The sequence below is a fragment of the Syngnathus scovelli genome, chromosome 17 (genome assembly GCF_024217435.2).
Source record: "Syngnathus scovelli strain Florida chromosome 17, RoL_Ssco_1.2, whole genome shotgun sequence".
In the NCBI taxonomy this organism is placed as follows: Eukaryota; Metazoa; Chordata; class Actinopteri; order Syngnathiformes; family Syngnathidae; genus Syngnathus; species Syngnathus scovelli.
The window spans coordinates 12,583,406-13,137,405 of NC_090863.1; the positions used below are offsets into that span (position 1 = coordinate 12,583,406).

General features: G+C 43.5%; 44 protein-coding genes, 10 long non-coding RNA genes, 3 other non-coding genes and 1 pseudogene across 110 annotated transcripts in view; 29 read left to right on the plus strand and 29 right to left on the minus strand.

Annotated features, from left to right (window-relative positions):
* The first annotated feature begins 23,676 nt into the window (after positions 1 to 23,676).
* Positions 23,677 to 27,612, plus strand: LOC125984816 (protocadherin-8). The gene is made up of 3 exons (XM_049747074.2): positions 23,677 to 26,283; positions 26,400 to 26,625; positions 26,830 to 27,612. Exons 1-3 carry the CDS (start codon positions 23,842 to 23,844, stop codon positions 27,183 to 27,185), a joined length of 3,024 nt encoding a protein of 1,007 aa, XP_049603031.1. The 5' UTR covers positions 23,677 to 23,841; the 3' UTR covers positions 27,186 to 27,612.
* Positions 27,595 to 29,823, minus strand: LOC125984862 (uncharacterized). The gene is made up of 3 exons (XR_007487127.2): positions 29,731 to 29,823; positions 27,985 to 28,693; positions 27,595 to 27,742 (listed from the first exon to the last, which is right to left on the minus strand). It is a non-coding gene; the product is annotated as an uncharacterized lncRNA (long non-coding RNA).
* LOC125984844 (leukocyte cell-derived chemotaxin 1) lies at positions 28,286 to 35,043 on the plus strand. The gene is made up of 7 exons (XM_049747129.2): positions 28,286 to 28,432; positions 28,575 to 28,715; positions 29,753 to 29,893; positions 30,011 to 30,124; positions 31,365 to 31,515; positions 31,807 to 31,907; positions 32,541 to 35,043. The coding sequence occupies exons 1-7, from the start codon at positions 28,361 to 28,363 to the stop codon at positions 32,760 to 32,762; spliced, it is 942 nt and encodes a 313-aa protein (XP_049603086.1). The 5' UTR covers positions 28,286 to 28,360; the 3' UTR covers positions 32,763 to 35,043.
* On the minus strand, positions 33,996 to 46,077 carry sugt1 (SGT1 homolog, MIS12 kinetochore complex assembly cochaperone). 3 transcript variants are annotated; one of them, XM_049747125.1, is made up of 13 exons: positions 45,921 to 46,077; positions 45,781 to 45,829; positions 45,113 to 45,203; positions 44,816 to 44,885; positions 44,095 to 44,165; positions 43,787 to 43,840; positions 42,778 to 42,803; positions 42,562 to 42,587; positions 42,153 to 42,249; positions 40,866 to 40,973; positions 36,645 to 36,735; positions 35,743 to 35,915; positions 33,996 to 35,043 (listed from the first exon to the last, which is right to left on the minus strand). In XM_049747125.1, the coding sequence occupies exons 1-13, from the start codon at positions 45,932 to 45,934 to the stop codon at positions 34,942 to 34,944; spliced, it is 972 nt and encodes a 323-aa protein (XP_049603082.1). In that variant the 5' UTR covers positions 45,935 to 46,077; the 3' UTR covers positions 33,996 to 34,941. The 3 variants fall into 3 exon arrangements, with proteins under 3 accessions (XP_049603082.1, XP_049603080.1, XP_049603079.1); XM_049747123.1 differs by having other exon boundaries at positions 35,743 to 35,945; XM_049747122.1 differs by having other exon boundaries at positions 35,743 to 35,948.
* Positions 46,078 to 46,862: 785 nt separating this feature from the next.
* On the minus strand, positions 46,863 to 56,911 carry LOC125984833 (ETS-related transcription factor Elf-1). Of its 3 annotated transcripts, XM_049747108.1 has the most exons (9): positions 56,838 to 56,911; positions 56,239 to 56,295; positions 55,926 to 56,139; positions 54,709 to 54,829; positions 52,913 to 53,017; positions 51,250 to 51,396; positions 51,099 to 51,170; positions 50,573 to 50,768; positions 46,863 to 50,477 (listed from the first exon to the last, which is right to left on the minus strand). In XM_049747108.1, the coding sequence occupies exons 3-9, from the start codon at positions 55,983 to 55,985 to the stop codon at positions 49,913 to 49,915; spliced, it is 1,266 nt and encodes a 421-aa protein (XP_049603065.1). In that variant the 5' UTR covers positions 55,986 to 56,139; positions 56,239 to 56,295; positions 56,838 to 56,911; the 3' UTR covers positions 46,863 to 49,912. The 3 variants fall into 3 exon arrangements, with proteins under 3 accessions (XP_049603065.1, XP_049603067.1, XP_049603066.1); XM_049747110.2 differs by lacking the exons at positions 54,709 to 54,829; positions 55,926 to 56,139; positions 56,239 to 56,295; positions 56,838 to 56,911 and adding an exon at positions 54,387 to 54,554; XM_049747109.2 differs by lacking the exons at positions 54,709 to 54,829; positions 55,926 to 56,139; positions 56,239 to 56,295; positions 56,838 to 56,911 and adding an exon at positions 53,100 to 54,054.
* Positions 56,912 to 60,310: 3,399 nt separating this feature from the next.
* Positions 60,311 to 72,057, minus strand: ednrba (endothelin receptor Ba). Of its 2 annotated transcripts, none has more exons than XM_049747112.2 (9): positions 71,765 to 72,057; positions 66,861 to 67,135; positions 64,941 to 65,394; positions 64,290 to 64,402; positions 63,229 to 63,433; positions 62,837 to 62,986; positions 62,121 to 62,254; positions 61,940 to 62,048; positions 60,311 to 61,763 (listed from the first exon to the last, which is right to left on the minus strand). In XM_049747112.2, the coding sequence occupies exons 3-9, from the start codon at positions 65,349 to 65,351 to the stop codon at positions 61,626 to 61,628; spliced, it is 1,260 nt and encodes a 419-aa protein (XP_049603069.1). In that variant the 5' UTR covers positions 65,352 to 65,394; positions 66,861 to 67,135; positions 71,765 to 72,057; the 3' UTR covers positions 60,311 to 61,625. The 2 variants fall into 2 exon arrangements, with proteins under 2 accessions (XP_049603069.1, XP_049603068.1); XM_049747111.1 differs by lacking the exon at positions 71,765 to 72,057 and adding an exon at positions 67,303 to 68,389.
* Positions 72,058 to 74,679: 2,622 nt separating this feature from the next.
* On the minus strand, positions 74,680 to 80,355 carry LOC125984842 (kidney mitochondrial carrier protein 1). Its single transcript, XM_049747126.2, has 9 exons — positions 80,168 to 80,355; positions 79,901 to 80,048; positions 79,598 to 79,692; positions 79,389 to 79,474; positions 78,804 to 78,899; positions 78,568 to 78,692; positions 78,022 to 78,145; positions 76,502 to 76,582; positions 74,680 to 75,589 (listed from the first exon to the last, which is right to left on the minus strand). The coding sequence occupies exons 1-9, from the start codon at positions 80,253 to 80,255 to the stop codon at positions 75,548 to 75,550; spliced, it is 885 nt and encodes a 294-aa protein (XP_049603083.1). The 5' UTR covers positions 80,256 to 80,355; the 3' UTR covers positions 74,680 to 75,547.
* A 9,567-nt stretch (positions 80,356 to 89,922) lies between these two features.
* Positions 89,923 to 91,914, plus strand: erich2 (glutamate-rich 2). 4 transcript variants are annotated; one of them, XM_049747142.2, is made up of 6 exons: positions 89,923 to 90,094; positions 90,427 to 90,499; positions 90,571 to 90,677; positions 90,753 to 90,810; positions 90,882 to 90,953; positions 91,014 to 91,914. In XM_049747142.2, exons 2-6 carry the CDS (start codon positions 90,457 to 90,459, stop codon positions 91,148 to 91,150), a joined length of 417 nt encoding a protein of 138 aa, XP_049603099.1. In that variant the 5' UTR covers positions 89,923 to 90,094; positions 90,427 to 90,456; the 3' UTR covers positions 91,151 to 91,914. The 4 variants fall into 4 exon arrangements, with proteins under 4 accessions (XP_049603099.1, XP_049603098.1, XP_049603096.1 ...); XM_049747141.2 differs by having other exon boundaries at positions 89,924 to 90,094; positions 90,416 to 90,499; XM_049747139.2 differs by having other exon boundaries at positions 89,925 to 90,094; positions 90,416 to 90,499; positions 90,568 to 90,677.
* Positions 91,915 to 93,550: 1,636 nt separating this feature from the next.
* LOC125984824 (glutamate decarboxylase 1) lies at positions 93,551 to 107,334 on the plus strand. Of its 2 annotated transcripts, XM_049747093.2 has the most exons (17): positions 93,551 to 93,723; positions 94,447 to 94,563; positions 95,984 to 96,040; positions 97,492 to 97,626; positions 98,099 to 98,341; positions 99,504 to 99,594; positions 102,292 to 102,404; positions 102,561 to 102,676; positions 103,235 to 103,314; positions 103,503 to 103,557; positions 103,668 to 103,784; positions 103,867 to 103,931; positions 103,999 to 104,077; positions 104,194 to 104,343; positions 104,458 to 104,565; positions 104,676 to 104,765; positions 105,793 to 107,334. In XM_049747093.2, the coding sequence occupies exons 2-17, from the start codon at positions 94,488 to 94,490 to the stop codon at positions 105,964 to 105,966; spliced, it is 1,749 nt and encodes a 582-aa protein (XP_049603050.1). In that variant the 5' UTR covers positions 93,551 to 93,723; positions 94,447 to 94,487; the 3' UTR covers positions 105,967 to 107,334. The 2 variants fall into 2 exon arrangements, with proteins under 2 accessions (XP_049603050.1, XP_049603051.1); XM_049747094.2 differs by lacking the exon at positions 95,984 to 96,040 and having other exon boundaries at positions 93,552 to 93,723.
* LOC125984858 (uncharacterized) lies at positions 97,399 to 100,318 on the minus strand. Its single transcript, XR_007487120.2, has 3 exons — positions 100,084 to 100,318; positions 98,133 to 98,306; positions 97,399 to 97,612 (listed from the first exon to the last, which is right to left on the minus strand). It is a non-coding gene; the product is annotated as an uncharacterized lncRNA (long non-coding RNA).
* On the minus strand, positions 101,640 to 103,300 carry LOC125984863 (uncharacterized). The gene is made up of 2 exons (XR_007487128.1): positions 103,213 to 103,300; positions 101,640 to 103,143 (listed from the first exon to the last, which is right to left on the minus strand). It is a non-coding gene; the product is annotated as an uncharacterized lncRNA (long non-coding RNA).
* Positions 107,335 to 108,246: 912 nt separating the features above from the next.
* LOC125984832 (Golgi reassembly-stacking protein 2) lies at positions 108,247 to 113,133 on the plus strand. The gene is made up of 10 exons (XM_049747107.2): positions 108,247 to 108,423; positions 108,992 to 109,072; positions 109,202 to 109,405; positions 109,465 to 109,551; positions 109,646 to 109,776; positions 110,523 to 110,655; positions 110,721 to 110,844; positions 111,463 to 111,567; positions 111,683 to 111,808; positions 112,447 to 113,133. The coding sequence occupies exons 1-10, from the start codon at positions 108,361 to 108,363 to the stop codon at positions 112,671 to 112,673; spliced, it is 1,281 nt and encodes a 426-aa protein (XP_049603064.1). The 5' UTR covers positions 108,247 to 108,360; the 3' UTR covers positions 112,674 to 113,133.
* LOC125984859 (uncharacterized) lies at positions 108,274 to 111,472 on the minus strand. The gene is made up of 2 exons (XR_007487121.1): positions 111,166 to 111,472; positions 108,274 to 110,996 (listed from the first exon to the last, which is right to left on the minus strand). It is a non-coding gene; the product is annotated as an uncharacterized lncRNA (long non-coding RNA).
* Positions 113,134 to 113,756: 623 nt separating the features above from the next.
* Positions 113,757 to 118,917, minus strand: LOC125984843 (annexin A13). 2 transcript variants are annotated; one of them, XM_049747128.2, is made up of 11 exons: positions 118,743 to 118,917; positions 117,916 to 117,991; positions 117,447 to 117,541; positions 117,211 to 117,378; positions 116,741 to 116,774; positions 116,405 to 116,484; positions 115,929 to 115,997; positions 115,385 to 115,486; positions 115,227 to 115,302; positions 115,016 to 115,128; positions 113,757 to 114,828 (listed from the first exon to the last, which is right to left on the minus strand). In XM_049747128.2, the coding sequence occupies exons 1-11, from the start codon at positions 118,755 to 118,757 to the stop codon at positions 114,709 to 114,711; spliced, it is 948 nt and encodes a 315-aa protein (XP_049603085.1). In that variant the 5' UTR covers positions 118,758 to 118,917; the 3' UTR covers positions 113,757 to 114,708. The 2 variants fall into 2 exon arrangements, with proteins under 2 accessions (XP_049603085.1, XP_049603084.1); XM_049747127.2 differs by having other exon boundaries at positions 117,211 to 117,381; positions 118,743 to 118,916.
* A 921-nt stretch (positions 118,918 to 119,838) lies between these two features.
* On the minus strand, positions 119,839 to 140,528 carry LOC125984812 (metabotropic glycine receptor). Its single transcript, XM_049747068.1, has 13 exons — positions 139,492 to 140,528; positions 137,615 to 137,720; positions 132,948 to 133,050; positions 130,722 to 130,933; positions 130,206 to 130,274; positions 127,535 to 127,644; positions 127,135 to 127,373; positions 125,984 to 126,122; positions 124,967 to 125,072; positions 123,259 to 123,405; positions 122,916 to 123,159; positions 122,244 to 122,800; positions 119,839 to 122,174 (listed from the first exon to the last, which is right to left on the minus strand). The coding sequence occupies exons 1-13, from the start codon at positions 140,319 to 140,321 to the stop codon at positions 121,233 to 121,235; spliced, it is 3,804 nt and encodes a 1,267-aa protein (XP_049603025.1). The 5' UTR covers positions 140,322 to 140,528; the 3' UTR covers positions 119,839 to 121,232.
* On the plus strand, positions 125,561 to 137,621 carry LOC125984860 (uncharacterized). The gene is made up of 4 exons (XR_011085624.1): positions 125,561 to 125,654; positions 125,970 to 126,090; positions 127,530 to 127,629; positions 135,876 to 137,621. It is a non-coding gene; the product is annotated as an uncharacterized lncRNA (long non-coding RNA).
* Positions 140,529 to 142,261: 1,733 nt separating the features above from the next.
* dis3l2 (DIS3 like 3'-5' exoribonuclease 2) lies at positions 142,262 to 149,817 on the plus strand. 4 transcript variants are annotated; one of them, XM_049747070.2, is made up of 21 exons: positions 142,267 to 142,485; positions 142,865 to 143,617; positions 143,711 to 143,844; positions 144,103 to 144,156; positions 144,234 to 144,335; positions 144,474 to 144,555; positions 144,793 to 144,854; positions 144,945 to 145,174; positions 145,250 to 145,423; positions 145,566 to 145,645; positions 145,714 to 145,826; positions 145,957 to 146,064; positions 146,161 to 146,394; positions 146,485 to 146,564; positions 146,679 to 146,862; positions 146,981 to 147,067; positions 147,191 to 147,338; positions 147,431 to 147,561; positions 147,846 to 147,950; positions 148,231 to 148,335; positions 148,421 to 149,817. In XM_049747070.2, exons 1-21 carry the CDS (start codon positions 142,329 to 142,331, stop codon positions 148,520 to 148,522), a joined length of 3,225 nt encoding a protein of 1,074 aa, XP_049603027.1. In that variant the 5' UTR covers positions 142,267 to 142,328; the 3' UTR covers positions 148,523 to 149,817. The 4 variants fall into 4 exon arrangements, with proteins under 4 accessions (XP_068504753.1, XP_068504752.1, XP_068504754.1 ...); XM_068648653.1 differs by lacking the exons at positions 148,231 to 148,335; positions 148,421 to 149,817 and adding an exon at positions 148,010 to 148,152 and having other exon boundaries at positions 142,264 to 142,485; XM_068648652.1 differs by lacking the exon at positions 148,421 to 149,817 and having other exon boundaries at positions 142,262 to 142,485; positions 142,865 to 143,578; positions 147,846 to 148,335.
* Positions 149,818 to 149,966: 149 nt separating this feature from the next.
* Positions 149,967 to 166,680, plus strand: LOC125984805 (unconventional myosin-VIIb). 3 transcript variants are annotated; one of them, XR_011085610.1, is made up of 52 exons: positions 149,967 to 150,847; positions 151,028 to 151,061; positions 151,180 to 151,281; positions 152,267 to 152,419; positions 152,926 to 152,994; positions 153,072 to 153,187; positions 153,256 to 153,383; positions 153,501 to 153,643; positions 153,818 to 153,931; positions 154,117 to 154,270; positions 154,508 to 154,584; positions 154,684 to 154,803; positions 155,103 to 155,245; positions 155,332 to 155,542; positions 155,620 to 155,755; positions 155,902 to 156,068; positions 156,140 to 156,280; positions 156,427 to 156,585; positions 157,001 to 157,093; positions 157,312 to 157,406; positions 157,586 to 157,670; positions 157,758 to 157,859; positions 157,945 to 158,061; positions 158,142 to 158,252; positions 158,679 to 158,789; positions 158,858 to 159,094; positions 159,177 to 159,398; positions 159,472 to 159,627; positions 159,842 to 159,904; positions 159,979 to 160,103; positions 160,288 to 160,414; positions 160,719 to 160,838; positions 160,959 to 161,132; positions 161,246 to 161,473; positions 161,610 to 161,777; positions 161,944 to 162,061; positions 162,227 to 162,353; positions 162,434 to 162,585; positions 162,666 to 162,844; positions 162,993 to 163,102; positions 163,761 to 163,876; positions 163,962 to 164,115; positions 164,180 to 164,335; positions 164,434 to 164,539; positions 164,706 to 164,819; positions 164,908 to 164,995; positions 165,078 to 165,178; positions 165,255 to 165,440; positions 165,735 to 165,851; positions 165,963 to 166,143; positions 166,220 to 166,339; positions 166,415 to 166,680. XR_011085610.1 is itself a non-coding variant. In XM_068648650.1 (52 exons), the coding sequence occupies exons 1-52, from the start codon at positions 150,819 to 150,821 to the stop codon at positions 166,505 to 166,507; spliced, it is 6,651 nt and encodes a 2,216-aa protein (XP_068504751.1). In that variant the 5' UTR covers positions 149,967 to 150,818; the 3' UTR covers positions 166,508 to 166,680. The 3 variants fall into 3 exon arrangements, 1 of the variants encoding a protein (XP_068504751.1); XR_011085611.1 differs by having other exon boundaries at positions 165,963 to 166,069; XM_068648650.1 differs by having other exon boundaries at positions 165,963 to 166,046.
* A 1,576-nt stretch (positions 166,681 to 168,256) lies between these two features.
* Positions 168,257 to 177,551, plus strand: LOC125984819 (serine/threonine-protein kinase tousled-like 1-B). 6 transcript variants are annotated; one of them, XR_011085612.1, is made up of 23 exons: positions 168,258 to 168,736; positions 169,939 to 170,060; positions 170,212 to 170,280; positions 170,788 to 170,826; positions 170,930 to 171,005; positions 171,093 to 171,136; positions 171,221 to 171,310; positions 171,371 to 171,445; positions 171,618 to 171,710; positions 172,057 to 172,167; positions 172,380 to 172,516; positions 172,604 to 172,795; positions 172,916 to 172,982; positions 173,162 to 173,259; positions 173,370 to 173,451; positions 173,528 to 173,619; positions 173,697 to 173,786; positions 174,374 to 174,543; positions 174,684 to 174,819; positions 174,888 to 174,999; positions 175,106 to 175,213; positions 175,304 to 175,823; positions 175,941 to 177,551. XR_011085612.1 is itself a non-coding variant. In XM_049747084.2 (23 exons), exons 3-23 carry the CDS (start codon positions 169,944 to 169,946, stop codon positions 175,454 to 175,456), a joined length of 2,151 nt encoding a protein of 716 aa, XP_049603041.1. In that variant the 5' UTR covers positions 168,619 to 168,736; positions 169,841 to 169,872; positions 169,939 to 169,943; the 3' UTR covers positions 175,457 to 177,551. The 6 variants fall into 6 exon arrangements, 5 of the variants coding, with proteins under 5 accessions (XP_049603037.2, XP_049603039.1, XP_049603038.2 ...); XM_049747084.2 differs by adding an exon at positions 169,841 to 169,872 and having other exon boundaries at positions 168,619 to 168,736; positions 175,304 to 177,551; XM_049747080.2 differs by having other exon boundaries at positions 168,257 to 168,736; positions 171,227 to 171,310; positions 175,304 to 177,551.
* LOC125984817 (uncharacterized) lies at positions 177,216 to 183,395 on the minus strand. Its single transcript, XM_049747075.2, has 6 exons — positions 182,642 to 183,395; positions 180,363 to 180,568; positions 180,123 to 180,293; positions 179,894 to 180,046; positions 179,699 to 179,765; positions 177,216 to 179,426 (listed from the first exon to the last, which is right to left on the minus strand). Exons 1-6 carry the CDS (start codon positions 183,228 to 183,230, stop codon positions 177,850 to 177,852), a joined length of 2,763 nt encoding a protein of 920 aa, XP_049603032.1. The 5' UTR covers positions 183,231 to 183,395; the 3' UTR covers positions 177,216 to 177,849.
* A 3,993-nt stretch (positions 183,396 to 187,388) lies between these two features.
* LOC125984829 (abl interactor 1) lies at positions 187,389 to 196,288 on the minus strand. 3 transcript variants are annotated; one of them, XM_049747103.2, is made up of 12 exons: positions 195,848 to 195,920; positions 195,260 to 195,315; positions 192,830 to 192,997; positions 191,901 to 192,077; positions 191,299 to 191,313; positions 191,001 to 191,107; positions 190,726 to 190,866; positions 190,304 to 190,404; positions 189,952 to 190,173; positions 188,841 to 188,927; positions 188,023 to 188,205; positions 187,389 to 187,952 (listed from the first exon to the last, which is right to left on the minus strand). In XM_049747103.2, exons 2-12 carry the CDS (start codon positions 195,260 to 195,262, stop codon positions 187,777 to 187,779), a joined length of 1,380 nt encoding a protein of 459 aa, XP_049603060.1. In that variant the 5' UTR covers positions 195,263 to 195,315; positions 195,848 to 195,920; the 3' UTR covers positions 187,389 to 187,776. The 3 variants fall into 3 exon arrangements, with proteins under 3 accessions (XP_049603060.1, XP_049603058.1, XP_049603059.1); XM_049747101.2 differs by lacking the exon at positions 195,260 to 195,315 and having other exon boundaries at positions 195,848 to 196,288; XM_049747102.2 differs by lacking the exons at positions 191,299 to 191,313; positions 195,260 to 195,315 and having other exon boundaries at positions 195,848 to 196,288.
* A 95-nt stretch (positions 196,289 to 196,383) lies between these two features.
* On the plus strand, positions 196,384 to 215,706 carry LOC125984808 (acyl-CoA-binding domain-containing protein 5-B). Of its 2 annotated transcripts, XM_068648654.1 has the most exons (14): positions 196,384 to 196,542; positions 196,734 to 196,851; positions 211,199 to 211,322; positions 212,437 to 212,509; positions 212,817 to 212,964; positions 213,058 to 213,090; positions 213,351 to 213,476; positions 213,613 to 213,798; positions 213,908 to 213,990; positions 214,568 to 214,721; positions 214,824 to 215,023; positions 215,104 to 215,154; positions 215,228 to 215,343; positions 215,430 to 215,706. In XM_068648654.1, exons 2-14 carry the CDS (start codon positions 196,773 to 196,775, stop codon positions 215,440 to 215,442), a joined length of 1,386 nt encoding a protein of 461 aa, XP_068504755.1. In that variant the 5' UTR covers positions 196,384 to 196,542; positions 196,734 to 196,772; the 3' UTR covers positions 215,443 to 215,706. The 2 variants fall into 2 exon arrangements, with proteins under 2 accessions (XP_068504755.1, XP_049603022.1); XM_049747065.2 differs by lacking the exons at positions 196,384 to 196,542; positions 196,734 to 196,851 and adding an exon at positions 209,083 to 209,808.
* LOC137839619 (uncharacterized) lies at positions 197,406 to 199,313 on the plus strand. Its single transcript, XM_068648669.1, has 3 exons — positions 197,406 to 197,413; positions 197,655 to 197,831; positions 197,905 to 199,313. Exons 1-3 carry the CDS (start codon positions 197,406 to 197,408, stop codon positions 198,653 to 198,655), a joined length of 936 nt encoding a protein of 311 aa, XP_068504770.1. The 3' UTR covers positions 198,656 to 199,313.
* Positions 201,324 to 206,710, plus strand: LOC137839620 (ribosome-binding protein 1-like). Its single transcript, XM_068648670.1, has 2 exons — positions 201,324 to 203,001; positions 206,562 to 206,710. Exons 1-2 carry the CDS (start codon positions 201,987 to 201,989, stop codon positions 206,708 to 206,710), a joined length of 1,164 nt encoding a protein of 387 aa, XP_068504771.1. The 5' UTR covers positions 201,324 to 201,986.
* A 294-nt stretch (positions 215,707 to 216,000) lies between the features above and the next one.
* On the plus strand, positions 216,001 to 221,286 carry yme1l1b (YME1-like 1b). 2 transcript variants are annotated; one of them, XM_049747088.1, is made up of 18 exons: positions 216,001 to 216,161; positions 216,747 to 216,878; positions 216,954 to 217,134; positions 217,315 to 217,407; positions 217,546 to 217,655; positions 217,856 to 218,006; positions 218,096 to 218,179; positions 218,354 to 218,527; positions 218,637 to 218,789; positions 218,892 to 219,024; positions 219,155 to 219,217; positions 219,305 to 219,417; positions 219,517 to 219,672; positions 219,765 to 219,916; positions 220,011 to 220,137; positions 220,213 to 220,286; positions 220,374 to 220,460; positions 220,620 to 221,286. In XM_049747088.1, exons 1-18 carry the CDS (start codon positions 216,129 to 216,131, stop codon positions 220,761 to 220,763), a joined length of 2,160 nt encoding a protein of 719 aa, XP_049603045.1. In that variant the 5' UTR covers positions 216,001 to 216,128; the 3' UTR covers positions 220,764 to 221,286. The 2 variants fall into 2 exon arrangements, with proteins under 2 accessions (XP_049603045.1, XP_049603046.1); XM_049747089.2 differs by lacking the exon at positions 216,001 to 216,161 and adding an exon at positions 216,509 to 216,671.
* A 45-nt stretch (positions 221,287 to 221,331) lies between these two features.
* Positions 221,332 to 224,621, plus strand: LOC125984849 (ras-related protein Rab-18). Its single transcript, XM_049747136.2, has 7 exons — positions 221,332 to 221,544; positions 221,834 to 221,889; positions 221,969 to 222,030; positions 222,387 to 222,459; positions 222,624 to 222,742; positions 222,901 to 222,967; positions 223,478 to 224,621. Exons 1-7 carry the CDS (start codon positions 221,477 to 221,479, stop codon positions 223,648 to 223,650), a joined length of 618 nt encoding a protein of 205 aa, XP_049603093.1. The 5' UTR covers positions 221,332 to 221,476; the 3' UTR covers positions 223,651 to 224,621.
* Positions 224,622 to 225,919: 1,298 nt separating this feature from the next.
* Positions 225,920 to 231,502, minus strand: LOC125984835 (homeobox protein Mohawk-like). Of its 3 annotated transcripts, none has more exons than XR_007487100.1 (7): positions 231,326 to 231,502; positions 231,055 to 231,214; positions 230,823 to 230,976; positions 230,408 to 230,740; positions 226,894 to 227,610; positions 226,552 to 226,585; positions 226,386 to 226,490 (listed from the first exon to the last, which is right to left on the minus strand). XR_007487100.1 is itself a non-coding variant. In XM_049747113.1 (6 exons), exons 1-6 carry the CDS (start codon positions 231,493 to 231,495, stop codon positions 226,169 to 226,171), a joined length of 1,173 nt encoding a protein of 390 aa, XP_049603070.1. In that variant the 5' UTR covers positions 231,496 to 231,502; the 3' UTR covers positions 225,920 to 226,168. The 3 variants fall into 3 exon arrangements, 1 of the variants encoding a protein (XP_049603070.1); XR_007487101.2 differs by having other exon boundaries at positions 226,392 to 226,490; positions 226,880 to 227,610; XM_049747113.1 differs by lacking the exon at positions 226,894 to 227,610 and having other exon boundaries at positions 225,920 to 226,490.
* A 2,347-nt stretch (positions 231,503 to 233,849) lies between these two features.
* On the minus strand, positions 233,850 to 250,641 carry LOC125984823 (MAGUK p55 subfamily member 7-like). The gene is made up of 16 exons (XM_049747092.2): positions 250,143 to 250,641; positions 249,704 to 249,781; positions 248,448 to 248,528; positions 246,910 to 247,044; positions 244,902 to 244,983; positions 244,503 to 244,588; positions 243,161 to 243,235; positions 241,894 to 242,090; positions 241,751 to 241,815; positions 240,866 to 240,919; positions 239,106 to 239,279; positions 237,581 to 237,661; positions 237,404 to 237,497; positions 237,190 to 237,298; positions 236,688 to 236,831; positions 233,850 to 236,562 (listed from the first exon to the last, which is right to left on the minus strand). The coding sequence occupies exons 1-16, from the start codon at positions 250,269 to 250,271 to the stop codon at positions 236,332 to 236,334; spliced, it is 1,815 nt and encodes a 604-aa protein (XP_049603049.1). The 5' UTR covers positions 250,272 to 250,641; the 3' UTR covers positions 233,850 to 236,331.
* Positions 250,642 to 252,819: 2,178 nt separating this feature from the next.
* LOC125984855 (WW domain-containing adapter protein with coiled-coil) lies at positions 252,820 to 259,700 on the plus strand. The gene is made up of 13 exons (XM_049747146.2): positions 252,820 to 253,154; positions 253,542 to 253,575; positions 253,694 to 253,883; positions 254,237 to 254,328; positions 254,681 to 254,790; positions 255,359 to 255,453; positions 255,579 to 255,854; positions 256,814 to 256,930; positions 257,331 to 257,479; positions 257,597 to 257,688; positions 257,814 to 257,994; positions 258,421 to 258,548; positions 258,639 to 259,700. The coding sequence occupies exons 1-13, from the start codon at positions 253,114 to 253,116 to the stop codon at positions 258,706 to 258,708; spliced, it is 1,575 nt and encodes a 524-aa protein (XP_049603103.1). The 5' UTR covers positions 252,820 to 253,113; the 3' UTR covers positions 258,709 to 259,700.
* Positions 259,701 to 262,621: 2,921 nt separating this feature from the next.
* On the plus strand, positions 262,622 to 269,590 carry LOC125984904 (uncharacterized). The gene is made up of 3 exons (XR_007487159.2): positions 262,622 to 262,831; positions 264,640 to 264,759; positions 269,261 to 269,590. It is a non-coding gene; the product is annotated as an uncharacterized lncRNA (long non-coding RNA).
* Positions 269,591 to 273,366: 3,776 nt separating this feature from the next.
* Positions 273,367 to 293,226, plus strand: LOC125984903 (uncharacterized). Its single transcript, XR_007487158.1, has 3 exons — positions 273,367 to 273,448; positions 292,022 to 292,212; positions 292,276 to 293,226. It is a non-coding gene; the product is annotated as an uncharacterized lncRNA (long non-coding RNA).
* On the minus strand, positions 284,103 to 315,645 carry LOC125984902 (pinopsin). The gene is made up of 4 exons (XM_049747217.1): positions 314,659 to 315,645; positions 301,646 to 301,974; positions 291,965 to 292,198; positions 284,103 to 287,339 (listed from the first exon to the last, which is right to left on the minus strand). The coding sequence occupies exons 1-4, from the start codon at positions 315,035 to 315,037 to the stop codon at positions 287,067 to 287,069; spliced, it is 1,215 nt and encodes a 404-aa protein (XP_049603174.1). The 5' UTR covers positions 315,038 to 315,645; the 3' UTR covers positions 284,103 to 287,066.
* Positions 315,646 to 323,060: 7,415 nt separating this feature from the next.
* On the minus strand, positions 323,061 to 368,395 carry tnk2b (tyrosine kinase, non-receptor, 2b). 5 transcript variants are annotated; one of them, XR_007487004.2, is made up of 21 exons: positions 368,119 to 368,395; positions 363,548 to 363,713; positions 356,040 to 356,217; positions 355,878 to 355,948; positions 355,455 to 355,721; positions 355,232 to 355,384; positions 354,642 to 354,805; positions 353,874 to 353,993; positions 353,122 to 353,248; positions 352,818 to 352,964; positions 352,273 to 352,367; positions 351,992 to 352,186; positions 351,681 to 351,772; positions 351,040 to 351,162; positions 350,403 to 350,806; positions 348,651 to 349,790; positions 348,167 to 348,262; positions 346,872 to 347,002; positions 336,701 to 336,792; positions 336,560 to 336,613; positions 323,061 to 325,879 (listed from the first exon to the last, which is right to left on the minus strand). XR_007487004.2 is itself a non-coding variant. In XM_049746559.2 (18 exons), the coding sequence occupies exons 1-18, from the start codon at positions 359,128 to 359,130 to the stop codon at positions 346,758 to 346,760; spliced, it is 3,591 nt and encodes a 1,196-aa protein (XP_049602516.1). In that variant the 5' UTR covers positions 359,131 to 360,506; the 3' UTR covers positions 344,282 to 346,757. The 5 variants fall into 5 exon arrangements, 1 of the variants encoding a protein (XP_049602516.1); XR_011085577.1 differs by lacking the exons at positions 363,548 to 363,713; positions 368,119 to 368,395 and adding an exon at positions 357,459 to 357,841; XR_007487005.2 differs by lacking the exons at positions 351,040 to 351,162; positions 363,548 to 363,713; positions 368,119 to 368,395 and adding an exon at positions 359,050 to 360,504.
* An 863-nt stretch (positions 368,396 to 369,258) lies between these two features.
* Positions 369,259 to 378,372, minus strand: LOC125984592 (transferrin receptor protein 1). The gene is made up of 18 exons (XM_049746574.2): positions 378,225 to 378,372; positions 374,923 to 374,972; positions 374,466 to 374,703; positions 374,148 to 374,331; positions 373,841 to 374,066; positions 373,589 to 373,711; positions 373,424 to 373,519; positions 373,197 to 373,336; positions 372,867 to 373,018; positions 372,650 to 372,769; positions 372,475 to 372,560; positions 372,327 to 372,390; positions 372,145 to 372,212; positions 371,986 to 372,053; positions 371,800 to 371,893; positions 371,478 to 371,699; positions 371,205 to 371,357; positions 369,259 to 371,120 (listed from the first exon to the last, which is right to left on the minus strand). The coding sequence occupies exons 2-18, from the start codon at positions 374,953 to 374,955 to the stop codon at positions 370,878 to 370,880; spliced, it is 2,310 nt and encodes a 769-aa protein (XP_049602531.1). The 5' UTR covers positions 374,956 to 374,972; positions 378,225 to 378,372; the 3' UTR covers positions 369,259 to 370,877.
* ints15 (integrator complex subunit 15) lies at positions 378,299 to 385,349 on the minus strand. 4 transcript variants are annotated; one of them, XM_068648601.1, is made up of 9 exons: positions 384,781 to 384,890; positions 384,193 to 384,393; positions 383,893 to 384,114; positions 383,649 to 383,814; positions 383,239 to 383,516; positions 382,860 to 383,103; positions 382,608 to 382,647; positions 382,262 to 382,526; positions 378,299 to 378,444 (listed from the first exon to the last, which is right to left on the minus strand). In XM_068648601.1, the coding sequence occupies exons 2-8, from the start codon at positions 384,385 to 384,387 to the stop codon at positions 382,286 to 382,288; spliced, it is 1,386 nt and encodes a 461-aa protein (XP_068504702.1). In that variant the 5' UTR covers positions 384,388 to 384,393; positions 384,781 to 384,890; the 3' UTR covers positions 378,299 to 378,444; positions 382,262 to 382,285. The 4 variants fall into 4 exon arrangements, with proteins under 4 accessions (XP_068504702.1, XP_049602565.1, XP_049602564.1 ...); XM_049746608.2 differs by lacking the exon at positions 378,299 to 378,444 and adding an exon at positions 385,205 to 385,349 and having other exon boundaries at positions 382,089 to 382,526; positions 383,649 to 383,778; positions 384,781 to 384,884; XM_049746607.1 differs by lacking the exon at positions 378,299 to 378,444 and having other exon boundaries at positions 382,089 to 382,526.
* On the plus strand, positions 385,255 to 391,440 carry rgs11 (regulator of G protein signaling 11). The gene is made up of 17 exons (XM_049746602.2): positions 385,255 to 385,452; positions 386,415 to 386,511; positions 386,642 to 386,692; positions 387,522 to 387,628; positions 387,725 to 387,776; positions 388,137 to 388,195; positions 388,279 to 388,355; positions 388,465 to 388,546; positions 389,291 to 389,359; positions 389,553 to 389,576; positions 389,648 to 389,709; positions 389,965 to 390,078; positions 390,248 to 390,363; positions 390,471 to 390,558; positions 390,640 to 390,778; positions 390,997 to 391,079; positions 391,170 to 391,440. The coding sequence occupies exons 1-17, from the start codon at positions 385,255 to 385,257 to the stop codon at positions 391,297 to 391,299; spliced, it is 1,548 nt and encodes a 515-aa protein (XP_049602559.1). The 3' UTR covers positions 391,300 to 391,440.
* A 915-nt stretch (positions 391,441 to 392,355) lies between these two features.
* LOC125984589 (coiled-coil domain-containing protein 39) lies at positions 392,356 to 399,621 on the minus strand. Its single transcript, XM_049746570.2, has 19 exons — positions 399,163 to 399,621; positions 398,833 to 398,952; positions 398,598 to 398,744; positions 398,356 to 398,514; positions 398,190 to 398,282; positions 397,981 to 398,109; positions 397,156 to 397,347; positions 396,955 to 397,058; positions 396,735 to 396,867; positions 396,166 to 396,360; positions 395,902 to 396,069; positions 395,691 to 395,828; positions 395,214 to 395,422; positions 394,677 to 394,806; positions 394,441 to 394,600; positions 394,134 to 394,240; positions 393,601 to 393,762; positions 393,182 to 393,261; positions 392,356 to 392,971 (listed from the first exon to the last, which is right to left on the minus strand). The coding sequence occupies exons 1-19, from the start codon at positions 399,259 to 399,261 to the stop codon at positions 392,881 to 392,883; spliced, it is 2,616 nt and encodes an 871-aa protein (XP_049602527.1). The 5' UTR covers positions 399,262 to 399,621; the 3' UTR covers positions 392,356 to 392,880.
* Positions 399,622 to 399,771: 150 nt separating this feature from the next.
* On the minus strand, positions 399,772 to 412,594 carry dcun1d1 (DCN1, defective in cullin neddylation 1, domain containing 1 (S. cerevisiae)). 2 transcript variants are annotated; one of them, XM_049746629.1, is made up of 8 exons: positions 404,376 to 404,517; positions 403,970 to 404,012; positions 402,995 to 403,208; positions 402,688 to 402,856; positions 401,548 to 401,678; positions 401,375 to 401,457; positions 401,071 to 401,167; positions 399,772 to 400,635 (listed from the first exon to the last, which is right to left on the minus strand). In XM_049746629.1, the coding sequence occupies exons 2-8, from the start codon at positions 403,970 to 403,972 to the stop codon at positions 400,559 to 400,561; spliced, it is 774 nt and encodes a 257-aa protein (XP_049602586.1). In that variant the 5' UTR covers positions 403,973 to 404,012; positions 404,376 to 404,517; the 3' UTR covers positions 399,772 to 400,558. The 2 variants fall into 2 exon arrangements, with proteins under 2 accessions (XP_049602586.1, XP_049602587.1); XM_049746630.1 differs by lacking the exons at positions 403,970 to 404,012; positions 404,376 to 404,517 and adding an exon at positions 412,448 to 412,594.
* setd9 (SET domain containing 9) lies at positions 403,203 to 405,171 on the plus strand. The gene has a single exon (XM_049746627.2). It carries the CDS (start codon positions 404,312 to 404,314, stop codon positions 405,164 to 405,166), a length of 855 nt encoding a protein of 284 aa, XP_049602584.1. The 5' UTR covers positions 403,203 to 404,311; the 3' UTR covers positions 405,167 to 405,171.
* eif4a2 (eukaryotic translation initiation factor 4A2) lies at positions 406,196 to 411,787 on the plus strand. The gene is made up of 11 exons (XM_049746619.2): positions 406,196 to 406,348; positions 407,281 to 407,326; positions 407,418 to 407,550; positions 407,915 to 408,054; positions 408,461 to 408,629; positions 408,892 to 409,001; positions 409,068 to 409,211; positions 409,512 to 409,649; positions 410,021 to 410,110; positions 410,621 to 410,700; positions 410,784 to 411,787. The coding sequence occupies exons 1-11, from the start codon at positions 406,320 to 406,322 to the stop codon at positions 410,926 to 410,928; spliced, it is 1,224 nt and encodes a 407-aa protein (XP_049602576.1). The 5' UTR covers positions 406,196 to 406,319; the 3' UTR covers positions 410,929 to 411,787.
* LOC125985553 (small nucleolar RNA SNORD2) lies at positions 407,602 to 407,677 on the plus strand. The gene has a single exon (XR_007487332.1). It is a non-coding gene; the product is annotated as a small nucleolar RNA SNORD2 (small nucleolar RNA).
* LOC125985552 (small nucleolar RNA SNORD2) lies at positions 408,299 to 408,370 on the plus strand. Its single transcript, XR_007487331.1, has one exon. It is a non-coding gene; the product is annotated as a small nucleolar RNA SNORD2 (small nucleolar RNA).
* LOC125985551 (small nucleolar RNA SNORA81) lies at positions 409,252 to 409,437 on the plus strand. The gene has a single exon (XR_007487330.1). It is a non-coding gene; the product is annotated as a small nucleolar RNA SNORA81 (small nucleolar RNA).
* Positions 412,595 to 413,049: 455 nt separating the features above from the next.
* LOC125984607 (lactosylceramide 1,3-N-acetyl-beta-D-glucosaminyltransferase A-like) lies at positions 413,050 to 414,522 on the minus strand. Its single transcript, XM_049746620.1, has one exon. The coding sequence runs from the start codon at positions 414,520 to 414,522 to the stop codon at positions 413,392 to 413,394; it is 1,131 nt and encodes a 376-aa protein (XP_049602577.1). The 3' UTR covers positions 413,050 to 413,391.
* Positions 414,523 to 417,422: 2,900 nt separating this feature from the next.
* LOC125984600 (F-box-like/WD repeat-containing protein TBL1XR1) lies at positions 417,423 to 432,436 on the minus strand. 4 transcript variants are annotated; one of them, XM_049746605.1, is made up of 16 exons: positions 432,219 to 432,436; positions 430,360 to 430,430; positions 427,362 to 427,465; positions 427,103 to 427,248; positions 426,756 to 426,978; positions 425,361 to 425,493; positions 424,531 to 424,672; positions 424,089 to 424,152; positions 423,910 to 424,007; positions 423,480 to 423,540; positions 421,288 to 421,409; positions 421,112 to 421,186; positions 420,897 to 421,024; positions 420,422 to 420,587; positions 420,238 to 420,339; positions 417,423 to 419,677 (listed from the first exon to the last, which is right to left on the minus strand). In XM_049746605.1, the coding sequence occupies exons 3-16, from the start codon at positions 427,417 to 427,419 to the stop codon at positions 419,651 to 419,653; spliced, it is 1,545 nt and encodes a 514-aa protein (XP_049602562.1). In that variant the 5' UTR covers positions 427,420 to 427,465; positions 430,360 to 430,430; positions 432,219 to 432,436; the 3' UTR covers positions 417,423 to 419,650. The 4 variants fall into 4 exon arrangements, with proteins under 4 accessions (XP_049602562.1, XP_049602561.1, XP_049602563.1 ...); XM_049746604.2 differs by lacking the exon at positions 432,219 to 432,436 and adding an exon at positions 431,812 to 432,021; XM_049746606.2 differs by lacking the exon at positions 432,219 to 432,436 and adding an exon at positions 430,895 to 431,424.
* A 4,753-nt stretch (positions 432,437 to 437,189) lies between these two features.
* Positions 437,190 to 439,962, plus strand: LOC125984613 (calcium-activated potassium channel subunit beta-2-like). 2 transcript variants are annotated; one of them, XM_068648603.1, is made up of 8 exons: positions 437,190 to 437,369; positions 437,442 to 437,601; positions 437,701 to 437,810; positions 437,910 to 438,002; positions 438,237 to 438,341; positions 438,469 to 438,639; positions 438,845 to 439,040; positions 439,132 to 439,962. In XM_068648603.1, the coding sequence occupies exons 5-8, from the start codon at positions 438,286 to 438,288 to the stop codon at positions 439,414 to 439,416; spliced, it is 708 nt and encodes a 235-aa protein (XP_068504704.1). In that variant the 5' UTR covers positions 437,190 to 437,369; positions 437,442 to 437,601; positions 437,701 to 437,810; positions 437,910 to 438,002; positions 438,237 to 438,285; the 3' UTR covers positions 439,417 to 439,962. The 2 variants fall into 2 exon arrangements, with proteins under 2 accessions (XP_068504704.1, XP_049602588.1); XM_049746631.2 differs by having other exon boundaries at positions 437,190 to 437,601; positions 437,701 to 437,814.
* On the minus strand, positions 439,035 to 441,270 carry LOC125984619 (uncharacterized). The gene is made up of 2 exons (XR_007487009.1): positions 441,137 to 441,270; positions 439,035 to 439,374 (listed from the first exon to the last, which is right to left on the minus strand). It is a non-coding gene; the product is annotated as an uncharacterized lncRNA (long non-coding RNA).
* Positions 440,358 to 453,333, plus strand: LOC125984586 (phosphatidylinositol 4,5-bisphosphate 3-kinase catalytic subunit alpha isoform). Its single transcript, XM_049746561.2, has 21 exons — positions 440,358 to 440,680; positions 441,670 to 442,070; positions 442,516 to 442,725; positions 442,828 to 443,078; positions 443,221 to 443,466; positions 443,626 to 443,711; positions 443,794 to 443,899; positions 444,127 to 444,279; positions 444,383 to 444,517; positions 444,640 to 444,764; positions 444,871 to 444,952; positions 445,154 to 445,318; positions 445,447 to 445,550; positions 446,470 to 446,641; positions 447,253 to 447,359; positions 447,630 to 447,751; positions 447,911 to 447,989; positions 448,833 to 449,003; positions 449,098 to 449,215; positions 449,296 to 449,447; positions 450,157 to 453,333. The coding sequence occupies exons 2-21, from the start codon at positions 441,719 to 441,721 to the stop codon at positions 450,425 to 450,427; spliced, it is 3,207 nt and encodes a 1,068-aa protein (XP_049602518.1). The 5' UTR covers positions 440,358 to 440,680; positions 441,670 to 441,718; the 3' UTR covers positions 450,428 to 453,333.
* On the minus strand, positions 452,678 to 455,368 carry LOC125984614 (calcium-activated potassium channel subunit beta-3-like; annotated as a pseudogene).
* Positions 455,369 to 455,534: 166 nt separating this feature from the next.
* On the minus strand, positions 455,535 to 458,133 carry LOC137839591 (uncharacterized). Its single transcript, XR_011085578.1, has 3 exons — positions 456,700 to 458,133; positions 456,513 to 456,610; positions 455,535 to 455,572 (listed from the first exon to the last, which is right to left on the minus strand). It is a non-coding gene; the product is annotated as an uncharacterized lncRNA (long non-coding RNA).
* Positions 458,134 to 459,206: 1,073 nt separating this feature from the next.
* Positions 459,207 to 465,778, plus strand: LOC125984597 (major facilitator superfamily domain-containing protein 8-like). Of its 4 annotated transcripts, none has more exons than XM_049746593.2 (11): positions 459,207 to 459,319; positions 459,481 to 459,666; positions 459,858 to 459,920; positions 460,012 to 460,131; positions 460,737 to 460,816; positions 461,380 to 461,665; positions 462,720 to 462,808; positions 463,119 to 463,332; positions 464,695 to 464,817; positions 464,976 to 465,106; positions 465,415 to 465,778. In XM_049746593.2, the coding sequence occupies exons 1-11, from the start codon at positions 459,244 to 459,246 to the stop codon at positions 465,676 to 465,678; spliced, it is 1,632 nt and encodes a 543-aa protein (XP_049602550.1). In that variant the 5' UTR covers positions 459,207 to 459,243; the 3' UTR covers positions 465,679 to 465,778. The 4 variants fall into 4 exon arrangements, with proteins under 4 accessions (XP_049602550.1, XP_049602551.1, XP_049602552.1 ...); XM_049746594.2 differs by having other exon boundaries at positions 462,735 to 462,808; XM_049746595.2 differs by having other exon boundaries at positions 465,389 to 465,529.
* Positions 464,511 to 479,130, minus strand: LOC125984620 (uncharacterized). 2 transcript variants are annotated; one of them, XR_007487010.2, is made up of 5 exons: positions 473,245 to 479,130; positions 472,925 to 472,990; positions 471,468 to 471,613; positions 468,521 to 468,648; positions 464,511 to 465,564 (listed from the first exon to the last, which is right to left on the minus strand). It is a non-coding gene; the product is annotated as an uncharacterized lncRNA (long non-coding RNA). The 2 variants fall into 2 exon arrangements; XR_007487011.2 differs by lacking the exon at positions 468,521 to 468,648.
* A 3,478-nt stretch (positions 479,131 to 482,608) lies between these two features.
* On the minus strand, positions 482,609 to 527,401 carry LOC125984588 (ephrin type-B receptor 3). 5 transcript variants are annotated; one of them, XM_049746566.2, is made up of 16 exons: positions 527,039 to 527,401; positions 515,580 to 516,092; positions 509,479 to 509,543; positions 506,369 to 507,041; positions 502,660 to 502,815; positions 501,173 to 501,508; positions 500,080 to 500,204; positions 499,150 to 499,306; positions 498,886 to 498,994; positions 497,822 to 497,874; positions 495,561 to 495,683; positions 494,048 to 494,295; positions 492,146 to 492,361; positions 490,633 to 490,782; positions 488,759 to 488,952; positions 482,609 to 484,610 (listed from the first exon to the last, which is right to left on the minus strand). In XM_049746566.2, exons 2-16 carry the CDS (start codon positions 515,635 to 515,637, stop codon positions 484,499 to 484,501), a joined length of 2,775 nt encoding a protein of 924 aa, XP_049602523.1. In that variant the 5' UTR covers positions 515,638 to 516,092; positions 527,039 to 527,401; the 3' UTR covers positions 482,609 to 484,498. The 5 variants fall into 5 exon arrangements, with proteins under 5 accessions (XP_049602523.1, XP_049602522.1, XP_049602521.1 ...); XM_049746565.2 differs by lacking the exon at positions 527,039 to 527,401 and adding an exon at positions 518,562 to 522,655; XM_049746564.2 differs by lacking the exon at positions 527,039 to 527,401 and adding an exon at positions 517,298 to 522,655.
* Positions 522,660 to 526,358, plus strand: LOC125984617 (neuromedin-U receptor 1-like). The gene is made up of 3 exons (XM_049746635.2): positions 522,660 to 523,786; positions 523,876 to 524,109; positions 524,240 to 526,358. Exons 1-3 carry the CDS (start codon positions 523,114 to 523,116, stop codon positions 524,581 to 524,583), a joined length of 1,251 nt encoding a protein of 416 aa, XP_049602592.1. The 5' UTR covers positions 522,660 to 523,113; the 3' UTR covers positions 524,584 to 526,358.
* Positions 527,402 to 528,411: 1,010 nt separating the features above from the next.
* On the minus strand, positions 528,412 to 534,356 carry cpdp (CPD photolyase). Of its 3 annotated transcripts, none has more exons than XM_049746600.2 (10): positions 534,055 to 534,356; positions 533,430 to 533,728; positions 533,181 to 533,329; positions 532,870 to 533,052; positions 532,637 to 532,795; positions 531,819 to 532,017; positions 530,877 to 531,029; positions 529,738 to 529,859; positions 529,148 to 529,307; positions 528,412 to 529,064 (listed from the first exon to the last, which is right to left on the minus strand). In XM_049746600.2, the coding sequence occupies exons 2-10, from the start codon at positions 533,686 to 533,688 to the stop codon at positions 528,916 to 528,918; spliced, it is 1,533 nt and encodes a 510-aa protein (XP_049602557.1). In that variant the 5' UTR covers positions 533,689 to 533,728; positions 534,055 to 534,356; the 3' UTR covers positions 528,412 to 528,915. The 3 variants fall into 3 exon arrangements, with proteins under 3 accessions (XP_049602557.1, XP_049602558.1, XP_049602556.1); XM_049746601.2 differs by lacking the exon at positions 534,055 to 534,356 and adding an exon at positions 533,903 to 534,048 and having other exon boundaries at positions 533,430 to 533,703; XM_049746599.1 differs by lacking the exon at positions 534,055 to 534,356 and adding an exon at positions 533,903 to 534,048.
* Positions 534,357 to 534,533: 177 nt separating this feature from the next.
* LOC125984609 (UAP56-interacting factor) lies at positions 534,534 to 537,418 on the plus strand. Of its 3 annotated transcripts, none has more exons than XM_049746623.1 (9): positions 534,538 to 534,730; positions 534,991 to 535,125; positions 535,184 to 535,323; positions 535,654 to 535,778; positions 535,903 to 535,969; positions 536,078 to 536,133; positions 536,231 to 536,305; positions 536,371 to 536,497; positions 536,603 to 537,418. In XM_049746623.1, exons 1-9 carry the CDS (start codon positions 534,673 to 534,675, stop codon positions 536,693 to 536,695), a joined length of 876 nt encoding a protein of 291 aa, XP_049602580.1. In that variant the 5' UTR covers positions 534,538 to 534,672; the 3' UTR covers positions 536,696 to 537,418. The 3 variants fall into 3 exon arrangements, with proteins under 3 accessions (XP_049602582.1, XP_049602580.1, XP_049602581.1); XM_049746624.1 differs by having other exon boundaries at positions 535,732 to 535,778; XM_049746625.2 differs by lacking the exon at positions 534,991 to 535,125 and having other exon boundaries at positions 534,534 to 534,730.
* Positions 537,419 to 537,590: 172 nt separating this feature from the next.
* Positions 537,591 to 550,592, minus strand: LOC125984593 (TSC22 domain family protein 2). Of its 3 annotated transcripts, XM_049746579.2 has the most exons (6): positions 550,123 to 550,592; positions 548,707 to 550,032; positions 548,298 to 548,622; positions 543,915 to 543,989; positions 540,123 to 540,174; positions 537,591 to 539,973 (listed from the first exon to the last, which is right to left on the minus strand). In XM_049746579.2, the coding sequence occupies exons 2-6, from the start codon at positions 549,911 to 549,913 to the stop codon at positions 539,530 to 539,532; spliced, it is 2,103 nt and encodes a 700-aa protein (XP_049602536.1). In that variant the 5' UTR covers positions 549,914 to 550,032; positions 550,123 to 550,592; the 3' UTR covers positions 537,591 to 539,529. The 3 variants fall into 3 exon arrangements, with proteins under 3 accessions (XP_049602536.1, XP_049602532.1, XP_049602535.1); XM_049746575.2 differs by having other exon boundaries at positions 548,298 to 550,032; XM_049746578.2 differs by lacking the exon at positions 543,915 to 543,989 and having other exon boundaries at positions 548,298 to 550,032; positions 550,123 to 550,591.
* A 1,217-nt stretch (positions 550,593 to 551,809) lies between these two features.
* The window catches only part of pfn2a (profilin 2a), a 3,850-nt gene continuing 1,659 nt past the window's right edge, over positions 551,810 to 554,000 (plus strand). The window contains exons 1-2 of one of the 2 annotated variants that reach the window (XM_049746634.1): positions 551,810 to 552,159; positions 553,599 to 553,791. In XM_049746634.1, the coding sequence (XP_049602591.1) occupies positions 552,031 to 552,159; positions 553,599 to 553,791 (322 nt within the window). In that variant the 5' untranslated portion in view covers positions 551,810 to 552,030. The remainder of the gene's footprint in view (positions 552,160 to 553,598; positions 553,792 to 554,000) is intronic. The other variant, XM_049746633.1, reaches the window with a different exon arrangement.

The window sequence follows — 554,000 nt, forward strand, 5'->3', positions numbered from 1 at the left end:
AAAATCGGCGTTACAGGTTTTTGTGACTCTTCACAAAGGTATTTGGAAATTTAGCAGGACCTCACCTTGCTGTTTTTGCCAATGGCACAAGATACATAAGTGTGGGTGATAGATAGACTGCAGGGGCAGAAGGAGCTCATCTAGGCCCCAAAATTAGAATGGGAAGAACATACATGCCCTGTGAAGAATGCTGACAGTTGCAATATCTGTGACATTCCGTGAGTCTTTGTGCTTACTTGTCCTTGTGCGGGCATTTGCATATGTGTGTGTGTGTGCGCACATGTGGGCACGTGCGTGGGATGGCTAAGTTTGGGACAATGTGTCCATGCATGTAGTTATTTATGTACGTGCATGTTTTCATACGAATGCGTGTGTGTGTGAGTGTGTGTCATTTTGATAGCCACCCACATGAATATGTAGATCAGTTTTAGGGAGCGTATGTGCTCAGCATTAAAGCCCACTCTCCGCTGCTGACCCAATTTCACAGTGCACTTTGTGTGTGTGTGCACAAGAAGCTTGGAGAAATCATGCGGTTTCAGACGGAGGAGTGCGAGTGGGTGTTTATGTTTGTGAGGTGGCCTATGAGTGTTTGTTGTGTTTATGAAGGGGAAAAAAACAACAACAACAACAAGCAAGGATTACCCACCACACAGTTTACGTATGTGAGGACCCGCATGACTGAAGGATTGGAATGCTAATGTATCCTCATCTTGGACCCGAACATTGTTTTTCTCCAGATTTACATGATTATCTTGCATATACTATGTATATTGTTTAGCCAAGTGCGTCTCTTCATGTACATACTTTTCAATTTGTAAAACAACAGTCGACCTTTTTGGTATATGCTTTTAAATAAAGCTGTCCTGGTTTTGTCAAAAATATTCAACAATGTATAAATTACCTTGGAGTTAATTGCATGTGGCAGTTATTCTATCAGCAGCACATGATGTCAAGGAAGCAGAAAAAGCAGAACGTTCTTGCAGTTTTTCAAGCCACCAGTAGATGGCGATATGGAGTGGCAGGAGGTCTGCAGTTGGCTGAGCTGAGGTAATGACTGCTCTATTGTTCCCACTTTCATCCACACCTTCCAGCCTCTCTTTGTGCCTTTGCATCTAAATTTCCCCTTACGGACTTCAAAGGGTAGAAAGGAATAAGGTGAATTAATTTGTCCCCATATTTCATGCAGCGATATTGCATTGGAAATAAATTTTAATTGCTTCTGCTGAGAGTATATACGAAAGCAATGAATGCGCTTCCAAAAGAATAAAACAATGCAAGAATAAAATCAATTCAGAATATATTGAAAACAATTTGCGGAAAGGACAACACACAGCTAGCTCGCTCGCTCGCTCGGTCGGGCCTTAACAAGCTCTGGCACTCAGTGCAGCAAACTCTGGCAGACATTCCTCGGCATCTTTAACCCTCAACCCAGAAGGCCCGACGCACTGAACTCTGTGAAATAGATCAATGAGAGGATTATGGCAGGACCAAGATGCCACAACGGCTCTGTGCTGAGGGAAGAAGATTGAGACGCTTGTCTTTGATCATGTGCTGGTGCATCGAGAGGCGCTGCTAGTGATGATAATGATGATGATGATGCCGAGGACCTTTGCAGAGACCAATTGGGACGGGGCCAGGCTATTGCTGTTCAATGCCACGAGTAGAAAAAGACTGCTCTGTGGAGGCTGCAACGGGACAAACACATTTAGTCAGATGGATTAAATGTTCTTTTTTTTTTTTTTTTTAAATCTGAGAAGCAATGCAGCATGTGTGTGTGTGTGTGTGTGTGCGTGTGTGTGCTCCAGTTGTTTCCTCCATCACATTAGATCCAGCTGAACACCTCTGTCCTCCTTCAAGGACAAACCCTCCCCTGTCCTCCTCCATCCCTTAGCTTCGGTTTCTTTCTCTCTCGCTCTCTCTCTCCCTCTCTCTCGCTCTCTCTCTCCCTCTCTCTCTCCCTCTCTCTCGGACTCTCTCGCTCTCTCTCTCTCTCTCTCTCTCTCATTCGCTCTCTCTCGCTCTCTCTCATTCTAATACATGCAATATATATACAGCCTACCAATCACTCTTTTTCTAACACACACGTGCATGCACGTACACACACTTCAGATGCATTCTGACATTCTCTCATTCTGTGACAGGCCATGGTGTTGGAAGATGACTGCTGACATTCTGGACAGTAAAACACTTTAGCTGGTGCGTATGTGTACGCACATGTGTGTATGTGCGAGTTCACACATAATGACAGGCTGGTGATAAAGTTCAATTCATGAATTTGTTGTTTGCCTTTTGATGAAGCTTGATGGTGATGATAATTGGATGAGGTCAATAATCTCTTAATTAGTGCTAAATGGGAATTAGATTAGGCTTTTGTTCATTTCGCAAACAGCTCCAGTTAACCAGATTAGCGCTGCGTGGATTAGGTCCGGGATGAGGATGAAACGATGGACGTCGCTTTCAGGTCAATATTTGCAAATAGGAATAGATTGGACGGCTGCTTTCAAACGACCCATTCTACAAGTCAACATACCCCAATGTCATATTAGTGTTCGAGTGCCATCGGAGCACAGGTGTCAAACTCAAGGCCCGAGGGTCGGATCCGGCCCGTCACGTCATTTTATGCGGCCCGTCACGTCATTTTATGCGGCCCGTGGAAGCAAATCTTGTGTGTCAACTTCCATGCTCAAATGTCAACCAAAATGTCGATGTAGTATATGAGAAGAATCAACATTTGCAAGGTTTCACACACATATGAAAGAAAACTAAATAGGCAATAATGTGACATTCTCTGTGAGGTAAGCCATGATTGGTCAAAGGTTGTCATGCTATTTTGATGGACTTCCACACACACACACACCTTCTTCCACGCCTGCTTTGTAATGCATTATAACTAACATTTCGACTTCTCCCTTTCCCTCATTTCCCTCTCTCTAACACTCTTTCCTGGCTGGCTTTGCCCTTTCTCTCATCATCATCATCATCATCACCATCACCATCCACCTCCTCATCATCTTCCCCGCCTTCCTTCGCTCTACCCCCCGTCTCTTGTGCCGCCCAGCGTGGGTGGCTGAGTTTAATGAATTCTCTTTTCTCTCTGCAGCCATCCACTGATTTCTGATTGTGAAGAGGTGTGCCGTGAGCATGTGTCTTGGAGTGAGACACACGGACGCGCACACACACACACTGCATGAACACACACGGCATTTGGTTTTATAAGTCTGAATAGAGCTCCGTGCTTGGGTTCCATTTTCCTCTGAAAAGCAGAAAGTCACTGATTGTCAGCTTTCAAACAGTTGTGCTCCCGGATATGTCTGTTGTTGTCAACAGCGTTGTTTGCCTCCACTTGTCAGTGAAGCAAGCTATTGTCCTCTGCCTCTTATGTCTTCCTAATGCACAAGAAAATGTTCGAATTATTAAATCAGTTCCCAACCCATTATTGAAGATTTACTATATTCTCTTTAGAAGAGGGATTGTTGTGGCAATCACGTAATAAAGCCAGAAGTAAAATGTTCATTTTATGCATGAAAGAGGAGCGCTTGTGTCAAACAGCTTGCAGGGTGTGCAACAAATGCAAAGTCTTGTGATTAGCAGAATGCCAGCGGGGGCACTTATAGAAGACTCAAGATCACATAAACATTTGTTGACAATTACGGCATAGAGGAATAACCTTGGATAATGGGTCAAATTCTACTTCACACAGTTTGAAGACAAATACATTATTCACCGATTACATCCTGCGGTCTCTTCTGGTAAATTTCCACTACAGCTCTTTTTCAAATAACACGCACCGAACTCAAAAAAAGGACCTAATTATTTATTATTAATGTCACGACTCGTCCCCGGTCATTCCATTGTGTGTACATTTTAATGTTTAAAGGTTTCTGTTGTCGCAGCTCCGTTTGTTGTTTCCTTCTTTCCCATCTGATGCCTGTTCAGTAAATCTGTGTTTTATTTCTCGATCAGGACAGTGCAAAATGTAGTGTTGCGCAAGCAAAACCAAAATTGGGAAAAATAGCTAGCTAGCATAGACATCCAGCACTGCAACATAATTGCTAGGCTACAAATCACAAGTGGTCCAATACTTTTGCTCACATGCAAAAAAAAAAAACAAAAAAAAAAAACAAGGGTTCCAAGGTCTATGTTCTAAATAAAATCTAAGTCTCTCTTCATAAAACCCAAATGTTTTGAGTTTACAACAAAACTAAAAGACTGCTCGCCTACAATCACTGAGTGAGACTCCATGCCAAATGTTTTGCTACTGCTCTTGACTGTTGCCCCATTCTTTTTTGCCTATATGCACCATAAAGGATGTCTGAGGTGATGAAGCCTTCAGTTGATAAAGCAATTGCATCAAGCATTCTCTCTTGACCTTGGCAACAGGATTTTCCACTGCTTATTTCTTCCTATGGGCTATTGACTAGTGGAAGAAGAAGAAGCAGCAGCAGCTCAAGTTTGCAGTAGAACCGCAGATGAGATGTGACTTTTCACTGTATGAGGTCATTTTGGCTGAGGCATTTCTTTGTTCGCTGACAGTATTCTGCTTTTTAAAACGGTGAAATTGCTAATCTTTGTGATTCAACACAGATGCCAAGGATAGGGAGCATTGGCGGAAGAAAGCCACTGTTATTATTGACTTCAAGTTTAGAGCATTCAACTGTGCCATTTTCTGCTTCTCTTCATTCTGCAAATGCATGCAAAGTATTCGCATATGGTTTCCCTGAGTCAGCTACTTGACTAAGTTGAACATTTCCCTCCAGACACATTCATTGATGCAAGTGTACATTTTCTTTAAATCCTACTTCGGCAGGTGCAGCCAGGAGCATGATTTGTAACACCAAAATGAGTTTGGTCAGCATTGTGTGCAAACCTGAAGCATCCGCCACGCAAATGCTCATAAAAAGCGTCATTGTGAATCCACCAGCTTGCGGTTAAACCTGTGAGACAATTAGAAAATGATTTCTAACATACAAATGAACGTTGTATTGACTTCGAGGGAGAGGGCGGAATTTTCAGGAATAATTACAATATTCTCTGCAGTACGTACGTACAACAAAGATGATGATTATTAGGGGCATGCCTTGATGGATAAGTGAATGCATTTTCAATCAAGAAAAGGTAGCCGTGATTGTTTGCTGAGTAGCACTAAGCAAAATCAAATACAGTGGAAGCTTTCAATTTGACCACAATTCATCCCAATCCCAGACACTGATTGAGCTCACTTTTACTCAGTGTTAAAGACACTCATCATCTAGAGTGAAGAAAATGTGGCGCAAATGTGACATTTGCAAGCACGGCATGTCCATCCAAAAGTGAAGAAAAGAAAACTATTCAGGGAGCCTGCCAAGAGCAACATTAAAAGGGGCTGCAGTAAATCACAAAGCAAGTATGGCTGTGTATGATGTCATGTTTTCGTACATACAGTATGCCTGGGCAAAACTAACCTCACAAAAATTCCACACTTCTGAGCTTAGGAAATCTGGCCACAAAAAAACATGCAGCAGGCCACAAATGCCCCCCAGCCGAATTTTGGACACCCTTGCTGCAGTCAATCTGCGCTGCTAAAACAAAAGAAAACTGTCTCTTTTCTAATTCAAATAGAAAAATGAAAAAAACATCACGCCCTAAATCCAAACAGCAAATCTGGATCATCTCTCCATCTGTCCAGGTGTTGCCGCTCTCCTTGCCGCAAATTCGCTGTCACAGCTTTAACGAGGGGGAGAATCGGTTTCATCTGATCATTGTCTACGTGATTAAAACGTATTCAGTCATTCTCTGCGCTCGCTGCTTTACTTTGCTGTCCTCCTGATTAGAGACATTGTGGCCCAAACTGACAAATAACCCAACAGTTGTCGTTAGGACACATGCTCACAATGCTCGGAGGTACGACACATGTAGGCAACACGCGCACACCGACAGACACAGGAAAAACACACACACACACACACACAGACAGACAGACAGAACCACGTCAACCCTCGTGTACAGCCCCCCTGTGGTATGGTAATGAGCTGCTAATCTCTCTGGTTTACACAGCCAGAATGTGTGCCAGTGTGTGTGTGTGTGCGCACATTAAGGTGCATTGTACAAAAGCCTGAGGTATTCTCTTAGGCCGTCATCCTTCTGCTCTCACTTGCGCACAGGCTGTCAACACATTACGCCGCCTGTGTGTGTGTGTGTGTGTGTGTGTGAGCGAAAGAGAGAAACACACAAAGACAGATCGAGGGAAAAAGAAAGTGGAAACTCAGTAACATTGTGTAAAGGCCAGAGAGCGAGGACAGAGATCAAGTCGCAGTGTTATTTTCCTTTTACGTGAAAACTTTTTCAATCACAGTTGAAAATCCACTCACTCACTTTCTTTTTTTTTTTGCGTTGCTGATGCCACACCGATACTGGTGTATGTGTGTTTATTTCCTATGGTGGAGCCACATCGCTAATTAATCCCTGGGAGAAGCCTGAGGCCATTTGCAAAATCTCACTGATTAAAAACAAGGCTGAATGTAACCTTGTGTGCATGTTGAACGTGCGTTTTGAGAGCTGTCATTTTTTAAGGTTGACTTAAATATTTCACCCGTCTGTCTGCAGTTATCATCGTGTAGCATCTAAAATATGTGTATCGCTAAAATATTCTTTTTTTTTTTTCTAGCTTTTCATCACTCCAAGCTGTAAAGACACAGGGAGCTTTTTCTTTTTCTGTCTTTGAGCAGATTGCTATTGCGATTTGTCGGCTGCTAAAAAGAGCCGAACTTGATAGGGTGGTGCCTGAAGGGACATTTGAGATTAGGGCCATTCTCAGGTTCTTTTGTCACTCTGGGCAGTTCATAGGTTGCTTTGAACAAAGCATTCCATGGTGGCACTGCACGAGAGTTTTGTATTTTTGACCATCAATCAAACCACCTGATCTTCACCTCCTTTTCTGCATCACAATGTTTGCTTGGGTCATCGCAACGAATCCTACTCAAATTATAATTCAAGTTATGGCAAAACACTGGAGAGCTCAAGTGATGGATGGAGAGAGAGGAGTGAGGGTGGAATGAGGCGAGGAGAAGGATGAGATTGTGGCAGTGTGGGGAGAAGGAGGAGGGAAGGGGCGAAATGGGAGGCAGGGATGGAGAGTTGGATAGTGATAAATTGCTTTGAACTTTAATGGATGTCTCAGAAGCTCCTCCAGTGATGTGTCCCGACAATACACAACATTACAGGCACACGTGAGGTCTGATTGTAGCTGACAGCCAAAGCCGACTGTCCCCATCGACCTCCAACGCACACACACGCACGCACACATGTGCTGTACGTAGGCTTGCAATTCTACACAGATACCAAACATGTTGCAAAATAATGATCCAACTAGAAAGCTGCTCTGAGAGTGAAGAAAGACAACAATCTTGGGGTCGAATGGGAGACACAAGAGGAGGACTGAGGGGCGGAAGATGGGTAGAGAAAGAGGAGCCATATGCTCGGGTTTTGGCTTGGGACAAATCAAATGTTGCCTTGCCTTTACAATGGTTAACTACACACAAATGAATCACTAATGGTGCATTCAGTCACAATGGCAAAGTCAGTCTCACTCACACACACACAGACACACACAAGGAGCAATAAATGCAGACAAAGGTTGGACAGGAGGAGTGGGAAGTATTCAGGCATGTGTGTGTGTGGATGGGTGGGGGGTGGGGGGGGGGCGCCCACCCCACCCCCACCCCACCCCACCCCGTCTTAGCTCCAGCTCCCTTCCACCCGGCTGCCTGTGTGTTGTTAGTGTGTCTTTGAAGGCCATTCTTTGTCTCCTTTTCAATGGGGGGGGTTTGTTCCCCAATCTGTGCCCCTCTGCCTCAGCAGCTTTGCAATGATTTTCCAATGATGATTGAGGTTTTGAGAGTGTCCAAAAGCTCAAGCCCTTTCTCCTTTCTGATTCTTCACAGCGCAGATTCATTCTCCTGCATTTTGTTTCTGCACATCTGCCCATCGGCCCACATTACTGTCTTTCTGTCGCTTCCGTTTGTCTGTCTGTCTGTCTGTCTGTCTGCCTTCCTTCCTCTGTGTTTAACTTCCTGACGGTCTGTCGTCTTGCCTGCCTGCCTGCCTGATTTGTCTTCCTTGCAAGCTTGCATTTTCTCAAGCTGCATGTCTCTCTGACTTTTAGTTGACCTGTCTTTCCCTCTGTTGGTCTGTCTATTCCCTGGACTGTCTGTCAGTCATCTTTTTGTCATTCTGTCTTTCTGCCACTGTCTTACTTGCGTGCTCGCCTTTCTGTCTCGCTGCCTACCTTTGTTTTTTTACTTTTGCGCCCATCTGTCTTGCTTCCTCATTGCATATAGTATATGCCTGTCTTCCTATCAAGGTGTTAAACCTTTGCCTGTCTGTCTCATCCTGCCTGTCCATCCGCTTACCTTTATGTCTGCCTGCAAATCTATTCCAGCCTATCTATCTATTTGTCAAAAGTTTCCATCAATGCAAAAAAAACTGGCAACACTTCAGGGGTGGTGCAAACAATGAGCGGCCTTGAGCCCAGTGGAAAGGACAAAGTGAATTGAAAAAGAAAACATGAATACAGCAACAGTAAAAGCCGGTAGTGAAGCTCGACAGCACAAGTGTCTTGTGCTTTCTCGTCTAATCTCACATTTGACTATTCTTCAGCACCCTTTTGGGGTCAATGACTAGGATTGAAGTTTCCAATTCAAAGATTTCTTTTTGGGCAATTCACTATACCTAGAGAGCTCCAACCTAAATGCAAAAAAATAAAAATAGCAGGACCCAAAGAATCAACATGTCACTTTGCTGAACATATAGCAGTAGTGAATGCTACCTATGCTAAAAGCTCACGCTCCAGTTCTGTTGTGGCGGCTTTGAAACGTATGGAGCCAGTTGCTTGGCTCCGTGAGATGTTGAAGATGTCCGTGAGGACACCCTTGAGCTCCTTGGCAAATCCTTGGTGGATCCTTGAGAAGGTTCTCTTCTCGCACCAAGTGACTCAGAGGTGTGTTAAGTGGGTCAACATTATTGTCAGCCAATAAGAATAACCCAGAAGGTTATTTGTTGAGAAGAAGGCTCCAGAAAAAACGTACATTTCCCCATTATGTCCAAGTGAATGAAGGATTACGGTGGCCATGTATCAGTCTGAAGAAGAACCTGAATATTTCATGGCACCGTATGAGCACAAATGTGCACGCACGCAAACACGGACGGGCCTAGCTTAATGTTTCATAAAGTTTCGAGGTTGGAGGTGTGGTGTCGTTGTTTAAGCATGGCTGCGTCCTAGTTGGCTTTGTACACAGGAGGATGACCTGTGAGCTCCAACAAGAGGCTGTGGGCTTCTCTACGTGTGTGCGTTTGTATCTGTGGGAGCTTTTGTGGGGGGCCAAGGGAGCCATAAAAAATTCAACATCTCTGGCTGTATTGTTGTGGAAATGACAAATGTTACCATTTACTGATCATGCATGAGTTATACTAGAAGTCCAAAGACAGTGTTTACACTCTTTTTAGTGTCTGAATGTGATCAAAGTTTGGAAATATTTTGGTCTGGAGCACACTCAAGCTGTAAAAGTATTGCACATATTTATTTGTTATATATATATATATATATATATATATATATATGCATAATGTAGAGTGAATTGAATGAATTAGTTCCGGGCTCAAAATAAAAATTTGATTAAACCTGTAAACATTGAAGACTTTTAAAATATGCAAATGCAGTTTATTGTGTGTGCCTGCCTGGGAGGTGAATAAATAATTTTCCAAAAGTGTAGTTTTAACTCCTGTACAACTTTGTATCTTGCCCTTTTTTTGGCGGAGAATAGTTATACCCATTTTGCTGAAAAAAAAAAAAAGTCTGATGACCACTGCGAGGCTAAATGTGAAAAAAAAAAAAATCTACTAAATGCTGGTGAGAAGATTTAAAAGGTAAGATGACAGAATGACAAAACTCAAATATACACAGACTCATACGTGTGACTTGTTATGCATGACACCTCCTCCCCTTCATCCATCTGATCACATGAATTGAAGAACAAAAAGGAAATATTCTACCTCAAAGGGCAGATCATTTCTGACAGAATGCTTAAACGTGCTGCGCTGTCCTCATACTCCACAAACCTTTGGAAGACTGAATGACTTATGAAGTAATGCGTGTGTGTGTGTGTGCGCGTGTACGCACACATCCACTGGAGCACTTCAAACCAGGGGCCTAATCAGCGCCCCGTGGCCCACCTACACAAGCTCTCCAAATATCTCTCCATCCTTTTATTCCCTCCTCCCTCTCCTATTCTTCAACTTGCTCCATTCCGTCTGTCTTCCCTGTCATCATCGTCAGTAGTGCTTATGATGGGAGGACAGGGTCTCCTGGGAAAAGGAGGCACAGGGCGAGCTCAGCTCCGAGGTCAATTGAATGTTTTGCTCTCGGTCTGGCGGATCTTGGATCGGAGTCCCCGGAAGAGGGCGGTGACAGGGTCTCTGGCAAATGTTATGATGCTGCTGAATTATTAAAGCTAATGGGATTGCGGCGGTGTGTGCGTCGCGCACATGTGAACATGCGTAAGTTACGCACAAGTCTGATCTACTGGAAATGAGGCGGAGCCAACAAAGTGGAACAGAGATGGATAATGGATAATGCTGAATGAATGAATGAATGAATGAATGACACGCAGCGGCTGATGAAATTTGACTCCTGCGTGCCAAAATGTTAGATGGAAGAAGATGATGTCACACAAGAGGAGATAAGCAGAGAGGTGAGGGGAAAACAAAGGATGACAACAGTGTGTGCTTGGAAATTTGCTCTTACCATTTCATGGCTACAGAGGAGTTGAGGCACGCACGCACGCACGCACGCAACACACACACACACACACACGTACTTGGTGTCATATCACACACTTTGCCTGGAGCACAATACAAGTCATTGGTAGGTGCAGTTTAAGCACCAAATAAGTCCTCTCCAACCCACTCATCACTGAAGCACTTGTCAATGTTATTATTTCCAAACGAATATGCACGAGTGCTCTCCGTTGCATCGGAATATGCAATAAATACCATTACTGTGTGCCGTAAGGCAAAACAAGTGAGACGATACCAATACTATGTTTGTGGCAGAGGCAACAATTAAAAATACAGTAGGTCGGTTGACTTGTTTACTGTGTGCGCGTGCGCCCGTGCTTGTGTGTGTGTGCGCGTGTGTGTGTTCAAACACCCACTGGAGCAGTAGTTCATGTGAGACTCGAGAGAAGCGTGTTGAATCAGTATTGTTGTGTGCAGCTGGTGGGCATTTGGTTAAATTATGGATTCCACCTTTCTGTCACTCCCTCACACACAAATCCAAAGATGGCAGATGTGCAAAGTTGTCACTGCGAGCGCCCTTTGATCAACGCAACTGCGATCTTCATTCAAATCAGACAAACATCGATAAAGTAAGTGAGACCCATTTCCATCCTGGGCGAAAGCAGCCACTGTTTGGAGGCGCGCCACCTATGTCCTCCACTTGAGAAATGAGTGACAGGCCAGGCCAGGACAGGACAGGACAGGACAGGAGAGGAGAGGAGAAAGCTCCACACCCACTTGTTTGTCATCCTGACAAGCCTTGCAGACCTGCGCCTCGTCGTCCCACACTCCATATTCATCACACGAATCCAACGGCTACAAGTGAACGTGACTGTCATGAATTCTTTTTAAAACTTTTAAAGTTTTAAATTTTATTTTTTTTTTAATTGAATTTTTGAATTTTCAAATTTCTTGTATTGTAAGGGTTGAACAATTCAATGTTTTCAACATTTTGGGAAATTAAATAACATTTTACCACCCTTGCTCCTGCTGTCTTGATGTAAAAAACAAGTGGTTTTGCGGTGAGTTAGCGTCAACATCAATGCAGAATCGTGAAGTTGACAAGTCAACTCGTTTCAACCTTCTCAGCAGGGTGTCATCTCTTATACAACAAATGGATTCGTCAAAAGCGACTCAGTTAAGATGGGTGTTAAACATGTGTAAAGCCTGAGTTAAGTATCAATGTGATTCCTCCAGCTGGCCACATGACCTTATTTGCATTTGGTGCCTTTCAGTTAACACACACACACACACACACACACGCATGTAGCCACTTAGAGCAAACACGCATAATGCATAGTGAAGTGCTCATCAGCCCTCTTGTAGTTTTGCCAAGATCTTGCCAGCTAAGATGTTAAGATTTCAGAGAATTTGCCAGCCAAAGGGAATGGAGCGCAATGTCATCATTCAAGTTGCCTTTGCCAGGAAAAAGAAAGCCAAGTTGTCTTCTTGCGAGAATTGGTGAGTTCATTAGCTTTGTCATGCTGCTAAACCGGCTTTGAGGCACAGGTGGAAAAAACAAGGGAGACTTGGGTTATATTTCACAAGCAAAAAAAAATAAAACTGAGCATTTTCCGAAACTTTGTTCCCCATTTTCAAAGTGCTGGATTTCTAGCCAAAGTCAAGCACGCACATAAACTGTGTTGGATTTGGTTCACAATTTAGGAAGCGCACTATCAGTGCCTCACGGCAAAAGCCAGAGACAATCAGCTGTTATCCAATTTACTCCCTGCGTGTTTGTTTTCTTTTGCAATGTAAGGAAAAGACTGAGACACCGAAACAAAATCTAGACTTACACAGGTTGGTTGAGTTCAATCACAATTCTTGTTGTTTTCAGGAAAGGGCAATGCAGCGCTGGGCCTTTTGTGCGACCATGCTCAAGAGCAGAACGTCTCCATTAAGAAAAGGCCACGTTCAAACTTCTTTGGTCAGCTTAAGTATATTCAGTTGCACATGCCCCCCCCCCCCCAAACTATGAAAAAAAAAACGCGACTTATAGTCCGAAAATTACGGTACAAAACATTCTTAGACACCTTGGGCCGTGTCCGTGAATTAGAATAACATCAGGCATGCATTAAACAGTTCCTTAAGGGTCGTTATGCTATTCAGGCACTATATCAATAAACATTTGTTATTTCAAGTGCACATACATATCAGATCATGAAGTTATAAAAACCTACATATGTCATCACCATATATAAAAATGTCTAGTTAGGAGTTATGTCTTCTTTATTGGTTTGGTGCGCAGGTATAATTAATGATATGCTTAAAATGTTTCTTTTATTGATTGAATATGTGACTAAACTTGTCCGCTTATGTACTTTATTCAATGAGGTTTGAGCATATCTGTTTTTGTAGCTAGGCAGGACTTTTTGTATTTCCATCCCATTCCTTCAACTGCTTGGCCTTTTCCACATCAAGGACGCTTGAGAATTGTGCGGATTGTCTCCGAGTGCGCCCTTGTACTTTGACACTCTCATGTAGTAAAATGGGGTCACCAAAATATTAATAAAGCCACAGCAGTGCCATTAAGGCTGCCAGCTGCAAACACTAACGTATTGGTTGTGCTGATGATCTTTTCTTGATGGTTCTAGTTGACCGAATATGGAATTGCGCTTCCCAATAGTCCAAGAAGGTAGGCGCTTGCTTAGTACGTTGCAAGAGCGTCTCCGTTTTTACGATCCCTCCTACGTGTTTCCTTTGACGGCCGTCTCCTCCCCGATGGGCGCCGTTTCTCCAGAACATTCATCTGTCTCGTTAGAAGCCAAAGCTGGACTGGTGAGCCTGGTGCAGCCCGCGGGGGTTTGCAGCTACAATAAAACTCCCGCAGCAGCAACCCATTCCGCACCGTTTAGCGGGGAAACCTCTCTGATGGCTTTTGTCTCGTTCGGACTAATGGTCCAATGGCTCTGCATGACGCTCCTTTGATAAATCTGATGTGGCTCATTAAGAGCTGACATTTACACCTGCCCCGCGCATTCCTGCGGGATGCCCCTCGAGTGGGGGTGGGAGTGGGAATGTTTGTTGTGCCTCCCCAACATCACGTTTCTTAATGAATTCCAGTCGCAGCTTACTTACTGCCTTTGAACACGTTTTGCATATTAATACATTTCCAGCCATCCATCCATCCATCCATCCAAGGGTGCATGCTGTAAAAAAATTGTAGAATGAAACTAGAATTCAATCAAAATGGTTGTCTATTCAATCAAGAGTAGAGTTAAGTCCGGTAAAGGTCAAATTAAGTCCTGATTTGGCTCTTGTATTATTATTTTTTTTTTAAGTACAAAAGGAAAAAAATATTTTTACTGTTGATGACAATGGTCAGCAATTTTTACTCAATTATTTAATTAGACTTGTAAGTAAAGTTTTTCTAGGTACGTTTTTCCAGTTTGGCCTCGTTTTGTTCTAGCACATCAAGTTTTCAATAAATAAATAAATAAGCCTATACTCCAGGAGCACAATTACAGTTGCCATGTGACGCACACACACACACACACACACACATATGCGCATATGAATTTTAATAGAGCAGCTTTATGAATCCGAACGTTAATTAGACTTGAATCAAATGATACAAAAACATTGAAATTCAGCCCAAAGGGTGAATCGCAGGCTGTGGGCTCACTGCTGGGAGCTGTTCTCCTTAGTTGATAAACGCGACATTTGTTCCTGACGGCTCACTTAACCTCTTAATTTATGTATGACCACCAGATTCCCATTCAGAGCCGAGCCGAGCCGAGGCGTCGCTCAAACCAGCTGTACAGAAATGGGCACAGCATGGCCTCGCTCCCACTTTCACCCCCTCGCTCTTTACGCACAAGCACAGCCAGAAGCGGCGCTCAAATGCTCCTAATTGTCCCACGTATTGACCGAGTCGGTTCCGGTGCTTTAGTGATTTTCTGCTTCTTGGCGGAATGGAGCCCTGGCTGAGTTTGGGACATCTGTGGCAGGTCAGGGGTGAGGGCGGGCGGGCAGCCCCCGAAGCTGCGTCCATCTGCCCGGCCAATACTCCAGCTCATATCCAGACATCGAGGCTGCTAAGCACCTCTAATAGCATGTCCAACATTCTCATTAGGATTCCTAATGAGCCTAATAGAGCCCCACTGCCTTATCAATGATCAAATAGCGCGAGTCATGAATAATAGCTACACAAATGAAAATAATGACACTGTGTGAATTCTCCCATCGTCTCGGCCCAAAGCTGCGCAGCCTGGCTCGCCTTCTCGTACATATCAAATAGAATCTAGGACACACACACATAAAGTGACACTTTGAAGATGGTTTCCTATTACCCTCTTTTTTTTTTTGCTCCCACATTCAAAAGATTTGTTCATAAAGTCGGTGGATTTTTATGAAAATTCAATGGCGCTACTTTCTGGAAATTCCGTGCCTCTATAAATACTTCATAGAATGACTCTTTTTCGCCATAATATTAATTGTTGCTTTTGCAGAGGATAGATGAATTGTTATATTGTCTTTCTATATGTCCTGTTGCACCGTTTGTGTTCAAATCTTTGCAGTTTCAAGCGTTACAAAACCGCCACACACACGCTATTAATTAGCCGGCATTTTGCAACGTGCGTTAGCATTAACCCTTCAGCCTAAAGCCTTTTTTTGGAAGGATATCTCACAATGTGCCAAAATGCCAACCCCACCCACCATTCCTAGGAAAAAAAAAAAAAAGACCGCATCTTTGGCGGAACAAACCATATTTGGCCAACTCATTGCATTTGTTAGCCCCAAAGAGACTTTGAATATAGAACAGCTATTCTATCTAATGAGGCAGAACTTCACGGTTGCCTTTATAAAACTTTGTCAGCTTTCTGTTCTCTGGCAGCAACAAAGCCCTCAATTTGAAAAGTTTCATTCTTTTATTTATTTATTTTACTCTGGCTCCCTTTTTCAGTGACACACAAACTGATGGGGGTAAAGCAGGCTTTTTTTTTTTCTCTTCGACGCTAGCGCAAGTGCAGCAAACAAAGATGGGGAGAAATAGGGCGCTTGGATGAGGGGAGCAATCAAGAAGAACGCCTCCGCAGGGATAGCTTTGATGACACGGGGTTGTACTTTTGCAGACTACATTGTGTCGAGGGTCTGTGAGGACTTGTGCAAGAGGGAACTTTCCTCCATTTAGCTTCAAAGCTCATGTAAAGATGGAGCTCTCAAACCAAAACATTAAGCACACCAGATCACATATAATACTTTGGGAATTCTCACTTTCTAATCATAATAGTGCTCAGTTTCAGAAAACTATCCAGTGATATTTCTAATATTAGGTTTAGTTATACAGAGAGACAAAAAATATATATGTTGTATTTGCGGAATATGAAGAGAATACAATTAAATGAGCATGTGTTCTAAAAGAAAAAACAAGGTTGAAGCTTTCAATTTGCCGTTTACGGTTCAAGACGCCACTGTCTAGCCTAAAGTCATTATTTTATGGCAGAAGATTTGAAAAACACAAAAGTAATGTAAAGTAAAGAAATGTTTCAAGTCTAGCAATTACAAGGACGCTTATGAGGGAAGAGTCATATTGGAATAGAACGTAACCTACACACGGAGTTGATCTTTTTTTCAGCAGACTTGTATATCAAAATACGGGCAATAACAATAGCCCCTCATAGATTTCATCTCACAAGATAGAAAGAAGCACAATGCCCATTGTTCGGCAGACAAAACATTTGTCACACACGACAGAGAAATATGGCACCTTGATACAACGTTTTCCTTGCTACACCGGAAGACGAGACAAGACTCTCTATTGGAATCCACGCTCATGACTTTTTCCCATAATTCGTAAACAATGATTAAACGTGTGACGAAACTTTGACACACGGCCTCAGAGGGCGCACACGTTGGCGCTCTCTGGAGGCAAAGGTCCTTATTCATAACTGTCGCTCAGAAGAGTATCGAGTGGTTCTCCGCAGCTTCCTCCGGGTAGCGTCCTGCTGATCATGAAAGATGATTACGTCTTGTCACTTTCCTTTGTTGGGCACATTGTCGTCACACATTCGCCTGCCTCATTAGCCATTTCATGGCCTGAATGAACAAACCAGACTGAGCTGCTGAAATATTGATCAACTCTGTGAGCGTGGTGATTTTGTTTTCCTTTTTTGGTGTAGTGTGAGGCAGCATATTTGTTGAACGCAGCCCAGATATTCATCTTCAGTGGTTGTTTATTCCAAAGGGAATTCAGCGCGCCTCCTTTAAAGTCCCGCTGGCACACACGGCGACGATGCACCGAGCCTGTTTAAGTATGCGGGGTGCCTCTGTCACATTTTGAATTGTAGGAGGCGAGGGCTGTGACGTTCAAAGGGCATGATAGAGTCTTGCTTATGGAGGGTCAATCCATAAACATTGGCTTTAGTGCTGCGAAAAGCAGCCAGCTGGACTTGCGTTAGGAGTGGGAAGGCAGATAAGAGAGGATTTACAAAATAAGTGAGGCTGGGAGTTCTTATCAAATAGTTTGGGAAGTAGCTCCACCTTGGCAGCCAATGTCTCATGTGACTCATAGACTCCATAAAGTAGGTTAGTGGGTTATTGTTTAACGTTATAGAGCTAATAAGATTCGATCCGTGACGAGAATCGTTAAGCGATGAAGGCACCTGCCGTAAAGTTTTGGTGCGCTGATCAGATGTCTCATTAAAAGAGGATTTTTATTAGTCCATGTAGCTAAGCGTTGGCACTCATGAGGAGGAGGAGGAGGAGGAGGAGGAGGAGGAGGAGGAGTCCAGTCTTTAAAAGTCCCCACTCGCTATCATGGCGTTCACAGAATTGCAAAGAGGTACAGCAAAAAAAAAAAAGAAAAGAAAACACTGAAAAAGCACTGTGAACCAATATGTGACCATTTCTAATCTATTTCCAATGCTGTTCCGTGTCTTTACTTTAATACAGGACACGTTCTTCTTTTCACAATTCTCTGGCTTCTTCCCACATATCCCCAAAAATTGTCCTTAAGTGTGAATTGATCCTGAAATATGATCATCAACTGCCCTTCTTTCTGATTTTGGACCGATTTTCAACACTCTGTCAAGTTTTGGCTGCTGAATTAGCACTTTCTTTGAATTGAAAATGGCGCCTGTGGGCAGTTTTCATCTCCAGCCAGCTCGCTGTCTGCACTCGCCACAAACCTGCCTTGAACCTGTCTTCCTGCCAGCCTGAACACCATTTGAATTCCCTCCCTGACCAGAAGCCGTTCCCTCCAGCACTATTTAAGTTTGCCTTCATAAACATCTCTTCAACGTTCCTGTGGCAAACACGGAGTTCTTTTTTGTAAATTGCTCTATAGCTAGGACAGTTATTCACGCAGAAAATACATTTTCTAGTCAGGGCAAACGTCAGAATGCCGAGAAGAAACTGACAGACTGTCCTCTCCCCTTAACCGGCACGGAAAATGAATGATGAATATAATATTAGTCTCAAATACCTCATTAACAGGGAAAATTGCAACATTAGTTTGTTTGGAAATGAACGATTGATCCATTAGTTCTCTTTTTCAGCTCTGGCTACAATGGGTGCAATAAACTCAGAATAGTATAGCATCGCTAATGTACTTGGGCCATAATGAATCATAAATTTGGCATGAAATGAATAGACCCACACGCATTCTCACAAATAAAACATAAGAGTGACGCGTATCAGCCTAAACACAAATGACTCCCAAGCTTCTCTTATGAATGCAATGCCCTCTATTGATTGCCCCCATTAATGTGCTGGTATGATTTTTTTTTTTTAAACGTACACAAAGGATTGCAAAAGCAACATGGACACATAACTTCACATGAGTGATATCCAAATGTACCCCCCCCCCCCCCCTCCATCTGTTCATGCCCCACACAATCTGGCTCCCTGCTAACATCAGGTGCACAACACACACACTCAATACTCGCCATTATTTACTTAAAAGCAAACTTGCCCTGGTTTATTGTGAAATAAGCAAGCAGACTCGGGAAGGGGAAAAGTTGAACGCATGCAACAGCAAGACTTTTTTTTCTTTACGCGACCCCTCCTGACCTCCCGGGAATACCAGTGAGGGGAAACGGCCTTAAACAAAAGGATGACAGTTTCAAAAGCACTGAAAGGGACTCAAGAGAGAGCAGGCTAGAGGAGGTTTTTTTTGGGGGGGGGGGGGGGGGGAGATGCGCTGCAACTGAGCCAGCCTTTAAATCACCATCGGAAAGTCATTAGAAAGCTGGCGGGGCCGGGCGGAGACGGCCGCACAGATTGCGCGTTCCCGTGCACAATAGCGCCGATGAAGTGGAAGAGAAAAGGGAGGTTCTGCCGACAGATTTCTGTGCGCTAGTTGTGCACTGGCCCTAAAGTTTCCCTTAATGTGTGCAAGGGTGTAAAAGGCTGTATTCATGAGATGTTAAGCGTTTTGTTCAATGGGAGAAATGTATTCAAAGTGTTGCAGCAATCAGTGGCAGATGGCCTCCAAGGTGATGGATAGGAGCAGGAGTTAACTAAGAAGAAATGGAGAAGTAAAGTGGACATGATCAAGATGGTGGCATTCTGCTGGCAATCCACAGCATGATCATTTCATTACGCAGATGGCTATCAAAATTTAGGGAGTGTAAAGTTATTGCAGACTTTACAAAAAGAGTCATTTTGATGGTAGTCCAAGTTGAGCTGGAGATTGCAATCAATCAAGACCTTTGCTTATATATGATCATAAAAATGTAAATAGGACATTTTTTAAAAACGTTTTTAAATGGAGAACGTGATTGATTAAAGGTTAGCTGGCCCATCTTGAAAAGTAAACAGTATGATAATTGGTTGGGCTATGACTCGCCTCGGGGGCAATCCTCAGTCATATATTGAATATTGTTTTCATTCCAAAGTAAAATCACCATTAAAAAATGAGTTTGCTTTCATCCTTGTCTGATCATTACTTTTATTTGACGATCTTAAAATGGGGCTACTGTGCTAAAAGTTGGAAAAGTGGGCATATTCCTTTTTCACAATATTTTGACATAGTACGAATATCTGCTTTGAAATACGGAGAGTAAAAGTAAAAAGTCGGTGAAATTATACTCAAGGAAACTGACGAATCTACTTAAGTTCACTCGCGCACACGCACGCACACTCACTCACTCACTCACGAGCACAAATCTCTGATTGATCCGCACACCACTTGATCACGTTTTCAATTTCCTTAAGAGTTTAAGACCATCGTGGGTTCTTGTGTCCCGCTAAGTGAAGTGTTGTCCTCTCTTTAAAGGCTTATTTTCTGTGCAGGTCGGGGACACTTAGCGCTGCATTCACTACTAATCATTTTCATCTCTACTTGAGGATGAGTCCATTATACCCCCACCGCTCACACACAAGCAGCCCTGGAGTGGAGAGGCGATAATTGGATAATTAGTGGCGGGAACCAATTACGAGTGAGCTGCTTGTGACGGCACGCGAGTTAAGCAAAGGTTAGCCGGGAGTGGCAAGGGTGCGGAGGGAGTTGCGATCGATGAGTTCAACCCCGTTGCGGCAAGCCAGGCCCCCCTCGACTCCAGCTCGTCTTACACTGCTTATATGGTGGACAAAGGAGGCCAAATCATCTATTTCCATCTCAAAGAGATAAGCCCCCCCCCCCCCCTCGACAAGGAGCAGGGGTCGAGCGAGCCCCAAAATACCCTCCAATCGCTTAGAGCAAATGGGAGCACAATGGTGGAGAGAAGAGAGGGATGAAAAGAGGCAAAAGATGTAGCCTATTTATTTATGTTAAAGAAATGCTAATACGTCGCGTGAAGAATGGAGGGGATTTGAAGACTCCTTCTAATTCTACTATTGTGCAACTCGCGTGCAGACGGGCCAGAGCGACACTACGATCATGTGACTGACTGGGTTTTCTTTCCAAACTGGGTGTCCTCCAAATGACTGCAACTTTTTTTTTTTCTTTTTCAAAAGGGATGCACATGCACCCGCACATGCACAGAGTCTAATCCCCGATGCAACATGATGCTAATTTGCATCTGATTGCTCCTCAGCTCTCTGCTGAGTGTGAGAGTTAGAGCGCGCGGGCTTCCATGTGCGCCACCGTGCATACAAAAAAGAAGTGCAAGGAAGCATGTGAAATACTAAGCTGATGGGAGATCAACGCGAGGTGACTCGTCGAGCTCTTGAGAAAAACTGTCAATCTAGCCCGGTGGTTGGTTTATTCATCCGTATAGAAAAAAAACCCACCAACGATTCTGGTTTTGTCATCTTTCACTCACAATAGCTATAGATAAGACTTTTTAAATGTGACAAAGTTAAAAAAAGGCAAGTAAGTACATTTGGAACTGTCCATCCAGGTGTCTCCTCTTTGACTTTGTGTGGCAGATGGGTTCTTCATAGAACATGCCAAGTGATATTAACTTCTACTGCAGGGCAAGTGTTGCTCCTGCTTAAGAGGGTTGTGTGCGTGAGATGAGGGGGAAGAGAAACTGAGGAGGAAGAGAAGGAGAAAATCTCCTAAAGAGCCGTGACGGGGCCCCAGTCGGACTCTAAATGTATTTTAATAGGTGGGAGCCTCACGTCCAGAGCAATTCATCTCCCATCTCGCTGTAATGAAAGGAGTCGTGTCTGTGGCTGCGGCTGTGGGGTTGGAGGGAAAGGGGACAAAGGAGGCATGTGGCTTTGCCTCATTATGCTGCTGTTAGCTGAGGTCTGTATGGAGGCAGCAGGGGTTAGGGTCCCCGCAGACCGGCTCAGGGGCCACAATGGCCCAGCGGCAAAGGGAGCCCCCGCCATGCTATTATAGCAGCGCTGCTACTAACGAGGGCTTCATACGCCTTTGATATAATCTCACCATTGAAATTGTGATGAATCCACTCCTGCGTTGAGGGCCAAATCCCATTTGTAACGCCTTAGTGAAAAGTGGTGGCCATGTGCGGGTTTTCACCTGCTCCTGCAGGCGAGGCCAAGTAGAGTCGCGTTTTACAGCGGCGTCAATTAAAAATGAAATGAATGAAAGAAAGAAAGAAAGAAAAACTCTTTGGCGCACAAGACATCTCGTGAGCTGATCTCAAATTAGAAAAAGATCAACGCTTAAGTAGCTGCTCTTTCTTTTTTGCTGCCTTCAGATTGAAGCCGATAAGCAAACAATTAGCGGATTACAACACACTGGGGGTGAGGGGATACGTAATAGACGGCCAGCAAAGTTATGGAATTAAACGAGCAATAAAACGATGATGGCGGCGGCACCGGTTAGAGCACATTTCTGTGGATATCTGTTTTTTTGCACTTTTGCGTAATAAGCATCCATCAAGAAAGCATTTTGGATGAAGAGGCAGAGCATGTCCTGTTATCTTTCCCTTTCAGAAGGCTGCCACTGCCCAGTATGAGACACGTGCGTGGGGATGCAACAATGCAAAAACATAAATCTATGGATAGCTGGCATCCTCCTTATTCAAATGTTTTGTCCTCTAGCTCAGGGACACCGCGCCTCTCTGCACCCCAGACTCATTTAACAGCCCGCGGAAACATAAAACAAGCCATGGAAGAAACTATAGCACATACTAAATCAAGTCGTGAATTTTGGCCACATATTGGATGCCAAGATTTTCGACAGTCAAGGAATGTCTTTATAGGGTTTAGAGGTCTTTCAGAAGTTCTGAAAGACCTCTAAACCCTATCAAGAGAAGAAGGGGTAGCTTACTCCATTGGCTACTGGTTATTTAGCATCTCATCAGCATTCTACGCACACACAATGTTTGTGGGCTTACCTTTATTTGTAGATGCAGTCCATGCGCCTATCTGTCAGGAACGGACGGAGTGGAAATGGAGCGGCTTGGACCAGCTTGGTTTGTTGCAGGAACTCAAAATCCAGACTCGGTAAACTGACATAACTCACTAACAAAACCTAACGACAAGACTGACCGAAAAAGACTTGAAACAAAAAGACAGGGTAGCATTACCAATGACAGCAACCAAAAAGACATCATGACATGACCACACAACAATGATCCGACAGGGAGTGACACACACACACACGCACACAGACAGGACTTAAATACAAGACGGCTAATGAGAGGCAGGTGACTCTGATCAGTACATTGATTGTGAGTTGACACAGGAAGGGAGGGGCGAGTACACAGAGGGACAGAAACCATGACAACTTACATATAATAAAACAAGCAGGGACGAGTCGTCCTACCTGCTTACTTTGTCGTAAAAGTCCTTCTTATTTTCCGTCACTTTAGGCCCTTTTTCTTTCATTTTGGCCTGATGCCATCACAGCAGCTCCATCATATGTTGGAGCTACTTGCTTTTTCCAACAGTTGCATTTTTCTAACACTCCCAAGACATACATAGGTGGCTACAGCAGGGGCTCGTCTATCATCACTCACATCATCGAATCCCCAAAATGCCTCCTTCACTTCACAGTCTACTTGACTTTTAGCTGGTGTCTACGTAGACCACAAAATAACAGGGATCTGTGCTTTGTTTGTGACATCCATTGCCTACCTCTACAGCAACAAATGGGGCAGCATTAATCACTCATTGGCTCACATACACCCCCTTTAGTGCGGCAGAGTACGAGACGCCTCAACCTATGCCAGTAAAACAAAGCGTTTCACCTTCATGTTGGAATTAGAATTTCTCAGTCATTCTGACTATAACATTTTTCGGAATTAGTCATACATAAAGATCAGTGGACACCTATTAATATTCATTTTATGTTATTATTTTTCTTTTACTTATCATGACGACAAGTGAGGCAGAGCCTCCCCTGACCGCACGTCCCTGATCTGAAGTTACCCCCCCGTCCTTCTTCCCTTCCCTCCCCATCTCCCCCCCTCCCCACCGTAGCCCGGATTGGCCAGAGCGAGGCTCATTTGCATGCCTGCCCATATAAACCCTTTTGCAGAGACTGCAGCCCTCTCTGCGCTGAGAGCTGCTCAGGGAAATAGAAGAGCGCATCCATTACGCACATGGAACATTTATTACACTTACTTTAAGTGGCAAGGTGTTTTGCAGGACTTTTTTTTTTTTCTCCCCCCATTCTCAAAACTAACTCGGACTGATATATTGCCGACATCGCTTTGAGGTGCAAAAATGAGGGAAACATGGTGGCTCTCGTTGTTGCTTTCTTTGACAAGCCTGGCAGCAGTCACAAAGACAAAGACGGTCAAGTATCAAACCTTCGAGGAAGACGCCCCGGGCACAGTGATCGGTAACCTGGCCAAGGACATCTCTCCTGCCCCTGCGTACTCCTCTGTAGGGTCCCGGTCCAGTTTCAGGATGATGAAACAGTTCAACTCCTCTTTCATCCGTCTGAGGGAGAGCGACGGGCAGCTGAGCATCGGGGAGCGGATCGACAGGGAGCGCATCTGCAAACACACCCTGCAATGCCTCGTCTCTTTCGACGTGGTAAGTTTCTCCAAGGAGCAGTTCAAGCTCATCCACGTCGAGGTGGAGGTCAAGGACATCAACGACAACTCCCCGGTGTTCCCGCGCAAAGAGTCGACCATGGACATCTCGGAAAACACCGCCGTGGGGACGCGCATCCCCCTGGACTTTGCCGTGGATGAGGACGTCGGGGTGAACTACATTCAAAGCTATCAGATCTCAGTCAACAGTCACTTTTCCATCGACGTGCTGAGCAGGGCTGATGGGGTTAAATATGCAGAGCTGGTGCTCATGAAAGAGTTAGACCGCGAGACTCAGGCTTCTTACGCGCTGGAATTGGTCGCTATGGATGGCGGGAACCCGTCCCGCTCGGGAAACACGCGCGTCAACATCAAGGTGAAAGATTACAATGACAATAGCCCCGTTTTTGACCGGAACAGCTTCTCCGTGGACTTGCCAGAAGACGCTCCCGTGGGCACTCTGCTGCTGGACCTGAACGCCGAGGACCCAGACGAAGGGCTGAACGGCGAGGTGGTGTACGGCTTTGGGAACCAGGTGCCCTTAGAGATCCGCCAACTCTTCAAAGTGGACAGAAAAAGCGGCAGGCTCACCCTGGAGAGCCCCATTGACTTTGAAAGTAAGAACACGTACGAGTTTGATGTCCAGGCCGCCGACTTGGGTCCGAACCCCAGCCCGGCCATTTGCAAAATTGTCGTTCAGGTGCAAGACGTGAACGACAACGCGCCCGAGATCTCCATCACCCCCATGACATCCATCACCGCGGGGATCGCCTACATCACCGAGGCAGCGGCCAGGGAGAGTTTTGTGGCGCTGGTCAGCACCTCGGACAGAGACTCCGGAGCCAACGGCCAAGTGCACTGCACCCTCTACGGACACGACCACTTCAGACTGCAGCAAGCCTACGAGGACAGCTTCATGATCGTGAGCACCAGCCCGTTAGACCGCGAGAAAATTCCCGAGTACAACCTGACGGTGGTGGCCGAGGACCTGGGTTCTCCTCCCTTCAGAACCATCACCCAGTACACCATCCGGCTCACGGACGAGAACGACAACGCGCCGGTGTTCAGTAAGCCCGTGTACGAAGTGGCCGTGGTGGAGAACAACGCGCCTGGTGCGTACGTCACCACAGTGGCGGCGCGGGACGTGGATACGGGGCCCAACGGAAAGGTCACCTACAAACTAGCCGACACCTACTTCATGGGCTCCCCCATTTCCACATTTGTGTCGCTGGACCCCGCCAGCGGGTCACTTTACGCGTTGCGGAGCTTCAACTACGAAGTGATGAAGCAACTGGAGCTGCGAATCACAGCCAGCGACGGTGGCTCCCCGCCCCTGTCTGGAAGCGCCAACCTTTTCCTGAGGGTGGTGGACCAGAACGACAACGCGCCGGCCATCACCCACCCGGTACTCAACAACGGCTCGGCCGAGGTCCTCTTGCCCCGGGACGCGCCGAGCGGCTACGTCATCGCGCGGGTGGAAGCCCGAGATGCGGACGAAGGCGTCAACTCGGAGCTTTCCTTCGCTCTGGCCACCGGCGAACCCTCCGTGTTCTCCGTCAACAAGGTCACGGGCGACATCTACCTGAACCGATTGCTCAGCCACGACGTGGACGATACCTTGAGCGTGACGGTGACGGTGAGCGACAACGGCAGGCCGGCGCTCACCTCCACCGCCACGCTGCATTTCCTCGTCGTCGCCGGCTCCCCGCCGAGCGACCGCACCGTGTACCAGGCGGGCGACGGGGGTGTCGCGTCGGCGCAGTGGGACCTGTCTGTGGTCATCATCGTCGTCTTGGCGGGGAGCTGCACACTCCTGCTGCTCGCCATCATCCTCATCGCCACCACCTGCAACCGCCACAGAGGAGACAAGAGTGGCGAGGACAGCGACTCGTATGGGGAGAAAAGTACTTTGGAGCGTGCCAGGAACCACGTGGCCGGAAACCCGCTTCTCCCTATGCACGCGGCCGCCGCCGCCGCCGCGGGGTCAGTGACCTTCGAGGGGCACTCGTACAACAGTGAGGCCCACGCCGGGGCGAGCGACATGTGCTCGGCCTCAGAGGACGGCAGCGAGGTCCCCTGCGTTTACGACTCAGACACAAACAACAAGCCAAGAGGGAATAAACATGAGGTGAGACGTCATCTTTAGGGAATCACAATTGCTCAATTGGTTGTTTGTGTATTTGCATCCTGCAAATGGAAAAGGGATGATGCAGAACTTAACCCTCCTTTCTATTTCATTTGCAGGGATACTCGACATTGCCTGGCTATGGGAACGCAAAGGAGGCCGTGAGGCCAATCACCATCTGGAAGGGTAACTCTTACACCACCATCTCCGCCAGGGACCCTGCCTTCAGTGGCAAAGACAGCGGAAAGGGGGACAGTGACTTCAATGACAGTGACAGTGATGTGAGCGGGGACACTGGCTTGAAGAAAGATGGCGCATCTGTTCCCCCGATGGCTGGCCAAAATGGTAAGAGGGGGGGGGGGGGAATAAGGTTCAATGTTCTTCTGTATTTGTCTCCCGAGGGAGAAATGTGTCTATACAAATGAACAAACATCAGCATCACACACAAACAAATGACATAATTGAAGAAATTAATTATCAATAGTTCACCTTCACACTTCAAATCACTCATTGTAACTATTTGCACTCTTGTCCCCTTTTTTTCTTTAGCTTTGTGGGCTTGCACCAGCGAGTGTAAGGTTCTGGGTCATTCGGATCGCTGTTGGAGCCCCTCAGCAGTGAGGGCCAACGCAGCCCCGTCACCCGCCCCGACTGTTTCATCCTTCACCAGCCACTCCAAGACAGCTTCCTTGCCTCGGGACCCCCACCGAAAGGACAACTACTACCAAGCGCACATCCCCAAAACTGTAGGCCTGCAGAGCGTGTATGAGAAGGTGCTGGACAGGGAGTATGACTATGTCATGATCACCCCCACGAGGCCGGTGAGGATCCAGGAGGTGTGCAGTGATGTCACTATCCCCGTCTACACACCCAGTCCGACACACTGTAACAAAAACGATGCGTGAAAAGCAGAAATATATTATATTCCAAAATATTTAATTATGATCCTGTGACAAAAAGAGGTGTAAAAATATCTTTGTGGCCATATATCCTATAATGTTTGTGCATCTTTGTTTAATGTAAAAAAAAATCAATCATTTTTCAGATTTTCCTCTGTTTGAAATCAACTGTATTATATGCAAGTTTTGTACATAGAGATTTTATTTTTGATAAAAGCCATAATTAAGTGGACACGTGTAAATACAGATCTTTAAGCATGCTTCTATTTAAACTGTCCGGGTACTGTTTGGATGGAGGGAGGGAGGGAGGAATCCAACATTATCAATTCAATTGATAATAATGTGTGAAATGGTTTGAATGTAATCTGAAATACTTGTACAGATTTTGTATTATCACAATGTTGTGACATAAAATAAACTTTGAAATACCGCACTACACTGGGTAGCACGTCCGCCTCACACTTAGGAGGGTGCGGGTACCTCCGGCCCTCCCTGTGTGGAGTTTGCATGTTCTCCCCGTGTCCGCGTGACGGCTGGGATAGGCTCCAGCCCGCCCACGACCCCTGTGGGGACAAAGCGGTACAGAAAATGGATGGATACCGCACTAAAATCGTTTTTTATATACCAAAGCCGATAGGTGTCCCTGTTATTGCAGCGCAAGACTGACGTCCTTGCTGACACTGAAGGTCATTTTAGTGGTGTGTGCGTGTGTGTGTGTGTGTGCGTGCGTGTGTGTGTGTGTGTGAGAACAAGGTATTGGTTATGGTCAGGTCATGCTCAGCACAGAGAGTAAGAAGTCTCATACCGTTTGCATTGACCAGGCCAAAACCATGTCCACCGAGGACTCCAGTCCATATATCCTGTGAAATATGAGCACATTGATTTTCTGGTTACCAGAACAAAAACGGAATGCTTAAACCTCCAACGTCTTAAAGATCAAATTTGGGGTGGGGTGGGGTGGGGGCACAAGCCGATGGTTGAAGTGCGTCCTGACGCAGGGGAAAACGCGTGCGTCGTGCGCAACACGATCCAAAGAGCTCGCCCCGTTTGCTCCACCCAACAGAGAGAGAGAGAGAGAGAGAGAGAGAGAGAGAGAGAGAGAGCGCCACAGAAACAGAGTGAGAGAGTGTGCCCATTGAGCAAGTGTTCGGGTGATCCTGTTCAGGTGTTTGGCTCCAGTCATGGCCGGGAACTCCGAGAAGGTACCGATCGCCTCAGCGGGACCGGAGGAAATGCAGCACTTTATGCCTCCTGTAAGGATATATATACTTGTTGAGAAGAATTAGTTCGGCACCAAATCCGTCATACTGGTCACATTTTAAAATGCTTTCAATCTCAACGCCGTGGTCGTTCAGGGTCGATGCTTTTGTTTATTCTTTCCTTTTGTTTTTGCAGGCATACTCCAGCGTGGCCGAGAAACCTGCAGCGAGCGGGCGCCTCCTGAAGGCCGGGATCGCAGTGCTCGTCGCCGGGGCCGTGTTGCTCCTTCTGGGGGCCGTTGGAGCCTTTTACTTCTGGAACAACAATGAAAAACACGTAAGGCTGCTGTTGTTGTTCCCGAGAGTTCAAGCGTGTGCTATGGCGTTAAATGGGACATTAGGTCGGTTCTGCCAGACAAATCCATTTGGTTGCAGAAGCAGCAGCAGCAGCGGCAGCAGCAGCAGCAGCAGAAGCTTTCATTTTAAAAACGTTCCTGGCCACATACGATAAGACAGACAAACTTCCAATAAAAAGGCACAAATATGGCCATCTGAATTGGGCACGCTCTGGAAGCTTTTGGGGCAAAGTCTGCAAACGCAAAGCTGTTTTTTGCAGTGTAAGAAAACACACTGACCTAAGTTAAACAAGACATGTTCCATGATTGAGTGGATGAATGGAGCCCTTGTTTATATGTGGAGGATCTCGGAAGGATGGGGAGGGCTGAGGGGTCCTCTGGTCCGGCTGATGCTCTAGGGCCAAGAGGTGTGTGTGTGAGTGAGTGGAGAAAGGGGAGAGCACAATTTTCTTTCTGCCTGTTTTGTGGCATGGCACGGCACGGCACGGCTGTTAAAGATGAAGGTCTACTGTATACAGACAATTTTAGAATGTTTGTAAAAAAACATTGGTGACATGACTGAAAAACAATTGACTCCCGTTGACTTGAAGTGAAACAATGAATAAAACGTGTTTGGCTTTGCGCCACCAGCTGTATCCCAAGAGATTTCACTTCCCCCCAATTTCCTAGAAAATAAATACGTACATTAATAAACAAATCCATCAATAAATAATTCAGGGGAACCTGCGGAGAAGTTGAGTCGATCCAGTGGCGGCCCTAGCTTCAATACTGCCTGTGCGAAGCCCACCTTTGTGTGTGTGTGTGTGTGTGTGGGGGGGGGGGGGGGGGGGGGGGGCATGTCACCTATGACACCGGTGACACTCTCAGTCAAATTCTATCAACGACTAGCTAATATTAGCTCCATTGTAATTGATGATGTTTCCGAAGATGGCAAAAACGCAAGAGCAGACAAGAACGCAAAATGACAAACGGCTAATGACATCCTTGTCCACATACCTGTCTGCGTTTGTGTGCGCAGGTCTACAATGTCCACTACAGCATGAGCATCAATGGCAAAGTGGAGGAAGGCACCATGGAGATCGACACAAAGAACAACATGGAAAAGTTCAGCACGAGCAGTGGGGCAGATCAGGCCATGGAGGTCCACGATTTTGAGATTGTAAGTAAGCAAGCAACAACATGTATTTCAAAGTTGACACAGTTCCTTTAGCGCTAGTGGTGTAGTCTTTGAGACAGAACAGAAGGGAAGCAAATCATACTTGTTTTTCCTTTTCAGGGAATCACAGGGATCCGCTTTTCAGGGGGTGACAAGTGCTTCATTAAGACCCAGGTGAAGGCCCGCCTGCCTGATGTGGAGGGTCTTGACAAGGACTCAATGACCTTTGACCTGGTGCGTGCCGTCTTCTTATGCATCCTTCTGAGTTGTGTGTTTTCTCAGAGAGTAGAAGTACTACTTTCTTTGAGAAGAACATTTTCAACTTGTTTTGTCTGCTTGTCTGACGGAGAACAATGCTGAGAAAACCAATAATCCTGCGATATGACTACAGGATATGCATGCAAGTGCACTATAGTGAAATTTAATCCCTGTGGGGATTTAGGGAAAGAATTCAAAATAGAAGTGAATCACACACAGGAAAATTTTAAACAGCAAACGCATCGTTTGAGTGCCCATCACGAACAACGAGTCTGAAATAAAATCACTAATTAGTTGGATTAAGCATCACATACTTGTGATGATATTTAAGAAATTGGCCAAAGACCACAAAGGTGTCTTGGGTTTCCATCTTCAGTCCTCCACGTTTACCACCAAAACAAAAGCGGATTTCAGGGTTCACAAACAAAGAAAATTCTACAGTCAGTATTTTGTATGCACACACTGCCACACACGCACACACGCGTACGTGTCACTGTGATTGTTCAACTGAAGCTGCCTGATAATTAAAATCATTTAATTCCCCATAAGCTTCACATAAATCCACATCACCACAATTGCCTCCATAAACACACACGCGCGCACACACACAGGCGTCATTACCACGCAAGGCTGTTCTTACTGCCTTTCTCTGCGTCATAAACGATCATTTATTTCACGTTTGTGCTTGATTGTGTTACCGTCTCTCTTTGCCTTCCAAGTGATCATTTTGTTTTGTATATGCGTACGTGTGTGTAAACAGGGATATGTTCGAATAGTTGCTGCAGGCTTGTCATTTATGATAATTTAGAGTGATGGCATAGTGCATATGGGTTAGACACACACACACACCCACACACAAACAAATCCCAGCCTGTGAGAATGGGTCAAATAAACTCTTATTAGTTGTGCAGTGGAGACGGACCCCCGCCTTTTATTTGCCCCTCTAGCAAGTCATATTTGCGCTGGACAAAATAAAAGAGGGAAGTTGGTCTGCAAAGTTTGATCCCCGGTTGTGACATCACGTATTCGGCTAAATAGGATGGGCAGGCTCAAGTCCCCGGGGTCCCTGGCTTGATTTGTTGTTATTCTGGAGGGCTAGCATGTCTCATCCAAAAGGCTAACACGATAAATCGCGTGAGGTTTGAAGCTATCAGCAGCCGGTTGGGGTTGCGTGCACGTACGATGGCTTATTTTCATATTCCTTCGGTTCTCAAAGGAGGATGAGGTGATGCCGGCCAAGTTTGAGGATGACCTCGTATGGGTGGCGGCTGGTGCGCCTCTCTCCGACTCCACTTTCCTCAGTGACAAGATTAAGGATTTGTGTGGAGATCTGCCCATCTTCTGGCTGCGCCCTACCTACTCTAGCGGTAAGCCATCACACAATTCATACGCTCAAGTTTAGCATAAAAATGGGAAAGAATGCAATCTAAAGCTATCTATCATCCATCTGTCCGTCCACCCGATCTATTTGCAAATAGCATAGTATATTGAGTTCCTAGCCTTAGAATGTGTTGAAAAGGACACCTTTGTTCTTCACGATTTGAAAACATGGCCCAAAGACAACTTTGCTCCACACACACACCATTACGGAACGCTGCCATCAGACGGCGTCCCGCGGCAATGCCATTGTGCTCTCTAAAGTTTGTGATGTCATCCAGGCGGACATAGGAAGACGAGGGCCGCTCCCCGGCGCCGTCAGGCACCCACGGATGAAGAAGAGGACGTGGAGGCCGAGTTCAACCCCGAGAACCCCTATCACGTGAGTCACAAACACGAAGGTGCAGCTTCTTCCCCCGCAACTGTCCGCTCAGATTTACCTGAGGAGGCTTTGTGGGAGGAGTTTGGTCACAGATGCCGGCCGATGCCGAGGTCACGGCGGAGGGCGGCGGAATGTCACAGCAAATCTGAGCGTGTCCATTTGTTCCCTTATGCGAGGGGGCTCTTTAGGACAACTTTTCTTTCAGCGGCGAGGCTCTATGAATTATTCCAGACACTCGCCTCCCCTGGCCTGTTTGCCCTGCTGAGCTCACACAGACTCCATACATACACACGGTCACCTCTGCCCTTCTTTGCTCCCTTCAACGCACAGCTCCCTCTCTCTTAATCCTCTTTCTTCCCCGCCCCCTCTTTTCTTTGAAACTGGGAGGTAAACAGAAAGTAGTTTGAACCCTACTTGCTAAAAATATTTCACAAGAGCGTGAGATTGTGAGAAGGTGAATGTCTATAATTATGGGTGTTTTGTTATATTTTTGAATGGCTATAATTATGGATGCTTCATAACAAAATGTGAAAATGTGTTTGGTTATATTTTTGCTCAGTACCTAAAGACGGATGGATCCACGGCGTGGTTTGTATGCACAGCATCTGATCTCATTCCTCTGCCTCCTCGCAGAACAACCTTGAGGGGGAGGAAAGCATGAACATCGACCCCAGGTTGGACCACGAGGGCGTTTGCTGCAGAGAGTGCCGGCGCAGTTACACCCACTGCCAGAGGATCTGCGAGCCACTGGGGGGTTACCACCCGTGGCCGTACCACTACAGAGGCTGCCGAGTGGCTTGTCGAGTGATCATGCCTTGCAACTGGTGGGTGGCACGTATTCTGGGGATTGTGTAGCGCCACGCGGCCGGTAGGAGGGATCGGCCTCGTCTTTGGAAAGATGAGGGAGCCAGTCTTTGGAGTTTTCACATACGCTAGGTAGGTAGGTAGGTAGGTAGGTAGGTAGGATTTGCTCTGAGCAGTTCTTTCAGGCAGGACACTTAAGGGGCAAATATTCGCTTGCAAAGTGAAATCCAGTACCTATTGTCATGAGGATCGATTCTAAATGTATGTCATTGATTAGCAAATAGGCTAAGCTAAGCGTATAATTTATGATTGTAACCTTATTGCCTTTCTGTTGAATGTAAATAAATGTCAAGTGCAACATTCTACTCTCAGTAGCCAGCATCTTTTGTTGACAGACTCTAAGCTTGCCGACGCTTCATCCAAATGATATTTTTAGCTGCATCCGGGAGGCAATTTCAAAGTGCAATATCACATTTTTTGGAATTGTCTTATTTCATAACAGATATTGGTCTCTTGGGAGGAGCAGCACATTCGGGTTTTGTCACATCAGTGAGCTGCTCCGAAGGGACACAAAGAAGTTTGCAGAGTTCTTCAATAGGAGAGGAGCATCTCCTCCCAACCATTTAATGAGACTAAAGAGTCTGTAGCCGTCATGCTAGCAGATCTTCCCCACGATGCAAAGTGCTTAGCTCCTTTTGATGTCACAGTAGCGCTTCAGGCTGGGGTCGGGGGGGTAAGGATGAGGGCGGCCAGTTTGTCAATGTGTCAAGTATCCTGGATGAATCCTGTTTTATGCATGCCAGTGTCTTAAGACTTCCATCCTGAGCCACAAATGGGCGTTTGATCATGCCCGCAGATGAAAGAATGTGTGAAGAACTCAACGTGTGGCTGAGTACAAATGGCTGATCCATATTAATGCTCTGGTGGCACAGGACGCCCACTCACGGTCGCAGCTTCAGTGTATGCACTCGAGGAACTGAGGCTTTTCTTCCCACATCTTGAGGGGGAACTCACTCCACCTCTTCAAGGCTGACCAAACAAGGCAACTGGCATTTGCAGATAATAAAGTGAAATAAATAAACTAGTAAATCCTTCAGCTGGAGGACATACCTGAAGCATCCTTCTTTCATATCAGTGATGCCACATTGAATTGCCCCCATCATATGATATAAACCCAACTTGGCTCCCTGCCATCGGAGATTGCTGTTCTTTGGGCTGACAGATCCTTGCCGCACCCGCCCCCGAGACTTTTCAACCTGTCCGAAACAATTGTCAGAGACGACGTTAGAGTGACAAACAAGAAAGCTTTTATTTAGACCTTGGATGGGGGAGGGATCACATGGGTGCAACAAGCAGCGTCATACCACTTACTGGGATCTCTTACTGAGCACAAGTGCAAAGCAAAAAGAAAAGACTTTCAAAGTAATCATTTAAAACATCTACACGAGCTCAAATTGTTAACTTTACATTTCTATACAAGCGCCGATAACGTGAAATCATAAGGGCCTTTAAAACAAGCGGATGTTTTTGTCTATTTTCTTCTCTGTCCTTAATTATATAATTCAAAGTATTCAAATGAACAGATAGGCAAGAGAGGCCTTCCGAGGTTGCCAACACTATGCCACCAAACAGTTTGGTGCATTTAGGTTTGACATGCTACCAACGCATATTTTGGTGCAGGCTGGTGATTGGTTGACAAGAACTACTATAAGTGCCAACAATCCCATGTAGCAAGCAACATGAGGGGAATAACACACGTGTTTTGTTGAACAAGGCTTGTCGTTTTTGCTAATAAATAAACGCCGCATGGCTAGCTGAGGGAACAAGCCGGATGTTGTGCATTAAATTAAACTCCCTTTCTTGTATTTTTGCAAGTGGTCTACATTTTGCCTTTCCAACGCTACATTGGATCTAAAACAAACCACTCAAAATGTAATTTGAAGAGTACATTCCAAGTTTGGATTGCAGGCACCTCTTATGTTTCATCGACATCCTGTACTCATCAGCTTGCCATTCTAGACAGCATAATGGTGAGTTGAGCTGAAATGAACTTACTAGTTGGTGGGAGGAGTCGCTTGAGTGAACACAGCGCAGTTGTGAAATGCTGTGGAAGGCGGAAAGCAAAAAGTTTTGAAGCCCTCCCGCTGAACTTCACACGGGGTTAGGTAGAGAACGATCAAGTCAAACCGAGGGGGGAAAAAAAGAAAAGGAGAAAAAGCGAGGGAGGTGTTCAGTTCTTTTTCAACTCAACATCATCGGGTGGGCTCGCTTCCACTTTTCTCTTGCCAACATCTTTCCAATTGGTGCTCAGGACCGTGCCGTTTGACTCCGTCTGCACAGGCAAAGGGGAGAGAAAAAAAAAAAAAATCACTGCAGTGGGATGGGGCAGCTATTTCATTGGCAGTCTCGTTATGAATCACCTCTTTGCTTCAAAATGCTTACACCCTAAATTAGTTGACTGCAGCAGTGCTGCTTTTATTCATTATGTAAAAAAAAAAAAAAAAAACACTCGGGGGGCTAAACCCAAATCACAGGATTCAGTCGGATGACAGTCAGCACTTCACGCTGATGAACTGACTCGCGTCTTTTCTTCTCCTCACTTCATGCACAAGACAAAACTCTATCTTTCAAACGAGTTAAAACGCACCAGATTCCCGTGTTAGCTGTGACAACTGCGTTCTCATGCCTCTGTCGAGCACCATCTTGCGATCATTTAGGAGCAAGTGGTGCCAAAAGTTCAAGTGAAAGCACAAAAACAGCATTGCACAAAATGGCCGACACTCGAGCTACACCAACTGGATCAATGGCTTTTTTTTTTGGGAGAGAATTCTGCCATAAGACATCATTTTGCAATACATATGCATTTTTCAATCGTATAATTTTGTCACAGTGCAAAGCCTGCTAAATTGGGATGAGAAGAGACTCCGCTCCGTACAAGGAGTGACTGACTGTATGCTGCAATCCCGACTGGGCTGACAGGGAACGACAATTATGTTAATGTTTGCGTAAATGACGAAAGCGTTGCACTCACAAAAGACTTGTTCATGGCGCGCTTGATTTCGTCCGAGCCATCCGAATAGATTTGCTGGAAGAGCTGGTTGAGCGCCGCGTCGCCCTCCAACTTCTCATTTTTCTCCTCCTCGGTAATGTCCACCACCATCTTGTCCCATTTGCGGTTGTTGTGCGACGACGTTGGGTGCTGATCTGGTTGCAACAAGAACGCTTGTTGGACAGCTGCTTTGGCAACACAATGGTTGTTTTAATTACTGACAGAGAAATGATTTGCTTTAACAAATCAAAGTCACTTTGGGGTTTTAAAATGTTAGCCCACATGCGGTCAGAAAACCATTTTGCATTTCAATGGGATCAGATGATGGGATTTGCGCATTTCCTGCAAGGCTGCAATAACGGCTCAACGGGAAGGGTGATGCATGTAATCCCGACGCAGATTTGCATAAATAAGAAACCAAATAAGAAGCAGACGTATTGGGGCCAAGTGTGGACCCAAAGCGGTGCGAGCTCATAATAGGGGATGTCAACGCTCGTGTTAAAACGCGACAGCGAGTAAACACCAAATGAGGTTGAGCGGGTTGAAGGCAATGGATAGTTTGATTTCACACTTCAACTTTTCCATCTGCGTCCAGGCTCACAAAAGCCATGAATTCTTTTGGCAATAGAACGTGGGAGAGCTATATCAAGCTGTCAGAACTCTCCTTTTTTCTGCTCCACATTTCTGCTGTCACACTAATGAAACGACTAGGCTAGGCGAGGCGAGCTGGACTTGCCACTTTTTCTTTGAGAGCACAAAATGACTTTTGGAAGGAGGCAGTGTGCGTGCGAGCGAGAGCAGGAGAGAAAACAAACACGAGGCTTCGGTAGCAGAAGCCGAGAAAGTCGACGGAGGCGGCACAGTTGCAAAAACTACGGACTGACTTGGATCGAAGTGTTTGAGGTTGGATTCCTGTCCCTCTCCCTCGAGCTTCTCCCATCTGATGGCATCTGTCTTCTTCATCTTCATCTCCACCTGACAGATAAGGGGAGGAGAAGGAACAAGGGAGATAAAAATGTGTAGCAAAATGTTTTTCTTTGGTGCGTGGGGACAAAAATAACACTTCTATTAGAGTGACATATTAGAGTGAAGATACATGATATCGGATCATTATTGAGGCCGCGGAGTGCGTCTGCTCTGAGCCGCCGTCGGTCGACTCGGCCTCGCTCGGTGAGTGTGCGTTTGTGCGAGAGGGGGAGAACGACGCATCGGGGGATATGCGGGGGCACAGCTCAATCTCGTAGCACACTGACAGACATACTGCACTAACGAGATGCCTGTCAGCCAGAGGGCGAGTGTGAGAGATGGAATGAGCGGGATGTGTGCGTGCGTGTGTGTGTGCGTGCTCGCTGGCAACTGTGTGAGTATATGGGGGCATTACAGAGCATCTGATCCAAATCATTACACCAGGAAAACATGAGAGGAAGAAAACAATGCAGCAAACGCTGGCATGGACTTGCATTTCATGTTGAGCAGGGACATACATAGCAGCCAAACACGCACGCAAGATACAGTCAGTTGTTAGACCCATGCCACCCGACCATTAATGACACGTGTGTCTGATGTAGTATATAAATGTGTGTGCATGTGCAAGGCAGCCTTAGTTATGTCAGTGCAATTAGGGAACATTTCCGCTCTGCTGGGCAATGTGTTGCTTCATTTATGAGGGTGCCAGAATTGGAGAGGAAATCAGAGGTGGACAAGTGGTGAAGAGGAGGCAGAGTGCCACAGAGTGCAGACAGGGAGAAAAAAGAAAAAAGATTGCTCCAGTCTAATGAATTACTTTGGTGTGTGTGTGTGGCTTTAGTTTAGGTCGCTCTAAGGGCCACCATTTGATGTAGCAGTAAACAAAATAAAAAAATTCTTGGTTCTATTGTAGACTGTAAGGCGCACCTTCAATGAATGGCCCATTTTAAAACTTTGTCCTTATATAAGGCGCACCATTAATGCATCATGTCAGATTTTTAATCCAAATCAAATCATTCTCCATTTTATCTTTTTTATTTTAACTTCAGACGCAACAAATTACTTTATAATCACAAAATAATGACCCATAGTCTTTTTGATTCATGAGTCATAGTCTTCAGCGGGCCACTTATGTTTGATTTCATAACACAATGCTTCGGGCCAGTCTAAATTTAGGAATTTGGTCCATATATAAGGCGCGCCGGACGATAAGGCGCACTGTTGGCCTTTGAGAAAATTTGAGGTTTTTAGGTGCGCCTTGTAGTCCGGAAAATACGGTAGGCCTTTCTTTAAAATGATCTGTCACTTTTTTTCCAGGAAATTTGATGTAGCAAAAGTACTAGTGGTCTCGGTACTTAGTATTGGTGATTATGCGAATTTCTGCTTTTTTATTCATGGGGTTTCCCACTAATGCTGCTCATCAATAATCACAACGATCTTGCGAGTAGATTTCTTCTGAAACGGGTTGAAACTCCTAGAACGAATAACAAATAATAGCCAGTGTTGCAGGTGACACCAGGGTCTTCAATATTTTTGTAGTGCTAAATGTGGTGGACTTTATGCGTGTGCATGTGCGTGCGTGCGTCCGCCGTGTGCGTGCTTCTGGGCCATACAACATTAATCTGCTGCCACATCTGCGTTTCCTGCCTTTTAACGAAATGGCAGGCCAGGCGCTGTGTGCGTTTCCGTGTGTGTGACAGGCGAAGCGACGGCCCGTAAAGGAATGTGACAGCATAACCACATGGAGGGCCACCACCATCAGGACCTCGGGGGGCGTGCGCACGCACGCGCACGCACGCACGCATTATTTACAGAGTGGCACTGGGGTCTCGTGTCACTTGTCAAATGCCCCCTCCTAAGCGCCTTCTTTTTTCCAGAACCCTGCGGATTTCATAAAGCCTCAGCTCCAACGACACGTTTATGAAATAAATCTTTACATTTTAGGCGGGAAAATTAAAGAGGGAAGACATGACGAGCTATTTGCAGAAAAAAAGATTAGCTTTGGATTGAACACCAAAATAAATGTGGATTTCAAGTTGTGTTTACGTGTACATTTGTGTGCTTGCGTGCTCGTGCGCTTATCAGCCGTCTGCTCTGATCAAACACACTGGTGCGTAATTGGCTCGCTGTGGTGGCGGTGACCCCTGCGGTTGGAATGTCTCTTGTGGTGGTGGACAGGAAGAGGTCAGACTGACAATAATGTGTGACCAAACACACGCATACTTGGAATGGGAATGATGTTGAAAGATTACTCTTTAGCCTGTTGTCAAATTTGAATTTGTGTTTGAATGAGCACGAGCGTGTGTATGCATGCTAGAATTCTATCGCAGAATCAATCGACAGCTCTCAAAGCAACGTATCCTTTTTTTTTTTTTTTTAAGGCTCACTTCAAATACACGCCGCCAGTGTGAAGAAACTTGATTTCGCCAATCTTCCACACCTCAAAGTGACTTTTCTACTCGAAGGTAATCAAAGAAAACGGCTCGTGAAAATTGAAATGAGGCTTCGTAGGTTCACACTGTCGTGCAAGCGTACACACGTGGTCACCTAAGTCATTTTGGAACCGAGTTACTAATGAGGGCTGTGTGTGTGTGTGTGTCTTTGTGCGTGTGTGCGTGTGTGCACATACCTAAGGGCCATGTGTACCAGAGAAGCCCAGTGGACCAAGCACACAGTCAGGGCTTTGTGGGGAGGTTTGAATACTCTGCCGCATTATCCTCAAGGTAACTAACTGCGTGTGCGTGTGAGTGTGTCTGTCTGTCTGTCTGTATGGGTGTGCGCCAGCGTTATGAACGGCGGTGTGTGCGTGTCATGAGGGGGCCTCGGATAGGAGACTAACAGTAGAAAAAGTCCAAGACAGCATATCAGGAGTTAGAAAAAAAAGAAAGACGTGCAGATGTACAAAGAGGCTGCCTAAAATGACTAAGTCGCTCAGAGTAGGCCCTCATTAAGTAGCAGCAGACGTGCACCTTGGTATGCCGTGTCTGCTGTTGCCATGGAAAAGCCAAGGTACTTTTTTTGGGTTCAGGTCAGCACTCCGTGGCAAGTGGAGACAATGGGCACAAAGGAAGAGAAGCTTCTGTGCAAGTAATTACTGAATTTTCAAGGAGAGTCTAAAAATGTGACGCTCCTCTCACATTCTCTTGGACATACCTGGATGAGAAATATCTTTCTTCAGACTAGTGTTAATCAGTGAGAATTGAGATTGTTGTTACGGGAAAAAAATGTCGGCGATGCACAAAACTAGACTAGACGAGATTCAAACCTCCACATTAAATAATAACTGCTACTGAATCACTATGAATTGTTATGGCTTAATGAAGATGAAATGAGAATGTAGTTCATTAAATAAAGACTAGGCTAAAATCCATTGACAGTTTAGCAAATTCTACATTGGCCAACCCTGAAGAGACACCAATAACTGCCACAAAAATGAACCTTTAGTCCGTAGACTCAGTATAAAACTTGACAGCGGGCAAAACTTTGAATCTGCACACAGTCATTAGCACACATCAAACTCTAATACCCACTAATTAGTTTATAGTTTTAAAACAGTGCCCTTCGCGCTCATTAGGCCCGTAATCACTTTCAAAGTGCTGAGGAACTCAAAAGTGTGCAGCCTGAATGACTGCACGAGTAGGACAGAGCAAATCCCCGACCTCAACGTGTATAGCCGGCGAGGATTTCTTCATTTCTTCTCTTTCAGAGAGCTTTAGCGGCATTAAGGAACTATGGGAAGTGGCAGCTAGTTCAATAGTTCAACAAATGTCGGTGCCAAACGTATCAGAAACAAAACAGAATTACTGAGAAGACTGGACATAGCGGCTGCGTAATATTGGACGGAAACAAGTGCAGATCTCCCACAAATGAAAACATGGTGGTATTTTCAATGTCTTGATACAGATACATCAAATTTTGCTATTTGTGCAACTGCTCTAACGGTTAAGGATCACGGAATAACACAAAATGGCAGCTTTCAAGTCTGTTTCTGATTCATAAACATGTCATCTGTCTCATTCCAAACATTAGTTTTTAACGTGTATGACTCTCATTGTCATCATCATCTCCCTTCATAAATGTTCACAGCCTTGTTTTAAAAGCGGTTCTAAGGTCACGCACGGCCCAAACAAACAGCATACCTTGCTGGTGAGAACCCGGAAGGTGCTTTGTTGCGGGATGATGGGATGCAGAAGGTGGAGGTTGAGGTTGTAATTTTCCCCAGATGTCAGCCTTATTGAAGCTGAGAGCTGCAGAAAGCACATGGATAACAAGTCACTGACTACCATTTCTGAACAATCACTCACATAGACAAATAAAAATGTCAATGTTTAATGGATGTTGTTAAATTCTTCAGAGCGCTTAAAACTTTGGAGACATCTGCATGTTCAAGAAAAATCGACATCTGATTTGGTGCCGCTGTCCCCTGCGGCGGCCGCAGTGTGATTAGAGACAACTCCTATCCACTGCCGGTCTGTCACTCCTTGGGAGCGGATGGGTGGCTTGCTCACGCTTGCTCACTTACAGCCAGCGACGTAACCTCGGCATGGTCCCAAATGCCCACCCGCACTTATCAGAAGCCAAAAGGCGCCCTTATATAGAACATGACTAGAAAGTGGACAAGTGCCTGCAGTTTGGCTCAGCAAACAAAGCTGAAAACATACTGGCTCCGATTCAATCAGGCCTAAATGAAATAATTCATCTGGAACAAAAACTTCGACAGTTAGCGTGTCGCTTCGGGCAATTCTTAAAACAATCAGAGCCTTAATATTCATCGCATCAAGAATTCCGGCGGTGTCTGGATGTAGGTATACAAGTGCAACGCGCTCATCCGCCAGGGAAAAGAAATGGAACGCTTGCCTTTCATCTTTAATTTCCTTTGTATATAGTGACCTAATAAAAGCGCAAACGTATCTGCCTTCACACCGCAGAGGGAGCTTTGGTGTGAAATACAGATATGTGACTATGTGATTTAGAACCATTTCTTGAGGGTAAACCATTTGTTATTCTTATATTTTATGAAAAAAGATAAAGTTGTTCCCCGGGGTGCTCTGCAGTCAGCCGCTGAGAAACGAGAAGAGTAGAAATAGAAAGACGACTGTCCCCAGAGGCGCGGGCCCAGCGCGGCTGTTCCGAGATCAGTTACACCTCCTATCTTCAGGCAATTAAGAGGTTGGCGAATGGGGAGAGGCTAAATTGTTCTTAGATCTACACTTTGGGGGCAACGTTAACAAGACATCGCTAGAAGAATACTTAGCCCGTGGGGAACATGTATGCGGGAGAATGTGGAGTGGCGTTTGAGTCACGGACACGGCAAAGTCACGCTTTCTGCCAGTTCAGTTTGAATGGTACAAGCAAATCAATTTGTTAAGCATCAGATGTGCACAGAGTAAAATCAAAATGGTTTCAACTCAGTCGGGCATTTATACCTCTTTTTCCATGAAGTTGACACACACAGCGTCCTTGGGCACATTTCTTGCCATAACAGAGACGATGACTTGAGATTCAGTTTGGTACCAGTCATGTCTGCAAAAGACACCCAATGAGCGAATGGTCTGAAATACATTCAAAAGGGTTCAACGCTTTATTAGGCTACCAACTGTAATTCCCCCCAAAACAACCTTTCTTCTGTTTGCGATATTGTATGTGCAAAACTAGAAGCCCTTTACTCTTAAAGTGAAAGTCAATTTTCTTTTCTTTGCTCCTCCTTTAGGTTAGTATATACGTGACCGTATATAAGTAATTAAGGCGATGAACCCATGGCTCAAATCCCGCTGTGACTGTATCAAAACATTCCATTAGCATAGCAACAAATCCATAATGATGTGGTATACTTACTTCACATGTGGCACTGCTGGTATTTGCTGCATCATTTAGCCCCAAAGTAATTATATAAAAAGAGGACAACATTGCGTTAAGCAAGAAACAAAGCAAACAAAACAAATAAGACGTAGGGATATACAATGAGTTTTGTGGGTTGCTGCTATACAGAGAGAACTTGTGTTATTGACGCGGAGGACCAACGACTCCCCCAGGTGGCCATGCAAAACTCACCGAGTCACTGCTGTTCTGCGGCTTTTCTGCAGGATGAAAAAGGAAAATCTGGTTGTGTGATGTGCAAAGGTTTAACTCATCTTCTAAACAATTCAAGTCTGACTTTTTCCACACGAGTTCTTTTTCCTCGGCAAGACGAATTGACAACTAAAGAAATGCAACACAAATTTGCCACCGGCTTGTTTACGAGACCACCCACGGCCAATAAAAAATAAAAAGCAATAAACATATTTTGTGAGCATGAGGAAGCCTGAATTGCACTTCACCCAGTTAAACAATATTCAATGGCATCAACATACAGGGAGAACACAACACGGACAGGAAAGAAGAGGAAAGAGACGACAAGAAGCACGTTATGTTGTCTTAATCAGGTCATGGATGCGGGTGAGTGCTTGTCTGCTGTCTTGGTGGGCTTATGAAGGGGATCAGTCTAATTGGGGCTCTCCAACGTTGATGAATCACACCCCGCTGGCAGATGCATGAAGCATATTTGTCATTTACACAAGATGGTTGCGACAACATGATATGAGCTACATCAAGTGGGTCAAAGTCATTTTTGCTGCGGGCCAGCCACATCCTACTCAGTTTCCTTCAGAGGGCCATTATGACTGTCAACATATGCTGTGTAGGCTATGCAACCAACTGATGATTTTTGAAATAAGACACTAGTCAGAACTGTTCAAATATTTGTAAAAGATGAATGCTAATAAAAATTGCGAGCAATGTCTGTGAAGACATATTGTAACTTTAGTACTGACACATGAAGTCGATGCACAAGTTGTCTTCGCGGGCCACATACAATGATACGGGATGGGCTTATATCTGGCCCCTGGGCCTTGACTTTGACACCTATGGGCTACATCTTTCAATGACCTTTGCTTCAGCAGGTTTATGGTTGAACAGTGGCTATTTAATAATAAAAAAAAAAAAAAAAACATGACACGCACGCACATACCTGTTCAATCAGTTTCATGTGATGTACAAATAAACTGGAAAACATAATACTCACCACCCAACATCTCCTCACATCGCTTGATCCAAACCTCAAATGACTTGTCAGAAACTGTCAAACACAAAAACAAGATGCTCTCGTTTTTTTTTCCAAAATAAATGTATACACATAAGATATCTAACAATGTCTTAATAGTTGACGTTAGTAGTTGTATTTTCAAACAGGTCTGTCATTATGGTAGGGTTTCCGTTGATAAACCACAAACAGAGACTGTCGTTAATCACTTTGCAGCGAGCAAACGTCAGCAAATGTATAAAAAATGACAAACAGACAGATAAACACGTCATTGCAAAAGAATCCCCCACCATCCAGTTGTTGTCCCTGAGTGAACGCTGCGTGGGCTGACTCATAGTGGTTCAGATGGTACTCTGCTATTCTGTAGGTATGAAAACATAAAAAAAACAAGAAATGGCTGCTTATGCTTTCTCGAATCCAACAACACAAATGACCCAGGAGAGAGTACCGATGAAAGCACAAAAGTGGCTGCCAAAGAAGTAATGTTCTTTGAAGGCTGTGACATGGTTGATTTAGGAAGTTTTACCGATAAGCTTCAAGCCACCGATAGATTTAGAATAGAGTTGTCGCATCTGACCAATAAAGTAAGAGAACACAATGGACGGTTAAAATTGTCTTGGTTGGAGTACCACATATGAGGGCGGGGCGGGGCGGGACGGGACAGGACGGGCTGCCTTAACAGAGAAATGCGGCAGTTTGTATGCATAACGGTGCACTGCTGTTTAAGGAGCAATCGAGAGTGAATATAAGAATCTTGAGTGGAGTTTAAATAGCATAGGGAACGAGTGTGACAAATACAGCCATCTCTGCAGTGCGACTCAAATCTTTCTTTCTGTTGTTTCTTCGGCAACCGACAACAGGACAGCAACAGCTAACATGGCTAAATTTAGCTGCTTCTACAGCTTTCATGTGGTGTGTTTTGTTGTCCAGAAATTAGGGTATTTATTACTAGCGACATATTTATTAGAAATATACCATTTTCTCCACCAATCCCACACTCTCAATACACACCCTGTTCGCATGAAGGCAAGGGAAAGGCCTGGATTCAGCTGTTGCACTTTCTTGGCATCTTCAACAGCACCTGTAAACAGGTGGCATCAAATACGTTGGGATGGGATTGTTTTATTCAATTTTGATTTTCTTAAATAATGGTAGGGAAAAGGGGAAAGTTAGCAAATGTTTTGTCCACTCAGAAAAAGCACACATAAAAGTATCCTTAATGATACATTTCTTGTTCATACAAAATAATTCTACTCTACAATAGTGGTCCAAAATATTGAAAAAAAGGCTGGAAACATGAAGACTTACAGCTGTAGTTTTTGAGAAGTATGTAAGCATAGGCACGCTGACAGAGCCACTCAGTGTTGTCGGGGTCTCCTTGCAAGGCCTCGTTCACCGCCTTTAAAGACAAAATGGATTCGTAATGGATAAATGTACAGAATTCAGGTTATTTATAAAATGCTTTGGGGGGGATTCCAGTGATTTATAAATGCCAAATGTATGTGGGGAATTCTTTACTTAGTTGAGCCTTATGTTACTCATCACAGTTTAAAATTCTACTTAAATAAAAATTTACAAAACTACTTAAACGATACTTTTTCTTACCTTTGGCTGATACACACTCAGGGTAACTATTTGCATCACAAGTTACCATGGCGACTTAGAGCAAACCACAATATGGATTTAAAATACTCAGACAAACTCGCAAGTTGCCGAATTATTCATCTTCCGATCACAAACTTTTTGACAAAAATCAATGGACAATAATACACATCGAGTGTGCAAGGCAAGGCAAGCTACCTTGGCTAGCTCGTGCCAATCAAAGCAAAAGCTAACGTTAGCCTGCATGTGTGCACCCACTTAGAAAGCTAGCTGTGGCAGCTTGAATTACTAATCGATCAACGCCACCACGGCCACTTGCAAATCTATTTCTGATCCATGTGTTTACAACTAGTGCATGGGTAGTAAATGTTTACCTCGAGAGCTTTCTGTGGGTCTTCGTCAATGAGGCTGTCAGGGAAACTACTAAACCAGAAGGAAAAGAGAGCAATTTAGGAGCTAAACAGTGTGCAAGCAAATGTTCTATTATTCTTCATATTGTTAGTATTAAACTTACAGTTTAGTAGCCATCGCTCTGTTGCTAGTTGGTCAGATAGAGTTCTATTTTTGCCACCCCAGCAAGACCGCTAGTGAGATGGTACTTCCGCTGAAGTTGCTAGAAGCCGGAAGTGAGCATGTTTTTCTGGAAGACTGTTGGCATAATACAAAATAAAAGTATTCATTATTGCAAGGGTAATAAGAGATCACGTTTAAATACACCGGGAGTATGTATTTAGAGAGATATTTTACTATTAGTTTGTAAATATATTTCACGTTGTTACATAAATTGTTATAGAGTTGTTACATAGTTAGTGATGCACGTTCATGTGATCAAATAATGTGACAGTGGTAGATGACATTTTTGGTTCACTCTAGGTCAGTTATTATTAACCTAGGTTCGATCGAATCCTAGTGGTTCGGTGAGTCGGTCTCAGGGGTTCGGCAGAGCCTCCACTGCGGCGGTCCGAACACACCTGATTTATCGTGTAAATTCATGATGACGTATATTTGAACTGGTCTCGCAAAGGGAACATAGGTACTAAATCACACTGATTTGCAGGTATGTCATTTGGTTGGCGTTTATGCATTGGGTTTGTTTTGTTCATTGAACAAGGTGATGTTCATGCACGGCTCGTTTTGTGCGCCAGTAAAATACATTGATGTCTTGAATTTGAAAAATATATTTTTATTTTTCACTCAAGAGGGGTTCGGTGAATGCCCATATGAAACTGGCGGGGTTCGGTAACTCCAACAGTGTTAAGAACCACTGCTCTAGGTGGAGAATGTTTATTTGGCTACCATGCAGTATATTCTTTTACAGGTCAAAAGGGTGGCACCCAATGTTATCATTTTCAACTTTAACAGTAACCCTCTAGCTCCAAATCCCAAATAATTAAAGAGTTCTTAAAATTTACTTGCACTTTCCATCAAATATGTAAGTGAATTCACAAAAATACCATTTACACTGAGCAGTCTATATTTATTTGATATATGTATACGTGGAACAGTATATTAAGCCACATCTGGACTGCATCAAAACAAACCAACCAACCAGAAAAAGCAACAGAAATGCCATCTTCCAAATCCATTTCTGTAAAAATCATAGTATTGAGACACGTCGACATAACAGAGAGGATTCCAAATTACTTAATAAAGTAGTAAAACATTTAGCACACGTTTCTAAGGGGGGCATAAGCACAGTTAGAAAGTGTAACTGATATTATCGTCACATTTTAGACTCTAAAATGTGTTGCGCTCAGTTTTTGTGGAGTGATTTGAAACTTGTGGGCTGGGTAAGTAAGATTCAAACAATAGCTGTAAAAGCAGTGGTGGACCGTCAGGGCCTGCAAGGCCTCCTCTGCTGGCCTAAAAATACCAGAATCACAGACTGATAAGTATATTTTGTCCATGAATACGTATTCATGAACAAATTTAATACGCATTAAATAATTCCAAATGGTCTGTCCGCTTCCTTTCATTGCGAACCCCCTGGTTGCGCTGCTTCCAGATGTGTATTTTCATATTTAAGCATTTAACCAATCACATTTCAGCCACTATTTGTTGCCAGGGTCAAAGAAATCTGCCTGGAGGCCTGGTCACAATCAGTTCTGCGGGCCCTGTAGCATAAAATAAATGTCGATCAGACTGTTGCTTCAACCAATCAGATTCTGAGTTGGCGACGCCAAGGCCTTCTAGCAGGCGTACGGAAACGTCAGCGTATTCACACTCTTTGATTGGATAGTCAGAGAACTATCTGACTATAGTGCTTCGGGCAACCCTGAAGGATTTTTGGTGAATAAAGTGTTGCTATATTCCTAAATAATACTGCAATTTTATCAGTTTTTTTTATATTTGTCGCAGCTGTACCTGCAGTAGGGGTTTTATAGCCATAAAATAGTTATTGGGGGTTGGATTGATTCCGACAGAGCACTACTGAAGGTCTAGGTGTGAAATGCACAGCCCACCACTGCTGTAAGAAACTAACATGGAATGAACCCGGACAACAAAACATTGAACTTATTGGTACTTCATCAGAAAACCAGCCATTGTACTTTTGCATAGAGTATAGGCAAACCAAAACCTGAGAGAGAAAAAAAATGGCAACAAGGCACAAGTTAAAGTTCAGATATACAGTAAATACACAACAAGTAAACAAAGACTTTAGCTCCATATAAGCAAATCTAAGGTTGTGCATTGCAGGAAAGCTCAATTGTAGGTGACACAGTAGCTAAGATAGAGATCACCAGTGATTGTCAAAAACAAAAAAAGTCTGCTGTAGATACTGTACCTTAAATATTTACAGCAGCAGTGCTATAACTACTATCCCTTATTTTTATCATGAAAAAAAAAAAACAAGTCAATAATGTAAAAAAAAAAATGGAATGTTTCCATACTACCCTCAAGAGGAAGGAGGGACAGGATGTACTGAGATCATTAGGCACTTGAAGAAAACATACAGCAGGATAAACATTAGTGCAAAGTCATTGTCAAGGCAGAGGAATGCTTCAGCATGTGAGGAGTCAGACAGAGAAAGAATGGCGGCCGAGCACAATGTGCTACTGAGAAGAGAAGTTCAACTGCCTGCAGAAACGCTGCAGATTCCAGTGCATGTCATGTCTTTGGTTTCACCACATACAAGTAACTGAGAGGATGACTATAAACATGGGCGCTTTTTTTTTTTTTTTTTCATTCTTTCAAATCCAAGGCACCAGGACACCCTAGGCCGCAGTTCGATGATCGACTTTGTAGTCGTGTCATCGGATTTGCGGCCGTATGTTTTGGACACTCGGGCGGAGCTGTCAACTGATCACCACCTGGTGGTGGGTTGGCTCCGATGGGGGAAGATGCCGGTCCGACCTGGCAGACCCAAACGCTCTGTGAGGGTCTGCTGGGAACGTCTGGCAGAATCCCCTGTCAGGAAGAGCTTCAACTCCCACCTCCGGCAGAGCTCTTCCCACGTCCCGGGGGAGGCGGGGGACATGGAGTCCGAGTGGACCATGTTCCGCGCCTCCATTGTTGAGGCGGCCGACCGGTGCTGTGGCCCTAAGGTCGTTGGTGCCTGTCGTGGTGGCAATCCCCGAACCCGCTGGTGGACACCGGCGGTAAGGGATGCCGTCAAGCTGAAGAAGGAGTCCTGTCGGGCCGTTTTGGCCTGCGGGACTCCGGAGGCAGCCGACAGGTACCGGATGGCCAAGCGGAACGCGGCTTCGGCGGTTGCTGAGGCTGTCGTGGCTGACAGGAGGGTGTGTTCCAATTACAGGGGAATCACACTCCTCAGCCTCCCTGTTAAGGTCTATTCAGGGGTGCTGGAGAGGAGGGTCCGTCGGGAGGTCGAACCTCGGACTCAGGAGGAGCAGTGTGGCTTTCGTCCTGGCCGTGGAACAGTGGACCAGCTCTACACCCTCAACAGGATCCTCGAGGGTGCATGGGAGTTCGCCCAACCAGTCCACATGTGTTTTGTGGCCTTGGAGAAGGCGTTCGACCGTGTCCCTCGGAGGTTCTGTGGAGGGTGCTTCGGGAGTACGGGGTGCCGAGGCCACTGATAAGGGCGGTTCAGTCCCTGTATCACCGATGCCAGAGTTTGGTCCGCATTTCCGGCAGTAAGTCGGATTCGTTCCCAGTGAGGGTTGGACTCCGCCAAGGCTGCCCTTTGTCACCGATTCTGTTGGGTGGAATGCCCTCTCCGGATCGGGGATGAGATCCTGCCCCAAGTGGAGGAGTTTAATTATCTTGGAGTCTTGTTCACGAGTGAGGGGAGGATGGAGCGCGAGATCGACAGGCAGATCGGTGCAGCGTCGGCAGTAATGAGTACTCTGTACCGGTCCGTCGTGGTAAAGAGAGAGCTGAGCCAAAAGGCAAAGCTCTCAATTTACCGGTCGAGATGGATGGATGGATGATTTCAAATCTAAAGGCTTACTTGCTGACATTGCAGCTTAGCAGCTAAGTGGAAGTGTGTGGCGCATGTGTGTCTCGATCTTGTGTGTGTGTGTTTATGGATGGCTCATTATTCTACTGGTCAGAGCCAATAAGCGACACCAGCTTCGGGATCTCCACCTGAGAAGCTTTGGTTCCCAACTGTGACTTTCTATCACATGTATCCAGTGCAGCACTACTGTCAGCAGAGGCCTGTTGCTCACACAGACTCCCCAGCAGCTGAGCTGTTTTGAAGACAGAGGCATGACCTGCCGGCTGGAGGGACTGGACCTTCTGCAGGTTCTGGAGTGTGCGCAACATCTCGGCAGACACAATGGGCAAATGCTGCTCCTTGATGAGGCTGGAGCTTGAAGGTCGAAGGACAGTGTCACGAGTTGGCTTGATCCGCTGGACCGAGCAAAATGACGTCTTCTTTGGCGGGATGGAATATTCTTCCTCCAATGATTGGTCACTGGACGATACAGTGCTGTCGTCAGAATCCTCACTCACTCCGTCGTTAGCGCTCGCGTCATCGTGTTCTTCTTCCTGTTGGACGCCATCGCCGTCTGTGATATAGATCATGTCTTTGGGCAGTGAGGAGAATTGATAGACAAGGCGCTGGCCTTCAACCTTATTCAGGATGCCTCTTTGGTAGTAATACCTACAGCACATAAGCGCAACAGGGTCAGAATTACCATGGCGACCACACGAAAGCGGAAAACCAATTCAATCCAGGTTTTTCTTTTCGTGCTGTACCTTAGTGCTCTGCCCATGGTCTCATAATTCATATCTGGTTTGTTCTTGTGTTTTCCCCAGAGTCTCGCCACTGCCTTTGAATTGACCAGTTTGAAAATTCCAGCGTTGGGATTAGTCCATTTAATGTAGCGGGGGCAAACTTGTCTGTCCTGCAACAACTCCATCAGAAACTGCCACAAGTAGAGTGTGTTTCCACCTGAACAACCAAAACATGAACATACAGTATGAGCAAATGCAGAGGAACGATGTGAACTTAAAAATAGAGAATTATAGAAAAATTGTAATTAAAAAAATAAATCACGTACACACTAGTGGAACCTTAGAGGCTTAAATTTCCAATTTGTTCAATCTCTTGTCCAATGTAACCGTCTGTTCCAAGTATCCAAATTGAGACAATTCATTCCGAGGCCAAAATGTCATCATAAAACCTTTATCTCTTCTTAAACATGTGTAAGACAGTGTGACTTTGAATGCATCTTTTTCAGAAACATTATTTCCAAACTTCATTGAAATATTTCTAATTCACCTTTATTGTATTTATCCCGCTTCACTTTTATGTCAGGAGTAGGAGACTCTGGCCTTTGATGTCGTTTCCTACCTGCGAGGTTAAGGGGAAAATCATATTTGACATGATTACACAGACGTCACTCATTGAAATGAGGTGATTGATGACAGACTTCTTTGTTTGGACTGCAGCTGTGTCGCGAGCTCATTTGTGTGCACAGTGTGCCATTGTGGCTCTTCAACAGCTCCCACAATGCCCTCAGCAGACACGGTCACCTGAGACGTGATGACATCACCCAACGACGGCAGAATGGTGTGAGCTGTAGGAGATCAGACACAGATTCATTGAAAGAATACAGCGTCAAATTCATTCTAAACCATTCCTGCAGTTGAGAGGCTGGGCAGGTGGATCAGACCAACTTCCCCTTTTACAAGGAGTCCAAAAAGGTCAACACTCACTTCCTCCCCCCATTTCATTTTCAAGTATCGACACATGAGACCATCAATATTTCACAGCTTTGCCTTTACAATTTTTGGAAGTAGAGATTGGCCAGTACCAATAGATGCTTTATTTTAAGGTACTGGGTACTCGTGGAGGCTGCCAATACCAGCCACTAATACTTGGTCAAAAATTAAAAATAAATAAATAAATAAATAAATAAATGACTAGAGTAAGCCTTGTGTCAGGTGTCTGAATGACATCTGAAACTAAATTAAAAAAAGGAAGTGGATGGTGGCTTTTGGGACACCCTGTATGTGCATGCATGTTAGGGATTGATGAATACATCTTACAAAGGTGTGGATCAGAATCAGAATCAGTGACTACAGGCTTTGATATAGCAACAGTGGACTGACTGCTTCAAGCAGTACATAACATCTTGTGTACACAGGCTGTAGATATGAGAATCATTAGAGAGCAACTGTCACTCAAAAGGCCAACGTGCATGTGATTAACTCTCGATAATAATCTGAATAACCTTTCAAGACTGCGTGAAATGGCACTCCGGCGGCCTTCAATTTATATGTGTGGGCAATAAGTTCACCCATAACGCTGCTCAACTTTAAATTGTCTTTGTATCAGAGATAACATTCTCCAAAAAGCAATTTGCCGTTCCTTGAAAATAAAAGTATTATACTCTAGCAATCGGTGCGACAAAATAATTGCTTTTTAGTCTAATAAAAAAGATGATTTACGTCAAGGCTGAAAGTAGCTGCCTATCTGCGCCACTCTTCAGTTTGTCCTCAGACGCACATATCACTTTCAGCTCTGTTCAAGAATAAAAGGGTGTAATAAAAGTGTTCTTCACAAACTTGGAAAATGTCAAAACATAAGGATATGAAACCTAATTTAAAAAATATATATATATATATATATATATATATATATACCGTATTTTTCAGACTAAAATTCGCTCCGGAATATAGGTCGCATTAGCCATAAAATGCACAATAACATGGGAAAAAAAACACAAGTCGCTCCGGAGTATAAGTCGCATTTTGGGGTTCTCAAACAAATCGGTATTCGAACAAAAAATTCGAGATTTTTTGCTTCGGACGTCGGACGAAATTCGGTTGTTGAACCTCGCGAGATGAGCTGAGAGGACCTGCATGTCAACTGACTCCGCTCGTTACTCTGAGGATTGCATCAACTCTAATCAATCATGCCTCTAAAGGAAATTAAGTGACATCCTTAATGACCTCTGCTGTTGCCAATCAATTATTTTTTGTAAATGTTGAGCAAGTATTTTTTGGTCAAGTGTCCTTACTTTAATACCAATAAACACATATGTAAAATTGTATTTGTGGACCGCTAATGTTTGAACTGCGCACACTTACGGTAGTGTTCCAGTGACAGGGTATCAGGACAGTCCAAGTCAAGAAGTGAGTCTGCAGCAACGAGCGTTTCCATGGTCTCGTCGTCTCCGCTTTCACATGGCTCCACTTTAGACGAGAAAGTGGAGAAAACCACATTAACCCCAATAGCAAGATGGTGAAAGAAGATGGGAGTCAGAGGAAGAATCACCTTGGTTCAAGCAGCAGCTCTTGGGCAACACGTTTGCATTTAGCCCAAATATATACATACATACATACTTCTCCAAACATGAAAGGCAACATTTTACTGCACTGAAATGATTGACCTAATTTCTGCTCATTCTTCAGACAAAGATCCTGATTTATGTTCCGATAACAACTTGATGGGACAAATATAATTGGCTTTGGCTATCAGGGTAGCGTGACTTTAGTTTCGGAACGGATGTCTCATCATGGTCCGTCATTGAAAGTATGACTTTCGGATGCTGAGCGAAGAACACATCATTTGGACGCTATCAATTATGGACTTTTCATCGTGTCCACAGCATGCAATCGATTGCCTTCTCTCAGTGCGCTGACAGGCAGTATATTAAGAATACCTGTTAATCAAAGAGCAGGACTGCTTTATGGGCTGTTTTATATGGTGGTCCCATCAATGTGATAGAGTACCTTGTTAAGGTGTATATTTAATTATCAGGGACAGCCAAGAGACATTGACGTCCAGTTACTGGAACCACCAGTGACAATTTATCCTTTGACCCTCCTCCAAGAACCACCATCAATCTCACAAATAGTCTAAATTAGAGTGATTAGCAGATATAGTAACTGGCCAAAACACTGGGCGCAACTGCCTAATGGCATAATATTGACCGGCAATGATTGAATTGACACTGTTGGAAAACAACAATATGGAGCATTATTGTTGCGCTCATTTGTACTTCCATGAGCTGACAAAATGCAGTTACCAATGTAAAAGTGCACTTCTATACCGCTGATAATTTCAAGAATAAAGTGTTTATAAAAATGGAAATAAGTTATTCCCCCTAATAAATTAATCATGAACGCAAGCGTTTTCCCCAAGTGACTTCAATGAGCTTCCGCAAGAACTTGACATGGGCAATAAAGTGAATCTGACGATTTAAGTCACAAAGCAGAATACATCGTTAAACGTCGTCAATGTGAATCGACGCATGTCTTTGAGACGTGAGATAGAAAACAGCTGCTTGCTGACAATCGTGGACATTTTCTACCGGTATCGACATCCACTGACAATTTGACAAACGAGACCCACTTGGCGAAGCAAGTAAACGATTCTCGTGAACTTGTTGAAATGACTTTCTAGAAACGTGTCTTTACTGTAGTTCTGTTAGCAACGTCAACGTAGCCTAGCCGAGCCGAGCCAAGCCGAGCCGAGCTGAGCCGAGCCGAGCCCCACTGGAGCTGCCCCGTGTAACTTGAAGATCAGAGTAACCCGTGCCAAAACCACGACATAACTTACTTTTCTCAACCAGCACTGGAGAGTGAACTACAGCATGTTTTATCTAGACTCTTCCGAGTCTACATTCTCATGCGATACATGTGCTGCCTTTGACGAGAAATGTTTTGTTCAGCTTCCTGAATATTCTACGGAGGGTGGTCCTTGAGCGAGTAACAAAGTGCGCGTGCGCAAATCGTGCATTTTTAACTTAACGCCTTGCAGGTAATCGGGCTACGGATGTCTCATTTTGAAGGCCGCACGTCGTACAATATTAATCAGATATTTGCACCGCACCGCAAGAATACTTAAGTGAGTTTGTGTGCCCCGTAGGCCATGCACTAACCTTGAGGCAACTGGTGGTCTTCTACCTGTGGCTTCTCACACAAAAACTCTGAATATGCGAACAAGTGTGGATGTGGAATCTGCTCCACGAGCACAGCAGGAAAATCCGAGCGAACCTCCAACTGCGCAAATGACAAAAACTATTGTATTAACTGCAACATGACGGTATCATATTTTACCTCACATTTTTTTTAATAAACATTATTTTATCATTTCATGGTGCAACAATAAAGAATGTGGCCAATGTACAAGATAACAGTGTAAATATTATTTATTTTTTTTCTCGGGCCAATTGCTGCTGTTCATTGGTACAATCAATCAATCAATCAATCAATAATTTCGTACAATAAAAAAAACAGGCATATGCACGAGTGTAGTCCATTTTAAAAATGGCTTTTTTGTCATATCTGTTTAAGAAGCGCTCGCACCCCCCAACTCTCAGTAGTGCGAATGAAAAATGATGGCCCTCTCCATCATTTCAGTTTATGTAGTGTATTTTGATTTCTCCCAGATTCTCTGATAGTTTCTTCTACTGACCAATCAGAGTGTAAAAGCAATTTCAAATCAAATTCACCTGATCCCCATTCAACCTGCGTGTTGGGGTATTTTTATTTTGAAGTGAGAGTTTACCCTTTTAAACAAGTTGTACACCGACTAATTTACATGTCTTCATTGTTGTTCCATGAAAATATGCAATATCTTTTTTTTTTTTTTTACCGTGTGGGGTTTACACGCAAACAAATATTTAGTGTCAATTTAGTCAGTCATGATAGCGATGTAAAACTGCTACAATGTCGTCATATTGCCAATTTTTTCCACGTAATTGCAAAACACTTACTGCACTGCGAACTTCTGAGACCCTGGGTCACAATTGTTTGAAAATTACAATCATCCGTAATAAGTTTTCATTGGCACTGACATGTCACTATCAAAATTTGACAGTGTAGTTTAGCACTACTCTAATTTACACTAGTTTACAGAGCTTAGACTTTCTTTAATAAGATATTAGAAACAGTTTTTCACCCACTGCAAACTACATCTATACTAATAATAATATTTTATTCTTACATCAACCATTACCAGAGCAATAAATAGTAATGCGCCCCTGTGCAGGACTTCCTTTGGCAAACATTTACTTTTTAAATTTTCATTAATTGGGCTACGGGCAAGCATGAATTGAACTTCCAAATGATATACAGTGATAAATGTTTGACTTACCCCTGACAGGTTAACATGGTCACTGGCAAAGTCAAAAACGAGCTCTGATTGCTGTAACATGGCTGAAAACACCCTTGTGGATCTAACTAGATGACTTGAGCATCACAGGAATCCTCTAGAACGTGAAAACTATAAGGTGTTCTCGTCTCCAGGCAGAATCTCTTCGTGGGCCGACAAACAAAAGCGGACAGTTGCGGGAGACCTTTCAGATGATCTGAAGAGTGCACATCACAGGATATGATGAAGCTGGCATCACAACAGTGAGTCTGCTTTTACCAGATTAGCATAAGACAGGAAAGAACGTTTGACTGACGTTCTTTGACTTTCAATGGGGGAGTGGCTGCCTTGAAATATGTCCTTTGGTCACAATCTGTAAGTAAGTAAAAAAAAAGAAATTAGTAACATGCATAGATTGCAGGCAGAATTAAGCAACATTTGCATACTTCATCTTTGTGGGCTAAAATGCATGTTAAATAGTGCAGTCTGCTTGTGACTATCACGAAGCTCACTTGCATCTTCTAAAAAGAGGCCAAACCACCAACAGGAAGGAAGTGTTTGTACTGCAATGTGTGTGCACATGCGTGCGTGTGTGTGTCGCCGTTGAACTTGAAACAGTACTTCTTTGCGCAACTTTCAAGGTCTCGCAGCCGTTGCTTTCACATTCCTTAAGACATGTTGGGGACATTTAGAGTCAAAGCAGTTGTTTTGCTCTCTAGCTTTTAAATCATTTAATGATTTGATCCTTCTTTCTTTGAAGCCTTTGCTGAGTTCTCTGATCATTCTTGCTCCTCATTCTACCACCTTTGAATAATTCTGAGGTTAAAGTGAAACCCGTTGAGGATTTAAGTCTCTCCCGTTTATTTACAAGTTTAAAAGAGAATTCGTCAACATGGTGGCACACCTGCACCTTACCTTTTTTTCTGTAGATCACAGCAGTAATCAGGTTTTACGTAGCGCACGCTAGCTTTCATTCCTTGAAAAAAAAAAAAAAAATGGCTTTGAGGAATTAATTCGAGTCACATTTTAATCCTGTTAATCCTCCAACTTTAGCAGCTTCACAGTTATTGATGTTTTGGCTTCCGAAGGGAGAAGATGAATAGGCACCTTAGCGGTTGCGATGTTTGGGTCAGTTATCACACAGGAAGCACAGCTCAGTTAGGAGGCACCACTTCCTGAGTTCTTGTGCCAAACCGCTGCCATTATTATAGCCAGAAATGGCCTTCTCATTTTCAACTTCCTCTGATGTTTGCATTTTTTAGTACTTCAATACGTTCAAAGTGAAATTGTCTTTTTTTTTTTACGCATACTTTAAAGAAAAACTACATTTACTGGTAGGAATTTGTCTCCTGCAGGTTGTAAGCGAGAACACATCTTATATTCCTCTTTTAACCTGAATTTCAGGCTGCGGCTTTGCAACATGGCAAGCTGCCATGTTTATCTTAGCGGCAATGAATGCGTAACTAAACATAATCAGTGCAGCCTGTATTTTTTTATTTTGCAGAAAATAAAACAGGATTATCCTTTTCTTCCTGTTTTGCCAAATGGCTAATTCTCACATTGTTGTTTCTTTTGAGTGGCAGCTGCTTTCACTTTGCATTGTAGCAGCTGCATATTGAATATTAGCTGGCCCTGCAGCCTGTCAGAGGGCTCCGGGAGCCTTTTGTTCTTTGCTACTCTGCTCACATACTGTAGGTTTGTCTCTGTGGCCTTTGCACAGGGCTTTTGATTCTGTGAAGTAGCTGCCAGGCCCCCCTCAGGACACTGATAAGGCCCCCCGAAACGTTCATTCCTCATTTTGCCTGTGTGCGAGATAGAAGAAGTAGCGGGTTTGTTGGCCAGACAGACAGACAGAGGTTATGTGTGTTGGATGTGTGTGAACTAGGCCACAATGATAACAGGATGGCAAGTGAGGGGAGACGCTGATAAGGTCCTCCGCTTGCTGGGCCTTGTTAAATGAACATTGAAATACGGTGTAAGGGGAGATTGAGTGCTCACAACACAACATTCCTAATACGCTTCATTTGTGTGTGTAGGCTCATCTTCCGATAAATATTCATGTTAGAAATGTCCGTGCATGCTCAGGAAACTGGTTTCACTTTCAGTTCAGCACACGTGCTGCATGTGATTCTTTTGGATAGTTTTCAAATCAAACCCAATAGCATTATAGTTATTGCTATTATCACTGCATATTAAATCCTAAGATGAGTGGTTACCTTGCGTTGGCAGCAGGCGACTGGAGGATCCAAAAGGAAATTGTTTTCATCTGGCAAACACAAAACGCTCATCTGTTTCAATAGCAGAGATCACTTTCCTGTTGTGAAATGTCCACGGAAGGTGACTTTGATTGGAGATCAGTGTACCTAGTTAGTGTTGATCTTTCAGTCCTTGTCAGATGTTGCCCCCCCCCCCCCCCCCCCTGAACTGCCCCCCAAGTGAGTTCTGATTGGTTACCTGTGTTGTGAGTCAAGGTAACCCTTAGTAACGATTGTCAGTGTGGAGCAAATGTAAACACGGGCGTATTTGCAATGTAAAGCAGAAAGCCAAGTAACCGACTGGCAATATGGGAAAGTGTGCGTGTGCTTCAGCAGCACTTTATTATTTAGACACTATTTTGTTGTTGAAGTTGAAAATGTTTGTTTTATCAGAGATGGTGAAATTTCTACGCATCATATTACAGCTTGACAAAAAAAAAAAAAAAAAAAGGTTTCTGATCAGAGAATGCTTTATTCACAGTCCCTGACACTCCCTAGTGGCAAAACAGGGCACTAACACACTTTGCCATCCTTTCTTCCTTCCTTCCTTCTCTTTTTTTTTGTTTTTTTATTGATGTGCAAACAGATGAGAGAAAAGCGCTTCACCGTATGCAATCACACTATAATTGTCTACTTGACATGGAATCACAAAGCGTCTACACGTGCCACCTAAAGATTATCAACCAGACTGTGGTCAAGCCTGTCGTGTCTTCAAATATATAATACGTATGTTGAATGAATATACACTCTGAACCATTTGACAAATGCAGTTTCTCCATAAATCTGTATGAGGAAGAAATATAATCCAATGAAAAAAAGATTTCATGTCCCACCTGACAAAGCTTAAGAGCATAACCATTAGAACATCTCCTGATGGCGAAATAGAAGAGGAGATAAAGGAAGGAAATACTCACGAATGTTAGCCAGATGAATTCCTTTTGCCTCATATTGCTGCTTGACTGCGTGCGTGCGTGCGTTTTGGACTCTTGCATACTTGCGAGTGAAAATATGTCAGTTATTCAATGTGGCCAGTCTGGCTCAGAAATGATGTGAAAAACTATTAGAATAAGCACAAAACATCTTTCAATGTTGTTGCTCTTTTACTGCTTTTGTGAGGTTCTTAATTGAGCTTCTTTCAACAATTGTTTGCCTTGAAGTTCCTCCCAAAAAATCTGAAGAGCTTTTAGGCAACACACAGGCAGGCAAGGCATGCACTTATGTGTACGTAGCCTGCTGGAAGCCTATTTTGCCTTTGTTCCACGCAAATATTAATGCCAGACTTCAACTCGTAGTAAATATGGAGACAAAGACATAAAGTACGTATATTTCTATGAATCATTGCATTTTATGTCCCGTGGGTGTAGTCTAGTGAGTTCAGAGTGACTTCCAGAACCAGTGAAGGTAAAAGAAGTTTTCCCTGAGACAGCTTGTCTACTACCCTAAATGTTCCAGCGTTAAATGTCAAAGCGGCTCAGTCTCAGATGGACAATAAAGCATCTTTCAGTGCAAGGTTAAAAGAAGGACACCTTCTTGCTCCACCAAATATTCAAGTGCAAAGTCAAATTCGTGAAAAGAAGCTGGAAAGTTTTCAGCACATCAGGTTGTGTAAATAAGCAAATGTTAGCTCGTCCGGGAAGAAAATGTGAAAAATGTTTGGAGTTGGGGAGAGAAGGCTGGGGCCAAATCGATTGTGTGTGTGTGTGTTTAGTGTGTGTGTGTGTGTGTGTGTGTGTGTGTGGAACGTAGAATTCATAGCAGGGAAAGTATGCAATGTTTGTTTTATACTTAAGCATTATTGATTTTAAAAGCATCTACTTATCTCTGTATCTGCAATGCTAATCCATGTGACCTTAAGCATATACTCTCCACCCTCGGCTGCATAACGTCCTGGCCTTTTGGGCCACGCTGGCTGCCTTGCACTACTCCTCCTGTACTTTTGCGCTATATTCTGACTGTCTGATGTATGCACAACCATGTTGCTCTTATTTATTTATTTATTTATTTATTTATTTATTTATTTATTTATTATTTACTCATTGCTCTTATTCATTGCACGTGGCTTCTTGTTTTTACTTTTTGTATTGTTTACTTAAATGTGGCTATAAACAGATACTTTACTATACATCAAGAGACTCAAATCAAAGCATTTAATTTGTACATTAGAATAGAGGCTTTGAACTCATGTCAAACTAAACAATTATGAGACCCAAATAAATGCATATTAGTCCTCATACAGAGGAATGGAGAAAGGGATGTAGGAATGCCAACAATATGTAGTAAAATGGCTAGAGGACCTGGAAAAGGTCAAATAATCAAAGGGCAATACAGATGGGAAGAAGAAGAAAGAACGAGCGGAGTGGAGTGGAGTGGAGTGGAGTGGAGTGGAGTGGAGGAGGGGTGAGTGATCACAAGACAGAGAGCTTCTTTGGCGCTATGGCTGCTAATGTGACATGCGTGACACTGGATTAGCCTGCAGGAATATTCCCAGGTCAAAGTGGCATGTGTGCGTGTTTGTGTGTCATTGAAAAGTGAGAGGAAAAGAGATGACAATAAAGTTCTGTGTTAGCCTGTCCCATCACATGATGCTGCTGCTGCTGCTGCTGCTGCCTGCCTTCACACTTTGAAAGTCCATCGTTCGGCCACAATAACAGGCAAAAACACGCGCAGCAGTCATCAGTGATTAGGAGTATGAAACACACTACTTGTTTTACGCACACACACACACACATATACATACATGTATATATAGCAGAAATATACTCTGATCTTGTCATACATTTAAAGTAAACTAAGCAGATTAAGATGTGGGGATAAAACAAGAAAGGAAGGTGAAATCCAGATAGTCTTAATATTGTAATAGCAAGCACATCAGTAGTACAGTCAGAAGTGGTAAGAAACAACATCTCGGGTAGTTCCAGATAGTAATACATTTTGAGCTTTTGAGTATAGAAAAGCTGTTCATCATGTTGTATAAAGAGGTCACACTTTGGGCCCAGCCTAGCGCGAGGCTAGCACGAAGAGCGGGTGGGGTTAAAGCAGTCCCGCAATGCTGAGCAACATCGTGGCCGAAAACAATTATTTATTATCATCATCATTGCATTTTTGTCAGTGACAGATGCATTTATCAAATGTGGTGGCTGTCATCGATTTGCTTTGGGGTCAGAGAAATTTCCTACATTATGCTATCATGCCATGGATATTCTTAGTCTTGACCTCTAGCAAACTTGTCAGTTTTCCACATTATCAACGATATCCGTATCCTTGCCTTTCTCATCACACTTTTGATGAAGCATCACATCACATCATCACAGCTGTTTTCCCGAGTCCAAGAACTCCTACGATGAACCGTAGACGAACCTGGGCCTCTTTGGGTTGCGCAAACCTCGACATTCCTATGATCGACATTCCTATGACCTCACGTTTTGTTGATTTTTGTTGCTTACAATATTCAAGCTGTGGTCGACTTGTTGGTCATTCGAGAGTTGCTCTGGTCAGATGCTCTTTCTGTGACCTTCAGCTTCATGCACGACTGCTTCTCGTCCATCATCAGCATCTCGGCCGGTAGGCACCAACAGCACAGGCACGACTGCAGGAAGTCAGATCGCAATATATTTCTTTATTTGTAATCTTGGAAAGTAGAAACAAAGTGAAATCATTTGCACAAGTACGCACATCCTTTCAATTTGAAATGTCCTCCAATTAATCACATAGGAATTTCAGATTTGACTCGCATCCATCATCTCTCACACTGCTTTTGCTTACCCGGAAGCAATTTTTAAACCGCTTGCTGACCATGTAGAGGGCAATCGGGTTGATGCAGGAGTTGACCGATGCCATATTGATGCCGATGTAGTCCAAGACTAAAAAGAAACTGCAAAATGCATGGATGTACCATATCATTCATCCGGCAACTCAGTTCACTTTCATTTTGAATGACACATACCTCAGCAGTTCGCAGCGGTTGGGATCCTTCTCATCATAGATGGTGAGTTTCAGAATTCGGCTTAGGTGGAGCGGGAGCCAGCACAGAGCGAAGACCAGAACCAGACAGAAAACGGTCTTGGCGACTTCCCGTCTCTGCGCACAAAAACAACATGAGTACGAAGCCTCTTGGCAAAAAGCTTTGAGTCACATGAGGAATTCTTGCTCACAAAGAGCACATTTTGTTTTCTTTGATCAGAAAGATAACTTTATGCTTTAAGTGCAAGTCTTGTGTTGGGCTTTATTAAAGTATAATTACATTTATTTAGAGAAGACATTTTCCGGTGTGGTTTCCGCTTTTGAACCAAGGAAGGGTTATTTGGGTCATACTGGGTCCCCCCCCCCCCCCCCCCCCCCTCCATGTATAAACCGAAAAAATACACTGACTGTAAATCCCACAGAATTTCCTTGATTGACTATGATCATCACTAGATTTGATGAAAATGGGATTTGCTCCAATCTTTATCTGTGTCGTATAAACCATCTCAATGCTGCTGTTGTGTAACAAGCGCAACAATATGTTGGAAGGAATTTAGATAGCAACGGTCCGCCGCCGGTTGAAGCCAAAAGCAGCACACACCAGCCGAGTGAAATCCAAACAATCCAGCCGATTCGTAACAATTGAAGCGTCCGACACTCGCGGCCAATTGAAAAGAATCCCATATGTGCCGAGCAAACCTGTTTCAGGTGGTCACTGAGGGCTATTTGAACTCCATTCTTCTTCCTCAGCATCTCACAGGTCATCAGAGTATAAAAAATGGCAGTGCAGGCCAATGGCAGACAGAAATATGCGCTGAACAGCCACCAGTCCTTCACTGATTTGTAAAACTAGGAAGAATCAAATGAATAGTCAGAAAAGCATTCTAAAACAGGGCTGTCAAACTCATTTTTGTCACGGGCCGCATTGGAGTCATATTATAACTGTCAACGCGAGTCGAGGCTACACAACAAACTGACGAATCACTAGTTTTGAAATCAGAGAGGAGCAAAAATTTTTCAAATAGGTGACATCATGACATAGCTCCAGATCATGCATGCACTGGTTGACTTCTCTGTGTGTATCAGCTTACCCTCATAAAGTCTGTTTTCTGCATGGGGTGCAATAAACAGATTCTCAAACGTTCTCCTTTGTAGTCCATGGTGATCATGTCGAAAGCAACTGCCTCGGGCACAGCCAGGACGATGGATAATATCCAGATGAGTGCAATCTCAATGGCCATCCACTTGGGAACACCGATCCCTTTGATTCGGCTCCATGAAGTCACAGCGCGATATCTGAAGGATCAATCACATGAGTTCAGCAAAACAACTTGTGTAAGTGATGTTTGGATAAAGTCTCTAGTCTCGCCTCAATATAGTATGCCATTACAGAGATCAGACGTGGCCCAGCGACAGACAGCCCTGAAACCTGAAGGCTCTGGAGGAGATCTGTATGGAGGAGTGGGCCAAAATCCCTGCCGCAGCGTGTGCAAAGCTGGTCAAGAACTACAGGAAACGTCTGATCTCTGTAATTGCAAACAAAGGTTTCGGCACCAAATTTGATTCACTTCTGTTTTTCTGATGTATCAAATACTTATTTCCTGCAATAAAATGGAACTTAATGATTTAAAAATCATACAATGTGATTTTCTGGATTTTTGTTTTAGATTCCATCACTCACAGTTGAAGAGTACCTATGACAGCAATTGCAGACTTCGACATGCTTTGCAAGTGGGAAAACGTGAAAAATCAGCAGTGTATCAAATACTTGTTCTCCCCACTGTAGATCGAGAGATTTGATGCTTATAAGCTTTGGTAGAACAAATATGCACCATTTTGGGCTCTCCTGAAAAGTGACTAGGCAGCACGAAATCTACATCTATATCACTGTATCAATATCTATATGGATATATACTATCTTCTTTATCTTCTGTAGCAGGTATCGTTCAAAAAATAAGCTAAACATTCAGTCCATCCACCTTATAATAACACCCAAATCCATCACAGCTCTGCAAACATTTACAAAGAGGTCAGATGTGTCACTTGGCCAAGGTTGTCGTCAAAGCCCTTAGCACTGATGCTTAACACATGAGGAAATGAAAATATAGGCTTAGATGAGAAACACCACGCAGGGGCTAACAATAAAACTCGCCTGTCTATACTCAGCGCACACAGACTCAGCACTGTGATCCCCACCGAGGCTTTCTGGACAAATGGCACCACCTTACACAGAGCCACCCCAAAAGGCCAATCCTCTGCGAGGAGCTGGAGGGAGAGAGAGAGAGAGAGAGAGAGAGAGTTCAGCAATCACAATTCAACCATTAATTCTCTCGTTTTTTTTTTTTTCCAGCTTCACACATGCACTTCACAATAGACGTGCGCGAAGCTCAGTTGATTGGTTTCAGTGGACATAAAAGTAATAATCTCTTTACTCTGGTCAGGGTTAATGGCTTTAGAAAAACAACTCTGTCATGTTTTTGTCAGACAGCAAAGCCCCTCTGGCTGTGAAGGTACAGTAACCCTGTGACACGCACGACTCGAGGTCAATTGGAGTCATATGGACCCGTCCCACCCGACATTGTTTTGACAAGCTTTTCTTTCCCACTCTCATTTCAATCATTTTTCGCTTCACCTTCAAAAATATTCCAAACATTCACATGCCAGACATAATGGGAAATCAAGGGGCTCAGGAACCAGTGGAAATAATAACATTATTAATCAAGCATGTACCTTTCGGGTATGGGTGGGCTTGTCATGTGAGGCCAAAATATTAGTTTGAATTCCAGATGACCTTTAAACTGACCTTGTAAACGTTAATGGGAATGCCGATGATGATGTGTAGCAGGTCTCCGAGAGCCAGACTGGCTATTAGGATGTTTGGCCCGTTCCGCATGCATTTGTTCTTATAGATGATCCTTAAGAGCGTGGAGTTTCCGATGATGCCCACAACAAACACCAAGCAGGACACCACCGTGTTGATGTACCTGAACGTGTCACGGATTTCTGTGGGCGCACTACACATGGGGGGCATTCGTCGGCGCGGCATTGTGATGTTGGGCCTCACCGGACCCTGCACGTCCCGCTCGACCAGCCCGCGTCTTTGGGTCGCAGCAAGAGGGTCAGGGGGCATTTGGTTTTGGGGTTCCAGCTGCCCGCTGACAGTCAGGAAATGAAGGCCCAGCAGGAGTAAGCCCAAATTGTAAAGAGGCTTCATCCTGGCCTTTGATGAATTTTGACCCGATTCTCTTTGCCTAAAGCTGAGAAAGAACAAATAGTGCAGACTTTAGTTTTATTTGACAGATTCACATAAAAACCAACATTTCACAAACTGACAAAGTGCAGTGCTGCAGTGGCTGTTTATAGACTACGTAAAAGGTGAAGTGGTATTTTTTCCCCAAACAATCAATAGAGGAAGAGAGAAAGAGTGGGCCCAGAAGACCACATCCATTGAGCCCTGTTATAACAATGACGGTCAACAAATTCCCTGCAAATCAGACCAGCACCATATGGAGGTTTTGTTCCACAGCTGTAATAAATTACCATCATGGGCAATTGTGAAAATAGTAGCATTTGTTTGTCAGGAAAGCAGTATCTGGAAGCTATTTAAAAAAAAAAAAAATGTTTTTTTTTTATGGTAAAGTGATACATGTGATTTTTCAAAAATAATATATACGTGTATTTTTTTTAAAGAAAACAGGTGAAAAATATATGATTATTTCTGATTTCAGTATAGTTACGTGATTACATTTAAAAACAAAAAAGTTGTCGTGAACCAAATTTCTTTGAATTTACTTTGAAACTTTCCACTCCTTTTCAAATTGATATTGTTGACAACTCTATTATAATAAAGAACAAGGCTGAATGACATGACATGACACGGCACAGTGTAAACAAATAAAATACAAATTAAGCATTATGAATGACTCTAAACAATTGGACAGCATAGTAGTCAATTAGTTGTCAGTTAGGCACATTATCTTTACAAGGCAGTCAGTCACAAGACCAATCCTAACTTCCACCGCAAGCTCCTTAAGTAATCAATTTAGAGTCTCGCTCTCCTACGGCGGTGGGCCGGCGGAGCAGCTGGTTGGCAACATGTTGCTGGGCTCTGATTGGGACGCCTTCCCTCTCATACACCAGAAGACTTCCACGCATGAGTCATGTGAGCCGGTATGTAAACTGCCTGGCCGGTCCCCTCATTTGTATTCAAGGGTCCCTATCCAAAAGTCTCCAATAGACACTACATAGCCACTTCCACTACAAACTTGTAGCACCGCCTGGTTCACTCCACTGTCCTGTCCTGTCCCATCATATGCAATCCTGTCCTGTCCTGTCCTGTCCTGTCCTGTCCTGTCCTGTCCTGTCCTAACCTAACCTAACCTAACCTAACCTAACCTAACCTAACCTAACCTAACCTAACCTAACCTAACCTAACCTAACCTTCTGTTTATTTTGTACAGGGTGTGGCACTGACCCTCTTCCAGAGTTAAGGACATAAGTGCTAATGTTACAATAGTCATATATTGTATTACCGAATCTACTTAATGAATCTACTGTTACTCTGTTTTATTTTTGCTCCATTCTCTCTGTCTGTCTGTCTGTCCGCTCACAAACCTTGCACTGTTCAACTGGATCTTTAATGTCCCAAACGATGCAATCCTCAATACAATAAGGAAGTATGTCAAACGTTGTAACCCTGCCCATGATGAAAACTCTGACTTACTTGCTCTTTATTGAAGTAGAAATGATCCCGAATATGGAGTTCTCAGATCAGATGTCCCCTTGCGAGCCTCTCACAACAGAGATCAATTCCCAAATTGAAGGGAAGCTGTTCCTGAAGTGACAGTGTAGTCATCTCCCACGGCGCTTTGCCTCTTTGGGAATACGGTCCAGGTCAACCTCCACATCTGCTCCTGAGTCGTCTCATCCTCTTCTGTCCAGTACCGGCTGAGTCTCTGTGAGTTTAGTCAGCTGCCCCTCGACCACTCCTTGTTTTATCTAGAGGCGTGGAGGAAGACAGAGAAAGGCCAACAGGATGTTCACAAGTTATTTTTTTCAAAGGAAAAGTCACAATTCACCTTTTTTTACATTTCAACAAATAGATATTAAAAGGGCAAAAAAATACTGTATGGAATAATCTAGCATTGTATTTGTATGTAAGGTACCTTTCGACTAAATCTTCTTCCTGTTTCTTTGGCAGCTTGTGAGGGATTCTGTTGTTCTCGGTTTTCTTCAAAACACCCCGCAGAGATTTAATTGGAGCTTGCTCTGACCGGGAAACTCTTCTTTTGTACTTTTGAGTGTTTGTTACGCTGAAGGCGGTGCTGAAATGTAAACTCGCGTTTATTTTCAACTTCATAGCTAAATAGCTAAGGTTTTTTTGTTTTACCAAAATTGACTGGTATTTGGTCCAATTCACGAATCCCTCTGTTTTTTTATAAAAGCACACGTTCCAGCTTCACTGTGGGTGGAGAATACTTAACATTCCAAGGTGTGTGAAAACTCGGATTGGAAGCCAAATAAAGTTAATCCAAAGATATTCACTCTGTGATTTGAGGGTGCTTTGTTCCGTCTGCTGAATGTCAGAAGCACTACAGATGATTCACATTACCTGTTCAGTGAAATACGCATCACCATTCCAGCGCGAGCTCTCATGTTTCAGTTGATGAGCCTTGTGAGCTAGCCTTCAGCCCAGCAGCCATTAGACACCCTCCATTAATTGAGACCTTTGTTCAATATAGCAAGTAGATGACTTGATTTCTCGGAGTGTCATTAAACAACAAAGAAGTCTCACATGCAAAAAAAAAAACAATGTTGCTCAATGTCTTCTGTTGAGAAATTTCGAGGGCAGGCACATTGAGACGCACACTCATTTTCTATTTGTAAAGGGTGATTCCCTTATATTCCATGTTGGACAAATACCTTTATGATGTGCATTATTTTACGGATTCCCACGTTACAAAGTCTGCTGTCGTTTCGGCTTTATTGCCATCAGCGGCAAGACGACAACCTTAAATTAAATGAAGCGCTAATATGCAATACATGGAAGCAGTGTGTCTTCAAAGGGTCACAAGTGGGCAGTTGACCTTTGCCCTGCCGGAATAATGACTTGACACTTTATTACATCCATAAATGGAGCTTCATTGGGTGAGTGTCTCCATCCATTGATTTTAGTGCGCTCAGCCTCTTCAAGTCCTTTTGTCCTTTCATTTCTACAAGGTTGCAATTATCTGTAAACATAGCCTTTTAATGATTCATAGGGATTGAGATCATTCTATCACTTGTTCCACCTATGGAATGATTTTATTTGGTTGTTTCACAGCATAATCAGCCAGGTTGAGCACGTTGAGTGTCTTTAAAACGCTTTTCACATCACTGCATTCTGCTTTCATTTCGACATTCCACAGCATGGGAACCTTTTCCCAATCAGGGTATGCGTGTGACGCATATGTTCTCCAATTCTGTCTGGCCCTTATTATATCTCTTCCTTCCGTCCGTCCGTCCCTTAACCATCTTCATGTCTCTTTCTTTTTCTCATTTTCGGAGACAATAAGGACACCATTTGACAGACTAAATGCGCTTGTAGTATATGTAAGTGATACAAGTTGCTGCCTTTGGTGCATTTCCCAGCCAAGTCACGATACAAATCGGGTGAGGTGCATCAGGAAGGACATCTGGCGTCAAAACATTGGCAAGCAAGTGACTCGCTGCGGGGATGGCACAACAACTCTCTATGCACTCCTGTTGGAATGCTAGATTATTCTCATGTGAAAATTGATGAGGATAAAGAACATGAACAATTTGATATGGATATTAGCTATTTGGTAAACAAACCAAAATGAACAGGAGAATGGAAAACTACAAACTCCGTCTAGCTCACAAGTAGCCATGCGTCACTAAATAACAAAATAATGGGCACAGAGAAATTTCACAACAGTATTAGCTTTTACACAAACGCAATCATGTGCTTGTGTTTGATTCATTGAATGGAGAGTGATTCAAGACCCTGTGACGGGACCACAAAAAAAGACTTGGACACAACACAAAGACGAACAATTATGGCTGCCAAATTTGAATGAATGAAAAAAAAAAAAATCACCAAGTAGATCAAATAAATATTGAAAACTAGAGCCTGCCTGCCTGCCTGCCTGCCTTCCAGCTGAAGGCATGGGAACACGCCCTGCTCCATCTGCTCTATCTTCACCTACTTCCAAATGAGTTCATTTGGACACTGTGTGCAAAAATGTCTGTGATCAACTGCAGCCTAAAAAACATGCGTGTCTGTTTAAAAAAAGTTCACTTTCCCTTTAGTGTCCGTTATGTGGAGGGAGGCCTGCACAAAACACTAAGCGAGGTGCTGACACATTGGACAACCCTGGCGCGGTTGCGGTGAGCTTGCGGCCAAGCCCATGGCGCTGACCTTTTTTACACCCACACACAGAAACAAACACACGGATGCAGGCTTGGTATTAAAAAAAATAAATAATAATAAAGCTGCTGTAAAGATTTATTTCGGTGCTATTTGACATGTATTTATCGTCAATGTTACCTCAACAGATCCTGTCTGCATCATTTTTTTCCTTCCGTTCTATGAATTGCTTACTTATCTTTTCTCACAAGCAGACTTCTTTCTCCCCTTCGTATGGATTTCTGCCCGTCTTCTTCTCCCACCTCCAAGCATGTCACAGGACAACAACATTGAAAGTGCAGCGCAATATAATGAGAAAATGACCTAATCAAAAATTTCCCCTCATTTAAAACTTGACTTGCATTCAAATTCAATTAGCATGCTCCCTCCTTCTCTCGTGTGTGTTAATCTGCGATATAGACTGGCAGCCAATGGCTCGACCTTTGCTAATAGATTTCCTCGTTCAAAGCTGGTCAAGAACTACAGGAAACGTCTGACCTCTGTCATTGAAAACAAAGGTTTCGGCACCAAATTTGATTAAGTTCTGTTTTTCTGATGTATCAAATACTTATTTCCTGCAATAAAATGGAAATTAATGATTTAAAAATCATACAATGTGATCTTCTGGATCATTGTTTTAGATTCCATCACTCACAGTTGAAGAGTACCTATGATAGAAATTGCAGACTTCGACATGCTTTGCAAGTGGGAAAACGTGAAAAATCAGCAGTGTATCAAATACTTGTTCTCATTTAGTGGGTGACTGCAATTTTGCTTGACTCCAAAACAGCATGTGATTGAATGTCAATTTTGCATTTACCTCATCAGACAGCTCAAATGTAAAATTTCAAGCAATATTTTTACTCTTCTTAATACTATATGAAAACCCCCCAGATGACTTTGAATGCAGCATATCCCTTACTTAATTTTGCATTTCCCACATAATCATCTTTCAAAACTTTTTCAAGTTGAGTGAATTACTTCCAACATGCAGTTGCTGCTGAAATGCACCAAAGATGACAAGCGTTTTTTATCACCTGTCATGTGAGCAGACAAAGTACAAGTGAAGATCCTGCCAAGAGCGCGTGTTTGTCTGCAACGAGCCCTGGGGCTGTTTGTTCCACTTAAAAAGATTTGATTTTTGTCACGGCCGGGCAGGAAACCTGATACAGCATAAACTATATGCATCCACATTTTAAATGTGTAATTGCAGCTGCACATCTTTTCTGGCTATGCTAAATCAACGCTTTGGCCAGAAGGTGAACCTTTGCCCAAGTTTGAGGTCCACAGCACTATAGATGATTTGTCTATACTTATAAGGATCTGTCTACGAGTACATTTGCAGCTTTTAAATTGTGGCTAGTCTCCTTGTTATTGTTGATGAAAAACATCCCGTGACGCTGTGGCTAACGTGCCACTATTTGCCTTCATACTGTGGGATCTGTGTGTGCTTCGCCAAATCACATGTCAATGCGTGGACATATTGAAATTTTGGCCTCAATGTATTTGATTTAATTAATAATCATATTACAACAAATGCTCATTATATAGTGAAATCATATTTAATAATTGGATGAAGTTATTTTATTGTAGCGATATAGTATCTACTGCGTTTCTTGGATGTTTTTGAGAGATGAAACTGGCTACGGCTGTATTAAATGCAAACCAAATGTGGATTCATATTTTCCTATTTCAAATAGCAAATTCCTGGAGCAGCGCCGCAACTCTGTCCAACAATTTCCCTAGGGCATAACATGATGTCAGTTCTTTTAAAAAGGAGTAGTTCGCTTTGGAAGCTGTCTGGTTTTCAACACAGGAATTTCAAAAGATCTTTGCTATTTCTTTTATGTTGGTATAATCAAGTTTGTGTGACCCAGAAAATATTTTGTAAAGCAGAAAAATAAGACGCGTACAACATGTTGGAGCTGAATGCATCTTGTACAAAGTATAGTTTAGACTGGACTTGTTTTTAGCACCTGTCACTAAGAAATAAAGCTGTACTGAATATATGATCGTGCTGATGACATAGAGGCAGATGGGAGGGGATGGAAAATAACAGTGAAAGAAGAATAAGCACTGGAATTGGGCCTTGGAACTTTTATTGGCAATCCATGCTTCTCATTACAAATTTCCTGATGAGTAATGTCTGCAAAATATTGATTTATTTACTGGTATTATTCTTGGTACAGTGGCCTGACTTAAATTAAAATTAAACTTACCCTTTTCCTCTCTCGTTTGACAAAAGCACCTCTAGGCTTCCCAAATGGAGTCCGCCAAGTTTGATCCAGGTTCAAAGCAGGTTTCCTGGAGCAGGTGCACTGCACACAACACTCGAATAATCTGTCGGAGCAGACCAGTCTTTCCGCGTCCTTTGTAGCTTGTAGTTTGGTCCATTGTTTCCTCAAAGCCTCGTCTTGTGGAAACAAAAATAGCGATACACCTGCCTCGTTGGTGTTACTGCATCCCATAGCGATCCAATGCACCTTTTGCCTCCACGCTTCGACATACTTCCGGTTACATTCACTGAAGCTAAACGCGAACACCTTGAAACGTCACTTCCGGCTTCTTCGTTGTTTCGATCGTCAATCGATATTTATAAGGCCGTAAGCTAACTAAAACCGATTTATACATATAGCGGTGTCTCTGGGACTTTAAGGACAAAAGTCCTCAAATGCCAGTATGTAGTATGTATGTTTGTAACAAAATGTAAATCAAAAGCAGCTCAGGCTAAAGATGTGTTTGTGGCACATGACTTTATTTGAAGCGCCTTTGATGGCAGACAAATAATTCAAAGATGACAGTTTAAATATCACGAGCTTGTGACCAGCTGCTGGTGCATGTGTTTCAACATAGGCATCAAACAGCTCGGCTCTTTGTCAAACTGTGTGATCTGTTTGGAAAAAGTAAACAAGTCCATCACTCTCAAGAGTTTGTATGGGACTAAGCGGATTTTACGAGGAAGACGGAGAGGAGAGGAGAGGAGAGGAGAGGAGAGGAGAGGAGAGGAGAGGAGAGGAGAGGAGAGGAGAGGAGAGGAGAGGAGAGGAGAGGAGAGGAGAGGAGGCTCTGTCATTTGTAGTACACTTTGCCCCCCTCCAACTTGTGTAAGATGGCACGTGTAGGGAATAGAATATGGTTATGATTTCAAATAAAAACAGCAGCCTCTCACCTCTGCAGCTACAAGGCAGGAATTGTTCCCTCAGCAGTTTACTGTGACATTTGGAAGTCATGCTTCCAGAAGACATGTGACTCTTATTTGGCTGAGGAAGAAGAGTTATAGTGTGTGTCTTACCACTTGTTGTTGATACATACATGGACAAACATGGTGGCCTTCTGTATAGTGTGAAAGGAAACCCCACAGAGGTCATAGAAATAATTGAGTGTCAAAAAGTACATTTTGTGAAAATTAATAAATGAAAACCAGACATTGTTTTTGAATTGTGGTTCAACAGAAAAAAAAAATCACGCAGCAACGAAGCGACTTTCTTCGTTCAAAGTACAAAGCAAAAAAGTGACCCATCGGAAAGCAGCATGTAGCGTGAATCTCTCCTTACATGATCTCATTTAACATTCATTGTGTTGGCCTGTTTCCATCTTGATAGAACAATCGGAGCAGAATTACTAACGGCTCATCCTTGTGATCCTGCCTCCCCGGGGTCCACCTCTTTTTCTAGTTCTGTGTTAATGTAGGTCGACCACGAGTTAGTAAGCCACTTGTTTGTTTTTACCAAGACAAACTGTCGACTCGGGCGCTAAAAGAGCATGTGGTGTAAATGTGCCAAAATGACATTGCTTTCATGTATGCACACGCATGTTAGAATAATCTGTAATATTGGTGTACCACCTCTTCTTTTGGGATATTGTTGTTCCTAGGTTTCACTTATTTTTTAAAAAAAATATTGCTTTTGCTTGTACGTTATAGCACCAATTAGAGCTGTCAAAATGAATCCATTAATTGATGGAATGATTGATTCTAAAAGTATTTAATAGTGACAGCCCTGGTATAAATTGATTTGAAGAACATTGTGTAATTATTGTGAATATTTTAAAAACTTGAATTTACTGGTTTGGGCATCGGTCAGCTGTGAAATGTTTTGTTTGAGGAGCAGGCTGTGTTGAATAGTAATTTGCATGAATAATGAGCAGGAATATTTTCCAGCTTGAAACGCTGCAGTCGTTCCAAATGGAGCAACAGAACCCAGTCTGTCTCGTTGACTAAACTCCCCCATTTGTTTGGCCGTATATTCCTGCGTGTGTTGGAGTGCGCTGTATTTTCATGTGAGCAAGGGCTGAAAAAACAACAACAACAACAAAAAAAGGGTGTCAAGGGGTTGGAGTAGAACGCTCGCCTCATGCCTCTGATCCTTGGAACACAATAGCGAGCGCCAACTCCCTCCCTCCACCCTTGGGCCAGGCAGCAAATAATACCCCATAATGCAAGCATGTCTGCGGCTACCGAAATCCCTCACGGCCAAACTTGTTCAGCTTCTGCAAGTCTGTGTCTGCCTGGGCCTTGATGCCAAGCCATAGTGCCAAAATGTTGAAGGGGCCAAATCCTGGCCACGACACCGTACTTGTGTTCCATTGTTTTCTTCGAGCCTTTCTGGCGTGTGCTTATTTTGCTCCCTGATTGAATCAAGATGCGAGCTTGTTTTTTGGACTGCTACGGCTACAATTGGAAAAGAAGGAAAAAAAGCCCTCTTTAAGTGAGGCAAACTACGGAATCCAGAAGAAATACACAAGTGCGACTTGTGCTGGCTTACTTGAAGTTTTCACATTAAGTCCCATGGTGACTCTCTCAAAATAAAGAAGCAAGGCACACAAACAACACATCGTTCACTGCAATGTTTCCCACTGCGCTCCCTTGAGCTGTGAGCATCTAAACAGCTCTGATAGCGAGAAAACTGGGAATTTACCCAGAGAAACAAGAACAATTACATGTTCGACTGTCCTGAATAATTCATGGGCTGATGTTTTGTGCTATGCCGCGTGTTTGATAGAAGCCGGGCAATCCCTCGGAAACATCTGAGCGCTTGAACAAGGTTCCATAGAAGCTGCAATCATCTGGGTCACAAGAGAAATGTAGCTCCACAGCGCCACGCTGTGGTGAAAGCATAGCAAATCGACGCCTTGGTCTTTTTTTTCTTTTCATTTTATTTCACATTGATAGCAATACTAAAAAGATACACAATGGCATTTGTCAGTAACTTGGCTGTTTCGACAGAGAGCCAGGAAGTATCAAATATTCCCTCAATGGATGCATCGTGCACAGAAAGTTTGATTTGACTGTAACAAGCATCACGTGCAGCAGTCGTAGTGCAAATAAGCAGTAAACCGATGACATAATCCAAGCCAAGATGTCAAATGAAAATTTACGAGGTCCTCCGAGCTGCCTGATCGACTCGTTCGCATCTACAGATGGACGCTTAGTGCTTCAGGTTGCTTTTAAATAACTCATTACCGTACAAACCAATTTTTGGCTCTCAATTTAGACTTTTTTTCTCCCAAGTACCCAGAAGACCATTGGTGAACCCCGTTGACAAACTGCAACACTCTATTTAAGAAAGGAATGACTGCAGTGATTGTCAGCTGCTCTTCAACTTGTGCAACATTTCGGCAAACTTGAAGGCACTCGTTTTTGAAGTAGAAGAGGCCTGGAAAACAAACCTCATACAATTATGAATCAACACAGAGGCAGGCCACTGTTACATAAATCTCTCCATCGAGTCAGAATGAAATGTTTGGCTTGACCAAGCATTTGGATGAGCTAAAATATCAGATTCAAGTACGTGCAAAAGTCGCAGCAGGAGCAGGCCCGCCGATACCCCCTAACCCACACAAACTCACACACACGTGGACAAATCTTTCCCGCAGCAAACGAGGGTCTCCATGGCGCCCTGTTTACTCCTTCGGTCTTTCTATCGTGGATCCATTCCAATCCTGACAGTCGAGACCCTTCCGCCCGCCCGTCTCTCAAGTAGTGCTCGCTCTGGTTCCGCCGCTCAAACGTTGATCTTCTTGAGCTGCTCGTATGTGAGGAAGAACTGGACGTGGAGTAAAGGAAATAGGCGAGTCTTTGGTTTTGTTTTCTCCTAGTTGAGCACAAAGCCTCCCTTTTGTCACCGCTTGTGTAATGTCATTCCAGTTTAGGTTGGAGCTCAATGAGGAGAGGGGATGTCTGTTCTTTTCTAGTGACTTTCAGACACAACCCTTGGTGGTCTTGAACAAAACTAACATTTGCACCAAGGATTTGATCGAGATGATCAAATTTTTCCTTCTCTTTCTATTTTGCTCACTTGCATCAGGCAGTCAGGTGCTGCTGAGGTGATCGATAGTCCAACAGGGTTTATGTGAACAGCCGGAGAATTAAATGCGACCACGTGGCTGCGAATTAGTGTGTTACACCACCAGAGACAGTGTAAAAACAACAGTTCAAGTGTAAAAAACAACAACAAAAGAAAACATTTGAGCCCCTTCTGTGTGTAGTGTTAGATAGAAGGATGTAGTGCTGTTGCGCTGAATTAGACTGCCTCCTGGTGGCCAAGGCGGGCACACCAAAAGGAGCAGCACAATTGCAGCATAAAAGGATGCACAAGCTATTTTTCCTTATTAAAAGTACACACAAAAATATGTTTTTTTGTAGGTCGGGGCCGGAACAAATTAATGGCATTTTCAATTATTTTAACAGGGAACAGTAATTTGAGTTATGAGCGTGGTCCAATCAAACTTGTCTTAACTCACAACGTGCTTTAAAGGCAATTCCAGTACAGTTAATGAGCAGATTGGCCTTTGGACCAAATGATCCCAGATGGTCTCAATGCAAAATACATTTGGTAGAAGAGGAAAAATAAACAATTTAGGTTGAACTCTTTCCAGACAATTTCTTCATCTCCAAAAGACATTGCATCACATACACAGTGTGCAAGTGCAGCACTAATGAGATGTTTAAAGGATACAATGATGTTCCATGGACCCAGACGAAGCCAGTTTGGGAAGAAGCCCTTGTAGAGTGCCATGAAACCCTCCGAGCGCCACGTCTGGAAAAACAGGTTTAATACATCAATGGGCTTGTTATCTCCTCATTATTATTCAACGTTCCTCTGGGTGCTTTTCAGACGCAAATTGGTGTCACAAAGGTTTGAGCTAAATATTATAGATCACTGCAAGATATTTATCTTCACCCAGCACTGGAGGGAAATAAAGTTTGGCTCGAAAGAGACATACCAGCTTTTATTACTAGTATTGATTTAACTCTAAAATGGCCAATTTCAGGCGGTTGCATTCTTTTGTCACACATAGGCTGTCCGTCTCAGGACTACGTTCCCTTGAGCACTATTGTTGCTTTGCTTTGCTGCTGCTTATTAGTGGACCATTGCTTTTTGAGCCAAGTTGGGTGAGTAATAAAAAAGTTTAAAAAAAAAAAGTAGTAATCCCTCGTTTATTGCGGTTAATTGGTTCCACGCCCACCCGCGATAGGTGAAAATCCACAAAGTACAGAACATACATTATTCCAATATCCACACAAGGATTTTATTTAATTTTAAACACTTGTATGTACTTTTAAACGTTTTTTTGTATTTTAAACACTTTTATAAGCATTTTAAAGTCAAACTGACGTTTAGAAATATTAATATTTATTCAAATAAGTAAGAAAATAAAAGTAAATATATTGTTACACTATATCCACACAAGACTTTTATTAACCTTTATTGTAGTTTTAAACACTTTAATGTTTATTAAACACTTTTTTTTTGCATTTTTAAACCCTTTTGCAAACATTTTAAAGTTAAGAAACATTCTTGTTTACTGACTATTTAAAGTTAAAAGTTAAAGTCCCAATGATCATCGTCACACACACATCTGGGTGTGGTGAAATTTGTCCTCTGCATTGAAGCCATCCCTCCCCGTGTGATTTTGATCCATCCCCTGGGGGCGCAGCGAGCGGCAGCGGCGCCGCCCGCGCTCGGGAATCATTTGGTGATCTAACCCCCCAATTCCAACCCTTAATGCTGAGTGCCAAGCAGGGAGGCAATGGGTCCCTGCAATTGCAATAGTCTTTGGTATGACCCCGGCTGGCCAGGGTTCAAAATGTTATACTTCTTCCAAATCTAATTCTTAGACTTCTTGGCAAAACACTCAAATAATAGAAGTGTATTATTCTGAGTCTTTATATGGCATTAGTCACCTATGTATTTGTTTTGTAGAATTCAGGTTTAAATGACCCACAAGGTGTACAATCATCAGGGATTAATGGACGACTTGGAGGCATGACCCGGTACGCAGCGGAGGACAGTAGAAAGTAAAGTCCATTAATCACAGACAGTTGGAAGGGCATTGGCATGCATGCTTATGGCGTCACTTGTTAGTGATGGGCAATTGTTGGACCCTGCTCTGGCCCGCCAATATTCAACAACCCTTTGTGTACAAAAAAAAAAAAAGTCTTGGACAGAAAGTTGATATTTTTGCTTAGACTGACCTGCAGTATACAGTCGAGTGTTCCCTGGTACAAAGCTCCTCCTTTCTGATTCATCATCCGCGTCCGGACTACATCTACCGGGTTGGAGGCCAGCGCCCCTGCCAGGCCACATACGAAACTGGACCTGCATGCCACAAAGCCATGTCGGAAATTAAAATAGAACACTCGCAAAAGAAGTCTATAAAATGTTTTGCCACTATTCCCTGCAATTGCCAAAATGTGCCACAAGACGGCGACAAAGCCACTTTTCTATTGGACACGGCTTTGCCCTGACAAGAACAGCAATTATGCAAGCAATCAGTGGACAGATTGAGATAAATCTCACCATGTGCAAACTCATGAGTTGCAAATCACATATACATAGAGGAACACTGAACATATTGCTTTAAAAATGAACATTTTAAATGAAAGGAATTGTATTCAAATCTGTTCAAATAGTTGGCTTTGAAAAAAACGACATAGTAAAACATTTTCTATTGTCAAATGGTAAGAACGCAGAGGCAGATGCGTACTTTGTAGGAGGATTGATTTCAACTTTTCACTCACAAGAAATGCGTGTACACGTTGTCGCCCATGTGACCAGACAGGATCAGATGCTTCTTGGTGATGTCATAGACAGGAAGCTCCACTCCGACCACAATGGCTGCTCGCTGAGCGGTGAGAGAGACACCCTGATAAAACAGAGAGAGAGGCCAAGAGTGAAGATGACACCCAGAATATTGACAACGAAAAGACAGACTAGCTCAAAGTGAGGAATCTAAGCCATTTGAAGTATGTCGTACCTTCCAAAGCCCCCTGGTCCCTTCCTGCTGATAGATGTTGATGAAGTTGCCCATCATACTTCCCTGGATCACCCTTCCTTGGGCTTGCATGCGGATCTGAGAAGTAATTGGTGTTCCTCATTATATTTTGGCTTTGAGCGAGCCGACTTAAGAGGAAAGCCTAAGCTTGGCTTGCTTTTTCTCGGTGCTGATTACGTACTCTCCTCCCGTCGCCCTCATGATCGCTCTGCTCGAAAAACTGTTGCTATGTGTATCAACATTTAACCCATACTAAAGACATTCTGCGATCGTTTAGTGAGAGTACGCTAATCATTCATGCACCCGTATCATTTACAGGGCACTAAATTAAGCCTTGGGAGGCCACAGTCTATTAATAAGACACCCGTGAGGTCCCAGTGGGACTATGACACTGGTTAGAGCAGCGGAATATGTCACACACGGGACATTTTCGAAGGCACATTTATATAATACATAGCGTCACGAGCTAGGTACCAAAAACAAAAGAGGACTTGAACCGTGACCCTCCAAATGCAAAGCCCAAGTCCTTCACAGATGATCGATTGCTGCTGCACATTGGAGAGTTACCTTCAGCACATCGGTGGGGTTTGCGATGGATGAAGAGATGACTCCAGCAAGTATGCCACACAGTACGTTAGTCAGCATTGTCTCATCTGAATGAGAAGAGCGAAAGTAAATTGTCTGAGCAGGCTGCGGCAGTTCTTAGTAGTTCAACCAGACGGCATGGCATGCATGTTCAAGTCAAGTGTGTGCATGACAGACGAAGCCAGCCTCACCCTCGGGCCTATCCACAAGTAATCTCTTTAAGCTCTGGTATGTGCCGATTTTGATGGTCCCATAGGATGCCTGGCGCAGGATGGCGGGGGCTATTCTATAAAAGTCACATGTGCATAAATGTCTCATTGATACAAAAAGGGGGAACACGTGACCACAACGAATCATGCAGAGGAGAGGAAAGGAAAGGAAAGCGGTGCTCAGGGAAGTAAGTGCACATTAAGAGGAAGTGAGAACATTGACCGCCAACACATTTCACGAAGAAAGATGGAAGAAATATGAACACGAAAGTAAAACGCACGTACCCTGAATAGAGAGACCGGATCCCTTCCTCTCTTGCTATCCGGACAATTGCGTGCAACATGCCTCGGTACCGGATCTCCCGGTATTTACTGTCGCCCACCTGACCCTGAACCTGGAGACGCGTCTTGGCTAGATCGATTGGGAATGTACCTGGAAAAGAGAGCGAGCGTGTCGTCGGCTCCAGTTATATTGTCCAAAGCTCACCAAAGCCGGTGAGCCCCGCATCAGGGCCTCCGCGCGGCTTCCTCACACGTCACTCGCTCACTCACCACATTCCGCCGTCATAGAAGCCAGGCCCCCGTAAACAAAAGGCTTCCAGTTGACACTGGACATCTTTTCCGATTCTCGGTTGAACATGAAGCAACAAGCTAATGGACGGATTTGCGCGTTCGTGGGATTTTGTAGCGTGCTGCGCCTCCTCCTCCCCAGCGTAGGGACACGCCTGCTTGTGTGCTCGAGTAACCGCATTGCCACCTACTGGCAGATGTTTGTATAACAGGCCAAGTGTCTCCTCCCTCTTGCAACCGAACCTTTTTGTCGAACGACGACAACTTCTAGAAATCAAAACCAATATTTTTCTACGTTCGCAAGAATATGCTTCTTTTACTTCCAGATGCAAAATTAATGTACTAAACATGAAGATACTAAACAAGATAAAGAAGAAAGAAGCCTTTAATAATAGTAATACTACTACTACTACTACTACTAATAATAATTATTATTATTTTTAGTATAATATAATATAATAATAATGTCATAATTTCTATGGAGGCAAGGATTGTAATTGTACCTTTCAACCACTAGAGAGCAGTATCACACTACTACAACAGACCGACTACAGACAATATATCCTGTTATTAAAACAAAAAAAGCAACAAAAAAGGTCAATTTAGTGACCTTAATTTGACACTTATCTATATCTACACGTGCACATACGAGGAGGTGTATATCCATCCAATTATAAATGATGTAACCTATATATCAGCTTTGTAGGTTTTGATGAGTTGCTTGGCAGAATGCGTGTCCAATGCTCGGCTACATAGATTTTCACAGAGAATATATTGGCGCTTTTAATACCACAATTCCATCTTATCTATTTTCCATCACATTCGTCCTCCCACTTTCAGCCCCTGGGAAGGAAAGTTTCCATTTCCATGACTAGGAGGTGTTTGTCCACAGCATATTTATTCATTTCATATGCTTGTTGTGTGGTTTGATTAATGGTTTTGCAATGGGTCAGTAACCTCAGCATTGCTATCAGTACCATTATTAATGGCAAAGGAGAACGAGGAGGTTTGTATATCACTGTGCACTTCAATGGGGTTGTGTGTGCCACGAGCACAGAAGACTGCATCACAGCACATCGACAAAACACAAAGATGGATGGAGATATAGCAGATTTATCTGAAACAATAAGCAGGGCTAGGTAGAGTGCTCACCAAATTGCCCACATTTCATGTGACAATTTGTCAACATCAGCCTGAGAACTGACTAGGAGGGGATATGTCTGTGTTTCCAGCAAAATAAAGAGAGGATTTTGTTGGTTTTAGCAAGTAGAACATCATCTTTAAGGGCTGATTTGAGGCTATCCGAAAAGAAAAAACGATTTTTTCTTTTGTTCACAGTAATGATCGCTATGGAAATAAAATCAAGCCACAAGGTGATGAGTTTATCTCGGTTTTGTAAGGTTAGCTGGCTTCATTTATGAGCTTTGGAGTTGATGGTCAATAAATTGAAGATAGCCATCTCACCTCTGCATGATTTCTTGTTGACAGATGGATTATTAAGGTGTGACCAAAATGTGGAACTATTTCTTTAAGCGTACAAAGTGAGAGTGCTCAGTGCGATCGATGGTTCTTACGGAAGCCATGGGTGTGCGTATTAATGCAGGCAGTGGCTTTTCGTGTTGAAGGGTTTAACCACCTACTCATGTCCTAGTTAGGGTACATCACGACTTGTGCTTTGATTTTTTCCCTCCTTCTCCTGGATAATCAACTGTACAATACATTTTCCAATATTAGAATCTATTGGAAATCCGCATTTGAAAAGATTAATGATTACGTGAATAAATTAGGCAGCAGTTATGTGCAATATTTGTCGCTGCTCTTATTCTCCCCCTCCACCTCGTTTCATTTGCTGCCATACACACCGATGTTGTGTCGCCCCCCCCACCCCCCCCCCCCCCCCCTCTTTGCGCTGGAGTATTTTTACCCCATCCTCAGGGCAACAATGAACTTAATGGAAAGTGAAGGCTTGTCCACAATTGTTAAAGTGTGTCTTAGTGTGTGCCTGTCCTAGTTGTTTACCATGCTCACTCTGCCCCCCCCCCCCCCCACCTCTCAGCCCTTCCACAACTAACTCTGAGAACATAGACTCACTGCTGTTGATGCAACATGCTGCATTCTCATTGGCTGGCTGCCTGCCTGTAAATGGTTGCCTGCCAGTTTTGTCTGTATTTGGACTGGATGATTATCATGACGTTGCTAAGGCACAGTTACACAAACACTGACACACTGTTTTTGTTTTTTGTTTTTTGCTAGGTGAGAAAGAATTAATTCTATCCTAAAAATAAATTCTCATAAGATTTCAAAACATAGTCATGCACCACTGGTGCACTTAAGCAGATCCTTACTTTACTCAGAAAGACAAAAAAAATAATGCTCGTGTGTGTGTGCGCGTGCACGTGCGTGTGTGTGTGTGTGTGTGTGTTACTTTGAGTATTGGTCTTGTCCATGCAGCATCCAGCCCCTCAAGGATTCTTTACTGTCAGCAACATTTTAAAATCAAGGAACTCTGCTGAAGTGTGTGTCTGAGAAAATGGTCTACATGAAGAAAATGTAAGACATCATAAACTTCACTCTAACAGAAGCTGGCATGCTCCATTTCCTGCATATTATTGAATATTTTCATGTTGATGATCTTTTATATCAAATTATGAAAACTAGGTCTTGTCAAATTGTATGAAATTCCTGTCTGACATGACACTTGATTAATGGCCAATCAAATGTCAGGCGTTAAAAGACCAATTTCAGTTGTAAAACTCAAAATATTCTACACAATAATTAATATTGTTGATGTTTTTTTGGGCTAGATCATTTATTATTATTGTTATTATTTATTTATTATTGCTGTCAAATGGCTGAAATTTGAGCTGAACTACAGTACGTCATAGTTGGAAGAGCTTTGTTTTGCCTAAAGTGAAAGAAAGCGCATCTGAGTGTCTCGTGTGAGTGGACTAGTGAAGTTGGCAGACAGGATGGGAAGTGTGAATGAGGAAAGTAACATCTGTCGGTGCTCACTCAGCCAGGCACAATGATTCCTAGATAATGTGTGAAAAACCTCATCTTTCGCCCTTGAGGTCTCATGTTATGTCATTGGCTTCATCCCTAACCAAGTTGTTTTTTGTCAATGATGAAAATGATGATTGCAATATTTGTAACCTGGTGGTCATGTGATGTATTTTTCCACTCATTACAATCAACATTTAATACTTCACAGTGTGTCAACTGGCTATCATATTTTTGAATATTTTTTTCCAACCCTTTGTCCGTTTCCGTCTCTATTGATAATATTTATTATAACAATTAACCCAACACGTGTTCTCTCCGCTGCCCTTTACGTTACTCTCTAATGCTTTAACGGCTCCATCCTCTATTTATGAATTTATTTTGGTCTTTTTCTCTCCACTTTTCCCTCCTTCTCCTTCCATCTGTCTTGCTCATTGGCAAGACAAATGCAGTTTGTTTTCCACTCTGAATGAAAGGAAACGAATAGATTTATCAGGCCATTACATTTTTACTTTGAGGTCACTCGCTGCATTATATTATCCATGTGAAAAAGGGGGAAGTCACAGTGTCACTCCTTCAATTTGCACAGTACATTAGCCATGCAGATTTATGTAAATTCCTTCCATGCCAGTGTTTGGCTACGGAGGAGCGGAGCGTCAACGCTCCCCTTTCTGAAGCTTGATGACAAATAGGGCGGGGCGAGAGCATTTGTGTCGTCGGCTGACGTAGACCACTTGATAGTCGTCACGTCAGATGTACGTAAGACACCCACGTACTTTTCAGGCGAGTCCCTTGCTTTCAGCTTCCTGAAGGGCAAACCAAGGACAAGGCCAACATTGCTCTTTCTCAAAAATAGCAGTATAGAATCTTCAAATTGCGCATCTCAGTATGCGAATTATCCATCAGGTGTTGTTTCAAACACAACATTGTGTTTTGTTCATCATTTAGCTACGTTCAATCATATCTAAATAAGATAACAAATTATGTTCATTTTCAATTATAATATGGAATGTGTGTGTGCGCGCGTGTGTGTGTGTGTGCGTGTGAACATGCCGTTTACTGATTAACTACCATTTCCCCAAACCCGCCTGCAGCACACACAGGCACACACACACACACACACACACACACACCACTCAACTTTTAATTCTCAGCCCCCACCCCAAAATAAATTCCTCCCCTGCCCTTATTCCACATTGCCTGCCATTGTGTTTTACTTGAACCCGATTTCCCTGTGGGCCAAAACTCTTATCAGCCCCAACCAGATGAACGCGTGTGTGTGCGCGTGTGTCCTTGTTAATCCTCTCTTCTTGGCTCAACAGCACGTTTTAGTGTAGGTGATGACTTGTGATTTTCTTATGTTGAAATAGCACAATTTCATCCAGTATTTGAGCATGTTTTTTTTTTTTTTTTTTAAATGCCACACCTCTAATGAGGCAAGACCCCAGCGCGCATTAAATTCCAAAATGATATGCTCGATGTGGTGCGCATCAATGTGTGTGTGTGTGTGTGTGTTGTGTTAGACTGAGCTTGTCAAAGATTGTTCATGTCAGTTTAGCTCAAATATAAAAAACACAGACATCTCTTTTCATTGAATCTGCTTATATCATTATACCGTTGTAATGATTCTGATTATTCCGCGTGTGTGTGTGTGTGTGTGTGCGTGCGTTTATAAATGACCACCTGCACTTTAGAACCATTTCGAGTGACCGCTGATGGTTTCCCTTGCCAACATAAGTGAACAACCATTGACTGCAGCTCGAGACCAGCAAAACATTCACTGGTTCAGTGTGTGTGTTTTGTGTCAATGTGTGTCTCTGCAGCCATATGCCAAAATTGAGCAAAACGAAAAACTCTCCTCTATCTAGTTGCCATAGTAACTGGCAATTCACAGCATCTGGCAAATTATAGGGCTGCGTTGAAGGGCAAGCGAGTGTGTGTGTGTGTGTGTGTGTGTGTGTGTGTGTGTGTGTGTGTGTGTGTGTGTGTGTGTGTGTGTGTGTGTGTGTGCGCGCGTGTGCGTGCATGTGTGTATGAAGGAGACTGCAAACCCCTCCCGCATACAAAATGTGTTCTTCAGGTGCACGAGAAGCAGAAAGGAATCATCCTTATTTTCCAGCTAATCAATCTCAGGTGTTACTGACATACACACACACACACACACGCACGGAGGCACGCACGCACACACACACACACCAATATTGACGTACGCAAACACCCACAGAATTCGTCGCATTACTTTGAAACAAAAATCAAGCCGGCAGCGATGATGGGGCAAATTCTCTCCATTTCCGTTTTATCACCCTGAATTGGCGGACATCTTCAGTGACCTTGAAACAACCTCTGCTCATCTCAGATGTAGTTTATGTCGAGATGGAATGAGAATTTGGATTGACACAATCCATTCAGTAGAAGACACTCGAGGAACTACAAGTCAATTTATATGATCTTGTATCTTGTCCTTCAGCAGCGTTTTGTGTATCAAAAAAGAAATGTAATTTCATTGACACAGCCAGAGTGGTCTACATTTAGCTACGGTTGCTATTTCTAATATGTTGCACCTGTCCTTCAGTTTTGTGTTGTACGGACGTTGAGGTAAATGGAATACGGCATTTTTTGAAAATGTTGGCGGCATCGGGATGGCTCATCGGATGCCATCGTTTTCGCCCGCTCCGCCATTTCTGCCATGTTTATAGTGTCGGCCTGCGGTAGACTTGTCCGTACATGGTTTTCTTTTTAAGTGGCTTCCCAATGGTTTGTTGTGTGGCTTTAGGCTGTTCCACTCATCCTGCAGAGTGCGTGCAGATGCAACATTTCTTGCATTAATCCTTGTTTTTGTTTTTCTTTTAAGTTCACAAACTGGCTGTGATAAACTCACATTAATATAAATTACTTGAAAACTTTCTGTGGACATTGTCCAAAACAGATTCACTGAAACCCCAAATATGATGCATATTTGAAGCAGTTTAAATGGATTTTTGTTACATCCCTACTGCTTTATCAAGCTAAACCTGAGCCTGACCAAGTGTCTCCATAAATCACAGTTAAATGGTTTGCGCTTAAAGTTTAACAACTTCCCATTAGAGTCTTGTATGGTTGTCAGCGAGTTCTTTGTTAGGGGCATGACACTATTTGTATACAGTATGCATGTGACAACATAAATTGTCTTTCACCGTTTTGAATAGTAGTCTGGCATACTAATTAACCCCTTGCATAAGACTGTGACTTCCTACATATCTGTTATTGTACCTTTAATTAAGCAAGCAAAAAGAAACAACAGGAGCTGTCTTGAAAGGACCCAAAAAGATGCTGGCCTATTTGAGAAATGGAAGGTATGAGGAAATGAAGTCACACAGAGAGAGGCAAGAGAAAGAAAGAGAGATTGATGCTATACAAAAAGAGAGTGGGAGAGAGTGCGTGTGAGGCCACGATTAAATTCCTGTACTATAAATCTCTGACAGTGCATATGTGTGTGGAGATAACAGAGGGATGGATGTCTCTCTCCATTCGGCCTCTGTCACAATGATGTATGCACTCCTTTCTTCTCGCCGGTGAAATATTAAAAGGCGTCATTGCCTGTGCGTGTGATCCCAGCCAACATGTTTGCTTTATTCCTCACCTCTTATCACTTCTCACATTTTCAAGGCCGGGCCGGGCCGGGCCGGGCCGCCCAGGAAAAAGAGACTAAATGGCAAAGGGGCAATCACACAAATTCAGATGACCAAGCCAGAAGACAACATTGGACACCAAGTCAGAGATGAGGGAGAAAGTGTCAGGCGCTGGCTGCCAGCTTCTTTGACGGATGGCTGGCTACCCGCTTGACGGCTTTGATTGATGACATAATGGCGAGCGTGTCGCCACACTGTGTTCTTCATTCAGCTGACAGTCTTTTCTTTATGGCATCTTGTGTTATGCTATCATAATCATAGCCATGCACCTGGGGAATAAATCTTGATCATTTGCTCCCTACGCACCATGTGACACACCGGAAGCTTGCCTTGGAATGGCTCTTATAATCCAATGTATTTGAAAAGAAGGAAATAAAGCTTATTTAGGGCCCAAATGGATCCATAAAGAACCTGCGCTAAGAATAGTTTGCACCGTATTTTTCGGACTACAAGTCGCGTTTTTTTCCACATAGTTTGGGTGGGGGGGCGACTTATACTGAGGAGCGACTTATACGTGAATTTAATCAATATAGACATTTGATTTCGACGAACATACTATAATAGTGAATATACTGTATGCTCCTGTACAATTTAAAGGTAATGGGATAATTCTATATAATTACTCAACTAATGGGCCTAATGACCAATCACAAAATCCTTCTTTAAATGTTCTCTTCTCTTGGGGGAGGGCCAGCTGAGAAGATGGAGGCAGCACAAAAAGCAGCAAGCAAAAAGCCAGCTGCAAGCAAAGATCTTGAGGCAGATGGATGGGATGAATTGAAGAAATGAAATGAAAAAGCATCTAAGAAGGATGATCCGAGGGCGGGGGCACGGCCGGCGAGAGGACACTTGAAGAATGAAGAAATTCACTGATGATGAGTGAGGAAATGAGGAATGTGCTGAGAAGAAGACAAATGGACTGGCGCCGGCTATTTTCTGAGTTGCGTGGTAGAGAGTGAAAGGGGACTAAAAAACAGCCAAACGTAATGTTTACAAAGAGTCCGGTGGCTAATATCTTCCTGTCAACCAGATTGGAACTGCAAGTAGCCATAAATCATGACAGTTAATGATGTGCTTGACAGTAACCCTTTAAGTGATGCCCATTTCAGCCAGCCTGGATTCAATTCCCAATCAGAGATTGTATGAATGAGACACTAAAGTCAAGGCCCGGCCCACTGCATCATTTTAGGTGGTCCGCCAAGACAAATTGTCCATCGAATTCATATGTTAATTTCAAAATTTCAAATTGTTTTCACTTTTAAAAAAGAGATCATTTTTAAAGAGTTGATTTAACTTGATTTTCAATGTTTCATTTTCAAATATTTGAACAGTTTTTATTCGTCTCTGTTTGAAGTGTGTGGGAGAGGAAAATGAGATTTTCTTTTATGGTCTCTTAATATTTTTCACCAATGGCGTTTGGGTCACAAAGGAAGAGCACTTTGTTCCTCAGTTTTGTTATCCCAACAAAATTTGCGAGCTTGTTTATATTGATTTGTGAATAGTAGTTACATCATAGACTTTAATTAGCCTCACTTGCCATTCATACTGGAAATTAGGAACACTGTCCAACAATAGATCGATACTTGTAACATCTCACTTTGTTCTGTTATGTAGCCTGAATGTGATGTAAGCAACATTGTGGCCAACCCACTCCTGCTTTTCCCTTTCTGTACCACACACTCACAATCACACACACACACACACACACACACAGAGGAGACATAATTGAGCAATTATCCTCTCCAGGCTGTTCTGATTGTAATTTGCATTTATTATTACGAGCATGAGGATGACTTGTCAGCCTCACAGCCATATAGACCTGCACAGATGTTTCAGAAACATGCAGTAAGTTTGAAAATTGCTGGAGAGTATGTATTTCTGCACCACCTATACGTACGTACATGACGTGGCTTTGTTTTCCTATTAATGAAGCTCCATTGCAAACAATATGTTCATTGGTCCTTCATCACAGAAAGGCTTGTTTGCCAAATCACACGGCAAGGTCATGCAAGACTGCGACGCGTCAACCTGCCTTTGATTCTGTGTTCTCTTTTACTGTCAAGATGGCCTCTGGGTTCATCATATGGAAATGTCTGGGAAACGCTCTCTGAAGGCACATGCCGTACACAATATACCACTGGCGCATTAATAGACTTGCAGGATGGAATGTGCGCCCGCACACGCACACACAAAATTGTAGAGGATCACTCAAGCGTGAAATGATTCTTTTACCGCGTCATCTGGGTAGAATATATTTTCCCACCCAAATTTTATGGCAGGTGGCTCTGACGGATGTGCGTCACTGTGTATGTGTGTGTTACGATGCAGTTTTAACCTTTTTTTGACCCTGTTAACACCAAATGAAATTATAAGATATTTTGGGGGTATTTGCATGTTCAGGACAGAAAAAGGCTTTGGTGTGCAATCATTTGTATTGGGATTCAGACATTGGGATGTGTCTGACCTAGCAAATCAACACTGCCGCACAAAGACTGCCCTCAAAATTTGAATGTGTATCCAAAAATGCCAATGGAATGAAAAAGATGCCCATTTTAGAGAAGGAAGTCATGATAAATGAAATTTTATTATAATGTATTGTCCCCCATATAAATAATAACATTAATGAAAACATACAATGATGCAATGGCAATATTATTCTGGATCACAACATAATGACCTCAAAGTTTTTCATAGTGTAATTATTTCACATACGTAGGTTACAAAGTGCAGCTTCGTTGCCGCAATGAGTGCAAACAGCTTGTGTTTAATGATTTGGATCAGGACATCATAACTTCAGAAATGAAATTAGTAATTAGCTTAGTTAATGAACAGCTAACGGGGCAGGGATGAACTATTTTTGGGCAGCTTGAGGGTCTGGCTCATTTTCCCAATTTTCCTCTTCTGACATTGGACAAAAAAAACATCTCGTCTGATTCATGAGAAGATCTGTATTTATTTGGTGCCAAATTAGCAATTTGATGACGTGTATTGTTCAAGAGCTTCCTCAATGTTTCTTTAGTTGCGGTATTTTCTTGAACGTAGGGGGCAGTATTTAGTCCCCCCTAAAAATCCAGCGTTGTTCTGTTGTTATGGCAACCGACCTGCGTCATCGCCTTGCTACGTGGCAACCTTTCATGCAATAAACAAGGTTTTAGAAAGTTCAACTATGTCAACAAATTCTACCAATACTTGACTTTATTTTGTCAGTTGGTGCATTGACTTCTTTTTCAACCATTGACGGGTAAGCAAAACATCTTTTGTTTCAGAATTATATAACTAACTTCAAACACAATGTTGACGTTGTCCAATTAATTAAATTATGCAAACAAAGGTCATTAATGAATTACTTAGTCATGCAAATTATTTCCGATGCACAGGGGGTGCTTTAATGAAAGCATTTGCCCTCCTTTTCCCAGAAACTAGTTAGAGGATACATTTATTGGAGAAAGCTGCAATGACCGTGTTTGATTTTTACAGTTTTGAAACGGTTCACTTGATGTCCCGTCAGCCGAGCAAGTATTTTTTCATTTTTTTTCTATTTTTTATAATTTCTCATTTCCAGTCTGTTTTCAGGGTTGAAGTGAGCCTGGAAAGGACCTTAAAATGCAAAACGTCAGCTTTGCACACATCCCAGGCTCAGCTGCAGGTTGGTATGAGGCAAATTCAAAGTCCAAAGACATTGGGCAAGATAATAATGATGATGATGGTTTCTAGAAGATGAGAGTCCACCAACAGAGGCCCCCGAGGAGAAATATGAATGTGGAAAAAACTGTGAGGACGATGCAGATGACCTCAGAGACGTTCCAGTGGAGCTGCTGATGGAGGTGAAGTCAGACTCTTCTTGTTGAGGTGGGGGTGGTGGTGGTGAACCTTCAACCTGAATGGATCTTTGCATTCAGTTCCTCAGAGCTCTGACGGACAAAGACTACCAGCAGGCTAAAAGACTGTGCAAAATCAGTAGGGAATACGGAGCATCACATTCATTTAACCATCCGGTGTGGTATTATCAGGCGATGCTATCTTTTCAGTTCTCATCTATGACCCACTGCATCCAGAAGCTTCGGAGTTCCTCCCTCTGATCCAGGCCAAGCTATCAGAAGGTAAAAGCCATGCTCAAACCGCAAAGTGGAGACCCACTACGGTCATTTTCTTTTTTTTAGAAGAGGAAAACCAGGACAGTGACGACAGCGACGACAGTGATAGCGATGGCCAAGACGATGACTCTGAATATGATGAAGAACTATCCTCACCGTCAAATGAAGACAGTGGAAGTGGGGAAGAAAAGCCAACAAATTGACATCCTGTGTCAGTTTGAGAATTACAGCTCAAGCAGGAAATCAGAAAATACATTCTGAGTAGTCAACATTTTTTACATTTCGGTGAATTGATGAAGTCAGCTATGTGAATCACTACGCCAATCATGGCCCTGCTGTTAGCTCACACTTTGTGATTCATACAGCCTAGCCGCTAGGCAGGGGTGTCAAACTCATTTTTTTCACGGGCCGCATTGTAGTCATGGTTTCTTTCGGAGGGCCATTATGACTGTCAACCCAAATAAATGTACGAGCGCCTCATATATGTACAGTATAAGCTACAAAACAAACTGACAAATAACTTGTAAACAGTAAACACTGGTCAAATATTTCAAAAAATAGATATTTTTAAAAGTGAAGACGATTTGCAATCCTAGCAATGACATGAATTTGATGCACAATTTGTCGTCACGGGCCACATAGAATGATGTGCCGGGCCGTACCTGGCCCCCGGCCGGGCCTTGACTTTGACACCTGTGGCCTAGCGGGTGTGATTGAGCTCAACAAATTTTATCTGGCAACAGGTAAACGTGATATGATCACAATCTGATGCACTATGCTACTGCTAGAAATTAGATACAACTTTGGAACGGGTTCAGTTTCCTTTTCACAGTGGCCTTGTGAATGATGCATCCGCTCCAGTGTGTCGCTACCATTAGTTTTCTTTATTTTTTTAGAAATTTTAGCTTGAAAAATATTTGCAATTTTATTTGGAAGTTAATGGATTAAATCAAAGAAACAACCCAAATGGTCCCAAATGATGGCAAATACTCCACCGCTACATTGAATGAATATGCTGTGTCACGGATCGGAGTGGGACATGGAGCAGGACGACCAAGTGTAGCTTGGACCAAGTGCAGCTTGGACCAGCTTGGTTTAGTGAGGGAAAAGGGAAGTGGAACGAGGTATCGAGGAAAACAGACGAGAAGTGGCAAACTAATAACATGAAAGACTGACCGACCGACCGGGATGGCAAACAGGAACCGACTCCAAACAGCCAGGAACCGCGAGGACAGCAAACGTGACGACATCGACCATCCAACAGGGAGTGAGGGGCAGGCAGACGGGACTTATATACACGACAGGTAACAAGCGGCAGGTGGGAAGAATCACACTCATCATGGGCACACAGGTGGGGAGGGGCGAGCACACAGGAAGGGAGGGGCGAGCACACAGACACACGAACAAAACGATGACACGATGGGGGACGAGTCGTGACATGCTGCTCCTTTTGACCCCAATTTAAAAAACTTTGGAAATAATTGACCTAGAAGTGTGCTTTACAATACTGCTTACTAATATTTTTCCGACATTTGGACGGATCACATTAGATTGAGCAAGTTGTCGCAAAGAGGTCTGTTTTCATAATGTGGAAAGTGTTCTATTTTGAGCTCTTAACATTGCAGTACTCAGCTTTGAGTTGTCTGCAACATGTGGTTAGAGAAAATATGAGTGCCACCTGATATAGGCTGTATCATTTGTGATGGCCGAATGAACATAATGGCCGCTCTTTGCCTATTCAGTGGACCAGTACACAAGCAGTGTAAGAACACCAAGTCATCCCTCGCTAGCTGCGAGCCACTGTGATATCTCAGTCTTATTGACCATGTCAAGGTTATAAAGAGGAGTTTAGGTCACGCCCCCTCTCCCTCCAAAAAATATGCATCCAGTGTTGTCAACTTATGAAGGTGAAAATGATTGTCTGTAGCAGGAGAGGAGGTGGGGGCCATTAACTGTGCACAATGATGGTAAAGGAGAAGAAATTATATGGCGGCATAAGCTGATAGACCACGAAAAGCATCGTTCACAGTTGCAGAAAAACGCAAGCGGGGAATCCTTACGTGACCTCACTATACGAAGAGCTGTTTGCAGAAAAACGCAAGCAGCGAATCCAACGTGACCTCAATATACAAAGATATGAAGAGGTGTGTTGCAGTTAGAGAAACCAGGGCAGGATTCTGACTGCAAGTACAAGCATGCCGACGACAAACTCAACCGAAAAATCGCCAGGATCTCCAAATGACCGCTCCAGGTTTTACCTTGTTGCAAATCAAAATTCAAATTGACTAACTAAGCAGCTGAAAATCACAGATCCAGATTTGAAATGCAATGCCGAAGACAGGTGCGGTCCCAGAACTCGGAAAATTGTCCTTCCAAGGTCACGCATATGCAACCAAAAGCCTCCCACTGTGCATACATTTGACAGTCTACGGTGTTGGGAGATTCACAATTTTATGATGTTTGCTTTTTTTCGCTTCTTAATCGATTGTGCGTGTCCCCGATTGTGCGTGTCCCTTGACGAGCCTTGTGAGTCATCGGAGGGAAGTGAGGGTGTGACTCACGACTGTGTGTGTGAACAGACCAATGGGCAGCCGCAGCTCCTCATATAAATAAGGCATAAAAATGTTCTTGAGGGAGACAGTGCTCACTTGCGCATGCACCGCGGGATGGGATGTTATTGGCGCGCTTTGCAATAGTCTCCAGACATCTGCACCTCTGAGCCTTTTCAGCGTCCACTTGTGTGGATTCCGCTACCTGTGGGCGCTCCCGCGTGCCGGTAAGACGTCTTGCTCTCATTCCCATCTTGTGCGCGTTAAATGTTCATGACGCCTTATTCCAAACAAGAAAAAAGCCTTTTGGACAAATGCAAAATGTAATTGCAATTGACCTAAAACGAACATAATTGTCTAGTTTGGTTTTATTTCGTTGTTGCTGTTTTGCCTATAAAACTGTTGATTTTTTCCCCCCGTTTTAATATATACTCAAATAAATTGTAGATTTCTTCGTTTTTTTACAATCTATTCCGTTCGAAGTTCTTGCGGAAGGTATGTTACAAAGAAAAAAAAAAACCCGATATTTTCTCCAGTGAGTTATTGTCATTTCCTTGATATCATATCTCTTTTTATTGTCTTGATGTGTCACTATTCCATCAGCTGCGATATACTGCAGCTCTGACGTAATTTAATGGCTAATTGAGTTCAAGAAATATTGCAGCGCGTTTCCGACATGGATGTACGTGTTATCTCCACGAGCGTTTATCCTTATTTTGGCAGTTCTGTCAGAGCGCAATTGTGCTTCCAAATTGCGCATCCAAGAATATAGAGCTGGTATTGTGCGTGATACCATTCCTGCAACGGTACATGCAAATTATTTTTGTCATTATTATTATTATTATTATTATTATTATTATTATTATTATTATTATTATTATTCGGATTGACATACATGCATGCGACAAAATGGCTGCTTTTTCATTCAAATCGTTCTGCTTTGTTTGCAGTTAAAATAGCCTTCTTGGAGATCAGGTAAAGGAAGAGCGTGATGGCCACGTCAGAGCCGCGAGCCACCAGCGGGGAACAGGACCCCAACACCGCCAATTTAAGACCCTCATCCACAAGTATGTGATTATAACACCTTGAAGTATCGACCCCCGCCCGAGGTCATTCACATTTAGGCCGCCCTTCACCGAGATGCTGTGCATGGCTGATAATAAAAGGCTGCCTTGCTCAAAGTGCTCATCCGCCTTTACTCCCTCACTCCCTCGTTCCCTCCCCTCCGTCTGGCTCGTCTCTGCCGTCACCCCTCCTTCTTTGTCTGGAGGGGAAGCGGCTCTTGCCCCGGTCATTTGCTGTGTGGGCTCCGTCGTTAATCACTGCGGTTAAAAACAGAGCCATCACGTCTGTCTGTCTCACGGGTTGTCTGTATGTCTGTCTGTCTGCCTGTCTGTCTGGGTGCAGCAGTGCGCAAAGCAGTCCGCCGGGCAAGGAAATGATGTGACGGACGTTGGATCATGCACTCGTATATGATATATATATTATATACGTGCGCTATCTTTATATCTATGCCATGCGCCATTTGTATTTCTGCTAATTACAGACATAAATCTGTTTGAACCAATTACGCTGTATGTTGAACGTAACGCTTATTATTTTGGATGCACCCACGTACTGCTGCTGAACGATGCCATTAGCTCAGCTATATGCTTCATCTCACTCCCGATGGCCTGTGGCGTGCGTCGCGCGTGGGCTTGTGTGCATGTGTGTGCGCGCGCGCGTGCGTGCGTGCGTGCGTGTGGGCGCATGCTACGGCCTAAGCGCTTTTGAACAGCTTTGAGAAAGAAAAAAAAAAAATGTTGCTGTTGTGAAAGTTACTTGCATTCTCTTTTTTCCACGCCATGGCTCTGTCGCTTTGCATTCGGTCCAATTGGACGACATCTCCGCTCACGCATGTCCACGCTTTTGTGCGTCTGAGTGACACTCTGCGTGTCTCTAAGTGTCTGCTGCTATAGACTTCCACGACCATCACCAGCTCGCTCCGGTCACATGCGGTGTTTTCCTCAATTAATTCCCACCCTCCTCCGTGAGCTCATTTCACGGGTGTTAATTCCCACCCGGCCGTTTCGGCTGCATGTGTGCGAGTGTGTGAGCCAGCGTGTCCCTATTGATTTGGCGTTATAGGTCAGAAATGTTATGATTTTACCCCCCCAGGGCAGGAATCCGTAAAAAAAATCAAATACAATTTCATTCAAAAAATATATATTTATATATAACTTGATACTTCATGGTATACAGTCCACCCATATTGGAATTTTCATGGACTAAATATAATGAAATGATGTTGCCAAATTGAAAAACTACACGCATAACATGCGAATTGTGTATTTCCCTACGCAAGATTAAATCTACGCAGTCTGGTTGTCACACACCCGGCCGGCCAAGTCACCCACTTTAACGCTACAGCCTCCACCGTGCTTGGCCGCCTTTGCACCCATCTCCCATCGCCGCACCTCCCAAACTTAAAGGTTTATTCTGTTTTAGCCAACGAATATGCGTGGATGCATGGCTGTACAAGGAAACTGGGCATGAGGATTTGCGGTAAGTTGTTTCCCGCATCCTGCAAATAAGCGTGGCCATTAGCGGTCGTTGTTTGCGACGGAGTTCCAAATTAGCGCCGTCAATTTTTTGTACAATTAAAAATAAAGCAACTCTGCCTCGACATACAAATTAATTCACAGAGCGCATTCTTAAGTTGTTGGTCACAGCCGTAAACCCAATCTTTATTGTAAAAGAAATAAATGAACAAACCAAATAAAATCCAATAAGATGAATAGTTCGGTATTGTGTATGACAATTGCAATGGGAAATAGCTCTGCAGTCATAACACACATATCACTGCTTTTAATGCAGGAACAGTTCAATAAACATTATGCAGAATATTTCTTACAGCTCATTGGTGTCAGGTGAACGTTCACAAGCATTCCACCGCGTCAGCAGAGGCTCGCTGCATGTTATTCTTCGAATCGCAGCCATTTCCCTGCCTTCTAAAATAGGCCACTATGAGAACAAAACTGTCACAGTGCGTTACCATCTTGGAAAGGTCAGTGGACATTACCCTGTGGGTCTGATGATGAGCGCTCCTCACACCCACTCTGACCGCCCCCGGATCCGCCCGATGTCTTTTGCATTCAACAAACACTGGGACGAACGTACTTCCGACAGCATAGAAAAATATGATAAAGCAGATTTTTTTTTTTTTTTTTTAAGAAATGGCAGTCATATTCTCGCAGCTATCAAATTATTTATTCTATAATAGAATGTAATTAAAAATCTCATTTTTGTTAGACTTTTCATTCCTTAACAACAACAAAAAAAAACAAAGGAACAACAAACAAAATGTAAGATCGAGCGATGGGAAATTGACAAATGAAGACGATAATTAATTCAATTACATCACACTGCATTTAGAGTGTCATGGCTTTAGATATTGATTTTTGAATGTGTAATTTGGGAATTTCCTCAAATAAACCGCACTATAAAATAATTCTAAATACAAAATTACATTAACTGAAGAGAATAAAAAAATCAAAACGCGTTCCGTTTGTTTTTTTTGAGCAATTAGCGGGCCTTATATGGCCTTCACACGGGAGCGGATCAATCACCATGCAGGCAGGCAGGCCTATATAGTGGAAGCAGACATGCTGCGGCGGCTCTGGCATCCTTCATTAACCCTCTTTGTGGGCGGCTGGGGGGGGAAGGGGGGGGGGGGTACTACTACTAGCGGTACGGAGCCATTGCCCAAAGCCGTCCGGATCACTGAGCCAATAACTGTGTGCGTGCGCGCGCGTGTGTGTGTGGGGGTGTGGTTTATTCTATATATAGCCTAGGTTTTGTTTGGTTTGGTTTGATCTCCACCTTGATACATCATTTTAAATGATGCCGAAGCACAACTGCAATTTACATTAAAATCTTATTTTATTTTATAAATACATTTTTCGTTATGGAGATGTTTGGTGATAACTCGTGCACTTCCCCGTGCAACACGCTAGGGTTCCTGCAGAAGAACAACAGCCTGGAGGAGAAAGGTAGACTGGGTCAGAAGAACCTACTCTCCTGTGACAACAGTGACAGGGACGCCCGGTTCCGACGCACCGAGACCGACTTCTCAAACTTGTTTGCCCGAGGTGAGAATCGATGATGAAGGGGAGAAAGAAAAGATTGTAAATCAACGCTGCAATGCTTAATAAAAATTAAACCTAAGAAAATACGTACATTAATCAATAAAAGTAAACAAAGACATAAATCTATTTGGAAAAATAAGCTTAGCATCATGGTGTTATAGAAACGCAATTTCTACCAGCCATTCAGTGAACGTATCAAATGGAAAAAAAACAAAAAGCAATCATAGAAATCTCATAATTAATTAAAAGAAAACAAACAGTCGGTATAGACTACCACATTCATTTTACAGTAAAAGCTAAAGTATTTGGTTGAGTTTGGTTGCTTAGTTTTTTTTTTGGGGGGGGGGGGGGCGGAGGCACTAATTTTATGCAGTGCAGATATATGCTCCCCCCAAAAAATAAGTAAAATGCACAATATTTTCACTCAAACAAGAGAGCTATCCTTTAAAATAATTTGCCCCTGCGTCATCTATAGACTTGTTGCCCGCAAAGAATGGCGAGGAACCTACCATGCAGTTTTTACTGGAGTTGGTTGACATCTTAACCAACTATGTGAAGAAGACCTTCGACCGTTCCACCAAGGTGCTGGACTTCCACCACCCGCACCAGCTCCTGGAGGGCATGGAGGGCTTTAACCTGGAGTTGTCCGACCAGCCCGAGTCTCTCGAACAGATCCTGGTGGACTGCAGGGACACGCTCAAATACGGCGTTCGGACAGGTACGACAAAGAAATGTATGAAGTGTACTGCATCCTGAACAAAATATAGGCACGGTAAGCACATTGGGGGTGCGTTTGTAGATAATCACTCCATTATGACGGTCAATACTTGGCCAATTAAAGGCGGAGGGAATGGGAGGCCAGGATAGTACAAACTCCATCCATCCATCCATTTTCTGAACCGCTTAGTCCCCACGGGGGTCGCGGGCGTGCTGGAGCCTATCCCAGCCGTCATCGGGCAGTAGGCGGGGGACACCCTGAACTGGTTGCCAGCCAATCGCAGGGCACACAGAGACAGACAATCAATCGCACTCACACTCACCTCGGGACAATTTGGAGTCTTCAATCGGCCTACCAAGCATGTTTTTGGAATGTGGGAGGAAACCGGAGTGCCCGGAGAAAACCCACGCGGGCCCGGGGAGAACATGCAAACTCCGCACAGGGAGGGCCGGAGGTGGAATCGAATAGTACAAACTCAAATTTAGCAATCCGCTTAAAACATTTTTTTAAACCCTTTGTCGTCTGCCTGCCCCCTTATTTGTTGCCCCCATGGTATTAATTGGCTTGAGGTCCCCGAGCTCTCCCGTCTCTCTCAGGCCAAGTAAGTGTCGCCTGAGGGCGTCCTAACGTGGCCTGTTTGCAGCTGTTAAAACGACAGCGCTCAAACTGTCCTTTGGGTTTTCCTACAGAATAACACTTTATGTCTATATATGTCACTTCTGGTGCGGAGATTCGCGATTGATTGCTTTCCGGAGAAATACAATGGGGAGCTGTCCGTGGTGCTGAACACAGACTGTACATCCTTACTGTATTAGGCATTTTTGATTCCTGGCTCATCTGTACATTCAACTACTCCACATACTTATTATGTGGGCCTACTAACACATTGACATGCTATTTATATCCATGACTGCATTTAGGCTGTGGGCATTTTTGGAGGCTGACTGTGTGCGAGCACTTTGAGTCTAAATGGCTGTCACATTATCACCTTGTTACCGGAGTGGCGCAACAATCTATTTAGTTGCCTTGCAAAAGGCACAAATTTGAGCTAAGCAGGCAACACAGGAGCGGCAGAATTGCCCGAGACAATTAAAATGCTTCCGTCCTCATGTCTTAACTGCTGTTAGAACGACTTTATGCTTTGTTTATATTTCTCTTTTAGGTCACCCTCGCTTTTTCAACCAGTTGTCCTCAGGTTTAGACATTATTGGCCTGGCAGGAGAGTGGCTCACTTCCACCGCCAACACCAACATGTAAGTTATACATACATGCTTGTCTTTAATGGCGTGCTTGGAGTTGACCCCATTAGTGGAAACACCGTCGCCTCTGCATGCCATGACAGAATTTTCAGTTTGTTTCGGCCAGTCAATGTGCATGCTTTTTTTTTTTTTTGGTCTGTAAAGACTTGTGACTTGATAGAATGTTGGCAGCTGTCGAGCTGCTCCATGTATCACAGTCTGTTCCGCCGCAGGGGCGGTTAGATTGCATATTGATCCATCTCGGGTCACAGTTACATTGAGGCCTCGTCTGATAGAGGGCATGAACCACATCAACGTCACACTTTTCAGGCGCACACAAACACAAACTTAACTCCTAATAAAAATATTCATGCCATTGTATTATGTCAGAATGATGAATCGCTCATACTTTGCTAAGGAAACAAACAAAAATGCTAAGAAGCTTGATATAGCATTTATCTGGATCAATATATCAATTAGCGTATATGATGAGTGATTACTTACACTTTGTCACGGATCGGAGTGGGACATGGAGCAGGACGACCAAGTGCAGCTTGGACCAAGTGCAGCTTGGACCAGCTTGGTTTAGTGAGGGAAAAGGGAAGTGGAACGAGGCATCGAGGGAAACAGACGAGAAGTGGCAAACTAATAACATGACAGACTGACCGACAGGGATGGCAAACAGGAACAGACTCCAAGCAGACAGGAACCACGAGGACAGCAAACGTGACGACACCGACCATCCGACCGGGAGTGAGGGGCAGGCAGGCAGGACTTATATACACGACAGGTAACGAGAGAGAGAGAGAGGCAGGTGGGAATAATCAAACTCATCATCGGCACACAGGTGGGGAGGGGAGGGGCGAGCACACAGGAAGGGAGGGGCGAGCACACAGACACACGAACAAAACGATGACACCATCGGGGACGAGTCGTGACACAATTGAGTGTGTGTGCGTGTGTATGTATGTGTGCGTGTGTGTTACATTCTTGCACTTAATGGCATGCATCTTCCAGTGCAAAGTTTGATTTCTCGCTCCAGAACAGAAGTACAATGACCAAATGATACTTTAAAAATAATGTAGCACATAATATAGTCTTTTATTTTACACACTTGGCTTAGGAATAAAAGCTCAATGCAGAGATAATCAACACAGATTGAGACAATGTATCCAATTTTTCAAAACATTAGTCATGAAACCACCCTCTCCTCGCATGCGCACGCGCACACACGCACGCACGCACACACACGCACACACTCACACACACACGCACACACAAGCTCTGGCTGTCCCAGATACAGCAGCAAGGGTTTCCAGTCCATTGACTGTGGGCTCATTGTGAGCTGGTCTTAGCAGATAGGCCAGCTGGGCCCCACATGGTCACACAATGTCCTCAGGCACCGCACAAAACCCTGTCACACTGTGGAAAGAGACTGCTGCGACTCCCCGCGGAGCGTTGGGTGCATTGTCCCCCGCGGACACAGTGAGACCCGGCCGGCGTTGCCACGCGTCGCAGAGGCGAAGAGGGAGCCTGCCTGCATGTCATGCGGTTACTCATATAAAAGACACCCATTCAAAGAGACTCACACGCACAAGGAGCGCCCTTGATGATGGTAATAAGGGCATTTAGGGGCTTTCCCTGGAGACAGGCAGGTGACTGAGGGGTAATTTTCACTCTCAAAAGACCAATGATTGGCTCTGATTGTGATAATCATCGCCATTATTATCATTATGGCGTGAAATGACTCAAAGCGAAGAGAATTTTAAAGAGGTTTTGTTTCTTGTCTGCTGTGATTGAAATGCTGAAAACGGCGACACCGAAAGTCTATATATATATATATATATATATATATATATATATATATATATATATATATATATATATATATATATATATATATATATATATATATATATATATATATATGTGTGTGTGTGTGTGTATTTGTTTCCTCCTCACGGTCTTTATCTCGACTCTTTTTGCACACTAAACGCAAAGCTTTTCCTGTGCTGCAGAACATGCAGAGTAATTGCAAACAAGATGTTTTGATGGTAATGGTGGTGCCCTAAGTGGCCTCATTACAGAGCGGGATCAGTCACTGTGGGAGGTGTGGAGTGGATGTAAGATTTATGTGGCAACTTTCCCTTCTGCTGGACTTCTTTTGTTGTGCAACACACCTTCATCCTGGTGATGTCCAATCTTTTGCTTTCATCTCCCCACACTGTAATTAATTAAACCGTTTCTGATCAATTGTGGTCAAAACACACACACACGCACGCACCCACACCCACGCACGCACGCGCACACAAACATAGACATACTGTTATCTTTCCCAAACAGACACCGAAGCCCTCTCAGCTGTCAAATCAGCACCATTCAGAATTGCGAGTGAGCTCGGCAGATTGACAGATAGCCATCACAGCATTGTGTGCTCTAATGAAATCACTAAGGGATTTCACAAGGCATTTGAATATGAATGTTTGCTGCCTATAAGACTCCAATCATCACACACTTTAATTAGCTCAGTCAGCACAGGCTCCTGGGGATTGAATTACGGAGGAGCAAATGGAAAACCAATCCCTCTTTGTGTGTATGCATGCAAAATTGTGTCTTCTCGCTGTAAAGGTGGTTGTTGATGACTCAGGCGGTGCTACGATGCCCCCCCCCATGATGTGCTGATGTGAGCGTTTTCAACTTTGTGATTGACAGGTTCACCTACGAGATCGCTCCAGTGTTTGTTTTAATGGAGCAGCTGACCTTGAAGAAGATGAGAGAGATGATTGGCTGGCCTGATGGCGAGGGAGATGGCCTCTTCTCGCCAGGTTAGTGACAAAAGAAAAAGATACGGATCAAATTCCCAGTGGTGATTGGCAGTGACAAATATGCAGGAGAAAGTTTGGCTTAGATTCTGGGACGATCGTGAAGTGAAGCATACTTTGTGAAAGAAACAAAAGATTTATGTCTCTTGTGCTCAACAGGCGGCGCTATTTCCAACATGTACAGTGTGATGATCGCTCGTTACAAGTATTTCCCTGAGGTCAAGACAAAGGGCATGTCTGCTGCTCCTCGCCTGGTTCTGTTCACGTCGGAACATGTAAGTTGTATGAGACCACTGGACATGAACACACGCAGAAATGACTTTTATTACATGTCCTTAGAGCAGGGCTGGGGGAAAAAAAATGGAAAACATAGGCCAAATCATGGAAAAATGCAAAAAACACGTTCGGAAAATGTTTTTACAATAATCACAAGTATCGTAATTATGTCATTCAAAATGTGTTCTCGTATTTATTTTATTATTTATAATGATTGTTTTTCAACCAATAGTTTAATAAAATAAGTAAAGGCATTTTAATTGTACATTTACTATGTTTTTAACATTTCAATTTAAACATGTTTTTTTATATAAAAAATGAATAACCTAAAAAGAAAACTGAATGAAACCAATACATTAAATCAATACTGTCCATTAAACAATTGAAGTGGCTGCTCGGTGGGCTCGGTTGAAGAACAGAGCGGGTCGGAATACTTTGCCTGCGGCTGCTTCAGAGAATTGTGTAGCTGTGATTCGGCCACAAAAGCGCCGTTGATGGCTTTTGAACAATTGTCAATATGAGAGTCATTGTTTACCTGATGTGTGTTGTTCCTGTAGAGTCACTACTCCATAAAGAAGGCTGGTGCCGCTCTGGGTTTTGGCACTGAGAATGTGATTCTGCTGAGCACAGATGAGAGGTAATCTACGTACGTACGTACGTACGTACGTATGGAACATGTAAATAAAGAAATGAACAAACAACATTACAGCATTTGACAGCTTAGCGGTTGCCATTTTGACAAGCGTATCGTTCCAATTGACATTGGCGCAAAATTGCTACCTGGCAAGATGTTTTTCTTGCCTTGACTGTTTCTCACTCTTTTAGGGGGAGGGTCATTCCTGCTGATCTGGAGGCTAAGGTCATTGACGCTAAACAGAAGGTGAGGTCTTGATTTGCCTTCCCTCTTCCTTATTTGCTTTGTCACTGATGTTCATGATCCTCAAGTGTTACGTGTGTGTGTGTGTGTGTGCGTGCGTGTGCATTTCACAGGGTTACGTGCCGTTATTTGTCAACGCAACAGGTGGCTCCACCGTCTACGGCGCCTTTGACCCCATCAACGAGATTGCTGACATTTGCGAGAAGTATAACCTGTGGCTGCACGTTGACGTGAGTGGTTATTTTTGTCATGATTCCTATTCAGCTATTAGTAAGGCAAGGTCACTGTGGTGATGCCTTTTGTCTCCCGTAGGGTGCGTGGGGTGGTGGTCTGCTGATGTCAAGGAAACACCGCCATAAGCTCAATGGAATTGAGAGGTGATTTGCTAACATGTTACCTGTATTCCAAGTCAGTAGAAGAGAAAAGGCTGTTTGAATTTTGCAGAGCCAACTCTGTCACATGGAACCCTCACAAGATGATGGGCGTGCCGCTGCAGTGTTCGGCCATCCTCGTTCGGGAAAAGGTAGCTAGCTAGCCTTAGCGCCGGTCATTGTAACGTCAGCTCATTTATCTTGATATTTTCTGAGCCGTGCCTCGAGCAGAGGATTTCCAGAGATTTGAATGGATGTGCGTTTACAGGGACTGATGGGGGGCTGTAACTCCATGTGCGCTGGCTATTTGTTCCAACAAGACAAGCAATACGACGTCACGTATGACACCGGAGACAAAGCCATCCAATGTGGCCGGCACGTGGATATATTTAAATTCTGGCTCATGTGGAAAGCCAAGGTAAAAGGACATATGCTACCTTCAAAATAATGTTATAAATCGCATGCCGTTATTTGAGCCTGGGCCCCTTTGAGGACTTAATTGTGATTTTCAATGCCGTGTTTCCCCTCACAGGGCACCACTGGGTTCGAGCAGCACATTGACAGGTGCTTGGATCTGTCTCAGTACCTGTATAACAAGATTAAGAACAGGGAGGGATATGAGATGGTGTTTGATGGAGAAGTAAGAAATCACAATTTTGTTTTTGCTGTGTCTTGTGTTTTTTTTTTTGTTGTTGTTGTTGTTGTTTTGTTTTCTTTTTTCAACGGACTTGTGACTATTTCTGTCCACAGCCTCAGCACACCAACGTTTGCTTCTGGTACATTCCACCCAGCTTGAGGGGGATGCCGGACAGTGAGGAGAGGCGGGAAAAGCTCCATAGGGTGAGAGAGCATCTGTCGAAGAGCATTTCGTAATGTTTCTAAACGATATGTGGCACAAATGAACAGAGATGGGACCAAGTCACACATGTGCAAGTCTCAAGTAAGTCTCAAGTCTTAACCTTCAAGTCTCAAGCAAGTCCCAAGTCATTTTTTTTCTTGGGCAAGTCAAGTCAAGTCCTTAAATAGGTCAAGTCAAGTCCAAGCCAAGTCACCTAATTATTGCAATTTTACCCGCAGAATCTGATCTTAGTAGTGAAAAGACAAGATGTCAGTTTCATCATCATATTCATTGCATTAAAGCTATATAGATACACACCTATTTAGATAAATGAAAAGCACTTACTTGGCAGAATGGCTTTTCAAATGACGCACAAAGTTTGAAGTTGTCGTCTGGTTGTCCAAAATGTTTTTGTTGCACTGTGCCGTCATAAAAGTAATTGCGATAGCCGAAGGCGATGACTCGCGGTAACGCTTCCGCTGACATGTTTGCGCATGTCTGATATAAAGGGGCGTGATTCTCCAATAAACACGTTCGGTAGGTAGAGAGGCCACGACTGATTGATTGACAGGGTAGTGATCCAATCATGACAACGTCATTCTCAGCCTGCGCTCCTGCCGTGTTATCGATATTATTGTTTTAAATGTATTATTAATTTGATATTCAAACTGAAAACATAAACTAAATAACACTGAAGTCATTCAAGTCATCGTGTCTTAAGTCAAGTCAAGTCCCGAGTCTTTAACTGAATTTCGTCCGACGTCCGAAGCAAAAAAATCTCGAATTTTTTGTTCGAGTACCAATTTGTTCGAGAACCGAGACGATCGAAAACCTGTACCCCCCCAAAAGTAATCAAAATCATACCAACAGAAAATATGGGTGAGGATAATTTAATTTGATACAGTGAAGGTTTTGCACTAACACTTAATGCTATTTGGAACTGTTGTGCCAAATTGTGGAACCAAGGCGAAACATTGGTGAAATCTAGCTCTCCTTCCCAACTAACTTCCTAACTATCTTCATTGTCAGGTTGCACCAAAAATCAAGGCCATGATGATGGAGTCAGGGACCACCATGGTGGGCTACCAGCCTCAGGGCAATAAAGTCAACTTCTTCCGTATGGTGGTCTCCAACCACGCGGCCACCCAATCTGATATCGACTTCCTCATCGATGAGATAGAGAGGCTGGGTCATGACCTGTAGACCTCCGTTCGCAGCGCTCCTGCGTTGTTCTACGGCACATCATCCCGACGAGAGAACCCAATAAGACGACTTCAAGACCCCCCCCCCCCCCCCCCCCCCCCACCCCCGCACACACATTTGTCCTCCATTAGCTGCGTATATGCCGATATAGTTTCAGGTAACTGATGGATGTGTGCTCGTGGGATGTCTTGTACTGCGTGTGTTCAATCTAGTGTCATTTAATGTAAATTGTTGTTCACTGTGACCGTGTGTGTGTGTGCGTGTGCGCGCGCAAGGGTGTGCTCGTGTGTGCTCGTGTGTGCTCGCGTGAGCAAATAGCAGAAAAGCACAGCTCCAAAATATTCTCGTCTACACAAGAGTGTGGTGGGCACACCGTGTGCATATAAAGTATTTCAGAGCTATTTATTCAAGATAAGCTAATGAAGGTATGGGTACAGCATAGCTACGAAATGTCATTTGCTGAGAAGATCTGTCACATTCTTGAAGTTGGACAGGTCACGGCAATGGAATTATGCAGTTGTGAAGATTTTAAAAAATGCTGGCTCATTGTCCGTTTCATGCAATCTTGTGATACCTGTACGTGTTCTTAAAAAGTATTTCTTCATATTTTATTCTATAGAAAATATTGCATTTTCACTGTATACAAATTCAGGTATTTTAATGTAAATGTATCTTCATGTGTGGTACATGGTGATAATTTGTACATTTAAAATGGAAATAATATTGGCCAAAGAAAGAATAGAGTGGAAATAGTGCAAGTCATTATTCCTCATATATAACTTCTAGATGTTTGTAACACGTGACCCTCAACTGCAATGCAATTTCTATCGTGCGTTTACTTTTGTGATTGTGAGTCTTTGAATGTCTGAGGTGACTGACAAAAGAAATCTAAAGTATATGTTCCGCTGGCTGAGCGAGAAGCGTCGGAATGTGAGAATGTATTCTCTTCTTGAGAATGGCTAGCAAGAGTTGTGGTATCTGTTGGAATTCCAATGCATTTACTGTAATATAATATATTTATTGTAATACATATTCATTGTATTTCCAGTATTATGGGAGCTCAACGGAATATCTTGTTTGAGGAGTTCGTCTTTGTGTCTTTGCACTAGGTTCACCTTTCTTTCCTCCATTGTAAATGGATGTGTACTATGAGATTTTATTTAATGAAGCATTGATGGTAACCAGGGACCATTATGTGAATAGGATTATTGCAAAATTATATTGAAACAATTTGTTGTCAGGAAAGTGACCGGTATGCTTTTGAGATCAATATAGCTGTAAAGAATGTTAGCCAGGAGATTATCTGGAGGCACTTTAATAAGAAGCACAGCGTCTCTATACGATGTTTAATAAAGTCTATGAAACTTATGAATTGTTGTTGAATCTTCAATTTATTTAAATTTAAATTTAAAATACTACACCCGTACACAAACATAGACCACACGCCCACACATGCAATAATAATGATGATGATAATAATAATAATTTGTTAAATAGATGGTGCTCGAAGAGCGGTTTCTTTTTTCTTTTTTTCCAGGAATATCCAGGGAAGCATAATTGATTTTCGTATTGAGAGATATGTGAGAATATAGTAGGATTCGGCAGCTTTGCGCCCTCTAAGACAGAAAGAGAACGGTTACAGAGTTTCATGTATTCCCTACGACCTCATTAAAATAATGGAAATAAAGTCACCGTTGCGCTGAGGAAAGGAATGCTTGCGCTCTCTAGTGGTCGAGTTAATGTCTTGCTATTCTAAAATAACTACAAAAACATTTTGATTCAGCACTTTAAATGTAGTAAATGTCAAGGTATGACAGCCATAAACATTGGACTTTTATTTGGAAGTGAAAAGACAATTGCTGTAAACTTCAGTTAGTGACTTTAAGCTAAGAGGTTCATAGATTTCTGTCAAATACTGAATCTCTTCAGAAAATTGTAAGAGTTAATATTTTGTGTTCATTAAAAACTCGTAAATATGGCATGTTGAGAAAACATTTATGAATATAAATACAGTTGATTTTATGTGGAATTCTCTCATTTGGTGTAACCAATTAGTATCTGGTGTAACTGATTGTGCTTGCATCAGAGCCAAAATAAAATGTCAGAATATATCTAAAATAAATGTCAGAATATATCTAAAATAAATGTATACTGTAATAAGACACATATCTATCGAAATATCTTAAACCTAAATTTCATAGAAATAACGTACATGCTTTTTCGGATGCAAATATTTCCTACCCGATAGAACGGTGGCGTCTCCATTTCCTGCCACGTAACGGCGCATGCGTAGCGGATGACTACCCATTTGACGACGTGTACCCGGTCTGTACAAGTAGTCGGGTACCTAGCGTTCCTCGGACTTAGCTTGCAAAACCTTAAGTAAGCGTTATCATGGGAGGATCGCAGAGTGTGGAGATACCTGGCGGTGGTTCAGAGGGCTACCACGTCCTCCGTGTGAGTTATTTGCATGCATATCCTGATTCCTGAGTGATATCCTGCTTCTAGCACGTAGCCTAGCATGACTAATTTTCCAGCACTGTGTTGACTAGTAAGATGAGTCCAGCCAATGTGGCGGAGAAACACAAATCACACATGCAACGTTGTCGTGTGTATGGGATGCTTTCGGTTTGGGCCTACAAGTGGCAACCTGTAAAATGTACTTGCCCAAAGCAAATCAGTTGCTAAATGCTACATGCTACGCGGCTGCAGCGAATGGCACCTGCCACAATGGTTTGCAGAATGCTCTCGTTGTATGATGTGTGGACTCTTTATCTGTGCAGTGAGGGATATTTAAAACGTGTGTGCACCGCATTTGTTGTGAATTTTCCCATTCCCTCAATTTTAACATGGTGAGTCAAATGCTCATTTCGGCATTCCTATGCAATTGACAGAAATAAAGCAATGCAAGCGTTTATCGATATCTTCATTATTCCCCTGAAGACCGAGATCATGTGTTTTGTACTTAGCACAAACAATCCAGAGGTTGACACATGGTTGGGCATCCCTACTCTTTGTCTTGCAGGTTCAGGAGAATTCCCCAGGTCACCGAGCAGGACTGGAACCTTTTTTTGACTTCATTGTCTCCATCAATAACACCCGCCTGGTCAGTCAACTGTGGAATGTGCTCACAACTCGAAATTCAAACTAAAAACAAACAGTTGTCTGTAATTAGCCAATATAATAGGACGAACACTTACCTAATTGCTTCTTCCGTATGACTTTTGGTCCACAGAACAAGGACAATGACACCTTGAAGGACCTTCTGAAAGCCAGTGTGGAGAAACCAGCCAAGATGTTAGTGTACTCCTCAAAGACTCTGGAGCTGAGGGAGTCCACAGTCACACCCAGCAACCTGTGGGGTGGCCAGGGCTTGCTCGGGGTCTCCATTCGCTTCTGCAGCTTCGAAGGTGCCAACGAGAACGTCTGGCACGTGATGGTATGTAAGCCTCACTGTCTCAGCTGTCGCCCAACGCTCACTTGCTGCACACTTCCTAGGAAGTGGAGCCAAATTCACCCGCAGCTCTCGCTGGTTTGAGACCACACACTGACTACATCATTGGAGCGGACACTGTTATGAATGAGGTGAGGTGAGGTGGGCTGGGCTATCAACGCATGAACCTGCGTTTGGCCTCTTTTACCCGGCCGGTCGCGATAATCGATTGTCTTTCCTGCGCAGTCCGAGGACTTGTTCTCATTGATCGAGAGCCACGAGGGCAAGGGACTGAAGCTCTACGTGTACAACACAGATACTGACAACTGCAGAGAGGTGGTCATTACACCCAACAGTGCCTGGGGAGGAGAGGGAAGGTAATATTCCAAAATATTCACCTTTCCTTGCAAAAGAACATCATGTCCATTTGTAGTGCTTAGCGGTATTGTCAAATTTTCTTCTGTGTATATTTAAAAAACTACAATGATCGCATAGATTCGTCAGCACCAAGCTGTGCAATGTTTTCTTTACTTGAAGTTAGTCTTGGGATCATGGTTCCAATTAGAAGAAACAGCTTCACTAGGCGAGTAACAAACCAACCAACCAAGTAGGTAATTAGTCTGTTTATCGCTGATGTTGTTAGTTAGAGCGAGCTTTCCAAGCGGGAATATACAACAATCCATCTCATTTATAGTTGTGTGCTTTGGAGATTTGTACTTCAAGATGATACTTTGGGAAGCTATTATCAGTCATTTAATTAAATTAGCAGTAGCGGTAAAACGCAATTGTTCTTTTTGCTTAAGGGCCTCACTCATGGTTGCTGTTAGAATATAATTGGAGGAGAAAACATGGTGAGAAAACCACACGGCCAAAGTCAAATGAATCCGGGAAATGCACATATTAGACACCAACAAAGACTTGTGCGTTAGTTGTAGTAGTAGTAACAATAATAATAACTTGTAATTTTTTCCATCAGGGACCATTTCATGGTAGTAAAGATTATTATTATTATTATTTTTTTTCTATTGGTAGATTATTAGTGCTTGAGGTCTGTAGGCATCATTGACAGAATGTCAACATTTGACTTAAAATATCATCTTTGTTCATTTTCTCTCCCCCACAGCCTTGGATGCGGTATTGGCTACGGATACCTCCACAGGATTCCAACACGACCTTTTGAGGAGGGAAAGAAGTTCAGCTTTCCAGGGAATGCTTCTGGAGGGCCCGTCAGTCCGTTGAAGGATGGATTTACTGAGGTTTATAATGTCAACATTCTACAATATCTTTTAGCAGATGTGAGAATGAAGAACTTTTTGCTCAGGTCCAGTTATCAGCGGTGACCCCGCCTCCTACTGCCCCCACTATCCCCTCTGGCCTCGAAGACTCGCTGTCAGGCCTGTCAATCAGTACGGCCCCGCCCACCATGCCGAGCGAACTGCAGACCGGTACGTCCTGTATTGTGTGTCGTGTGATCATAACGCCAACAATGTTAAGTATCCTGCCCTCCAAATATGTTGAATATCCGAAGACAGTGAGGTCAACCACTAGGCCAGGTTGAAGGTTGACTCCAGGTTTAATAACAAGGGAAAGGGTGAAACTGGGAGAATACAAAGCACATTGTGTAATCAGTCATACGAACTAAACGAATCAAATCGATATGAAATCTCATTCATGCTTTTATCCTATCGTCTAACATCACAGAAACTATCATTTCAGAACTCAAAAGATCCATTTCGATCCATAATAACGTAAACAAAGATACATACCAACGATTCCTTGCATAACACAAAATGTAGCTAGTAGTTTTGCCGAACTGCAGGAGAGAATAGAGCAAGCAGCGTTCTCTTTCGACACTGTGCTGAAACATGCGCTTACTTCCTGATTCTAGTCACGTGACCTAAACACTGATCACAGACGACAAAGACATGATGACATTAAGACTTATGGAAAATGCTGCAAGAAATAATTGGGCCGAGTCGTGGACATTCTTTCTTTGTTTTATATTTGACGGCACACAAAACTGTCACAATACTCACAAACGTGGCTCTTGGCTCCCTCACCAGGTTTGCCCACCGTTCCCCTGCTGCCCTCCTCCAATCCGACTCTCAGCCCCCTCGCCCCCCTCAATCCTGCCACGGCCACCTTCAACCCCGCCACCACACTACCAGGTGGGTGGGTCACTTAAACTGCGCCATGCCAGTTGACTGTTTGCAGTGATGACACAACGTTTTCTTCACACACTAAGTGAGGTGATTTAATACGCATGTTGTGTTTTCCTTTTAGGCTTGATGCCACTCCCAGCTGGTTTACCTCCGTTACCCAATCTTCCCAATCTCAACCTTGCGCTCCCGGACCTTGGCACCATCTCACTAGCGGGCACTGGCACCTTAATGCCAGGCGGAACCACAGGTACGTGACTCCACCTGTCCGCATCCTGACACAACAGACTAATCAAAACCAAATCAGATAAAAACCAAAGCAATATTTCCCAATGCAAATAATCCAAATCAATTGATCAACTCATGCCGCCTCAAAATACGAACCCACAAAATATAGTATTTTTTTTTAATATAAAATAGCTATAGTATAATATACAGAAAACAATGTGAAATAAGTACAACTGAATAATAAATGGATCCATCAATATTAAACCTCTTTAATTATTTGAACGATGTACACATGTACACATTAAGGCCATGTTGGTATCCAAGCACCCTCTTTTGGTAAAAACGTAGAACTGCACCTAAGCAGTGAATTAAGTCAACAGTGGCGGTAGAGAAAATGGATGGATGGATGGATGGATGGATGGATGGATGGATGGATGGATGGATGGATGGATGGCTTGATGAAAGAAATGCTGCACCCTGTAACTTGCTTGGCGCTACTTGAATTGGGCTGACAAAACATGACGTTAACAGAAACACAGACAAACCTTATAAGAAAATACATCTCTGGTTAGATCTGTAAAAAAAAAAAACCTTGAAAAGTTGAATGACCCTGTGACTCAACATGCCCCTTTCTTTCCATTGCTGTTCCCCCGCTGACAGCTCCCCTGAACATACCTGGCCTGGCCCCTCTGCCCCCTTTGCCCACCATGCTGCCCTCTCAGCTGACTCCCCTCCTGCCTCAGGGCATGGCTCCCATGCTGCCCACTTCCACGACCGTCGCCCCTTCGGCCTGTGTCACCGTGACGCCCGTCGTGGCGTCTGTCGGCGATGTCACAATCCCCACGGAACTGCCACTTATTTCGGAGACAACGCGAACGTCCTCGTAACCTGGGAATGTATCTCTCTCAACCCATCGAACCAAAACAAACACGCAGTTTCTCTTTCCTTTCCCGTCTGTTTTTCTCTCTTTAGTTTTCTATTTATTTGGCCAAGAGGGACAGGCTGCAACCCGGTCAGAGATTCCAGGTGTGCGTGAGGTTTATGAAGAACACGTCTTCATTAACACATTGTTTTATTGGAGTGGAGCAGGTCGCACTGCAGCTTGCCTTCAATAACACTTTGGCGCGTTCCTTTATTCACCTTTTTGCTGTGTCAACTTTTTCTGTTTAAGAATGTTCCATTGTTCCAGAATTGACTGAAAGATTCATTCAAACACTTTTTTATATACCCTATAAGCAAACAAGGCTTTCATAATCATTAATTATACATGCGGCCTAACATAGAAAAGAGAACCTGCACTGTTGTACTAACCAATCTTGAATCTATAAAATGCTGAATAATTAAGAACCTGTCTAGCCTTGTATTCCTGGCATATACCACAAAGTGCAATATTGCTGGGGGGGAAAAAAAATATCTGTAGCAGGGACGTGCGGTCAGGGAAGGCAGGCTCTGCCTCACCTGTCATGACAAGTAAAAAAAAAAAAAGATTGTCCACTGATCCTTATTTTGAACATTTTTGTCATCGAAATTATTGAAATGTCATATTTCCTGTTCAAATACAAAGGTGAAACAATTTGTTTTGCTGATGGGACATAAAACCGCAGTAAAAAGGCACAGGTTGAGGCAGACTGTACCGTCATTTTCGGACTAAAAGTCGCTCCGGAATATACGTCGCATTAGCCATGAAATGCACAAGTCGCTCCTGAGTATAAGTCATGTCATCCTAATTTCAGTAAATGAGAAGATAGAATCATTAAAAGGATTTAAATATATACATTAAGTTGGTATTTACGATTTTTAAAAAAGGAATCTACATCTTAAATCTAATATGCAAGTTTCGCTTTTTGAATTCAACTACTGAAAGACATTGTAAGCTATATCAATTTGAAATTCATTCTACATTTAATTTGTTCATCAATTCAAGGATTAGTGCTCCCATTACCCTGTTTTATTTTGCTTTGAACGTCTGCTTGTTTTTTTTGTTTTTTTTAATTTACAATATGCCACAAACTATAAAACAGAGGCAGGCTGAAAAGTAACAGTCATCAAGTTTCCAGTCATCAGAATACACCAACATCCTTTTGATAGTCTAGTGAATCAATTTACTACATGACAATGGAACAATCTATCACAATAGCCACTAAATTTAGATTTAAATAACAGAATTGCATACATAGTTCAGTGTTAACAGCAGTCTAACCATCCATTAAATGAAGACTACTAGGTTTGTGAAAATTGTAATTGCATACCACATCAAGTGAGAAGATTGCAATTTATTAACTGTGATTATGAGGGTTTTCCAAAAAAATCCCACAGGCATGAAGGTGTCCTAAACAACAGTGTGCAGTGTGCACCTAAACAGGTGAAGGGAAGTTACTGTACTCGCCCATTCGTCTATTGTGATGGGTCGGCACTTTTGTGTTGTGGCAGAAAGTACCGGACCATGGCGTAGCGACAAAAGAGATACCTTTGCAGCAAATGGCACTACATGTGTACTGCAAGCAAAAACTGTGTTAATGAAATGTGTTTAAAATGCAAATTGCAATTGACACATTCACCGGCTGACAGAGTAAATATTGTACTCATGTACTGGCTAATACATGTACTGTACGTCTCTCAAAGCTGGTAGTTAAAGTTGATAGAAGCATTTAGGCAGTATATATATATATATATATATATGACACTTTCCACTGAATGTTAACATTAGAGACACATTTAAATGGCAGTAAATATGTGTCAACGTCTTGCCGCAAGGACGCAGGTGAGAGTATGTCAAAGAACTACAAGTTCAAGAGGAATGTGGTGATGACACGCGGGCAGGCAGGGAGGGAGGGAGTGAGTGAACAATGGGCTTGCTTAGAGGAGGTAGAGAGGAAGATACACCACTGTTTAAATAAGGCCTTTCAGAAGAAGCATAGTGTTTCAGTGCAAGATCTCCAGGAGGAGACGTTTGAAATCTCCGCCGCACTCGGCATCCAGGGCATCTTTTAAGGCGACGTCATACTTTTCCAGGTACATGTCCTTCACCGTCTCCAGGTCAATCTGATGGATAATTGGGCCAGCAACGCACAGAAGTAAAAAAAAATAATGTGTTGTCATACTCCATGATGTCCAGAGGCATGAGCATTACTTTTTTTTTTTTTTTTTTAAATCAAGTGATGGAGCACATCTGCTACATCTTTGTACCTGATGACATGTAACGCAACCGTGGTTGCACACAAATACGCACCTCAGAGCGGCCCACGATCAAGCGGATGAGTGTGTCCTCATCGGTGCCGAGACCCTTCATAGCAGCATTAAGGCGTCGCGCAAAGTACAGTTGAGGGTTCTTGGCGCACCGAACTATTCAGCACACATCTTGGATTAGAAGACTACTTGAGACGTTTTCAAATTACCGTGTTTGCAGTTGTTCGTCTGACCCAATACCACATCTTTATTACCGAGAGTGACGTAACAGTCCTTCAGGGTTCCTGTGGCCTCAGAGTCAATCGTGTCCAAAATGTCTTTCCCTGATAGCTTAAAGACAAAAACGTGAGACTTTACTGACTGGCAGTACAGACAGATTCTGCTCCAGAATGAGTGTGTGTGCCCGACTTACAGCTTCATAAGCTTTAAAGGTGGCCTGGAGCTGCATGTAGTTTCTGTGTGTGAGGATGTAGCTGAAGGTGGACTCATCTGTCCCAAACATGCCTTCCCCTGCCTGGTGGTTACCATCAAATGACAGCAGGAAATCGTTCGCTTCAATCTGGAGCTCATTAAAACACATTTGGCTGACAGCACTTTTTGGGATTATTTGACGCGTTGGGAGTTAGATAAGATCCCAAATATGCTGTTGGTGGACATCTTCTATATGATCTCCTAAAATTTCAATCTTTTAGATACATCTTGTACCTAATAACTGTATATAGTGATTAAAAAAGGAATACTTTGAAGCCACTGTAACATTATACACGGTGTGACCATTTCATTAAGTGATTCTTTCTTCTACCACTAGAGAAAGCTGTTGCACCATAATTCCAAACCTCCCAAACTGCCCAGCTGAACAGATGGTACGTCACAAATAATTGTCCTTCCTGTCTGTCATTTCAAAATGCCAACAGGAGCAGAAAAGAGCTGTTTTGTTCAATCTTTTCAAAATGTACCTCAAACAAAGACGCGGCGTCCTGTTCGGCTACGCCCTCATCCACCTCAAAGCCCTCGTCTCTGCTCGCCTGTAGACAGATTCAATGATGAAGATAAAGAGATTCAGTGAGAAGTCGAAAAGCCCGAGCCATGGCTTAAAACAAATATTATGTGGGATCAAATCATCATCTGCGAGGCATTTTCCAAGGACATATTTGGATGGCACATTTCTGCGGACATGAGTCACACTGTGCTTGTCATTTTTCACGAGGGGAAGGAAACGGGTGGGTGTGAAAGGGATGAAGTTGGTATGCAGGCGGAACAATGATGCCATGTGTGTCGCTGAATATCTCAGTAGGCGAAGAAAAGCGTGCAAAGCTATTTTGTGGAGGTTATCGCAAGGGGAGATGCAATTCCAATTTGTCTTCCATTTTATTGACTCGTTTTGAAGCAGGATTATTCCACAATTTGGTCAAGTTGAATCAAACGAGTTTACCTGCAGGAGTGAGATAAGGAGGTTCTTCACGTCTCCGCTGGTGTCATCGTCAATGTCAGCCTCCAGGTCACGTTCAAGCACTGCAAAGTTACAGGTCCTCCTTTTAGTCCTCTAATAAGTACATCAGGTAAGATGGTGTACAGACTTCCCCCCCCCCACACACAGACATCCTCTAATTGTGATCTGTAACTTTTGGCTCTATTTTAAATCGGGATAGACTTGGTCAATGTTGTGGGGGGAAAAAATATTGTCTACAGGCTCCAACATCATGTCTCAAAATAAAATTGACGTGAATGGATGAATATTTAGACAGTTTATCCAAAAAGAAGAACTTACCCTGGGCATAGGCCTCTTTGTAACTGTTGATGTCCTGATAGTGAAAAAAAGACAAAGAAAATCGATCAACATTTCATTAGAAATATGAAAGCTGCCAAGAGTCCAAGTTGAGAATCACCTTTTTTAAAAATTCGACTACTCTGGGAATATTGTAACAAATTCAATTTATTGTCTTGAATTAGCATTGTGCTATGATTTCTGTATTCCGTGGCTCTTTTTAACAGCACACACTTTGCATCAACTGTATTCACAACTATAATGGTTGCTTGCTAACAATTTTGTTTTAAATTCAAGAAACGCTATTTTGCCAACATTTAGTCAAGAGTGTTAGCATGTCCAAATATGGAAAACAAATAATTAGATCTTGGATATGTTAAAATTAAGATCTAATACTTTGGATTGCGTTTTCAAAACGCTCAACCACTTTGGTGCGCTGCCAAAGTGATTTTAGCATACGTATGCCGACAGACCTCATTAGTAGCCGTGCACAGGATCTCCACAAGCACGGCTTCATCTGTGCCTGCCCCCTTCATGGCCTTGCTCAGCTCCTTGGCAAAGAAGACATTTGGTGCGTCCAACATGGCCACAATAGCGTTCTCAAAGCTGCCAGTCAATTCCTTTTTCAGGACCTCTTCTAACTCCTGAAGGAATAGGCACACTGTAACACAATGTACTGATGACATGAAACAGAAGGCCACATACTCACATCATCGTACTTTTCAAAGTAAGCTTGCTTGATTTCCAGACGTTGGACTGCCGAACGATTGGCCAGGATTTGAATAATGGCTTCTTCATCCGTACCTGAAGGAGCGCATTTCCTAATGAGAAACGTCGGTATGCACGCAACCCAACTATTCATTTAATGGTAGTCTTCAACTTCAATTCTAACATACGGCAGATAAAGACTTTTGGGTATTTTCCGATTTTTACGAGAATTGTTTTGAACATTCTGGAGAATTGAATGAATCTTTGTCAGCTTTTTATGAAGGATTTTTTGGGCATTTCTAGAAAATTATTGTATCTTTGCCTCAACCCTTGAGACATTCCACCCCCCTCAAGGAAAAAAAAAATCCTAGCTTCGCCACTGCAATGCGTTTAAAAACACGCCAAATGCAGATGCGGCATTGTCCACTGTGACCGATCGGGGAAAATTGTTTTCAATAAATGACACTCACCTACACCTTTACACGCTTGTCGAATAGCCTTTATGTCAGCTGTAACATCAAAATCCTCAAATGGGACGATTGTGGGCTAAAAAGCAGAAATGTAGACAGGACCAGTGAAAATGTTTCATTTGCATGCCATGATGCTAACTAACTAACTAACTAACTAACTAACTAACTAACTAACTAACTAACTAACACTGCGTTCCCAACTTGCTAGTTTTCAAACGGCCTCTTATGAGAACCTATAATATGATCTGAAAGCAGAGGAGGTCTGGTCCTTGGGCGTGACATCCAGGCCGCTTGTAGACTGGTGCAGCTTGAGTGCTGCTGAGTCATTGCCAGGAGCATCCACCCAACTCCTCTCCTCATGCAATGCAGCATATTGATTAGCCCAGCTCATAAATGACTGCTCCTTATGGTGGGAAACTCTTTGCAAGAAATGTCCATATTTTGTCAGAGATTATCTAACACTTGCTACAGTCATACTTTGTTCCACTGTAGCTTGTGATATAGTAAAAAAAAAAAAAAAAAAGTTTATCCTCTCCAAACGCCGATGAAACCCTGGTGCGCAATTTGTCCCTTGCTCAAAATAACTAGTTAAACAGGTTAAAAGTTTACAATACGTTACTGAGGGAAAAGTGCATCATTTGAAGGGAACCGACGTGAAACTCCCCAGTAGCGCCCTCCTGAAAAGCCCACAATGTTTTGGACATTGAATCTTGAAAAGATGCGCATCAAAGTACCAAAAACCTGAAAAGCACGACGACCCTCGTTCTATAAAAACGATAAGAACTCGCCCTGAACGACAGTAAACGCCTAAGTTTGCAATTCCTTACCTGGACGTTGCCCATGATGGTCCGTAATCAAGTGCGTCTTGTTATAAAACCACAACAAGAAAGGTTGTAAGTGACTTTGTTGTGTGTTCGGATAGCGAGGTTAGAGTTCGTAGAAGATCTAATGAAGAGGAGTGCCAGGTGCTGCAGAGAGGACCTGCCCTGTCCGGTTCTGCAGGACCGACGTCACCACTTTAAAGGGGGGAGGGGGGGGTGGCGGAAGGAGAGAGCGCACTTTTTGTGGGTTAAGTACAATGTAAAAAAATAAAAAAAGAATATCATGGATATGATCAACAGATAAATAATAAAAGACTTCTCAGGCTCGTTACGTCATTATTGCATTTATTGCCAAAGCTTCATAAACAGATGCTGTATTGAATATGTCCACAAGATAGCAGTGTTGCACAGCACCCCCTAACAATGTGCCGGGGGGTGAAAGAAAGCAACCTCCAAATGAATTTTGCTAAAGTTGCTTTTGAAGATGAAAGCAGACTTTAATTGTCCCTGACCGGCTGTGACCCAAGATGGAGGCTACCTCACATCTCACCCAGTCAGCCAGAAGGTGCCATCGTTTTGTTCGTGCGTCTGTGTGCTCGCCCCTCCCTTCCTGTGTGCTCGCCCCTCCCCTCCTCTCCCCACCTGTGTGCTCGCCCCTCCTCTCCCCTCCCCACCTGTGTGCCGATGATGAGTTTGATTATTCCCACCTGCCGCTTGTTACCTGTCGTGTATATAAGTCCCGCCTGCCTGCCCCTCACTCCCTGTCGGATGGTCGATGTCGTCACGTTTGCTGTCCTCGCGGTTCCTGGCTGTTTGGAGTCTGTTCCTGTTTGCCATCCCTGTCGGTCGGTCGGTCAGTCTGTCTTTCATGTTATTAGTTTGCCACTTCTCGATGCCTCGTTCCACTTCCCTTTTCCGTCACTAAACCAAGCGGGTCCAAGCTGCACTTGGTCCAAGCTGCACTTGGTCGTCCTGCTCCATGCTCCACTCCGATCCTGACAGAACGGGCTCCAGCCACCCTAATAAGGATAAAAGGTAAAGAGAATGCATGGATCGAAGAATGATCATATTCAATTATTAAGTGAAACAGAAGGGTGACCAGTGAGTTTTAATATAAATATTTAATTCTGAATTGACAACAGTGTATTCATTGTGTATATACATGCAACACAATATGAATAGTCACATCGAAATAATTTCCCACATGGATGCTTTTGGAAGTAAAACCAGATAACAAGCATAAGATACTGGACGGAACATATCTTATTTGATGGCTGACAGAAAAATATTAGTGAGAATTGAAAAAAAAAAAGGTCATGGAAATCGGTTGCATCTGTGCAGTTTTCTAAAAGCTAAACAAAACAGCGGTGAAATTGAAACAGTCATTTTGAGTGATCACTCCTTTTGCACAGAATATTGTTTTGTTGATTTTGGGCGGTAAACCTTGCAGGCTCATGACAGCCGTAATTTATTTCGTATGACAATGGGGTAGGGTAGAAAGGTTGACTGTTGATGATGTGGCAGTATCACAGAAAATGACCCAAAACGCTATGCCATGTACACAATTGAAATATGTGCAATGCAAGAAAATCCATTCCAAATAACAGATTCATAAAATATTATTTTGTTTCAAAAACCATTAGGAAAAGCAAATAGCAAGCAAGATGACACGAGCATCTCTTAGTGATTCAAATGAATAACGCTCTACTCTGAAAATGAGTATATTGGGAAAGCCTTTTCGTCAAATCAAAGCTTTTCTAAGGGATGCAGAGAGTAGAAAAAGATTGCAACTATTTCAAGGAAATACACAAAAAGAGAAAATCAAGCCTCATGGATGTGTCTGTAACTGATCTACTGTATTTGTGTAGAATTAATGAATGCACAAATATGGTGCATTTCCTGTGGTGCATTAGAAGACAGATAGATAGATAGATACTAGAACAACAATAATTCCACTGTTGCAACAAGTAAACCAATATACAGTCAATAGTTACCACATGCGCTGGCTTTTCTAAGGTGCCGACAGAAAACTGGACAACAATGTTATTCTCAACTTTTTCTAAACATGCGCCATTGGCGTCATCGTCATGCTGTGAATAAAGTATTGGGTCCTGTTTCACACAGCTTCTATTTAAAAAATTTTTGTGTGCGTGCATTAGTATTCGTTCTGTAATAAGATCCCACTAGGATCATCAGCTCTTCATGGAACGCATATATCGATATCTGACAAAATGATTAGGTGAAGCATTCATTGTTTGCATGTGTCAAAAAAGATGAAAAATGTCAGCATATCATGATGGAATAAATGTGGCGGTGTGCAAGCAAAATATTTGCAAAAGATGAGATCCAGATCGAGTTGTTTTGATATTACTTGGGCTCTGGCGACAGGCTCCAGAAGTGCTTCTTGCGTTAAAACCAGTGGACTGAGTCCATTTTTGTTTGCGTCGAAAAGGATTTTAGTTAAACGCATCTCAAAGGGGAAAAAGACAGCAGTTGTCATGCCCTCTCTCCAGGGTCCTGAAAGTCCCAGGGACATACGTCAACCATTTTTGGCCCGCTACCAACAGGTTTGTGATACTTTTCTTTTTTCTTGTCCGTGAAAGTTTCAGTCTGAGCAAAAGTGCTGTTTGAGGCCTCCTCGCTCTCTGGCCTCCTCGACTCCACCCCCTCTGGGTCTTTGCTGGAGCTCCTCCGTCGCTCAGAGAGCGGGCCGCCGCACTCGGACGACTGGCTAACGCGCCTTCTCTCCGACGGCTGCTTGCCGGACGAGCTCCGTCTTTCTCTGTTTTTCTCCCTCCCTTTCTCCTTCTCGCCTTTGTGGCCGGACGAGCAGGAGCCTTTCCGTTTCTTCTTGTGTGCGGAAGGGCTGGTGCAGATCTTCTCCTGCTTAGGCGAAGGGGGGCTGCTGTAATCCCACGGGCAGATCTCGAGCATCAAGGAGGGAGGCTGCAATAGGCTTCCGGTGGACTTGGAGTGGTCCGAGCGGAGCGCCTTGGGTTTACCGTCGGTCGGCGTGACGCTCTTTTTGCGTCGGATTCTTTCTGGGGAAATGGACTCTGAAGGCTTACCAAGCATAGGCTGCTCCTCAAAGTCCCAGGGGCTCACATCTGGCTTGAGCGGTAGAGGCGACTTGGGTCCGCGAGATTTGCGTGCTTCCCTGCTCTCCTCCCTTTCCCCTCCTTTGTCCTTGGAGCGTCGTCTGTTCGAAGTAGACTGCCCAGATTTCAGTCTCTGCTGAGAGCGACTACATTTGCCGACGCTGGAGCTACTACTTCCTCTTCGGCCTCCGTCGGTTTCCTCTGGGGCGATGGACACGTGTTTCTGTGTCTTGGCTTCAGAAGGCGTTTGAGGTTCTTCCATCTCCCACTGACAAACTTCGGACACGTCGTACAAGTTCCTGCCGGTTTCCGAGCAAATGGACGGTTGGCTACCGCTCACCTAGAATCAAGGGACAAAAGAAATTAGCGTGAAGGCCTCAACTATTTTGCAGCAATCCTTCTAAGATACCTGCTGCTTCATGATGCCCATCTTCAGAGGTGTCTTGGAATATTCCACGGACTGGCTGACGATCATTTTGGGAAAATGTTCAGGAGTCTCGTCCACTTCTGACAAGATCCTCCCCTCCTGCCCCTTCAGCCCTTTTTTGCTGGCATCTTCCACACTTTGTGTTTTGTTGCTGAGCCCGGGCATCTTCTCCTTGGCGCTGGCAATCACACTGAGAGACTTCTGCATGATGGAGGTGCGCAGGTGCACAGGTTTCTTTTCGTGCGTTAGGTTGTGAACGCTGGCCGACTTCCAGAAGAGTGGAACCGACTCGGTGGACTCTGCTGCTTCCAGCTTTGATGGCGGGGCGACCGGTTCCTGCTGCTTTTTGTAATGTTTGCGACCGATGAGGGAACCGAGGAGAGAACACTCTCCGCCGTTCCCCACCGGAGTCATTTTGTCCCCTGCCGCAGAGCCGCTTTGACTTCCTGTTTCATCATCTTGCTCACAAACGTGATCATAGCTCAGCGACTTCTGCAGGCTTATGACTTTGCTCTTGAGGGAATCTTCTTGATGTTTTCCTAAAGGGAGATTATTATTACGTGTGACTTTTTTAAAATTATTAGCACAATCATACGTACTCATTTCCAATTTAAGAAACATAGCTACAGTAAAGTCCCAGCACCGAGATCTCACCATGCTGACTGGTCTCCACGTGGTTCCTCCTCAAAGTGCTGCGGTTGCTACCGTGTTCACTGCCATCTTCTCGGCTACACTGGCGGTGTATGTGCATGGTCTCCGGAATCTCCGTGATTCTTTTCATCAGCGTACGACCGAGGCCCTTTTTGGAATTGCGTTTCTTTTGGAGATGGGGGTTGTTGGCCAGCATCTTTTTGCGTTTGTAGACTTCAAGCTGGGCATAGAGTTTTTTCAACTCCTCCTGAGAAAGGTCATCCGTGTTTCTATTGTTTGTCTTGTCCTGTGACTTTCTTTAGCATTTTTGAAGCAGCAGAAAGATCATGAATGTGTGTTTCCTCACCCGTATGTCCTCGGGGTCCAAGCTGTGCTCGCTCCACGCTGAGGTAATGCTGTTGTTGATGTAAGAAGCAGACCTTCCGATGTCCAGCTCCTCCTCGTACGCCTCCGTGGCAATATCATCCCGAGCTTGAGTCTCCTTGGACAAAAACTAAGACAAAGAGTCCCGAGACATTGTAACCAAAAAGAAAACTATTTGTCCTTGTAATGATGATGTCAAAAATATCTGCAAAGGGAATCTGAGGTGTGACGGCGTCCAACAATAATTTCCTGCAGTAAATATGCTAGATGGATTGTCGGAAATTGAAAAGCTTTCTGGTCTGAAATTAAATTTGTTTTATTTAGACAAATGAGCCATTTCTGCTAATAGCATTGGCCAGGACAAGAGCACTGCAAATATTTTATTATTATTAGAAAAACAAAATGACAGAATACATTTTTCTAATCTTGTTACTTCTTGACCGGGGAAACATTATGCCATCTAACCTTTTCACCGGAAATGCTTAACAGAGTTTGTGGTATGCTAATGTGAAACCAGTAAAAATGCACAGCCTCCAATAAGGTCCATTAGTCTGGTCGAAAGAGAATTTCACACGTAATAATGTATTGCATGCATAGATTGGTGTCAAACATCAGGCTCGCTCGGGGGCCCACCATATATCATTTTACGTGGCCCGCGAAGAAAAATTGCATCAGCTTTGTGTCAATACTAATATTGCAAATTATGTTATTTGTTTGTTGTGTCGCCTATGCTGTATATCATATAAGATGATGTCATAGCCTTCTGAAAAAAAATAGTTTGTTGCCATCCCAGCATGCAAGTTTGAATAAATATTATTTTCAAACGTTTTTTACAGTAATTTTGTACTGTACTGGATATTTTTTATACTGTGAAAAAAAGGATTGGGCAGTCTTGTATCGTTATCATACACACAACAGAATCCAGCATAAAAAAAAGTGTAACAATTGTGGGGTTTTAAATTTTTTTTTTTGCAATATCTCACTGAAAGACAATTTACAATTTTGATATTTTAACAAGAAATACTGAGTTGACACACGAGTGAAATGGTCTGTTGGGCTGGAACAGGCCCCCGGGCCTTGAGTTTGACACGTGACATAGATGATGGTGTCATGAAAGCGATATTTAGGCCAGCCTGAGAAACAGATGCAGTGTGAGCTTCCCGTTGCGCTTCATTATCCCAGCCTACTCGACGGACGGACGGACGGACGGACTGCAATGTCTGAGGAGCCTAATTAAGACCGAATGAAAGAAGTGGGAACGTTGATGGTGTACTGCTTTTATCACACAGCGGGGCCATTAAATGTTTTCCATCAGACGTAAGAGATTGCATATAAATACTAACATGGGGATGCTTAGCGAAATTACCATAATGACTAACTAACGCCATTTGAATTGGTTTCCAGCGTAGGATGCAAATGTGCTTCTTTATGATTTTGTCAATGCACGTATGCTTGAGATTACTTCCATCACACGAGCTACTGCTGTGATTAGAAGCTGCAATTGAGCATCAGCCATAATGGAAGCCCCCCCCCCCTGTGTTGATTATGAGAGTCATTACACTTCGCTTCACCTGAAATGATTAAAGTGCAATAAAGGATGCGGCAAAACGATTCCAAAGAGCCTCCAAGACTTACAATGTGCTGAACCAGAGGTGGGCACAGTTCATTAATTACAGGTAACGGAGTGATACCTTTGGAACAAGAAGCACTCCCACAGTCACAGTGACAGTTAGATGAGTGTGAGCGAAGATCAACATCAGCATCCAGTCAGGGTGAAGGCTGGGCACCACAGAGAACCTGCAGCGACACAAATGTTCTGTCCAAGTTAAAAGCCAGATCAGCAGAGAGCTCTTGCAGTCTTTGAATTCTGCTCTCAGTGTTTCCACAACTATAAACACATTTGAAGGATTTCACCCTTCCGTATTGTTCATTTTGTTATGGTAAAAGAATTGCATTTAGACCATTGTAAATAATATCTGGCTGGTGATGTTTACATTGTACTAAATAGGTGACAAACCAAACAAGTATGTTGAATCAGAATCAAAATGTATGGCCAGTATATTGCTTCTTGTAGACCAGAGTATTTTTTTTCCCCTTCATGTGTCGTTTGGATCTGTTAATATGCTTCAACTATTTGGGATGCTGCGTATAAAACAGTTGACGCATTCATTGTCCTTTGTTATTCATGTTTGGAAAGCCCATGAACTGGAGAGTGAACAAGTGGAAAATGCCACAAGCGCAGGTCTCGCCCCTTCCTTTGTGTTTTTGTCCAATGAGATGGCTGCATTCTCTCTCCCACACGCATCTTGTTGTCTGATTAGTTTGGCTACATTTTGTCCCAAGGTTCCTGTCAGCGGCTGTCAGGGTATCCTTATCCTTGTACGTTGTCTTGTTTTGCATAGATTTTCATTATTTTGAAAACGTTTGTTTGTTTGTTTATGCAGGCAACCCGTTTTTAGTGGAAAGGTTTTGCCTCAAGTTGAATTGTGCAATGGGATAAATACGGCAAAGTTTTTTCTGAGACATGACGATTTTTAAGATGACCTCCAAGACCTCGCGCTGTAATTCTGTAAACACGACTGATTTGTCTCTGAGACCTTTCTCTTTCATTCCTGAAATCCGACTCAGCCTTCTGCATGTTCTTAAATGTGAAAACACAGGTAAATTGAGATTTCGCTGTTGATTTCATGATAGCTTTGTGCGCCCACCTGATGATGTGGAAGACGGCCGATAAGAGGAGCTCATTGTAGATGGCCACCGCCATGTAGCGCGGTTCGTGGAAGGCTGAGTGAATCGTTCGCACGGCGTAGCACAGGTAAACACCCCACAGCAGAAAGAGCAACTCGGCTGGGAAGCAAAAGGAACAAATGGAATTCCAATGACGTGGAAACACTGCCCAAATCATTTCAGTTCTTTTAAAGTAACCCCTTACATAGTACCTATTTGAACTATAGTGAGCATTCAATCACAGGAACATGCAAACTCCATTTTACTTGGGTCTATTTTAGCAACACGTATAAAACTTGCTGCATTCTAATTGATTTAATTTCTTGATTTATTATTTTCATTCATATTTTATGTATTATAATTTATTACTTTATGCTTTCCAAATGGCACTATGAACTCGACTGTCAAATCAATTTGAGTCTAGTATTAATCCTGAAAAGAATGTGTCTAATAATCATCAAACTATACGCTACTTCGTCTCCGGGTGCATAGGGAGCTCCTCTTGTAGCACAACAAATCAAACAGACGCTTGTTTACTGCTGATATTCTCGTGTCTATTGTTAGAGTCTGGGAAAAAAAAAAAAAATATAACAACGTCTTTATAGACAGATGAGTGTTCCCTCGTCGGCAATATTACAACAAAGGCCAAGTCACAAAGGTAATTTTATGACTATGACAGTTTTCAGAAGCAGCTTAGCAGGGGACTTCCCGTTGGAAGCATAAGATCAACACATTAGTGTGTTCTCAATGGTTGCCGTAGCAACTAGCTGCTCCCTCATTTCCTGTTCTGCTTACAATACACGCATACAGATATTGCCGTATTTAACGTCACTCATCCTATTCAAAGTCCCTGCTGCGTGAGATTCTGGCAGCTACTTCGTTTTCATCGTCAGTATACGATTCTGCTCTTTCTCTCCTCCAGGATATAGGAACACTTTTTTTGCACTTAAATAAAGCTGTATTATCTGACATTATACATAGCAGAATTATCGAGAGGCCAAACAATTGAGAATTTACCAATACTGAGAATGACAGATAATTGGGGGGGTAATTTATTTTATTTTTTTTCGGATGCGGGATGCATTGCACACATTTTACACTCAACACACACGGCGTTGTTGAACTCACTTACCCACAGCCATCATGTAGTCCCAGCGGTCAAGCAGACACATACTAAACTGCAACCCCTCCGATGAAAAGCCGGCTGTGATTAAGGCCCGACTCAGCTCCGGGTTCTGGCACACAGCAGAAGTCCAGGCCGCCAGGAACCACAACACCACCAATAGGATTATTGCCAGCATCCTCAGAACTCGCCAACTTGTCATGTAGGGTGTCCTTTGTGCCGTCCGTGACAAGAACACCTTTAGCACTCTGAAAAAAAAAGAAAAAAAAATACAGCTCAAACGAGGAGATGGAGAACTTTCTCACACAGAAACAAGTGTGAGTCTGAGTAGAGACTTTGTATGATATAAAGTGAAAATTCAAATTTGCTGTTTTGGATTCCAACAATATTTTTCTATTTGATAGTTTACCTGTACAGCTTGAGGATGATGGTCCCATACATGATGGCGAACCCCAGCAGGCGAACCCATCTCAGGAGGATACAACGGAACACACTCGGGTGAAAGTACAGTATCATAACCTGCAACACACAGTCCACACCTTCAAAGACTAGAATTCAAATGAAGTGACATGACATGGATGGGATTTTGTTTGTTGACATCCATCCATCCATCCATCCATCCATCCATCCATCCATCCATCCATCCATCCATCCATCCATCCATCCATCCATCCATCCATCCATCCATCCATCCATCCATCCATCCATCCATCCATCCATCCATCCATCCATCCATCCATCCATCCATCCATCCATCCATCCATCCATCCATCCATCCATCCATCCATCCATCCATCCATCCATCCATCCATCCATCCATCCATCCATCCATCCATCCATCCATCCATCCATCCATCCATCCATCCATCCATCCATCCATCCATCCATCCATCCATCCATCCATCCATCCATCCATCCATCCATCCATCCATCCATCCATCCATCCATCCATCCATCCATCCATCCATCCATCCATCCATCCATCCATCCATCCATCCATCCATCCATCCATCCATCCATCCATCCATCCATCCATCCATCCATCCATCCATCCATCCATCCATCCATCCATCCATCCATCCATCCATCCATCCATCCATCCATCCATCCATCCATCCATCCATCCATCCATCCATCCATCCATCCATCCATCCATCCATCCATCCATCCATCCATCCATCCATCCATCCATCCATCCGAACCGCTTAGTCCCCACGGGGGTCGCGGGCGTGCTGGAGCCTATCCCAGCCGTCATCGGGCAGTAGGCGGGGGACACCCCGAACCGGTTGCCAGCCAATCGCAGGGCACACAGAGAGAGACAAACAACCATTTGCACTCGCGCTCACACCTAGGGACAATTTGGAGTCTTCAATCGGCCTACCGAGCAAATTTATATTAATGATTGTATAAAAAAAAAAAGAGTTTACCCCAAAACACCGAATAAATCAAATCAAAGAAAATAAGCACAACAACAAATTGTAAACTGCTTTTTGCTGCTTTGTAGCTTGTCAATTCAGATGACAAAATGTCTGCGTTTGTTTTTAATTCTAACCCTGCTGTTTGCATTTGCGTTTCCTAATCTCGAGCTGTCTGTCTGTCTGTCTGTCTTCATAGCAGCCATTGCAGCCACATGACAGAGCCGCGACACCATCTCACTTTTACAAACAGCAGGCAGAATGAAAGCACTCTACGTTGTAGTCCTTGCAAATTCTCAAATCTTTGCAGCCTCATAAACACACTCATCGGCTAGCCGTCTTTCTGTGTACTCTAAACACAAACGTGCAGAGTCAAGCAGACAAACAGTGTCACGCCCTTTCCTCCATGCACGAAGCCACTGGAGATTTTTTTTATATCAGCCGCAGGGAGCGGTGGCCCTCTTTGGTTTGCACTCCTCCCTCCATCAATTAATCAGCGGATGTACTGTATTTTTTAAAACAAGCAGTGCTAGAACTTGATGGACTGTTTAAAAATGCATTGAGCACCAGAATGGAGCAGCTGTGCCATGCTTGGCTGAGGACGCTTGTGACACAAACTGTATTTTCTGTGTAACTGTACGGGCGAAGAGGCAAGACATCAAGGTGGGTCGAAGAGAACCCGGGCAAAGGTAGAGTCATATTTAAAAGGTAGCGGGATGATAGCAAGTGCAGAAAAAAAGGAACACGGCTTTTCGAGTTGTGCACATAGGAGAGTGGAAGCATATTTGGGGAAAGCTATTTTTAGTATCTTTTATCCACCCGGGGAAACAGAATGGATGGATGCAAACTCACATTCATCACGTGAGGGCAGCATCAAGAAATAACAGGTGCAAGATAATAAAGATGCACATGCCTTTGGTGCTCAAATGATTCTTCGGATTAGTATTTATTTACCTTTAGACAGACGGGAATTTTTTAACTTGACGTAAAAAGTATAAATACACACATCGGTGGTGGTGGTGGCTATGTTTACTTTTTGGTCTTTTTTTGGGGGGGGGTTAGAGGGCGTCACAAATTTTCACTTTGAATAATTAACATAGTCCACATTTGATTCTTGGTTTTGATTCCTTTAAAAATGTTGCCGTCAACTTTTCAACTCTATCTGGCTATTTAAAAAAAGTGGCAATTATTTTAGATTGTCAGTGTGACAAATGCAGTCATTTATCAAAATTTTCCATTTTTCTTTCATGATGTAATTGTTGCTTTTGTTTTGGAGTCATCGTTTGCTCTTATTTTCAGAAGCTATTTTTCCTCTCTTTCATATTCCCAAGTCCATGATTTTCTTTCTTTCTTGAGCTTCCTTAGTTAGATTTTGCTTGTCGTTTTATTTGTGATCTTGAGTTGCTTCTGGTGTCCCTTTTCCCATTTTCTTCTATTATGCTTTTGTTACAACTTGATTTGTTGCCCACTCGATGAAGACTGTTTTTTTTTTTTTTTTTTTTGCTACTTTACAAATTGTGCATTTAGATCCTTCTTTTCCATCAGTGTGAAAACTGCGTGAGCCCTTCCGCACATACAAACCCACGCAAAACAGTATAGCTTTGGGCAAATAACAACAAGTAGCAATAGCCTGACAGATGAGTAGTGCAAATGACGTCTACTTACAGGGAAGTACAGCAGTAAAGCCCCAAATAATATTGCTTCCAATAGAATGAATCCAGAAGTGCGGATACTCTGTACAGGAGGAAAGACGGGAGTCAGGAGCAATAATTATAGCACAGTATTTTCAAAGTGCAAAGTGCTTAGCATCAGTATAATCACCCTATTTGGTTGGTGCGTAGATGGGGAGGTGTGTATGCAAGTATACAAAGACGAAAGTTCATTCATGTACATGTCAAATAACCAAATGTGTATATATAAAAAAAAAAAAGATAATGCTTAACTAAGCTACAATAGGTTGCTGGGTGGGCAAGATGGAAAGGAAAACACGAAAAGGTTCAGGTTGCTTTTTTTTTGCAGTCTTCCATGAGTGTCGGTGTAAGAATTAAAAGATCACAATTTTATCTTGTGGGGGTCATTCATGTCATCTGCTTATGATGAATATGAAAGACCAAAGGACATGGTATGTTGATGTTCACATTGGTCATGCACTGTAGGCAGGTCCAGTTAAATGGACCTTACCTTATTTCTTCTGAAGTGGTAGACCGCCACCATGCTGGTCAAGTCCAGCACCATGCACAGAGCTTGGAAGGAGGCCACAGCCAGTCGTAGCCCGCTGTCCTCCTGGGCGAGGCAGGGTGTGTTGTCTCTGCAGTAGGGACAGCCCACCCGGCAAGGTAGGCACTTACTCACAGCGTCGGAAATGTCTTCTCTGTGAGAGCCCTGCGCCTTACCTGAGAACAGAAGAGGGCTTGGTCAGACATTGAAAGATTGATGACTTTATGAACACAACCAAAATCCTTAGAAGTTGGCTTTTTTTTTCTTTTCCCTCATTCCTTCATTTACTCACGTCAAACTGATTTTTGTCGCGAGCCGCATTGTAGTTATAGTTTCCTTCTGAGGGCCATTATGTCTGTCAACGCTTTATATTATATACAGTATAAGCTGAACAAACACAGTACAAACTGATGAATAACTAGTTTGGAAATCACAGACTGGTAAAAACTCTTCAAACATTTGAAAAAGATGAATGTGATAAAAAAATTGCTAGCAAATTCTCTATTTTTTTTTTTTTAAAAGTGAAGACGATTTGTAATTTTAATATTGACACATCCTGCTCTCCACACCTTTTTGGAATTGTCTACACTGTTTGTACTGTGTCCTCTCTGCATCCTGGAAGAGGGACCCTCCCATCTGTGGTCTCTTCTCAAGGTTTCTCATTTCCCCTAGCTGGAGTTTTGAGTTTTTCCTTGCCCTTCTAGGAGTTTAAGATCAGGGGATGTTTGAGAATATTTGTCATTTCTCACATGTCCTGAGTGGAGTGTTGTCACCTAAATGCTGAACAGAGGCTGTGAGTCGAATTCCTTGTTTGGCAGCCTCAGACATGGCAAATACAAACTCTTGAATCTTGACTATGCAATTTGTCTTGGCGGGACACATAAAATGATGTGGCGGGCCGTATCTGGCCCCGGGGCCTCGAGTTTGACACCCGTGCTCTATATCGCTGTCTCGAGCAATTTGTGTTTGTATTTGGAGTGACACTTGAGCAGGTGGATTGGACTGAATTGAATTGATTTGTTTAATGGGTAGCAGTCACCAGTCCAATAAATGAAAATGTCACAGCAATTACAATAAGAAACATAAATGAAGCTTTAATTAGAAAATGATGAAAGCCAAGAGAATAGATAGAGCATCGTGACCCTGCATTTTTAATCACTCATGTCTGAATTGATTGATCAAGTCTCTTCTCCAAGATTGCTAGGTTACTCCAGTTGCTTCTAATGTCATTTGTTCCAGAGATACTACATAACCGATTCCTTTGGCAACACGTCCGTTGAGGCCAGATTAGGAGTTAGTCTATTAAATCTGACGTAAATCCTCCAATTTTTCCAATTTGTTGACCATCTGCTGCACCTCTGAAAAATAGTGCTTAATCAACTTCTTGTGAATCTTAGCATTCCTATCGTATGCAAGATTGCAAACTTGACGCTTTTCTGGATTTCCTAGTACCTATTATTAGGAGAATTTCCACTGCGGTATTGAAATGATATCCGTTGTTGTATAAATGTCATTATTTTGCACGGTTTCTAACTAAGTCATGACATGCTACATCTTTCCCTCACCCTTGTGCCCCTTTTGGCCCGTTGCTAGGAAACAATACCAAACGGTTTCCCGCCCAATCTTATTGGTGTGAACTCCAGGTGAGCACAAAGAACATACCAGACACTTTCCGAGACCTGCGAGTCTCTTCACGCAACGGAGCTCACATCTTGCTGCATTACAATAAAGCTGCAGCTTAGCATATCGTAGCCTCGGGGGCGCTGTATCGGTGGAGTCAGGGAGGAGAATCCCCGCAGTCGCTTGATTATTTGGCTGATCCGAAGCAAGCTTCCTGCCTGAGGACGCACGCTGCAGTGCTCTCAGTCAAATAAATGCACTCATTTGAATCGGCAGAGGTCATGACGCGTTCATCCATTTGGTCTGATCCTTTTGCTTCAACACCTGTGCAAGCGCAAGGCTTAAAATTTCTGCAGCAGCAAGAACATGACTAACTAGGCCTGCATCCTGAAATTTCCAACCCCCAGGATATCTCTTCAAAGTGAGCACAAAAATATCAGACAGAAAATGCCTGAAAAGGTCGTTTTGCTATCCATAAGTCTCAAGAGGCTTGTGTGCAAATACCAATATTTGGATGTGTCACGGAGCCGCAACATGTATTGTAAAGCTAAAGAAGGATTTGTAACCTACTTTTAAAGCCATTGAGCGCCACACGGCTTGGATGGTAAAATCCTTCCTTGCATTGGCACTTGTATTTGTCCAACACAAATCCATGACCGGCGATTGGCGTGCACTGCGAGAAGAGAAAACAGATCCGAATGCAAAAGGGTTATCGACTTTTTTTCAGCTGCAACACATTATAGTTTCGAAAAAAAATATATGAATTAAAATCAAGAATAAACCACATATTTTCCATCGACCTTTGTTGAGTGCACAACCAGGGAAATAAGACAGTTGGGCATAATAAGTGGAATCTGCCAGCTCCATCCCAAAATATTTTGAGACTCTGGAGATACTTCCATCTATAAAGCATACAATTGCTCCAACTACAAACCGCGCGCGCTCTTGCCCAGTGCGCTTTGTGAAATGAACTTGCTAAAGTTGTGTTATTGAGTCTTCAATATTATCCGCATGCTGGTCAGCTGCAGCAGCAGGCCGGCCGGCCGGCTATAAACACGCCTGGCGTCCAGGGAAATCACACAGCTTTGCCAAGTAACCGGGACACTAATTCATATCTAAATTAAGAATTAAGGCTTGTTTGCACAGTTCCAGCTTCCACATTATTCCAGCTCAGTTCATACCGGTTGCAAACGTGCGCTGAAATTAAAGCCGCAATAAATTTGGCATGAATGCTCGTAAATACTGCAATAGGTCTCTGAGGGGGAGGATGATGTGAGCAACTGAATTGACACGTGGTGTGTTGGCTACAAAAAACAGCTCAGCATCTCACTTGCTTGTGTGTCCAGATAGTACGTGTACTAGATGATGGCTGAAAGGAAGTTGAATTAAGTTCTCCAATTAACACACTCGTAAGATGCCGTAGCGGCGGAAGCAATATTTATGTTTTCAAGCCTTTCAAGTGCCTCTCAAGTATGAAATGTTTTGCCTTGAAAAACAAGGCAGACATAGAAACACCTAAATGCAACTAAGGCTTGCCTCGTTTTTCTTCAGGCGCAATGAAAAAGCTATTAAGCCATGGTTTCAGGTGCTTCCATTTAACGGGTGCCACTCTAATAGTGAGCCGTTATTTAATCATTGCACTTTGGATGCAGAGGGGCTTTTCATCCTTTACTCTCCAAGGCTGTATTGTTATTCACAACTAGTCCCAAAGCCTTGAAAAAGAAACCTGGGAAATGTGCTGCTAGAAAGACAAATAGTAACAATGACTTGTACAATGATTCCGAGGTTTCGCTGTTGGTGACTAAAATCTGCCTGACATCCGGCACACGTTGGCGGAGCATAGAATTTGTCATCAGAATTTCTCGCATCTGTGCCACAAAGAGGCAGATATGTACAGGTGATTCATATTTCAGATGCATGCAACGCACATCACTAAAAAATACTTGCTGAGCTGTTGCCAGAATGAATCGCGTGTTACAATCTGCTGTGCGGTACGGACAATGGAAGGAAGCGGAAAAGTGATATTAGCCTCTCGCTTTTTTTGCCTTCAGAAATTCAAATATTTGACATAATCTCCCAGAAAAATCCAGTTTTGAAATCACACAGTCCTCCTTTCTAAGGACGTACTTGGCTTTGAGAAAATGGAGTAGGAGTATTCAAGAAGAGCACATGGAATAAAAGGAGATTGTGAGGGAAATTGGAAATGGAAAAAGGAGGTAGTGTGGCTTTGAGTGGCAAACCCTTTTTGCCTGTCATTGCAGTTTACGCTCATTAGCAGAGCTCTGCTTTATCTCCGACACACGCACACACAGATATGTGCATATGCACACACTTTTGCACACTCTAGAAAACCCATCTTGATATCTTCATACGCATCCAGTCTCAATGGCTTGAAGGAATCATGTCGAAGCTGTTGTATAATTACCCGAGTAATCATGTAAGAGCCCACCCTTTATGACAACTCATCCATAAATGCATGAGCGTATTTAGAACACGATGACAGATCCCACTTCGTCCACTGCCTGTGCGTGAATCTATAAGAGAAAACAAGAAGACTTGAAAGAGCCTGACCAGGATGGTGGGGAAAAAAAATTTGAGCTGTATAGCAGCGTTTTCCAGCTTTTAATGAGCCAATGCAAAGATCTTACAAGACAGAAAAATGTCAAAATATGGATTGTTTAACTCGGGGGTGTCAAATTCATTTCTGTCGCGGGCCGCGTCGTAGTCGTAGTTTTCCTTGGAGGGCCATCGTGATTGTCAACGTCTTCCATATACAGTATAGGCTACAAAACGGATGGATGGATGGATGGATGGATGGATGGATGGATGGATGGATGGATGGATGGATGGATGGATGGATGGATGGATGGATGGATGGATGGATGGATGGATGGATGGATGGATGGATGGATGGATGGATGGATGGATGGATGGATGGATGGATGGATGGATGGATGGATGGATGGATGGACAAAGTCAATGCAAAATTTGTCTTCACGGACCACATAAAATGATGTGGTGGGCCGTATCTGGCCCTCGGGCCTGGAGTTTAACACCTATGGTTTAACTTGTTAGAAATGTGGCGATTGATCATGTTGAAGATTTGAAAAGATCATGACTATGTTGTGCTCTCTTCAAGCGCAGAACTTACCATGGTGAAAAAGCTATCAAAATAGCTACCATGCAGCCTTCAAGTTGAAAAGAGGCAATTGAGTGGCTGCGCATGAACTTGCATGGAGCAAATGAATAGATGAGAGAAAATTGGCACAAGTACCATAGAGAAGGAACTTGCTGTTTAAAAAAAAAAAAGAAAAGAAAAGGGTCAGCCTTTTGGGGCTGCTCCTTTAGCATGCGATCCTGACACTTAGCGGTTTCCAATTTTCACCTTTATAATGTTCACAAGAGGTGTTTTTGAGAGTCTATTTGAAGTTTTGTGCAAGTTTAATTATTGGCTCTTACTTGATGGCTTGTTCTGTCGTCCCTAACATTGCCAAGCAGAGCGGTTCCCGCTACTCTCAATTGACTGAGACGCAAAGTTCGAAGGATGAGGCAACATCACATCGGCGAGGTGTTAACATTGCTGAGATGCGCTCGAGGGACACGTCACAAATAGACTTTCACACCTTCTGCAGAGCAACATGATGCTCCATCACATTAACAAGGACTTGATTGTTAGAACTTGGGAGAGTGAATTTCAGGGCTTGCTTGGATTCAATTGACTTCCCACAGGCCATTTCAGCAAATGATGTGTTTTAGGAGAAAGTTGGAAGCTGTTTCAACGATTCACCTGCATTTTCCCCCAAAATGTCTCCTCAATGCCTCACTTTATTTTGGGACATCATCCACTTCAGGAGTAGCCGGCAGGCTGTTGAACCCATATGATCATTTCACCGTATCAAATAGGAATAGGAGGGAAAAGCAAGTTCAAGCAGCACACAAAGTGAGGAAACAAGAGATGGGAAGCTAGCAGATAACGAGCTAATCCATACAGCCCTGCAAGCGTAAACTGGAGTCTTAAACTGAACATTTGATGAGGATGAATTATTTTTAGTAGTTGCCTACGGTGACCATTTCACAGTCTTTGCATTTTGACTGTGACTGGTAAATAAAAAAAATTAAAAAATCACAGCTTTGCAAGAAGGAGGCTTACATCTCATTTGTTGGCTCTACAACTTTCTCTTTGCACTCACTTTGCATTCTGAACATAACTGTGAGATTTTTATCGATTCCTTCTTTGTTGTAAAAAAAAGATGTTTCAATCCAGACACTTTTTTTTATTACTGGAATTTCATTCCCACCTCTGTACATAAGTGAAAGATATTAGAACACAGAGTACAGTCCGCATCAAGTGTTTAAAGATAATGAATGCATTAATAAGGAAAATAGAATCTGATCTGCTTCAAGCTCTTCTAGGCTTCCCTGAAAGATGAGACTCCAAATACAGTTGACGCTTGCCATACAGATCTGTTAAAAAAACAAATTTAAAAAACTGCCTGTTATGTTTACATTACGTACTAATCAAATGATCTGGTCAAGCAGAATTCCTGATTTTGTCAATACAAGTTTTCTCTTTCAACACACGCAGTGTGTGGCCACATCTTGAATCTCACCTCCTACGCGCCTACTCAAAAAAGATGAATAACGGTGATGACTAAGTTGCCACTGAATCACCGAGAAATGCGCTGTGCGTTCGAAGACTCGTCAGATGAGGAGAGAGAGTAAGCGGTTCTACAACGTGGAATGTCACGCCACCAAGATCCCAACAAACACAAAAATTCAAATACGTGATGTGTGGTCTAGTGCAGTGTTTCCCAACCTTTTTTGAACGAATCGTTCACTCACGGGGCCAACGCTAACAGCAACACACACATAAATTGAGTATGTGCCGACACATAGACAAAGAGCATAGTCAATTATTCAAAGAATCTTGATGCAATCCATTACACAACATTTATTATACATCATATGGGCCATGTACACATGAGCGGCTCCAAAGCTCCTCCCCCACTGGGGTCAAGGAGGTTTGTCAGTTCAAACTCCTTGGCACTGACATGAAGGTGGAAGCTAATGCACAAAAAAAGATCCTCGCATACTGACTGACAGAACACGGATCATCGCGCTCTAAAAAGTGACAAAACTCGATGGATGACGTCCATCCATGGGTACCTCGGCGTTTGGATTTTAAAAGAAAACAAAATGCAAAAGTGTTGGAAAGAGGGAAAAGATGCAGCACTCACTTCCATGCTGGTAAGATTGCAGCGATGTGTCCCGGCAAACCAGCCACTGTCAGAACACTGGTCAATATCCACATTCTGCAAGTTCACGTCCAAACGAACAACACCTCTGGAGAGGGGAAAGAGCAGACAAAAGGTTAGGAGGAAAAAAAAAAATAAATGCCTTGTGTAAATGAATCAAGGCAGACATCTATACTATTTAAAGAATCAAGTATCGAGGTGAAAAAAAAAAGAATTATGATTTTGTCATTGTTTACAAACTGCCAATGGCTCTATGAGATTATATTCCATGTTTGTGCAGCAAGCAGTATGTCATGTTCTTAGTTTTAAAAAGGTGTCAAAGGACCAAAGACATCAAACTCAAATCTATCATAACAGATCTGTGACTTTTTGAATCCACGGATGGCTGCGGCAACACATGTTGCGGTCACATTGTCGATAACATGAACTAAATTAATGGAACCAAATGATTCCTTTCAAAAACTACCGGAATAAACAATTCTAAACCATTTCTAGTTCATCATCGGAAATAGGCATCACTATAGATCCTTCAAAAAGCCAACTGTCCTGAATCCAACCCGGAGTTTTAAGCATTGCTCATAATGTGATTTGGTGTCCCCAGTGTCACACTTTGAAATGTCCCCTTCTCCTTTTCTCTTTTGTGTTTCTGTGCATGAGCCTGACACCCGCTGTCTCCATCTGCCTGCAGGGAAGTGGAACAAACAAGCACGGAGAGAGGATTTTACCGCCACCTCCACTCCGGGGTGCACAATGAGAGGAAAGCAGTCAGTGTCTTTGTTTGACTGAGACAGAAAGCAATGAGTTATGACAGCTACTGCTCCATCTCTCGCTGTCACAATGTCTTCATGTAGTGTGAATGTTTCCATTGCATTAGAAGCAAGGGGAAATTACAGCAGATGAAGAAAGGCTTAAGCTTTTCTGTCCAGACATTCTATTTTTAGGAACGTCATCACAGCACTGAGACGGAAGCAGAGAAGCGTTTCCAGCTCTCACCAACATGAGGAGGAAATGCACATTCTCTATGCTGCGTGACTTGAACCCACACTCGACACCAGTTTTGCAATTCGGGGATTGGTGTATTTATCTAGTACGTATTATTATTGTTATGCAAGGATAACTCAGGGCTGGGAAACCCAGAGTTAGTGACGTTAGTGGATAAATACGGAGTTTTTCATTTCAATTTGCTCTTCGTTTAGGTTGTTTTATGAAACATTTTAAAATGGTGGCTTTTTGGCAACATGAACTGGAAAAAAAATGTTTTTAGTTAGATGAATTATTGATTTGATTATTTACTATTTACAGTCATTTTGTCAGTGTCACTCCAAATATGCCGCACAGCCGCCGCATTCTAACTAGTAGATGTAACAGCTTATGACAGTAATTGGCTGGCCACGGCAATAACGCCTAGCAAATATTACGAAACACCTTTCCTGCAGGCTTTCTTTAGAATCATACTCGACCCGTCTGACTGAGATGCCTCAACCCTTGATCTATTCCTTATTGTTTACTTATTATTGATTGCTTCACATCTCTGAGTGTTTAAAGATGCCCAATTGCAGGCCGCTCATACAAACGGCACTCTCTTTCGCATAAAGCTTGCATCACTCCTCTCCAAGTGTATGCATGAAGAAGACAAGCCCAGCTGTTCCTTGACAGGAGAGCATTTTAAATTGTCTATAGGCTCTTCATTACCAACTGTTTGAAAGCGTCTCTTTTAGAATGGAACACTGACTGACTGACTGACTGTGGATGGTATGATAAACAAAGACAGAGTGGGCTTGCAAGCATCTGTAAGTGTGCGCAAGTGCATATATCCGCCTAATGAGTGCTCTCTGTTGCCTGATCCCCAACGTATTCACCTGAATTCGAGCGCAGAGTCTCTCTTGAGTCCATAGAAGCCGGCTGACAAAGTGAGTAGCCAGTAGGGCACGAAAGCCCCATGTTCGCACTCCAGGTAAGGTGCAGACCACTTGATCTGATTCTTCTCCAGAAGGTAAACCCCAGTCTTGGGCTCCGACCCCCTTCTATGCGTGTGTGCTCTCTTTCCATCCCTAAACTCCTTCAACCACTCGTACTCGGGGCTCCTGCTCCTCAGCAGCCGTTCCTGCAGCACCACTTCCTTCTGGCTCCTGGTCGCCTGCAGAAAGACGTGCGGAGTCGGTGCCGGTGCGTCTCTGTGGAAGCTTACCACGGCTCTGTGGATTTTGGGATCCCCCTCGAGCATGCTCCGAACCAGCGCGTGATACCAGTAAATGTCCTGTTGCAAGCTATCCTCCCGGGACCTGTTGGCTTGCAAGATCATGTTCAAAAAGTTGGTGGCGTGCGTCATGGTGTCCAGGATGCCGTGCAGCGAGTAGTGGGAGGCGACGTGCAGGCCGCCTCGCAGGCTGCTCAGCTCGTACCTCCGTGAGCAGTTGACCTGCCTCAGCGCGGAGGAGTCGCCGCTGTGGAGGAAAGCAGTCACTACCCTCGGCAGGTCCTCCTCGATTTTGTGCGCCACCACCGTGCGCTCGGTAGCCGACGGCGAGTGAAAATAAGTCGGGTGGTAGTGGGGCGGCGGCTCCCTGTTGATACCTTGGGTGCTGAAGATTGAAGGGCTTTCGTCTCGGTCGTTTTCCGACCAGTCCACATATCCGTAATTGGAGCCCAAAACAAGCCCCGTTTGCAGAAGCACGACCAGGAGAGCCATCTTCCCTCGTCTTCGTCTTCTTCTTCTGCTTCTGCTTCTGCGTCCTCTTCTTCTTCAGGGACACCGAAGAGAAAACGCTGGGAAAAGTGCTGCAAGCATAACCAACAGCCTCGCCGATTTAAGGAGCACCGAAAAGAGGACGTGTCCTGCACGATGGAGATACAGCCGACAGTAATTGCCCACTTTTCATTGCACACAGGATCCCCTCAAACCTCGCGTGCACGTCAAGCGTCGTAACTCAATGGAAATCGTGATTCCTCCACAAACTGGAAACAGCCACCCATTGTTGGAGGTGAAGGATGAAAAGCGGCAAGGAGCAAATTGTTCTTGAAGTTCAGCGCCGCAAGAAAAAATCCCAATAGACCACCTGAGGTGTCGCCCAGAGCCACGGCAGTGTGTGCGCTGTCTTTTCTCCTTTTCTCACCGCCAGTCTGACGGAGATGGGCGGGGCGTGTGAACGGACTGGAGCTGTCCGGTTCTGAAAGTGGCGCCCGTGGGAAGAAAAATGACAGAAATAGTATCATTTGATTGTATTGCTCAAACTGGCGATGATGATGATGAAATATAGGCTCCATCGCACCAATCAATGGTTATTGATGTGTTTAAAAACTTCTCCATCATTAGGTTTTTAAGCGGAAACATTCGCAACTCATCATTGTGCCTTCAATAACAATTCTAATAACTTTCTTCAAACAGCACGTTTGGAACAATTACAAAGGTGTTTCAAATTAAAACAGTCCAGAAATACAAAAAGACTATTATTGTTCTTTTCTTGATCTTGAGCCAGTTTATACAGATAGATTGAAACTAATGTAGGCTGTTCCATCCGTCCATGTTCTATAATGATTGTCCATATAGAGAGAGAAGGCGAGGACAGCCTGGACTGGGCCCATATTTTATTTTGTTTTATTTTATTGTCATCTGTACTGCCATCTGTTGACAAGAACACCACTGCTGGTGGTGTTGTAAAAACACGTCTGGTCTTCTCTGATACTTTGCAGCAATGGTCACGACCGAAGATGGGCGTTGCAATGCCTGGGGTGACTCAGAGGCCGTTGTCATGGCAGTAGAAAGTGCAGATTGCAGAGCCCCCCTAGCTTACATGATGCCCACTACAACCGATAATGAAGACGGCGTCCTGTTTGGCCCAGCTGCACTGGCAGTTACAGAAAATCCTAGATGCCATAAGACCAATGTAAAGATACATGCATTCAAAAAGCAGAGAGATGATGCTGCATAGGAGAGAAAAAGATGACACTCTGCGTGAGATGAGTGCTCCTGACCCTTCTGTTTCATCCTCTTTTACAAGTGCACTGCCTCTCCTAACTCAATGAATATTTCATAGTCATTTGCTTCTTCATCTGCATGCGTTACAACTTGGGTTTGTTCAACCACAACCGTGGGAGAGACTGCACCAGCCATCTTTTATACAAACGTTCTGCTTACTCCGAGGTTTCCTAGGGTTTGAGTCAAGTAAAAAGCAGGTTGGCAAGCAAAAAAGGTTTTACAAGCAAGATACACTTAATTATGCATACTGCATATGAGGCATTGAAGGATTAAACAAAAAATGACGTGTGATTCGGAACATTTGGTTTGCCTCTAACATTTACAGCCAAGCACTATATTCCATCTTTTTTGGATAAACCACGTTTTTTTTTTATTAAACGTTAGGCCATGTATACATTGCATACAGTTTCAGAATTAAGTCAAAGACCATACCAGCTATACTGAATAGTTAAAAATGAACTCTGAACTATCATATTAATCACCAATACTTTCCGCAAAATAGACATGGACATGTACATTGATTATTCATTACATTAATTTGATTCTATGAGGCTGAAAAAACAATAAGCGACTATTTCCATCACCGAGTGCATGTGCGTATTTTAATCTTTGCTGCCCTCTAGAGTTTATTTCCCTGTTTAAAAAGTCAAGCTTGTTCGTTTGTATAGCTATCCCACAACATTTTAAAAGAAAACTCGAATAACAGTTTTTGATACATATATGATTAAATCGAAGGGAATATTACACTTTGATTTACTCTGGGACTTTTTGTGGAATAAAGAGTGTGAATTTGGTATTTTCCACAATTTTCATGAACGCGTCAATTTGACAACAGCGGAAGTCAATGGGTCAAGCTCGGGGTTCGTGTTCATAAGCGGTATGTTTGTATTGATTGTAATTAAATGATTGCTCAAATGTTTTGGTGTCCATGATTAGCGGTCACGATTAAAGGCGCATAGCGCGTTGAACGTTGAATAATTCTTCATGTGCGGTAAAACTAATGCTCAAACGAACGCTAGCACCCGGGTTAGCGGCTAAAGTTAGCTGGTAATGTTCACTCACAATAATTGTCACCTTGAGTGGACTTGCACAGTCATCCTTATGCTTGTGTGGAACTGAAGAATTCCGATTGTTATTATGACCTGGCTTTAGAGCAGTGTATATGTGACGTTTACTCAACGATCGGAGAACTCTTATGCCATGAGATGGATGACTCATTGTTTATTTGTGGCATTCGCTTTCTCGTTTGTCCTCAGAGGCTTTTATAATGCAAATGGATTCTTCTCGGCAACCCAAGAGGGTCAACCCAAAACGTGAGGCGAAAGGCAGTCAAAGTGAGTCTAAAGCTCCCTGTCGCAAAGATGCCTATGCCAGACTTCTGAGCCAGCACCGCAGCAGCACCTTCACAAAATTTCTGGAGCAATACGCCAAGGAGTCATCTCTCCCTAAAGAAGATAATGATGGACCTACCAGACTTCTTCAAGCTCAGAGTGACAAGATGAGCATACCCCAAGGGAAAAGGGATCTAATGCCAAATCATCTATCTGATTCCAGTGACTTTTCCCCTTCTTCCTCAAAAGATAAAGGCGACGATAGCTCCTTGTCAATGTATATGGTGAAATTGAGCATTCAAAATGCACAAAATGACAGCGAGAAGAAGCCAGGTGTGTCTGAAAAGCACAGGAAGGCACAAAGAAGGGATACTGCCACTAGCCAAGATGGTGACATTGAGTCAGGAGAAGAGCTAAGTTCTTCAGACCCAAATGATTGCAAGAGGCAGCAGCGTCAGCGGAAGAACAATAAAGACACCAGCAAAGAAAACCTCTCCAAAGACATCAGCCACTTTGTTGAGAATGCCCAAAATAAGGCCAATGTAACTCAACTAGAACACGAGGAGACAAAGAACAAAAAGAATCCATCCAAGCAGATGGAGGAGGGGAAGCAAAAAGCTCTAGCATCGAAATGTTCAGGTGACAGTCATGATTTCAACAAAGTACAAAAACCTACAGGTATATATTAGAACAAAATTCAGATTAGGCTAATGAATATATTTGGGGTGTCATTTTCAACAATCGGAGAACTTGCATTTAAATTGGTTTCAGCGTCCAACGCCAATTCACCTGCAGACAAGAATAAGAACAAAGGAGGAGGCAGAGGATCAAGGAAACAAGTGTTCGAACCCTACATGACTGCTGAAGAGGTTTCGCGGGGCCTTAAAAGGGGGCAACTTATTCAGGTACGCTCATTGTTTGGATTGTAGCAACATTTGGGAGCAGGGATTAACCTAAAAGTACTATATTGTGCATAAAGATGTGAGTTTTTCTCATAAAAATGTACAGGCAATGATTGAAATTGATTTGAATTTGTATTTGAACCCAATGTACTGTATTTGCCTGATTTGCCCTTCTGCTACCACAATAGGAGTAAGTGTGTAAACTGTGTAGCTTCTATTGCAAGATGATTACATAATCCAAATTGTTTTTTAATTCCTCAGGGACAATTGCGAATAAACCCCAAGAAGTACCATGATGCCTTCATCCTGTCTCCTGTAAGTGAATCTTGGCAATATTTGCTGCTAATGCCTTTTTCCAAAATCATTGGATTCATTTTTTATTTTTTAAACAGGATGATACACGAGATATATTTTTGGATGGCATCATTGCTCGTAATAGGGCATTAAATGGAGACATCGTCGTGGTGCAAATCTTACCTCGGGAACAATGGAAGGTATCCTTTACTTTCTTATTGATCCGTCCACGTAAATGTTTTCAATCCCCGCATACAGTATAAACTGTGACAGTCGTTTCCAAAAGCCGACGTGAAATTATTGACTGTTTCAACTGATTGAAATGTTTATCCGCATAGGTGGTGAAGTCTGACTGTGAGGGAATCAGTGAGGCAGAAGCCCATAAGAAAAACCTGATCCAAAAGAAGATTGTACAAGCAGGTTGGTTGGTTGGTTGGTTGGTTGGTTGGTTGGTTGGTTGGTTGGTTGGTTGGTTGGTTGGTTGGTTGCTTGGTTGGTTGGTTGCTTGGTTGGTTGACTATGGTTGGTTGGTTGGCTGGTTGGGTTGGCTGGGTAGTTGGGTGGAATATGCTGGGGATTACCGTATACTACGATTTAATTTGAACCCATTAGTCAAATGAAATAAAGGATCTTTTTTTTTTTTTTTTCACTTTTCAGAGCATCAGGAAAACACCTTCGCACCACAGTCCACTAGTGAAGTCTTTCAAATGACTGCTAAAGTAAGCCTTCTACGTACCACATGATTATTTTTTTAAACGGGTCTCAACTCTCACTTCCTTATGACACCTTTCTCATGGTCAACGTATCAGGTGGTGTACATTGTTGAAAAGAAGCACTCAAGGGCTGTGACAGGCTCTCTGAAATTTCTACCCGACAAGCCATTTGCAATGTTCTCTCCTGTGGACCACCGCGTGCCCAGGATTAACGTTCCCCTGTCCGATTGTCCGGAAGATTTTACCTCCCGCCCTGATGATTACGCCAACACGCTCTTCATCTGCCGCATCACCAATTGTCCGGCTGACAGCAACTTTGCAGAAGGGTGAATATTGCCGTGTCTGCGCTGCACATTGATTTTCACGTTAATAAACTCTCCTCCTGCTCTTTGTTCCATCAGTCGACTGGCGAAAACTTTGGGCCAGGCTGGGGAAATTGAGCCGGAAACAGAGGGCATTCTTATAGAGTACGATGTGGATTTTTCAGAATTCTCTGATAAAGTCATAGATTGCTTACCCAAGAATTTGCCTTGGAACATCCCACCCGAGGAGCTGGCCAAGAGAAAAGACTTAAGGTGGGACTTGTACCGTCAGTCCGCTTATGCTGAAATAAACTAAGTGAATAACGGAAGCCCTGAGCTTGACTGGCGGTCGCGCCAAGCTTGCATTTAATGACTACATTTATTTATTTATCTATCTATCGTCCGTCGTGTTTAGGAAGGAGTGCATTTTCACAATTGACCCAGCGACCGCCAGAGATTTGGATGATGCCTTGTCCTGTAAACAGCTTCCAGATGGTAATTTGCTCTTCAACTCTATTACTTGGAGTCTTTTGATTCTACAAGTATATTTGTGTTCAATACAGGCAACTATGAGTTGGGGGTCCACATCGCTGATGTCAGTTATTTTGTGGAGGAGGGCAACGATTTGGATCAAATTGCCAGCCGACGAGCCACAACTGTATATCTTGTCCAAAAAGTGAGTAACGTATCAATTATGAGTCATTTAAATGGTCTCCATAATCACCATCATTTGGTATCTCCAAAATTGGAAGGGATCACTTGAAGCACAATTGCCTCTAACGTAAGCTTGTTCTTTGTCACTCGAGGTCGTCCCTATGTTGCCAAGGCTGCTTTGTGAGGAGCTATGTAGTTTGAACCCTCTCACTGACAGGCTGACCTTCTCCATCATTTGGAAAATCACACCTGAAGGAAAGGTATGTATGTTTGTAAGAGATGAGTTTACTGGTGCTGATGAGAAGCCATGAAAACTCGCACTGTCTTCTAATTTTCATTTGTCTTCCCATGGCCAGATTCTGAGTGAGTGGTTTGGGCGCTCTGTGATTCGCTCGTGTGTCCAGTTGACTTATAATCATGCTCAGAGTATGATTGAGGCCCCTGAGAAGAAGTTTGCTGCCCAAGAGCTGCCTCCTGTGGACCCAGAGCACGACATTGACGTGATCCACCAAGCAGTGCTCAACCTGCATTCCGTTGCAAAGAAGCTCCGAGCTCAGCGTTTGTCTGGAGGAGCGCTCCGATTGGACCAGGTTAGTTCTGCTGAAGGTGATGTCTTTTGCGGGTTTGGATTCATTGATTTGTCGTCCGTTTAACTGAACCACTTTTTGTCCTTGTTTCAGCTGAAACTCGCTTTCCAATTGGACAAAGAGACAATGATGCCCCAAGGCTGCTACGTTTACGAGTACAAAGACAGTAACAAGTTAGTATTGGTGCTACTGAACTGTATCTCTGAATGGCCAAGTGTGATTTTGATATTGATTGGATTGCATTGTTACTTGATCTAAATGTCAGTTGTCGCCGTTCCATTTTCTAGGTTGGTTGAAGAGTTTATGCTACTGGCTAACATTGCCACAGCTCACCATATTTACAAAAGCTTCCCTAAGCTTGCATTGCTCAGACGCCACCCTCCACCCAAGACTAAGAAGGTGGATGAGCTACAAGAGCTGTGCGATGAGCTGGGCTTAGACATTGACATTTCTTCTGCCGGCGCGTTGAACGTTGGTATCCACAGCCATTGATGGTCATCTTTCCAGCACTAACAACTGCTGGAGTCAAATGAGGTAACTGACTTCTTTTCACTAATGTTTTTTTTTTTTTCCTTCCAAAAACATGCAGAAGAGTCTACTTTCCGTTCTTGGTAAAGATGAATATTCCATTGCCCGGAAGGAAGTGCTCACCCACATGTGCTCCAGAACAATGCAGGTTAGCTCGATTGTGTGGTTTGTCAAAGTGGGCAAAAGGAAACCTCATGAAAACTCACTGCCACCAGCCACGTGCATAAGTAATGATCATTTTTCTTTCGCTCCGGACTGTTTTGTTTTCTAGATGGCGGTGTACTTTTGTGCGGGGGTATTTGAGGAGGAAAAGCTTTTTAAGCATTACGCCTTGAATGTTCCTCTTTACACTCACTTCACATCGCCCATCAGACGATACGCTGACATCTTGGTGCACAGACTGCTGGCATCTTCACTGAGTACAGTATATTGTTTCAACACAATGCACCTGTAAATTAGATTTGTACCTTCTTAATTTTTGTCATGTTTTCGGCTTTGTTTGCTCATTCAGACTGCGGTCCCAACCTAGCACTGTCAACAGAGGAAATCCAAAAACAGGCTTCACGCTGCAACGACAAGAAAACTGCATCCAAGAGAGTGCAAGAGCTGAGCTCTGAGCTCTTTTTCGGAGTTTTTGTAAAGGTAAGAAATCAAATCTGATGCCGTCCAGCAGTATTGTTATGCTTGTAGTTTGCTGCAATCCTGAGTGTGTCTCGAATGCAGAATTTTTATTTCGTCTTATTGGCACGCTCAAAGCAAATGATTAGAGACGGAATTAAGAAAGAAAGAATTATTGTCTCACGCACGGTATCTCACGTTAAGATTGTGTTTTGCTGATAATTGCTCCATTTTTGGCCTTCATTTCCCGCACATGAGAAGTTGGATATTTTCCATTGCTGATATTATTTTAAGGCTTTATTCAACAGGACTGTGGCCCCCTGGACTCCAAGGCCATGGTGATGGCCGTGTTGGATCAGTCCTTCGATGTGGTGGTTCTGCGCTATGGAGTGCAAAAACGCATCTACTGCAAGGTTATCCTTTATATACTCTCCATAGCACCATGCTGTGCATCAATTGTGCCGTCTTGCAGGCATTGTCAATGTCCTGCCAGCTGCTCAGAGGAGCTCCTACCGGTTCTTCCCATCCACCATACAACAAAGACGCAGCAGCTGAGCTTGGCTACCAGATACACCAGGCGTTTGATTAAAAAAAAAAAAAAAAGAAAGAAAGAAACGGGGAGAAGAGCGTGGCAGAACACCTCTGCGGCTTGATTTATTTCAACTGAATATTCTTTTTTTCTGCGATGATCAGTCTGTCACCGGCCTGGCCTCGTTCCATCATCGCAAGGTCAGGAAACAATCTGAGCTGACTCTCCTGTGGAAACCAGAGGACCCACAAGCACGTCCATTTGAGCAGGTGACATTCTGACTGATTGGAGTGGCTATTCACAACATGTGTTCTTTTAATGGGGAGGGTTGATGAATTGTTGATTTCCCCCCAGGTCATTTCCATCTTCACACTAGTAGAGGTGCAGCTCAAAGCCGACGGCGTGCCCACAAAGTGCAGCGCCTTCCTCAAGAGGCCCAATGCCATGCCCCACTAAGTATTTGACACGTCATGGAAGCAGTGTTATTGTTTTACACACGGACACTATCATGCATCGGACGTTGTCACTTGAAGAAAGAAAAGCTAAAAAAAACCGTGCTCATTAACGCTAGTATGCCGATGTGTAGCGCAGTATAGTGTAAAAGGTAGAAAAGACAGATTACAGACACTGTAATTTTAATTTACTCCAATATATTTTATAATCTTAGGAAGTTCTTTTGGTCAAATCTAAATTATTGTAGTGAGTTTTTATAGGTTTTGGTGGTGGCTTTAGCCCCAAGTACGTGAGCTTTTACTCATTTAGGTTCATACCGCAAACAGCATTTCCAGAAAATGGCTTGTACACAAAGCTGAAAGCGCTGAAAGCAAACTCTTGCTCCTCGTTTGTCCGCTAACAGGCTCAATACGATGAATCCCTGCCTGGTTTTTATGTTAAGATTTGGGGTAAACTTGAATATAAATTGCTGCTGAACATGGTTACCGTTTTACGCTAGTTTTCTTTTTTGAAATCTTTTCGACATTTTGACCTTTTACTTAAGTCTCCGTTGTACCTTACAAGTACCTCCAAACAGTACATGTTGAGTTTAACTGAACTGTGCCATTTTATTTGAAACAGTGTTTTCTTATTTCTTCTCTTTATGATTCATGCATTGTTTTTGTTTTGCTCAGTCTGAGCTTTAAATGTGTTTGGAAGGAAGGTCCCATGCCATCCAAATATTGGGAGGCGAGGCACTTCCTGAACGTTAAAGAAGAAGAATTATAGAGCAGAATAATTTGTTGCAAAAATATAAGCAATGTTGCCGCGCTAGCTGCTCGAGCCCTAACAATTTGCCGTGGGACCATTAGATTAAAAAAAAAACATGTTTACTTGGCATATAGCTGTCAAATGGAATTACTCTCTTCTGAAGCGTCATCGTCATATCTGATTTAATTCTTACCAGTATTCAAAGTATACAGGACTGTCTCAGAAAATTAGAATATTGTGATAAAGTTCTTTATTTTCTGAAATGCAATTAAAAAAACACAAATGTCATACATTCTGGACTGATCAACTGAAATATTGCAAGCCTTTGATTATTTGAATATTGCTGATTATGGCTTACAGCTAAAGAAAACTCCAAAATGCCATAATCAGCAGTATTAAAATAATAAAAGGCTTGCAATATTTCAGTTGATCAGTCCTGTAGTTGTCTTACTCTGCCTTCACATCAGCCATTTTTAACATGCATATTTATTTTACTGTGAAATTGTCATGAGGAAAAAAAATCGCAATAAAGAAATAAGAACAGAGAACTTTTCCTATTGCAGCAAACAATCTTTGTATCACGCATCGGTCAACATGATTCATGCTATCAGAACCGCACCTATGTTGTACAAGCCGCGATAAATCCTTCATTCTTTTGTTTGCCAAATGCTATTTTACATGAGTGGTTTTGCTTTGATTTTCTGATGATCTTTTGTCAAATTCAATTGTCTTTCTGTTGTGTGTAGCGCTAAGAAGTGATCATGTCTACACTTGAGCCCCAAGAGCAACATATGCTTTGCTTTGACCTAACAGTAGCGTACATTCAACGGATTGCCTTCTGGAAACTAACTGCAAAAGTAAAACAAAATCAAATCAATCTCTAGGTGTTAACAAACATAAATGACCTCACTGATAACCAGCCCATGCATGCATGCATGCTCCCAGAAGACAACAGTAGATTCCCTCTCTGTTGATTAGTTTTATCTCCTATTTACATCTTTATTGCCTTGACAATCTGAGAGATTTTTGACAGTCACACCTCATATAGTATGTCACCAGGGTCCAAAGTCTGCATATAAATTCATTACAGCACTCCGTTTGAACCCAGTCAATACACAATTCCGTAAGGTTGTTTAATAAGCTATCGTAACATTGAAATTGCATGTGATGATGATGATGATGCCACTGGCTTTGTACGATTGACTCCAAATTTGAGTTGATTAGATAAATGCCAGTATTTATTTGAATATTGAAGGACGTGGGCGCACTACGGTAATTCAGCACATAGAAGCAGTAAGCCTAAATGTTTTCATTTGGATCATCGAATGAATTGGGCCTTTTTCTATAAGCCCGCTCCCTCCCTTTTATGAAATGAATGATAGGACAGGTCTATTGTAAGCAGCCACCTTCTACCCGACTTACTTCTGGGCCTGTCAGTACAAAGTCAAAGTGCCATAAAATCTATTTGCCCGAGTGTTTCCTCCTACTCCGCACTCGGACGACCGGGACATAGAAAGCAACTCTGCAGGAGGCTCAAAGAAGGCTTTTTATGAAGAACAGTAATACAAGAATTGAAAGGTACATTTTCATTTATTTTGCGAGTGCTAGCAGACTGATTGGAACTCAACTGCTGATCATTTCAGGGTATCCAGGTGGTACTGTCCACTGTCGGCTGCATTTTGTTATACGTTTTGGCTTGAAGCTTTGCTCTTTAAATGAAACAAGCTGATTATTAATCATGTTTGTTTTTAATGCTAGGAACATTGAAAATCGATCGGCGATGCTGAGAAAGGTGAGGCTGAAGTTTATTTAATTATATAAGACCCGAACTTTTATCATTTTTTCCAAGAAATTGAAAAATACATTGTGAATTGATGATACAGCATCTGAATGTTACTTGTGGTTTTTAGGGGGAGTGGGTTTGGCTGGACTCGGGCAGTGGAGTGCCAATCGGAGCTAAGGTCAAAGAAACACCAAACGGTCAGCGTTTATTGGTGGATGATGCAGGAAAGGTGAACCATTCTCAATCGACTTGAAACTGTGACATGAGGAGGGATGGTCGGGTATTGATACCAGGTATCGGTGCCGACCGATATCAGCGTTATGTCACGGTATCGCTACTCGCCACGTTGACTCGTATCAGCTGCCCAAATGTGGCCGTGTTACAATACAACCCGAAATTAGAGTCGAAGAATAGAAAATGAGTTTCATGCAAATTTAATGTACAAAAAAGCATTTTAAAAAAATTAGCTGTCATTGTTTTTGAGGGAGATTTGATGTATCAAAATTAAAACTCGTATCAATGCTTGTTATCAGTATCGACGACTACCGTAATTTCCAGACTATAAGCCGCACCAGCTAAAATTCGGGGATATTTTAGTTTTTTTCTTACATAAGCCGCACCGGACTATAAGCCGCACGTGCACACGAGTTTTTTACAAAGAAAGACAGTACACAGAAAGCCTTTTAAAAGTTTTAATAGCATACTTTAACATATCTTTCTAAACATTGCCTGTGACGCAGCAGTAGTACCGCAGCAACACGGAAGTGTGCACTGCTTTGTGTAATCTCTGAGTCACATGGCAGAGTAAGAGAAAGGGTTTAGAGCCCTTTGACGCAGGTCACCTAGCGTGCATTCCTACTAAAGCTCATAATAGTCACAAGCAACACAGCCAGAATAAGCAGCAGCCATAGTCGTGTTTCAAAATAGTATTTTTGTTGTTGTTTTTTCTTCAAGATACTGCACAACAGTGGTCCACAGCCTTTTTACGAGTGTATAAAAGGGATCAAGTCATCACAAAAATCCCGAGAAAAATCTTATATAAGCCGCACCTGACTCTAAGCCGCAGGGTTCAAAATTTTGGAAAAAAGTCGCGGCTTATAGTCCGGAAATTACGGTACTCAAGAATTGACAAGACAGCAGGTTGCCATTCCAAAGTACATTTGTCCACAGCGCCACTGCGTTCCCTGACTTCCGTTTCTGTTTGGTCTACCCAGGAACACAGTTTGTCCCCAGAGCAGGAAGCCTCCCTCAAGATCATGCATCCGACGTCAGTGGAGGGGGTGGATGACATGATCAAATTGGGTGACATGACAGAGGCTGGCCTACTACGAAACCTGATGATGCGCCACAAGCAAGGAACCATCTATGTAAGTTACAAAAGAAGAACAAAGCAATCCAAAGATTTTTGGGATGGGGGTGTACAAGTTATAAAGTTGATTGCAATCTTTATACAGCTTGTAATATTTTCCCACTACTTCTTAAATGTAGCTCTGCAATCTTGACTGGAATGGTCTTAAATTTGTGTCCGAGGCTACAGATATGAATGACTCCTGCTCCTCTCATTAAAGTACAGTGTGTCATGAGAATAAGGAAGGGCATTTAAGGAGTGCATTTCCAGCAGCACACCTTCGGGACTTTCCCTCACGAGGCTAACATTAGGAGTGGGCAACTATTGATACCAGTTATAGCATTTGTATTTCACGGTATCGGTGCTCGCAACGCAGGTCGACACCAATATCGGACGCTCTATTGTAGCTATTTTACCATCAGAAACTAGAAGGCATGTATAGGTATTTATTTTGATTGTACTTCAAATTCAGCACAATAACCACCTGGCATTGACTGTGTTAAGGTCTTTTGATTTATTTCCCAGACTTACACAGGCTCAGTTCTGGTGGCAGTGAACCCATACCAAGTTTTCCCCATCTATTCAAATGACCAGGTGAGCTGTCAGTACCTTCATATTCAATTTGATTTTGAGTTTTAATGCCATATATTTCATCTCTTCCTTTCATTCAGGTCAAACTGTACCGTGGTAAAAAGCTCGGGGAACTCTCTCCACACATCTTTGCCATCGCTGAATCCTGCTACTTCAACATGAAACGCCATCTTAGGAACCAGTGCTGCATCATCAGGTTGCGTTTGTATCATTTCACTTTGGTGAAGGTCAATGCTCATTTCAAGCTTTGTTTCTCTTTCAAAGTGGCGAGTCTGGAGCGGGCAAGACTGAAAGCACAAAGTTGATCTTGCAGTACTTAGCAGCGGTCAGCGGTGAGCTCTCTGAACATCACATTGCAAAACAGATCTTGGAGTCCAACCCCATCTTGGAAGGTACTACGATACTTAATAGGACGAATCGCATTCTTAATGAATCAATTCTGTTACAATTGAAATAAAAAATGGCCTATTCTAAAACCTGCTGTTATGTGAAATCTAAACTTTGCCAAGCTTTCGGAAATGCCAAGACCGTCAGGAATGACAACTCCAGTCGTTTTGGAAAATATTTGGAGATCTTCTTCAAGGAGAGTGGAGTCATTGAAGGCGCACGCGTGGAGCAATACCTTTTGGAGAAATCTCGTGTCTGCCATCAGGTGAGGCAACTAGCAAAGCCGCTTATCTCTGTTCATCTCTCGTGGACGCTGAGATAGTATGGCTGTAAACGCACTCTCACTGCTATAAGACGTGGCTGCAGAAGACGTTGATCACTACTGATAGATAATGTGACAACGCTTTAAAGAAACATCAAATTATTTTCTCCACCTCAGGCCCAGGAGGAGCGAAACTATCACATCTTCTATTGCATGCTGGCAGGAATCACAGCAGAGGAGAGGAAAAGTTTGCGTCTAAAAAATGCACAAGATTACATATTCCTCACTAAGGTACAAATATGGAGAAAAAAAACAAAAACAATTTTGTCTATTTCTAAAAATGAATTATTCATTGAGAATCATATTTGGATTTCTTTATTACCCAGACAGGGTCTTGATTAACTTCACAGGCATTGTGCAAGCTCCATTTGAACATGGTTAACTGTTCTGCAAGTAGACCTAACACTCTTTTACAGGGCGAGTGTATCACATGCGAAGGGAGGCAAGATGCGGAGGACTTCAGGCGTATTCGATCTGCCATGAAAATTCTAACCTTCTCCGATCAGCAGTGTTTTGAAATTCTCAAGCTACTTGCAGCTATATTACACCTGGGAAACGTCTTCTTTGAAGGCAAGTGCTGTTTTAGAAATTGACCAACAACTGAATTATATGAGATGATGTCATTCAAATATTTTCTGTGCCATTTTAATCCCAAATTGCTTTGACTTCTAAATTTGACCCAGCAGTGCTTCTAGTAATGTACACAGACTGACAAATGTATCCCCCCCCCCACATTTCTTGATCAATTTAGCCATCAATTGTGTAAATTGAACTACAGTTGTTTTCATCGTGTTTGGTTTTCTGCAGGAAATACACAAAATAACATGGACACCAGCGATGTCAGCAACTCGGAGCATTTTAGCATTGCAGCATCTCTGCTAGAGGTTTGTCTAAATTGCCACCCTCTGCAGCTGTGAGCATGTATCGTACCAAAAAAAAATATATATATATAATTTCCATTTTCTTGTGCATGTTTCCTACAGGTTGAGAATTGTGTGCTGGCCAACAGTTTGACCAATCGTTCCTTTATGACCAACAGAGAGATGGTGACGAAACCTCTTGACTGTGAGCAGGCATCTGCATGTAGAGACGCCTTTGTCAAGGTCTGAACCACCATCTTTTTTTTTTTCCTCTTTGACTTCTTATAGAACTGTTGCATATCTTGTAGCATCATTCTGCCAAAAAAGAAAAAACAATTAGCCAACGCCTCTCATCCGGCATTATTGTCCTCAGGCAGTCAATGAGCAAATTGACTTTTAGCATCTGTAGGTGTGACGATGCATCATACTATTTGTTTGTATTTAAGAGCAGCAACTATTTAAATGCCTTTCATTTGTTCACATTTCGCATTACTATCGACTCGGACCTAATTGAACGGTGATGTGTGTGTATTGTCTCATAGGCAATCTACAACAAACTCTTCATATGGATCGTTGGAAAAATCAATGATGTCATCTACAAAAGAATCACTCACCAACCCAAATCATCCTATCTGTCAATCGGCCTGCTTGATATATTTGGTTTTGAGAACTTTGAGATCAACAGGTCATAAGACTTCCATTCCAGTACTACTTCGAGCATGATTTCATCCAATTCACCTGCAGAATTGAACAAATGTCACCTTTGTCCAGTTTCGAACAGCTGTGCATAAACTTTGCAAACGAGAAGCTGCAGCAGTTCTTTGTGGGTCACATCTTCAAGCTGGAGCAGAAGGAATATCTGAAAGAAAACATTGTGTGGAATAACATCAACTTTGGTGACAATCAGAAGATTCTGGATCTTCTGGCCGGGAAACCCTGTAACCTTCTGGCGCTGATTGATGAAGAGAGCAATTTTCCAAAGGTGCTCTTGTACCGCATCAGCTGGATATGCCCCTACCGTACCGTCCGTCATACTTACGATGGTGCTTTACATGACAGGGCTCGGATCTGACGATGCTTATCAAAATGAATCAGCAGCATCATGAGGACAAGACCTTCATTTCGTCAAAGAGTGAACATGACACTGATTTTGGAATTCACCATTTTGCAGGCATCGTTTATTATGACTCCAAAGGTAGGCAAACACATTTCCAATTCAAAACCAAAGAACGGACGACGAGTACTGGATTCATTTGGAAGATTTTTGTCAAAGAGTAGAAAATGAATGGATGGATGGATGTACATGATCATTCGCTTAAAAAAATGTTTTTTCTTTTTAAGGGTTCCTTGAGAAGAATAGAGATGCTGTAAGCTCTGACATATTCAAGATGGTTGACATGTCCACCAACAAGTTGCTTCAGCAGATTTTCATGCCAGAGCTTTCAATCGATGGAACGAAGCTGACCAAGAACCAGCGGATTATGATCACACCCAATAATTCCATGCGGGTACGGAAGCATCGTTGCTTTGGAATGAAAAAGTCCATTGTCCCATTTGTGCCGCCTTTTTGTTTGTGCAGTCCCCTCGGGACAAACGCAAGCAAGTGCCGACCCTCAGCGGTCAGTTCCGGCAATCTCTGGACGCCCTCATGAAGGCTCTCTCCGCCTGCCAACCGTACTTCATCCGCTGCTTCAAACCAAACAACAACAAGCAGTCTGGGGTGCATAGAACCTTTACTCTTTTGTACCAAAAGGCATTTCGCTTCACTTCTTTTTAACTTCCTGCTTCTCCAAAAACCATTTTGCAGTTACTAATCCCAACTAAAATGCTAATTGCCAATTTGCTCTTTTGTTTTTCCACTCAAAGGACTTTGACCGAGAACTTTGTATGCGTCAGCTGCGGTACTCTGGCATGATGGACACCATCCGCATCAGGAAACTGGGCTATCCCGTTCGCCACACCTTTGTGGAATTCTTGACTCGCTACCGAGTGCTCCTGAAGACAACCGTGTGTGACCCAAAAACTGTTAGTCACCTTCTGGAACCGATTTTGAGCATGGGCATCATCCTTGAGCTATATGTATACCTTCATTCGGCACACCTGCTCAGATCCACTTCCCAAAAAGGCCGATGATGAGTCTCATTTTTCAATGACATCGTCCGATAAGGACTGTTGTAGTAGTTTTTATTTGCAGTGGTTGACAAAACTGCACTCCATCATCCTGTACTGAGATTCAAAACGAAGTATCATCTTATTGATCATTCCATTTAAAATCAAATCCAAACTTGGCATTATTACCTTTTTAAAGGCTTCTTTAGTTTTGGCTGTAATTCCATTGAGCAAGTTGTTTCTTTCTGCTTGATGCTACGTTCGCCACGGACGAACGGAGGCATCGGTCGGCGCATTGTCAGTATTCATCAATGAAACGTTCTCTCCGCAGAACACAGCTGCGGCCTGTTGTGACGCCATCTGCCAGACGGCGTTTAAGACACCTGACGAGTGGAGAATCGGAAAGACCAAGATTTTCCTGAAGGTTCTGAAAGCAATTTTTTAATATGATCATTTGAATGACAGTAAAGTCTTCAAAAATGTACTATCTATCTATCTCCAGACTAAAGTCTACAGTACGTATCTGAGGCATTTTTTATTTCTGCTTTATCTCCTTGGAATTTTTTTTTAATACCTGCCAATCTATTGCTGAGATTCCCTGGACAAATTTGGACTTTGCAAATTGTTTTATTTTTTTTCCAGGATGCTCACGATGCTGTGCTGGAACGCCTGAGGGAAGAAGAACTCAGCAGGAAAGCTCTTGTGATCCAACGATTCATGCTGGGATGCAAGGACAGGTGCAATTGTCATTGGAAATATTACTCCTATACTGTAAAAGATCACTTGAGACATTTTGGATAATAGCAAATACAAGCAATGCTTTTTTTTCATGTAAATAATAATGATAATCTTGTTTTCCTAAACGTTATGGTCGATGAGGTTAAATCACAGCTCCGACGCTCTGCCTTCTCTGCAGAAAGTCTTTTCTAAAGAAGAGGAGGGCGGCTGTGGTGTTGCAAAAACACTGGAGAGTTTACAGGGAAAGCAAAAGAAGACTAAAGGTATGATTTTGAGCATAGTCTCTGACATTCATTCTACTGTTATTTTGGCACCAGCAGTAACAAAAATGTCTCCCGCTCTCGCTCTAGATCCTACAAGGTTTCGAACGCCTGGTGTCGAAAACCCGTGGTCGGAAACTTCAGGACCAATTTGGAAGGCAACGATCGGCAACACTCATCTTACAGACTCGTGTATGTTGTCTAAATGATGCTTGCACACAGCGTGTAGCAACAATGTATTTATAAAGTGCTGAGTCATCACTGACACAATGCGCAGCTACGGGGTTACCGGGCAAGGAAGACTTGGAAGCATAAGAGAGAAGCAGCCGTACTTCTGCAGGCTTACACCAGAGGATTCCTGGCAAGACGATTATTTGCCAGCATGAGGATTAAGGTAATGCTGCACCTTATGAAAATAGAAAGACTTTTTTTTTTATATATATATACGTATATTATACTCGATTTTCCACTTAGGGCCTGTCTGACCCACCTCCACGCGGTCGGCTTATACCAAAGGAGCATGGGACTGAAGATGACATTGCCCGGGAGCTGAAGCGCAGACAAGATGCCAGCATGAGGTTTAAGGTAATGCTGCACCTTTTGAAAATAGAAAGAAGCATTGTATGTTTTCTTATACTCGATTCTCCATTTAGGGCCTCTCTGACCCACATCCGCGTGGTCCACGTACACTAGAGGAGGACGGGACTGAAGATGACATTGCCCGGGAGCTGAAGCGCAGAGAAGATCCCAGCATGAGGTTTAAGGTAATGCTGCACCTTTTGAAAATAGAAAGAGGCATTGTATGTTTTCTTATACTCGATTCTCCATTTAGGGTCTCTCTGACCCACATCCGCGTGGTCCACGTGCACTAGAGGAGGACGGGACTGAAGATGACATTGCCCGGGAGATGAAGCGCAGACAAGATCCCAGCATGAGGTTTAAGGTAATGCTGCACCTTTTGAAAATAGAAAGAAGCATTGTATGTTTTCTTATACTTGATTCTCCATTTAGGGCCTCTCTGACCCACCTTTGAGTGGTCCGCTTACACCAGAAGAAGATGACACTGAAGATGACGTTGCCCAGGAGCTGAAGTGCAGACAAGATGCCAGCATGAGGTTTAAGGTAATGCTGCACCTTTTCAGAAAAGAAAGAAGCATTGTATGTTTTCTTCTACTTGATTGTCTATTTAGGGCCTCTCTGACCCACCTTTGAGTGGTCCGCTTACACCAGAAGAAGATGACACTGAAGATGACGTTGCCCAGGAGCTGAAGCGCAGACTAGAAGAAGTCGTCACACAGGCTCAACAAGCTGATGAGGAGCTTGAGCCCGTCACTCCGATAGATTTGGTGGAAGAGGGAAGAAATATGATGCCCGTACCTCTTGTGACAATTACAAAGTACGAAGAATTGGAATCAGAGGAAATGGAGGTTTGATAAGATGTCAAGTGACTCACGCAAAACAAGTTGAAAACTATATACAGCCTCACATGTGTTTATTTGAATTTTATAGAACGAAGAGACCAGGTCCGAGATGAGCTTCGCAGGCTCAGACACAGCAACACCGACTCCGTCGTTCGACGAAGAGGAAGACGAGTTTGAAGATCTCACAGACGAGTATTCATTCTACAAGTTTAGCATTCTTCACTTCCAGGGTGATGCCAGCCACACGCACATCCTAAATCAGAGACTCAGGAAGCCTCTTCTGCAACACGACGATGAGAGTGACACGCTGGTGAGTGGTAGCAAAGTATGTGCGCTTGGTTTGCTCCGTTTGAACATCATCCTTCCCACCCGCCACCTCAAAGGCCTGTCTGACCATATGGTGGATCATACTCCGATTCATGGGGGACATCCCCGAGCCCAGGTCTCAGGATGCCACATCTCAGGCCTCTCTCAGCATTTCTCGCCATCTGCCTCACAGGCACGGCAGGAGGCTGAGCAGCTTGGTGGGACTCGACCAGGTAAGAAAGGAACAATGGGAAGCCTTTCATTTTGAAAATGGAACCGTTCTGGGGTGTTCAATTCAAAACATGTCCTTTTAAGTCTGAGCATCATTAATTCGATTTCAGACTAAATGTGAAATTTCTAAAAAGGAGCAAATGATACGATTGTATTACAAATCGCCCTCTTTACTGCGTCAATACACTTTGGTCTTGACATTTCCATATCGTTTAGAAAATACTAAGGAAGAACAAGAAAAAGCACGGAAACAGGAAGGCCTCGACTATTCTTGAGGAGGTCAGTCTGCGTACCCCCAATCTTATTCATGGTTTTGACTAGAAATGAATCATTTCCATTTTGTCACAAACCAGCCGGAGGGCTTCGCGGAGGATGAGGAGGTTTTGATCGGAGAAGGTCCTACTTTGGACAGGCCACTTTCCCCTCTGGAAAAACTGCACATTATTGTTGGATATGCACTCGCCAAACAAGGAATAAGGTGTGAATATGGCTTATCTTTATAATAGCTTATCAACAAGACTCAAGATGTGGAGTAGATCCATTCCCTTTTTTTTGTATGATCATTTATGTATGATTTGTTTCGTTATTATATCATGACATGTATTCTATTATGTATTGCCTATTGTTGATCTTGTTTTCTTCTGTTTCTTGTTTCCCCACAGAGATGAGATTTACTGTCAGATCTGTAAGCAGCTGACGAACAATAGAAACCGAGCAAGCCGTACGCAAGGATGGGTCCTTCTGTCCATCTGTCTGGGGATCTTTCCCCCGACAGACTTCTTCAGCAAGGTCTGTTTCTGCCACGTTGGAAACTACTACAAATAGACTGACTCCACGACTGATGGTTAAATTCTGAGGAAGAATAACAAAAGACATTTGTTGCACAATAGTGTGTCTCTGTCACATATTTAAAGATCGAAAGAATAAGACCTGGACGTAAAATATAAAGCCAAAATCCAATTAAAGTTGAATTACAATTGTGCGCTAAACATGAGTACATTTTCGATTCAGGCACTTGACTAGGTTCCCTAGTGCAGGTTTTTTTTTTTTGTTTTTTTTTTTAAATGATTACTTTAATTGTGTCTGATTTCAGTATTTGGAGACCTTTATCCGTAAGGGGCCAAGCGGTTATGCTGAATATTGTCGTAAGCGCCTGCATCGCGTCAAAGCCAACGGAGAAAGAAAAGAGCTGCCCTGTTGGCTGGAATTACAGGTACATCATGTCTTGTCTTGAGCTGTTTAATTGTAGAGTCGCAAATGAATTTGGTGGTGGCGGCAAGAGTCTTCATTCATGAACAGAACTACTCACTTTTTCTTTTTCCCCTGCTGACAGGCTGTGAAAGCCTTGGAGCCTATCGAAACGACCGTGTCTCTGACAGACGGCAGTAACGTCAGCTTGCAGTTGGACTCGGCCTCCACCTCGGCCGAGGTCTGCCGAGCTTTGGCTGACAAGATTAATATGCGAGACACCTATGGATTCTCCCTCTACATTCGTTTTTTTGACAAAGTGAGCTTTACTCCTTCTGGTAAATAGGAGAGGGATTTGACTCGAGCCCGACTTTGCTAAATCTCACATGAACCTTAAGAGGGACTCTAATCTTTTTGACCTTTGGACTCCAGATGTGGTCTCTGGGCAGCTGCGGGAAGCACGTGTTGGACGCTGTGTCACAGTGTGAGCAGGAGATGAGGCGGCAGGGCAAGCAAGAGAAGGACACCCCTGTGCAGTTCGCGGTCCGCAAAGAGCTGTTCACGCCGTGGCACAACTGCTCTCAAGACTCCATCAGCACCGATCTCATTTACAAGCAGGTCATTCAGGGCATCAAGTCGGGAGAGTACACGTGTGACAAGGTGAGCGCGTGTCAATTAGAGTGACAGGTATGCAAACAAATATACATTTGGCTTTGTTTCCTGCGTATGCTCCATCCATATTCTGACCCCCCAAACCAAAAAGTGCTCGTCGCTAAAACAACCTTGCTCCCCTCAGGAGGATGAATATATCCAGCTGGCTACAATGCACTATTATATCCAGCATGGCTCGATCTACAGCAAAGAGAATGTCCAGAGGGTGGTCGAGGACTGCATTGCTATACATCTGATCGAGAGCAAATCCATGGCAAAATGGATCCAACTCATCAGCTCGGCGTACTTGCAGGTAAGATGTCTATTAGCTGTCCCTGCTTTAATGCCAGATAAGTTGTGCTCACTTACACTAACCAGTATGTGTGCAGACATCACATACAAACATAGATAAGATGCATTCTGCATATTTCATACCTTTTGTTGTGGAAGTCTTAGGTATTTTCTGTCCCTTTTCGCAGGGTGCTTACACAAAGGGGACCATGAGCAAAGAGGTTGTCAAAGGAGAACTTGTCGACCGTGCTCGAGTGGATTGGCCGGTCTACTTCTCCAAGTTTTATGACGTTACAATGACGTCAGGTTAGTCAACATCAACACACTTATATAGTACGCAAGATTACGACGTGACGTAATGGCATTTTCATTCATTTTTAATTGGGAATGATGATTTGAGATACCGATGTTTATACTTGTACGTGTGGTCACGTTAACAAATGAAACGAGTGAGTCACTGTATGTCCACAGGACCTACTTTACCCAAAAGCAGGTTTGTTGTGGCTGTAAACTGGAATGGCATTTTCTTCATGGATGGAAGAGACAAGAAACTCCTTGAGCTGCCTTATGTGGAGATAAAAGAAGTCAGACTGTTGAGGTACGGTTGATATTTTCGCTTTTGCTTACAAGCGTTATCATTTTTGGTCAAACGTGCTTAATTCATGTCGGGCTTTTTAGTAACCAGTCGGTGAGCGTGGTGACCATTCGAGGTGAATTTGTCCTAATGTGCGGCGAAGCTGACGACATGGCCGCACTTGTTGAGCAAAACTTGAGCGGACTACTAGCTCGCTCGGTGTTTGCACTCACCCAGCAGGATTCCAATAAATCAGGTAGGAGTTTGTAGCGTTTTTACTAAACTAACAGACACAAACATGAAGAAACTCTTACCTACCTGTGTGAACCCCAACAGATGATCCCTTATTCTTGGCCTGTAAACAAGGAGACCTCTTGTTGGTAGAAAAGGATCCAAAATCCTCTAAGAAGAATGTGGTCAAAGCTACAAATCCAAAGACAAATATCAGTGGTCTTGTCTATAAGAATGCATTGCAGTTTCTTCCAACACTCAGCAGACCCACTGATGACATGATGGTACCGTATATCAAAGAAGGTTTTATTTGGCCGAGAAGTATTGTGTTGCAACTTTTGGGCCCAATTCCAAATGATAATATCTACTGATAATGATTGAAAGTAGTCTACAACAAATGAAGCTTCATTTTCCTTTCATTGACACTATCAGGAGCTGCTCAGTCCACTCCAGAGGGACTCATCCATGACACAAATTGGGCCCCAAAGAGAAGAAACGGTTGCTCCTATCTCTCTAAGAGAGTTTGCGCTTGACCATTTTAGGTGATTATTTATTTATTTATTTTCTAAGTGCCGTACAAACACTAAACCTAATGTTGTTCAATTGCTGGACGTATGCGCAATTTACGTTAAAATGCAGTCGTTCACAAGAAGGATCTCAGTTGATTTGGCACATTTCTATGGCTTTCCCGTTAATCATTGAACAGATATTCTGTTGCATAATCAGTCTTTCTAAGAACTGCTTTGCATTTCTTGTGCTTGCAGTTGATCAACTTTTAGCACATGATACAATGCACAGTCAGAACCAGCATTTTTATATTTACAATAATGACCTTTTCAGATTTTCTCTTTCAAAGTGATCATGATACATGGCCACCATGTTTTACTGTCGACTTCTTGCGGACAGCTTGGCGTCACATGTTTTTTTTTTTTTTTTTCCTCCAAAAGTTCCAGAACTTGGTCAACTCCATGCAACATGACTGTAAAGAAGTTCTCCGAATCAGTGGTGACATCACCAAAATTTGCAGTTATAGAGTAAATGGGTTTAATTAGAAAAAAATCAGACAACGCGCTAAATATATTTATTTATTTATTATTATTTTTAAACAGCAGTGTTTCCAATGTATTTGTCTGTTTTAAAATAACAGCTCTTATGAGTACCCCAAATATTTGTCTAAATGTCTTTCATACACTTGTACAGACCTCTAGGTAAAGAAAGGCTGTGGGTGTGTTCAAGAGAACTGCTGAAGCAGCCACTCATGAAGAGTCTGGTCCGCAACTCTGAGCTGAACTCCATCGCCTGCAATTCCTTCACCGATATCCTCATAAACAAGTGCCGTTGCTTGAATAACAGCGTTGGCGTTAAACAATGCAGATTTTGATCCTTGACGTTGCTCGCTACCTATTTTGAAGTACATGGGCGACTACCCCATCAAACAGGTTCGCAGTCCATTAGAGTTGACTGACCAGATCTTCGGCCCTGCTACGCAACATGAGCTTCTGCAGGATGAGATCTACTGCCAGATCATGAGACAAATGACCAATAACGGCAACAGGTCATTTGGATTTTGCTTTCCACTAGCGACACCACATTGATGAATGAATATTTGCTCCCCGCAGGTTGAGCATGGAGCGCGGATGGCAGCTGTTGTGGTTGTGTTCAGGCTTGTTTCCTCCCAGTCCCGATTTGATGAGACACGTTCAGCGCTTCCTGGAGTCACGACCCAGAGAACCCCTAGCCGCAGGATGTCTCCAGAGGCTGCAGCAGATGCGCATGTCGGGCAGCACTTGATTTACGTTTGGTTATTCATGCTGTCACAAACCGTCATATAAGCTTTGAACTTTTTGTCTCGTCGTGTTCGATATCTCGTCAGTAAGGAACCCAGGAAACATCCTCCACCTCTGGTCGAAGTCGATGCCATCCAGCAGAACAGCACTCACATTTTCCATAAAATTCACTTCCCGAATGACACAAACGATGTAAGTCCTAGTGCTAAGCTCTCCTGGGTTTAAACGTACAATTTGTATCGTTCAAATGGATTGATTCCGTATCCATCTTGGCAATTGAAAGAAGAAAACCAAATGTTTGTTCTTTTTTCATTACAGTTATTAAAGGAAATGTTCTTTCTTTTTCTTCTCATTACAGTTATTCGAGGTGACATCAACGACCACAATCCAAGATTTGTGCTACAGTATTGCTTCTCAGCTCAAACTGACCTCACCGGACGGCTACGGCCTCTATTTGAAAACAACAAATAAGGTTTGCAAGTTTCAGTGGTAAACAAGGACAAGGTGGGGTAGAAAGTGCTTTCTTTCTAAAAGGTTCCGTAATTTCCTTCTAACTTCAGATACTGAGCTTGACTGAGCAGGAATATTTATTTGACAGTTTACGAGAGGCGACTACTATTTCGAAGAAAGGGAAAAAAGTGAGAGAAAGTAAGGCATCGCATCGCGACGACACACTCTTTTGACTCTGTCTTTTCTTTCTTAGCTTGTTTCTAATTGACTTTTTCCTTAGCGGTCAACTTAGCCTACGCTCTGATTTTTAAGAGGAAGCTCTGGTTCAATGTGCAGCCAGGCAAAGACTTGGTTGCAGACCTCACCTTCCATTTCCCGCAGGTATCAAATGTCGCACTCTCTTGCGCTCCAGGTTGTCATGAATCATTTTCAACTTATACATTTGATCAAAATAAAGGAGATGCCCAAATACCTCACGGGGTATCACAAATGCAGCAAAGAGGATATCATCAACCTTGGTGGGCTGCTCTTCAGGGCCAAAGTGGATTCTGACAGGTCACAGTTTGTCATGATCCCCAAAATGCTGAAAAACTTGCTCCCTGCTGACCAGATCCAACACGCATCTCCGGAGGAATGGAAGAAGGTAACTGAGGATGCCTGCCATGGGAAGGGAAGGGAAGGGAAGGGAAGGGAAGGGAAGGGAAGGGAAGGGAAGGGAAGGGAAGGGAAGGGAAGGGAAGGGAAGGGAAGGGAAGGGAAGGGAAGGGAAGGGGCGTTCCAAAGGGGACGGACGGACGGACGGACGGACGGACGGACGGACGGACGGACGGACGGACGGACGGACGGACCGGGCCCAAGTGGATGCATGCATACGCTCAACCTGACTGTTTTACATCCCGTGAAAAGAAATGACGTGTCGTTTTGCTTGCTCTTGCAGCACATCATGTCATCCTACAACAAGCAGAGTGGCATCACAGTGGAGGAATGCAAAATTGCCTTCCTGCAAGCCATAGCCAGCTGGCCAACCTTTGGCTGTACCTTCTTTGAAGTTAAAGTAAGTTGTGAGGATGAAAGACACATTCGCCCGCAGGCAATTCTAGCGTGTATGCAAATTGTGTAGATGATTCATGATGACATTTCCATGATGACATTTCCATTTTTGCAGCAAACATGCGAGTCAAGCTACCCAAGTACAGTTTGGATCGCTATCAGCAAGCAAGGTGTAAGCTTAATCGACCCAAAGTCAAAGGTACGCATGCACACTCGTGAAAGGTATGCATGCACACTCGTGTTGGCAAGTGGGACCCGGCTCAATTGGGGTTTTTTTTTTCCTTCTAAACATGCAGGTTCACGACATTGCCAGACTTTTTGTTTTGTTTTGTCACATTGGTGACCAAAAATGACTTATTATGCACCTCGCAGGAGTTGCTGGTCATGCATCCATTCAGTCGCATCACAGAGTGCCACAGCAAAGGTGACTACTTCCAGATGACCGTCGGCACCGTGGTCCGAGGGAACGTCTTTGTCTGTGAAACATCGCAGGTAAGCATCCCAATCGTTTCTGCCGTGTTAATATCATGTTTTTCAATTTCTCATAACTGGTCTACCATGTTTCAGGGTCACACGATGGAGGACCTTCTCAGATCGTATGTCAGGATGTATGAAAGGCAAAGGGAGGCCTTTCGATCCAAAAACCACATTTTTACTTGAGCTGCTGTGATTAACAAAAACTCCTTTGACCTCATAACAAGGCAAGAATATTCCAGGTTTCCTTTTGTCTTTCTCATAATTCCAATTCACACTGTCATTCTGAATATTTTCCTGTATTGTTTGACCAAGATCATAAATTATGAACACAATAAATGTCTGGCTCAAATTGTCAATCGTAAGCAATTTTTTCATTACTCATTTATTTGCGTGAATTATTCAAACTTTTTAAGATTACAGCTACTGCTTAAATTGATTTTATATTACACTTAAGACTCACTACTTACCACTTTATATGACAAATCTTTCGCATTTTCATTTAGATAAATAACATAGCTTATTAGAAACATCTCTCAGTAGTTTAAACTGCACTACCAACTAAAACACCAACATCATTGAAGTTATAACTCTCTGGCAGTGTCCATCCTTTTAAGACACATCGATACATTGAATCTTAACTTTGTGGTCACATGTATTCTAGCGTTCAATGAAAATGGCAGTTTTAGAGGCAATTGATGACATGTCAGACAGAATGTCCTGAAATGCCCTGCCTGCAGCTTAGGAGGACATCCAAAAGTATGTGTGTGTGTGTGTGTGTTGTTGTGGATTATAGAGCAACATACATAGTTCTGGAGTCAGTTTATAGAGTACTCCTTATACAGCTTTAAGACTATTGCTCCGTTACCATGGAAACCATGTGGCCAAAAAAAAAAAAAAAAAATCAGGTTATCATAGGCAGGTGCATTTGAGGTGCAGCATGACTGAGCCTCTGTCTCTTTCCGGATGCTGAATGACAAGTGTGACTGTAAAATGACTATCATTAAATAATTAGCAACAGTGCTAAAAATATATTTTTGAAACGCTGGGTTAGTTATTGTACCAAGCGCATTTGCACAATGTAGACTATGGTAAACACCTGAATGACTGCTGAAACATGTTTTGGATTTTGTGTGTACTGCGCTACAAGGAGGCAATGGCATATTGATGCACTGCACCAATTTTGGAACAAAAGACCTTAGGCTGCCCAAGACTTCTTACTACCAGCATCCCACCTGCACAGCCACAACCACAAACCTAACAAATGCAGACATGCACATATTCTGGCTCACACAAAAAAAAAAAAAATACAATGTACAGTAGAAGATATTCAGTAGTTCAAACCCAAACTACACGTTTTCTCCCTTTCAGTGTAATCACCCTGGAGCTAAAAATTGTGACAAATACTCTCTGCAGCCATTAAAAAAAAAAAAAAAAAAAAAAACTTTTACCCAGTGACCCAAATGTGATTCGGGATTCGAACCGCTGACCTCGGAGCAGTGAGGCAAGCTGTGATAACCGCTTGCTGAACCATGCCTTTGTAGTGCTGGACAAAATAAATATTGTTTATCTCGGGTTTTGCACTTAATTCTTCCTTCTTTCCCTCGTCTGTCTGTCTATCTATCTTTTTGTCTGTCTGTCTGATTTCTTTGTGCGCGCCCTCGTGTACTGTACTGCACAGTAGAGTATCTGTTTGCTGTCTCGTGCGCGTGCCAGTGTCACCTTTAATTCCTCCAGAAGTTTCAGCCATTTTTTAAGAGGGGGGGGGGGGGGGGGGGAGGCTGGCTGTTTGTTTTCGCCAAAGCGAGAGGCTGGCTGTTCTCGAGTCAATGTGGAGCTGCACCTTCCGGCGAACATACGGTTGGTGTCAAGCGGAAAGAAACGATCCCAGATCAGTGTCTCACTCGTGTCACGCCCCCCCGCCCCCCTCATTCTCGCTCATCTCGCTCATCTCGCTTGTAGGTGAGCGCTGGCCTCGCGATAGCCGCCCACTGCTATCAAAGACCCGTTCGAGAAGTGGATGCTGACAGCCAGGCGCGCGGTGCAGTCAGTTAGTCAGTCAGTCAGTCATCATGCAAAGGTTATTACGCTGGATCCGCTCCATCGAGCCTCTGAGGAAGCCGCTCCTCTACGACTGCAACGTTGAAGACGTGTAGCAAACACACGCAAGGCAACAGCGGGCATTTTTCGGAGAGGAATAGAAGCAGGTGTGAACCAATGGAGGTCAGCTCGGCGTTTCTTCGATCCTCAGTGTGCGGGCTGGCTCCTCTCGGCAGAAAAGTGGCTTGATGAGTGTCCAAAGTAACAGTGGAAGTGGTGGTGGAAGTTTGGAGGCGACGCCATCTTGGTCGCAGCTCTCCTCCTCCCCAACGATTTCTCAACAACATATAACGGCGACCACAAAGCTCAAAGAAGGTACGCGCAGCTCGACAAGTGCTTGGACGGGTGTCTTTCTCCGCCAAAGATGTGCTTTCGGCAGAGAGGCGACGTGTTATTCGAGCAATGTCACGCTAACATTGATTGTTGAAGTGAAAATGGATGTCAAGTTCACTGATGTTCCGCGTATTGGAAGCCAAACGTCAGCTGTCACTTGTGTTGACGGCTAGTCCAAGTAGCTTCGAGCTATCATGTCTGCACAAAGGCAGCGAGCGCTATCTTGCATTTCGCCTTTTGTCTTTGACTTACGAGCGTCTTCATTGCCATATTTATTGGCATTCCCGGCATAGTTGTCGACGTGAGTTGGCCGGATGCGTTTATATCGAAACTACTTGGCGTGTGCACCGCAACGACCGTGTAGGTAGGTAGGACATTTGACATTTGAGTTTTCATCTTCGACATGCCTGTCAGTGGCATGAACTGTGCAGTTTTAGAGTGGCCAAATGGATTTGTCGGTTTCTCAATATTTCAAATATAACATTGTTTTGTTTTTAAATCGACCTTTGGAATTAACAGTCCTTTAAATTGCATTATCGGTAAACGCTTAAATATTTGGATCTAACGTGTATCCTGCAAATATTTGTGATCGGAAGTAGCCCATCCACCCATCCACCGTCCTTTGTCCTCAAATAACCTCGCACAGGCCATGTACGCCTGGTGCTTCGTTGCTTGAGGGTTTCATAATGTCCATTATTCCTTTTAGAGCATGCCCCTGTGCCAAAAGCTATGTAATGATGACAGCCAGATAGTATCCAATAAAGAAGCTTGCAGCCTGCAGCACCAATAGGCAGTTGGGTGCAAAACAAAAAAAAAAAAAAAAAAAACACACACACCCACCTTAGATTCCTTCCCTGGAAAAAGAAATGTCACAAATCAAGGAAGGCTCTTTACATACTGTAGTGGTTGTGCAGCCTATGTGACAGGTTCATTTTATTTGGTTGAAATTAGCCTCTTACTCTTGCTGTTTTATGGCGTCTACTGTCTTCTTTTAAAAGACCAGTGTCATATCCCAATGTCATTATTGCATCTTTTAATAAGCCACCTTTAGTCTAGCCTTTATTTCATCCTCTTTTCATTTTGCAGGTATATTGTCGCCCCATTCCGCCCAGCCTTCTGTAAGTCGTGCACTGTTGTTTTGTTTTGACACGCGTAACATTACGATTGCCCTTGCTTGCACCTAGGCCCCATGGAGGAGCTGCATAGCTTGGACCCCCGGAGACAGGAGCTTCTAGAGGCCAGGTTCACGGGAGCTGTCAGTGGCAACACAGTAGGCAGCACCGGGAGCATGAGTGGAGGTGCCAAGGTAACCACAGAAAGTTTTGTTTTGCTGCATCACACAGTAGACGCAAGGGCAGACGCATACTATATCTCACCCATATTGAGGATGATCTTTGTTTTGCTGTTGTTCACATGTTTGCTTCTTTTCCTGAATGGATCTTTGCGCCTGTGCGCAGGGTCTGGCTAACGAGTCGTCCAACCACAGTTACGGAAGTCTCGGCTCGTCCAGCGACAAGGAGTCTGAGGTAGCTTACATGCATTGTCACTATGTTTCGAGTACCGTTTAGATTTCAGGTAGCACCGGTCCCGACGTACGAGGACGAGATTAAATCAATAAATGATCCTTTTATTTGGCAGCGGTTATGTTTTTCAATTGCATCCACATTTGCAGTTGGAATCAAATCCAAAAGAAATTTGGTTGCGCAACTTCTGCCCTTCCACATGCACTGTGCTGTACATTACGAATAATTACAGATTGTAATGTAGTATATGCACATCTGAAGGTCAATACTTTTTCCACCTCCCCTTTGTTGGTCATCAATGTGCGTCTTCAGACTGTAGTTCAACATAAACAAACAAACAAATGGACCCATCACAGGTAAGTCTTACCTGAGATGATTAGCCACAGAAGTAAAAAAAAATCGGTGGGGCTGATTATAGGGAACTACACGGTCTCGGTTATTTTTGTCTTCGACCCACTTGTTTCTCTGTCTCTCCCACTACCTGCACATTTTCCTCTCTTCTCCATGTAGAATTCTGATATGAAAAGAGGGAGCTCCCCTGCCTACTCAGTATGTACTCTCTTTTCCTGTTGAAAGCCGCCACAGGAGCTTTGTTAGGTAAAACTCAGGGGACCTAAGCGTTTTCTCTCCCCTGTTCCGTGTCGACTTACAGACCCCAGAGAAGAAGCACTCGGAATCATCCAGAGGGAGGAAAAGGAAAGCTGACACCTATTCAGAGAGCAGTCAAGGTTAGGAAACATGCGCATGTCACAGGATTTTTTTTTCGAAGCCTTTTCGTATTTGTGATGGTCTTTTTTTTCCGATTCATCATCCAGGGAAGTCTTCGACTCGTGCACCCAAGATAAGCGACTACTTTGACGTGAGGCTTGCTTTAGCGTTCGTCGCTCTAAAAGATGATCTGGAGTTTCAATGGCAATTCATTATTTCCCCTATTCCTGCAAAGTTCCAGGGTGGAAGTGGCTCCAGTCCTGTTCGAGGCCTGCCATCGGCTCGCCGCTCTCCGCAGAGCTCACACTCGGCGCCTGGCTCAATTGTAAGTCGTATACAAAAGCCGTTTTCCGCCGTTTAATAACGACCGTGCTTGTCTTTGCAGATCCGCCAGAACAGCTCCTCCCCCACCAGTTTGTGTTTTGGGGAACACAATAGCAGATCCTGTAAATTTGTCCAGGTATTCTGAAGCATTGTCATCTCGCAAGACACACATAATAGGTAGTCATTAAACCAAATTGGTAGCGAGTCAGTCACTTTCATTTATTGTCCACAATGGGAAAATGTGCCAAATACGGAAAGAGAAGAGATCGTCAACATTGTCCTTTTTTTATTTTTTCTGTCCATTTTAGACGGAGTTAACAGGACTGAAACTTGCAGCTCTTGAGAGCAACAAGAGTCTGGACCTGGAGAAAAAAGAGGGACGAATAGATGATCTTCTCAGGGTGGGTGGAATATCAACACCCACAGTTACCAACATACATAATATGGACTTTTTTTTACACAGTTCTTTTAATAGTGGTTAGAACCCCGCATTCTTTAGCGTGCCAAGACAATTTAGACTGTTCTAGGTACTTTGCGAGAATGAGTTTGAGAGCTTCCTATCCCAGCATGAGAAGATTACACAAGGTCTTCCCAGACGAGAGGAAGAAGCTGTTCAATCTCATCTTTTCTTTTTCACTTTCTAAAGGATTGGTTTTCTCAACACTATCAACTCAGTGTTTTATTTCTGTTTAATCCAACATGCAGAAACCTTGTTAAACTTGTCACCATCCTCTTATTCCCACACAGGCTAACTGTGACCTGCGGAGGCAGATCGATGAGCAACAAAAACTCCTTGAGAAATACAAGGAAAGGCTCAACAAGTGCATCACGATGAGCAAGAAACTTCTCATCGAGAAGGTACATTTCTTGACATGCGTTCACAGCCACATCCTCTGCTAGCCCGGCTAGCTCAGTCGGTAGAGCAGGAGACTCTTCACCTCAGGTTTGCGGGTAACGAAATATCGTGTGGAAGTCAATCATCTTCCTCATGGGTGACCACACCTATGCACCAAAACATGATATAGTCGCTGTCAAGCTCACCATTTTTATTTCCATTTCTTTTTGGACAGAGCACCCAGGAGAAGCAGTCATGCCGTGAGAAGAGCATGCAGGACCGCCTACGTCTCGGCCATTTCACCACTGTGAGACACGGAGCGTCCTACACGGAGCAGTGGACCGACGGATATGCATTCCAAAACCTGATCAAGTGAGACCCTGTCGACACTTGCGTAAAGATGACCGTTTATCTGCATTGACAAACGCAAAACAAAACAAATGCATGGCTGGGCTACAGGCAACAAGAAGGTATCAACCAGCAGAGAGAGGATATCGAGCGACAGCGAAAGCTGCTCGCCAAGAGGAAGCCTCCCAACCCCGCCTCTCCCTCCCTCTCTGTGGCCTCAGCCTCCGAACCCAAGCAGAGAAAAACCAAGGTGGTCAACGGCAATGATTCAGACCCTTTCCTCAAGCCATCCCTGCCCCAGCTGTAAGTTAAGCGGGAAGCAACATTGACCCTGGTCTACCATGGCCATGTTACATTCTCTCTCTCTCTCTCTCTCTCTCTCTCTCTCTCTCTCTCTCTTTTTTTTTTCTTCTTTTCTTTCAGATTGACCCTTGCTGAGTACCATGAGCAGGAAGAAATATTCAAGCTCCGCCTTGGACATCTGAAGAAGGCCAGTAGCAAAGCACATCATGCAGTGTTCCCCCTTTTCCCCAGCACCCAAATGTCTTGCTAAATGTCACTAATTAGGGCCCCAACCCCTTTTCCCCAGCACCCAAATGTCTTGCTAAATTTCACTCATTCGGTACCCAACAAAGGTCGTATTGGTTAGAAGTTGTGCGTTCTTTGCAGGAGGAGGCCGAGATACAAGCGGAGCTTGAGCGTTTGGAGCGTGTCAGGAACCTCCATATCAGAGAGCTGAAAAGGATAAACAACGAAGACAGCTCAGCGTAAGTCCAGACTCCTCCAGTTGGTGGTGCTGAAGGCTGTCAAAAGAACTTTGAAATGATCATGTAGTTGGCTTACAGAGTCTGTCTCTTGCACGCACGCACGCATGCAGGTTTAAAGACCATCCCACTCTGAACGAAAGGTACCTGTTGCTGCACTTGCTGGGCAGGGGCGGCTTCAGTGAAGTCTACAAGGTGAAGTCTTAAAAGTGTCTCTTTGCCAAGCGTACGTATTGTCATACAAATGCGTGTTTTCCTTGTTGCCCGACAGGCTTTTGACTTGTTTGAGCAGCGCTACGCAGCTGTTAAAATCCACCAGCTCAACAAGAACTGGAGGGAGGAGAAAAAAGAGAACTACCACAAGTAGGCTCCTTCTGAATGCAACCACACGCACGCTTGAATCCAAAACAAAATGCTCTTTGTCATCTTTGCCCCTCCAGGCATGCATGCAGAGAGTACCGGATACACAAACAGCTGGACCATCCCAGAATAGTCAAACTATACGACTATTTCTCCCTGGATACTGACACGTGAGTCATTTGTCTCAGCTGTTTGGCCACTGACTGACTTCACCCCACCTTGAGGTTGTCGAAGGATTTTAGGACTATTTGTAAATCGATACGAACAGTGACACCTTGACTATCTTTCAGTAGTTGTTCAAATTCATTTGTGTAAAGTAAATGTAATGTGGGAAACACTGCACCTGTCATGTTTTGTTCCACAGAGATGATGTCATTGAATTAATGACATCACAGCCAATCGCAAAATGTGCATAAAATGCAAAATGTCAGTCAGTCAGTCAGTCAGGTCTGCTAAGAAGCCATTATTAGGACAACAACATGAACCAGATGTTTGGGTGTTTTGCCTCAAGGTTTAGGACACACAGTGGTAGTCCTCATCAGAGCAAACATGACAGACTACATGCCTGTTATCTCTTTTGGAACGAGTGAATCGTGACAATATTCACAGAAAGGTCTGACTCGTATCTATCTACAAGTACAATGTCAAATCTCAATGCCAAGAGTCCCTCGTACTGATTTCTGTATACGACTTATTGCTTGCGTTCTTTTCGACCGATAGTTTTGTCTCCTCCTCTGTTCTCTTGCCATCCCATCAGGTTCTGTACAGTTCTGGAGTTCTGCGAAGGCAACGACTTGGATTTCTACCTGAAGCAAAACAAACTGATGTCAGAGAAGGAGGCTCGCTCCATTGTCATGCAGATTGTCAGCGCTCTGCGCTACCTCAATGAGATTAAACCTCCCATCATTCACTACGACCTTAAGCCTGGTGAGTTGACTTTGAGAAATGGGAGTAAGATGACTTCAAGGAGACTGATGACCTTTGTTTGGTTCACCATTTCAAACAATACCTATGTACTGTAAATATACTGTGAATTAGTTTTTCCATTCCAACGACATTGTTTGCAGGTAACATATTATTAGTGGATGGAACTGCTTGTGGTGAAATCAAAATCACAGACTTTGGCCTGTCAAAGATTATGGATGACGATAATTACGGCGTGGACGGCATGGACCTCACATCTCAGGGAGCGGGCACCTACTGGTACAACTCGCAAACTCTGCTTCTATTGCATCAAGGTCGGTCCAATGGGGATAATAATGTTTGCCCAGGTACCTCCCTCCGGAATGTTTTGTGGTGGGGAAGGAGCCACCCAAAATTTCCAACAAGGTGGATGTATGGTCTGTGGGAGTCATCTTCTTCCAGTGCCTCTATGGGCGCAAGGTAAAGTTGAAATGGGCAGAGCCAGCTCTGTATATAAAACAAGGACAACTGAATGTTCTTGAGACCTGATCTATCTATATAGGATCTTTTGATTTTCTTTTACCAGCCATTTGGCCACAACCAATCTCAGCAGGACATCCTCCAGGAAAACACCATCCTCAAAGCCACTGAGGTCCAGTTCCCTGCTAAACCACAGGCCAGCACAGAGGCCAAGGTACCAAACACTCACTGCTGGCCACTGCAGTCCAATGAAGCAGAAAAATGTCAACGTTATAAATGTGTTCCATTTGGACTCGGTCGGCAGGCGTTTATCCGCCGCTGTCTGGCCTACCGCAAAGAGGACAGGTTCGATGTGCACCAGCTGTGCTCCGATTCCTACCTTCTTCCTCACATGAGACGCTCCAACTCCTCCGGCTCGCTGCAGCCCGCCGCCGCCTCTTCGCTCGCCACCTACTGATCGGCTCTCGTCCGGCCACTTCTAGGACAGAATTGAAGGCAATAGATCGTCGTTTGTGGATATTTCTTCTTTAACCGGAGATCTTCCCGAATGGATCGATCAACAAAAGAGCCTAATCGTAGCAAGGTGACAAGGACACGATGGGCTGTTGTGCGCTGCCTTTAACTACGAAAGAGGAGAATCGAGTCAAAATCCAGATGGGGCTTTCACAGGCTATATTTAATAACCCCTTATGAGACTTTTGAACAGCTTGTAGATGCCCTGTTAATCCACGACGCTCAACATGGGGTTGAGGGGAACTTCATCAGAAAGACTACTGCTGCCAAGGACAATGACTTGGAGAAGTTCATCTATTTGTTGACATCAAGTACGATCCATCTAATTGTTAGGGGGGGTTAATCCAGATAACCAAAAAAAAAAAAGAAGAAGAAATCTGGTGTTCATTTGCACTTCCTATCCAGACTGTGTTCCTCTGGCGCCGCAGGTTTGCAGCAATGCGCAGATTAGAACCGAATTGTTGCTGTCTCCGAAAAATCACGCACCAGCCCGGGCTTAGCTGGAGCGAACTGAGGACCGGCGCTGCCGGCCCCGCTCGCAAGTGGCTTCCCATCGTCTCACATGGTTTTCCTTCAGGAAGCTCAACCCTTTGCTGCTACAACTGTTGCTTTTAGTAAGTAATGCGTGAATGGCTTTGGCCTCTATTAAGTCCAAACTTGAACCGTTTTCCCATTTTTGGTCATGTGGATTATTGTTTAGCTTCCAGCTGACGTCAAAGGAACTGAATTTGAATAACCAGATTTTCTCGTAGTTAACATACAGGTGATGATAGTCCAGAAAACGGCCATTGCGAGAACGGATTCCGTTGTCAGCATGGCCAAGTGACGTCGACTTACTCAACCAAACACATTCAAACACCTTGGTCGTATTGTAGAAGTCTTAGCAGCATGTCACAGAACACAACTGCAGGGTTTCTACTCACTAACTACAGTGCTATCAAGAAAAAAAAGGTAAAGGTGTGTTTAATTTGTGATTGGATGAGTAGGTCATGACATATTTCTGCAGGTGCAAAATAAAATATTGAGAAAATAGTAGAGTAGATTTTTGGGGGGCATGTTACATTCAAGCTGGGGAAACAGTTACTGTTTATTTTCACGGTAAAAAAGAAAAAAAAGGCGGGCGGGCGGGCGACTGACCACTGCTTGTTCTCATTTCATCAACAGTAAGTTATCTCTATTTTTGTTACGTTTGACGATAGACTTGCCTATTTTGTATTTCCACATACTTGAAACTAAGAGTTGGAGTAGTCCCATCACCTGTTGCGTAAGTGTTGAAAACACGTGATGGGCGAGTTAATAGGACTTGAAGCTCTCAACGGTCATTGCGGCGGGCTAACAACTTTTGATTAGTATCTTCAACCCGTATTGTGTCAACTTTAATTGTGTGATATTTTCAATTTTCAACCATGACTAATCAAAGCTAAGGCCCGAAAGAAAGTCTTATTTTCAAAAAAGTCTGTTTGACTGATTGAAAGTAATTCATTCAAATGCTCAACAAGTGGTTTTCATGAGCCTGGGAACTCTTGACATGATGTCTAAGTAATTTAGCACCAGGGGGGGGGAGAAAGTTTGTCAGAGAGCCAGCGGGGGTTGATAAATATCTTTTTTTTTTTTGTCATTTCATCTGATGAAAAATGAGCTCTTTGCTTTTCTGTCTAATCGGAACCACCTGGAATGTTCTGACAAGAATAGTGGAAAACAGGTCAAGGTAAAGCAGATCTATATTTTATTTCCATCGCTATTAAATATAAATGTAATACTTGTGATAAATGATACTCACATCTTAACATAATGTATTACGATATGTTGTCTCCTGAAAACATTTACACGTTATCGGGACCTTTGTGGAACACACCAATGTGTTTAAGAAGCAGAACACAGCCATCAAACAAGACATGCAGCAGATATTCACATTATAAAATGGTGACTAACATGAAACACATGTTCACAACTGCTTTTTTTTTTCCCACAGGGCTGACAGTAGGAAATGATAGAAAGGTTCTCTGGCTATATTACTTAAATAAAAGACCACATGTCCACCGTTGTGCTTTTATTACACAATGGTACAGCATGACTTTCTGTAGCATTTGCTAAGTGACGCTGCATGTTAAATTAGAAGCGACAAGATTCAGAAGCAGGCTATTAGTAGATGGATAACAAATGCTATAGATGGCTTCAACCAAATAAGAAACATACCTCAGGCTAAAAGCAACAAAAGACATTCATCATATTGTATCTCGTATTGTTTTCTTAACAGGTAAAACATAAAATTATATATATATGTTACAGCCCACAGAAATAGAATTCATGTGGTGAAATAAGGAGCGAGATCTAGCGTTACGCTGCCACCCAGAAGACTGACACGCCACTTTCTGCACGGTGGCTGACCCGGTTGACTCGTCCTCGGACGCAGTCCAGTGTGAAGAACACGGTTGTGCCATTATGTACCTGGAAGGATGCCCTCAGGCTCAAACTGGCCCACTGACTACCATCAGGCATTTGTCCTCCTACCTGTTGGGCCAGGGGGATGGGTCGTGCACCCTTTGCCTCCAAGCCTGCTCCAGGCCTCTCCAGGTCATTTAGTCTGAGTAGAGTCACCTTGAGCAGGCTGCAAGAGTGAATCAGTTTCAGGTCCAGAGCGACACTGGCAGTACCGCTCTCCCTGAAGACAAAATCTCGGCTGGGTTTAGCGGAGCCCTCCCCTGACAGGCCCATTTGGAACACCTGCGAACTAGTCCGGTGGAAGGACAGAGGCTTGTTTCGGACGGCACCCGAGCGAAGGCCGCTTTGAGCTACGGCGGCGTAGATCGAGGCGGAGATCGCAGCAGGAACCCAAACCAAGCTGAGGCCACTAATGCCTGTGTTGTCGCTAAAGAAGCGGACGTTGCACTGAGCAGGAGACAGAATCTCAAAGGCCAGTACGTCTCCAGAGCCAACTTGAGTCGCTCCGGAGAGAGAGATGGACGTGTCGCGATAGTTAACCCCGGATTTGAAGGCCCGGCAAAGCTCCACGACGGTAGCGTTCCGACTGAGGTACGCCAACATTTGGAAACCCTCGCTCACGCATGCCTGTCCCATAGAGTATAAGGCCTGCTGAAAGACAAAGCGGACGGTACCGCTTTCCGCAAAACGTATCCCGCGACCGTCATGAGTCAGAAGCACCACGTAGGGGTCCGAAGTCGTGCTGATACGAAAGACGGGACGATGGTTTGTGTTGTAGTGAGCCGCCGACAGCGCGGCGGCCGCCGTCATGGCAACGGCACCGGTGTCGTGGGACAGCCACATGAGGCTTAGAGAAGAAGCTGAGCGGTCATAAAGCCGCAGACCTTCGTTGCTCTGGTTGCAATTGCGGTTAGCGCTCCAAAGAGAAGTGGAGATCACGTGACCCGGGGCGACCTCCGCTACCGAGCTGACGCTGACACCCTGGAAAGACCTGACTTCCTGTTGCTCGATTCTGACGCCGCTGAGGTATTGACTTTGAGAACCGTCGCTGGTGTTCACACGCAAAGACACCTGAAGAAAACTACGGCAGCCGTGATTCACAGAGAGACTCTGCTCCAGCCATACCAGCCCGTGCTTCTTCATCACCAGCCGTCCGTCCTCGGCCGACGCCAGGCTTGAATGCTGCCCCGCCTGGATGCCAAGTTGCACACCTGGCGAGGCCAGGTTCACCCTGTGGCCTTTGGTGTCAGGGAGACTGGCATCTCCGGTCCAGGACAGGGAGAGGACACTGTCACCGACAGAAGGTCCAGAGCAGACGGTGTCTGCTCTAAACGTACACGGTGATCTCACTGGTTGTCCTTCGCACTCGCCGCAGGCCTGACACTCATCCATCTCCGAGTTGTAGAAATAGTCGTGGCCACACATGCCGGCTCTGGCATCTCGCTCTGTCATTCCCTGACATCTAAATCCGCCTGGGAAGAAGACATTGAGCAAACAAGATGAATCAGGATCTCTTCCTTTTGGAAAACTAATACCATTTTTGCCTTACACGCTTTCATATACTATGTTGTACAATTATTTACTGCAAAACTATCTCAAGTGGCTACTAAAGTACCTCTCTCTCTTGACATCTTTTTCTCTTCAAAAAAAGTCAAACGATATGTATTGTGGAATTCAATTGCCCTAGCAGTACTTCTATCCAGTTCTTGCGTTGAACTTTGTGCCTGTCATTAGTCAGCCTTACCTGGTGTGTTGACACATTGACGTTCATCCGCACAAAGGTCAGCAAGTTCAAGGCATTCATCTCTGTCCTGCAACCACAATTGTACACTTGGCTGTTGAACCCAAATGAACCCATGATGATGATTTTTTTTTTTTTTTTGTTCCGACCCACTGAACGGTTTCTGAACAGACAAAACGACGACCGCTTCGATCTAACCTGACAGATTCTGTCAGTGTGGACTGAACACTGGGCAACCAGGAAGAAGCCGGCTGGACAGACGGTACATTTTTCACAGCGTGGATGACCGCTCCTGAAGTCACAGTATTCCTCAGGGTCACATCTCCCACAGGTCGCAAGGGAATGGCCCACCTGGTGGGCATCGGTCCAAACTAACCATTACTGCGTAGACTTCACATTGCCGTTTATTCGAATGAATCTTCAGTACCTCCATGACACTGGCTTCCATGTCCACCTTATGCAACGAGAGAGCCTGTTGAACTCGATGCGGCCCGCTCGGCTCACTCAAAATTTCCCTGTGGCTGTCCAGCTCCTCCTGCAGGTTCTGCATGGACATTTGCTTGATGGTGTCCAATAGCATGCTGTACTGCGCCTTGACCTTGAACACAGGAACAAATCAAGCCAGGAGAACTCATTTCATTCAGATGCGCCTCCATGAACATCTCACTTGCTCGATGTAGTCCTGCATTTTCCTTTGTTGCGCCAGTATGTCTCTCTGCTGGTGGAGCAGCTCCCCCTGTTGCTCGCCGAGGAGCCGATGCATCACTTTGACCTCTTCTTGCTGACCCTTTAAGGCTTCGACGAGCTTCTCTTGGTCCTTGGACATCTGCAGCTGCAGGATGACGGCGTCGTCGGAAGGAACGTCATTGCTCCCTGTGGCAGAGGAGGGACAAGTCCATGTGAAATCACCAGCCACAGCAAGACCGACCACTTCGGATTCTCACAAAGCCTTTCCGGATGCTTTCTCAACTTCTTTGTCCGTTCCTCACTGTGCTAGAACGCATACACTGGATTCATTTTCTGTGTGAGCGTGTTCACTTTTAGGGATTTACCGGTATTTGTCTCAAGGTGTGACCGAGTTGAGTTGAGCTGAGCTGAGCTGAGCTGAGCTGCAGGCCGCACCCCTCTCTGGCTGAGCTGCCTCAGGTTAGGGTGTGTCTTCCTGCCTGCCTGCCTGCCTGCCTGCCTGGAGGCAGCTGATTAAGTGCACCAGGTGGAGATGTTGGACAAATCAGTGTGGTTTGGAGGCACTCGCAGACAGGAAGGACATTGAGGAGCAAGCAGTGTGTGTAACAAAGGGAAAAGCTGCATGTGAGGAAAAGAGACTGCAGGACAAAGGCTTGCAAAGACACAAGAAGGAGCCGGTGAGCGTTTGGACATTTGCAGAAAAATAATGTGATGAATACGTTCAAATGTGTTTGTGATTAATCGTGGGAAAACTTGAAGATTGAATATTGTATTTTTCATATGATTCGGGTGAAATGCAGTTAATAACGTGGTGCGTTTAAAAGGTATTTGAGCTAGAGGTCATCGATTTGGGTGCGTGTATTTACAGGGGTTAAAAGTGCTTTAAAACTGGATTTGTAAATATAATGTATGTATTTCGGTTATTTGGGGTACTTTCTACTTATATTGAAGTTGGTTTCTAATAGATAAAAAAAAAAGTATTTGATTTGGGGTTACATTTTGACCACCTATATTTCTGGTTGTGTTTAAAGGTTTTTCACCTATGTGGTTTGGACCACTCTGAAAAATAAAGGAAGGAAAGAAAGAAAGAAAAGCAGTCCGAATCTTGTACATTTGAGTGAATTCCATTCGAATCTTCGAAGCTTGCAAGCCTCCTTATCAAGTGGGGGAACTGCAGTTTAACCTCTCAAGAGTGAGGTCCACTTGACAGATGTGTACTGGATTTTTGCGTTGATTTAAAAAAAAAAAACCTTTTCAGGTACATATAAAAGGCTATTTTTTTTTCATCCTTATCCTTACCCTTGCTCTTGTTCTTCCTTCAAGCTACCTAACCTAAGTAAAAAAAATAAATAATAATAAACAAGGACAAAATATAATTAAATAAAATCGATCCATTTAATATTCTGTTAATTGTCAGTTAATCAATTAATTGTTGCACCCCAATAAACACATTGTGCCAATACAACATTGTTGTTATACAGTCAAACCTCGGTTTTCGACCACAATCCGTTCCAGAAGGCGGCTCGAGAAGCGAATCAGTCGAATTCCGAATCTGTTTTCCCCACTACAAATAATGGAGACTTAAAAAAACAACAACGCATGTTTGAAGCATTTTTTTTCATTTGCGCATCATTTGCCCGATCGCGCAACTGCAGCGCACCGCCGACCGCACAACTGCACCGCGCTGGTCGCATTATTGTGACAGAGCCATCGCTGAAATTTAGAAAATATTTTTAAAATCCTGATGTACTTTCCAAAATTGAAGTGGACCTCAGTGCGCAGGGAGCTTCATTTGGTCCGATCGCGCAACCGCAGGGCGCTGGGCTCTCACTGTCGCATTGCTTTAAGAGCGTCTTTGTGCTTTAGGATGGATGGCTTTACTGCTCCCACTTGTTTTCTTTGATTAGGGGTTAATCCAATCGTCAAAGTAACGAAAATACAATAACTACGGAGTCAGTCGGCATCCAGGCCGCGCGGTCGGGTTTTCTCGGGTCCTCTCGGCTCATCTCGCGAGGTTCCACCTCCGAATTTTGTTCGACAACTGAAGCAAAAAAAATCTCGAATTTTTCGTTCGAACTCCGATTTGTTCGAGAACCCGGGACGTTCGAAAACCGAGGTTTGACTGTACTCTGACACTGCCAAGCAAACGTAAGCCTATTTTTTTTGTAAAGGAATGCTTTTTTGTTTATTGTTATAGCAGCTTCTGTTCTTCACACCATTAGGATATTTAATGACATTAATAATGGCTTTGATACCAACCTGATTTTATGTCACATGTCAACTGTATCCATGCATCGCCTTCTGAGCGCTCCTCGGTAAATTGTGCTGCTCTGTCTCTTACATGTAGTGGTGAAGAATTCCCTCTGGCGTCTTCTTCCTTTTGTGTATTGCAGCCAACGCACGCGTTTGCTTTGTGGCGCATCTGGAGGTCCAGCTTGCACGTGTTCCCTTTGCATTCCCGGGTGTCAGCGGACGTGGCTTGACGATTGACAGTGGTCGGGCAGGTTCCACCCGCACAACCAGGATGATACACCTCAGCAGTGATTGTTCTCGGGTTGGTCCTTCTCGTAGCATCAGTACCAGATTGTTGCTCAAAGCCTTGATGGCGCGTGTCGTCGGTACGGTGATGAACGTAACGAGCGTCCCGTTGGTTGTAGGCTTCTCCTTGCCTGGGTAGAGTTGAGAGGAGAAGCTGTCGTCTCGAGACTTGAGCGTCTGTTGGCCCTTGTGCTGGGCTCCAGTCCTGGTTAGAGAGACATCCGGGCCCCTGGCACATTTGGGAAGCACATAAAGTTGTGCTCAGTAAAAAAGTCAGACTCGGTAAAACCATAGCAGAGATATGTGCCATGTTGCTAACAGTGCCAAGGGAAATAATCTTCCTTCCAGTTCTTTTATCTTCAAGAAGCAACTGATTTGGCGCTCAAGTGCTCTGAATGGTCTCTGCACGCTTTTGCTCCTTGTGGAGCCAGCGAGCCAGCGAGCTGAGCTGAGCTGCGCTGCATGCGTGGCCCACATGTGGGGGTTCACTGCATCTAATTGGCAACAGCTTTTGCTTCCAGTCTTAAATTAACCCGTAGGTTTCCCGGACGTGCCACTCCGCCGCAAAACATACTGTATGCTTTAGGGCTGTTCTGCTCCAAATTAGCTGGCTATTTTTTTTTTTTTTTTGCTTTTAGAAGAGGAATTTGCCAAAGGTGAAAAATACTGTTTGAAAAGCTAGTGTTTTTAATCAATCTTGTGGTGAAATGTCACAGCAAGTGCTTTTCTTGTAAACGAGCACACATTACAGAAAAGTCATTTCGTCTCCAATAGACCTCACACAAAACCTTTTTGAATGTTTCTCCCTCCTCTCCTGCTCTGTGAAAAACAACAGAACAATGGCGTATAGTAACAAGTACTAATATTATGTACCGCTATCGAGCCTACTCGAGGGTTAAATTTTTCGTCCCATCAACTCGGTTTCATAGCAGCTAGTGTGGAGTAATGAGCAAACGGTGAGAAGCTCCCAACCACACAAAAAGGAAAACATGTTGCTTTAACTGCATACAGGAAACGCTTGGGGACTCCTTTCATGCAGCTAAGACTCACTAAAACACTCTTCAATTCTTGGCTTCGGCATCCGCCACTTTGTTGGTTCATTTGTGCGACCGCAGCAGCAGCAGCAGCAGCAGCAGCAGCAGCAGCAGCAGCAGCAGCGATCTCTTGAAACACAGCTTGGACTTTGGAGGCAGTGTGATTTGATTCATGGATGCTTAGGGCAGGAAAGTGCAAGTGCACTCACTCTATATGCTAAATATCCAAAGGGGGAAAGGGTGAGGCTACTATATGATCAGGTGAAAAATGACAAAACATCCTTGGGATTGAGCTGAAAGGTGACAATGGATTGAAATGTGCCACTTTCATATGGATCTCATCAGCCCAGCGTAAAGTTGAATGGACTCTGTGTTTATAGCGTATGTAAACAAAGTGAGCCAGCCTACCCTCTGGAGTAGGAAACGGTTTCAAGACTGTAAATGGATTGATTAATGGCTGAGGCATATTCAGGCAGGGGCCTACGTTTCATATTTTCGGTTCACATAAACGTGGAAGAAAAGCAAGTGGCTGGCATCGCTGTAAAATGCGTCAAACTTTGCTGTTGCTACTTGACCTTTTGATCCGATTGTGGACGGTGTGATGGATTGTACTATTTCAGTGTATGTTTTCGACATCCTTTTGACAAATACGTATGACTTCGAACATCAAGTCCATAAAAAACTCAATTAGTCAATAGATGTGTAAATATGCATGCATGCATGACTCATTTGTTTCTGTCAGAGGATTTTAGCCAGGCAGTATGATCTGAATTAACTTGAGTTACATTCTTTCTCAAATGATGACCATGTGAGATGAGCTCTATAGCCACGTGGCCCATGGATGAAGTTTTTGAAGTTAGACAAGGTTCCAAGAGGTGATCGGGGCAAATTGCTCACCAATCTGGTATTGATCTGGCAGCCTTTGAGGTAACGGGAAAAAAAAAAAAAAAAACTATCTAGGTTGACACAGTAATGTGAGGTCATCGCATCTGGATTAGACCATGGGTCATGGCCACGGATTCTGTCTGAAGCGTATAAGCCTCTTATTGTATAAGAGTGAGTGGCCGAGAAAAACATTGCAGACAACTGACTGAGGCAATCGCAGCCCAAGGTTTGATTCATTATTGTGCGCATAGGCTAAAGGGGAGGGAGCAGTCCAAAGAATAGGATCAGTCGTCATCATGACACAAATGTCATTGTGGTGAACTCCTCCATGCCATATGCTGTTACTGCACTTTGCCCTCTGCTGGATTTAAAGAAAACTACAAGTCCACCAAAGAAAAAGTTTGTGCTTGAACTTGTATACTAATGTCAAATGAAAAAATCTCTTTATTAACATGAAGTATTTTTTTCAACGAATTGTTTATTACAAAAAGACTGTACATGAATTTCAATGAACACATCCTATGTACAAATTGAGAGAAGACGACAAATATTCGGTTTTCTTCTCGTAAACACTTAAGTTACCAATCTTTTTCCCCCATCATACGAAAGACACACATAGAAAAAAGAAATCGGCATCCAGACGTGATGCCCTGAAATGACGCTATGTGATAAACATTAGAAAGTTCTGCACATTAGTGCTTGACCCATGATTTCTCTATGAAAAAGTATCAATAAATCATTTACGTACAAAGTGTGGATGTAAAAACAAGTGGAATGCAAAGCTAGAAATACATAGAAAAGTCATTTTAGTTCCCCCCCGCGAGTCACCGCATGATGGAAAAGTACAATCGTAAATGAGATGTATTCACAGGAAATGTTTACAAATGTTCATGCGCGTGGATGAATGAATACTGAATCGGCAGCATGTTGTTGGTTTTTTTTTTGGGAGGGGGGGGGTCTTCATTAAAATAGCAAAAGGCATCCCGATTATGTTCATTTTCTGAATAAGCCCCTTTGATAAACAGTGCTCAACATAAATGTGTACACATCCTTTGAAAAGTCAAATTTTCATCAATTTCAGTGATAACGTATTTTTTCTTTTTAGAATATTAAACTCACCATGTGAATTGTTTTCAAATATGTAATTTATTGCAGTCCTTTTTGTGCATTTATATTGACTAATATTGACTATATAACCAATTCATGAGACTAAATTTCAAAGGTGTACTCATTGATGATGACTGCTGTAAATGATTGTATCGTGGCATCAGACAGCAAGCTACCTCAGGCATTTTTCAGCTCTTGGTTCTGAAATTCTATACATCCAACTGGTGGAAAAAAAAGACAGTTTGTTGGTTGTCAATCACGCCACTCCTACAGTAACTACATTCACTGCATTGCAGAGACGATTACAATCAAAATGGCTGATTGTTCTCCCGCTGGAGAAAAACAGACAAACAAGGCGACCTTGTTACATTTCTCTTCTGATTCGAGGTTGTTTGGGTTGATGATCGCGGTTGTTAAGCACCGATGTGATAAAGCACCACACGCACACACACACACACACACACACCAGCAGAAAACAAGTATGTGTGAGATTCGGGACTAGTCCGATGCAGTCGGAGAGAACGACAGGAGCAAATACATGAGCTCACGCACGCACGCACACACATACGCTTGAAGACGAAACAAATTTGCGACAGTGTCTGGACAGCACATTAGCAATATGCAGTGGCGATGACTGACGGTTTCCACGGTACACGTGGAAATTCATGCTCACGTGAAACCAATTAAAATATGTAATCTACTCTTGGCACCACCTCCATTGAAACAAATGGAAATTCACGAGGGGGAAAAAAACAGACAAATGCACTTTACTGTACTGTTAGCATCTCACGTCACACTTTATGTACAAGTTAGAGAGCAGAATATTTTGGGATTCAGTTGAATATTTTTAAAGGGATCCCACAAATATCATCTCAAACATTAGAAAACGTGTATTGTACATTTGAGAAGATTTGTTAACTTATTGTTATTTATTATTTTATCCATTAGTGGCCCGTTTACAGAGGTGGCTAGTATGTCTGTTGTGGGCTTCAATGTGGCTCAGGCTTTTGTGTATTGGGTTCTTCCTGTGCTTTTGTACCTTTTTATCCAGGTTCGTCTTATTTCCTCCCGCTTGAAAAATGCGTGTGCGCTAGGTGCATCTGTCCTTTGATTGAGTGGCCAGTATGGAGCCTTCCACTCGTGGCAAAGGACAAGCTCAGGTTTACTTGCACACGGCAAAAAATAAAAGCGGCAGAAATAAAAGGAGCTTTTGTTTACCGCAGCAGATCTACTAAACCATTCTCAGTGTTTTAGGTCATATCATCATAAATCCCTCAAAAGTAATGTTGCTTTCTTCCCTCTGTAATATCGCTGGAGCCAGACAAAACAAGTTTGACATTCGGTCGTGTGCTAATGATTGCTTTTTTTTCCGGTAGAGGGAACCACGTGGCCAGTCTGCGGGTATACAGCGCAAGAGGGCACAGCAACACAACAAAGGGTAAGTGTCACTCTCAGTGATGCAGCACTTTGTGGAAGAACCGGACTGCAAATATGATACTGGCTGTGCTGCACTAACATACGAACTCAAGCATTTCAAAATATTCCTCCTTCTCATGTCTGACGAGGCAAATAGTTGAAGTTTGGAATGCAAAATTGCTGCTGAAATGCTTCCATCGCCTCCCTTCACGTTGTAAACTACAGAAATGGCTCTTCCAAAAGCTTCAGCAGCCATTGTGCTTTTCTCGAGCCCAAATGGTACGTTTCCAAACATTTTGCCGTGGCACTTCATTCAAAATGACAGATGAGAGCTGCAAGAGCCGCCTTCACCTGTACGCCTTCATTGTTTTACCTTCGAATCCATTTTAGGTGTGCGTTTGATTGGATTTTTCCCTAGTCAGCATAGTGCATGATGGACTCGACGTAGTTTCCCGGGAAGAGTCCGGTGACTCCGTTACAGATGCCTTCGAACCAGCCGTCGTCGTTCTTCTTGATAATATAAATAATGGCTCCTTCCATAAAGGACAGCTCATCCTCTTTGTCCTTGCTGTAGTCGTAGATGGCCACAACTAAGAAATGACAGAAAAGAACATTCCAATAAAATGAGCGCTCCTCAAAAAGGACGTCGTTTCGACTTACCTTTCTCTAAATAGGCCTTAGGGGCCCAGTGAGGATCTCCGTCGGCATAGGGGTCACTGTAATGGACAACTGCGGCCTCCTCTTCTTCATAGTCGACAGGAGGAGGAGGAGGAGGTGGGGGCTCCTCAAACATACCCATGTCCTCGGGCGGAGGCGGAGGCGGTGGGGCTGGGCTGTCTGTTACTGAAGGGCAACAAAAGCAAACGTTATTAGAGTGAATGAAAATGAAAGCGGATTAAAATGAAAATACTGCTAACTGACAATAACAGAGGAAATGAAATGAATTATATCACACTCCAGCAATTTTAAATTCTCATCAACCTGCAGTCAGTCAGTCAGTCACCTTGTATAATGGTGAAGATGAATTAAAAAAAAAAAAAAGAAGAAGATGCAGTCATCTTTCTCCTCAGTAGAGGGCAACAGAATTCATTTGTTTGAAATCTGGAGCATGTACGATATAGTCCAGAATGATGTTTTTCTCGACTATTTGACAGAAAAGCTCAACATCAAACTGTATTTTTTAGAGACAGGCGGAGGATGGACCGGGAACTAGCGTCGGGTCACATTTTCACCCCTCAATGGAGCGAGAACTGGTTGCAAGCTTGATGTGATCCGTCACCATGGCAACAGAAAAGAAATCCCAGGGACTCAGCACACAATAAGTGCGAGCAGAGGTACGAGTGCGAAAAGTCACCAAGCAAGCGGAGTCAATGTTAAGCAGTATGTGCATGCTGAGAAACATTCTCAGCAATCCACATGCTGCTTCAAACTGAATGCAACAATGTCTTGAACTGGCAACATCTCATCGGAGTACTTACTGCTCTCCTGCATTCTGGCCACAAAGCCAGTCAGAGGGATCTGTGGGGTCAGCTGGACCATCGGGGGAGGCGGAGGAGCCACGGAGACTACAGCGGCACCAGATGAGCAGAGAGAATGTTGATGCGGTTGGTGGACGGAGAAAAGAACAAGTGAGGAGCCAAGTAACAATATGGAAGAGTGAGCACTGAAGAAAGGTGAGGACAAAAGCATCAAGTATGTGAGACAAAGTGTAGTGCAGGAGCATTGAAAAAAAATCATGAATAATTGTTGTTGAGAAGCAGACAGAGGATTAGGACCGTTCTAAGGTAAATTGGCTCCAAAGATTACCCAATTATTTGGCAATTAAATAAGAAAAAGCAGAAAAGGTTTTAAAGTCCCAGTGATCATCGTCGCACACACATCTGCTGGGTGTGGTGAAATTTGTCCTCTGCATTGAAGCCATCGCTCCCCGTGTGATTTTGATCCATCCCCTGGGGGCGCAGCGAGCGGCAGCGGCGCCGCCCGCGCTCGGGAATCATTTGGTGATCTAACCCCCCAATTCCAACCCTTAATGCTGAGTGCCAAGCAGGGAGGCAATGGGTCCCTGCAATTGCAACAGTCTTTGGTATGAGGGTTTGAACCCACAACCTTCCAGTCTCAGGGCGGACACTCTACCACTAGGCCACTGAGCTGGCACGCCAGGCAGTGTGTACTGTCTATGTCCGTTTGCTGTAAAAACATTTCAATTCAAAGAGGATGTCCCAGTTTTGGTAGCCTGCTGGGTCATTATCGCTTCCCACGTAAGATCCCAAACCTCCTTCCTCTCTCTCTGTTTTATGTTGTCCTACGAGAGAAGCCATTAGAGCAAAATTGCTCAGAGTGATGTTGCTAAGATAAACTGGGCCCTTCTCCAACGAATCAACAAAACAAAATGAGTTTCTCTTTTTTTTTTTTTTTAATTAGAAGCAGCTGTTACCTGAAATGTTTCCTTATTCCGTTGTAAAAGGACACTTATTAAAATTTCAATCGGAAATATCAATTACGAACAGCCAACATTAGATCTTTGAGCTCTTCTGCGTAGCCACGGACTAAAAATGAACTCCTAGCTAAAATTGCGCAACACCCAGTTACCTGAATTCTGTGAGAATGCTGGGCCCCCGTTAATATGAGGCTGCTGAGAAGAAACAGAGGGAGCGCGGCGATACGTCCCCGTGGCTGACACCATGGAGGCTGAGGAGGTGGTGGAAGAGTTATGACGTGAGATCTGACGAGAGATGGTGCCAAACTGGGACATGGGGATCGGACCCAGCCCGGGACCTTGTGGCACGGAGGCAGAAGATGCCGCCGCCGCCGCTGTGGGAGCAGGAATAACAGCTTTACAGTCTGACAAATCCGTTGTGTGATTAACTTCAAACGGCATCCTTGATGAGATCCTGTAGGCTTCAAATAGTACCAAGGTGAAAAGATGGCAAAGACGATTCACCTTGGCTCATACTGGGAGGAGAAGGCGTCGGGACCGCCAAGGGGACACCCACGCCACTGCTTCCACAGTTCTCTCTGCCACCGCTACCGCCACTGCTGCCACTGCGTATTTGAAAAAAAAAAAAAGGATGTGTGAGACAAAGTCCATCCAAGCGTAATGGTTTCTCCCTGCCTGCCATGACATGTCACCGTGGTAACGGAGTCTGCTTTGTCAGATGCCAAATCAGGTTTGAAAGGCTACCGGCTATTTGTCTGCCTCCCGTAATAAGAAAGTGTGGCCTTTGTTGACACTTCATGAATTAACATCCTTGTTGTTGAAATGTGTACGAAAAGACATTTGTCAGAGAAGGTTCATTTAACTCCGGTTCCCTAAAGTGTGTTTGCGCCTGCTGGATAAAGAAAGGTGAGATCGATCAGCTGTACCTGTGTGTCCGGGGCCTCTGATTGAGGGAGGCTGTACGTGCGGGGCTCTGTTGGCTGCCCAGTCGGGCTGGACTTGTCATGTAGTCATTGGGCACCACTGGAGGCTTCACTGGCTCCAGCGTTTTGTAAGGGGTGTTGCGCCTAGACAAAAAAAAAAAAAAAAATGCTGTCTTCCAGGGAGGTCGAACCCATCCTCAAATGACTTTTTTTTTTTTTTTTAAAGAGGTGTGTCTCAATAACGCCTACTGATTTTTTTCAAATCAACTCAATCTTACCCCAAGGTACCGCGGCCGGCCATTGGGGGGCTCGGGGGTTTCTGGGTTGGTGGGTTTGTTCTAGACAGTGTCCCTCCTCCTCGTCCTGCAGCATTGTTCCCATTTTGCTGAGGGGAAAAAGAGCTGTTAAGAACACTTGACAGACATTGGCATGTTCCCTATTCGTGACAATCTTTTAATTACTGAGCAAAAAGTTCGTTCGTTCGTTCATTCATGTGAGTTGAACCAATGCACATATCAGGTGTAGTTTGAATGCATTGTGGTAAAGAGAAAAGAAAAGGTAACTATTATCTCTTACCTTGGCTTTAAGCCACTGAGTGGAAGAAGAAAAACAGAGAAGAAAGAAAGAAAGAAAAAGATATGCTCATTGGTTAATGGTCATTTCTTTCAGCAACATTAAGTGACAAGCTGTTAAGATATAGTAATGAGAGGAAAAATGTCCTGGTCTGCCTGGCATTGAAATAGAAATAATCAATGGTGTCATTTTGTTTGACGAACTGAATCTGCGACTGAGATGTTTGCAAACCAGAAGACGGACACTATCTTGGCAAAGTCGGATGAAGATTAAACATGCCAGCAATCAATGCCGACAACATTCAAAAGGACCCAAACACGTACACGCTGCTTTGTGAAAAAAAGAGGAAGCGGCGAATGGATCATGCAGAGACAGAATACACATCAAGCGTGAGGCAGGAAAGAGTCAACAAAACATTTCCTCCGGATTCTATAGAGAAAGCAAGCGATGGGTCACATTTGGCAAACAGGACTGCTTCCTGTGCGCTACTAAAGGCCAATTGTAAGCTTGTCTATCAGCACATTGGAGTACGAGTTTGTATTAAAAGACCGGCTAGAAAAAAAAAAAAAAAATCATTGATTTTATTTGGGCAGAATCCGGCTTACTTTGACTCCGTGGCCCACATCGTCCAACAGCGTGTAATCGATTGGTTTTCGAATGTACCGCACGGGCCGCTCCATGTTGCCCGGGGCGATGATCTTGTGGGTGCGGGAGGTGTTTTTATTGGTGGTCAGGATGCCAATCTCACGACGGGCAACTTTCTCCTTGTGAATATCCACCGTCTGCGGGAGATAAAGCAAGAAATGAACAGCTACTAGATCAGCCATTAAATGACTCTGTTTCTTTTCTCCACAGCTAAATATAGCAGCCTGTTCCACCCTACAACCTGCTGTAAGATGGAGAGCAAATGGAAATAGCATACAAGTACGTCGTGTATATACACGAGCAAAAGTGGAAGAGCGGCCATTTTGGAGCACGTCCGAGGAAGGGCAGAGAGCGTCGAACCGTGCGTGCGTGCGTGCGTGCGTGCTCTGTCCTGAAGCTCGTGGAGTAAAACGGCAGTTGAAAAGGCTAAGCAAGCGTGAGTGCCAGTGTCGGGATCTCATTTGGACCTTGACAGGCTTAATGGAGCACACGGTGGAGAGAACATTCACTTTTTGACAGGCAGGGGGCATGACTTTGTGTCGCACGCAAAGAGCATGGGAAAACGAGTCATGACGAAAGAAGGGGTGGGGATTTTTGCCAGCTCTTGTATGATTAATGCCCTTTCCATGCAGCTGTAATTGGCAATTTAGAGCTGGACCGACGGCTTGGCATCGGCTCGGTTTTGATACCTGCGAGCTAAGTGCTTGAGATTGACGGTACCGAAGCATATTATAAGTCGCTGTCGATGCACTTCCGTTCCTTTCAATTCACCTTAGCGGACTTGTGAGCCACTAATGCTGGTCCGCGGAGTAGTTTCATGTTATTTTGGAAACTATCTAGTCATTCAAAATAGAATGATGCTGGTGTGACTAATACTTTTTTTTTGTACCTGGGAGATGTGGTTGATGGAGGACTCCATGCGTCGTAGCTGCGACGCCTGGATGTCCAGTAGCTGGAGCACATTGTTGGCTAAGGCGTTGATTTGGTATGCCACGCTGGCCAGAGACTGGGTGGTGTACGACTTGGTCTCCTCCAGGGCCTTCCTCTTGTCTTGAGCCTGAGCAAAGAGAACAGAAAGACAGTAGAGAGCTTAAGATCAGGGGATACTTTGAGAATCATTGTCAATTCTTGTCTATGTGAAGCCCTTTGAGACGGTTTGTGATTTAGGGCTATACAAATAAACTTGACTTGACTTGACTACACTCTTTGTTTTATTTGGAAGACTCTGTCAAGCGACGAGTTGATGGATCTCGGTGCTAACAACTTTGTGAATCTCCCAGATGGACATCATGGGACAAGTGTCCAGCCAAGTGAGTAGGAATACCGAAACATTTCATATAATCAATCACGCACCTTCACCCGGCTGCTTGAGCCATCTGTTTCCGTGTGTCTTTAAATAGCTAGACTCTAGCTGGGGTGTCAAACTCATTTTTTTTCGCGGGCCGCATTGTAGTCCTAGCTTCTTTCCGAGGGCCATTATGACTGGCAACCCAAATAAATTCATGAGCACCTCATATTATATACAGTAAAAGCTACAAAACAAACTGACAAATAACTCGTTTTCAAATCAGATGAGCAAAAACTGGTCAAATATAAAAGATATGATTAAAAGTGAAGACAATTTGCAATTCTAGTAATGACAAACGAATTTGATGCGCAATTTGTCTTCGCGGGCCACAGAAAATGACGCGGCGGGCCGTATCTGGCCCCCGGCCGGATCTTGACTTTGACACCTGTTTCAGAGGAACTGAAAGACATATTTATAGTTTGGAAGCAAAATAAGGCTCCACGTTGAGCTACTCTTTTTAGACTAAAAATAAACCAATGTCCCATGATGAATGAATGCATTAACTGCCTGTGGTGATCATTATTATAAGTCTCTCTCTCTGTCTCTCTCCATACACAAGCACACGCACACGCACACACACGTATATATATATATATATATATATCGTTAGTGAAAATGTATTTTTTTAAAATTCAAGACATAGACGTTTTTTACTAATGCACAAAATGAGCTGTGCATGAACATCACCTTGTTCAAAGAACAAAACCAACACAATCATACTGGCAAATCAGAAGCTACATGATAAAACAGGTTTGTTCGGACCTCCTCAGTGGGGCTCTGTCGAACCCCTAGGGTTTGATGGAACCCAGGTTAAGAACCACTGGTATATATACGTGTATGCTACACTATGCGAGTATACAGTATGCGAGTATAAGAACACAATAATCATCTAAGCAGCTAAAAATAGTGTATCCAAATTTCTCTGTTTTTTTTTTTTTAAAGGTTTTAACACTTGGATTTCATGTTACTCTGTTCAGGCTCAGGGATTATCCTTTCGCTCATTTTAATTCTCTCATCGAAAATCCCATCAATGTTGTTTAAATGCCCCCCCAAAATTTGCCATGACTCATCATCTACTAACATTTAAAAGGTGTGTTAGTGTAATAATACCACCATTATTTATTCTTTGGGAGTTATGATAGAGCTTGTCACTGTACCAGAGATACTTTTGGCGAGCGAAACTGCCTAATCATGTGATCTTAAATGACCTTGCCAAAGGAGGAACAGTTAGATACTTATTAGAGCAGCCATCAATTTGTATTTGACCTGTCTTTCGCACTTCAGTTTTTATTCAATTGTAACTTTCATTATTCTCAAACCACAATATGCTGGTCCTCTTTCTTGCCCGTGAAAGCATTCACGGTGAGCATTATTTTATGTACTGTATCAGGAAACATGTCATCTGAGTAGTGTGTGCCACATTTGACCATACCACTGTCACGTACACTGTTTTCTGGCTGGATGAATGGTGACAACACGTGCATTATTATTTCAGCTGAATGTGATTTAAACGGCTATGCCATTCATACACCTACCTACCTACCTGTACATACATGCACATATTCGGTACACCTGCGGTCTGAGATCCACTCCATGCTGATACCTTGATATATGAGCGAATGACTTTTTGATGAGTTCCATTCACGAAGCAGCAATAACCTGATGCGACGAGTGAAACTTGCTGTTAAAAATGGTGGGTGTCGAACTGCACGACATCACATTGACGTGTTCCAAGCGCACAGTATTTGGGTTAGCTCGTTTAGCTTCCAAAAGGGGAAATAGATTAGAGACGCTAACCTTTGCAATACAAAGCATTTGCGCACATATACAAGCACAAAGCCTTTGCATTGGCTCATAAATCCATGATGTGTGCACATAACCAAATATGCAGTCCTCTCACTCACTTGCATTGGAAATAGCCTATCCATTCAATTCCATCACATTCAACTTGTAATATTTGGAGATACGAACCATACATTGTCTATTCGGGGTGGTTAGGCGATTTGAGTCCCAGCTTTTCTAGTCTTCTGTAAACAAAAAAAATGGGATGCTCGCTCACCATTTATAAACGGTAGAAAATGCTGTATTACGATTCTTACTCCAAATGTTTTAAGGCTACAATGAGGCAATTGGACATTTGTTTCGACATGAGTGACAAAGCAAAGGCCTCGTAAAACGTGTTATTTATATGTCGATCATCATCATCAGCAGCAGCAGCAGCAGCAGCAGCAGCAGCACGTTACGTCGTAAACTGCAGTCAGTGACTAAACACTCGGACAACGACACACCCTCTACTGTACAAAAGCAGCAGTAGCTGGTAACACAGCGATGGCAGCCTCGCTTTCCCCAACTACAAACGATTTGTCCTACTCTCGCTACATTATACGCCTAGATTGTAATGGTGGCTGAAAAGGACACTTTTGTATCGTTTCGAAGATCATTTCCCTTAGAAGACGCGCATTTCCCGTCGCTGTGCTCTCACACACTTCTCCCACCATGGCACCGCAGACACGACGAACATCACCACCAAATCGTCGAATGCGATGTCAAATATCTTACCTGGACATAGTTGTTTTCACAATATTCCGCTACCCGGGAAAGGTTCTGGTAGCTCTCGACAAGAGCGTGTTTACCGGCAGGGATTTCGTCCTCTAACAACATTTGTAGTTCTGCCATCTTACATCCCTTTGCATTTCTCTCCTCTCCCTGCCTTGTTCAATGAGGCGACGCGAGGCGAGGCGAGGCGAGGCGAGGAGAGGAGAGGCGAAGCGAGGCGATGCTGCTGCTCTGTGGCCGGGAGAAAGAGAGCGGCTCCCCCGTCTGGAATAGCGGAGCGTAACTTGTCATGCACAATAGCCAACGCGATAATAATACGGGTCAGGATTACTCATTAGGCCATTAGATTATTTACTTGATTCAATTCAAGAGTTATGTAAGGGAGTGATAGATAGATATAAACTCCGTTACACATTTGTACGTGGCTAAAATAATAAAACTCATTTGCGTTCGCTCACCCAAACCGCGCTGATGCACTACATTTCCCACAAATGAATGCGGTTTAAAGCCCCCATTCCCAAAGCATTGTGGGAAATGAGGAACGCCCCCCAAAGCTCATCTGATTAAAAAAAACAAAAAAACAACCTACATATCCCAAACTGATTGTACCGTACGTGCCCTGTCTGTCTATTTGGCTCTTCCGACTCGACATTCATTGGTAACATTTTGCTTCTTTTCAGTGTAAAGTACACTTCATGGTGAGTTAAAACCATTCCCATCTATTTCAATGTGCTTATTTGTTATCAATAACCTAACAAAACGCGCGAACCATTTCTTCTTATTAAATGAGATTGGTTGTCATTTCTTATTGGCAATTACTGTCAAATGAAAAGCACTGTTATATCATATTGGAGTTAGTTTTTGAACATTTTCTTCATCATAATTTCAGTGTTGAAAGGTGAGGACTCTCGCGTTGACGGCTGTCACCATGGCACAGGAGGACCAACACACCCTGCAGGCTAAATTCGCTGCTGCTGTCAAAGTGATCAGGAGCTTGCCAAAAGAAGGTACACTCCTTTTTTTCTTCTGTTCATCATGGTAAAGAATTGATACTATGGTGTTCCGTTTTTTTTAAGTGGCTGAATTTGTTCAACACAGAATGACGCACTAGCGTGTAAAGTATCAGTTCAAGCTGACCTACATGTAGAGTTTGAGGCTCACCTTCTGTTCATCAAGCTGATTAACGGAGCAGTCAAGTGTAATAACCCCTCCAAAAGACATACTATATTGTAATCAGGGCTGTGGACTAGGTCGGATTTTTGCACCGAGTCAGAGTCAGAGTCCGAGTCCGGCCTCTTGACCTCCGAGTCCGAGTCCGGCTGTCCATTTTTTCTGTTAATTCATTCAATGATATATATATAAGCTGGGTGACATAATCATCCTTGACATTGGTACATAATGTAAACATTAGCCAAAGTGCAACTCAACGTGGCCGCATTGATCGTAAGCAGGGCTGTGGACAGTATTCCTACGCGCATTCTCAGCAGCATGATGAAAATGAAATTGAACGTATTTTTTTTATTGGCGGACTCGGTCAAAATCAGCACAGAGTCCGGCAAAAATGACCAAGTCCGAGTCCCCGAGTCCGAGTCCACAGCCCTGGTTGAAACCAATTGAATCTCTTTTTGTAGTTCATCACTATAAAATACTAACACCGCTGTAATCTCCGTTGTTTGTTGACGTCACCGCCTGGGATTGGGTATCGGCTATGTTCACATGAGTTAGCATCCGTTCAAAGGTAACAAACTGTTGTCTAGTGTCGTTTCAGCCAATGCGAGTGAACACACACCGATTGCGGTTTGTGTTCCAGAGTTGGCGCCGATTGCGGTTCGTGTTCCAGAGTTGCCGCCGATTGCGGTTTGTGTTCCAGAGTTACCGCCGATTGCGCCGATTGCGCTTCGTGTTCCAGAGTTGCCGCTGATTGCGCATGTTTGTTCCAGAGTTGCCGCCGATTGCGGTTCGTGTTCCAAAGTTGCCGCCGATTGCGGTTCGTGTTCCAGAATTGCCGCCGATTGCGGTTCGTGTTCCAAAGTTGACACCGATTGCGGTTCGTGTTCCAGAGTTTCCGCCGATTGCGATTGGCAAAGCAAGGCTGAGTCAGAGCCAGTATCAGAGGGCGAGGCGAGGGAAAGGAAAGTCCAAGTCCAAGTCCAAGTCCAAGTCCAAGTCCAAGTCCAGTCCAGGCAACGCAACACAACACAACACAACGCAAGTACAACGCAAGTACAACGCAAGTACAACGCAAGTACAACGCAAGTACAAGGCAAGGCAAGGCAAGGCAAGGCAAGGCAAGGCAAGGCAAGGCAAGGCAAGGCAAGGCAAGGCAAGGCAAGTACAAGGCAAGGCAAGGCAAGACATGTTCAAGGCAAGGCAAGGCAAGGCCAAGGCAAGTACAAGGCAAGTACAAGGCAAGTACAAGGCAAGTACAAGGCAAGGCAAGGCAAGTACAAGGCAAGGCAAGGCAAGGCAAGGCAAGTACAAGGCAAGGCAAGTACAAGGCAAGTACAAGGCAAGTACAAGGCAAGTACAAGGCAAGGCAAGTACAAGGCAAGGCAAGGCAAGTACAAGGCAAGGCAAGGCAAGTACAAGGCAAGGCAAGTACAAGGCAAGGCAAGGCAAGTACAAGGCAAGTACAAGGCAAGGCAAGTACAAGGCAAGGCAAGGCAAGGCAAGTACAAGGCATGTACAAGGCAAGGCAAGTACAAGGCAAGGCAAGGCAAGTACAAGGCAAGTACAAGGCAAGGCCAAGTACAAGACAAGTACAAGTCAAGTCGAGGCAAGTACAAGGCGAGGCGAGGCGAGGCGAGGTGAGTACAAGGCAAATACAAGGCAAGTACAAGGCAAGTACAAGGCAAGTACAAGGCAAGGCCAAGGCAAGGCCAAGGCAAGGCCAAGGCAAGTACAAGGCAAGTTCAGGGCAAATTCAAGGCAAGGCAAGGCAAGGCAAGGCAAGGCAAGGCAAGGCAAGGCAAGGCAAGCCCAAGTCCAAGTCCAAGTCCAAGTCAAGTCCAAGTCAAGTCCAAGTCAAGTCCAGTCAAGTCCAGTCAAGTCCAGTCAAGTCCAGTCAAGTCCAGTCAAGTCCAGTCAAGTCCAGTCAAGTCCAGTCAAGTCCAGTCAAGTCCAGTCAAGTCCAGTCAAGGCAAGGCAAGGCAAGGCAAGGCAAGTCAAGTCAAGGCAAGGCAAGGCAAGGCAAGGCAAGGCAAGGCAAGGCAGCGCAAGGCAAGGCAAGGCAAGGCAAGGCAAGGCAAGGCAAGGCAAGGCAAGGCAAGGCAAGGCAAGGCAAGGCAAGGCAAGGCAAGGCAAGGCAAGGCAAGGCAAGGACAAGATGTACAAGTACAAGAAGTACAAGTACAAGTACAAGTCAAGTCGAGGCAAGTACAAGGCGAGGCGAGGCGAGGCGAGGCGAGGACAAGGCAAGTACAAGGCAGGTTCAAGGCAAGTTCAAGGCAAGGCCAAGGCAAGGCCAAGGCAAGGCAGCGCAAGGCAGCGCAAGGCAGCGCACGCAAGGCAGCGCACGCAAGGCAACGCTGGGCAGCGCAGGGCAGCGCAGGGCAGCGCAAGGCAGCGCAAGGCAAGGCAAGGCAAGGCAAGTACAAGGCAAGTACAAGGCAAGTACAAGGCAAGTTCAAGGCAAGTTCAAGGCAAGGCAAGGCAAGGACAAGGCAAGGACAAGGCAAGGCAAGCGCAAGGCAAGCGCAAGGCAAGCGCAAAGCAAGCAAGCGCAAGCGCAAGGCAAGGCAAGGCAAGGCAAGGCAAGGCAAGGCAAGACATGTTCAAGGCAAGGCAAGGCAAGGCAAGTACAAGGCAAGTTCAGGGCAAATTCAAGGCAAATTCAAGTCAAGGCAAGGCAAGGCAAGGCAAGGCAAGTACAAGGCAAGGCAAGGCAAGACATGTTCAAGGCAAGGCAAGGCAAGGCCAAGGCAAGTACAAGGCAAGTACAAGGCAAGTACAAGGCAAGGCAAGGCAAGTACAAGGCAAGGCAAGGCAAGGCAAGGCAAGTACAAGGCAAGGCAAGTACAAGGCAAGTACAAGGCAAGGCAAGTACAAGGCAAGGCAAGGCAAGGCAAGGCAAGGCAAGTACAAGGCAAGGCAAGGCAAGTACAAGGCAAGGCAAGTACAAGGCAAGGCAAGGCAAGTACAAGGCAAGTACAAGGCAAGGCAAGTACAAGGCAAGGCAAGGCAAGTACAAGGCAAGTACAAGGCAAGGCAAGGCAAGGCCAAGGCAAGGCCAAGGCAAGTACAAGGCAAGTTCAGGGCAAATTCAAGGCAAGTCCAAGTCCAAGTCCAAGTCCAAGTCCAAGTCCAAGTCCAAGTCCAAGTCCAAGTCAAGTCCAAGTCAAGTCAAGTCAAGTCAAGTCAAGTCAAGTCAAGTCAAGGCAAGGCAAGGCAAGTCAAGTCAAGTCAAGTCAAGTCAAGGCAAGGCAAGGCAGCGCAAGGCAAGGCAAGGCAAGGCAAGGCAAGGCAAGGCAAGGCAAGGCAAGGCAAGGCAAGGCAAGGCAAGGCAAGGCAAGGCAAGGCAAGTACAAGATGTACAAGTACAAGAAGTACAAGTACAAGTCAAGTCGAGGCAAGTACAAGGCGAGGCGAGGCGAGGACAAGGCAAGTACAAGGCAAGTACAAGGCAAGTACAAGAAAGGTTCAAGGCAAGTTCAAGGCAAGTTCAAGGCAAGGCCAAGGCAAGGCCAAGGCAAGGCAGCGCACGCAAGGCAGCGCACGCAAGGCAACGCTGGGCAGCGCAGGGCAGCGCAAGGCAAGGCAAGTACAAGGCAAGTTCAAGGCAAGGCAAGGACAAGGCAAGGACAAGGCAAGGACAAGGCAAGGACAAGGCAAGGACAAGGCAAGGACAAGGCAAGGACAAGGCAAGGACAAGGCAAGGCAAGGCAAGGCAAGGCAAGGCAAGGCAAGGCAAGGCAAGGCAAGTACAAGGCAAGTACAAGGCAAGGCAAGGCAAGTACAAGGCAAGGCAAGGCAAGGCAAGGCAAGGCAAGGCAAGGCAAGGCAAGGCAAGGCAAGGCAAGGCAAGGCAAGGCAAGGCAAGGCAAGGCAAGGCAAGGCAAGGCAAGGCAAGGCAAGGCAAGGCAAGGCAAGGCAAGGCAAGGCAAGGCAAGGCAAGGCAAGGCAAGGCAAGGCAAGGCAAGGCAAGGCAAGGCAAGGCAAGGCAAGGGCAAGGGCAAGGGCAAGGGCAAGGGCAAGGGCAAGGGCAAGGCAAGGCAAGGCAAGGCAAGGCAAGGCAAGGCAAGGCAAGGCAAGGCAAGGCAAGGCAAGGCAAGGCAAGGCAAGGCAAGGCAAGGCAAGGCAAGGCAAGGCAAGGCAAGGCAAGGCAAGGCAAGGCAAGGCAAGGCAAGGCAAGGGCAAGGCAAGGCAAGGCAAGGCAAGGCAAGGCAAGGCAAGGCAAGGCAAGGCAAGGCAAGGCAAGGCAAGGCAAGTGCAAGGCAAGGCAAGGCAGGGGCAAGGCAAGGCAGGGGCAAGGCAAGGCAGGGGCAAGGCACGGCAGGGGCAAGGCACGGCAAGTACAAGTACAAGTACAAGTACAAGTACAAGTACAAGTACAAGTTCGAGGCGAGGCGAGGCAAGTACAAGCACAACCACAAGCCAGACACAAGCACAACCACAAGCGAAACCACAAGCACAAGCACAAGCACAGGCACAAGCACAGGCACAAGCACAGGCACAAGCACAGGCACAGGTACAAGCACAGGCACAGACAGGATCGAGCACGGGCAAAGCGCTGGCACCAGCACAAGCACAAGCATGCGCAGGCTCAAGCAATGGCACAAGTACAGGCGTGGCGGAGCACAAGCAGGCACAAGCACAGGCACAGGCCCAGGTTCGGCACAGTATTGTACGGCTCGACGCAGGCACGGGCACAAGCACAAGCCAAGCACAAGCTGGAGCACAGGCACAGGCACGGCCCGGGAGAGCACGGCACTGGCACGGGCGGAAGCACAGGCACGGGCACGGCACGGCACGTCAAGGCTCGGCACGGCACAGGCGCGGGCAGCCACAAGCACAAGCTGGCACGGCACGGCACGGTACGGCACGGCATGACACAGCAAGGCATGGCGCAGCAAGGCAAGGCAAGGCAAGGCAAAAGCCAGGCAAGGCACCGCAAGAGACGGCGAGGCAAGTACAAGGCGAAAGCATGGCGAGACGACAGAGCAAGGCAAGGGCAAAGTTACTCAGGGCTAGGCAAGGCAAGGCAAGGCTGGGCAAGGCAAGTACAAGGCAAGGCAAGTACAAGGCAAGGCAAGTACAAGGCAAGGCAAGTACAAGGCAAGGCAAGTACAAGGCAAGGCAAGTACAAGTACAAGGCAAGGCAAGTACAAGGCAAGGCAAGTACAAGGCAAGGCAAGGCAAGTACAAGGCAAGGCAAGGCAAGGCAAGTGCAAGGCAAGGCAAGGCAAGGCAAGGCAAGGCAAGGCAAGGCAAGGCAAGGCAAGGCAAGGCAAGGCAAGGCAAGGCAAGGCAAGGCAAGGCAAGGCAAGGCAAGGCAAGGCAAGGCAAGGCAAGGCAAGGCAAGGCAAGGCAAGGCAAGGCAAGGCAAGGCAAGGCAAGGCAAGGCAAGGCAAGGCAAGGCAAGTGCAAGGCAAGGCAAGGCAAGGCAAGGCAAGGCAAGGCAAGGCAAGGCAAGGCAAGGCAAGGCAAGGCAAGTACAAGGCAAGTGCAAGGCAAGGCAAGGCAAGGCAAGGCAAGGCAAGGCAAGGCAAGGCAAGGCAAGGCAAGGCAGCGCAATGCAGCGCAAGGCAAGGCAAGGCAAGGCAAGGCAAGGCAAGTACAAGATGTACAAATACAAGAAGTACAAGTACAAGTACAAGTCAAGTCGAGGCAAGTACAAGGCGAGGCGAGGCGAGGCGAGGCGAGGCGAGGCAAGGCAAGGCAAGGCAAGGCAAGGCAAGTACAAGAAGTACAAGTACAAGAAGTACAAGTACAAGTCAAGTCGAGGCAAGTACAAGGCGAGGCGAGGCGAGGCGAGGACAAGGCAAGTACAAGGCAAGTACAAGAAAGGTTCAAGGCAAGTTCAAGGCAAGGCCAAAGCAAGGCCAAGGCAAGGCAGCGCACGCAAGGCAGCGCACGCAAGGCAACGCTGGGCAGCGCAGGGCAGCGCAAGGCAAGGCAAGTACAAGGCAAGTTCAAGGCAAGGACAAGGCAAGGACAAGGCAAGGCAAGGCAAGTACAAGGCAAGGCAAGTACAAGGCAAGTACAAGGCAAGTACAAGGCAAGGCAAGGCAAGGCAAGGCAAGGCAAGGCAAGGCAAGGACAAGGCAAGGACAAGGCAAGGACAAGGCAAGGCAAGCGCAAGGCAAGCGCAAGGCAAGCGCAAGGCAAGCGCAAGGCAAGCGCAAAGCAAGCGCAAGGCAAGCGCAAGGCAAGCGCACGCAAGGCAACGCTGGGCAGCACAAGGCAAGCGCAAAGCAAGCGCAAAGCAAGCGCAAGGCAAGCGCAAGGCAAGTACAAGGCAAGTACAAGGCAAGTACAAGGCAAGTTCAAGGCAAGTTCAAGGCAAGTTCAAGGCAAGTTCAAGGCAAGGCAAGGACAAGGCAAGGACAAGGCAAGGACAAGGCAAGGCAAGCGCAAGGCAAGCGCAAGGCAAGCGCAAAGCAAGCGCAAAGCAAGCGCAAGGCAAGCGCAAGGCAAGCGCAAGGCAAGGCAACGCAAGTACAAGATGTACAAGTACAAGTACAAGTCAAGTCGAGGCAAGTACAAGGCGAGGCGAGGCGAGGCGAGGACAAGGCAAGTACAAGGCAAGTACAAGGCAGGTTCAACGCAAGTTCAAGGCAAGGCCAAGGCAAGGCAGCGCAAGGCAGCGCACGCAAGGCAGCGCACGCAAGGCAGCGCACGCAAGGCAACGCTGGGCAGCGCAGGGCAGCGCAAGGCAGCGCAAGGCAGCGCAAGGCAAGGCAAGGCAAGTACAAGGCAAGTACAAGGCAAGTTCAAGGCAAGGCCAAGGCAAGGCAGCGCAAGGCAGCGCAAGGCAGCGCAAGGCAGCGCAAGGCAGCGCAAGGCAGGGGCAAGGCAGGGGCAAGGCAGGGGCAAGGCAGGGGCAAGGCACGGCAAGCACAAGTACAAGTACAAGTACAAGTACAAGTACAAGTACAAGTTCGAGGCGAGGCGAGGCGAGGCAAGTACAAGCACAACCACAAGCCAGACACAAGCACAAGCACAACCACAAGCGAAACCACAAGCACAAGCACAAGCACAGGCACAGGCACAGGCACAGGCACAAGCACAAGCACAAGCACAGGCACAGGCACAGGCACAGGCACAAGCACAGGCACAGGCACAGGCACAAGCACAGGCACAGGCACAGGCACAAGCACAGGCACAAGCACAGGCACAAGCACAGGCACAAGCACAGGCACAAGCACAGGCACAGGTACAAGCACAGGCACAGACAGGATCGAGCACGGGCAAAGCGCTGGCACCAGCACAAGCACAAGCATGCGCAGGCTCAAGCAATGGCACAAGTACAGGCGTGGCGGAGCACAAGCAGGCACAAGCACAGGCACAGGCCCAGGTTCGGCACAGTATTGTACGGCTCGACGCAGGCACAGGCACAAGCACAAGCCAAGCACAAGCTTAAGCACAGGCACAGGCACGGCCCGGGAGAGCACGGCACTGGCACGGGCGGAAGCACAGGCACGGGCACGTCACGGCACGTTAAGGCTCGGCACGGCACAGGCGCGGGCAGGCACAAGCACAAGCTGGCACGGCACGGCACGGTACGGCACGGCATGACACAGCAAGGCATGGCGCAGCAAGGCAAGGCAAGGCAAGGCAAAAGCCAGGCATGGCACCGCAAGGACGGCGAGGCAAGTACAAGGCGGAAAGCATGGCGAGACGACAGAGCAAGGCTAGGGCAAGGTTACTCAGGGCTAGGCAAGGCAAGGCAAGGCTGGGCAAGGCAAGTACAAGGCAAGGCAAGTACAAGGCAAGTACAAGGCAAGTACAAGGCAAGTACAAGGCAAGTACAAGGCAAGTACAAGGCAAGGCAAGTACAAGGCAAGGCAAGGCAAGTACAAGGCAAGTACAAGGCAAGGCAAGTACAAGGCAAGTACAAGTACAAGTCAAGTCGAGGCAAGTACAAGGCGAGGTGAGTACAAGACAAGTACAAGGCAAGTACAAGGCAAGGCAAGTACAAGGCAAGGCAAGTACAAGGCAAGGCAAGGCAAGGCAAGTTCAGGGCAAATTCAAGGCAAATTCAAGGCAAATTCAAGGCAAGGCAAGGCAAGGCAAGTACAAGGCAAGTTCAGGGCAAATTCAAGGCAAATTCAAGGCAAGGCAAGGCAAGGCAAGTTAAGGCAAGGCAAGGCAAGGCAAGGCAAGGCAGCGCAAGGCAAGGCAAGGCAAGGCAAGGCAAGGCAAGGCAAGGCAAGGCAAGGCAAGGCAAGGCAAGGCAAGGCAAGGCAAGGCAAGGCAAGGCAAGGCAAGGCAAGGCAAGGCAGGGGCAAGGCAAGGCAAGGCAAGGCAGGGGCAAGGCACAAGGTACAAGGCAAGTACAAGGCAAGTACAAGGCAAGTACAAGGCAAGTACAAGGCAAGTACAAGGCAAGGCAAGTACAAGGCAAGGCAAGGCAAGTACAAGGCAAGTACAAGGCAAGGCAAGTACAAGGCAAGTACAAGTACAAGTCAAGTCGAGGCAAGTACAAGGCGAGGTGAGTACAAGACAAGTACAAGGCAAGTACAAGGCAAGGCAAGTACAAGGCAAGGCAAGTACAAGGCAAGGCAAGGCAAGGCAAGGCAAGTTCAGGGCAAATTCAAGGCAAATTCAAGGCAAATTCAAGGCAAGGCAAGGCAAGGCAAGTACAAGGCAAGTTCAGGGCAAATTCAAGGCAAATTCAAGGCAAGGCAAGGCAAGGCAAGTTAAGGCAAGGCAAGGCAAGGCAAGGCAAGGCAAGGCAAGGCAGCGCAAGGCAAGGCAAGGCAAGGCAAGGCAAGGCAAGGCAAGGCAAGGCAAGGCAAGGCAAGGCAAGGCAAGGCAAGGCAAGGCAAGGCAAGGCAAGGCAAGGCAAGGCAAGGCAAGGCAAGGCCAAGGCAAGTACAAGGCAAGTACAAGGCAAGGCAAGTACATGGCGAGACGAGGCAAGTACAAGGCAAGGCAAGTACAAGGCAAGGCAAGTACAAGGTAAGTACAAGGCAAGTACAAGTCAATTCAAGTCAAGTCAAGTCCAAGCACAAGTCCAAATCCAAGTCCAAGCACAAGTCCAAATCCAAGTCCAAGCACAAGCGCAACCACAAGCACAACCACAAGCCAGACACAAGCACAAGCACAAGCACAAGCACAAGCACAAGCACAAGCACAAGCACAACCACAAGCGAAACCACAAGCGAAACCACAAGCACAAGCACAAGCACAGGCACAGGCACAGGCACAGGCACAGGCACAAGCACAAGCACAAGCACAAGCACAGGCACAAGCACAGGCACAAGCACAGGCACAGGCACAAGCACAAGCACAAGCACAAGCACAAGCACAAGCACAGGCACAGGCACAGGCACAGGCACAGGTACAAGCACAGGCACAGACAGGATCGAGCACGGGCAAAGCGCTGGCACCAGCACAAGCACAAGCATGCGCAGGCTCAAGCAATGGCACAAGTACAGGCGTGGCGGAACACAAGCAGGCACAAGCACAGGCACAGGCCCAGGTTCGGCACAGTATTGTACGGCTCGACGCAGGCACGGGCACAAGCACAAGCCAAGCACAAGCTGGAGCACAGGCACAGGCACGGCCCGGGAGAGCACGGCACTGGCACGGGCGGAAGCACAGGCACGGGCACGGCACGGCACGTCAAGGCTCGGCACGGCACAGGCGCGGGCAGCCACAAGCACAAGCTGGCACGACACGGCACGGTACGGCACGGCATGACACAGCAAGGCATGGCGCAGCAAGGCAAGGCAAGGCAAGGCAAAAGCCAGGCATGGCACCGCAAGGACGGCGAGGCAAGTACAAGGCGGAAAGCATGGCGAGACGACAGAGCAAGGCTAGGGCAAGGTTACTCAGGGCTAGGCAAGGCAAGGCAAGGCTGGGCAAGGCAAGTACAAGGCAAGGCAAGTACAAGGCAAGTACAAGGCAAGGCAAGGCAAGTACAAGGCAAGGCAAGGCAAGTACAAGGCAAGTACAAGGCAAGTACAAGGCAAGGCAAGTACAAGGCAAGGCAAGGCAAGTACAAGGCAAGTACAAGGCAAGGCAAGTACAAGGCAAGGCAAGTACAAGGCAAGTACAAGGCAAGTACAAGTACAAGTACAAGTACAAGTCGAGTCGAGGCAAGTACAAGGCGAGGCGAGGCGAGGTGAGTACAAGGCAAGTACAAGGGAAGGCAAGTACAAGGCAAGTACAAGGCAAGTTCAAGGCAAGTTCAAGGCAAGTTCAAGGCAAGTTCAAGGCAAGGCAAGGCAAGTACAAGGCAAGTACAAGGCAAGTTCAGGGCAAATTCAGGGCAAATTCAGGGCAAATTCAAGGCAAATTCAAGGCAAGGCAAGGCAAGGCAAGGCAAGTACAAGGCAAGTTCAGGGCAAATTCAAGGCAAATTCAAGGCAAGGCAAAGCAAGGCAAGGCAAGGCAAGGCAAGGCAAGGCAAGGCAAGGCAAGGCAAGGCAAGGCAAGGCAAGGCAAGGCAAGGCAAGGCAAGGCAAGGCAGGGGCAAGGCAAGGCAAGGCAAGGCAGGGGCAAGGCACAAGGTACAAGGCAAGTACAAGTACAAGTACAAGTTCGATGCGAGGCGAGGCAGGACAAGTACGAGGCGAGGCGAGGCGATGCGAGGCGAGGCAGGACAAGTACGAGGCAAGGCGAGGCGAGGCGAGGCGAGGCGAGGCGAGGCAAGGCAAGTACAAGGCAAGGCAAGTACAAGGCAAGGCAAGTACAAGGCAAGGCAAGTACAAGGCAAGGCAAGGCAAGGCAAGGCAAGTACAAGTACAAGGCAAGTACAAGGCAAGTACAAGACAAGTACAAGGCAAGGCAAGGCAAGGCAAGGCAAGGCAAGGCAAGGCAAGGCAAGGCAAGGCAAGGCAGGGGCAAGGCAGGGGCAAGGCAAGGCAGGGGCAAGGCAGGGGCAAGGCAAGGCAAGGCAAGGCAAGGCAAGGCAAGTACAAGAAGTACAAGTACAAGTACAAGTACAAGTACAAGTCAAGTCGAGGCAAGTACAAGGCGAGGCGAGGCGAGGCGAGGACAAGGCAAGTACAAGGCAAGGACAAGGCAAGGACAAGGCAAGTACAAGGCAAGTACAAGGCAGGTTCAAGGCAAGTTCAAGGCAAGGCCAAGGCAAGGCAGCGCAAGGCAGCGCAAGGCAGCGCACGCAAGGCAGCGCACGCAAGGCAACGCTGGGCAGCGCAGGGCAGCGCAGGGCAGCGCAAGGCAGCGCAAGGCAGCGCAAGGCAAGGCAAGGCAAGTACAAGGCAAGGCAAGGGCAAATTCAAGGCAAATTCAAGGCAAATTCTAGGCAAGGCAAGGCAAGTCAAGTCAAGGCAAGGCAAGGCAAGGCAAGGCAAGGCAAGTCAGCGCAAGGCAAGGCAAGGCAAGGCAAGGCAAGGCAAGGCAAGGCAAGGCAAGGCAAGGCAAGTACAAGATGTACAAGTACAAGAAGTACAAGTACAAGAAGTACAAGTACAAGTACAAGTCAAGTCGAGGCAAGTGCGAGGCGAGGCGAGGCGAGGCGAGGCGAGGCGAGGACAAGGCAAGTACAAGGCAAGTACAAGGCAAGGCAAGCGCAAGGCAAGCGCAAGGCAAGCGCAAAGCAAGCGCAAGGCAAGCGCAAGGCAAGCGCAAGGCAAGCGCACGCAAGGCAACGCTGGGCAGCACAAGGCAAGCGCAAAGCAAGCGCAAGGCAAGCGCAAGGCAAGCGCACGCAAGGCAACGCTGGGCAGCACAAGGCAAGCGCAAAGCAAGCGCAAGGCAAGCGCAAGGCAAGCGCACGCAAGGCAACGCTGGGCAGCACAAGGCAAGCGCAAAGCAAGCGCAAGGCAAGCGCAAGGCAAGCGCAAGGCAAGGCAACGCTGGGCAGCGCAGGGCAGCGCAGGGCAGCGCAAGGCAGCGCAAGGCAGCGCAAGGCAGCGCAAGGCAAGTACAAGGCAAGTTCAAGGCAAGTTCAAGGCAAGTTCAAGGCAAGTTCAAGGACAAGGCAAGGACAAGGCAAGGCAAGCGCAAGGCAAGCGCAAGGCAAGTGCATCAAAAGAACATTCCAGTCCAGAACGGATGTGTTATTCGTCTTAGTTATACTGCATCCATTGCAGCCTGGTCATCCTAGAAGAGGGACCCTCCCATCTGTGGTCTCTTAATGTTTCTCATTTCCCCTAGCTGGAGTTTTGAGTTTTTCCTTGCCCTCTTGGGAGTTCAAGATCAGGGGATGTTTGAGAATATTTGCCATTTTTCACATGTCATGAGTGTTGTTGTTAGTCACCTAAATGTTGAACAGAGGCTGTGATTTACCGAAGTCGAATTCTTTGTTTGGCAGCCTCAGACATGGCAAATAAAAACCCTTGAATCTTGAACATTGTGACATAATGGAAACTGCTAACACCGTTAGCAAAGCGTGGAGTAGCACACTAGTTCTCATTTGTGTCTGCATGTTTGAATTTGTTTTAGGATTGCCCCAGCGAGCTGACACATAATGGAATCCGCCACTGAGGGGCTAACACCGTTAGCAAAGCGTGGAGTAACACGTCGACAGACGATCGAAATCAGTGTTTCCCAACCTTTTTTGAACGAATCGTTCACTCACGAGCCAACACTAACAGCAACACACACATAAATCGCCTGAACGCCGACGGCAGCTGCGCCTCCGTGCGTCAACTGATAAGGAACGTTTAACGGGACGACGCCGCGCGGCGGGCGTATCCCCCGATAGATAAATAAAAATAGAATAAAGCCTTCACCGTGTTCAGGCTTCAGCTGCATTGGCTGTCCACCGTCCGTAGAGACGGCAGGCGGGCGGAGAATCGATGAAATCCCCGCGATCATTATAATGCAAGGTAAACGCTGACATTTCAGGCAGCCTGTTGTTTTTGACTGAGGGGTGTAACGCGCGTCGCGAAAGTGCATACTATATGGGCAGGGGAGCGCGGGAAGATCGGTGGCCGAAATGCATTAATGTCACATGTCATTACTATTTGCCGCCAAAAAGCGTCCGCTGCCACTAGACTCGTGAGGGTGGGGGCCTTGGGTGGGTGTCGTGAGGCCGAAATGCATTAACGTCGCAAGTCCGGGCGGCCATTATTATTTGCCGCCAAAAAGCCTCCCTCGTCCGCTACCACTAGACTCGTGAGGGTGGGGGCCTTGGGTGGGTGAGTGTAGTGAGGCCGAAATGCATTAACGTCGCAAGTCCGGGCGGCCATTATTATTTGGCGCCCAAAAAGCCTCCCTCGTCCGCTGCCACTAGACTCGTGAGGATGGCGGCCGTTAGTCGGTCGCGAGTGAGTGAGTGAGTGATTATTTCGTCCAGTTGGACCAAGAAAGCCGCAAGACATACATTGAAAAGTTGAAAATATATTAAATAATAGTATATATATGAAAAAATAAAAATATAATCGATCCGCTGTGGAAAGCAAGTAAGAACGCCACCAGCTCAAGCGTGGCAGGAGCTGGGACAGCAAGCGTTTGCTCCTCTAATAAGGCGACTTTTCCGCCAGTCCCATATCCAGACATTTACAACTATTTGATAGATTGTTCAAATCCATATACCAAGGAAGACCTCCGAGGCTACAAGAGTTTGCAACGATATCGCTACCTGACTGCTGGTTATGTCCATTCCGTTGAGTCACAGCCAGTGGAGCGAAACGGAGAAGATGCCAGCCATGGTAGCGCATCATATAATCATATAATTATAATTGTAGATATGTGAACAATCTAATTATTAGAAACTAGCAATTGGACAAACATACTGTCATGAAGCTGTGTAATGATGCATTACCATGGTAGCGCATCATATAATTATATTATAATTGTAGAGATGTGAACAATCTAATTATTAGAAACTAGCAATTGGACAAACATACTGTTTTTTTTGTTTTTGTTTTTTCTGCTCCTCTTATTTATTTATTTATTGTTGTGTTATTTATTCATTATTTATTCAGCACACTTTTGTTATACTTGTTTACTTGTTTGTCTGTTGTGAGCCATGTCTTGTCACCGTGGGATAGGGGGGAACGAAATTTCGGTTTCTTTGTGTGTCTTTGGCATGTGGAGAAATTGACAATAAAGCTGACTTTGACTTTGACTTTGACTTTGATGAAGCATTACACAGCTTAGGTCACGGCAGAGTCGCAGGAAGAAAAAGGGAATATCGGGTCCGAGTCCACAGCCCTGATTGTAATAGGCAATGATTGTAATACTCGTGTTTACAATTGATCTTATCTTCTTCAGGCCCTTTCCAGCTGTCGGATGACATGATACTGACGTTTTATAGTTACTACAAGCAAGCCACCATGGGGTCTTGCAGCTTTACCAGACCAACAGGTTTCTGGGAGTCACATGAAAAAAACAAATGGTAAGCAGTTCTTCCAAGTGCCGTTTCTATTTGCATGGCAAATATGTACTGTATATGATTGTGATCATTTTGCATCGATTTGCTTTCAATTTGAAATGGAAAATCTGAAAAATTGTCATTCGTTTTTCCTTCGGCCACTATATGGCCTGTAAGAAAGATATTGTATGTACTACTCTCACCTTGGTGAGATTTGTCACCACTCTAGTGGCCTAGTGGTAGCGTGTCCGCCCTGACGTTGGAAGGTTGTGGGTTCAAACCCCGGCCGGCCGACTATGACAATGGGACCCGTTGCCACCCTGCTTGGCGCTTAGCATTGTTAGCTTACGGATTTTAGTTATTGATCTGACTCCAAATTGCGATCAACACTTAACACATGAGTTGCTATGTCCCAATCCACACACTGGCGCACTTAACAATTTTGCGAGTTCGTTCTGTCAAAGAGAAGACCAGTAGGTCAATCAGACCAAATTTACCAATTCCTGACAAAGCGCACTAATACGGGCCTGGGTCCCGGGTCCCTCCCACTAAAACTCGTGCGTTTTTGTGACCACCAAAAGACGACACATTCTTCCGGGTTGCCCGGTTTTAAAGAAACACAATATGAATATTAAAGCATGCAAAACATTGCGAGATGATTGGTCGATGGCCATGTCGGTGTTATCGCTGAGGTTGGGTTTTCCCCGCGAAGCCCGACCACCTGGACGTGATGTTGTTCTCGTTTCTCACCGACCTTGAGGTGTTCTCGTCCGGTACTCCCTGTCTGCCCATCCCAGGCGTCAACGGGCAGTAGGCGCGGGACACCCTGAACCGGTTGCTAGCCGACAGACAGACAGAGACGAACAACCATCCGCACTCGCACTCACACCTAGAGGCAATTCGGAGTGCTCAATTGGCCTACCAAGCATGTTTTTGGGATGTGGGAGGAAACCGGAGTGCCCGCAGAAAACCCATGCGGGCACGGGGAGAACATGCAAACGCCACACAGGGTGGGTTAGAGGTGGAATCGAACCGGCACCCTCCTAACTATGAGGCGGACGTGGTAACCAGTGCCCCACCGAGCCGCCTTATATTTATACAGTATATTTATTTATTTATTTCTATTTTTTATTGCCAGGAATGCATGGAACTCTTTGGGAAACATGACTAAAGAAGAAGCCATGAAGAATTATGTTGAAAACATCCAGCTGGTATTTTTCGGTTTGGTTTTCATAACCAATTAAAACAATTGATGTTCTGTTTTACAAAAAAACCAAACTTGCTTCATTTGTCAGATTTATAGCTATTGAATTTTTCTGAACAAAAACTAATCTTGGAATGGTAGAATGCTATGCATGACTGTAAAATGATGAATTCCATTTAAAATTCCTCATGACAATGTTGAGAGCTTACAGGTGCCAGTGGTGTAATATAGTAGTTATGAAATACCGTAAAGTATTCATTTACTCTTTAAAATAATTACTACTCGCTAAAATGATTCCAACTCTTCTATGTTAGATTTTAGAGACAATGCCAGTCTCAAATGAAGTGTCCGACCTGGTGCAACAACTTGGCAACTTCTACTTGGAAGAAGAGGAGGATGGAGGTGGTGAAGACAATGAGGTGAACAGCAGACCTTTCACGAGGCCTTTTGCAAAGCAAGCAGGTATAGAAAGTCATTCGGCGCGAGAGGGATGCATAGTAATTGTCTAGTGGTAGCTTTATTAACAGTCTTTCTTTTTTTTTATCTTGCGTATAGAGCTGCTCAGTCCAACGAAACCTGCACTGGAAGGCAAGTACTTAGAATCAAGAAAAGTAAATAATCAACTGGTGCTTAAAGTCAAACGTCATATGTGATTTGTCATTTTACATCCTTGTTCCACTTGCTGGCCGGCCCTTGTTGATTTCGTTTTGTTCAAATATAGTAGAGCAAATTTGTCTTCCACAAAGTCAATATTTTGTCCGACAATGACACCGATTTTTATATAAACTTTGGTGCTTCTTTTAATTTGATAAAGATTTAATCCGAGAATTTTCCGTGTCACTTTACAGGCTATGGAGATCTGTGGGGCGATATACAAAACTTTCAAGAAGAAGAACAACGTGCCATGGGTTTGAATGGAGCAGAGGGGGTCAAATGCAAGGATGACGGTCAATATCCCCAAAAAGGTGAAATGAGTGAGCAGGACAGCATCGTCGACAAAGACAAGGCAGAGAGAGAGAGAGAGAAAATGAATGGATTGTAATTGACATCAGCATTGCCAGATTTGTAGTTTATAAAACATCCTGTCTTTTCTTTCCACTCCCGTTACAGCGTGGAGCCCTGAGCCCAGGCTGAGGTGTTCAACCAGGAGCTCGAGCAGCAGCGTGGAAGCGAGCGTGTCCTCGTTGACCCACAGCTCGCTCAACAGTGACGTGGAGGAGGAAGAGCTGGCCTACGCTAAAGAACACAGCACCACGTGCAGCCCCACCTACATGAACTATAATGAGCAACAAACTGGTAACAGTGTGCATTTCAAATGATTACAATATTGTAGAGCATTTCATCATATTAGGATATTACAATATCTTTGGGTTTTTTTTTTTTTTTTTTTCCCCCAACCACAAAGATGCTGTTAAGAAGAACTACCACTTGGCAGACTCTGATGATGAGGAATTCTGTGATTCAATGGATCATCCAGCCATGGAGAAGGTTTGTTCCGCATTAAAGGATTACGTTCCACAATGTGGAACATTTGCATATTTTATTTTTGCTCTGGAAATGAGCTGAGAAAGTTCCCTGCGGCTGTGAAAGAGTTTCTTCACGGTGCTCAACCCCCCCAAAAAAATCCTCCACCAGGTCGTAGCTAATTGGAACACATAGCAAACATTATATTCAGTTAAATGTGAGTCTCGATCAACTAAAACTTCCCCACAATGATTTACGAGATATGTCTTTTAAGTCAAGTCGAGTTTATTTGTGTAGCCCTAAATGACAAACAGTCTCAAAGGGCTTCACATAGCCAAAAATGGACAATTATTCTCAAACACACACATTTTGACATTCTACTCTTGTTTCAGTGTCACGTTTGTCTGTATCGTTTTCATTGGGTTTACCCCATTGAGATTAAGTGGTGCATGTGGATGCAGCTGATGCAGTTTCTGAATTTGAATATATTCAATTGTTTGATATTCTATTCGTGTGCAGTTCTGAATTTGCATTATTTTCTTTAAGCGGTCTACAAACCAAACTGAGTTGAGTTGACATTACGTCATGTTTCTCCAACAAGATTCTGTCGACGTCACAAATCCGGTCAGGTGGATCAACATCTGCTTTGGAAAAGGAGCAAGAGCTTTGGTTTGAGAGCTCCTCCGACCTTAAAGCAGAAGACTACTTACTCCGAGTTGATTCTTACGGTAAAGACACTCACACGTTTCTTAGAGGTAAATAAAGCAATAACTGCAGCACATCTACACCTAAATATAAATTGAGTTCAAAGGCGTAAGCAGGACATTTTATAGGATACTTTGTGGCTTATCTTTCAGATTCTCAGTCGCCAAAGACCGCCTGCAGCTCTCAACTACGGTTGCCTACCCGTGACAATGTGTCACACTGCACACGCCCCAGCACAACGTCTTGGGGGAATGTCAATGAGCAAATATTTACCGCTCTTTTGAGATTGCAGGATGACATGACGGATGTGCTACATCGGCTGCGCACTTTAGAAGAACTCACCGTAGAGCAGGTAAAACTCGAGGTCTTTCAAAAAATACTATGCGACAGAGGTCATGGTAACAGTGTTGTTCTGTATTTGATCATTTCAAGTCAAGATCATCGTTAGCAAGGTGTGCAGATGCTCTACCGGTAGCACGAAAGGTATTCGCATACGGTATTTCTATCGGAGTGTTTAAATAAAAGATTGTCAGTTTATGTTATAACTTCTCCACAGTTTTTGACACCATTTTGGTGGCCATTTGACCATTCTCCAATTACAATGGTGATGACAGCACTTTGGCCTGCTATTGCATACGGTTTGGTCCAGCTGTATTCACGACGAAAGAGACGGTAAGCAAGCTACAGTACGTTTGGCTCGATCTTTTGTTTTTACTTGACAACATTGTAAAAGAGTGTTGTTGTTTTTTTTCTTCCAGGGGAATCGTTTGAGTTGATCCTCACATTGAAATATTATAATCCCTTGGTGTAATAGTTCCACTCTTGTTTGCCTGACAGAAAAAATATCATGGAGGAACTTTGGCTAGAAATGACAAATGAACATGATGAAAAAGGCGAGATTTGAACATTTTGTTCGAGCTTGGTGATTCATCACTTAATTTTAGTACAACGGACCATGCTATTTATTATTGCCTTTTTTTGGTCAAATAAACAATAAAAACGTCAACAATGATAGATGCCTCATTAGAATTACAATTTAAAAAAAACTGAGACTGTTGAAACGTAATCGTTCTTTTACTTCTGTAAAACACCTAAGGACCATACTGCACAATTCGTTAAAGCTACAATTAATTCGAGTCTCTTCACTGCAAGAGCAGGTAGGTTTGAACAATATTCACCCAGGCCTGAGTTTGAATATTCTCCCTGTGTTTGCAGTGCGCTCTGTTGCGGTCTAAATACTACATGCTCGGTGAAGTTTTAGGCGAATGTGAATGTGAATGTGAATGAATGGTTGTTGGTGACGTCGTCCATCCGGAAAAGAAAACAAGGTTAAAAAACAACAAAGTGACGTCACATCCGGATCTCCATGCTAGTTGTCAAAGTAAAAGTGACAGCCACGGACAAATACGTGTGAAGACAAGTCATTTGTATGCTTTCACGGTCGCTGTTGGCTTAAAATGCTTTCTTTGTCAACCGCTGTTCAGCCACAGGTAAGAAAACACTAGACGTTTATCGAGAGCTAACGATACCAGTGATTTTTACTTTCTAACCTTAGTGTTGATCCTGTAGCTAGCTAACCTTAACCGCAGCTTTTCATGTATGTACGACGTACATGCCTTTATTGTTTTTCCTCATTTATAACACCCTATTCTTTTCCTAAAATGCGCAAGTTTACGTGACGTGCGGTTTAGTGAGAGGAGACAGATGGGCTACTGAAGGCTAAATTGCGCAAGCACGTTTGACTCTCCAAAGTCGTTTGAGCACGGATCGATATTTTTAAGGTGATCGCGTCCATGTACTAGTGCGCCCTTTGTCCACTCTAGACAGTTCGACGCACGAATAGAACAATAAGAACGCTGCTAGTAGTCATGTTTTTGACACTACATGAACGTAAAGATATCACATATACATCACGTTGGAACCACTTTCCATCCTTTGACCAATGGACATCGATCAACAAGCTCAGGCTCACCTGTTTGGTCATGTGACGGCCATGAAATGTAATTCACATTCCACAAATGCAATGTTAACTTTAATGGTCAAATGTAAACTTTCTTCTTCTTTTGAAATGGCAGGTGACTGTTCCCCTGAGTCACCTCCTCAACGTTCTCAACTCTCTGAAAAGCTCAGTTGGATTCAGCAGCACCATCAACAAATCAAGAATACCAAATGAACAGGCCTGTCAGTCAGATCTACATTGCTCTGAGGTTATTAGTCCGATTGCCAATCATGCACCTTTGGCCGCTGCAATATTACATTTATGATAAAACTTCTGTGTGCAGCCCCTGTGGAACCTACGAGACCTTGGTCTGTCAGACCTGGGAACACAGCAGTTGAGTGAGTTGGCGATGAGGCTGTTACCACACTCAAATTTACAGGAAGCGCAAGCCCCTGTAGTGGGTAATCGTACAAAGTGGCGAACATCCCACCTTTCCACCCACTCTTTTTTTGTCAACAAGCATGGTGAGTTTTGGTAGCTTCTGGTTTTACTTGACCTACCACTGTTCTGTTCCCCCGAATAAGAACATTATGTCATTCTATTTTTTATCTCTTAGCCTCTTTTCCATAAGGTCACAGAAACACGGTGTTAAACTTCAAGTCTAATGTCTGTCTACTATATTTTCCACATGTCCTTGTTTCTAGGGTTTTCTCGTCTTCGAACGTCAACTCCAGTTTATTCCAGGCAGAGGCCCTCTCCTCTTCAGTTAGTCTGCGCAGAACTGCAACACAGTTCAGGTGACACAAATAATGGACCTTTTACTTCTATCGTCGTCAGTGGCACTGAACGACTCAAGATGTCGTACACGAATGGCGCAACGTGATCTGTTAACACACACCCGCAAAGCTTTAAGTGTTGTGTTTTTATTTTCAAAGTGTGGATCCAGCACAGAGGCTTTAAAACATTGAGGAGCAAAACCAAAAGACTGCAGTCTGCTGTTGAACGCCCTGTGGAATCGGAAGGGTTCCCTCCGTCTTTCATGAAGGTGAACTGCTACGTAGATCCTGGGCATGACGTTTCAACTCTGTAATTCTCTCATTGGTATCGCAATTGGTAATGATGCAAACTTTTTGGGGATGTTTGTTGCTTGTCACTCATTTACCTTGCATTTTACACTAAGCGCTTGAAAGTCAGCAGGCCTACATTTGTTATTCTTATTTACTTGTCAATATCTCATTCTGATAGGGCTTCCTGACACGAGACAAGGGGATCGATGTGGAAAGTCTTGAAAGTCTAACAAAGAGCGGGAACGTACCCGATGGACAGCAGGATGCTTTTAAAAGGGGCTTCGCTGAGGGGTTTCTGAAAGCCCAAACGCTGACGCAACGCACACAAGGTAAGTAACAACCATTTGTGCTGTGCTGTGCTGCGCTGCGCTGCAGAAACACTGGAAAAAGACGATGACTTTATGCATCCAAATTTTAGATTCCCTCAGAAGGAATCGGCTCATCTTGTTGGTGTTGCTTCTTGTCGGGCTCTACGGCATCTCAAAGATTCCCTTCATATCAGGTAAGACGACCCTATCGCTTTTAAACTCCTTTTTTTTACCTAAAGAAGAAAAAAGCATTCACGTTTCACTGCAACTGTAGTTATGATGCAACATATCAACTCTAAAAATATCCTTGAAGTGAACTGAAAGGAAATTGCCGAGCAGTGTGATTTCGAATTTACCATTTTTCACAGTGCGGTTCCGAACCACAACAGGCCTGGACTCCTCAGTGGATCCCGTCCAACTGAAAAATGTAACATTTGAGCACGTCAAAGGCGTGGAGGAAGCAAAAAATGAGCTGCAGGAAGTGGTAGAGTTTCTGAAGAACCCCCAGAAGTTCACAACCCTGGGGGGGAAATTGCCTAAAGGTCAGACAAAATGAAGAATCGTGTCTCCAGTCACTGAATGAGGTCCTTAGGTTAGAGATTGATGTCTTTTCCTGTTTTTCTTACTCCATTATTCCACAAAACCCTTTAGGTGTTCTCCTGGTTGGCCCACCAGGGACCGGAAAGACTTTACTGGCCAGAGCGGTTGCTGGAGAAGCAGATGTTCCGTTCTACTATGCCTCTGGCTCAGAGTTTGACGAAATGTTTGTTGGAGTTGGGGCTAGCCGCATCAGGAATCTTTTCAGTATATCTGTTCTCACCGTTTGTCAACGAAATTCCACTTTTAAGTGCTTGAAAAAACACAACTCGTACTGAATGCTCAACTCTTCTTGCTGGTTTTGTCCAGGGGAAGCTAAAGCTAACGCTCCGTGCGTTATCTTTATTGACGAACTGGACAGCGTGGGTGGAAAAAGGATTGAGTCTCCCATGCATCCTTATTCCAGACAGACCATCAATCAACTGCTTGCTGAGATGGACGGGTAAACACTTGAATTGTGTTTAATTTGACGCACGTTACATTTACGAACGAGCCTTAAAATCACCTTTTTATCCCCGCGGTGACCTCATTATAAGGACATTTTCATTCCATGTTGCGTTCTTCCGTTGAAGGTTCAAACCGAATGAAGGCGTCATCATTATCGGAGCCACCAACTTCCCAGAGGCTTTAGATAAGTACGTTTACATTCAGTACACACGCGCACACGCACACACACACAAAAAGGCACCCTTATGATGTAACCTGTTGACGGTCTTCTTTAGCGCCCTCATCCGCCCGGGGCGATTTGACATGCAGGTGACTGTCCCCAAACCAGATGTGAAAGGACGAACAGAGATTCTCAATTGGTACCTCAGAAAGATTAAAGTGGATCCAGGTGTGACATGAACATCAGCGCATCTTTGTATTATGAATTGAACATCATCCTATTGTGAATGTTTGTGTAGATAGATCAACCAATGTAATTGTCTTGCAGCCATTGAGGCGAAGATTATTGCGAGGGGGACTGTGGGATTCTCTGGCGCTGACTTGGAAAATCTGGTAAACCAGGCTGCACTGAAGGCTGCAGTAGATGGTAAAGACCTGGTCACCTTGAAGGAGCTGGAGTTTGCCAAGGACAAAATCCTCATGGGTGAGTCCCATTATTTAAGGCCGCCACATAGCTTCTTACAATGTAACGCAATTCTCACCTTTGATTATTTCTCTACATTTTTATCCTTCCAGGCCCTGAAAGGAGGAGTGCGGAAATTGACAAGAAGAACAAGATCATCACTGCATACCATGAATCTGGCCATGCTATTGTGGCTTATTACACCAAAGACGCCATGCCCATTAACAAAGCCACTATCATGCCAAGGGGCCCCAGTCTGGGACATGTCAGTAAACCAAACGCTCGCTTGTCTGCTTCAACGTATATATATATATACATGCACTCTGCCCAAAAAAATTGCCTCGCTGTCATTTTTGTAGGTGTCAATGCTGCCAGAGAATGATCGCTGGAATGAGACACGCTCTCAGTTGCTGGCTCAGATGGATGTCAGCATGGGAGGGCGAGTCGCTGAGGAGATCATATTTGGTCATGAGTACATCACAACAGGTTGGAATTAAAAGTGCTCAAACGCACACAGGTGATGAAGCTTGGATACAGAAAGTGATTGGCTTTCTTCTTTAGGAGCATCAAGTGACTTTGATAGCGCTACCAAGATTGCTAAGATGATGGTGACAAGATTTGGCATGTGTGAAAAGGTGAGCTGATATGACACCAACACCCAAACGTTAGGACTGTTTGTGATGGGTCTATGTGTCTTCATTTGGCCTTTTTTTGTATTACAGTTAGGTGTGATGACCTATAAGAGCATGACAGAGCAAAGTCCAGAGACTCAAGCAGCTGTGGAGCATGAAATCAGAGTTTTGCTGAGGGTCTGTACCACTGTTTTAAGACAGCTGTGTTGCAAATTGGAGAATTTCCCACGGCACCCCCGACAATATTTTGCGGCGCCCCGGTTGAAAAACACTGGATTAGAACATGTCCCTTGATTCTTTCTAAATTGACATTGTCTTTTTTTTTTTTTTGACTAGGAGTCTTACGAGCGAGCCAAAGCCCTCCTGAAATCTCACGCCAAAGAGCACAAGAACCTTGCTGATGCGCTGCTCCTGTACGAGACATTGGATGCCAAAGAGATCCAACTGGTCTTGGAGGGAAAGACCCTGGATACCAGATGAAAGCAGCCAGTGAAACACAACAAATGCGGGAGGGGGGGTCTGGTATGGGAGTTTCTAAGGTCTCAGGGGCTTGTGGGAAAGAGCTGTAAATCTATGCGTTAGAAAATGGTAGTGTTAAATTTACTTAACCCCGAGTGTTGTAAAGGTAAACATGCGCATTAACATAATGAATATCAGTCATCATGGTGGCAGAATAATCAATACATATTGTGTATTTATTTAGATGGTAAATGTCGCTCGCCCAGGCCACTCAGTACAGGAATGCAAAATTTGTCAATAACCTAAAAAAAAAAAGATGCTGGCTTGTAAATTATGGGTTGGGAATTATTTAAATTCAGATGCATGTGAATTAAGCATTTGGAGCTAATCCGTCTAATTCTTCACTTGTACTGTATGTCTGTTACCAATTTGGGTTTGTCCTCTATTGCTTTTACTTGAGTGCAAAACGCGAGTAAACGTGAGTTTGCTATCTTTCATGTGTAGTGTTCTATGCATTTGACTATAAATAAAATCTCACTTTTGACATGGCAAGAGTATTTTAGGAACGTCACGACATTTACACGTGACCAACGGTTATCCATGACGTCAGGCGTACACGTTGGGCGGAAGTTGTCCAAAGCTGCAGGGGAATTACTAAACAACAAGCTTACTGTACATTGTTTTCAGAAGCGAAGCGTAGCGAATCGCCTGACGAACTTGCGGTACATCGGAATATGGATGACGACGTACTGACAACTCTGAAACTGCTGATAATAGGCGAAAGTGGAGTGGGGAAGTCTAGGTATGTTTTGTCCCGAGCTAGCATGCTAGCTTAGCTTGTGAAGTGTGTTGACATCAGCTTCTTAGCACTGTGTTGCCCTGCGCTACTTTTCGTGAATCACGTCATGGTATTATATTTGTTCAAATTCGTTTCTTTTTTTCAGTAGTGTTGTTGGCTTGCAATAACATCATTGCCAACTTTTCACTGCGTGTCGATTTTAGCTGACGCTGCTCGCCACCAGTGCCGACTGTTCGGTCAAACGTTTAAAGGCTTGAGTCCATTTCGCTAACTGCATCTCTTTCCCCGACAGCCTTCTCCTGAGATTCACAGAAGACACATTTGACCCAGAGCAGTCAGCGACAATAGGTACATTTCATACCCCAAGTTTTCCATGAACATTTCTTAATTGTCTAAAACCCTCTTGTTCTCTTGCACGCCGACTAAGGTGTGGATTTCAAAGTGAAAACATTATCAATCGATGGAAACAAAGCAAAACTCGCCATATGGGTAAGACTGGTTATTATGTTGTCATGTTTTTTATTTGAATGCGGGCTCATGAAAAACATAGTGCAATACAATATATGTCCACTGGGTTGCGACGTTGCACAGAACAGTACATAAAATGCATATGGGAAAGAACCGTTCAACAACAAATAGTTTGAAGCGAACAAAAACAATCCACCATTTTTTTTGAATTTTATTTTTTTATTTTGACCGTGCAAACGGTTCTCGTGCATTTGGATATCAATTAAAATATGGCAACAACAAAAAACCTTCTACCCCTCCCTACATAGTACTCGTGGATTCCACTTTTCACCGATATTTCCCCCCCCAACATTACTTATATTGTCGTCTTGGTATAGGACACAGCTGGACAAGAAAGGTTTCGTACGCTAACACCCAGCTACTATCGCGGTGCCCAGGGAGTTATACTTGGTAAGTCATTTTTTTAAAGCACATTAGTAGTGTGCCATATTTGACATTTTTTGCATTTTATGATTGCAGAATGTTTTTAGCATCACAGGAATACTGTCATTTTATTCTATATGATTTCTTGCACAATGTTCTGTTTCTACTCATTATTTCCTTTGGGTTGACAGTATATGATGTTACAAAGCGTGACACCTTCACAAAGCTGGAAAACTGGTTGAATGAATTGGAAACCTACACCACTCGCAATGATATAGTCAAAATGCTTGTTGGCAACAAGATTGATCAGGTGAGTCTGGAAAAGATTTGCCTCCGCAGTTATTAAAAGAGCATTTTTATAAATGTGAAAAAGCATGTTCATTTAGGACATTTCACTGCAACGGCCACTGTGCTTCTGTTTATGTGAAATGGTGGAAACAGTGTGAATTTCATGATTTTGGTTTTTAGGATGACCACGAAGTGGACAGAAATGAAGGCCTGAAGTTTGCGAGAAAACACTCGATGCTTTTTATCGGTAAGTGTCCATGTTGGAGTTAGCTTAAAGCTTAGCAAGTGATGCTTTTGATTTGTCTTTCTGGCCTGATTTAGCTGTTTTTGGTCTTTTGGTTGGATGCAGCTGCTCCAGATCATTTGCATTATGATTAGCATCTAGATAGGCTTTAAATGTTGTTGCTTTAAATGTAGTATGTCTGCACGCTTTCCCTAATTTCGAATTCCCATATCCAAGCTTACCCCATTTGCAAAATTAGGTTAACGTGCTTTGGAGTTTCCATTTTAGCGCAGCAACATTAATGAGTGGCTTTGGGTCGAGTCGAGCCAGGCAACAATGTGTTGGATTCGATTCGATCCGATCCACCGTGAGCCCGCCGCTTGTCTTTTGCTTCTTAAATGGAGTCATCATGTAGAATACCTTGAATGTCATGATCATTAAAACCTGCACATTAAAGGAATAGTTTCCCTGATTTTTTGTAAATGAAAGCCTTGTGGAGATTGTCTTGTTTGATGGAAATCTTTTTCCCCCCAGAGGCAAGTGCAAAGACCAAAGACGGCGTACAGTGTGCCTTTGAGGAGCTTGTGGAGAAGATCCTCCAAACTCCAGGGCTTTGGGAGAGCGAAAGCCAGGGCCAGACACTGCAACTGGGGAATCAAGAGCAAGGCGGTGGCAGGGCATGCGGAGGATACTGCTCCATACCTTGAAAGAAAGAAAGAAACAAACAAAAAGAAAAGCTCGATAGAAATGACCTTAGTCGGGAACCAGGAAGGAGATGAAAAACGTGAGTTGGTAAGATAGAGAGACCGGCCGGGCAGGACTCTTTGCACATGACACTTCTTTCTGTTTCAATGAATGGATCTAGTCTTTTGGCCTCGTAAGATAGAGTTTGACTTTTGTGTGTGCTTGGGTTCAACACGCATGATGTCACTTTACAAGAGAGAATGTGAGAGTGAAGCTGAGAATATGAACCAATCCTCTATGTATCAAGCAGCATTTGATATGGGGGGTGGATAACCTTCATTTAACCTCTGGCCATGAAAAACTTTCATGTTTTCCCAAAACACTGTGGATACAGTACATCCACATTTTTCTGTTTATCAACTCATTTAATGTCATTATATGGACTTAGTCATGAAATAGTTGCAATCAGAATGTATTGATCCACTCCTTCTATGTAGAGTGCAGAATCCTCCAAACGAGTTGATCATTATAGTCTCATTGTGGAACTATCCCCCCCCCCCCCCCCCCATTTGTGCTGTATAGACCTCGTAATACAAGAAAGTTATTTAACATCATGTTTTCTTAGTCATCATTCAGTCCGCTTCACCATTTATCGTTTTGTTTTGTTTTGTTTGTGTGTAATGTGGTCCATATTTAGTCTTTAAGGCGGTGGTTTCAGACATGATGGAAGATCATTCCCAAGCGTTTTCTCTTCTGCAGTATACCGATTTGTTGTACAGTCATTATTTGTCAACAACTTCTTTCCACGCCACCTTCCCTGTCCGTTGATCTTAATCACTTTCTGCAAATGTTTTACATTCTGTATCAATTGAACTTTGCAATGCAGAATGTCGCAATGAATCTTGCCTTAACAACGAATGACGTTCTCTGTTTCCAGTGTTGTCAGAATTGTCCTGTTTCAAACAGAAATAAAAGGACACTTGGGGTGCAGTCATTCGAAACTATGATTTAATTGTCATGCAGTTTCCATTTGCTCTCAAGGCCAACATAATGATGAGGTGCCTTTTCATTGGCAACTCAGTTGATGAAGTGATGAGAACATGCGAGTCTGCAAACATTCTCAGTACAAAATGTAAAAATCTCAAAGTAGGTCGTGAGTGGAAAGATCCTGCTAATGATCTTGAGTCAAATAACTGCAGCCGTTTATGTGTGATTACAAGCTTATGTTTGGTGTCGGGATGTGCTCATACGGAACAGGATGCTCCACTCAAGGCACACGCAGTGTACCAGGCATTTTTTTTGTTGTTTTTTTCCTCCTCATCACCCTTTGCGGCTTGTGGTGTCTATCTCATCATCATCATCATCGTCATCTATCTCGGGAGTTGGTCCTGTTTGTAAATGACAAGTGACGGGCTCGTTCTTGTGAGACAAACTAAGAATGCATCTTTTTGTCAAGTGTGAGGAAAACACTTCTTTTCTTTCCAGCAGTGGTGGAGGAACTCTCTGCAAACAGGTTGCCGAAGTCGTGCTTGAAACAATCACTCAGGTTGCCCAAGTTGCGCTTAATACAGTCACTCAGGTTGCCCAAGTTGCGCTTAAACCGGTCACTCAGAAAGCCGAGCGTTCTTTCCATATTGTTGCCAGACAGTTCAAAACAATTTCAACGTGTTTATAACAAAAGCAAGAGCTTAATACGACACAGACAACTACAGTACATCACGGAAAGGAAACATTTGGCATAGGTTTCAGCGTTGCCTGTTACGTTGACCTTCATGCTCGATGTTGGACCTAGTCCAGTCTCTTTTGTCCCATCAAGTCGTAGACAGGAAAATGTTGGGGTGGAGGGATTGAGACGACTGCTGCAGACCAAACAATTAGCAATCAACCAGGCTTGCTCTTCTGTCAGATGCTTCCGAAGCACAACAAAGTTGATTTTGAGCAAGGGACCTGAAACTCCTCATGGGTGTAGTATAACATTTGCACAGCTCACAAGAGGTCATGCCTCTTTTTTTTATGCATGACCATATGTGCAGATTGCATGTGTGTTTTTCTGTATAATGTTAGCATTTGCGTTTGTCCCGGGGCAGGCTTTGATTCTGTGATTGATTGGCTGGCAACCAGTTCAGGGTTGCCCGAGTCAGCTAAAATAGGCTCCAGTGTGCCTGCCTGCCTGCCTGCCTGTGATAATGGATGGATGGATAGATAGATAAATAAAATAAAGATGAATGATTACTATGATTCCGAGGGATTGTCCCAAGCTTTTGTCAAAATGAGGTGAAAATAGAGCCCATGTTGAAGAAACTTAACATTGACATTTTTATTGGAAAGCTGCGGTCAAACTAAGGGCATTGGATGACAATCCAGTCTCAAAGAAGTTAACTTATAACAAAACACCATAGAAATACATCAGCAAGACTGTAAAAAAGAAAACATTGTGGGTGGGAGAATACAGTCTATAGATCTTTTTTTTTACATTTCTCAAACCTTTCAAAAGTCTCAAAGGCTGCCTTGAGGCAGACATGATTGTCGCATGTTGAATTCCTACACACTGTTGGCCAGACCCGCTTTGATAGTCTGCACTTCGGAGATGTGGGATGACTTTTGGATGATGCGACTGGTGAGGGTGGACTGCTCAGAAGTGCAGCTCTGCCTCAGGACTGAGGTGGGCCTTGTGACAGGCTTCCTGCCAGGGATGTTGCTCCTCGCGATGGACAGGGGCTCCCTGCGGCAGCTCAGCCCGGGGCTTGTGCCAAGCGACGTTGTGTTCTTCTGACAGCTCTGCCCGTGGGCCAGACTGGTCAAGGCCACGGCCGCGTTGATCTCTCGCCAGTCTTGCTTGTTTGGACTCTCCTGAGGCTGACCACTAAAGAAAAAGGTTGCTTTGATTGACTGACGCTAGTAGACAAAAAACAATGAATAATTACCTGTCACATTTTGATGATGGATAGTCCAAAGTCTCTGCAAGGAAGAAGAAGAAATTTGATCAATGACATAAACCAGCTTCCTTGGTGGTTGTAATTGGAAACAGACAAATTCTTGGACATTCACTTTTTTGGATTCATTACATAAGGCTCTTTTTGAAACACATTGCATTTGATACTTTTTGTGACCAAAATCATTTTGTCACGACTCGTCCCCGATCGTGTCATCGTTTTGTTTGTGTGTCTGTGTGCTCGCCCCTCCCTTCCTGTGTGCTCGCCCCTCCCCTCCCTTCCCCACCTGTGTGCCCATGATGACTTTGATTATTCCCACCTGCCGCTTGTTACCTGTCGTGTATATAAGTCCCGCCTGCCTGCCCCTCACTCCCTGTCGGATGGTCGATGTCGTCACGTTTGCTGTCCTCGCGGTTCCTGGCTGTTTGGAGTCTGTTCCTGTTTGCCATCCCTGTCGGTCGGTCAGTCTGTCATGTTATTAATTTGCCACTCCCGTCTGTTTCCCTCAATGCCTCGTTCCACTTCCCTTTTCCCTCACTGGTCCAAGCTGCACTTGGTCGTCCTGCTTCATGCTCCACCCCTGAACGTGACACATTTTTCTGATTGTGTTTATATTTGTCCTTGTCTTTTTCAAAAGAAAAGTCCTCACTGTGCTACCCTCTGTATGTTTAAATCGAGTAAAACTAAGCTGATCAGCTAAAGATTGAATTGCCCACAGCTCAAAATATTCCATCCAGGATGTCTTTAGTTGGCCAGGAGCCAAGAGTAACAATGGACTAAATCATGTCCGCTTTGTTTTTCTTGTTTCCTTCCTACTGAAGGTCCTCAAGCATTTTTCTCTTCAGCCGCAACATCCTTTTCCAAGAGACTATTTCTAAACCTCTTATTTTAAACAGCAAGAAAACATTGTTTTGCCTCTTGCCAGTTTTAAATTTACTGCATGGTGAACTTGTAGCGAGGGTAATGAGAGGGCTTGCTGCTTTTTTATAGATAGTAGTAAATTGTCCAGTAGTGTTGCAGAACGACATTTGATTTTGGCCTGGTCAGTAACTGAAATGAAAAGAGTAGCCATGATTTATTCTTTGTTGTTTTTGGAAATCAAACAGACAAAATGCCTGTATCTATAGTTCCACATCGTTCTGTAAACAGGAACTCCTTTAGTTACCTTCACCCACATAATTAATATGCGCTATGTGGTTTAAATTGAAACCTCATCTCACAATTGATCGTATCCAAAGGACAAAGTAGGTCCTCTAATGAAACGTTTCCCCACCTACGTATATTGAGCGAAAGCAACTGTTACGTTAGAAAAATCTCACACCAAACAAAAATTTCTCAAAAAGTAAATATACTGAAATGAGGCTTACCCATAACACTATAAGAACAGCAACAGGTGGATTAAAAAAAAAAACAGGAGTTCATGAATAGGCCAGCTAACACTTTCTGAAATCTATCTATCTCATCCCAATAAAGCCCAAATAGAGGTTAATTTCTACAGACTCTTTTCACCCAGGCAGGTCACAGTCTGTTGGAACTACTCCCCTCTGGGTGGCAGAACCAGCAGACACTTCTGATTCTGATTCATACTACATTATAAACACGGTAGCATGTAGGAAAATGAAAATACTATTGCATTGCAAAGTCTGGAAAGACTCTGGAATTCAATAACTACTGTAACAAAAACATATCGATGTGGATATTCATTTATGAACAAAAAACTCCACACTCCTACATCTGCATACATTTGAAAGATTGTGCTGCCAGCTATGAGTCCATACTGTTTTTTTTTGTTGTTTTTAATTTATTGCTCTGTGTCATATAAAACACAATCCTAGTGACATGATGGCCCCCAGGGAGGTCTAGACCATGTCTCGTACAGGAATATAAACACACTTGGTTGTTTTATGGAAATGTGAGGTAACATGATGTTTCCAGCCTGTGAAATCTTGACAGATATGTTTGAGGTGACCTTGTGACATCACTTTTTAAAGACGATCACTCGTTGACATGTTTTTTAGTCTTCCTGTGCTATGCTAGCGCAGTGTTTGAACGGGCTCCGGCCTGTCATAAATCTGGCGGGCTGACTTTCCACTTCAGTTGCGTAGAGGAGTCGCAAAAAAAGTCATCGTATGAGCAGCAGGGATACATTAAAAGTGTTCACAAACATTTCAGTGAGTAATGAGTTCAAGAAAGCGCAGAATAGGCCAAAGGAAACATGATTTGAGGTGCATTAACTGACATGTTTAGGGGAAGACTTTTACGTATTACCCTTGAGTCAGTGCCGAGTTGATATGGCGCTACGTGGCCACGCGCTAATGAGCTTTTTTTAACGAGCTAACATTTTTAATTGTATTTAATTTTTTACAAAATGTGTGTTGTTTACATGTTCCTTGCGGTGTAAAGAATTGCGGTTGGCTTTTATTGTTTTGCTAGGCTAAGTGAACCAGCGGCTAACTTTAGCCTCTTATTTACACAACAATAAGTCATAAATGAATTCACTGGCATCTTTCTCAGATGTCGAAATCAGAATTACAGCTGGTAAAAAAAATTCAAATAATATTTTCTCTGAGTTTTATTTTTTTTTTGCGTTTCGTAGAAGAGTGATGCAAAAATGATTAATCAATACTTGATCCTCTTTTTATCCTGGCAGGGGCTGATCACCCTTTTCTTTTTTACATTTGCCGTGAGTACAGTGACGCACGCTTTAACCGTCCAAGCAAAACGAGTAGTGAATATCAGTGAAGGATTTTTTTTCAATGTGATGATCCTCGGAGGTGGTCTCTCAAATAGAACGACAGTGTCGTGAAATAAAAAAAGAATGGATGATACGAGTTTGCTTTCTGCTAATGGCTCTGCATATCTTTTATGATGCTGTTTATAATTCACATTATGGGTTCAAATGTCAGTCTGAGGTTGAACTGGAGGTTGCTGAAGTTTAAGTGTTTTCACAGACCATAACTTCACCAACACTCGTCCGACTGGAAAGATTTATTTGTTTTCAGGGAAGCTGAGTGCGTAATAAAATCGGAACTTAATGCATTGCTGTAAGAAATGAATAGTGGTTTCACAATTCTAGAAATGTAACTTTTCAATGAGCGTGAAAAGGAATCCAGGATGGAGAGAAACAGGCAGCCAACGTTTACATGACTCAGGCAGAAAGCGCAACTGGGATGGAGCCAAATGGATATTAATGCTCTTGAGCTGCGTTCTTTCAATGTCGACTTGTCACTCGTTTGTGTGCCCTGCTGACAAACTGCTCTATTTCTTGATGTTTTTCATTTCTCACTCTGGGAAAAATCAAATCTCAGACATTGTGTAATTGTCGAGGCCCAACTGGACATTTCCACCATGGCAAGAAGCTCAAGCGGAACAAATGGCACATTGTTGCGTATGGAAATTATATTTGCACTGGACGAAGCCAGCTCCAATTCCATCCAAAGTTTATATGACGGATTTGTGTGTTTGCAGGACATTTTTAGTAATGTTCATGAAAAAAAAAAATCTGGCTCTGAGCGTTTGGTTTATCATAAAAGGCAGCAGGGTGTCTCAATTGTTGATCGTTTAATGTTGTATTAATTCTACTGACCACTTTTTTTCCCCGTCACTTCTGAACCTTTTTTAAACTTTTCTACTGAAAAATAAATATTTAACTAGGCAGGCAGCAGAAAGTATTCAGGTCACAAAATGAGCTAACTGAAATTATTTTATTTATTTTCTTCAATTAGTTGTCTACATTTTGAATTTGTATCATTTTTTTTTTTTTTTGAGGAACTCCCTTGGCCCCCACCCCCCTAAGAAAAAAACCCCTAGCTCCACCAGTGGTGTGTGACGCTTTGGAGTCTCTTACCCATTTGGTAGATGAAGTTAGTGTCTGCGTCATAGGAGGACGCTGGGGACACAGCGTCTCTGTCGCACTCGTTTGAACTGAAGGACTCGGAGTGGTTCCGCCTTTTTAGGGCGACGCCATCCGCCTTGCCCGCCATCATGTGCCGCAGGGTGTCGTTCAGGTAACGATTCAGCAAGCTGCTCTTGTACTTTGACGGCGGCGAGGTGCCGTCGTCGCTGTTGGCCGGGTCGGCCATGGTGAGCACGCCACCCTGGTTCTTTATCCCGCACATGTGGGATGAGGATCTTCCCAAGTCTGATGAACAGATGGGCGTTTGTAATGGACAGTCATCATCTGCAGCAAAGCACATGGACAAAACCATTTTTGCCTGTGGGCAGTTGTTTGGCATGAAATCATTTTCAAAAATGTCGCTCACCATCTGAGTTGGTGTCATCGCTGCATACACTCAGTCTCTCAGCATTTCCCTGGATGTATTTATTATACAGTTTGATTCTTAGGGCCCAGCTCAAGTCTGGCTGCCTAACCGTGTTCTTCAGCCTCCGCCGAGCGTTGGCAAACCAGTTTGACACCTGACCAGAGTTGGATGGTGAAAAGAAAGGAAGACGAGCCAACGTTTTGCCTGACATTTCTCCACTGACCGGCCTCACCTGTACGAGAGTCATATGGGAGCCCAGAGCGAGCAGAACCTTCTCGGTCTTGGTGGGGTACGGGTTGTCCCGGTGTTTGTACAGCCAGTGTTTGAGAGGCCGGGCCATGTCCTGCAGCACCTGTCTCTTGTGGCGAACTTTGACCCCGCCCAAGCGAGATCTGGAGAATTTCAGAAACTCAGACTCTAGCAGTGCGCAACATCATCAAATGTACCCAAATGTTGGCTGTAAATTTGGTAAAAGCCGATCAACATATCGCTGCTATGCCTACCCGTATCTTCTGTACTTGGAGGAGTCTTCTTCAGCAGTCTCCTGGTATCGCAGCAGTTCTGCATTCTGACGGCTAGCCAAGCTGCTGTGAGCGACACAATTCAGTCTACTCCTCTGTTCATCCTCCAAATGAAGAAGAGTATCAGATGGCATCCCAACAGCTGAGTTCATCCTCAAGCAAGCAGATTTCCCCTAAGCCAACAGGTGCATCTGTCGATTCACAGAAATAAATAGCTGCGGTAGGCTCCCATCCTGGCAACAAAATGATGAGAATAGTCCTCGGGCTCTACTCTGGAGCACGTCAGTTACAGAGTGAAAAATGTTTGAAAAGTCAGCGGTTTTGTTGAGCAGCACTTTGGAGAGTTCGGATAACCTGTTTCACTCCTGCCCATTGGTCCTCCCAGCGTCCAATCAGGCCCGTGAGGGGAACCCTCGCTGAGCAGCGGCAGGAGCGGCCCAAGATATGCAAAGTATTGCTTCTTCCATTCTGTCTGCCGTTGAGCATGATCTCATATTTTCGACATGAGGCGTAGCAGCCTCTCTCGCAGCTTGCGGTTTGACCAACAATGGTGTCAGCAAATAACATTGCATGTTTTACCAGGGGATTCGGGAGCTGGAATTACAAGTTTCCTAATAACCAGCAAAACCACCAAGCCGTGCTGCGTGCCAGCAAGCCAATCCTGCTTGCTTTTCAGAGCAAATTGGCCCATAGTAATGTCAACCAACACCAGCGCTGGAAAAATAGCACTGGCTTTGCTCATCCCTTCCTCGGCAAGTGCTGCTTATTTTGTGCGCAACCGTGTGCACTGGGGTTTAGGGCTTGCAAATCTTTTGCAATGTCTGCAGTCTGCACCATTTTTGGGAGCGCTTTCCATTAAGTGGGACATATCATTTCAGTAGGGTTTGGGACCGACTTGGCTCGTCTTAGCACGCTCGACAGCGACTTGCGCGTGCGTGCGTGCGTGCGTAGGCAGGATGGCGAGAAGTGGCTGGTGTAATCGTGTGACATCATAGCAATGTGACACATTGTGAAATCAACAAATAAGAGAAAACAAATTGTTCCGATTTATTGTGGGAGAACTTCATGTTATTAAGAAGGAAGATTGTGTTCCTCTTGTTCCATTCTTGTAAAATTGAGGGGCGTGATGTTTTTGTGTGCAGGGTTTCGAGCTGCCATGGTTGGATGAACGCACGGATGTCATTGAAAAATACATATCTTTTTCAGCTCCGTAAAATGTTTTTGTGGCTAGCTTCTATGTTCATTTGTGAATGAACTAGTCAAAGGTTCAGAGGGCAAAGTAGAGCAGATGAGGACAGTAATCCCTCGCTACATCGCGGTTCCATCATAGCGGTTTCAGTACATCGTGCATTTTTTTCCAAGATAAATACATTTAAAAAAAAAAAAAAAAATCACAAATCCAAAATAAACCTTCTAAATTGAGCAATTATGGCACGAGAGTTGCCCACACGCCAAAAGAAGGCAGGGAGTGTCCACACAATTGCAGTACGTACACTTGTACCTTTTTATAAAAAAAGTTGTTACAATAATAAGAGTTCTAAAAACATATTTACAGTATTGTACCTCGTTATAAAATTGTTATAGTAAGAGTTCTAAAAACATATTTACAGTATGTACACTTGCAACTTTTTATTAAAAAAATTGTTATAATAAAATAAGAGTTCTAAAAACATATTTACAGTATGTATACTTTAGCTGCATATACTACAAATGTCACACACACGTATCATATTTATATTATTTATACATTATTTTCTGCATGTCATTTACTACGTATCGATATAGTATTTACATGTTTGAAACTATTATTTGATGTTTTAATGATAACATATGCACTTATATGGTTTAATATACACCCCTTTTGATACACAAACAATGTATGTTAAAAAAAAGGGTGACACTACTTTGCAGATTTTCACATATGGAACCAATTATCCGCGATAAATGACAGATTACTGTATACAGTATAACTTTTGAAATATCCTAATATTCTCTCAACAAAAGGCCTTGACATGCAACATTAGAATTTAATCACATTTCATACAATATTGACGCTAAATTATTTCTTTATTTGTGATTTATTTATTTATCTATTAGACTAAGCATCTTTCAATAATTTACTTCCTGGTTGATAGTTTAGCAGTATTGAATTCCAGTTGTGACTGCTAAGCAAGCTAAAAAACAGATGCAGATGCATCCCTGTTCTCCAGCAATAAATTCCTCCTCTCACATTCCTCTGCAGTTGTCAGACGGCTACATGCTATCACACACCATTTAGTCCCGTCCCTCATCCGCATGTTCCCTGGCCTGGCTTGTGTGTTGATATTAGCCGGAAACACACCCGCCTTTAACAGCCCGGAGACCAATAAAAAAAAAAAAAAAGTACTGTGCAAAGACTTAAAGTATATTTCTTGTCTGGATGGGATGCAACGAAGTTTACTTCAAGTGAATGTGTGTGTGTGTGTGTGTGTGTTTGTGTGTGCGCGCAATGCACAGAGACACAAACTCAGTGGCAGATGATATTTTATTAAAAACAGAAACTTTTGGTTGACAATAGACTATATCGGAGCCATTTGTTTTTATCTAGGGGAAAAAAAACTAGAAGGAAAATATGTGATTATATACGAGAGTAAAAAGTGAACTGAAAGCTTCCCTTGGATGCCGATTTCTGGATTTAAAATGAAGAAAAAAACTTGGGGAGAAGACAAGAGCCAGTTTTATTTGGAACATCTCATGTGTTCATAACAGTTCTTGAGGTTTCAACGGAAAACAAAAAACATGGCTGTAACCTTTAACATTACATTTTTTTTTTGTTAAAGGGTAGATCGTAGATTGTTTGGGGTATCCAGCTCGCAGGTTGAATTTTTTGGACGCACCTAATGCAAAATATCACCTTTATAGAAGAACTGAATTTGACCTTCTCAAAACGTTTGCGTGGACATTTTGCACAACTGGCTGTTGACTGCAGCGAGATTGAAAGAGTCACGGAAGGGCATCGAAGTGAGTCCTTGCAAATGTCCTGCTGTGACTTTTTGACATTCAGCTGCTTGCACTCATGAAAGTGTCATCCGACTAATAAACTTATTTATGCTGTTGAAATCGGTTATTGAGAACTGGATAAGAAGCAGACTTTTCATACGAGTTCATTTATAGCGCATTTGCTCAGTTGTCAGTTTTCTGTCACCACCATTCAAAGCAACGCCTCTAGAAAAAAAATACATTTCTTTGATACTGATTTTCCTCCAAGTGCCCATCTGTCAGCACATTTATGTCGTACTGTTCCCTTTGCTGTCTTTTGATTGACAAAGCTGCGCAAATAGTACAGGGAGGCTTTCAAGAAAATCGGACAGATTATAGGAAAAAGTGCTCTTGGCAAAGAGAAATGTGTAGATTAAAGTTCAGGTCAGGCTTTGTATATTTTGCTTTCTGGATAGTCTCGTTATATCTCAGGAGATATTACAGGACCTTTGGCAAATGATTGTGAGTATAGAGTACCTTCATTGTGATGAATTATGTTTCTGCACTTTATGGACACCATTTTTTTTTTCATAGTTCTACGTGTCCAACGTTGTTGGAATAACTCTTGGAACGGTCTTTACTGTTCCATCATGACCTTGCTCCCATTTCGGCATGTTGGATGAATTTGGTGCGGAGTAACTTGAGGGATCTCGTAAAGGGTCTTCCCAGAGACGTGGAAGTCGTTCTATGAGATCTTTTACCTTCTTCCATATTTGGGTCTTGTATCTTCCTAAGTTGATGCGAGCGTTCATAGCAGATGACAGCGGTGAATATTCTTCTGCAACACCAAAAAGATCTTTCCGGTCCCGTTTTCACCACGTTGCGTTTAATGTCATTCAATCGCAAACGTATTGTTTCTTTTTTTCCATCCTCTTTAACCGGCATTTCCATGATTGAGCCAAATGATCCAAAGCCAAGTGACGTCATAGTTTTGCGTGTCCCGTTTGAAGTCGGAGCTGCAGCGAACATAAAACGAAGGCTTTTTATCGAATTGGTCCGCTGGCACTGTTGTGATCTCGGAGGGTGCCTGCAGATTGTCAATGTTGTGATGAAATGACGTGGCTGCCGCATTCTGCTGAGGTGGGACTTTGCTTCTGGCAACGGAGGGACTGTTCTTCTGACAGATTGTTTGGAGCCTTTTGGGGATCAGGCATATTGCGCAACTCACCCCTCCATCTCTTTTGAGTACATAGTGCAGAAAAAACAAACAAGTGATGTTTTTTTATGATCTCCGAGGCCTAATCCACCCTTGCGGTGTGCTTTTAACCTTTCCGTGCAGGTCGAAGCCCCAAGAAAGCAATTAGTGTCTCCCTCACATCATGCGGCTCCTTCTTCCTCCCAAGAACATTAACACCACTTTGTTCAAATATTCAAAAGAAACAAACTAGGGAAAGAATACAGCCACCAGAAAAGAAAAAAAAAAAAAAATCAACGAGCCCGCTCCTGTGAATAATATCAGCAAAGACAGATAACAATGAGTGAGTGAATTTACTTGGACTGAGCTCACTTTCAATACTGAATGCAAGAATGTTTTCTTGTTTATGCCTGTAAATTGTACAGTCCCTACGCCTGCTACTAATAATATTTCTCTGGTGCGCATTACATTCTGTTAATTGAAGTGCAGCAGCTGTCAGAATAATTCCATGCTAATGTTTGCGACTTGGCAGAGTTGGGCTAGGTTCTGCCGCAAGCTCTGCAAAGTCCCCCTCTTCCCAACTTTTTTCAATTTAATGGTTGGAGCCGACCTGATTTCAGCCAAATGCCAGTAGAAAAGTGGCACTGTGACAAAAAAATGAGAAGGTTGTCTGCTTAGCCAATTAACAACATGTTCAGGGACAAACCTCATGGCTTGACTTGTTTACAGAAGTAAAAGCCTTTCATAGCATATGACGGAAATTGCGCTTCAACTTACTTCTGAACCCATTTAGAAGCGGTGGTGCCTATTTTACACTTCATCATTCCACTTCGGCTCAAATCCAGCCGGCCAAAAGGCCGCAACTCCTCCTCGCCGTTGTTGGCGAGAAGCGGAGCCACTCTGCGGGAATCCAGCAAACCTCTCCCTCCTGAAGCCGCTGGAGATCCGCTTTAAGCTCTCTGAAGGCCAAGGTGATATCGCCGTTCACCATCACCTTATCAAACATGTGACCGTACTGGGCTTCCATGGTTTCGGCCGAGTCAATCATATCTTCAAAATCTTCCTCCTGTGGAGAGAAAACACTTGGCTGTTTATTTTGTTGACTGACGGAATAATTGTCCAGTTAGCCCGGAGGGGAGTAAATGTTCTCCAGGAAATGAGACACGGCACAGAGTCAATGTAGTTTCTTACCGAGAACATCCTGACTTGGTTGGGCTCCTCTTCCTCACAGATGAATTTGGCTCTTCTCCTGGTGAGGCGTAATTCCTCGATACGCGGGGGTTTCACAAAAACCACGTATGGTTTGAATTCCAGTGTGTAGACGTGCTTCAGTTTCTAAGTGCGGAAAAGAACAAATGGAGGTTGTCGGGAGTCATCAAAGATGAGGTCTTGTTGTCTAGACAAGTTTACATTTTGTTAAAACTTGAATGTGTGAGCCACAACTGCATTTGCACCATTTTTAAGTGATCCAAAAATCTTTCGGTGGTCCACATTTGAACATTCTTCTTGCACCGTCACAGACTACAAGTATCGAAGAGCTTCTCAACTTTATTTCAGCGTTGTACATTATAAAAGCAAATGTTTTTGCAGACGCAATCTAGTGTCACAATGCGCGTATATTTTGATCACAATCATACTATTTGAGTTCCAGTAATTATTTATGTCAGTGTTTTCCCGACAGCTCATTACTCACACAAGGACGCACATCCAGAAGGCAAATTTTGCCCTCAGCCATCACACGATGAACAGAGTCCAGATTTGTTCCATAGTAGTGGCCTTTGTATGTCCCGTAGTCTATAAATCTGAAGGGAGACATGAACGGGGCCAGACAAGGACATAAAAGTTGCAAAACACAGATGAACAGTATGGAATGGCCAACACACATGTCAGACTACAGTTTAATGTACCTGCGGTTGAGAATATCCGCTTCAAATTTGTGGACGGATACAAAATGATAATCCATCCCTTCGCTCTCTTGGCTTCTCTTTTCACGTGTGGTGTCTGGAAGAGAAGATGTTGGCAAGAACCCTTCCCTCCCTTATAGTAAACGGGACACGTATACATTGAAAGTTTTTTTGGCTTACATGGTACAGTTGTAGCATAGAGGTCCGGATCTGAGATCAGGAGCCTCCTCTTCAGTTCATTAACACCAACACCGCTGGGCCCTCGAGGCAAAGAGCAAAAACATTGCGCTGTTTATGTTTTGCAGTGACGGACAACGGTGCAAGGTCATCTCGGCTTGTCCTCACAGGGCCGGAAATCTGACTGGAATTGATATGATTTTGATTTTTAATTCCAAAAACAATGATTCCACGCGTGCACGTGAACAATAAATCCAGCAGCCCATAGATTTGACGATTGCATCTGCATTTGCCATCAGAAGAAAAGAAAAAGCGAGCAGAACATTCATTCAGACAGATGGAGCTCTGATTTCATGCTGTTTTGAGTCTGAGAGTGATTCTCCAACCCATCTTACTGCTTTTTGTGTCTGCCTGTGGCATGATTAATGCCCCAGAAAAGCCATAGCATCACATCTGCAAAGTTACGCGTGTCATTGGATGAACGTACGTACGTACGTAGGTACGCACAACTTGCGCAGCCTTGCATTGCATCAGTCTCTTTAGTCGTAAGAATTCCTGAAATACTTGCCTTTTCCATCACAGTGTTGAAGGGACATTTCAAAATGTAAAGTTTTTAAGACTCTACACCACTAATGACTTTTTCAGAAGCAGAGAGAAGGCGCATGGTGACGCGTGGATACTGTCTACTGACCTTTTTCCTTAAGTTACATGACATTTAACACCAGTAGTCATTTCCACCATCTTATGCGGGGCATAAAGGAATATTGTTTTGTTCAGAGCGTGTTGGAAGGCGCTTCCAACCTGCTCAAATATTCATTATCCGGCTGCTCCTACTTTAAGTATCCTGGTTGTGGCTTTTTATATTCCTCAATGCCAAAAGATTTTTAACGATGACCTCTGGCCTGCACTGCAGACAATGAAATTGAGTCCTGAGCGTGGGTCAAATTTGAGCCAATTAAAAGCGATTCAAATCCAAGCTGCTTTAAGTCTTCCATTTGGCTGACATTTGGAGGGATTTTCTTCACAATCTATTTGTTCCCCTTTTACCTACCTGTCTTCCTCCCTAAATTGCTTCAACCTTCTCCTGTTTCTTTCTGCTTATTTACCAATAACCTTTAGTTTTGTCTGAATATTCGGACATAAAAAGACCTTCAGCAGAGTTTAACGTAAACTCTCAAGGGAGCGAAAAATACATAGGATTGGCAGAGAAGCCAAATCTGGGGTGGGCCATTGCACAACTTAAAAAAATAATTCAAACTATTGTGAGTGTTTATGTGTGTGTGTGTGTGTGTGTGTGTGGGATGGGAAAGGATCATTTTGCATTTATAAGGAAGAACATAACTCGGACCCAATGCTTTATTTTCTTCCCTTTGATCAATTTCAACTTCAATAACAGCGGTAAACAAAATGCGGTGGGCATGAGCCCAAATAGAGCAGAGTTGAGTACAAGGTTGTTAATTCTATACAAACTCAATCTTTTATTAATATGTTCAACAAATGATGGAAAAGGTTTGCATCCTCAACTTACCAAGCAAGACAACCAGTTGCTGTCTTTGTCCGCAGCCTTTATCGGAAGGGATGACTTCTATGTAGGTAGGAGGGCAAATGGACTCATGAACGCCAGAGCTCCACCTTTTGGACCGAGCTGCTTCTTTGACCCAATTGCTCTTCTTGCCCAGTCGGAAACTACTTCTTAAACCAGCTGGAGAAAGGAGAAAGAGTGCGGCCTTAAGCTTTGTCGGTCAGTTGGTACTGTTGTAGGTCAGAGAAGGTTACATAGCCACTTTTTATGTTTATTTATTTGTTTGTTCTACACCTATGGTTATTTGGAGTGAGAAAACCTGACTGTGAGGCACACGCGCTCAGAAATGACCATTTTTTAGGAAAAGTGGGCTCAAAAGAACATCAACCCTACATGAGAACATTCCATGCTCACTCAACTCCCAGTCTGTACTTAATTTCCATCATTTCACGATTGGAGCCTTTTCCAAGTGACCTGAAAGCTGAAAGGCGTTGGAAATGTATCTTATCTGCATATGATGGCTGCAATTCCACTCACATGAAAGATTTCATCTACTCATTAATCACATTGCTTGTTTGATTGCAAATCCACTGTGGCGAAAAATCACTAACACTTTTATTGGCCCAATGATTCTGGACCGACCGACTGACTTGTTTAACATTTGCGGTGGCTCCAGCTTTTACACAAGATACAGTAATGTTACTAACAATGGCCCATAAACCGTTTCCACCCCAAACGTGTTGTCATTCGGCAAGTCAACAGTCTTGGACCCCAAAGGGGGGCTCAGGCCCCCCAGAATCAAAGAATCCAAGTGTGCCAGAGGTGATTTGTCCGCAGTCTGACAGCCAGCGTCTGCCATGCGCCTGCGGTTTGGCCCGTCTTTGCCTGCACGCTCTCTTTCATGACGTTAAGTACCGCAGCAGCAGTCATGCCAGGCTTTCTTTGACACAGGCTGTAATTTGACTTTGTAAGCACATCTCTCTGTTTCCTCTCCTTGCACCGTCACACGGTGAGTGGCCACTTCAAGCGTTCGGACAAAGTCACTCTGTTGCTTAGAGTCGCAACAAGTTGAAGGAGAAAACGTATTGACACCTCAAATAAAACGCTTTGCTGCATCTGGGAGGATTTGGCGTAGGTTGATAAAAATGTAAGAAAGCCAAAACCACTATTTTGATCCAAATAACGTTTGGTACGGAAAAAGTGTCTAATTTTTAGCAAAATCTTTTATCTTTAAACTTGAACCAACGAACGAATCAATGAACCAACCAAAGAAAGGAACGAACGAACAAACGGTGTCTGTGGAAAAAGTTGCTGAACTGCATCATCCCTTCTGCCCTCTCACCACCGTGATCCAAAGTAATTCAGCCTCTGGCCTCAGAGTAGATAAAATGCATGCACACGATTATTTGCACATAATTATAGTGCAACTCGGATTGCACCGACTCGATCGGATTTTTACAGTCAGGATTTGGGCACAGTAGCTCACACTTTTTCTGCTCACGCGCGCACACGTGACAATTGGCGCAAACATTTGCTGGAGTCAGATGGGGAAACTCGCGGGCTCAAAACCACATTTGCTGTTCTTGTCCTTTCCTTTAAATCGTTAAATCCATAAAATGCTTCATCAGATCAAGCGGCCTCTTCTATCTGTTTTTCTTGGGGACGGGAGTTGTGACTTGTCATGTCCAATTGCCCCAACTTGTGTTGTGTTCTACCTCTCTTTCCAGTATCATTGGGATTTATGTGGAACAAGTCAAACATCTTACCAATGTGGATTCCAGTTATAGCTCCATAGTCAACATCCTCGTCAACTGGAAAAACTAGAGTGAGGGGAAATCGTGAACATAAAGCTCTGAAATTTCACGCTCAAAGTATTAGCACATGTTCTCACGCAACTATTTTGCTTTGGAAATTGTAATGACGGTTGGCTTGACGCGTGCTATGCAGAATTTAGAAACATTAATAATTTGATTACGGGTGTTTATTCATACTAACTGAATCGGCCGCATGTTGGGAAAAATGCAAGAGGATTTGTTTTGGCAAGTAAATCTTGAAAAATGTGTCTTCTTCTTCTTCTTCTCTCTAGTTTCTATGTCTGTCAGGTGTCTTCTAAGGTCACATAATGGATTGCTGTGACTTTGGAGCTTCCTGGTTGTTTGTGCAAGTGAATGTCTACATGGAAAGGAATCTGAACGTACGTACCTTTGCCCTCATCTGCAGCATATGTAGAGCAAAACACACAACAGATCAAGTGTCATTCCCCCCTGAACACGTCAAACTTGAGTATTTAGTTTACATCATGTGACACTCGAGGCCCGGGGGCCAGATACGGCCCACCACATTTTTTGCGGCCCTCAAAGATAAATTGTGCATCGACTTTGTGTCAATGCTAAATTCAAATTTGAGTTGCCTTTTTTTAAAAACAGAGCTATTACTAGCAATTTTGTTACCATTCATTTTTTACAAATATTTCAACACTTTTTACAACTCTAGTCATTCATCAGTTTGTTGTGTAGTCATAATGGCCCTCCGAAGGAAACGATGACAACAATGCGGCCTGCGACAAAAATCAGCCCTGGTTTACTGGCTGCAATTGATAAGTGTTTTGCTCATTTTGCCAGTGATGTGGAAAGAAAATGTTTGCGGATCACCTGCTGCCGCCGCCTTGACTTGCTCTTGTCGGAACAAGGTTTGGGGTCGTTTCAGTGCAACTCTCCTAAAGATTGTTGAATGTTAATCAAACAAAGTGCGTCGTGGAATGATGACATGATAGACATTTTGTTTTTGTTTTTACCTCTCCTGAAGCTGCTGCGAGGGGATGAGCCCCGCTCGTGTGTCACCACCCCCAACATGGCAGGCTTGCCACCAGGTATCGTCCTCTGTGGAGACAATCTGGAGGATGTCGCCTCTGTTAAAAGCAATTGCTGCATCCTTGCATGGGACAGCGGGATCCTCACTGGGGTTGTAGTCAAACAGAGCCCTGACAAACAGCTAGGAAAAAGATTTCTATTTGATTTGATTTTTTTATTAAAACAATGACAAATATCACAATATCTACGTATATTCAGACGTATGCGTTTCCTTATGTCAGTGTTTCCCAACCAGTGTGCCGCTGTGCGAGATGTTCAGCTGTGCCGTGGGAAATGGTCCAACATGAATTACGGAGCGCGTTGTAAACAGGATGGCCAAACCGCCGGTCAGTTAGCGCAAGGCCTGCCTGGTCAGCCACTCGCTTATCGGCACATACTCACTTTGTGTGCTGTGTGCTTTTACTCACAGTGACAGGCACTATGACGGACGGCTGTGGTGCGTTTTCAGTCCGATGGGAATCAGAGCATGTAGTTCAACGGGAAAACCTGGGTTGTTCATTTTTCATCAACGTAAAATACACAGTCAAGTCGAGACACCTCGCCAGTGATAGCCGCTGTCAGGACAGCAGAGTGTCTTTAAAGGTGACTTTGTTGTTAATGTCGCAATATTTATAGAGCTAGTCTAAAACAGTAAACAAAGTCATATTGATTCTTTTGGATTTTGATCACAATCACTTTCAATAGTTTATTCCTTATACTGTCACTTTTATTTATAGAAGAAATACAATTCAAAGAATTTGTTTTTATTTTTCTTCAATTATTCGACTCTCAGTACATACTATATAGGAATCGAACTTTACGTCTTTTGTTGTGATAGAACTGATTTGAATGTAGAAGCTGGTGTAACACTCAACAGATTTTTTTTTTCCAATGAAAAGGTGTGCCGTGAATGAAAAAAGGTTGGGAAACACTGCCTTATGTCATCATCTGATGGCTTTGACAAATGACCGTACTATAGTCACCGATGGTCATTTGTCTTCGTCCATTGCACTTAATTTCTTTGACACTTTCCATAAATTGTAAAAATCGGATGCATAATTGCACGGTGGTCGCTGTCATGATTGTGGCAGCACTAAACATGACATGACACTTTTCTTCATCTACTTTGACTGTAACCAGATGAGCAGTTCTGCGCATAAAACCACAACGGAGGGCTCGTGTAAAAGAAAGAGAATACGTCATCTATTGTACCTTCTTATTGGATTGCACTTCTTGCTTGGAGGAGGCAGGAACAATTGTGAATGTAACGTCACCCTGCGAGCGTGCCTGAGACATATGAAAGGAACTAGTCAGGGCAAAAAAACTGATTTGCTTTGTTATCGTCTTGTCTTACAAGACTTGATTGCTACTCCTTCTGTGTTTGTTCGCCGGGCATAAAGGTGCAGCTGGGTGACATTAACTTGGCACCCAAAAAAATGTAGGCAGACCTAGATCTGTCAAAAACGTCAACAAAAAAGTGGAATAGTACCGACAGATGGAGGGGGAAATCAAGGAAAAAGAATTTGAAGTGTCTTTGTAGAGTGCTTTGCTTTGCCAGCATCAATACCTTGGCATAGTTTATAGAAGGCTATTGCAAAAATAAGAAAAAATATTTTGCGTTTTGTTCGTAATTATGGAGCGTAGTCAGTCACCCATGTCAGTCAAAAATTTGCCTTATGCACATATTGCTTACTCATTTTTTAAATCCTGCATTAGTCTGCATCGTCTTTCTGCACAGACACATCAATTGATGCAAACATGCCTTCAGCAGCATCACAATCAATAATTCCTCACTCAAATTGTGTCTGATATAAATAAGTTTTTCTGTGCCAGCCGTCTTCACATCTGCATTTTCCAAACTCAATCATCAGCATGCAATGTCAGGCATATTTCATGCAAATTAGGAGGAAAAGACAATTCCTTGGCATATCCATTGAAAGAGTTTTTGTCCACGCTGAACTAACCATTTCTTGGCTGTGTAGCGTCAAATTCTTATGTTTCGTATTTTTATGAAAAAAAAAAAAAAGAGTAAACCTAACATGAAATTAATCTTACTGACACGTATTGTTTGCGTAGCCAAAGCAGGAAATACTTTGTTGGTCTGTCTTGTGTTGTCCAAAACTTGGAAAAACTCAATGAGACATTTTGTTTCACTACTCACAACTCCAATTACGTTTTGTCATAAACATCATACAAAGAGCCAAATGTGGAAACAGAAGAAAGATTTTCCCTTCGTTTTTGAGTAAGTTTAGTGTAAAATTGACTGCGTATAATTAATGTGACACCACTAGACATAATAGTTGCACCACCATTGTTATTTTGATGCTTTGGTATTGTGTTAGCACACAAACAACCCGTACGGTTCAGCCTGAAACAGTCGGAGTCACTTGACTTGCTTTATTTGTGTTAGCATTGAAATTAATCTGAACAATTAAGAGACTCGGTAAATGTGGGCCTTATAAGTTTGGGAGACACTGGTGAAAATAGACAAAAGGATGTTTATCAATTTGAAGCCAAATGTGCCCGTAAAGCACTGAAATGCACTGAGACTAACCAGCAAAGGAAGAATTTCTTTCGGCTTCCTGCGATCCAGCGAGACGCCGTTGACTTCTTTTAGCTCATCTCCTTCGTGAATCAGACCTTCCGAGTGGTACATATCATACGGATCATGAGCTTCAGTAAAAAGCTTCTCTTTTGCTACAGGGTAAACTTGTTTAATATTTACAATCGACATAAAAAATACAAAATAATCATGAAAGAATTAAAAAAGAAAATAAATACATAAATAAATAAAACTTTAAAAAATATACGTATTTATAAAATGGATATGTGTACACAACTTTAGATTCCAATTTCAGCTCAAAGAAAAGACTTGTGGAGCATCACAGAAGAAATTTGGAGACTCTTAATGTCAAACATGATTTACTGACACTCTGAGTAACTTTAAGCTTACCACTCTTGTGGGCAGCACCTCCTCGCATGACCCTGGCCACAACAATCGCCCCTGTGGATTGATCCTTCTTAATCGTAGCACCCTTCAACATGGGGAGAGGAGCAGAAGTGTAAAGTCAAACAAAACTAATGTAAGATTCTTAATAGGAGTCACTTGATTTGAATGAAGGTTATTTGAGCCAAGATGGAGCCGTCCGTCAATGTAACACTGGAAAAGGTCATCCGAATGATTTCAAATATACAGTGACAATCAGACTGGAAAAAGCATCTTGTGTACTTGAAAACAATCATCCCAGACTGGGGTGTCGTCCCGTTGCGTGGAAAACATGTTGCATCAATCAAAAGAGGCATGTCAGACAAAGGTCACGCTCTTTCCAGTTAGCTTTTGGGATCAAGACAAGCGTCTGTTCCCCATTATTGCTTTCGTTCTTCCCTTCATAGAGCAAAGAAAATGCCACTCATTAAGTGAATTACTGCATTTTCAAATTTACCCTGAATGCTAATCATATTAGTAAATAAATCCACCATGAAGAAGTACATTTCAAATGACCGCAGTCATTTGAGAAATCTTCCACTTCTCTTCCAAGCTCTCAACAGTTGTCACAAATGTCGGATAGGAAGTAAGACTATATGATAAGAAACAAATGGTTTACTTTTGATGGGGATCCGTCAGGAATCAAATATGTAGCTGTGATTTTCTAATGAACTCCTGGACCTGCTCATGGAACAAAATCTGGGAAATCTTACTCGTAGCAGACAACCACTATAAGTGCTTGGTGGATGTTTAAAGCCACAAAATTCAGGTCCTTTTGATTTTAAGGACAATAACAAATTTAGAGGACTTTGCGGCCTTGGTGGACTTGTGTTCTTTGAACTTTCATCCTCGTTCAGTCCGGTTCCACCTGATCCAGGAAATTTCCAGATACGAGTGACAATAGTTTGGAACACGGGGGAATAAAACGTTCTGGTAGGACCAAGAAAATTAGTCATGATTAAAGAGCAACCTTGAAAGTTAATCTATATCAGACGCAGCAGAGGGATGAGCTCAGTCGACATTAATGCGACAAAATGATCGAGTGGTTTCAACAACCAGACGACCGTACTCAAACTCTGCTTCCATCCGTAGAAACAACGTTTGACATGTCACTTTCACAACATTGCTGAAAGAACATTTCCGTGTGTATTTTTCTGCTTTATGTCGTGCTATGGCATGAATTCAATGAGACTTTTCTGATAAGGTTTTGGTCGGGAACGTGGCAGAGGGAGGGGGTTGCTGATGGAATTAACAACAGGTGCACTAGAGGGGCAACAACGAGATGGTCCCCAAAACAGGACTGAGATTGCAGGTGGAGGCCATTTCAAGTTGCTCCCTCTTGCTCTTTTTTAACTGTTTTCCCACAAGTGTTGGCTTTAGCCAGAGTCATTATCACGACTGGGAGCATGAGGCGATTTCTTAACCCTCCTGAAGTTGCGCAGATTGACCAGCTCCTCCAGGATGGCACATCCATGCATGCTGTTGCAACAACATTTGATGTGTCTCCCAGTACAATCTCCAGAGCATGGAGGAGATTCCAGGAGACAGGCAGTTACTCTAGGAGAGCTGGACAGGGCCGTAGACGGTCCTCATTCCATCAGCAGGACCGATATCTGCTGCTTTGTGCAAGGAGGAACAGGTTGAGCGCTGCCCGTGTCCTACAGAAGGACCTCCAGCAGGCTACTGGTGAGAATGTCTCTGCCCAAACAGTCAGAAACAGACTTGGCCTCAGGACACAACGTTCTGTAGTGTTTCCTGTGCTCGTTGCTCAGCACCGTGGAGCTCGATTGGCATTTCCCATAGAACAGCAGAATGTATGGATTTTCCGATGCATATCGGTGAATCTTCCCAACCCTAGTATCACTTATATTTTCTGTACATGTACGTATATTATGCTTTATTATTATTATTATTATACTACGATACATGATTGCTATATTATTGAATTCCTATTAATGTAAACATAGCTACTGACCAGTGGCTCCTTGGTTTTGACCAGACTGACAATCTTCACTGAATCTTCTCCATCATCTAGAATGCCCTCAGGCACTTGTGGCAGAGCAGGCTCATAATCCCTCTGAGCTACTGCATCATGGACGAATATAAGACTCTGGCCGACAAGAACAAAAGTACAATCACAATGTGGAAGATGGTCAGACAGGTATTTTTGAACGAATGATGGTCATTTAAAAATATATTGAAACCTTAGATCTTTAGATAGCAGGTGCAGCGAAGCTTTCCTGACAAATCAGAGGTGAATAAGGGCAAACATTTGAACATGTTCTCTTGGCCCGTCTGACCCATTGCGGCACATTGGGTCGACAAACGCAGCACTTTCTGTTGGCAACATGCCAAATGTGATTATGTTTGGAATGCGCAGCCAGCTTGCGGGCCACCTGGAAGAACTCTCGACACCACCAAGTGGGTCTGCTCAAACATCATGTCTTATGTCATGTGTTGAGTGCAAAACAGTGGAAGATATGAATACACGTACGTCGGTCATCTAGGAGTATCATTGCCGTTGGAAGTATGTACGTATTACCATAAATAATATTTCGATATCTGCCTCTAATGGTTAACAGTGACTCAGCAATCTGTCATTTGGTGCACTTGTTGCCCATCAACAGTTGCTCTGCCTTAGACGCTGCTATTACCTGAGACGTGCCTGTTTTTCAAAAACATCATCAAACTACATCAAAACAGGGTGTCGATCCTAAGTACGCTCACGTAGCTGAGCTTCGGCCAAGAACAAGCACGTCATTAGGGCTGTTCAAACAAACTTTCTAGTTGTCGGTTCACTCGTAGGACAACTGTGTGGAAGGAGGCCGCCTCCGCATCAGTGAACACTAATAAACACAAGTGAGAGGTTAGGGTTGATCGAAGGCAGCAACCCCTCATTTGGACAAAGAGGGCCAATCAATTTGAACAAATTTGTTATTTCACATGACCCATATGAGAGAGAGAGAGAGAGAGAGAGAGAGAGAGAGGGAAATGTCGGAAACCAGACTTGTAATTGCTCTGAGCGCTATAGTATCCCTGTTAACTCACCCAAGAGAAAGTAGGCCTTGAGCTTATACTGCTTTTTTTTGGCAAAACTCTTTACATTGTGCATTTATCATTAAGCATTTTGTAAATGTTTACAACAATGTTTGTAGATGAAATAGCCACATCATAATCCGTTAAAGCAGGAGCGTCAAACAAATGTTTGTCGCGAGCCACATTGTAGTCATAGTTTCCCTCAGAGGGCCAAAAACTGTTCAAATATTTTAAAAAGACAAATGGTGGAAAAAAAAAAATCGCTTACAATACCTCTATTTTTAAAAAGCGAAGACAATTTGTAATTTTAGTAATGACACAAAGTCGAAATTTGTCTCGGGGGCCGCATAAAATGATGCGGCGGGCCGTATCTGGTCCCCAGGCCTTGAGTGTGACACATACTATGCATTAAAGCAAATTTTTGGAATTTTTTTGGGCTCAACAACGAAGGCCTTCCTTCATTGTTGGACATTGTACCTTGAAGTGAGATTTACACAAGAGGGCGAAAAGTTCTTTGACTTCATCTCTCCATTCATGGTGAATCAGCTCTTGGAATAACTGGAAATAGAGAAAAACAGACAAGAGTAGTTTAATATTATGAGCCTCACTTTATTTACGGGAGCTTTTATATAGGGGTCGGGTGGGAACCGGAACTGATTCAGACGGCAGCGGCACATCATTAGTACTTTCAATGTCCCCGTTCAACTCAAGTTGGCCACAAGGAAAAAAAAATCCCCGAAGCTCCGGCTTCTTCAAGGCTACACGACAGCTGCAGCGACAGATAAAAAAGAGCGGCCTTGACCGACAGTCGGCCGGTGTCTGAGCGCATTCGCCCACTTGTCAAGCGTGTTACTCTAATGACTTCTACTGCTTCAAGATGTCCAGGCATACTCTTGAGACACAAGCATGAAGGTCATTAGTTTCCACTGTGAGCAAACGGGAGCGTCTCTGAGGGGAAACAGGCTCGTGGTTTGGCCATTCCGGTAGGTCCTGATGATTTAAGCCAGGCGGAGGGAGAGTGGCTGTCGGACAAAATCAGAAGCAATAAGAGAGAGACGAGGATCGGAGTTGATGGTCAGTATGGAAAAATGGCAGGACTTATTGTCCGTGTGACACAAGGCCGATTTGAGATATTCAAGTCGTATTTATTTGGGGGATGACGGCAAAATGGCATTGAAGTTTATTGTATAGGAAACGTGTAAGTAAAACATAAAGCGCTGCTTAGGAAAGATGATGCGTATCACAGATGGGGTGTGCCACTATAGGTAAACATTGGGAGCCTGTGTGTGAGTGTGTGTGTGTGTGTGTGTGGGCGCTGTCACTTCATCTTAAATGTGAAATTAATTGTGTTCCTCCAAAGTGAAACATTACACGAAATGAGTTTAACAGCCGGTGCACTGTCCTCCATGACCAAACTCACCACATCCAGATCAAAAATGGTCTATTTTTGGCTATGTGAATGAAGCCCTTTGAAACTGTTTGTCATTTAGGGCTATACAAATAAACTTGACTTGACATTTTATCTGCTTCCAGACACAATTCAGAGTTTAGGGGTCAAATTTCCTTTTGAAATCCTGCGCTCCATTCATTGCTTCCGTGTTTCAGTAAAATGATCTGGATAGAGGAGGAAACTATTCAAACCATGGCCATTTTTTCCCGATGCCTCTGTCGTCATCCCATCATCTGTAAGCGGTGTGATGGTCTGCAAAATATGTTTGGAAAGAGTCGCTTACATGCGAGGCCAGACTGGTTGCATGCTCTTGGACGGGAGCGGGTCTTCGTTTCACAAAGAGCCTCAGCCGCTCGTGGATCTGGGAAGCAAATTCAAGTGCAACAATTAATATTACCAATGCAGTGAAAGGGCCAACACACTTTTGTCATTGCTAAAGCTAGCTTTAGTTTATGCTCAGCTGAGAGCAAACGACTTGATTTTAGGCAAGACGCTACATATAGAAAAATGAACATTGACATACGCGTTCATAACTGTGGCAAATTTTGTCCGTAAATAACCATTTTTGAGCCCACCGCTGACCTCAGAATTGGGAGTCGCTCTTCCTTTTTCAATATTTAGGGCCTTTTTATCCGACATTTGGTTTGAATTTGATACTGGTTACACATTTGGAAAAAATAAATGCATGAGTGAAAATCTTTATCACAGAAATGTAACATAACCTTAAAAAGGAGGTGGAGCTTCTTCTCCATCAGCGTGCTGTGGAGGAAACGGTAGTCCTCCTCTTGGTCGCTTTGAGATACAGTGCCAGACATCACTGGTGACAAAACACCGGAAGAGTCAAAGTACATTTAAATAGTTAAGATGGGGGGAAGTGTGGTGAGAAAAAACATAAAATCTCAAATGTAACTCAGGTGTCGTTCTTTAACCTGCTTCAATTCTGGCATACCTCTGGATTCTTACATATTTCTTCACACTGAAAAGTAAAAAAAGAGAATGAAAACTAAGATTTTTTAACAGTCAATAAATATCTATACAATAACTATACATTTAATATCATTCAATATAGGCTAGGAATGAAAATTAAACAATGCATCTTCTGATATATTACTGCCCCCTATTGTTTGTGTGGCATAGTTCAGCATTGAATACATTGTTAGAACACTATTGGGTACTCACTCACTCACTCACTTATTGTGAGATGTGTTCTGTCATAAATATTACTTTCTTTTTTTTTCTCCCAAATTTGCACAATAAAAAATATTTTATGGTCCAGAGTTAGTATATTAAGATTTGTAGTGTATTTTCTATTAACTTCAGAACAAACTAATCAGTAATCGATTTAGTGTGGAGGATAGTTGCACTTAGTTCTGATTGAAACTGTTATTATTTAAAACTACGTTTGATGTTGTGGTGCGGAAATGCTCTGCATTATATTGTAAAGTGCCTTCATACATCCGTACATCTGAGTTTACTCATTCCATGTAGAGTTCAGTAAAGTTACACACCATGGCAAACGCACCGAAAATATTCACCATGCTAAATGTATAACTGTCTGACAATTTCAATCAAAATTTAGCAGTATTATTTTAGAAGAATCTGACTTTTAACCTGTATGGTATCTCGTTAAATAGTAGATGTGGCCAGGGATAGCCAGTGTGAATGCCGTTGCAAAATACAGCAAAATCACACTTACCCGTCCGTCCTGATGAGTGGAGGATGCGCATGCAGGTCACAGTTTTCCACACTTACTTGCACAGAGTGGTCGGTCGTAAAGTGTTTACTAGACAGATTGTAAAACAGAGTCTCCTATTCAGTCAATATATGTCGGTGCTGACCTAAATCAAGCCAGCAGACAATCAATACACTAATTATGGGGTGTTGAACATAATAGCCTACACTTGTTCATTTGATTATTATTAATATTATTATTATTATTATATGAATTATTTTACATGCATGTTTTTGGAATGCGGGAGGTAGTCGGAGTTAGTTCAGGCCAATGTTTTTTATTTGATCAATCGTCCCAATCCAGAAGTTATCTCAAGGCACATTGACCAGCTCAAGAACTGCAATGAAATGGAATTATGGAATTAGCAGTACTTATAGAAGTGGTAGTAATAATAGTACTTAGTAGTAGTTGCAATAATATGAAAGATGAACGTGGTGAATAACATACCATGTTTACATCAACAATTAAAAAGGGCCGACGTGGGTGTGTCGCTGACGGTCGCCACGGACGCATCGTAGAACAAGCTTCCTTTTCAGCTACGTCACTTCATCCGGTAACTGACACATATACCGGAAATATCATATCTTTCTTAAGTACAAACATATAACGATCAATTTAGAAAAAAAATAATGATAATCAGCACATTTGTATCATAAAACATACTGTTTTTTCACGACATATGCATGCTGCCCATATGTCCCTTTGAGTTTATTTTTGTCAAAGTCAAAGTCAGCTTTATTGTCAATTTCTCCACATGCCAAAGATACACAAAGAAACCGAAATTACCTTCCTCGCTATCCCAAGGGGGCAAGACATGGCACACAATAGACAATCAAGTAAACAACACCGTGCTAAATAAATAATGAATAAATAACGCAACAAATAAATAAGAGGAGCAAGTGAGCGTACAGCAGACATTCCAGAAAATAGCGCAGAAGTGCAGCACGCTACGCAGAAGCGGGTAGCGAGTTTAGGGTCCTAACAGCCTGGAGAATGAAGCTGTTGGCGAGTCTGGTGGTGCGGGAGCGCAGGCTCCTGTACCTCTTCCCAGAGGGCAGAAGGTCAAACAAAGAGTGAGCTGGGTGACTCACATCACTCACAATCGTGGTTGCCTTGCGGGCGAGATGGGAGGTGTAAATGTCCTTCAGGGAGGGGAGGGGAGGGGAGCGAAGCACCAATGATCTGACCAGCCGTATTCACTATGCGCTGCAGGGCCTTCAAGTTCTGTTCAGTGCAGCTACCACCCCAGACAGCGATGCAACTGGAGAGGACGCTCTCAATAGTGCCACGGTAGAATGTAGACAGGACTGCCTGAGGAGCACACGCACGCCTGAGTTTCCGCAGGAAGTACAGGCGGCGCTGAGCTTTCTTTGCCAGTGACGTGGTGTTTGCGGACCAGGAGAGGTCCTCACTGATGTGCACCCCCAGGAACTTGGTGCTGCTGCTCACCCTCTGTATGTATGTATGTATGCATGTATGCATGTATGCATGTATGGTATGTATGTATGTATTTATGGTATTTATTTATTTATTTATTTATTTTATTTTCTTTCACAACCCCAACATGTATCACTGATGTACGATGGATCACTTGTGGCGTTTTAGCGTAATGCCATTTTTATTTTGAAAGAAAGAAAACGGAAGTTGGCGTCGCTCAACATTAGCGTGGACTTCAGCTTCGTTTCCTCCCCGTCACTGCTGCGTTCTGCTTCGCGACATCAACCGAGCCTAGCTTACCGTGTCTAGATGCCAAATGATGCTCATAGGGTGGTTTTAACTCAACACCACCCGCTATGTCGCGCTGGTTGTCGGTGCGCTGCTTTTAGGTCTTTGTCCGGTTAAAGAAAGTGAATCCAGGAAGCTGTAGAAAGAGAACCGAGAGCAGATCAGACGGACAGGAGGCCACGGTTCTCCCCCATCTCGCTAACACACACATACACGCACACACCACTCCGGCCTTGATGGTGATGTATGCAAGGAAACCAACAAGAGTCAGTGATGGGTAAATTAAAAAGCAGTTTAACGTTGTGATGCTTTGGATACATCCCATTTGAGTTTATGCAGTCAATCGCTGACTGCATTGTTTTCTTGGAGCGGTTAGCCGCCAATGCTAAATGCTAACAATTTGCAATCGCTTTAGAGTTGCGGCTGTTTCCTGTAGCTTTACCGCTAGCTAAACATCGAAAGCGCTAAACTGGCTCAATTCTGAAGCTTTCGGTCACACACTAGGTAAAAATAAAACGATCACGTTAATAATCAAACAATATCTAACCTCTAGTTACGCTATTTTAGCTCGTAATTAGCTTCCATTCATGATTTATTCGCTAACTATTCCCTGTCGAAATAGCCAGTAGTGCTTCGATGACATTTTCCCCTATTTTCTACACAGGTGCACCGACAGAAGGGATTCCCAGTCCTATCAGGTATGATTTAAAGAGAAAATCAAAACAATTTACACAGCAGTAATATAGTTGGGCAAAGAGATGTTCTACTTAAAGCTTGTCGATGTCAGAGTCCAACTAATGTGTTTCTACTTTTCAGACCCATAAATCTCAGCCAAAGAGCCAGACTACCAGTCTTTACCGTTACGACAAAGTGCGTGATGGCTCATCTGAGTCCACACCCCCTTATAAGATGCTGCGGCGCTCGGATGAAAGTCCTGTCAGCAAACATGGAGATGGCACGGGACATAGCAAAACAAAAATGTCCCACACACTTCGAGCTAAAAATGGTAAGTGCCTGGGAGTCATGCACAAGCTTTCAATATTTCTAGATTTGTTAGTAATGCACCAAAACACTTTTTCATCTTGAGAGAGTACAAAATGTGAGTTCTCGCTGCTGGGCAGGGCTTTACATTAACTTTTGCACTGGTAGCAAAAGTTGGTTGGCCCAGCACAGGATTTGACCATATTTGCAGATATAAATGACATGAATTTGTTTTCTCTCAAGATAGCTTTTTCTTTGTGAATGGTTATTTTTTTCCTTTTGTTGTTCTTCAATTTACTCTTCTATGTAGAGTAGTTACCATACTATGTACACTTCCTTATTGCATTTGCTGTTACCTTATGAATGAGTTTGTTGCAGGGACCAGCGAATCGCCCCATGAGAACTCCCAAAACAGCAGCTTCCAACATGGCGCAGACTCGCATTCGGCTCAGACCAAGCCTGCGGATCGAGTAAGATGATGTCCAGACGTCCACACGACACTGTGCAATTAAAACTTGCAAACTCTGCCATGAGAGGATTACCCACCCATTCAATTGACGTTGTTTCATCATGTGAACGAACACAGGTCAACAAAGGTGTCATTTGAGTATAAAACGCTGAGTCATTAACAAACACGCAGAGCTTCATTTTTAGTAACTGTGTAACTGCTTTTTACATGCAGTGGAAACAAATACAGCTAAATATTTAGAAACCTTTGAAAATGATTTGAGTGACTAACTAGTGGATTTATAAATTGTCATGGCAGAATGAAACAGTGGGAACACAACACAACATAATCATGAACTTGAAATGTTTGCCCAGGACCCAGCAGATGACTGGACAGAACACATGAGCTCTTCTGGGAAAAAGTACTACTACAACTGTAGAACTGAGGTCTCCCAGTGGGAGAAGCCCAAGGACCTGTTGGAGAGGCAAGCTGTTTTCAATGAACTTCAAACACTGAATGCTACATGTTAAACCAATAACTTTATTCCCTGACAAGAGCAAAGGGTGCAGTTCTTGAACCGACCGACGTGTTTGTATGTCTAGTCCCGGAGCACGTACAGTAGGGTAAAAAAAGGATTTAGTCAGCTTCTCCCACTTACAAGATGTGAGATAGCTGTAATTGTCATCATAGGTACACTTCAACTACGAGAGACAAAATGAAAGAATCCGGAAAATCACATTGTCTGATTTTTAAGGAATTTATTTGCAAATGATGATGGAAAGTAAGTATTTGGTCAATAACAAAAGTTCATATTAATACTTTGTTATACACCCGTAAATTATAATTGATGATAATCATTTATTTGTAAATAATTATTGACAAATCCAATGTGATTTTCTCTCATAGTTGGAAGTGTAGCTACGATGACAATTACAGGCATCTCTCATCTTTTACATGGGAGAACTTGCGCAATTGGTGGCTGACTAAATATTTTTTTGCTGGCCCACTGTAGCTACTTAAATGGAGTAAGGGCTGTTTTGCATCTCCTCCAGAGAACAACGGCAGAAAGACCCAGCCAAGTTGGCGCCAAACAGTTTCCCCAGAGACATGGACTACAGACAAGAGGCCTTGCAGGACAAAGCTACAAGTAAGACGCAAGCTGACTGAGAACATTTGCTTCTTGTGGTAACACTAACACTACATGTTCTTACACATGTACAGGTCCCGAATCAGCACCTTAAAATTAAGCACGTTTTGTTCTTGTCTTCACAGAGATCACTTCAGGGGATCAATCCAATGCACCAAATTCCGGCCCCATGTCTTCTTCTTCTTCTTCTTCCTCTCACACCCTGAACCCACCCTCCATCACAACTACCACACCCTCGTCCTCCTCCTCTTCCTCCTCTTTCGGGCAGTTAAGTCAAAGTGGCCAGTCGTCATCGCCTGCGCTGCTTCAGGACTCAGCCATGCTGCGCCAACTCCTGCCTGCACTTCAAGCTACTCTGCAGATGAACAACGGTGGGATGGACATGGCCAAGCTCAACGAAGGTGAGAATGAGAACTGGCCTAATGTGCCTAGCATTCAGCGTTTTCATTAGTGGATGTCTTCTTATTGAATCCAAATGATGTAGCTTTTTTCTTGGTTTCTTCCATAGTTGAGCGTGTTCTCATTCACTAACATGTACTGCTTGCACTAACAACCCGAGAGGTGGACAATCTGTGTTGGCATGTTAGCGACTTTCCCGAAACAACCAGTGAGTTTAAATCTGGCAGCCAAACTGACAAGCTGAGAGCAATTGTTTTCATCTTGTAATTCTGTATGACAGCAAACAGAGTCACTTGCACGGAACATTTCCAAAGACAGCACACGTATATTAGTAAAAGCATGTTGGAAAGTTTTGACCCGCAATATGTCCTTCTAAGCCACCATTTTTTTTGGCTGAGGTTGGAAGAAAGTGAAAGAGATGGAATTTGGAGATTTGCATGAGTCTAACCCACACTGAATTTTGATGGACGCATTTGTCAGATAAATTAAATTTACAACGCACTTCTACACGGGCCATTAAATAATTGTTTTACACCAAATTGGTGATTTAATTAATTCATTACACAGTTATGTGTTTAATTGCAAATCATTTATCAAATATTAATTCATGGTATATTTATTTCACGTGGAACTTTGAGTTCTCTCCGACAACAGACTTAAAGACCAGCCGAGTCAAGCAGTGTAACGGCGGTTACAAGCGGATCCCCCCTCCTCTAGTGTAACGACTGTCATTGTATTGAATTTGACACATCCAGAGCAATACCGTAAAGCAAATCCTAAGAAGTAGAGGAAAAGCTTGTGTGATAAGTAAAGGGTTTTTTTTTTCCTGGACGTTTTATTTTGCCTGGCCAGACCATAGTTGTGACACCACCAGATTTTATTTGGACTTTTTGTGTCACTCACCTGTATGTATGTATGTATGTGTCTGTGTGTGTTTGCGTTGGCCTTTTCCTCCTTCCAGTCTTGACAGCTGCTGTCACCCAAGCTTCCTTGCGGTCTGTGCTTCATAAGCTCCTCACTGCTGGACCCGCTTTCAACATCACTGCTCTGCTCTCAGCTGCTCAGCACGCCAACCAAGGTACGCCCTCCCTCCACTCTGTTCCTCGCCATCTGCCACTGCCAGACCAAAAACTCATTTCAAAAGTCGTACTGTCCTTTATGCCGTTAAGGTTTTCCCCAAACCCACCGTGTTGTCATTGACCTTCAGACATACGTAGACATTACACATTTATTGAAAGTTAACTTGGTTTCAATATCAGTTTTCAAGGTGGCATTTGACATTTATTTTCAAATCCACAAATACGCTCGACTAGTGTTTGAGCCGCCGTGCATATTACCGAGTTGAAAGATTTCAATTTATTTCAAAATGTACTTATCTGTGTGACATTTGGACCCGTTTAATCGGAGCGCATTGCTTTTACACCGTTGTACGAATGGCAACTAGTAGATCCGTTGCCGTCCTTCTCTGACCTCTTTAGCCCAGCACTCCAGTCAGTCCCCCGCATCTCTCACGTCAGACGCCTCGTCACCACGACCTTACGTGTCGCCACGGAATGGCACACCGCAGAGCAACCAGAAAAACCTTCTCAGTGTTCACCCGAGCAACGTTGCATCCTTGCAGACAAGGGTGAGAAACCCTTCTCATTCTTCCAAACTCTTGATTTTGGATACAAATAGCAAGCCTCATCCCCATTTGTTTGCCCGTATCATTTTCACTCACCTGCAGTGCTTTTTGTCTGTGCAGGGCAATACATCTTCAGCTAAACAAGGCTCCGCCCCTCCGGGTCAGAATATGGAGAAGCGTCCTGAAGACCCCCGGACTCTCCAGCAAAGAAGGTAGTTAACAAGCAGGACGTGACATCCAAGTGAAATGTGCCGAGCAATAAATCCACACTGTTCTTATTTTGCTTGTGGCATGTTGTGGCAGTTGAACTTCTTGCATGTTGTTTCATCATCTGCAGCCAGGAGATTCTTTCCACGGGATCAATGGGGTCCGGTGCAACATCTCACGCCACTTCCAGCACCACCAGTCAAAGTCAATCTGACGTTCCCATGACCTTCACCCCCTCCCTGGCAGCTCATTTTGATGAGAATCTCATCAAACATATCCAAGGGTGGCCTTCAGAGAACACTGAAAAACAGGTACAGAAACAACATTGTCAGACCAAGCTTGTCAAACTTCCTGTCTACAACTGATGTGGGCTCTGGCAGGTCAACAAGTGTTTGCTGTTTTGGGGAAGTTGCTCCAAAACGTGGAATGAGCTCTCCAGATGCTTCTAAAAGCTTTCATAACAAATACATTAGGTTACTTTAATGTTTGACAGCTTTTCTTTTTTTTTTTTTTCCAAAAACGAATCGCATTGAGGGTTCACCAGCTTTCGAGCAGCATCTATTTCACCCTTCTTTGCGGTCCTGAAATATGAAAATCCACTATTTTCATTTGCAATAATTAGATTTAACAAACTGTTCTGTGGCGGCTGTTCCGTCGGCGTGCGATTGTCCCGGGCAAATGTCGCCGCGGTGATGATCATGCTGTTTCCCTGCAATAAACATTGTCCTTTGTGCCAGGCGGCCCGGCTGCGTGAGGACATCCACAACATGGGCAGCCTGTACATGTCGGAGCTGTGCACGGAGATGAAAAACCTTCGTTCCCTGGTCAGAGTCAGTGAAATTCAGGCCACGCTGAGGGAACAAAGGTAAGTGCGGCAAAGGAGTCTCCGTGAATTGCCACTGATGCTCGCTCCTCTTTCTTCGACTGACTGTGCGTCTCCTACGCTTAACTGCAGAATCCTGTTTCTGAGGCAGCAGAGCAAAGAGCTGGACAAGCTGAAGAACCAGAACTCTTACATGGTGTGAACGAATGAAGCTTACAATGGCTATAAACAGCCGACCCGATGAGTGCAGCTCTTCTTATCTGTTTATTTGCCCCGTAAGAGCAACTGAGAGGCAGCAGCCTTCCAAGGGTGAGATTTACCATCCTCAACATGTCTGCCCCCAAACCCCCCCCCCCCAAAAAAAAAAAAATCTCCACGTGAGTCGCTCTCATTGAAAGGTGAAACAATGGCTCACCGAGCTGGACATAGAGGACCACAAGCTCTTTTCAGACAGCACCTTCTCGGATCACGTTTAGAGTCCGAAGTTTATTTTCAGATGCGTTTACATGTCTCCTGGTCAGGAAAACAGGTTAGATTGTTTTTGTTTCCCTTTTGAAAAACGATAGCATTATTTGCGTCGAATGGATTCGTGGTATTAAGTGTCACATCCGCCTTCCAAGCCTCTCACACGGACTTTGGCTAAATATGGTGGTTCAATAGATCCAATAAGTCGTGCATCTGAAATGTATGAACTCATTGGCAGTGATGTTACCCCCCCAGCCCCCGCCACCCACCCTTGGAAGTAATAAAAGAAGCCAACATTTCTATAATTCCAAGTGTTGATATTCCAATTTATGGAAACGTATCCTGTTCCAGTAACACCACTGCACTGCTAAGTCACAATAAGTGAGCTCCAGACTCCAGATGTTTGAAAGCCGTGGTTTATGGGGGCGGTACGTTATTGGACCTATGACTGATTTTAGTATGAAGAGGTCAATTTAATCCCATTCCTTGATCAGTTATGCTTTATCATTTTTTCAATAACTTTTGTTTCCCCCTCATATCCAGATTGGGGAGGAATATTTCATTCCTTTTGTGCTGTGTAGCAAGTGAGTGTAAAATAGTTAAGTGACTGAATTAACAGTCATGTAAATTATTGATGATTGCGTTTGTGCTTGTTTTACTGCAAAACCTAGTTGAAAATGTTTTTTTTTCTTCTTCATTATTAAATTTGAAATTGATTTTTCACTTTCAGTACTGCAGTGGCCATTGATCATTTACTTTAATATTCAAATTTGGCTCACAAGGATTCCTTTGTAACCGCATTCCTTTTTCTATTTTTATTTTTTAATTTTGCTAACAACCCAGTATCACATTGTACTGCATTTGTACACAACCAGAAACCAATTTATTTCGTTTCTCAGCTGTTGTTAAGTAGATTCCACCAGATTGTTGTGCACACTTTTTTTTTTGATGGGGTGGGCTGGGCTGGGGTGGGCTGGGTTGGGGCGCTTGTACAAGTCAGTGCGTGGGGAGCAAGGGCTTTGTATTCCGTAAAATAAGAGATTAAAATATAATACCACACCTACTCGTACAGTGCTTCTGTTCAATGTTATCATTTAGGTCGTGTGTGAGTGTGGGACAGCAGTTTGTTGCTATGGGTTTAAACATGTTTGCGCTGCTCGGGTGTCACTCTTCAGATGGAGGGAGCCTTTTAGGAGTTGTTAGTTATCTGCTAAATGTAGAACGATAAATTACCATCTGCCCACAAGGGGGTGAAATTGAGCCAGTTACTGAGCGTGCCCAATGTTCAAGGCTTAGCCCTATGATGAGATACCTTACTGCTGTTTTTGTCATTTATGGCACATGTATGTAAGCTCCGTAAGTAGATAGTTGGTCAAATGAAGAGAATTTTCACCCAGGTGCAGAAAGGTTGGCACGGGCTGCATGAAAGTGCCCAGGAGTAGTGCTTCACCAATTTTCCATGTGGGAGGACATGAAGGCCTTTTTTAGTCAGCGCAGCGCAGCGCAGCAGCTCATTCCTGCTTGCACGGTTCACAGCGGCCAAAACGTAGACTTAACTTTATTCATCCTTTAGGATTGCTGAAAGGTGACTTTTGTGTTGTTGTTCTTTTTTTACACAACTGTAACGTGAGAGGTTGTTGTTGAAAATACAACCTTGATGTTCTGTTCTCTTTCAGACAGCAACAAAGGCCGGTCCTCTGCTAAATAAATCATCAATATGTTGAGATCATCTCATTGTGGTTAACTCTCCTTTCCAACCGTCTTATTTTCTGTTTTCAGCGTCATCGCTCACATAATAGAAAAACACAATTAAAAATCCAATGGAGTCCATTATGTGTTCTATAGTTCAGCCTGGAGCCCTTCACTTTAGGATTAGTCTCACAAAGACAATTAAAGGCTGTGCAGGAAAATTGCTTACGAGATGACTTCAAAAAGACAAAAGACCTTTCTTCAAATGATTTGTTTTGGACTTGTAGTCAATGAGGCATTTTAAGGACCTAAACAAAGCAACCTGTGTAAATAAAGCAGTATTAAATTGTACTGAACTTATTTTAATAACATTCTCGCAACACGAATGGATTCTATTTTGCCAGAAAACCAATTCAACCTGCAATTGACGAGTGTCACACTTGAGATGTCAATTTGAGCCTAACCCCAATTTTATGTACGACGATGACCAGAGCATGATTGAACACAACGATTTTCAAACGCGTGCAGCCAACGATTGTGCTTTTTCCATTTCATATGATGCTCCTCTTCTCTACGGGTCTGCCCTCAGTGCAGTCTGGCCGCTCTGATAACATCGCCGTGTCTCATTTCGGGCCATGTTGACACGCCGGATTGATAACTAGATGCAGCCAAATCTCAGTGGGGTACAATTTTCAGAATCTGAATCCGAATCAGCTTTATTGGCCATGTTTGGGCATGCCGAACAAGGAATTTGACTCCGGTTGATCTCAGCCTCTGTACAACATTCAAGTGATGACCAACATTCAGCCTCTCCTGCTTTTGGCGTATAGTGCTCTGTAACGCCGTCCGGAGGGGAGTAGTTTGAACAGACTGTGACCTGGGTGAGCAGGGTCTGGAGAGATGTTACTTGCACGTTTTCTGGTCCTGGACAGGTGCAAGTCCCGATTTTCTTTTCCGCAGTCCTGATTGTCCGTTGCAGTCTGCGCTCGTCTTGTTAGGTGGCCGATCCAAACCAGACAGTGATGGAGGTGCAGAGGATCGAGTGGATGATGGCAGCGTAGAAGGTCTTCCTTCAGCAGCTCCTGTGGCAGGTTGAACTTCCTGAGCTGTCTCAGAAAGTACAGCCTCTGCTGGGCCTTCTTCCGGACAGAGACATCCGGTTCAGGTGGCCCCAAAACATCCACCTGCCTGAATCTTCTTGACTTTGCATATCAGACAGGTCAGTCTAGCATGAATACAACATTGCCTTTACACTTGCACAATCTAATGAGGGCCAACACAAGAACAATATCAACAAAAAAAAAAAAAAAATTGGGCTCAATATTGATTGACAACCCGAGTCCACGTGGCTTTCCATTATATTGCAAGAGTGAGCTGCTGTGCCAAAGTCAGCAAGAATTTAAAAATCTGTCAGTGGCACAGTGGAAAAGATATTGCTGTGTTTGCCCATGAGGCAGTTGACAAACGCCGCACGTTGACGCATTCCTTGGGCTTGATCACTGTCACCTTTTCCAAGAGCCAATATTTCTCCACACCAGCTGATTGATAAATCCCATCTTTGCTACATTCCATTCTCTGCTGCTGCCTCGGATCCCTCAGTGCGTGCACCTTTTACAGCACACGTCAAAGGTTATCTACTCTGTGCAGTGTTCGGATTCTTCTCCGGGGAATTTGCAACGTCTCGCTACACCGAACCTCAATCAGATAGATGTCCGTCGCTCTGCCTTTGAGAGATCCTGGACGCTCCCACTGTTGTAGTTTGCCTCAGAGGACAACCCGAACTCTGCTGATTACCTGTCAAATAATATTTATCACTGTCACAAGTTTATTTATGAGTTGCCATGTACCATGACCTTCCCCCATGTTATCTGTAGCCCCCCAACACACCCTCTTGGCCTCCGCAGTCGTCACGACAGCATCTGTTGACTTGAGCTGCAGGCCGCACCCCTCTCTGGCTGAGCTGCCTCAGGTTAGGGTGTGTCTTCCTGCCTGCCTGGAGGCAGCTGATTAAGTGCACCAGGTGGAGATGTTGGACAAATCAGTGTGGTTTGGAGGCACTCGCAGACAGGAAGGACATTGAGGAGCAAGCAGTGTGTGTAACAAAGGGAAAAGCTGCATGTGAGGAAAAGAGACTGCAGGACAAAGGCTTGCAAAGACACAAGAAGGAGCCGGTGAGCGTTTGGACATTTGCAGAAAAATAATGTGATGAATACGTTCAAATGTGTTTGTGATTAATCGTGGGAAAATATTGTATTTTTAATATGATTCGGGTGAAATGCAGTTAATAACGTGGTGCGTTTAAAAGGTATTTGAGCTAGAGGTCACCGATTTGGGTGCGTGTATTTACAGGGGTTAAAAGTGCTTTAAAACTGGGTTTGTAAATATAATGTATGTATTTCGGTTATTTGGGGTATTTTCTACTTGTATTGAAGTTGGTTTCTAATAGATAAAAAAATTAGTAAGTATTTGATTTGGCGTTATATTTTGACCACCTATATTTCTGGTTGTGTTTAAAGGTTTTTCACCTATGTGGTTTGGACAACTCTGAAAAATAAAGGAAGGAAGGAAAGAAAGAAAAGCAGTCCGAATCTTGTACATTTGAGTGAATTCCATTCGAATCTTCGAAGCTTGCAAGCCTCCTTATCAAGTGGGGGAACTGCAGTTTAACCTCTCAAGAGTGAGGTCCGCTTGACAGCATCACTGCGTAATCCTCACAGTTGGAGAGTGACCGATGACCTTCCCCCTAGCCCACACCCACTACACCGAACCTAACTATATGTCGTATGGAATTTAATTCAGTTGACTTTGGGAAACTATTGACAAATGGCAGAGCTTGTGGTGGTCATTAACTTTCATCGCTCCTCACATCGTTTTGACTGTCCCTGATACTTTAACTGGGACACACCTCATTAAGCAGCCCCCCTAACTCGTATAGCGTCAAAATTACAGTCCCTACTGGAATTTTGATAGTTGCGTAATTTTTTATTTGATTTTTTTTTTACACCCGTTGTACACAAATTGAAAACATCACTCAGTCTTGTAAAACCTTGGAGAATTATCCATCATTACCGTTTCATTTATTACTCTGTCGATTTTACTGTTCGGTAAAGGCTCGGAAAGGCAATTGTGCTCTGCTGTTCGGCTTTCTGTCACCCCAAAAGCAACAGCCATAAATTGCAAACTAAAACTAAAAAAGGTTTTTACTGCAATATTTAGTAAGACCAGCAATTTCCAACCAGTGACATGTGACAGGGACATTAGTGGGCCATTTCCAGTTTTGCTTAATTAGTCCAAAAATGATTTATGTTCTCCAAACATCTCTAAGGGCCAGCCAGCAATGTTTAGCATCAGGTCGAACAATTTAATGCTATATGACAGAAGGTACACATTGAACCTGTGCAACCAATTTTTGTCACATACGTGTTTGGCCAGACGTTGTAATACTACAAATGTACCACAGGGTAGTGCTGTTAATCAGTGTGTAACGTTTTTGAAGCGTCCCTGTTAATAATAGCTGCTATACCAAGTGGAAGTTATTAAAAATGAATCTGACATTACATATGCAGTTTTCGGCCCGATGTTTGCCCGAGAGACCTACTATATGTCTCTAAGCTGGAGATAAATGTATCATTAGGAGAGGTGAGGGAATATAATTCTTGATAACATCATTTGTTAACCATGATCATGAAATTCCACGCAGAGAAAGAAGAGAGTTTTACACGAGCTACTGTATACGAGACAAATTGGAATTATGAGCTAAAGTGTACTCGGGTGTTTGCCCATGTGCCAAAGAAACCCGTGTAAAAAAAATGTTGCTTTGGTTTGTTTATCATTTCACATGCTTTGTTTGTTGCTGGCAAATTGTAAAATTTATATCATATAGTGTACATATTAAAACATGCATGCATACACCATCAGTACAACCTATGTGGAATGTAATAACGTCGTTGAATTCTTTTCTCCCGTTGATCCTTTTCAGGGTTAGGGTTTGGGCTGAGCTGACGGGCAGGCAGGCAGGCAGGCAGGCAGGCAATCTTGGGATCATGGATCTATACGGCTTCATCCAACAGCTACTTGATTTATCCTCCTGCACCCACAGGTTGTACCGGATTCATTTTATTTTTGGAGGGGAAGCTTAACCTTTTGTTCAGCGCAACTTCAGACGCATCGTCTTTTTTATTATTGTTTCAATTTAGGTGAGGTCACTTTTTCTGCCACCCAGAAAGATCCTGCCATTTACCAATATGAAATTGTTCATAAAAAGCCAGTTTGAGTCACTGTCATGCAATCCATCAGGAGATCAGTATATGTTCTTCACTGTCATGCAATATATCAGGAGATCAGTATATGTTCTCCCATCTCCCACAATATTTTACAATCATGCCAAAACGTGTGACTCTTAAAAACAAATAGCCATGCTTTTGATTTAATTCTTGACATATTAGTCCCGGGTGGGGGGTGTGACGTTAGTGCCTCCCCAGTCATCAACCTCACCGCACGTCACTGATCGCCACAGGCGACTCTGACGCGCCAAGCCCACTCTGCATAATATGTGGCGACAGGCTCGCTAACGAGGCAACGAAGCCTTCAAAAGTGCTTGGGCACATGGAGACCAAGCATCCTGTATTGAAAGACAAACCTTAACCACTTCGGGTGTCATTGTCTCCGATTACGCCGAGATGTGGAAGTTGAAGATTGTGTTTTGATGAAGCCATCGGAACTACATGGTATGCAAAAAGCAGAGAGGCCACCAAGGTGGACCTCCTCTATTTATCTTGGCTGTGCCTACACTTTCCATACAATTACTTCAAATGTATTGAGTTTTAAAAATGGACAAAAATGTCAAACAGTCTAACAAAACCCAACTGTGCCACGTACTGTACTACGTCACGAAGAGCAGCTCAAAAATCCAATTTCATATGCATCATTTCCTGAATATGTTTTGGGCAGGTGTATCTAATGAAGTATGCCATCATTGACAGTCAAAGACAAATGAAGTGTGTTTTGCGGAAGTCGTTTAGGATGTAAAGGTTGCGCGTTCTTTCCGTGACTCACCAGTCACTTATCAGGGTAACTTTGTCTTCCTAAAAATGGCCAAATGTTCACGAAATGAACTGTTGATCTACCTTGAGTGGAAAGCCCGCTAGAACAAAATTGCACGTGAGAAGAGATGCACAAAAAAGGAAGTGGCGGCTCCATGGCCGTTTATTGTGTTTGGCTCGGCTCTGGGTTTTCATTTGCCTTGCTTAAGTGATCCATTTGTGTTGTGCATTACATCAAGCCTGTGACGCAAACTGAGCTGAAGGTGTGGAGGTCAGCTCTCTTGAAAGAGCTGAATAGGAAATTCTCCTTCACTGTAATTTCCTCACTATCATCTGTTTGATATACCCAACGAAAGCGCAACGTCCCCGTCTCTCGGGGCGGTAAATATGGCAAGAAACGACTGCCTTTTATCCACTATTCATTTCATGAGCGCCAAAGGAAACCATGTCCACATTTATGACTCTTTTACTGCGAGTGCTCAAGGTAAGCCCCGAAGGGATCTTTCCCTAAATCGACTTGATGTCCACGTAGCACATGACAAATAGTTTGCTTGCTCAAGTGAAGCAGTTACTCAAGACGGCGTGATCTCCTACCGGATCTATCTTGTGTGACAGACAGACGGACCATAACAACAAATCGGTATCGGGGACCAAAATAAACATTTCTTTACAAATAGGCAGCAGTGAATGGAAACATTAGCTTGGGATACTCCCACACAGCTCTATAAAATGTTCTGCCCCAGACTCACTGGATTAAATATTGAATTCAACCTGAGTCTTTCTCAGGGCTTGTAACAAAGGAAGACGACTGTGTAAAACAGCGCCCACGTAGACACGCCGCTCATTCAAACGAGGAGAAATACACTCACTCACACACCATCGTGGCGCCAAATAAATAAAACGGCCATTACTTTGACGACTGAATACGCTGACCGTCCCGTTACAGAGCCCTGCAGGTCCTCATTATATGTAGCTAATCCTGTCAGTTCTCGCCTGTGGAAAACTATCCCAGCTGTGCTCGACTTAATTGCACCGAGGCCATTATTTCTCTTTCAGCTAAGAATACATCGATAGCTTTGGCGTAACTACAAGTCTGCATTAAAGATCCATTTGTTGAGCTGTACGCGATCATAAGATTTTCCCCGCACAATGAACATTTAGATGAAACGTTTTTTCTATTTCCTAACGTTTGAATCACTTCAAAATCGATCATTTATTCAATATTTCCGAGTGTCTCCAACACGTTCCCAAAAAAGGCCGACGTACTTCCTCTTGCAGCTTTGCGCTGACAGACAGGAGATCCCGACACTGGTCTCCCTCCGCTTCTCACCAATTTACCAAAGATAATTATGAGTGCGGTGACGAAGTCGAGAGTCGAATGGATAATAAGTGAACGTGCAATGCCCGGCCGGCCGGCCGGCGTGCTTTTCCACTTGACAGCCAGTTGACTGCTCACACAGCAAAGAAGACAAACAAGTGCCACTTAGTCATTTAATCATGGTTGTAATTATACAATATCACCTTTGTCCTCTCTTTATTCAAAGTGCCATACTTACTTTGATGTATTACCTCCAATCACAACAGCTAATGAAAACCATATTCGCTCTATTTTTCAGAGTAGAACAGAACAGAACAATGAGGATTTTAAAGGAGGCAAGATCTTATTTGTTAGGCCTCATGAAGGAGCTTATAGGCGCCAACACCTCTTTTGACCTATAAGTTGATTAATTGGACTTGGTTATTTCAAATTGCTCTCTTACCAACTAGGCTATATAATTACACTTGAATGCATGGCTTAAGAATCAATCGTTTGCGGTATGCGGACCTTCATCTGGCGATGGCTTAACGAACGACATGCAATTTACTCCTCTTAAACCTTGACCCGCATAGAACGTCCTTTGCACCGTGACGTGCGCCCTTCTCGCACACTATTGCGGCTTGTGTTCTGAGTGGTGAGTATTGGTGTGGTTCTTAAATAATGCCTTGTGGCCTTCAACCTGGCAGTGATGAATGGTGCTCTATGCGCTTTCAGGATGATCACATTGGAGGAGCTCGGCTGATATTTACTCAAGCATGGGCTGAACTGACTGGCCGTAGCTCTCTCTTAAACAACATCAAGACTCTCTTAACAACATCGCGAGACCTCTATCGATCGAGCCACCTGATCTAATAGGTGATAGGTTCCAGCATACCCGATTGATTGATTGATTGATTAATTGATGAGGATAAGGAGTTCTGAAAATCCACAAATGGATGAACCGGTCAGAAGATGCACGACCTAAAAAATATGTAAAAATGGTCAACTTGACAGGAAAGTCGAATCGTATTTTTTTCTGCGGCTTTATCGGAATATCTGGTTGTACTTTATGTACACAAGCGCACACGGTGAGTCGAATTTTGTTGACATTGTTTTGGCACCGTTACAGCTGGACTTGTTTCTCCTTGTTCCTGCACAGGCCAAACTAGCTTCTCTTTTTCCAGCTCATAAAACTTATGCCTCCATACTGGGGCATTTTTCTAACTTCTTTACACGCACACGTATTGCCATTCCTGCCACTTTATTTTCCACTTGAAGCTTTCCGCCCCCACCCCAAGCTAATATTATTATGGATTAGCATAATTATTACAATACGACAATAATACCCTACCATGACATTAATACTGTGAAGATTCCGATATTGTCGCTGGACTAATAATACAACCAAAAGTGAGAATAAATCCTCATCCTTTGGATGATGCGTACTAATGCTAATTACTTAACAGTATCTTGGAGAAATAATCAGGACAATCATGATACGGTGAATTTATGCTAGTTGATGCCATAGTCTAAAATGATGCTTCTATTTTTCCCTACTTAACAGATTTGTTCTGTACGTATTTGCTTTCATTTCAGTATGCAATTTTATTTGGAAGGGATCATAAGCTCCAAAATAAGATGGCTGATTGAACTGCCATGGACTGAATGTAATCTACTCTGATGCAATGCTACACTGCATCTCACTCCACTTTTTCAATTTTGCCGTGCGACACGCAGGTCACATTTTTGCCAAATATTTGCTACGAAGTGCGTTGGCCTCTGCACGCCGATGAAGGCGTTGCTGTTTAATCAGGAAAAGGAGGCCGCCCTGCTGAATCTAAAAGTCGGTTTGTCGCTTACAATTCTATCACTTACGCAACACATGTCTGCGGTGCGAGCATTCCTATTTTCTCATAATGAAGTATTGACACATAAATGTGCTTTTGAAATATGCTGGAGGTAATGTTTTAACCACCTTCCAATAGGACCACGCCTAATTCACAGATAGCTAAAGCAAACATACGGCATGGTTTGCCTCATTATTGATTTGTGACGTTGCCCTTGAATTGATTTGTAGAAAGGCACGTACTGTAAATGTCTTTGTGTTCCTGCCCGTTAGCTTTTTGATGCAAGAACGGCCGAACGGTCATTTATGAAACAGGATGAAGTTGCAGGCAGCCAGCCATTCGTTCATTTGCCATGAATCAGGACAGTAGCAGGTAGGACAAAATTGTATATTCATTGCCTTATCTGCGACGCAGGTGTTGACAAGGAGTCCAATATTCATTCCTACGTGCACGTGACATGAACCCAGAGCTTGATGGCTAGCAAAACGCAAAGCTCTGTCAGTGTGCAGCTGGAACAAGAGGAATGATGCCGATGGTGCGATATGGATGATGAATACTTTCTCCTCCACTATCTCCCATGGCGGTGAGACAACTGGGCCGCAAGCTGGCCAGCACAGTTGAGGGTCATGGAAGAACCTTCCCTCTCTGGCTGCAAATGCGTGTCCAGCTGTCTGATGCGATGATCTAGTTGAGCGTCCAGAAATAAACACAGTCCGAGTGGGTGCTCAGGACCCTCGGGTCCGTCTGACATCTTTCGTAAGTAGCCAAAGCCTTTGATTGATGATTCTTATTTTCTTGTCAAGCCACAATGACTTTTACGTCCATCTTGATATCTCGTTGATGCTCTTCCAGAGCCCAAGTGAACACGTGAGGACGGCAGGTGAGAGGCATTGAGTGAGAGGCCAAAAGAAAAATGGCAATGCTGAGCTGATCATCAGCTCAAGTTGTTCCCGGAAAAGTAATCAGCTGTGATTGTTCACTACTGTGGGAAAGTGGCACTCTATGAATATGACGAACTGTGAAGCTCACTTTGTATAACGTTCATCAGTCACACATGATGTCATTTTGCGGTCTAGCCATCCGCATTTTAGGGACAAGAGGGAGGGAGGAAGGGAGGAGGCAAACAAAGATACAGGCGGGATAGAGACTCCCAGCTAGCAGACAGACAAAAGTCCAACCAAGTACTGAGTGCATCAATGGACATTTTCAAATGTTATATTTTGTTTTGCTGTCATAAATCTATTTTGACATTTTTGTTTTTTTAATTGCATTACAGAAACTAAAGAACTTGATCACAATATTCAAATTTTCCGAGACAGTCCTGTAGACACAAGGAAATGACCGGGAACGAGTCGTGACAAGTTGCATCATTTTACCTCACATTAACATTTAGGGTTTCTTTGTGAAGTTAAATGTTGTGGAATGACATGTGGTATTCCTTTGCACCGAATTTCAATATTTTTTTTAGGAGATCTCCTCTGTGCTGGATTACTGCATGACAAATTAAATTGAACAGATTCACACCGAACTGAAATCAGGGTAGTGCACTGGCTAAAAAAAACAACCCATTGTTGGAACACACTAAAATGATAAATGTTTGTTTGGAAAGACATGCTGCTATTTTGTAAACAGCAGCTGCTCCACACAACAATAATTCCTTATTGCAGTTTTGTATTTGTGGTGCCATAGCATAGCACACTGATGGGATAGCTTTCACAACAAATATTCTTTTATTTATTTATTTAAAATAATATTGGTATTTATTATTTATTTATTTAATTTTTTCGGCAACAAACAGCTGAGAGATCCCAAACAGGTCAATTCAGATAATCTGGCCAACTAACCTCTTTTTGGGACCCGTGTGCCCATCACTTGTAGGATCTATGAGATTCTCATCTCCGCAGAGGCCATTATTCCCCTCGCAGGGGTGGCAGCGTCTAACAAAGACTCTGACCCCGGTTTGTCTGGAAGCTGTGATTTTGTTTCCAATGTGGGATACAAACACGTGATGACAAGCACAATTGGCTTTGAAAGGCTTCAGCGAAATACCGTGTTAGTAATAGCGGAAGAGTCCTGGAGGAACATTCTGACGTTACGACATCAGATCATTATTTGCTATTTTGGTGTTATTCAAGCTTGTTTGCTAACAAGGTGTTCAGAAATACACAAAGTGAAATACTGAGTCACATATAAGGACGCCTGTTCCACATCTGATGAAAATCAACCAGAACATGTGTAGCACAAAAAGTCTCCGTCTTCTACTAGAAATTTCGTATAAGTACAGTTTCCACAGTAGTGCACTCAGTAATCCCAAATGGTTTTTTTTTTGGTTTTTTTTAATGGTGTTGAGCACTTTTATAATGTTTGCTTTGTGCACTGATGCTCAGTCGTTGTGGAACAGAAATTGACATTCACTCAGAGAATTTCAACTCAACATATACTGCAAAAAGTAAGACAATAGTGTTGGCGACTTGTCTCTGGTTCCAAGAAAGTCGTATTCAAACTTTTGAGGACTAACCTTGAACAGCTGTCATTGAGAACTGATGCACATGTAGTATAACATCCACAGAAAACATGGCAAAGAAACAAGTCATTTTCTCCTTATCTCACCTTTGACATGTAAAAAAAAAAGAAAAAAAGTGACCTTGATTTTCCCTGCCAATCCCTAATCATCCACACTGACTTTGTATGAGTGTTAAAAGGCCCCATTAATCACAATTTACCTGACACACTCCCAGAAGGGTGTTTGTGATTCACCCTACACAACAAACACACTCCCCAAGGACGCACAGCATAGTCACAGCTCCCACAAGCTTGCGTATCCTAGTCGTGCCTCCTTTCAATTTCTTAGGAAGAGAGAATTAGTTAAATCCAGCATTGTAATTCTGAAAGCACACCTCAATCTCGTGCTAATGTGAAACAAGGCACTGACAAAATGCTAATTAAAAAACAAACTGATTGTGTTTTGAAAAGCAAGTTGTACAAAAGAGACGCAGCAGAAAGCTTTCCATGCTGGTTGACTCTCAGCCCGAAGGCAAAACATAATTAACCTGCTGTGTGAAGTCTCCCGTGTGCTGAGTGTGTACTTAGTCATGAGCATTGGCATTGGCATTGGGTCAACAGGTGGTTCATAGTTCATTTCTGCCTTTGGGCACCCTCATGGGTTTATCTACAATTGAAAGCACCCCACAAAATTGAGGCTTTTCAATTCAGATCTCGTCCATGTACCGCGTTGGCCCGAATATAAGACGCTGTTTTTTGCATTGAAAGAAGACCGAAAAAGTGGGGGTCGTCTTACATTCGATGGCTAGATATTATACCCATTCACAACACTAGATGGCGCCAGATATCTTTAAAGCAAATGCTGAACTTAACTCCCCAGGCCAAAGTGAACCCCTGTCACAAAGAATAAAAAAAAAATATATATATATAGCGGTAGCAGGAAGAAGAAAAATAGAAAATAGCGGTAAGAAAGAAAAGAGAAGAAAATAAGTGAAGCGATAACAGAAAATGTGAGGACAGTGACACTGAGCACAGTGAGGCAGAGGATGTTTGTGAGATGTTTCTGGCATGACAGATCTCAGCTACTCTCAAGTTTAAACCAGTTTGCATTATTTTATTGCAATGTTTTTCCTTATTCAGATTTGTTTCAAGACTCCAGTTACAGTTCGACTTCATTTTGATGGTTAAGGCAGTTATTGCAATTCTGTTGTTTTATCACAGTAGATTGGTTTATTTACATTTCAAAAACCAGAAGCCATTCATTTACAAACGTGATTGCACTTTAGTTTTCATATTTAAGTGTTCAGATATTAAGATGTGATAGACAGCTTTTGCATGATTTGAATGAGGCAACATAACATGCTTTTTCTCTCGCATATACTATTATAATCGTGTTTCAGATGGACAGTCAAACCTCGGTTTTCGAACGTCCCGGGTTCTCGAACAAATCGGAGTTCGAACGAAAAATTCGAGATTTTTTTGCTTCAGTTGTCGAACAAAATTCGGAGGTGGAACCTCGCGAGATGAGGCGGAAGGACCCGAGAAAACCCGACCGCGCGGCCCGGATGCCGACCGACTCCGTTTGTAATTGTATTTTCGTTACTTTGACGATTGGATTAACCCCTAATCAAAGAAAGCAAGTGGGAGCAGTAAAGCCATCCACCCTAAAGCACAAAGACGCTCTTAATGCAATGCCACAGACAGTCAGCGCCCGGCGCGTTGCGCGCAGGCGGTTGCGCGATCGGACCAAATGAAGCTCCCTGCGCACTGAGGTCCACTTCAATTTTGGAAAGTACATCAGGACTTTAAAACTATTTTCTACATGTGAGTGACGGCTCTGTCACAATAATGCGACCACTGTCACGCCTTAGCCCCAGCTGTTCCACAAAGTGTCGGTTGTCTTGGTTTCTGTCTGTGTGCTCGCCCCTCCCTTCCTGTGTGCTCGCCCCTCCCTTCCTGTGTGCCCATGATGACTGATTATTCCCACCTGCCGCTTGTTACCTGTCGTGTATATAAGTCCCGTCTGCCTGCCCCTCACTCTCTGTCGGATCGTCGATGTCGTCACGTTTGCTGTCCTTGTGGTTCCTGTTGCTGTCATTGGTAATGTCACCCTGTCTTTTTGTTTCACGTCTTTTTCGGTCAGTCTTGTTGTGAGGTTTTGTTAGTGAGTTATGTCAGTTTACCAAGTCTGTCTTTTGAGCTCCGCCAATAAACCAAGCTGGTCCAAGCTGCACTTGGTCGCCCTGCTCCATTTCCACTCGTTCGTGACAACCAGCGCGGTGCAGTTGCGCGGTCGGCGACGCGCTACGGTTGCGCGTTCGGCGGTGCGCTGCAGTTGTATATGCAGTATACAGGACTGTCTCAGAAAATTAGAATATTGTGATGAAGTTTTTTATTTTCTGTAACGCATTTAAAAAACCAAAAATGTCATCCATTCTGGATTCATTACATATCAACTGAAATATTGCAAGCCTTTATTATTGTAATATTGCTGATTATGGCATACAGCTTAAGAAAACTCAAATAGCCTGTCTCAAAATATCATGAATAAGTATACTAGTAGGGTATTCAACTAATCGCTTGAGTCGTCTAATTAACTCGAAACACCTGCAAGGGCTTCCTGAGCCTTGACCAACACTCAGCTCGGTTCAGTAAACTACAAAATCACAAGTATGGGGAAGACTGCTGATCTGACTGCTGTCCAGAGGACCATCATTGACACCCTCCATCAGGAGCGTAAGACACAAAAGCAAATTTCTCAAAGAGCAAGCTGCTCACACAGTGATCAGATTAAAGCACATCCACAAAAAGTCTGTTGGAAGGGGAAAATGTGGCAGGATACGTTGCACAACCAAGAGAGATGACCGACCGCAGCCTTAACAGCACTGTGAAGTAGTGTCTCTTCCAGAAGTTGGGGGCGCTTCTAAGACAATGAACTGAAGCTGGAGTCCAGGTATCAAAAGCCACTCTTCACAGACGTATCCGGGAAATGGGCTGCAACAGCCGTATTTCCATGGTCAAGGTACTTCTGAACTCAAGACAACGGAAGAAGTGTCTGACTTGGACTATGGAAAAGAAGCACTGGACAGTTGCAGAGTGGTCCAAAGTCCTCTTTTCAGACGAAAGCAAGTTTTGTAGGCGCCAGAGTCTGAAGAAAAGGCTGGAGAGGAGCAAAATCCAAGTTGCTTGAAATGCAGTGTGAAGTTCCCACATTCAGCGATGGTTTGGGGAGCCATGCCAGCTGCTGTTGTTGGTCCACTGTGTTTCATCAAGTCCAGAGTAAATGCAGATCGCAGAGCACTTGCATGCTTCCGTCTGCTGAAAAGCTCTATGGACATGATGATTTTATTTTCCAGCATGATCTGGCACCTGCCCACAGTGCCAAAACCACCAGTAAATGGTGTACTGACCATGGCATCACTGTCCTCGATTGGCCTGACCTGAACCCCATAGAGAATTTGTGAAGAAGAAGCTGAAAGACACCAGACCCAACAATGCAAATAAGTTAAAGGCCGCTATTGAAGCATCCATAACACCTCAGCAATGCCACAGGCTGATTGCCTCCATGCCACGCCGCATTGATGCAGTAATCCGTGCAAAAGGATTCCCAACCAAGTACTGAGTGCATCAATGGACATTTTTAAATGTTTGATTTTGTTTTGCGGTTATGAATCTTTTTTTTTTTTTACTTGATCTGAGGAAATATTCTAATATTTTGAGATAGGATGTTTGAGTTTTCTTAAGCTGTAAGCCATAATCAGCAATATTAAAATAAAAGGCTTGCAATACTTCAGTTGATTTGTAATGAATCCAGGATCTATGACAGTTTTTTTTTAATTGCAGTACAGAAAATAAAGAGCTTTATCACAATATTCAAATTTTGAGACAGTCCTGTGTGTGTGTACATATGCGCAACTGCAGCGCACCGCCGAACGCGCAACCGTAGTGTGTCGCCGACCGCACAACTGCACCGCGCTGATCGCATTATTATGACAGAGCCGTCGCTGAAATTTAGAAAATATTTTTAAAGTCCTGATGTACTTTCCAAAATTGAAGTGGACGTCAGTGCGCAGGGAGCTTCATTTAGTCCGATCGCGCGCCGGGCGCTCACTGTCTGTGGCATTGCTTTAATCGAGTCTTTGTGTTCCGAGTTGTAAGATGACGCTGGTCTCTAGCCCATCTGAAGCAGTTCCTGATCCCGTTTTTATTTTATCCCGATAATATGCTGTAATTGTGTCTACCGGATGTGAGTGAACGCTGGCGTGACTTGCTGCCGCTGTTCTCCGGTTATTTTTTTATACTATTTTATGTCTGTAGGGCGACCTTGAACGCCTTGAAAGGCGCCTTATAAATAAAAATTATTATTATTAGCATTAAGTAGCCAATCAAATTGCACTGATGTCATCACTTTATTTGGGCTTGGAAAGATTGTCCCTTAGTATTTTCATATGTGAGTTGAGAGTTTATTTGTGGTTTTTAATTTGATTTTCAGTTGCAGAGACCATGATGATCAGACAATTTCGTTATTTTTTCTCTCCATTTTCCAACTGCATAATTGTATCGTATTATGGCAATAGTTTCCCATCAGGAACATAATTCTATGAGGCAATTAAACAGATGTACAGAGAGCTACTGCCACTAGTAGGCCCCCAATCTCACGCATTGCTGAATTGACTGATTGTTTACATTACTTCCTTACGACTTTATTATTTTTCTTTGGTTCTTTTTATGATTGAGCAACAAAAATCATTAGATTTGTAGGCTGCCTATGGGCTTTCTCTGAGTTAAGTGTACCACTGGGTTGAAAAGGACAAAGAAAACACAGCAACAAACTGGATCTTGGAAATGAACTATTAAAAATGAGTATTTGCTATTTTTCATGAGATAAACTCTCATACCATCAATTGTGAGGCCTGCAAGTGGCAAGTAGGTCTCAAGTCAAAATCTTCAGTTCTCGAGCACATCCATATTAAGTAGAAGACGAGCAAATTTCAAGTCGAGTGACGTCATAAGTCATGTCATAAAATCTCAATGATTGCATATATAGAAAATGTAGGTTGGATTCTGATGCTATATCCTCTGAAACTTTGGGTCCCACGCTTTTTTTTCTAAAGTGTCAGAAAAGTTCTTCTGTTGCATGTCAGAGCTGTCTCTGGCGCTCGTGACAATATGCAGCAGTTCGCGCGCTCATCCGAGGCAAAACACTGAGGGAAATACATTTTTCCTCACCAATTAATCACTTGGCAGGGCAGAAGCTGCCTTCATTAATTCAGTGGAATCCATACGCTGTGTTTCAATAACCTCCAATCTTCCACCGACGAATGCCACAGGTGAACAGTCATGGCGAATTCTGCCGATTCCGCAAACGTGGCTTGCTAACAAACGTAATAAATGAGATGCCACATTTTTACTGCCTCTCCAATGCTTCTGTTGAGGTGATGTCCTCAGCGCAGCTTTCCGTGGTTCAGTGTAACCTTTTATCTTCAGTGCGGTCCGGTCCCTCTTCCAGGGGATGAAAAATGAGAACGGGAGCAAGAGTGTCCTGCCTCAGTCAGTCGTTGATGCTTCATTAGGTGCTTGGCGGGGCCATTCATTGCTGTTATGGCCTCGCCACAAGGGGCCCCCGCTACTGTTGGCTCCCCTGCACGCGCATGTATTCATGCACATTTTGCACGTAAAGACGCGCACACACACGGACGGTCATTATTGACTAATTGGACCCTCAGTGTTGATTAATTTTCATACAGACAGCTGTTCAATGCCAGCTTGGACGTGCCACCAGCTGTTCAATGCCTGGATTAAATCATTCTATTGATTAGTCAGTGGAAATAAGAACACTTTTGGTGGTCCACCTAAGGCTCGATTGAAATGGAATTTCCAGGTCATCTCTGTGTCGAATTTATCAATGCAACTTGGAAAAAAGGCAAAGCTAGGGAGATCAAATGTGCTCATTTAAGATCTTGATTGTGGAACCTAATTTTAATTTCTCAAGTAGCACGCACAATTATCAATATTGCTGTCGTTAATTAAGTTGGCGGTGTGATCTAATGTTTTGGCAAGGTCAAGCTCGTTTATCTATAGAGTGCAATTCAAAGTGCTAAGGCATGGAAAGATAATGAATTATATTTATATCCATCATACCGGTGTACCTAATCCAAGTGTGTGCTCAATGATGTTGCAATAGTAACCCCACCCCACTGGAGTCCCTGCCTGGGTCGCAGTGTCCTTCTCAACGCTGCTGTACGTGCCTCGATCTGACAGCGCCATATTTCAGTGCGATGGGCATGCAACCTCTACTCTACAGAGTTACAGAGCAAAGGTTTGGCATGTACTCTGCTATTATTTACTTCCAATTTCTCACACCATTCATAACTCGCACGACGCTGTCTGTTCACGCCCTCACAGAGAGGAATAGCGAACGCCCTCTAAAACTGGACTCGATGGCTACTGCTTTTCATATACGTATATATATACATGTTTGAGGTTTGGGGACCTCAGCATCGCGTCTCTGCTTTTTGCAGACAACGTGGTGCTGTTGGCTTCTTCAAGCCGTAATCTCCAGCTTTCACTGGAGCGGTTCACAGCTGAGTGTGAAGCGGTCGGGATGAGGTTCAGCACCTCCAAATCCGAGTCCATGGTCTTAAATCGGAAAAGGGTGGAATGCCCCCTCCGGATCGCGGATGAGATCCTGCCCCAAGGGAAGGAGTTCAAGTATCTTGGGGTATTGTTCACGGGTGAGGGCAGGTTGGAGCGCGAGATCGACAGGCAGATTGGTGCAGCGTCGGCAGTAATGCGGACTCTGTACCGGTCTGTCGTGGTGAAGAGAGCGCTGAGCCAAAAAGCAAAGCTCTCAATTTACCGGTCGATCTTTGCTCCTACCCCCACCTATGGTCACGAGCTATGGGTCGAGATCCAGGATACATGCGGCCGAAATGAGTTTCCTCCGCAGAGATAAGGTGAGAAGCTCGGTCATCCGGGAGAGACTCGGAGTAGAGCCGCTGCTCCTCCACGTTGAGAGGAGCCAGATGGGGTGGCTCGGGCATCTCATCAAGATGCCTCCTGGACGCCTCCCTGAAGACTATGTCTCTCAGCTGGCCTGGGAACTCCTTGGGATCCCCCGGGATGAGCTGGATGAAGTGGCTGGGGAGAGGGAAGTCTGGGAGTCCCTCCTAAAGCTGCTGCCCCCGCAACCTGACCCCGGATAAGCGGAAGAAGATGGATGGATGAACTTTATAGAATTATTATCCAACAAATACTTAATTGAAAAGCAGCAATAGATGTTCTAATTTCAGCAGATGAGCCTGGATATCAAAATGAATAAACACGAAGAAGCAATTATAGAATCCAGATGTCATCCCTGAAGGACATTTACACCTCCCATCTCGCCCGCAAGGCAGCCTCGATTGCTCACTCTTTGTTTGACCTTCTGCCCTCTGGGAAGAGGTACAGGAGCCTGCGCTCCCGCACCACCAGACTCGCCAACAGCTTCTTTCTCCAGGCTGTTAGGGCCCTGAACTCGCTACCCCCTTCTGCATAGCGTGCGGCACTGTTGCGCTATTTTCGGGAATGTCTGCTGTACGCGCACTTGCTCCTTTTTTTTTTCTGCTCCTCTTATTTATTTATTGTTGTGTTATTCATTATTTATTCAGCACGCTTTTGTTATACTTGTTTACTTGTTTGTCTGTTGTGAGCCATGTCTTGTCACCGTGGGATAGGGGGGGAACGAAATTTCGGTTTCTTTGTGTGTCTTTGGCATGTGGAGAAATTGACAATAAAGCTGACTTTGACTTTGACTTTTGACTTTGACTCCTCCAAATGTTCTTGTCCACCCACCTGAGTTGAGGTGTCATACAACCGGCCCTACCTCCATTTTGTCTCTTGGTCTCAGGGGCAGCCACTATTAATTAAAGTTCCACAAATGACAAGCTCTCTTTCTCCCCTCCAACAACCAGAGCCACCCTTTTCACTGGGACCTCTGGGATGCCATATTGATTCCTCCCCCTGTCTCATTTTCACAATCCATGTCCTTCCCTGGATATTTTTAAACCTAACATGGGTAAATTTAAGGAAAAATAAGTCAGGGTTTTGTGTAGATGCCCAAGCTTACACTGTGTTCCAAATGATTAGACATGGGCTACCTTAGTTGATTTTCCTGAACGGCCCAAAAAAATTGCACTGAATATATCGCAAAAAACATAGAAGATGTAAAATAAACATAAAGATCTGCTGGGTTAAGTTTCAAGTTTTCCTCCCTCAACATTAACAATCAATAGCAAAGTTAAGCGGCGTTGTTCCAGGAAGCTTATGACATGATCAAAACATGGCTTTTTGTCTGCAACACTGTTTAATGCATATTGTTGAATCAGGCACACTCAGACTCCAGCACATTCGAGTGCAGAGTGACAATATTGATATTTGACGTTGCTGCATCGTTAATCGGTCAAGGGAGACAACCATGAGATGAGATGAGATGTGGATGACGGTAGCATCCGTTTGAGTATGCTCACTTTGTTTGGCCGTTCTCCCTGTTTTTAATAAATGGCTAAAAATTGCAGCGGTGACTGTGGCTCCAGTTTTTCACCACGCCCCCGAGTCTCAAGCAAAATATTCTGCTAACTACCAAACCAGCTAACAACTTCCAAGCAAAAATTGCACTCGCCGTTTTTCATTAACACACTTAGTAAATGAGACTGCGTGTGATGTCGTACAAAAAAAAAAAAAGGGAAGGCAACCCATTTTCCAGTCAATCTGAGTGTGCACATCTGCATCGCAAACAGTCCTTGAAAGTGGACAAGGCTGTTCATTAGCTTTCTTTTTTCCATCCATTCTTCTTCCTGTCCAGTTCAGCTGGGAAGGTCACTTAGTGAAGCGAGCTATGCCACTGAGACCTCATTAGCATACCATCATGCTCTTGGGATCATTTCCGCTGTCCTTCTCAAACGGGACGGGACGTGCATCAACGTGTAAAATGCGACAAAGCCATCTGAATAAATCACACTGTCAGATAAACATTTTAGACATGCGGTGTTTGTCTTGTTTTCATTTGGGATGAATAAAATTCAAAACTATTAAAACAAAATGTACAAAAAGGAATATGCTGAATTGTGTACCTCCAACAACTGCGCCTATATTTTTAATGTCATCATTTGACAGTTTTTTTATTTTACTCCAAAAATGTTAAATCGATCCTCCTGAAAATAATCAAAACATTAACAAACCATAATAAGATTGGAAGCACAGAAATACGTCAACAAATTAAAAGAAATGAAAAACGAATGAACGGATACACGCACACGCACACGCACACGCACACACACACACACACAAACAAACAGCCAATTGTAATGACTTTAATCCCATTACAGTACATTTGGCACTTTGACAAAAAAGTGGTGTTCATCAAAATGACTCGACACTGTTGACACTTAAGAGCTAAGCGGAGCATATAATTAACAATTACTATCTTAATTGGCTCCCGCTGACCCCAAGAGGGCCTTTGTATAATAGCACATTATGTAATTTTGGTCACTCCATGTCAACAGAGAGAACACGTCGGTGAGTAATTGATGCAATATGTGACCATTTAAAAAAATATGTGACCTTATGTTCTTTGCTATATGCTTTCCTGTCATGGCATTTAGAGCGTTTTCATGCACAACATCAATATGTAATGTAGCACAAAATGGCAAGTGACATTTAAAAAACTTGTGGTAAATGGTAACATGCGCTTCCCTTACTATTTTCTGTTGGAGCTGCATTAAAAGCAACTATAGTGTACTACTAAATAACATTGAATAGAGTGCAGATAATCCTAAATAGCTTTGGGGAATTCGGGGAAATGGGTTGCTGGCAAAAGAGGAAAAAATCCATTTTTCTGGAACGCAGTCCAATGCAAAACAATTTAGCCGTTTTTAATATTTATGTATGTTTACATAGTCACAAAGTTGTGTTTCAATATTTACAGCCTGGTTGAGATGGGTCTTCAATTTGCTGAAGAGAAAATATTCATTGTTTTCTTATATTTAGAAGTGGCTTGATAGGAGAAACTTTCAGTGGTTTAGGAAATCTGTCAAGCAGTTTTGTAACTCAGCTGAGACTTTGCAACAGTTTTGAAAACGTTGGTAGGTGCTTAGGTGCTTAGGGTTAGGGATGGACTTACCTATGAAGTACCAATTTCACACCATAATCAATGTTCTGGATGGTTAAGATCTGTAGATGTGGCTTTTTTTTTTGTTTTAAAGTTGGTGTATTAAGTTTACATTGACAGCAAAGTTTCCACTGCAGTTGCGTTAGTCAGAGGTTGTCTGGTTCCATGCACATTTGATGAGTTAGTGATGCAAAACCAAATTGTGCCACATCAAATCTGAATGAATCTAATGGTGCTTAAATGTGCAGCGTAAATCTAAGCAAAGTTGTCGTCCGATGAAGAAATATGACATATGAAGAAGTCTCCTGCCTTTCCAATTGAATCTGGCTGTCGTCCTGGCTGGTGATTAATGCCGTATGAGCAGCCTACTGTTTCCCTTTCTCCTTTCTCGACTCAAAAAGTGCCCTTCCTGTTACTCCTACAGCCAGCATCTGTGCCTTTCTCATTTAAACATAGCTTGCTGGGCAGCAATTATTTTGAGATTCAAAGATGATTCTCCTCTACATTTGTGGCAGTGGCAAATGGCAAGGGAGGAGAATAACAGAGATCAAGTACAGGCTTGGAAAGTGTAAGAGCGACAGCTGATAGTGAGTGTTATGCCATGCCACAAGGGTGAGGACAACGAGGCACGGAGGAGAGGCTTCAAAGATTGCTATCTGATGTCATCGCCAATACTACAACCGTAATGAACACAGTGACTATTTTCCTCATGAAGACAATTTTAGAAAGGTCTAGTGGATAAGAGATAAAAAAAATATATATATAGTATTTAATGCACTCCAAATTTACACAACTAAGAAATGAAATACCCTCAGGTCGCACACTAGTCCTCTATTAGTATTGTGACTGACAGATGGTCAGCCCAACTCACTTCGACCTCGTCAAGTGGGTAGCAGACCAAAAGTATAAATAAAAAAAGAGAACATGGGGAATTCATCCTCCCTCTGCACTATGGATGGATGCTTTAAGTGTCATGGGGCGTCACATTATTTTCTATTTTTTATTTTAGTGATGGTCCAGATAGGAAATTGCACTACTATACTGCCTAATGAGACAGAAATCCCATCCTCAAAGTGACCGGCTGTTTTTAAGCTACGCAAGCCCAGTGAGGGGATAAGTCAAATTGTTCCCACTTGCTATTTGGAGATGCGAGAGGCATATTTCATTGGGGGCAGCAAGCACCATCTGCTGATTCCTCTGGAGGTGTGGCCGGCCGCATCACACGCTGAGCAATCAAGAAAAGACACTGCCACCTCATTTATTTAGCATATCTTAGGCGCAGGGCTTAAAGCTTGGGGGCTCTTAGTACCGTATTTTTCAGACTAAAAGTCACTCCGAAATATAGGTCGCATTAGCCATAAAATGCACAATAACGTGAAAAAAAAAAAACCCATACAAGTCGCTCCGGAGTATAAGTCGCATTTTGGGGGAAATTTATTCGACAAAATCCAACACCAAGAACAGACATGAACGAGCAACAACAGGCTGAACGATAAGTATGCTAACGTGACATAAACACAAACGAAGAGCTGAGAACGGGCCAAACGTAACATTCAGAGTTATTCAAATAACTATTACATAAATAACACGTTCATAAAACCATCTGTGTCACTCCAATTCATTAAATCCATCGATCGTCCTTTGTCAACAATGGGTGCGCGCCGCTGACGGCGCTTGCACTTCAAAATATTCCACAGGCCCATATAACGATATATAAATTAGATATCAAATAACTATTATATAAGCAATAATATCAAACCATCTGTGCACTGTAAATCCTTAAATCCATCGATCAAATTCCTCGTCCTATGTCAACAACGCCGTGTGTGCGCCCTGATGTCAGCCTCGTCGTTATTCCACAGAGCTAGTATATACGTAACTATATTGTAGCGTTAACAAAGTACAAGGAAATAAGTGGGTTTGGTAAACGGCTCGTTATTTAACAAAACAAACTTCCAGGCGTGTGGCGGCGTAGACTTCCAGCCACAGAGGTGGAAGAGAGCTCCATAGAATAGGACCGGGCGTGCGTAAAAGCCATGTCCGAGCCCCATCCGCCGTCCCCGGACAGCCACCCGGCCGAGCGCCGGCCCCCGACTTCCATCCACGGAGGTGAAAGAGAGCTCCGTAGAGTAGGACCGGGCGTGCGTAAAAGCCATAATAGTTTTTCAAACCTTCTGTGTCACTCCAAATCATCAAATCCTTCAAACTCTTCGTCCTCCGTGTCACTTAGAAACAAAGCCGCTAATGATGCCGGTAGTACGTGGGGCCCTTCGTCATCTTCGCCATCCCGTGATCGAATCTTTGTCCTTTATGTAAACAACCGCCGCGCCGCTCTGCTGACGTCACTTGAAATTCAAATTACAGTAATCCCTTGCTACATCGCAGTTCGTTTATCGTGGTTTCCCTTTTTTTTTTCTTTTGAAAATTTATGAAAAAAATTCCCGTATAAGTCGCCCCCCCACCCAAACTATATAAAAAAAAAAAACGCGACTTATAGTCTGAAAAATGCGGTCTAATGTCAGCAAACAAATGAGGATATACATTCCTACATTTCTGTGTGATAACGACCAAGGAGTGAAAATAATAAGCGGACGCATGAACACCATAAAAGCATGAATCCAAGAAAAGTGGCGTTTTATTTTAATCACAAGACACACAACAGCAGACGTATGAACACAAGAAAAGTGGCATTTTATTTTGAGGAAAATAAATTTGTTAATAGATGTTCCTGGGGCACCTCAAATTGAATTGAAATTAGGGATGCGTTGCTTACTTGTACATTTCTGTGTAATTTTTCAGCTCCATCTTTAGAAAAGAAAATGCAAAGTGAGCCAAATGAAGAATCACTGTTTATGCTTTTGTATGTATTATGATTATAGAGATCTCATTTCTAAGAGGGAAAATTTTGTCTTGTGTAATCCCTTGTTGGTCTTTTTTTTCCAACTTTATTTCTTCCTGCAGGACATTTTTTCTTTCTCTAAATATGATTAACACAAATGATAGGATGGCACAAGGCCAGAGAGAGAGAGCGAGTGTCCATAGATATACTTAACTGGACAATCGACCTGATAGCGTCTACTCGACCTCCCTCTTTTTCCAAAGCCATCTGGTCAGATTTTTTAATGTGCCTCGGGCTTATCACACTTGTCTCCAGTGCTCTGATACTAAAAGTCTATCAAAGTGGAGGTGTGCACCACTGTGCTATTTCATTCAGCTCAAGATAGCAAGCTTCTTAATCTGCTGTCTTGTCCTTAATGGCTTTTTGTCCATTATTATCCTTTGGCAGGATTTCCCTATCATTAGTTAGGGCAGAGCAACATTTTTCGACAATCAATTATTCAAAATTGTAACAAGGTCATTTTCTACTTTAAGAGGAAGAGTTCTTGTAGCGTAACAAATGGAGGGAGGGAAATCTTTTGGCGTTTTCTTGCTTCTTTTCTGGGACAATTTAATCACTGGGTTCATTACTTCCTGCGGGTCCTGCAATATATGCATATTTAATATTTAATTAGTGTAATGCTTATATTGCACAGCTTTATTATTTCTACTGAACTATAATGAATGCTTTCATTTATTTTAAGGTGGATAGTGAAACTTTTTTAACTATAAAAAATATAATGCCGCTCGCACAAAAGCATTAGGTTGAATACTGGTGTTATTTAGACTGAACAAACTAAAGGGTTGAGATTAGATCAAAACAAAGAACAGGATAAGGCTTATGATACAGTACATGATAGAAATCTACAAAATGCTATTTTTCAGTTGCATGCAATGCCACGTCACGTGATTGACTGGTGACTAGTCTGGCTTTGGACCTACGTACGTGAGCTGAGATCACTTCCAGCAAGCTATGAACCTGAACAAGATACATAAGTACATTGAATTCTAAGAGGAGTGCTCGAATCTCCAATCCTCCCAAGTAATTTTAATGCGGATGCTTTGTGGCAAACATGGCTGTTGATGAAAAAAGTTGTAAGATAAATAGAATTTGATGTCAAGGTCTTGTGGATATTTTACCAGTTCATCAGAATTTGTACCCAGAGTGCGTCCGCTTGCTTTGCCAGCAGTAAAACATTTTTCTTTCCAGTGATGGTTGGCTGCTTTCTGTCACGGATTTTCTTCCAAACTTTTCCGGACAGAATTTCTTCCCGCAGCCACAGCATTGAGGGAGTCCCTATTGATGATGTATCGCATCTCAGCTTTTTGCAGATGATGTGCAAGCGAAGTTCTGTTGGCTTCGTCAAGCTGTGATCTTAGAATCTCACTAGTGCGGCTCTGTATGTGATTATAAATACATATATACTATATTGAAGCTAAACCAACAGATAAAAAAAAAACTAAAAAAAAACAACTTTATTAAGACATCACCTCTCCTAAAAAATATCAAAATGTCTTTAGCTTTGGTATCACCTTGTGTACCATACAATGATGTATACAAGATCTTTATAGCCCATAGGAAGGGGAGTGGGTGGGGTTGGGTTGGGTGAGGGTTCTACGTAACACAAATCTTTTCAGCAACACTGAAATCTTAAACATTCACTGGCACCACAATACCGATTCTGGATCCGCTTTTAAGAATCTTCGTAAGCTATCGTAGCAGACGATAAAAGGTGGAAATAGTTCAACTGGATGCAGACAAGCATTGGACAAACAATATATACACAACAAAATAATCTTAGCAAGAACAGACTGTTTTGTTTTGCTCTAGAAAGAAGTATGACATACTCCTCGTTGTTGGAAATAGTCTCGGGTGTTTGGTTGTAAACATGTTTTTGCAAGGCGTATAAAATGTGTCTGTCCATTTTAGCAAGACATTGTACTGCCAACACTTTGGGTTTAGAAAACAAGGGACCCTGAGTTATGGGTTTAACCAGAAACATTTGACTGTCATGCATCAAATTACAAACAATGAAAAGATCATTCCAAAGGGATTGTTCGTTTTGTTTCGTTTTGTTTTGTTTTTTTTCTGGCAGGGGTGCAAACTTTCTCATGCCATCTACTAAACATGACTAAATGTCAATGTGAGATGAAGCGGGATCAAACATTCTAATGGTATCGATCGTCAAGTGCACATGCACACCGGCGAGGCAACGATTCAGTGACGCTCGAGCATGCAGATCATTATTACCTTCCAATGCCACTTATACGGCAGCAATGCTACATGTGCAATTCCGTATTAGGAGCAAAAGACCATTGGGGGGAACTTGAATGCATTTTAAAGTGACAAGTGATCAATTCAAGATCTGACTCAAATGCTGATCTCGGATTGCAAAGCTAAATCGTCCACTTCAAAAGTATTCTTTTAGCTCTTTGCTGTTTTTTTTTTTTCCATGTTCAGGTCATACTGTAAGAGTTGTCCACGTTTTGCCCTCAAGAAAACACAGACTGTAAATGTACTACGTCGGTTTAGTTCTTGTCAAATTCAACCCTAAGCAAATCCAAGGGTTCCCTCCAGAACTGCTCGGCAGCAACCTGGACACTGGTCTGAAGTGGCTCAAACTAGAAAACGGCAGCACTCATTCGTGACGCCTTTTCATAGTTTTCTGCCGATGTCACGGTGATCGTCAGCGTTCACCCATCGAACGGAGCCACGAGTGATACGACAACAGGCTGGTTGAGGTCTGAAGAAGGGGCTTTGGTGACATCAAGGGTGGGTTCCAGTTGGGGCAGCGCAACAGCTGGCTGACCCAGAGAGGCCACCATGAACAGAAAGTCATTGGTACGACGGGGATCAGTCAATGCTGCAGCCCTCATGGGCTTGGTGGCAACTTTTGAGGAACTCTTCACGCTGGAGCCTCGCCGAGGAGCCGCGCAATGTAGCAGCGCTTGGAAACATCTGTAAAACTGAGGCATAGTAGACAAAGGTTGGATCAAAACACAAGTAGAGAATCAGTAAAGATCCTTCCTGTAGCAAATCAAAATTTCTCGCATAGTGAGCACTAATTCTGACTGATCTCCCTCCTTCCTGCATCTCGCCACATGATTCTCTTATTGGGGTACACTTTTACAAGCAAAAGAAAAAGGCTCCCATCTGTAATTTATAGCTAGTCTCCAAATGATATCAAACATACTAGTAATTCAATTTCCATTCGCCATTATTGCATTCTCAATTGCCTGAATGATGAAGTTGTTCATTTGCACCGAAAGAGAGAGCACAGAAGAACTTCATAACTTTCATTTTTCTTTCTGTCTAAAAATAACCATTGCGGTCCCGTGTCACGCAGCTCAAAGTCCAGGTATCCAGTTGGGCTGATGGACAGATAGGAAGATTCTGAATAATTGAGTACCCAAGCAGCAGTTTGACAGCATAACAATTCATTCAGGATGCTTGGCTGTACTTGAAATTCCAGCCATTTCCAAACACGTCCATCCGCAGAGTCTGTAGTTAAGACAGGAAACGCACATTTGACACTTTTATTCCTTCATTCCAAGTATGCGTGGAATCTGATAACACACTTGAGAAAACGTAGTATACTTAGTATACGCAATGACTTGAACGTATACTTATAGTCTACTACATTTGATCATGAGTGCAAAATACGGTCAAAGTCGTTCACAGCCTGTTTAGAGAAGCAGAGACGAGAGAGGAAACGCAACGACACAACATTGTTTCAATAAACACAAAATACAGAAAAGAGATCATTGATCCAAAAATCTTACATAACGTTACAAAAAGTACATTGACAAAGGTCTAGCAGATATGAAAGTGGAGGGGAAATATATTGTTTTGAATAAAATAAGAAAAGACAAATGAGAACCCAACTGAGTCCACACAAGAAACCTCAACAGCCACATTTGCATTTGCATTTGCCCTTCATTCACAATAACTGTATTTACATCACATTGAATGTATTGAATAAAACATTGGCACATCTTAGACAACACACGAATTCTAAATAATAAATGAATGCCTGAATTCTTAGATGCTCTCAAACAAACCTGGCTGACTTGACCCTGACCTTATCAAATATTTGCTGGCTAGATGTGAGCAGTATATTTCTAGAAGCAAGGCATTGGTCCGTCCCATTTGCCTGGCTGTCAATAACCTGCACTTCGTCTAAGAATGGAGGAAAGCAACCACCATTCTCTCAATACACTGACGAGGCTCGGTCGACCAAGGAAGAAATGGAAGGGCTAGAATAGAATAGATTCCAGTGGTCTGATAGTTATTGAGATGCTGACCGTCACGTGAGGGCCGTTTAAATAATGTAAATGAAGTGATTCCATGCTCGGATGCTTTGCTTATGGGCATTACTATGATAATTGGATGATTTGATTTGATTTGATTTGCGTCCATAAACAGTGAGATGGAGTAGCGTTCCGGAACTGAAAAACATGAATCAATATGATTTGAGCGCAAACGGTTTTAGAGCCGCATGCAAGAATATATGAAGGAAAGGATTCTTCATTTTGGTCAGGATGGAATTGGTATCGTGTGAGTTGTACATGTACTACATGAGCATGAAATTTCAGACGCATCAGATTTCCGGACAGTTGACTTTGATGTTTTCATATAGCACAAAAGCTGCAGCACGTCTTAAATGACAATAAGTTCACTTCCCGGACGACTGAGGAGGAGCATGCTTATATTGTACGATGCATCGTATTGATTCTTTTCAGGCACCAGTTGATCTAAATATAGTGGAGTCCTCTAACGTGAAATAGTCCTGAAGAGCTACAGTACAAGCGTGTTTTGGAAAACGATATCAATCTAAAAATATATACGGATGTTTGGAATTGTGTTTTTGGAATAAGTTGAGATTTTTTTGGTACGTATTAAAAATGAGGCTGCTTAATGTGCACGGACGGGTCTGTAAGGTCTCAGAAAGGGGCGACAGCTTGAAACGCTGCCCTAATAACCTCAAGATTGTTCCAAATTGTCAAGCTGGCTGTGAGCCGTGACGGTTTGCAAGATGTTCCGGATGGGCAGATAGTTAATTAGGCATCATGAATGTTTCATCTGGACGTTATTCACTCCAGTGCTTTTCTGTCTCTGCAACTTTGTCAATGACGTGCAAAACACCGTTGGTTGACGGGAATCAAAAAGAGTATAGAGCGAAAACATACCCACAGGTCCACGGTATGAGTTCCTGTTCCCGGTGGCCTCGTTGGCACTATTGGTGCCACTGACGGGTGACGGGGGAATCGCACGCCAGCTGTTCCTTGTATCTGTACAGCATTTTTAGTCTTCAACTCGCCTCAACTCACAGTTTCCATAGTAACGGGCTGGGAGGAATTGAAGACTGAAAATGACATACAGGACATTGGAGTGTTCCCATCAGGCTGTCACACAAGTTGGTCAATGTGTTTGGTTATCATTTCCAGTGAGGTCTTCTATTTGTAGCTGAGCGGAGGTCTCGTGTTTAAAGATGGAAATGAGATCAAACTGCTTCGTATCAGATCTGGAACACGTCGATTTCAACAATGCAAATAAATAAACAAACACAAAAGTCATCATGACATACATATAATATAGTATGTTCAAATAAATATAGTTTGTGAAAATGCAATCTAATTCAACTCTAGCTTCTTCGCGCACCTGGTGAGAGTGTTGACATACCGTATTTATTCTAATTATCGCCCAGGGCGATGATGAGAGAAGGTTTATGTCCAACATTCGGGCGATGAATAGAGAACACTTTTTGTCTTGTTCCAGCGCACGCCCCGATAACGTAATTGCGTGAGGGTATTGTAGCGGAGTGACGAGTGTAATTGTATCATAGTTTATGGAGAAAAACCACTTCAAAGGGACGTTCGACGTGCTGCTGTCAAATCAGTCATATTTAAACTTGCGCAGTGACGTCGGCGGAGGAAAATACATAAAAGTTTTGGGGGGAATTTTTAGCAGCATGGGCGAGGTATCAATGTTTTTTATTTATGTCATGGTTAACACACACTGGGCGATTATTAGAATATGGGCGATAATTAGAATAAATACGGTACTTCCGATTTACAATGCTGCACTCCAACAGTGTACCTGCTGTGTGTCAGTATCAGATGCTGAGAGGCTCCATTTAATACGCTTGTGTTGGACACCAGGGGATGAGAATGTCCTGGAAATGTAAGCTGCATTTAAGGCATCCAGACATAACCATTATACAATACCTGACCTCAAACTTCAACACTACTTTGACGTGCTTGGCAATGTTGCTCATTAAAGATGATTTAATTTCTCCAAAGACTTACAATAGACTAAACTAACACAGTTCTCGTCTAAACATTAATACTCTTAGTCGGCCATGAGGTTTCCAGACCGTGGAATGGAATCAATAGCAATAAAAGATGGACAAGGAAAATGTCATGGCTTGAATACAAAGAGCGTGTTAAGCCTCCATATGCTCGCTCGTGTTCAATCCGATGTGGTTCAGCACATGTTAATCACCAACTAGTCATTCCAAGGCATATTGTTCCAAATAATTTGCAAGTCCAACAATCACCCTTAGATGCGTACGTAGTAAGTGGGTCAAAAATGACTTAAATATCTTCATAATAAAAGTTATCTTTTCATCTTCCAGGTATTCCTAAAAAAGCATGTTTTTAACATAATGTCATTTCAAATTTTAACTTACCTTTTATACATCTTAAGAAATTGTAGTTAGAAAAATGGATGGCCTTGTGCATCTAAGGGTTTGAAACTAGTTTGAAAGCCTATTCTGAAACCCTGACCCTAGTTTGAAACCCTAACCCTAGCTTTAAACCCTACTTTGAAGCCCTAACCCCGGTATGAAACCCTACTTTGAAACCCTAACCCTAGTTTGAAACCTAACCCTAGCTTTAAACCCTACTTTGAAACCCTAACCCTAGTATGAAACCCTACTTTGAAACCCTAACCCTAGTTTTGAACCCTAACTCCATTCTGTTCTATTCTATTCCAGTATAGAAGAGTATATAGCACAATATCCCTAAGTAATTCCTAAAGAAAAAAAAAAAAGGGTTTTTTTTAGGTAATCAATCACACTGTCTTGAGTGGGCATCGAGACCCGCTGAGAGTGTTTATAATAACATGTCATTGTTAATTGTACTGCAGGTGTCCCCCATGGTTTAGATGCCACCACTTGCAGTGAGAAATTAATTAGAAATACTATATAAATGTGTTTATTTTTAGATAGGATGCTACTTAGAGCCTTTATCAGACTTTGCCACTTTATGTTGCCCTCTGATCTGTAACAAACAACTATGGGGACAAAGAAAAGATTATAGTATAGTATATTTTCTAGTACACGGTGTCATTTCGAATCCAATAGAATCCCTAAAGTGGAATCCCATGTTAAAAGCCATGCAAGAAAAGAAAGAAATGAAACCGCCCTTGTCTATTATATCACACAAGTTCGTCACATGTCAAAAGATTTGACCATAACTGGTGATGCCTGATAGTCTAAAGTTTAGGTCCAGACTAGTCAAAGTAGGGTCTGAATGGCTGCAGACCATGCATTCAATAACAAGTGAGTAGATAAAGGGACCTCCCTTACCTGTTTATTCATGAAGACGTATATGACCGGGTTGATGACTGTGCTGGTCTTTGCCAGGACGGAAGGTATGATACTGGCTTCGGGCGTGACAAGGCCAGGTGGTCCGAAAGTGGCCAGCAGCGCCATGACTCCGTAAGGCAACCAGCACATAAGGTAGCAGATTACCATGATCACCACCATGAACAAGACTCGCTGCTCCCGTTTCCTGCTCATGGACGAATTGATCCCACTCACCTGTAGACGGCAAGGTAGGAAAGGGAAAATTGGTTTCAGGCAGTGGCAGTTTCCACAATCCTCATCTGTCCTTGCAGTGTCAGCAGGATTTCCTATGGTGTTGTTGACATGGAGCCCCCAACCCGCAACATCGCCTGACTTGCCTTAATCATTAAGGCATCACGAGGATATGAGGGCCTTTCATAAGCGCATGATGATAATGTTATCAGGTTTACAGGTTCTTGAGAACCTTATGACGGACGACAGGCTCAAGAAGTGCATCAAGAGAAAAGAACTATCATTGAGGGAAAGGGAAGAGGCATCTGAAAATGTCATTTTTTTCTGGTTATCCTCTCTGGATTGCTGGGAGAGCTTGACAACACAAACATATAATAATATAATAAAGCCACACACGAACCAGGAAGACAAAGATTTCATTTTGTATATGGCAAGACCCTGTAAGCTAAGCTGGCGTAAGTATGTTTAGGAACTTTTCTCACGTAATGCATTATTCAGTTTGCAGCCCTCCCCCACTGACCGAGCTGCTATAAGTTGCTCGTTTCTGTTCATTCCCTTACTGTCAATCATTCTGTAACATTAACATAAGATATAGTGTCCCGCCTGATTTTTTTTTGTATTACTGCGACACGCAATGGAAGTCCATTTCCAGTCCTAATCGAAAATTACAGTCAAAACATACAGTCCATAGAATGTCTTTGTTTGTTTTCATCTTTGAGATCATTTGCTCGAAAAAAATAAGCCACGGGTATTAGGCAATGGCGTGCAAAGAACTGTGGATGCTTGGGCTAATCATTAACATGACAATTAAAAATCGTGTTGTTGGTTTGAACATATTTCCCAAGTTTTGCTGTTAGTAATTAATTTTTTTATTGTAACTTATTAGTTGTACCATGATCTTGCTTCTCTCGTGAGTTTCGACTTTCGTGAGTCTCTTGTCTGTTCTCGAGTCTCTGGCAGTCTGTCATTTATTTGACACATCATTAGTGTTGCCTTCTGGGAATAAAATAAAATCTACCATATACAGGAAACCTTTAGTTTGATAAGCATAGTCTTCAGGGAATTTTGCCAAAAAGCAAGATTAAAAAAGAAAGTGGTACTCCAGTGGCATGCAGTTGATAATTGTTTTTAAAATCTTGTAGGTCGAGGCAGCTGGCACTGCGATTAAGGGCCTGGAACAATATTAAAGGTGTAAAAGAATGCTGCGATTTAACAAGGCACCGTGGCACACTTGCTCTTTCGGACTTCAACATTTAGAGTGAACAAAATGCAAAGTCATCGTCAGTGACACACAGTCTTTTTTTAATTAAACAGTGACTGTCTTTTTGGAATATTGCCGTGAAGTTTAGAGAAGCGCTGCAGCAATTGAAGTTGACGCTTGGCTCTGTTCTCATTCAATACGTTAACCGTGATCTGCCTGTGGGAGACGACTGACACTTTTACAAACGCTGTGGAAGAAAGGCAAACACAAATGGGGCAAATGAACTCTTCTTTAAGTGGCCACAGTGCCCACATAGACGTTGTTAGTGGAGGTTCTTTAAATGTACTATTTAAACAGTGCTTTTAGTCAGACATGGAAGATTTTTCGGCCTTTGAATCTCAGAACTGTGAGGCGGATGTTCGAAGCGGCCGATACGGTTTAAGAAGGCCTAGGTTGTTTAAATCGTTGCACCGGCACGTCGGGCTTAGCTGAGATCGGTCTACCAAATTGCCCAACATGCTCAGCAAATCTTAAACTTTGTAGGTAATCAATCGGTTGAGTCGTACAGTACAGCAGAACAAACATTCACTTTGGACAACACGTTGTTAACATCCTCCAGAGGCTCTCGGGGATGTGTTCCAAATCTGCAAAACATGTTTACAAGCTAATGCTAGTAGACAGACGCTTTCATTTGTTTAGGCCTAGATGCTCACTTTCTCTCAATGTCGGGGATTTGACAGCCGATGTGACTCCTTTCACAGCAGGGAAACACGTGGCAGCTGCGTCCGATGCAATCCTAACTCACTCTTGTGTTCTTAATGAATTGACATAATCAGTTAATTCCGAGTCGCTAACTAATTAGAAGGGTTGAAACGAGTGGTTGCCAGACTGGTGACTGAAAATCACCCCGGTCTTTGGAGGCAGTTATGCACCGCCTGCCGCTGCACCACCTGTCCTTCTCTCAATTTCTTTTCAGTTTGTCGCAACACAAAACTGGCTATTCGACCGTGAGATTGGTGGCAGGCAGGCAGCAAAAAAAAAATAGTATGAGCCAAACAAGAGAGTCGGGGGAAAAAATCGAGCAGATAGAGTACAGAGAGTGGGATATATATCAGATCGGTTGTTTCAAACATGTGGAGAGGTGCAGCAGGGCGAAAGGAGACCCGAGAGGTGGGAAAGTAAAATTTGATCAAAAGCAAGGCAAAACGCATTATTTGCCTCAATTTACATATCAGCAGTTGAGGGCGGGCTGATGAGACAATGCTTTTATGGAGAAACTGTATCAGAGTATATTTTGAAAGGAACCTATCCAACCCTGTCAATGAAGCAACTGTCGTAATTTTCGGACTATAAGTCGCGGGTTTTTTTCATAGTTTGGGTGGAGGGGGCGACTTATAATGAGGAGCGACTTATATGTGAAATTTTTCCCAAAAAAAAAAAAAAAAAACTGAAACCCCGATGTAGCAAGGGATTACTGTAATTTGAATTTCAAGTGACGCTGCGGTTGCTTACAAAAAGGACAAAGATTGATCACGGGATGACGAAGAGCCCCACGTACTACCTGCATCATTAGCGGCTTAGGAAAAGGAGATGACAGCATTTTGGACAGCGACGGTCCCTTTCGATGAATATAAGAATGAAAAAATGCTCTGTTCCGTATCAAATCTAAATCTCGACACCACTTTGAAAGTTAAGATGCTGCAAGCTATATACTGCATGTGTCTAATTTGAAAGGACCAAAAAAGGGCATGTTGGATAACATCTCTGCATCCAGCGCTCTTGACTGGCACCACCCCCACCCACTTTCCTTATATGATCACTTGCACGAGCATATCATTTCTAACATCAATATGCGTGTGACAGAAAGTCGAGAAAGCATGCGAGGAATAGACTTTTTAATGGAATTAAAGTGGCACTTTTTTGTTTTCGGGCATCATTAAAAGTGGAAATGATTCCACATGCTGGAAAGAAAGTGCAACTTCTTTTCTTTTTTTTTGTTCTTTTAGTTTGAATCCCGTTTTTGTGCCTTTGGTGTAACTGACAGCAGCAACGACATGACAATATCAAAGCTAAGCAGACTCTTGGCACCACAACATGAACGCTTCTCCCAACCGTTGGCAGTTTGAACCTTCCAACATGATCGACTCAGCCAGAAGGTGTTAAAACTAAGCTTCAAACTGCGAGCGACAAACTTGTGGCAATGGGGACTATGGAACGATTCGATTTTTATCTGATCTACAAAAAGCAGTGGTTGTGTTCTCTTCCTCTTCAATTCAGTATGACGAAGAATGCTAATGCTCATTTTTAAGGGGTGGAGTGTCAAAGACATGGATGCAGCACTTTTAGCTGGCTTGTTTCACTTCAGCAATCTGGTGCCGTTGTTCTGCCAGCGCACTTGATGGCTGCTAAACATGATTGATTACAGGATTTCAGTGTGCTACGTTTGTTCTTTGCCCCCCAACAACCTGCTGTGGCCTGCTAAGCCTCCGCCTGAATACATTTCACAAACACTTCTGCCCGATCGACCCTTGCTTGCACCATCTTTTTCCTTCAACATCTCACTAAGGTACATGCATGCTTGTGATTTGAACTTTTATTCAAGCAAAGATTCAAGAAAAGCTGTCCTGCACTTGTTAAGTTTATTCACCGTCTGCTTGAGACAAGCTACTTGAAAAAGAGTGACGGATTTTTATCTGAAGAGCATTGAAGTAATTCAGAGAAGGATGGGGACTGAATGTGTGTGTGTGAGTGTGTGTGCGTGCGCGTGCGTGCGCGTACGTGTGTGCGCGCGTGTGCACTTATCTATATTATCCGTATATATTCAAATCGAATAGCCAGAAATGTACCTTCATTTTACACTGCAGAGCTGCGAGGACCTCAGGGAGGCTACTACACACTACTATATGGAATTGACTTTTTGAATTGCAGACCCAAGGGTTGTTATTTTGCTTCAGATTGCTTTTGGAGCCTTTTCCTGATACCATTTTTTTTTTTTTATTAATAATAAATTCAAAGAGGCTCTTTGGCCATTAAAGGCCAAACTAAAAACAACATCTGCTGAATGTAAGCATGGGGAAGGCAGGAAAATAATAAATCGTTTGCGGGTTGTTTTGTTTTAACGAGGGTGGGGCAATCCCCATATTTCATATAGATTATTATATTTCTAATGAAATCGAGAAGCCTCAATTCCTAACATGCATTACTGCCAACTGGTTTCAACTTTGTCTGAAGGAAGTCAAGATGAAAGCTTCACAGGTTGTTATTTTCAGACTTTATGTCCCACTTTGCCAAATGTGAGGGGAATTTGAAGATGTACCATATATGGCATTTGATGACAGCTGTCTAAACGTCACGGGACAGATGGCTTGAACTCAAGTCACTAATAATTTGTGCTTTGATTTACTGGGTCACTCATGCACATTGGAAAGCTTTTACTACCCCCACCACAAACTTGGATCCATTAACACTCTATAAGATGAACTTTATTTAAAATTACATTACATATAGGAGACTGCATGTCGCATACAGTGTAGATTGAGTGAACATTGCCTTTAAATACAAAAATAGCCATTGAGTATTGTAATAAAGTGGGTGTTGGAGTACCTCAAGGTTATTATTTCAATATCCAACGGCTCTAAAATATGAACGCTCTCATTCTAATCAGTTTTAATAATTGAAGAGGAGTAAATGGCTTTTGGCCTGCCATCAAATGAACATATCTCAATTTTGAAGTCACCTACTAGAAGTGATCACGCGTACATCGGCATGCCCGTACAAGTCATATATATATATATTATATTATTTAGCATATCCACTTTTTGCCAGTCATGCTTCATCACAATCATACTAATGATGATGCATTTGAATATTTGTACGTATATGTCGCTAAATGTTGCGTGTGAATGTGTACTATATGTTTCGAAGAAAAAAAAAAAAAAAACTCATTATGTCTCCGGTTGTGAAATGTACCCTGGGAAAAGCTCCCCTGTTCCAACAACCAAACACAGGATGGATGATGGAATTGAACCAAAGTCCCAAGATAAAAGCAGATGAGGATTGCAAAGATCAAGCGGGACACAATCTCTGTTGGCTTTGTCTGACCTGTTTCGGCAGCGGAGAACTTTTTTTGTATCATGATTTTATAGTTTCAACTTGATTATACCTTTTCATCCGATTTATCTGTCTCTCAGGATTTTAAATGGATTTTGTAAAATGGGTAGAGTGGCCTCCGCTCGGTGGAAGTGTTCCTCAATCAGCGGGTTCTAGATGATAGCGGCTCGCAGATTGGACGAGGGGGCAAACTGTCCATTCCACATGTTCACATTTACTATGTCCTAGCTATATATACACGTATACGGCGGCTCGGTGGCGCACTGGGTAGCACGTCCACCTCACAGTTAGGAGGGTGCGGGTCCGATTCCACCCTGTGTGGAGTTTGCATGTTCTCCCCGGGCCCGCGTGGGTTTTCTCCGGGCACTCCGGTTTCCTCCCATATGCCAAAAACATGCTTGGTAGGCCGATTGAGCATTCCAAATTGTCCCTAGGTGTGAGTTATATATTGCAAACATGTATGTATATATATATATATTTTTTTTTTTAATTCTGCCATGATTGTGTATGTAGTGTGTGTTAAGGTTGAATTCCTCCATGTATACAGAGTCAGTGTAGCGAGGAGCATGAGGAGCCTCGGCAGCAGAAATGGATATCGATTAGCGTGATGGATGATCACATAAACAAATCTGCTATTACAGGAATGCGGTTATTTGATGGGAATCGGCTATTGGGAAATGTATCTACTCTACATGTATGTACTATATGCAACAGCAGCAACCGTTGTGTCTTACTGTGAAAGGAGCAGAGTCACAGATGTTGTCCATGTGTTCTTGTAGAAAGTCTATTATGTTCCCACTAGGGATGGCCTGAGTAATCAATGATTTGATCATTAGGAATTGGCTCAATTGTGTTATTTTGTATCTTGAAGCACTTTGAGGTGCGCAGTACTACTTCGCTTAAAGCGAGATATGTGCAATTGATTCAGTCCAAAGAAGAACGACGTGACATCAGCTATGGCAAGTTGAACTTTATCCATACAGACTTTTGCTATGGCAACGCTTATTGTCATTAAGATAGTTTGATTCTATTAAATGCAAATCCTTCATAGAAACAGGTCTTCAGAATCCCAATTCAATGTAGATGACTCTTTTCAATCAACTGCTCAATGGATTATTAAAGTCATAGACCACTTCCTAGTTCCAACAAAGTCAATTATTGAAAATCTTAGGGATGCCGATACTTGATGATGTCAGTATGTACATCTTGCTGTTGTGATGAAAATGCGTTCTTTTCATCAAACATCGCTCAAAACACAACGCAAACTCCACTAACACTTTTTTGGAGTGGCAACTTGTCAATACTGACACTGGAACATCCGACAGCATGTTTCTGGAGCAATGTTGCCTCACATTTGATTGAAATGTAGCCTACGATGCTGTTTTTCATTCCCAACCAAAGGCGTGCTGCATCAAATGAGTGCTGAAATAAGAGATTAAAAAGAATGTCAAATATAGTGGATCGACAGACACCACGCTACTTCTGCGTATTAACGACAAAATAAAGAGAGTAGAAACAAATACAGTACAAGGCTGCTTCCACAGAACAATTGGATTGACGCTCTGTTGCGTATGCACTTCTCTCTCTTACTGGATGTACTATGAAACAACAACACGACAGCTTCGTGACAGAAGCGTAGTTGGCAGCACGTCGGCGATGGGGCTAGCCAGACCGAATTGATCGTATGATTTACAGTCGGATTATCTTGAAGTATCTCCATGTGGTTGACATGGCTCCAACAGCCTGAAATTCGATGTCAGTCGGGCAAAGTAGTATAGGTGCGATAGTATCGTAGCACTTTTATTTTTACGGTCAGAGTACGAGTCCAGACATTTTCCCACTTAAACGCATGTCAATTTGGTGCAGCTGTGCTATCGGAACTTTGGCTAGAGGCACGTGTTTCGGAATGGCCCTATTTTCACGAATGTGATGTACTCCTTGACGCCACAAGGGACTTTGGCACAGATTCTTACTTACGTATGGGGATGAAATGATCGGATTTTGACAACCAAAAGTCAAGGTTACCGTGAGATGATAGCTTGGATGAATTTTTATTGCATCTTGGCAGGCCGCTACTTTGGACTCAGATTAGACTACGATTTTCAAAAGCTTTTGGCCAAAATAACATGATGAAAATATGCTGGAAAACACTTCCAAAATGTCAAATAGCCAGATCGTAAATTCAATACTGAACGTGTGTTCAATAAATGACTTTCTGAAAGTGCAAATCAAAACAGCATGGCAGCGCTCTCGATTTATTTTGTCTCTGTTTTGTGATATCATAATGAGTGGTTGTTATTATTCTAACAAATCATTTTGGTGCAACAACATGGACTTGATTCTTTACAAGATCACACGTCTTCCCACACCTAGAAGAAATGATTTGACTCGACGGTTAAGTAGATGGTTGAATTTATTTCATCCCGAGAGCAGCTCATTTGCATGGAAATGTTCTTCAGCACCCTGTGCCTACGTTGGGTGATTTGATCATTAGCATTAGCAAATGGTCTGAGACTTGGGGGTAAAAATGCTTGTGGCGAATGAATTTACTACCACTGACTGATACAAGGTCACTCCATTTGATGGTCGGGCCCGGCACTTTGAATGAGATTCCCATAGCAGCGCAGCCATCCGCTTCGCTTTCATCTCTCTGGCAGGCTGCTAGACTTTCTCTTGATATCTTCATTCCCCCTCGACCCTCCCGCCCCATTTCTAACTGTGTCACATAGCCTAAAGGATGTTGGCGAAATTTAAAGCATGAGTGAATTGCTCAAAATCACAGGGATTTGTGAGTTGCATCATTCAGACCGCAGGTTTGGGGGACATGACCCAAATTATTGACCAACTGCTCCTTTTCAACCTGATGATTCAAACACGATGTTTTAAATCTTTTTAAATCCGTTTCACTGGCGTAAATGAGCAGTTACCGGTTTCCGTAACAAAATAAGGATGATCCCTAAACATTTGACTGTTCTCTTTATATGTTGCCGGTTTTATTTCTTAATTGTGAGGAGAACTCAAAGAAGACAAATATTTCCCAAATCCTTGTTTTCCCATCAATCTCAAGGCCCAAATTAAATACGAATCACCCACCCCCATGCGGACTGTTCACTTGAGTGCCCCGTTATTAGATGAGGGATTTGAACTTTCCACATTTCGTCGGCACCTTCCCTTTAATATGTCCCAAATGACAGCCCCGTCACCTTCAAATAACGCAGCAGCACCGAATAAAACGAAATGCAATTGACTCACTTTGGCTCTTTCTTCCAATACACAAATCATTTTTTTGGAAATGGACAAAAATCTGGAGTTGTCAAAGAACCAACTTCAATTTAATCAGAGAAACATCGACACACTTGTCTTGACTGAAGGAAGTTGTGCCGAGAGTGATTGACATTCTTTCCACCACTTTGCTGTGTCAATATCACGCCTTAGATTGCAGGGAAATGTACAAGATAAACATGGTAAATGGCGGCTTTGATGGATACCACATGGTGCCTAAAGCGCTTTACAATGCCTCACATTCACCCATTCACCCATTCAGATAAGACACGAGTGTGCTGATGCAAAAAAACTCATGTGCGTTGATTTGACAGACATGATTCTCACAGATGGAGTAGTCTGCAATCCTGGAAATTTGCTCTAGAACTGGTTGCAAACAGTGAACAACTTTGTTTGGGTGTGTGTGAGCGTGAGTCTATGCGCTTTCCCTAGAGAGGGAAAGGACTATACAGTAGCGCATTTTCCTCCAGATATTCAGGACAATGTGAAATGCTAGCAATGGTTACCTCCAAATGCCGTTTCCAGATGGCCATTGGAAATATTTATTGTAAATGTACAAACCCATCGATAGCACAAAATTGTACTATGTGTTCTCGGGAAGTTAGCATGTTCTTTCCTGTGAGTCAGTTAAATTTGACATTTCCTAGCAAGAGTTGTTATTAGTAGTAGTAGTGGTATTATTATTATTATTATTATTATTATTATTTTTAATATTAGCAGCAGCTTAGTAAAATGAGGATATGGGGGTATATGAAAATGACACATGTGGGTGCATTTTCTCATAAGAAAATGTTGGACTTTGGCTCACCTGATTGCTTTGATGTAGCAAACCTTCCCCTTGCCTTGTTAGAACTCACCTGTCTGATGGCGCACAGCAGCTTTCCGTAGCAGAACACGATCACCATCAATGGCACAATGAGGCAGAAGATGAACAGACAAATGATGTAAGATATGTTATTGGCCGTCTTGGCTTTCCAGTCCACGGAGCAGGTGGTCCCGGGACCTTCTGGACCGTAGTGACTCCAGCCAATAAGTGGCGGCAAGGTCCAGATGAGGGAATAAACCCACGAAAGGGTGATGCCCAAGCAGATCTTACAGTAGTTGGACGAGTCGGCTTCAGTCGGGGTCATCATGGTGCTGTAGCGCTCGTAGGAGAGGACAGCCAGAGAGATGAGGGACACAATGCCTACAGTGAAATTGGAAAAATGCATCAAACCCAACTATATCAACAAACCGTGAATGGTCTTTACCAAGAGACCGCTTTAGTAAGTTTGAACTACTTCGTATCTTTGTGCGAGACTCGAAGCAACAATGCTATCATTAGGATTAAAAAGAACCACTTTTATTAGCAGGCGTTGAAAATACGCTGTTAGCGGCACAGTTTGCAGTCGTATGTGTTCAAACTTTTTCCTGACAGTAAAATACGTATTATTAAAATGATCTCTTCAAACATCATCTCTCCTACGGCTGGCTCTCCTATTATTTTGGTGGCAGGTCCAATCTGAAAGGTAAAACAATAATTGCTCAAATGTGCCGTTTGGTTCTGCTCAGGGCATTGTGAAGAACACATCCACTTGATCAGAGCCCATCAAGTCATCATGAGTGAACATAAAAGTTTTCACATATTAAAAATGAGATTAATTTCAAAAAGATGGCTTACGTGTTTATTATCTTACAACCTCATGCTTGTGTTTCTGTTTGATCTGCTCTGATGGCAACAACTTATCTTGCTTCATTAATCTTGCTCGCAAACCACTTAGTGTTGTTGTATTTCTTTTCCCATTTGTTCTATAGCTCAGCAACATCAAAGCGCGGTCAGAGAACTTTCACCCAAACATCAGAAGACAGTGCCTCTGATATTCATGCTTCCGATCAAAGGTCAAAATTTGATGCTGTTCGCTGCATTTAATTTGGCTTAGTCAATTGTTTTGGAAATATAGTTTCTAACAAACTGATGTCTGTTTGTCTAGCATTCTGACAAATATGGTATGTACTCGCTCGTGTTCATTTTGTGCGTATGTACGTACGTACGTATATGATGTATGTACGTACGTACATATTTGCGTACGTATGTACGTACATTTGTATGTATAGAGTATGTGTATGTATGTGTATGTATGTATGTACTATGTATGTATGAATGTATGAATACGTACATACATACCTATGTACTTATGTATGTACGTACATACTATGTGGCGAAGATCATGCTCAGCAGGCTGGTCGAGCACATCTCGGATGCTGCGCTCCCGGAAACTCAGCGTGGCTTCCGGAATACTAGATCCACCATAGACATGATCTTTGTCTTAAGACAGTTAATGGAGAAGAGCAGAGAACATCACAAGGACCTCTACATACGTAGCCTTCATCGACCTCAGCGAAGCATTTAACACCATCAACCGTGAGTCGCTGTGGAAACACTTCTCCAAACTAGGCGTACGACCCAAGTTTCGATGTATCCTCCAGCAGAGTGCTCACAGGTCAGAGCCCTTCAAGGTCAATGTTGGGGTGAAGCAGGGTTGTGCCTTGGCTCTAGTGCTCTTTAACATCCTCCTCTCTGCCATTACGTGCCTCTTCCATCGTGGCAAGGGTCATTAAGATGGTGTCCAGGTGGAGCAGCACCTACATAGGAGCCTCTTCAACGTCCGACGGCTCCAGGCCCACACAAAGACCAAGTTGGAGCTATGACCAACATCAGTAAGTATGCTGATGACTGCGCAGTATTAGCTCACAGCCCAGACTCTATGCAGCACGCCCTCAACACCATTTCCAGCCTGTACAAATCCAACGCAGCTAAGAGATGTACATATGTATGTAAGTTTATTTATCTATTTACCACACAGAAAATATGCATTGCATCACGGTTTTTCTTTATTCTAGCGCATCAAATATTCCCAAAAAGCTGCCAGTCGTCATTGTAGCGTGTAGTTATCCGATCTAATCTTATGATCCGAACCGATTGGCTATAATTACCTCGCAGCAATGATGCGTGGAATTGGTTAAACAGAATAAAGAAAGGCCCATTGAATGATCAATAAGCAGAAAATGGGCACTGTTCTTCTATTGATTTGAAAATAATACCCACGCCACGCTGGCTACTCAGTCAGCTGATCAATGTGCTGAAGAGCCTCTCTGAAATCAAGTCCTGCTACTGATTTAATTGGGCAGCTTTAGTAACACCGGTTTTCACATTCTTTCCGTGGAGGTGCTGTCATGAGATTAGTGGCAGTGCGAAGTTCTTGTGGCTCAACTTTCCATAACTCTTTTATACTTTTTTCTTTTTTTTTTGGATCACAACCTATGTGCCAGTGAATATAGACTGCCTCTTTTGGTGTACTCGTATTTGTTCAAAAACATTTCAAGATTCAGAATTCTTATTACTTAATAAATCAATCAAATAGTGTGCACGACCTGACATTTGAATGTGTGTTGAAGTGTTTGACTGGCACAGCATCTGAACCAACACCATTTTCTAGACTGTTCTAATCTTCCAGACCAGTAAAGTAGGTGATCTCCAGTCAAGCCAACATATTGCTAGTTGTAATATTGTGTTTTCCATCGCAATTACAGGTCCCTTTTTTATGATGCCATCTCCCGCTGCTTGAGGCGGCCATTCAATGTAGTAGAGAGCGCAACTTTTGCATCTCCAATCGAATGAACGGATCAAAGGCAACGGCTGAATCTAATTTCCCGAAATCAAGCACGTTACGAGATAAAGAAAGGATCTTTATTTTGTCCTAGCGCTGATGCTTTCTTGCGCCTCTCGCTTCAGAGTCTGATAGGAAGCATCAAGCTCATAATGTCACCACTGATACAATGTAGCCAGGAAAAGGCGGACTGAATGAAAAACGTGGGATTGAGATCTTTTTCCAATGCAAAACATTGATATAGAACACAGCAGTGATGCTCCTCACTCACTAGTTACCTGTATGTCTCCAACGGAACCTCATAACGATGTGTGTTCTTTCCATGCTAATATCAATTTTCACTGTCATGACAAATTAACCTCAGTCCAACCAGGTGTTGTGTCTACAAAATGCCCATATTGATATGCAGTCACTCCCCTCTGAACGTGTGCATTCATCTTTGTGCTCACATTATAGATATCCAAGCGTGCGTGCGTGCGTGCGTGCGCGCGCGTGCACAAAAGGCAATCTAACTTCAGTATGCAGCAAGTGGGCTGAGCACCGCAAGGTTGCAGCAAGTGGGCTGAGCACCGCAAGGTTAATCCAGTGACTGTGTGCAGAGCCCAATTGAGCCCAGGACCGGGAGTCCAACAGCATGCATGGACATGCAGCATCGATGTCATTTAGAAAAGGCAAAAAAGGAACCTTTGGGAGTCCCCGTCGTCAAAGGTGAATGGGTCAAATGTAGTATATAGTGGAAGACACGGGGAAAATGATGCAGGAGGAATTTATTCAGAACATGTATGTTGCCAAAAATGCTTGAGTCTGTGCTCCTGATACAATCAAATATGTGGAAGTTCTCAATAGCGTATAAGGTCTGCTGTGATTATAAAAGCAGCGGACTCCGACCGAGAGACTCGAACAAACTTCATCACGATGATAACTCAGCACATATAACATGCATTCATTGATGCATCAGCCTTTAAACATATTTTCAATTTCAAGCTCCAAAGACCATTTTTACTGAAGATTCACAAGTGAATCCAACATGTTCCATCTAAATATAACCAATCCGATTCTTTGCTGTTTTTATGACCCCCATTAGGAGATACGTCATCCATCCACAAGCAATGCAGATGCTAATGGTGTCAGAGTTGTGGCTCTTTCAACATACTTTCAATGTGGCGCTCCTCCTTGCACAAGCCAAACTCTTGTCAGATCAGACTAAATCGGCTCGTATGGATGTGAGCGCAACACATCTTCAGAGATTAATATCAGCGTAACACTTGACTTAGTGAGGTTAGTGTGGCTTCAGCAAAACGACATCCAGATGTACTGCCAAAAGTCCCAATGATCGTGAGCAGCAGGGGGGGGCCCCATTTCAACCCCTTACACTGAGTGCCAAGCAGGGAAGAAATGGGTACCATTGTTATAGTCACTGGTATGACTCGGCAGGGGTTTGAACCCACCACCTCCCAATCTCAGGGCGGACACTCTCCTCTTAGGCCACTGAGCTGGTAAACACTCGTATCGTAGTATAACACTTATAGTCGTTTTTAAATAACGTGTATACCTATAAATATTGTTATCCAATATATCTACTGCAATTTCACATTAGATTGCTGGTTTGAAAATTGCTTTTAATATTATTATAGTTTTATCATAGAAAATTTGCAACACAGTTGCTCGTGTAACCATAAAACCATACATGTCGCATGCACTGACAGCAAGGCTTCCATAGGTTAGTGGTTAGTGCTCTGGGCTTTCACCCCAGCGACCCAGGTTCGAATCTCAGTGGGACCCAAAAAATTTTATCATAGAAAATTTGCAACACAGTTGCTCGTGTAACCATAAAACCATACATGTCGCATGCACTGACAGCAAGGCTTCCATAGGGTAGTGGTTAGTGCTCTGGGCTTTCACCCCAGCGACCCAGGTTCAAATCTCAGTGGGACCCAAAAAATTTTATCATAGAAAATTTGCAACACAGTTGCTCGTGTAACCATAAAACCATACATGTCGCGTTCACTGACAGCAAGGCTTCCATAGGGTAGTGGTTAGTGCTCTGGGCTTTCACCCCAGCGACCCAGGTTCGAATCTCAGTGGGACCCCAAAAATTTTATCATAGAAAATTTGCAACACAGTTGCTCGTGTAACCATACATGTCGCATGCAGTGAGAGCAAGGCTTCCATAGGGTAGTGGTTAGTCCTCTGGGCTTTCACCCCAGCGACCCAGGTTCGAATCTCAGTGGGACCCAAAAAATTTTATCATAGAAAATTTGCAACACAGTTGCTCGTGTAACCATACATGTCGCATGCAGTGAGAGCAAGGCTTCCATAGGGTAGTGGTTAGTCCTCTGGGCTTTCACCCCAGCGACCCAGGTTCGAATCTCAGTGGGACCCAAAAAATTTTATCATAGAAAATTTGCAACACAGTTGCTCGTGTAACCATAAAACCATACATGTCGCATGCACTGAGAGCAAGGCTTCTATGGGGTAGTGGTTAGTGCTCTGGTCTTTCACCCCAGCGACCCAGGTTCGAATCTCAGTGGGACCCAAAAAGTTTTTATCAGTTACACGAGCTCGTGTGACCATAAAACCATACATTTCGCATGCACTAAGAGCAAGGCTTCCATAGGGTAGTGGTTAGTGCTCTGGTCTTTCACCCCAGCGACCCAGGTTCGAATCTCAGTGGGACCCAAAAAGTTTTATCAGTTACACGAGCTCGTGTGACCATAAAACCATACATTTCGCATGCACTAAGAGCAAGGCTTCCATAGTGTAGTGGTTAGCGCTCTGGGCTTTCACCCCAGCGACCCAGGTTCGAATCTCAGTGGGACCCAAAAAATTTTATCATAGAAAATTTGCAACACAGTTGCTCGTGTAACCATAAAACCATACATGTCGCATGCACTGACAGCAAGGCTTACATAGGGTAGTGGTTAGTGCTCTGGGCTTTCACCCCAGCGACCCAGGTTCGAATCTCAGTGGGACCCAAAAAATTAGGGTTAGAGGTGGGGTTAGGGTTAGAGGTGGGGTTAGAGTTAGAGGTGGGGTTAGAGGTAGGTTAAGGGTTAGGGGTAGGGTTAGGGCTAGGGGTAGGGTTAGGGCTAGGGGTAGGGTTAGAGGTAGGGTTACGGTTAGAGGTGGGGTTAGGGGTAGGGTCAGAGGTAGGGTTAGGGTCAGAGGTAGGGTTAGGGTCAGAGGTGGGGTTAGGGTTAGGAGTAAGGGTAGGGTTAGGGTTAGAGGTAGAGGTGGGGGTAGGGGTGGGGTTAGGGTTAGAGGTGGGGGTAGGGTTAGGGTTAGGGGTGGGGTTAGAGGTAGGGTTAGGGTTAGGGTTAGAGGTAGAGGTGGGGGTAGGGGTGGGGTTAGGGTTAGGGTTAGAGGTGGGGGTAGGGTTAGGGTTAGGGGTGGGGTTAGAGGTAGGGTTAGGGTTAGGGTTAGAGGTAGGGTTAGGGTTAGGGTTAGGGTTAGAGGTAGGGTTAGGGTTAGGGTTAGAGGTAGGGTTAGGGTTAGAGGTAGGGTTAGGGTTAGGGTTAGGGTTAGAGTTAGGGTTAGGGTTAGAGTTAGGGTTGGGGTTAGAGGTAGGGGTAGGGTTAGTGTTAGGGTTAGAGGTGGGGTTAGGGTTAGGGTTAGAGGTGGGGTTAGAGGTGGGGCTAGAGGTGGGGTTAGAGGTGGGGTTAGAGGTGGGGTTAGAGGTAGGGTTAGAGGTAGGGTTAGAAGTGGGGTTAGAGGTGGGGTTAGAGGTAGGGTTAGGGTTAGAGGTGGGGTTAGAGGTAGGGTTAGAGGTGGGATTAGAGGTGGGGTTAGGGTTAGAGGTAGGGTGAGGGTTAGGGGTAGGGTTAGTGTTAGAGGTAGGGTTAGGGGTGGGGTTAGAGGTGGGGTTAGAGGTGGGGTTAGAGGTAGGGTTAGAGGTGGGGTTAGAGGTGGGGTTAGAGGTAGGGTTAGAGGTAGGGTTAGAGGTGGGGTTAGGGTTAGAGGTAGGGTGAGGGTTAGGGGTAGGGTTAGTGTTAGAGGTAGGGTTAGGGGTGGGGTTAGAGGTGGGGTTAGAGGTGGGGTTAGAGGTAGGGTTAGAGGTGGGGTTAGAGGTAGGGTTAGAGGTGGGGTTAGAGGTGGGGTTAGAGGTGGGGTTAGGGTTAGAGGTAGGGTGAGGGTTAGGGGTAGGGTTAGAGGTAGGGTTAGTGTTAGAGGTGGGGTTAGAGGTGGGGTTAGAGGTGGGGTTAGAGGTAGGGTTTAACCCATATGGTAGGTTTTTTTTTTTTTTTTTTTTTCAAAAAAAAAAAAAAAAAAAAAAAAAAAAAAAAAAAAAACGGTAGTTTAACTACCATGTATGGTAGTTTAACTACCATATGGTAGTTTTTTTTTTTTTTTCAAAAAAAAAAAAAAAACACGGTAGTTTAACTACCATGTATGGTAGTTTAACTACCATATGGTAGTTTTTTTTTTTTTTTCAAAAAAAAAAAAAAACACGGTAGTTTAACTACCATGTATGGTAGTTTAACTACCATATGGTAGTTTTTTTTTTTTTTTTTTTTTTTTCCAAAAAAAAAAAAACAACACGGTAGTTTAACTACCATGTATGGTAGTTTAACTACCATATGGTAGTTTTTTTTTTTCAAAAAAAAAAAAAAAAACACGGTAGTTTAACTACCATGTATGGTAGTTTAACTACCATATGGTAGTTAAACTACCGTTTTTTTGTTTTTTTTTTTGAAAAAAAAAAAAAAAAACTACCATATGGTAGTTAAACTACCATACATGGTAGTTAAACTACCGTGTTTTTTTTTTTTTTTTTTGAAAAAAAAAAAAAAAAACTACCATATGGTAGTTAAACTACCATACATGGTAGTTAAACTACCGTGTTTTTTTTTTTTTTTTTTTTTTTGAAAAAAAAAAAAAAAAAAAACTACCATATGGTAGTTAAACTACCATACATGGTAGTTAAACTACCGTGTTTTTTTTTTTTTTTTTTTTTTTTGAAAAAAAAAAAAAAAAAAAAAAAAAAAAAACTACCATATGGTAGTTAAACTACCATACATGGTAGTTAAACTACCGTGTTTTTTTTTTTTTTTTTTTTTTTTTTGAAAAAAAAAAAAAAAAAAAACTACCATATGGTAGTTAAACTACCATACATGGTAGTTAAACTACCGTGTTTTTTTTTTTTTTTTTTTTTTTTGAAAAAAAAAAAAAAAAAAAAAAAAACTACCATATGGTAGTTAAACTACCATACATGGTAGTTAAACTACCGTGTTTTTTTTTTTTTTTTTTTTTTTTTGAAAAAAAAAAAAAAAAAAAACTACCATATGGTAGTTAAACTACCATACATGGTAGTTAAACTACCGTGTTTTTTTTTTTTTTTTTTTTTTTTGAAAAAAAAAAAAAAAAAAAAAAAAACTACCATAACCCCACCTCTAGCCCCACCCCTAACCCTAACCCCACCCCTACCCCACCTCTAACCCTCACCCTTGGGAAAAAAAAAAACTACAAGATTCAAAAAAACCCTAACCCCACCTCTAACGCCACCTCTAACCCTACCTCTAACCCTCACCCTACCTCTAACCCTAACCCCACCTCTAACCCCACCTCTAACCCCACCTCTAACCCTACCTCTAACCCCACCTCTAACCCCACCTCTAACCCTACCCCTAACCCTCACCCTACCTCTAACCCTACCTCTAACCCCACCTCTAACCCTACCTCTAACCCTAACCCAACCTCTAACCCTACCCCTAACCCTAACCCAACCTCTAACCCTCACCCTACCTCTAACCCTACCTCTAACCCCACCTCTAACCCCACCTCTAACCCCACCTCTAACCCTAACCCAACCTCTAACCCTCACCCTACCTCTAACCCTAACCCTACCTCTAACCCTAACCACACCTCTAACCCCACCTCTAACCCTCACCCTACCTCTAACCCTAACCCCACCTCTAACCCTAACCCCACCTCTAACCCTCACCCTACCTCTAACCCTACCCCCACCTCTAACCCCACCTCTAACCCTCACCCTACCTCTAACCCTCACCCTACCTCTAACCCCACCTCTAACCCTCACCCTACCTCTAACCCCACCTCTAACCCCCACCCTAACCCCACCTCTAATCCTAACCCTAACCCTAACCCTACCTCTAACCCCACCCCTACCTCTAACCCTCACCCCACCTCTAACCCTACCTCTAACCCCACCCCTACCTCTAACCCTCACCCCACCTCTAATCCCACCTCTAACTTTCCCTCTAACCCCACCTCTAACCCTAACCCCACCTCTACCCCTACCTCTAACCCCACCCTTACCCCTAACCCCACCTCTAGCCCTAACCCTAATCCTACCTCTAGCCCTAACCCTAACCGTAACCCTACCTCTAACCCTTACCCTAACCCTAGCCCCAACCTTTACCCTACCCCTTAACCTACCCCTTAACCTACCTCTAACCCCACCTCTACCCCTAACCCCTAACCCTAATTTTTTGGGTCCCACTGAGATTTGAACCTGGGTCGCTGGGGTGAAAGCCCAGAGCACTAACCACTACCCTATGGAAGCCTTGCTGTCAGTGCATGCGACATGTATGGTTTTATGGTTACACGAGCAACTGTGTTGCAAATTTTCTATGATAAAATTTTTTGGGTCCCACTGAGATTCGAACCTGGGTCGCTGGGGTGAAAGCCCAGAGCACTAACCACTACCCTATGGAAGCCTTGCTGTCAGTGCATGCGACATGTATGGTTTTATGGTTACACGAGCAACTGTGTTGCAAATTTTCTATGATAAAATTTTTTGGGTCCCACTGAGATTCGAACCTGGGTCGCTGGGGTGAAAGCCCAGAGCACTAACCACTACCCTATGGAAGCCTTGCTGTCAGTGCATGCGACATGTATGGTTTTATGGTTACACGCGCAACTGTGTTGCAAATTTTCTATGATAAAATTTTTTGGGTCCCACTGAGATTCGAACCTGGGTCGCTGGGGTGAAAGCCCAGAGCACTAACCACTAACCTATGGAAGCCTTGCTGTCAGTGCATGCGACATGTATGGTTTTATGGTTACACGCGCAACTGTGTTGCAAATTTTCTATGATAAAATTTTTTGGGTCCCACTGAGATTCGAACCTGGGTCGCTGGGGTGAAAGCCCAGAGCACTAACCACTAACCTATGGAAGCCTTGCTGTCAGTGCATGCGACATGTATGGTTTTATGGTTACACGAGCAACTGTGTTGCAAATTTTCTATGATAAAATTTTTTGGGTCCCACTGAGATTCGAACCTGGGTCGCTGGGGTGAAAGCCCAGAGCACTAACCACTACCCTATGGAAGCCTTGCTCTCAGTGCATGCGACATGTATGGTTTTATGGTTACACGAGCAACTGTGTTGCAAATTTTCTATGATAAAACTATAATAATATTAAAAGCAATTTTCAAACCAGCAATCTAATGTGAAATTGCAGTAGATATATTGGATAACAATATTTATAGGTATGCACGTTATTTAAAAACGACTATAAGTGTTATACTACGATACGAGTGTTTACCAGCTCAGTGGCCTAAGAGGAGAGTGTCCGCCCTGAGATTGGGAGGTGGTGGGTTCAAACCCCTGCCGAGTCATACCAGTGACTATAACAATGGTACCCATTTCTTCCCTGCTTGGCACTCAGTGTAAGGGGTTGAAATGGGGCCCCCCCTGCTGCTCACGATCATTGGGACTTTTGGCACTGGGTGTAAGGCAGGGGTGTCCAAGTCCAGTCCTCGAGGGCCGCATTCCTCCATGTTTTCCAAGTTTCCCTCCCTCATTAAACACACCTGATTGAAATGATCAGTTCATCCTCACGTTCTGCAGGAGCCTGATCATTGAATCAGGTGTGTTTAACGAGGGAGGGAAACTTGGAAAACACGGAGGAATGCGGCCCCCGCCCGAGGACTGGACACCCCTGTACTACACTATTGGGTGGCTGACTTTGTTATATGCGATGCTGTTTTAAAAAAAAAAAAAACGCTTCGGAACTTGATGAAAATTAAAAAGCAGCGTTTTTTCAACGCGCATACTAAGTAGCCAGCCAAAGATATACGAGCCCTGCCACAAAACTGCGGTAAGTTTATGACCGGCGACTGCAGCTTATCGTGCATAGGCTTGAGAAAGAATGTACTGAAAACGAATAGAAATGTTATTCGATCTTTCTTTGCGAGGGCGGCTCGGTGTAGCACTGCCTCACAGTAAGGAGGGTGCTGGTTCAATGCCACCTCCGACCCTCCCTGTGTGTAGTTTGCATGTTCTCCCCGTGCCCGCGTGGGTTTCTCCGGGCACTCCGGTTTCCTCCCTCATCCCAAAAACATGCTTGGTAGGCCGATTGAGCACTCCAAATTGTGCCTAGGTGTGAGTGCGAATGGTTGTTTGTCTCTCTCTGTGTGCCCTGCGATCAGCTGGCAACCAGTTCAGGGTGTCCCCCGCCTACTGCCCGATGACGGCTGGGATAGGCTCCAGCACGCCCGCGAACCCCGTGGGGACAAGCGGTACAGAAAATGGATGGATGGATGGATGGATTATTTTGTGATCCTATTAAAAGTTGCGCATAAGGTGACACGGTTTCATTGTTAAGACAGACGAGCTGGAGGAAATGTTTCAGAGTAAGTGAGCGTAAAATTTGGTGGATTGATGGATGTGTCCCGTGTTGTACAAACACGTAATGAGAATAAGATAAACGACTAAAACACAAAACAAGAACAGCGCTGATAGATTTGCCTTGTATGTCGCAGTTTTAACAATTGCGAGGATGTGCCTTTGTAATGCAACATATTTAAAAGCACACTGACACTTTTAGATAGCTATTATTTGTTTTGTTCACTCACTCAAACATCCATCCATTTTCTGAACCGCTTAGTCCCCACGGGCGTGCTGGAGCTGGAGATGATGGATGAAAAACTGAGCAGTTAAAACCAAACATTAAAGCATTCATTTTTGTTTCCAGTGCAAAGTGCATGGTTGGGGTTTTCTTTTGGTATTTTTGTAAATTTGAGGGGGCCTTTACAATGAGGTGGAAGTGAGCACAGCTGACTTGTTTCTGAGCCAATGAGAGCGGCTCCCCTCATTGGACATTGCCAGGTTGTTGCACCAGGTCAAAACAGATCAAACAGATGAGCTGTTTTCTGATCAAATTGCCCTTCTATGAATTATGCAGAGCCGCTGATTTGACTGCATTTAAAGAGGTGCACACATGAGGGCTTGTTATTTTCACCGCCTGGCCTGGTTTCAGGTGAACGGGCCATTTTTCATCATTTCCATCACCACGCTCACTCTTTATGATCCCAGCAAAGGTACGTAGCGACACCAGGGTCCCGTTTCTTATTAAAAGTGTCCCTCTTGCCTTGCTTGTGCCTCCCTCCGCCTGCTCATAACCCAAGGAGCGTGCGCCACAGCTAAATGAGGGGCAATGGAGCATCGGCTGCCCCAGGCGCACTCAATAACAATATCCAATAGACAATAACATCGGCAATATTTAACGACCATATGCACTCCCCCTCATCCTGTGCGCGCGGTCACAAGAACCCAAATACGCCATTGCCACAATCATCACCAGGCAGTCTATATTAAGGACGCGCTTGTAAAGTCGCGTTAATGAGCGCACTTAAATGTCATCCATATATATATATATATATATATATATATATATATATATATATATATATATATATATATATATATATATATATATATATACATACGAGCTGTGGTACTCAACTGTCCTTCACGCAGGCTGTGGCATGCGTAAGGGTGGAACGGGGATGTCTTTAAAGGTATCCCCCAATAGGAACAATGCTCATTTACACCAGAAAACGTCACTAATTGCCGCATTTAAGAGCATGATGCGCAACTGCGGAGTCTATAATTACCGTGAAATAGCATGACCACAGCCGCAATCAACGAGGAGTGCAATACAAAACGTGCGCATTTTTGCCCAATAGGCAGTTTGAGAATCGTCATTAAAAATCCATTGTTTTCACGCACGCTATGTTTCCAGGCAGGCTTGACTCAAACTTGTGATGAACACAATGATTGTGAGAAAACGTGTTCTCAGTCAGTCCGTTCATCCCTCCCTGCCTTCCTTCCTTCCTTCCTTCCTTCGTTTAAATACAGAAAGCGTGAATTTAGCCGTGAATCATCGATCTTGGCAATCTGGAAAGCCTCCAGCCGCTAAACGTCCGTCAATGAAATACACGAATTCACGTTGTGGAAAGAGTAGCGAGCGTACTTACCAAAGAGAGAGTTGGCAAAGCCGTACCATACGCAGCCCTTCGCTCCAATGAGCCACCTTCCCTGTGTGCTGGCCGCAAAGCTGAACGGCGTCCCCAACACGCACACCAGCAAGTCGCTGATGGAAATGTTAATCAGGAGCAAGTTGATGGGCGAGCGCAGTATCTTGTAGCGGCAGTAGAGAACCAGCACCAGCAAGTTGTTGACAAGTCCAAAAGTGCCGATGAAGCCCAAGCACACGGCCACGACGAGGTTCCCTGTCGGACTGAGGGTGGAGCGCTGAGAGCCGCCTCCCGGCTCCGGGTGCCCTTCCCCGGCTACGGCGTGCAAGGCACTGTTGAAGCCGGCGCAGATGCTCAGGCTCACGTTGGACAAAAGCATCGCGGCGTAGGCGCACTGGGCGGCCACTGCGCGCCAACTAATTGACGTCCACAATTACACGACAGTTGCAGTTGTTGTTGTTGATGATGATGTTGTTGTTGGGCTTTCTCTTTACGTGTGTGAGCGGACAAAGGATTTTATGTCCAGCCATCAAATTTCTCTTTTAAAACCTTGGGTCATAATTTAGTGCAAATTTTTATTTTGAAAGGGCGGTGGGGGTGATTAGAACTTCTCAAAGTGTATGAGAAGGGGCTAAGTAATAAGGGAGGAAAAAAGTTTCATAAGGCTTTGCTCCACCGTGTGGCAGTGTGCATGCACACTCACACTGGCTCTTTCTACAGACGCTCGCGCCTCCCTCTCAGACACCTTCCCACTCTGGCCGTGTTTAAATCACTCTTGGCGGAGCAAGGCTGCTGACGTAAGGCGCGCCGGTGCAGTGGGAAAGACTGAGCGGCATCACGACCAATCAGACCATCTTCATCGCTATCATCATCATTTCGTGGACGACATGTAGAACTGCATGCGCTCGAACCCAACGCGCTTTACGTGTGCAGGCAAAAAGAAGCTAAATATTCTCAGGGGAATTCTCTACTAACGGTACTGATTTGCTTAAGTGTACATATGTGTGTGTGTGTGTATATATATATATATATATATATATATATATATACATATATATATATATATACGTACGTACATACATACATACATACATACACACACACACATACATACATACACACACACATACATACACACACACACACGTGTATATATGTATGTGTATATATGTATGTGTGTCATATGTACCGTAATTTTCGGACTATAAGCCGCACCGGAGTATAAGTCGCACCAGCCATAAAATGCACAATACAGTGAAAAAAAACATATACAAGTCGCACCGGAGTATAAGTAGCACTTTTGGGGCAAATTTATTTGTCAAAATCCAACACCAAGAACAGACATGAACCAGCAACAACAGGCTAAACGATACGGTATGCTAACGTGACATATACACAAACGAGGAGCTGAGAACGGGCCTGACGTAACATTCAGAGTTATTCAAATAAGCATTACATAAATAACACGTTCATCAAACCATCTGTGTCACTCCAATTCATTAAATCCACCGATCGTCCTTTATGTAAACAATGCCGCGTATGCGCCACATATGCGCCGCTGACGTCGGACTCGTAAGTTGCATTTCTAATTATTCCACAGACCCGTATAACGATATATAAAGTCAATTTCAAATAACTATCATATAACAACAATATTATCAAACCATCTGTGTCACTCCTAATCATTAAATCCATCGATCAAATTCCTCGTCCTTTATGTCAACAACGCCGCAACACAACTATATTGTAGCGTTAACAAAGTACCAGGAAACACGTGGGTTTGGTAAACGGCTCTTTATTTAACAAAACAAGAGTTCACCGAGCCAACAACTACTGAACTGTAACGATAAAAACATATACAAGTTGCTACACGAAATAAAATATATCAAATAACTATAACATAAATACGTTTTTCAAACCTTGTGTCACTCCAAATCATTAAATCCTTCAAACGCGGGGCCCTTCGTCATCTTCGTCATCCCGTGATAGAATCCTTTGTCCTTATGTAAACAACCGCCGTGCCGCTCTGCTGACGTCACTTGCAGGTCAAATGACAGTAATCCTTTGCTACATCGCGGTTCGTTTATCGCGGTTTCACTACATCACGGATTTTTGAATTTTGAAAATTTGCGAAAAAAATTCACATATAAGTCGCTCCTGAGTAGAATAATTCACCTCCCACTGACAGCATTTCTTATAGGAAATCGAGTTTTTACAGGCCGTTCACGGCATCTGCGCCATTAGGGTCTCATTCTGTGCGTAAATAGCAGCGAAGGACTGGCGTCCTCAGACTGGAATCCAGAAAGAGAAAATAAACTCTCCCAGAAATAGGAAAGGGACAATTGTAAGAAAAGCAGAAGGAACTAAACAGACTCAGACCCGTCACACTGATGGGTTGAAGAAGTGGGGCAAAATGACAACACCACTAAATACATTTAGCATGTGTAAAACAATCACGAAGCACCACAAATCTTTTTTTTCTCTTTTTCTGGTAAATGATTGGTTGCATATCAAACACAAGATTAAACAGAGTGGTCAAAACTTGTGGACCTAATTTTCTATAAATATGTCCGTTGATGTCATGGAACACATTTATTTATTTATTTTTGCATACTATCGAAATTGAAAGTGGATTTTATAATGAATGAAAATTGAAAAATATTTCAAATATTTCAACAGTGTCCCTTGTAGGATGAGCAAGCAAATTTGCACACTCGGGGGAGTGAAATGTTGCAGAGTAAAAACTGCTGCTCATTGTCGGTAAACAGATGCATTATTTTAAAAAGGTTTATAGAATAAACTAGAACAGATTTAAACAGCATCAGATAGAAAAACAAACAAACAAACAAAAAAGCTTTGGGAATACGAGCTCATCTTGGTTCAAGTGACGAGTGGAATTATCCAAAGTTACATCCTCTGCACCTGCCTTGAGGAGCGTTAAAAAAATAATTCTGCTGTTCATTTCCTGGCTCTCAAGAATTATAAGCCATGTAAACAACTTGATATAATTGTATTCGCAGACAGACAGAATATGAGGTGAGCAAAGTTCAAGTTAAACTCACGCTGGCTGGGCAAAGAAATGCTTTGGTCTAGAAACGTGGTGATTTTGGTTTCCTGGATGACAGTTGAGGGAGTTTAACATGACTGCATTCTATCAGCACTGAAAATCTCAAAGTAGAAACAGAATCACATTAGAAGGGTAACTCCTTAAATCATAAACCTTTGAAAATTAGCACGTGCGTGAACATTTTGTTGCAAATGTTAGTTTGTGTCTACGCTGCGTTCTCCGTGATGAAGACATGTTTATTTTTATTTGTCGCTATCATAACATTTCTGTGGCTTATTTACAATTGGCTTTTTGTTAGATTAACGTGTATTTGTCAATTAGTTTGTTATTTATTTAGTTGTCTGTCTAAAATACAAAGGGCGGTTGGTAATCCACAAAATGAGAGGCATGTACAAACAACACTTTATAAGCAATCCAAAACAATTAAAAGAAAAAATCTCGTTTGCACCAGCGCCAATCGCTTGGGTTTCATGGTTTTCGGTTAAACGCCTTTCTTATTTTGAGGGAAAGAACAGCACGACCTTTGTTTAATTAAGAAGACCCCAAACATCTAATTAATTTCTAAATCTGTCTACTGCAGGATCAACAAATTCTTCGTCTTCACCGTATATCCCTGCAATTACCCGATGTTGCATGTTTGGCTTTTTAGTCCGTGCAGACAAAGATTCACCACAACGAGTGGTTCAAGATGTCAACCACTATATGGCAATTAAAAGTAGGCCCATGTGATTAAAAGCTGGCATTCGGTGGCCTTCAAATATACGTATGCCCAACTTTTTCCGATGCGGTGCCAGGGGAGCGTTACAGAGCTAAAAGTGAAAGTTAGTGTTTCTCTCCAAGGTGCGTACGAATCCGTGCGTGCCCACTAAATAACACTCGTGATGCACTCCAACAAGGTAATTACCCGAGAGAAATGTTGCGCGACATTTACTCTGACAACATATTCTGCCCTAATTAAGGCACTCAGGTTCTGTGGTGAAGATCAACCTTATTTAATCATCTCAGTGGGACTGGCCAGGTGGTATTTGGTCACATTTCTAGGTCAACTAGGTGTTTCCATCAACTTGAATTGAATTTAAAAGTCAGTTAGTAGGATTTATTTCTGCCTCTAGTTGTGTATAATCTGAAGGTCACTGGCATCACTAACTAAAAGTTACTAAAAGGCAACAACAACAACAACAACAACAACCCTTGACTAAAGAACCTTTTGAATGAAACATCCATCCATCACCGTGTCTCAACACGTGAAAAGGGAAATTGTCGTCTGACGACAGCCAAATAGTTTCAAATGCCCCACTCTGGTTGCCAGGTGCAATATTTGTCCGCTCATCCCCGTTTGTCCAAGTCCTTGTAGTTTTAAGAGCATATGTGATTGGGATTTGTCAGTAACCTTGAGTAAGTGTGATTGCAAAAGAGCTTTTGGATGGGAAACCAAGCCAAGTTCTTTGAGATTGCATTGATCAACTAACTATAATCTCAGGCTAACATAATAGGAACGCATCAGAGTATCTCAAAATGATTGGACATCCATTATTTGTCTTTTCAGATAACTTTCAACAGCTCTTGAAAGCAATATCGATCAATCCTTAATGATAACTATAAGCCTTTTTTTCTGAAGACCATGGAAAATGTGATAATAACGTGAAGTTGATTGAAAGAGCTGCTGACGCTTTTAAATGCTTTTATCGAGGCACAACGTGAACAATACATCTCCAGAGATATATGTCGACGTTCGTGTTTTATGCAGCCTACCTTATTGTTTTATACGTCAAGCAGAAACACAAAGACATTCTGAACATATTGGGTTGTTTTTCATGACGGAAATTTCGGCTTTCTTCCTAGCCGTTCGCACGTCTGCCTCAGATTCCAGAGATTGCGGAGTTGGACCTTCAGGTTCTTTGGTCTTGTGTTTTGCACGCGCTGTCACTTTCCGAAAACACCGAAGACTCCAACTTGTCCAGAGCTTGAATTCCAACGCCTGTCCTCGAAGAAATAGGACGAGGCTGATCCAGAGTATTCAAACATGTCTCTGCAATTAACTGACTAACAACCAGTGCAGGTTTTGACTGCGTAATTCCGTCAAAACTTTCGAGTCTAAAGTTTGCTGGAAAAGGCTGGATGGCTTCCTAGTGAGGTGCAATCCACCGGGAGGAAGCTTCGGGGATGACCCAGACATACTTCATCGCCCAGCTGACCTGGAAACGCCTCTGGATTCCTCCGGACAAAATGGTGGCGAGACGAGACAGAGAAGCTTGCAGAGTCTACAATGTAGACACACGGGGGAATGTTGCGAACAAGTGGAAACCAAACTCGAATGATTTGACAAGACAAGAGACAAGGGAAGGAAAACAAGATAAGACAAAAGAACAAAATTCAATCCAAACAATGCGTCAAGAAAAACACAGATTATAACAAAAGAGCTCGTTTGCTCTCTCGTATGTACTTTGCTCTTCCTACCTCACACACTTTGACTTCCCTTCAACTCTGGCTTTTCCTCCTCTTCCTAACAGTGTCCTTGGAATTGTAACTCCTGCAGCTCTGCAACTGCCCAAGGCATTAAGGACAGCTCCGAAAAAGCGCGACACCACGGATCGCGTAGATTTATTGTCCGCAGGTCTCAAATGAAGGTCTGCCACATCACATCCCCTACTTTATCTGACTAGTCAAGTCAAGTTTATTTGTATAGCCAGCCCTAAATCACAAACAGTCTCAAAGGGCTTCACATAGCCAAAATTGACAATTATTCTCAAAGCATCCCCTGATCATAAGCTCCCAAAAGGGCAAGGAAAAACTCAAAAAAACCCTACCAGGGGAAAATGAGAAACCTTGAGAAGGGACCACAGATGGAAGGATCCCCCTTTCAGGATCACCATCATTTTTTTTTTTTTTTCATCTGACTACCAGTGTCACTTGAGCTCCATGTTTTAAATGCTGCCTCACAAGGCCTGTCATGGCACGACACGTACATGAGGAGAAAATCGACGTATCTTTGACGACGGTGGAAGAGGAAGGCTGCTGAGGAAGTGGCACACCGCATTCTTCTGGACTGGCAGCTGTCAGAAGAGTTCTATACAGATGGGTCCCACTGCTTGAAGCAGAAGACCATCTTCAAATGAACACCGTGGACTTTTTACTGATGCTCACACAGTTTTTCTTGTCATACTTGAGTTGGATGAGGCGGGCTCGAGTACAGCATGCTTGCTTGCTTGCTTGTGCGCAATCTTCCCAAAGTGCACATGTTGGATGATCAATTGTTCCTAAATGACCGTCACCATCATGCACAGCAGACGCAGAACCATTTTAAATAATCATTCAAGTCTGGAGAATTGTAGTTAATGGTGCGCATAAACGTTGGGAGGCACATTTGAGCGCAGGTGGGGGAAAGCTTGGTATATAATTGTGAGTGTGCAGTTGAGGACAAAGTCAGATTTGTCACTCAAAGCCGCTGGCAACAGTGCTCAATTCCTTGAACGATGAAAACAAAAGATGACATCATCACTGTCTGAAATGATTTCGCTTTTCCCAAATAGTCACCAGGAAGGCCAAAACAAACATTTTCTAGTTCTAAGTACGTATATCAATATTTTTCCCCCTAAAAGACAAATTCTTGTGTGGCAGTGAAAAAGAAAAGAAAATAAAATAAAAAGAGCCATTGGGCATTATAACACATTGCCAAGTGCAAGCGTGCAAATGATGCAGTCTGAAGCAATATCAAGAAAGCTGAGAAGATTTACTGGAACAAATTGACAGGACATGCACAAATACGTATACTAGGTGGAAACGTGATTTACGACCCTGCTCAATGCTTTCTCATTGGCTTTCTTTTCAGAAGGGAAAAGATATTAGTTGTGTCCTTCTTGAGTTGCAGAAAATAACTCCAGGGGAAAAAAGGACCACTGGTATCTCACAAACTGGACATTATACAATAGAATTATTGGGGGCTCAATAGAAAATTTGTGAGAATGAAGGTGTCTCACTCAAGGCCCGGCCGGGGGCCACATACGGCCCATCCCATCATTTTATGTGGCCCGCAAAGACAAAAATTACAAATTGTTTTCACTTTGAAAAAAATAGCGATATTGCCAGCAATTTTTATTAACATTCATATTTTTTTCAATATTTGCACAGTTTTTATTAGTCTCTGTTTTGAAAACTAGTCATTCATCTAGTTATTCACTAGTTTGTTGCGCAGTCTGCACAATACTCTATATAATATGAGAGACATTCCCACATTTATTTGGATTGACAATTTCCATGGAAACTATGACTATGATGCGGCCCGTGACAAAAATAAGTTTGACACCCCTGGTCTACGTGAACCACCTTGTGCTACATTATAAATAAATAACAATTAATGGAAATAAAGCGCTTTGATATAGAAGTGCAAGGTAAAGGAAAAGTCTGTCTCGTCAGGAAATTTGCCACACGGGAGCATATCCCTCTTGACAATTGACATTTGACAGCCATTACTCTTTGTCATAGACAATGTGGATGGCGATGCCAAGTGTGTGTGTGTGTGTGTGTGTGTCGAAGAATAAACACACTTTTGGTTTGTGCCAGCAGACATCAACGTCAACGGCAGTTTTCAAAGTGACAAGCTGAGAAAGCAGAAAACATGTTTCAATGTGATGTAGTTATTTATCTTTTTCCCTCAGGGAGCTCTTTTGTCACTCCATAAACATGACACTTATTGGAGAGTGTGAAATAACAGAGGGGGACTGCTTTGTTATTTGGCAGGCAATAAATGATGGCAAGGAGTGAATCTGACTGGGCACTGACATTAGCACAGTAGCACTTAGCCATGTTGTTGTGGAAGGCCAACAACAAAATCAGTCTTTAATGTCTTTTTAATGAAACGCCAATGTGCGCCACGTTCAAATACACATTCCATACTATGCTGTCATTCAAACCATGACTGAAAAGCAATTCAAGCCAAATGACAACTCTTTGTAGTTTTCTACTATCAACTCATGCCGTCAACCAAAATTAAACAACTGTGCTGTGACTTGCCCCTGATCATGTTTTGTGGCTTTTTCTGGCTCTTTTCAGCAGTGTAAACCTCACACAATTACAATAACCAAAGCTACTAGAAGTCTCTCGCAAGACAAAGTCAATCACTAGCATTGTACAAATTTAACTTTGATGATTGCTGGGATCAGAGGTTGAAGCATTTTTTTTAAAGCCTATTGCGAGGCAAGGTACTCAAATAACAATTTGACATTGATTTATTCCACGAGTAGGCTTTTGCTTACTTTGCTGGCTTTTCTCATTGGTAAGAGAAGCACGTCTACAGAGCTACCCATTCCAACATCACAATATAAAACTGCATTGTATCTTGGAAAGGCCTTGGGGGGATTTTCTGAAGAAAAGAAAAAAAAAAAATGGACTCAAAACTTATCACTGATATATGAATCGTAAAGCACTGGCCTTGTGCAACTGACCGGCAGTCGTCAAACGATTCTACACGCGTCAACCTTGTCCAAACAGCACAAGTCATTAATCATCACCTTTTCCCCAAACTTGATTTTTGTCACCGTACCATGTTCTCTCTTTGCTTGCTCCACACATCAGCCCTCTTGCTTGCTTTTCGTTCTCATTCATCGTTCTTTCCTCTTCATGTTCATCTCACCTATTCCCATATGGTAGCTAGTGAATCCTGGGCCAAATCTGTCACTGTGGACATACTAGCAAGGAACACAAGTGATTTCCCACAGGGAGAAAAGACACCTCTAATCACATCCTTGGAGACATAGGGAGGTGGTGAAGAATAACGGACATGTGGCGGAGTGGTACAAGAGAAAGACCATTATATAAATAGCTGTGGACACCAGCCGTAATCTACCTAGATATTATTCCGCTAAATTAATCAAGTGTGGGAAATCGCATTTGCGGTGGGTGGCATTGAGTCGCTGCTTGATTCATCAAACCGTTTGCCCACTAATTTGATCCAGACAAGGTGAAGCATCGATGGGGTCTCGATTTAACAAAGTGTTGCTAAATTGGGGCAGTCGGAGTACTTCAACAAACCACCGTACGAGGTCCGCGGGGTGTCGTTGGCTATGCAGTGAGGATATGCATGATGTTTGCCAGTTGAATACATCAGAGGGGACTAAAGTGGAGAATTCTACTGGGATTTCGAAAAAGAGTAGTCCCCATTTGAAGGCTTGTAAGGCAGAAAAGAGCGGAGAGGCCCCCGCTGTGTCAATTCTCATTTACGACGCGAGCTCAACTTGAATTCTAATGCCCAATAGGTGTTGCCATGACAAACGACACACTTGAATTAGAAGTTTCATTTCTGCTCCCTCCCATCCCATACGTGCACGTTACATACATTTGAGCTGTTGTGGAGGAGCAATGTGTGTGGAAATTTAGAGTAGATATGGTGAGTGTGTCACTGTGTCGCTTTGATTGACGGGACCTCCCCTGTCAACAAGTAGTCATTTTAGGAAAAGACTTACGCATGTCCACATTCAGCCTATGGAGTATCATTTATGAGCAAGAGATTTCAGCGAAGGTACGGATTGAAACGTGACAAGACACAGCCCGTGTTTGTTGTCTGACAGCTCTGACGAAGGATGGCAGAGACGAACGTGGTGGCTTTCACACATGACCTATTTACAATACGATACATTTTCAAGTCAAATGGTTTGATTCAAACTGAACTGGTTGCCAGCCGATCGCAGGGCACGCAGAGACGAACAACCATCCGCACTCGCGCTCGCACTCACACCTAGGGGCAATTTGGAGTGCTCAATCGGCCTACCAAGCATGTTTTTGGGATGTGGGAGGAAAGCAGGGTGCCCGGAGAAAACGCACGCGGACACGGGGAGAACATGCAAACTCCGCACGGGGATGGCCGGAGGTGGAATCGAACCCGCACCTTCCTAACCGTGAGGCGGACGTGCTACCCGGTGCATCACCGAGCCGCCAGTTTGATGCAATCAAACCGATTTTCCCATTCAAATCCCTTTACATTACACACCTGTAGAATAGAGAATTCTAATTATTATGCTTATGGTATTATGCTAACCACTGTGACAAAATGATAGACAGTATTAACCAACATTTCAAGCAATTGCCAAACATCCTATTAGTGAAACATCAAATTCCCCTCAGGGCTAGAAAATGCAATGCTTGAAATACTAAGACGGGACTTTTGTTTCTGTGCTTTAAAAGAGAAAACCTAAGAATGTGTGTGTGTGCGCTCCACTTGAAAAGAGAATATTTTAATAATGCACGAGGGTTGTTATTATTATCAGTCCGCACCACTGCAGACACCGTGGGACGTACCAAGGTCAAAGCACAGGTGTGAACTATCAACTCTGTCAGTGCAATAGTATTGGATTCTCATGACAATGTGTTGTGTGTGTGTGTGTGTGTGTGAGCAAGCCGTAATGCTGAAAGGTAATCTCCATCCATCATGTGTACGTACCTTTTCCAAGTGGAGCCCCATATTGATCACGGGCAAAACAGAGAGACAGTTCCATTGCGTAGACCCGATTTACATCACAATGCTGCGAGAATATGAAAAGGCACAATCACCGTCAAATCAATCCAGGTCAGGAAATGGATCGAACAGACGCAGGGAGAAAAACAAAAATCCAAATGTTGTTTGTCCAATCATTCAGATAATTACTTGGTCTCATAGGTCCTTCCCGTTTGATGAAAATCGTTGCTCATGCAGAACAAATGATGCAACCCTAAGGTCGGGTTTGGGCTTCTGTGGGCCCATTGAGTTTTGTGTCAGGTCTGCTGCTAGAGTTGATTAGATTCAAATCCACAATTGCATTTCACAATTCCTCATAATTACATTCATCCCTCTTTGGGCAGGTGAGTTCCGTCCATAAGGACTTGAGCTTTTAAAGTATTAGAAGTTCAACTCCAACTTGCCTTCATACGGAGCGCCGTATTTGGTAAGCCCAAAGCCATAGTAGCCACCGCGGCCGCAAGAGTCATCAAAATGCAAAGCATGTCAGCTGGGAGGGGGGAACAAAATAGCCTGTCATTCGATTTGGAAATTGATGGCGACAAATAAGAAGGTAACTTACTGTTTTGCTTTTGGTTTCACCGCAGAGGGCAATCGATACGTACTTGGTGAAGCGGTTGATTTGGTAGCGCTTGCAAATCGCAGGCGGGGCTCCGTTTTGTGGTCACCTAAAGACGACGGGAGAGTTCAGCTAGGTCTTAGGCACTAACGTAACTTCAGTGATGCCGAATTTCGTGCTTCAACCTATCTTGGTTGGTTCCACAGAAATGCTGTTATCCAACAACAAAAGTGTGGTTAGTAGTCAAAATACTGAGTGACTTGGAACTCTGAGAAAGCAGCAGCCAAAAGAAGCTAATGTCAAGCTCTTGAAAACTAGAAATAGTCCCTAGGTGTAAAAAGGTATGATTATGTGTGCCCTGTAATTGGCTGGCAAAACAGTTCAGTTTGTACCCGCGCCTCTTGCTTTAAAATACGCGACAATAGGCTCTCGTTACTCGTGACCCTGATAAGCGCAAGCAGTTACACAAAACAGATGGATAATAATACTAATACACATTTTCTAGGCTGCGGGAGAACAAATCATCAACTAACACCGTATGAGGTCACGTCAAGCTAATAAAACCTGACTAAGGTACGTAAGTAATACAGGTTCAATGATATACGTATTTTTCATTATTAGCCAGTACACACATCTGTAATTCAGACTAGCCGAGTCCCCTGAAGGTCAGACAGGTAACCAGTGAGGCCTCATTAAAGACATGTGGTGACTGATACTGAATTAAGAGCACATGCACAATGATTGAACATAATTTCTAACCGGCACAGGACAAAAGAAAAAAAATCAATGACTCGCATGAAATGTAATGCTAATATTATGGCATCCACAGTATTTCTTTTAATTAGCATCCAAATGCATATGCTGCTGAAATTTTGCATTTAATCAAAACAATGCTGCCACTATTGAATATTTATAGAATATTATTAATTGAATCATGGCATTCCATTTTATTTTGCTTTACCCGATTTAGTAGCTGTTTATTTGGTATCGTTTAGCGATAAAAACAACGAAATCATATCATAAAAGAGTGATGAATGTTGTATTCACCAAACCTTTTGAAACTGATTCCGTTATTGGCGTGGTTCCAGTTTTACTATGTAAAAACAGACATTTGCAAATGTCTCGTTATGATGAAGCACAAAAGCTACTCACTTTCTTGACTTGAATGACTAAAAAAACTAACAAATAATTACTGCTGAGAAGCTGACATTAGAGGATTTGGACAATTGTGATGCAAAAACTGCCTCTAAACAATTACTCAATGACTAAAATGGATTGTTTGACAATCGATAACTTGTCAATTAATCAATTGATGTTGACAGATTTCATCTGGCTTAAACAGTCAAGTATCCATTGGTGGTCATTGTTCTCACATTCATTTTTAATCAGGCGTATGTTCAATCGATTGGTTTCCTGTTCTTCTCCATGCTTGGTTTTATCAATTGCTTCTCGATTTGGATGAAGTGAAAGAGTTATTATTTTACATACAGCTCAATAAGACCACCAGAGAAGGAAATTGGCTCATGGGAGCAGAATCGCAGTCATCCCTGAGTTAAGATTTTTGTGGGGTTTTTTTTTTTTTTTTTTCCCCTTCCAAGGCTGTGTGGGTCCCTGCGCAACAATGCAGCAGCACACAAAAGAAGAATAATTTCTCAGTTTCACAGCTCCTGTCCGACCTCGGATTTTAATGAGCTGCCAGTGAGCCGTCACCAAGGAACAAAGCGACGATGGGATCACATCAGCTTCAATGCCAGTCAACATGTTGACCCAAGACTTATTATTCTTGTAGGCAACAGGGTCATGGAATATTTGACGGCTTCAGTTGTACACCGCAAAGCCCAATGCGTTCATTATATACTCAAAGTGCTACATATTTGTATTCATATTTGCATTGTACATTTGAAATGAGACGGAAGGCTTAGCAAGTTCCTACAGGGAGCATATTAGGTCAATAGAAAATGTAACCGTATCACAGCCGACCGACCGAGCCAAACGCCCACGCCGTAAACAAATTGAATGACGTGTAGACTCCAGATTTCACGTACGCAATTTGCTTCCAAATTCTTTAAGGCTACGTTCTGACCGAGCTTCGTGAAGTCATGCAGACTTCTTCAAACATCTTCTGTGAAGTAAACTTAACGTTTTATGACACCACTACGTTCTGACCGAGCTTTGTGAAGTCGTGCAGACTTCTTCTGTGAAGTAAACTTAACGTTTTACGACACCACTAATTTGAGATGTGCAATTAATTCTAATTATTGACTATGATACGATTTAAAATTGAAAAGTTTTGAAAGACAAAGTTGAAACGCGTGCCGTTTCTTTGTGTGTGCGCGTGCTCCGATATCAAGGCACCGCTATAATTACTTTGTTAGCATAATTCCTGACTCTTTTGGTGGTCAAAGCTTTGAAATAAAATACAAAGCCTTTGCAGTATACCTCAGCATTTGTGAGAAAATGGATGCGAGCATATTACAACTTTCATTGTGCTCAGAGAAATGTTCGGTTCACTGCATCGCTCCGTTAGCTGTACTATAATTGTGGCAAAAACTCATTTCATCAATAAGTGAAGAAAGTGCTTAGAAAGGAGATTTCGGCGGAGGGCAAGCGAGAAAAGAAAGCGGGGCCGTAGATTATCTTCCCCACGTACTATACACTCAACGTAGACAATTCCTCCCAGATTGTTGCTCTTCGGCACATACGGTTATAATGCTCTACTCAGGAGACAAAGGGGAGACATAGATAAGACTACCATGAAACTGCTATGACTCGACGCGTGCGCGTGCGATGCAAAAAAAACCAAACAAAGCGGCCCTGCACATCCACTATCACAGGCTGCTCATCACTTTCCCAACCAGCTGTTTTACATTTACAGTTGTTTACTGTGTTTTCATGTAATTTGGCAGACCGCACTTTACACCCTCATGAACCATATCTGGATTTTGGTGAATTGAATCAAGGTGCAAGCAAACTGATTCTGAGCTCTGTCGATAAGTTGAGGTGGACGTCATCCAATATTTTCATTCGCAACACAGCATGTATCAAACCCTTCGATCATTTATTGAACATTATCATTACTATATTTATTAAATCACCCTCACAACAATGATTTGAAATAGCCCCGGACATCGGCCATTGAGATCTGCTTGTAGTTCCTTATACTAAATGTACTTGACCTCCTAAGAGAATGATTTTTTGGGGATTTTTTTTTTGGTGGGGGGGGGGGGGTCTACACATTGTCAGCACTGAAGCTCCATACATTACCGTTAGCATCCTTTTGGGGCCATACTGCCCACATCTAAACTGCTATCACGCTTGAGCCTTTTAATTCATCCTTTTTGAGTGGCACTTCAGACAAAATATCAGTTCAACACAAAACCAAACTATAATGGAGCTACCGTAATTTCCGGACTATAAGTCGCGGTTTTTTTCATAGTTTGGGTGGGGGGGCGACTTATACTCAGGAGCGACTTATATATGTTTTTTTCACAAATTTTTACTTGATCATTAAGACATCACTTATAAGTATAGTTGACCACTTCCCATGTTATTTTTAGTATAGTTGATCACTTCACATGCTTTTATATCTTTATCTTGAACATATTCAAAACATAAAAAATAGAAAAAACATTAAATAAACCAATTAACACTTTAAAGCACCATATCCAAGTCCACTGTCTGCTGTATGTACACTTGCTCCATTTTTGGTCCTCTTATATTTATTACTATTATTTATTATTTGTTTATTTATCATTTATTCAACACTCTTATTTATTCATTGTTTGTTGTCCTTCATGTAATAGTTGTCCTTAATCACTCTATATGTTACGTCAGGCCCGTTCTCAGCTCTTTGTTTGTGTTTGTCACGTTAGCATACCTATCGTTTAGCCTGTTGTTGCTATCGTTTAGCCTGTTGTTGCTCGTTCATGACTGTTTTTGGTGTGGGATTTTGTCGAATAAATTGCCCCCAAAATGCGACTTATACTCCGGAGCGACTTATATATGTTTTTTTTCACTTTTTGGGGCATTTTATGGCTGGTGCGACTTATACTCCGGAGCGACTTATAGTCCGGAAAATACGGTACTCTTTATTTGTGCTGCTACAAAAGGTTCAAGTTGTTTCTCTATCCTTGGAAATATAACCACAAACATCTCACTCCTGCTTTTCACCTATAGGAGAAACTTGTAGAGTTGTTTCAGTAAGCTTAGCTTGCAGGCTTGAGGGCTTAGGGACCTTTTAGAGAACATTACAAAAATCCGAAGGTGAGTAAACAGCACTTCATAAAACATTTAGTAAGAGACAAGGCAAATCTTTTCTCTTACACTTGTAGCATAGATGTGAGAAATTCTTTACCATCAAAACATTTGTGCTTCAGAGACAACCCCTGCCAGGTAAGGTCGGGGTGCAGCTGGCAAATGCATCATTAATCAAGGAGAACCATGACAAGCACATGGCCAAAGGGCCCACATTACAGAAAGATTGATAAAGAAAGCGTACAGAGGCAAAGCACAGATAGATGATCACCTTCCTTTCACCTATAGATGCTGCTGAGAGCCCAGCCAGCCAGCCAGCCGGCCAGCCAGCCAGCCGGCCAGCCAGCCAGCCAGCCAGCCAGCCAGCCAGCCAGCCAGCCAGCCAGCCAGCCAGCCAGCCAGCCAGCCAGCCGGCCAGCCAGCCAGGAGAGATTGTTGTAATATTAATAATACAGGACATTCCTCGGATAAATTTACAATGGCATGACTGCGTGCCAGCTGACAAGTGACACATCTGCGTGATTGGGTGGTGATGACTTTCAGCGTTGCACTTCCTGTGTACACCTGCTGTCACTTTGAATGAGAGGCTGTTTTCTGCCACATCAACACTCTCCTCTCTCGCTCGCCTATGCTATCGCCTCGGAAATGCAGCAACAAATAGAGCTTGTGAAGTGCATTGAGGTGTACTACGTGTTAGCGCAGTCGGCCGGCGATGCTCTGATGAACTTGACGTGACTGCTTCTGATGAAACACACTCGTCGTCTTTGATTGATTGCATGAATGCTTAATGCTTCCGTCAAGTTGCAGTCTGTATTGGGCTTTATGAATAATTAAGTTGAGTGTGTTTTCAAATCCTGCCATCATTGTTGACATAAATCCAGCGAGGCTGCTGCGATGGCCGAGACGGAAGAATTTCGAAAATCGTCAAAAAAGCATCAAAGTTGAATTATAATGGAACCTCATCAAACTCATTCCCTTTCTAGTATCATCTTGTTACATGACCTTATCACCTCAATTCGAGTTTATCTCGAGGGTCTCACAACAACCTCAATTGAACCAATGCCAAATTGACAACACTGAAACGTTTTGTTAAGGAGTCTCAGAGCGTTAAGTCAAGAGGCACTTTCAAATATGGATAGTCAGACTGGGTTCATATTTGAACTGAATTTAAGTTAAGAATGTTGTCAACCTTATTCCAGTGTGTATTTTGACCAATGACTATCATTTTTTGGTAGCATTTTTTTTTTTTTATCTCACTTGAAATTGTTTTCAATCGTGAAACAAATGCAAAAGAAAGAACTTGCAGCGCAATAAACAATGAAGTTGTGAATAAAAGGACATTTTTGACCGAATATACGTATATGAAAGGAATAATTGTCTCAGAAAAGTAAATTAGGTTGATTCTTGTGATTTTGTGTTTGTTGATTTCAGGTTATTACGCTGCCTTTTTCTTTTTTTAATATGTCAAATGTTTACTTTACGTGCAGCACTTTGTATGCAGCTATAGCTGTTTTGAAAGTGCCCTATAAATAAAGTTGAGTTGAGATTCATAGAGTCAGTAAGCACCTACTGCCTTGGAAATATCTTAATTGTACACAACTAAACTTTGACTGTGAATTTGGTCATTTTACTACTGCCCTAGGTAAAAATAATGCAGCGTTTCTGTGAACGGCTGCATCAATGATTCCCTTATTTTATTGTACAAGATAAAATGTTGACTTGAACCGGTTTGCAAAATGAACTAAGCTCTGACCGGCAAATGCTATGCAGAGGTGAGTGGAGCTCATTACTCACTGTCACAGGGTGAATGACAGGGACATGAGCTGTGAAAACGCACACAGACGAATATTTATAAACAGTGTAAGGAGCAATTGGATGACATCCCATTTCGTGTCCTTCCCTAAACAGCTGCTATGAATGCAGCCAAAAGATCCCAAGTGTACACATAGATGACCTAGTAATAGTTTTCTTGCGTAAAAATAGAAGATACATTTAGGGGACTAGCGTGCTGTCAGGGCTGGCGAACGTGCTGCTCCCCGGGAGCTACCCATTTCAGATGTCTTTTAATTGGTTACAACTTTCCCCACCATGGGACAGCACGCTGTAATGGGAGCTGTGCATTCAACGCAACATGGTCACCCTTGAACACCCAGAAAGAACTGTCCCACCCCCCAAGGAATTACGTAACACCCTCAACCCGATTCTGCGTGTCGGTAACGAATGTATTTAACGAGGTGCTCGGTATGAATCGCATTGAGATATTTTTCATGTTAGGGAGAATTTGCGATGAGCTGATCTAGTTGTTTTTTGTTCAGATGTACATACGTATATTGTGAATCCACTTAAAGCAGGGATGTCAAACTCATTTTTGTCACGGGCCGCATTGTAGTCATAGTTTCCCTCAGAGAGCCATTATGACCGTCAACGTCTTCTGTATACAAAACAAACTGATGAATAACTCATTTGCAATCAGAGACGAGTAAAAACGGTTCAAATATTTACGCTAATACTAATAATACAAATTGCAAGCAATATCTTAAAGTGATGACAATTTGGAATTTTAGTAATGACACAAAGTCGATGCAAAATGTCTTTGAAAAGATGCGGCGGGCTGCATCTGGCCCCCGGCCGGGCCTTGGGTTTAACACCTACGACTTCAGCTGTCTGATCATTGTGACATGCATATTGCACAGAGCAGCGAAATACGTATCTGTCCAACTTTGTCAAGGTCACGTTTTGCCCATTAATATGTTTTTGAGACTGTTGACTCAGTTATCGAGGGAATTTGGATTTCTTGTTTGAATTCTGAACTTCAGGGACAATTCTGTTTTGAGCACACAAAAGCTTTTTGGTCTCGCTTCAGTTCATTCAGATGTTGGAGTTCATTCATTACCAACAAAGGTTATAATGATGCGGAGGACTAAAATACATCCTTTCTTTTTGACAAGGTTATAACTACGTTGTTTCACCGAAGCATCTGCGTCATTTCATTTTCAAGTCTGATTTGTTGGACCACATCTTCAAAAACTAGTGATACATTTTGACTGTCGCTATACTCTTGTATAATTTGATCAAATCAATTCCATCTTTTTTCTAACAATGTTGCTGCGTTAATCAGTTAAATAAGTTCTAAACAATGAGTGTTTAAAACAGACATGCTTCGAAGAAGTGCGCAATATGTTGCACTTGTTTCAAATTAAAAATAATAATATGTTGCACGTGTTTAAAATAAAAATCAAAAAATGGAGATGAGTATAAATGTAGTATATGCATAAATTACTAAGTGCCATTTTTTTTTCCCAAACAATGGTGAATCATAAACTAAATGACACATTTGTTTCCGGCAGCAAAGCTAAGTAAGTCTGTAATCAATACTTAGAAATGTCACGTATAAACCCGGGAATGTAACACGGATAGAACCGCAAACAAATTCAAAAACTTGTCATGGTCATATTCCATTAACACCAAATATGAAGCACCTGGCAGAATCTATAGCCCGAGCCTTTTCTTTCCCAGCCTTTTAAATAGAATAAATGTATCTGCTCTCATGTAGCTTTGGAGACAAACGAGTAAATAAATGATGGCTCGGCTGCTCTTCAAACTCGGTTTAATTATCCGGAGGCAGCTTAACGGGAGAGAGGGATGTTTTTCTCAGGGGTGACAACCTGTGTGCCTTGAACCTTGCAGGCACACACACATGCAAATACACACACACGCACACGCACGCACGCACGCACGCACGCGCACACACACATCGACAAGCACAGCGAGAGTCATTCATCATGATGTCAGTGTGGTGCTGGTTAAGAGGGGAAGAAAAAAAAAAAAAACTAAAATCCCTAGGTTATGTGTTTGTGCAAGCAAGCGTGTGTGCTGTTGGGTAACATGTTTAGGATTTGTGCTGAAACAATTAAACCAGCGCTTGTGTTGGTGATAATTACAATCATTTTTAGTATTTAAAACCATACAATCATCTCAGGTCACTGGACATACCAATGGAACTAAATATATACTTTGAAGATGGAGGACATAAATGATGCAGATTGATCAATCCAAAACAATGAGTGCTAAAGGCACGACAGAAATGTCTCAAACTAGCAATGGGTCACTTTGACATTACGAGTCAACTGTTAAAAATGTTCATTTTGGAGCAGCTGCTTGTTTGACTGCACCTTGCAAATAAAAATCTGTTCTCAACTGCCTTACCTGGATAATCAAATGTTATACAGGGAGATAGATCAATAAATAAATAAAAGACTTTCATAGCACCGACCAGAGGGGAAGGAGCTGGAAGACGTGATGTCCTTGGTGGCATAAATCCAAACAAATTTTGCCTGCCCTTGTCTTAGTTTGTGCAGCTTTTAAGTGGCTCGTGGAGTGATTTGATCTGTCTTTACAGCAGCCCCAAACCAAACTGTAAACACAGAACAAATTCAATGATGGCTGGCTTAAAAAAAAAAAAAAATCACACATTAAATTGCAATCACAATACTGACGAGGGGGAAAAAGATGCAATTAGATAATTTTTCAAATTTCATTCTTCCTGACCAGTTATTGATCTTCCTTTAAAGCTTGTCAAATGACCGATTGAAAATACGGTAAATCAATTAGGTCATAAATCACTGCAATGCAGCCATCCTGTCCGCTACATCCTGTCATTGCATCAGGGATGCCATAGTGTCATAATTGTTGCTGTTTGTCTCTGACTCACAATAGAATAAAAAACAAACACTGTTGGTCGAGTTAAAAAGTAGAACTAAAGCAAACGTTAAACACTTGCATCTCTGGGGAATATATCCACCAGGAGAAGATATTTGTCTTCCCTTTTTTAACTTTACCTGCTCGCTCTGCGCTTGCTTTTTATATTTCTCTGTCTTCCCCACAGACCCGATTGCTTCGGCATCATCCAACCTTTCTGTCACAAGGATAAATGCACTGGAAATCCATTCCTGTGTGGTTCCGTACATGCATGGCTTCGTAATGTCTCACGGCACACCACCCGAAACAAGCTCTATATGCACCTATGGGAGGTATGTGATTAACTATTATTAACTAAGATCTATTGATTAATTTCTCCGCTGTCATTTGAAAATGTGTCTTAATATTGCTACAAAAGTGTGACTTGAACACTTACACGATGTGAAGCGATTCGGGTTATTTTCCACCTAAAAACTTGAGTGTGTATTCACACCCAAAGGTCAGTTTCCCTGAAAGAACCATTGCTACGGTGACATTTCAAAGTTTCCCAATGGAGCAATCGGCGTTCATTAGGACCAGCCGAGCAAAGTCCAGAATAAAAAGGTTGAAAACGTATTAGTGTATTTGTGGGTCAGGCATTTTGGAGAGCTGTGCAAGTACAGTGGCACATCCAGAGAAGGTGATCAAGATGAACTTGACATTGACCCATACCCACACCCAAGCATGAAAAAATCTACTGCACATTCTTAGCTAACGGTATTTCAACAGTAGGCCAGCTAATGAAGTCGTTGAGCCTTAACTTAGACCTGCTTGGAGCTGTTCTAAATTGCAGTGTACGTTCTGTCTTCAAGTTGTGACGTGCGCTCCGGTTATTTCCGTAACCATTTAATTATGATTAAGTCATTAAATGAAAGATATCAAATATCATTAGTCTTCTGTGTTCTGCAATGGATGAACAGTAAGTTTTGACTTTTTGGTTCGACATTAAAGCGTGTGCCTTCAGAGTTCAGACTGCTCTTATGAGTCAACTCATTACTTCCTAGATTATTGTCAAAGGTGCTTCCTACACTCCCCTTTGATAGGAAAGGTTAGCTGCCTTGCCTGCGCTGCATATTGAGCCGTCTATGGAAAATAAGAAAGCTATCTCCATCAAATAGCTGATCTTTCGTGGGTGAAATGAAAGCCTTTCATGTAGCAAGGATGCAAAACACCCAACAAGGACCGTAGACCTGTCAGACTTCATTCCCAGACAAGCTTTTTTTTTTTTTTTAAATGATTTTCAATTTTCCCTCTCTTTATCCTAACTTAAATGTCAGTGAGACATAAAAACGACATTTGCATTTAAATCAAAATCAGTTAACAACAACAAAAAAAAAACCTTCAAAAGTGCAGAAGTTGGACTCGGTAGTCCACACATCAAACATTAACATATGTACAAATAGGGAGGTGTTAATAATATGCTGGAAGTTCTTTCTGACCACAGGAAAATTTCATCATGCATGGCAGCACAAAAGTTTGCCTCACAGTCAAGAGGTCCTGAGTCTCATGCTCAGGTCACTTCTCTGTATTCTACGCACAGCAAGTTTGCGCAGTGCAAAGCCAAACCGACCTGCGCACTACCGGTGAAGTATTCTCCTCTTGACAACTTCAACTTGTATAATTGAACTCATTTTGCTTTTATGTCCCTTCTGGGACCTTTCAGGCAAATCTGTACCTTCAATAGCCAAAACCTTTATCACAATATGTCAGGCGTATACAAACAGTACGAGCAGCAGCAAACACATCTGTTCAAGCACGGTTACATCATGCGACTTACCAGACGGAACATTACACTCACCCATGAGAGACCATGTTCGAGCCGAGTCAATTGTGCCTGGGGAGAGAATATTCACTGTTGAGAGAAGTAGGAAGTTCACACTGTGAGTTTTCATACTGTCCTTATACGTACATGTCAAACATGTTTTAAAAAAGTGATTACCTCTCATCCGGTGAATCAGTGAACTTGGTTGATCTTAAATTGGTGTATTCCATTTCATTCAATGATCCGTGTTTACAGGGAAAAAGTAGAGCCTGCAAATACACTGCATGTAAAAATGAAAAAAACAGTATTGAACAATCACATCAAATTAGACAGATGCATTCATCCTGAGCACCACATGGAAATCGCCACAAACAGCTGTTTGTATTGACAGATTCAGTGGGGAAGCTCGAAGATTGGCCTGGCTCCATTATAAGCCATGTTCCAAAATAAATCTCATCGAAATGAGTTGGCCAAGTAATACTTGCATGCCGAGCGACGTTCTGTTTTATGAAACGTATTGTATTCTTAGAAAGCTCTCTTTTTCTTTTTTTCAAACTCATCTCAAATATTGCATGTTTATGCAAAGGTTACATGTCAACTTAATCCCAATCTGCCCCTGAGCACTTTGGTGCCTTCAACGGTGTAATCAATTTAGCAAATAATTCCAGACGCAAAAAAAAAAGATATTCCAGTTTGGAATCATGTATGTTTTTTCTCCAGGCAATGTAACATAAGCAGAGCAGGCAATGCACTGAGAACTCAGTAAGACCCGGAGACATTTTTTATGTTATAAAATTTTGGTTGAAGCAGTAATTCAGCACACCTTCTCCTTATTTTCTTTTTTGAGAGGCACATTACCATTCCCAGGTTATTGTCAGAATTGGATCCTGTCAAGAGAACAACAATTGAATGAAGATCCAGGATGCTACAAATGCGTTGCTGTGTGCACTGACCAATAAATGCCTTGATTATGAGTGAGGTGAAGCGCATGTTCAAAACATGCTGCATTTGTCAGTCATGGCTCTCTCCATTGGTGAGTTAGTATTCATTCTTGCTTTTTGCTTCATACATTTTACATGAATTCATCTTAAGTGGGAGAGGTGTGAAGCAAGGAGAGCAATTCACAGTTTTGACATAATGCTGATGTGTATTGCAGTAAAGGACCTCTAAATGAAAATGACAAAAAAGGGCATGTCCTTTGCACGAGCTTCGCTTGTGAAGTGCGGAAAACTTGTCAAACAGCAAAATCCGCTTCGAACAGAAAAGGGCAGACTCGGCTTTTGAACTTCTCAACCTGGGCTATGCTTTCGACTTTTTGGGTTTTTGTTTGAAACACACAGTCACCATCCCTCTTCTCTTACGCCTCAGAAGCCATGGAATTCAATTTCAGCAGCCCATTCTGTTTTTGGCACTTTTCACGCAGGATGACTTTTGGTCTGACTAAGTGAGATGGGATCGACTCCCAAATGTATAAAAGAAATGGATGGAAAGAAACTGAAAAGCAAAATAAATGAAAAACATTTTGTTTTCTCTAATGCACTTCCATAATGGTCAGCAAAAAAAAAAATATCATCCTACAATTCCTTACATTATATATTTTATCTGTTGATTTGATTTGCCGCTAATATCACGAGACGACTGCTGCATAGCGTTACTTGTCGTCACAAATCAACAAAAACATCAAATGTGGCGGCGGACCGCATCTGGCCCCCGGCCGGGCCTTGTGTTTGGGCCTGCTGAAGCAGATACATTCATACCTATGTTGTGTTCAGTCCATCAAAACTGTGGACAGACAAGAAGTCAGTCACACCTACAGCCAGTGAGGAGTTGAATTCATCTAACGTGCATGATTTAGATATGGACATACCTATTGTACAGAAATTACAAAAAACATTATAACAGAAAATAAAACCCACGTGAAAAGTACGTGAAAAACATGGGACCTTAACACGTATAGTAGCAGGTCAAGGTTCAAATCTATTTTCGAGCCGGTAAATTATAGTAAATTGAATCGTGAAGGAAATAACACTCTTTCATGAACGGGGTATCAATTTCAATGTTCTTTTGTGCTCGTCCACATTAGGGGAACAGATGGGTGGCTCGATGCCTATCCCAGCACAAAAGCGGGCAAACCCTGGACTGGCTGGCTCCAAGTCATCATATCAAATCTCGGAGTGAATTGTCCGAGAACATTCAAAGGGCCAAGTTGACAGCTTCCCTGGAAACTGTTTACATTACCAATGCAGCCTGCTTGTCGTTGTCCCGATTTATATTCTTCCGAAGCTTAGTGGCCCCGACTTCTCTCGTGCTGCTACATTTGCGTTCCTGCTCTCCACCGCCAGCCCTGTTCAGCCCCAGGCATCCCTGACAACCAAACCGATGGGGCTGGATCGATAGCAGACCCCCGTGGGTAATGCTGCATGCTAGGCACACAGGTGCTATGTGTTAGAACTTCTTCCTGAGAGTGTGCCAAGCTCTTGATTGACCCGCTTGTTCCAGTAGCATTGGGAAAGATTGCATTCAAACATTCCATTTCACACATTGATCCGATTTAATCGGAAAGAAGATACCCGACTCAGGTGGTCCTGGTTTTTCCTTCTCTGTGCTTCCGATTACTGTTAAAACTCTTCATCAGTGTCTTACCGTCACAATGTACTTTCCTATAATCTGATTGTGTTGTTACTGGCTGAAAAATAGGCTTAATAGGCCAACAAATTAGCCTCAGTTCCCTGCAATAAAAGCTCAACAAAGTGTGTTGCCGCCATATACTAGAACAAACAGTATTTCCAAACTCTTCACATGAAGGCAAGACCGGAGGGGGTACTACAAAGTATTAGACAAGGGTCACGTGTGAAATTCTTCAGCCAAATAGAGTCATTTGGGACAAACCAATGATCAGCATTCTGTGCCTGCATGGTGCACTTTGGCAGTCATTAGGAGAGCCTGGCCAAAACCAACGGATCATTAAACTTAGGCGAATGTGCTCGGATGACAGTTGTGCTCAACCGACATGATTTTTATTCTTTTTTTTCTTACTCTTTTATCAATTTAGCCTTACATTGCATTTGGCACAATGACAGCTTTCAGAGTGAAGCAGAATTGCACTGTTGTCATAACAGCGCATTCAGTACTACTTTCATTCAATAGAAAGCAAAAGAAACAATGCCCTGTAATTATACTACTTTTTCCCTTACAATTCCAGATCGGAGATGGATGAAATGTCATTAATTAGCTTTGGGCTTGTGTTGGGGTTTTCAAAAGTCCCAATTTTTTGATACCTTGCAGTGAGAAATAGCTTAACCCACTTATCTTTGATATATTTTATTTTTATCATATTTTTACGATTAATGGTAAATGGTAGAACTTGATCTTTTTGCAAATGATTAAATGCAATACTGCACACAAAAAAAACCACTGCACATTTCAAGAAAATCATTCCACTCTTAATTTGTGTGCGACTCACCCATGACTTGTCAGCTGGCTTATTTTCTGGTTATTGACAGCAAATTTTAAAATAGACTTTAAGCTAAACTTGGTCAATGAATCCTTTTATCAAAATTTTGCCCTTACAGAGCAAATGAGAGACGTGGAAGCGCTGAAGGTTGGCGCTGTTGTAATTCCATTTTAGTGGAGTGAAGTTGGTAGCAACAGACCTCCAAGTAAATTTGACCATTTTAGCATTGAATGCGGTTTAAAGTGGCAGCTCCAGCTGTTGTTCACACGATGCACTTTCATTAGTGAAGGATCAGCTTTAATCACAGGGCCTAGCGGTAGTTTGAGGGCTCTTAAACCTCCTGAAGCCATTCAAATGTTACGAGTAGGTGAGGAAGTAAACAATTTCCTTCTCTACCATGTCAATAAAACGGGAGGATTGAAAGTAAGTTTTGCTTATTACCAAGTATAATTACGAAGCAGTGAGTTTAGCAGCATAGAGGGGGGGTTGTCTCTTGGCTGTGCTAGCACAATCCAGCTATCAGCAACTGTCCAGAACTCCTGGAAGTCACAGATCCCATCCAAGTCTACTTGCAGCACAGAACTTTCCATTAATGTGTGTGTGCGTGTGTGTGTGTGTGTGTGTGTGTGTGTGTGTGTGTGCGTGCGCGTGTGTGTGCATGTGTGTGCAAGCGCGCGTGCGTTGTGGGAGTCACACACATACAATGGGTGTCGAGGGCATGCAGTTTATAGATCTCATTATACAGCCTAAAATGTTCAACGAAAACATTTGTTGTAATTTAGTTAACAAAAGTCTGCCAGCTTAAGGAAAACATAACGTGAAATTCAATAGCGGAAGCTCCAGCATTTATATATATATTTTATATATATATATATATATATATATATATTTGTCATTTGTTTTCAAATTGATGTCAAGCAATTGCCTCCATTTCTTTCTGCGGCAGCTTTATACTGTGCTGAAGATGCAGCTCCGAAATGTGCTATAAAAAATATTTGTTATGGATTAACATGCTGGCATCTGACAGCGGGATGAAAACGTTTATTCTCACCCCAGGTTGTAATTCTCCGTTTACAAAGAAAAAAAATAGATAGATACTCATATTTAGTAAATTTGCATCTGTTTACATTAATTGCAGAAGCCTAATCTGTTCCGTTCTCATGGGTAAGCCTTTAAAGCCTTAGTAATTGAAAAAGCCAAAAACGATCTGATTGCTATGTTTGGAAGGCTTAAAAGTTGAAGGTGGTGAAATTAACGCAAGTTACGTTTGTCATCATATCATGAGAACTGGGGCCATGACAATCAATTAAGAAAATTCAATTAAAAAATGTCATTCAAATCCCAACATAAGCCTCGTGTTGTTTTGAATGAAGCCTTCTGTGTGTCTTGCATATTTGTTATCAGTAAAGAAAACTTTATTGCTTTAGATTTGAATATCATGCAAAGTATTACATTTTCACATTATGACATAAATGTTAGTGTTGTGGTTTTAAATGTAATTCTGAACTCACAATAGAGCTGTGAGCCAAATGTCATGTCTTTTTTAAGGCTTCCCAATTCTTTCGATTTTACTTGCGACTTAGATGTCAGACTGACTGATGGAGTGTTCCTTTATTTCGTAAATGTAGCCTTTAAAATTGCCTGACACCATCACACATTTCATTTACTTTTCTATTCCAACACACACACACACACCTCCTCCAGCTGGCTGGTCCAAATGGAACTCAGTGTGTGTAATCATATATAATAGTGTCTTGTGGGGGAGCTATTTTCACAGTGGCGGAATTTGTGAAGAAGTGGGAGCAACATGAATATCAAAATGTGCACGCATTCATTCCAAGTCTGCACAATTAGAGAAAAAAAAATACTTGCAGCCCTGACAAGACTTGGTAATAAGAAAAAGTTTGTAGCTCACTTTATGTGGCTGCACTTTGCATCCATGAAAGTTGAGATAGTGGCTTCACAAGACAAATCAGAGCTTAGAGCAGGCGATTTAGTGGTGTGTAGCCACAGCGCAATGATTAACTGATCTTTTCAGCTTGGAGGCTTCATTTGCGTTTCAGCCTTCTTAATGACAAAATTCGCACAGGCACACTCCTCCTGTCTCACTCAGCAACGCAAGTGGTCTTGCCCTAATGGCGATACATCCTTCCCTTACTCATCATTGATCTATAGATCGCTAGTGCTGATGCGGAAGCACAACGCTGTAATGGCCTCAAGTGTTTGAACGCTTCCAATATTGCATGCAAGTGAGCAGAAATATTTGTCCCAATTAGGGTCACTTGGGTCCCATTTCATATAGACAAGCATTCACACTCTCACACAGTATTTAGAATATATATCATTTATTTGAGTTCTGGAGGGAATGGGCTGTAGTATTACATCTCTGCCATCTTAAAAAAAATGGTTGGATCCTTTAAATTTAGATACGAAATTCCAGAGGTGGTTTAACATCAAGGGTGGAGCGTGCGTGTTTAATAAGAAATGGAGTTGGTATTTACTGTAGGGTTGTCCTACCATCAATGACCTAAACAAGCAATGCAGTCACCTTACTGTATGCTGGAGAGACATCAATGACTTGCTTTCTGTACTTTCTAGGGGTACCGAGAAGGTCCGTCCGTCCGTCCGTCCTCTTTTCGCCATCCATCATGATGATTAAGAACGGGGGCCCGATTTTTGGTGTGATGCCGATGACAACCGCAATTGAGAATGGATGGATGTTAGGGCAGAATCAATTTGGAACCAATTTAGGCAACTCGCTTTATTGTTTTGCTGCATATTTATGCACCTAAAAGCTTCTCTTTTATAGCACGCTTGTTTTACTACCTCCATTGTCTCTTTGTTTGGATGATGTTTTCCACTCGTGTTTTGTTCCCAAATATGGTTTAACGGTTTTCACTTCTTCTATGTTTTAGGATTGAGTTTAAGGTTCTTTTGATAGTTTAGAAGGGTCTTAATCATATACTATTTTTACATATCTATATATACCTACATATATACATATACGTACATATATACGTATAAATATACGTAAATATATACGTATAAATATACGTACATATATATTCCTATTACAGGGGAATCACACTCCTCAGCCTCCCTGGTAAGGTCTATTCAGGGGTGCTGGAGAGGAGGGTCCGTCGGGAGGTCGAACCTCGGATTCAGGAGTAGCAGTGTGGCTTTCGTCCTGGCCGTGGAACAGTGGACCAGCTCTACACCCTAAGCAGGATCCTCGAGGGTGCATGGGAGTTCGCTCAACCAGTCCACATGCGTTTTGCGGACTTGGAGAAGGCGTTCGACCGTGTCCCTCGGGAGGTTCTGTGGAGGGTGCTTCGGGAGTACGGGGTGCCGAGCCAACTGATAAGGGCGGTTCGGTCCCTGTATCATCGATGCCAGAGTTTGGTCCGCATTTCCGGCAGTAAGTCGGATTCGTTCCCAGTGAGGGTCGGACTCCGCCAAGGCTGCCCTATGTCACCGATTCTGTTCATATTTTTTATGGACAGAATTTCTAGGCGCGGCCGAGGCGTTGAGGGGGTCCGGTTTGGGAACCTCAGCATCGCGTCTCTGCTTTTTGCAGACGACGTGGTGCCGTTGGCTTCTTCAGGCCGTGATCTCCAGCTCTCACTGGAGCGGTTCGCAGCCGAGGGTGAAGCGGTCGGGATGAGGGTCAGCGTCTCCAAATCCGAGTCCAAGGTCCTCGATCGGAAAAGGGTGGAATGCCCTCTCTGGATCGGGGATGAGATCCTGCCCCAAGTGGAGGAGTTTAAGTATCTTGGGGTCTTGTTCACGAGTGAGGGGAGGATGGAGCGCGAGATCGACGGGCGGATCGGTGCAGCGTCGGCAGTAATGCGGACTCCGTACCGGTCCGTCGTGGTGAAGAGAGAGCTGAGCCAAAAGGCAAAGCTCTCAATTTACCGGTCGATTTACGCTCCTACCCTCACCTATAGTCACGAGCTATGGGTCGTGACCGAAAGAACGAGATCCCGGATACAAGCGGCCGAAATGAGTTTTCTCCGCAGGAAGTCCGGACAAGGGAGAGCCCGGTCCCTTAGAGATAGGGTGAAAAGCTCGGTCATCCGCTCACTTGTATGTTTCAAAATGTTCTAGTCCTGGTTATTATGAGACTAACTACGTACCACTTCAATTTACACTGTTAGGGATCATCATCTGGGTTGTTGTCTAATTTTAATAATTCGCTCCATGAGAGCTGACAGAGTGAAATGCGTGATTTACCAGAAAAAAATAAATCCTAATCCAGGCAGCATGATATCCCAATTAAGCATTCATAAACTGGAAAAAAGAGGTGGAAAATAATTAATTCTTTAGTAAAAAAAATACATATGAAAGTCGGCAGCATTCTCTTCCCATGAACATTTCCATCAGCCCAAGAGGGGAAAACAAAAGCATCTGTTCAATTGCCATAAAAGAAAAAAAAAAACTGGGAAGCAAATACATAGAGGTACAAATGAGGCAGAAATGTCAAGTGTAAAAGGAGAGGGGGGACAGCACAACAATATAAAAGACATTAAAAATCTGCATAAGATTTACATAATAGAGTTGTTAAACATAAGTGTGACTTGATGGTCACACCACAAGGTTCATCTCAGTCCTTCAAACACATCTACAGCAGCTCCGTTTCAAGACAAACTGGGTGCAAAAAGGACAACTTCCTTCTTTTCAAAAAAGGGAAACTTGTCATTCCAAACGCTTGACACCAAACATGGTTCAACTTTTTTTTTTCTTCCTCCGTGCATCCAAAAGCACGTCATGATAAGCACACTGTTCAAAATATTTGGAAGGCGTCTTGACATTGCAAAGTCTTTGTGACTCCAGTTTGAAGGCGGTCAGCATTCAGACATGTCACCTTTGTCAGACGCAATCATGACCTGAATATGGTGTATTTTTAAATGATTATTTTAAGGCGCTCCGATCGATCAGCCACCGATCGTGATGGGTCAATTTCCATGGGCAAGTAGGTGATCGGCAAATCAGCAAATGTCCATCATTGCCTATCACAAAAACGATTGTACTTTGAAGCCAACGAGAAACTCACTCTTTGTGGGTTTTTTTTTTGTTTTTTATCTGATTCATCCATGAATTAAAAAAAGACAGATTAAAAAATTCTTAAAATAATCAATAGCGAGCCGCTCTAAAATTGAAAAATAATCACGTATAAGAATCAGTATCAGTGGCATGAAACACTGATCGGAACACCCCTACCAAAAGGCGGATGCAGGCATATTGTTTGTGTTTTTTGTTGACCGCATGAAAGTGAATTTTATAAGCACCAAGTATTCTACAATCTCTTTTATTTCCTTTTCTCCTTGAACAAAAGACCCACATGTTTACTATATGCATTGAGCTAATATATTAATAACTGGTTGTTGAGGGATTTGATTGAAAAATGAATCTGAGGTTTCACTATGTAAATTGAAGCCCCTCACCCGCCCAAGAGCGGCTATACAGTTTAAAAAAATAAATAAAAAATCGACACTACCCTATTCAAATTCCATGAGGCCAAGATAAATCCTTTCAAAAAAAAAATTCCAATAGTAAACCAAGAATGAAAGTTAAAAAATAACGCACAAGCGTGCACAGCCTCATAACCGAGGATGTGGCTTCATTCACATTCCCAAAAAACAAAAACCGTCCCGAAAATTAAATTTAAAAAAAAAAATGCGATAGATGAATCTGCAGGTACAGAGGCTTGACCTCTAATTAACGACAAAGTTTGTTTGTTTGTGCTTCACCTGTAGCATGAACAAGTTAATAGTCAGACTCATGGCGGAAATGTTTTAAAAGGCTATATCTTGGTCTCATTTTTTTATACATACAAAAAAAAAAAAACACCTCATTTGAGCAGAGCTGTGCACCAATTGGGGTTTGAAGTAATGAGCAGGCATAAATGACAAGGTTACAATTATTAGCATCTATTATTGGCTGCGCATAGTTCCAGGGGGGAAAAATTCTTTAGAAAAGACTTCTGGGAGCTCATGAAGTGAACTCTTAGACCACAATGACCACTGATCTTAATTTGGAATTGAAACCAATGGCTCTTTGTGTTGATGTGGTATATTATTATTTTTTTTGTCAACTGAACTTTCCTGTGCAGGAAGGAGCTCAGCAGCCAGTGTTCCCTGTGCCTTTTTTATTAACACAAAACATGAATGTATTTCTTGTACAATGGGGGTTAGGGTTAGGGTTAGGGCTAGGGCGAGAGACCAGAGACATCTCCACTAATTGCAGCATTAATAGCAGAATTTGACAAGACACACAAAGCTAACAGTGGCTGAAAAGTAGGATTGTTGACTAATACAAATTCTTAATAAGAGGAGCAATTTCTGACCAGTCCAAATATGACGAGAATTTTGCAATACAATCAAATCCACTGAAGTTAAGACGTTGTGTAAAAACGTAAATAAAACAGAATACAATGATTTGCAAATCCTTTTCAACTTCTATTTAAAATGCAACAAGATACTCCATGTTCAAACTGATGAACGTTGAAACACAAAATATGACCGAGACCCTGCCTGGACTGTTGCGCAACTGAAGTTGTACATCAAAACAAAATTTAAAAAATATATATATATATCAGTTATCATTGTAGTCTGTTTTTGTTTACATTTTACAAAATGCCCCATCTTCATTTGAACGGAGGTTTGTGTTTTTTGTTTTTTTTTCATACTAAAGTCACAGTCTGAAGGGTCAGAAGACGGTCCAGAGAGGTTTTATTGAAAAGGAAGTTCCAATCAGAGCTCTGAAGCCTGAGATGTTCCCTCACAGCCTGGAAACATGAGGAAGCTTTGAATTATATTTGTGTTTGTAAATAAATGGAGAAGATACTGTTTATACATAGTTAGCTAAAGTTCCTATGAGCAAAGTGAATGGTACCTTTGTTGTGTTGTAGATTCATAGTTATCCAACATTTGGGTGCCGGCAACCTCCAGGTTCCAGTCACACATCTCCAGCAACTTCAAACACTCAGGCCTGCTCCTCAGTCCCAAACAAAACAACTGCTCCACCTACGAGCAAACAAAGCAGCCATTGAATTTTTTAATAGTAGCACAGGACAATGGAAGCCTGCAAGCACATTCTCAAATTGCTTAGTCCAAATACACAACCATTGTTTGGATTGAAACCAAAACATCTTGATGGCCATTTTCTTGATCTTCTAAACTTCTTGATGGTTCTTATCAAACATTGAATTGCTCCCTTGCCGGGCACTCGTGGCTTTTATTTACAGAAAGTATGCTGCACAGCGGTCGCAGACACAACAAGAGAGGAGGGAGGGAGGGAGCACATCAAATAGTGCATTTACAACCTGTTCATCACAGTCACAATGGTCTAATTTTCCCAGAAGGATCAACAAAGCCCCGTAATGGCCGAAGCGGAATCCACTTTAAAAAAAAAAAAAATGGCCAACATCAGCTTTCAATGACGACCCGATAGCAGTTACTGTACATAAAAATGTTATTAGTGGAAATGCCAAAGGTTGACCTGGAATGCACCAAAGGGGGAGCTGCAAAGCACTTGACCAGCGAGGGCTGCAATTACCTTACTGCACCAAAAATATTACCTCCATTACCCAAGGCCGATATTTGAATGGATTGTAATCACTGGACAATACACAGGCTGTTAAAAAGTTTTGCTTCTTATGTGGGAACTTTGACTCCGTAGTTCTGAGCAATAATTTATGTCTGAAACGTAATTGCTATTTCCTTGTTAAAAAGTTCAGCTTTTTATGTGGGAACTTTGACTCCATACTAGTTTCGAGCAATAATTTATGTCTGAAATGTTAATGATATTTCCCTTGGTTTTCTGTAACAGTCAATCATGTGAGGTGATGGAGGGAAAATATGAAATAGACTGAATGATGGTAGCCATCAGTTTGAAGAAAAAGCATAGCATGAATCATTCACTGTCAAGGCAGGATCCACCCCTCACATTATCACCCAAAATTATGACGGTGATTGCTGATGAATGTAGAAGGCAGGTAGTGATTGGAAAAGAGCAATTTAGTTTAAAAAAAAAAAGTGATAGCCATTTTTCTATTATCTTGTATACCTTTCTGATACAGCATAAGGAAACTTCAGCAAAAAAAAGTATATATATATATATATATACGTACGTGTATATAAAAATAGAATGAAAATTCTGTATTGCATATTAGTGATGCATGTTCTTACCTTCAGGTAATGCACAGCTTTCTCAATGTTCCCATTGTGGTTCTGGAGGGCAGTTTGACACGCTTCGATCGTCACACCATGAACTGCCTCTTGCACCTGCAATCAAGAATGATAATATACAATTGATCAATAACAACAATAATCTGATGGCAATATCTTAAGTGTTATCGTGATTAGCGTTGCGCCAACAACCAGTACCGTATTGTGCAATTTAGTGAGCAATGAATGACAATACCATAATACCACACACAAATGACCTGAAGGGTTTAAAAATATGATGGGTTTTTTTATGCATTAATTCTGTACTATAATGCATTGAACATTAACAACATGACCACTATGACAGTAGCGACACAGTATCATGTTGTAAGAGTTACATTTCCAAAGATAATCAGGCTTGATAGTCAGACAGTTATTCAATACAAATAAGTTTGTTATTGACTTTGACATTTCACAAAGTCAAGCAAATAAAAGTTAGGATTACCGCTTTGACTCTGTCAGCTGAATTTTCCAATCCGTCTGTCCTGGGACAGTAAGCGATGCCCGCTGGTGTTGTCAAAGCCTCAGCACAAATACCAGAGAGGCTAACTGATGTCTTCATTCCTGTCCGTGCTCCAAGATTGCTGGGGAAATTAGTCTTCAGCTCACCCAGCGGGGCAATCCCCTGTCCCTGTCCCTGTCCCTGTCCCTGAGCCTGCGCCTGCGCCTGCAAAGTTCTGAGCAGCATCGGTCGCACCGTAGCAGTGTTAGCTTGCCGTACGCGTCTGTCCTGGGCGGTGCTGCCGGTCAGGCTCTCGGCCTCCCTGAAGAAGCGGTCGTATTTGTCAAGGTAGGGCGGCCTCTCCGGCAGAAGGTAATAGTGAGTGTTACTAACTTTCCGTCCATCACGGACTATGGGGAGGATGCAGGGGGCCTTGTTTACAAAGTCCTTCCCCTGTGCCTGGATCACTTTGGGTGCAGTGTATTTGGGATTTGAAGCAAAGCTGTGCGTAGTAGGCATGAATTTACCTGGAGAGGTGGAGAGGTAGGAGCTGTGTGGGGGGGGGCAGGCGCTTAGGGCAACTGGTATGCTGATGGGGCTGACAGAGTAGACTCTCTGCTGCGGTGAGCCCACCTCCAGGCTTTTGGGGCTGGGAGTCCTGGAGCCAGGCTGCGACAAAGGTTCCCTGGGAGGGATTTGCGGTGGCCGATCCTGCTCCGAGCTTGAAATGTCATTGGTGAGGTCGCCCGGGGTCGGGGACAGAGAGAGGTCCCGGGACCAACGAGCCGAGGAGTAGTCGCCCTTTTTAATTGGTCGAGGGGGAATAGGGACACGAGGGGGGATCTGGGGTTTATTCTCAGCGTGTGCCTGCAGGCTTGAGGCTGAACTCGGGACATTCAGCCTCCTCATGCACTCTTGCTGGAGTTCCTGGAATATTTCTTCAGACTGAGAGAAGGAAGTAGTTGGGCCTTGGCTGTGCTTGCTGGGGAGAAAGAGGTTATCCTCCAGGCATGGTTTGTTTGTAACTCTGGAGACACGGGCCACGCCCCCCGCTTCCTGCCCACAGGGAAGCTCCTCCTCTGGGATGCGAACATTCGTCTGCTCCTGACTGTGCTGTTGCTCCATGCCGTTGATGGAACTCACCTAAGATGAAAACAAAATATCATGAAAACTGCATGAATATGGTTACTATTATTATTCCACTAGTGAAACTCCAAATGATGTGCTGTGCATAACTTTTTTATTTTATTCTTTAACAAGAAGCCCAACGGCAACATTTTCAACAGCCGTTTGCTCCGTAAATCCATAAATATAGTATATCCGAGAATGTCTACTTCTATACTTTTCTGTGACTTCCGGTCTCTCTGTAGCTCTACAATTATGACGCTGACACTTTAAGATCACTTCTCTATGAGAACATCCTGCAATTAAAGTCTTGTTGAAGAAGTCATCTTGGTCACAAAAGTGTCAACAACATGATGAATTTCTAGTTTTCATTTCTAGTTGAAGCAGCAAATTTGATCTACATATCAAAAACGTTTTTTTGGGTTGCTGTTTTTTTGGGGGCCATTCAGCTCCTTTGCAGAGGACCGGAAGTTGTGTGTGCAAAAAAAATGGTTCCAAATATTAAAGAGTGGTAAAAGTAAGCCTTTGATGGGTAAACATTTTGGATTACCACTGAATTTAAAGAGACCCTTATTATTTACATCCAACATGCACTTGGGCAATGGATTGTAGTAACAGGTCCTACCGCACCTCCATATCATCTTCATCTTCATCTTGGGCTACGTCGTCATACGCCGGGGGCGGGGGTAAAGGCCGTGCATTCCAGTCTACTACCGGTGTGGGGTGAAGTGGGCGGGGCAACGACTTGGAGGGACTCTGAGAAGGTGTTCTGTCCAAGAGATTCTCAGCTTTCAAAAACAGCTTTGCAACACTTGGGATTTCAACCGCAGGTGTCGGGGAGGGTGCGGGCGAGGGAAAGTCTTCCCCAAAGTCAATGAGGGAGGCTTCTCTCCCAGTCTTGTCAGTGCCCCGTTTGGAAGACGAGACCCGGGCCGTCGGTCGAAGTTTGACAGAGCCAATTTTCCCGAGTGACAGTCGCTTCAATTCGGCAGATGTCAAGTCCTCATCCTGATACACTGCATCATAACAAGGCTCTGAGGAGGAACGTGCAAAATAATTCATTACTTTTGTGGGACTGAAAGATGGGTTCGCACCACCAAAAAAAAAAAAAAATGCGTGGCACATAGCTGGGGGACTTGATGGCAAGGTTCGGTGAGGGGAAGGGAAGGGAAGGAGACAAACAATGACGTTATGGAATTGGAAATAAAAGTAATGGGAGAGTCATTGCGCAAGAAGAAAACAAGAGAAAAAATACATGAGGTGTTACCTTTGAAGAGTGGAGCTAGAAGGGAACAGAGAGGACAGGAGCAATGGGTGAAGAGCTGCTGAGAGAAAGCAGACTTACTCTTGATTACCACGCTTGGTTGAGGAGGGCGAGGAGGAGGCTCCTCTGGAAACAAAATACAGCCACCGCAGTGCAAGGAACAAGGGGGGGACAGCAAGCACATCAGAAAAGATGCCATTTGAGTTCAAGTCAGGAAATAAAAGGATTTTTCAGAATTTCAAACACAAAGTATATATAGGATAGTCACAAATCAAATCAAATGTAATCATTTTACAGGACATATGGACAGGAACATCAACTTATGAATATGATGGTAGTAAGAGAGCAAAATCTAAATCAAATGAAAGAAAAAACGTTGCCGTTTTCTTTTGGATCCCATTCACACCTTCAGACAATTTAATATCTCCAATTAATCTACCATGCATGTTTTTGTAACGTGTCAGATTAAAGCCAGCGGTAAAGCCACACATGAGTCAACTGCTAAAATAAAACATTGTAAGTATTCAAATGAATGCTATATAGAAAGACTACTGTTGAAGTAGCAACAAAGTAAAAAAAACGACGATAAAGAGAACAAAATGATCATCAGAAAATAAGCGATGGTCACGTTATCATTGACTCACTTTTGGCTCGCCCGGGTAGCTGAGTGGGCCGAGCTGCACTGAGGTCCAAACCGAGAACATCGGGAGGATCCATCGGATTCCCAAGATACAAACTGGGAGGGAGGGAGGGAGGAGGGGGCATAATTAGTTGAGCTCGGGCTAGGCAGTCATGGTCAGAAACTATAATGAAATACTGCCATCTACTGGTAAAAGCCTCACAGTGGGTCTTTTGTGGTCAATTTCCTGCTAATAAAAAGTGCACCCAATAAAAAGTATCTTTCTAGACCTAATTCAAGTGACTTGTTAGCCATAAAACAATAAGAAGTCTTTACTCATCGATCTTGTCAGGGAAGCCCCAGCAGCGATGAGGGTTGGCATCCCCGTGGCCAGTGTGGATGAAGCTGTTCTTGAGTGGTCGGCTGATGTCATGAGCTGACAAACCCGCCACTGAAGTCACCACGTGCCGGGGAAACTCTCCCACTTTGAGGGTGCGTTGGTTTTGACCTCGCCACCAATAGTTCTCGGCTCTGAAATATTTAATGATCAGGGAATTGAAAAGACAAATGATTTTTTTGTATTCAACACCTGAAACCAAAAAAAAAAAGGCTCTCACCTCCCCTCAATGATTGTGATGACATCATCGGTCTGAATCAGGAGCTTATCTTGCTCATCAAAGTCGTGCAGGGCACACATGTCCGTAGGCATGGTCTGAAATACATCCGTGCGCTTCAGACACAAATGCAAACAAGCACCACGGCATATTGAGGCGTCACCTCATGACAGCATCAAAAAGTTCCAAATAATTGACGCTAAAGTTGTGTGGGTTTATCTGTTCGTTATATTGCATATTTATCATCTTCGGAAAGTGACAATATCATTTATTGCTTTAGTTGTGTCTATTTAACTTGGTGACTTAATAGAAATTCATATTTGATTTTATTTCCTGCAAGAATGTTGCTGGCACAGGTCAATGTTCTTTAGGCAAACATTTTAACAGGTATTGCAAAGATTGTCCGCTAGGTGTCATTAAAGATACATTTCAGTAAAGAGAATCAATCCTCAAGCTTGACATTCACGTTAATTTTCTCCGGTATTGTTGAGCGTATCAACCCCCCCGAGAATGCTAAAGCAGTCGCTTCCGAAAAGCGGCCAATTTACCTCAAGTAGGAACTCCCGTAGGGCTACAAAAGCAGGTCTGTCATCTGATTTTTGTGCCCAGCACTGCAACATGACGTTGTAAATATCCTGCGGACAGTCCTCTGGCTTAGGAAGGCGTTCATTTTCTTTGTCAATTTTATGCAGAATCTGGACGAGAAAAAAAAAAAAAACTTGATAAATATACAAATATATTGCAGCATTTAGGATTTGTCTTCTTTTGTTCATATTACAAAAGAAGATGATTTGTTCTGCAAACACATTGACTGCTTAACTGAAATGTTCCTAGATACACATATCTATCTACCTGGCTCCCATTGAGGCCTAACCAAGGCTCCTGGCCTTGTGTGAGCATTTCCCATAGAGTCACACCAAACATCCACGTGTCAGTAGCATGAGAAAAGGTTCTGGTCTTCAGACTCTCAGGGGCGCACCTGTGGCACAGAAAACGTATCTTTTTGAATTATAATATCATATTCAAGTTTATTTGCAAGAACCACACGGGAGACAGTATGCCCTTTGAGCACTTGCAAGTGGAGAAAACGTTTGTCGCTGTGCATACAGCGATGTTGGAACAAAGTCTGACTTGATTCTTGCAAGAGAGTAGTTACTGAGAGAAAACAGAGAATGGATAGGTTTGGTGAACCCCTGGCCTCTGGTCAAATCAGAGCAGGGGGTGTTTTATGACGTTGGGGGAAATAGAACAACTTTGATTGCTTCCTCTGCAGCTGGTCAATCAAGCAGAGGATGCAACCACTTTATTTTACTGCGTTGTGAGAGCAGGACAAGTTTGGTTAATCATTATAGTCTACTTTCAACATACGATCAGAATAATCTATCAACCCTAACAAATAATGTAATGTAATGTAATGTAATGTAATATCCATCCATCCATCCATCCATGATGCAAACTCCACACAGGGAGGGCTGGAGGTGGAATGGAACCCGCACCCTCCTAACTGTATATAATATAATAAAAATAAGATAATATTTGAGTCGAATAAATGGGATCCTTTGCAATCTGAAAGCTCATGAGCTCTGATTATTGCTTTCACTCACCATGCAAAGGGAACCTTGCGGTGTTCCTGCATGATATAATGCTCATGATTGTTGGGTAGTGCCCTCATCAGGCCAAAATCGCCAATCTTCACTCTGTGAGCTGATGCCAGTAAGATGTTCCTGAACAGAAGAGTCACATATTAACTAAGCCCAGAGCTCTGCATCTTGAATGACAACAACTAAAGTTCTACAGTGCTGAGAACATTTCTCTACTCATTGCTATGCAATTATACCGATGATGTATTCTGAAAGTTGTATGCTGCATTAAGTAACAATATTTCAGTAGCTACTAGTAGTGTTTTTTTTTTTTTTCTCTCCTTTCTTTGTTGTAATTTAGAATGTATTGTCCATCAACAGAAAATGAATAGTTTTAACCACGGCATGCCTGTCTGAAATGAGATTTACCATTTCCTCGGACATAATACTAAAGTATGATGCAAAACCAAAAACTAACTTTGAAAATTAGCGGCGCCTATTGAGGTTTTTCAATCGATTCAATCTGGCCAAGAGCACCCAATATACCAGCCAGCAAGTGACTCATTTAGTCTGTGGGCCAAGTCGCCCTGTAATCGTCGACAAATGTCTGGGTGGAGAATTGAGAAGCAAAGTCTATAGCCGTAAAATAACGTCAGATGCCATAAAAACAATTTGGAAGGGAAAATACGAGCAATTGAGTCCAGAGTAGATGAATGCCGCCGAAAAAAGATTTGAAGCCGCACAGCCCGCCCTGCCCTGCCCTGCCTGTTCGAATCAAAATGTTGACTGTACCTGGCTGCCAGATCCCGGTGTATAAAACGCCTCTGCTCCAGATAGGCCATGCCGCAGGCCACCTGCACTGCATACTGACACAGAGTGCGGATCAACACAGGGCCTTGCGGATGGACGGAGCGCAAGCGATCCAGCAGAGAACCGAGCGGCGCCAGCTCAGTCACCTGGCACATGGAGATAGAGAAGAAGAGAAAGTCCGTTGAAAAACTAAACAACAACTAAAGCACATTAGAGAAGGAGCACAGGAGCTTATGTTTATGACAAAGCGGCATGACAAAAACAGGAAGGCTATAAGTAATGACATAGCTCGTAAACTATTTGGCAGTGGAAGGTAGCGAGCGGGGTGTTGAAAAGGCAGAAATGCCAGTGGCTATTTTCGCCCCCCACCCCCGGTTACACTTGCTCTCCTCCCTTCCTGTTTCTCCAGCCTCTCATCACTCTCACACAAAGAAAGGCCTTAAGATGCCGGAGCAGATTAGAAGGAACTGTAAGGTCACGTAGAGTGAGTCCGACATACGCAAGTACACGTGTCGATGTACGTTTGCATGGTCCTGCCTCTGCGAGTGTGATTGATTCTGTGTGCGCACTACCATCTTCATTGGGTGTGTGAGCACCACACCGTAGAGGCGAATGAGGTTCTGGTGATCCAGCGAATGCATGGCGTTGACCTCGCAGATGAAATCCTCCAGAGCGTCGGGCTGGCTGAGCACGTCGGTCTTTAAGCACTTCACAGCTACATTCATCTGCAAAGGAGGACACAAACATAGTTTCCCCCTACGCAAACATTTTGGCGCATGCACAAAGGCTCCTCACCAGCTTGCCTGCAGGAGTCAGCCACTCTCCTCTCTTCACGACGCCAAAAGATCCATCCCCTAGCTTTTCCAGAAGAGTCAGGTCCTTCTCTGAGATGAGGCAGGTCAGAGCCTGTTGCTGCTGGCCATCAAGAGGAACAGCGGGATATGTGGCCAGGACCCCCTCCACTAAGCCCAGCGGAGGTGTGGAAGACAGCTTACGGAAGGAAGAGGTGGGCTGGCCCTGCTGGGGAAAGTCTCCACCATCTGGACGCTTACCGCTGAACACCTAGCGAGGCATTCAGAGAGCAACACGCTCAATCCAAAATCTGCTCAATATAACACTGGCATTGAAATTGTGTGTGTGTGTGCGCGCGCATGTGTGTGTGTGTGTGTGTGTGTGTGTGCGTGTATCTGTGTGTGTGTGTGTGAGATGTGTGTCCACCTTGCTCATCCAGGACTTGCGCTTGCACATTGCTTTCCGCCTCTTCACAGCCTCCCACAGTCTTCTCTGCCCTTTTAAATCAAGAGAAAAAGTATAGAAGTATATCACAGCAATGGAGAAAGACGCAAAAACACAATTGAAAGAATATCTGCAGTTTCCCACCAGGTCGACCCATGCCAATCTTCTCCAGGTCTTCGTTCTTGACGTAGTCGAAATGGGAGAGCCGTGTGACATTGAGGTCGTCCCTGATTCGCAGGAAGTACTGCTGCAGCTGGACTTCTATCAGCAGCTCCAACAGCCAGTCTGTGCCTTCCTCACATTCCATATTGTTGCCCAGTTTCTGAATGAGGAAAGTACGCCTTATATAGTTATATCTTGTCCATAATCTACAATCCTAATATATGAGCCCAAAAAGCATTTCCCATGAGTTATAGGCCTTCACGTCATCCCACGCAGTCAACACGTATGCGTTACTTCACCACACAGGGAAGAAGATGCAACTGTGTTTCCTGCCTGGCCTCGTTGCACAGCCGTGTCAAAACTAAAAGGGCTTGGACAAAAACGACCGGCTGCAATATTGTGATGGGCTGCAATTTGCGCTTATTGTAATAATCTGTTGATTAACGGGTGAGTTGCATTTAAAAACATGTTTGAATCATTTCCATTCCTTTATTCAAAACGAGACACGATTGCAAATGGTCAGTGCAGAAAAGGCACAGACAGTAATTAATTATGACTCAGTTCCTGGTTTGGTCCCTCACATGTCGTTAAATTGAGAACAAAACGTTGAGCGCCGTTTTCCACAGTCACAGCAGATTTTGCAAATGTGTGTTGTGGGAAAACACAAAGCTAATCGGTCTGCTTTCGTGGGAGACTACTGAAATCTGTTGAGGTGAAATTCTGAGCATTTTAACCCTTTTGAATGATCAAAGACGTTCAATCCATTTGATAATTTTGTATTAAGCACGTCTCACACGACACTGTGTGGGGACAAAAAAAAAAAAAAAAAAAAACAAGCACCAGCACATTACCATCAAAACCAACTGTGACTAACGGCGTAAGGAGTTCCGTAGTTTGGGGCTGCTTTGACGCTTCAGGGCCTGGACACACTGTTGTGATTGATGAGAAAATGAATTCCTATGCTTACCAAGACATGAAAGAGTATGCCAATTGGAATTGCTTGCCAATTGAAACTCATCAGAGTGTGATGCAACGTCACAACAGCCCAAACCACATAAATATATGAACAACTGTTGTGCAGTTTTCATCTTCAGTGACACTTCAAAGAACCCTAATCAGGCAAACGTACAACCAGTGAGTCCGCAGATTAAATATAGATCTAGAAAAGCACACTTTAATGACTTCCTAAGGATGTCGACTTCCAGAAGTAGCACGCGTGACAGAATAGCAGTTCTTCTTCCTCATGGTGGTGGAGAAATGTACACATTGACACCAACACCGAAATACAAAAGGCCAAAGTCATGACCCGTATCAGCTAGATTGTGCAAAAACAAGTCTCCAAAAGGACATGAAGGTCCAGCTACATCACTCTTTCCGACTACACGAGCCAAACAAACTTACTCGATATACATGAAAGTGTGCCAGGAAGGGCAATGACTTTGTCAGCTTGTCAAAGCGTCGCATCCTAAATTCCTCAGTCCGTAGAAGTCGAGGAGGCAAAAAATGGTGCTTTGTGGTATCGCCGTGTCCTCCAAAGCATCAGAAGAACCTCTCTGCTCCCATTCCGAGCTTCCCGCCGTCTGAAAGAATGCGTGGACCGACTCCCGAGTTTTGAGGCACACGGCGTCTCTCGAAATCCACAACATTCCATGGCAGGCCAAACCCTCTGAAAGTCCCTTCCACTCACTCATAGAGTCAGGAGAGACATTTCAGTGTGCAAAACTGAGCCAGTGAACCAAAATTTGTAGAAGTTCACAAATGAATCCCTCCTCCTGCCTGTGCCCTCCCTCCCTCCCTCCGTCCCTTTAGGTCTGCGAAAGTCTCTCTCCTTCTCTCTGGCTCGCTCGCAGTATGACTCTGCATGCTACTGTCTGCTTTTTCATTCCGCCATCCAGCGTGGGGCTAAAAATAGGCATTTCTTCTCCCTCGGTCGGTCAATCACCCTACAGTAAGCCAAACAGACTGGAGGTATGCAGCCAGTCAGAGTTTCATCTTTTTTTTCTTCTTTTTTTTTTGTGCAACATATCTCCGAGAAAATAACTCCCTCTTCTGAGATGCAATATTTCCTGCTTCTCATCTTCGAAAAATGTTATCTCTCTCTCTCTCCAATTTGGCTGACTAAAAACAAACGCTTAGCAGCTCCTTCCTAACTGACGCAAAGCTTCTTTCAATCCAATCAATCGATTCAATCCAATCATATAAAGTGGTTAGATTGAGAAAAATATACACGTATATATAGTATGTATAAATTAAAACGTGTTAATTACGCAGAATGAGAATATTTGTCCATTTTCGCACAGTGTTAGTCACCTAAATGTTGAACAGAGATGTACCCAAGTCAAATTCCTTGTTTGGCATGCTCAAACATGGCCAATAAAAATTCTTGAGAATGTGACATGAAAACAACAAAATAGCACCAAAAAAAAAAAAAAAAAAACTAACATGAAGTTGGTTCATCAGGATGCAACGCAAAGACGGTAATACCAAAAAGATTTCTCAGATTTGGTGATAGGCGTGTATAAATTGCCATGACAACACAGCAATCCACCCATTTGGCAGTAACAAAGCAACATGGAGTGTTGCGTTGCGTTGCGTTGTGTGGTGTGGCTCATGGCTGTGATTTACATCCACGGCTTGAATATCAGTGCAAGGAATGCATCACAATGGTGCCAGCTGCCTCATCACTAAGGCGATTGGACCAGTGAGGATTACTTTAATGGTCAGTGTCAATCTGCTGCTGCAAACTAGTGCCACTAGGTGGCAGCAAATCTAACGCCAAAACTACCAACAACAAAAACAATGACAAAGAAATATGCGTCTTATTCCTCGTTAGCTGCAGGTAGTAAACTCAGAGCTAAAAGTCAGGGTTTTGTATTAAGCCATCGGAATCTTCCATCGACTTGCCCTCTGCTCTCTCATCTTTACATGATCAAGTGTCATGGACAATAAAATGCAACTTTATTCATACGGCAACAGCTGCATAATGATGTACCTCTTCATCATCGTCGCTTGGGCAGCGGCAGTCAGATTCTAAAGTCTCCTGCAGCCGCTTGTACTCTGCCGTCTCCCCCATGGCAGCACCTTCACATCGGATTGATATTTGCTTCCACGTCCAGCCAGGCCAGCTCAAGTCCGTCGAAGCCGGCTCAGTCCGCCAACGTCTTCCTTCCGCTTGTCATCCAGTGACCAACATTGACTGCTTTTGCATAGCTTGGACTTTGTTTATATGCTGCGCTGCGATAGTCCCACCTTCATTGTGGTCCTTGTTTTTGGTTGAGTCAGCTTAGACAAAGAGTTCATGGTTCAGTGGTAACGGCTGCGCTCACTGCCCAGGTGCTGGTCTTTGCAATCGCTGATTTGATGGAGCATTCTGGTGAGCTTGGGAAAGGGAGGGAAACGTCTACAAACGCAAAATGGAGCCACAAACTTGGGCTTGGCCGAGCTACAGAATATCTGAAGATGAATAGAAGGTATGCTCCCGGCGCAAATTTGCCGTCGGGGATATGAACTTCCCGGATGGTTCAAAGCTGATCACATTCATCTGGTGCTCATTGTTCCTCCGCCCACACATCGAAATCACTCACTTGGGTCGGTCCTCTTGGCTGGGTTGGAGAGCTGAAGTCAGGAGGCCATGTGTGGCACCGAAAGTTGGAGATCCTAAAGGCTCCATTTCCAGTGTTGCGTCAAACTCATCTTCTTTGACACCGTCCCTCTGGCTTGTCCATTGAAATGTTGAAGTGCTGACGTATGGTCTTCTTTCATATCCAGCAATGCTCCGCTCTCCATTTTTGTCTCCGTGTTCCTGTCATGAGTAACGAGTAATTTTCTGCTTGCCTGATGTACGACGGTCCAGAAAGACGCAAATACAGCCTGGGGCTATTAAATGCCGCTTTGATTTATACAGTCTTCCTGATTGCTCGGCTGATTGATAATCCCATGTTGTTGTTGTTGTCGTCGTCGTCCTCTCTTCCCTCCTCTGAATCGGGACCGCTTTAACCTGATTTCCACACCCCCCGTTGATTTGGTGGGTGGCAGCTTCCTCCATTAGCATGGCAAAATCCCCCCGCCAGAGTCAGCATCGATCCATTTTAGAGGGGGCCAATGGCGGCAAGGCAAGTCACGCATGAGGGAGAAGGAGGCGGGACAAGAGTAACAGGATCGGGAGCCCAGAGTTAATCTTCCATCTGAGAGGGATAAAAAATAAAAACCCTTGCTATGCTGCTTTGTGTGTGCGTGGGTCAAAAACACCTCTCCCACAACCGACCATCTGGGTCTGCACTGAATGAACATCTGGATGTAGATAATAGAATAAAAAAAGTGTCGTGTGTGTGTGTGCATCCAAGTTTGTGTATTTGGATGCTGGGTTTGTCTTTCCCAAGTTATACGAGTTGAAATGACAGCAGGACCCACATGAGACTTATTTGAATGTACATTGGCTATTTATTATTTCCCCTCCTCAAAGTGAGGCCGAATTCCCTGCCTCCCTCCCTCGTGTCTAGTTTTGTTGATGTCCTCAGGCCGGTAATTTACGGTTCGCTGAGCAGCATTAGCTTTTTGCTCCCATTTCATCTCTTGGCTCTGCTTCTCTTTGAGCTAACGTCACATGAGCACCTCACTTTTTTTTCTTTTTTTTTTTTTATAATAAAAAATTAGAAGTACGCAAAACACAAATATTGACAGAATTTGTTGTCTTTGTTTTCTGGCATGCGGTTGAAAACCTACATGGGTGATTGTTATTGGTCAAGCTGTAGCTCAGCCAATCAGATTTGGTTTACATCTGCCTGCATCAGCTACATCATCATTGCATCATTTTGTGACGTACAATCTTATTTCTACATGTACATACGTACACGACGAGCAAGTCGAGTTAGAGACATTGACAGTGTCAGTGCAACTCCATCAAATCACGCACGACACTCTGATGAAGGCGGAAGAAAGCGCCGAAACACGTCAGGTAATGAACTTAAAATAATTTCTTTGATATAAAAGAAACCAGTGAAGTGATTTAAAAAAGGAAAAACAAGATGAACTTAGTACATGTGTACTGCGTGAGGTGCCCTCGTGCTTCAAGAGCTCCGCCATCACAGGTTTGAATGACCTGTCGCTCTGACATCTGCGGTCATGAAATCTTTCAAGAGGTTAGTGCTGAACCACCTGAAGGATGTCACGGGCCCCCTGCTTGACCCCCTCCAGTTTGCCTACCGGGCAAACAGGTCGGTGGATGATGCGGTCAACACGGGACTGCACTACATCCTGCACTACCTGGACTCCCCAGGAACGTACGCCAAGATCCTGTTTGTGGACTTCAGCTCGGCGTTCAACACCATCGCTCCTGACATCCTCCACCTGTCAGTGGATCACCAGCTTCCTGACCAACAGGAGACAGCGTGCGAGGCTGGGGAGCATGACATCTGACACCCGGACCACCGATACTGGCGCCCCTCAGGGGTGCGTCCTCTCCCCACTGCTCTTCTCTCTCTACACCAACGATTTCTCCTCAGGTGACTCTCCTGTGAAGCTATGCAGACGACACCACTCTCATTGGACTGATCCAGGACGGTGATGAGACTGTGTACAGACAGGAGGTGGAGCGGCTGGTCCACTGGTGCGGCCAAAACCACCTGGAGCTGAACCCGCTCAAGACCGTGTTGATGACAGTGGACTTCAGGCGAGACCCTTCACCACTTTCACCCCTCACTATCCGCAGTAATACTATTCTCTCCACAGACACCTTCGAGTTCCTGGAAACCACAATCTCTCGGGACCTGAAATGGACCGGCCACATAGACCCAGCAGAGGCTATACTTCCTTGTTTGGCATGCTCAAACATGGAGAATAAAAACTCTTGAATCTTGACTGTACCCACTAAACCGTAGAGTTTAGTCATTGATTCCAGACTTGACAAACTGTCATTGCGAAACCTGGAAAAAGTCTTGAGGCAAAAATCCTGGGGGCCATCTCCAATGAACCCAACAGCTTCATTTGTCAGGCAACTTGAGCAGAGCCTGTTAAAACATCTAAACGCCTTCTCTTTCCATACGATGGCGCGTCGGAAATGTTATCAGCGCAGCTGCTACGTTGTGAAAAAAGCCCACGCGCAGCTTTTGAAGCAAAGGTGACAAGCAAATGGAAAATGGACCGTTGAATTGAATGATTGAAGTTCAACACCCTAATGATTTCATTTACAATGAAGAGCACAGTATGAGTTGCTGGCAGAGATTTCCACTTCAGCTCCATGCGCCTGCGTACGATGTATGCTACACAATTCTCCGCTCTCACGCTGTCTTTCTAGGAAAGGTTGAGCGTGGGAGGTGTTGGCTTTCCCGTGCCCCTTCAGGCTCAACAGGTGGGATTTAAGCGGCGATCCCAAGCCTGCTAGCCGGCAGGATTAGGGGGACAAATGTATGACCGGAGAGCCCCAAAGCCTCAGCTATGCGTGTTTATGCCAAGGTCGCAGGTGATGAGCTTTGCAAGTCTTCAGGAGATGAAGCTCTCTGCGTTTCACTGCCATCTGGGTGCCTGCATGTTCGTCTATGTCATGCAGAGGGTTGAAATAATAATAAACTCACATCAATTCTTCCCAGTTCAAAATAATCATAATAATAACAAAAATAATAATAAACATCTAACTTACATAATTCAAAAAATGCTTCCCGGTTCCAAAAGCTTTCCTATTGTGTGTCAAACACTATACAGTGGGTGTGTCGTGCGTGTGCAGTGATACGGTGTCATTCACGTCACTACAATATTGCATCATCACTCTTCTTTCCGTGTGTCCGTCCGTGTACACGTTCATGTGGTCAATATGCAATCTGCAACTCCCATGAGGTGAGTGACTGAGCAGAGCAGAAGATAAGAAAGACGACAACACATTGTGGTCTTAAGATTGCACTTTTCAATCAACATACTGGGGCTGCGAAAAAAGTTGAGCAATAATGGAAACTAGTTGATGCGTTTCAAAAAAAATAAAAAGGTTCACATATTTAGTGTAGGAAGAAATTAGTACAGCAGTGGGCGGTATTGTGTGACAGCCGGATCTATGTTCAGGGTTAAAATAACACTGTCTTGCTTCTTACATGACCCCCCCCAAAAAAACACACACGCGGACTCAGGGAGGCTCCCTTTCCTCCTCTGTCTACTCTGTCAGTCTGAGCCCCCAAGGCCCTCCAAGCATTCAGAGACACTCAATGGTACTGCTATTTTAGGAGCTTTCAGTCGACTCCATGATGTCCACATCCGTCCATATTCATCTTTTCCCCATTAGCATGACACTTCTGTGTTTAACTGCAACTTTGTGAAAAGTGAGCTGATTCACACATTTAAAAGAAGCCATTCTGACATGGTGACACAAATAATGTACAATACAGTGTAAAGCATTTTCTTGCCCCAGACAGGCCCACTTAACCAACCTTCTTTGAACTAAGGTCTTGGAGACACAAGCGTTGTGTGAGCATGACCCACAAAGATTGTGACAAAGAAAAGATTCTTACCTGTAATATTAAGGCCCGCAGGTGTCCGCAACAGATGCTGATGTCAGGTTGATGACAAAAGGTCAGACGAACTTAGTCAAGGCCCCCAATCCATTTGCCCAGCTACGAGGCCGCATGGTGATTTCATCTTCATTCATTGGTTAAAAGGAGTCCAGGTGTACATTTCCTGAAAATAAATAGAAAAAAAAGTCTAATATAAACTAAAATATATCACTCATTGTGGACAGATTTTTACAAGAGTAGAACATCTTACTCATATAGAAAAAAAACTGTAAATTGCATTTAACCTAACTATTTAACCCCTGCTACAGTAGAGAGTATACTAGACCTTATAACAAGCAAGCACAAACTGACATCATACACAGCTAAGCAAATGCGCACTGGATTAAATCAATAAAACTAAATTCTAGAAATCAATACCTCATTTTACCTTTTGACATTTACTCGCACTAATGAACGTAAGGGAAATGAGGTTTATTCAAGAACAGACAACAAATCCGGACATTTCAAAAGCGGCCGACAATACCACCTAAATTCCACAAGGTAGTGCCAAAGTAAAACTTTTACCCCTTTTTCACTGTATTCCATAACGTACTATAAAAGTCCAGTCATATGTTTTTGTTGGAAATTTGGGAAAATTTCCTAGTGAGCGTGTGCATACAGAAAGCAAAGCGTCACCCCAACACACGCACACACACACACGCACGCACGCACACACACTTAAATACTCTAAGCACATCGTGACAGAGTGTTGACAAGAGCAGTTATTTGCTCTGCATGACTAGCTGCAGCATAGCCCATAACGCAATTTCCAGTGCTGGATATGAATTGTGTTGACATTGTTCCAATCTAAGTCTGTGGGCTGTGGGCAGAAATGCCAGAGTGATTGTGAATGAATGAATGAATCCATCCGATTCGCACTAACAAACCGGGACCAATACCAAATCAAGTAGACAGATGAGTCAAAAATCCCACGAGCTGTTGAAATACCAAGTTTACTTCTTCACTATGTTTGCTCCACAAATGAAGTCTTTGTGTGAGGGAAAACACACACGGAATTGTGTACGCGTTGACACAGTGCAGAATTGGACACACTCCGTATTTCATGAATAAATACAAATCATCTAGTATTCATGAAGCGAAAATGTCCACATGGACCTTTTACTAACACGAGTGAGTCAAAAGCAGTCAGCTGCAATGTCACATAATAGAGCTCTTTTATGCAACCACGTCAGTGGGCTGAACAGGAAGCAGGTCCTTTATGATTTTAGAGCCTTCCCTGACACGTAAACACGCAAAGAGTTCCAAAACCAAAAGACCAAAAATAAGTCAACAGACAAACCAAAACAGCCACACAAAACACAAATGTAACAGAGTGAATACTGTGCTGATTTGAGTTACAATAGTAAAACATTTTAAATGTCAAAATTCAAAGTTCAGAGTGGAAAAATTCACACTGGTGTCACCAATGACGTTAGAACACGACAAAACCTGCTGCGTAACATTATATACGCCGGTAAGAGTGCCACCGTATAAAGTTTGTAATCCAAAGCTTAAAAATTGAAACAACTCACTTGCCAACAATAGGAAAATGTGATACAGGCAAACAACACAAGTGCCTTTGAAAGTGGATTTAAACGAGCTCAAGAATAATGTGCCTACCTCTCATGTTCTCTTTTATTCTTTCATTGCAGTCACTGCTCCAGTTTTTCCAAATAACCATGACACCTCTCAGCACAAAGGCTCTCATAAAAAAAAAAAAAATAATAATAATAATCTAACAAACACAACTGATTGACAGCTCAGCCTACTACAAACTGTTTAATCTCAAGAGCTAAGAAATGCTGGCATTGATAGCTCAGTTCATATAGAAAAGTGATGGGGGAAAAAAAAAAAAAAAAAAAAGACTGGTGGTCAAAGACGATACACTGTGGGAGACGTGAACATTATCCGCTTTCTGAAAGTCTCGACTGCAGGGAGTCCTGTCGCCTCTATTACTGTTATTTACACCGCCGAGGCAAGCATGTTATCATATAGCAGAAGCACTATAACGGATGACAATTCAATATCCTCATAAGAATGATCTTTTTCAGAATGGCATAAAAATGACTACGAAAAGTAATACGGCAGAGCCTTTTTGGAATTAATGTTCATTGTCGCTTCGTTTTTGACAGAATACAGCATTTCCATCTTAGCATTTCCGAGTAACGTCGGTGGCATGTTTTATCGTTATTAAGTTTCACCACAGGAATGTTTTCAAGTCACTTTGAAATGCAGTCAAATGTTTGCTTCGTGCAGGAAGGAAGTGCAACTCTGCGGTCTTTTTTTTTTTTTTTTTACCTCAATTAAGAAGTTGCACGAGTTGACCCGACTACACAGCTGATTAGGAGCAAAACATGAAGCAATATTTGATCCTTTCAAATCAGAGAAGTCTGTGAAAATTGATGGTGCTGTTGAATTTTTGCTAATAAAAGTGTTTGACTTGCGTAACATCACATTATACACCGGGACTTTTGTGACTGATGGTTATTCAGTAGATGGTTGCTGATAAGAGACAGGATGACAAGCAGATTAGCGTTTCCTAACACTTGGCCCATAGGAACGACTGAAAATGTTTAATAAAAAAAAAAGGTGTGTTTTGGATCGTATGACAATGGCTCTCAACCAGTGACGAGCAGTCTTCATACTCTTCAGAATTTGAAACAAGGCACGGGTGAATTTACTGAAACCATCCCGTGACAAGCAAATGAAGGCTGAGGCTGTCCATCTCTAATCAAATCAAGCCTCAGTGAGGAAATTGAGAAAAATGACTGACTTGGTGCCAGTGATTGTGCTTAACTACCTTTACGTCCCATGATGGCCAGTATTGGCTGTCTCATTTCAGTAACTAATGGAATGTCCTATAAATGACAAAAACTGGAATGGTGGAAACAGTTTTGCACCATTTTGCCACAGTTCCCTCAAAACGGAGCCAAAAATCAATTCCACAACATTGGGGCGTCATCAATTTGTTGTTCATCAAACGGATACAGCAACAGACCAAGATATGAGAATAAAGTGGAATTTGCCCTGTCAGAAGACAGTGAGGCAATTGGATTTTACAGTTTAACCATACCAATAAAAATGACCATTACGTGCAAATGGATTATAGAATGCAAGGAAACAATGATAAAAGCGTCGTTATTACTTTGACTGATAACGACGGGACATTACGTCAGCTTGAAGACGTGAAAATGATGTGTGTGATTTACAATAGCAAGGCTGAGCAGAGCTGAGCTGAGCTGAGCTGAGGTGAGGGGAAGGAAGGAAGGAAGGAAGGAAGGAAGGAAGGAAGGAAGGAAGGAAGGAAGGAAGGAAGGAAGGAAGGAAGGAAGGAAGGAAGGAAGGAAGGAAGGAAGGAAGGAAGGAAGGAAGGAAGGAAGGAAGGAAGGAAGGAAGGAAGGAAGGAAGGAAGGAAGGAAGGAAGGAAGGAAGGAAGGAGAGCGCTTTGTTCTATGGCCCTCAGGCATTGTATTTGATAGGGTCACATCAGGAAGTCATAGCTAATGGATTTAGTTACAACAAGCAGGAACAAGAAAACATCCCAAAGGCCAAACTGCATGTCCTCTTTCTAGGTAAAAAGCGGTGGAACAGAATTAAACAGTTTAGTTTTGTATTTTCAGACACAACAAGAGCAACATGATACGTAAATATATACCATATTTGAACACCAGACTAGATCCTTGCTTAAATGTGCAAGATCACTCCTGCCACCAAGCCTACTTGGAGTTTTTTACTTGGAACGACCCAGGCTGATTTTTTTCATGGGATTTCTGAAACTCAAGTTTTGCATTAACTCTGCAACGGAGTATTTGAATATTAGATTAATCTCACTATTATTTTATTGATTGTTAATCATATTTAAATACATGTTTTAATTTTTACACCTTTAATTAAAAACAACACCTCATTTAAAATTGACAGCGTCAAAAGCAAATTAATTATGACTCACTTACTGGTTTGGTCTATGACATGAGTAAAAAAAAATGGTGATCATTGTTTTGTTGCTCTAAGAAATTGGTGAAATTCTAATGAAAACCATTTCAACGACGAATTCACGGTTAAACAATGAACGCGACAATCCGCCAGTTCGTATTATTTGATGCATCTCAAGTTGACCCGTCGAAACATACACATACATGCGTACAACTCGCTTGCATGGGATTCATTTGTTTCAGCATGCACATCACCCAAAGAAGATTTCATGCTCCGGTTGATCCCGCTCTTGCAACTCTTAATTGCTTTCTTCAAACTCATTTGAAAAGTTACTTCAATATACAAGTGTGCCAGATTGTAAAAGTGTGCCAAAGTGCCGTCGTCGACTTATTTCACAACTCAGTATACGGACAGCACCGCTCGCTCACTCACCTACCTACCTACCTATCTACCTGTTGGCGATTGGCGCCTTTAAGTCCCCTAAACTTCAGGTGGGGTTCTTACAAAGTAAAGCTGCAGCGCGTTGCGGGACTAATCAATTGCCAATTGTGTAAACACGTTTAATGCCAGTTGATAATTGAGACGCGTGCACGTACCTGTCAATCTCGCTCGCTCGCTCGGCTCGTGTCACTTGTCAGACCCTGTTCCGGCGTGCCTGACAGCCCGCCCGGCACGCCTGCTGCATACAAACTGACGACGACTGAGGCGGCATTGGAACGCTTTCAGCGCTCAGACAATGCTCGAATATATTCGCTGCTCAATATGTAGAATTGTTCTGCTGTTCGAAATGAGAGTCGTGTTCCAAAAAGACAAGAGTTTCAGCGGCGGGCGTCTCTTCTGAGGCGTCTTTGTGCTGTTCAAAGATCGTCCTTAAATGGCGAGAGGTTCCACACCGCCAGGGATTTATGAACCTGAATTCAGTGCCCAATATGACATTTCAACATTTCTTTTCAACGTACGCATTATGTCAACATTTCATAGCAAATGCAAATCACACCGACCTCTTATTGTTTTATCTTGTATTATTTAAGCGTTGTTTGTAACCGGAACCAAGTGAGACGTCAAGTATCTGTGTACCTTACTTCTGATCTGCATTCACGCTTTGGTCCTACTCTTAAAGGAACATGGCAGTTTCCCTTTCGGGTTCTACTGAATGCAGCTCATTTAGCCATCGTGTGATCGATCGTACGTTAACTTTGGATATTTCATTTGTATTTATTCTTGTGCTTTTATTTCATGAGAAACGTGCGCGGTGTGAAAGTGGAGTTTGACTAAATTTGTCAGCAAAAAAATGAGTGGCTGTCCAAGAATCTAAAATAAGCCTAGTTTGTTTTTTCTCTCTTTTGCTATAATTTCTGTGAATAGTGCTAATAATGCTAAAACTGGGCTTCCTTTCCACGTTCAAAACCATGGACGACTGGCTGTCTCCAGTTCACTTAACGATTACGCTACATTTTCCCCATCCATTTTCAATGGCGATTATCCCTGCGAGGTCGCGCGTCAATCATTTTTCCAGAAACAACATCGTTAACTTTGTCTCCATCATCTGGCGAAATACGAAATTTCTTTCACTACCTTGCAACTACAAAAATGAATGAATATCACTCGTTGATCTCAGCTTGCATTGACTACAAATAATGAGGCCTCCAAATAAAAAGTTATTGAACGGATAAAAAGGAGAATATGTTTGAGATTCATACATTTATCCACATAATTAGATTCAATCATATTCCAAGTTCAAATAGGAACATTTGTGAGTTTTTTATTGCGGAACAGAAATGGAAAATGAGACGCAAACTGCATGTACATATGGCAAATGCATTTTTAAAACAAATTCTTTTCTTTTACAATTGATCACTTTATCAGTTTAATTGGCGCATTAGCTATCGGTCAACTTGTGAGTACCGAACACCGGATCATTTTAAGGTTAGTGAGCTAAAATAATGTAAATTCAGCTTTACTTTTCTGTGTATAAATCATTATCATTTCAGTTCTTCTCTTGTGAGACTACTAACAGCATTACCAACTGTAAAATTGTGATGATGTTTTGCATCAATAACTTTGATTTGAGCAGAGCAGGCCTTTGAGTGGGGGTCAAAGACAATCATTAAAATGAACATTCTATAGCCTTGGAAAACCGAAGCTAAGATGCATTCATGAAACAAAAGGCACAAGTGACCCACTCCATAGGAAGACAAACATCTGTGAAACTACAGCAAACAGATCTGTAACATGTGTCTTTCTCAACGGGGGAATCACATCGGTTATGAGAAATCAACATACTATCGCTGATTTGAAATGAGAGGAAAAATGCCGCCTCAACGAAACCCAGAGTGAAACTTAGACATGCGGATCACTCCCCTTAATGCAAAAGAACGAAAAAAAACACAAACACATTGGCTATGTGAGGAAAGGACGTAGTACGTAGAGAAGATCTTAATTTGAGCAAGATAATGAATTGAGCTGATGATGTCATTGACTTCATATATATACAAAAATTATGGGAAACACTGCCCCCGATAACATAAACATCCACTCCTACAGTGAAATATGGAGGGCACTGCCTCCGATACAGACACACACTGGTAGGCAAAAACTACCTTCTTCATTTGCACATTACGGAAGACGCTGCTTCCAATAATGGCCGCCAGGATGAGAAACGCACACGTGAGCTCGAGTTTTGAGGAGGAGCAGCTTCAATCCGGCACCAAAGGCGAACTCACTCAGTGCTGGCTGTTGATGTGTGTACACTTCATTTAGCAGATGCTGCTTTTGTCATTTCGACAGTATAACTGTCATAATTATGAAAGACACTGCTCCCGATAATTATACATTTTCCATTAAAGGCAATTAAAAATAGATATAGTCATAGTGAACCCTGTCACTGATGATTAAATAAGATATTTCTGTTTCAGTGCCACCTTGTAATTGCCGCCCGCAATAGTGAATACGAGGATATTTCTTCGCGGTAAACACAGTTACCGATCGATTTGAAGGATGGCGAGGTATGCGTTAAAAGAAATGCAAAACACTACGCTATTGATCTCTGGTCTGTATATTTGTTTTGCGAGTCTGAGTCGAGCTATATAGGTGTTGTGCACTCACACTGGATTTTTGCGCTTTTTGCTAATAGCACCGAGCAGTAATCAAATGTGATGACGTGAACGCCACATATTTGAAATGTTCTTTAAATGGACCAACGTTTCAAAGAAAATACTGCGAAAATGTATTGTGTTGATTTGAAGTGTGTGACCTCAAAGAGATGAGGCAGCTCTACCTGGTATAGATGATGATTATCATTATTAGCATTATTATTGATCATGTTATCAAGGGAATAGCACAGGGTGAAAAGAATTCAGATTTCATTGTTAAGTGACCACATGTCCCCTGTTAATGCAGTGGCACAACCCTGAATTGTCCAGGTGGCCAAAGCAAACTGGTTGCGGAACTGGTCGACATCAGCTTCTGGGCTCTGTGTTCTGAGGGCGTCGAGATGGTTGGACAGCCCTTTGAGTGTGTGCGGACCAGAGCCGAGCAGGATGTGACGGAAAGGATTTTCTTTCGCCGAAACGTACGCTGACAAGAAGTTCCTCTCAACCTGCGCATAGCGACGGAATGCAGCATGAGCGACTTTTGTCAATGTGACCGACCGACCGTATGTTTTCTTTGTGCATTCACTTACCGACATGATGCGGTCATTGTAGATCCGGCACATCTCAATGTTGCTCAAGTCACTGTTTTGGATGTCTTTCATAAGGTTACGAGAGGCTCGACTATAAGAGCCAGAGGCCGACATCAACCACTGCACTGATGTGGGGACCAGGTTAGGCTGCATCTGGACACGTGGGATGAATAAACAAGAACAGTTCTGATTTGTTTTGCCTATTTCCATTTTTTCTTCCCTCTGAATGCTTGTGAAGACTGTTGGGAGTTGATGAAGGAAAAAAACACCTACCCTTTGTACGGTGTTGACTTTCCTGTTAATCTGAGCCACATGAGTACGAATAATCTTGTCATACTTTAACAGGTCCATCTGCAGCAGGTGGTCGTGGATCAACCTCAGCACTATGTGACCTGCAAACTTGGTAGCTGCTTCAGCCAGCTGCAGATGCTGGTTGGACGTGACAGCGATCAACCTCTCCTGGGTATCCATCAATGTGCCAAAATACGGATAATCCTAGAGGAGGAGCAGCCCAAACCAAATCCAGCCAGTCAAATGGCACAGATTTGCACAAGGATACCTTAGACTTGAGATATCGCACCAGGAACTGACTTACTAAAAAGGCGGAAGTGAATCGAAACGACAGGGATGGAATGCCGGTAAAGGCAATGAAAGGATAAGCGGCGTCATCCAGCTTCAGAGGTTCCAACCTAAATCGACATGAAGATTTCTCAATGTGGACGGCCAGTTTATACACTGGAAAAGTAGCACACAGTTGTGGCGTTCATAACAGTAAACATACATGTTAGATTCCCAGTTGCCCTTTCCAAATTGAGAAAAGAGGGACACAGCCTTGTTCTGGAGGCTCACCTGAGGAGGGGGAAAAAAAAAAAAAAAAAAAGCACAATTCTAATCTCACGTTGGGAACTCCCCTAAAAAAATACTGTGATGAAAAATGTACCTCTTTGAGTGTGCGTTCAATCAAGCTGTGCATCATCGGACTTGCTGATACTTTAAACCCACTGTGGCCTGGAAAGGGGTTTATTTATTTATTTATTTATTAATCCGGAAAAATGTACAAATCTGCACAAGTAGTAAATAGTCTTCAGGTTTGAAATGATAAATAAAAACAATGGTACATACCGGCAACAATGCCATCAAGGTTGATGTAAGAGAAGGCTTTTGTACTAAGAGAAGAAAGATAGCCCTGCAAACAAGAAACACGTCACGGTATTGAAGATCGCCCGTACCCAGTATCATTCCCAAGCAAACTGTTGCATGTCATTCTCACTTCCAGCCACTCGGTGGCGCCAACGCTTCCATATTCTCCAGCACTCCAACTAGCGAACACGATGCTCCTCCTTGGCTTGAAGCCATCTATTTAAAGCATGAAAAAAAAAAAAAAAAAAAAGGTTCGGCTCTAGTAGACTACAGACAATAAGCAGTGAAAGTCACAAACATTTTACCCTTCTTTAGCATTTCTGAGATTGAACGAGCCATTTCCAACAGAACACCGGTGCCAACTGTCGATGCGGCAAAACCTGGACCCCAAGCATCCCTCTGGGCACCGATAACCACATAGCGGTCTATAATCAAAACGCGGGCAAGTCGTTTATGATACTCAATGGGAACATATTAGTTATATTCAGTATCTCGCTTGGTGAAGAGAAATCTCGTAAGCACCTGCATCCACAAAGCCTTCGATGACACCAAAGACATTGTTGATCTTTTTCTCAGTAACAACGTTGTTCACCTCCACAGTAATGACATCGCTCTCGCTTCCAAGTTTGTAGAAAACGGCCCACTCCTCTGGTGCATTCTGACCCTCTAAATGTCTGTGAGAGAAGATGAAATAGATTTGAAGACAATACATACAATTGCTTGACAAGTGGCTGTTACATTTCAATATTTGTGTACAGGAAAAGGTTTGGACTATCACACAGTAATCATTACCCAAGCGGGTGAACTTTACTAATATTTAACTGTTTTCCAAAAAGTTTTTTTAAGCCTTACTCAAGAATGCTGGTGGCTGTGCGTGCTGTGATGGTTTGAGCCAAGATACTTGGCAGACCTGACGACTCAGCGGGTGGAAACTGGGTGTGGTTAAACGAAGGGAAGCCGGGGGTATAGGGATCACCTGAACCCAAATGGACCTTAGAGAACAAACAAGGTGAGGCAGATCAGCAGTGCATTGCACAAACAAGCGCATGATAATCTCTGGTGTCCAAAGAAAATCTCACATGTCCAAAAAGATGAGTGGTGGCTTCAGAAGGATAATCGGCAGGGTCTCGATAAATCAGTACAGCAGAGGCGTTCATCTTGGCAGCATTGGCTACCTGGAAACACAACACATTGATTGGCAATTATAAAACATAATTTAGTTTAGGCAGAGGGCACCAACCCACCTTTTCCGCAAAGCTGATCTTCCCAGCTCGGACCAACATAACTCTGCCGCTCATGTTGATGTTTCGGACTCGAAGCAATCGAAAGTCACTTTCCTGTCCATAGGAGGCGTACAGGACACTTCCCTGCGTGAGACAAAAAAAAAAAGAGAAAATTCTCCTACTATCACATCCAATTGTTGCTTTGCATTACAGACATTATCTTTCAATTAAAAATGATTTAAAAAAAAAAAAAGACAAATCCCGAGTAGGTACCTTTACAGTTCCATTAGCGCTATAGGACAGAAATCCTTCAGGGCGCTCTTCTTTGCCATTCTTGAAAATAACTTTGTTGGAGCCAAAACGCGGGCGATCCTGAACTTTAATAAAGTGCTCGTCCGTCCAGGTTTTCATGCCGTACTCTTGAAACTTCTTGATAACCTTGTCAGCCAAAGCTTCATCACCTGAGGAACCAGCCCGATGGTTGTCACTTGACACCTCACTAGGAAAAAGAAAAATGTGTGCGTATTTCGGATACGGAATTTTCTTACGATGGAAACGGTCTCATGTGGTTGAAATTCACCTGAAGGCAACCTGGAAGTTGGATGTACTCAATTTCTGGGCAAATGCATTCTTGACATCACTCCAGGCCATGATGGGAGCGGCCCCCGTCTCGTGCACGACGGGCACTTCAGACATTTCTACGCGGGCTTCGCAGCTGACGGGCAAATCGTTTTTGCGATGGACCATGTAGCCAATCAAGTACCCTGAAAGTAGCAGTAGTTCATCTCAGCATTTGCAAATAAATAGATTCTGTTTTTCGTTCATGTTTTACAAAACAGCCCAATTCCATTGGAATTCAATTTCCGTCGGAAGAACCAAGTCACAAATCGCGGCTTACCGATGATGAAGATGAGCAGGATGCTTGCTAGCATGAAGCAAAGGTTCTTAGGAGTGCGTCCAAATTTTGAAGTCATGTAGGACTTGTGATTGGAGTTATGATTGAGGTGGGCCCCCACTCCGTTTTCACCGACTTCTTCATCCATGTCAGATGAAAGCTTCATCTCCACGTGACTGTTGTCACCTTCCATGTTCTGGGTCAAGTTGAAACGTGTATACGAATGTGGTTCTCCATTAAACTACAGTAGAAAGAGAAGAACGTCATTTACTCTAAAATAGATGTTAAGACCCCCTCCGCCCATTCAACTCAATACGGTATTTGTCTGAAGTGAGCGAGCGAGCGCTGGGTGCATCCCTTTTGTTTTAAATAGCACGTTTGAGGGCTATTTTCTTTGCTCACGGATCAAAGCGCCACATAAACAAGACAAACCTGTAATAATGAATGTAAAAACACTCACAATTTTAGTTATTGTTGACCTTGCCTGGTCCATTGTTGCTTGATGGAACTCTAAAAAAAAAAAAAAAAAAAATTAAAAAAGGAAAACAAACATTAAATGTCCCACTGTAAGCTTGGCTAAGACACCCAAAAAAATAACATATGAAAAATGTTAGTTATTGTTGTATTACACAAAAATAATACCAAAGTGTAAGTTCATATAAGCGTCAGTAAATACGTTTACACTTTTTCATTTCTGGAAAAATGACAATAATGTCCCACTTGCATCAAACCTCCCCAAAGAAACAAACAAATCGTTCCGTTTTCTCGAAAGACCCAGTCGTTCCAGCAGACAAAACTGGTTTAGAACATTGTTCATTCTCCACAGGCTCCATGGGAACCCAATGCCAGAATGATACAAGAACTGGCTTCCCGCTCACTTGAAGCGACACAAAGAAAGGCTCAAATTGAACAAAACAGTGAGACCTGAAATGCTACTCTTCTGTATATTTACACTCATTTCCCAATTCAAAAGCCAAATAAAATAAAAGACATGCAAGTGATCACCTGAGAGGAGTAGATCCTAAGGTCAAGTGGGGAAAGTCATGTGAAAGCAATTTATACTTAACACCAACCAAGCCAGCAAGCTAGTATAAATCCACTGTCCCCATGTGAACTGTACAAAACTATTCAAAGTCATTTCAAAAATACGCTTGTCATAAAAGTAAAAGTTCACAATTCTTTAAAAACAAATTGTAATGCTGGTAATATACATTGCATTGCTGATGGACTGCATCTCAAACAGCTTGATCTTGAATCTAATATCTATTTAGTGCTGCTTGTTCCAAACAGACGGACGGACGGACGGATGGGCCTCAAGGCCACGTTGGATTCACAACAAAGTTGGCGGAACGTTTGTCAATACCAGCTGCGAGTCCTGTACAACATTGAAACAAAATAAGGAAGTAGAAACCAACCACAATAAAACCAGTAATGGTGTGAAAGGATCGCTTGGAAAATAAAGACATTAGCCCAGCCATGTGAATAGCTCCCTAACTGTTTCAAAGCATTTCCTCAATAAAAATGTGCTTGTTTCTCACCTATTTGCTTACCCCAAAGTCAGTGGTTAACTCACCACTAAACTTTGACCTTGACTTAGCGAGCAGCATAGACATTTCAATGAACACCCTGGTCTGACCCTGACGAAAGAAAAAAAATAGCCAGCAGCCTTGGACTTATCGACCCGAGCGGAAGCTTTTTCACAACATATCTCGGTCATCATCCTACGTAATAATCGTACTACGTGACCTTTGATCCACACAAAGCACTTCAAACAGGTCATTTGTGAATTCAATAAAGAGGTGTGTGTGCGCACGCGCTCCGCAGCTAAAATGGCAGACAGACTTAATGACTTCTACGGGCCAATTTATGAGCTCTACTGGAAGCTGGACATTGCGTGAGGAGAGCTTATGTGGGCAAATGCCAAGGGGACCATGAATGACCGTGGAAACTGCTAAGTCTGGCCTCATTTACTTGACCAAAGAACTGTCTTGCCAACTCCAACACTAACATAACACCAAGTCAAAGCTACACAAAAACAATTTACCTACAGTACTGTAATTCTGCAACACAACTGGAGTTCAATTGAGGTCATTACATAGCCACCGTAGTAGGCATCAAATAGGCCACAGGCAAGTCAACAAATACTCCACTTTCCTATCCAGAGCAATGCTTGGATGCTTTAAAAGGTGCCATGGAAGAAAAATGACCAAACCGGTTGGTTGGTTGGTCAGTTAGCTGGGAAGAGAAATGTCTTTAATCTTACATGCCCAACATACTGCACTTTAACCAAGCTAATAGTTTAATCAGATTAGCTGTTCTTTCACTTTCAGTTGACAGGCCTGCTGCCGTTGCCAATAAACTTTATAAACCGACAGAAATTGAATTCATGGTCAGAAACTACTTTCAACACTGTGCTAGAGTATCATCTTTTGCGATGACAGCGGAGTGAGGAGTGAGGCACGCTCCGTATCTACTAAGTTTCCTGAATTCTCAACTCACATGTGTCATTCAGAGATAGTAAGCTATGTAGCGTTACGCCCTTGGTGGGTGCTTGTTCGTTCGTCAGACTAGAAGAAGGCCGGTTCATTCTCTGTTTTCATGGTCAAGTCTAATTTTCTTGGTAACGCAACTTAAGGGTCATTTTATTCATTTTGACTGGTTAAAAAGTCTGAAAGCCATTTGTGAACTGTGATTTCAAAGGTTAAAAAAAAAAAAAAAAAGTCGTGTGGGAGGGACAAAGATGAGAGAAGGGGTGAAAAAGCCCAAGAGCAGAGTGGGAGTGGATGTAGGGGAGCACCAGTTATTGTGCAGTGGTAAATCATGTGAGAGTCACATTGGGGCAAAGCATGAGAAAGTAAGGGGGGAAAAAAAAAAAAAAAAAACTGTAGGACACAGCAAGACAGGCAAATCCCATCCTTTGGGAAGTCCAATTTAGTGGACAGCAGACTCGGGCGGTGACCTCAAGGGCCCCTTTTAGGGTGACCTTGGAGGAAGGAGCGCAGTTGGGACAACACAAAGAATTGCAAATTCGACTGTATTTGTGAGCTGTGTTTTGGCCTGCTCTTCATGTAACTAAGTCTAGTTACTAGTTTATGTTTCCATAACAAACATGTCAAGTTCACCTGCTGCTTGTCCAAACAGCATGACCTCGGACTCAAGCCCCCCCCCCTTCCCACCTCCTCCAAGTTGAGAAAATAAAGACCTGCTCTACCTTCTTGCTTGTGACCTGTAGATACAAGTGTGCAAGGAGTAATATCTTATCAAACAGCAAGGTCAGGAGACATCCACGAGATTTGTAATGTCTAGTGACACAGTTACCCCGGAGCTGGAAGGTCGACCGACCGCACAGGGGTAGCTAACGGACGGACGCACGCACGCACGCACGTTAGCTCCTGCATTTCATTGGGGACATGACAGACAAGCCGGCTTCTCCAAAATGCACCGTTGTTGCTTTGGCGACGCAATGCGTGGATACTGATATTGTTCAAGTTTCTACAACAAAGTTGAAGCGTTCTTCAATCTTTCGCATTTGCCAAACCATGCGCCAAGGAGCGCTTTCGACAGAGGCGCGCTCATGCATAGCTAGCTGATCGAAGAAACAAAACATTTCTGCGATATCATTGAAATATATTGACACATTAAGAACACTATCATGCGTCCAGTGCAATACAAAAAAAATAAAATGCCCCCTCACTTGGACTCGTCGTTGCTTACAGCACAACAATTTCTGCTTGATATACTTAATTGGTAAAAAAATCCTACCTTGTCTTTCAAACAGATCAAGTCTTCAGTGGTACTTTTGGACACCACGAGGTTTCCCCTTGTCGCTGCTTACTAGCTGCGGTTCTGTTAGCCGTGTGTCCTTCACTTTGCTGCCCCCTGCTTATATCTGGTTACACTGTGGTTAGTAGGGGGTGGGAGGAGGAGAAAGAGACCTTACCTTACTTTGACCTAAGACGAGAGAGACCCTTCTGGCTTCATGCTGGAAAGACAGAATGCAATATGTAAGGTACACTACATTCACATGTGCAATCCGTAGTCTGGCCATTTAAAGTGGAAGTCAAGTCAAAAATCTTTTCAATAAAATGTTCCTTCCACTGCATGGTGGGTGGCACGCTTGTTTGAACTCACTCCACAAAAATAGGGGGGAAAAAAAAACATCTTTTGACACATTACCTCGAAAAAGCAAATTCTTATGTATGGGAATCCTGTCTAAGTACAGTACCATGAGTAAACAGTCTTGTCTATAAATGTTGGCCAAGTATGTATGTCCCAAAGCCTTACTTTTTTCTGATGGGCTGGCTACCAGTCTCTGCAAATACTTCATTCTGGAATTGGGTGCAATGAAATCATTCAAATGGGTTAAAATTGGCAAAAGACTGTTTCACCTCAAAACTTGAACCAAAATAATACAGTGCAAGCCAGAATCCACGGAATAGTTGAGTTTAGGTGCAGCTGTGAAAATATATTTTAGGAGAAGGAACAAGAGGAAGTATAGACATATTTAATGTGATCTTTGGGTTGCTGACTAAGTCAGAGGTGTAGACTAGGGAGGGGTTTTTTTTTTTTGTCTGTTTATGTCCTTCTGGGTGTTCAGGGGGGGGTGGGGGCAGAGCTCAGGTCCAGGCCTCTCACCCAGCAGGCCTGCACTTAGGAGTGGGGTTACATTTGTGTCCTTTGTTACAGCCTGTTGTATCTTTTAACCTCTCTTTTCTATACACACTCTGGGGTATGAATAATGCTGGAGACAGACAGAATTTGCCCCTGGGATCAATAAAGTGTCTATCTAGCCATCTATCTATCTATCGTAAAATCTTGCTCATCTTTCATCTTTTCAATCGAGGAAAAAAAAATACATGAAGTGTGTTTATCGTGTCACTTTAGAATAATGTTTGGGACATAAGCACCCTCTGTTCCAGTGACCTAGCAAAATGTTTTGTAGAAAGATCGTGTGGAGAAAAACATCCCAGGGCCACTCTCACACACACACACACACACACACACACATGTATGCATGCACGCGCACACGCACGCACGCACACGCACGCGCACACACACACACACACACACACACACACACACACACACACACACACACACACACACACACGTATGCATGCACGCGCACACGCACGCACGCACACGCGCACACACACACACACACACACACACACACACACACACACACACACACACACACACGCACAAACGTGTGCCAGCAGTTAAGAATGGGCCCAATATTGAGTCACGGTTGTGTTACTGCAAACAGGGAATCACTGAGTCACCGCTGATTGGATACGTTTGATGGGGAGTGGCAAAGTCTTTGGCAGACTGGAAATAATGGTAAATTATTAGTTCATCTTTGTAACGAACACTTCTGTTACATTCTCTCGGTATCTATTTGCCGTCACCTATCGGGGTGTTCGATAAGACTTTTTTCAGACTGATACCAGTACAAGTTCTCAATTTGTGAGTAGTCACAGATACCAATCCCACTGGAACTTTAGATACATAAAATGTCAGCCAAAAACAGGTACAGGTGATTTCAAATTGCATTCAATGGTAAAATGGCCAAAAGAGGGCGGGGTCTCGGTCGCCGTCATGCATACCAATAGCATGAAATAACGCTGGTATCAATGCTGGTACTTGGTATTGGTACTCGTCCATCCCTAATCACCACGATTTATTGTTTCACCAAAACTCTTAGCGGAAAAGTAAAGCTTTAGCATCCATATTCCATCTGACCTGATTCATATACATCGTGGCGGCGCATAAAGGCAAAATCTTTCCCATCATCACTTAATGTTTTGAAATGATAATTTCCCCAACAATAACTAAATAGAGATGAATTTCTGTTCACTACTTTTTGAAACAGACAGTTTCACCCTCAAGATACTGTCTTGATTTAGGAAGTGGAAAGTTCAGCCGCATTCTTAAATGAAGTGTCGTTATAGTTTTATACATCCAAGGCCCGGAATGTGAAGCCACCATAGAGCTGTCAGAGAAGATTTAAATGTCTTGCGTGTAATCTTGACTTAGTACTCACTCAGAGGCTGAGGTCCAGCTTCTACTTTTATTTTCTGTTGTGAAGTCGAATTGTTAACTCGGTGAAATGTTGGAGGCCTTCACGTTCACAAACATAAAATATACAAAATGCATCATTTTGCCCCAGTCCAATTATAATTACTTAATTTTGATTGAAAAAAAAAAATAGCTGCTGATCATCACACACAACTGTCACACACCTGCAAAGGAGGAAGTGGACCAACCACAACAAGATTGCACCCAAAATAAGCAGAGGAAAAAGGTTGCTTTTAGCCTTTATGTGTACGTAGGCACAGATAGATCAACAGAGATGTGTTGCGCTTTAATGCATGCCGATATCATGTTTGGAAATGTCAGATTGCAAGAAAAACAAAAGATGGTTTTTGACTCATCTAAATCTCTGTCAGGGAAAACGGCCAAACGGTAGCTTAACTGTCACGTTTGTAAAAGGAGCACATACTCTTCAAGCCCGCCTTTTTCATTTGAATAGTATCTTTTTGGGTCCCCTCCCCCAGAAAACATCCTCTTATCAATTCCCCACCCACCCTTGAGTAAGAACAATAAGTACATAAGGTGACAGTTGAGACAAAATCCAAAAAGTAACGGTTTGAAGTCACTCATGGAAAAGTGAAACTTAATTCACTTTACACAGGTTGACGACATGTTTTGACTTACGGTATATGCTTTTGATGATTACTGCTAATGAAACCAGAAATTCACCATCTCAAGAAGTATTTTTAATAATGACGCTTGGAAATGTACTGTGTTAAGTTGATTTAAAAAAAATCCATCCTATTTGAATGTGTGCTACATACGTATACATAAAGTGCATGTCTATGAATCGTTGCTGGCGTTTATTTAACGGATTGCCAATGAGGGGCAAATAAGTTTTAAGACTCATCGGGAGACCTTTTCTAATGTCATGCGCGTATAAGTCAGTGGCTGACGGCATTATCACCTCGGAAGAACTGCAGCGGCTGATGCAACTCTTCCTGGGTGAGGCGGGTTGGGGTCCAGGGGGTTTGGTCGTCTATTTGGGGTGGGCTGAAGGCTAATGATTAGCTATCTGTCTCAAAACAGAGACCAAGCATCTAGCTCCAAGATACTTGTGACATCTTTGGTTACGTGATGACTCCCATTGATGGAGGAGCTAAACTGTCTGCTACTACATATGTTCTGCCCTAGGGACTTTAGCCCTTTCCATGCTCCAAATAAATAGATTAATAAATACACACGCTCGCTCGCTCGCTCGCATGATCTTTCTTTGGAGTTAGAGGGCTAGTAATTCATACTGCTCACTTTGAAGGGACAGAAAGAGATTCTATTTTCTTTTGCACTAATTGAAGCTAGGGCATTTCATTGTATCCTACAATATGCGGTGATTGCAAAACGTATACCTTTCAAAAGAGAACATTATTGCTAACGTAAAACTTTGTTTAGAATTGCTCAATTAGATATCCTAATGCTGTGCAAGCATACCTAACCCCCATGTCTGGTGAACAAGATGTATCTTTCCAGCTAAAAACACAAAATAATAGTGACCACTAGTGGCCGGAGTAAAGTACAACGGCTAAAACGGAGTATAAGGAGAAGTAGAAAAATATTTATTGGAGAAAGATGTTAGCCACACAGACGTTCAAAGGTCAATGTGCTTATTCACATTATAATACATTAGATGTTGTGCAGCCACTTACTGGTGCACACAAACACTTCACGCGCACACGTACGAACATGAACGAATGAGTTGAACTCACAAAAGACGACAGGATTTGTTTTCTTCAGTGGCTCGGTCGGAAGGGAAACGACATCCCGGTCATGAAAGGCTGCGCTGGGTACTGAGGATGGGAGTTGGGATGCGGCGAGGGAAGGGTGGCCAGCGGCGTGTGCGGCGCGGCGTGTGCTGGGTGGATGGGGTGCGAGGCAATGGGAGAATGGGACGCGTGAGGGCTGAAGGCCAGAGGAGGTGTGTGGATGTTGTTGTAGTACATCACTGGGCCTGACAAGACCAGCTGGAGCAAACTGACAAAGCAAAAATGGAAAACATTTAGACTGAGACGATAGCAAATAGAAATGAAGCGTGTTCAAAATTGGCTTTCTTACTTGTTGTGCGGCAGGCGTGAACAGATGGCTCTCAGGTCCTCTGCGAGAAGAAGACGACAGCACATGAGAAACGTGGCGGCAAAACCTTTACGCAACAAAGTCAATGTTCGTTTGATTCCTAAGAACAAAGCTACAATTAGTGAGGCAATTTCAGCAGGAAAGCAAACCAGCTATAAAGCAATCCGGGTATCTTGATAGCACATCAATAAGTCTTTCTTTTGCCACTGTGTTTTCCGTGATGGACACACGCACCTCTCGAGCAGAGCAAGGCGCCATTGGCCATGGCAACTTGCAGGGCCTGAGCCAGCCGGTCCAGAGCCAGCTGCGTTAACGCATGTATATCAGCGGCTGACGTGTGCGTGTGCGTGTGTTTGTCAGCCTGGTCCGATTGCCGAGAAAGGTCGGAGACGAGCGAGGCCAAGGAGTCCATCTGAAGGAGGGCCAGACGCCCAAAAATGCCTTTCTCGTTGAGTATGTTTGGCAGGAGCACAAAGACCTGAGAAAAGAGAAGAAGAAAAAAAAAAAAGAACGTTTGATGACATACTACATCTTGGAGCTGGGTTCTTTTACGTTGCATGACTGCATGTGTGTGTGTGTGTGTGTGTGTACCACACCGAAGAGATTGACTGACCTGTAGGACACTCAAATGCAGGGCAGAGAAAAGCCCCGTCACCTCCTGTTCATTCTCAGAACTGCTGTGTACGGAGGCCTGCTTCTTGTCCCGCCAGTAACTCAGTGGGGCTTTGACGCACCAACGCACCAGGCCCCCCAGAGGTGTGACATCAAGTGAGCTGAGTGGCTGGCTGCCAGACAGAGGCGTGTTCAGGAAGGTGACCAGGACGAGGTGAGGGTCATCTTGGATCCATGACGCAATCATCTGGAGGAGCTCGAGAGGAGGGATGAGTTCCTCTGGAGGACAAAAAAAAAGAATATATATATATTTTTATTTTTTATTTGATATCCAACCCACATACACGACAGTAAACAAATCTGATATTTTGCCATTCAACATCATGTCAAGCATGTTCCAACGCCCAGAACCTGAAGTGAAGTCATAGAGGGTGGTAACAGCAGTGATGAACTGGCAGCAGAAGCGTGGACTGGCACTGTGGATATTCTGTAAGGTGGGCACCGAACCCGGCATCATGCTGCAGTAGTCGTCCACCAGCACCTGAGCCAGGCGCACGCAGTACACACGGTGGGTCCTCTGGCAGACAGACACGCACGCAGTCTTTGAAAATGCATTTCACCTTCTTCAACGGGTGAATAAATCTAAAATGCTCACCTGCAGCCAAGTGGCAGCACATTCTAAGATGGGAACTCTGCCGACAGCAACCGCCATGGAAACCAGCTTGCTTAGCAGTCCCATGCGGCTGTCATCTGCCTGGTTTCCTTGGAGGCTGAAGAGGGCGGAGAACATAAGCTGACGAACAGTGTCACGGCTCTGTTCCTGGAAACAGCTGCACATTATCTCCAGAAGCTGAAGCTCCTGAAGTGCACTCATTCTCTGGGAAAAAATAATACGTTTATCAGCCATCTGTTCTGAAATTCACATGGCGCACATTGCAGATGCGTTCTGCCTTACCCTGGTCAATGCGCTTCTGTCCTTCGGTGCATGCAGAATGAATTCCTCAACCAGCTCCAAGGTCTTTGTGTCTACTTGGGGGGGCTGCCGACCCGATTGCACAAGGTTACTGATGTAGATGTCCAAGTGGTACAGCAGCTCCTTGGCAGCACTCAGCACATCGCGAGGCAATAAGGACTGACGGATGTCCCCCATCTCGAACTGATGGAGCCACAAATGGAAATTTACAAAGATTAACTCCGCATTCTAGTCAAACCAACCAACGATATGACTTATTTATACATTGAAATTATGTCGGTATCTTTTCTTGGAAACTCAGCCAAAGCATCGTTATCAAGTCTGAGGAGTGTTTTGATCATGTAACTGTGGATGATGTTGTGTTCTTCCAAATATGACAAACGAGTAAGTCAAGTATTTCTGTTCCTTTGGTAACAACTCTGATTCCCAGAGACAGTCGCTCGTCCTGCTTCAGCTAATGTTGCCGAGTCAAGCTAACGATAACGTTTTCTATTACACGAAAACGACTTGTGCATTGATTACTGTCATAGCAACAAACACTGTATTAAGCGAATTGAAGTACGATCTTACCTTAGGGTGAAACTCCCTCAATTGGTTATATTACAGAATGATGATGAACCGAGTGAATGGCAACTCAATGTCGCCGGACTTACTTCCGGGTACTACGGCAGCCTCTGTGGGACAAAACAGTTTCCCTTGACATTGTTGTTATTATTATTATTATTATTATTATTATTATTATTATTATTATTATTATTATTATTATTCACACGATATTTAACCCATAGCAATTGAAAATGTTTTTGTGAATTGTGTCAACTGTTAAGTATCAAAACATTGTACAAATTGTACCAAAACACATACTACTGCTTTTCTTCTGATGATTCGAACATTTTATCCATACAAATCACTTGGCCGATCAAAACATTGTACATATTGTATCAAAACACATAGTATTGCTTTTCTTCTGATGATTCGAACATTTTATCCATACAATCCATCACTTTGCCGCGGCATCTTCTAATCCGCTCTTATCGCGACGAGATGCGCGTGATCGAAAGCGTGCACGTTGTAATGCGCGTTTCCGCCGCCGCCGCCGTCGCTTCACTCTCTCGAGCACTTCAAGCCGTCCGTCCGTCCCATCAACTGCGTGGAGCGCTATCCCAAGCAGCACACAAGATGACAATCAACACCTTGGCTAGAGAAGGCTGGCACCGGGAACAAATGGCATGTTTTCGAAAGGTACGAATGATCTTTTTTTTTTTTCATGCATGATATATTCAGCGTTCGCTGGAAGAGTTCTCTGACCTTCGCGTGAGGTTAAACAGTTGTCATCAGCAAAATCCGTGATCCGGACGGATGACACTAAAAGAATACACAGAATCACAAAAACGATGAGAAGAGTTAAATCAGTTCAATTGTTCGTTAGAATTCGGAATTCACGTGACTTTTAGCGTTGAATTTAAATTGAAGCTACCTACTGAAATATGGAAGTAAGTTTAATGAACTCTAAAGTGATACGGTATGGTGATTTTAATCTTTAGATTTTACATTCTAAAAGTACGTATATGTACATTTTCAGAATTGAATGGGTTAATATAAAACCGTACAATAAAATCAGATTCCTACATCATGTCAAACCAACAAGAAAAAAAGCCAATTCACTTGGAGGCAATCATTGAGTATATTCATCGATAATGATAGCCATTGGGTTTTGCAGCAAAAACATGAAATAAATATGAAATATTAGCACATGTAAAGCACATGGTGTTTACACTCAAATACCACCAAACTATAGAGGGAAATCAGTCATTCAAATATAAATAGTTCTTCGCATGAGAAAGTTGGTACAAGCAGAAGGTACAAACTGAGCTTCTGCTCAGATTTGAATCCGATGATTTAAGCCCAAGGAGGTCTGAGGAGGTCACCAGATGGCATAAAGTCATGCTTAATGGATGGGAATCGCTCGACGGACAGAACGAATTCCCCTTTTTAGTTTGTTGCGGAGAACCTAACCTCCAGTGATGTGTCCTGCCGGTAATTTTGCCGCAGACATCAACCGTGATTGATAGCGGTAGACGGAAAGTAGTGCATCTTTACTTTATATTTGATTTATAACATGGTCATCAGAACCCTGTCAAGCTGCATAATAAAGAAAGACCAACGACATGTATTCTGGATGGTGTATGCACCTTCACTTCCAGATGGAGAAAGTGATTGTGGCCATGCAGGACCCGGACATGGGCGTGAAGATGAGAAACCAGAGGCTCCTTATAACAGTCATCCCACACGCCATGACAGGTGTGCGTGTGTGCTTAGAAAGGCCCGCCGCAGCATGTTTGTCCCAGTGCTCATGCATAATGCAGCCATGAATTTGGGAAAATAGTGCGCAAGTTTGTCCTCTTACTCCCTCTGTCTCGTGACTTTGCAGGCCATGACATCATCGAGTGGCTCATCCACAACTACAACATATGTGAGGAAGGTGAGGAGCATCTATCTATCTATCCATCTATCCATCTATCCATCCATCCATCCATCTATCTATCTATCAGATTGTCTGCATGTTCACTGCGAGGGAGGCCAGTGCCCCATGGCACCCCTCTCCCTCCGCCAGTGGTTGGACAAGCAGGGCTCGGTCCCTATCCCCTACAAAAAGCGGAGGTTCACTCTATTGTATTGTGTATGTCTTGTTGTATTTGTTGCCTAGAGACGGTGCTCATACTCTCCAGGTGAGTTGGGGAAGTCACATTTGTGTGTCATGGGGTTGCTGTTTCCAGAAAGCAGGGATAGATACTCCAGAGGATACAAGTTTGATTAACTCACCTGGCGACCTAACTTAATTAAGATCCTATAGGGAAATGTGCACCCCTGGGAGACTTTATGGTAGATCAACTCAATTAGAGGCTTCAAAAAAAAAAAAGTGGTGCATTCGCTCTTTTGTGCAGTGATGCTAAGCTAATGGCCTTGCTGTCCTTTGCTTGCCTTGTTCCGCCTCTACAAACATGGCCGCCACAGAGGCACACCTTAGACTTAGACTTAGACTCAACTTTATTAATCTGTTACCACGATTTAGTCTGTACTGTACCACAACGTCGGGGGTCGTCTTACATTCGGGGTCTAGACAAAGGCTTTTTTCAAACTTGAGTCTTGAAAAAGAGTGGGTCGTCTTATAATCAGGGTCATCTTATATTCGGGCCAATACGGTGCATTACATTTACTCTTCAGTTTACTTTCACAAATGGAGGGCTTAGTGTCAAAAATCACCCACGGGATTTTGGCACAAAGTGACAGGTGGTTTATGACCCTTCCAGAGGCTTTGCACCTTGGAGGCATGCTCGTGAGGTTCGGCTATATTTACCCTCTCAAGGATCCCCGATCTCTCGTGCTGCGTCCCGATGAATCACCATACCGCTTCCAGGTATGTTTTATTTTTCATCTCACTTGGCCTCCATCGATATTGATTCATTTGGAAGAGTCAGTTCGGACTGACTTGCAAAAGTTCACTTTTCTTTAGACTCCTTATTTCTGGACCAGTACTCGATGGCCTGCCACCGAGCTGGACTATGGTAAGTGAAGACTGAAATTCAAAATAGTTCAAAAAAGGTCGTTTCTGGTCATTTCCATGCTAGTCACAAGCTAATGGATAATTCAGTGGTAACATTCATTTCAATATTGATCATATTAAACTGAGTAGGTCAACAATTCTCAATCCGATGGGTATCGTAAAAGTTTTTCATAAAAAAAAAAAAAACATGCAAAAGGAATGAGTGCGTTGACGTCTCCAAAGTGTTTGATAACTCACGATGACATTTCAGCCACGTTTGTTTCTCAACTATCAACTTGACATCTTTCATGACTCAAAGATTTGACACTGTTCTAGTGATGATGTAACAAAGAACAAATTATTATCCGGTTTATCCCATCAGCAATCTACTTGGCTAAAAAGAACATAAGAAAACAAGGAGAGTTGATGGAATACGAAAAGGTAAGACGTACAACTTTGTTTGCATATTTAAAGGATCAGCATTTATGATGAAAGTCAGACGTTTAGCATTGACCCCTGCCTAGGAGCGCTACAGTCTGTTGCACAAGAGGATTAACCACACCTGGGACTTTGTGGTCATGCAAGCCAGAGAGCAACTCAGGTACACGCACATGACTAACATTGTGTGGGGGGGATCATACCATACAGTGCATTGTGTTGCTAACGCAATGATGCAAACACCAAAATCTCATATTGTGTTTGTTGTGCAGAGCTTCCAAACAAAGGCGGAAGGCTGACCGTATTGTTCTGGCGTGTCAGGAGCAGGCTTACTGGCTCATTAACAGACCACCAGTAGGTTCACTCTCTGTGTCAATGAATCTTAGCTTAGCCTAGCCTAGCCTAGCCTAAATACAGGCGAGAGAAGGTGGAAGAAATATGTGTGACCTTTCCTGTTTGCCTTCACAAACAGTCAAATGGAAAAAGCCAAACACATTGGTGTAAAATCTTTGAAGCCAAATTCAACTTCAATGCATTCAGCCTCCTGCATGAAATATTCAACTCGCCTAGTAAAAGCCTCAGCTGACAGCTGTGGAGAAACACAGAGGAAAATCAAAGTGTGAGCGGGGGACAGTGGATCATTCTATCCAATACATCATGACTCTTCAGATGTCATATTCTGCTCCTTATATGATCGTTGAAAGGAGAGAAAAAAAAAAATGGTGTGAGGCACCATTGGTTGTGAGGGGAAAGGGTTCCTGTAAGGGGAAGCTGAGGACAAATCTTTGGACTCCATCTTGCCTCGCCTTTATAAATTACCAACGAGGGCACGGGCAAAATGAAAAGGGAACTTAGGAATAAAAAGTCTGAGCCGGTGGCATGGAAATCCCTGAGCGGGTTAAGTGCTCACTCACATGCATTTGGTCCGAACTCACACTCGCACACATGCTCAAAGACAAGAACACACACATGCATTCACACACACGCGCACGCACACACGCACACACGCACACACGCACACACACACACGCACACACACACACACACGCGCACACACACACCATTAATGCGCTGATGCTTGTTGTTTTCTCCTTTCAGCCCAGGGTGCATAATGTGCTCGACATGGGTCTGGAAAGGCCAAGTAACTCCAATTTACAAGTCGTACTGGTCAGTGAAGGCATCACAAAACATTATCCTACTTACAGTTTGATATTTGTTAACGCCAATCTTTATCAATGCTGTTTTGTTTTTCCCGCTTTCTTTGCTGCTGGTGTGGTTTCAAAGTAAGTGTCAAATGATTTCCAATCATAATTCAAAACAATGCAAAACAATAATTATGTTTCTTCTTGAACAGATATAGAATAGTGATTTCTACAAAAGAGAGGTAAAGATCAACCATTTGAAGCCTTGATTAAGCATATTAAATAAGGATTATTTTGCACGTTGCTTTTACAGATTGCAACTTGTAAAAGGGCTCTGGGAAGAAACCGTGTCAAGTCATCCATTTGCCTGGAAAGGTTTGTAGCGCGCTAATGGGGGAGGGGGGGGGGGGGGGGGGGCACGCACGTGTTCACGTAAACACATTGTCAAATGGATGCAAAATTTGCTCCATCACACATACACAACTACACATCCACATAAAGAAGGCTTAGTGCTCTCACTAATGGATGCTTCCTGAGGCAAGTTGGAATTAAAGGCCATTAACTGCTATGATCCGAAACACTAATACAATAATACACTCTGAGTGTGTCCCTGTCTTTGTGTATGAGCAGTTTTTTGAAATTCAGCGAGCAGTACCAGCACCACGATCCCATTATGCAGGGTTGTCTTCCCAGCAATCCCTGGATCTCTGATGACATCGCACTTTGGACCATGAATTCAGATATGTGAGAGAATATTATTAGATAGAATATTATTATTACAACATAGTATCTGGTGCAGTTCACAATCAATATAGCATGATTAAACCATACAAAATAATTGAAACGACTCACATCCTAGTCACCAGAGTTGCCGATTAGTCAGAGTACATTTCAATATTAATTAATGTTCTAGAGTGTCCGTCCCCACACGCCTCCGAGTGGAACGTTGGAGCTTCAGCTTCATGGCACTTCTTATTGACACCATGGGGAGACGGGAATTCATGACTTACCTGGAGAAAGAATTTAGTGGTAAGGCTCCATTTGGTGCAACTTGTTTTCAAACTCTCACTGCATCCACTTTCTAATTGCTTGTTGCCTCCATACACGCCCAACATTTGTTTTCTTTCTCTCGTCAGCGGAGAATTTGTGTTTCTGGGAGGCCTGTGAAGACATAAGACATGGAGAAAGTTCCAAGATCGTGGAGAAGGTGGAAGAAATATACAAGTAAGAACCACACATTGACACACAAAAAGACGCTTTGATGATTCCCTGTCAGTGTCAATGACTCTCGTGAATGTAAAACAGAAACTTCTTGGCACCCGGAGCTGCACGCTGGGTGAACATTGACAGTAAAACCATGACGACGACGTTAGAGGGCATCCAACGCCCACATCGCTTTGTCATGGATGACGCGCAATTGCACATCTACTTCCTCATGAAGAAGGTCTGGGCTGCGTGATATTCCACTTTCGAATTTTTTTATTTGTGCATCTTTTAATCCTATTATGCAACATAACTAAGTAGCAGTGTCCCAGAATAGAAACCTGAGGGACACCACTGTGAATCTAAAATAATGTCGACTTCCAAGTCTATTCATTCTAAAAAATGGAATGGAAAAACTTTCCTTGTTGTGTGTGTGTGCGTGTGCGTGTGTGTGTATAGGACTCCTATCCCAGATATCTCAAATCTGACCTTTACAAGAACATGGTGGCCAGGGCTATTGTTCCACAAGAGACAAAGAAAAGGTGAAAACTCACATGCATCTATCTGTATTGCTGCACTGATTCCCTCAATGCATGTCCTCTGACCTTCACTTCCATTCTCCACTTTGTCAGCGTGTTCCCCTTTATGAGGCGACAACGACACTCAAGCCCCTCCCCTGCCAAGGCCGCCGCCGCCGCCACTCAGGAAGGGCTCGCCAAAGGGACTGGGCAGGCAGGTACCAGCTCTGCTGCAGCTGTATGATGCCAGGCTAAAACACAAAAACATAACAGGTCCACCATGCTGTCTTTCGTGTCTCTGCCATTCCCTTTCCATCCTCACTTGTGGTAGGATTTTCTCTGCCTGCGAGTCCTCCATCTTGTTGCACAGTACAAAAATAGCTAATGAGTGAGTGCACAGTTGTTGACGTGTGCTGGCTGAAATAATAACTCCCGCAGAGTATTTGTAGTCAATCAATCATGTCTCGCAGCAATAACATGTTTATTTTGTTCTTAATATTAACTGTCAGTTTTCACCTATTTTTAAGCAACATTATACCTTATGTTGCTAATTAGTTTGTATCGTGTATGTTTGTGTAAATCTTTCTTTGCTTGAGCATGTTAACGCCCCGATGAAACATTTAGGAGTTCAAGTTTGTCTTTGACTCAATCAACTAAAAGCGATTGAGTCACTGATCATGCCAGCTACTCCTATTATCTTTGCATGCATTTCTAATGAAACTTGCAAAGCCTCTAAAATAAAAAAATCATTCTAAAAAAACAGGCTGATTAGCTCCCCCTAGTGACCACCTTCGGTCAAGCACAACATTTTTCAAATGACATTATTTACGCCACAAATACAGTACGGCCTCGAACAGACACCTCCTTTGCGATCATTTCGCCCAGGTTTCGAGGCTGCCTTCGTTATTGTCATTTCTATGCATTTTCTTTACAATATTTAACATTGCTTGTTCATTGTCTGTTGGCAAATATAACGTCTCTGTTCCTTACCATTACATCCGATAAGAGTTTTAAGACCCTTCCAGCAGTGATATTTAGCACTCAGCTATGTAGGACTTGATGAGTGCATATCAATTTTACTAATGGACTCAAGATACTGCATGCACATACACACATGGGCCGAGTGTGTTTCAACACTTTCTACATTGTTGAGGATTATGATAATCTGCTTCTCTCTTTTTAACCATTTAGTCAGTCACATGAATGAGAGTGTTAAACAATAAGAGAAATACACTTGAATGAATTACTCTCCAGTGGGTATTTTTGTTTTTGTTTTGAGCGAACAAAACAATCCCCAAAATGCTGTTGACGACAGATTTATTTTTGCTATGTGTGTAATAATTTTACAGTCAGAATTTCTACTTTTCTCTGCCAAGTCGTGATTTCATTCAGCAGGATGAAAACATCCTCGGCGGCTCAGAGCAGAACATTTACATAGAAATGCACAAGCGGTGCCATCAGAAAGGAAACAGGCAGCAGTTTGGGACGGTATACGTCCGCTTCGATTCAAACCCAGCTCTGTCCGAGTCACGTGTGTCACGTGTGTCACGTGTGTCACGTGTGTCGCCATCAGAATCGTACCGTATTATATCACGCTTTAGTGAATGGCATGAATAAGCATAAAAACAAAATGTCCTGGCTGGTCCACCACAATTGTCCACCACTTGAGAAAATAATTGAACGATTGTCCTTTTTAAAAGGTCAGATGTCGATTTTTTTCCCTAATAGTCTATTTGTCAGTCACATATATATGCAAGCGATCGTCCAATGTAATCTCACAAGGAGGGAAGTTCCTGAGCAACCAAATGTCACGAGGGCAAAAGCGTTACGGAAGATCCTGGCCCAGGATCACGGTCTTCACAGTGGGGTCCGGCTCATCAGAAGGCTTGTGGCTACTGGCTGAAAAGGCACCACACCTATTACGTCAAGGGAGAAATAGATCAACATATGCACAAACGGTTTTGACAATATTTAAAAACACATGTACACACACACACACACACACACACAAATAGTTTCTAGAGAAAGGGAAAGTACGACTGTACTCCAAAAATAAGACATTAATGTTTCATCCAAAACATGCATTCAAGTTTTTGTTCTTTTTTGTAAATAAACATGGATTTGACCTGACAGAGAGCGAGCTGCTGACAAGGTTGGACCTTCGACTTATGCCAGAGATAGCAGGAGATGGAAAAGACAGATTGGCCTGAAAAAAAAAGCACGCGCGTCAGCATGATTGACACATATAAGTTATATATTTGAAAAATCTCATGACACACAACAAAACAAAAAAATGTATATAATCATAACCATCAAAACAATGATAATCTCATCTCAATTTTCTCAACTAACTAGTGTGAAATGTTCCAACTGTACATCGCTGGCATATACTGCGTGGATGAACATGGAAACGTTACTTGTAGTCAATAAATAATTGTTTTCAGGCCAATGAGATGGCTCGATCTACATGAATTTATCTCTTAAAATGTTTGCTCCCGATGACTTCAGTGATAACAAACCCGCAAAATGCCATTAAGAGCCCAACCTGCTGAAAGTGCTGCTGCAGTGCCGATTTGAGTTGAGGTTTGAACTTGGTGGCAGTAAGGATCATCTCACTGACAGAATCATTCAAATCCATAAGTTGCATGACTTCTTTTTCCAAAGCCTGTTTGTCTTGTAGTTGAGTCTTCAAGGCATTGTTAATTGCCTCAGGAGAAAAAGGGTCATGAAAGTTAGGCACAAACAAACAAACAAAAATGACAGTGTCAAAGTTACTGTTTTGCTTGATGCATTTCATTTCACCCAAAAAAAAAAAAAAAAAAAGCTGCTTTTTTTTCCTCCTCCACTTTTTGGTCAGAAACCAACGTATGCGATGAAACCAACCTATGTGAATGCTGATTGCAAAAGAATGGGAAAAAGCAAAACAACCTTTTTTTTTTCTAGTGAAAGGAGAGGGTGCTCTTTCTTTAGATTTGTGATTTTACAGAAGACACCAAGCCATTTTAAAAACGTTTTTATAATCCTCAAGATTTGTCTCGCATGAGCAATCATAAGAACAAGCGCGGCGGCTCATAGTACCTGTAGATCCTCACGAAGCTTTTGAGCTAGTTGCTTTTTGGACACTAGCGTCGCCTTGGCTACCTGAAGCTGCTCTTCAAGCTTGAACTTTTCCTGATAATCCGGAGCTGAGATGGAAATACAAATCTATAGTTAGTTTCACTTTTCCCAAAAAGCAGCACGTTGGTTCAGCCACTAATATTGCGTTATCAAAGAGAGCAAGCAAGCCATTTTTGTGTCAATAATTTGTAAACAATAACACCCATACGTGTGGATTGCCCAATAGTATTGCCACTGATAGATAATAGTGGAAGTCAGATGTACTCACTGGCTTCTTTAGCTTTGATGACTGTTGTATGAAATCCAGTATTATTCATGCGGAATAAAAGAGTTGTGTTTTCCAGCGCTTTATTTTCCTGCTCGGCCTTGTGGATTTTGCTATTTAGACACTCTCCCCGCTGCTTGAGTTCCGCTTTCTCTAGCGCGGCCTAGTGGAAGGGAGTCAGTCCAGTCCCCTTTTAATGACGATGCCTGACAAAATACATTCCTGATTGGGATTGTTACCTGGGCGATGTAGTGAGCTTGAGACTTGACCGCATTCTCGTCATCCTCTTGGACTGCCATGGCAAAGGTCACAACCTCGTAATGCTTCTTGGAGGCTTCAACCTTGGACAACTTTATATTCAGTTCAATGCTAGGGAGATAGCAAGAAAAGAAAAGAAAAGAAAAGAAAAGAAAAGGAAAGAAATTGCAATTCAATTGCAAATGCAAATCAGTGTTGACAATAAAGTCAAGGGTTTTCCAGAGCGAGAGAGAGGGAGGGAGGGAGGGCAGCAGAGGCACTGAACCCCCCACCCACCCACCCACCCCTCCTGAAATATGCTTGGCGGCACAAGTGCCAGGTCAGATGATTGGCTTTTAGACATTGTCTGATTTTTCAGGAATTTGAACAACTTTTCAGCCCACACTATCAAAGGACAAGGACGGCTTTTCCTTGTTTGGCCAAGTTGTGTAAACCCTACCTGGCTTTTAAGTTGTTGTTTTGTTTTTTTTTTACCCTTGATGTAAGAGAAAGTAACATTCAGTTTCAACATTTTTTACTTGATTTTCTGTCTCTCCTGCTCTGTGGTCTTCAGCTGCTGAGTGAGCATTTGACTGTAGACTCTGATCTCCTCTTGCCGCTCATGAATTGCTTTCTTCACATTCAACTGTCTTTTCTCCAAGGACACCACACTGTTGGCTTTGCTGAACAGCAGATCCCTCTTACGCTTCACCTCCAGCTTGGAGATGTTCTGCTCCACGATATGTTCCTGATAAAGGGCCACGGGGCAATTGCTTATTATGGACGCAGTTGATAAGAGCCATACAATAAAAAAGTGATCGTCATGGTGACGGCCAGCCTTAGCTTGGTTCTGTCGAAAGAACTTTACTCAAGATATGTCAAGCTTTTTTTAAAAAAAATAAAGGCAATTGAAGTGACCCCGTTTTTTTACATCGTCTCTCGCAAAAGTGAGTCGCAAAATGACTTTTTGCCATAACGTAAAGCTGATAGTTGTCAACGGTCTAAATTGTGGCTACCTGTTTCTTTTGCCCAAGTCTCTTCAGCTCCTTCTCAATATTATTATTGATCAGCTTCAGTTCGGCTACTTTGTTGTGCAGCTCTTTCTTCTGAGCTGCGGAATCCTCCCGCTCTTTCAGCAAAAAGCGAATGTCCTCCTGCCGTACGCAAAAGAGTATCCGGTCAAAGGTCATCGTGGGGATGGTCCCGTGCTGATGCGCACCGTCTAACCTCAGACTCTTTGATTTTGATGACGATCTTACTGGATGTCTTCTTCTTCTCCTCGAGGGCATTTAGCAGCTCTGTGATCTTGACTTCCATGCCCAGCTTTTCATCGGAATCACCAACAACACCTTGCAATCGTGATAGTTTTTTATCTAAAATGATCAACTGGGAATCCTAATGTAGAAAAGTGGCATTGTAATGGAACGCGAGTGAAAGCAAGCAGTCAGTCAGACTTGTCTTGTCTTGTGCTTTTTCCATACGCTTGCTTACCTTTTCATTCATGATCATCATCTGTTTGAGTAAGTACTCCTCCTGCTTCTTGAGCTGACATTCTAACGTGTTGATGGTGCATTTGCTCCGTAGTAAATGCGCCACACAATTCTTTTCCTTTGCCTTGGCGTCCTCTCCGTTCTGTTTGCAGCGGACGAGCTCCTTGCCGCGGGCACGTAGCTGGACGTCCAGCTCCTGGGAAACAAAACAGTCTCGTAACTCAAATGGTCTTTCCCCGTTCAAATGAACGGTCATGCCGTTCATCGGTTCCAGAGCCACACTCAAAGGATGACTAACTTCTTCCGTGACAGAAAGGCAGGGGGTAACGTTAACTTCAGTTGAACTGATAACTATCTGATAACTGATAACGACTCATGTGACTTTCTGTGTACCGTCTTTCTTTGTGAATAATAATAGTACGGTGCGGCTTCTATATGAGAAAAAAAAATAATAATAATAAATCCGCGCTTTTCTGCTGGTGCAGCTTCTGATCAGGTGCGGCTAATAGTCCTAAAGCATTTCTTAACCTTCTACGGTGTACTTGAATCTTACGGCGTACAACGTCCCACCTTGATAACTTGCTGCTCTTCCTTGAGGAAATGTTCCATTTGGGCAGCTCTTTCTTTCTCACTCAGGGCGTTTTGTATCACAGATTTCAGCTTTGCCTCCAGGGCAGCATTGTGGGCCTGCGCTTGTTTCAGTCTGCAATCAACAAAATACGGGATCCCGATTTAGTGAAGCACCAGAGTTGCTTCCGGCATAACACTGCTGCTGTTGAGCTGGACTGACTTTTCGTTATTGCTCTGGATGGTTTCTTCCATCCTGCGTATGTGGGACCTCATTGCGTGCACATTGGAGGTTGTTCTATCCAATAAGGCTTTGCAACTTTTCAGCTGCAGATGCATGAGGAACAAAAAATTTATTTAAAAACCAAACCAAAACCACTTTTGCGCCGTTACACAGTTTATAGTTCATACATTTTGTGATTACCTCATCCTGCATCTCAACGTAATTGCTCTCTCGCTGCTTGTAATCAAGTCGCAGTTTTGCAGTTTGACGATTGGTGGCGCTTAATTTCTTCTCTTTGACTTTGTTGTCCATCACCTGCGAGTCCTGCAAGTGACTGAGTTCCGTCAAAGTGTCGTTCCTTTCTCTGATGATCTGGTGGGTTTCAGCCAGTTTCTAGCTCGATGAAAGGACACGTTATGTTGGTGTGTGTTCAAAATGGTCTCGCTTCAATACAGTGACCATTTGCTATTTCAGTTTATCTTGTGCTGAACTTAGTTGATTACAGTATGTGGGAGGAGTATTTGAAGTCATCGGTGATAAAACTAATTCTTGCTCTCATTTTTTGCTGTGCTTTAATAATATCTATAGTTGAACATGTTTTAATATGTTCAGATCACATTTGACAGTAATAAACATATGCTGAATGCCACAAAGGTACAAGATACATTTGAAAAAATGGATTTGAGGTTTACTGCTATCTGTAATATTAAGAAAATGAGCATGAGAATAATCGTGAATAAATAACAGTGTTGATTAGTGTTTTCACACAGCAAATAAAAAGCACTTTTCCTTTTCCCTGAAACACCAATTAAGGATAATCGTTCAAGAGGCGATAAAAAGATCTGCAGTCCTTAATTTGATACAGACAAATACGACGAGGATATTATTTTCCCGACTCGGAACATATTTTGTCTGCATGGAAAATGAACAGATTTAAGGTTTCAACTCCCTTATTTTTTTATTTGTAATCACAACTTAAGTCTTGCAGTGAACATTGCAATGCAATGAATCATTGTGCATCATTACCAGAGCAGACTGATGCATCTCAGCATCTCTTTGCTTCATTTGTTGGATGGTGTTTTCCCACTGGTAGATGATCTTCTCAGTTTCCACATGAGCCTGCTGCAAATTCGCCATCGTCTTGTCCAAAGCAACCTGAAAGGAAAAAACAAGACTTGGTCATCAATTGTATCCGTCCTTTCCATTTCTGTACACATTTTTGAAGGGTTCAGCACCTGTGCAGATAAAGTCTCTGTCATTTCTTTGTCAAGCCCTTTGCGCTTTTTATTGGCGTCCAATGTCGTCCTCTCGATGGCCAAAGAAAGTGACTGCGGGACGGGCAATACTGTTTTAGTTGAGAATGTTTCTGAGATGGGGGGAAAAAAAAAATGCCATGCTAGCCTTGATCCTCTGCTCATCCTGATGTGAATACTTCATGATGGCCATCATATCATCATCTTTTATTGTCGACTCCTCCAAAAAAGAATTCAGGGCTTGCTGGTCCCAATTCATTTTCTCCCGAAACTGCTCCAGCTTCTGTTTGGCCTTCGTGATGTTGTTCTGAGAAAATGGCCAAAAGGTATCGTCAGACCATTTTGTGTCCATATTTCAAATCAAATAAATGATGGCTGATATTCGTTCACCTTGAAATATTTGGCCTTTTCAGCCCAATGCTGAATTTCATTGTCCATCTTTGCATTTTCTTGCACCAGACGGCCGTTTTCTCTCTCAGCAACGGCGGCCAGGTTGATCTCCAAATCAATCTCTCTTTCTTTGGCCTTGCACAAAGCCTTTGCACAAACGTCGTATCAAGTTATTGTTGAGCCGCTTCCCTAAAGACAGACATTTTTTTTCCAGACTCAAATCAATTGAACCTACCTCTGTGATTTCCAGCTCCTTTCTAACATTTTTCAAGCAGTCGTTTCCTAATTGCTTTTTTTCTTGATTCTGCTCACGTTTGTTTCTCAGTTTCAACAGGGTCCTTTTGATCTCGCATATCTGTACAAATCAGAGAACAAAGACTGTGTTACGAGATTCCCGATGCTTTGCATTTTTGATTGCTGTTCAGAATTCATTCAATAGTTCTCCAAACAGCTTATTCTCTTAAGGGTCACGGGAAAGTTCTTCAAAACAAAATGCATTGAAGGTGAAGAATGTAGTATATTCAATTTACCGGCAGTAGTGAGAATAAATCAGCACGCTACTCACCTTGTCTATTAAACCCTTGTTTTCAGTGTTGAGTACCGGGAGGGCATAGTGCTGCTCCCAGCCCATCTCTGATAAAACTCTCGCTGCAAATGCCGCCATATTTAGTTATTGCAGTTACCCTTCTATATTGATAGGGATTTCTTTTGGTGGTTGACGTGAGGTGAGGGCAGTGTGAAGTTAAAAATGCAAGCGGATACAATTGACTCATCACATCAAAACCGTAAAGTATTTTCCTCATCTCCCCGGAGTGATCGAGTATACGACATCGTGAGTTGGTGTGGTAGCCACTCTGATGATGTCACCACAGGGGATGCATCGTTTGAAAGACAACAATCGGGGGGAGCTTTATGACATGGTCTGGCGATGCTCCTAGCTACTGGGAATAACATCTCTTGTCACTTAGCAAACATAACGGGTGATGGGGGGGGGAGTTCAGTCAAGTGCAGAAATGACTGAAGTACTGTACTTGTGCGGAAGATTCAAAATGTTAAATGTGACTCCTCACACAAATTCCACTATGTCAGCACTACTTGGTTTGATGCAAGGCAGTGCTAAAAAACATTAAGTCATGCAAATAAAAACAAAGAAAATATGGCTGAACTAAAGTCGTCATTTTAAACACCAATGTTTATTTTAGCTGTAATTTGATATTTTCTCAGGTCTGCCTAATGTTTTGGCTGACAAATGTACAATACTAAAAGTGATTCTAAATCATTCTCCATTCAAGTACGCCTTGGCCAGAAGGGAGGAACTGCAAGACGTCCAAAGATTGACCTCATTTAACCATCCCTTATGAGCCTGGAAGCATAACATTGTATTCATCACGCAGAGGCGGGCGGCTGCTTTGAGGCACACAGGGGTGGGTGGCAGCTTCAAAGATACCAAATTCAAATATTTATTTCAAGTTCAAAAAATGGAGCAGCGTTGATCTTGGAAAAAACTGCGATGGGACTTCGTATGGAATAGTCACAGATGTATGATCAAATAAAAATCTGGATGCCACTCAGGAGTCAAATTAAAAACTATTTTTAGAAAAATGTTTACATGACAGTTGAAGAATGTGTGTGGACATTTGAGCAAAGCCCAAACACATCCCAAAACTGAGATGGTGCTGCTTCTTGCTTGGCTTCAGCACCCCCAGAAAATCCCAAATACTGTCGTTAAAAGCGCCCAAACCACCACAAGCTGACCAGCGAAGTGATATGCATTATTTTAACATATATGTATTGTACATACACAAACATACACGCGCACGCACACGCACGCACGCGTGTATATATAAAGTCTCTGCTGTGTAAAATATTTCAGTCCTGAGGATTGAAAAGGCAACATAGTTGTCAGCTCAGCGTGGGCCACGTGTTCTTTTCTCTTGCTTGTGTAGGCTGTTAAGAGGAGCCTAAACTGCAGTGCTTTTGGTCCCGATGTGCGGTCGTGCAAACTCCACAAAGTCATCAATGAGTACAGGCCAAGCTCCTGATGAAGGGAAAACATTCATGTCGTGAGGACAGAATGATTCTCAGTGATAAGAAAACGTAGTGATGTACATTCCTTCCTTCCTTCCTTCCTTCCTTCATGAAACGCACTAAGGAGAAAATGTTACTACCACCACCATGCTACATTTTTGATCGCGGCCAATTTTTTTTCTGAAGGCAAATTTCATCCCTAATTCCTCGCCTTACGGGTTTTCGTCGTCATTTTTCCCGAATACTCGCAAGGATTAAAAAGGGAAGAGAGAAGTGACTGTGTCAATCCTGTTTAGCACTAGAGCCAATCAATTTACATCAAAATCAAGACAATCACATGGGAATTTTGCCAAACCATTAAGTCTGCTAGCTTAATGCTAACACACAATGCAAAAACCATAGACTGACTCCCAAAACACATTCCAAATTTAAACAAAGTACTCACCTTCCTCATCATAATTGGACATGTCATCTGTTATCATTGTGCTGAAGTCTAGCAGCAGGTTCCAAGTGTCCTTGGGAATGGATCTTTTGTGGTGCTCCTGCAACGTAAAATCACAGTCAAGTTGAAGAAACCGATGACAAGACTTCCCACAATACTCGAGTACTTGTTCAGAAAATATTTGTCATCGGCAAACAAAACAACAGACAGACAGACAGACAGACAAATTGACATTATTATTTGTTAGCGAGAACTTCAATTTTGGAATATACCACACAATTGAAAAGAGAGCACACTGTGTACTTACAACTAAAAATGTTTTCCATAGGTCGAGGAACTTGAACCTTCCATCCAATACTAAATTCCAATAAGCAATAGCCATTTCTAAATCTAGAAGAATAAAACAAAAGGAGGAAGAAAGTGGAAAAATGGGGTTAAAAGGTTCGTCCCTCATTTAGTGTGTCACAGTTCATTGTTTACCTAACCCTTTCTGGCCAGGATTCTTTGCAAAATTAAATGTAAACTGGTAAAAGTCCTTAAATCTTCCTTGGTCTTTTAACTCCTGCTCCATCTTGGGTAGTTGAGCTTTTAGCTTGTCTATACTGTCGCATCTGAGGAAACATAAAGAAAGTTAATACATATTAGTATGTCTCGTACTTGCACCGCAAAGTCACAAGATAGCAGAAAGGCATAAAAAAAAAAAAAAAAAAAAAATCGGACTCAGGCTCCCAATCTGGACATAAACCTTTACGACAATAAAGCCAAATTTGGACTTATAGGTGAATCTGACAATTTGTTTTCACAATAAAAGACATTGCTCATCTTATTTATTTATTTTTTTGGGCTTTGACCTGCGAGCAAGAATTTTGACATACCGTAAGTTTCGGACTATAAGTCACGGACTTTTTTATAGTTTGGGTAGGGGGGCGACTTATAATAAGGAGCGACTTATGTGGTTTTTTTTTCAAAAATCCCCCCCCCCCCAAAAAAAAAGTGGAACCGCGATGTAGCAAGGGATTACTGTAATTTGAATTTCAAGTGACGTCAGCAACACAACGTGGCGGTTGTTTACAAAAAGGACAAAGATTGATCACGGGATGACCAAGATAACGAAGGGCCCCACGTACTACCGGCATCATTAGCAGCTTTGTTTCTAAGTGACACGGAGGACGAAGAGTTTGAAGGATTTAAGGATTTGGAGTGACACAGAAGGTTTGAAAAACTATTATGCACGGCCGGTCCTACTCTACGGAGCTCTCTTTCACCTCCGTGGATGGAAGTCGGGGGCCGGCGCTCGGCCGGGTGGCTGTCCGGCGACGGTGGATGGGGCTCAGACATGGCTTTTACGCACGCCCCGTCCTACTCTACGGAGCTCTCTTTCACCTCCGTGGATGGAAGTTGTGCTCCAGAGAGACTTATGTTTTTTTTACGTTATTGTGCATTTTATGGCTAATGCGACCTATATCCTGGAAGGACTTTTAGTCCGAAAATTACGGTACGTGCGCACTTGTGGCAAAGCACTCGAGTCACTTCATAACAGGCTGTAGTTTGACATTTAGTGAACAACTCCAAATCATGAAAGTATAAGGTGAAGGAAGACAAACTTTTCTACAATCTCACCCTTGTTCCACCATGCCATCTATGAACTCCTGTTTTGAGAACTCGCATTGTGTAGCAGCTCTGAACTTCCAAGCGATGAGGAGAACACTTATACTGGCGGGGTCCAAACCGAGATCGTCACAAAACTGCTGAATCCCCTCGATGCCAATCTTGTTGTCATCGTGAGGATCTGAGTGAAAAGTTGGGAAGATAATCAATGGCAATGATTACATTCACTGTTTTAGCGTAGCACCCCGTGATAAATCTTTCTGCCAGCCCACAACAGGATAAAATGTAATGTGCATGATATACATTTTAAAAGACATACCTCTATATCTGGTGTACAGTTGTTCAAGCTTCTTCTTGTCGAAAGCTCCTTTTAAACTGGAAACATAGAGCTCTGGATTTTGGAAAAACTTGTCCGTGGCAACCTCTAGTTTCCAGTCATGTTGTGACAGACAAACCAGTGCAGTCTTCTCATTGGCTTGGGTGAAAATCATGAACTGGCGAATTTTATCCTTCTGTGAGGACTTCAATTTGTTCTACAAAAAAGAAAAGAAAAGAAGAAGAAACTTTCAAACCAAATGTGGAATCAGATATAGCTGGCACAATCTTATTCTTATGCAGTGGTGAAAGTAACAAAGCTTCTGCCCTAAAATTGCAGCCTTAGCGATTTGAAAATTGCTCTCTACAGCAGTGGGGTGATGATATCAATTTAATCCATTGGCTTGTTTCTTCTACCAGTCTTTTTTTTTTTACATAGGTTTTTACTTCTACCTAAGTAAAGAGTGCAAGTACTTTACTTTCAGCCCCTTTGTCCTTACATCCAGTGTAAAAAAAAACAAAAAACAACAACTTCAACTTAAATCTGAAACACACTGCAAGTCTGGCTTCATAGCTCCATCATCATCATCATCATCATCCACACAGACGCTCACGTTTGAATCATCAGACGCCAGAACTCTGTTTGACAGCTGTGCCAAACTGATTATCTGCAGGTCACAATTTGTTTATGGATGAAAACACCTCGCCAAAAGCTGGGCGACGACACCTCGGGGGTGTCATTTGCCAGGAGCATGCAACTCTGAGCATTTTGCATCACAACCTTTTCGCAACTTGGCTAGCGAGTTGGCCTCAATACCTGCTGCTAGTTAGCGCATGCTAACGCGCGCCCATTTGCGTACTACGGGGATACACAAGGGCTGTTCAAGGCAATTATAAGGTTTGTTTACCATAAGCATGCGCTTGTCGTGATGGATGATATTTACAGTAGCGCACGAAGGGAAGACGTAACATTTCTTACCATGATTGTCTTTGCTTGGCTCTCTTTCCTCCCATCCAGCTGTCTAAAGTAAGTAACAATGTTACAGAAACAAGTAAGGTTCCGGTTGGCTTTTTCGAAATAAAGGATTATTCATTTGTTACTCATTCAGAGAAAAACAAAATCTAACAGTAATTTTAATAAATAACAAGAATATAAAAATGATTTTATAATTTGCGACATTTTTACCGACAAAATATTTGCGTACCAATAGCCAGGCGCAAAGGATGCTTTTATTGTGAGGGACTATTGGCAGAAGCGATTGAGTAATTGTTGCAACAATCGATTTAGCTAAGTCGAGTACTGAAGCCCTCGTCCCTCCGAATGTTTAGTAAAGTACTAGAGCGATTTCGGCTTAAATGGAAGTCATACCGACACCGATTTTTACCTTGGATTGTCCTAAACATTTACCAAAATGAAAAAACACTTCGACAAGTCAAAGGGCGTTGTGAGGACAAGTTGATCCCGGACGAAGTGGTGTCACGGAACCTCCTGCGACTCTTCCGAGTTCTCCACGGGGCGAATCATCGTGCAGAGCTCGGCAACTTCCGCTGCCAGGTAATAAGTGACAAAGGGCATTGTGTACACGATGCCATGTTCCAATCTCTTGGATTCTGCATCGACCGGAAGCCCAGCACACTTCCCCATGCAGGAACTGGAGTGTTTGTCACCAGGGGGTTGGTACCTAAAGGAGCAACAGTCGCCATGTATCCTGGCACCATCTACCAAGCATATGAGCCTATTCTCCTCCAATCCATCAGAAATCCATTTGTCTTTAGGTGCATAGATGGTGTCTTGGTTGATGGGAATGATAAAGGGATCTCCAAGATAGTGTACAATTCATGCAGTGGCAGAGACCAAATGGGCCCTTTCACAACGAATGATACCACTTGGCTAACATCCACTCCGCAGAATCCGCTGGCAGTGGGTCAGTATGTGAACAACTGCTCCAATGAGATGCCCGCCAATGTGTGCTACCAGGAGTTTGATGTTTCTGACACTTTTCCCGTTGAGTTTCGGCACTATCTTCCCAATGTCAACTACAGCCCGCGCTCGCAGAGACCTCTTCGTTGTGTAGTCCTTGTGTCACTCAGAGACATCGCAGAAGGAGAGGAGCTATTTTCCAATTACTACACTATTGTGCACTCGAAGCGACAAAATAAAGAAGTCCGGCAATAATCAAATGTGCCTCCACAACTGTTTTATTATTACACTAATTCAGCTCATCGCTGAGTCCAAGAAACAATCAAGGAGTGGGAGATGGCCTTCCCTAGGTGTCTGTACAATTTCCCCCACCAGCAGCTGGACAAAAAAATATTGACTCAAATGAAGTCATCCACTTGTCTGCAGTGCCTCCAAATACTTTTCAATAAGTCTGTGTGTGTTCAGGCAAACGCAGGATAGACCGTTTTAGCATCCCTTCAGATGTAGAAAGCGCGGGAAGTATTTCATTGCCATGGCTGGAATACTGTCAAATAAAACTACAAATTTCAATTGAATAAGATGGTCAGTCCAAAACCAAAAATAGATTGGCATTCTCAGATGAACAACTAAAGCACTCCGACTGAGATCGATTCAATGCCCTTAACAAATGACCTAGATGAATGAGAATAGCCACAAACACGAGTTCATCTGTATCAGAATGTAAAATATGTGTTTTCCATGCGTCGTAGTCCCTACCCCCAAAGGTAAATGTGACCCATGTCACCCACCACCAGTCAAAGCATGTTTATAAATAATAATCTGCATTGATTATAATCAGATAATTAATTATCTGTGTAATATGCCAGTTTGAGCATGTTGTAAATTTACTGGCCACTAGGTATCGTCAAAAAGAAATCTTAAGCAAGAGGGCCTCTGAAAATAATACGCACAAAAAAAATCTGTAACTATCTAGAAGAAAGGTTCGGCCTTCATCTGACTGATTTAAATTGTTGAAAACAATTATCATGATAGCACAATGCACAGTTTCATTTAAACCACTCCTTTGACTCAATGACAACTTTATTACGCAACCTCGACCGCCAAACATTTGTCCACTTAGGAGCACCGTAGCTGCCGCAGCACTATTTATTACTGCAGAATCCTTCCGCTAATAAACATAGTAAGCTACGATTTAGGGTTGTTATTGATATATGTTGAAACTCTTTCAACTAACCGCTATCTGTTATATTTCAGTATGGTGTGGGTGAAAATCTGCACACATTATAAACAGTATTCCCGACGACAGTGAGTATTGCGTTCAAACGTCGAAAGTAGTTCGGCTGCATAAAGCCACTTGACGTCGCCACCAGCGATCTTTCCAGTCGCATGCTGAGCTTGGATACGTATCATGTCTAACGATTCTGCTGATTACAACAGGTAATGAGAAAAATCGCGCGGAAAGCTAAAAATTGCAATAATGTGTCGCTTAGGAGCGTAGTTTAGTAAATAATTTTTCGCTTTATATTTCGTCGATGAACCAAATAGCCTAGGCCCCGAGGCCGACAGTGCTAACGGTTGGCCCAGTATACGTTCGCGACGAGTTCTTATTCACTCCGTCAAATGTGACGAATAATACATTATTTTCATAAATATTTTATGTTCTCTATGTGTTAAGTTTAAACGTGACTTGGACGGACTACGTTACGATCGCACGGACCGCAGTACAATTATCCGCTGACAGTACAGTACAGTGCAGTACAGGCCCAACTGGCGGACATGTTGGCTCTGTGATCGAACCGCGGGCTCCATGTTGAAATTTTCCGCAAAGTTCGTCCATCCGACAATAATTTATTGGCGATCTGACCTCAACTTCCGAACCCAGGTCTAATACCTGCTCAGTTACGTAAGCGTCACACTTTTGGAATGTTATCAACCGAGCCCGGCCCCGCTCGTGAAATCTGACGAAAGGCGTTACTTTTACGCGAGTCACCAAAGGCCAAGGTCACCCGATCATTGCACACGAAGTAGCCCTATTTTTGGGGGTTTTGTTAAATTATGTCACTATCTAATGTTCATCCAACACGACTGCGCCATAACTGCTATCTTCCCAGCACGTGGTCACACCACGTGGTTGCAGGGGCTCAGTCATTTTGGGGGCTGGGGCAAGTCATGAGGCCCTCCACATCTGTACACTGAATTTATCTTGAATAGTTATATATCATGTAGGTATATATATATATATATGTATGTGTATAAATGTGTATGTGTGTATATATACACACTTAATAAAGTACCTTGAGACAACTCAATTTATAAATTAGCGTAAATGTACTAGAATATAATTGATGGATTTGTTTTTGTCCCAACAGCGACCATGCAGGGCCCGATGGAATGGAGCCAGATGGTGTCATTGAGGTATGAACACTTTGCAACCAATTGATAATGTAAGATGTGAACATAAATTGGTGCTCATTCGAGATTTGTATGTTTTTTTTTTTTTTTACAGAGCAACTGGAATGACATTACGGACAACTTTGATGATATGAACCTGAAGGAAACGCTTCTTCGGGGAATTTATGCATATGGTTTTGAGAAGCCTTCAGCCATTCAACAGAGGGCTATAATCCCTTGCATTAAAGGTACAGTTGTCTATGAAAAGCCCCAAGTAGCTCTGTGGTATATATATACACGAGTGAAATGATGCTTTACCATCTTTCGGGACTTACCCAATAATGGGGATAGCTTTTTTTATCTCACTGATCACTCAACATGTACCGATTTCCTAACCTTTAAGCCACGGTCTATATTTAACATTGGAGAAATGTCACGGCGCACCACCAAACATCGCCGAACTCCTATCTATATTGCTGCTGCCTGGCAGAATTGTATCTCGAAACAAATGTTGCTGTGGTACAATGGTTGGGAAATCACTGACTTGAAGTTTAATGAATGGCAAATGCGTGTGTGGGACTGCTGCATAATTCTGTGCCATTTTGCCATCAGGCTATGATGTCATTGCCCAAGCCCAGTCAGGCACTGGCAAGACGGCCACATTTGCCATCTCTATCTTGCAGCAGCTGGACATAGAGCAGAAGGAGACTCAGGCTCTGGTGTTGGCTCCCACCAGAGAGCTGGCTCAGCAGGTATGCTGTTCCTGAGGTCATGACTCATGAATACCTCAGCAGTGTCTCAGACCTAGGCAGCACATTGAGGACACTGTTCAAATCTGAAAGGTACCATTCTTTAAAGACTCGTGTAAATTCTGCAAAATTGAAATTTGCCCCTCTAAGACTTTGTGTAGTCCTAGTCCGTGACTGCACTGGTCTAAAAGGTGATCTGGCTTAACTTCCTCTCTCCTCTTTGGGGAATTTGTGGCTGTGAATAACTGGGTGACGTGATGGCATACTATCTTTCGGGACTGACTCTTGGTGTTGAGAGCTCTTGACACACTGATCACTTAACAACAGTTTGTCTTAATGTGCTGCCGCTGTTCTTCTGCGCAACTCTGACTGAGCCGGCGTGCTTGTCTTGTGCACCCCTGCTCTTTAGATTCAGAAAGTCATTCTGGCCCTTGGCGACTACATGGGGGCAACCTGCCACGCCTGTATTGGAGGGACCAATCTCCGCAGTGAGATCCAGAAGTTTCAGGCCGAGGCTCCCCACATAGTTGTGGGCACTCCGGGTCGAGTGTATGACATGCTCAACAGGAGACATCTGTGTGAGTGCTTTAGCTAAATCATACATTTTCTTCAAAGGCCGTCGTAACGTCACAAGAGCCGAGCCGTGAATTGACGTAAAAGGCGGCGTCTGAAGCAACGGATGAAACAACAATTGAACAAAACGTGATGAAATTGGATGTTGTTAACTGGCTGCTTGTATGCATTAGTAGGGAGTGGGAGTTCCTTCACCTTAGCCGCCATTTAGCCGCCATTTAGCCGCCATTTAGCCGCCATTTCACACAACTCTGCCTTCCCCTACAGCTCCCAAATGGATCAAAATGTTTGTTCTCGACGAGGCTGACGAGATGTTGAGTCGGGGTTTCAAAGATCAGATCTATGAGATCTTCCAGAAACTGAGTACAAATATTCAGGTAAGATGCCTTAACTGCAGTTTGTGCCGGCTTGCCTTTCTAAGCTGCCTCCACTGTTTTCGCTAGGTTGTCTTGCTCTCTGCCACCATGCCCACAGATGTGCTGGAGGTGACCAAGAAGTTTATGCGTGACCCCATCCGCATCTTGGTGAAGAAAGAAGAGCTCACCCTGGAGGGTATTAAGCAGTTCTACATCAATGTTGAGCGGGAGGTAGGTAGGTCTGTTAAGGCCAGTGTTCATTTTGAACCACACCTTCCCTCTAAAGCATCCTGCTCAAACCGCAGAAGCCGAGCCTCCCAAGGGCTCGGCCGATGTGGGTGTGTAAGCATGGGTATACTAGGGAAGGAGATGAAAGCCACAGTTTCGCAAACGAGGCGTGGAGGGACCTCTTTCTTAATGTCTGCTGTCCATTGTCTCAAGATACTGTGCTACATGGCTTTTTCACCAGGGACTTTGTTGCGACTGAATGTATTCAAGTCACTGAATGTTATATATATTTTTTGGACTTAGGAGTGGAAGTTGGACACCCTGTGTGACCTCTACGAGACCCTGACCATCACCCAGGCTGTGATCTTTCTCAACACTAGAAGAAAAGTAGACTGGCTCACTGAGAAGATGCATGCTAGAGACTTCACGGTTTCTGCTCTGGTAAGATGAGCGACACTTTATTACATGCAAGGGCAAAATACGGCCCATTATGTTAGAGTAGTTACTTCTATTATAGTATAAATGTGTTTATTAACTGTCCTTCTAGTGACCCTATGCTGCTGGTAACCCCATGTCAATAACTTTAAATTCAAGTCTGCAGTATAAATTGTAGAACAATTATTTTGTATATTTGAATACGCATTTTAAAAGTTTCTACGTGCATTAAAAGCTTTTTTTTTTTTCTTTTAATAAACACATCAAGTTTCCTACTTGCATAACAATTGTACAAATAATTTGTCCATTAAAAAAAAGCTTGCTCACCCCTTTTCATAGCCACACTGACTGAACAGAAACTCGCTTTCTCTCCCTAGCATGGTGATATGGACCAGAAGGAGCGTGATGTCATTATGAGGGAGTTTAGGTCTGGCTCAAGCAGAGTGTTGATCACTACTGATCTACTGGTTAGTATCAAATAGAGCAGTGTTTATGTTAAGATAATAATCTCTTTTCAATTTACTTGGTGCGATACGTTAATAAGTTTCGGTTGTAATTCTGCTGTATGAATAGCAACAGCTGGATGGATGGATACACATGCAATGTGCCATCATGTTTATTGTGCCATCTAGTAAAAGAGCATTTAATTGTTAGGTCTGTCACAATGTGACATAAACATAGAAGTCATGTTATATATTTAAGTGAACCTGATAGCTGAAACTGTCAATTTGTTTCTTTGAGGTAGCTGTTGTTTGTTTGTTTTAAAGCCCAAATGTTTCCAAACAATCCTGTGAAAGTCCCTCAATGACTTAGCAGTGTAAACATTTGGGAGATCAAGACTTGTGCTCCACAATGGTTCCCTCTAATGTAGGGATCTGTTACTTTTAATCAAGTGACATTGAACCACGTCTTTCAAATGTTAAAAAAGGGGGGAAAAAAGTCTACATTTTGTGCTAATTTGTGACCTGTTCCCCCAGGCTCGTGGAATTGACGTGCAACAAGTTTCCCTGGTCATAAACTATGACCTTCCTACAAATCGAGAGAACTACATTCACAGGTAAGATGAGCTGCGGGGGGGGGGGGGGGGGTGAGTTCAACCTTCTCTTGCTTGACTTGAGCGACGTGCTGTTTCTCCCCCAGAATTGGCCGTGGTGGGCGTTTTGGCAGAAAGGGAGTCGCCATTAACTTTGTCACCGAAGAGGACAAGAGGATTCTGCGCGACATTGAGACGTTTTACAATACTACGGTGGAGGAGATGCCTATGAATGTTGCAGACCTTATTTGAGCCTTTTAGTTTTCCTTTATAAAACGCAGTTATAGTTGACGTACACTTGCATCGTGCTTATTATTCCAGAGGGTGGGGGAGGTTTAAAAAATAAAAAAGTTGATGCTAAACCTTGGATGCGAATATTTTCACGAGGTGATTTCTATTCTTGGGCAGTTGTAGACTCCGAACCTCTGTGATTTTGGCTGGTTGGAGCTACAAAGCCATGGGCTCTATTATTGTGGTCCTTTTCAGGCATTTCTTTCCATGTTCTATTATAATCCGTATAGTCGATGTGCTCCACCATTTAGTAACCTACTTGTGGACTAAAAGGTACAAGTGCTGTATAAAGTCTGCAAATTCTGTTATGCTAACATGTGCGATGTGTTGTGGGCCTGCTTACTAGAGGCACTTGTTCACGGTATTATATATAATAGTAGATTTGTATTTGCTTTTTGTGAATGTTTGTTTATTTAAATGTATTTTCATCCAACTTGCTGTCAGACATTTTCATTTTGGCCATGGTTTCCTGGTGTCTTGCTCACAATAGAGCACAGGTCATCAAGTCTGGTCCTCCAGGGCACCAATCCAGCCTTTTTTTGGATGCAGCTCCACCGTAACACCTGATTCAAATGATCAGGAGCGTTATCAGGCTCAATTGAGCTTGCGTATCATTTCAAGCAAATGTGTTGTAGTACGGCGGCACCTAAAACGTGCTGGATTAGCACCCTTGAGGGCTGAAGTCGGTGACCCCTGCGTTAGAGTATACGTGTTAGCATTTACACACACACGCACACACACCTCTCCCCCCCTGCACTACTTTTCAGATCTCTCAAATTGTAAGAATGTCTTAATAAATGAAAAATTGCTGTAAAAGCTACGCTTGTCCTTGATTTAAGTAACTCCAACGTTTACATTTTCCTATCCCGTTTATATTACGTTATGTTTGTGATAAGGACTAATCTGTTGCTGAAGCAGGAAGCCTTAAAGTAGACATGTTTATAAATACTTTTTCAGTGGCCTCCCTGGGTTGAAACAGATTAACATTTATACTTTGACAGGTTCAACTGTATTGCATCATACTAATGTGCAATATAAGGTGGAGGTCGTTAGATCCATCGATTGTTTTAATGGAGATACACATGCTGCAATTTCTTTCATTAAAATGACTCACAATAGAAAAGTTTGTCATTTTATGACATGTTTTATTTCAGTCCACAAACTGCTTGCGTTATCAGTCGCATTCAATATTTTCCTTCTCCGTGTGGAATTTTACACTTAAGCCATGTCGATATTTTTGCACTCCTTTGGATTCACAACCGAAATTAGAAAATTTGAAGCAATTTCTGTCTATTAAAATCCTGTCTCCAAGGACTATATCCAGTCTAAATTCCCAACTCTGGGAACTGAGAAGGATGTCTAAAAAAAATCATAATATTCATTTATTAATTATTTCCTGATGAGTGATGTCTGCAAAATATTGATTTATTTACTAGTATTCTTGGTACAGTGGCCTGACTTAAATTAAAATTAAACTTACCCTTTTCCTCTCTCGTTCGACAAAAGCACCTCTAGGCTTCCCAAATGGAGTCCGCCAAGTTTGATCCTCATTAGGGGTCCAGGTTCAAAGCAGGTTTCCTGGAGCAGGTGCACTGCACACAACACTCGAATAATCTGTCGGAGCAGACCAGTCTTTCCGCGTCCTTTGTAGCTTGTAGTTTGGTCCATCGTTTCCTCAAAGCCTCGTCTTGTGGAAACAAAAGTAGCGATACACCTGCTTCGTTGGTGTTACTGCATCCCATAGCGATCCAATCCACCTTTTGCCTCCACGCTTCGACATACTTCTGGTTACATTCACTGAAGATAAACGCGAGCAACTTGAAACGTCACTTCCGGCATCTTCCCCAGTCTCGGAGGCGGCTCGCTCGCTTGCTCGGTGCAGTCAAACTCGTCTGCGCGGCAAATTTAAATGAAATTTTTCAGAGCAACAGCTTCCTTTTCGTTGTTTCGACCGTCAATTGATTATTTATAAGCCCATAAGCTAACTAAAACCGATTTATACATCTACCGGTGTCTCTGGGACTTTAAAGGGGCGTGGTCTGGTGAGTGACGTCAGGAACATGACTGGTACACACCAAAGGATTTGTCGAATTTTAGAGATTTTTTTTTTTTTTTTAATCAGTAACAGAACCCACATAAAGAGCAAAGCAGGTATTTAAAAGTTTTGATCACATTGTTAGTGGCCTCCAATGATGTCAACACAGAGCACCACACGGACAAATTGTATCACAGCACCGCTCAAGTATTAAGTTCTCTGACGCAGAAATCTCATGCGATCTCACAAACAACAAGAGAAGCAGACACTCGCGCCGATGGCTGCAGAGCGTTGCGGAGCAGGACCACAGGCGGGAGCGTTGAAAAACGGCAAAGTCTTTCTTTCCAAAATACAGTCCATCGGCATTCTTGGATGGTCCTCATCCAATCTCAATAAAAGGCAGCTACGCAAGGGTAGCAGTTGAGATGGTACCGACAGAGCAGATAGATCTTCACAGCTGTGCAGTACAGCTTGCCGAGGAATCCAGACGTCCTCTCTTTCACTCGCGGGTGCGTGGCTGCATTCCACAGGCTTTGGAGGTCCTCCGTGTGGCCATGGGAGGTAATCATCTGGTTGTAGATACACAGATGGTCAGGTGTCTTCCCCTCCCCTGAGATATAGTAATGCTCCTGTGGCGAGACGCCAACTGCCTGGGCGCAGATGCCCATGAACACATCATCTATGTAGAGCGAGGCGTTCAGTGTCAGAGTGGCATGATAGATCTTGTTTGCCACGTCGCCGGACACCACGTAGCCCGCCCCAGGCGTGTAGTCCGGGTACGACATCCACTGGTACATCTCGAGAGGTACGTAGTACTTACTGTCTTTACTCCGGTTCGGCGGTGCGCCCCTATGGACTCGGCCTACCCAGAAGTCCGTGACGCCCCGACCTCTGACTTCCTGCAGGTACGCCACCAAGTTGGGAACGTGAACAAAGACGTCGTCGTCTGCCGTCATGAGGAAGTGAGCGTGTGCGCAACACCGGTGCATCCAGTGGAACTGCATGATCAGCTTCAGGGTTAAATTGTGGAAGGAATCCCAAAAGTCCTGCTGGATTAAATCGCCATGGTAACGGTCCTCTCGGAACAGCTGCCTTTGAACCGTCGCATCCGTGCCGTTGGGTCCCCGGGGGGCTCCTAAGGCAAACACCACCTTAACCGTCACTCCCAGGGAATCCGAGATGAAGGTCTCATTGCCCCAAGTGGATCTGATGGACTCACGCCTGGCAGTGTTCATCGGGGATGTTTTGATAAAGAGCAGGAGGAGGACGTCCTGGCCGGCACATTTGTCTGGGTGATCCAACAGGTTGCGGAAGTTGTTGAAGCTCCTGGCCTGCTCTCGCGTGATGGTGAGGCTTTTGGTGATATCGCTGAAGCGGTTCACCAGGAGGCGGTACGAGTAGGACTTGACATGGTTCACCATGCCGTTGTCCCACCATACCGTGACCACAGACAGTATCAGACAGGTGGTTAGCAACCGGACACACAGCGTCTTCCACAAGCGGCGGACTCTCCAAAGCATCTCGTCACTTGGTTCGGGCAGTGAAGCGCCGCCGTGGCTTAAACTTACGAAGGCTCAGTGCAGTATTTAGTGGCTCGTCCATTCTAGGCAGTGTTGATGGGTTTCACTGGGTCTGCTGCCAAACATCACCCATGGCTAAAGTATGTCTCGCCCTTCAAGCCACTTAGCAGCCAGTCATTCGTCTTCATCTGAGGAAGGAGAGCATGTTTACTGCGGTGACACGATTGTGGCTAAACACAAACTGAGCGTCGTTGGACATTTTGTGGCTTTGTGAAAACGTAAAAAAAAACGGGGATTTGTAAGCGCATTTCAGCACCTCCGCAAACGATCACACAACGTGGAGCCGAGTGAAGCCCGAGAATAAAAATGGTCCCGACAAGGCAATGTGCTCAATTGCAGATGTTAAACTTTGAAAAAAAGACGATTTGTCAAGTCATGTAGTTTGAGTCAAAGCCGAAGCCGAAGCCAAAGCCAAGTCGTTCCCAAGTTGTTGGCCAGCGATAAGAATAGCTCCCTCCTCGAGTCACGTCATATAACTCTTGTCCCCCATCTCGGGCCTTTTCGATAATGTTCAGGAATCTTTGCTCTAAGATTAGAAAAGAGAGCTATGATTTGAATATCAGTATAGAAAAATGCAGACCGGAACTGCATTGTTTTTGTAACTATGTAGCTGCTTTCAGGTGTGCAAACGGGAATCACTGATTTGAATTTGTTGGCGCTTGTTCTCTTTAGTCTCGTTGTGCCGTGAGTCTGCTGAGAAGCGAAAGCGCGATTGTCTATGGCACAAACAAACAAACAAACAAACAAACCCAAAAAACACAAAGATGGGGAGGTGTCAGCAGCAGCAGGAAGGGTGAACGGGGTCTTTGGTAGACATTGGGGTCTGAATGCAAAAAGCTAACACAGCAAATGTTGCCAGGGGTAAGTGGACGGACGGACGGACGGACGCCCCCGTGAAAGCGCTGAGAGCCGTGGAAAAGCAAAAAGCGTGGGGGACACAATGGACGGACGGCGGCATCATAATAGCTGCGCTGCACAATGCAACGGGTGAGAATAGCCTGCTGCTTCCGCCACTTAAACCAGCGAGGGGGCCACATCCCGATGGCGCCTGAGCGGCCCGACACTCCAAAAGCACCCGGAGAGTTTGTGAAACATCACCAGTGGCGTGGTGCTTGATGGGGGTCACTTGCTTTTTTTATTGAGTCTGACGAGACGCCCGACCAACCACCACGTGAACATTATTTGCGCTGTTCTGCGCTTTCCAATAATAACAATGAGACATCCATCAACAAACTTATGAACATAGTAGGCTACAGGACAAACGAAACTGCTCTTACCTCATCCTCGCAGCCCGGTTGACCAATCCTGCAAACAGACTTGTGGTTTCAGGCCGGCTCGACTGTTGACTGAGGGTGTTGCTGGGCTCGACCACTGTGGCTCAACTGTGTGTAAAAAATACATTGGCGCTACAAGCGGAAGTGTTTATACTGCATCTAAAAGTAGCAGTATGAACGTGCACCGCACTAGCAGCATACTTCCAGAGTCAGCATTTGTATAAATAGAAGACACACCATCATGAAACACTCACCTGAAGAGTGGCTTTAAGCGTGCGTCCCCTATATTTTTCCATCCAGTTTTACATCAAGTTCAAGTTTGTTGGTTTCCCTTCATATTTTGTTGTGACTTGCTCTCAGTCTGTCTGGAGCGCGACAACTGAGTGATCTATAGTCTTGCCCGCCTCCCTCACTCTCAATTCTCTCATCCCTCTATGGGTGTGGATGGGGGTGGAGCTATTTAGTCGTTGATGTAGTGAAGGTAATTAAGTCCAATTCAGGGCTTTGCAAACTGTTTGGGTCAAGGGAGCCGCCTCTTTTTTTTTTTTTTTTTTTCTTCCCAGGATAAAAAAAAATCAAACTCATATCCTACAAAAATAAAGTTGTGCTTTTTCAACATAATTCCATGATATTATGAATGATTCTAAATCTTAAAGAGAGGTCAAAGCAATCATTTAACTAGTGAATTAAAAAAATACAACTTTCCAATTATTATGCCTTTTATTGTAGAAAAAGATGTCTTTGTTGTGTGAAGGCGATGGCCTTCACACATGTTATTCTACTCCATTCTCTATTATTATTTATTTTATTATAATTATTCTATTTTATTCTCCTCACTTTTTTGTCCTTCTTCTTCTTCTTCCACATGATTCAACCGATTCACTCCATTCCACTTTTGACGTATTCCAAATATTCACGAGATGAGCGCCAGAGACTCGAGTCACTGTGACTTGGACTCGAGTCGACTCGAGTCGCTGTTTTGATGACTTGTGACTTGACTTGACAAAAAATGAAAAAACTTGAGACTCGACTTGGACTTGGAAGTTAAAGACTCGGGACTTGACTTGAGACACGATGACTTGAATGACTTCAGTGTTATTTAGTTTATGTTTTCAGTTTGAATATCAAATAAATAATACATTTAAAAAAATAATATCGATAACACGGTAGGAGCGCAGGCTGAGAATGGCGTTGTCATGATTGGATCACTACTCTGTCAATCAATCAGTCGTGCCCTCTCTACCTACCGAACGTGTTTATTGGAGAATCACGCCCCTTTATATCAGACATGCGCAGAACATGTCAGCGGGAGCGGTACCGCGAGTCCTCACCTTCGGCTATCGCAATTACTTTTATGACGGCAAAAGACGGACAGCACAGTGCGAGATATGCGGAAATGACACGACTGAACCGGAAGTGAGCTTTATAAACCGGAAGTGGCGTTGGTCAGTTGTACTTAACTTCGACGTTGGATACATTTTCTTTTAATTTGTAAAAACGGTTATAGAACGTGTGTACAAGCTTTCCGTTGACACAAGTGGAAGCGTGGAAAAACAAAACCAAGTGTTATTATCAAAATAGACTTTATTCTAGACCTTGAGATCTGACTGCTATTCCAACAGTCAGACTGCAACCATGTGAGTGAGATAATACAACGCAAGTGAGGGCAAAGACATCACCAAAAACAAAAGAGAGAGAGAGGAAAAAAAAGATTTGCAAACCGTTATTTACATTTTCTGTGATACATCAACAGTTTTCCAGATTTTTCTCTTTTTGTTCATTTTTGAGTACATAGCTACAAATCAATCTGAATTACAAAAGTTTGGAGGAATACAAAACCTTCAAGGGCTCTCAAACATAGCAAAGATAGAAGAATCATTGTTATTATATATAGATTTTTTTTTTAATCGGTAGGAACAAAAAGAAAAAAGCTACCACTTGAATGCAGTGTAAAAAGCTTCTCTAAAACAAACATTAAAAAATACCATTCCACTGTCATGGACCTCAGTTTGAAATTGTGTAATTGTAGTACAGCTCAGTCACCATCGACACCACTGAAGCAAACTTCAAAAGAGTACAAAACGTTTCAAACAAATAACATTCTGACCAACCTCCTGTGTTTTTCTAGATTTCTTTTGAGCTGATGTTATGGCTGTGAGATGACAACTGGAATGCAGACATTGGCTTAGACATTTAAACGGACTCGGACGAAATGTGACGAAAACCCTTTGAATCTCTAGAACACTGCACTATTTTTTTGGGAACTTTTTTCAATTTTTCCTTTTTTTTTTAAAGATGTGTTTGACTTGAATAAACACACCTCCCTGTTTCTCCATTTTACTCTAAAGTGCAGGAAAAGAAAACCCTTTCGAAGGGCAGCTAGTTCATCTTTCCAATGACTGTCAAATGGTATTTATCACAAAAAAAGCAAAAGCAAAAGCAAAAGCAAACAAAAAAAAAAAAAAAACAATCTTCATGGTCACGGCCCCTGGTCATGCCCAAGAACATCACATATTGTATTTCAAACATGAAAATGAACTTGACTCCACTCCATGCTCTCAAGTGGCACACAATCGTGTGCAGTTTAACCAACAAGCACTGGCATCTGAACATGACAAAAAAAATTACAAATAAAATAAACCCGCAGTCCATCCGTGCGTAGGCTCAAATCTCCAGAGCGTTTGCTCGAAACGAGGGAGCCCGACACGAACGATTCGGGCAAAAGTTGGAAAGGAGTTCAAAACTCGTGGCGGCGCACAAATAAGATGGTATTAGTCTGATTATCATTTAGCATTACTTTGCCTTGAATTGAGGATGCAAAAACAATGACAATTAGAACTGATGCAAAGTTAAAGCTTCACACCCCTTTTGCTCTCTCTCTCTCGCTTTGCTTTGCTCACAGATAGATCCCAGTTGCTGCAAACGGCCCTGCCAAGCTCCTTGGCTATGACAAAAAGAGGTCAGATCCCGGCCTGAGGTGTATGTTGCGAGGCCAACGTAAAGTATAGACAATCTCTCTAAGCCTTGAAGATTTTTGTTCCTTTCATTTTTTTAAAACAGCTCGACGTTTAACCGGATGGATTATGAAAAAAAAAATAAAAAATCTGGGCAAGACGCAAACAAAGGACATTTGGATTGTTTGGATGACTTGTTTTATCATTTGTTTACAAAAAAAAGCAACAAGTGGATAAAAATGATGGATGACCTAAGCGATACATCTGCTTGTTTGTAGAGTGCCAAGAAGCGATGCCCTGTTGAACAGTGGACATCCATTTTGAACACTAAAAACTCTCCATCCTCTTGCCCATTTCTCTCTCCCGGTATGATATAAAACTTACAGTAAACTCCAATTTAAAAATAATGTCCACAGGACACCAAATGCTGACATATGCAATATGCACACACCAACAGAGAACAACAACCAAAAAAAAAAAAAAAAAAATCTTTAGAATTCTGGTACAAAGGGTTAGAAGGAGGGAAAAACAAAGAATTCTGGTGTTTTGATTTGCACGTATTGGGTCTGAACTGGGTTGAACAGAAAGAAACGCCTTCCTCTTGACAGTCTCTCACACATGCTGAAAAGCAGATGTGGTGAAAATGTGGTCCTTGAATGAGTGTTTGAAGGCAGGAAAGGGAGGGGGGGGGGCGGGGAGGGGGCAGCGTTCTGTTTGGCGGTAATGGCAGGCCATGGCATCTGGCGGGGACTACAGCAGTGTGGCGGACAGGCAGGGACAGGTCAGTCATTTTGGCTATGTACACATTCGTAGTCGGTCCATGGTTCCCCCGCACGAGTGTCATTTCCTCAGGTCTAATACACAAACCTGCAGGTGGCAAAAGGACGTCAGCAGTGAACCCAACTGACAGTTTACAGGCCGGAAGCCACAAGGGCCACAGTTCCTCAAATGAATAAAACTGAATTCAAATTGTTGAATTCTTCTCTTCTTTAAATAATTCCAATGCATTGTTGTCCGCTTTAAATAACCCAATGAAATAATGTTATGAATGAAATGTGATTCATTAAGTTTGATTCATTATAACGTTCTTTTTTTAGTAAGAGGATGAATGGCAAACTTTCTACTTCATGTCGTGAGCCGAAATTTGAGGTACGCGAGTGAGCAAGGTTCCTATATGCAGCTGCTTGAGCGAAGCGGGAAAAAAAACGAAATTGCCGAAAACTTGCATCCATTCTTTTACTGGGCCAATGACTCAAAGACAATTACGAAATGTTTTTTCGTTTTTAACGGTGTCATCATCGTTGGGCTTCCCCTTTGGCCAACAGACTCTGAATTTCAGCTGGGAATGTGGCGCTCTAATCTAAGCTGCATTAAGTCAGTGCCAATGAAGTAAGCAACAGAGATCAATCAGGCAGAGAGGTACTTACAGATCCATCAGATGCGCTGGCTCCTACTTTATCGCCGGTGGCATTCCAGCACACCTCAAAGATCCCTCCTGTCCCTCTGTAGCTGTGGACTAAAGCACCGGTCTGAAGACGCGCAAACTCAAGTTAGACACAGCTCTGTGTGTGCGCGCGTGTGTGTGCGCGCGCGCGTCAGAATGAGACATACCTGAGTGTTCCAGATGTGGACGCACTTGTCGAAGGAGCCGCTGGCTAGGTGTCTGCCGTCAGGACTGAAAGCCACGCTGTACACGGGCTCCTGGTGGCGGGTCAGTGTGTGGATACACACCCCGCGCTCCACGTCCCACAGACGTACCGTGGAGTCGAATGATGCACTGCGAGGGAGGGAGGGAGGGAGCAGGGCAGAGTTGCAGTACGTTAGATTGAACTTTAAACAAGCAGCACCATACAACTGGAACAGTACAGCGTGATGGTCCCACCCCCCCTCCCTCCCCCATGTTGACGTGTATGCAAGCGCAAACGCACATTGAGAGGACCATTTTGATCAACTATATCACATTATCTGATCTCACCTGCGCCTTTTGACAAATTTTGTACTGTGCTGTACTGTACAATTTGCTTTGCCATTGTTCCGCTCAGTCATGTCGCTCGGTGTGTGGTGACCCTCAACATCCAGGACTCACCTGGCCAGCATCAGATTGGCATTAGGGTTGTTGGTCCCAGGGCCTGTTGGACTCCACTTGATGGTGTAAATTTCTTTACTGTGGGCTTGAAGGTCATGTACACACATGTCCTGTTTCATGCTCCATATCTACAAAAAGACCAGGAAGTTAGTTCCGAGAACACATTCCCGCGTGGCGGTGGAGTTAGTGACCACACGACAGATGTATGAACTGACCTTGAGAGTCATGTCATCGGAACAGGAAGCCAGCAAACTGCCAGTGGGATCCCACTTGATTGCATTCACCTCATTCTACACAAAAGGTTAGCGGTGGGAGGGCGGTAGTTGATATACGAGTTTGTAGGACTACGAGGACAAACTAACTTTGCTCCAATGACTCGAGTTTGACTTACTGTGTGTCCCTGGAAGGTTTTGACGGGTCGGTCCTGACTCAGTTTACAGACATGAATGCACATGTCCGTACTACAGGAGGCAAATGTGGTATTATTCTGCCAGTCAACGTCCAGAGCAGGCGCTGCGGAGAGGAACAGATTAATGCAAATGATTGTCCATCCATCCATCCATCCATCCATCCATCCATCCATCCATCCATCCATCCATCCATCCATCCATCCATCCATCCATCCATCTTTTCCGGGGTCGGGTCGCGGGGTCAGCAGCTTTAGGAGGGACTCCCAGACTTCCCTCTCCCCAGCCACTTCATCCAGCTCATCCCGGGGGATCCCAAGGCGTTCCCAGGCCAACTGAGAGACATAGTCTCTCCAGCGCCGGTGGGACATGCCCGGAACACCTCCCCAGGGAGGCGTGCAGGAGGCATCCTGATGAGATGCCCGAGCCACCTCATCTGGCTCCTTTCAACGTGGAGGAGCAGCGGCTCTACTCCGACTCTCTCCCGGATGACCGAGCTTCTCACCCTATCTCTAAAGGAGAGCCCGGACACCCTGCGGAGAAAACTCATTTCGGCCGCTTGTATCCGGGATCTCGTTCTTTCGGTCACGACCCATAGCTCGTGACCATAGGTCAGGGTAGGAGCGTAAATCGACCGGTAAATCGAGAGCTTTGCCTTTTGGCTCAGCTCTCTCTTCACGACGACGAACCGGTACAGAGTCCGCATTACTGCCGACGCTGCACCGATCCGCCCGTCGATCTCGCGCTCCATCCTGCCCTCACTCGTGAACAAGACCCCAAGATACTTGAACTCCTCCACTTGGGGCAGAATCTCATCCCCAGTCTGAGTCCATATGTTTTTCTTCATGAGGGGCTTTTTGCGCCATGCTTGGGGCAGAATCTCATCCTCGATCCGGAGAGGGCATTCCACCCTTTTCCAACCGATGATCGTGGACTTGGAATTGGAGGTGCTGATCCTCATCCCGCCTGCTTCACACTCGGCTGCGAACTGCTCCGGTGAGAGCTGGAGATCACGGCCTGAAGAAGCCAACAGCACCACATCGTCTGCAAAAAGCAGAGACGCGATGCTGAGGTCCCCAAACCGGACCCCCTCAACGCCTCGGCTGCGCCTAGAAATTCTGCCCATAAATTTTTTTGAACAGAATCGGTGACATAGGGCAGCCTTGGCGGAGTCCGACCCTCACTGGTAACGAATCCGACTTACTGCCGGAAATGCGGACCAAACTCGGTGATAAAGGGACCGAACCGCCCTTATCAGTTGGCTCGTACTCCCGAAACACCCTCCACAGAACCTCCCGAGGGACACGGTCGAAGGCCTTCTCCAAGTTCACAAAACACATGTGGACTGGTTGGGCGAACTCCCATGCGCCCTCAAGGATCCTGCCGAGGGTGTAGAGCTGGTCCACTGTTCCACAGCCAGGACGAAAGCCATCCCCACTGTATAAACAGTTTTGACGGTGCACTGCTTCCCCCTCCTGAGACGCCGGATGGTGGAGCAGAATTTCCTCGAAGCCGTCCGGAAGTCATTCTCCATGGCCTCGCCAAATTCCTCCCGCGCCCGGGTTTTTGCCTCAGCAACCGCCGAAGCCGCGTTCCGCTTGGCTATCCGGTACCTGTCAGCTGCCTTCGGAGTCCCGCAGGCCAAAACGGCCCGATAGGACTCCTTCTTCAGCTTGACGGCATTCCTTAGCGCCGGTGTCCACCAGCGGGTTCGGAGATTGCCGCCACGACAGGCACCAACGACCTTACGGCCACAGCACCGGTCGGCCGCCTCAACAATGGAGGCGCGGAACATGGTCCACTCGGACTCAATGTCCCCCGCCTCCCCCGGGACGTGGGAAGAGCTCTGCCGGAGGTGGGAGTTGAAGCTCTTCCTGACAGGGGATTCTGCCAGACGTTCCCGGCAGACCCTCACAGAGCGTTTGGGTTTGCCAGGTCGGACCGGCATCTTCCCCCACCATCGGAGCCAACCCACCACCAGGTGGTGATCAGTAGACAGCTCCGCCCCTCTCTTCGCCCGAGTGTCCAAAACATTTGCAGCAAATGATTGTAGGACACGTGAACGGAGGAAATAGTTTCAAACTATTTTGTCGGTCTCACAAAAATCTGACATTCTCTCTGGGGTGTATCAATGTTCTATTGTATGCATCAACAATGAACTTGGTTTCAAACTCACCTGAGTGAAAAGGAAACTGCTGCTTCGCCTCTCCTGTGTGAGCGTCCCATATAATGGTAGTCTGGGTAAAAGACAGTGTTTTGAATGTCTAGCAACAATGAACAAGAAAAACTGGCATATCTTGCTTTTGGCAAATATTCAGGCTGCAGTCATCAACTATAACATATAATAAACTATATACCATTAAGTTTTTAAAAACAGTTTTGAGTCTCATCCATGAATTTACGGGCTGTGTTGTCAAAAATATGTTATTCCACTGGTGAACACTAGATGGCAATGTTGAATAGCCAGCTAATGGTCACATTAGTTTATAACAGTGCACAGCTAACTTGAAACGGGTAAATAACGGAAAATACATTACAGAAAATATCTGCACACATTTGTCTGCCGCCAGTGTATGTTAGAGCCCAAACCACCAATAATGACTTACCTTGTCCACCCCAGCACTAAGTATGAAGTTTCCTTTCTTATTCCACTTCAGTGCAAATATGGGACCTTTGTGCTGACCCAAAGTACTGGCCAGGTTACCTGTAAGGAAAAAAACAACAACGCATTTGTTTGAGGTATGCAGGAATATTAAACTACAAAATAAAAATAGTGCGAGTTTACCGTCTTTTGTCCATATTCTGGCAAAGCCATCATAGGAGCCTGTTGCTAGGAGCGTACCCTCACTCTGAAATCAGACAAATATTTTTCATCCATCCATCCATCCATCCATCCATCCATCCATCCATCCATCCATCCATCCATCCATCCATCCATCCATCCATCCATCCATCCATCCATCTTCTTCCGCTTATCCGGGGTCGGGTTGCGGAGGAAACTCATTTGTATCCTGGATCTCGTTCTTTCGGTCACGACCCATAGCTCGTGACCATAGGTCAGGGTAGGAGCGTAAATCGACCGGTAAATTGAGAGCTTTGCCTTTTTTCATCGTAAAAAAACAAACACCAAAAAAAGAGATAAACTACCACCACAGAAAGTGATCACAGGCTCGTGCACGCAATTTAACGCGACCAAGCATACGGGGGTGAGGGGAACTCCTACTCACATTCCAGTCTAGTGAGGTGACATCTTTGTTGCTGGGTACGTCCTGGCCCCCTTCCCGTATGCAGTGCCTCAAAACCAGCTGGGTGGACCCACCTGAGCTGTTCTCACTCAAGTTCCAGATTCGAGCCGTGGAATCGCCAGACCTGTCGAAGATTTATACAATTTACGAGTAGATCAATTCAATTTCAAAATGTTATGAACAGGACGCAAATTTAACAGACTACATTTTGAAGACTTGTGTGTGTGTGTGTGTGTGTGTGTGTGTGTGTGTGGTTCTGCAACAGACAGAAATACAGCACATAAGTCAACGCTCAACTTCTGACGTCCGACAACACTCGTAGACGGCACACATTACATAACTAACTGCTCGTAACGGTTCCGCTATACTAAATAACCATAAATGAAATATTCTCGGCAAAACACCAAACATAAGTCATCGATCGAGGCAACAAAATACATTTGCTGGCGACCGTTAGTCAATGCAAAAAACATGGTCTTATATTCGGGCCAATACGGTATTTCACAAGCTATTACATCTGTGGGTGATTAGAAGAGGAAATTGGGGTAGTGCTGATGGAACATTGCGCGTTTGCCTGCACCTCACATAACATTGTCGATTAAAAGAAGTTTCACAATACAGCGTTGCTTTGCCTTAGAAGTTCAATTCATTCCATGTCCAGGCTAGTAACACTTCGGAACGTAGTTGAATGTTATTCCACAGTCTAATAATTTCACTCGTCAATAGTTTTCCAAATGGGCAGACCAATGGTATTATAGTCAGAGATAACCAAACAGACCATTTGTAAAAGTGAAGTATCGAGAGGCACTGACCCAGATGCCAGCAAGTCGTTGACTGGATTCCAGGCACAGATAAAAACCTCCGATTCATGACCTCTGAGGACCATGGCTTTACTCTGGGGTATTTCTACGTCCCGATCCACCTCCATCATCTCTGAGTGGTGATCTACAACAAGGAGCAGATCAGAGCAAAACACAAGTGGAAGAAGAACAATAAATAAGGTTTTCCCCCAAACTTTTCAGAGAATTTTTTTTCTTGTTACACAATCTGGAATTTGAAAAATCGCAGAAATAGCCCAACTGGGGTCCAACCCCTCCAACAAGAGAATACAAAGCAGTTTAATACCGTCATTTTCGGACTATAAGTCGCGTTTTTTTTCATAGTTTGGGTGGGGGGCGGGGGACTTATACAGAGGAGCGACTTATATGTGAATTTTTTCACAAATTTTCAAAATTTAAAAAGATTACTGTCATTTGAATTTCAAGTGACGTCAGCGCGCGGCGATTGTTTACATAAAATTCGATCACGGGATGGCGAAGATGACGAAGGGCCCCACGTACTGCCGGGATCATTACCGGCTTTGTTTGTAAGTGACACGGAAAACGAAGACTTTGAAGGATTTAATGATTTGGAGTGACACAGAAGGTTTGAAAAACTATTATGGCTTTTACGCACGGCCGGCCCTACTCTACGGAGCTCTCTTTCACCTCCGTGGATGGAAGTCGGGGGCCGGCGCTCGGCCGGGTGGCTGTCCGGGGACGGCGGATGGGGCTCGGACGTGGCTTTTACGCACGCCCGGTCCTATTCTATGGAGTTGTCTTCCACCTCCGTGGCTGGAAGTGCCATCTCCGGGTATGGAAGTCCACGCTGCTACACGCCTGGAAGTCAACGCCGGTGCTTGGGGCCGTGTGACGGTGAACTATTTATGTTATAGTTATTTGATATATTTTATTCCGTGTAGCAACTTGTATATGTTTTTATCGTTACAGTTCAGTAGTTTCTGTCTGTCTGTGGCATTGCATTAAGAGCGTCTTTGTGCTTTAGGATGGATGGCTTTACTGCTCCCACTTGCTTTTTGTTAACATAAAGGACGATCGATGGATTTGATTTAATGAATTGGAGTGACACAGATGGTGTTATAAACATGTTATTTATGTAATAGTTATTTGAATAACTCTGAATGTTACGTTTGGCCCATTCGCAGCTCTTCGTTTGTGTTTGTCACGTTAGCATACCTATCGTTTAGCCTGTTGTTGCTCGTTCATGTCTGTTCTTGGTGTTAGACTTATACTCCGGAGCGACTTATATATATATGTTTTTTTTCCACGTTATTGTGCATTTTATGGCTAATGCGACCTATAGTCCGGAGCGACTTTTAGTCCGAAAAATACAGTAGTTTGTTTCCAACCATGATCTTGCTTGCTTACTGGCTAAGGCATGGGATCCATTTTCCTCCCCATTGGCTGCACCCTCTCCGTTCTTGGTGCTACATTGGGGCCCAGTGCTGCTGCCACTGCCTGCTGCCGCCTGCTGTTGCTGCTGGGCCAACTTGTCCCTGTAGGCCTGCTGCCTAGTTTGGACTACATCGGGCATCACTGCATCGATCAGTGACAGTGACTCAATGGGGCGCCCGTCAAATAAGGTCCCATCCTGCACGTACAACCAAACAAAAGGAAGGACATTAGAGAAATGTGTTGTTGAAGATGTTTTGACAACAGATCAACGCCGGAGTGGCAAAATGAAGCCGCGTGTCGATGTACAGACGATGACTGACTTCATTGATGCTGACTTCAGCCTCCACGTACTGCAGGCCCTTCTGGATGATGGAGATAAGGGCAGCAGGGGGCACCAGGGCTCCATTGATGTTGGACTGGCTGATGTGGCTCTCTATGCCAAAGGTGAATGCTGAGTGTGAGAAGCCTGGAGAAGAACACAACATTAAGAGAAGGAAATGGTTCAAGGGTAAAAACAACGGTGGAACAGAACAAAACAAAAGGTCGAATGACTTCAATTCACATCACATCTGGGTTTACCTGACTCTTGCAGGTATCTGTAGACCAGGAAATTAACCTCATCACTGCTTATGCTCATTTTTAGTCCTGGTCATTAAACCATTTGGTCAGCACATTATAGGAGCCTGGGGAAGTCAAAACAAAAAAGAAATTGGCAAAACATGACGTAGGGTCAACGCACCATAAAAACACAGAGGATGGCATTTCACATAATAAACAAGTACTACTGAATGGAATTACGCCGAAATTTGAGACGGGGGGGTACCGCACAAGTGATCTTTCATTTGATGAAGAAATTAAGCTTTTTCTCCGAAAGCTTTTTCGGGCAGGAAAACGCTTTCCATTCGTTAACCTACAACTGGAGATAATTACAGTCAAACCTGGGTTTTCGACCACAATCCATTCCAGAAGGCCGTTCGAGAAGTGAATCGGTCGAATTCCGAATCTATTACAAATCATGGAAAAAAATGTAATCCATTCCAAGACAAAAAAAACGCCTTTTTTAAGCATTTTTTCATTTGCGCATTTTCGTCCGATGGCGCAACTGCAGCGCACCGCCGAACATGCAACCGTAGCGCGCCGCCGACCGCGCAACTGCACCGCGCTGGTCGCATTATTGTGACAGAGCCGTCGCTGAAATTTAAAAAAGATTTTTCAAGTCCTGATGTACTTTCCAAAATTAAAGTGGACCTCAGTGCGCAGGGAGCTTCATTTGGTCCGATCGCGCAACCGCAGGGCGCTGGGCTCTCACTGTCGCATTGCTTTAAGAGCGTCTTTTGTGTTTTAGGATGGATAGCTTTACTGCTCCCGCTTGCTTTCTTTGATTAGGGGTTAATCCAATGGTCAAAGTAACGAAAATACAATAACTACGGAGTCAGTCGGCATCCGGGCCGCGCGGTCGGGTTTTCTCGGGTCCTACCGGCTCACCTCGCGAGGTTCGACCTGCGAATTCTGTTCGACAACTGAAGCAAAAAAATCTCGAATTTTTCGTTCGAATTGCAATTTGTTTGCGAACCGGGATGTTCGAAAACCGAGGTTTGACTGTAGTAGTTAATCTGAGGCAGCCATTACAGGGTATTTCGAAATAAGTCTGGAAAAGATGTCATAATAACAGATCTCAGTGCTTGTCTTCTGGAATTCAGTTTCTTGCAGAACTAGCACGGTTTAAATGCCAGTGTGGAAATAAACACGGAGTCTGGACAAGGGAATCTTATTTCCATCTGCTAGCTGGCTAAAAGCCTTTCTGAGAAGTTTCTAAGACAAAAACGGAAATGCATATTATCACCTAAATAAATAAATGCAAGTGAACCATGAATATATAGGAAAGACTTGACAAGGAAATGGTACATGGTGAGGAAGCAGCAGAGAAAAATAATTTGTCACACATTCCAAACGATGCAAGTGATATTCTCAGATTTTTATCAGTCTGGCACCCAGCATAATTATCCTCGTAAAAATGAAAAGATGAAACAACTTATTTCTAAAAACGACAGCAGCTTTGTAAATGTTGCATCCATTGAACGTGAACTGCTCAGATTTCTTGCTAGGGTTAGGGTCAGAATAGCCTGCAGCGGAGATGTGAACTGCCTCCCAACCTCTATGGCAAAAAAAATGAGGACTCTGTAATTACTGGCGTGTCCCGAGCTCCGTGACATGGTTAAAAATAAAGTGCTCATCCTTAAGAACACCTCAAAGGGCAAGTCGTGGAGCCGTAACCCTGGACAAGCCTGCCATTCCATTACAATTCTCTATTTGTAGCTGATGTTGGTGTCCTCCCTCGTCCTTGTAATTATAAGCAAACCAGAGCCTTTTTTGTGCAAAATGCTGAAAAATACATACTGCCAAACTGCGGCCAACTCTGCATCCAAAGCGGATGTTAGGTCGCTTTGCAGCACCAAATATAGGCAGGATGGCTTCGTGTCATCATTCCATCCAGTTGTTTTGCTTGACATAATTGCACATGATTAGATGGACAATTAAGTCTGTAGGTCAGTTTTACAGAAGCATTTTCCATGGATACGGCAACACTTTGTTATCGAATCGATTAGGGATGCACTGCTACTGACGCTGACTCGTTTACGACTGTACGGTACTCAAACTCATGCAAATGGACAGATGCTACACAAAGAGTCAAGTCAGTTGCATGGAAATACTTTCAAAGAAATATAAGTGACAACAATTTTTGCTGACTGGAAGTTAGTCATGCTCTGCCTGTGCCCCAAGCGTCGACGCTAGCCACTAGCCAAAACGCTGGCAACAGGCGCCGTATTATGCAATGTCTGAATAAGTGCATTTTTTTACCATTCCTAATTAGCAATTGAAAATGGGCCCAGGGCGACGACGTGTTGATGATGTTGGGGGCAACAGTTTGGTGTGTCAATATAAACTGGCCTGACTACAGTTGGGAAGACAAGTCAGCTGCCAGGTCTGTCATTGCCTTTTTTTAAAAATATATATATTTTACGCTTAATTTCTCTCGAAACTTCCTTATCTCCTGCTGGCCATCTGTCTTTGTGGCGCACATGAGCAATAGTGGTAACCTGGGTCATCCATGATGTAAAAAAAAAAAAATCACGATTACATTTAGATTAATTGCCTGGCTCCTCGTGATATTCCCGATGAGTCAATATATAACAAATTTAGATTTTCCATATTTTAAACCTCAAAACAGGAATTTGGCTCTATTTTCCATCACGGCATTTTCTGTCGTGACTATGATCAGGCAGGATCCAAATGTAACCATCGTCAACCAGAGTAGCGGCAACAAACAACTGCAAGAACATGACAGCTGCTGCCAACCTCCCTCTCTTAACTGTTGTCATGTTTCCACTGGAAACAATGGTGACAGTGGCAGATTTCATGTGACTGACTAGATGTGGATGGATAGATGTGCCTCCTACACTAATGGCTTAATAGTTGATGTCGTTCATATCATTTATGAACGCCATCGTCATACTAGTTGAATACGAGGCGCTCTCACGGACAGATGGGAAAAACGAATGAAAAATGTCTCACTCACCCATGTGATCAGGATGTCTTTATGCATGCATCATTGCTTTGTTGTCCTCAAAAAGAACGGTCGCTCAGCCCCTAAAAGACACAAAACAAACAAGATTTGTCATAGAAGCATCGATGTTACATCACTGAACAATATTGCAGCTCATTATGAAGTCACTCGCCTAAACTGCTTCCATGTCACCCATGTTAGCCTACATTTAAAGTCTACTTCAAGTGAGAAATGTGCAGGCTGAGTCAAATCCTAGCCACACATGCCACACTGATGACAATCAACTTGTATCAAATAAACACTTCAGTAAAGTTGCGCCAGCGTGGTTGAAAAGTAAACACGGAGGCGTGACACCGGACAAAGAGAAAATGGGTCAACAACCCCAAGCCGTGGATAATTCCACTGCATAATGTGAACATATATTATCAATCACTGCATAATGTGAACATATATTATCAATCCGCTTTATTTGCCGTTTGGAAGTCTACACTTGAACGATTTTGCATTCTTTCGCAGGACATAAAAATGAGCCAAATTCATAGCATACCCAAAGTTCAATCTGATCTCATCAAGCATTCCAATATTGTGTCATGCACCATTTTGGCCTTTTACTCCCAGATTCCAATTTAACAACGGTCAACTGCGTCACCCTGGATTTGCTGCTTTACCGGGGACTCGCAGCGTATTGCTTTGTCCCTGGGTTATATTTGTTAGTTTCCCTCTACGACGAAGTCGCGTGTGCGCAAAAGCGTGTCAACATGCTTATCTGTCGGGAGGCTAAATTAGCAGGATAGCGTGGCGTGCTAGCCATTTGCGGAAATACGTCGCCCATCCCCCAACGGAGCGGAGCGGAGCGGCGCGGCGCTGAATGGGCTCGACTTAATAATAATACAGCGTTGACCTACACCGATGCACTTGGTCAACTCACGGAGACTTATTTGATGGCTTAATTGAATAAGAACGCATTTAGGTTAGCAGTAAGCAATGTCATCACTTAACTATCAAGCGTACATTATGGAAGCCCCTGCCTGCATTGTAGGCGAACGCATGACAAAAGGCAACGGCGCATCACCTCATTTGAATATGTTACAAAGCGCAATTGAAGCATATTTAATGCCATTTCATTACAATTGTTTCTCCATTTTCTGGAGATCATTTATTTACACACAGTACAGCGACGCCCCAGCCGGCAATGCTATTCCAAAGGCGCTCGCCACACAAGGCGCTTTCAATTGGAATTAATCTTATGGTGATACAACAGTGAGTGTTGCTGATACTTCGTAGAGGTCTCTATCGCAACACCACAAATAGATTACAATTAGCTTCTTTTCAAGGGGGTTGATAGGAGTACTGAACGAGGACACAGCTAGTTAGCTCCAAGCTAACCTAGCTCCTCCGTGCTAAAGCTGCTAACAAGCTTGCTAAATGCTAGCGTGCTAGGTGTCGCTATAATCTGGTACCTACTTGATTTAAAAACCTTTTCAAATACGACGATATCTCCCGACAGTTCTCGTGTACAACTTGGAGCGTGTCATGTGTGTTTATCGATGATCGTTTTTTGTTGTTATTGTTGCAAATGTTAATATCAATCGTTAGGTTGAAATATTAAAGCTAAAGGCAGGCGGTAAGAAGCCTGCAACGCTTTCAGACGTTCGACATAGTGGCTTGACCCAGCAAGCGAAAATGAGGTGCCTGGAACTACTGTTATTATCAAAGCGCCGCGCTCATTTCATACGTACACTCCCAGCATGTTTATGCTTAGTTAGCTCAAATAATGATCGAAGACACCTCAATCGCTAACACGCATTTAGTCTTTCGAGCATAAGCAAGCAGTAGTCGCAGTAGCAAAAATCGCGACAACGGTGACTAACCTATTTTCCGAAAAGCAGCGAACGAACACCCGCTGATATTTCCCCTCTTGTTTTGCTGATAAGCTCCGGTTACGTTGGACGGCTTCGTGGTCAAACCGAGTCGCATATCCTTGCCGAGCGATGAGCGGAAAATGTCAAATAGCGAGGCCTTGGAAGTTTGTCCTGCAGCCTAGTACCAGTCATAACAACAGAGTGAGCGCCCATCCCCCACTACGCAGCTCATTTGTGCATGTGTGGTCACCACTAGCGAGGATGGATTAATGACACCCCACCCCCTCTCCTCACCCCCTCTCCTCACCCTCTCTCCTTTCCTCAGCCATTCAGACTGGGAAAGTCAACAACAAGTTTACATCATCGTCGCAATCTCTGTTCTACACACATTTTTGTCGCTCCGTACCTAATCCATAATCACATCATTTCGTACAGCGTCCCTAAATACAATACGTACGCTGATTGCTCACTGATAAACGTACGCAATTCAGGACTATTTGTGGATATTATCATTTTTCCATTTATTATCTCCGGCTTATCCGGAGTCGGGTCAGTGGCCGAATTGAGAAATCAGGGAATCCCAGACTTGCCTCCGCCTGCTACTTTGTCCAGCACTTTTCAGGGTACCCCGAGGTGTTCCCATGCTGACCAAGTGACATCTCCAGGGTCTTCTCCAGGGTCTTCTCCAGGGTCTCCTTTTTAGTCACACATGTCTGTAACAACTGAAAATAGAGGCGGCCACGAGGCATCCTAACCAGATACCGAAGCCACCTTATTTGTCTCTACTCCAAGCCCCTCCTGGAGGACCAAGCTTCTCACCCTATTTCAGAGGCCTCAATGCAGGAACCGAATTTTGGCCAATTGCAATGGTGATCTTGTGCTTTCAGTCATGACCAGAGCTTGTGACCGACCTACTGGGAATGTGGATTTATCAGTGCGTCAAGAGCTTTGCCTCCTTCCATTGGGACGGACGGGCCGGGCCTGGCCGGGCCCTCCAGGAGGCGTCCAAAACAGATGCCCGAGTCACATTGATATCAGTTCGGCTGACGGACATTGTCACCCTGCCTCAGGCTTCTCCGATGTTGGATATACTATGAAATCCATCTTTTACAGGGCTTTCAATTGCAGTGTTGCACCTGCAGCAAACATTTTCAGAGCATACTTTGTTTGTTGTCACACGGTTCATACCGTCGTCTTCTTGCAAAGAAGCAACAGAAAAGAAAAAGCTGAATTCACCTTAGGTGTTTCGTCAAACTACTGTCGCATTCATCAACATTGTTCATTATTCATGCAGGTCATGAAGTGAGTAAGAATAGGTTAACATTTACAGTATTTGTAGCTTAGATACAGTGCAGTATGCTAGGTGTGTTATTTACTGAGGGATTTGGTTGAAGCAGAAATACTGCAGTTAAAGCCTCTGAGCCGTCTGATCCTTCCTCCCTCCCACTCAATGATTGCAGAACTCATCTGGGTTTTTTTTCCCCCCCTTTTTTTCGTCACATCCACATAAACCACATCCTCAGAAATAATTCCGGACGATCTCAGTACATCCTCATTTTTTCGCACAAGGGTAAAAACTGTAAACGCTCTTTATGGCATCGACGCGCCTAGATTTGGACATATAGTATCTAAAGACTGCATTCCAGATTTATTACTGTTTGGTTCAAGTATGGGTACTTTCCCATACAGTGCCTCTTTGCTTCACTCTCATCAAGCCAAGAGCAGTGAAAATAAATCCGCTGCATTCCCACTGTGATTCCCATCAATAATATGAGGCGAGTTCCTTCCACACCAGGTTTTACGCAATCGATTTTACATGCAATCAAATTCCCTGAATACTATTCATTCATTCATTCATTCATTCTTATAGCCACATACCGTGCATGAGTAGACAACAGTGGGAAACGATTATTCTGGATAAATTGCCCCAAAATGATACCTGAGTGCTCATTCGAGCTATGAATGTGACTGACACGAACGAGTACAGCTATCTGTCGCTGTGTGGGGGCAGGGAGTAAATCTGATGGATGGTAACATCACGTTGCTAGGGACGTTAGTTAGCATAGCAGCAATGCTGTTCAATTTGAGGCGAACCTGTTGGCATTGTGCTGCTTCCATACAGGAGTAGTGGCAGCATGCCCCCCCCCATCATGTGACTACATAATTGTGGCTAAAGGTAGATTGTTGTTTGTCAAGATTAGAAAGAAATAGCAAGTGAGATAAGTATGAATACAGGCACCTATTGATAAACAAAATGGCATTTACAATATTAACCCTTCCGTTATTGACAGTTTGCAGATTTTTTTTTTGAATTTCAAGATGCACTGAACTAGTGAAACTCAAGACAAATGGGAAAATGGAGCAGTAAAAGGAACTGCATGCTGTCTTTAGTGTCTGCTCAGCAAGAGCTATTTTTAGATCTTGCCAAACAAAGACACAGAATTGCCTTTCTTCCCCTTTAATCTAATTACACCTTCAAATGTAGCATTCAAGGGTAGCCTACAATCAATATTTCCATGTTTAGATGCAAACATGAAGAACATATGACTACTTTATCTGCCATTGGATATTTGTTTCTGTTTGTGCAAGATTTGGTCATGAGTGCAAAATATCTTGGTGCTATTTTTATTTTTCCAGGGCTCAATCCAGGCTTTGGGATAACTGAATGGTAACACGTGGAGATTTGGAGCAATACACAGAACAGTATCATTTCCTGGATGGAGAGTGCAAATAAAAGATTCTTCCTAACTCATTTTAGAATAAACATTAATAAATCATTACATTAATAAAATAATGCATCCGTCTTTTATTATTTATATTATTATTAGTAGTAGTAGTAGTAGTTGTAGTAGTAGTAGTAGTACAGTGGAGCCTCGGTTTTCGAACATCCCAGTTCTCGAACAAATCGGTATTCGAACAAAGAATTCAAGATTTTTTTGCTTCAGATGCTGGACGAAATTTCGGTTGTCGAACCTCCCAAGATGAGCTGAGAGGACCCGCATGCCAACTGACTCCGTTCGTTACTCTGAGGATTGCATCAACTCTAATCATGCCTCCAAAGGAAGCAGTAGTGGGAGCAGTAAAGCTGTTCATGGCGAAAAGAGGAAAGTACTGCGCAAAACGGTTGAATTTTTGCTTGGAACGGGTTACATGTTTTCCCATTATTTGTCATGGGAAAACATGATTCGGAATTCGAACGATTGACTTCTCGAACAGCCTTCTGGAACGGATTGTGGTCGAAAACCGAGGCTCCACTGTAGTAGTGTTTTATGTATTCATTTTTTTTTTTTAAATCAAAAGCTAACGTGGCCTTAGAACACAAACGTTTGCTCACCCTTGAAATGGAATATGCAGTATTCTCCATTTTGTGTTATTGAAAAGACAGATGTAAATGCAAAAAGGAATGCGTACTTGCGCGATTGATAATCAACAACTCCTCTTGAAACTGAAAAACACCCGCTATGTGAGCTTGTTCCTGTGACTGAGGTTGAAGAGACATCTTGTGGCATAAAATGGTAACACCGCTTTCAAGGTGCCCGAGTACGGGTTCACAGTACCCACGGCAAGGCCAAGATGTTTGAAATATCACGCCCAAGATTGCTCCTTTGAGGTATACGAGTGTCTGAAAGAAACATAGCAACAGGCCCAGGTTGGTGCCGGCCGGCCGGCCATTCATTCACTGCGCAGGGACCAACACGGACGGAACAGGGAACAAACTCATGTTACGTACACAGGTATGGGAGGCGTCCTGTTTGCTTGGGGTAAGAGTTTAAATACGAGGGGGCCAGTTGGTGGACCCCGAAAGACCAGAGCAATTTGCTAAGCTACCGCTGACAGTGATAGCCAAAGTCTGGATTATCAGAACAGCCCGACAGTAAAAGGTAGGATTTGAAAGAATGCACTGATTCAATAACTAACCATCACTGTTCTGTTATGTAAAAGGAAATATAATGCAGCTGTAAAACAAAAGAAAAAAAAATATCAAGATGACAGATGAGCATGATATGGCCTATACAAAGCTTGTAGGCCGGGGTCCCCATATGAGACAAACAAAAAAAATGATCCTATCGAATAGCAAATTGTTTCCCTTTCAAAGGATTTACTCGTGCTGGTGCATCTCAAATTGATCATATATCAACTTTCCCTTTAGTCGAGGACTTTAATTTTGGAGTTATGTCAAATGTGCGAAGATTTTAATTTGGACTGTTTATACACTTCAGGTGGGTGTTCCCAGCCTCTAAGTCGTGTTCCGTTGAGCCAGCCTCTAAGTCGTGTTCCGTTGAGCCAGCCTCTAAGTCGTGTTCCGTTGAGCCAGCCTCTAAGTCGTGTTCCGTTGAGCCAGCCTCTAAGTCGTGTTCTGTTGAGCCTATTTAAAGTCATCAAACAGAAGAACACCTGACAGTGAAGCAATAATCACTGGAAGGACAGGGCAAAAATACATGCTGACACATTCCTCATCAAAGAGCGCGTGGAGAGCAAGATTGGCCTTGGAATACCAAAGCACACAATGTGGGAGTAAACACCTCCAAAATCAAATGCTATCAAGATTTACCACTCACGTGCGAAAGGAGCGTTTCAAGAAAGGAGAGCGGCACCTGGAAAAAAGTCAACCAAGCCACATCCATCACATCCTTGCAGGCTTTACTACGTACGTATGCTGTACAGTAGGGTCAGTTGATGGTGTCCGCATCAGACTGAAGATATGTGCTTTCTCAACTTCCAACAGGTGCTCTGAAGTCCGAATAATAAGTTGCTGCTGGGTCAAGTCACACAATTGCAAGAACATGAATAGTCTATGGCGCAGATTTTGCTCAGCGGGCTTGGATTTCATGTGGCAACGCTCATGCGTTTCATAACCATGCGTGTTTTCTTCATTTCCCAAACCATTGAAATAGGCAATGACTATTGCGATGACTTGAAATTGACTTGGGCAATCGCGCTATGTTTCCGAGTATTATTCGAACGACTGTCTGCGTGTGTTACTACACCTTTTGTGCTGAAATTTCTGCTGTCCCTTCTATGACATTTGAAAGTATGCGATCGTATGAAACTAGCGGAGCTGCAAGGTTAGACTCAAAGAGACTCCCAGCCCTTTCCTGTAAATCACTCCCAAGTGTGACACTAGCCATTCCTCATGAGCCATTTGACAGGACTGTCACAGTAAGTCCAGCTTCTGTAGAACAACAAGTCAACCGCTCTCCAAGTAGTTTACAAGCTTCGATCTGACTAAAGTGAGTTGAAGGAGTAAGACGGTGATTGGGAAAATGTACGTACGTGTCTGTGTTTAGCTGAAATCAATACAGCTATGCGTGGAACTTGAGGCACTTGGGACAGCAATGGCCAGCCTGCTCACACCACGGAGAAAAGTTGGAAGACACGGCGTCAAAATCATGTAAGTGCGATTCTTGGAGATGGAAAAGCATGATCACTTGAATAGTTTCTTTGAAATAAATGTCTTGTGCGAGTCCTGAAGACATTTTCCCCGGAGCAGCTGGGAATGTCACACAATGGAGTCATCACCCGCAAACTTGTTGGCTTGGTGAAAACCATGGGCCCTGCGTGGTTGATTTAGAATGACTGCATCTCAACTAATTCTATTGTGTACGTACGTATATCCAATTCAAGTGTCAATATTGACTACAAATGTCTATCGAGGACTGTGTCACGTATGTGCCTATGTTTTGCGTCCATCCACGGCAGGAGCTGCAGAGAGAAAAAGGATCCTCGTGCGAGGTGTTGTCGCTGTTTTGCAAAGCCAGGACCCAATGACTTTGTGTTGACATGATCCAGCAGGTAGGTGGTTTTTTTCACCCTTTCTTTGTCTTCAAAATGGAATGTTTACCCAGTGGCCGCCAGCCATAACAGGAAGGATCCCGTTGCGACAACACCCTAAAAATGAGGGCGCGCAGCATTATCCGTAGCTATAATCTATCTCTTGACAAAGAGTAGACATGCACCAAAAGCGGCTATTGTTTGTTTCGTTGCTCCTGTACATTTTCTGCCAAAGTATTTCATCTTTCATTGCAGAGCTTTCCAGCAATCTCCCAGTTCCACTTCAGTGAGTAAAGGAAGAAAAATGTTTTTTGTCGCCGGGGCCAAAAATACAGCATCGGGCGTAGGAAATGAAAGGAGGTGAGGAAAGGGCAAGTGGATGGGTGTATCGAGAGAGGCGCTGTAAACAAGCACTTGGATTTGCAGCTTGTTGCTATATTTGCTGTGTAGCAAGACAAGTCGCTCTCATCCCTTTTGTTATCGTCAGGTCAATCTATCAGAAATTTCGGGAGGTTGATATACTGGACAAGAAAAAGACCGTGACGGCTCTGAAGCCTGGTGAAGATAGAGCTATTCTCCTGGGTCTAGGAATGATCTTCTCCTCCGTCATGATGTACTTTGTTCTTGGGATCACTATATTACGCTCGTACGCTGAAAGGTAAAATTCCAAATTGTTACCTTCAAACATTTCACCATCTTCTTCACTTGAAATGATCATGAAATAAAAACTTGATGCAGCGATCGAGGCCTTGCATGTTTACAATTCGGCTTCACGGAATTCTTTTCGGGAACAATATGTTTGTTTTATCAAGACTCTGATGTGTGTGTGTTACTTAACATTCAATTTGTACCTCCATTTCAAGCGCATGGACAGAGGAAGGCGTGTGCGTTGTTCTTAACGCCACGGTCACGGCAGACGTGAACTGTTCCTACAACTGTGGCTCAGACTGCTGGCGAGTCTCCAAATACCCCTGTCTGCAGGTCTACGTGAACGTCAACAACACAGGCCGCATCGGTCGATTATCTCACAATGAAGAGACGCAGGACGCCAGCTCGGAAGTGAGTAGTACTTGTGGATTTACTCCGTAGGATTTGGAGTTTTACAAGTGGACAAGTGGAGGACTGCTCACAGCCAGTCCTTCCCTTGCAGTGTTTCTATGTGCCCAGGTGCCAGAAGGACAGCGCTCAAATGCACACCGTGATCATGAACATCTCCGAACACCTGAAGGCCAAACAGCAGGTTCCTTGTTACTTTGACCCCAGCGAGCAGCAGGAGACGGTTCTCCTGACTCGGCTCTACGACCACAGCGTTGTCTTCCACTCGCTGCTGTGGCCCTCGTGCATGTTCGTCGGAGGCGTCCTCATAATTGTGATGGTCAAGCTCACACAGTACCTGTCCAGATTGTGCGAACAGATTGTGAAGATCAGGATGTGAGGCCAATGTTGCAAGGCACCTGACGTAATGAGCAAAAGCAAAGTTTTAAACAAATAAGGATTCTGGCAAGTCAAGTGACGCCTTTGGCTTAGGCATTTTGAGGCAGCTGACTCTCTCAAGATTGAGGAACGGACTGAATGAACGTTCCTGAAGACGACATTGTCAACCGTGGCTATTTCTAGAAAACTGACTGAAGGGTGGGGAGGTAGGGTTGGTTGGGGGGGCACACAACTCTACGTTCAGAAACGGTTTATACGTTTTCTGTCTGTACGTAGTATGGAATATATTGCATGAGAGAGATTTGACATACGGGACAATGAATCCCAAACTTGTTCACTATTTGTATGAGAAATGGTATTTTTCACATATTTCTTGAACTCCAGTATAATTCAGAAAACAGACTAATGTGCTTGCTATTATTCAAGTGACCAAAACAAGCAGCAGGTCTCACCAGTCCTTCATTTCATTCTTATTACTTTCCACTTCTTTTTTTATTTAAAATTCTATGCATTTTCTATTAGAAATAAAATTCCTTTTTGTATGCAGCATTATAGTGTCAGCCTTGACGATATATGCTTGATCACTTTCATAGTATGAGTGGGGGAGCCAGATCCATTGTACCTACGACATTTTTTTCCAAGGTTACGCACAAAAAGTGCACCGCATCTTTGACCTCTTTAAAGTCTCTGTCAAGTCAAAATAAATGTTGGGCCCATCAAACTTAGACATTTGACACACTCTGAACAATGTTTTCTTTTTGATGTTGTCGCTAACTTCCATTAGAAAAATACAGCTCTCAGGGATGACACCGAGAACCAAGAGTCCCAATCGATGAAATACCTACGCGTTTACATCATTCGCTTTAGCAGCAAGATAAACAGAATGTTTCCAGTAAACTCTCCTCTCCGCCGTCAACAAGCCCCTACCTTCCTTCCTTCCCTCATCTCAGCGAAGGGAAGGGAAGGCGGTCCGTCACGAGGAGCCCGCTAGCAGTTAGCTCCAACCAGCTAGCATGCTGCCATACTGTGCCGTTCACTTTGTGGGCAGCCCATTGGGCAACATCATGAAGTAGTCAGTCACTTCACGCACAACTACGGGCCAATTCGAGGCGTATGACGGCCCCACGGTCATAGTTCGGAAGGACTAATGTTCGGACGCCCAAAGCTGGCACGAATCGGATTTAGCCAGTTATTCGCCGCTGCTAATGATTGTGCTGGATGGCTAGCTTCGCGGCCATCCGGTTCGGGCTAGCGCTGTGACACAGGTAGTTTGCATTGTTTTCTTCTTTCCCCCTGCTGATAAACAAGCACTCAATAACACACGTATATGTTATGGATGTATACGGGCTTGTGCTTGTGTTTGCCAAAGTGGGTTTCCGCATTGCTCGTGACATCCATCTACACAGTTGGACAATTCGTCAACTAGCATTAGTAGCAAAACAAAGTTTGAAGGGATGACTGGCAAGTTTATGTCCCCCCCCCCCCAAATATATTCGCAGCGCAAGTCTCAGAGCCTGCCGCCTAAGACATTTTCTTTTCAAGACGATTATATTCCTATCACAATTGCAATGTGCTTTAGTGGTAACCGTGAGCTTTAACATTACCTTGGTCATTGGAATATCGGTGTGTAAAAGATACATTGATTGACATAATACCAGCATGATCGAGAAAGATCCTTTCAAAAGTATAATAACTCTTTTCCTGAAACAAACGATACGTACGTTGTGACTCTTTAAAGCAGGGGTGTCCAAGTCCAGTCCTCGAGGACCGCATTCCTCCATGTTTTCCAAGTTTCCCTCCCTCGTTAAGCACACCTGATTCAAATGATCAGTTCATCCTCACGTTCTGCAGGAGCCTGATCATTGAATCAGGTGCGTTGAACGAGGGAGGGAAACTTGGAAAACATGGAGGAATGCGGCCCCCGCCCGAGGACTGGACTTGGACACCCCTGCTTTAAAACAACTGAAAATGCACACTTTTATTGTCAATGTTTTCATAAAAAGACAGTGTTGACAATTGACTCCAAGTTTGAAACGGTCATAACCTTCTTAATCTTTGATCGCACTTTAAAAAGACTGGTATCGTTGGCAACTCAGCGAGCGTGTAGAAAATGTTCCAAAACCAAATTCTTCTGGTTAAGACAAGTAAGCTCATCAGCTTTGAAATAAAAACTACAATTTTCAGTACTGTACTGCATTACTGTTCTTGGGCCAGTTGTTCATGAGTAACTCTTGCTTTCCTTCTATTCATTTAGCCGGTTCCCATAAATCTCATAATACGCAGGTGGATCACCTGGAACCACCATGCCTCCCCGGCCGTCCTCGGGAGAATTATGGGGGATGCACTTGATGCCACCCAGCATCAAAGTAGACTGCCTCCTGCCGAACGGCATGATCCTCACGTTGGAGTGCCTCCGTGAGGCCACGCTGATCACAGTGAAGCACGAGCTTTTCAAAGAAGCCCGGAAATACCCTCTTTACCATCTACTGCAAGAGGAGAGCTCCTACATCTTTGTCAGTGTCACCCAAGAGGCAGAACTAGAGGAGTTTTATGATGAAACCAGGAGGTTATGTGACCTCAGACTCTTCCAGGCTTTTCTCAAAGTCATTGAGCCTGTAGGCAACAGAGAAGAAAAGATTCTCAATCGAGAAATAGGTACGTATAGTGTTTGAATTACGAGAAAAGTAATACAACAATGTCATAACAATAATACCGATGGTCACAATGAGACCTGTGTACGAGCTGTATGGAAATCTGTCAAAGCTAACCAGGCTTGCTTTTAATTGACACTCCCAGGGAGATATTATATTGATAATATGTTTCTTGCGATTGTTGTTTTCAGTGAGGTAGAACGGCACTATGTCCAACTTCGATATTTATCACAACCACACTCTTAAATGGCTAACAGTCGACGTGTCTGCTCTTTAGCCACAGTGCTCTGGGTGGCACCTTTGTCACCATTTTTTGGTGTTCAAAATGTCCACAAGTCTTTCTGTGCTTGTCCAAAAATTGTTAAAGAGGCATGCAAAGAAAGAAAGAAAGAAAGCAGAACTTAATTACAGTAGTCATACGATTGGTATTGTTTGCACTTCCCTTGTAGGTTTTGCTATTGGGATGCCCATATGCGAGTTTGATTTGGTTAAAGATCCCGAAGTGCAGGACTTTAGACGGAACATTTTGAATGTTTGCAAAGAGGCAGTGGACCTTAGAGATTGTAACGGACCCCACAGTAGAGCGTTGTATGTCTATCCTCCCAATGTGGAATCCTCAGCAGAGCTGCCCAGGCACATCTACAACAAACTAGATAAAGGTGAGAGAAAAAGAAAAGTTAGTGATAATATACTCTATATTTTTTTTGTTTTCCTTCCTAAATCTATCTTTTAACAAACGCTCTGTATTTCCTTTTCCTCAGGTCAAATAATTGTGGTAATATGGGTTATTGTGTCACCCAGCAATGATAAGCAAAAGTACACTTTGAAGATCAACCATGACTGCGTGCCGGAACAGGTTATCGCTGAGGCCATTCGCAAGAAGACGCGCAGTATGCTGCTCTCCCAGGAGCAGTTAAAGATGTGTGTGCAGGAGTATCAAGGGAAATACATCCTCAAAGTCTGTGGTTGCGATGAGTACTTACTGGAGAAATACCCCCTGAGTCAGTACAAGGTAATCTCATTCACGGGACTACATTATCCATTGAACGCAAATTAGTATCAGATTCAATGTGAATAAAAATGTGTTATAAATATAATGTGCAAATATTGATTTCATGAATGTATTTTTAATTTTTTTTTTTGTCTGCCCTCAGTATGTGCGCAGCTGCATCATGTTGGGGCGAATGCCCAACTTGATGCTGATGGCAAAAGACGGTCTATATTCCCAACTGCCAATGGACAATTTCACCATGCCGTCGTACGCGCGACGAATATCCACAGCAACACCTTACATGAATGGGGAAACATCCACAAAGTCACTGTGGACTATCAACGGAGCGCTAAGGATTCGGGTGCTGTGCGCTACTTACGTCAATGTCAATATTAGAGACATAGACAAGGTACAAATGCAGCAAATGTATGCTGCTGTTGTTATTATTGTTGTCGTTGTTGTTGGTGGTGGTTGCAGTTGTTAGCTCTTAGTTTGTGGCAAGTTTTGTGCTTTTCCTTCACATTATAACGTAGTCAGGATGGAGGTGAATAATTTGCGCCCGATTTAGATCTACGTCAGGACCGGCATATACCATGGTGGAGAGCAGCTGTGCGACAATGTCAACACCCAGCGCGTGCCTTGTTCAAATCCCAGGTCATTCCTAACAAAACACCATAACACGCTCATTTGTTTTGCTTTGTTTTAAATTTGAAAACGTCATCCTTATCTTTTCCAGGTGGAATGAGTGGCTCAACTACGACATGTACATTCCAGACATCCCGCGCGCTGCCCGTCTTTGCCTCTCCATTTGTTCTGTTAAAGGGAGGAAGGGAGCAAAAGAGGTTATCTGCAATTGAACTATCTTTTGTTCTTTTTTAGAAATGCTTTTAAATGGTGTGCTCATATAAAGCGCATTGCGTTACCTATATTAACGAGGCTGCCTCGCTTTGTTTTGACGTACTCTACTTCTGTCTGTTAACAAACAGCATCATGGAACCCAAACAAATGAGTCACGTGGCTTTGTTGCTATTGTTTTCATACACATCATCTTGCTGGTATTTTCTTGTAGGAGCACTGTCCTCTGGCCTGGGGCAACATTAACCTGTTTGACTACACCCACACACTGGTAGCAGGGAAGATGGCGCTCAACCTCTGGCCCGTCCCACACGGCTTGGAGGATTTGCTCAACCCCATCGGCGTCTCCGGCTCAAACCCCAACAAGGTTAGCCACATTTTCTTCGGGATCTAGTTGTGACATCAGAGTCTCCATTTGTAATATAGCTGGCATTGTTGAATGGAATCAAATCTACATTCAAATCTTATAGGAAACCCCTTGTCTGGAGTTGGAGTTTGACCATTTTAGCTCACCAGTGACGTTCCCTGATTTGACCACCATTGAGGACCACGCAAACTGGAATATATCCAGAGAGCTTGGCTTTAATTACTGGCCCACGGGTTTGGTAAGAGAGCACACGTCTTAAGTTTGTACCCAAATCCTATTCTAAGCATACAAAAAAAAAAAAAAAGGTTCCACTGTTATATGATCTTTCAGTTTATTTCAATGTGTCATGTGGTGCTATAGAGCAACAGAGTGGCCCGAGACAATCCCTTCACAGACACTGACAATGAGCAGCTTCGCCAAGTGTGTAACCGGGACCCGTTGTCTGAGATCACTGAGCAGGAGAAAGACTTTTTGTGGAGGCACAGGTAATGTGTGCAAGTGCATCATGTTGCATGATGTGACCGATAGTATAAGGCAAATACGTTTGTTAGGTTTCTGGGTAGTATTTTAAAATAGCATTTTCTTTCACAGACATTATTGTGTCAACATGCCCGACATCCTTCCCAAGATCCTCCTTGCTGTGAAATGGAACTCTAGAGATGAAGTTGCACAAGTAAGCACCCCATTGCTGACATTAATTTCAGGACATTGTTTGGGTAAACAGACGGCTACCAGGCTTATTTTTGTTACAAATATAACTCAGCAGATTTCACAATTGATAAACACGCCTAATTCCCTGTTTCATCAACTGTAAGTTTGTTTTCGTGCCTTTGCAATTACTCAGCGTAATTGTACCTCTATGCCTCTATGACAGATGTATTGCCTTCTGAAGAATTGGCCTGCTATCAAGCCGGAACAAGCCATGGAGTTGCTGGATTGCAACTTTCCCGATCCCATGATCAGAAATTTTGCTGTAAAGTGCCTTGAGAAATATTTAACTGATGACAAACTGTCACAGTACCTTATTCAACTGGTTCAGGTGAGGTATATGTATATATATATATATATTTTGTTTATTCTTAAACTTCTTTTATCGCATCTTTCAGATGATGCGCATGCTGAATTATTCATGCTTTTCTTGTATATTTCTAAATATTCTCTTGACAGGTTCTAAAGTATGAGCAGTACCTTGATAATCCACTCGGCCGTTTCCTGCTAAAAAAGGCATTAACCAATCAGAGGATAGGACATTTCTTCTTTTGGCATCTAAAGTACGTTCCTTTTTATGTACAGTATAGAAAGCAATTTGTCTCGATGGGTTTATTAGGAATTGATGGCCCAAAAATATTTTGCACCAAAAATATTCAGAACAATAGAGGTTGCATATTTTAACTTCAATTTGTGACTTTCAGGAACATATGGAAAATCAAGTAATTGCTTGTATACAAATGGTTGGGTCTCTGGAGTGCTTGCCTTTAATAAATAAAGTTACATTTTCTTTCATTCTCTTTTATTAAAACGGAAGACGCGTTTGCCAGCAAATGTATTCATTGTGCAAGGTGAAGCCGCAAGCACAGAAAGAACGCAACGAATCAAATAATCTATTGTTCCTCCCAACCCTGCTGTATACCGACTGCCTAGGTCATGATTGCATGAATTTTTGGGAGGAATGGAATTGCACCAGAGCGGTGCGGTGCCAGGAAGGCTGCAGTGTGTGACTCGAGAAGGGAAGGGAAGGGAAGGGAAGGGAAGGGAAGGGAAGGGAAGGGAAGGGAAGGGAAGGGAAGGGAAGGGAAGGGAAGGGAAGGGAAGGGAAGGGAAGGGAAGGGAAGGGAAGGGGGGATGACTAAGTGCAGCTGTCAGTGTTCAGACTGCAGAGCTGAGCTAAGGTGATGAGCTTAGCAGTGAGTACAAGTTAGCTTTGCAGCTGAGTGTGGGTGGGTGGGTGTGTGTGCCTCTGGAAAATCACCAGGAAGACTCTTACTTTAACATTCATTTGAATGTGACTGGTTAATTGTCAACACGGCCACAGTCCCAGTTATAAGAATACAAACATGTTACTTACTTGAGTTGCAATTTCGTTCTTCCCCTTTAAGAAAGAAAAAAATCAATGAGTTGTCCAGTGGTACAGAATTTCTTTGGGTAAGGCATATAGACACTACCAATGTTTCTTTCCCTCTATGTCTTCAGATCAGAAATGCACAACAAGACCGTGAGCCAGAGGTTTGGACTCCTGCTGGAGTCGTACTGCAGAGCCTGCGGCATGTACCTGAAGCATCTTAGCCGGCAGGTGGAGGCCATGGAGAAACTCATCAATCTCACTGACCTCCTCAAACAAGAGAAAAAGGATGAGGCACAGAAGGTAATCTGACTGCTGACAGCCGCTTGGCCAAATCATTGAGTTTAATCTCGTCAACATCTGGCCTTGGGGTTATCGAGATCATGCTTTAGAGTGCTTTAGAGTGGGATGAGGTTGGAATGGTTGCTGTTTTCATGCTTTATACTATCTTTTATTATTAAAAAAAAATGAGACAGACAACCGTTTAGCAGGGCCAAAAATTGCCGTTGTATGCAAATGACTGTCAGAGACACTTAGTCTTATGATGGGGTATCATTTTTCATTTGCTAGAACTAAAAAGGGCCATTTCTTTTTTGATTCGAAATGGCTAATATTATTTGACCGTACAATCTATCCACCAGAATCTTCTTATCGTTCTTGCTTTGTATTGCTCAGAGTTGTGTGTGAACAGCATAGATGCCCACAGGGTGTTTATTCTCCCCCTCATCCTTGAGTACATCAGTGTTACATCACTGTGAAGCGTTGCTAACTTTCCTCAAGCAAGCAAGCAAGCAAGCAAGCAAGCAAGCAAGCAAGCAAGCAGATGGGCAATGCTTCTATTTACTGCTCCGGCTTGGCTCCCTCAGCTGTCCACATGTGCCGTGTTATTGATTTACCTGTTTCTCTGTTCTCAGGTTCAAATGAAGTTTCTGGTGGAGCAGATGAAGAGGCCAGACTATATGGATGCACTGCAGAGCTTCACCTCCCCACTCAATCCAGCACATCAGCTGGGAAACCTCCGGTACTTCAGTTTCCTTCTATGTAACTCGCCGGACTGCTGGTATAAAAACGTAAACAGAACAAATGCGTTTCAAACTCGGGAGGCATAATGTTCATAAAAAGCATGAGAAAAAGCCTCGGCACTCTGCTACAGATGACTGACTTTATGGTCCAATGCGTTTTGATACAGCCTGGATGAAGACTCTCTCTATAATTCAATTACTTTGCCAGCCATCAAGTTCTACCATTCTTTCTCTGCTTCACACTGATTGTGTGCTGGTTTATTTTCCAGTCTGGAAGAATGTCGGATGATGTCATCTGCCAAGCGACCTCTGTGGCTTAATTGGGAAAACCCAGATATGATGTCAGAGCTCCTGTTTCAGAACAACGAAATCATCTTCAAAAATGGAGATGGTGAGTTTGATGAGCGCATATGCTCTTTCTTTCAGGAATTGCTCTGGCACTCCTGATGTACCTACCGTAACTGCACGGCGCCGGTCGCATTATTAAAGGCATCATACAGTTAGTTACTCGTCCTGTTGTTGTCTCCTTCCTTATCTTGTACCTCTGTAGATTTGAGGCAGGACATGCTGACGCTGCAGATCATTAGGATAATGGAGAACATCTGGCAGAACCAAGGCCTTGATCTCAGGTAGGTGCCTCACTTCACTGTGACAGCAAGGATGCAGGTGCTCATTAATAGGCACCGGATAACTTTTCTCTTCTCCGATCAATGCCGTAATGCAGAATACTTGCAAACTGTTCCAGCCGCCTAAGGTCATCTGACACTAAAGCTACGTTGACATTTGCTTTCCAATAAATTGGCACGTCAGAGGTGTAACAGTCGATCGAGCCTGTACTTATTCGCTCACCTCTTCCAGACCGAACTCATTGAAGAGGGACAGACAGCCCCAACGCGACGAGACAGCATGTGCTAATTAGTTGGCGCAATGGATACAATTGCTTTAAAAAAGAAACAGGCTTAGACAGCGAGTAGTCCTGGGTGTTGAACTTGACACTTTGTTTGCAGCGCCCATGCATTAGTAGCTGGCAAATTCCCGGCCTGACTTCAACCACCCCCATCTTGCATTAGTATGTGACATCAGGAGTTTTTTTTGGAGTGAATAGATTTGTCCAAAAAAATGACCTTATATTGACTAACCCTACACATTGTGTTCCGAAAATATATAATAGGAGTCACTGATTTCGCATCTTTGCTTCATTGGCACATTTTTGAGATGCACTTTTTAACATAGCACAATATAATCAATCGTTCTTGCAAGCTATAGCTTGTGGAGCCCGCTTTTAGAGCCACTGCCCAAAGGAAGGTGAAGAAAAGGTGGGGGGGGGGGGAAGCCATCTTAGATGGCTGGCGTATAAGGAAGGGGCTTACCAGATCTTAGAGACAGACGCCTTTCAATTAGTTGGAGTTTCACAAACCCAAATCTTTGATCTTGGTGCTCAACTTTTTTTTCCTCTTCCCCCGTCTTTCAAGGATGCTCCCCTACGGTTGTCTGTCCATCGGTGACTGTGTGGGGTTGATTGAGGTGGTGAGGAATTCTCACACCATCATGCAGATCCAATGTAAAGGAGGCCTAAAGGGGGCGCTGCAGTTCAACAGCCACACACTGCACCAGTGGCTTAAAGATAAGAACAAGGGCGAGATGTGAGTGGCACAAACAATACAGGGGCTAGCTAGTCACAAGAAGTATGGATGGAACTGAATTGTGATGCAGAATTTTTATGACTTATTCTTTTAGGTATGACCAAGCCGTAGATTTGTTCACACGCTCGTGTGCAGGCTATTGTGTCGCCACATTTATCCTGGGCATAGGAGACAGACACAATAGCAACATCATGGTCAAAGACGATGGACAGGTAAAATTCACAACATGAATTTCTGTTCTGTTGTGTTATGCTCATCTTGAGTGTCCCTATTTATTTTGGGTGCCTCACAGCTGTTCCACATCGATTTTGGTCATTTCCTTGACCACAAAAAGAAGAAATTTGGATACAAGAGAGAGCGTGTGCCCTTTGTTCTGACACAAGACTTCTTGATCGTCATAAGCAAAGGAACACAGGAGTGCACCAAGACAAGAGAGTTTGAAAGGTACAGTCAGTCCTCCCTATGGATTGGGATTCTGATTTATGGTTTGGTTATCATAGTGAATCCCTGTTTATCACAGGAGCTTGAAAAAGGATTTACCAATTAAACATGATTCCAACCTGTAAAAACCTATGTTTTAAAAGTCAAAATAAGAGGCAGGCAAAGTGCTTTAAGAACCCAATTGTTCAACCAAACCATTTATTCCAGTCAATATTGGATAACGCCGCAACACATAAATGCCGCCCAGATCAATACTCACAAATGGTACCTTGAGATAAAAATGACCTGGCTTATGAGGGTTTTTTCTTTTTTTTTTTTAAATTAGCTCCAAGGTATGCTTGGAACATTTCTTATTTTTATTATTGAGCACAAACTTAAGTTACAAGCTTTGTATTGTGGCAGGTAATATAACACTACTCACAGTCATACTGTATAAAAGGAGTGACTTGCCCTAGCACAGGATATTTGTAAGAATGAAAACAAAATATATAATTTTTTTTAATGGAAAGCTGCTCTGCCCAAAAAAAAAAAAAAAAAAAAAAAGTGTTTTTGGGGCAGAGCAGCTTTCCATTCATTTCAGTGGGTGAAAATTAGACTTATATAGTAAGTATCTCAAGTCACCGCTGTCTCAGGGGAACACCATACCTCCATCTTTGTGACAAAGATGGTCACAAAGGTTAACGAGGTTTTGGCTTTCCTTTATGGCCACCAGATTCCAGGAGATGTGCTACAAGGCCTACCTGGCAATCCGACAGCACGCCAACCTCTTCATCAACCTCTTCTCCATGATGCTGGGCTCAGGGATGCCCGAGTTACAGTCATTCGACGACATCGCTTACATCCGGAAGACCTTGGCCCTGGACAAGACGGAGCAGGAGGCTCTCGACTATTTCATGAAGCAGATGAATGACGCTCATCACGGCGGCTGGACTACTAAAATGGACTGGATCTTCCACACCATCCGCCAACACGCCATGAACTGAAATGGAAAGCAAAGTAGCGTAGTGAAGCGAAACGAAACTATGACGTGAATCAGCTGCGCACTGAGAACCAAAAATGCAGTAGCAGCAATGAATTGCCACACTAAAACCTGGTTTGTCTTTTGCCAGCATGTGACTCGGAACCATTACCTGCCAGCGCAGTATGAACATGAACAGGGGTGCTAAGAAGAGCCTTTATCAGGGACACTAAATGTTTTCACGCCCTTATGATTTTCTTTTTGGTGGCTGCACTTCAGAGTTGTATTTCATCAGTTCCCTCCATAGGAACTAAAACCGTTTAATGGACCTCGGGCACATTTGGCCGTCTCCTTAAGAACTAACGAGAGACACTTTATTTTCTACTCTCTCTTTTTTTTTTAATATAACCATCGGAAGACATCAGCATTACGAGGAACATCACTATGAAGTTGCGCAATCGCAAGCACAGCAGTCTTTTTTTCTTTTGTTTATTTCTATATCGCAGACAGCTGACAGGAACCACACTACATGTGTTTCACTACCTTTATTTCAAAACTATGACTGATAGAGAAAGTGGAGACGGTATTGCTGCAGTTGGGAGAAAGGAAAGGCCTTTGGAAAAGTCTGTCCAGATTACTCATGAAAATCCTGAAAAGGAACTTGCAATATTCAGAGTAGAGATGGAAAGCCATTTGCATGGATTCAATTCAGCATGCTCTTGGCCCTCACAAGTAGGACAATTCTGAACACTAAAAGACTAACGACTCACTCGTAAAATGTCTCCTCTACTTCCTTCCACTGACATTTCTGCACAATAGCAGGTCTACTTTGGTAAGGCTAAACTATGCACTCCTTGCACTAGTACCTCTAGTGACGATATAAGAAAACTGTGAAACCCCCCCCCCCACTACTAGTGCTAATTTTGGCCTACTGGTAAGCAATTAAACTCATAAATTATTTCCCTATTCCTACCACTACTTTGGCCCAGCTCGAAGGCATGCGTCATGCCCTCATAGCCTCCTGGACCATCACAGTATATCCACTAGTAAGTTTTGATTGTATACTAGTCGGTTTAAAATTGCACTAGTTGTGGGAAAAAAAATCGTAAGACATTTGCTCTACTCGTGTGCTGAATTGTCATGCAAGTGAGGCCAAAAAGCTTACTAGTGCATAGACATCAAAGTAGATATCAAGAATATCAAACAGCTTTCCATAAGTACGGTATGAGACTGACAGTTGTGTTGTTGCTGTTGCAAACACTTCAATAATAGCATTTATTCCTTGGACTTCCCTGGTTTTGCTGATTTAGTAACTTGGTGCATCCAGATAAATCCACAGTTTTGAAGTCACTCTTTGACTTGATGTTTTTTGTTTGGTACAGCATTATATCCATCGCCGTGTATGCACAGATTCCTTTTTGAATCAATTTCGACTGAGCCAAAGTACTACATGTGTAAACTCAGCAGTCTTATTGTTTGAAAAAGTCCCTTTGTCTATTCCCGTTCTCGTGTACTCATCGCACTGATTTGTGATTTCTGTTTTGTGTGTCGTGTCATTTTATCAGTATTATTGGGTTGAAGGAGGAAAAAAGAAAAGGCGCAGATTGAAATGAACCTCTTTGACCACTCAGTTTAAATTGGTCTCACTTGGAGAAAGCGAGGGGGAAAAAATGCAGTGTTCCTTCTTTGTCAGTTGTTTTATGCTGTTACACTATGCAAATTGTGATCTTAACAAGTACTGTATTATGCAAAAACAACACAAAATAGTTGATGTCAAAGACAAGGAAAGGAAAGCAAGCCCCTGTGAACTTTCAACTCATCATACACATGGAAGAAATGAATGCACCATGCTGCACTGTAACTGTATCATCAACTTTTGTTTCCAGAAGCCTGAAAATGAGACTTGCTTTTTCCTGCCTTTTTAACCTTCGACCGGTTGGTTATGTCTGGTCTCCTTCTTGGTACGCTTCTTTAACTTTGCAAGTGTCCTCCCTCCCTCCTTCCCTCCTTCCTTCCTGTGATTGTCGCCCTTATGCGTGCAATGGCGTCATACATAAGAGGTACCTAGCTTTACCAAATAATGCATTTATACACATTTTCCTTTTGTATTGTCTTCAAAGAAGGAAAGCAGTCCTGGTCACGTGGTTGGGCAGGACCCATTCCAACTGAGACCCCGGTCGTCTGTACTTTCTGGATAAACAATTCAGATTCTTCTACATGCTACAAACGTTTTGTCATGGCTGTTGTTTGTCCCACTACATTGTGTATGAGGTAACTTGTTGTTCTTTTTTTGACTTGATGCTGTTTACTTGAATTTCATGTATAGAATTGACCTTGTTACTTGTGAGGTACAACTCAGTCACAATGAAGGTAACACAACTGCAACTGCTACTGCTACTACATGTGCAAATGCTTGTTTCCCCCTTGAATAACTACAGAGGTAATATATTTTTGTATTTTTCAAAATATAATCAGTCGTATACGAAATTCCAAACCAAAAGGAAAAGAGAAAAAAAAAAAAACCCAGATCGAACCTAGTTGACAGCTAGTAGTTGTTGAAAGACAAAAGGTTGACAGGATGAATGAAGGACACGGGTTTATGATGGCTTTCACAAAGAGCACAATTAGGGGAAAATAAATACCCTGCATGTTTCAACAAAAAAAAAAAAATCCATTATCTATCCATCTGTGTATATATTTACATACATATATATTATAAATATAAAGCCCCGTCAAATACTTTGTAGTCATTGTCATATGACATTACCTGATAAGAAAATGTATTCATTGTTAAATAAAGTTTCTCCCTATAAACATCATGAGATCAGCTTTATTATTTTACTGTGAACAAACATTGAATGTTTGCGTAATGGCACTTGCCTCTTTGTGATTATTTTGATGAAATAAATAAAACATTTCAGTCAAATATTATCAAGTGATCATTTTCATTCTTGTGCTACACTCTAAAAGTCAAATGCCTTGAGATATGAGCTGTACTATGTTCATCTTGTTCTCAATTGTCCATTATTTTACTGGTTCTTTTATCACAAGATGCATAAACCTTTAAATCAAATAGAGATCAAATTTAATAAAGATATTCTACCTTCATCAGGCGGAAGCGATAGCCGTAACATATCAGGTAATGAAACCTAAATCATTTGTTTGTGATAAAAGAACCACTAAAATAAAAGCCTTGAGGTACGAATTTCAATATGTTCCATGAGCACGCTGAACTAAAAATCATCTTTCCCAACTGAAATCAATGGAAATGCACTTCATCTGTGCCAAAAAAATCGCACTCTAGAATTTGACTTTGTTTACTTTACTACTACTAAAAGTATCTCAAGTCAAGTTCCACACTACTGCTTGGATCTCATTGAACTGGTCACGGGATGACAACCTTGGGCGCGTTGCTTATTTCCCGACAATGTCGACATCGCAATCACATAGGAGGTGAGGGAGGACACAGCCTACCTCTGGATGAGTTTGTAGAATTTCCCCAGAGTGTATCTGGAAGTCATCGGCCCCCCCATCGCCGTCACGCTGCGTATCCGGTGTGTGTCATTTTGACCAGGACCACCAGCAGGGCTCCGCCAGCCAGCATCAGGCTAGGCCACAGTATTGCGTACAGGGTCCTCTTCAGGGTGTACTTTCTACTCAAGATGACGTCCCCGGCCGGGGTGCCTGGCACGGTCTTTGAGGCACGAGGAGGTGCTTCCCAGCTGAGAGCCCAAGTTGCTTTTCACCTTCAGGACTTCACCTTCAAGTTCCGACTGATCCATTTTACATTCGGGCACGTAGAAACACTGCGAGAATAAAAAAACAAAAACCTTTCTGTGAAGGTAGGTGCTGCTATACGACAGAGCTTTTGAGATAACTCATTGACTAGCATCTGAACAGACAGAGTTCAGTATGTTGTGGCTTTGTCGAGATGTTGAAAAAATAAGAAGTTAATTCGCGTTGGGGTTATTGGGGTTATCGGTCACTTCCATTTATCTTCACCTTGGGCGTAAGCAGCACCGACTCCTCGTCAAAGTGCAGAAAGGCTTTTTGATTGGAGCGTGTGAGATTAACGGTGACCACCAGGCACGGCGTGCTGCTCGCACCTCTGCGGTCCACCCACTCGTCCAAGATTTCAGTCTGCAGCAGCAGCACACAACTGTCCTCCTCCTCCTCCCACTTACTGCAGCACAAAAAGGAGGCGTGAGTTCAAGAAAAGCCGCAAGAGGGCTTTTGTGAACACGCACACACTGAAAGAGGCTGCAGTAAAGGCCCGAGAAAACATTTCAAATGAAGGCAAGGTCACAAACTTGGTGAGGGTAATGGCGCTAAATAGCAAATGTTGGTCATTTAATAATGTCACTTCTACTTTTACCTGTTGACATGCGGTTTGACTGTTGTGATTCCAACAACAAAGAACAGAGAAGGCCATTATGCTGAAGCCCAACAAGATGGCTCGCTCTTCCCCGATGCTCGCCACTGACTCCTGGGTCCGGAGTCTTTGCTCCTCGTGGCCTTCTGCAATCCCACTTTCCTCATTTTCTGGGCACGTCTCCCTGCGTCTCACACACATACATACATACATACGGTATCAATACATAGAGTATGAAGACCAGGCACATCATTCCGAATCATTGAGATTGATCAAAAATTGCAATTGTGTTTGCAAATGAAAACCAACACTAAGAAATCTTACGTGTGCCGTAAAGGAGCAGGTGAGAAGAAAAGAAAAATATACACCAGCAAAGATGCAGATTGTTGCTTTGGAAGATCATTTTGCTTCAATAAAGAAACATTTATGTAGCACGTTTCATCCCCGCCAGGCCAGATTTTGCAGGGTGGCGCACGGCGAAAACAGAATGCTTGTCGTACCCGAATCTTAATGAGAAGCTGAATCAAACTTGAGCAGCGTTGGCTTGGTCCAGTCAGGTTGATGGTGATGAAGCTCACCACCCGCCCATCGGTTTTGAAAGGTTTTTCAATGGTCATCCTACCGTGCGTGCCGTGCCGTGCCGTGCCGCGCCGCACCGCCTGCGAGCGCCCTGCAGGTTGACGTTAATTGGGATGCCGAATGTTCTTCGGGGAGAGGCCGTGTTCAAGAACATACTGACTGTGTTCTCAGTCACCACCAGGCCCGGGCTATTCACCTAACAAGCTGCTCCGCCTGGATCTGAAAGTCAAATATCCCCAAAATAGTATATGTCAAGAGCCAAACACGGCTTAGCGTCGGCGGGTGACAAAAGTGAACCGAGAGAGCTGGCCGCTCAGGGAACAGCCCGCTTGTTTAGCCAAGCTCAAAGGTGAGAGTGAAAACACTCTCCTGTCTGTTGCTATAGCAACCAGCACAGGTAAACCAGGTAGGATGCTTAATGGGCTCTCAGTGGGCCTGGGAGGCTGAGACAAATGTCACAACTTGTTTGAATCCTGATTAGGGCAGCTTTGCGCTATACTTGAATGCAGTGGACCTTCTGCCGTCAGTCTTGTACTTCAGTTCAACATCAATACGGAGGTGCCTTGAGATACGAGGAGAATTCATTTGCGATTCAACCGCTCAGATCACGTTTAAGCGACTAGAAATGGCAATAATGTGTTGCCCCGATGACCACGGGTGCAATGGAAAATAGATGATGACATAATACCTCGCAAAAGTGATCATGTCACGACTCGTCCCTGGTTGTTTTATTTATTATACGTAAGTTGTCATGGTTTCTGTCCGCGTCTGTGTACTCGCCCCTCCCTTTCCCTCCTGTGTCAACTCCCAATCAATGTTCTAATCCCAGCCACCTGCCTCTTGTTCCCTGTCTCGTATTCAAGTCCTGTCTGATCATTGTCACCCTGTCTTTTGTCTCACGGCTCTGTTCGGTTTCTCTTTGAGGTTTTGTTAGTAAGTTACGTGGGTCTGCCGAGTCTCTTAGTTGTTCCCTTCAATAAAGCAAGCTGGTCCAAGCTGCACTTGGTCGCCCTGCTCCATCCGTTCCGTGACAGATCAATCAATATTCGCTGAGATTTTTGGATTCATTTCTTGGGTTTAATCTCTTTGGATTGTACACGCCAATGCATACTTTAGGGTCATTTTCGGTCGCATTTGACTTTTCTTTCTTTTTCCTTACCATCAATTTCTTCTCTTTGCTTTTGTGACCCTACTTGATTTCACAGGGTCCTCCCGCTGATTTTGGCTCAGCGTGTCGGCTGACCCGTTGCGTTTAATCTGAAAACGGAAAAAAAAAAAGGTCAGGGTAGCAAGCTGGCAAACGAGGTCGTAAAAAAACCCACATTACTGATATCCAGCCTCTCTACCTTGAAAAGTTCTTTTATTCCTTATTCACACCAAGATGATGCTGTGGAAGGGGGTTTTTCCGCTGCATCTCAATCATCTCTCCGGGGTGTACCCTTTTACACTGACTCCTATTTTCCCTGGAAACAGTGGTAGGCAGACGCCAGTGGGAATTGGATTTAAGACATTTATTTCCTCTCATGTCCACAGGCAGCAGACGGCAATAAACTGCTCACTTGGACCGTGTGCCACGCCTCGACCAAACTGTGTAATATTGCAGTGACTCACATCGGTCGCAGTTTGGCATTTGAGACTTTGCCTATTAGCTGAATTAAAAAAGAAAAGAAAAGAAATATACGTACATATATGCTATATATAATCATCATAATAATAATAGATAATAACAAAAAAAATATAATAAATGTATGAAGTTGAGTTGTCTGAGTTGGCTCTGCCTACTTGCAACGCTGAACAAACCGTTTACAAAACGAACGGTTGGTCGGATTAGATGACCGTAATGACCTATTACTGTGGCCAGTCGGTGTTGAATGTGTCAGGGTCCGGTCCGGTCCGGTCCGGGGTGGGGTGGTGTGGTGTACCTCCTTTTTTCCACAGGGAGCAACCATGAGCAGAGTGGCAGAGGTCTCATCAGGCTGGTTAGAGGAGGGCTCTTAAGGAGCACGCTGTCAACCGCTCGCTCGTCGCCTGTTGTGATCATCTCCACAGTTGTGCCTCTAGCTCCTCGAACCCACCCCTCTTGCTCCTCGACGCCACGTTCTCCTGATCCTCCGGTCTGCCTGCAGTAAGATCCCCGCCGCAGCCATGTCGAATCCTCTGACCAAGACTTGTGTGTTTCGCTCGCAGATTCCCTCCACGGCTCACCGCCAAGATCCACCCCGTCTGGTTGAACTCCACACGTTCCGCCGTTGCCGCTCCTTGCTCCTTGCTCTTTGCTCTTTGCGCTTTGCTCCTTGCTCCTTGCTCCTTGCTCCGATCCTCCCGCTCAGCCTCTACCGCATCACCTCTAATAAACACTCATCACTCATTGTGAACTTCTGAGTTGGTTTCCTGGATGTGGGCCAAATCCATCGCCGGCAAAATGATGACAGAATGAAGTAACAATGGTTAGATCATAAAAGATAACTTGATGACAAAACAGGTGGTGTTTCTGACTCGAGGCCTGCAATAAGTTACACAGAGTCATTATTTTAAGGGCCAACTCCTCTGCCAGCTTTTCTTTTTCATGAAGCATGAAGGGCCTGGGGGTCCTCTAAAACAGTGAGACAGATGGATTGAGTAAGAGTGGCTCTTTTAACTATGACTGAAAGTGGTGCTTGTGGCATCTGCAGCCAAGGATTATTCAACTCTGCCCCGGGGCTTTGTTAGCTGCTATCAAACAGGGTAAAGGGGCTCCAAATTCTGCAGCCATCACGAGCTGTGTTGTTTGAATGATCTTTTTGAAGTCTGTCATTTTTACAAAGGAAACCGCTAATGTATACAACGAAATAATGATGATGAGTCAGTGTGTCACTGTTGAACGCAAATCATATTCAAACGAAATTCTACCTTCATGGCTGACCAAAGTTGACAAACTTGTTCTCAAGCTTTTTTCAACACTATTGTATCAATATTGGGATAGACTAAAAGTATGGATTTGTGAAAAAAATAGTAATTTTGCTGACTAACAGCAACAACACAATATACGATATATATATTTTTTTCTCTCTAAAACACGTACATACCTTGGCTCAAATAAGCTTAGGAAACTGCTGTTGTGATGTGCGGTAAACTGTAATACCCTGTGTGACCAGCAGTCGTTTCCATTGTTTTCAGCAATGTTATTAAGTCAGAGATAGAGAACAAAGTCGACTCTACTTATTGGAGAGATGTCCGTCATTAATCACTTGACGCAGCATGTAAAGGAAGTTGGAGCGCCGGCTCATCGTTCACAAGACAAAACCCGTACAAGTGCTTTTCAAAAAGCCAAGTCCAAAATGAGCCCACAAGGTAGACTTCCTTATGTGTCACATAAGTTGTCCCATCCTTAACCCACAGTCAACAGAAAAGAATATTAGCTATCGAGCTGACACCTCACTGGCAAACTGGATTTTTCCAGCGACTTCATGCGTTTGATGAAACTTGAGACAGCAAACTACGAAAATGCATAGAGCTCAGTGTACTTGACTTCACCTGGTAACCCAAGACATTTCCTTGATCATCAGGCTCACAGCGTGATGCTAGGGCTTCATCTGCGATGTGACTCAAAGCTCATTTCATCTTTAACATGGATGCCAAATGGAAACGTGACTGGAGAACTATACTGTCATTTCAGACTGAACCGATTTGATACGTTCTGACCAGCTTTTTTTTTCTTCTTCTTTTTTCTGCGGGGCTTTAACACATGATCTCTATTTTCTTCATCATGCTCCAAAAAGACTTGTGCAACAAATTATCCTCATGGTCCGGGGAAGGCGCTGTAATTGGACACGTTGTGTGTCTTCTTATCTTATTTTAACACTCCACCGCAGGACTTGCTCCGACGTCATTGCATATCAAGTCACAGCACTATGGATTATCTCCAAAAGAGGAATCTCACTTTTATTACCATTGGACTAATATTTATGCTCAGCGGCATAGAATATGGTAAGTATAAGTGCCGTTGGGACGTAATGCAGCAAAAAGGAGTGTAAAACCTAAAGCAAACGCTGGCGTCAGAATGTTGGCTTCATTCTCCCATTGAGGAGTTTGCATGGGATCCACCTCGTAGTTGCGGTCATTCATTGATCCCCTTCTGGCGGTTTCAGCTGTCATTTTGCCTACAATATGGCGATATCTCCAGATCCTAGAGGCGCCTCCGTATTTCTTGGGGCTGGGTTTGTCTGCCTTCAGTCTGAGCGGGCTGCTCACCGGACCACTCTTTGGCTGCTGGTCAGATGGCAGCGGAAGCACCAAGCCCATTATTCTTTTCTCCAATCTTTTTGAGATTGCTGGTGAGTTGCAAATCCACATGAACTTCATTAGGTGATATTTTGACGCTTCACTGTCTCTTCTCTGCTCAGCTGGTTTGGTTTTTGCATGACACTGCAAAGTGGATAGATAGTACTGCTACATATTTGAATTTGCCATGTCTTTTGACTGGACGCACTTTTGGGCCTAATGATTGTTTTGATTCTTTTCCCAGGTAACTTCATGTATTTTATCGGCTATTCAAAGTGGCTGTTAGTAGGCAGTCGCCTTGTGACAGGTTTTACAAACACACACATACATACGCACACTGTCAGGACTTTGGCGTGTGTGTGTGTGTCATCGATGGATGGATACTGTTTTCTTCTCAGGTGTCGGCGCAGGAGCGGGATCCTCCATCTTCGGTTTCCTGACCCGGTGCACTCGGCCAGAGGAACGAGCTGGTATCTTTGCAGCCGTCATGGCCTGTCGACAAGCAGGCCTCCTTGTGGGTTAGTCGCCGCCCACTCAAATGTGCATTTGGGATGTGGCCATTCAATTGCTGGCTTGATCCGCATCCTGGAATTACAGTAACCAACAAAAGTACGCAAGTGGGCTACATCATCTGGGAGCAGTTGACAATTGTTGTTTCTTTCATAACAAACACAATATACATTTAAATAGTCATACTCACCAGATATAATCAGGATTAGATGTGTGAACTTGTGCAGATCGCAACAGATATGTTTGCAGCAAATATGAAAATGACCATATTTGGACATACAAGGGTTCTGTCTTTCATCGACGAGTTACCTGAGCCATCATCACGGACTGGGACGTTACTGGGCAGATCACAATGGCATGAAAACACAGCTGATTGGACGAAAATAGAAATAATAACACTTGCATACATGTACAAAATAGACAATAAATTGGACGCACGCGCACGCACGCGCACACACACACACGCACACAACACACACACACTCACACAAAGGCAGCATCCCTAGCATGCCTTCTGAGGAAGTATCAGACACATAAAAAGTATATTTCAAAGGTGGAGCTGTTGTCTTATTCCGTTTCATCTTTAAAGAACTTCCTCCTCCTGTCTCTCCAGGGCCGGCGTTCAACCTGTTTCTGCGGCTGTGTAATTTCAAACTTGGACCCTTTGTTGTCAACAAGTTTACATCTCCGGGGGTAACAGCATCTTACAGATCAATAATCTAAGTTTCCTCATCAACACAGCGCTAATATGCTCCAATTGAGCGCTCCTCCTTCATCGAGTGCTTTTTGTACTCCCTTAGAGTAAGAACGTAAATTTGCTCGCTAAGACTTCCAACAACACACATCGATCGACACTTCATATGCTACTCCTGCATAATTTAGAAGAAGAAGAAGAAAAACAATAATTGAGGCAGTTTTCACTTTTCACTTTTCTTTTTTTGCATATACGCATGAACATAAAGTAATTGGGTCTTTTGTGCATTGCTCATGGGATTTTCAGCTGTGCTTAGAAGCAAACGATGCTCTCCACAAGCAGTCCAAGTTTCCATAATTTAATCTATAGCTGACGTTTTCTTTTAGGATCCCTTAGCCAAGCCCAAATCTTCTTTACCTCATTTGCTTAGTAATTCATACAACGCATAGCAATTGCAAAACACTAGTAATAAAACCAGTCCGTCCGTCCGTCCGTTTTCTTGTTCAATTCAATTGATCCGGGGATCGCTCAATACATTTCCTGGCTCATTTTCTGCTCTCAGATCTTCATGTGCTTGCTATGGTCGCTGCTCCAATTTGTGGTCCTCGCAACGTACTGGGACTTAGCGGCTATTGACACCTCCGAGGGAGCCGTACCGATGATGGAGCTGCGACTGGAGGGAGACGAGGACGATGAAGACGAGCCGCTGATCGGCTCGGATGGTGCGCAGGTGCACACTTACAAAGCTGTCGCCTCCGTGCAATTGGAGATGTCAGCTGAAATGCAAGCTCTCCACGAGGCCTCATTGTCTGGACCCCAAGCATTCGATAGCTTCAGCATTAGTGCAGGTGAGCCAACGTTGTTTAAAGCCTGTCTGGGTTGAGAATTCTTTTTTTGTGTCATTTCTGGTCACTGGCACGCTGTGAGATTTTTCTCATGGAAGATATCTGCCTTGACTCAAAAATGGTTGAGAAAAATCGCATGTATGTATTGACTAAGCACGCTGTGCATGCTGATTTGGAATGCAGAAGGAAACGGTCGTGTGCTTCACCAGCTTGACTTTCTGGTGCAGAAAAAAAGCTGGGACTAGCCTGCTAAAAAAAAGGAAAAATGTGCATTCTAGCAGCAAGTCAGCTCATTATTCAATCCCAGTACTAACCAGTCCCGACCGACCCTGCTTAGCCTCCGAGATGGGACGAGATCGGGCGCTCTCGGGGTAGTATGGCCGTATTCAACTTCTTTCTTAACATAGGCATAGATTCAACACTTTGTTGTTTTCTTTTGAAAGGGCTCGTTCTTCTCCGTGGTCACTGCAGCAGCAGAAGGCGCTGCAGTAACCTTCTGTCTGTGATGCGAGTCTGCAGCACCCAATAAATAAATAACATTGAGTCTTTGAGTTGTTGACAAACAAAGTCAGAATGAACTGTGTAAAAAATAAATCAATGATTGAGTTGTTGACAAACAAAGTCAGATCTAGTCATCATGTAGTCCATATCCAGAAGTGATAAGCTGTTCTCCTCAGCCATTTGGTCAAGCCACATCCAAATGTAGCAGCAAGAGGAGCTCAGTTTTCACTCTTTTCCATTCCCAACAATTGCTTGTGGAGGAGATAGGCTCAAAATTTGGAATTGATTAGAGTACACTTGGTTCTCGCTTTGATTGCATTTTGGACAGAAGAAAAACAAGCACGCCATTTACGTATCTCCCACGAAAAGCAGTGACAGGCCAAGATGCACGCAGCCTGCCTCTTCGATCGTAACTCCTTTTTTTCTCTCTCGCTTTGAGCTTCTTTTTCTCGTCATAAATTGCCAGTTTAAGCTCTCGATTTAATGGTAGCACTTGAGCTGATTTCATGATATTTTTCCCTCTTTGCTTGCTCAGTGCAGCTCTCTCTCATTTTAGTCTTTCGCTCCTTAGAGTTCCTGAGGGAGGAGGTGATTGTTCTTCTCACAGCTCAGTTCATCACTCTCTTCAATCAGACTGCGCTGGAGGTGAGAATTGCCACACAGCCCGTACCCATCAGCCCAAATCCCCCAAAGTCTACATTTCGTACATGCCGTTTTCGCCTTCACCCCATCCGTCCCCGAAAAACGAATCGTTCTGAGATTTCAATGATGTGAGCCGCATTTGGAATCCAAACATCAATGTACTGTATTGTAACCAAAGGCAGAAAACGCACTCTTGTCGTTGGTGAGCCCTGTTCTAGTGGGTCTATCTGATGCTTTTGAATAATTGCTCTAATGAGGCTATCGTTCTTTCTTTCTTTCTTGGACCGTATCTGAGTGACCTTGTACATTTCAGACCATGGTGACTCCTCTGACGCAGCGCTACTTTGGCTTTGACGAGTTGGGCAACAGTGTGATGTACAGCTTGTGTGGGGTGGAAGTCATCCTGGGCTTCCTCTTTGTTCGCTGGCTGAGCGGGAAGGTGGCTGATCGTGCAGTGCTGGCTGTGGGCCTGCTCATCTGCTGCACCGCCTGTATTTGGTGCCTGGTGTTCCTCTGCAACCTCCGAGGTAAGAACCAGCACAGGCAACACGTCTTGCGGTTCAGTCTTCATCCCCTTGTTATATGGATTGGGGTTCATACGAGGGTTAGGGTTTCAGAGTAGGGTTTCAAACTAGGGGTAGGGTTTCAAAGTAGGGTTTAAAACTAGGGCTGGGGTTTAAAACTAGGGTTTCATACTAGGGGTAGGGTTTCAAAGTCAGGTTTAAAGTTAGGGTTTCAAACTAGGGGTAGGGTTTCAAAGTAGGGTTTAAAACTAGGGCTGGGGTTTAAATCTAGGGTTTCATACTAGGGGTAGGGTTTCAAAGTAAGGTTTAAAGTTAGGGTTTCAGACTAGGGTCAGGGTTTCAAACTAGGGTTTAAAGCGAGGGTTAGGGTTTCCAACTAGGGTTAGGGTTTCAAACTCGGGTTAGGGTATCAAGCTAGGGTTTCAAACTAGGGTTAGGATTTCAAACTAGGGTTTCATACTAGGGTTAGGGTTTCAAACTAGGGTTTGAAAATAGGCAACCTTTTCATTTTTTCAACATTTAGCGGTCCACATGGCAGCTATGTTTAATTGACATTAGGACTAAAAGGGTGTCCTCTTCTGCAGAAAAAGCTTGAGAAGCCCTGCTTTGTAGTGAATGTGCTCTGTAAATGATATCACCCAGCATTTGTTAGGCCATCTGGAGCTCATGGAGGCAAACTGGATCCCGTGTCTCCACGTCGATGCGCGTCTGCCTCGGCGTGTCGCGTTTATCACTGTGATAACAAACGACAGGTGCCAGGGCGGGAAATTGCCCGCGTACATATAAAGGGATTACGGTAATCTTATTAGACCAGTATGCTATTTGTTAAAGCATGTCGTACGTTTGTAAACTATTTGTTACGTCTGAAACAGCAAAACAAAGAAAGCAATCTTAATGTTGACGTACCTGCAAATGCGATTTTGTCCCCCCGTACCATTTCGAAGCATGTCCGATTGATTGAATTGCATTTTGAAAATGAGATTAGAGGCTTTCACTTGAGAGAGGAACAACCGACATTTTTTGGAGTGGGCGCACATTCACACAAACATGTGCCCAGAACAAAAAAAATGGGAGCTTGGCTGGCAGAGGTTTCAGCTCGAGCTCTCTGTGCTTTTGCCAGAACATTTGTGGACACACAAAGAGCTGGAGCAGTGACGAAAAGAACACAGTCTACCAACCAGTGAATAGCTGAGATTTACCAATAAGATTGTATTGGATACATCAAACATAAGTCAACACACCCCTGTTCAAATGAAACCATTTCAAACCTGCTTTGACTATCAATTTGAATTGGACCGATACGATCAATCCGGTTAGCCTCGTGCAAGACCGGTGCTATACAAATAAACATGATTTGTCTTGTAGGTAGCTACGAGTGGAAGCTGTCAGTCTTCATTATTGGCGTGTTCCTGCAGCTGCTAGGGCTCCCGTTCGTGGCCGTGTCTCAGGTGTCTCTCTTCTCCAAAGTGACAGCGGAGAAAACACAAGGTGACCTTGGCCATGTGCATGTAGTAGCCCATCCGTGGTAGTAAATCAACTTTTTTAGAGAATTTTTCGATTGTCAACTATATAGTTAACCTATCAGTCAAATAAGAAGAAAGATAACAAGATGATGATGGGCAATCATAGCGTTCTTTGATCTAAAGGATTCAGCCACGGTATAAGACGATCAGTCGGGGGCCTTGCCACCATCATGGGTCCTTTGTGGGCCGGAGGATTGATCAATCATTTATACATCATGATCGGTATGATGTTGGGTCTCCTTTTGATGGTCACGGTAAGTAGCACTTTTGTTATGACGAGCTTTTCAACCTAGCTACTTCGGATGACATTTCCATTTCGAAAAGCAACAGCTCCGAGCTATTGAACATACGTTACAAAAACGCCATTTTAAAGAATGAGGTTATTTTTCTGCACACAACAACCATTCTATCTGTGCTAGTCAAGTAAAATAAGAATAGAAGGGAAATATATGAAAATAGGGCAAAATATCGAATCGCTTTGGGATACACTTGGATGTAAACGCCTTACACACACACACACAACACACATATTCTAGGTTATGACGGCGTTGTCGTACGGCAGTCTGACTCAGCGCAGAGTTGTGCAATGTGCACGGAGCTCCGACAGTGGAGGATAGACACAAAGAGTGGGAGCGGCTACACGCAGAGGGAAGGCCCTTCATCTCCGAGAAGATCAATGCAGGTGGATTGCAGGGGAGAAGCTGAACTGAGCCTGAAGGAAAAAAAAAAAAAAAACCTGTCATCACTGGTGGGAAGTAACAAAGACTTTGTTACTGTACTTAAATGTATTTTTCAGGTGTCTTTTCTTGAGTACACTACAACGTGACAGCTTTGTATTTTCTACTCCTTACTATGTCAAAATAGGACTATGTTTTTCAACGTGTTGTATCTCGTGCCAGCCTTTATTAAAACGATATAGTATCTTATTCTTATAACTTGATTATTACTTCTACTCAAGTACAGACTGAATATTCTGGCCACCTCTGATTGTCCTTAAAAGCTTGCCGGACAGGGAGTTGAAATGCTCTGACTGCAGAGCTGACGACCAACACTGCCAAGACTAAATCATACACAAGGGGACAGTGTTGCTCTCATGTAGAAGATGCATGGGGGGATAGATAATAATTGAGGAAGAAAGTGATTCTTCTCACAACTAAACTATTTATACTCCCATGTGTTGATGGAAAGATAAGAGAGGTTTTTCCGTGTGACCCAACTTCTCATTCCACGTCTCCAGTCTTTTTCTTTCTGTTCTTTAAAAATAAAAAACACTTGAAATAAAACAATTGACATGCTGAGTGCAAAAGTGGAGCTGTCAACGCCTTATCTGTTTCATGACAGTGAGCTGACAGGAGCGGAGCGCATGTTCAAAAATAGTGACGCATGGCAAATGGCTTAATATTCATCAGAAAAAACGGCTCAATCAAAACACAAAGCCTTGACGACGCCACAAAGAGCATATCTGAAATATAGCGCCGTGGCCTGAATCATACTTGTCACTTGATCATATTTATTCTTTCACAATGACGGAGAATACGCATTTACAGCTTCATTTTCTTCCTTTGTAATTCAGCGCTTGTCCGAGTTCTTAGCTGTGCATTCAGCCACTTTGCGTGCTACACAACTGTGTTTGACGGGAGATGGCTGGAAGCGACATTAAGGCAGTCCATTCCTTTAGTTGAGCTGATCACGGGCCCAAACAATCTCTCTGGCTTTTGCATAATTTACAGATAAGGCCCAGTAACCTTTCCAATTTTCAACAATCAGCATCCGTTGTTTGGCTTTCTGGAGCCTTTTCACCTGAAATGGAAAATCTAATCTCTGGGGCTCAAGGACATAGTATTCATGAGTACTTTCATGCCATGATCAGCATATTCAGCTGCTTGACATTTAAGGGAGATAAGAAATTGTATAGAATCAGGTCAAAGCTGATTTGACACTCTTTGAACCAGCTGGTTTTTTCAAACAATGCTTGGCCATAACTCGAAAGCAGCTATGAGGAACAGAATTTGCATGCTAACATAATAAGGAAAACACTATTTGTTGATTTGACAGGGATGGAAATGGAGCAGGGCGACCAAATGCAGCTTGGACCAGCTTGGTTTATTCAGCAAAACAAACCGACCCGGCAAACTGACATAAGGTAACGAAACAACAAGAGGACTAACTGACAGGGACGTGAAACAAAGGATGTGACGACGTGAATGATCCGACGGGGAGTGAGGGCCAGACAGGACTTAAATACGCGACAGGTGACAAGAGGCAAGTGAGAACGATCACACTGATCATGAGAACACAGGAGGGGAGGGGAGGGGAGGGGAGGGGAGGGGAGGGGAGGGGAGGGGAGGGGAGGGAAAGGGAGGGGCGAGCACACAGACAGAAACCATGACAACAGACACATAGTGGAACGGCTGGGGACGAGACGTGACAGGGACGGTGTACATCAATGTACATTTCTGTAGATGCACCAGGATTAGCCAAGATTATCATAGCACAATAATAATAATATACGCAACGAGAAAATGCAATTTCTGGATAAATTGCGTATGAAGGCAAAAAGGCTGAATGCAAACTTGTGGCATGATGTCAAATGACAGAATAATAACAGGAAATTGAAAACATTTCTACTTTGTTACTTCCCGCTGATATGGGAGTATAATCCTGCATATTCTGGTCCGTTGCATCAGCAAGCCCACACGGCCCCCCTCAACAAAGGACGCAAATAGACAAGTCAGAGGCCGGGGGGCTTTTATGTTAAATGCCCCAAAGGTACGCACAGAGACACTCTGTATGAAAATTTAAACATACGGTGCGGTGCGATGCGCAGAAGAGCCATTTGAAGCAGTGGCCAACTATCCATGTATGAAGGAGATGCTTGTTGCCATGGAGATTGGGTGTTATAGGTTAGAGGCAAGAGCTAAAGATCCAATGAGATTATGTAATTGAGAAGCGGTGGCAGGACAAATTCGGGCGGAGTGGCAATATTTGCATGTTGTAGTCGTGGCTGACTTGAAGTGCCTCCATCCTTCTGCTACCACAGCATGAAGTGGCCTGTGCCCAAGAATAATAAGTCAGCTCTAAGTGTTTATTTTAGTCTGAAAATAGATGGATGGCATTATTCAGTGTTAAGTAGCTTTTGGGCTCACTGTTGCTGTACAATGAAGTGAAGCGTCAAGTCATTCCATTTAGTCCTCTCAGGCTTTCCAGGCTTACATTGTCACTGTTTTGATGCGAGAACTGCAATAACCGTATTGCTTTGTCATCTCGGCACCAAAGAAACAATTTTACGTGAGCTGAGGAGCTTCAATCAAACCCAAAATTCTCCTTTGCCACTATCTAATTGGCATCGATATGAAACTCAAAACCCTTTTAGGGGGCCCGTCAATTACTCGTGACTTCTCAGCAGGGAGTTCGCCACGTCATGTTTCATTGTATATTATTCGTTGTTCCCGTAGAGCAGAGAGAATAAATGTTTGTGTTTGGAGGTTTGGAATGACAAAAATTGTGGGAAAGGCAACATTATCAAAAAAAAAAAACCCATAGGCCTTTAGGTTCATTCATATATGGTCGATTTGACCTATGACACCTTGAGTCTCAAATGCATGCCCCGCAATAAACCAGGGTTCGGTGTATATGAACAAGTCCGAAAGATAAAGATAATTGCTCACAAGGTATGAAGCGGCCTTTTGAAGTCAAACAATTATCCTTCGCAACGTCAGGATCTCTTCTCGCCGATGCTATTAGCTGGACCGAGGATGGCTGTTAATGGCTCCCGCAAGATAGATGAGTTCCACTGCTGAAAAATACAAAGGGATTTGAAATCCTGCCAGCTATATTCAATCCATAATTTCCCACTGCTATCCAGGCTCATGGCCACCAATTATCTAAGTGGAAGATTTAATCTTACAGGAATATATTTATCCCAGGGTGTCATTTTGCTTCAGCGGATGAGACCATTTATTTAAAGATTTTTTTCTTTTTCAATTGCTGTCAGTGGCTGCTTACCGCTCAGTTTACCGCTCAGCTTGGTCAAAAGATTTACGGCACCGCCATCTTTGCTGCTGGATGTGTCTGGCAGGGTGATGCCTCAGTCCAACATCAAATGTGAGTGTGTGCTTTCAGTAACCAATTAAATGAGCATTTTTTTCTTCTTCTTCTAATTGACAGTATTATATGTCTGAGGAAATGTAATTGGAAGAGAGTCTCAATCTGGAGCCTCTAATTTCGAGGGGCTATAACGAGGTGACTAAAACAAAACAAAAAAGAGAAGGCCGAACCAGACAGCTCATGGTTGGGTATCGACGAATACAAATCACTTTTTTCCCTCGTGTCTCCGGCTTGGGATCTGACGACAAGGCGAGCGGGCGAGGCAAAGTGATTTGATTGATCACATGTGATGGCCGACCGGCGCCTTGCAAATAGGTGGAATCTGCAAGCGCTCAGGTCGCTAGCCTCCCTCCGCACTTCATATCTGTGTGTGTTTGTATTCTACACACCAGCATAGCCTCACATGCATTGAATCAATTTCCTCCGCCCGCACTCTCATAAGGGAGTCTTGGCGAGATTAATGTGTCGTGGACTGGCCCGTAAATTGCTAGGCACCCTTGCTTACAGCTCATTATGATGGCAAAATAGTCAAACCGTGGATGGAACGCTATGAGTGAGGAATTATTGTACGTAAACCTGGTTAAATCTAGTATGTCATGTACACAAATATGCTTCACATGCAAGATGATGCATTATGATAGCGATATTTGGAGAGGTATTGACTGGTATTCAGGTTCACGAAACTGCTGAATGAAATTTCATGACCGTCATGATTTTTTGGGCTTCGTGGCAATATATAGTATGTATAGATACAAAAAAGAAGTCATTCAAAATGATACGACTTTGGGAGCCTTTCATTGTACACATTTTTTCTCCGTTGCTTTCAGTCACTGACATTCAGTTAGAAGCCAGGAGTCTCTGAGCTGACACTGAATTTACCAGTTTAGTTCCAGTGTGCAATAAAATGATCCAACATTTTCACGGTCTGGCGCTTGCGAAGGTGGAGTAACATCACTGAGCTCAATTTCATTTTCATGGTCCTGAACGAACAGAAACAAAAAAATAAAAAAAATAATCACAACTGCGGTAAAGAACCATCTACGCTACGATAATGCGAAGCACGCGGTTGCTGGCGCTTGTTGCCTGACTAAGGTCGAGGTTGGCTGGGCCCGCTGGGACATTGCCAAGGTCATTAGCCCTAAGTGTGACGAATAATATCAAATAATGAGAACGTTACCGGGGGGCGGACACGGATCAATATCAAATCCTGTTTTAGTCATAATCCTGCAGGGTAGAGAGGCTCGGCGGGGCTTAGCTGCTCGGAGATGGCGGCGTTTAACAATTGACTTTAATGCTCATGTGAATAAACGTAATAAGAAACACGTGCTCTGAGATAAGGCTTTCCTTGTCTGCCGGCGGGCAACCGACGCGCTAAAAATACACCTGATGAATGATGGAAAAGCTTGGAGCGAGAACACAAATATGATCGTGGCCAGCCACCAGAATTTGAAATCGACTCCATAAATATTTGCGCGTGAGGATTTGGACGCTGCTATCGTTCACCCTCTTAACAAACACTAACTTCAGATCCCAGATTCAGATGACACATTTAATGAAGTCTTTCTCACACTTCAACTTAGAAATGTGATGATTGTTTTTCTGCCTAGATCAGGGTTGACATTTGACACGGCCAGCAACATTATTAAAAAAAATGAGTGCGACACTCCCGGCAGCTCGAACGCAACTTTTTCTCCTCCAAACTTACAAAGTTTTACTTTTGATTCTAACGTCTTCGGACAATTAAGCTGCGAGATTGTTTGAAGTCGTCCGAAAGAAGAAAGGCAATAATTTTGGTGAAGGGACGCACCGCAGGGGTCCAGCTTCCCAGAGCCTGTATGTGTAATCCAGTCTAACATGCATGCAAATCTCATCTGTGCCAGCACACAACGGAGCGTCTGTGCGGGAGAAAGGTGGGGGTTGGGCCGAGGGGGGGGCATCCCCGAGACTGGAACACGGCATGATGGGTCATGGCACTGACAAAGTGGGCTCGCAGACTGTAAGAGTGTTTTGTGTGTTTAAACACCTGCATAATTATTCCAATATTTGTGGAGTTCTTCTGAGTGAAGAGAGTGAGAGAGAGCCTTGTCCGTGGAAAAGAGAAAATTGCACATTCCTGGCACTGCAGCTCTTTCCTCCGCTGTGCAAATATTCTCCGGGGAAATTAAAAAATCTTTGTCTCATCCAGCCAATTAAATGGAGTCAAATTTTGTACATGGCGCTGGACCATGGAGTCTATTTATGACTGTGTTGTGCTTATTTCTTCTACAGGATGAAGCCACAACTTGCTTTACCCAGCGACCCAGAGAACCAACCAACCAAGCAACCAACGTACTTTCCATCTGTCACGAGCTTATACTTTTTATAGGATTAGGCCAAGTGCTGCTTTTAGTCCTCACTTCTTTCATGTGAAACATTGGATCAAACAGAGAGGATTCTTTTGTGTGGCGTCTCTTTGTCTACTCTTTTATGCTGCTGTTTCTTTCATGGAATTTGATTACATTTGGATACCTTCATACATGCGTATGCGCCTCTGTGCGCTTCTGGGGCCCGTGTGGGAAGACCATAGCTCAGCAGGGAGTCTTCAGTCCAATTTGCCGTCGTTTGTCACCATTTGTCTCTTGCGAGCAGCAAAATGTTGACCCTGGCTGCCCCGTCTGTCAACCGCAAGCACAAGTCATGGGATCAGCGACTCTCTTCCCCTCGTGGTTCTATTTCAGCGATTCCCAACCAGTGCGGCATGAGAGCACATCAAGCGTGTTGCGGAAAATTATCCAAATGATGACTTAATGATAGCCGGCAAACAGATTCAAACTTGGTACTCGAGCAGAAGTACAGAAGACGGAGTGGTGTCTTGAGATTTTTTTTTTTAGATACGAGCTGATGTTCGGACGATTTTTTTTGCTTTGACAACTTCACCTCAATCTGCAAGCTTCACGCTAACGTCAATGTTGCATTTCAACTGACTGAACACAAATGGTGTACCAAAACACGTAGACAGACAATCTAACAGTAGTCAGAATCATATCTTGTATCTTCAAGAAAGAGCCAAACAATAGCCATTCAAGTAACAAACAATGAATTATATTTAATGATGTAATTAGTGTTTATTTTTAGCGAAATATTTTTCATATGTGCCATTGCTGAATAATGTTTAGAAAGCCCGCCAAACATTTTTTTACCCCAGTCTCATTCTTGATCCTATATTTTTCTTCCACATGCTTGTCGAGACCCTAAAATAATTACAGTATTTCATCTGCCATTAATATTGTAGCATGCTACTGTTGCATTATTGATGATGTGTTTATTCTGCTGCATGAGATGCTAATTAAAAGATAAACTGGGGCTCTGTGACAGAGGCTGAAGGCAACTAGAAGAGCTTTTGAATTCTTCAACTCCCCTTTCAGGGCCTGTATTGTTGACGCCCGCTCTGATGTCATTGCCTACTTTGTTAATATCACTATCGCAGGGAACTTCCGTTTCAAGGTAATGGCTTGATTAGCCGAGTTTGATGATAAACGGATGCTGGCTGGACTTCGAAGCCTTGAGAGGCTCGAGCGCTGTGGCCGAGATGGCTTGGGCAGATAACAGCTTGCGTGTTGATCCTGATTTCGAGCCTCCTATCACCTCTTTCCGTCTTTCCTCGTGCAGCTGAGAAATGGCCAATTTCTCCCTTGCCCATAAAAACACAGGCAGCTCAGGTATTTTAGAGCTTTCGAAAGCTTCCTCAGGGATTACAAGCGCTCTTTGCGTTGGTTGCATACGTATGAACAGGCAATAAACCTGTGGGCACTGGACTGTGTTGATGGTGGCAAGGAAGGATGTGGAAATACTTTATTACGTTAGGATTTGCAACTTGTGTCACCCTCTCTCATTGAGATATTGATTGTTTTATAAAGCAGGAAAAACAGACTTGACCCAGAGAGAATTCAAGAAAACAGCAATGAGCTGGAGAAGCGAGATATTACCCATCCACGGCCTTTGTTGTTGATGTTGACAAGTTTCGACTTCCATTAAAAAATTCTCCATCCAATCTGAAAAAAAAAACACACATACAGGTAAGGTGTATTATTTTCAGTTGTTATCATTAACTAGTTTTGCATTTTCTAGTTTGTCAGAGCAAAGGTATGATTTGAAAGCATAATGGTCGACTTAACTCATTCAGAGCCAAGAGATGGTTATAGACGTCACAGATATGAACTGGGTTAGCAGCGAATGAGTTCAATACAGCGTGCGAGTACTGTTCTCACCTCTCCGGGCAATAAGTCTTGACTGTGAGTCCACTCACCGATGCGCTTTTGTCCTTCGCTCCTGCCGGAAGCTTCGACAAGCTGAGCTGACGGTCGGTCATACCATTAGGCAGAGTGAATGGCTGCTGCCCTGGTCAGATACAAATCAGTTGGCGAAAAGTCGGAAAGAGGCTGCTTGCTTGGCACCAAAATCCTAGTGAGGACCCCAAAACGGATGTCTGGTTTCAAGCCACGGAGAGCTTGTTTGAAGTGAGCCTGGAGGCATCGCTCATTTTCAGCCCTTGTCATGCGCATGCATACCTTTCTTCACAGCTTGAAGCCTCTCATTATGTCAAAGGAAGAATGTCAGAAAACGAGGAAGCCATTAAGGAAAAGCAACGGGCTGGTGGTGGGAAAACTTGAGCTGAGAGGAGATCTCATCATTGTCAGCGTAAATCTTGTCATTCTGACAGATGTCAACCAATTCGGCCCCACCTAAAACAGTCGAGCCAGTTGAGTTGTTTTGCTTGTCGCTGAAATAGACGGAAGAACAAACATACACTATTGGCAGCACATCATTTTTTGGAGCGATGAAGTCAAACTGGATCATTTCCCCAGTACATCACAGTGGGAGAGAATCACCGCTACAGCGTCGCTCCACACGTGAGAATTAAGTGCATAGCTGGCTCATTCGGAAATTGGCAGCTGCCAAAATAATTATAAGGCAAATGTGTTATTTACTCCCGCCCGGGTAAATAATATTTGCTCAAGCGAAAAGCGGCCAACTGATTGATTGAATGAATGTTTTTTCTTAATTAGACTAAAGCTGCGATTTGGACACACGTATCAGACGCTAATTGCGGCAATAATTAGGAGTGCGGAATGAAAAGACAAAAGCAGCAGCAGCAGCAGCAGCAGCAGCAGCACCACTCTCTTTTCATATGGCCAGTTAAGGTAATCAATCAGGTATCCCATTCATGACATGCTCTCGTACGTCGACGTCGACACACAAGCCAAATGACTCTTTTAAATCGGTCCGAACTGATGAAAGCATTGAATCGGAAACGACCAAATTAGAAACGTTTGCATGTCACGCTCCGGCGGCGCGGCCTGAACTTGAATTTCACTCCATTTTTTCTCCTGACATTTACTACATTTACCGATCATTTTGTGATTGAGCCACTCAATGTTCTATCGCACTTCCTATCAAAGTTGTAGATCAAGTCAAAGTCAGCTTTATAGTCAATTTCTCCACATGCCAAAGACACGAAATTTCATTCCCCGCTATCATTTCAGTCCAAGTCTGAGCTCATTCCTTTTTATTTATCTCCCATAGGATTCTGCCAAACGTAATCCAGTATAGTACATTTTTGTTGCTTTTAAAAGCAGTAAATGAGTCATTTCTTGGCTCAATTGTGTCCAGATGCAGCATTTCGAGCTAAAAAGGAAGAAAAGGATGAAAACAAATACAAATTCAGTCAAATCATTTCTACTGCTAATCTTTGACCTATAAAGACTAATCATCACCAACCCCCCACTGCAGCGCTATTTATCTTATAGATGTTTTTTTGTAATACTAATTCTGTAATGAAACCAAACCTAAAAAAAAAAAAAGCATTCAAGTCCATTTTGGAGCAACTCTGAAGCTGCTAAGTTACATAAAGTCTGCCCATGTTTTTGATGATTAAAAAAGGCATATTTGATGCATTTACCCTTTTTTAAAAGATGAATTATAGATTCCAACTGTTAGGGGAGCCTGGAGGCAAACAAATTACTTACTTCTCCTTTAATCATTTTCAAAAAAGCCTAACTGCGACATGTTTTTTTGGTCATATTCACTCTCCCCTTCCGAGGCAAACAGCATGTTATCAAAGGGCATTTTAGGAATGTGTTGACCCGTGTTCATCAGCTGTTTTGTATACTCATTTACATGCAAAATAAGAAGGTCACTCCTCTATTTTCAATTGTACACCTCAAACACTTGCACCACTTTTTCCTTGTTGGAAAAACAAAACCATTTTTTTAGGGAACACTATAATAGATTAATGGCATATGAAACTCCTATGGCCAGCCGCTGATTTAGAAGTGGAAGGGAAAAAAAACAGAGTCTCTGTGGTGTTGTAAAGTGAAGCCGAAGCAATCAGCATAAAAAGGCAATCCACTTCTCTCTTAACCTGAACATTGCGGTTAAATATGTAGCAAAATAGACATATATACACTCGACTGAGTGATAGCAGGCAAATGATAGCAATGATGCAAATTCCCATCTCATAAAGCATCAGTCATCCAATTAGGGCTATTGATTTGATGCTCTTGTGATTATCTGCACTTGGAACAAAAAGTAAAAGGGATGGGAAAAGAATGTGCCCCAAGAGCTAGGGATTTTTTTTTTCTTTTTACAACTTTGTCGTCATTTAGCTGGCAATTCAGTCTGGCAATCCTATTTAGGTTCGAAAAAAAAATATTCCCGATACTTTGCTACACTTTGGTTGACTTGAACGCACCATAAAAGACATGATCTTGTATTACATGAAAAAGGGAAGAAATTCACCAGACTTTTGCCTTCATGTCCAGCCCAGAATGAGGCCTGCAGCGGTTTGCCTTTCTTCACAGTGGCGCTCGCATCCTCTCCTGACTTTTCATTATCCTTACAAAATTCCCCGTGTGCGCTAACAAGCCACGACGCTTACCGAGCAAGCAGACAGAAGCTCAGGGGGGAGAAGATGAGGATCAGAGGGACTTGGAGCTCCTCAGTAAGCATTGGTACTGCTTACCTTACCTGTATTTCCCTTCCATATCGATCCGTAAATTTACTCGGAACATTAACGGAGCAGCCTATTTTGAAATGAAATAGCCTCACGGGTACGACAGCTATTCAGTGACTCCACGCCCCCTGACCACGGTTGCCGTAATGCTGGGAAGCGATGCGACCTTGTAATTTACTAGTCGTACTGAAACATTTTGGCAGAGCACTGTGTACAACCGGTATGGATCAACAAATTCATCAATCGATCCATATATAAGGCGCACCGGACTATAAGGCGCGCTGTCGGCTTTTGAGAAAATTGTAGGTTTTAGTCCGGAAAATACGGTATATTATTATGGAGCCTCAAAACCCAGGATACAATTTTTCCATTCCAGCGTGTCAATGATGCCCAGATGCTAGTACGGTTCTAACGTTTTCACATTTCTGCTGGCATGAATAATGTAATATCTATGTTAATGTAAAAAAAAGAATGCACATAAATCACGCTTTTTACGTGGCTCCGCAATCCACCGCGCCTAATCTCTTGTAACACTCCTGCTCTTTGTTTGCTTTTGTTTACATTTCTTTCTCACCTGCCGCAGGGATTGCAAATGGAAATGAGCTTTGAAACTATAATCTGGCACTCGGCACCTCTCCTCCTCAACGGAATGTTTTCTGTTCACGGCACATCAACACATAAACTAAAGTGTGCTCAAGCTCAGCCACGACGTTTTTGCGTGAGTGAAGCTTGGGCCGGCCGGCTGATAAAGCCCCTGAAGACTTGAGGAAGAAGAGAGAGAGAGAGAGAGAGAGCGAGCTACAGTCACGGACATTTACAGTGTGAAATATTTTGCTCTAGTGTCTGAAGTTAACAGTTTGTAGTACGATACGTGTTAAATTGCTCCCACAGAGAGAATCCGGTCAGTCAGTCAGACACTGTCAATCTCTAGGCACCATCTGCGTATGGCATTAATTTTCCAGACACGGGGATGGTCCTCCCGCAGAAGGGTCAGCCTTCTCCAAAATGATCTGTCAACTCCTTCATCCCCAGTCGCACTCCTATCACGGCTGCACACTGCGCTCTCCGCTGTTGCCATGGCGACAGCTTGGCAGGCAGGAGGGGATGAGCGCTATCGAAAGCGCTCTGGAGTTTAGTGAAGACTCCTCTACGCTCTTACCTCTGTTGTGTTGCACTAATCCCTTCCTTTTCATCTTCTCTCAGACAGAGGACAACCTGGAAGAATTCCCGTTGAACCTCGCAAAGCTTCACGCTACTGTTGGAGCGGGATGACGCAGGCGTCCACTCTGTTCAGTCGACTCATCCGGTCAGCCGCTCCGCTCCGCTCCGCTCCGCTCCGTTTGGGCTGCTTCCCTTCAGATACAGCCTCATTATCAACAACAACAACGCGGCGCACTGAAGCTCAGCCTCCTTTGAAGCTTCAAGCCAAACAATACAATTCTTTGTGGTAGATGACTTAAAGCAGTGCCTGTATAAGACGCTTGCGCTAAAATGATCACAGTGACATAAGCCCCCTTCAAACTCAAGAACTCACCAAAGCGGGACGGCCAAGCACAAATGTCCAAATCACTGGGACTGAACGTTAAAGCCACTTAAAGCTGTGCTGAAGAGTGAGCGGCTGAGCTGGAGTGAGTGTAAACAGTGTCCGGCCGGTCATTGGACGCATTGGAAGCTTTAACCGTGCGCTGCTGATATTTCTATAATTGGATGGGAAGAAAGAAGAACAAGGAAAAACACAGGGAAGGAAAGGGCACAACGAGAAGCGCGACGCATGCTTGCTTGTAGTTTGTGTTGCATCACATTGTGTTGATCACTTCATTCAACACATTATAGATATTTTTGGGGTACTTTACTACTCTTTTTCGTTCAGCATTTGAGGCGTCCTGTGCAGATGAGAATGGATGACACAGGTCATTTTTTTTATGAATCTTTGCTATCGTGCAAAAACAACTACAGTCAAACCTGGGTTTTCGACCACAATCTCGGGTCCTTTCGGCTCATTTCAAAATCTTGAATTTTTTGCTTGAATTTCAATTTGTTCGAGAACCGGGACGTTCCAAAACCGAGCTTTGACTGTACAACCATTTTCACTTTTTTTTTAAAATCATACGTACTATATGTAGCAAAAAATGAAATTAGGAATCAATCATGTTATCAATGAAGATTCATCGATCCAATCCAAAAGATGGGAAAAATCTCATCGGGCTGTTTTTGTGATGAGAAAAGATATATGAGCCCCTTCTCCTAATATTTCCTGACACTATTTCTTCATCCCGAGCCCTGTGGCCCTTTATGAGAAGCATCGATATCACCGACACGTGTTGAAGACAACAAATAACGGCAAAATGTGCTCTGTGTGTATCCGTCTATAATTTCTACTTAAGTCGATTTTTAGTTATCTATTGCAGATCCAATCAATTGTTCAACCTTAGCAATTCTGAATTTGCATGGGAGCGAAGGATTCGTGAAGTGAGACCAATTTCAAATTTTTTAGGTATCGGTCATTAACTTGAGCGTGTTTTTTCAATTTTACTCAATTGATACTTCTATTTAAGCACCAGCGTGCCAAGTGATAAGAACAAGATCCACTCATTAGCATCAACACCACAAAACGATTAACGATAACGATCGCCAATGATCACAAAGGAACCTGCGTGGTGACACAGCAGACGGGCAATTTCGGATGCATCCCCATACCCAGACGCGTTTGCGTATTTGTCGACGGCGGGGCCTAAAGGTTGAGTATGTGACTTGTTGTGAATATGCTGGAGTTTATACGGCCTGTGTGATGAATAGCCGGTGTCAGGTGTTACCATGGCGATGATTACTTGGAAGCAGCCGAGGCATTATAAGCATTGGGGATTTCTAGAAAGCCATCAAACGCTTGGCAGGCCATTTATTTCCAATACACAGGTACTTTGGGCCGATCCCAATCTGTCTGCCTGGGTGTGTTTGTTTTCTTTTCACGGACAAAAGCGGCATCTCAGTCAAACAGCCGTGCTTCCGATTTAATTACCGAGCAGCAGTGACGCAGATTACTCTCATTTCCGTTGACCCCCGCCGCGAGAAACAGCGGCGCAGCGTCTCGTTGCTCTGCGTGGCGAGAAAGTGTTATTGTTGCTTGTCGCTCTTCATGGCTTTCAAGCAGACTGTAAAAAGCCTTCGGCGTGTAGACACGAGTCCCCCCCCCCCCCCCCCCCAAAAGCCAGAAGGCCTTGTCGTAAACACGCCCCACCGTCCGCGACAAAAGAGGCCCGCTTCAAAGGTTTGCGTGGCAGTCTCTGATACTTTGCACATTTTACAAGGACGGGGAGTTAAGTTAAGCTAGGATGCGCCGCTCTCTTTTGGTCAGCGCCTCTTTTCTTTGCTGATCCGGGACATCTGTTCATAAAAGCGTGGCATGGCGCACCCGCAAATGCCATGTTTACCGAAAAGCCTTAAAGTCTCTGTCTTCCTCCTCCGCCCCTGCTCTACAGCCTTTCACCCGCCATCGTTGGGATTTGCGACTCAAACTAGGATGAAGGGGATCTAAACCTTTCAATCTCATCAGCAAACATGCTAATGCATAATCTTCTTCTTTTTTTTTTTTTTTTAAATCAAACTATTCAAATGAATGCAAACGATTTCAGGGCCTATTGCGCTGCTGCTTTGAAACTTACTTAGGCTGTCACATGCCATTTCGTTCATTTTTTGGTTTACTCGTGCCCCGGTGTCTTTTGATTTTGGCACTAGAGAATGGAAAAGTTGAACACAAATAGAAATGGAGGCACTATTTGAAAATGGACGGCACCAGACTGATTGAATGTTAAGTGTTCAATTAACCGAGCACGCACCATGCATGAAGGCTGATCCGTTTGTGCTTACTCATCGTCTGAGGACGTTCTAAATTTGTTTTCAGAATTGGCACCAAGTAGAGCTGAAACAAAGTTGCTTAAACATCTCATTACAGTTAAACAAAATGACATTTCATCTGCCATCCCCCATGACTGCATTTGAAGGCCTGCCAGTTTATGTTGTGTGCGTGCGTGCGTGAGTGTGTGTGTGCGTGCGTGCGTATGTGCGACCCTGAGCTCAGCAGCCCTGGAAGCGGAATGAGGGATGGCGGCAGTTTGTCTTCTAGTCTGGGCGCACGGTGCCCTTCATAGCCACCAGGCTCTAGTGACACCCTTGAATCGATGGCCGACGCCTCAGACGCAATTGAAATTCATCAAACAAAGCTGCGTAGAATCATCCTCCTCATCAGCAGCGGCGGCGCCATACAAATGGTAGACAAGGAAGCTAGCGAGCACAAAGCGCACTGTCATGCTAATCGGCAGCCACGAGACACTAAAGTCTCTCGAGAGGGGGGGAAAAAGAGTGAGCGTGAACAAATTGGGAGAAACGTAGGGGAAAAGACTGTTTTCCTTTCGGAAACGTTTTAATTAAAAGGGAACCTGTCTGCAAGGAGAAAAGGATATAAAAGTCAAATAGTTGGGGAGACCAGAACATGCGTAAGTATGGATAAGATGTTTACAAGAAATGCTAAGTGTCGTCCATTAATGTGTCCGAAAAGAGGAAATTATTCCTAAATTTAGATTTTTTTTCTAGGAAAATTGAAGACTGTACGCTTAACACTTAAAATATCTAAAATATAAATTGCACAGCATTCAAGGTCAAAGCAGGGAAAAAAAGAAAAAAAAAGGCTTTCATATATTTTCATCACCCTCACATGTTCAGTCTCATCATTCTGTGGCTTTTCCCCCCCGTGTGCCCTATTTGCCACCTTCCCGTCAGTTTTACATATAAATTGTTGCTGAAAAGACTTTGATTTCCATTTGTTCTTGCCATTTCAAGCTTCCGCCCCCAAAAAGTGTACTGGATGGTTGAAAGCCTGATATTTTTGCCTCTGCTCAGTTTTTTGGCTTAGCGCTGCACACGCTTGATCCATAAAGAGGGTCGTTTTCCATAGATGAGACGGCACAGGCGGCTTCAGCGCAGGCAGCAGCAAATCACGACTCTGTTCAGAGACCCTGATGCGTTGCAAACGCTCTTGCCAAACCCCCTCCTTGCTCCAAATCTGCCCGTTTGCAGCCCCCTTGGTAATGGAAGGCATTAAACTCGCTTTGGGCAGGCTCGTGAAGGAGTTTGGAAGAGAACTGCCTGGTACATTCCGGAAGCTTGTACACAAGTCGCTCAAGCTAAATCTGACAAATCGCTACCAGCAGATTTGTGCGGCCGACACAAGTGTGTGTATTGGGTGCGTGTGTGTGTGTATATACAGACGCACGTTTGTCCATTTTGTCTCGGCTTTGGTTTGTAGGCAACTGCGCTGCTGCTAGTAAATCCAACGTTCATCTCCAGGGTCTCACTGGTGACAGGCTTTTGGCCCTGAACTACAAAGTGGCAGGTGACTGACCTGAAAAAGTGTCTGTCATCCTTCCTCTCAAGTCTTGCACGTTCCCAGAGCGCTCATTAAAATGTGTGCGAGCGATGGGTCGGCCGGCAGGCGCTAACTACCTTAATGAGACGTTTCCTTTTTGCAGCCGTTTTGCATCATCTCTCGGATGTGGCGGCCAGAAATATTACAAAGACATTTCTGATGAGACGCAAGGCGTGTTTTCTCTGGTGAGCAGTCAGTCAGACTATTCAAATGCTTAATGGTAGACAGGACACATCATTTTCATGTTTCATCATAGTGTCAGATCTCAGATACAGTGGAAAATACAGAGCAAACATACGTATATATATTTTTTTCTTTTAGGTTTTAGACTGGGCTCAGTTCTAAGTAAGGCATTCTCAGAATCAGACATTGATACGAGTTCAAATGCTTTGATATTTCTTGTCCGAGGGCCACCAATGTAGTCGGTCGCTTTCCCGCAATACACGACTGAGAAATAGAAAATGCATGTGCAGCAATCCCATCGGACATTTTGGCCAAAGCAGTGGTTTGTCATGCTCATAAAATTCCGGAAGCTAAAGGCCACCGCTTGCGGTTGTAGAGACCCAAAATAATGTGAATTAACCGAATACATTTAGTATTGAAATATTTATGCGTTATCCTTTTATCAATTTATTTTTATTTATTCATTTGTATTTACTTGGTTATTTTATTTATCATTATATCTATGTATTTTGGTATTATACGTTTGTTTTCCTTGGCGCGTTGCGCTGTGTTCGCAAGGCATTGCATGAGAGCAGTCCGACAATTAAGCCAACAAGACTAGCTGTCCTCTGTTCGTATGAGCAGTCAGTGGAGATGATTAGGCAAGAGCACCTCCACCCCTCATCTCTAGCAAATACGCACATAAGTGTTCTTCCCACTCGATAAAAACCAGAGGCGACAACTCGGCTCACCTTCTGTGAGCTTTGTGTCCTGGCTGACTGACGGATGGAAGCGGAACAACACCGTATTAACTTTGTCTCCTTGAAGCTTCTCCAGGAAAAAAAAAATAATAATCTTCCCGTTCACTCACGGGATGTCATTATTTAGCGAGTGGCAGCGACGCGCTTTCATTTGAATTCATCTTAAAAAGCTAACAAGTTCATCCCCAACTGTTGCGATATTCCAACTGTGGAGGTAAAACATATTTGCTATTCCTTTTTTTCGGCCGGCCGGCCGGATAAAACCTGAAACTCCAGGCTGCTGAACATGGCGGGAAATCAAAGAGAATACCAGAGATCTGTTTAATAATTTATTTGCATATGATTATCGTAAAAATACTGAAGGAGAAATGCAGATTTTTCTTCTGGTTTTCTGGCGTTCTTTTTTGGATATACAGTATCTACTACACCTTGAATTGCACAGGAAAAAGTCTGCCCTTGCAGACGCACATTTTCTTCTTTCGTTGTGACATATAGTTTCAGCTATGAAATGACCGTTACACTTTCAATTTTGCCATTGTTTGCTCCTCAACAACAAACAAACAAGCATGTAAACAAAGGTCACACGGAGGCCAAAGTCAGGTCAGAAAGCAGTAAAATCTAAAGAGTTACTGTATGTATTTATATACAGGCAGTCATTTATTTAAATAGGAACTGCAGTGGACAACGTTCACGAGAAACGGACCGCTAGACGGTCGACTTTCAATCCACGTTGTAGGCAGTCAGTTCGATATTAAGGTCACCGTGCTTACATTAGCATGACCCTTTTCTTTTTTTTTTAAACTCAAACTGTGACATGTTTGCCCAAGTAAGAGCTGCATTTCACAGGTTTCGTTCATTAAAATGGAAAAAAAAAAAAGATCAAAAGCTGAATAGCAGGAATGTCGCCATTTTGTCCTTTCAAAGAGTTACTCATTCATTCTGGAAGAAGAAAAAAAACAAAAGACAACACACAAGCGTTGTAATAAAAAACGTTGAGCCCCCAGTAAAAAAAGCACAAATACACTTCATCAGTCATAAGTTAGCATTCAAAACAATGCGTATATGTTTCAAATAAGAAAACGCGGACCTTAAAGTCCAATAGCAAATGCCACCAAAGCAACATAGAAGGTGGAAGATTCCACTTTGGCATGCACGTGACGGACGTGTCCAGCACAGTGTCATGTGCAGTCTTCCTCTGAAAAGGAGAGACCACGTGAAGACTTGGATGCTTTGTACACAATGAGAACACGCAATTCTCCCAGTGCGCTAGGTACATGTGTGGAAGACAGAGTATAGGAGGAAGCCGATTCACCTCAAAGTTGTCCCCTCTCCCCAAAAAAGGAAGAGAAAAGAACACCATTGGTTAGGGAAAAAAAAAAAATCGAATCAAATTAGAAATCTGTGTATCATTTGTTCTTTCCCTTTTTAACTGGCAATCCAAATAGAGTGGGGCGGGGGAATCAAAGGATCTCGTTATTGAATATTTATTATTTTGATATTTTTATTTATTATTATTATATAGTACATATATTATAAAATAATACATAAACAACAAATATATGAAAATAATGAATAAATAAAATAAATATTTGTAATGGGAAAACATGATTCGGAATTCGAATGATTCACTTCTCCAACAGCCTTCTGGAATGGATTGTGGTCGAAAACCAAGGCTCCACTGTTTGGCTTGCCAATTTATAGTGGAAAGAACAAATTGAATAACTAAAAAAAAAAGAAAAAGACATCTACTAGTCATCTTCGAATCTTGGCACTGTCGGATCCTTGGAGACCCTCATCCGAGTTTGTGTGAGCTTCACTCTCGAAGAGAAGCCCAACTGGCTCCCAACCAGCACAAACACATGCAGACATGCAAACATAACCTGAGAGGGCCCATAAGAAGTTTGGCTTTATGCCAACAGTCACAAAACCACAAATGAACACACACGCGCGCGCGCACACGCACACACACGCACACACACACACACAGACACACACAAACCGCAATGGAAGGTCCGCTTTGAACACAAAGTCTCTGACCGCTCGCACAAACTAATTTGAGTGGTCCTTCCTGTACAGCGGGAGCTTCCGTCTTTTTCTTCTCTTCTCTTCTTTATTGTACATAGGGCTCTCTCTTCTCTCCACATCAGAGTTTTCTAGGTAGTTTCTTTTGGGCTTTCCGTCTCCTCCGGGTTGCTTTTGCGTCAGCTCACACTCTGATTGGGAGAGTTTGGCTCATTTGTTGCCGCACGATTTCCTCACTGCTGTCAGGACTTTTCCTGTTGTGTCCCGGCAGCGTTCCTCCGAGCCTCAGCAGGTCCCTGTCGGTACAAGTCGTACAACGTCAGCGGCCGGGTCCCGCCTGAATGATGTGACCCGTAACCATCGTCATTTTCGCCACTTGCTCCCTGGGGTGCCAAATATTTGTTGAGCCAAGGGTGGAAAAATCTCACAATGTCACAGCGCATATATACTATCTTGAAATAATAATGATGTGTGGTGGGTGTAATTCATGATTCTACCTGTCTCTATGTTCCTGGCATGCTGGCAATAGTAAATCAACAAAGATGCATTTCTTTGTCGTAAATAAATATAGTGGTAGAGCAAGTATTCAATAAAGGCTTGAGAGTGCATCAGTGACTTTTCTACATGGGAAAAGAGCTGCAGGAATGTCACTTTTAAGTGATAAACAATCATATTTGATCTTTTATTGGCCTGGAGCTAAGGTGGAGAAGATTCCTTGATTGAGTGCTTGTTTTATCGGCGTATCGGCAGTTGCCGTCGCAAGGAAACCTTATTTGCCCAAATACGGTCAATTTGATATTGTTCCAAATACTGATTGGCAACTATTGGTCTGTGCCTGCCTGCCTGCCTCATCTGTTATTTTGACGCATCAAACAATTGGAATAAATGTATTCACTCCTGAAAGCTCAACTGGCTATTTTTGTCTGGTTAGGTAGGGGAATGAGCAGAGAATTTGACGTGGAAGGAAACGCGCTGGTGACCGATCCTGCAACTTAAATCAACGACAGTGTACGCAATTAAAAATCTTTAAGTGTATTAAATCAGTGAACATGATTTGGGGCTTGTGGTTTTAATGATGGTATATGAGAGCAACATTAGGTAATAAGCTAATAGCAAATGAAATGATGCTGGACTGTAAGCGATTTGGAAGGAATGAACTTTCAAAAAGAAAAAAAAGATACAGCATAATTCAATGCAAATTTATTTTGCCCACCGTTTGAGAACAACTGGCCTCGGAGACGCTTTGCAGAAAGCCTCTCCCTCGGGACGCTATCTAGCCAACCGTCGTTACGATCGCAGTCGCTCCGACAACACAATACGTTTCTCCTCCTCGCTATCTCTCGCTGTTGCATACAGATGAGGCCGTAAATTAATCATTGGCATGTCATCAGCACACAGTGACACGTAGCATAACATGCGTACACGCTGGTCTCGCGCACGTTTTTCCCTCGTTGCCCCAAGACGGCAGCGGGCGCGCACTCTCCCTGATGCATTAAAAAGCTCATTAGCTGGCTAATTAAACACATTCCTCTCTTTTAGCGTCTCCTCAATCTCCCTTATTACTCACACTTCATCACAGCCTGCTTTTCCACATCAGCGGCCTTGGCTGCTGTCTGTCCTATCTCCCAGATTCCAAGATCTCGCCGAGCAAGTATTGAGGGAATTAAACTGAGGTCAGCCGTTACATTTCCACACGCAATTAGCTTCACCGAGCCCCAAGCCTGGCACGTATCGCTTGCCCTTGGGGCCTCTGCTGCTCGACCGAAGCCGCGAGCCGAGGAGCTGGCGCGCCACCTGGATGCCTGATGCGTCATCGTCACCTTTTGTGCCCATCGCGAGCGGGATAGCGTTACGGAGCCGGAGACAGACGACGTGTGCTTAAGTCATTACGCGGTCCCAGACAGCAGCAGCAGCACAGTGCAAGTATACAGCTTCATATCATTCAAAATTGAATGCAAGTATTTAAGACCTTCACAAGCATATGTATATAGAAGTAAAAAGTAGCTTAAGGGCTAAAAAGTATACCGTCATTTCTGGACTATAAACCGCACCAGCTAAAATTAGGGGAACAGCTCGTTCTCTTCATTCGTAAGCCGCACCGGACTATAAATCGCAGCGTTCAAAGCTGGTGCAAAAAAGTAGTGGCTTCTAGTCGGGAAAATACAGTATGGGATTCAGTACGGGGATTCCTGTGACGGAAAATCTGCAAATTGTTGATAATAAAGCACATTGTACATTGTTCTGAAGATTGGATGCCAGCCCAACATTTTCTGCACAAACGCAGTTCAGATAGTCGCCGTATTCGCTGCGCTCGATACACCGAAAACCGGGCGCACCGGTCGGTGCCTATGAATAAGTTGACTTCGCAGTGGCAGAGCGAGACATGTCACAACAAAAGCCTTCCAGGTCTTGTGGTTTCTTTCTCCAAACAAGCTGAAAGCAGGCAAAGCCTACAAGCAGGAATCTCATTTGCCTCTTTGTCAGGCCGCCATATTTGTCTTTAGCAAGACATCTTATTTCGGCCGGGGGCATAGACATCTCTCCATGTGCTTCACAGCTGTCATATAAAATAGAGGGCACCATTTCACATGGGGTGAAAGAGCACATATTGCGTCATCCTTCTGTTTTTATTTGCAGAGCTTGGTTTCTGTTGGGGCTGGACTGAAAGAATTGCACGCTCATTATCAGCGGTGGCGAATAAACTCGATAGACTTGATTATGTTATCTTATTGGGGGTGGAAGCGAAACCAATTTGAAATCGAAAAACAGGTTTGATTCAAAGGATCCCAGTGCACCGAATGAATCAAATCATAATATTCCTGTATATTGACTATAGATTTAAAACTTGAAAGAAAATGCCACATTAACAGTACTGAGAAGTTCATTCATACGTATGTAGTATGTGGGGGGAAAAAAAAAAAGAAACGTATTGCATCACACCCACTTGAATTTAGCCGTAGTCCTCTTCATACAGTATGAATTTGTCAAAGCAGTGACATGTCTAACGTTTGGATGAATGTACTAGAAATAATTCATATTTTTAGAAAAAAACTGTTCCGTCGTATTTTCCAGCCACGTCACATTTCGGGGGTTTTTTTTCAGTTGTGTCAAACTATCAACACATTTATGTTTACTTTTTGATTTGACTTTTCTCCCAAAGTGCATGTACTTCTGGTACTCGAGAAGAAGTAAATCAGCGCGTGTACTTTTCTCAGACTTTTTTGCCCTCCCAGAAAAACTCAAGTATCTCTGCTTCTAAGAACAGAATGAGTTCTTTTGCCACTGCTGCTGATGATTACCGTACAATACAACTTCTAGCAGAAATGTGAACATTTGGTGCTACAATGCTGAGTGCTCATCACATCATTAAACCTGCCTCTTTGACTTGGGTGGGCAGTCACATGATAAAAAAAAACACACACACAGCCATCTAAGAGTGAAAAAGGCTCCCTCCCTTCACTGAGTTGGTGCACAGCAGGCAGCTGGCTCAAAGCTGTGCTCACACAATCCTCCCCCTTAAGTGTCATACATTGTCACAAAAAAAGAAGAAAACCAGAAGTTTAGCCGACGTGGATACTGAAACATTGATGCGCTCACCTCCATTTAATTCACCATTTTACTCACTCGAGGCAAAAACGGACACAAATTTGATTGTTGATGCAAATGGATGCGGATGTTGATTTACTAACCATCTAGGATTGCATCTGCCAAAAAGCATTCATTTTAAGACAAGTGTATGCAAATGAGATGAATATAGCACCATCAATGTGATTGATCTAACCTGAGACGTCAAATCTGTCTCAGGTTGTGTCTGAAAGCAGGCAGGTAAAAATGAGAGACATACGCAAGAAAGCAGAGCAACGGCCCCTTTGTACCGCACCGACGTTAACAAATAAAGATGACGATCGTGATTCCGGTTTTGGTTCGATAAAGTTGAACGTATCTTTTAACAGGCCTAGTTGTGTTATTTGCCTCCATTTAAAAACATCAACTCACACATGGCAATCAATACAGCTTGAAGGCCGGCCGGCCGGCCTGCCTTCTGTTGAATAAATGAGGCTGCTTAATGATTTATTAATTTGCCGACAGATGAGCGCAACCACGTCTCTAAACACAGCTGACAAAACAATGGCAAATCCTTTAAATGTGTGGTTCTCAACTTTTAGATTAATAATAATAATAATGAAATGATTCAATTGAATAATAATACTAATAATATTAATAAATAAATAAATAGATGAATAGGTAAATGATAATAATAAATGATCATAATTTAGAACGTCAATAATACAATCACTTGGGGACTGAGCAACTTGAGAAAACATGTTTCATACGCTTAATTGGCACTAGGATTGAGAAAGTCACTTCCTTGTAAGAACGTCTGAGCACCCCTGATATACACAAGTTCCATTCAAAAGAGCATTTCAAGCTTGTGTGCACATACCCCGAGTACGTGCTCGTCACCACCTTGAGGCTGCCGGCGTTGCGCAGCAGCTTGTCCAACGTGTTGACGATACGCGAGAACTTGGGCCTCAGGTTGCGCTCCTTCATCCAGCACTCCAACATGAGCTGGTGCAGCACCATGGGGCAGTCCATGGGTGGGGGAAGCCGGTAGTCCTGCTCCACTGCAGTCATCACCTGCAGAACGCAAACTTTATTGATGGCAGTGGAGCAATTCAGGTAAGCTTCATACCAAATAAATAAGGCCTACAGTGGAGTATAGTCCTGAGCTAGTAGCACTTGATATGAATTGCTACTATTTGAATTTTTAAAATGGATATTGGTTATAGCCATGGGCCTTGAGATGATTTTTGCTTTTAAGTCGTGAAAGAGGTGCTGCTGAAAGTCAAACTAGAATTGATTTTTTTATTCATATAAAATCCAATAACAATTTGTTGTAGACCTCTGTTGAATTTGAGTGATATTTTTTGGTGTATGCAAAGTGAAAAGCTGCATTGTCAAAAGCAGCTTTGCTGAAGACATTTGGGAGCAATACAATTTAAGTGAGAAATCCAATCGAACGTGTTCCGAAGCTTAATCTTATCAGATGAGATTCTTAGTACATTGGACTTTCTTCAAGCCAGAGGGAATTCACGGTTGGGATTAAAGTTCTTTTTAACGATTACAATTCGACATGTTTTCTCACTGAGCCTTGGTGATTGATTTTTTGGGTTATGGAAGTATGAAAATAATCTACAGATGCTTATTTTTATGAGCGGCAATAAACCTCAATATCATATATTACCAAAGAGGGATTGTACTTTTGCCATACGCTTTTAAAACCCCCCAACAAAAAAAGAAAAAACATTGCCATCAAGGACTACGGTCTGTTTTTTTTTCCATCGCCCTCCTCTTCTCCTTCAGCGTGGAATTTCATTTTTACGTTAGGCTTGCAGCAGACGAGAAGCTCTCTACATCTTCTGTTTGTTGACTGTTGCTTATTGAGCAAAGACACAAAAGCGAGCGGGAACAATGGAGGCCCTTGACTTTGACACTTTCATTACGGCACGTGGCAATTTTCATCGCCTCTTTATTTTGCTCCGTTCTTATCGGTCGGCACGACAAGTCTGCCTTTGAATCGCGGTGCCGAGCAGATATTCCGCTGAGAATCGCGACGCAGATCCGGTGTGTGTGATGGAGGGAGGGAGGGAGGGAGGGAGGGAGGGAGGGAGGGAGGGAGGGAGGGAGGGAGGGAGGGACACACTTTGCTGCGAGCTCACCACTGGAGTTGCTACGTTACGTCTGTGTGTTGCAGATAGCCCGAGGGCAACAACGGCCCATGTCAAAGAGTGGATGTGCGGATGTGTCATGGGGGAGCTTTGCAGTCTGCATATTTGGGAGCGTTGCAAGGCGAGCAGACTCAAGTTGTAAAATAGGGTCAAATAAAGCACAACACGGACACGGACGCACTGCTGCAGTGAGGAGATAAAGAGTGCGGCCGAGTCAGACGGTGGATTGGAAACGCGGCCTGAAATGTAAAGCTGCACATGCCTTGCATCTCCAATTGGACCTCAAAGATTTCTGCTTGACTTGGGCACTTTTTAGCAAGGTTCATGATTTGTTCCACATCCATATCACGTCTTTTTAAGCAATGGAACACAGACACAGATAAGATCAACCTTAGAGTTGTGCGCATTTAGTGTAGTACTATGTTGCGCCACAATGTGGGGGCAGCACTGAGAAGAAGCATTTTTGAGAGCAAGAAGATGAGACAGATAAGGAATAGGAACATTGGAAGATACTGCGTCCGTGTACTTCGACATCATATGTTAGCATTATTTAGTAGTGTTGATGGGACAATAAATAGTGTTGACTCACGTCTTGGTTGCTCATGTCCCAGTATGGCCTTTCTCCATACGACACCACCTCCCACATAACGATGCCATAACTCCACACGTCACTCGCAGAGGTGAACTTTCTGAAAGCGATGGCCTCTGGCGCTGTCCACCGGATGGGGATTTTCCCTCCCTGCTCACACACACAAATATGTAAGAGGGCGAATGGTCACAAACTCAGAAATACTAAGTCATGACAAATAGGCACATTCAGCGTACGTTCAGAAACAAGTGTTCATTTTTGCCTTACAAATGACATTCTTTGAATCATTCAATTGTTTTCCATCCATCCATCCATCCATCCATCCATGGCGTTCCCAGGCCAGCTGAGTCTCCCCAGCGTGTCCTGGATCGTCCATAGGTTCTCCTACCGGTGGCACATGCCCGGAACACCTCCCCAGGGAGGCGTCCAGGAGGCATCCTGATGAGATGCCAAAGCCACCTTCTCTGGCTCCACTCAACGTGGAGAAGCAGCGGCTCTACTCCGAGTCTTTCCCAGATGACCAAGCTTCTCACCCAATCTCTAAGGGAGATTGCGGAGGAAACTCGTTTCGGCCGCTTGTATCCGGGATCTCGCTCTTTCGGTCACGACCCATTGCTCGTGACCATAGCTGAGGGTAGGAGCGTAGATCGACCGCTAAATTGAGAGCTTTGTCTTTTGGCTCAGCTCTCTCTTCACCATTCCGGCACCGGCCCTGATGTCCACGCAATGTTGTAGAGGCGTGTCAGCCAAGACAGCCCCACAACATCCAGAGCCTTTAAGAACTCCAGGCGGATCACATCCACCCCCGGCCCGGGGCCTTGCCTCCGAGGTGTTTTTTAACTACCTCAGTGACTTCGACCCGAGATCGGAGAGTCCGCCTCAGAGTCTTTCGGCCCTGCTTCCACAATGGAAGGCGTGTCGGTGGAATTGAGGATGTCTTCGAAGTATTCTCCCCACCGACTCATGACGTCCCGAGTCGAGGTCAGCAGCACGCCATCCCCACTGTAAACAGAGTCGACGTTGCGCCGCTTCCCCCTCGCCGGACGGTGGAGCAGAATTTCCTCGAAGCCGTCCCGAAGTCATTCTCCATGGCCACGCCAAACTCCTCCCACGCCCGGGCTTTTGCCTCAGCAACCGCCGAAGCCGCGTTCCGCTCGGCCATCCGGTACCCGTCAGCTGCCTCCGGAGTCCCGCAGGCCAAAACGGCCCGATAGGACTCCTTCTTCAGCTTGACGGCCCGTGTCCGTCAGCGGGGTTGGGCACCGACCACCTTACGGCCACGGCTCCGGTCGGCTGTCTCAACAACGGAGGCACGGAACATGGTCAACTCGGACTCCATGTTTCTTTTTTTTCCCGCCCGCTATCTTAATTTCCCAAATGACAGATTTAACGGCCTTGTTAAACGAATGAATTGACCTTTTGTTTCTCATTCGGCAATAAATTTCTTCTTTCATTAGGGAAAATTTCTCCTGACAAAACCTTAGCATTTGAAAGTAATAGACAAAATACTCACCAGCGAGCTTGTATACGTGGGGTCAGCCGAGGTGTCATCCAGGAAGCGAGACAAACCAAAGTCTGAGACCTTGCACACCAAGTTGCTGTTGACCAGGATATTGCGGGCGGCGAGGTCTCTGTGGACGTAGTTCATGTCCGACAGGTACTTCATTCCCGAAGCGATGCCACGCAGCATCCCCACCAGCTGAGTGACTGTGAAGCGGCCGTCATTCAGCTGAGGGCACAAAAGCGTGGATGGTGCTTGATTAGAGAGAGAGAGAGAGGCAAGCAAAATAAAGAGAAATGTGGCCAAAGGATATGTCACAAAAAGAAAATAGCTGAAGGAATATATTATATACGAGGCGAGCAGTCAGTCAGTCAGTCAGTCAGTCACTGAAGGCGCGTAAACGCAACAGCTGCGTGACAGTTACTGACAGCTGACCTTTTATGTGCATTCTGCCCAGTCAGATCTCCAATTAGACAAAAAAAAAAAAAAAAAACAGAGGTGACTCTAGAATTAACTGTTGTGTTCTCTTGCTATATTGTTCATCATTGGCAGCTGTTTTTGGTTTATTAAAAGGAGTTTTTAGCGCTTGGCAAATTTCGACCTCAACATGGCACGGCGTTTCCATTTTCTTCTCTTTCCACTGGAGAAGCCTGACACAAAACTCTATTCATTTAGTTTGAACCCAAATGGGACTCAATATTTATCATAGATCAGCACTCATTGGAGTGCCATGTTTGAAAATGGAAGTAGAATTAATAACAGAAAACGTTAAGACACAATTAAGGTCAAAATTGCATTCTTCAAGGCTGAAACAGAACATTTCGATTCGTCGAGCATTCCATCAAAGTCCAACGCAACACTGCTGGTTTGAACGTTTCGAAATAAGAGAACACGTTGAAATTGCTTTTGTTTCTTGTCTTTTCGAATCATAGTTAGTGTGACCAGGGCACGCTTAGTATTTTTGTTTGTGTCAACTCGCTGGAAACAATGGCCTTAGGGAGGAGCAGCCTCTGAGTGGACATTCATTTCTCTCTATACAACAGCATTTCTATCAAATGAAGACAATTGTGTTTTGTTTACTTCTCCAGAGCAGAGGAACATGAATGCATTTGAAAGAGAAGCAAGAGAAAAATGCCATTTTGTTCAGATCCTAAAAAACATTCATTGGATTCTTTCGATCAGTGATTCTAATGAGTAATGACCACAGCAACATTTCAAAGTGCATTTGCTATTATGTTTGCATGGCATTTAATGCGCTGCGGCTGATTAATTATACAGCTCGCCAATTGATGGAGGGGCTTGTGGCTGTAATAAATGTCTGGTGGATTTCAAAGTCATAAACTGATGTTGACACTCTACTCTTGCACAACTTCTATATCTTATTCCATTTTAGAAGCGCAGGATGATGGATAAGCAGTCCTTACATAGCAAAATAAATTGTGGAACAAATTTGACTTCTAATAAAAGGTGAGGGTGTTAAAACCAAAACAATTTGAAACCAAATGCAGAATCCCATTTTTATAGGATACTCAAATGATTTTGATGCTTATTATTATTTGGTTCTTTTCTATATATGCCTTTTTGCATATCATCATTATTAGTATTATTGTATCTCATATTATCATTATTATAAGCCCCCAGATCGTGTGTGACACATGATTAGCGGATATACTATGTAACCAGAAAAACGGTAACTGAAGGTCAGATCATTGATTCACCAAAAAAAAAAAAAAAATCCTTTTGCCTAACAATCTTCTTTCAGAGCAACCATGTGTTTTTGTCAGATGTAAACGACACGTAATAGCAACAGGTAAAATAACATTTCGCTCCCATATCGTTCAAGAAAACACGCACGCACGCACGCACGCACATAGACTAAAACTCACATGGCGAGTTACTTGTTTCCAGGCTTACCCGCAGAAAGGAATCAAGCGCGCCATTCTCCATGAATTCCGTGATAATAAGGACCGGACAGCTACGCGTCAGCACGCCCTCCAGCCGGATGACGTTAGGATGGTCGAACTGGCCCATGATGGACGCCTCGGCCAGGAAGTCCCGCCTCTGGCGTTCTGTGTAGCCCGCTTTCAGGGTCTTGATGGCCACCACCATTTCCCTGCGGCCGGCCTGCTTTAGCCGCCCGCGGCACACCTCGCCAAACTCGCCTGAGGTGATACAAGGGGTGTGGCCAAACAAGGGTGTGGGGGAGGGAGGGAGGGAGGGAGGGAGGGAGGGAGGGAGGGAGGTGAGGGTGATGAGGGAAAAGGGTCAAGTGAGTTGAGGAGAGAAAAGGAGGGCAAGCTGGAGAGTGTACACTCTGATGGCAAAAGGGAAACTGGTTTCATCTGAATGAGGTCAGTGCCAAATTGTGTGCGTTGGGGTAAAAAATAGCAGTGATGGGCCAGTCAGATTTCAAATGTGTCCTCTGCTTGAGCAAAACTTGTTAAATTGCATCCAATTTTGACGAGCAAACTACGCAAGCACAAATGAATTAGCTCATTCGCTGATGTGGACGTTTTTGTCCGTCAGCTGGAATCCAAAGCTACTCTCAAGTACATTTTTTCAATGGCATTAGGCATCGCCCAGATTCTCCGAGAAATTCAGCTTTGTAAAGCACAGTGATTACTAACACGTGCCTAGAAATGGCAACGTTGCATTGAAATTAGCACAGCTTTTGAGTCAAACAAAGAATACAGTACGTATAGGTGGTGAATTTCTCGTCAATTATCAGGAAGAGAAATGCCAACGCGTTGGAAGTGGGATGAATTTAGGCGAACGTCTCGTCTCGTCTCGTCAAAAAGTCACTGACATTGAATTCCAGTTTATTGGGTTTTTTCTGTTTTGGTCATGTTATTGGATAAATCCCAACTTGAAATGCCTCCAGATGATCAAAATGGCCAAGTGGTATGCTGTCATCTTTTTTGTACAATTGCAACTGGATACTGGGTAAAAGGCCACTAAAGGCAACCGGGCAGGTCAAAGGGTAAAGATGCCAGGAAGCGAAGGGGTGAGTGGCTGTGATCGAGTGTGCAGTCTGGGAGTAGTGGAGGAACAACGTGGACGGGTGAGGAACTTGGGTGTTGTGCATGTGCTGCCTGATTCCAAACATTCACAAAGAAAACAGACAGACAGACAGACAGACAGAAGAAGAACAGTCAAGAATAGGAAGGGATCACTGTCTAAGGAGAAAACCCAAAACAGATTTAGAGGGAGGGAAAGGTTTTCACCTTAATCCGTCCGTCCATCCGTCCGTCCCTTCCCACCCAGATATCGCACACATGCACGCTCTGAATCTAAAGCCATTTTTCTGCCCTCAAGCCCCATCACAAACGTGAGGGCTTGATGGCGTACTCCTGTTCGGTCGGATAAATCATTAATGAGCGTACTCATCGAGCCGTTGCTTTTGGACAAAAGCGGCAGAGCCATTCACCTGCACCGATGACTTCTTCAATTTTTATGCACGAGATGTCGATTTCCTTGGCAAACTCGTGAATAGCGTCATTGGGGTCCTCGTAGGTGAAAGGGTCAATATACACTTTTACCCCTGGAGAAACTGAGATCGATAGATAGATAGATAGATAGATAGAGAGAGAGAGAGAGAGAGAGGGGAAAAAAACATTGAAATGAGAATACATGTCTTGTAAATTTGACACCCCACAGAGGATCTCTTCTCGCTCTTCCGTCCTTCTCTGCGTGAATGAATTGAAGAAAGATTTTCCACAGCGAATGAGGTTTTTTTTGATTTTCCTGCTTTTTATAAAATTCTGACAGATAGCCAGCCTCCTTCTATTTTGAATATGCTGAACAGGGCCCGATACGCACTTGACATACAAACGGTAGACTATACCATTAAGATCCAATGCGGAAATTGAAATTCCAAGACAGCTTGGAATGACACTGTGAGAGAGGTATTCATGTAGCAATATGTTCATAATCACTGTTTGAGTATTTCTTGCTCTTATCGAGCAACACCAGAAGCTCTGATGACGAATGCCGCAGTGTACAGCCATAACAAATGAATCATAATAAAACGATTAGACCTCCAACATTGGCACTTTCCATTTGATTAAATTGCCATTTGTTATAATTAATCTCCCCACTTTTTTTGTCCTGCAAAAACAACCCTCCGTGAGTCGTCACCTTATCGTGGTGGAGGGGTTTGCGTGCCCCTATGATCCTAGGAGCTGTGTTGTCTGGGGCTTCATCAAGGTCACGCATGGCAAAAGGGTCCTCGGTGAGGGGCCAGACAAAGCACAGCACAAAAAGCCCCTTATGAAGAAAAACATAAATGGATTTCGTTTTCCCTCGCCCGGATGCGGGTCACCGGGGCCCCCCTCTGGAGCCAGGCCCTGAGGTGGGGCTCGAAGGCGAGCGTCTGGTGGCCGGGCCTTCGCCCATGGCATAGCCCGAAAAGGAAACGTGGGTCCCTCTTCCCACGGGCTCACCACCTGTGGGAGGGGCCAAAGGGGTCGGGTGCAGTGTAAGCTGGGCAACCGCCAAAGGCCTTGGCGGTCCGATCCCCGGCTGCAGAAACTGGCTCTTGGGACATTGAATGTCACCTGTCTGGCTGGAAAGGAGCCCGAGCTGGTGTGCGAGGCAGAAAAGTTCCGACTAGACATAGTCGAACTTGCCTCCACGCACAGTTTGGGTTCCGGTACAAGCCCTCTCGATAGGGGCTGGACTCTCTTCCACTCTGGAGTTGCCCACGGTGAGAGCAGGCGTGGGTATACTTATTGCCCCCCGGCTGGACGCCTGCACATTGGGGTTCACCCCGGCGAACGAGAGGGTAGCCTCCCTCCGCCTTTGGGTGGGGGGACGGGTCCTGACTGTTGTTTGTGTCTATGCACCAAACGGCAGCTCCGAGTACCCACCCTTCTTGGGGTCCCTGGAGTAAGTGCTGGAGAGCGCTCCTTCTGGGGACTCCATTGTTCTACTGGGTGACTTCAATGCTCACGTGGGCAATGACAGTGAGACCTGGAAGGGCGTGATTGGGAGGAACGGCCCCCTCCGATCTGAACCCGAGCGGTGTTGGACTTCTGTGCTTGACATGCTATAATGAACACCCAGGACGCGCTGGAGAGACTATGTCTCTCAGCTGGGGAGAGGGAAGTCTGGGAGTCCCTCCTAAAGCTGCTTCCCCCGCGACCCGACCCCGGATAAGCGGAAGAAGACGGATGGATGGATGGAAAAACAACCGGATTTTTCCACCAATTCATACCATTCCAAAGTGAAAATGTTCAACTCGCACAGAACGTCTTTGAAAGGTTCCCACTTTGTTAGTTTATATATTTTTCTAATTGTTCACATGGCAAAAAAATTGAAACTTCCACATTTTCATTGCATTCATTCAATGCAAAAATATGACATTTTGACCTCAAAGCACCTCAAAGTTGTACTATGACAAACATGAGCCCACCATCAGTGAAAATAAAGAAACTTTTTTGTCGTGCTGCGGTCACGTCAGCGTCACAATTTGTTGTCTCCGTGCAAATGTTTAAACGGCACACTAACAGCGTATTTAACTCGGTTAATTCACGTAGGAAGGAAAAAAACCAAATCAACAGAGCAAAACATTGTCCTGATTGAATGGGGGGGATTGTGCAAACGCAAAACTTATTTCCTCCCTGGGCCAGGTGACTTTATCGAATCGGGTGCTTAACGGAACAGGCATGAACAATAAAGCTGGCTTACTGTATTGCTGTAGTTTCTCGGTGTACTCGAGCTCAGAGCCACTGCGCTGCTTCCTAGAAACAAAAGTCACAGTCATCAGTCTTGACTTTTTCCAGGTCAACATATTTCCGCCATCAGATGAATCCCCTGAACAACTTTGTTTATTTGCTGCGAGATTGGCTTCATTTTGAAAGTGAAGTACACTCACTTTATGAAAGCATGCGCTGCATGGAAGTCATGGTCGAGAAGATTTTTTAGGTATGGGTACTTGGGAATTTATTTATTTTCTATCCACCTTCAGCCCCTGCATTTAAAAACAGTTGTCTATACATCAAAATTCTTTGTCAAAGTGGGCTTGCTACCTTTTAAACATCTGCAGAAAAGACGTAAATAAGCATGTAAATGGAGAGTTTCCTGAAACACACACACACACACATTTGCGGCTTTGCTGAAACTACGGTGGAATATCCATCTCTGGTTCACGAGGAAAGTTAAAAAGAAGGAATTGGAAGCATTCCAAAATACAACAAGAGAAACGTAGGAGATGGAAGGCCACAGCCAGCCGAGAGGATGCAGACATGATTGCGCGTTGGAAAAAAACAATCTTGCCCTATTTTCAAGGGCAGCGCATCTGCGACGCAGCAGATCCTGATTTTCGCATTATATTTTGGCGCTCTCCAAGCGCACACTTCATGGAGCAAATGTTGAGACAACAGTATGCGAGTAGAGCCTCGTATTGAGAATGAAAGGAGTCGTTTTGATTGGCTCCCGTTGCGCATGAAGTCGTACTAGGAACGGAGCGACCGTGGCAAACGTCGGCTTGTTTACACTGCACGTTGAGTACAGTTCACATCTTCCTAACAGTTTTAAACAGCACCCCCATCCCCTTTTAAAGTCAAGTCAAGTTTATTTGTATAGCCCTTTTAAAAACAGGACATTTTTGACATTAGTACTTCAACTTGTGTATTCTTTCCACCTCTGAAGGCATGTAAACATTTAATTAGCCCCTTTGTTCAGACTCGAATTAGCCAATGAAACATTAGCCCACTTTGTCAGAGCTGCCATGCGTGCGTGCGTGCACTTACTTGAGGCAGACAACAGCAATGACCACCATGGCAACAATGACCACCAACCCTGCAAAGGCGGAGCCTATGATGAGAGTCAGCTGGTCCTGCACAGACTTCTGAGGATCACCTGGACCGAATCACACAAAAAGGCACAAATGAGTACCTGGCAAAGCGTGGCTGGAGGAACGAGAGTGTCGTGTACCACCTGGATAGCAGAAGAAATTAAAAGTGCGAAACCATCAAACGGTAAAGCATCAGCCCGGCCATCAACCGAGGTCTTACTGTGCAGGCTGGTGCTGATGTCCATGGGGTTGCTGTAGCGACCATATCCTGCCACGGTGCGAGCTCTGACCTGCACCACATAGGGCGTGGCAGCTCTAAGCCCCTCCACCTTGGCTGAGCTGTGCTGGGATGTTACCGTGTGGGACATAGCCTGGCCCTGGAAGACGTTGACATAACATGATTCACGGATGGCTTTGCATCCTCGCAAATAAGGACATTTTTCCTCACTTCTGCCGTGTACAAGCAGGACTGAGCAGCTGAATCGATCAAAGGTTATACGACGGAGCCTGGGTTTCCGACCACGATCCGTTCCGGAAGGCGGTTCGGGAAGCCAATCGGTCCAATTACGAATCGTATTTTCCCATCACAAATCATGGGAAAAGAAATTCCGTGACGTTCGGAAACAGAGGTTTGACTGTAAAATCAACCGATGCAGCTCGCTGACAAGTGCCGCCGCTATTTGAGCTCACAGTCCTGCCTGCCTGCGGGCGACTCATGCGGTCCTCATGGGCGACCCGCCGCGGGCACCATGTTGGTGACCCCTGATTTAATGAGACCAGCTCTTTCATTTTACTTCAGAATATCGTAATTACTTTAGGACAGGACTGGAACATTTACAGCGGCAATTTAAAGTATTACTAAGGTGAAAATAAAACTCTCTGCTTCCTAAACAGTCATCATCATGTAAGCGTACACTCCCACTGAGCATCTTTCTGCAATATGAAGGTCGTCGGACTGTCGGAGGTCATAAAAGAAAGACATTAAACCTTACGGGCTCTTGCCGGGAATTTGATCAATAGCGACGATTCAACATTGCATGAGCTGCTGAGGCCCTCCCTCCATCAATAGAAATGACTCCCTCATACGCACCACTTTAATATTGCATTTCCCAGCATATGGAAAAGATGAAAAAAAAAAACTCCAACTCACCCTTTCATGGTATTTAATCTCGTAGTCCAGAATGACCCCATTAGGTTTCTCCGGGGGCAGCCATGATAGACTCAGGGTGTCTGCGGTGGAACGCATCAGATGGACTGTTGGAACTGCGGAGGGGGCTGGAGGAAAAAAAAAAAGGATCACACAAAACTCTTCTGTCTGTGTCTGTGTGCTTTTGTTTTATTTGTTTGCTTGCTTCTTGGTTTAGTTCACCTTAAGATGCTTCGACCCTTCCGAATGCGTCAAGGACCAAAATGTTGCTATTGCTCACCTGCCTTCAAAGCAAAGCTTCCAGTAAGATCTTCCAAATTAAATCAAAGTATAGATTTCATCGGCTCAACAGTCCAGATGGAATGGCTGAAGAAATGGTGCATGTTTCACATTTCCTGCATGGATTGGTGAATCCTGGAAGTGACTCATCTCACAGCCATTGTTTACGTTCCATTAAGCGCAGTAAAGTGGATTAAGTGTGGGTTGACTTAAGTGATTACAGTGTGTGAAAGGTGCTGAAAACTTGGCTTGGCCAAGACATATGTATGAAGGTGACATTGGTTTACACAAGTGCTTCTTTAAATGTAATCCATGTCATCAGTGTTTACTCTTGCTAATACTTTGAGACAGAGAAGAGAGTAAGTTACATATTGTTGCTGTCGTCAAATCTCATATTTCCAAATGTGGTCAGTCGCCCGTCCAGTCATCTATCCGTACACCCGTACACCCGTCTATTTTTTTTCATGTTTATCCAAGGTTGGGCCACAGGGACAGTTGTGAGCGATGATGCGCATGTGAAAGTTATACGGAAATCTCATGTCCTTTAATGAAGCAAGTCGGGTCCCAAGCCCTGCAACTGATTCAAGTTATAAAGAAATCTCATGTCCTTCAGTAAAGCAAGTCGAGTCTCAAATTCTGCAAAAGTTGAGGCCCGTGTTGCGAAGTCGCTCATTGAGACAATCGTTGACATTGACTAAGCGTGAGATCCCATTAAAAGTCTCTTTCGTTGTGCTTTTAAGTGATATTGATTGGGGAAGGACTACGGATTCCCTTGGTTTGCGAACACGCACGTAGCATCATTGACGAGTCGACTAACCAGCCTGGTTGGTGGTGATGTTGACTGTCGAGTAACGGGGGGAGGTGGGGTTCTTCCCGGAGACACCGTTAACCGCCTGCACCTCGAAGCTGTAGCGGGTGTGAGCCTGCAGATTCCTCACCACCACCTTCCTCTGCCTCAAGCCAAGCCTTCTTGGGGAGATGTCCACGTTGTCGTCGCAGCGCGTGCACGGGCTGCGGTCTCGCAGGCATTTCTTACACACCACGTTATACACTAGGTCACTCCTCCCACCCGTGTCTTCAGGTTCCTCCCATTCCAGGGAGAGTGAGGTCTCATTCACGCTGGAGATTACATTGCAAGGGGCTGATGGGATAGCTGCAAGGTGTTCCAAACAGAAGTCAATCATTCCTAACATAGTAGAAATAGAATATAATCATAACAATAGTAATAATAATCATCGTCGTCATCATCACGATTATGATGTGGGGCTTTTCCTGACATTTTTGGAGGCTTTTCTTACAGCACAAGTTGTATAGTCAGCATGGGGGTTTCACAGCATCAGAGGGATCAAAACTATCAGTCAGGAAAAGTTTAAAAATAATTTCCAAGGCTTTAAATATATCATTTGAACACGGGGAAGACAGCCATCGTTTAGGCGAGAATCCTCGTCCAAACCGGCCAGCCGCTAACTTTGCCCTCGACCACGTACGATCCCCCTCGCCCTGTCCTTTCTAATTAGAAAGAGACAGTTGAGAGTGGAGCCTCTTCGAACTGGATGCCCGACGACTAAAACGCACGCTGAGCCCAAGCTGCCGACCGGTTCGATCGAACTTGTGCAACGCCGCACAAAGAACAGGCTGGCACACAAGCTCAGCCAGGACACAGGGACGCAAGTGTCAAGCCTGCCTGCCTGCGTGTTTGTATGTTTAATTGGTGGTGCTCCTTGAGTTCCTGCCTGCCTGCCTGTGTGTGCGTGCGTGCGTGCGTGCGTGCGGTCTGGTCAGCGTCAGAGTGCACACTGTTCCCGCGACAGCGATCTGCGGAGGCCGTGTGTGTCATTGAACGTGTGGAAGGCCCCCCCAGGAACGATTTTACACAGTCGAGGCAGCTCATGTCACTCTCCATCAGGACCAAGGCTGGGCTAAGAGCTTTGTCCATCCACAAGTGATATGGACTCCATCAGATCATATTAGTATCAGCAAGCCAGCACTTTGCTACTGTCATAGCAAACACTTGTTTACTTATTGTCGGATGACAACTGTGTATATCAGGTTGTATTTTAATGGCGCAGTATTAACTGCGGTCACAGCTTTAGACGTCAAAATGACATTTTTGCGAAATTCTCATTGTCTATGGAATTTTATGTTTATGTAAAACCTGTCTGTGGCGCAAAGAAAGGTTGAGGACTGCTGTACTGTGCTGAAAAAAATATGAATGAAATGATTTTGCGCATTGCTCTGTGCTTGTTAAATGCCATAAAGCCCAGGCAAGATTTATTTGGGCATTTGCGTTGCAGGACGACTCACTTGTGCAGACGGCGTCAGGCGAGTCGCTATCAGAGCGGTAAAAGCCACTCTGGCAGGGACAAACGCTGGCCCCTCGGGCTCCGCTGCGACTGTTGGACGGGCAGGCCACACAGGAACCGTCGCCAAATTTGGATTTGAAAGTCCCGGGGATGCAGGCTGGATGAGAGAAGAAGAAATCTGGGTTGGCATTGGAAGTAACCATGTACAAATAGTTTGTGAAGGTACTGACGTAGATTGATTTTATTGATTTAGATGTATTTTTTTTCCCCCTCCGTGAGTCGTCACCTTACCGTGGTGGAAGGGTTTGCATGTCCCAATGATCCTAGGAGCCATGTTGTCTGGGGCTTAATACCCCTGGTAGGGTCACCCATGGCAAAAGGGTCCTAGGTGAGGGGCCAGACAAAGCATGGCGCAAAAAGCCCCTCATGAAGAAAAACATATATGGACTCAGACTGGGGATGAGATTCTGCCCCAAGTGGAGGAGTTCAAGTATCTTGGGGTCTTGTTCACGAGTGAGGGGAGGATGGAGCACGAGATCGACGGGCGGATCGGTGCAGCCTCGGCAGTAATGCGGACTGCGTACCGGTCCGTCGTGGTACAGAGAGAGCTGAGCCAAAAGGCAAAGTTCTCAATTTACCGGTCGATTTACGCTCCTACCCTGACCTATGGTCACGAGCTATGGGTCGTGACCGAAAGAGCGAGATCCCGGATACAAGCGGCCGAAATGAGTTTTCTCCGCAGGATGTCCGGACAAGGGAGAGCCCGGTCCCTTAGAGATAGGGTGAAAAGCTCGGTCACCCGAGAGAGACTCGGAGTGGAGTCGCTACTCCTCCACGTTGAGAGGAGCCAGATGAGGTGGCTCGGGCATCTCATCAGGATGCCTCCTGCACGCCTCCCTGGGGAGGTGTTCCGGGCATGTCCCACCGGTAGGAGACCCCGGGGACGACTCAGGACGCTCCGGAGAGACTAGGTCTCTCAGCTGGCCTGGGAACGCCTTGGATGGATGGATGGACGGACGGATTTTTTTTGTTTGTTTCTTGTTTTTTTTAATTAAATTTTAGCATTGGTTGGCGCTTCAGTGCTTTTGCCGCTTCCGGAAGATATAAAGCAAACAAGAAAAAGGAATGCTGTCACAGTAAGACAAGTGGCCATCACGCCTATCCACAAACAAAAAAAGGTGCACTGATGAAGCTCACTATTTATGGAGATGTCAGTACCTGCGTGAGAAATGCAGCACATTTAAGAAACCATTATCTTTATATTTGCATCTTTTTCCAGGTGACATTAATCTCTCGAAGCTTGGACGACAGTGTCGTTTAATGCCGAAGAGGTGGAAACATGGGATAAAGATGACGATCGAGCGCTGACAGGAGATTGCTGTTTTCACACAAACAGAGTTGCAGAATGCCTTCCAGGGGACAGATACACCCGAAACCTATCCATCAGCAGGCAGCCCTCAGGATACCATCAAGCCTCCAAATGCATACAGAGCTCTCTCATAATTAGCCGATAAATCAACTCTGGCTTTGAAGGAATGTCAACAAGACACAGATTAGCTAGGAAGAGTTATTCGGAAAAATAGATAGTGTTTGTTAACAATTGGTAAAGATAAAAAAAAGAAAAAAAATTGGTGAAAAGTGACTGATGTGAAATGGCAAGTTTGCAATTAAGAAAAAAATCTCTTTTTGTCTCGTTTACTCATGAGTCTTTTGCCATCCGGAAGTACGTGTGACATCATGGTGAAAAGATCCACTGGATTATTCTTGATGTTAAATCTAGCGAAAATTGAAATGTAAATCATATTAAGCAGAGACTAAAGAACGATTCTGATAAATGGGATTAGTGGTAAAAGATGCGGACGTATGACTGTCTCCAGCCCCATTTGCCACATTCCAAAGCGCTGGTGTAAAAGTGGCCGTCTCTGGCAAACATCTGTCATGTCAGCGTGAGGGCTCATAAAACCCCACCGGTGAGGGAGTGAATGATTAAGTGCTTTTTCACTTTGAACTCAAGTTGCAGGCTAATTCTCAACAATGGCACTTTTACAAGTTATCCTCGCAGACTTTCAGTCTACCTGAAAAATGACGCCAAAAAAAAAAAAAAAAGCTAAACCCTAAATGACGACAGGGCAAAATTTCAGGCCCATTTCTCTTTCTCGGTTATTCGTTTTTATTTCTCGTGGCCTCTTTTGAGAAGTTGTTGCTTCAATCCATTAACTTCTCCAGAGCTACCATGATTCAACGTTTTTTGATACTGGCATTTTCTCGACTCGATTAGGCCCCTTTATCAGGTTTGCAGCATCAGAAAGAAACCAAACAGTGGATGGCTTTGTTCGTCCAATTTTGCAAATCTCCGGGGCAGCGGAGTACACGACCGTATATCTGTCAAGCCCCACCGCTTCCCACTGAGGACGTTCTGGGCTTCCCAAAAAAAAAAAAAAAAAAAGGGATTTTTTGCAAAGCTCATCACACTACCATTTCCTCTGTGTTTCTTGTCAACGTGCTAAATTAAGAGTACAAATATGTATAATTAAACTCAGGGTAAAATGATATAGCAGTATTTTCCTTGGAGATGCAGAAACGAATTAAAGGCATTTCCATTCATTGGGTGGGGGAAGATAATGTTTTGAATTGAGAGGGCGGATGATGAGGGGATTCTGGAAAAAAAAAAAAACCGCATTTTGTCTCCAGAACATCACCTGCACCGAGGCAACGAGTCAAAGGTCGAAAAAAAAAAAATCGCATTTTGTCTCGAGAGCATCACCTGCGCTGAGGCAACAAGTCAAACGTCTGAGTGATTAATGTTGGCATGGCGGCCAAGTTGGCTCACGTTGCTCTGAACGGCGTTAATGAGCACGGCCGCCTGTAGATGAACTAACAGGAGGCCGCGGAGGAAATGACACTTCCTCATCGCAAACCCAGGCTGAGGCCCTGGAGAGCTTTCCATCAGGCAGCGGCGGCAAGCTTTTAACCTTGAGCCGCCAAATGTCCACGCCAAATATCTCCGCCGCGTGTTCCACACCATTCTTCAGCCCGGGTGAGACAGACGGTAATGCTCGTCCATCCCGCAGCATTTACCCCGATCCTCCTTGCCCCGCCGCCCTCCATTTTTCATTTGTTCACTCTTGGCTCTCGTCCCATGTTTGGCAATCCGTTCGCACATTTCCTCTTCTGCTCGTCTACGGACTTCAAAGGAGGTCTTTTTTTATTTGCCGCTATCTGTATTTCCCCGCTATTGGCTCTCCTATCTTTCCCTCTTACTGTATTTGTATGCCGCTCCTTTCGGCAACATCTCATTAATTCATGCTCTCCTTCACCTCCATTCAGGCGCCACGTAATACATGGCGAGAGGGCAAAAACTGGGGTGAATAGTGGGGGGAAATATCAAATAGCTTTGGTTCAATAATGGTTGAAATGTCACACGAGATACTGAGGAGGTGCATGATCATCGATGAGTTGATCATTAGGAAGTCAGTGGATTTTGTGTAATTACTTTTTGGTTAATCATGTCTTGAAGCAATTGAAACTCTCCCATTCATTTAGACTAATTACCAACTAATGTGCCACGGTGGGAAATGATCCAATTTCACTTACTACAACTCGTATTTTTTTTTTTTTTTCTATCTACACCAGCAACATAGGAAAGTAAATTGACGGTATTTTTACCGCTGCCTAATGTCAAAGCAGGTCAAACACAAGTCCTTACATACCTTGGCACTGGGTGCGATCTGCGGAGGGTTCGTAACCAGCGACGCAGGTGCACGCGCCCACTGGCACCATCCACTCTCCGTCACCGTTGCAGTAGAGCTTCAGCGGGACAGACATCTCCATGGCGTTTGTCACACAAGCCCCCGGCGCGATGACTAAGGAAGTGGCTTCCGCCCCCGTGGCGGTCTCGGGGAAGACGGCAAAATTAGCAATGGTGGTGGAGCACTTTTTGAAGAACACCCGGACCGAGATCAACGACATGCAGGCTCCGAGGTCCTGGAAGGCCAAGAAGAAGCCCGACTTGGACAGGGGGCCAAAGCTGCGCACTTTAGTGTTGATCCTGCCGGCTTCCAGGAGAGAGAAACTCTCATCGGGGGCAATGGTGTCCACTTTGACATAAGGGTTCTCCCTCCACAGGGGGCTACTGTCCGTGGCCGTGTCGCCGTCCGATTCATAGTAAAACAGATTAAAGGTCTCTTTGCAGGAGCCGGGGATGTTGGGGATGCTGGCACAGTCGCGCACGGAGAATTTGAGCTCCACGTAGACGCGGAGCACACCCCTGCGGGGGATATAGTCCGTCCTGAGCCAATTGTTCTGGTTGGGCTGTCGGACATTACACACCTGGTAGGTTCTGATGGGGCTCATGGAGTCGTCATAGCCGCTCACTTCCTCCCACTGTGGGATTAAAAAAAAAACCACACAGACTGTGACAAAGGAAGGCAGGGAGACGTTTGATGATGACGTGCTTTTTTTTTTAATTGGACGACGGGTCTATTTCTCATTCGGCGACAGCAGATAGGCCCTTATCTGCTACGTTTTAATTCATACCGAGTTGTATTAAACATAGAAGCGCCAAATACAAAGCAGTGAAGCACGAGTGCATTCAAAAGTGACAAATGACATCTGATATAAAAAAGGCACATCCCACATTATGTCGGGTACGGACTGTGAGGCATAATTTGCAGCCGGAAAAGATGTGAATTGCAAGAATCCGTCTGCAAATTCGATTCATTACATGGAGGCTATTCATAGAAAACACATTTTCTCATTAAAAGACATTTCCACGCATGAAGGCTATTTGACAAACATGTCTGGGGCAGATCATTAATTGTAAAAACAAGGTTGTTTTGCATTTATCATGCAAATTTGGTGTCTACTTTTGTTGGAACATTTGTGCGTTACACAGTGTGTCCGTCCACAAAGTCCCTTCACAAGTAAAAACATCTTTCTTTCTTTCTTTCTCTCTCAATTTTTCTGTTCATTTGCTTCGAAAAGAAATGGTGTTGACGCCCTACAGATATTCAATTACAGGGGCGGGCAGTTTACAATAAACGACACTATATATATTGGGAATATACTATGTATACACTTCCATACTCATATTACAGATGTTTGCAATAATCATCTGCTTAGCTAAAGTATTTCTATGTGTTTATCCCTTTTTGATTCAGACTGTCAATAGCATCTAAAGTAGATGAATAGCTTGGTGCATATGTCGCTCTTCAGCATATTAATGCATGGTAACCAACCAACATTAGAGTCTGATTAATGGCCCAGTTAGTCAATAAATGTAGAGTCCATTAAGCAAGCACCTTGTGGCAGTCAGTCAATCTATTATTTATTTATTTGGATGTTCTCACAATTCCCTGTTGGACTAAATGCTTAATTTCCAGAACAAATGCGCTCGCAGAAGTTGATTATTTCCACAGCAAGAAAATACTGCGCAAGTCATCTCACGTCTTTGAACCGCCGTGCAATTTATTTCCCCGCGATGAGCCCAGAAGTCAGCATTAGGCGTGCGTCATAAATCAACAGCCACATTGATGCACTACCTGACAAATATGATAATTGCCGCTCCCTCAACGGATGGCCGAGCGGACGTTGCCGCTGACGTACGACTTTACAGATACAGGGATGCTCAAACGCTGGCCTTTTTCCGCCAAAAAAAGGAGAGGAGCCGGTGCTGCCCGAGATGGTTTCCATGGAAACCCAGCATTTCTATTGACTGACTTTGCGCTCACGTTGCGAAGACAAATGACACTGGCCAGGAGTGGGGGGAGGTCTGTCAGGCTCTTAGCCCTTGGGTCAAATTCATGTTGCTTCATTTTCCCACTACTCGTATCAACACAACAACTTTATTTTGTTCTACGCTCTCGCATTTCAATTAGCAGGCACTCTTCAAAACTGTGCTTTGGCTGATTTCCATGTTTGCGCTTTGCCTTGTTTGGAGCGGCGGTATTTAAACTGGCTGTAGCTTGGGTGGGGCAGCACAAAATAATTGCCAATGAATGATCATTTCAAATTGGATTTATGGGCATACATTTGGAAGGAAGGTCACTTAAAAGTAGACTGGAAAATCAGCGACGTCGAAACATGCATGGCCACTTGTGACGGACGTACTTAATGCCACAACACAATATTAGTTTTCTTCACATGAGACATTTTTCTATTTGTTTTAATCATGATTTTTTTTTTTTTATTGTGTGTTTCAAATAATGCTGCCTTTGTTGAAGGATGACCATACTGTAAATGGGAAAGATTTGATGAAATAGCAGCATAGAGGATTTTGAAGGTTGCATTGGAGAGGGTGTTGATTTGGGATTTTTTTTTTTTTTTTGGAGTCAACAATAATTCATTCACTAAAGAAAAACAATCATACAGTTCTAATTTTACTATTTAGTCCTAAACTATTGTAAATAATCTTCAACATTTTTAATTCCTATGCCATTTAAAGGTACTCACTGTAATGTAGTTTGAAGTACATTAGAACCATAACTTTGGAAAAACAAAATTCTGACAGTTTTTACACACTGGGGATTTGCTCTAGTCTAGTTTATCTGCATGTTTGCACATTGGTTTGTTTAGAGAATACGATGCACAGATTGTGTGTGGCTCATCAAGCTTTTCACTTTTTCTTCAATACCCCCCACCCCCCAATGTCACTCTGTTTTGCGTTTTTACTATCCCAGAAACGCATACACATATTGTGAAAACAAAGCAATAAAACGCATGGCGAGCTGCTGCTCAAGACACATGGGGCTCTATTAATGAGCAAATGGAACAAATAAAACGAGTGGGTGCGGCCACAAAATACAGGCAAATATATGCTCACCCCACTTTCTGGGAATGTCGTCCAGGCCAGCTCTGTTGTAGCCCACCGACTGTCCATAAGAGTTTCTGCAAAGTCAGGGAAAAAGTCATTAGATTGAATGATGAGCAACTTCTATTATGAATTCTAATGAAGCAGATACTGTAGATAGGTTAATGTGTCTGATTTGAGATATTTAATCTTGTTTTGATTTAAAATTGTGCATTGAAAGAACAAAACAAAACCTGCCTCACTTCTGAAGCCTCTCAATTGAGATTTTATCAAACACTTCTCAGTTGATACAACTTTGCACAGAGGTGAGAAGAGGAAGGTAGACACCAAGAATAAACAACAGATCAATAGGCACTATTGTCCAGATGTCAATCAGTGCTCGGCTTATTACACCTCTCCCGATTCCCACTATGGACGAGAGGCCTCCCAAAGTGATGTTATTGTTAGCGCATAATTACTGAAACAATTACACTTTCTTCCCAGAGACTCAATGGCACGGCGCCTGCCTGCCTGCCTGCACGCCTGCCTGCTGGGCACCATTTGCTCACAAGTTGTTGATAGTGCTGTCCAAGGAGAGTGAGATGGTGCTGGCAAACACACACGCGCACACCCACACCCACACGCACACGCACGGCCTTGGTCGATCGAGCACATAAGACAAGCCAGACTCTTCCCGATGCGGTTCCATACTGTTGTGCTTCAAAAAACCAAGGCATGTTGAGTCCCTGACTTGCCTGAAGAGATCATTGAGTTAAAGAGTGCGCACTGTTTACACCAGGGGTCACCAACACGTTGCCCACGGCGGGCACCAGGTCGCCCGTGAGGACCGCATGAGTCGCCCGCAGGACTCTTCTAAAATTAGCTCAAATAGCGGCACTTGTCAATCCAGACCCAATAGTGATAGATTGACGTTAACTGCGTATAGAGAGAATATTAGCTGCTGTACGTCGTTTGAAATGGTGTTAAACTATTTCGGAACACACTTTGGGGTATACGGTATTTACGACAATTGATCAAAATAAAATGGGGCGGTTTCAGTTACTTGCTAGTCACATATGTGTATTCATCTCTTGAAAAGACTCAAATCTGTGTTCAAAACGAAACATGCTTGTCGTCTCATTTTCGCTTTCGCTACAGTTGGGTGCCAGGAGCAAAAACAGTTGTAAGACTTTCTTGTTACAATGCAAATGTGCTTTTCCTTTTCGCATGTACGTGTAAATGGAGGTGAGACCTGACAACTGGTATAATGCTAAAAAACTTGAAGAAGGGAATAAATGCAGCCCAATTTATAACGAATGCATGAATGCGGATCCAGCAGAAATTCCTGGTGCGCTTGAAGCAATTACCACTGAGACGTGCAGGAACATCCAAGTTCATATCTTGATCTAACAGCCTAATTCATAGACTCTATGGAGCCTTTTCTCATAAGTAATGCTCTGTAATAACCTTGAAAGTGGAACAAACAACCCTTCGTTCGTAATTCAACTTGACGTTTTTCCCGTGTGTTTATATTCATTAATCCAAATCAGTTTTTCAATGGGCAGGATTTGGCCAACGTCGCAAAACATGGCAGCTAAGGACTACTTTTGTCTAAATCAGGGGTGTCCAAGTCCAGTCCTCGAGGGCCGCATTCCTCCATGTTTTCCAAGTTTCCCTCCCTCGTTAAACACACCTGATTCAAATGATCAGTTCATCCTCACGTTCGGCAGGAGCCTGATCATTGAATCAGGTGCGTTGAACGAGGCAGGGAAACTTGGAAAACATGGAGGAATGCGGCCCCCGCCCGAGGACTGGACTTGGACACCCCTGGTCTAAATGGTGCCAAGATGACACTAAGTGGGACAAAAGCAATGCATTTAATGCACTGGCCTGAGCACAGAAGTAATGATTTTTTTTAGCTAATAGAGGATATTTCCCCCCCCAAAATTGCAAATTTGCAACTCATGATTGCCTACACTTTGAAGGTGATTTGGTGCTCACCGTTTTGCTCTATGAGGATCTTCACAGGAGTGCATCACAACTGGCTGCCTCCATTCCCTTTGATTAGGTTGCCACATACATTTTTCAGCAAACCTTAATAGATGATTTATGTTGCTGGGACTATTTTCCGTAAACTCCATTATTTTTTCATGGTTCACAACAAGAATTCCAGAAAGGGTATGCATTTAAATATCAAGTTGAATCGTTGGATCAGTCGGTTAAAGGAGCGTGATAAAAAGTCGAGTTGAGCTCGGTGAAAGGAACAATCGCACATTGTAGGAACTAAACTCAAAGCAGGATGATAAACTATTTTTTTAAATTAGGAAAATAACATGCTATATTATTGTACTTCATAAAAGCATATGCAAATGACGCTATTGGTAACTAGATATGCTAGTGAGCATTATCAAATGATCTGTCTACATGTGTGTGTTGCTACCCACAATGTGATCAAGTATCTGTTTCTTAACCACTTCTGAGACGGCCACAGAAATGACGAGTTAGTCGAAGCTATGTGGTGTTTTTTAAATGGAAAAACTGTAATATTTTTTGTTTCATTTTCAGTTTGACAGTCAGTTTCAAATGGGAGCAGCAATAAGCAGCTTGAGGCTTCTTTTTGATGAACGCTTCACTAATTCTCTCTGTCAAACTGCTGCTTATTATGCAGTTGAGTTGAGTTTACTGTCACCAGATAATAATATATGCTGAATTTCATTACTTTTGCCATGTTTTTCAAACTCAGCTTTTGCAGTGTCGTCAGTTTTTGCCTTGTGCGTGTGTGCGTGCGCGCGCACATGTGTGTGTGCACCTTAGCACCTCAGTTCTAACACACCCAAGAATGAACCAACACCGTTGTTTTTATCATTAGTCGTGGGAGCGACGGGTGGGGAGCAACCAATCACAGCTGTGTTTGTTTGACTACTCTCGGGCCTTGGGTAGCACACACAGCTGGCTGAGCTTCGGATCCCGCTCGGCCCCTGGGGAGTCTGATCCAGTTCACCTGCTCTTGGCCCCGGTGCTAAAGGGCAGCGAGCGCAGCAGTTCTCAAACGCGAGCTGTCACTCGGGGTCCACAAAATAATGAGCAATAAATTCATGTGCTGTGACATTTCTAAGTGTTCGGAACTACATACGGGAACCAGTATGCCAATGAAACGATTTTTTTTCTTTAAAATATACAACTTTGGTCTCATAACGTCACATATTTTTCTCCCCTAAATTTTTTATTTTTAAGATTCTGACTTCTTAAAAAATGTGAATTTGAGACCAAGTACATTTTTTAGGCAGTTTTTCATTGCTTTGCTCTCGGAAATAAAACCACTATTAAAAGAAAATATGGAACTACGTATGTTTTTTCTTTAAAAAAAAAAAAAACTGAAAAGAGTTTTTATGCACACATTATGACTAGCACATTTAGTACACATACTAGTTGTTTGCAGCACCAGCACCAGCTTAGAAAGAATTTATCTACATTTTCATGCAAAAAATGCCTTGTTTTTATCTCCAACAAAGATATCATACTCCTATATCCACTCGTAACACATTTCCTTCATTTGTTCCCGAAACGGGTTCAGACCGTAAAAGATCCCATTTGTTCCAGAAAGCCTCCAACCAGCCTTGTTAAATTTACTACACCTTTGGCATAACTGGCACTATTACTCATAGCCCAAATCTCCCCCAGCCCCAGCCCCAGCCCCAGCCCCAGCCCATAGAACTACAGCAGCAGCAGCAGCGGAGGTGCCCTGAGGTAAAAGAAAAAAAATGAAAAGAAAAAACAATGCTGCAGTGAGAGGCTAAGAGCATTTCCACTAGTATCATTTACTGTCTCTTTTTAAGTTATGATCACCAAAGTCCAAATGGCACACATCTACGAGTTCCATGCTCACACATGTTTTATTCACTTTGAGAATGCGCGAGAGCATCATGAAAGGGAGGCCTCATCTTACAAAGCGTGGCTCGCTTGCCAACAAGCAAACATATGAAATATTAACCAGCAAATATTAGCATAAGTGATAAGAGCATGATCAGCTATACAGCCATTCAAAAAGGTATATTGCATATATGTTTTTTTACTGCAGAGATGTGAAAACACGAGCATCAACAAGTTGAAGCTTGCCAAGCTAAAAAAAAAAAAAGAGAAAAATAAAATTCAAGCTATAATGTGGATATAGCGTGTACACAAAATGCTAATTTGTGACAACAAAATCGGTATAACGTGTGCACCATATGCAAATGTATTTATTTAATATCATTCCTGTCAACAACTTGGATGTATGAGAAAGCAAACATAGCGCATTTTTCTACCTTCTCGCACTAGGTTTGCTTACCCAGCTGAAGCAACAACTACATATTTCATCCGCACGTTGGCCATCCTCCGCTCAAAGTCAAGCCAAGCCAAGCCAACGATACATTACCATACTGGCCCAACTTCAAAACAAATGTCTAATGATGTTCTTGTATTATTTGGTAGGCTTTTATTTTTAAGTTGGCCCTCACAGCGCTTTGGCAGCATATTACCATAAATGGATAGCATGAGCAAACCATGACTGGCCGTCAATATTAGATAAAAATCCTGCTTGAACTATGAGAGTGAGTTGTTCTGAATGACGAGAGGAGTATTTATGAACCGACATGCGTAGTATGTCTCATCCTCCTGAATTTGCATACTTGCAAGACTGAAAAGATGTAAAAATGCAAGCCTGCATCTTCGAGTGTTATGCCATGTTTTAATTGTATTTTGTAGATTTCATTACAAATCATCAGACTCTAACCACATTTTGACTTCTGGGGTTTAGTTCCACGTTAAATTTTGTCTGGGGCAGCATAGAAATAGCGCTGAATAATGAATGACAAAGCAGAAAAAGACCTGACTCACTTTTAAATCCCCTCTGATGATCTTTATCCCCAGAGGGACAAACACTAGTTAACCCCTGAGCCTTGAGTAAAAATCTGCTGCCACCTTGGGAGAAAACGGTCCTATCATCTTGGCACGAAAGCCCAGCGGGACTCGGGAGGGCCGTTGTGCCCGCTGCATTGATTTACTCGCCGACACCGGAATTGATGAGGAATCGCACTGGCTGCGCTCCAACGGAGGCAGAATGGCCGGGGAGACAAAACCCGGAAAAGGAGGCGCTCTGGCGGCTATGGCGGTGAAGGCGACCGTGGACTTGACTTTCGCTCCAGACCCACAACACGACTCGTGCGGTGAAGACAACTCAACGGGCTGCGGTGTACTTGTTAAACCGCTGACCTTTAATTCACCATTGTCACCTATCATGTTTCACGTGTATGTCCCCGCTGGCTTTGAGACAGGAATAGTGAGGGCGGGGTTTGGAGGGGGTCGCCATTGATCCAGTCTGGTCTGTGGTTTTAAACTATGTAAGCGCGTTTCTACTTCACAGGCGTCAATTCACACTCTGAAATCACCTTGAGAAAGCTGTGATTGGTTGTGACCCGACACCTGGCAACTGGCATGTCATTTTCAGTCGACAGCAAGTGGCAAAATGGCCTTCCTGACTTCCTCAGTAAACATGCATGGGGGGCAAAAATTTCATTCAGCGTTAATATTATGATATCGCATCGATTAGTAGAATAGCTAGATCAACCACTATCATTTGATAACACATCATCTCTAAAATGGCTTGATTGGTGCAAGGATGTCAAATTCACGTTTCCATCTATTACAATCACGTCGGATGGAGATGAAGGAAAGGTAGGGAAAAGGAATTGCTTTAAGACGGTCACCATGGGTATTATGCAAATAAACGGCTTGCAATTCATTTTGCAGACCCTCAAAGTTACCCTCGGACCCCAGTTTGTGAACCGCTGTGCTGTGCTGTGCTGTGCTAGTGGGTGTGACAACAACAGGGACAATAGCAACAGGGCAGCCCTTGAGCCGCAATGCATGGGCATCATCCATCGCACATCCACAGAAACATGCATTGACACCCATTTTCTTTTGGCAGCCTTAAACCAGTCAAAAGCCGACTACGCTGAAAGCACATTTCACACAATCTACTTTTCGTCTCTCGGGATGCCATGGAACCAAATTCCAACATGTGCATTGTTCTCGTGTGGGAGACAAAAGTAGCAAAAAGGGTGGGGGGAAAAAAAAAAAAAAAAAATCAAGCATACCTTCAACAGCCAACACCATTGGCACGAGGAGGCTGCACACCCACAGCAAGTATTCCATTGTCAGGAGCCAGGCTTTTGTAACATGAATAGAGACCCTCAGGATGGCTGTTGGCTGGCTGGCTGGCTGGCCGGCCGGATGGATGGACGGATGGATGGTTGGTGGGTGGGCTCAAACAGTGATCACCGCTGCGGAGCTTTGTGTTCCTCACTCATACCCATTCCGGCATCATCCAAGTGTCTTTTGTTGTTGCTGCTTCCGTTTTTGAAGCCCTTGTTCCTCAGTCACGTCCCAACATTCCAGTGACTGTACGCCGTCTCGTTCCCGTGATTTGACTTCAGCAGCATCTATCTCACCACGGACGGGCGCATCTCTCTCTCTTTCTAGGGCTGCTCTTCTCCCACCAGACGCACACAGTATTGGGATGGCAGGTGGGAGGAACCCGTATCCGAAGCTGTGCACACTCGACCAGCGGTTCTGTCCACTTGGGCAACTCCGCTTGGGCAAGTCCTTTGCTGTTGCGCCACCGTCGGGGGCCGTGCGTCGGAATGCCAACACCGGGACGGACAGACCGGGGGGCGGGGGAGAGAAGACAAAGGGTTACTTTGCACAGCTCGTAACATCCGGTGATGGCTTTCAAAATAATAGATGCAGAGACGCAAAAATAATAAATTTATATTAAAAATAGATTTGAGTCGTCACTTTGTTCTACCCACCCCATTTTTCTTTTTTTTTTTTTTTTTGCAAAAACGTTTTCTTTACAAAAAATGCTGTTGACAAGAAAATGTGTGTTTTTATGTGCCTTTTATGTGTTAAAGCATTTGTTTATTTGCCAGTGTCATGTAACGATATGCTTGAAATACCATGGCCGGGAAATACAGGTTTAGATGTTCAACTCAAATCAAAGTTGTCTGCAACTGCTTTTGCTCGAACAAGCTGATCAGAGCACAAGCAGTGAGCGCATTCAAAAGTGACAAATGACATCTGATATAAAAAAGCACATCCGGCATATTATGCCGGGTACAGACTGAGAAATCATTTGCAGCGAGAAAAGATGGCAATTGCAGCAATCAGTCTACAAATTCTATTCATTACATGCAGACTATTCATAGAGAACTTTTTTTCTCGTTAAAAGACATTTCCACGAATGAAGGCTATTTGACAAACATGCCTGGGGCAGATCATTACTCGTAAAAACAAAGTTGTTTTGCATGCCATTTGTTCTTAATCCCTATGGTAGGTCTCCTGGTAAAGACATGATAAAATTGCAGCATCTCAGATTTTATTTTTAAAATACCATATTGCAGCACGTATGTATAAAGAATGCTATTGAAAGATGTATTGGCCTTTAACTTAAAAATCATTAAGCAAATTAGTTTTAAGGCTTAAAAGGCATATTGATGGCAGGTTTAAAAAAAGTGATTTCACATTTATAAAACATTTTTGTTATTGTAAATGATATTTAAATTAAAATATTTGCCACCGGTTTAAACAAAGGAAAGATAAAATGCAAAATATACGTATATTTTTTGATTGATTACTAATTAGAAAAAGACACTTATTTACATATTACAGTTACTGTAAATATTTGTCAGTTACTTTGTTCCATTAATTGTGAGCTGTTTCTAGTTAATTGTTCTTCCTGGACTGGGGCAATTAAATACGAGTCACAAGGAAGCAGCTGCCTGAAAATGGCCTCAAGCAGTGATGTCAGACTCACCAAAATCTGACGTCATCTCTTCATTGGTGACATGTCAGGGCAGCAGAGGCTAACATCACTGTGTCGTTCCATCAGCTCTTATTTTGTAGTTAAAGTGGCTATATTAACCCTGCAAGTGTGCACCGCTCTTGACAGAGGTGGTCGCTAGCGCTGACGAAGAAAGAGGTTGAGCAGGTTTTGGAGCAGGCTGAGCACGGCCAACATCCCTTGCAGCATTTGTCCATTCAAACAGCAGGAAGCAGCGTGTCGATCAATTGCGGTATTAAATGGACTTTGGAGAGTGTCAATGTAAGCCTAGATAACAATAGATAGGCAGCATCTCCCGTGGCTTATTGAGCGGCCTTTGAGACTGATGCCGCACAACAAAAACCCCATGGGCTCCACTCGCTCATTTGGGTGTAAATACAAATTAATCACAACAAAAAGTCGAAGACTCGCGCAGTTAAGGCTGCATCGTTAGATTAGGTTTGAACTTTACAGTGTCTGTCACCTTCTCACACGGTCTTTTATTTCAGTAGCACAGCACAGCACAGCACAGCACAGCACAGCAGAGTGTGTTGATGTAGGTGGAACTCTAAAAGCTCGAAGCACAAGGCTCCCTTTCAGACTACCTATTCATCAGTCTGTACTTCCCACTGCTTTTTCAGTCCCACCAGTCCACCCCACTAGATCCTCGTGCCCCGACACACACACACACGCACACTTAAGATAGGCCATTTCTTCATCCCCCTCTCCCGCTTCTTTTATCCCACCCAACCTCAGCAATCCTTTTGGCTTCAGCAATCGGACCACCCTCATCCCCACCGCCTTCCAACTCTCTTTTGTCCCCTCAGCTTTGTGCACTAATTAACTACAGTTCAGTTCCCAGCAGGCTTGGGTCAGCCCGCACTGTCGGGGATGTGATTGACAGCTCCCTTTAGCAAGCTGTACAGAGAGTGAGAAAATGCTCTCCTTCTCGTACAGTTAGCCCATCGCTCATTAAGAGCAGGTGAAAAACAAAAAATGACACGGGAATACGCCGACACCAACAAAACTATGAGGAGTTCACCCGAACGGTGTCTCATATTTGACTCCTATTACTGTAATCAAGTATTGGAAGCGCGAATGCAAGCAGAGGAAACTAAAAGTAGTGTTATGGATCGGATGGAGCAGGGCGACCAAATGCAGCTTGGACCAGCTTGGTTTATTGGAGAACACAAACTAACAGACTCGGCAAACTGACATGACATAACAAAACAATAAGTTGACTGACTGACTGACTTACCGGGACGTGAATGAAACAAGACGACAGCAGGACATGACGACAGCAAGACAGCACGACAACAAACGTGACGACAGACGAGACGGGAACAATCCGACAGGGGCGTGACACGCAGACAGGACTTATATACGCGACAGGTAACGAGAGGGAGGCAGGTGAGTGTGATTAGTACATAGATTGGGAGTAGACACAGGAAGGGAGGGGCGAGCACACTGACACTGACAAGTAGATCTGTGGGGTGTTAGGGTTAAGCCGACAAGAAGGGCTTGACAGAATATCTCCCAAAAACTGCCAACTGCAAACCACTTGTGAATTATGGAGTTGGCCCTGCACCCCGCCACGCACCGACCGCGTCTGTACACAGACTCAACAACACACGAGCGCCGACGTGCATGTTGTGCTTGTGCAGCTGCAAGTCTCTCATTAATGTTAAACGAGTGTTCCTCCTCATGTTTTACACGGGGATTCCATGTGTTTCTAATCTGCATGCAAAAATAAAATAGCAACCAATGATACGGCCGCATAACCATAAAATACTTTGGAGGAAAACTAAAGGACTTGTTCCTTTTATTTATTTATTTCAATAAGCCTTTTTGTATGCAGGTAAGCCAAATGAGAACAGATTGTGAGAGAATGAAGAAGTTCATAAAAATTGCTGGAACAGAGAACGTGATTGGTGTTAAGCATGGTGAACAGTGACGATCAGTTCAAAAGAAAATCTGGAAATTTCTGTAGTTAAAAAATGTCTGAAAAAAGTATTGGCCCCCGGCCAGGCCCCTTCACTTTATCAAATCTGGCCCTCCTTGCAAAAAGTGTGGACGCCCCTGATCTAGATGGTGATGGTGAACTAGCGGACACCAGGTTGTACAGGGAAATGATTTGAAGCTTGATTTATCTTATGACTAAGCCAGCAACCAAGTTTGAGAGGTTTTTGTTTGGGCTGTTAACAAAACAAAACAAAACAAAACAAAACAAAACAAAACAAAACAAAACAAAACAAAACAAAACAAAACGCATTGTTTTATTATGAGAGCAAGTGGGATGTTGTTAACATTATAGAAATTGTTGTGCTCGCATAGTGGTGTTATGTCACCCCCTGCTGTTTGTTTTGGGAGTCACAGGGTCCCTGTCGATTTTCTATGTGGGCGTGTTCTGAATAAATCTCCATTTCTTCCGGGGCAAGTTGAGCAAAGACGAAGACGTGTGCGATTCTTCCTCCGTAACAAACGTCAAGTTTACCCGTTATCCTGCCCTGTGATGACTATGTCAACAACTATTTGAATTCAAATCTCATATCAGCAGTCTTCACGCATAAAAACACTCAATAAAGCACATGAAATCCAAAACTTGTTTTCGATCGTGCGTACCACTCCGTTCCGAAGTCCCGTTGTCCGAATCAAACCTTTTAACTCCGGAGTCGCTCTTGCTTTATTGATGGCCTCCTGCTTCGACTGAAAATCCATAGTCGTTTGTATATGTAATCCTCCATTGTAAAACGAAATGTAAAAACGGAGGGGGGGAAAAACCACCCCGAATGTAAAACGAAACAAATGGACGACTGCTCCTCAGTTGTTCACTGTCAATTTGAACTGGAGATCTCTTATTCTACATCCCGGGATCACTAGCAGTCCCTGTCTTTTTTCGTTACCTCCGTACGATCTCGACGTTACAGACAGATGACAAAAAAAAAAAACACAAGATATTATACTATTCAACATAGGCAGCCGTGTGACGACGCAATCCTCAGAGGAGGCCAGACAGGACGTTGGCTCCTCCGAGCGAATCGTCTTCGGTTTTAAAAGAACTCTATGAATTCAGCGATTTGGGTTCAGAATGATACAAAATGATTGAAATGAAAAGGAAAATGACTTTATAATAAGAGCAATTGAGTTTGTTTTTCCCCTTTTCATGATGGCAGGGGAGACGTAGCCTCCCTTGCCTCCTCTGACCGCACGTCCCTGCTGTGTGAGTGCCCCTTTGGAGACCTGCGTGAACTTGGCCGCCCCTGGCGACAAGGGACAAACGCCTGGTTGTAACACAAACGCAAATTTAGGATGGAAAGATCATTTCATCTGGCGGGGAGATGCTGGGAGAATGACTCTTCAAGCAAAATGAAGGACGGGCTATTGCACGTTCTTATTCACTCATGGAATATGAGCACCTCTCAGTGTATGAAAGTGGGGGTACAATCATTTTTCTCATGCCCCACACAAGCCAGAATGACACTGCGCCCGAGATGACCTTCTGTTACGAGTCAGCAGGCCCCGCTCTCGGTCGGCAATTAGCCACCAGTGGGGAATGTACGTCAGCAAACCCTTACATATACTGCGCTCCCTTGATAGCTATTTAGGTGAGTGCTTAGGCAAACCATTGCATCCAAAATTCTACAGGGTGCCATTTTTACTCTTGGGTACTTTTCATACAAAACACCTGGTTTATCTAGCGCCGTTCATAAGCAAGCCAAGGTGGCCCCCGAAGCGCACAAACACTGCAATTTGTCCACCTGATGGAGGCTGGCTATTGTTCCAGCAAAAGCGGGATTAGTTTTATGATTTTTTTTTTTTTTTTCCAGGTCTAACAAAGGGTATCATTTTGGGAACGCAGTAGAAAAAAAGCCACAGCAGTTATCTCCTGAAATGGGATTTTCAAAAGGCAAAGAAACGTCTATTAGTGACTGAGGAACTGTAATCATGTTGGTCATACGACATATACTGCAGCCTCAAACTCGATCTGAGGATTACTAGACCCAGCAGGGACACTTTTCATTGTGAAAAATTGTAATACAGTTACCAATATTATTGACAGTAATTAAGTGTGCACAGTAATTAAAGTGAGAACTTGCTAACAACTTGCTATTTCAATCCAAGTGTGTTTTTTTCTTTTTTGGAAGTGAAGGTCACTGTCTTTATATACTTGCTTCTTCAGACAAGATGTTTCTCTCCACTTTCAATCCCCTTTATTCGACATGCTCTCTTCCAGGCTGACACTTAGCTTTTATTATCTTTTGTATGTGGAGCCAGAGCCTCTCCTGTCTCATTCTCGGTTCGATTACTTTTACCCCTGAAAGACCGCAGCGGTGCAGCGGTGTGGAAAAAGAGGTCCTAGATTGCTTTGACCTTGAAAACCTCCGGCCGTAGCAACAAAACACCATTTTTCCCAACTATGAACGATAAAAGACATATTTTACTTTTCTACAATTTCCAACAGTTCCAACAGTTCTGTGATATCTATTCATCAAATTCATGCAAGGATCAAGAATATTACTTATATTGCCTTTTTTTTTTTTAAAGAATTAGCATTAGCCAAAGTTTTGTTTACTCCGGTCACACGACCATATTTAAGTGGTTGGTTTTTTGGTTGTGATTGTGAGATCCATCTGAGACCATCTTCAACTGTGAATGTGCGTGAGAGAGAGAGAGAGAGAGAGAGAGAGAGAGAGAGAGAGAGAGAGAGAGAGAGAGAGAGAGAGAGAGAGAGAGAGAGAGAGAGAGAGAGAGAGAGAGAGAGAGAGAGAGAGAGAGAGAATATATACTACAATCTGAGGATTTTAGGTAGTCATGACGCACTGAGTCACCAAGAGCACACCATTCTACATTCTGACCCGACAGCATTACCGATATTTGAACTTTTGTCCCATGCCTTCAATTTTCCTTGAGGATTACAATCTGCAGGTGTGTTTTCATTTTCTTCTGCTTTAAATCAAGTTGATCACTATCAATGTTGCATGTGTAAATAAATGGGCACCCGTGCAAAAAGTCCTCATGAATTGTTAGATCAGATGTTGAGATTTTGGGATGTATATTATTGACGATGATATAGTAATTGACGATTTAAAATAGACTCGTGAATGCACAGCGAATATTTGGCCTTGAAATAATGAAATGTGTTCAAATGTGTTTGTTTGTTTGTTTGTTTGTTTGTTTGTTTGTTTGATTTAGGATCCCCATTAGCTCTGGCAATGCCAGCGCTACTCTTCCTGGGGTCCTATGAATGAATGTTTATATTGGTAATCACATTAAAGTGTAGTTTAATGAGAGGGCAACGATGTTTGAATGTGTTAATGACACAAACAAATGTTTACATTTGGATTCCGCAATTCAGTATCAGTTGCCATGGATGAGTTGCTAGGTGTCCACATTTTTAATTATAGCCCACTTTGCAGTGAGTGGTCTTTGGTTTCCTACGATGATCTAATCCTCTTAAGAACATGCCATTTTTTCATTTAAAACTAATTCTCTGTAGGGACTACAGATTATGCACACATACGCATTATGTACATATGACGACCATGCATGATTTAGAGCTGACGGATATTTCTCACCTACTCATTGTCATGCTTGTATTGTTTCCAGGTTCAAATTAAACATTTGAACAACTTTAATGATCTCCCAATATGAGATCAACAGTGTCAAAATAGCTAGCTAGCTCGATCGATGGATAAATAAATACATCAATAATAAATACATCAATAATAAATAAATAAATAATCTTTTTCTTTAGCGACTCATTTGAGAAACCGTCTCCTTGTCGGAATACAAGGACCAACCTGAGGACAATGGCGGAAGCAATCTGCACCCACGCAAGTGCTAACGCCTCCACCGACGTCGGCTGCCCCACCGCTGCTCTGCTGTGTGGTGTCAACATCTCCTGGTTCCCGGAGAACACCACAAAGCAGGACATGGATAAAATGTGCGTGAGCGAAGAGGAATACATGTCGTTGCAACTGGGGCCAGCGAGGTCCCCGGTGTTCCTTCCCGTCTGCATCGCCTACCTGACCATCTTCATGGTGGGCGTCCTGGGCAATGCCCTCACCTGTGTGGTCATTTTGCGCTACAAAGTGATGCAGACACCAACCAACTATTACCTTCTGAGCCTGGCCGTGTCTGACCTCCTGGTTCTGCTTCTGGGCATGCCGCTGGAACTCTACGAGATGTGGCAGAACTATCCGTTTCTATTCGGGGAGGGCGGCTGCTACTTTCGAACCTTCCTGTTTGAGACCGTCTGCTTCGCCTCCATCCTCAACGTCACGGCCGTGAGCGTGGAGCGCTACTTTGCCGTGGTGCACCCCCTCAAGGTCAAACACATGACCACGTCAGCTCACGTCAAGAAGGTGGTCTTCACGCTTTGGTTGCTCTCCATGCTCTGCTCCGTGCCCAACACCAGCCTGCACGGGATTGCGGTGCTACCTCCAAGGTTTGGACGGAACTTCCCCCGGTCTGCTATCTGCCGTACGTACATACTGTTTTTCCGTTGAAGCATCAGCAAGTTGGGCAAAAATGATTGATCCCATCACTCGTTGCTACATTTCACTCCTCAGAGTTGGTCAAGCCCAAATGGATGTACAAGCTGATCATCTTGATTTCCGCGCTGGTCTTCTTCATGCTCCCCATGCTGATCATCAGCATCCTCTACCTTCTCATTGGATTGCAGCTACACAGGGAGAGGATGTTGACCGTGGCGGAGGACAGGTGCAGCTTTGGACCAGAAAGCCTCAGCAGATCCCACAAGCAGAAAATGAACAAACGCAATCTTCAAGTCACCAAAATGTTGTGTAAGTGGCCACATCCTGAAACTAGTTTTGCCTTTAACCAGGAAGCAGACATTGAACGCCTTTAAATATTTAGTACACAATGTAAACAATGGATGGCCCCAATCTGAGAACCCCTACATGATGTTTCCAGGTGTGCTGGTGATAGTTTTCTGTCTGTGCTGGGCTCCCTTCCACGTGGACCGTCTTATGTGGAGTCTCATGGACACGTCGGTGGAGCAGCATCTCCAGATCTTTGAGCACATCCACGTTGTCTCGGGAGTTTTCTTCTACCTGAGTGCCGCCATCAACCCCATCCTCTACAACCTCATGTCCACGCGCTTCCGAGAAATGTTCCGCCATATCTCGTGCAATGCTGACGCCTGGTCGGTACGCTCCGGCAAAGGGACGACCCTGCGCGGCAGCTCAAGCCAGAAAACACGGAGACGCACCAAATGGACTCCAACATCCATCAAGCAAAATACATTGGATGGCTAAATTATTCAGAGCTTGGGTGATAAATCAAAAGAGCATATTATGAGCAGAAAAAGAAGATTTTGCTAATTGGCTATGGGTTTTTTTTTTCTAAATTTTTTTGTTCCAGGGAGTCCTCACAGGGAACACATTTTCCCAAGGATGCCCTCATAGTTCTTGAGAGGACCTCTAATACGAGAAGATTTGTCAAAACTCTGTTATGAAATGAATCGTTTCATGTATTTGTTGTACATAGTACGTAAATCTCATTTCTAGTTATCTTATTGTGGTTGTGTAGCCTTTCATGCAAACAAACTTAAAATGAGGACAATCAAGTGCATTTAATCATTAGGGGAGAGTGGGGTCATTTGCGTCAAGGGGCAAGTAGTTCCACCCCTGTTTTCCAGAAAACCCTAGAAGACGTTGGTCATATGACCACCTATTTTTGAAGGGGCATCGATTTCACTCGTCCTGCAGAGAAGGGAGCCACATTGCTTGAGAGCATTTAAATTCAAAACAACATTTTTTTGCCCTCAAAAGTAACATGTCTATGATTAAGGTTTTTTGATTGCTGCGTTTGAACAATTATCAACAACTTTGAAAACAGTTCACACGTGTTTTAGTGCTTTCGGAAGCTACAGCACGAGTCCACATGTCACGATCCGTCTCCGTTCGTTTCCTTGTTCTAATGTTGCCGTGGTTTCTGTTGGCGTCGCCCCTCGCCTCCTGCGTCTGCTCACAATCTATGTAATTGCCGTCACCAGCCTCTCGCTACCTGTCTTGTATTTAAGTCCTGTCTGGATGTCACTCCCCGTCGGATCTCATGTCTTCTTGTTTCTAGTCTCAGTCTGGTCTGTTCTAGTCTTGTCCCTAGTCGAGCCTCCAGTCTAGCCTCGAGTCTATCGTTTGAGTTCTTCAGTAAACCCTGATCCAAGCTGCATTTGGTCACCCAGCTCCATTCACTTCATGACAGAACAATCCGAGCAATTCAGCGACCAGCGCTTGGACCAACCGAACATTTTTAGACGACTTTGGCAGTGTCCGTGATTTGGAAAATCATCAGGCATGCATTAAACAGTTCCTTAAGGCTCATGAAGCTATTCAGGCAATATATCTAAAACATTTGTTATTTCAAAGTGCTCAGAAATATACTATATCAGATCAAAAACCTCTCTCATTACCACTTATCAAAAATGTCTAGTTACTATGTCTTCTTTATCGATTTGGTGTGTAGGTATAATGATATGCTTAAAATGTTTCTTTTACTGATTTAATATGTGAATCTATTTGTCCGCTTATGTACTTTATTCAATGAGGTTTGAGCATATCGGTTTTTGTAGCGAGGCAGGACTTTTTGTATTTCGACCCCATTCCTTCAGCACTTCAAGTAAAAATCGGCAAAAACGGCTTACCCCACTCTCCCCTAAATGCTGTTGTTATGAGAATCATTTGTTGTTATAAGAACAATTTTCATAGTCCTCTTGCAGCCAGCCATTGTCCTTTGTGGAATGAAGATGTTTTCTTTATATCTGAAGCATGTACATTTTTCAAATGTTTTCCAACTCGTACAATTGCATGACATGTGTGCTAATGCAAAATAGCTTGAATGCAGTTCCTGTGTAACATGTGAATTTATAGTCAGCTCTTGTTTCAATGAATGAAAGCACGCTCTCTTGCCTTAGATTTATGATTTCATGACCTGGCCTCTAACCATTGGTGCATCTGGTGGGATAAAACGGAAGGTGCGGAAAGCAGTCCTGCCTTAATGAGCATTTGGAACACATTTTTAGATTCACAGTGCGACCTACTCCAGGATGAAAATGCCTGCCTCGCAAAGCTGTAGAAAGGCGACCGGCGAAGAGCCTTAATTAAAAGTACAATCTTTTCACCAGGCAGTTTCTCTGCAACTTAGTCAAAGTGTTGGAATTATAATGTAAAAAAACGGAAAGGGCTTGAAGAAGCATGAAGACATGAAAATGAGTTTGTTGTCGGTCAATAGCAATCAGTACGCGCATATCAACAAATGGACCCAATAGGCCACCTATCGCAGAACCCATCACGTCTTAATGGGCTTGCAATTGGACTCAATCACATTGCTACATAAAAATCCCAATTGCCTTTAGCAATTCTGATGGGGAAAGTGTGGGAATAGCTGATGGTATCATTTGATGCTGGCAAAATATGCTTTTCAAATCAAATAGCCTCTGAAAAAGTTTGCAAGTTGAAAATACTCCAATGAATCTGAATACATACAGTTCTGTTTTTAGATGAGCATGATAAATAATATACTGTTATTGATGAGCATAATTGATGCGTATTGCACAAAGTTGTCTCGGCGAGCAAAGGGATTTGATTTTTTGTTTTTTGTTTTTTTGGCTAGACGCACTTGAAGACTCAAGCATTGGCTTTTGGTGAATGCAAGCACACCAATAAACAATGGCCATTCAAAACCAAAAAAACAGCGTAAATCAAACCATACCCCAATCGAGCGTTGTCCATCCAGCATTGAAGAGTCCCTCCCGGTGTGACGACGCTGCCTCTGTGGCTTATGCTGCTCCGGTCTTCAACAAGCCCAAACATTTGCCCTCCTCATATCCGGGATTTGCAAACGCACAATAATCCCAAAGACTGATGAGTCGTTTCGAAGCATTTGTTGAAGCAACTGTTGAGTTCCGGCGGTCAACACCTGCCATGTTCAAGTTCACCATGGCTTTTAGATGCTTCCTAGTACAATGCATGACAGACAATGCGTGAGCGAGTCTCTCTTTAGTGGCGTGGAGGTGAGTTTCATAAACGAAAACAATCAGTTTGGAGGACAATTCACCGCGAAGAATCATAATGGCACTCACTCAGCATTACCTGCGTGAACTTGCCCCCCCCCCAACCTCGCAAAATTGACAGGTCTCAGCATTGGCTCTTCATCCTCCGTGAAATGGGAGGGATCTTACACACTCACAAAAATACATATATACACAGGTAGCTAGCTCCATGCCGTTTCTTCACCAGCATGGGAAAATCCCTGTCAGCCATAGACGTCTATTAGACGTCTGCTCTCGTAAAGACCTCATTTGGACGTCTAAAATGGGTTACGGTATAGACCTAAAACAGACGTCTACATTAAAAACATGAAATATGATCATATTTCGAAAGTTGTTTGGATTTGTGTTTAACAAGCATATTGATCCGTACATGTGAATTGGTTATTTCTGTAACCTGAAATAGATGTCTATTTTAGGTTATTTTATAGACGTCTAAATTACGTCTATATATAGCCCTGAAAAAGACGTCTATATTACGTCTATATATGTATATAGATTTAAAATAGACGTCTATATATCTGGCAATCCCTGGGCTGAGGAGCCTACACTCGTTCAGAATGTGATGCGGAGAGTTGGACCGTGCCCATGACTGATCTAAAGACCTTTGACATGACGTCCAAGGGAATAAATGACAAACAGGATGTAAGACTGAATGAATTGGTTAGTCAAAACTCAAGCAGGATTTCTGAGAGTGCTGGAGTTTCTAGTAGTGGTATTACTTTAGGTTTAAAATAAGTTTGTAATATTCTTTTAACACTCAAGTCCATTTTACTGCAGCAAAGGCCTGCAGTGTATAGATCCTTTCCTGCTAATTAGTGCAAAACAAGATCCAGTTGCTTTATGATTCAAAAATTACAAACAGCCCAGAGTCGATTCATACTGTTTGTGAAATATGTGCAATCATGATGCAACTCATATTGTAGACATTGGGAGTCGGTGAGGAATGAGTTAATATGGACGTGAGAAATCCCTTCAATTAACAAACCGACCGATGATTATATTCTAAGTGTTCTTTTTTCACAAATACTTCAAATTTTTGGGAAACACATTTTTATTCTTAAAAACAAACAGTCTGAAAAATAATGTGTAGCTTATACAGTCCTTCACAAATTTATGAGACCGCCATCAGAAATGACCAAAAACATATTTTATGTTTAAGATAAGGTGAATACACAAGCAAAGGGTTTTCAATTATAATTCAAGTTTAAATAATACAAAATATCGTTCTAATTTACTACAGTTTTTCAAAGAAATGAGGAAATATTTAAGTAGTGTGATGCCAGATGGATTTGTTCCGTGACCACGCTTGTTATTCAAAATATTTGTATCTCAAATCACGTTTTCCCATGGACGTGTCATTTGACAGGTGGTCTAATAAATGCGTAAAGCATTGTTCATATACATTTATGGAGGGAAAAAAAAAGTCTAATGATCCAGATACAGATATGGACACTTACAATATAAGAAGCAAGGTTTTGACTTACATGTCACAAGATGTCTCTGTAATCTCCAGGCCCAAACCGAGAAAACAGGTCTCTCAAAGACCTTTGGGACAGTATTTTTTCTCAAACTTGGGTACGTCGAACTTGCGAAGACAGCCTTTGTAGTTCATGTAGCGGATCTTCCCAAAAACGTCTCTCTCTGCCCATCCTTGGTCGTGGATGCCACAGATGGACCACATACAACCTAAACGGGAAGACCAAAGAGTGCAATCAGTAAAGGAAACGGCAATTGGCTTAACGTACGAAGAAAAAGGTCCTGTGGCGTACCCACAAATCCGTTGGGGTCTTGGCCATCCAGCTCATAGCGATCGTTGAGATACAGAGCGATGGAGAGCGCCTCCTCTGGTGAAGAAGTCCACTCGAGAATCTTTTTGGCCCAGTACATTCGCAGGAAACCATGCATTTTGCCCTCGGAGATCATCTGGTACTAAAAAAAAGGAGGCGACCGTCGGTCACCGACAATACTGCGTCTCCGACTTACGTTCTTATGTCAATACTGGGCAGAAAAGCAAAAGATGAACAGGTTTTGACGACAGAGACGGACGGACGGCTGCTCGCAAATAAATGTCTGTCTGTTCATTTCACACCGGATGGCTCGGCAGGTGCCCCGGAGACACAATTATTTGTAAACGAGCAATTACAAGGTTTTCCACGATTTCCATCTATTCAACTTCTGTGCTGGAGCCTGGACTTTTGGTGAGAGGCCGCCGGCCGGGTATAGCCTCAACTGGTTGTATTCACCTGCCACAATTTATTGTACCAGCTGATGGATTCAATTCATTTTAGCCCACAGCTTTAAAAGCCAGAACTGCTCAATTGCATAATATTCTCCCTCAAATTTGAGTCAAATGTGATACCTGAGCTGCATTCCACAGTTTGTCATGCGTCTTGGCTTTCTCCAGTTGCTCTCGGGTGTACAGATATGGCCGTTTATCCTTGGCGTGATCGCTCAAGCTCTTTTGAGCCCATTCGTAAGCACCTGGATCAAAGAAACAGCATAAAAAATAAATGTTGACACATTTAAAAATAAAAACTGTTCATTCCTTAACATTCACTTTTATTCCATCCTTAAATTAAGCAAGAATGTAGATTTTGTTGTTTCAATTGGCACCAGACATTGGTTAAGTCCAGTGACGTGCGCTCGGTGAGGTTCATGACTGGGGAGGCACTGACGTCGTCGCCCCCCCGGTAAAATTGGTCCGGCACCTAACCGTGTCGCAAAAAAGCTTGGGGAAAGCTGCTCTAGTATGGCTTATTCATTATTTCATTTGAACTATTTGAATTCAAATCTCATATCAGCAGTCTTCACGCATTAAAACACTCAATAAAGCACATGAAATCAAATCAGCTTGTTATCGATCGTGCGTACCACTCCGTTCCGAAGTCCCGTTGTCCGAATCAAACCTTTTAACTCCGGAGTCGCTCTTCCTTTATTGATGGCCTCCTGCTTTGACCGAAAATACATAGTTGAAAATCCTTTGGATATGTAATCCTCCATTGTAAAACGAAATGTAAAAACGGAGGGAAAAAAAAAAACCCGAATGTAAAACGAAACAAATGGACGACTGCTCCTCAGTTGTTCGCTGTCAATTTGAACTGGAGATCTCTTATTCTACATCCCGGGATCACTAGCACTCCCTGTCTTTTTTCGTTACCTCCGTACGATCTCGACGTTACAGTCAGATGACAAAAAAACCCACAAGATATTATACTATTCAACATAGGCAGCCGTGTGACGACGCAATCCTCAGAGGAGGCCAGACAGGACGTTGGCTCCTCCGAGCAAATCGTCTTCGGTTTTAAAAGAACTCTATGAATTCAGCAATTTGGGTTCAGAATGAAAAGGAAAATGATTTTATAATAAGAACAATTGAATTTGTTTTTCCCCTTTTCATGATGGCAGGGCCTCGTTTTTTGTACTTTTTTTTCAACCCCTCGCGCAAAGTTCTTCTTTCAGGCCGTAATTGGCAACGAGACTTAAAAGATCTCAACTGACCCTTCACACTGTCATAATTCCCGTTGTAAAAGCAGAAGTTGTCCGACAGTTCTCTGCGCACCACCAGCTCTTCGATGAAGGGTGCGACTGATTGACCGGCGTCCTTCCCGCCACGCTGGACTTGCAGTGCCACACGCTGGGCAGAAACGTGTCCTGATGGCATCAATCACAAAAAAAATCAGAACATCAGAAAGCAGCGTCGAACAACCCTTTACGCTATATCAGAGATTGAAACACGATTAAATGTGTTAAGCCTGAGAGACGCGTAAAACCAGAACAAAAATATTTCTCTGTGGTCTATTCATATCACAGATTTTTTATCCGCCACGGTTGGTCTGGAACATATTTCCCGCGATAAAAAAAGGGTTCAACGGTAGAACTGAACCGTGCTTATGGCACGTGGATGCAAGAGACAAGCACTTATGCCTCTTCATGATACACCGCTGAGACCATTGGCTCTCTGGAGAAATCAATAGAAGAGCACTCCAGTGGTTTGAGGAAAAGAGACAAGCTGCATGATGGCGCGGGAAATTGCCACAGAGTCAGTGGCATTATGGATAGAGGCGGCGTAGAGTGACGGCATCGTCAGGCTAGCTAGAGATCCATTTACGCAGAATGCCTTTTTATCGAGTGAGCCCCATTCCGCACTTTAAAGCTGATGTACAGCCAGCCGTTCAATTTTTTTTTTTTTTTTTTTTGGGCATTCTGAGGGAGCTAAAAGAGACTTTGGGTTTTAAAAGTTCACTCCGTTTCTTTATTGACAGTAAGTAGATGCTGCATTTTGTACAGTAGTATTTCGACTCACAAGTGAATCGATTTATATATATTTTTTTAAGATACGGACCGTCATTTGGATGATTTCTTGTCTTGAGTTCCGAGCACTTAGAAAGCTTGAATATAGTATAAGCGTTGAACTCGTGTTTCTACTGGGTTTCTACTAACCAAAGCGGATCCAAGGAGAGAGTTGGCTGAGCGCAGCAACGTTGGGGTCATTACGGTGAGTGCCGAACAGTTTGAGGCGAACGTCGATGAAGGATTCCAACATGGCCATTCCCGACATGGTGCCTGGCTGGGCCCACTCCGGCTCGTCCACAGTTCTGTCCACCTGCAGTGAAGCCACTGCTTTGGCCCAATCTACTAGCTGCGGGGAAGGGGGGGGGGGGGGGAATGTGATTACATCGGTTCAGTCAGGAGTAGATTAACATCCTAATCATTGAAGAAAAACAAAAGATGTAATCTTGTTACATTTGTGATGATATTAATAATATTTTACAGAGGGAAGATAGTCATCATTTTTCAATAAATAACGTTAACCTTAAACCAACGGTTCTTAACCTGGGTTCAATCGAACCCTAGGGGTTCGGTGTGTCAGTCTCAGGGGTTTGGCAGAGGCTCCACTGTGGAGGTCCGAACACACCCATCTATCACGTACATTTCTGATGACGCATATCTGAACTGGTCTCGCAAAAGGCAACAGCACAAGTCACACAGGTGTGTCATTTTTTGTGTGTTCATGCACTATGTTGGTTTTGTTCTTTGAACAAGGTGATGTTCATGCATGGCTCATTTTGTGCACCGGTAAAAACATTGATGTCTTGAATTTGAAAAAAAAAAAAAATATTTTTCAGCAAAGAGGGGTCCAGTGAACGCGCATATGAAACTGGCGGGGTTCGATACCTCCAACAAGGTTAAGAACCGCTGCCCTAAACCTAAGACATTTCTGAAATAATACCACACAAGAGAACAGTGTTTGAACTTACTTTAGTGGTTTTTGTTGCCGCGTGGGGGTGCTTCACAACCACAGGAAAATCAGTAAGGAACTCTGGTAAAAGTTTTGTAATTTTCCCCCGGATTGTCCTGGCAGCATATTCAAGTTTAGGAGATGCTAGCCAGCACGGAACAATATTGTGGGCATCAACCTGGAGAACAAAATCAAGTGCCCAATTAAAACTGAAAATATTCAGGGAATTGCAGCTAAGCCAAATCCAGTTACCTGAATGAGTGGAACACCATCCGGAAGAGCCTTTTTGACATCATCCAACCACTTGAGAGGCTCCCTGAGAGGTGAAAAGTCCGTCACGACTGCCCCAAAGCCGCGCTCGGACACAAAGCCAGACAGCGATTCGGCCGCAGAGCCGTGCAGCAAATGGAACTGGATGTCGAGAGATTTGCATTCCTGTGTGATGACAACGGCAATGAAATATACTAAAATGATTCATGTGGACAGATTGCAACAGGTTTGGCTATGTTTGAAATATGCTGTTCTAAATGACGCAGTGCTAAATATAGATGTGGTTTTTGTACCTTTTCAACTTCTTCCAGACCTTTCAGCATGAAACTGTAATGTCTCAGGGTGGACAACTCTGATTTGGGGACAAACAAGCAGACGCAGACGTGCAGAGGCAGCTTCTTTTTCATGGCAAGGTGTTGGGCGTGGATCAATGCCCAGTTATCTAAAGAAAAACAAATATCCATGTGTTATTCAAATGACTAAAAGGAGGAGCTGACTGAATGCTTTTTGTTCTCAGTGCATGCGATCATGTGTTAGTTAACCTTGTACTCTCTGGTCCCTCAGCATCCAATAGAGGACCCCTTCAGAGTCCTGCTTTGCCTCTTGCGTGTCTGATATGACTCGAACACGTTTCTTGTTGACTTTCATGTCCTTGTTGTCATCTCTCTGTTGTTTGACAAGGTCTTGCAGCCATCCTGATGCTTTCACCTTATTACCTTCCTTAGTGGAGGCCAACTTCAGCTGCTTCGCGCTGCACTCAGCAGCGGCGGCCCCAGCTGCTTTGCGCTTTTTGCCTGACATGATGGTCGTGAATGACTTGGTAAGGAAAGAAAAAAAGGAGCTGTGAAATGAGAAGATAAATGAGAAAATAGAATACAACATGAGAAAACAAGACAATGCATTATAAGAAAAAATACAACAGAACGCACAACACTAAAAACGGACAATAAAATCGTAACAACTATGCAAAAGACATTCATTTCAGCAGTGAGCGTTTACTCGTGTTCCAACTTACGTCCTTGTAACACGATGCCTCATGCACGGTGAAAATGAGGTACAAAAAATCGAGAATACAGTATTTTCGAATGAAGTGCAATGTGCATTCGTTCGTGTTTTCTAACGTTCAAAATGAAGCGGCGAGTGGTTTGCGTTTCAACAACAACTTACGATTGAGTAATGACGTGAATATTTGGTAACACCCTGGGTTGCGTTCTATTTGGCGAGACGCGACTACTCGCATTCAGCCAGACCGAGCGAAGTCGCGCATAAAAAAAAGCTAGAATGTGCTGCAGTATGAAAAAAAGGAAGTGTACTACATCGCTTAACGACCTCTCGTTTTGCTGTAAAATTAGAGTGACTACTAAAAACAAATTCCTTCAGCATGTTTGGCCCATATATTCTGCCATGATGCGGTTTATTTGGGGTTTTAGTTGTTCTGTACTTTTTTTTTTTTTTTAAATCTATCTCGCTACCTAGCCCGTTCTTAGCTATGACGGACTAAATGGGACGCAGCCGAACCCACTTCCGGCTTACCTTCTAAATTTCATTGTCCACAATGCAACACTAATTTTTAGCTATGACGGACTAAATGGGACGCAGCCGAACCCACTTCCGGCTTACCTTCTAAACTTCATTGTCCACAATGCAACACTAATTTTCGCGCATGCGTAGCGCAGTTTACGTTCGGGTGGTGGGGAGGGTGTCGGACAAGAATTCAGCTTGAAAGGGTTCACAGAATCAAACATCACGATTTATTTTACGCGTTTGTTCGCGCTTCCCTTCGGGATGAATGAAGGCAATTTTAAAAAGCCGTTGGTTCGCGATAAAGTGGACATGTCATTAGGTAAGGTCCTCAGCATGGATGCCTAAAAATGGATCCCTCCCTCACTCCCTCCCTCGCTGTTGCTGTCAGTCAACTGGGTTCAGTTCATTTATTTAACTTCGCAGTACGCCGTTTTACTCACACATGCAATTAGATTAGACTGGAAGAAAACAAACAAGTCATATACATTTTGTTGATGATTAGATACATTGCAAAGGAAGGCCACTTCTATGACTTTACCGGTGTCTGTTAACGTTGCTCTTCCGTTTGATTTTTGGCAGATGACATAATTCGGTTGAATAAAAAAGAGCAACACACAAAAAGGAAACAACCCTACAAAAGTCAACAAACACGTCGTCGGCAAAGGACTCCTGTAACGCAAGGAAACATGAAAACTTGGTCCATAAACGGCAACGGTATATTTCTCCTTAATATTGCCTTGTCGGCACATCCCTACCTACTATTACGTTGCAGGCGGCGTGTTACGAGGTGGAGGAGGAGCAGCAACTAAATTGAGAACTCCTCGGGTCACGCCGGGTGTGCAGAGAGGTCAGGGGGTCGTCACCCGTCCGGCAGCTCGAAAGAATACGACCCACCTCAGGCGACCCGGTCAGGTGACTTGTAACAGGACGTATTCACACCCTTTCATCCCTTACATGTAATAATGATCATTGCGCACCACAAAGTTTGGGTGATCAATTATTCACTTTGAGTAACGGGACATGGACAATTTGCTTTTTGGTTAGTTTGTCATGTGACCAAACATACGTACAAGAATGAGCTAATGAAATAGAATGCGAATTATTACATTTTGGCATCATCATTTCTTCATGCGTGAGCCATAACTACACAAAGGCATTACAACTGTTCAAGAAACGGCAGTATTGTTAGTTGTTTTTCATGGAAAAAGTGACAAACGTTTTGTTTCTTTTGGGAAAACAAAGCAAAAGAGCCAACCTTTTTTTCAATACAATCGCTGCATTGAAAGAAATGTTGGGATTTCGGCTTTGTACACAAACAAGGACTCCAGCGGAACGCTAGTCAACAGACCATTTCAACTGCGGCCACGGTGAGAAAACCTTTGCTACTCATCTACCAAAGCTGATTGGAGTGGACCTCTTATGTGTTGTTTTTCCAAAAATCAACGACTGCGTATGGAACGGCATTCATTTTTCTGTCTCCCTTTCATGAAGACGTCTTCCTTCCGTGCATCGGACGGATGCACGCCAGGCAACATTTCTTCATCGCAGAGGACTCAAAGTAATAGGATGAGTGTTTCTGATGAATGGATGAATCCATCCATCCATCCATCCAAACATATTGTGTGAGAAGCAGTTATTTAACATGCTGTTTTTTACTCCACATCAGGTGCAAACTTTGGCGCAGGAGCCAAATTCTCACACTCTTAACATCAGAACTCGACCGTGAGTTGTTGTTCAATATCATCGCTGTCCGGCAAAATCCTGACAAACTGACAACTGATTAGGAAATCCCAAACCGTCGATTGTATTTATCCACTAGGTGGCGGGCATCAACAAGTAGCACTGGATTCTTGACTGTTTCCATAGACAATCCCAGGGCCATGACTCAGCCTGAGTAAGACTCCTGCAACACAGAACAATTCTGGCTAATGACTTGTTTGACCTGGTTTCTCTCCGTAGGCCTCCTTCCGCTTGGACTCTGCACGCCGTGACGGCTTGCTTGGCCATCAGTGACGTGGAAACGTCAGAGACGAAAATTCCAAAGGGAGTTCCTCTCAAATTTGACATCAACAGTGTTGGGAAAGCAGTAAGTTATAGAACGTTGACCTGAGGCTGACAGTTTTAGGGTGAGCCTAAAATTCACTGGATGAGCTAACACGTCACGCTTTTTTTCTTTTGATCCTCCCAAAAGCAAACGTCAATGACTTTGAATGAAAGATTCCGCATCTTCAAAGAACGACGTTCACAAATAAGTAAAGGCAAAAGATTTGTTATAGTGGACTAGGCTGCAGGAAGAACGAAAGCCCACAGAAGCCCGACCGACACTTCTCCATGTGCGGACTCATTCACTCCCCCCCCCCAAGTGTCAACTGAGCACAAAACACAACCATGTGGGTTCCTGTAGACATTTTATACAGTTGCATGTACGTTCAACCATTGGGCTTTCTGTTGCTGATGTACTAAGAACTGCAATGTCCATCTATCCATTTTCTGTGCCGCTTGTCCCCACCGGAGCCTATCCCGGCAGTCATCGGGCAGTAGGCGGGGTACACCCTGAACCGGCGGCCGGCCAATCGCAGGGCACGCAGAGACGAACAACCATCCGCACTCGCACTCACACGTACGGGCAATTCGGAGCGCTCAATCGGCCTACAGAGCGTGTTTTTGGGATGCGGGGGGAAACCGGAGTGCCCACGCGGGCACGGGGAGAACATGCCAACTGAACCGCAGTGTCTTTTTTTTGTTTGTACAATTTCGTCAATTCAAAGACATTCCTCGTCACCTTTTCATTTGACTCAGTTCAGCTTTATACAACAAACCGGAGCTGATGCAAAGCACAATCCGTAAAATGATCAAATATAACAAAAGCTAAAAGTGGCTCAAATAGATGAAAGAAAAATATACTTTGAAACCCAAACAAATCCAATTGACACTGCAGCTCCTTTTACTGTCGCAGTCTATGTAAGCTGCCTGCTTTGCTGCAAATAAAATGACATCTGAAATTAAATGTTGCCAATCTTATATGTGACATTGACATGGTGCAGTAGAGATTATTGTGTGGCCTTTGTATGTTTTGTAAAATGACATTATCTGTCTGTTAAAAATCCAATAAGCACAAATTTTCATGTCTGTAAACTATTAGTCAAAGTGGTGGTGACTAACCCAAAAGCAAACTCGTCTAGAATTTGAATATTGCTTTTATTTAAATACAATAACATTTGCAATGTAACAAAACTATTGGCATATGAAATGCAAACACTATTTCAATGAACAAAACATGGCTCACTTAATTTTGTGTGACTAGCGTCAGTTAACACTAGTTTTCTTTTGTTTTTTTTCTCACTGCTGGCGTCAACTCTGTGATTGAATCCCCCCCACCCCCCTCTCCACTTCCACTGTTCACAGACTGTCTTACAATAAGAGTGCTGAATAAAAATGAGGTAAGAAAGTGGTTTGAAGGTTACAGAACATGCTGAATGGCAACGAACATATTTTGTGATGGGTCACAGGTAAAACAACAAAGAATAGACACTACTAGGAAAGTTAGGGATTTGGGCGATATTTCTCCATGAAGCTAACAATTAACTGGATCATTTCCAGGTGAATTTAATTTGAAGTTCATTTTTGAATGCACTCAGTCCGCTTCTGTGCATTTCTGAGACCGGAAGGGGCACAGAAAGGCACCGACGTACGAGTCATCGAGACCAGGTGGTCACAGAAAGGCCATTTTTGACTCACCCCAAATGCCAATAGTTCTCCGAGTAGTGTACGTGGGTGTATAAAAAATAAATAAAAAATGATTTCAATTGACACAGCTTTGCATCTTTGGTTACAAAGTAGGTTGAATTATTTCACAGCTTTCCCTCCACTCAAGTGAAGGTGTGGCAATACCAATTCACAACTTCAGCATCAGGTTGGGCACCGGATCAGATTTGATATCAGCAGGTGAGGGAGGAGTCACCGGTCAAGGCTTTTTAGGATTTAATAACATACATTCACACTGAGTCTGGTTAACTCAAAATTGGCAAGGGTTCTCAAACTTTCTGGGGTCAGGTGAAAAGAAAAGAAAACAAAACAAGGATTACGTCATAATTACAATCGTAACGGCAATTGAATGCAACTACTATGCGTACCGCTAAATTAGCCATTTTCTGTGCCAGTGTCATATCACGACAGGCAGAACAATTAAAGGCTCTTCAACTGAAAGACAGAAAATACGAAATCTGCTTTTTGTTTGTTTGTTTGTTTGTTGGTGTGTCTTAATTTTCCTTGGCCCACTGAAGGGCTGCCTATATCTGAGAAAACAGCCATAACCAACAACATAAATAATGAACATTATTTTCTTGACCCAGACTCCAGTTTGAGAACCCCTGTTGTAAAGCATTGCCTACCGGGGAGGGTTGGCCAATTTTTTTACCAAACACTGTTTAAAAAAAAAAAAAAATTAAAAATAAAAAGGGAGAGAGGGCTATTGTTTCATTCAATTAATTGATGAATGTAGCAGCCCCTGTAATAAATAAAACACTTGACAGCAGAAGACCGATGGAAGGGTTGATCCACAAGTAACGACAGATGCGGCGGCGTTCCATGGACGCGACTCTTTCTTTCCAAGAATTCAGCAAGGCCAAAATGGATCTTGTCACAGGGAAGTGGCGTATGGGCTTAGTATCATCAACAGGTTGGTTGGAGCAGACAAACTGCAAAAGCCACCAAAAGGCAGAGAAATGAATGCCCCTGAAATTTCTGCTTCAAACTCCTATTATGAATTCAACCGTTGTGTTCCTTGCTTGAGCCTGCTATCCCTCATTTTAGTATGGTGACGTGGTGATGCTATGCTTAGCTTGGGTTGGGTTGTTAGCGGAGAGTCTTGCTTGAGCTAACAAATGCTCTCCAGTTACGTCAAAGCACTTTAAAAGAAGTAAGTTATTTATATTACGGCTGTTGCATTTGCTGTAAATCAAAGAACCTGTAAACTTTTCACTTTTATGGGCAATAATGAGTTTCAAGTGAGATTCCAAGTTTTGGTTTGGCATCACAATTGTTGGCAGGGCTCCATCAGCGGGGGTTGACTGTAATTGTAACGTGTCTTGTGGTTGTCCACAACCGTAGCGCGGCTTTTCAAGCGGAGGTGACGTTGGGTTGCTGTTGGCTTGCGTCGAGCTGAGGATGAGTCTGCGGGACCGTGGGTGGTTGTTGCTGCTGCTGCTGCTGCTGCTGCTGGAGCGGAGGCTGGAGCGGAGGCTGGAGCGGAGGCTGGAGCAGAGGCTGGAGCAGAGGCTGCGCTTGAGGCTGCGCTTGAGGCTGCGCTTGAGGCTGCGCTTGAGGCTGCTCTTGAGGCGGAGGCCCGGCCGCAGGCTGCTGGGGCGGCTGCGCTGCCGGGCCGGTCGAAGAGCCCGCAGACTGGGCGGGGAGCTGCGAGAGCTGCTCGCTGTTGGCCAAAGATTTCAACACGGCATTCTCGCGCTCCAGCACAGAGTTCCTCTCAAAGAGCTCTTTGATCTGCTCCTTTAAGACCTCCACCTCCTCCCGCACGGCGTACATCAGATGGCTTTTCACCAGGTCCTGGTGGCATTTAGGAGACACAGAGCGTCTGATATAGTGCGACCTTGACTTAGAATGTGATTTGGATCCATGATTAACCTTAAAACTTAATTGACTCATATATATTATGAAATAAATACTTCAATATCACTTATAAAGCAAGTACTCACCATGGCCTGTTCTATTTTATTATCAATGGCAACAATATTAGTTCCAGAGGCACTGTAACAAAGAAGAGGAAGAAAACTTAGTTTGGATTCACAAAACACAAATATCTTGTTTGGAAATCTGGATTTCAACAAATCACATATCACATTACACATCTAGGTCACATGCTACTCCCAATCAAATGTGGGTCAGGTCTTAAGGTAAACAACAGACTCGGTTCGTGCAAATAACGCACATGGCCCTTTTGTTGTGAGAGCCAAACTAACCCACCGCACGCATCTAAAAGCAGCAAGTTTGAAGCCATTAGCTTTGCAGCCGTGCAGCCGCATGAAATTACCCGCAAGGCGGACGAGGGGACAGCAGCGGGCTCGTCCCGCCCCGGGCCGGGCCGGCGGGACAGCAGTGGACCTTGTAGGAAAATCTACACGGCATGCTTCGTGAGCCGGCACCGACCGCTTCGTGGGCAGTTGCGGAAAAGAAAGCCACGGTGGCACACGGGAGGCATTTAGTGTCACCACATTTAGAAGAAAGAAACATGAGCCCGCTGCTCGGGAGAGAGGGAGTGAGAGTGGCTGCGGTCAAAATCGCTCCCTCATCACTAGTAACCCTACATAGTAAGTTAGACATTTAGTAGTTAACATTTTACACCACCTGAATGAAACATTACTGAGCTTGCCAAATACCAGCATCATGAACGACATGAAAATACACTAGGCCTCAGTGTTCGTCAAATAGTGTGACAGGTTTTACACGTGGAAAGTACATCGAATAATATTATAAGGCGCTTTAACACTATGCAGAGTTTGAACACTAACTAACATCCATCCATCCATCCATCCATCCATCCATCCATCCATCCATCCATCCATTTTCTATACCGCTTGTCCCCACAGGGATCGCAGGCGTGCTGGAGCTAATTAATTAATCTAATGAATTAGATGTGTTGATTTGATTGAAGAGTTTGTCCTTAATGACTTGAGACATCAGCAGTCATCGGGCAGTAGGCTGGGGACACCCTGAACTGGTTGCCAGCCAATCGCAGGGCACACAGACAGAGACGAACAACCATTCACACTCGCACTCACACCCAGGGCCAATTTGGAGTGCCAGGCATGTTTTTGGGATGTGGGAGGAAACCGGAGTGCCTGGAGAAAACCCACGCGGGCACGTGGATAAACAAAAAAAAAAAAAAATTCAAACAAGTGTTTTGGTAATTATTTTCAGCCATGAAAATACCCATTCACCATGTAAAAAATCCACTTTAAGGAATTGGCCAAAATATGATTACTTGAAGAGCTTGACAGTTCATCGATTTGAATGCAGATTTTGCATTGAGAGAAAGGATTTTTAATTCCACAATACAAGGACACTTTTCCCCCCCAATGGAAAATGCCTCAGGCCGTGACTGCCCTCTGCTGGCCAGAAAATGAACAGTAAAATTGCATGTTGCTATTTGTTGACAAATGGGAATACTAATGTACATTAGGCTCTTTCCTACATACACAATTTGCAAGTAGCCACCTCTTACGAATTTCCAACCGCCTCCATAATATTGGGCTAAATTTGGTGTTATTTTAAGTGCTAGTGAGGTATTAGGCCACAGATTCCCCCCCCCCCCCCCCCCTCATTTTAACTGCCTCATGCTATTTGCCAGAAAACAAAAAGCTTGAGAAAAAAAAAAAAAAAAAATTGTATTCAGTCAGCAGCATAGAAAAGAAAGCCTTTGCTTAAAAAAAAAAAAAAAAAAAAAAGCCCAATTATTCTCCCTTTCAGGACAAGATGTTCTGTTCCTTAATGCCCTTCATTTTATGGGAGTGAGGTCAGTAGTGTTTTCAGTTGGCAGTAGTCAAAAGGCCGGGCTGAGGGGGGGATACACGATGCGCTCTCGTCAAACTGTCACATCATTTATCCGATACGCCAGATTTCATTGGAGACGACAGACGTGGGTTACGTGCATTGCGCTTGTGCAAAAGACTGAGACGTTTACTGACTCGAAAGACAAACGCACACACGCCTCACATGACTCACATGCAGGAATGTACACTATAGGAGCCACAAGTTCCATATTTCACATAAATGATAGTATATGAAGGCCCCCCAAAGTAGTTACACAACCGTATGTTACATAAACTAGAATGAATGTCTCTTAAATCATCGTTCCCCAATGAAATGAAAACAAAGCAAAAATCCAATGTGTATTTTAACAAGAAAAATAGCTAGCCCTCGGCAGTATGAGCTTAGAAAGACAAGCGTTCATAGAAAATGGAATCAAATGTCAAGAATTAAACACTGAGCACTCTTTCGCCACTCGGGGGCGCTACAATAAACACATGACACAAGAACAATGTCACCATTTGTCAGTTTGCCGCGATAATAATAATAATAATAATAATATCTAGAACAGGGTCCCAAATGAAGCCTTTTGAGGTGGTGGCACTGCCTAAACCAGCACTGGCCCAAACAATCAAGCAAGTTGACATGGCCATCAAGCCAAAGCCCAAGCCATATTTGGACAGCATCTGGAACTGAGAGAACTTCCAGGAATAGCTGGCACAAGGCAAAGACTTTTGAGGCAGCAGAGTGAATGACTTGTGTTTTGTTGTGCAGAAGAGAGAAAACGTCTGAGAAAGCTTGGCAAGACTGCGTCCCCTGACACACATGATCTTGTTTAAGCCTGCAGATTGCATGTCAAACCAACAAATAACTTGTTTGTGTGGCTGACTTTCAAAACAAAACAAAACTTGCAGTGTAATTCGTCGGGTCGGGAGAGTGTACAAAGTAAACGGCGGAAATGTATGAGAGGTCAATCACCCGAAAGGGGCTACTGGGATAAGACGCCTGAGGATGAGGATGGGAACTACCTCTCTTATAGTTCACCTTGTCATCTGAGAATGTAAAATATGTAAATATATATATATATAACATGTCAGGAGGGCGAAAAGGCAAAAATATTGGTCATTGTTTTCCAAATTAAAAGCAACCACTTTATATTGCTTCGTTTTCATGGAAGACTACAAAAATTGGATTATGACTTCTGAGAAGCTGACGCGTCAGGACAATTTCAAATGAAAGCGATATGAAAGGATTCAGGGAAAAAATAATGAGCAATTTGATCATCGATTCATTGTCGATTCATCACAGTACGTACCTCTAGTGCTGTAAATTTAAAATGCAACTATGAGAAGCAGAGTACTGAATTTAGCTCAAGTTGAGCATTTGGTTGAGAAGTTACAGGTGGAAGGGAACCTGAAGAATAAAATTCATTCACGCCACACGAGCTGTAATATGACCAGCGCGGTCGGTTATAAAGGGTTGCAGCAGCTTGCTTACTGGGAAGTGAAACTTGATGCCAATGCTAAAAGTGTACGAGTGTTTTACACGTCACCATTCGGAGCTGCTTCCTAAACTAATCTCCCCAATGAGATTAGCCATGCCAACTTGTCTTGGAAACAACATTTTGTGAGGATGTCAGCGTTTTGGTGGTGGTGTTGATGCACCGTTCTGTTCTGGATGTGATTTTTTTTAGAGCTTGCACTATGCAACAGTGTGTCAGAGAACGTGCAAGAGGGAGAAGAGTGAGAATATCGGAGAGAGAGAGAGAGAGAGAGAGACAAAGATCTCATTGAGAAGTATTGTCCAATTGCTGCCAAGCTTTTACCCCCCAACTCATTTCATGCATGAGGCAAAGAGCAAAAGCGCCGGGCTACCCAACAAAACACTGCACACACATCGCTGCGCTGCACTGCACTCTTGCAAGGCCCCGGGGGTCACTCCATTCCAGTATCGTACTGTACCTATCACTGTGGGCCTTTGAGTCCCTTAATCTGGTGCCAGACTGGAAGGCCTTGTAGAAAGCCTTGGAGGGGTTCCTGTGTCAGCCAGATTCAGGAAAAGGGAAAAGAAAAAGAAATAAGGACAGATGAATTAGGGGAAACAAGATGATTGTGTGATGGCATAAGATTGTTTTTAGAAACAGCAATTGCTCTCATGACAATTTGTGGGAAAAAACAACTGGACGTGGATTACGTGCAACAAAGTGGCACCGCAAAGTGCCACCGCAAAGTGGCACCGCAAAGTGGCACCGCAAAGGAACACAAAGGAAGGGCAGTTCCATCAAGTCTTCAAGATGTTCACCACTAGTAGGCTTGACTGAAGATCACCTTTCTCCATTTTTCTGCTCTCGCAATATGGAACGTGGTCAACCCAGTACAAACACAATCTGGATAAAAATGAGACTACAATTTAGGCAAAGCCGACTAGAAAATGGCAAACCTCAATCGATGCCAAGCATATTTCTTTACTGACCATTCCTGTTTCTAGCAGTAAGCACAAAATGATTTTGTGAAATTTACATCTATTCAAAGTCATGTTTACCGGGTACCTAATGAAGTGACCAACGTGCAGATATTCCTGATATCTGGCTACGGGAACACTCTGTCCTACAGTAACGGACGTGTGCTGGAAAAGGGAAAGGAAATCCCCCCCCCCAGACATTTGCATACTTTTTAAAATTATTTTATAAACCACAAGTGAGCAAATCCAAGCAAACTGAAGTTAGTGAGCAAAAGGACACACATGAGCGCAACACATCACACACAGAAATAAGGAGTTGATTTACAGCATGTGTGTAAGCACAAACACAGCTCTTTTCCTAGAAACCCAACACACACACGTGCACACACACGCACAAACACACACACACACACCCAGACTCCCTTCCTCACACAGTCCGTCACAAACCTCCCCTATGCTTCTGCACACTTTTACTTTGTGGGCAACCATACTTAAGACCCTAAACACGCACATACGTGCAATTCCACAGCACTCCCCCTGAGACAAACTCTCCCTTCACAGTTTAAATCCTCAAAGCTCAGCGAAAGCCAGCAATGGGCTGAAACGATCAAGGTCAGATGACTTGGAATGAGTCATCCTTTCTTGTTTTCAAGCAACAGACAATCTGCTGAAACTCTGGGTAGGATGATACAGGTAACCCATGGCTCAGTTTCTGGGGGGGGGTCGCAGTTTGCTACGCGCCTCTCGTTGCGTGCCTAAATGTACACAGGTGACAGTAGTATCAAATATGTATATAGCAACACACAAGCATCCAAAAAATCAAATACTTGGGTTTATGTCAACTGTTACATTTACGTTACAGAAAGATAATGTGACATCTGCACATTTTTAGCAATAGATGCTCCCATTCCACCGAATATTTTTGGTTACTTTTCAAGTATGTGCCGTGAACTCTTGCAGTGCGTAAAATGGCCGTCAACATTTTTCGCTTCTTCGTCACAATCCACAGCAAAGATTTGAACGAAGTCAACCCACTCGCTCGTATGAGCGGTTTTACTGCGTCCGAGAAAAAGTAGGTCAGACCTTGAATCGGTTCCGTTGCCTTGTTTGAGTTCCCTGGATTCTAGGAGAGAGAGAGCGCGGCAAAACCCGGGCTTAAAACTTTCATCCTCCCATTCACTTCCGAGGCTAATTCTCTGTTGACGTGATGAGTGCAAGGGCCGACTGACAGTAGTTTCTAATTCCAAGAAGTTGCACACCAGTTCCAAACTTGTGAGCGCAGGGCGCATTCCGACAGAGAGCAAGAGCTAAACGTATGAAGTCATTCAGACAAAAGGAGGATACATTGAGAACACGCGGCCAAATACTGACCGACACAACACTGCCTTGGCTTGGCATGGACTGTAAATGAAATGCGCCTGCTTTTTGCTACAGCAGAATGTCGCTTTAGGGCTCTGCATCCAAGTTTGGAAAACAAAACGCTTTCAGGCAGGCGTGTTCTTATTGGTGGTATTAGGCTGCTGTGTATTGAATTAGCTAACATACTTTGCGTTGGCGGCCATGTTGCTGTGGTACTTGACTTCTGCTTTGCACTAGACACATTGCACTTTATCTCCTGACACTGTCTTTTCTGTGAATATACGAGGCCAGTCCAGTTCCGACAAGGCCACCGCAACTTGGCTCATGCATTATTATTATCACCATAAAAAAATACTTCATGTTGGACAATAAACAAGTCAACGAAGAGTGGCTAATAGTATTTCTTGGCACCCCATTGCAATGTTGTTGTATGTTGTGCTTTACGTTTTACACCTCGGGTTGCCAAAAGAAACAAGGCAGAGTGAACGGTATTCCAAGCATGAAAGCAGCATCTTGGTTGTCATGCCTTTGGTATCGCTGCTATTTAGTTTGAAGTACTGCAGTGGCAAGGTGAAGCAGGTCATTTTACAGTGATTTTAAGTAACCTTAAACCGTGTGCGCGCTTTGCTTTGCTTTGCTCATTAATAGCCTTTTTTTACATCCACCACATGAATCAAGCTGGAAGGATGTAAAAGGAGTGCTTTGTGTTACATGAGGTAGAAAAAGAAATAGGCCAGAGGAAATATAGAAATAGAGCAGAGTGTGTGACTAAAAGCATAGCTCAAATGCCTGTCCAAGTAGCACACAACAAGTTTCCCTCCTCCTCCTCCTCTGTGGACTATTGCACGCTTTCTGCATCAAAAAAGGAATGTCATTCAGCACCTCTTCAACTCATCTGCATAAAAAAGGAATGTCATTCAGCACCTCTTCAACTCGTCTGTCAAGCGCTGGTCCGTGGGTTGCGAGAAGGCCGCAGCCGGTTGTTACACGTGACCGGCAGATACAGTACGTGATGTTTTAGCATTTCAGGAGGGCCCTGAAAGGGAATGTATAGAAAATGCATATGACAAGTGCAGCTGGTCGCCACACCCCACTGTGAAAGCTCTTATCAGCAAAAGGGTATCATAGTGGAAAGAGCGCTGCTTCATGTCCCTGTACGATAGGGATTTGCTGAGGTAAGGGGACCCCCCTGCTCTTATCAAGTTAGGGAGCTGGGTGTTCTCAGAGACAAACAATTCAGAAGGAAAAAAAAATACAAGGTTTCACCAGAATTTTAAAGTGCACGTACATTGAGAACAACAAAGGGTGCTTACACACCACACCGCATTTGGGTTTCATGGTGCCGACTGGCCGCGGAGGCGACGTTGGCAAAGTGCAAGCTTGCCCTTATTTGGCAACGGTGCATAAAGTAGCGTAAAGTAGCTCGGCGATACCTACAGTATATTTGTCATTGTTTCAAGAGAAAGCCCTGGCTTTGCTAATAACAAGGAGGAGGGAGGGAGGGAGGGACGAGGAGAGCAGCTAAAAGGAGGGGATGAGTTTCATCTGATTGTAACGTGATTAGCATGATTAGCACTGGTTTGTAGAATAATTTCTTCGGGCAACGACGTAATAACACGAAAAGGTCCGCCGTGATCCATATTGAACGACTGACTTATTTTCTGCAGAACGATAACTCAAACAGTTGACATGAACACAAAAGACCACTTCAAATGTGAAAATCATGCGCATGATTGTGTTTTTGAGTAAGTGCCGAGGAGGTGCTGGTTGGCTTCCATGCATTGCCCTACATCCATTTTTTTAGCCAATATAGCCTTCACATAGCCAAAATAATTGTCAATTTTGGCTATGTGAAGCCCTTTGAGACTGTCTGTGATTTAGGGCTATACAAATAAACTTGACAAATAAACTTGACTTTAGCACAAGTGAGAAACATCTGATATACGTACAGTATTTCCTTCCTCTTATCACTTCCTCCGAAACATTGTCATCCCCTGAACATCTCACTGAGACTGACAGGAAGTCCTTGTATATATATTTTTTTAATTATTACTATTATAGTATTGTCACTTGGAGGAAAATCTTGGTATATAAGGTAAACCCACAATAAGAGAACATTTACATACCCGAGTCAGTATCACTAGTAGGTGACTTTCCCCATAAACAGTTGAGGTTTCCCATTGAACTTCATACTAAATGTATAAAGTCCATGTTGTGCTTTTGTAACTCACACTGGTGAAGCGCTCACTGTTTTGATTTTTTTTGTGTTTTTTTTGCAAACTACCACACCATAACCACTAAACAATTACACTAAGGTTAGCATAGCACAGTGTGGGAGCATTTTAATGAAGACCAATTAATTCTGATAAGAAGGCACTTTATAGTGATACTGACCCACAACAATTCTGCAACAACACAGTGTTGATTGTGTAAATCTCACCATGAGTGTGAGCTTTCTAACAATACACAAGGGGCAATGTTTACAAAAAAAAAAAAAAAAAAGAAGTGACTAAGTAGAAAGTTACCTCTCCTCATCCCCGTCGACAGGTATGTGGATTCCAAACAGGCTGTTGACAGTTGGAGTGGCGAGCTGCAGGGTCTCGGGCATGAGGGGCTTCACCAGATCCTTCCTAAATGACTGGGCATTGACAACCCCGTCCAATTTCCTCACACCACCTCCCTCTACCTGTCCAAATCCGGTTGCGAGGAGGCTGTGACCCGCCAAAGCACCGGCTGCTTTGCCTTGGCTCACCTGACCTGGAGTCAAACTAGCGTCTGTCACCTTTGGCACGGCTGCAGCGGAGGCACTGGGCACAGCAGTAGGCACAGCAGGGGCCAGGCTGGAGCTCACTGCAGCGACAGGCACATTTTGTACACCATCAGCTGCGGGGTGGACGGCGTGGGCTTTGGGCTGTCCAGCGGCAGCGTACTGACCGTGAGCAGATCCACCAGCCGGTGCCGAGCCCGCCGCGACGCTTGCCGTTCCACCCGTCTGGCTCGGAGCTATCTGTCCGGGTATTCCCTTTCCTCCGCCAGCGACGTCCCCAAAATGACCGAGGGTGGAAACTCCCGCCGAGCCCTGAGGCATAGCGGGAGACGTCGCTTGTCCCATCGACTGCGGCACTGCTGAATGTCCAGACACTGACAGTGACTGACCGCAAGCGAGTCCAGGTAGGTCATGTCCCACGGAAAGTTGATAAGTATGCGTCTGGGTTGACGGAGGCAAGACGGGGGACTTCTGCAAGTGAGGCAATCCGTTGCCGACACTCTGGGGAGCGGCGGGCTGCACGCTCGCCACCGCAGGCTGGACTGGGACAGATGCGGGCTTGCTACTGGCGAGCGCAATCTGCGGGACAGACCCGCTGACAGCATGTTGCCGGGTGATGAAGTTCTGCTGCGCCGACGTCTCCGCCGGATGCATGCGGGTGACCCCCGGTGAAGCACCGGAGGCCTGATTTGTGTGCGTTACCGGGGCAACCACAGAGCCACCAGTCTGCCCCAGCCCACTGTCTTTGTCCACAGCAACCTCAGATGTCACGCTGGCGTCTCGCTTCATGCCATCGACGGTTCGATTCACGACAGAACCGTCTGACTCTTTCTCGTAAAACTCCGTACATATCCAACGGCCTCTTCGGAAGGGTTCGCCAGTACTGTGGTCAAGTTTGATGACCCTGAAACGGGAAGTACAAGTCACTGTGGAGGCGGCAGGAGCAGGAGGACCTGGACTGGCCACTGTAGCGGCCTGAGGTACATTTACAGACACAATTACAGGACCGGGACTGGATGTCGGGGCAGCCTGTTGTTGTTGTGCGCCAAGAGCCAGCACCGGCGCTTTCCGAAACTCCCCCAAGGGACTGACTGACACCACAGAGAAGTGAGGTAAATGCGACGACGCCACGACTCCCGTGGCTTCGGGCTCCCCGACAGTATTCAGCACTTCTTCAGCCAAACTCCTGTCACATGCAGCCTCATACTCAGTCCGGGAAACGTCATACATCTCTGACGACACATCCTCGGCGCGGGACTCATCCGGGTCCTCTAGGCTCTCTGTGTCGTCCGCGCCACCGATAGCAGCCACCTGTGCCTGAGTCACACTTGTGATCTGGAAACAGCTCTTCTTCTTGGCTGGCATTTTCGACATAGTGGCAGGCCGATTCCTCGAGTGTGCCTCTCTCTGTCCTGCTCCACCAGAAAAGGAGAGGCTGACAATTACTCCGCAGGCAAATTTACGTCCTGTCCATCAGGCGGTGGTGTGGTTTTCTGGGGTCAGAATTGATCAAAGAGTTACCAAACTCCACACTGTGATCCATTTTTAAGATTAAGAGTAACTGAGGTGAATCTGCGCCATACCGTTCAGGTCCCCGGATGCGGTTCACGACGCAGACGATGTCCAAACGCCGGACGGAGTTGTTTCAAAGTCCGGGGACGGGCGGGCTGGCTGGCTGCCTTGCCTTGCCTGCTAGTGTCCCCCGGTCAGTGCCGAATGGGAACCACCGCTACGGGAGGGACCTACTTGAGGGCTGAGGAGGGCCCCGCAGCCCTCGCAAAAAGCTAGCGAGTCAAGGCAACTGGCTGCAGTACACTCCCCCCTACGTCGGAACAAGTAAGCGAGACATCTCCACCAAAGCACTCCTCAGCGCACCGTCCAATGACTTTACCGCTCCCTTACCATAAACGCAATTACGGTCGAGGGAAGGGGAGAAATAAACGTCGCAGTGTCACTGTTTTAGGATAACGCGGATATACCGACGAGAGCCGCACTGTTATTACTTCCCTGACTCGGTGACAAGATGGCTATGTTCGTATGCTAGCGCGGTGCATGACGGGTAGACAAGTGCGGTTGCTGCTGCCTTCAAGTACCGAGCGGAAAAGTCGGACACCGTATAGCGCAAAAATGAGGACGGATAATGACATAGTCACAGAGCCTTCATTTGAGAACGGGGATGGGGGATTTACTCGAGAGACACAACCAAACCGTAGTTTGCTATGCATGTTTTTATCATGAATTAATTTTTATATTTCATGTTGAAATGAGCGAGGGTGCCCATACTTGACTTTATGGCGTTGTCTGCGGTACTCGCATAAGCCCTATACTGCCCCAAGTGGTTAAAGATATTTTATGAACTTGAGAAATTGTAAAATACATAAAGTATTTTGATTTAAAAAACGTTACTGACATTTTTCTTCTTTCATTATTCTCTGAAGCCTCTAGAAATAAAACCATATATTCAATATATTTTTAGGTAGTGAAGCAAAGGAGGAAATCAAACTCTTAAAAAAGCACGTGATAGTCAATATAATACTACTACTACTACTAATAATAATAATAATAATAATAATAATAATGTAATTCGATATTTAGGTAATGCTAAGTTATAATGAGAACTATGAGTTAAAATATTTTTTGTATTTTGATTGTTTAGCTACATTGCATTTCACTGACTGGCATATTTCTAATATTTAGCCACAGTACCCAAAGATATTCCATACACTGCATGACACGGCATCATCTAGTTATTTACTAGCACAATGCACACTGCTGCTACAGTAATAAATAATAATAGTCCAAATTGAGTATGATAACATTAAAAATGGGGGGGGGTAGAAATCTGTGGTTACATGTAAAATGTATGCATTAATTGTAAATAGTGTCATGGAAAATATGGATTACAAATATGTGACTTCGAGAATATAGAAAAAAATAGTTCCCTATATGTCCTGTTTGAACCGAAAGCTTCGAAATTTTAATGAATTGATCCTGTAGAATGTGAATTTGTGGAGCAAAAAAGCAATCTGGGCAAAATAGTCCCCCGATGTCCTGATTGAGGTGAAAAGTTGGCATAAAGGCGAAAATTAGCCAACGGATAATAAGAAAACTTCATCATTTGCACAATAAACGAGCAGCGTTTTTGTGCACCCTAAACCAGTATTCTCCCCAGACGTTTGGCTAATTCCCTCTTCCTTTCCTCATCTTCTTTCCTTCTCTCTTCTTTCTTTCTTCCGCCGCCTGCTGCCATCATAACGCCGGTGGCGGTGGTGGAGGCTCATTGTGCGGAGTGATCTGAAATCCGGACTACACCCAGCCGCAGCCGCAGCCGCATTCGCACCCACACTCGAGCCCCGGCTTTCTTTGCCGCCCCAGCGCGTCCGAGTATTGGTGGCTTGTATCCGAGGCTCCCGAATCTCTCTCTTTTCGGCCTTGGTCGCTCTCTCACTCCTCCTTAGCCATTTTGTACCCCTGCTTTGTCTTTCTTGAACATGTCTTGGCAAAACTACGTAGAAAACCTGATGGCCGATGGCAGCTGTCAGGACAGCGCCATTGTTGGCTATTTGGACGCCAAATACGTTTGGGCAGCACATGACGGTGGGACTTTCAACAATATCACGGTAAGAATATGAAATCGAAGCGGAAGGTAGGTGGAAAGTGTTGATTAAGAATCTCAGCGAGTGGCTTGCCAGGCAAAGTACGGACGGGGAGCTCGGAAAAAAAATCCGTTATCTATGCAAATGACTAACCAACTAGCGGCTATGGTAAGCTAACGCATCGCTGGCCTTTCCTGGCTAGGGAAACGCCGCAGGATTATTTAGCCGCCTCGTGTACGGCGAGGCACATTGGAAACGGGCGTGGACCCCTCCACAAAATCTCTCCTTCACAGCCAAGGTCCATTTTAGGCAACAATAAATCACCTCTTATGCTTTATTTTTTTCAAACTATCAAGGAAATCGGGTTCGGCTTTGAAGTAATAGGGGCATTCTTTGTGTGCCGTGGCAATGATGATTAGCTAACGTTAAGCCGCCGATCTGCCGGTTGGTTACCTGTGGACGCGCACACACAAAAGCTTATACTGGCAGACTTTTGATCAATCTGTCATTAAAAAAAATATATATATATATACATATTTAAGAGTAGCTTTATTGTTATTGTGCCGATGTGCTGGTGTTGCGGTTATCGATGGAAAGGAGCGATCCGTCCTTTCTAATTGCTTTGATTATGTGGCATCATTGATATTGTACATAGGTGGCTGGGTCGATCCACATGCCACATTTCACGACTCAATTGCTTGTTACATTTCACGACTCAATTGCTAGTTACATTTCACGACTCAATTGCTAGTTACATTTCTGAATATGCGTATTTTGCTTACGTTGCGTGCATGTCAAAGCACAGACCAACGTACATGTATTTACAATATGCGGGACATTCGAAAATAACAACTCTTAACATTCCAGATTGAAAGTGTTGGGCATATTCATGACATGTATTTGACATCATTCTCCAAATGTGCACGTTTTTCATTACCCCACATATTCCACGACATTTTCAAATGAATGAACTAAAGTATAACATGACCAGCATTCACACATTTTCACCAAAATCCCAGAAAAAGAGAGCTCTTTATGAATCACTTGACTAGTTTGTATTTTGTTCATAAATCTGGCCCTTTATATGACATGATACTCATTTAACTACTGCATTTTGTGTTAACTAATCAGGCTACAGTCAAGCGAGTCATCAATTCTTGTCAACCCTGTGAAGGCTTTATCTATCACCTGGCACCCACATGGGATGTTGACAGTTGCCGTATTAGCCACAATGGAAATAACACCATGCGCAAAGGCATTCGTAATCCATATAAAGTGAAAATGTACCTTTTCAGGGTAACGTCTGGCTCGTGCTGAATATTGAAGGCAGATCAGATTTGGATTTCAAATAAATGCATCTGACAATAATAATGGGCGGTCCTTCATTGGTGATGTAATGAAGTGTTTGGAATTGCTCTGATGTTATTTATTTCTGTGTTTGTATGATTTTTGTTGTTTTTCAGTCCCAAGAAATTGACGTTCTGGTAGGTAAAGACAGAGAGACCTTCTACACCTGCGGTCTGACCCTGGGCTCAAAAAAGTGTTCGGTGCTCAGAGACAGCCTGCAGGACGAGGGCGACTGGACAATGGACATGAGGACAAAGAGCCAAGGAGGAGAACCCACATACAACATCTCTGTGGGACGAGCCGGACAAGGTAAATCGAGAGTCTTACTATCAGAAGGTAATATTTGCTACGTAAGGATTTCATTTGCATTGTGGAGATTTGTGAAACCGGCTCCTGAATTTCACCATTGAAAGGAGTGTAGGTGCTACTTAAGGTTTTTTCAAAATCATTTCAGCTTCCCTCATTAAACCTCATGTAGGTTTTGTCCCAAACATTTCCTCTTTTTGGCCTTTTCCATG

Coding starts and splice junctions, on each gene's coding strand:
- LOC125984816 (XM_049747074.2), top strand. CDS start 23,842: ATGAGGGAAACATGGTGGCTCTCGTTGTTGCTTTCTTTGACAAGCCTG. Junction 26,284..26,399: donor CAAGAGGGAATAAACATGAG/GTGAGACGTCAT, acceptor TTTCATTTGCAG/GGATACTCGACATTGCCTGG. Junction 26,626..26,829: donor CCCGATGGCTGGCCAAAATG/GTAAGAGGGGGG, acceptor TTTTTTCTTTAG/CTTTGTGGGCTTGCACCAGC.
- LOC125984844 (XM_049747129.2), top strand. CDS start 28,361: ATGGCCGGGAACTCCGAGAAGGTACCGATCGCCTCAGCGGGACCGGAG. Junction 28,716..29,752: donor GGAACAACAATGAAAAACAC/GTAAGGCTGCTG, acceptor TTGTGTGCGCAG/GTCTACAATGTCCACTACAG. Junction 29,894..30,010: donor AGGTCCACGATTTTGAGATT/GTAAGTAAGCAA, acceptor TTTCCTTTTCAG/GGAATCACAGGGATCCGCTT.
- sugt1 (XM_049747122.1), bottom strand. Junction 44,886..45,112: donor ACTTCTCAAAAACTACAGCT/GTAAGTCTTCAT, acceptor ACCTGTTTACAG/GTGCTGTTGAAGATGCCAAG. Junction 40,974..42,152: donor TCAACTTCATGGAAAAAGAG/GTATAAATGCCC, acceptor TGCTTTCTGCAG/CTCTCAGCTTCAATAAGGCT.
- LOC125984833 (XM_049747108.1), bottom strand. CDS start 55,985: ATGTTACAGCAATCAGAGCTCGTTTTTGACTTTGCCAGTGACCATGTT. Junction 50,769..51,098: donor GCGGGATAAATACAATAAAG/GTGAATTAGAAA, acceptor TTGGTTGTTCAG/GTGGAAACACACTCTACTTG. Junction 50,478..50,572: donor ACCATGGGCAGAGCACTAAG/GTACAGCACGAA, acceptor TATGTGCTGTAG/GTATTACTACCAAAGAGGCA.
- ednrba (XM_049747112.2), bottom strand. CDS start 65,351: ATGAAGCCTCTTTACAATTTGGGCTTACTCCTGCTGGGCCTTCATTTC. Junction 63,434..64,289: donor TGTGCGCTGAGTATAGACAG/GCGAGTTTTATT, acceptor TTGATCCTTCAG/ATATCGCGCTGTGACTTCAT. Junction 62,255..62,836: donor TCAGTGACCACCTGAAACAG/GTTTGCTCGGCA, acceptor TTTTGTGCGCAG/AGACGGGAAGTCGCCAAGAC.
- LOC125984842 (XM_049747126.2), bottom strand. CDS start 80,255: ATGTTCAACCGAGAATCGGAAAAGATGTCCAGTGTCAACTGGAAGCCT. Junction 79,475..79,597: donor ACTTGTGGATAGGCCCGAGG/GTGAGGCTGGCT, acceptor CTTCTCATTCAG/ATGAGACAATGCTGACTAAC. Junction 78,693..78,803: donor GGACCAGGGGGCTTTGGAAG/GTACGACATACT, acceptor CTGTTTTATCAG/GGTGTCTCTCTCACCGCTCA.
- erich2 (XM_049747139.2), top strand. CDS start 90,457: ATGCAAAACGTCAGCTTTGCACACATCCCAGGCTCAGCTGCAG. Junction 90,811..90,881: donor TAAAAGACTGTGCAAAATCA/GTAGGGAATACG, acceptor CTATCTTTTCAG/TTCTCATCTATGACCCACTG. Junction 90,954..91,013: donor CCAGGCCAAGCTATCAGAAG/GTAAAAGCCATG, acceptor TCTTTTTTTTAG/AAGAGGAAAACCAGGACAGT.
- LOC125984824 (XM_049747093.2), top strand. CDS start 94,488: ATGGCCACGTCAGAGCCGCGAGCCACCAGCGGGGAACAGGACCCCAAC. Junction 102,405..102,560: donor AGATGGCCTCTTCTCGCCAG/GTTAGTGACAAA, acceptor TGTGCTCAACAG/GCGGCGCTATTTCCAACATG. Junction 103,558..103,667: donor TCATTGACGCTAAACAGAAG/GTGAGGTCTTGA, acceptor TGCATTTCACAG/GGTTACGTGCCGTTATTTGT.
- LOC125984832 (XM_049747107.2), top strand. CDS start 108,361: ATGGGAGGATCGCAGAGTGTGGAGATACCTGGCGGTGGTTCAGAGGGC. Junction 109,073..109,201: donor CCATCAATAACACCCGCCTG/GTCAGTCAACTG, acceptor TTTGGTCCACAG/AACAAGGACAATGACACCTT. Junction 110,656..110,720: donor TGAAGGATGGATTTACTGAG/GTTTATAATGTC, acceptor CTTTTTGCTCAG/GTCCAGTTATCAGCGGTGAC.
- LOC125984843 (XM_049747127.2), bottom strand. Junction 116,485..116,740: donor CAAAGAGGCCTATGCCCAGG/GTAAGTTCTTCT, acceptor GTAACTTTGCAG/TGCTTGAACGTGACCTGGAG. Junction 115,303..115,384: donor CCTTTAAAGCTTATGAAGCT/GTAAGTCGGGCA, acceptor TTTGTCTTTAAG/CTATCAGGGAAAGACATTTT.
- LOC125984812 (XM_049747068.1), bottom strand. CDS start 140,321: ATGGCTCTCCTGGTCGTGCTTCTGCAAACGGGGCTTGTTTTGGGCTCC. Junction 137,721..139,491: donor GACTCTGCGCTCGAATTCAG/GTGAATACGTTG, acceptor TCCCCTCTCCAG/AGGTGTTGTTCGTTTGGACG. Junction 122,175..122,243: donor TGGGCATCATGAAGCAGCAG/GTATCTTAGAAG, acceptor CCTTGATTCTAG/GTGAGCGGTAGCCAACCGTC.
- dis3l2 (XM_068648651.1), top strand. CDS start 142,329: ATGATTAAATCGAAGGGAATATTACACTTTGATTTACTCTGGGACTTT. Junction 145,424..145,565: donor GCCAAGAGAAAAGACTTAAG/GTGGGACTTGTA, acceptor CGTCGTGTTTAG/GAAGGAGTGCATTTTCACAA. Junction 147,339..147,430: donor ACTGCTGGCATCTTCACTGA/GTACAGTATATT, acceptor TTGCTCATTCAG/ACTGCGGTCCCAACCTAGCA.
- LOC125984805 (XM_068648650.1), top strand. CDS start 150,819: ATGAAGAACAGTAATACAAGAATTGAAAG. Junction 158,062..158,141: donor TTGCCAGCATGAGGATTAAG/GTAATGCTGCAC, acceptor TTTTCCACTTAG/GGCCTGTCTGACCCACCTCC. Junction 163,103..163,760: donor TTTGCGCTTGACCATTTTAG/GTGATTATTTAT, acceptor ACACTTGTACAG/ACCTCTAGGTAAAGAAAGGC.
- LOC125984819 (XM_049747082.2), top strand. CDS start 168,610: ATGAGTGTCCAAAGTAACAGTGGAAGTGGTGGTGGAAGTTTGGAGGCG. Junction 171,006..171,092: donor CTATTCAGAGAGCAGTCAAG/GTTAGGAAACAT, acceptor TTCATCATCCAG/GGAAGTCTTCGACTCGTGCA. Junction 171,711..172,056: donor GAATAGATGATCTTCTCAGG/GTGGGTGGAATA, acceptor ATTCCCACACAG/GCTAACTGTGACCTGCGGAG.
- LOC125984817 (XM_049747075.2), bottom strand. CDS start 183,230: ATGGCACATATCTCTGCTATGGTTTTACCGAGTCTGACTTTTTTACTG. Junction 180,569..182,641: donor GACATGTGACATAAAATCAG/GTTGGTATCAAA, acceptor CCTCTGCCACAG/GGAGCAATGACGTTCCTTCC. Junction 179,427..179,698: donor TCAATGTGTCAACACACCAG/GTAAGGCTGACT, acceptor TCTTCTTCCCAG/GCGGATTTAGATGTCAGGGA.
- LOC125984829 (XM_049747101.2), bottom strand. CDS start 195,964: ATGGCAGAACTACAAATGTTGTTAGAGGACGAAATCCCTGCCGGTAAA. Junction 188,928..189,951: donor AGCATTCTCACAGAATTCAG/GTAACTGGGTGT, acceptor GTGCCGCTGTAG/TCTCCGTGGCTCCTCCGCCT. Junction 187,953..188,022: donor TAAGGCCTATTTAGAGAAAG/GTAAGTCGAAAC, acceptor GTCATTTCTTAG/TTGTGGCCATCTACGACTAC.
- LOC125984808 (XM_068648654.1), top strand. CDS start 196,773: ATGGCACAGGAGGACCAACACACCCTGCAGGCTAAATTCGCTGCTGCT. Junction 213,799..213,907: donor CTATAATGAGCAACAAACTG/GTAACAGTGTGC, acceptor CCAACCACAAAG/ATGCTGTTAAGAAGAACTAC. Junction 215,024..215,103: donor AAGAACTCACCGTAGAGCAG/GTAAAACTCGAG, acceptor GATCATTTCAAG/TCAAGATCATCGTTAGCAAG.
- LOC137839619 (XM_068648669.1), top strand. Junction 197,832..197,904: donor CAAAGTTGCCGCCGATTGCG/GTTCGTGTTCCA, acceptor TTCGTGTTCCAG/AGTTTCCGCCGATTGCGATT.
- LOC137839620 (XM_068648670.1), top strand. CDS start 201,987: ATGGCGAGACGACAGAGCAAGGCAAGGGCAAAGTTACTCAGGGCTAGG. Junction 203,002..206,561: donor AAGGACAAGGCAAGGACAAG/GCAAGGCAAGGC, acceptor GCTGGAGCACAG/GCACAGGCACGGCCCGGGAG.
- yme1l1b (XM_049747088.1), top strand. CDS start 216,129: ATGCTTTCTTTGTCAACCGCTGTTCAGCCACAG. Junction 218,007..218,095: donor GCTGACGCAACGCACACAAG/GTAAGTAACAAC, acceptor TCCAAATTTTAG/ATTCCCTCAGAAGGAATCGG. Junction 218,528..218,636: donor GGGGGGGAAATTGCCTAAAG/GTCAGACAAAAT, acceptor AAAACCCTTTAG/GTGTTCTCCTGGTTGGCCCA.
- LOC125984849 (XM_049747136.2), top strand. CDS start 221,477: ATGGATGACGACGTACTGACAACTCTGAAACTGCTGATAATAGGCGAA. Junction 222,460..222,623: donor TGCCCAGGGAGTTATACTTG/GTAAGTCATTTT, acceptor TTGGGTTGACAG/TATATGATGTTACAAAGCGT. Junction 222,743..222,900: donor TTGGCAACAAGATTGATCAG/GTGAGTCTGGAA, acceptor TTTGGTTTTTAG/GATGACCACGAAGTGGACAG.
- LOC125984835 (XM_049747113.1), bottom strand. CDS start 231,495: ATGAACTCAGCTGTTGGGATGCCATCTGATACTCTTCTTCATTTGGAG. Junction 231,215..231,325: donor TCCAAGTACAGAAGATACGG/GTAGGCATAGCA, acceptor GAAATTCTCCAG/ATCTCGCTTGGGCGGGGTCA. Junction 230,741..230,822: donor CGATGACACCAACTCAGATG/GTGAGCGACATT, acceptor GCTTTGCTGCAG/ATGATGACTGTCCATTACAA.
- LOC125984823 (XM_049747092.2), bottom strand. CDS start 250,271: ATGTACTTTGACTCTTCCGGTGTTTTGTCACCAGTGATGTCTGGCACT. Junction 247,045..248,447: donor TGTGTAAATCTCACTTCAAG/GTACAATGTCCA, acceptor CTTGTCGGCCAG/AGTCTTATATTCGTCCATGA. Junction 241,816..241,893: donor TCGCAGCAGCTTCAGGAGAG/GTAAAAACAAAA, acceptor AACAATCTTTAG/GAGAGTTGCACTGAAACGAC.
- LOC125984855 (XM_049747146.2), top strand. CDS start 253,114: ATGGTGATGTATGCAAGGAAACCAACAAGAGTCAGTGATGG. Junction 253,576..253,693: donor GGGATTCCCAGTCCTATCAG/GTATGATTTAAA, acceptor TCTACTTTTCAG/ACCCATAAATCTCAGCCAAA. Junction 254,329..254,680: donor AGACCAAGCCTGCGGATCGA/GTAAGATGATGT, acceptor ATGTTTGCCCAG/GACCCAGCAGATGACTGGAC.
- LOC125984902 (XM_049747217.1), bottom strand. CDS start 315,037: ATGCTTTTGTCCAACGTGAGCCTGAGCATCTGCGCCGGCTTCAACAGT. Junction 301,975..314,658: donor CTTTGCCAACTCTCTCTTTG/GTAAGTACGCTC, acceptor ATTTCACTGTAG/GCATTGTGTCCCTCATCTCT. Junction 287,340..291,964: donor ACGTCTTCATGAATAAACAG/GTAAGGGAGGTC, acceptor ACTATGCCTCAG/TTTTACAGATGTTTCCAAGC.
- tnk2b (XM_049746559.2), bottom strand. CDS start 359,130: ATGGGGGAGACGGCAGAGTACAAGCGGCTGCAGGAGACTTTAGAATCT. Junction 351,773..351,991: donor TTCCCTGACAAGATCGATGA/GTAAAGACTTCT, acceptor CCTCCCTCCCAG/TTTGTATCTTGGGAATCCGA. Junction 348,263..348,650: donor CAGCTGACAGAGTCAAAGCG/GTAATCCTAACT, acceptor TCTTGATTGCAG/GTGCAAGAGGCAGTTCATGG.
- LOC125984592 (XM_049746574.2), bottom strand. CDS start 374,955: ATGGACCAGGCAAGGTCAACAATAACTAAAATT. Junction 374,067..374,147: donor AACTTCCAGGTTGCCTTCAG/GTGAATTTCAAC, acceptor TCTTTTTCCTAG/TGAGGTGTCAAGTGACAACC. Junction 373,712..373,840: donor GCGCTAATGGAACTGTAAAG/GTACCTACTCGG, acceptor TGTCTCACGCAG/GGAAGTGTCCTGTACGCCTC.
- ints15 (XM_068648601.1), bottom strand. CDS start 384,387: ATGGGGGACATCCGTCAGTCCTTATTGCCTCGCGATGTGCTGAGTGCT. Junction 384,115..384,192: donor ACAGAAGCGCATTGACCAGG/GTAAGGCAGAAC, acceptor ATTTTTTCCCAG/AGAATGAGTGCACTTCAGGA. Junction 383,517..383,648: donor CCTCTATGACTTCACTTCAG/GTTCTGGGCGTT, acceptor TTTGTCCTCCAG/AGGAACTCATCCCTCCTCTC.
- rgs11 (XM_049746602.2), top strand. CDS start 385,255: ATGCGCGTGATCGAAAGCGTGCACGTTGTAATGCGCGTTTCCGCCGCC. Junction 389,710..389,964: donor TCATCCATTTGCCTGGAAAG/GTTTGTAGCGCG, acceptor GTGTATGAGCAG/TTTTTTGAAATTCAGCGAGC. Junction 391,080..391,169: donor CCACAAGAGACAAAGAAAAG/GTGAAAACTCAC, acceptor CCACTTTGTCAG/CGTGTTCCCCTTTATGAGGC.
- LOC125984589 (XM_049746570.2), bottom strand. CDS start 399,261: ATGGCGGCATTTGCAGCGAGAGTTTTATCAGAGATGGGCTGGGAGCAG. Junction 396,868..396,954: donor ATCCAGAGCAATAACGAAAA/GTCAGTCCAGCT, acceptor TGTTGATTGCAG/ACTGAAACAAGCGCAGGCCC. Junction 394,241..394,440: donor CATCAAAGCTAAAGAAGCCA/GTGAGTACATCT, acceptor TTTCCATCTCAG/CTCCGGATTATCAGGAAAAG.
- dcun1d1 (XM_049746629.1), bottom strand. Junction 401,458..401,547: donor TCCTGGCCAGAAAGGGTTAG/GTAAACAATGAA, acceptor TTATTCTTCTAG/ATTTAGAAATGGCTATTGCT. Junction 401,168..401,374: donor TATGGAAAACATTTTTAGTT/GTAAGTACACAG, acceptor TTTACGTTGCAG/GAGCACCACAAAAGATCCAT.
- setd9 (XM_049746627.2), top strand. CDS start 404,312: ATGTTTAGTAAAGTACTAGAGCGATTTCGGCTTAAATGGAAGTCATAC.
- eif4a2 (XM_049746619.2), top strand. CDS start 406,320: ATGTCTAACGATTCTGCTGATTACAACAG. Junction 406,349..407,280: donor GATTCTGCTGATTACAACAG/GTAATGAGAAAA, acceptor TTGTCCCAACAG/CGACCATGCAGGGCCCGATG. Junction 407,327..407,417: donor AGCCAGATGGTGTCATTGAG/GTATGAACACTT, acceptor TTTTTTTTACAG/AGCAACTGGAATGACATTAC.
- LOC125984607 (XM_049746620.1), bottom strand. CDS start 414,522: ATGCTTTGGAGAGTCCGCCGCTTGTGGAAGACGCTGTGTGTCCGGTTG.
- LOC125984600 (XM_049746605.1), bottom strand. CDS start 427,419: ATGAGCATAAGCAGTGATGAGGTTAATTTCCTGGTCTACAGATACCTG. Junction 423,541..423,909: donor TTAGTGCTGGGGTGGACAAG/GTAAGTCATTAT, acceptor TCTTTTACCCAG/ACTACCATTATATGGGACGC. Junction 420,340..420,421: donor TCCACATCTGGAACACTCAG/GTATGTCTCATT, acceptor GCGCGTCTTCAG/ACCGGTGCTTTAGTCCACAG.
- LOC125984613 (XM_049746631.2), top strand. CDS start 438,286: ATGTTTTTTGTCGCCGGGGCCAAAAATACAGCATCGGGCGTAGGAAAT. Junction 438,640..438,844: donor TTACGCTCGTACGCTGAAAG/GTAAAATTCCAA, acceptor CTCCATTTCAAG/CGCATGGACAGAGGAAGGCG. Junction 439,041..439,131: donor CGCAGGACGCCAGCTCGGAA/GTGAGTAGTACT, acceptor CTTCCCTTGCAG/TGTTTCTATGTGCCCAGGTG.
- LOC125984586 (XM_049746561.2), top strand. CDS start 441,719: ATGCCTCCCCGGCCGTCCTCGGGAGAATTATGGGGGATGCACTTGATG. Junction 443,900..444,126: donor GGAGGAAGGGAGCAAAAGAG/GTTATCTGCAAT, acceptor ATTTTCTTGTAG/GAGCACTGTCCTCTGGCCTG. Junction 449,004..449,097: donor GATAAGAACAAGGGCGAGAT/GTGAGTGGCACA, acceptor TTATTCTTTTAG/GTATGACCAAGCCGTAGATT.
- LOC125984597 (XM_049746593.2), top strand. CDS start 459,244: ATGGATTATCTCCAAAAGAGGAATCTCACTTTTATTACCATTGGACTA. Junction 459,667..459,857: donor CAATCTTTTTGAGATTGCTG/GTGAGTTGCAAA, acceptor TTCTTTTCCCAG/GTAACTTCATGTATTTTATC. Junction 460,817..461,379: donor ACAAGTTTACATCTCCGGGG/GTAACAGCATCT, acceptor TTCTGCTCTCAG/ATCTTCATGTGCTTGCTATG.
- LOC125984588 (XM_049746566.2), bottom strand. CDS start 515,637: ATGGAATACTTGCTGTGGGTGTGCAGCCTCCTCGTGCCAATGGTGTTG. Junction 507,042..509,478: donor CGACATTCCCAGAAAGTGGG/GTGAGCATATAT, acceptor TTAATCCCACAG/TGGGAGGAAGTGAGCGGCTA. Junction 492,362..494,047: donor CGCTTGATTCCTTTCTGCGG/GTAAGCCTGGAA, acceptor TTGTGCCCTCAG/CTGAATGACGGCCGCTTCAC.
- LOC125984617 (XM_049746635.2), top strand. CDS start 523,114: ATGGCGGAAGCAATCTGCACCCACGCAAGTGCTAACGCCTCCACCGAC. Junction 523,787..523,875: donor CCCCCGGTCTGCTATCTGCC/GTACGTACATAC, acceptor TTCACTCCTCAG/AGTTGGTCAAGCCCAAATGG. Junction 524,110..524,239: donor TCAAGTCACCAAAATGTTGT/GTAAGTGGCCAC, acceptor TGATGTTTCCAG/GTGTGCTGGTGATAGTTTTC.
- cpdp (XM_049746599.1), bottom strand. CDS start 533,925: ATGAGGCATCGTGTTACAAGGAC. Junction 533,729..533,902: donor AGGCATCGTGTTACAAGGAC/GTAAGTTGGAAC, acceptor CTCATTTCACAG/CTCCTTTTTTTCTTTCCTTA. Junction 529,860..530,876: donor GAATTATGACAGTGTGAAGG/GTCAGTTGAGAT, acceptor TCTTTGATCCAG/GTGCTTACGAATGGGCTCAA.
- LOC125984609 (XM_049746623.1), top strand. CDS start 534,673: ATGAATGAAGGCAATTTTAAAAAGCCGTTGGTTCGCGATAAAGTGGAC. Junction 535,970..536,077: donor TTCATCGCAGAGGACTCAAA/GTAATAGGATGA, acceptor ACTCCACATCAG/GTGCAAACTTTGGCGCAGGA. Junction 536,306..536,370: donor AGGGCCATGACTCAGCCTGA/GTAAGACTCCTG, acceptor TTCTCTCCGTAG/GCCTCCTTCCGCTTGGACTC.
- LOC125984593 (XM_049746575.2), bottom strand. CDS start 549,913: ATGTCGAAAATGCCAGCCAAGAAGAAGAGCTGTTTCCAGATCACAAGT. Junction 543,990..548,297: donor GTCGACGGGGATGAGGAGAG/GTAACTTTCTAC, acceptor TGGCTGACACAG/GAACCCCTCCAAGGCTTTCT. Junction 539,974..540,122: donor ATAAAATAGAACAGGCCATG/GTGAGTACTTGC, acceptor AAATGCCACCAG/GACCTGGTGAAAAGCCATCT.